The following is a 576,716-nucleotide window of genomic DNA, read 5'->3' as shown; positions in this document are numbered from 1 at the left end:
TTCTAACTAGAATTAATCAAATTACAAAATCATAGTGAACAAGGCTGGAAAGGCCTTGTGCCAAGGACTACCTAAAGGTGGATAATAGAGAAGAGAGTCCGACAAAAGGCAGACTCTTCTCAGAGGTGCACAGTGAAAGAACAGGAGGCTATGGCCAAACCTCACAGCAAGGGAAATTCGGTATGGACATTTGCAGAATGAAAGTGATTAACCACTGGAAGAGGGAGCCAGAGAGACTGTGGAATCTCCATCTTTCGAGATTTTTAAAAAAACAGCTAGACACTGCCCTGAACAACCTGATCTAACTCTCTCATCAGCCCTGCTTTGAGCAGGAGGTTGGAAACCTCCAGAGGGCCTTCAAAACCTCAATTATTCCGTGACTGTATGTCCTCTTATATCCAGATTGCCTTGGCATGGCAAGGGTCATGTCCACAACACTAAATTTTTGGATCCTCCAAAATTCAGATCCTCCAGAAAATAGAGTTCACATTCAAACTCTGCACTGAGAATGGCCATTTTAGCAATTTAACCGCACAGATGCTCCAGTGCCCCAGAACGTTCTCTGACACTGTTTCCGTTACTAGTATACATCCGTACATGCGACAAAAAGTCCCCTCTCTAACCCTACAAATTATTCCTGGACAAATCCTGTTAGATGTTTGCCTAGCCTGTTCTTAAAACAACATACAACATCAGTTATGCGGTTATGAAACATTTAATTTGTTCAGACCTGGATTCATCTGACCTAACTCTAAGCGTGTGAAGTCAGGCTAGGTAAATCCCAGAGGTTACGTAATTTCTCACGTATGAGTTTCTTTTCCATTGTCCACACAACAGAAATCAACTCATATACTTGTTGCTTACTCAATATTATGGCTTAAGCTTTCCGCAAGGCTGAAACAATTTTGCAATCTCTCTGTTAAGTGCAAATTCACTTTGCTGAGATTCACTTCTTTCCCGCAGTGCTATTATCTAGTGGAAAAGTAGAGGATTGCCAGTATCTCCATGCTAATGACATTTGGGTCCCTCTCATATGAGTTTCCAAAGTGCTCACAGCAACTCAGCCTCTGTTTGGAGGCAGCCAAAGCTGTCCTTGAACTTTATGTCTCCCTTTCTTCAACTATGATTTGACACGTGTGTCAATAGCCAGGTGTGATCAAGTGCTTGGAGGCATGTGGTGCCAAAGCTCAGTACTGGCACAGAAAGACTTCCTGTACAGGAGATGACATTTGCAGTGTTGTACAGACTTGCTAGTTAAAACCATTAGTACTTGACATCCTCTGTCCTTTGGCAATAATCCATCCAGCTTGTCAGCAGGCACCACGATATCTTAACAAACAGAGAAGGGAGTACACAGCCAAGAAAGAAGTACATCTAAACAACACAGTGTAATACTACACAAAAAAGAACCCAGACTCCAGATGAATGCAAACCAGAAGTTCACTTTATGGGCTACAGCCATTTCCTTCAAAGATACTTAATAAGTTGCAAGAATACATAAGGCAGTATATTAAGACAATGAAATACTCTATGAATGTTAACAAAGCTAGCACAAAATTCCCAGTATTCTGATTTCAGTAATCAAAAAATAAATTTTTGTAATGCAAGAAAAGCTCTAACTTCCTAACTGAAATTTAGACTGTAGGTTGAAGAGGTGAAGTTTCTAGAAGCAATACCAGCAAAAACCCTGTTCATTCCTGCTCCCATGCTGCAGTGACTGGGCTGTGCATGGGTCAGAGCATTTAAATGGCTAAAAAAAAAAAAAAGACTTATCAGAACACTTTTAAATTAGATCAATTTCCTGATTCAATTAACAGCTCAGCTGCACAACAGTTGTACCAACACAGTAGAGGAGGCATCATCATTCTTACATTTTACAAATGAATTACTAAGTCCCCCATTGCTATCGTATCTCATACCTTGAAGTATCAGTGAATTATGTGTTTCTGCAGTTATCAATAATGCCCTTTTTAGCTTTAACACTTAAGTATTTATTACAATAATGCTCACTGCATTTCTTTACACTGTACCTAACATAGATAGGAAACTAGCCACAATTTAGTTTGTAAATATGGGGCTGATTTTTTCCCTTGTTATCCTCACCTCAGAACCTCAGTTCATGCAAAAGTGGTTACAAGACAATACTGGCTCCATTGAAATTACTGCTAAACTTCCATAGACTTCAGAGAAGTCACAGTTTCATACTCAGTTTGTAAATATTCTAATGCTTATGTAACGTCTATACAGCTACGATCTTCACTACCAAGTCGACCTTTCATCATTAACATTTTATTTAGATAGCAAGGACATTGTTATCACCACAAAATGTAGCTACACTGATCTTCATCAATACTTGTTATTGCAAAACACTTCCATCTGTAAATAGTGTAAAAGAAAATTGTGCACGATAACAGTGTGCCTGAAAAGCAGGACTACTGTAAGAACTAAAAGATGCAAGAAGGGCTTTTGCAGAGTAGTTACATACAAGACAAATGGAAAATGCAACAGTAGAAAATAGAATTACCTAGGACTGACTTTGTTTATTGCTGAAAGAAAGGTTTCTCACAGTAAGATATATATAGAAGAAGGAGGAATGATCTATCTATATATTGTGACACAAATAAAAGGGAATGACAGTTGCCTACTAGAAAGATTAAGATTTGACAACCTTTTCTGCATGAAAACCTTTTATGCATGTTAAATATCCATGAGGATGTGATTTGTATATTAGCCTATTCTGCACTAACTATGGATACAAAGATAAGCAATTTAAAAGAAAATATTATTTGTTCTGAAATAGTATGCATCAAAATATTTTTGGAAAGATTATTCCAAAGGGGCACTGTCATACTAAAAATCTTTATTAACATAATAGTTGTTTTACCCAAATTAATTTTAAGTTTGAAAAGATTCTCATAAGGTTACCTTGTTTTTAATACACATGCTGTTATTTCATTTTTTTCTATGTTATTTATGGTATACAATAAAATGAGACTAACCAAGAGACTAAATTTTACCTCCCAACACTTTCACAGTGGTACAAATACATTAATCTACCATAAAGCCTTACGACATTGCGCAGGAAGGTTACCTAGTTCATTCTTCTGCCTCAAAACAGAATCATCTTTAACAAAACCATCCTTGATTGATGCTAACCTAAATATTGTCTGAAACTTCAGTGATGGAGAGTTCGCAAACTCCACACACAAACCTTTCTACCATGTAGCTAGCCTTATTATTAGATTTTTCTTAATGGTCATACTGCAATTGCTATAATTTAAACACGGTCTTTTCAACTATTCACAGTTTATGTCCATTTTCTTTTGCCTCTATCTCTTAAATATTCAAAAACTTTTATGTCTCTCTTCAGTCGTTTTGTCATTAAATGATCCCACTCCTTCAGTTTCTCTCACAGACATATATCCTATCCTGGCCCTCTTGTTACTCTGCCATAAGCTAGAATTATTCATTATCTTTCTTAAACTGAAGCAAAGCTAGCGGAATTTAGTTGAAGTTTTACCAAGGCCTGTTTTATACACAGAAAAGCACTGGTATAGGTTTTTAGATTAAAAAAAAAGTAGGCAGTCACATAGCTGAAGACTGCAAAGGCTGATAAAATGTTTCTGTAAGAAACATTTCTATGTTGCCTATGCCTTTTCCCAGAGTGGATAAAAATCAGTTGTTTGAAACATGTTACTTGACCCTGTTTACATATCCTAGAATCTCGTTTGCTTTCTTGCAACAGCATGACATTGACTCATGTCCAGACAATTTTCTGGAAAATTGCTCATTTCATACATCTCTATTACTAGAGATACTCAAAATATTTTCACTCTAATAACAAAAAAATCAGTTAAAAGATCTATACATTTTAACTACTGATCTTCGGTTTTCTTTCCATACCTCCTCTCATAGGACTCCAAATTAAGTAACAGTGCTTTATTAACCTTTTCCATTAAGAAATACTTTGATAAGATCTTACTCGTTCAGTAATAACCAAGACTAAGTATTTTTTAAAAAATATGATGTTCATGAAGATAACAGGAAGTATCTTCAAATTATTCTTTTTCCCTTACACTGTTACATTCTTTGAATGTGTAAATATTTGATAAAAGCCATGACAAAAATCTACAGCGCACATAAATGATGACACTACTGCACATCCCCCCTCACATCTATCTCTCTGCCTCTCTTCCCCTGTAACCAGGTACTCATAATTCTACTTTCTCAGACTGCCTTGTATTTTTATTAATGTTGTGTTTCAAATGAATTGGAAAGTAGAAGCTGAAATGATACAGGCAAATTAAATTATGAGACCGCAAATCTGTTCTCATTGTATAGACTGCAGCTCTGTATAACTGTTCAATGTTTAAGTCTCTACTTTAATGCAAGCACTTTGTTTTTAAAAGACAAAATGTGTGCTTCGAATGAGAATGACCACAGGAAATCATTTCAACAATTTGAGCTCTCTAACACTTCTTTCTGCATATATTCACTGCCCTACTTTCTGCTTTACATGGCTCTCCTAAGGGTTTTCACATCACTTAAATCCCTGAAGAAACAGGGGTCTCATATATATATCAGTGGTAAACAACTTGAAAAGCTGGGGCGAAGGGAGAAAGGAAACTGAGATATGTTTACTTACATTAGAGCTACTGAGAAGTAACCACTGCAGCTATGCACATTACCGCTGCGTGAGTGGCCATGGCTAGTGGCTGTTGGCCAAGAGGCTACAGCAATTTTCATGCTGTTCTATGTGAAATAACCAGTCAGTGCTTATGCAAATAACATACACAATGTTGGGTATGGAAATAAGCATACACATCTAATAATAGCTATCTGCACACCATCCCAGACCTCTGCTAGGCTAAGACAATTCCATGTCAATCAAAATAATTACAGAGCTGATCATATTTTATGGACTTACAAATAGCAGCAACCTTTGGTGATATCTTTGGTTCTTTTGCAGAACACAACTAATATTTAAGCATATATTTATAAGATAAATTATATCATAAAAGCAAAGGTCTTTTAAGATTTACTCATATCATTTATAGGCATAAGAAGGAAAGCAAACATTTAATGCGAAAATATTTTCTGAGGCATTAAAATTTGGTCTCTTAACCATTTAAAAATGTTTATTTCTGTATGTAAGTATTGATTGTCAAATTAAGTTTATAAGGCAATTCTACTTGGGATAAAAAAAACCTGTGAATTTGTTATTGCTATTTAAATAAGATTCTTTGTGAGGTTACAGGAATATAATTATACTTAGGAATTAATTTCCCCCTCTTCAAACTAATACTGTCCGATAAAGCCCTCTAGTGGCTAGATATCACCTTAAACAAAAAGCACAACTGCACAGCAGCTATGCTACATGCCTTGCACTGCTTAAAATAGTAAATAGCTACGCTCTCTGCTGAAACAAGTCCAAAGAAGTTTTCTGATCTATGTATGGCTTGACAGCACTTTCAAACTGCACCATCATCAACCTGACAAAATCACCTGGTGGTCACCCTGATTTATTTATTATCCTTAGGGAGAATAAGCTTGAAAGCAGGGCCTGGTTCAGCCCTATCCTCTGCAACACACAGGACCAAGCATCCCCAGCACCATAAATGCCAGTAGGTGGTATCGGAGGATTGAGTATTTGAACACATGCAGTCCCGTGGAGAGAGGGGAGCTGAACTGGTAAATGTGCTCATTTGCCTCTGCAAGAGGCAGATGACACTAAGGCCCTAAACCTGAAAGTATATTAACATATGAAGTTAAGTTTCGATTTTTATAGGAACTGAAGCATTCTCCTGACATGCTTTTCAACTCTGGATTGTCCTCTCTACGGTGCCAAGCATTTTGTGCGTTACTGTCAAGGACAAAGGAAAACCAAAAAGGAAAGGAGAAAACAAAATCATATTTGTTCAGTTTTTGATAAATTCTCATACACCCGAGAGTGTGTATTTGTGAAGCTACAGAGAAGAGCTGTCATTCATGGCATTGTCTTTTCTGTCTCACCTTTGAAACTAGTTAATCATCTCAAACCTGCCTTTTTGATTTACTGCAACTCACACAGTCAAAGGGATGAAGCTGGCAAGGAGGAAAAAACAGGGCAGTTGGCGTAATTCCTCTGCTCCACTTCTGCCCAACCCTGTCTATATCCCATGGCCACTTCTTTTCTGAACTAGCTTCCAAAGGAAGCTGGAAACTACCTACCTATTTTCCATCTGAATGGCAGGATTTTCTCTTCCACAAATCTTTTCTGCTATAATCATAAAAAAGGAGAGTTCTTATTCCTTGCAGTCTTCTTGAACACTCTGTTTTTGAAATACTTGCAGTTGGCATGTCAGGTAAACAGTCAAATTACTTTGAGCTTTTTTGGATAGAGACAACATGTGAAATTTTACCTTGTAATCAATAGTCTGTCAAAGATACGTAGGCATCCTCACCTTTTGTACATCACAGACAGCTCAATTTCATCTAAAATCCATGTATTGAGTGCAGAAACTTGCACTACTGCAATCTGCAGTAATCTGCATTTTGCTGAAAAATATATCCCTGAAAATCACCAAGTTTTGACTTGAAGATTTATGTGGAGAATCTGCTTTTTCTGTTGGTAATTTGTTGCAGCAGTTAATCAAAATCACAGCTGTGCCTTACTTGAATTCATCCACTGGCTCTTTTTAAGCCTTTCTCCACTAAGTTTATAAACTCTTCATTTCCACTGTTTTTTTCCTTTGTAAAGGCACTTAGGCACTATAAGCAACTCACCACCTAGTTCTTTTTGGTGATATGAACAGTTTGAGTTGCTTATGTATTTGACATTACACCCACGTCAAGGGGTTTCCACATCTTGAAGCAATTTGGTAGCTCTTTAACACGTATTTTCAGCGTTTCAACACTCCCTCAAAAGCATGAATTCCAGGAACGGCACAGCGATCACACTGCTTTGAAAAGCCACGCAGCGCTGAAGCACCACAGCACACATCCTGCAACAGCGTGCGTTTAACTATCTTAAGAAAGGCCCTAGGGGCTTTATAAGGAAGCTATGCCCAGCACAGTATTTCTAGACCAAAGAAGCTGTCTTGGAGTCACTCCATATGACATCTACATGGTTTTCCTCCCGGTTTAAACGTGTCCTCCCAGGCAGAAAACGAGCCGAGGCCACAAGCGCCACCCCACCCGCGGCCGCCTCAGCGACAACGGCCGTCGGCTGCCGTTAGGCGCCCGCCGGAGTGGGCGGGGCCGCGCACGCGCGCACAGCACCCGCGGGCCGCCCCGCCCGTTGCACCCTGGGAGCTGTAGTTCCGCGCGCCCGCCCCTCTCCCCTCGTACGTGCCCGCGGCTACGTCACGGCGCTCGCGCCCGCGCTGCTGGAGCGCCGCTAGGGAGCGTCGACCCGCGGGGCGGGGTAGAGCGGCGGGAGGCGGCGCCCGTTGCGCGCCCCGCCGCGGCCGGGCGGGTGAGCGGGGGCCGGGGCTCGGGCGCACTCCCGCGGGTGCCCGTCCCGCCGGAGCGGGGCTGAGCGGCCGGGCGGGTGAGGCGGCGGCGGCGGCGACCGGGCGGGGGGCGCGCAGGCGGGGCGGGCGGGCCCGCGCGGGCAGCGGGCAGCGGCGCGGGCGGGCGGCTCTGGGCGCCCTGCGTGCGCTGCGGTCGCGGTGGCCGAGCGCGGCCTAGGGCCGCCCGCGCCCGCACCTGCGAGGCCCTTGGGGAGGGCCTTTGAGGCGTTTGACTCCCATGGCCGGCGGCGGGGTTGGGGTCTTTCTGCTTATGCTCTTGCAGGCCTGCTGGGGACACAGCAGAACATCTGTGCCGGAGAGGACCCTGCAGGTGGCCCGGGAGGTTTAGCATCTCGGCGCCTCTCACGAGGCAGGTTTCCGTCTCCCTCGCAGGTAGGTAAGGGCAGAAGCGCGTGCGGTTCGTGCCGCTTGCGAGCGGCCGGCCGACTGACGGCGCGCTGCGCTGCGCGGCGGGCGGTTTTGCGGCTTAGCAAGGTTGAGGCCCGTTACGCTGCAGGCTGGAGAAGCTGCTCTGCAAAGATCTCTCTAGCCTTCCCCTACCTTGGGGCAGGAGCCAGTGTGCTAAAACTTCTCCTTGACAGGCAGCTCCCCAACCACCTCTTAAAGATTACGGAACTCGTGGAGCGCCCGCTCTCCCTCCCCAAGGTAACCTGTTTCGGTGCTTAGCTATTGCTTATAGTTGGAATTTTTCCTTAATAGCTGACCTAAATCTCCCATGTGGAAACTAAGCTGATTATTATCTTGTGCTATCCATGGTAGACAGGGAGATCGACAGACCACTGTTCTTTTGTTAGCAGCCTACAGGTGTTTCCCTGTTCCCCCTCACAGCCGTCTCTAACTTGAGTGAACTCACTTCTCATAGTTCTCTGGTCCTTGAGCTGTTTCAGTCGTTTCTCTCATCCCCGAGGTGTAAAACTGTGAGCTAGACACAGTGGAGATCTCACTACCTGAGAAGGTAGCGGGGTGGTCATCTGCTGTGGGTATGGCATCACTCTTAAAACTTTCAGGAGTGATACTGTCTCATTTTGCAGTGCTGTCACATTCAATGTCACCTGCAGCACTGACATAATCAATTTGTGATTACTGTAAGACAGACAGGTTTTTGCTATAATGCTACTCAGGCAATTATTCCTAAAGTTGTATTCATGCATTTTATTTATTTCTTTACTAAGTATAGTATTTTGAACTTATTGTTACTTTGACAAGAAAGTCTTTATCTTGATCGCCAACATCTCCTCGTAACTCTTACGTTATCCACTCTTTCACTCTACCTCCTCCAAATTTAGGGTCATCTATGAACAGTTAATTAAAATACCAAGCAGTGGCAGGTGTACTGTGATCAAAGCCTTGCAGTTTGACCCTCTCAAACCCTTTCTTGTTATTTTTCAGCTTTCTTACTGAAGCTGCAACTCTTTCTGTGCAGGGACCTTGTAATTGAGTCAGATTCTATGGAGAATCTTAAGTGAGGGAACCTTCAATTCCATTGAATTGGATTCTGTAGGATTGTTCACAGGTCAGAACCTGGAAAAGTACTTAAAATCCTGAGCCATTCTAAAGTTTTGGTGCCTTGCATGGGATATTAGCATGTCCTAGGCACCAAATAAAGACTATGGATAAGGAGATTTTCCAGCTGTTTCATATTCTCCCTCTTGAAACTATTATTACAGTTAGGGAGAACTGAAAAGGCTTCTTTTGAGACATCAGACAAGTCATATAATTAATGGTTTTTTTTTTACTTCTTGCCTGTTAAACGATAATTTTTACTTCACAGGAAATTATAAAGATAAGTACTCTGAAGCAATATCCAGGCCATAGTCCATAAGAAATAAAAATGTCTCCAGAATTACTGCAGATAGTTGGAAAATGCAAGTATGGGTGTGCAGGTATGCAGGTACCCTATCTGCAGGCATAATTAGCTGCTAACTGCTTTCATCCCTTCAAACAGTAGTGGGCTGCAAGATGGTTTGTGGATTCTGACAAAAAGGCACGCAACCATTTAGGAAAATAAAATCACTGCTTTAAAGGGTGTGAAGTCATTCATGTGCTAGCACAGGACAGCTGATACCTCTGATAGATGGTTATATGCCTCTTTTCTCTTCTACATTCTTTTAAATTCGTGCTTTCTGGAGAAGCATTAGGAAAAGCTTGAGGACCCCCTCCATCCATTGTCTTTCTCCTATATTTCCCTATATTTTCTTATATATCTGCTTTACTACTAACCCTTTTCAAAATTGCATTTCCTCTTTTAGAGAGCTTTCTGGTATAACTGTCTAAATACCCGGTTCTCACCTACGTAATACAGGATTAGATTTATAGAGAAAGCATTAATTCTTTGTTATATATGTAAGAGATTACTTTATCTGACCACAAATGATCCATGAGGCAGAGTCAGAGGGGATAGTTTTAACATTCTTAATGCTAAAAGTCATCAGAAAATATTCTGAGAACGAGCAACCTATCAGTTAAAGTGAAAAGATTGATTTTTTTGTGAGGAAAATGAGGTAGATTTAGTCCTGGTAATATTTCCTTTAGAATGGCATTCCAAAGGGGAAAACTTACAAACTCCAACCCTAGAGTTTTTCATTTAAGCATATTGATATTCCTGAAAAAAGAGCCTGGCATTGGCAGGATGATAAGCTAAATCACCATTTATTTTTCCTGTGTCCTCTAGAGCAACATATATTTTTTCTTTTCTTTCTAATTTGTTCAGATGTGTCACATTAAAAATCATGGAGCTAGGAAAGGCAAAGCTTCTGAGAACTGGCCTCAATGCCTTGTACCAAGCAATTCATCCTGTGCATGGCATTGCCTGGACAGATGGGAAACAGGTCATACTAACTTCTTTACATCTTCATAATGGAGAACCAAAATTTGGTGACTCAAGTGTTATTGGTCAGTTCGAACACGTTCATGGACTCTACTGGGGCCCGTGTCCTGCTGATACTCCAGCTCTGCTTGCTGTTCAACATAAAAAGCATATCACTGTTTGGCAGCTCTGTTTTAATGCTGCAGAAAGAAATAAGCTTTTGGTTTCTCAGATATGTGACATTGGTGAGCCATTTCCAGTACTCCCCCAAGGCTGCGTATGGCATCCAAAGAAGGAAATCCTGGCTGTGCTGACTACACGGGATGCCTCAGTCTTGCACTCTGTTCATCTCAACAACTCGAGAATTAAAGCGGATATTAAAGGCAGCGGTCTCATCCATTGCGCTTGTTGGACTAAGGAAGGCAATCGCTTAGTAGTTGGAGTGGGCAGTGCCCTTCACTCTTACATATGGGACGATGCTCAGAAAACACTGAATGCTTGCTCTTTTTGCCCAATTTTTGATGTGGGGGGTTACATCTGTGCTGTAGAAGCTACTCTGAATTTTCAAGTTGGTGTTACTACTGAGCTTCCTCTAGACAAGATCTGCGGCTTAAATGCTGGTGTTGCATTTGAAGTTCCAGCGAGCATTGAAACAGACTCTTTTCCCTCACAGTCTAGTTTATGCGGCGAGGAAGAGTACCCCGTGGACGGGGGGAAGAGGCCACTGGACTCTGAGAAGCCTGCATCTCTTGTTACATCTCCTGTGGATCTCACTCACATACTTTCTAGCAAGCAGGGCACTAATTCCAGTCCTCTTCTTCACCTAAGGCCCAAGGATTACCTAACAGGAAGTGGCCAAGATTCGTCACATCTCATCTTGGTGACTTTTGAAAAAAAGGTTACCTCTACCAAAAAAGTCAGCATCCCAGGCATTCTGGTTCCTGATATAATGGCTTTTGACCCCAAAACTCAAACTGTATCAGTTGCGTCCAATACTTGTAACGTCATTTTGGTCTATTCACTGACTTCATCCAATTTAGCCGATATTCAACAAATTCAGCTAGAGAAAAATGAAAAACCAAAGGGTTTGTGCTTCTTGACCAATAAATTATTGTTGATAATGGTTGGAAGACAGAAATTCACTGACCCTGCATTTCTTCCATCTTCAAGATCAGACAAGTACATGATCCGCTTGATGATTAAGGAACTAATGTTTGAAGTGTGTCCTTCAATGCCTGCACCAGCTAATGCAAGCTCCAGTTTTAATCTTCTTTCAAACATACCTCAAGAGTTTTCTACAGACGTTCATCCTCTAAACAGTGGGCTCCTGATACCAGGTCGTGCTCCTGTTCAGTCTCCTACCAGCAGAAGAAAACTCATTGAAGAAATTAAGAGCCCCTCTTATGAGCAAAGCTTGTTGTTGAATGTGAGTGACATCAAAGAAAAAAAGATTTCCATGAATTTTCCTCCAGCTGTCGAGTCTCTAGATGCTGAACCAGTTAATCGGTCCATGGCACTGTCTGCCACACCACTGGCATTTTGTAACAAGCCAACATCTCCAAAAAGGCAGACAGATGCAGCTTCCAAAATACCAAATTCTTTTAAGAATAACTTGCCATTAAGTGAAAAGGAAGCAAGTTACGTTGTGAAAAATATAGAAAAACTGTCTGGTAGCTTTACAGAATTACAGCATCATCTCTCTGAATTAAATGAGCTGCTAAAATCTGGGAAGAGAAGTCTTCCAGTCTACCCATCTTCTCAGGAGCCCTCTTTTGTTAACATCACCTATCAGGTAATTTTAATATTGGAAGCCTTAATAATAAAACATGTTTATGGACATTTTCTGTACCCATAGTATAACTGTATCTCAGTCCCTATTTACAGGTCCTTTAAAAGTACATGTTAGTACTTTTTTCTGAGAAGAGATAAAATGCTCAGGTAATTCTTGTAATCTTTACATTAAAGTTATTGTTGCTTCACATGGTTACATTCGTGCTTTCATTCATATACGCCTATCTGTAGCAGTGATAACACCAGAGTACTTTAGGGGAAAAAAAAGTTATCACTTGCTGATCAATAGGGTTAGATTTATGTCATCAACAATCTCATTGCTCTGCAAACTTTATTGTTTTTAGTGATGTGATATTCAGGAATGTTTGCTGTTCCCTATCCCCACCTCATATTTGGGCTGAGATGGTCAAATCTGACCCAAGCAGGCACATCTTGGCTTTGTATGTAGAAGCTGATGAGCATGGAAAGAACCTCAGTGTGACGATTCAGTAGCAGAATTAAAGTTTTAGGTGAAATTCTAGGAAGTTCATGTTTTTCCTAAGCAATTTCTGAAGGTTTTTGTTTACAAATGTCGGCAGCGAGAACTACCACCTAGAGGCATTGATTTGCATCTCCTGTCCTCTTGTGGGAGAGCTCAAATAATTGAGACCGAAAACAAAAAAATTTCTTTCTCTCAGAAACAGAAATCTTGCTAATTAATATTGAAAGTACCATCTGAGCAGGAAAGAGATCCTTTAGGACACCACAGATAATTCATTTAACCCACCTTTAAAATAGCTTAAAAATCATACTTGATATGAAAGGCATGAATTCTGAATTATTTTGTTTCCTTTCCTTGGCTGAAAGAAAGTACTGCTAAATCTTGTGCTAGAAACTGTAAATTATGTGGTTGTCCAAATATGGCACATAATCTTCTACTCCTCTTTTAGAGATGACATTAATTTGTCTCTAGTCAATATTCAAAAAGATTTAAGCCACCTTTTCTTTTCAATAAACATTGATTTTTGTGGCTTTATTGTTGCTAAAATAATTTTTCTTAGCTTTTGTAAAACTGACATGTTAGGTCATAGACTTCATGCCCTCACTGTCTCTGCTGCTCTCCATTGTAAATATTTAATAATTGTAGTAACTCTAATTTTTCTAGTTTTCTTAAATCTTAACTAAATGTGGGGCATTGCTCTGAAATGCCTCCATAGAAAAATGAAAGTTTACATCAACGAGTCTGCTCTCTGATTTATTAGAGATGTTTATTTGGAATCCCATTTTATATTTGAGGTAGCACAAGACTTTATGTTTTTATGCTTGGTTCATTTTTACAGATGGTTTGGAAGTGAATTGCATTCTAGCTCATGGTCACCTTCCAAGAGTTAGAATAGTTATACCTGTATGAAGATGTTTCACAAATAAAAATAAGGCTGCAATTTAATGTACGGATTTTGATCACTGATGATCTGTAATAAGAAAAGAATTTGACTCTCAAATTATGAGTGAAGTTGGAAATTTTGGCAGAAAATGCTGTCTTTTAACCATTGCGTGGGTATATTGACATGGAAATCATTAACAGGCGAAGAGATCTTTATCTTGCAAGCTTCTTAAATGAATTTGACCCCTGATCATTTCACTGCTGCCCAAGTTATTAGCTGTATTTTACAAATTGTTGAGGAAACCTTAAATGAGCAGTCTCTGTCAGTGGCACATTTATCAGTGTAGGAGGCAAAGAGCACACAGGTGTCTCCAAGCTCCTCTGCAGCAGAACTCTTGTGCATCCATAGGTCCATCCAAGGTATGGAAGCTGAAACAGAATGTACTTTATGGCATTTATACTGTCTGATGTTATCGAGGCTTTTCTGGGAAGTGATATGGTTGTTTGAGTTTCATCCTGTACTAGAAACACAGTTTGTAGATTTTGTAACAGTTTATTTTTTGCATATTTCAAAAATGCTTTGCTCTGGCATGTGGGAGATATTCTCTGAAGACACTATTTGGATTTTAAGGTTTTATGCAATGATAATCAAAGATGCGATAGACAAACACTTCTGATACATTAGTCTGCTCCGTGTTCCAAATATTTATGGATAAAAGTTCTCTCCTCTTCAAAATACATGGATCAGGGAGGAGGAAAAATAGAAAATATGCTGCTTTACAGACTCTCCAGTGAGGTATTCCTCACGGGTGATAGAGTAAGAGTCTGGATTATGCTGTGGATGTAGCTTGTTCTCTTCAGCAGCAGTGTATGATTTCTGCTGTAGTTCTGAGAGATACTGAGTTTGCACATATCTCTTTCTGAGAGCTGAGACTTTAATATATAAATCTTGAAAATTAGTCTGAATGTAGCATTTGACTTCTTGTAAATTACGTAGTTGAAGGCGTAGCTGTGATCCTGTTTTGATGAATGTCATTTTGATATATCTGCTTAAACATACATCACTGTATCTAATAATTCTTTCTTGAATTCACAGAAGCAGCTTTCCAGAAACGGTTCAGATGAAAGGCGAGCTGTTATTCTTTGTGATGGTAAACTCCGTCTAAACGTGGTCCAACAAATATTCAACCTCTCTCTTGTAGAAATGCAACATGGTATGTTGTAATTATTGGATAATACTTACATTTTAAAATCCATGGGATATTCTCAGTCGACAATAGCAATGTAAATAATCTGGTCTGGAACAAAACAAGGAACAAACAGTGAAAGAGTATTAGTGAAAATTTGCTCTTTTGTTTTGTAGTGCAAAAATTCTTCTCAGTTGTAGCCCGGACTGATTATGCAAACCTGTTAAGTCCTGGTACCCCCTTGTGAAGCTGCTGATTATACAGGAAAATCACTGTCATCCAGTATCTTATATTTTCAGCTATTCTGAACAGAGAGCTCTGAGTAACAAGGAGGTTAGAGTCAACTGATGGTTTTGAAATCCAGTTTTCTATATTTTAATCTGTAGTTCCATCATGTGGTCTCCCTTAATCAATCCTGTAGTTCTTTATAAACACAAAAGTAGCTCTGTAAACTTTAGTGGTATAATTTGGTTCAGTTTTTTCCTGTGAAGGAAACTACCTTTCTTCTTGCTATTTCTTCTCTGCTATTACTCATTCATCCATGCGCATCCTGTATGCCTGTATTTGTGTCAATTCTAAGTGTCTTATTTTTAGCAAAGATTTCTACCTTGGCGTATGATCTCTCACTACTATGTATATTCTCAGTACCAGAATGTCCAGCAACTCTAGCTTTACTGTCTGTCCACTGGCAGATTACTTAGCAGCTGTTCAAAGACTTAAGACTGTTCTTTTTACGATTATAAAATTATGGATTTTTTTTTCTGTAAATAGCTGTTAAAATATGTTTAATATTCCAACACCTAGGTCAAACTGTGGTATAATAACTCAAAGTGAATCTTGGAAAGGTCTGACCACTGTCTTATATTAGTGTATTGCAAGATCAGTCACTGCAAGACGTCGCCTGTATTGAAACACAGCAGCTATTTAATAATGTCATGGCACAACCCAGAAGTGTGTGATATACCCAATGAGAAAAGTGCAGACAGTTTTGTGGATATCAATTTCTAATTTTTCAAGCTGAAATTTTATCTTGAGCTGTAAGACCTGAACAACTTCTTTCTGGCAAATACTGAGGAGTGTGTCTCCATTATCTGCATTAGTTATGACTCCTTTTTTATAGCTTTAAAAATGTAAACTTTTATTTATTTATATTAAAAGTTCATAAATTGTTGATTTTAAAGTTTTGTCCAAATGAGATATTAAGCCAGAAGATCAAAGGGTTGTGGGCTTTTAAACTACAATCTTCTCATGACCTTACTGGTAACATGAAGTTATGTAACGTAGCTACATGAAACAGCTGGAAATGTTTCACTGAATGCCCACAAGCTCTGTCTTGTTACTGCATCACTTTAAAATATGCAAGTATGAAAATTTACATTTTGAAATTGTTTGTGTAATTAGAAGCACTGACTTCTACCAGTTCATGTGAAATAGAAAAAATAATGTTAATAATAATGTAAAATCAGATTAAAAAATGAACCAGAGACATAGGGCTTGTACAGCATGGTAAAATATTTCTTCCTTTTTATTATATGAATTTGGCATTTATTTTAGTAAAAGTCTACTTTGTACAGTATCTGCATAGCTTAAGAACTGTAAAATAGCCTGTGAATATTTGATTAAGAAGTCTGATGCATCTGAATCCTTTTGTTCAGGATTTCATTTCTATTCCTTATTTAAAGTGTGTGTTTACTATTGCCCCATTTCATAATGGGAAAATTGGTCTGAAAGGTGTTTTGCATATTTGTTTGAACATACTTTTATTTTTGAGATCATTGCAGCCTGCATCTCCCCAGATTTTTGCTAGAAAAACTGCACGTACAGATGCATTTAACTTTCAAAGAAATGTTTTACACCTTAAACGTAAACATCTATTTATGATTTTTTGTGTAATTAGTTGCATGTTTTTTCAGGTTCATCTTGGATTGTTCTCACAGCAGACAGTGAGGGCTTCATTCCGTTGATGTTTACATCCATGCAGGAAATAGTCATAAGAGACGCCAGCGTGAAAGGCTATAGTGTCCATTCTTCCAAAACTCTGGACATCATCAGTTCTACAGAAGGGTGTAGACCTGCTTCTTCTGAAAGCCTGGACATCACAAGTTCTTTAGAAGTCCTCAGAGACTGTTCTTCTAAGAGTTTAAGCAGCAGCAGTTCTTCAGAACAGTCAAGCAGCAAAATGTAATTGTTAACAGCAATTTTGTAATGCCTTTCTTCTATGATAGGAGAGTCTTAAATGTACTGTTTAGGACTGAATTGTTAAGTGATGGTTTATCTCACACCTCCTTTGAACTTCCATCATTATTTGTTGAAGATCGCTATAAATTATGTCATTATTTATTTGGTCCATCCTTGGAAACATTAGCCTTTTCTTTCTTGACTGAGGAGTGTTTTAAATCTACCTCTTGCTACACGTTACAGACCAGGTCTTTGTATCCTTTGTGTACTCCAACTGCTTTTTGTAGGTTTTAAAAAATATGAGTTTTTACAAGTTCCGGAGCTAAGGTTTCCATCTTGGTTTTTAATATACTGGTGTTTTTAGATGGTAGCACACTTGCATAATAAAGAAATCCTACTTGCATAATAAAGAAATCCTTGAAAACACTGAATTTTTTCCCCATTTCCTCACTTCTGTCAAATCCTGAAATATTTTATTGTTCTTATTCAGAAATTTCCAGATGCTGTGTCTGCAGAAGTGCATGTATTTTTGCACTGATGTTAGCTAAGGACATAAGCTCTAGTTTAGGTAAATGGAATTTGGGCCAAAGTATGATTATGTTGAATATCTGTACTGTGTAGGAGCAAGGCCCTTTTCCTTTGCCCCCCAATTGTCTCTGTTCACTTACCCTCTGTAAATTTGAGAAAGTTGCTATCACATGTATTATCTCAATAGTCATAAAATGACATTAAAGTTGCTTACCATTGTTCAGATGTAATCATTTGCTAGTTAATATTTTTCATCTAACAAACATTTCTTTATCTTCATGTAGAATTTTTCCGCATTACCTTTGAAGTGGTACCATAATATTAACAAAGTTGACTTCAATACATCTATTTTAACTTTCACAGACAATGGATGTATGAATTGAACTGTCAGAGGAGAATTTTAATATAATGTTTTAATGTGATCCGTAGGGCTTTCAGTTTAAAGATTGAAGAAAATGCTTTATAGGCTTTTACAGTGAAAGAAAATTCAGAGGTAACATTTTAGATAAGTTATGGGCCATGGACTTTAGCACTGCAAAAAATACAGTAGTCCAGTATTGCAACCCATGAAATTAAAGCGTGATAAAATTAAAAAGTTTGTCAGCTTTTCACAGCGGCTTTTACTAAGTGAGAAGGAATCAGGTGAAGAGACTGCAGAATTGAAGCTGCTGTTTCAGGACTTTTTTCTTTTTCTTTTTTTTTTTTTTTTGCCTATTTGGAAGTTCAGTCATCTGTCCACAAAATATAAAATAAAAGATACAACAGTAGGTAGAGCTTTAAAGTGAACTGAGTGTTGTGTGTTGCAAGCAGAAGTTAGCAACCTCAGCTCAGCTTCTGGTGAACAAGAGAAGAGTGAAATGGGTGAAAATAGTCTGGCTTGCTCCAAAGCTTAGCAATAAGCAAAGGCTCAAATATCTGAAATGTATCGAATGTGTGACTACTAATGACAGGACTTTAGTTTTCAATACTAAAAACATTTTGGGAGAACAGTGCAGCAATTAGAAATTATCATAGTCTGATGTTGGGGGCTGAAGACGAGCTAATAGAGGCCATGACTAAGGCTACTACTACCTTGTTACGAGAGCCTGGGCAAGTAATTTAGGTTTTTTATTTCAGTTTAACTGTAATATAGGTTAATAATAACCCTTCAAATAGGTTTTGTGAAGTATAATGCAACAAAGTATTATTTATGAATAGCTGTTCAGCGGCTCAACAGCTTAATTCTTCCAGACAGTTCATCAAAACATATAGACAAGATTACACTGAAAAGCAAACCAAACACACACACGCGCACAACCTGAAAGATGTGAAACCCTTTTTTGAGCTAACACCTCTCACCTGCAAAAGAACGAAGGCACTAACGCAGAGCTGACTGGAGCCACTGTCTTACTCAGTTGTTTACCTTCAGGACAACTTCAAAGACTTACTGGTGCTGGGACAAGCAGGAGTTACAGGAGATGAAGTTAAAGTAGAGTTTGTAATTCCTCGTTTTTTAAGCCTCTTGAGCTTGGTTCTCATTGTAGGCAATTCTGTGTCCGCTGTTGTAGGCGCTAGAAGTTAGTACCGTGACAGCGAATCATGGTACGTCTGACGTACGTAAGCTTGGAGATGGGGATACCTTGGAGATAAAAAGTACTTGCTGCAACTTCACTAGATCTTGAAGACAGAGGCGTTATTACAGTAGGGTTTATGTCAAGAAATGAGCGGCTAATGGTTTTCAAAATCTCTTTGATGAAATGCTATTAAAAATCTCATTTTCATATTTTTTTTTATTCTACTGAAACTTCTACTGGTTCTTGATTGAATATGGATTTTGTTCAAATCCATTTAAAGAAAGCCTGTGCTCTCAGTGCCTTTGAAAAGATAAAACCTTAAATGAATCTTTCATGTCAAATCAGAAATTTCTATTCTGTTTACAATGTCCCAAAACTTTTAAAAATGAATTAACATTCATAATGCAGGTAATAATGTCAAAACCCTTTTATCCGCTGTCTTTTAGTTCTAAAAGCAAGCTTTAAAAGAACTTGCAAAAGGATCCTCTCAGCTAAACCTTGTTAACATAAAGTGGCACAATAACGCTAGCATTTCAATACCACAAAAATGAATCAGCCTGGGATCATGTGAATTTCCTCAACTACATTTTCAGACGTATATATTGTTCTACCAGCTATAGTCTACTACAGTCATTTTATGTAATGAGTCTAGTTGTTATGTATAGTTAGTAAGTTATTACAAAAATACCTTCTAGCTGCAGATATTATCCCTATTAACCATAAGGTCCATGCAACTTACTTGGAATTTCTTTCGATATTATCATCTATGTTCTTCATCTATGTAATATTCATAAACTTCCAGCACTGCCCATGGATAAAACCAGATATGACCCCTTTCAAATCCTGGAGAGCAAACGTGAAGCAACTTCCCAATGAGCATCCACAGCTCAGCGATATCCTCGGGGCAGGAGGCCCACCAGGTCCATGAGACACTTGCATGAAGCTAAGGAGCTGATAACCAGCTTTGATTAAAGCTCAAATGCTTCTGCTTCGGGCCTGTGTTGGTGGCAGTGCCCAGGACCTGCTCCCTTTGGACTCTGTTAGTACTGGGCTGGCCATGAGATTCATTCCACCAAGCTTCAGATGGTTGAACATCGCCGTGCCAAAGACAGCTGGAAAAGGCTTCTCTACTCTCAACAGAGAGAAACAGATACCTCCAGAGAGGGGCTGGTTACCTCGTAAGGTTGGTGGCCAAAACAGATGAAACAGGTCACCTGGTGGAGGTGTCCTTTTGTCTCCATTCTCCCCCAGCCACGTTTCTTGAAGCACATTTTATATAGTCACATTTTGTCTCCTGCACTTCACATCGCCATACGTCTTCATTCCATTTTCAGACCATGCTCTGCTTTTGGTTACAGCCTGTCAGGTCCACAGAGAGATAATAATTTTGTGCTATGGATACAACCTTCTAGCAGGCTTTACCTTTTCCATCCACTGACTGAATTTGCCCTCATTTTTAGCATAAGAGACAGGCAGAATTCAGAAGTGCTTTGGAAAAATATTCCAGACCTGACTGAATTACATTCACAGCTGGGATGCTGGTATACCCAATAGATTCGGAAAACTACACTGAAAAACCAGAAAATTGTTTAATTTTAAAACTACTTATTTTTTATGCAGCAGTAGCAAACAAACTTGTACAAAGCTAGTGTGCGCTTATAGACTAATTAAAATCGGTTAGATGTGCTAGTGCTTTTCATGGGACCAGCCCAAGAATCATCTTTTTTAGGCTAACCTGGATGAATACTCAAATAAGAGAAAAGAAGCCATTAAATTTCGTCTTGGCACTAAGGAAATTGCTTTCCTCATCAGTTTCCAAGATTTTCATGTTGATACTCTTAATTAAACGGCATTATGTTCTGAACCATAGATTGACTCTTATTCCTGTTTTCCGTGTATTCTGCTATCTGAGCAGGCTTGTCACATCAGCCTCTTGGGAGCTTGAGTAGAGCTCAGCCCATCAACTATTTAGATGTGTCCCCAGTGACACCACAAGCCTCTCTCTTCGTTTAGACAGCCAGACAGTGTAACTGCCCTTGATCAATTAGAGTTATTCTATCCCTCCTCCGTTAGGCTGCTTTAAGTTTACTTGTTTTTTTAGTGTTTAGGTTCCCCTTTCATTCTTTGCGGGTATGTTCCCTCCTAGCAAATTATCCAGCCAGAACTCTTTCTGCTATATCCTACCAGATCCATTACCTGTCTCCACTACCCAGGTCCTCTCAAAGAACTGAGATAAAGTGGATCCTGGCAAAGCCTCAGGAGTAAGTGGTAATCTTCCTACCTCATTCAAAAGGAAATGACAAGAAATGTTCTTTATCAGCAACCACAGTTAAATCTTTCTACGTCATTTCCGCGGACGGTGAAAAATGTCCGATTCCGACGACCACTGCACAAGTTAGTGATAGAGGCCCTGGAAAGGAGGTGCTGTTTAAGGGGCCACCTTGCTTTTCTGCTGGCCATTTGTAGACTGGTTGTGCTGGATTTGTATTCACCGCGTGTCTGGACTCAGTGAAACTGGAGGGCACCAAAGACAGTTTTAAGGGGACGCTTCCTTTTCCATGTTGTGGCTGTTACAGATATCAGCAATCACTCATTTGCAAAGCAACATTTTATATTCAGCGCTGATGGATTTTCTGCACTTGTGTTGACTGTTTCCTCTTTATTTCCTCCTTTCCGACTTCCTCTCAGCCATGGTCTATTAAAATAACAAAATATTTCTTTTTACTACTCATGTCAGCTGTAGGCGAAGGCTGGTGCGGTTTGTGGGGGGGACACACCAGACTCTCCTACAGATACGGATTAGCACAGCCCAGTGCATTTCCTTCCTTTACTCAAGGCCACACTGCAGACAGCAAGCATGATGTTGTGGGCTGGCCACCAGTGAGAACATGGTGGGGTCTGAAAGGTGAAAGAAGACATTGGCCGATGGCCTCCCTTTGGATAATTTGTGCACGTTCCTAACGCATTACATCCTGTGCTCTCCCACCAGCTCTCACCTGTTGGACTGGGTCTATCAGACGCTTCCTAACTGGCTCATTACTGTCTGCAGACATCGAACCCGCAATCAGCGCTGGTTACTAGTAGCACCGTGGCCAAAACACGTTCGCTTCTGTCCTGTAACGCTGATAAATGCAGACCTCCCAGCATGTTTTCTGACTGCTTGTCAGCCCTTCTGTCAAGCTCCTCGTTCTCTCAGTTGCGCTGCCAGAACAGTTATACTGAGTCCTCCTTAACCTTTGTAACATTGGTTCTGCTGACGGTCCAGCTCCTGGGGAATCACTCGTCCTGCTGCGCTGAAATTCCACCTTGTTTGCTGCAGTCACTGACCATCTCTTGTGTCCAGTTGCTGCTTTTTCTATTGATCTGCTTTTATGCGAACACTGGTTCAGACAGTGAACCGTGGAGGGACAAAATCTGAACAAAATCTGAATTTCTGATTGTTAAAAAAACATAATTTATTCTCTGAGTTTCCTCTTCACTACATGTGGCATTCAGGTGTCTAAATCCAACATCTCTCCTCCCAGTCACTGACATCAATCCAACAACCTTCAAGAAAGGATTTCAGAGATTTTGGAGGGAGTTTGCTTGTCTTCTGGCTCTTCTTTCATCCTAGTGAGTCAGTGCAGGGATTCTGGAATTTCCCATTTGCTCTACCTGACCAGCTCTGCACAGCTGAGGAGACTTTGCCAGGAGCTGGGAAGTGGCCATAGTTGTGCGTTTGTCACACGTGTATGTCAGTGTGCACGGATATCCACTGAAATGCTGAATCCGACATGGGCAGTGCTGGTAGAACTGCTGAAGCTGCTGGATGTGGCAAACGTGGATTTAGCATTGGAACAGGTTGCCCAGAGAGGTTGTGGAGTCTCCTTCTCTGGAGATATTCAAGGTCTGCCTGGAATATCTAGGGTTGCCTATCTAACATGCTCTAGGTGAACCTGCTTGAGCGGGGGGGGTGGGGGGGTGGGGGGGGTGGACTAGAGGATCTCCAGAGGTCCCTTCCAATCTTACCCATTCTATGATTCTATGATTCTTCTTGGTGACTTTGAAGATGGCCAAAGGGTGAGTTTGATTGGAAAATGCAGAGGAAGTATTTCATGTTGGACTGCAGCTGATTTCAAAGATTTGAAGATAGGAACTTGTCAACTATCTTAAACCTGGTTCCATCATCATGATGATAAGCTGGCAGCCTCACTTGGCCTTAGGCAGATGAAAATAGCCTTTGGGAATGAAAGTCTTTGACAGAGGCTACTGAGGCACAGAGGAGATCTTGTAGATCCTGTGTTGAATGTGAATGGCTTCACGGACATCAGCAAAGATGGGCAAGTAGGGCATGGCTGCCACAGTCTCAGAGGTGTACTTCCACCTGCTGAAGCTAAACAGGTGACTATCAGCTCCACAGGGCCTGAGCAATACTTCCTCGCTGTCTACAGTAGAGTGCAGCATTATGAGGACAGAAAGCTGAAGGGAGTAGCTGAAATTCATAGCCCTGTCTAACATCATTTAGGACAAGAAATACATCTTATTTCTGCTTTCATGCTTTTAAGAGCAAAGCTCCATGTTTTCCTACCATCGAACCAACCAACCTGCCTTCTTCACATGCTGCCAGCTAGTTTAACAGTTGCCAGGCTCTCAGTGAGGTCCCTTTTTGTACTGCTGCTCTCAGGTTAAAGTTGGAGATGTTGCTCTATAAAAACCTCTGAAACTACGCTGAACCTTGTCTGCAGAGCTGGGACCATCCCCCCTTCCTTAATTTGTTCAGTTGTGTTGTGCTAGCTTGTGTCTTCAGAGACCATGTATTCTCAGGTGCAACAGAGCAAAAAGTCTCCTTCTCTGCCCCGCAGATGGAGACATGTACTTTTTCTTCATCCTTTGAATAAATTTTATGCAGCAGATTTGGTGCTGTGATGTGAAAGCTATCTAGTTTCATACATTAAGCCTATAATATACACTTGTTTTGTACCCAGAATACTCAGCACCCTGGCGACGTATCTGAACCAGGGTCTTGCAGAGAGTTACGGTGAAAGAACATTCAGTGCAGCGCTGAGAACTTGTGATCTCGAAAAGAAATTGCATGAAAACAGAACATTCACTCCCTCACTTGCCAATTGTATGAACTCAGCTGGCCTTTCTATCAATCAGTCTTGACAGACCCTGCTGTACCACCGTGAGCTTGTTTCTCCTGTAACTATGATACAAAATTCATACAAGGTATGTGATTGATCGCTATACACTACACTGCTTCAGGCTGTGCCCTACCACACGTGAGGCTGAGAACTAACTTGCCCGCTCTTTCTTGTCTTCGAAGACCTTGACAACAAATGCTAGCTACTAAAGGACCTAAGTTTCCCTCACCAGTGGTCTTCTCAAGGAGATTGATTTGCATTTTCTACTTACAAGCCAGAAAGGAGGTGGAGGAGGTGAAGAAGTGATACTTGGCAAGAAATTACAGGCACGCAAAAGCAGATTTGGCTGTAAAACATTGTCTACTTCAAGTATTTTACTCAAAATGAGGAAGGTGAATGGAGACCTCAGGATGCATCAAGGACTGAATCTAACAGCGACTCTTTTAAGGTGCAAGACTGACTAGACGAATTAGTTCTCAGATCGCCAGTGCCCCTCCTGGAAGCCTAGTGACCTGAAACCTGAGATCCCTCACTCTGGGAACTCCCAAGAGACAGATGTCCGAGGCGGTATTCACTTACTAAAACGTGGGACTCGGCATGGGTGATCTAATCCACCTAAGCCGTGACAGCGCAGCAAGCCAAGGGGCAGACTGAAGGCAGCAAGGTGGGAGAGCACGGACAGAAGGATACGGCCGGCAGCAGTGACTAACAGCAACCCCCTCTTAGAGGGAGTGACAGGGATGACAGCTCACCCACACAGCTGGCCGTGACTCGCCCCGAGCCTGCTTCCCAGCGCTAACACTCGGGAAGGTGGTAAAACCTTGGGAGTTTTCAACACTGTCTTCAGGCACAACCAACAAGCAGGACGAAACTGGAAGAGGTGACTAGTGACTAGCTCAGCTACTGCCTATACCAGCAACCAGTCCATATAGGAGATGTGGGCTGCCACCAGTGTACTTCAGCAGGGGCAAGGAACAGGCATGATTTGCCTTGCGGGGGACCGTTCGGTGACATGTGACTGTTACCCTTTTCTTGTCTCCCTCTGTCAGTGTAAATCCATTTGTTGGAACTGCTTGTATGCAAGTGGAAAAATACAGCGCATTAGGCACCTATCTGGTTTAATCCAATCTCCCACATTCTTAGGATTGTGTTTGGGTATGGCTTGAATGAGGCCCCCTGGGAATTAAACCTGGCCCTTGTTACTACCAATCAATGCAAGGCAGAAAATTTATATTAGATCAGTATTTAACCAGAATGGTTGTCAGTGTAAGAATCTGTGTCTCTCAGTCACATGGTCTGAACAGATATAGCAAGTACACATCATTTTTAAAAGTTACAAGAAGATACAAAAAAGTTTGTTCATTTTACAGTACCAGTTTTGAGCCTTCAAAAACAAAATTACAAACATCTTACAGAATTTGCTAAATTACAAAAACCCCGCACTTGCTTCTTCCATTCCAATGCTGCTTTTTTTTTTAACTTAAAAAAATACATTCATTTTATTAACAGAAGTACAACTCTGATAAATAAAAAATTTGTCATTTTCAAACTATAAAAATATTCTGGTACATTTAATCCATGGAACTCTTCTATTTTTTTGGGCAATTAATACTACCATATGCAGAATGAGGATTGTATGCATGTTTATTAGTTAAATATCACTATTTTCTCTCTGAAAACAAAGGAATAGAGTTTAAAATCTGCATAGAGTCTGAAGTCAGATGGGTGATGTGCGGTTTATAAGCAGCTGCACAACTGATCTAGAAATAATGTCTTATACCACTTCAAGGTACTCCAGTCAGCCACAGCTGATAGTTTCCCTAACCCTTTTATTACCAGGCTAGATATTCAGCTTATGTAAACCGATACAGATCTACTGCCATGCAGCTACAGATCTATAGCAGCTGAAAATCTAACCTATTAAAAAAAATAGCCTTTACAGGGACCTCTTTTTTTCTTTTTAAAGAAGGCTCTTCTGAAAAACACAAATATTACAGAATAAATCCAAACCAAAAAATTGCTTGCTGTGGAGTTTTGAATTATGTAGTACATCATTACATAACTTACTTGTTTCAAAATGCAGTATACCCGTTATTTCAAATTCTATCAGACTCAAAATTGTAAATAGGCTTGTGGTATTTATTGTTGCAAACACAGATGCCCGAGGCACACAAATCTTGGTTTTTTTCAAGACTGAAACTAAAAAAAAAAACAGCTTTAGGTATCAATTCAGCAGAATCTCAAACTTAGTTAACTCTTTTACCCATACACACTCCAGTTGGGAGCACCCAAATACAGCCTTAAAAGCTTGTCCAGGCTTAAGTGCTTTGCTCAGTTAGGACATTTCATTAGGCCTTAGACTACAAACTGGCCTGAAAAGGCTTCATTATTAAACGTAATGAGACACCCAGTGGATGCACTGATTTTACTTCACAACATCTTTCTGTGAAAGCCTTCCCAGTTTCCAGTCCCAGCTCCATCAGTTACTTCCTAGATGGCCTGGAGCAAACTATTCATGGCCACTGCTTCCAGTGACACCTACAGCAAGTGCTCCCAAACAGTACAGAGCAAGCTGTACCTCTACAGGCACTTTTAGTACAAAATAAAGACATTCCCCCGTATTAATACAAAGAAAACAGTTTGTTTCCTGTCTTGTGCTATGCTAATTTCCTCACATTAATTAGCATTCCACTCTGGGATTCACCACTCTCCCCTCCAGCTGTAGCTACCTGTGTTCAGAGCCTAGGCATTTTAGCTCATGCTTTGAATCAGCCGCTGCAGGTATCGGTCTCTCCATTGGCTACAGAGAAAGCTCAGAGTGACTGGAGTCTGAACTTAACTGCCCCAGAAAGTGCCTAAGTTAGCTGTTTATTTTGTCTACATAATGTGCTCTGCAGTGTGAATTATAGCAGAAATGAGCTTTCAGTTAATGTATCCAAAGCATGATGAAATCCCTGGCTCAAAAAAATCACCAAGTCAGGTGTGGCCTCATTATTATAAAACACTGCAAGCTGAGACTGACAGCCATACAGTGATGTTTTGTGAGGCAGAGAGCATCCACCACACGAGAAACAGATGAGTACCATGATTGCTTAAAGCCAAAGTTACAAAAACTCATACTGCACAGCCTAACTTTTTTGGAAGGGACTACTGATTTGTGTACTTTGACTGGAGATGTCATTTTTGAAAATGTCAAGTACTCACATTTTGGCAAAGATCAGCTTAAAGGTGTCAGAAACAAGGAGCTCCAGATCAATAGTAGCTGGAAGCAGAAGCTTATTTTTCACATAGATTCTATAAAGTTAAATTGCATCAAATTCTCTTTCAGAGCAAGTCTTTGTGAGAAAAATTCTCAAAACATGTCTGCATCTGTGGTTTGCTTCATTTCAAAAGAATCTAAATCTTAACTTTATGTAGCACGTTTCAGGATTTCAAAGTGCTTTCCAAACATACTAGTGTGCAATTTATATGTAGAGATTATGTTTGAAAACGACTCCAGCCTCTTAGGGTGAAATATATTGCAAAGGAATTGGTCAGAAGAGGTGATAAAGTCTACCCTTTCTAGCAAAGATTATAGTCAGTTCAGGTCAGAAGAATGTATCCTACTGAGCTAAAATTTGCCCAGTACATCACATTTACATTATTTTCCCTTAATTCCTAAGTCCACAGAACCTCCTGTAGCCACAAGATCTTGGTTTTGCATTATCATTAAAAAACAACCAAACAACCAAACAAAAACTAACCCCTTCCTTCAATAGCTTATATTCTGTTCCTGAACATTTGTAATGTCTATTTTAAAACAGGGCATGAAGTTATGTATATAAGTTACGTTTATACTGAGTGGTGACTGTCCTCTTTTGAATTCATTACTGACTGTATCAGAATCATCCTTTATCCTTTGTGACAAAACATCAGCAGGGAAGTGACCCAGAAGATGCTCACAGAATTTGTGTGTGGGATGTGAGGCTGGGTTTGGAAAGTCATTGCATTCAGAGCTTTCACACTGAGGTGTCCTTTCTGTGTTTATCAAGATTGTCTGTGCTTTTATGGTTCCTCCTGTAAAAAGCAGAACAAATCATATATGAGCTGACTTCTGGGTTTTATTACTAACTGAACAGGCTACAGCTTGGCATTCTCAAACAACAAAGACAACTGAGAATCACCATTAAGAGGCGGTTATTACAGACAGTGACTGCAGTACATAAACAGAGAGACCCAGTTCCATTTTAGACCTCTTAGCCTGTCCCCTCTGGCCTGCAGCTGCCACTTAAGAAAGCAGCCAGTGTCTCAGAAGCCCTGGGTCACACTAGCCAACCCCCTGAAGGTATTTTGGATAACTTCGGGCATTTAAGCGGCCCCAGATATCCATGTTTAAGCACTGGAATTATGCCCTTAGCATTTCGATCCATCTCCAAGTCTAGCAATTTTCTAGTAAAAACAAGACAGATATAGTTTACCATTTAATCCATCAATCTACTAGCATAGGCTGTTCTGCAGAGTAGAATTCTGTGTATTCTCAGTATAATGGGGCTTCATTTGTCAGAGATGGTAGATTTTGAGCTAGGCAAGGTTTGCTTGGGAGAGGGACCAAGACAGAAGGAGGGAGAGGGAGAGGAAAAAGAAAGACAAGACTGCTCAAGGCTTCCCTTTATTTTTTCTCTCTTTCCTTCCTCCTCAAAAAGTTTGGACATTTCTCATGTGCCAGAAATATCAATAATGCTTTCAAGAAGCCCATTTTCTTCTATTTACAAGTAGATCATAACTATTCATATTTTATCCAATAAATTACTCTGGATAGAATATTCTTCACCTCTGACTTGAAACACTGATCACAATTGTGCTTCATGCACCACCCCAGAGAAAAAGTAAAACATAGCAGCTGATATATCTGATAGAACATACATATGGTCATCTAAGTAGGTAGTAGTATACTACAGAAGTAAGATACTGGCACATGCAATGGTATTGTTCAGTTAATAATTCAGCTAATAGAGAGAAGTGTTGCTTTGTTTTGTTTTAAGGAATGCAGAGTTGTGATTTAGTAGCTAGTAATTTTTCCCCAGCATGTCTATGAGCTGCTGTGGTGGTGTTACTGCAGTTTGCTGCTAGTTCAAACCTACCTTAACACCTCAAGTGCAAGCTTTGTTTCTTTCCGACTTTCTTCCGTGATTGGGTAGAAGATAAGTATAAATAAACCTACAGCAATGAGGATAGCAGGGACTGCTCCAATGAGGATTTTCAGTGCGAGGATCACATCGTTGGATTGCTTACATGTAGCTGGTTTGTATCCAGTAAACCTAAACAAATAGAAATAATAGTGGTGTGCATATATCCAAATGTAAAAGACATTTGTTCCTCTTAAGACCTCCTTCCAAGCCTCTCCCTCTCCCCCCAACACACTTTAATACTTTTCTCCCATTTCTTCCTACATCTCTTTTCCTTTTTTCTCTCACATTTCAAACCTTGTTGGTGCCATCCTAATCACAGTGATGTTAACATGGAATTACCTACAAATTTCAATAGAGCTTGAAGGCTTTGTCCATTTATCCCAATCTCATCTCTGTGCTCTCTTTCAGATAATTTCATTACCTCAGTATTTATGCATTACTACTGTATAGCATTTAACCATTAAAAAAACGCATAGAATCCCATTTAAGGAGATTGCTCTTATATGTCATTCTTAAGAATTTTCAATAAAGCATTTAGTCTCAGTTTTAGAAGTACGCAAACAATCTAACCAATTTCAACTGGAATACCTAACTTCAAGTTAAACACAAAATTAAGCACTCAACAAAGATAAACTTACTCAACTTAGAGTTACGTACATACTTATACTTTGTTGATTCAGGGCCTCCACACAGTCCTATAACCGCTGATATACATAAATTCCCATCCTCAATTTGTAGAATGAGTTTGATTGAAAGCTATAGTTCATTTGCCGTCACTCTGTATTCTACATTCTTCCACAAATATCTGCTTCGGCAAAATACTGGGAGCTAACTGGAATGGAATGGAGCTAATTGGTGAAAGGCAGTTTGTCTTAAGCTCTTTCTGAATAGTCAGTAAAAATAGAGAAACTTGGTTTTGTTTATTTTTGCATTTTTTGTTTATTAGCATCTTTTCCAAATTTTGTCACAGTTTGTTACAGGAACAGCCAGGAATGGTTCATGGAGTAGGACTCACTTAGGCTTTCCTCTGTCATTTTGGTTTTTTGGTTTTCAAACCAGAGCAGTAATGGCAAGCAGTTTAATCATGGCTAGGGTCTGGGAACTGATACCCTCTGCAGATAAACTAATCTCAACAAAGGGAAGTTTAAAAACTACCTGTGAATATAAAGGATAGATAAGAGGTTCCTGCTTCTTTTCAAGCACCTATCCAAAAGGGCTGTCCAAATGCATGGTCATCTTCATCAATTTGCAAAGTGATTTCTAACCTTCACATTTAATAATGTTGGTCAAAACTCTTGTCAAAACAAAAGGTGAGGGTGCACATGAGGGTGTTAGCAGTAACTAAAATTCCTGAGTTGAAAATGTTCAGCCAACCACTGCCTTTTAGTTGGCAACTTTGGCTGAAAGCACTGAAGCACAAGATTCTGTTTACTAAAGCCCAGCTTTGAGCCAAGGGCTAAATAGTCCTTTAGACAACCTGAATTCTAACCATTCTTCGAGTGTGGGTGCACTGTACATCTGCTGAATCCTGACAGCTGCAGGCAAAGGTCCTTTCTGCTAGGTCATGTACAAATGCCAGGCAGGAGACAGCTGACCTTTTCCTCACCTGCCTTTCTTGTCGGAACAGACAAGGCAAACAGCAGGAGGAGAACACAAAGCATCCTCCAGATTGACGGGCTCTAGGTCATTGGCAGAACTGTGCCATCTGTTTCTGATGCTTTGCTCAGGGTCCAGTCCTCTAAATTCATACAGGAATCAGCAATCCTTTTAGTGCTGAACAGGCTACTAGGCCCCTCGAAAGCACTCCCACCTATGTAAGGACTTATGAGCTCATGGATACAACCCAACCTGGATGCAACAGGGACTGGGCAAAAGAGTTGTATCAACAGGTATATCAGCACCTGCTAAGCTTTTTGTTCAATTTTGTATTCATAAAAGCCACTAAAACTTACCTGATTAATTTGAAAAAAAAGAAAATCTAATAGGAATTCAGGTCTTTCTAAACAGAAACGCACTAAAGTAAGTGACTTAATGTTCATCAGTGTGTTCTAGATGATGACAATCCTATGTTTAGTGTTCAGCCAACTGGAGCTGCCAGCACATTCAGACACATGGAAAAACACAATTAAACTCACAGGATAAAGGCAGAAGGACCTCAGAACACTTTCAGTGTACAGAGACCAAGTGAAAACACATTACTTACTCTAGGCCTGCTGCAGAAATTCCTAAGCCAATTCCCGCTGAGATCTTGGTAAAGAAAACATAAGAAGAATAGAAAATGGTTTCATATCCTTTTGCATGAGGATTCCGCAGGCGAAAGTTATCAACAACATCAGGTAGCATTGACCTAGAGATGAGCAAGGTAAGAGCAAACCTGAAGTCAAAATCCCTTCTCAATGTCTAAGCTTAATGGAAGTTCTTTCTTTCTTTCTTTTTTTAAAGATTTGTTTGATGTAATTAATTATGCATATGAGAAAATCCAATTCAAAAAGTCCTACTATTTGACAGGAGAACAAAAATGCTTGTAAGGAATGCACAGTCACAGATTACAAAACAAAACAAAAAAAAACCCCTTTCAAACACTGTCAAACACTTGCTGACAGGTAGCTTTAGACTGACTTTCATTTCAAGCATAAGTTGTGATAGTAAAAAAAGAATCAAAAAATATTTCTTCGATTTCAAGCAACTGAAATCTGAGTAGTCTCATTTTGAAATAACTCTTCTGACAAGCTAACAAAACAGTTTTCAGAAACCAATGGGGCTCATTTTCTCCTACTTCAGAGAGACTGATTTTGGTCATAGGGTATCAGAATGCAAGCAGCTCAAAAGTCAACTGTAAATTGACATTTTATTTTCAAAACATTTCATGATTACTATTAGAAAAAAATGGCTTTTTGACCCTCTGTGCAGAAAAGTTCGTGTAGTCTGACAGCTTGCCTTAAACTGTATTTCCCTGATCTCTTGGAGTTTCACAATTTTCAGGGAGCTGTATGAATGAGGAACGCAAAACAGCACTTTCAGCAACAGTCTTGCTTTCTAGTCAGTTTGACCCAAACAGTAATTATTTCCTATAAAAAGTAAATCTCCCATTCTGCTCTTCTTGAGTAGTTTTTCCCATGTATTTTCTGTCATCAAGAGCCAAGGACCTTGAATTCTCAGTTTCTTTTACCCATATCCTTGTGTTGCACTCCCGCATTTGATCTTTACCACAGGATTGCTCAGCAGGGATGCATAGCTTGTTTTACATTTTCTCTGCTATATTCTTAATTGCTCAGCATTAATTGATTTGTGTGCAAAATCCAACTTCACCATTCCTGTAGAAAACCAAGTGTCCTGCTGGAAACCAAACCTAAACAACGAATTTACAGTTAACACAAGTTCTTTGGCTACTTAGATTACTGCTTCCTCTAAACTCTCCTATTAACAAAAAGCACACTTCATCACAAGCAGTCTCAATTTTAAAAGCAAAAATAGATTCTTGGATGAAGTGACTATTGCCAGATTCTGCCTCTTTCAAAGGTGATCTCCATGCAGGACATGTGTGTAGACATATGCACCTTCCCCACACCAAATGAAATATTTTCCTACCATGGCAACAGAAGAGATGCTGCAATGCTCAGGCCTGAGACAAAGGCAACAAAATACGCCAAGATCAGGTTTGGAATGGTCACTAGCATGACTGCAAAAGGAATCATCCACTGAGGAAGAAGAAAAACAGGACATATTACTTACAGTACACAGTATTTAATCTATACACATCGATGGCTTCCTTCAAAATATCAGATTGCATTGTGAAATGACAGTTCACAGACAGAAAAGCCTAACACCCCACTTATTTTGGCAAAATGGCATTTCCTACCTGATTCAGCTATCCAGAAGAATCAGAGAAAAATAGGGCAAGCAGTGTAACTGCCTTTTTAGCACTGTCATGTTTATAACACCGCTAGAGAAGTAAACTGTCCTAAGGATCTTTCATCTGCCCTGAGGCCAACTGGCAGAACCTTGCCACATTCACACAACTAAACTCTCAGTCTCCAAAAGAAGAGTCACCATATAAACATCTATTGTGAAGAGTCCCTGAAGTGGGCAAGTTCCCAAACTTCGTCCAGATATTTCTTGGGAGATTGCTAGTCAGTCTATACTATGATTTTCCTGGCAATTTAGTAGTAGAGATGACAAAATTCTAGATAATAGGTCTAGGCTGGTGGCACTATTTAATTTTCTGTTAGAGACAAAGCCTTGAAATGTCAGCACACTACATTTCAGGGGGACGGACAGGGGCTCAATGGTCATTTTAAACAGTAAATATCCTATTTCACGGGTCAAATCGAGTTTTAAATGAAGAAGAGTTTAGTTACACCTTCATTTCCGTTGACTACTTTAAAGCAATCTAGATACCTAATAGCTAATACCTAACACTGGGAAGGCAATGTGGCTTGTGCTCACTCCACAGCTAGATATGCTCACTACAGTGCCCAGGTCGTAAAGGCTATCCTCAGAAGTAAAATAATTTGGAATGCTCAGGATTTGTTTACTGGCCACCAGATTTCCTTAGCTTCAGCTTGAGGCAAAGGGCTCATAAAATTGAAAAAAACACTATTTTAAATGCTGATTAAACACATACAGGCAGCTGTGCTGTACCCATCCCATGCTCCATCTTCCATGCCTTTGAATCACAGGCACAGCACACTCAGAATCCAGAACCGCAGGCTTATCTACAGGGCTTTTTAGTGATGTGGGATTAGTTTACCATTAAGTGTTTCAATCCCCTATACTCACAGCTTGGGAGCTGATAGTACGAGCAGAGCTTTCACAGAGAGTGATTCCCCTAAGCATTGCTATTTACAATTCTGTAAGAGGACTGATTCTGGGAGCCTTGGACTCTAATCCATTATGTTTGTGTGCTAAATGCATTTCCCATCTAAGGCATTTGCTTTTAACCTAAGAAGGCAGAAAATAACCTTTCCCGACGGCAAGTTCCCCGCACAGATTATCTTTGCATTAGGCCAGTGTTGTGGCAAAATCATTATTTCACCACAAGAGAGCACTCCAGCAATATAAGATTTTATATTGCCTATAAGACTGCCTATAAGAAACTTTATGACTAGCTTATGCTCCACCAAAAGCACTTAAACAAATTTCTAGATCAATAATAATAATCATTGCAATCATTGTAATTTTCTACTGAAAGGGAAGCATGACCTGCAGGACTGAGGCTACAGCACCCTAAAGTCTCACTCAGGTGACAGCAGTGCAATCATGGGGGCAGTGTTCCTGTGGCAATAAACAGCTAATGCATCTTACTCTTTCCTACTTGTAAAGCAAAAAAATACTCCAGTATAGGCACTTTGTTCCCTAGACGCAGGGTTGTTGCATTGCAAATTATAAAAAAATGACATCCTATAGTGACCATGTGTCTTCCATTCATCCACTGGCAGCACTATGGCAGGGGATGCTACTGGGATACTGAGGGTGGTACTGATCTGTGTAGCACATCATTGGACACAGGAAGGGCGGGTGAGGAGAAGATGCAGTTAGGATGTGTAGCAGAAATGGGGATGGAAGAGAGGCAAAGGGGCTGCAGAGCCAGTATTCATCCAAAGGCATGTCTCCACGTTGAACAGTGCTGACAGAGTGCAGGCAGGTAATCGTCTGTGTGTGAAATGTGTAAGGAGACAAAAGATTGTTTTTTTTTCCAAACACTAAATCCTCCAAAACCCTTAGTCGAAAGCTAGTACTGGCTAGGATGCAAGCTAGGACTGTGAGGTTTCTTGTATAGTGAATTTAGGCCTGCAAATAATGGCCAAACACACAGACGCCACACAAAATATCTCCAGGAATCTTTAATATTCAAGCACAAGAGAGAGAGAGATCTTCCATTTTTAAACATCTTGCCCAAACCACAAATCAAACCAACTACCCAGAAAAGAGAAGGGCAAAGGGCTGTGTTGTTCTACTTCTTAAGATTTTTACTGGTAACTCTACTTCCAGTCGCCAAATAACTTTGCCTTATGAGGTCAGAGCAGACAACCTCAATGCAATGAAGGATACGGAAGCAGAAGCAAAAAAACAGAAGAGAAACATTTTTAGCCTGTGTACCAACGTAGTCATGGGAAGAATGATGTCAAAGTTCCTACTTGGGTATAACCCTGTATTTCCAGGGAGTCTAGGCTAAACTTCCAGGAAGTTTAAATCCTTCGTAAGTACTCAGACCATTGGTCATCTCTTGTGGGGGAATGAGTGAAAAGGTAGCAATATCAGTGGTAGGAATCCAAGATTATTGCTATCTATCTACTCTGCCCTCTACACAGTTAAGGGGTCTCCTTGACACAACTGCTTTACAAGGGAAAATGATTTTGGAGTAGTGTTACATTTTTCAAAAAAATAGTTTTCAAGTTATCTTGAAAGTTCCTTATCTTGAAACCTGAATAAGGTTTTGGAGAAAACTGTTTACTCCTCTCCCTCCCAGAAGAACGTTTTCCAGTGACACAAACATAGGAGCTTTGAATAACGTGATTTTATTTCACAGTAAGAAAGGACAGATTTTCTGTACAGATCACACAAGCTGGTAGTACAGGAAGCCCCTGTGATGTATTGCCAGACACAAAATCCATCACTGAGCACAAAGGAAGCATTCACAATCCCTCGAGAAATGTCTACAAGGTGAAATAAAGAGGTAGATTTTTTCAATCCAGTCCCACTTAGAGGGGGACTTACAGTGAAGCAACTGAACTGTAAAATTAAGTTAAATCACATTTACAGAGGTGCTGAGAGGCTTTCTGGTCATGTTAAATGGAATTTATAGAGCCAAGCTGGTTGAAGAAAGCATTTTCCTTAGTTGAGTAGGCAGAGGAGGAAATTTCCTGAGGAAGAAATTTGCATTCCCTCAATGGTCCAACATCGCTTTTGATAATTCTCTTCGCTCAAATGGTAAAAAGTAAGGAGGATGGGTCTTAGATGCAAATTCCAGACGCTCACTTCAGAACACCTAATGATTCAGCGTATTTGGAACTTGTGTTTTGAAACTATTACTGATTCTGTGGAAATCATTCCAACAGAGAGATCTTTATTTCAAAAACTAACTATTCTATTAACTATTCCATTATATTCAGCAACTGTTACCAGACCTAGGCTTTTTGGGGTTTTCAGATTTTGATACATAGCCTCAGGCTGGATTTTCCAAATACTCCTGCTTGTTTGTGCACAAAGCAGCCAATTTTCTTCTTTCCTCTTTCATGAGCAATTAAAGGTAAACAGGGGAAAACAGGGAGCAACAGGCCTACACAATGACTCACTGAGGATGATGACAGAAAATTGCTGATGTCTGCACTGAGGGACTTAAAACGATCCATCAGAGACCACGGCAGGCTCACTGAGCCAGCTTTGTAAATCTGTGCCAAAGTTAAACTAAGCTTCTTTCTCAGGTAGGTCACCTGTTTCTTACACTTCACTAATACCGTCCACCTCTGCTCACAGGGATGTGGGTACTCCACCTGCTTCGCTTTTTGGAGAAGAATATGGAACACACTTCTCTCTCCTCTGTGACCAAATGACAAATTTTGTCAGCTGAGAACCATATACAAGCCTTGTACAACGGATAATCTTTCAACCTGAAGCAACATGGATCTGAATCCATAAAAATTTTTGGGGGTTCACCTCTATAACAGCAGTGAAATGCAGAGCTTATTCAGATTCTTAAACCACCTGGGATCTCCCTTCAGCATCAGGCTATTTTTCAAAAGTTTTCAGGAAAACTCAGATTCTGTGTGAAATGTAGTATAAAGATTTAAAAGAAACTTTGAAACTAAAAAAGTTTCTTGCAGCTTAAGGTTACAAGCATTTGAAACAGCTCCTGAAGAGGCTCAAATTATCACATTATGTGAGTACAAGCAGATCTTTTTTCTCCTGAGGATTTGCTTACCGAAATTCCAAATGCTGCACACTTCTTGCCAAATCGCTGCAGAATCTTTTGCCAAAAAGGAACGTTCACAGCTGCCGATACCTAGAGTTGATGAAAAGATACATACATACATATATATATATATATATATATATACACACACACTCTAAATTAAATATATATATGAAATACTAGAGCTACTTGAGATAGTCATTAAAGTCCAAGCCTGTTGCAAACAGTCATACTTTGTGCTGAAGCCTTTTTGCCTTATGATCTGAAATCTGTCTTACGATAATTGAGTTAAGCCCTATCCCACTATACAAAAAGAAAGCTGAGGCACAAGATACACTGCTTGGGTAGTATACATATATCATGCTAAATGATCAGGGAAAACCTATATTCACTTACTGTCAACTGTACCATACCATAGACTGTAATACTCACCTGATAAGAGCAACAACTACATACAACAACATAGTACCAAACGCTGGAGAATTGCTACAAATGATAGTCTTACAGCTGACCTAAATTCAAATGTCATCTCATTATTACAGCTATATTCCACTCTGTACTGTCTTTAATTTTACTCTCCTCTCTCTCTCTCTCTCATTAGTGTCCACTACTTGTAGAGCCTCAAGATATCCAAGAGTCATCCCTTGTTCTCAACTTCTTGGTTTTAATCACTGAAAAAGATCTGTCTTACAATGTGGAAAAGGAAGAATCAATAAGGGTGGGAGATAGTGGGATGGTGGGGGGATAGGGTCAGGAAGTGGAAATGAAGCTCCCCTCAGGTGATTTCACAAAGTTGCTGTGCCAAATAGATCAGGAATCAGACAGCAGCTGCCCTGAAAATGACTGCTGCAGTATTCTATATGCTAGACAAAGTGCCCACAAATCATTAAAATATGGTGCAGATACACACCCCAGTAATTATGCAATATTAAACTTTCCACTTGTTATAAAAAGACTTTGGTCAGAAGCCTGAAAATTGCAGTTTTCTACCAACAAAGTAAAGCATGCATTACAGGAGCAGTGTGTAATTGAGTTATAACTATTACCAAGGCAGAGCAGAATCCCACCTTTAAGCATTAAGAAAAAGGGTTTTGTGAAAGTGCCTTTTTATCATATTGCCATTCATTCTACACAGGAATCTTCATGTCTCTGGTTATTTTAAATATTTATCCTTGCAAGCTGCCTGGCCTAGAAGGCTCATATGTATGAATGCACAAGGCAAAGTTATTTAATTGTCTGCATATCAAACTGGGGAAAGGGAAACAGGAACTAAAATTCCAGACCTCCTTTCTCACAAGAACTTCTGCCTTTTATATGAGTGGAAAGTTACTCACGGGTGAAAGTAATGAGGAATGAATTAAAAGCTCCAAAGCATTAATTCTTTAAAAGTTACAGTAGGGAGCAGCACATTTATTTCAAACAGACACTGCAAAAGATGGTGTAGCATCTTACAACTCTATCTAGACACAAAATTCTTCTTGTCTTCTGCTATATTTGTACCAAAAAACACAATGAAATTCAGCTATCAAATAAAAATATGAGAGAGAAAAGGGGCAACTCACCAAGATGGTAACCACCAAATACTGGAAGTGACTGCGGAGATCAGCTGCGTGTGTGCAGAAAAGGACAAAGTTGCTCTGCTCCAGCTGGTGAAGGAAAGGAAGAAGAAAAAAAGGCTACAGGATGTAACACTCTATATTTGCCAAACATACGTGGTGACCGCTTTGTTAAATGTAGGATTTGGGAGTTCCAGTCTTCCCTCATCTGCAACAATATAAAGATGCAATAGCTCTTCTGCTGTCACTGGAGTAATGTGCAGGTAAAATTAGGGTAAGTAAAAGGAAATCCATGCTCCTAATGATGCATAATGATGAAAATAGGAACTGGTTTCTGAGAGGATTCTGTCTCAAGGTGCTCTATCCTATGTTGCAAGCCAGCTTTGCGTCATTGTCACAATCACAGCTGCAGACTATTGTAAGAAATTGCTCCTCTTTTTCCACAAAAATGTCATGAACATTTTACTAGAAGTTCTGACTCTGAAACAAGTTACTCTTCAGCTAGAACTACCTCTCATGTCAACTTCCTGTAGTAAAGCAGCTAAATGCTGGTTTTATATAAAACCTTGGCTATGGAGTGCCACTTTCTGTTAAAAATCTCCACAAGTCTGAGTCCTCTTTCAATGGAAGGAGCTGGCACATTTCTCTTATAGCAAGAGATCTCACATGCCTAGTTCTTGCCCTTTGTCCTGCAGCTCATTGTGATCAATAGTTCATGCAACTAACAATCTGGTGACTTGGATATTATGTGCTTTCCAAAACAACGCCAGTTTGAACTGATAGGTACATAGGGAAAGGTTTACATTATAAACATAATTTTAGTGAGTTGAACATAACTAAAAAGTCTGCTTTAAAATGGCAGAACTGAACTAAGGATTTCCTATGGAGTTGCTTTAAGTTTTTCTGCAGCATCTCTCTATGGGATGACATACAATATCATTTTGGGAAGGCCACATTCAACCGCAGGTCTTGATTTGAAAAATAGCTCTACCTAGCTCTGAAACAGTTAAGACTTCCTGCCCCTGAGTCTGAACATCTTTTTACTCTTCCTTCCATCACAAAATACTACATAAGTACGTAAGAACCAGTTGAGCCACTATTAGAGAAGAGTCACCTATGCAAAGGAAAGGGGCAATGGTTTAAAGCTGCACATACTTTAGAAATAGAGAAGAACAGAGAGAAAAAGCATTCTCTGAGCGACTGAAACCACAGGAGATTGTAGATGGATAGCATATAATGACCCAATCTGGGTCACTGGCACTAGCTCATCACCTTTTATGAAAAAAGCCATCTTTAAACGGTCAGGACTTTGGTTTTCCTTCTCATTTGAAAGAATCATCTCCAGCTGCACAAGACCCCAGGCACCAAAGAAGGGTCCTGGTTCCCTACCAACTTGCAAGAGAAGGCACCACCCCCTAGATCACCACCTCTAGTAACAAGCCAAAGGTCATTTGCATTCTAGCCACTGCATACTCTCCCATGCTGGGACTGGAATGAGGCCAGTGAACAGACTTAGAGAGTTTGATGTTACCTGAACTGCTGTTGAGATGAGAAGAAAAGAAGCTGCAAGTTTCACATACGGACCGTGCTTCATGGTGAGTCGAAGCCCCTTACAAAAAGGGATTGCTCTGTCTGAAGTTAAGGCATAGGGATCTAAGAGGAGCAGGATAAACAAAATAACGCAACATTTTCCAGAGCTAAATGTGAAATAATTATTGTTAAAATCTAGGCATATGTAAACATATCTTACCATCTTTTTCTTTTACTCCAAGGAAAAAAATGACAATTCCAAGAAGATACACACCTCCTATAATACCCGCTGCAACCATATAAACCTTTGCCTTTGAAAAAAAAAAAAGACATATTTGAAATTACGACAGGAGTACGACAAGTCATTATGGAAAATCTCAGTCTCTTTTTGGGGAGTCTTCTGTAATTGAAGAACTGCCCATCTTCGTACAGCCAGCTGTCTATCTTTCACCCATCTGAGAAATTTTCATTTCTGCAATTCATTTATAAACAGCTACCTCAGTATAAATCCAGGCACATAAGTATATGTTTACAGAAAAAAAAAAAAAAAAGAAAAAGGAGAGAGAGAGAGAGAGAGAGAGAGAGAGAGAGACTACTGTGTCAGTAACCAGAATATGCTGAATATGTTTAAAAGCTTGTTTATGTTGAGAGTACCTGTAGACATACACAGTCGTTTATCAGAAACGTGCAGCATCTAAATCCAGTTAATCAAGCTACAGAGTTCCATGAGTATCTTCATGCTAGATGGGAAAGGTCTCAGTACTGATGTAAATATAATTACTACAGTTACTGAATTTATACATAATGATAATAAAACCTTACTTCAGGCTTTAACGAATTTAGAAAACACACTTACATTCAGCACAATACTTTGAGAATATAGTACGTCACATGCTTATTTTTCCAGATGCTTAGAAATACTCAAGCAAATTAAGAAACCTCTACTTTCTATTAGCCTGGGGAACAAACCCTCCAAAAGATACTTCCCACACCATCAAATCACACTTACTACCTCAGGCTCTGATTACACTGATTCTTGAGGTAAGCTTTAGAATTATATTTTGATTTAGTATTCTATAATAATTTATTTTTTACTGTATTACATAAGATAAGTAAGTGCTGGATAGAGAGGTTTGAGACACTGATTATTTGATAGGAAAATTTAATTACAAGTTTTCATTAATATGCTACAAATGACAGGATTATAGATTTAGGAACCTGTTAGAAAATAGGCATGCAATTACAAGAATGTACTGTCAAATATAAGGTCATTTAGTATAGATGCAAAATTAGTTCATATAACTTAAGTTTAGATGATACTCAAGATGGCAACTTTTATAAGATAATCATGTTTCAGAAAGGGACATGGTGAAATAAAGGCATGCAGGGCTATTCTTTATTTGGGATACTTTTTTTTTTTTTTTTTTTTTTTTTATGTCTGAGCTATAGATTAAACCTCAGAGTAATTTATACTACATGTTACAGGTCTCATTGACCACGGATTGCAATATAGTGCAGATATCCGAATTCACTTAAACGAGGTAATTTCAGCCTCAGAAGCAGGCTAGCCAGGACAGAAGAAGCAGAAAAAAAATATATATAATTAAAGGATTTATTATGAATTATAATTTTTGTACTTATTCATTAGTTAATTTGTTTACCTTAAAATTTCTTCTCAAAGCAACTGAATTAAATGTTTTCTTTCATAAGTCTTGGTTAAGAGTACTTTAAGCTTTGTCTACTCAAATTATTAAGGCTATTCATGACAGGCCAAATGGGATTCTCTGACCTTAAACAAAATTTGTTAGCACATTTACAAACCATATCAATGTCCACGCTTGGTTTCTACTAGGAGAGACCCACTCCTAAACTGTATATTTCAGTGGAAAGTTCTATACAGAAACAACTTCAGGAGACGTTAGATGTGAAATAATCATCTTCTTCCATCTCCTTTCTCTAATAATGAGTAAATGAGCAATCATTCATAATGTCTGCTTTTAAACATGGTGTGCCCCACAGCAACATAAGAATTACTCCTTGTGACAAAAAAAAAAAGGCTCATGTTCCTGAGCTGGCTTTAAAGAGAAACAAGTTTCTTTTATTTATTTATTTATTTTTTTTTAACTGAGGCTGGTGGAGGTACTTTAGGGTTACAGACCCTAGCCCTGCCTCAACTTCTAACTATGTCCTTCAGTCATACAGCCAGTTACATACAGAATCACAGAATGGTTGAAGTTGGAAGGGACCTCTGGAGATCATCTAGTCCAACCCCCTGCTCAAGATTCAGCATCTCCTGTCAGTAATCCAGTTAAGTGCATATTCTTTGTGTGAACAAAAGGCAAATGCCCTGTCATGCGATACAGGCATCTCCCCCACGCAACTCAGTGGCTGTGCACGTTCCTGTAATACAACCAAACTGGTGCCAGGTCACGTGAAAGGCAAAAAAATTGTGGCCCTCACAAAACTGCGTGGTAGGGACTGGAGCAGGTTGCCAGAGCAGTTCACTGACACTATGGCCTCTGCCCACACCTGACGGCTCTTTGGGAAAATGGGCAGTAGCAAACAACCAGTGAACAGACCCTTACCCATGAGACAATGGTTGGACACCATAATCCAGGCCATTCTCATCCATGGGTTACTACTCATCTGCAAAACAGGAGAGGCTGACACAACAGTGGGAGCAGTGGGAGAAGGAGAAAACAAAAACAAAAAAGCCTAAATAAACAGCAAAACCTCACAGAATACACACCTGCATGTAAATAAGGAAGTAAAATGAGAAAAAAAAAGAAATAAACAGATTCAAAGAAACATTTCTTTTTAACCATTGATTTAATAAGTTCACAAATTTGCATATTAGGGTAGTGTTAAAGTTGTAGGAATGATGTTCTAAGGATATAACCAGAACTAGATCTGTAGGATAAGGTAATATCTTTAATTAAACCAATCCATATAGTTATAAAAAAGCAAGCAACCTTTCAGGCACACTGCTAGTTCCTTAGGTCTGAAACAGAAACAGATCTGAAAAAAATCTGTGTATATAAAAAGCTTGTCCATTTTTTCCTAGTCTTGCTAGCTAGTTTAATGAAAGATATTACTTCTACCTACAAACGCTGGCTAACTTAAGATACACATCTTTGTTATTTTTTCAAAGAAAAACTACTTGATATTCAGCTTATTGTGATGCTCCTTCTTCCATGTCTCTCTCACTTCAAAAAGGACAGAAAAACACGTGTGCTTAGATACAAAGAAAATAAATCGAAATCATACATTATTTCCCTTGAATGCCATTTCGGAGATTTGAAAGTGGAAAGTAATGATAACAACATAAAGCAGATTCAGTGAGGGAATCTGCTGTGCAACAAACTTCAGCCTGCTCCGCAACTCTTCCAGCTGCTCCTCTCCACAATTCGCACAGCTGTAATAGCATGCTAGTTTTCCTGATTGAGCTAATGCCTGCTAGAAGCTAAAAAGGAAGAAGAAATGTTGTTCTGTGTCTTGTTAAAATACACACTACAAGTTACCTAACAAGCAGTTTCACAAATGCTTTAGTCAGCTATCGAATGGCACAACCACCGAAAGAAGCAGCCCAGCTTATGGCAGTTTCCCAGTTCAGCTCCCTCCAAATCCCCTTTTTCCCAAGTGATGTGAGTCTGCTCCCAGGGACACTTACTTGGTAAGACAAGGGGTCTAAGGGATCAGGAAAGCTGGGAGTGTCATGTCGAGAGATGAGATGGCTGGTTGTGTTTACAGAGATATTCACGCTGCAGTGATTAAAGACATGAGCACTGGCCACAATTTGCCCCTGCAGTGCAGCTCCAATCAAGGTCCCAAGCACCTCCATGGTCATTCCTACAGAAGGAAGCAAAAATGTGCATTGAGGAGGGGAAGTTGATTGCTCCACTGTTTACAAGTCTGCTTATTTATCTCACTAAAGAACAGTCTCTTAAAAGCAATGCAATTTTGTTTTGTAGAGAACAAGAAGCAGCAACAATATGGAGAATAGAAGAACTGAAAGTTCAATAACAGAATAATATCAAAGAAAGAGTTTGTCACATATTTTTTGTTTAGCTTTTAGAAGACTCCACAGAAGAGCCTCTTTAATAGAGGCTGCACAGTATATGCAGCAGGGATTAAAAGCTACAAGGCGATAGCATAGAAACCTTTCACCTAGAGGACCACAGCTGAACTACACTTTAAATGAACATTTTTCCAAAGCAGGAATAGGAGCCATCACATCAGACTTCTTATCTTGGATTTGACAGTAGCTCCGTGAAACAGTTTGCAAGCCGCTTATCTGCTCAGACCTCTTGTTTCTCCAACTGTAAAATGAAATGATACTTACCTGAGGCTTATGCTGGAAACAACACAGCTGTAAAGCTCTTGGAAACAGCAGATACTGCTCTTAACTGCCTGAAGCCATAGTCACACAGAACTATGCACCTCAACCTTGGAAAATGATCCTGATCACTAACTCATCAGTACCACCAAACAAGGAAGGAATAGGAACATCTAAACGTGAGTATCCAGCTCATGCTCCATGTATTTGAGATTGGTCAGCAAGGTGACTAGCTGCAGTCTGGTGGTAATTTGGGTTCTAGATCCTTCTCATCCTAACAGATCTCAAGCCTACTGCTCTTGTTACCAAGCAATATGCCCATATGCAGCATTCCCATCACAAGCAGATAAACCAATTCCTGTCCTAGTTCTAAGTACTACTGATGAATTTTGAATAAAGGTTCATAGGATTAAATCACAGAGTGGGTAAGGTTGGAAGAGACCTCTGGAGATAATCTAGTCCAATCTCCCTGCTCAACCAGGGTCACCTAGAGCATGGTAGACAGGGTTGCATCCAGGCAGGCCTTGAATATCTCCAAAGGAGACTCCACAACCTCTCTGGGCAACCTGTGCCAGTGCTCTGTCACTCTCACAGTGAAGAATTTCCTTCTCATATTCAGGTGGAACTTCCTGTGGTTCAGTTTTTGCCTGTTGCCTCTTGTCCTTTTGCATGAGAGAACTGAAAAGAGTTTAGCCACTTCCCCTTGATACCCTCCCTTCAGATATTTGTACACATTGACAAAATCCCCCCTCAGTCTTCTCTTCTCGAGGATAACAGGCCCAGCTCTCGCAGCTGTTCCTCCTAGCGGAGATGCTCCAGCCCTCTGATCATCTTTGTAGCCCTATGCTACGCTTCTCCAGTAGCTCCATGTCTCTCTTGTACTGGGGAGCCCAGAACTGGATGCAGTACTCAGATGAGGCCTCAGCAGGGCTGAGTAGAGGGGCAGGATCACCTCCCTCGATCTGCTGGCAACACTCCTCCTAATGCACCCCAGGATACCATCAGCCTTCTTGGCCACAAGAGCATGCTGCTGGCTGGCTTATGGTCAACTTGTCATTTGCCAGCACTCCCAGGTCCTTCTCTGCAGAGCTGCTCTCCAGAAGGTCAGACCCCAGCTTGTACTGGTGCATGGGGTTATTTTTCCCTAGGTGCAGGACCCTGCACTTGCCCTTGTTGAACCTCAGGAGGTTCCTCTCTGCCCAACTTTCCAGCCTCTCCAGGTCTCTCTGAATGGCAGCACAGCCTTCAGGTGTGTCAGCCACTCCTCCCAGTTTGGTAGCATCAGCAGACTTGCTGAGGAGGCACTCTGTCCCCTCATCCAGGTCATTGATGAAGAAGTTGAACAGGATGGGTCCCAGCACTGAGCCCTGGGGGACGCCACTAGCCACAGGCCTCCAGCTGGACTCCACGCCATGGATGGCAACCCTCTGAGCTCTGCCTTTCTCCATTCACCTCACTGTCCACTCATCTAACCCACACTTCCTGAGCTTATCTAGGAGGATGTTATGGGAGACAGGGTCAAAAGCCTTGCTGAAGTCAAGGTACACAACGTCCACTGCTCTCCCCTCACCTACCCAGCCAGTCCTTCCATCACAGAAGGCTATCAGATTGGTTAAGCAGGGTTTCCCCTTGGTGAATCCATGCTGGTTACTCCTGATCACCTTCTTTTCCTCCATATGCCTGGAGGTGACATCCAGAATGAGCTGTTCCATCCCCTTTCCAGGGATGGAGGTGAGGCTGACTGGCCTATAGTTTCCTGGGTCCTCCTTCTTGCCCTTCTTGAAGACTGGAGTGACACTGGCTTTCTTCCAGTCCCCAGGAACCTCTCCAGTTCTCCAAGACCTTTCAAAGATGACGGAGAGTGGCCTGCCAATGACATCCACCAGCTCCCTCAGCACTCCTGGGTGCATCCCATCCGGGCCCATGGATTTGTGGGTGTTAAATTTGTTTAAATGATCTCTAATCCTATCCTCCTCCACCAAGGGAAAGTCTTCTTTTCTCCAGACTTTCTCTCTCATCTCCAGGCTCTGGGATTCCTGGGGCCTGCCCTTAGTAGTGAAGACAAGCAAAGGCGGCATTCAGTAATTCTGCCTTCTCTGTAGCCTTTGTCACCAGGGTCCCCACCCCATTCAGTAGCGGGCCCACATTTTCCCTAGCCCTCCTCTTGCTGCTGATGTATTTGAAGAAGCCCTTCCTGTTGCCCTTGACATCCCTTGCCAGACTTAATTCCCACTGGAATTAAGCCTTCCTCGCCGCATCTCTACATACTCTGACAGTATTCTTTCAATCCTCTCAAGTAGCCTATTCCCTCTTCCACATCCTATGCACTTTCTTCTTCTGTTGGAGTTTTGCGAGGAGCTCCTTGCTCACCCATGCAGGTCTCCTGTCCCCTTTACTGGACTTTTTTCTCTTTGGGAGGCACTGCTCTTGAGCTTAGAGGAAGTGATGCTTGACTACTAGCCAGCTCTCCTGGACCTCCCTTCCCTCTAGGGCCTTAACCCATGAGATTCCTCCAAGTAGGTCTCTGAAGAAGCCAAAGTCCACTCTCCTGGGGTCCAGGGCTGCAATCCTGCTTGTTGCCTTACTTCTTTCCTGCAGGATCCTGAACTCCACCATCTTGTGGTCACTGCAGCCAAGGCTGCCCCCAACCTTCACATCTCCAATCAGTCCTTCTTTGTTGGTTAGGATAAGGTCCAGCAGGACACTCTTTCTCGTAGGCTTCTCCACCACTTGTGTCAAGAAGTTATCATCGACGCACTGCAAGAGCCTCCTGGACTGTTTGTGCCTTGCTGTGTAGTCCTTCCAGCAGATATCAGGGTGGTTGAAGTCCCCCATGAGAACCAGGGCCTGTGATCATGAAGTTACTTCTAGCTGTCTGTAGAAGGCCTCATCGACTTCCTCTTCCTGGTCTGGTGACCTGTAGTAGACACCCACACTACTGTCCCTTATGTTAGCCTGTCCTTTATCTTTACCCATAAGCTCTCGACTGGCTCCTCCTCCCCGCCTAGGCAGAGCTCGATGCATTCCAGTTGCTCTCTCACATAAAGAGCAACTCCACCACCTCGCCTACCTGGTCTGTCTCTCCTAAAAAGCACATAGCCATCCATGACAGCATTCCAGTCATGGGAGCTATCCCACCATGTCTCTGTGAATGCAATGAGATCATGGCCCTGTGATCGCACACAGATCTCCAGCTCCTCCTGTTTATTCCCCATGCTGCATGCATTGGTGTACAAGCATTTCAGAGAGGTAGTCATGCATGCAGGTTTCACAGGAAGGGTGCAAGGAGGTCCACCATACCCATGTCCCACATGCACATCCCCAGTTGCATGCATCTGTTGGAGGCCCCCCAAACCGAGTCGTATTTTACTGACTATGCTCTCTCTATAACTCCCCCCCTCCCCCTTCCTACCTAGTTTAAAGCCTTCTTTACTAGGCTGGCCAGCATGTTGGCAAATGTATGAACAGATTAGGAACAGGGTCCCAGACATCCTCCTTCTTAGGGAATACTCTTCTCATTGAGCTGAACATCAGGCCTCTTTTTGCTTATTCTCTGTCACTGGCCCCATGACATTTGTCAACTCACTGGTGTTTCCAGGGCAGGTTGTGCCCTGGTGGTTATCATAAACTCCTGAGAAGTGAGAAAGATTTCAAAAGCCCCTAGGCTCAGGTTCATTCAAGTTCCCTGCTCTGTCACAGCCCTCCCAGGCGACCTTGGATCTGTTCTGCATGCGTGTAAAGGGATAGTACTTCTCCACCTCACAAGAGGGCAATACACAGAAATTGTGAGGTGTTTATACATTGTAGTAACAAGGGCCAGAAGCAGCCATGGAATGATGAAAAGGAAAAACAAGCTTCCTAAGAGTCTTGGATCATTTTAATAATTGCTAATATGTTCCCAAACAGAGAATGCTTCTGAATAGAAGATTTGAGACTTCATGTTACATAAATCTAAACCAAGGAAAAAAAAACAAAACCAAAACATGCCTCTTCTCCAAACCTCACACCTAATCTGACTAGCAGTGTTAAAGTTCAGTCTATCCACATAAAAATGCTGGCTCATGGCAGAAATTCTAGCCTCAAAATCCTGATCTAAAGTGTTTGGCCACAATCCAGTCTCACATGGGCATTGCAGAGCACCCAAAATGCAGACTACCCAGTGCAAAGGCAATGCAGCTGAGCTGCACCATTCACTCAGAACACCACCTACACATTTATAACTTTATCTAGGACACCACATCTGCATTTTACCGAGTGCTTGCACAGAAAAAAGCTCAGAAACATCATTACAGGCAATGGAAGCACAGTCACTATTGAATTTTATTTTCTAAAAAGTAGCATGCACTAAGAAACAGACAGATTTCAAGGTTCTTGTGCATTCAGTATTTATAATGTGTTACTTACCACCTGAACTGAGAAAATAGATCCTTCAGAAAGCTGTTCCTACCTTGAAGCAGGTTCTATATTGCCTAGAAAATAAGTACAACTAAAACAACTTTGGAATGCAGTATCTCTGCTGTGCATTTAGAGTAAGGAGCAAGGCAAAAATTTGTAACAGCTCTACTTGTCTCCAGTAGAGGGTAGTGCAACCTCTAATCCCAACCTTTTTAAAAATACCACTTCATACTACACAGATGTTTTTTTTAAACAGTTGACAAAATGCCTGAACAACTGACCGTGTTCAGGAAAGTCTATCAACAAAAAGACTTCTCTATGAAACCCAAAGAGAGTCAAGAGATGAGAGTTTAAGAAAAGCCTGTTAAAACAACAAACAAACAAATCCACACAAAAATTGTCACATTATCATAATCATCACAGGAAAACTTGGCTCCAAACAAATATAATTGCAAAACTGACAAAACCACCAAAATTTAAAAGGTCAAAATTACTCTGCAATCATAATTTGGCTTAGCAGAATAACTACATTCAAAAGTTAAACCCTTTCCTGAGTGATAAAAGGATACTATAAATGCATAGCACCTCTCAGCTACAGAGCTCAACAGCATTTAAAACCACATATTCCACATGCCTGTGAGGCATTATATGAGACTAGCAGATAGGAAAACATATTTATTTGGATCACAGCCTCTGCAGACATAAAATGAAACAATAGAAGCCACTAGGTACATGGATTTAGTTAGAATTTAGGCCAAATGACTCAGAATACACTGTCAGTGCCAAAGATTGTAACACAACTGGAATTTCTTGCTGTTTAGCCCTTTCCTCCAACTGTTAGCCCAGGCTTTCTCTTGAGATAGTTGATGATAATGCAAATTATATATCTTCCATGTGTCTGGGAAGGGAATGGGATGCTAGGGGATATTATACCTAGAATTTCTCACATGATTTTCTTAAAATTCTTGGCCATAACACTGTGCCTCTCTGGTTTTGTTTTCAACTTACTCAAGCAAACATGTGGAGGGTTAGTGGGTCGAATTGAAGAAAAAAGAGCTTTTGCCAGGAATGCAAAAAAATAAGAAAAAAAATCACAAGTTAATCTACAGCAACACCAAAGAACAAGTTAAGACATACAAAAGTCTTTTATGTAGCATTTAAGAAGTCTTTTTTCTTTTCTCTTCATAGAAGGGAAGAAACTCTTAGTATATGCTATTTATGATCTATACAGGAAAGCTTGAAAAGATTTTCATTGCACTTCTTATTGTCTGATTGATTGCTTTGAAGTAAAACTTGTCTAGTTTTGCTTGATGAAGAGCCAGAAATATGCTCTGGAAGCCCTCATTCTTTTAGCTTTTACAGTCAGAGTGGTGGTCATTTTACATCAAGATCTTTCCTTGAAATACCTAGCATGTGTTAGAATTCAATAGACACAGATGAAATAATTTTAATTGGTGTGAACATGCACACAAAATTACTCTCCCCTTTTGATGAGATTAACCACATTGATTCTATGAGATCTATCACATTTTTCAGAGAAAACAGGTTAGGGATCTGAATTTATGATGTGAACACATATACCCCAATGAAATTCAAGCTAAATAGAAAGAAAATGCTTAAAATGTACAATGTAAAAGGAGATCAGCACTATGTTTTTCTCCCCCTCTACAAATCACCTGTAAATGAAATAATTATTCCTAGTCCTGCCTTTAGGCAAGTGTTTTATTTTTGTTATTTCTTGTGGCTAGCAATGAATTCAAAAGAGTTAATAGCTAATCAAATAATTTGGGATGACAAAACATTAATGTCAGTTACTTAACTAGTAAAATGAAAATATTTATGAGACAAAATACTTTTCATCAGATATTAAAAATTTTCAGGTATAAGTCCAGTTTTAGGGTCATAAAATGTTAGAAACTTCTTATATAGAGAGAATGATTTTAAACAAAATTCAGCCCCAATCCACATAACAAAGCCCAGACCACACTCACGGTATGCTGTGGCAGAATCTCTCTCCTTCTGGTCTGTGCTGAGAAACATGGTGAGAGCAGAATACGGTACTTGGAATAGCTACACAAAGAAAGAACATCACTTAGGAAAACATCTCAGGATAGATGTTATGTTCCTTTGATACTCAGGAAAAAAGAAAGATGCAATGCAATATTGGAATTCACTCATTTAGAACATTGTATCTTCAAGCACAAAGCCTGCCTTTCCATTCTGATTTGTAAAGCAGGTAGCGTAAGAGGAAAAAAAAGTCTCCTTCATAATACAAATAACATAACGTAGCAACAGGATTTATCTTAATGCTATGCTCCTCCAGCTTCCTTGGGAAAAAGTCCTTGTAGCTATACTATAAACCATCTAGCATTCTTTGCACAAGGAGACTGTCATGTTCCTAGCTTGAGCTAAGAGGAAGCAAAGCCCTAGACAACAAAATTTACCACTTTATTCCAACCAGAAGACTGCATAAACCCCCCAGACACTCTCAGTGTATGTCTTACTATGTAATTCAAAGAGATAATTATGAAAACTACAAACTGCTTTGTCTTAGCACCATTTTGCCACACACTCCTTAATGCGAGTTAAGAATAGGAAGGAATACGTATTGCTAGGTCTAGCCACTGAAAAAAAGGTAGCGGAGAGGGGTGTGCCACTTGTTTGTTTTTTACAGCACTATATCTAGCATGTAGTTTTTACCTTCTTGTAAAATCTTGGTGGAAAGTACGCACTAGTAACACCTACTGCAATGCTGGTAGATGAGCCTCACTTTTACAGCAAGAGAGATCTTATCACCAGTAGTACTCCACTGAAAAATAACTCTTGAATGTCAGAAGCCTCACCTTTTGGATGATAATGACATGAATGAGAACCTTTCCTCATAGTGCTGAACTAAAATAAAAGTAATTGCTAAAATCTTCAAGCAACATACAGGCCAAACTTCCAGAATCAGCATTTGCTCTTGTCTCTTCTCATTCTGTACCTCCACCTATTTCAGTGGCACCCCCTTTAATAAACTAGCTTACTCTACATCCTCTCAGAAATACTTAAAAAAAATTTTCATCACCATATAAATACATATAGAATATCATCCTCTTTGTAAGGAAGATAAGTGAGAGGCCTATTTTATAAAAGATGAAAAAAGATGTACAAATAAATCAAGTTAATTAATATAATTAATATAATATTGTCTTTATTGTCATAAGAAATAACTCAATCTTTCCACTCTAAATCCTGTTCTTCAACAAGGAGGATCAGCTTATACAATCATTTGGGAAATCAGTCAGAGAATCAGACCAAAGTGTTCACAGATGAAGTGGTACATGAGCCAACTTGAACAGGTGAAACATGTAGACATTGTTTCCACCACCAGAGAGTTCAGCACCCAAGCAAACTAAGTCTGACAATCCATGTCCTACTGTGTGCATACAAAACTCATTTCTATTCACCTCTGTTAAACATGAGGAATGTATTTTTTTTCAAAGCTCTGTTATGGAAATCCTGCATTTTGCCTTTAACAGAGAGAGAGGAGAAAATAGTTTTAAGCCATTATGAATGTGCTCTGTACCACCATTCTCTAGGGGAAACAAAGGACCTAGGGAAACCTTCCAGCTAGAAACAGAAATACAAAATTCCCAGGTCCAAAACACCTGCAAACAGGAGAAAAGCTAAAGTCAAGCAAGATATAAAAACATTTTAAATGGTTAGGAAACTCATTTTCAACATGCAGTCCAGTGAAATTCAGTCAGCCAGGATATACCCTACAATGTTGCAATGCAGATGCCTCTCCTTCAGTTCTAACTTCTGTGTGATACTGCTTTGCACTGAAGATATCTTGTTTCATCTTGATTTTGGCTACAAGGCAAAATGGGGCAACCCAACCCCTCCATCAGTGCTGTTTCAGAACTGGAACTCTTACTTTTCGCTACCTTCCACCTTGAGTCAAAACACAAGAACAAGAAGGCTATTCGGCCTTCTAAACCACCACTGAAAATACAAGTTATGAGAAGTTAGATGTCTAAGTGAGACTTAGATCAGCAGAGACATTCATTTTCCTGTTCAAGACTGAGCTGATTACCTAGGGCAGAGCATCAATTCTGCGAAAGGCTGAAATGGTTTACGACACTATCTATCCCCAAATGCTACTGGCCTTTAGGTGAAGCACACCACCCTCTCTTGTGAATGTTTTTCAGACACTTCTAAGTCACAGCCTTAGCCTCAACTGCCAACCAAAGTGCCTGGCAGTAATCTGGCTGAATTAACAGGTCATCACGCAGAACCTGTGGGCAGAAACCATCAACTAACAGAGAGTTTGATAAAGGGATATCTGCCTTTACTTTAAAATTCACTGAAAGTTAAAACACAAAGTGAGCACTGACAAATCTCAATTTACTAAATCAGAATACAATAATACAGACAGAAAACAAGAACATGTTACTGCTGAGAGTATCATGAACTGTAATCTACTTACTGTAGTCAGTGCTTGGAAAAGGCAATAGAAAGTCAGGAACCATGCAACTCTTCCTGCCACAAAAGGAGGCAGGTACCACATGAAAAAATAGGACGCTACTGTGAACGGTGTACATGCCAGCATCCTGCAAAGAAGATGAACACATATCAACAATCTCACTGCAATTATAGCAAAGTATATTCAATTTTCCTGCTGATAATTGATACAATGCAATTTATTTTATGTACAGTTTTTGTAAATACATGACATAATTTTTAATATTAAATTTTAGCATGCATTAAATGCACAAATTAATAAAAAATATAAACCAGTACTTCTACAAAATGGAAAAAAGGACAGTCAAACAGCAGATGTGAAGGAAAAGAGCTATCCTTACATAAAGTAATATTCTAGTTAGAATAGACCAAATTGCCCTGCACATATACCATACCGGTAATAACTGTAGTGCCGGTCCTTAGTCCACATGTCATGGACTGCATCTTTGTTAGAAAGAGCTATTGAAAACTGGGCCCTACTAAAACACATAATAACATGCTTTGGTAATTTTTACACAACCCTGCTTATTACCAAGGATTCCCTCTTCCAGTTTTAACACCTCTCAATTTCCTCTCAACTTAGCCTCTTCACTGCTACTTTAAACAAGTGCAAATATGTTGATACATGCAAAAACGTGAAAGATAGCATAAAAAGTAACGGACAGCTCAATTCAAATGTTCCTGTGGTCTGCATCTACTCTGATATATAATATCCTGTGGTCAAATTTGTTCCATTTAACTCAACAGCCAAAGTCCTAATCACTCCAATCATAAAAGCATCAATTCCTAGGGAAGAAGGTGGCTTAGGAAAGGACTGAAAATTTAAATTCAAGATCTTGCTATGAAGTAGGAGTTCAATTTACATTAGTCTAAAAATGATTTCAGGTGAACAACACTTTTCCAACTCCATGATACAGAACAAGTGATGGGGGCAACTATTTCCCAGCAGTCTGAACTGCAGTAGCACCAGAGCTCTCCCGTATTCTTGCAAAACATACATTAAACAATGTAATTGGATGACCAAGACCCAACAAAAAAAAAAATCCAAACATGTAAAAGAGAAAACATTAATCCCTTCACAACAGCACTACTGACATCAGGGGTCAGCTGATTATTTTGCATCGTGAACGAAAAACGTGGAATACAAAAGAGTAGTGTGGGTAGATAGTTTAGTAAAACAATGGCTTTCCCATACTGCTGTATGGGATGGACAGCAGCACTGGGAGCTGAATGTGTAGAATAGCAAGGAAAGTGCCAGGTTCTGGCACTCTCTCTCTCTCTCTCCAGTTTCCAGGCCACAGTTTATTCATAGCTGGTCAGCAATGGAAGACACAAACCCCTTTTAATGCAGCATCCAGTGCACAATAAAAACCAAACTAAAAGGAATCTAGACAAAGATGAAAATTCAACCCCAAATTCAAGAAAGTTCTAAATCCGAGATTCAAGTTTGGCTTAACAAAACAATCCAGTGTCTCGCCTTCGTTTGTTTGTTTTTCTCTCCAGTGCCGGAAACTCTCTTGTATGTTTTCACAGAAGAACAATTTAAAGAGAAATAGATGGCATGGGAATTTTTCTTTTCAATTTTATGCAAGTAAAATTAATATGATCACTCTTGTCTAGTAAGCAAGAAAGGAAAAACACAATTTAATTCAATGAAATGAAGATATGACTACAGCACTCAAACAAAAAATATTCATATATATATATGTAAATGTATGCACATATTTCTCTTACCAGGGCATGAGACGGCCAATTTTTGTCCATCTACTTTTGCTAATAAAAAACCCAGCAAGAGGATCAGTAACTGCACCTGTGGCTTTGCCAATGAACAGCACCAAAGAGGCATGAAATGGAGTAATCTGAAAGTACAGACACAGTAGTTTAAACAAGGGCCATTGTTTCACAAAACAATGAAACAGCAAAAATCAACTTTCCAGAAAGAATCTCAGTGTTTTAAAGAGTAATAGTAGGTCACTTACAAAACACGTCTGCTGTTGTCCAAGAAATTACTATTGGTTACATTATTGGCTTCCCATAACAAATAAATGAGACATCGAGATAGGCAATGTGCAAGAAAGGATCGGAGGAGAAAAGTGCAAGGAAGAAGAGATTATAGATATATTCAGAACAAGGAAAATGAGTCAAATAGAGGAACCCAGGTAACTGAAGTTCCTATTTTAGTCACAAAGGCAGACACGTTCCCCCCCTAAATTTCCCCTCGCTTTGTTCCCCACATAGCCCCATTTCCAGATCTTTACCTTGACTAGAACTAGACAAAACCAGAGGTAGCCGTTTACATGAATTCTGGCTTTTTCGTCTCCTGAGATTACCAACAAGGCTGCCAAATGGTGGCATGTGGATATAGCAGAAATTAGAGCGCAGAAAACCTCTATCCACTCAAAATTGAACTGTGACAAGTGAACTGTGTAACGCACAGCTGCTCAAATCAAAGTTGTCAGCACAAGTCACACTTGAAAAATGTTCCCACATTATATACAAATAAAATAGCCAAGTGGAAAGAAACTCTGAAATTAACCTGTAAAGTCCATACTTACATGCATATACAGAATTACAGCTTATTCTGAGCAATACATTTATTCCTACATATAGCCGTAGAGAGAGTTTAGGAACTCAAATCATACGGTGGCTAAAAAAAAAAGAGGTTGATTCTCCTCTAAGTGCCAACTCCATGCCACCAAATTAGAGGCTTGAAAAAAGTCACTGAAATCTATATAATCATAAATGTTCCTCAAATTAATTCTCTTAAAATACAGATTGCTGAAGCAGCCTATTGAACTTAAACAGTGACAGAAGCAAAAAAAACATTTGTCTACACGCTCTTTCACATTGTCAGTGCTCCAGTCTAGCTGAGAGCCTGGTGAACACAGCTGATAAAACACCAAGCCTGAGCTAGTATTCTCCGCTTTTCTGCAGAGCTTATTATCTCCCAGGAAGCATCACACAGCTTCCAGGTGGTGCAAGTCCTCTGTCTGCAGAACTTTCTGTCAGTACTCCCTCAGAGGAGAAAGAAAGCAGCAATAATCTCTGAAATATCTTGGATGACCTTTTTAAAAGGCAGATACTGTTCACTTTTGTAATCACATTTGTTAAATTTTAGCTCAAATTAAGTGAGGGGGTAGCCAATCCTCCCGACACTATCAGCTCCAAGACGTGTACCCTACCCTAGAAAACTGATAGACAGGGAGGCACTGGGAATGGTACGCCAGCAGGCAATGACAGTGTCTCTCCACGCATCCCGCTGCTGCATACGGCAAGGGCACTGGGCTCCGTCCCAGAACAGTTTGCTGTTGCCCCTTAAATCTAGATCGTGTCTGTCAGTCCCAGTGCCAGCAGCTTCTAGGTGGTAATAAAATACAAGACAGAATATGCCAAATTCATCCATCTTGAAATGGATAAAAGACAGGAGCCTATTATTGGAGGTTTTGGTGTTTTCCAGTAATTTGACTGAAGAATTCTGTGCGCTTTGGCATTATATAAACATATCACTAGTTTATACCAGTAATTTAGATGAAACATGGAATTCAAACAGAATAACTATAAGCTACAGAAGATGAACACAAATATATTTTTCTTAGAAAGAGTATAGATTACGTACGAAGGATTACACATATGAGCTTCACAATCTCTAAGGAACAGTTGAATCATTTTTGCCATCAAAGAGGACAAGAATTAATTCCAGGTAATGACTATAAAATGACATACTCTCCCCTAGAAATATGTGGAAAAACCCATGGGAATTCAGATCTATTGGAGAGGCCTTGAAATGAATCTTGTCATGCAGGATTAGTTTGGAGACAAAATAAACCATCAAGGAACAAAAAATTAAGTCCATTTATGAAGTAGTAACTGTATTACTACAAATGTCAATCAAAATTACTGTGTTTCAGTAACATCTTACCAAAAAAAAAAAAAGTCATTTGTTTAGGTAGTGCCCAAAGAGAAGCAAGAATGTGACCCCAGCTTGCTGGACACTTTACAAATGCTCGTAAGAAATAAACACTCCTTCAGGCTTCAAGAATTTTCTATTTCCGTGAACAGAAATTCCCCTATTTATAAGCATACTGGGAAAACTGTATTAGTGTTTTTCATCTAGTTTATCCTTCATTATCTCCACTGGCTTGCATTGCCATCCTTGAAGTAAGTGTGAAATAGCTGTGGTCAGAGCTGCATCCACCTCCTGCTGCATCTCCGAGAAACTCCCTCTTCCATCCTCAACTCTCATACTCCACACCACCCCCTTGCCACCTTTGAAGCTGCTCTCCAAAACTGATCCCTTTTCTAGATCGTGTGACTTTAGTCTCAACAAGACATTGGAGAACTTGACAGCTTTCAAAGCCAGCCATACTGCGGTGCCAAAGCTTGAAAATCTGTCAAGCAATTCACAAGATTTGGTGTTTCTTTTATAATCTCAGCCTCTGATGTCAGACTTCCATAGGAAAAATATAAACCTAAACTTTTGGACAACTCCATTCCTCTGCTCCTCCCCCTCCCCAAGTCATGATATACTCATTCTGTCTTTTTACATCTCAAATAGCAACTGGGTATTTATATCTGCTCTAGGACCTCTTGTTCCTTCCGGCAAATGAAAAGTCAGTGCTGAAATCCACTCCTATAGTTTCAGCAGCAGCTGCTCTCACAGCCCCTGCAATTTGGCCTCATCTCCCTAAAACCCTTTTGTTCCCTGCCTATTTTCTCTCCTATAATACTTTGCCTATCCCACCAAGCTATCACACAGATACAGAAGACAATCCAAACCAGTCAAAATTGCTTATGGATTCATTTTCTTTGTTCCTCCGCTACCCTGGAATCTAGCTGGAGCAGCTGAAAGTCAGATGAATGGGATGACTCTTGCTGCTTTGTTTTACCAGGTCTGCTTCTGTAACAGAAAGCCACAGACTGGAAGTGAAGAACCTTCAGAAAGGTTTACTCAGCTTTCTTTGCAAAGAAGAATTATCCTAGCCAAATCAAATAAAATTGACGTGAAATTATGTTGACTACTGGATCCAACAGCACTGACTTTTGATGAGGCTGTAGTCTGAATGAACAGAAACTTCTACTAAACTTTCACGTCTTGTATCTTAGACTCTTTGATCCTTGAAAACAAGAATCACATTCTCTTGTGTCTGCAAGTGTGTGAGCTTTGGAGTTAAAAAAGGTCTGCTGATGAGCCCAAACGAAAAGCAAACGATGGTTGCTTCAAGTCAGAAATGAAATTAGGCAAAAAAAACCCTCTTTCTAGACATGTTTTATGCAATTTTCAGGATGCTGAACAGCTAAAGGCAATGATAACAAGACAGTTTAAAAACTTTATTAGATAAATTATTCTTATTAGTTCTAGAGAAGTTAAATTGTTGATTACATCAGAACTGGGGTAAAGTACTACTTACATGGGCTATATCTAGCAGGTAGATCTGTAGAAAGAAAGCAGCAGCACTCCCTGCCACTTGATTTGGGGCACCTCCTATTGCATAGCATATCTTGCTGCAAACTGAAAGCCTGTACTCCTGTCTGAGCTGAAACAAAACAAGTAATGAGAAAGACATTTTTTTAAAAAAAAAAAAGTAAACAGATAAAAAGCTACAGAAGTCTCATGGTTAAAGTCTAAAGTTAACAGAAACCCAGATATTCAATTAAAAATCAAGTTTTCCACTAATGCATTCATATGCCCTCAACACCAATGGGCATTTGAGTGTCCATTGCTTTGGTCTCATAATTTTTGTTCCTTACCTGAGTCCCTGAAAACTAGACCACAGTGTTCCTACAATGGAGTCCAGGTTTATCAACTTGTCACAAGCTATTATGAAAGACTAGTTTTGTGATTGAGTCTACAAACAGGTAAGAAGAAGCACAGAAGTGCACATTCCATTATACTATATTCTGGGCCCGACTTTTGATATTTAACTCAGACTTGAAAAAACATTGGAAAACTTCATGTTTCTCTTTCAGACCATAATAATCAACATACACTCTCATACCTTTGCAAATAGACAACATTCAGAAAGAAGAGATATTTTGACAGCCAAGAGTCCAAACAGCCTCCAAAGATTTGTGCCCCATTCCTTCCTCGCTTTTCCTCAAAATGCTGATGCGGTCTTGACAAAGTCACTTGACTTTCTGTATCTTCATTTTTCAAACAGTGAAAAATGACATAATAGGGTAATTTCACAAAGTGATTTTGCAGCTTAAGTCCTACTTAGGAAGAACTCCAAACCACTAAAGGCACTACAGGCATGCTTTGAAAAATTGGCAAAATTACACTTTCACAATTGCCTTTTGATATGGAGTAGAAAAGTGCTATAAGCATCCAAGAACATTCTTTAATAGAATTACCAAATAAGAGTAAGACTAAACCTGAAAAAAGGGCTCGATAATCATAATTTAGAGACAAGAACTTGTGAAATCTAATAGAAATTCCAACAAGGAACATTGTTTTCTAATAGTAAAAGTTCCAGAATACTAGAAAGACTTATAAAGCTCAGAGTTCATTTCATGAAGTGTAACAAAAAATAGGAAAAAAATGATCCTACATTAATCTTGTGTACCTCTCAAAGAAACAACATATCCAGCTGAAATTAAGACTTCTGAGAACTCTAACACTTCTATTCAATTCTTCTTTAAAGAATGCTATCAGGAGGAACTATAAAACATGGAAAAAACCAGCAATACTCCTAGGTCTGCCCTCTCTCCGAACTAAATACACAAGCTCTTAATTCTTAAATTAGACCAGGATAAGATAGAGATATGGTAATGAGATCCAATGCAAAGACAACATTCTGATACTTTTAAAATTTTCAGAAGCTAGGTGACGTTCTAATTACCATCATCTTTACTACATAACAGTTTTGATAAATTTTAGACTTCCAGACACAACCTTTCAACATCTGATTGTTCTCCTTTGAACTGTTTTATCTGTGTGGGTGTGAACAAGCAAGCAGAAGTATCAGGACTCTTTCATTGCTCTGTTTCAACTGAGAAGGAACAAAAAGTCTCAGGCTAATTACATCTCTTATTACCGACCTAACTACACAGAGAGCCCTCCACCCTTAAGAGGTGGACACCCTCTCTAAGGGGGGCTCCCATCATTTTGCCTAAGTGACCAGCGTCAAGGCACTGGCTGCGCAATGTTACCACCACAGCAGACCTCACTTGGACTTCTTGCCAATTCTCTCCCTTCCGGGGGAAAAAAAAGATAGTGGCAAACAGTCACAAGAAAGACTTCATCAGAGCAAAACTGGTAAGAGACTTTAAACAAAACAAGCAGGCCATAGAGTATTTGCTGTACAAAATAACTATCTTTTACATATGGTCCTGTTAAATGAGAGCTTCCTACAGACCTCACAAGACTAGCCAGGTCTAGGGACGTAATCTCGTTCATTTGACTCACAACACAGTTCTCTTGAGCTTTGCTTCAAGCTCTGTGTATTTTTAGATTTGATCACTCTCTTCTATTTTTAATCAATTACTTTCCCCTACCCCTTCCCAATTCCTCCCGGAACTTCCATGTTTCTTTCCTTTGACTCCTCCTCCTCTTAGCTCCAAGCATTGGTAAGAAGACAGTATAACTGCCAGCTGAAATCAAGAGACATAAACCATTGCCATATAAATCCCACATCCCATTCGATCCCCCCACCAAAACTGAGAAAAACTTTGAGATCCACAGTGCTGCTTTCCTACTTATTTTCCCGAACAGCCATTTATAGTTAAGACCACAATACCACAGCAAAGACTAATGGCTCAGTATAATATACACCATTTCAAAATATTTTTATAACACAAAGAATGTTAAACTCTTAAGAACTGGAAAAATTGAAAAATATAAAGCTGTGGTACAGAAAATGGGAAACCAAGATCTAAACTTACAGGCTGTAGGTAGTTTGCCTGTCTTTAAATACAGTTTCATGGTTAGCAAATTTACAATCCTAATACACTTAGGTTTTTTGAAAAAGTCTCATTGAGATTCCACACCTCCCTGGGAAGCTGCTCTGCTATGGGACCACACTCTCAGATCACCTTGAAAGAGAGGGAGGTAATATCTTGGCGACAGCAGTAGCTAATGGAAATTTTCACCTGCGACTAATGCTGTTTACGGACATTATTACCTGAATAAAATGAGCTATCAGATTCTGTTTATATACACTAAAATAGCTATTACTTATAGGGAGGTTGGCACGTTTAAACTCCTGTGTGAACAATCTTCACCTATCCTTCCCAGAAATGAGTTGTGAAGCTATTACACCCAGATACGGGAGAAGGAAATAAATGCAAAGCAATTGAAAAATCAATGTCGGATGAAGGATTAGAACAGGCCGTTGTACTTCTGCCTTTCTTCCACAGCATTGCACTGTGCCTTGTAGCACACCTGCTCAGAAGAGGACAGCTTAGAAACCATGAATCCAGCAATTAACCTTTAGTCTGAGGAATTTTAGATCCTAATTAAGGCCAAGCTACCAATGAGGCAAAATGCCTTTTTTTTTTCTTTTTATATCCTTAGAGAGTGTTTTTATAGGTCTGATGATATAACTTAGAGAGAAGTTCAGTTCAAATGCCTAGTGTCCCTCCCATAAAATAAGGATGCGCCTCTCCACCAAGAAAAGTGCCATAAGTGAAGAAAAAGAAAACCCATCACCCACTACACTTGGTTAGATAGACCATGCTTCTACCTAAGCAGTAGCCTGTCTCTGTCAAAGGGTGCTGAAGAAGAACAGGACACAGCATAGAGGAGTCCTGTCCAGCTTACCTCAGATCCACAGACCATCAACAGCTCATGAACTTCCACAAATGGAGATTACATCCTGATCGCTGTGTTTAATACTTACTCTACATTTACTTTGCCTAATACTTTTTTGAATTCATTTGAAGTTTTAACCATCAAATATTACAGCAGTGACCTGAGTTCCACACCTGAAAGACAAGGGCTGTGTAGGGGAACTCCACTCTGTTTCGAAGCTGTTGCCTGTTATCAATTTAATTTGGTATCCCAATAATACCTCCTGAGAAATACAATTATTCAGACTCTGCTCTACATCCTTTCAGGTGTCTGCTTTCCAAAAGCAGCAGCCTGTAGCCTCTTTTACATCTCCATGTTGAAGTTATTCCCTAATTGCTACTGTCAGCATTTTCTACCTCATCTTCCTGCGAGGCACTGGGAAAAAGGCTTTACTTCTGAGAGTGGGTGTCTGTATCTGTAAGGCTTTGCTTACGGTTGAACCAGATAAGATACGAGGCACCTGTCCCTCGCAGGATCTATAACAGTTAAGTCCCCCAGACTTGGCTGAGACCAATATACCATATTGCTATGCACGACGGAAGCTGGAGAAGGATAAAACTGCCCTTGTGCAGAGCGGTGTGATTAGCTACAGAGCACAAGCAACTGACAAAGGCTTTTTCTGTGACTCTGGATTTCCCTGCTGCATTGCCGCCTTGGGCAGCAGAAATCACGCTCTCACCTGTGCAAGCTCCTCAGTTAAGCTAAAAGCACTCTAAGAATTCATGCGAGATCTGAAAGTGTAGGCAATAGTTGAATGAGGAGCAAAATTCAAAGTCTCTACAATGAAAATTTTGTTTCGAGACCTCTGTGTTGTAGCTGAATACCGTTATGAAAACCTTAGATTATTTTTACAAGTTTTAGAAGAAATGTGAGACGATGGGGGTGGGAGAGGAGAGAAGGGAGAGTCAGATGAAGCTAGGTATATTTTTTTTCTGTTTTCAGATAAACTTGTAAATTTTTTTTACTTACACATGCTGCACAGATTAACACCAAAGTTCATTTTGTTCCAGCGTAAACTAATTACGCTTAATGTGTGAGATATGTAATAAAAGAGTAAGTTTAAACATTGTTATAGCAAATTCATGCATCTAACATGTTATAGTTCCTTTAAATTACTTTTAATTCTCTTGTAAAGTAAAAGCATGTCTCACTGTTTAGAAGTTTTCCCTTCCCCAGAAGAAGGGAAAGCAAATAAAGTGTTCATACCATTTTTTTTAATGAAACATTGGAAAGCAACTCTTAAAACATGAAAGCAAACATACTGAAAGCAAGTTTTTGCAAATGCATGAAGCTCTTCCCCTGCTGTCGCGGACACGGGGAGCAGCTGCGCGCGCCTTGTCCTGAGCTGCTCGTTATCAGCCAAGTCCAGAACTGAACCAGCAACTAATTTAAGGGTAGTAAGAAGACAGAGCCGGACCCGGGGCTCCTCGATAAAGGCTAGCCGAGGTTTATCGCAGAAACGACAGCAGCGAAGCTCCCGAGGAGCAGCTTTTTGCGCCAGCTTTTGCCCCGACGTGGTTTTACCGCTGCTGATGTTGCTGCTCTCCCGACAGCGGCGCCGCAGCAGCCGCTCAAGGAGCGCGGCCGCCGCGGGCCGGCTCCCGGCTCGCTCGGGCCACGCGTCTGCGGGACCTCCGCGGGTCCAAGGAGAGCGGCGCACGCCTGCGACAGGGCTCGGCAGCCCCCCGGGAAGGGCAGGGCGGGGCGGGCACCTCCGCGGCGCTTCTCCCAGGGCCGCAGGCGGCAGATTCCCCTCAAACCCCCCTCAGAGCGCGCGCGCCGGCGAGACCCGCAGCCCCGCGCCCTCCGCAGGGGGAGCCGCCTCGGAGCGGTGAGGCGGCGGCTGGCTGAGGAGAGCGCCCCCCGCCCCCAGCTGCCTCCCGCCCTCCCCTCACGGAGGGCCGCGGCGGCCCCAAGGCGCCCCCCGAGGGGGAGCAGCGCCGAGGCTGCGAAGCCCTTACCTGCTCGGCCGGGCGCGGCGGGGCGTCCTTCTCGGCCCCCGCCATGGCAGAGCGGCCCGCCCGCCCGCGGCACCTGCGGGTCCCGGGGCGGGGCGGGAAGGGGACCGGCGGCCTCCGCCCCCCACCCTGTCCCGTCCCGTCCCGCCGCGGCCCCGCCCGCAGCGCCCCTGAGGGGCGACGGCGCTATCGCTGCCGCCAGGCTCGGGAGCGGGCACCGCGGCGGCGGCAGGGATGACTCCCCCCTCCCCGCCCGCCATGCCGGCCCCCCCTGCGGGGAGCAGCCCCGCCGCCCTCGCTCCTGAGGTAAAAAACGGGTTTTCTGGTGCTTGAGGCAGAGCGTCGACGCCGCAGGCAACGGCCGCGCCGCCTGCCACAGCGCCGGGCGCCGCCGCCGCCGCCGCCCTTCCCGCCTCGCCCTGAGGGGGCGGCGGGGCGCCGCGGCCTCTCGAGCAGAGAAGCTCTGCGGTTTTATTGGTATTATTGATTTATAGGCGTTTATCAGCCCGGCGATGCCAGTGTTATTGGCGGCCACTGCCAATAAGCCGTTACAATACTCATACCCAAACCCTCCGCGGCCTGGCCTTACTTGACAAGAAGCATTTTAACAAGTTCACCAGATCTGACACGGCCTGAAAAAATTCTAATTCTAGCATGACATCACGGCTGCTTTTTTTTTTGCTTGCTTCTGGTTGTTTATTTATTATTATTTAACAGACCTCCAATGCAAAGCTGAAACTGTGGCTTTAACAGGTCTTATTTAAAAACCTACTGAAACTTTTAGGCTATAAGGGGTCCTAAAGGCCATGATAAGTGGATTTAGAAGCAGAGGTGAAGGTGAGTCAGTCTAAAAACATAATTTCTTCTAAAATGCTAAGCTAAACAAATTGAGCACGTTTAATTTCAAAACAGGAAACATTCAAAATCAAGATTAAGGTTCTCCCTTTTTTCCACGCAACATATACAACATGTTTAAAATCAGTTTCTTACATTTGCATACGTTTCTGCATTAGGGAAAACATTTTCTTCCTTTTTCTTTAATAGGCTATTTTATTTTTGCTGTAAATTATGTTAAGAATTTACTTAAATGCAAAAACAGCTATGGCTTGTGAAGAAACAATGATTAACTGATAACATGTGTGCTTCACAGACTTCAGCATTAATTAAGCTGGTTTTAATGGTGTTTGACCAATGCACAATAGCTGTCTACAGCACTGAGCAACAGGATAGACTGTTTGGACACTATAGCCAGGTAATCAGCCTTTACTAGTCGACCAAAAAAACAGCTAGCCGTTTGGAAAGAGTACAGGGCTCATCTACGTTTTTCTCCAAATTAGAAAGTAAGTTATCTAATCAGCTTGTTACTTTTTTTTAAATTGCACTTTCTAATCTAACATGGGATTAGGCAGTTTGACTTTTTGATCTCATTTTGTATTACAGTTAAGATCATTCCACTTACATGACACTTTCAGACCTGCAACACACACAAGTCTACACAAGTTGCAGCTGTAAACAGTCAAGTATAGTAAAGCACAATATGTAGCTAAATAGAATCAAGCTGTCCAGTCTTTTAAATACTGGTGGTAGACATGAATGAAGGTTGGAATATTAAACGCTTAACTACTCCTTTCCAAAAACATGACCTGTGATAACAACCAAAATTGCTTTATCTACCTTAAAACCAGATTCCGTCCCCTGCCACCCCCAATTTCAATGAATTTGACATTTTTTTCCACTGAATTCCTATGTTGGCACATGTGGGAGTAGTATACTGCTACTTTGAGGTTTCATGCACCTTCTGGATAAAAGTGTTAAACTTATATGATCAAGAAGTGAGGTTCTCCCATACTTAAGTCTCCCATACTTAGTTTTACATTAAAACAAATTAGATTCACTGTTCAGGAAGCTCTGCAAGCTAAGAGGAGCTGCATCTCTACATGATTTGTCTCCTCAGTTTTACTAGTGTATTTGACTGCCCCCATGGTTCTACTACTAGAAATCTAGTAGGCTTTTCACATAACAGAGGAGTCAGTGTAAGAGCAAGCAAAATTTAGTCATGTTATTTGCTACATAGAGCTGAATGACACAGCAACTGTTTTCACTGCTATAAAATATACCTGTTAAGAACTGCAAACTTTTCAGAGATTTGCTTTTTGAATACACTGAATAGATATTTGTGCAGTTGACTCTCATTAATTGCCCTAATATGGACTAGGAGAGATGCTGAAGCAAAATACAGTTTTACAACCCTATGAATGAAATAAGTGCATGTCTCATTTGAAACAACAGGACTTTTAGAAAGAATTCAAGACACTCCAGTAAGTCACCTTCTATTTAAAACTAAACCAAGAAGCCCCCAAAACATCCTTCAGTTAGACATACAGAGAAGTATGACAACTCTGACAATTATCCGTTTGTGTAGGTAGCATAGTTACCGTTCATTGAAGCCCCCAGATAGTCCTATCCAGAAACTCCAGTTCCATTCACAAACCCATGTGCTACTTAGCTTTTCTTGCCAACTGTATAGCAAGTACAATACTTAGGATATTTAGTCCTTATGTTGATTTCTCCTCCAGCAAAATATAGAGTGGTTGGCTCCAAATCCTACACCCCAAAAACCATGAATGGTGAAATAAGACTTGGATGAAGAGAAGGGGTGATATGGAGGGAGAAACCTTGACTTTCTAAAAAGGATTTTAAACATCTCCGAAACACAAGCACATGCCCCCCACAGCTGGTTGGTTCAAGATAGAAATGGATATATAATACAGAAACAAGTGTATTCCTCTAAGCCACTACTCCTTTAAACCCCAGAAAAACTGAAGTTTATGTGAGAAAAGGTTAACAGTAGATCTCTATTCTTTCTAGTGAATTAGGTAGTTTAACATCACCCTGTAAGACACCTGTGGCAGAATGTGAGAGAGGCAGAAACCACTTCAACCATTAGCAATAACAGTGCCTTACTTTGAGGCACTTTATATGCAGCATGCACCAGACTATCTCATTTCTGTCTTCTCACACATGCACCTACCATGTGAAAACTTGATGGAACATTCACATTGCACAAGTTAAATCTTAAAGATACGGATATTGAAGAACATTTTCAATTTACTTAAGAGTTCAAAAGTGAGCTTCCCTGCAGCATCTGTTGCCTAAACAATACTGTAAGAATGCAAACTGAAGCAGCTTACACTGAAAAATAAGTAAAAACAGCCAGTTTAAGTTTCATTTCAGTCCAAAGTGCAAAAATAAATAGTTTTCCTTACAAGGTGCTATTATTAGTAGTAAAGTCTTACAGTAGTACCGTTTCACCTAGACACCCCTTAAAGAATAGGCTAGCAAAGCTTTCTACCTATGGAAATTCAGAGGAGGACCCTGTTATTCAGTTACCTCTGCTACATTATAGCCAGTCTCTGACCACAGAAATGAGTAGAAAATACTTCTATTATAGCAGATTAAAGCATAGCACACTTTTTGCTAAGAGTGCAGCTATGTGAGGATCATAGTGCATCCAGATATTGCTGGTTACATTTTTGGTTTTGTCTAGTTCTGTCTGTATAGCTTTTGGCCAGTTAAAATCTAATTTGTCCTCAAGCTTTTGACTGCGTTGTTTTGCACATTCTTGAGATATCCTTTAGATGTAGCAGCAGTTTTACAGTCACTCTCAGGTGCTTTTCTACTACGAGTGTCTGAAAGGCTCAGTCGTTTTCCGAAGTCTCTGAACAACAACAGCATTTTGCAGCTTTGCTTCCTCTAGTGTGAGTGTCTCATCCCGCAGCTCTTGAAAGGGCAGAGAAGTAGTCAGTGTAAAGGGAACCCTTCCCTCTGATCCTTGACATTTTGCTATGAAGTCTCTGACATGGCTTATTCTGAGAAGAGAAAAAGACAATTTGTCATTAAGTAGAACATACACACAACAGACAGAGCTGCCTCAAGAACAGAATGAGACACTTATTCACACAGCAGCTGACGGCCCAGGCTTCCAATAAACCTCTGAGGAGATAGACGTGGAGGAATAGAGAAGGGATATCCTGAAGTGCTGAACCACTCGAGAGGTTCACATGTTCTTGGGGTGATCCCAAGGGGAAAAGATGAATGCATTTTGCTCCAGGCACCCAGATGTTTAACTGGGGCTCACACGGTAGTTATACAAGCCCCCACATTTTAACAGCTGGCAGAGCTCTTATCTGAGGTCTCTTTAACCATGAGCTAGAATAAGCAAGTCTCTAGTGTGTAGTTTATGTAGTAGCAATATAATAGAAATTGAAAAAAGGTTTGCAAAACTTTTCCAAATATTAAGTCTAAATATAGTCTCCTCCTACTGAAGCAGGAGCAGCAGTGAATTCATTACCCCTTAATAGCCAGCCTGAATCTCCGAAGAACCTTGGGACAATGAGCAAGATTGATTTTGTAGTAACAAGGAAGAGTCAGGATTGACCAATCTGATTGAAGATGACTGAATACATCCATAACATCCATAACAGTAAACAAAAAAGTGTCAATGCCCATTTTCTGGCCCTGAGGCCAACTGCCAGAGTCTGGCCAGAGGCAAATTTTTAAATTCATCCTTCCTCCCCACCGCGAGTCAGTTAGCTCCCAGGGTTTACTGCCTACAAGGAATAGTCCATGAGCTGGCCTAACTCCTGAACTGAGTTTGAGTATTGCTCGGGAGAATGCTAGGTGGCCTGGCTGAAGGCTGTTCTAACAATTTAGCAGCACAGATGACTGAGTTCATACGCCTTGGCCACACTCAGTAGGACAGATACAGTCAGTGTCTAATTCCTGTGCATACAGACCTCAATCAAGAAACAGTACTTGGTCTTAGGAACGTACTGACTGAAATAACTGGAGCAGGATCTAATTTTTTCTTAGGCACTTATGCACAGATGTGTCTACCTGCAGATGTCACAGCTCATCAAGTTCAAAGAGAAATTCAGGTGATTAGCCTTAAGATATCCACTTTAGGATGATCAAGTCCCTTTCTAGGTTCCATATCCCATGCACCAAGGTCACAGTAACCTGGCAAGTGCTCAAGAAGGGACAGCACTGGATTTGGGACATAGCTGCATATGCACTGTCCCTACAGAAGGGTTCTGCTAGTAGTTTCACTCTGGTGATCTCCTCAGTTCCTCATACTGCAGTATTGCAATGCTACCTGCACTTTTGCTTCCATGCTTTCTTTCAGTATTACATCTATCCAAAATATGAATTACTGCAGAATATACAAATTCCACCTGCAAAATAGTAAAAATAATCATTTTGCCCTTTGCCCAGGCACTGCAGTATATATACACCACAGGCTATAGTTTGGCTTACAAATAATTGACTGTTTTTTGCTCCTCCCTTGGAAAGGGGGAGTATTCTATTATGATTGCAAGTATTACTGCCATACTTGCAATCATAATGCTTAGGGTTCTATATTCTATAAGGATTTTCCTCCTATTTCTTATTAGTCTGTAGACACATGCTACACACATCCCAAAAACATGATGGCCATGTGGCAAGAATATAAGTTATCATGGAACATTCGTTGTAAGCTTTCTCTAAAAAGAGCATCACAGCAGCAAGGCAACTTATGTCAGACTTTATTTTCTCCAAGAGCACTTAACAGCTCTTCGTACTATTATTTACCATAAAGACAAAAGCAAACTGGGAATAATGAGGGTAGCAAGGCCTCCACTTATGGATTTATAATCAAAATAGCAACTGACCCTTCAACAGTACATCACAACAGTGTTTTACTTCATACCTCAGGCCTCTAGAGATAACAGTAACAAAGTAGTACTATTTAAGGAAAAAAGTTACAATCATTAGCCTGCAATTCCTAAGCTTTCCTTCAGACCAGACATAAAGCCATACCCAGTTTATCCTAACAGCAGCCTAAATTGTGTTAAACCTATAACCACTTTAAATTGATTCAGAAAGCAGCACAGGCAACATGCTATCTCAGTATTATGTGACTGTGCAGTACTGGGCAGCAGATTACAAATTTGAGAACGGTCTTTAAAGACAGTAGTTCTACAATTTAAATAGTTAATCCCATCTTCTCAAAGTTGTGGCACACATGCTATGCTGACACTTTCTGGCTTTATGGACTGACTCTGTCACTCCTTGGAGGTTCCTTTGGCTCAAAGGCTCAAATTAAGTCACATCCTCCAGCTCTCTTTGCACGCTGGAAGGGATACAAGTGAATTTGCTAACTCAACATCTGTGGCACAGTCTGCACTTGATGACTAGCTTGCTTTTTTTTGTGTGTGTGATTTGCTCTAGATGCAGTCATTTTGTGAGATATTTGATATCTGTCATCCTGAAAGCTGTGTAAGAATTCTGCTGAACTGCCTCCTCCAGTAATAAGTAATATATATACCTTAACTTGTAGTAAGCTCCAAAGTAGCCCTAAAATTTCCTGGGCAGATATTTAACTACAGTTATGTAGTAACTAGTTAATGTCACTCCATATTCCTCTTACACTCCCCTCTTGTCAACTAAAAATTGATAAGTTTTTCAAAAAAAATCAGAGGAAATACTCCAGATAACATTGAATAGCTGTTCAACTCTAAGTGAAATGGGGGGGGGGGGGTAATTATTACTCACAGAATTTAGAGACCTATTATGCATACACTCCTAGGATAAATAGTTCTGATGCAAATACATAGGACAGTGTTAAAATAAATCTTACCTGTGAGAAACATTGAATTTCTGAACAATCCTTTTCCCATCAGCTAACCAGATCTGGATGCTAGTGATAGGCTCCAAATCATTTAAGGGTACTAAAGGAAGAGGTCTTTTGTTGTCAGCTTCTTGATGATCATCTCTGACTTTAGAAATTATCCTTGGAGTTGCACTGAGAAGAAAAGCCAGATAAGGTTATGCCTTCTGAGGTCACCTGTAAGCTTGAACCTCCATTCACACCTCTGTTTCTGGAGGTTTCTACCCTGAGTCAGGGTGTATTGATATCTTTTTTTTTTAAACAAGTCTAGGAATATTAACATGGATGTTGGATTTTTTACCATAATTTTTACATGTCAATGTTTTCTTTTGAAGACTACAACATGCTAAAGAATTTCAGTTTGTTCATGGAAAATACTTTTACAAGGTGAGGGGGAAAAATACCTATGGATTAAATACAAACACACAAGAAGTGAAAGGGTTTGACAATTCTTCATTCATCTTTTGTACTCAAATCACACAGGTGAAACTTTCAAGTGTTTATCAAATTTGCACACTCAATATTAATTTTCACTGTAACTCATTAGCGTAATTTAATCTAACTGAATGTTGCTAGCCTTGATTTAGACCCCAGCATCACCTATTTCAGTTTAGGGTTATTATTTATCTGACTTAATAGGAAAACGCAGGCTGATGTACACAGCACTTGGATTTTGGTTTCCAAGACACTTCTGAGAGCTGAGTCTCCCATAGCATCCACAAAAAGACTTGATAGAATACAGGGACCTCAGTTCAAGTGCATGGTCTTTTGGGGGGGGGGGGGTGAGGGAGTGGAAACCTAGGGATATTTACTGGTGAAAATTTTGATTCTGAAGAGATGTCTAAAGCTTAACACTTCAGGACTGAGCTTGTTTGGCAAGTACTATTTAAGTTATCAACAAGGCCTGATCTAAAGGGCATATCCACTGCATACATAAGTATAACCAGATGTTTGCTTGCAAAACAATAGCAGTGATGCAAGGAGTTGCCATTTCTTCTCTCAGCTCAGTCATGGTCACTGACTGTATGAGTGCTTCACAGTGGTTTCAGGGAAAGTTTTCTCTTTGCACCGAAAATTATCCATTGCCGTTTCCTGAGTGAGGAGTCATTAACAAATGTCCATTGAATAACAGTTCTTAAAAATATTACATCTGCTTCACAAACAAACCCCAGCATTATACCCTTGTGTTCCTGTAGGTTTCCTAGTTTAATCATAAAGCAGAAAAAACACAGCCACTTTTTCATTAAAAAAAAAAAAAGCAAAGACTTGGACAAAGATTTGGTCTTTGTCAAAGACTAAACCTAAGAAAGTTGGACTCTTGGGTTTATGTCCTTCTCAGGTTGAGGTACTTAAAAAAAAAAAAAAAAAAGGTATTTCAGAATCATCCACTGTCTAGGTAAGCACCCTAATTTCTAGGGTCTCTGTCAGCCAAGAACAGAGGCACTTCTAATTTCTTCCACTGAAACTGCAAAAAGAATGAGAACCAAGGAATCTCCTTCCCAAGTGAGTGATAAGAGATGGGGACTGGAAGCACAAGAGGGGTACAGAATTCACTGCTTTGTATTATACAGAAATCAAATGGGGAGCAGGAAGCATAAATCAGTAGATTCCAAGAGGCAAATCTGTAAAACATTGTAGTACTCCAACAATAGGTAACTTATTATCCATCTGCCTCTACTGATCTACTTAGCTCACACCCATATTTCTTCTTTGCTTCTGTTTTGTTTAACCTCTATATCCAATTTTCCCTACTTGTTGTCCAGACTTGGAAAGAAGAACCAGGAAGACGATGTCAAATGTTGAGAGCAAAAGAAATAAAATGTCCAAGTCATTCTTAAGCCTAGAAATGATCAGCTTCAGTTGGCCAATTGATCAACGAGATTCAGTTTCAGAACAAGACACTGAAGTGTAAGCATTCACATGCGAGCTAGTTGTCTCTAGTACAGTCAAGACTGGAAAGCCAGTCGACTGCGCAGCCACCAGGTATCTACTTTAGGCTGGGCTGAATTACACTTTAGCCCCAATCAGCCACAGTGACAGTTCAGACAACTGTTTCAAGTAGATACGAATTTTTGTGTAATTCTCAGACAAAATCTCCTCTTTCATGTTCATATCTCAGGAATTTTTACTAGGTGCCTGAGACGTTCCTTTTAATACTAAGTATATGCGGAATAAAACGGAAGCCAACAAGTTAAGCTAAGTTGCAAGGAAAAGTTAGAAGAACTATATTCACCAAAGTTTAAGGTGTTTCTACACTTAATAGCTTTGCTCTTTTAGAACTGACAGATAAATCTATCTAGTGGTGGGAGCTCTGACTAAAGCCAAAAACCAAGAACATAAGTTTCTTAATATCCTGACTTCAAAGTAGCACCATCCCTTTAAAGAGCTCACTTATACCTTTTGCATCTTCTTTTGATAATCTTATAAACTAAAGATTGAAGAGATGTAGGAATCACCAGTCAATTTGCAGAAAAGAAAAGCCCAGGAGTATTGTGCCTTACCAGACCAACAGTTAAGAAGCTTGACGCTTGTTTTACCCTAGTGAGGTTATGGAGCAAGCCCGCTATGCTACAAGGGCTTTCAGTCAATATGTTGATTAACATGCTTCTGAGGTAGACTTAAAAATGTATAGCTTCCTCTACCTTTCCTCAAATAGAACTTACAACGAGCCAGTCAACAGACTGACCGATATAAGGACTACAAAGTTCATCCACTCCCATAATCCAACGATCTAGAAACACTGGCAGGAAATCTATAAGGACTATTTAAAAAAGAAGTTTATCTGATAAATAGAATTTTGTCTCGGTCGTAAAATGAAGCACAAAAATGCAAATGTGCAAACACAGTTTTACAGTTGAAAATTTGTTATAACTAGTCAGGATTACTGTTTCCCTACAAAGCTTTTCTGCTGAAAGAGTAGCATTTGCATGTAATGGACATTTATTAACATCAGGAAGCAAGCAACAGTTCATGGAGTCACAGCACTTTTGGCTCATGTCTCCCACATCAGCAAAAGTATTTACTAGTCTTTAAAGAAAAAGGTTCCGATAACATTATAGAATAGAATGGCAATAGGAGGAGGGGGAAGAAAAAAAGAGAAGAACCTTTTAATCCTGTCTACAATGAACAAATACACTGAGCAAGTTGTAAGACAACTCAGTGTACAAAATAAGTCAACTGAAATTCATGGAATAGCGTGTTTCCAGAATCTATCTTGCCTACTGGGAAGCAAGATCATTACTTGCTGTAGGCATGACAGAGCAAGACAAACAACTGAAGAACCTGCCACTTAGTACTGAAGTCAGCAGCAGAAACCCAGCACATTTATACATCTTTTTGCTTTTGCTATATGCCCATCTACTTGTAGATGAAATAATACTAAATTTTTGACCCTTGTTTTCCCAGAATTTTGCTGCTATCAAAAGCAAAATTTGCAACATCTCATCTCACCGGAAGCTTTTCTCTATGACCTTACCTACCCAGGCATATAGTAGTGGACGTTGTGTACCTTGACTTCGGCAAGGCTTTTGACCCTGTCTCCCATAACATCCTCCTAGAGAAGCTCAGGAAGTGTGGGTTAGATGAGTGGACAGTGAGGTGGATTGAGAACTGGCTGAATGGGAGAGCTCAGAGGGTTGACATCAGCCATGTGGAGTCTAGTTGGGGCCCTGTAGCTAGTAGAGTTCCCCAGGACTCAGCACTGGGTCCCATATTGTTCAACTTCTTCATCAATGACCTGGATGAGGGGACAGAGTGCCTCCTCAGCAAGTTGGCAGATGACACCAAGCTGGGAGGAGTGGCTGACACACCTGAAGGCTGCGCTGCCATTCAGAGAGACCTGGAGAGGCTGGGGAGTTGGGCAGAGAGGAACCTCCTGAGGTTCAACAAGGGCAAGTGCAGTGTCCTGCACCTAGGGAGGAATAACCCCATGCACCAGTACAAGCTGAGGTCTGACCTTCTGGAGAGCAGCTCTGCAGAGAAGGACCTGGGAGTGCTGGTGGATGACAGATTGACCATGAGCCAGCAGGTGTGCTCTTGTGGCCAAGAAGGTCAACGGTCTCCCGGGGTGCATTAGGAAGAGGGTTGCCAGCAGGTGGAGGGAGATGATCCTGCCCCTCTACTCAGCCCTGGGGAGGCCTCATCTGGAGTACTATGTCCAGTTCTGGGCTCCCCAGGACAAGAGAGACGTGGAGTTACTGCAGAGAGTCCAGCATAGGGCTACGAAGATGATCAGAGGGCTGGAGCATCTCCGCTAGGAGGAACAGCTGCAAGAGCTGGGCCTCTTCAGCCTGGGGAAGAGAAGACTGAGGGGGGAATCTTATCAATGTCTACAAATACCTTAAGGGTGGTGTCAAGAGGACGGGGCTGGACTCTTTTCAGTAGTGCCCAGCAACAGCACAAGAGGCCAGGGGCACAAACTGAAACATTCCTGAACATGAGGAAGAAGTTCTTTCCTTTGAGGGTGACAGAGCACTGGCACAGGTTGCCCAGAGAGGTTGTGGAGTCTCCTTCTCTGGAGATACTCAAAAACTGCCTGGATGTGATCCTGTCTACCATGCTCTACGTGACCCTGCTTGAGCAGGGGGGTTGGCCTAGATCTCTAGAGGCCCCTTCGAACCTCAACCACACTGTGATTCTGTGTGACTCTGTGAATGGACTGTGCAACACTACTTTCTGATGAAACAGATACTGCTTTTTTCTAAAGCAGCCTGAAACCACTCACCCTTTGCCATATGAGCCTCTTGTTCTGCACATTATTATCTTTCCCCTCCTTGTCTTTTCCTATCCCAGTCATGCTTTCTTTCCCAATAGCACTGGGTCTTAGCAGCAAGCCCTTACTCAAAACAAACTATTCACTTGCGGTTTCACCAGTGTCGACTAGGCCCAGTCTGGAGGGCCACAAGGCAGTCCCATATCTGAAGGTTTCCTGGACCAACTGTCACTAACTGAGCACGGTCTGCTCCCTAAACTGAAGTCTGGTTTTAAAAGCATGCAAATCTTGCATGACAGAGATACATGAAGATTACTTGGCCGGAGTAAGCAACATCACAGGGATTGACATGCAAACTCTTGGCTTACTCCTCTACAAGTCTTCCAAAACACAGTGCTGTCTGTTAATAAATAAAGTTCAGTTTTAGCATTGACCTTAGTAGCTGGCCAGAAGCACAGGCAGAGGATTTTGAGAACCAACAGCCTCCTCTATTCAGCCCCAATTTCACCACATCTAGATAAGGCATTGCAATTTTGTCCCAAATAAATACAGACAGATAAACTGGAGTGGGTTCAGCAGAGGGTCACTAAGATAGTTAGGGCTGGAGCACTCGCCCTGTGAAGAGAAACTGGGCAAGATGGGCTTGCTCAGCTTGGGGGGTAAGACTGCTTTGGGCCACCTAACAGCAGCCCATCTGTATCCACAAGGAGGTCATCATGAGGACAGAGCCACAAGAGACAACAGACAAAGTGAAACAAGGGAACTTCAGACTGGATATAAAGAAAATTTTCTTCCTCCGTGAGGACAGTCCTTCACTGGAGCAGGTTGCCCAGAGAGATTGTGCAGTCACTGTCCTCAGAGGTTTTCAAGACCTAACTGGATAAAACCCTGAACAACCTCAGCTGACCCCATCCACAGCCAACCTTACTTTGAGCAGGAGGTTGGCTGGAGATCCCCTGAGGTCCCTTCCAATCTGAATTATCGTATGATCCTTTACTGTAGATACAGTTTGCTTCAAGTCCTCAATCACTGATCATATCAAACTACTCACCTTCCTAATCTGTAACCATGTCCAGAAAAGGGATGAAACATTGGCTTTTTTGATGATAAATACACCTCATCTTTCTTATCTTCCACTTTCACATCTACCTCCTCCTTATCAAATATTTTTTGTAGCTCAAAAGGCAGTTCCCTTAAGGAAAAAATGTATATAACAAAGAATTATGATATAGTTTTCAGTACACAAAATAGATAAATGATTAATATCTGATTTATGCTTATCTTCATAATGATTATGTGTTTTTAAAAACTCTTAAGTATACTAAGAGCTATACTAAGTAAGTGCATATCATACAAACAACTTTACACTCCTGAACTGCACAGTAACTAGAAAGAGAATAATAAAAAACAGAGAGAGCATAACAATTGCTGAATGATGTTTGAATTTACTCAGCAGTTATCACACCAAGAAACCCCACACACACAGTGTGCAAAAAGTTTAGTATTACCATACATAGCTGCAGTAGGTTCATTTTTAATTGCCATAGTAAAATAAAACACACTTGACTTTTACAGAGAAAGGCTGGTTTAGAAACATGTGTGTTTAATTACAAATGAACATGAATTTCAGGTTTCCAAAAATTAGATCATCACTAATAGCTACACTATTCAAGGAAATAGTATCACCTTGGTGACATGTTACTTGTATTAAGCAGAACACAGCAGTGTCTTCACTTAGGAGCTCTGATGTAGTTACCATATTTTTGGGTGATGGTACTTAGCTGGTACATGGAATGTACTGGCTGCTTCTCCACCATCAACAGTTATTCAGGAACCATCCTGTAATTACTTAGCATCTCCACAAGCAAACAGTGGAAGGAAGGTGGCAAACTTGTCTTTGATTCATGCAAACAAAGAAAGTAGAGGACTTTAAACAAAGCAGTTAATTGCTAGCACAACCAACATATGTGACACCCATAGAGGAAAATATAGAGCAAAAATAGCATATTTGAAGGGCTAGTAAAGTATTGAAAAAGACTAAAAATACAGGGCTTAATTGCTTCACATAAATGTAAAGGAATTACCAAATTATATTCTCTGTAAAAGTCCACTTGTATGGGGCAAGATAACACCACAAATTAAAAGCTCAAAAACATACTAGTTTCCACATTCAACCTGCTATTTTAAAGTAACACTGCACCAAATACTAGAGATTACAGTAGCATGCTAATTGTCAGCAGCAGGATTAAGGAAAGATTGCAATATACACATAAGTGATGGAAATTGCAAGTTTGTACTAGAAAAAGAAACTGAAGGCTGATCAGAACTTCTGTAACATGCAGCATCTGTGCCCATTTAATGGAGGCTTTTCATCGATATCAAGAAAACACACAAAGGCCCTAAGAACAGAAACGCTCAACCACTTGCGGATCGAGTTCGTTAGTCAAAGTATCATTTGAGCGGTAGCTATTATTAGGCACTCTGATTTATTCTGTATTTCATACTGCACCTGCTGTGCCTCCTACCAACACTTGCTTTTATCTGTTTCATCAGCAAGTGTACCACTGCTGCAATGGAAAGCTACTAAACCTGTTGATACTAAAACAGCCATTAGCACTGCAGGAATTTAGAGAGGCAATGGCCTACACTCCTGCAGTGCTACCATAGTGCAATGCCAAGTAGCTGTCAGAATTCACCTATCTTTAAAGTATGAGCAAAGTGCTATCCAAAGCCTATTAAGATAGACTGACTCAATACACAAAGCTCATGTACCCTTTTTTAACAGAGTCCAAGAACTGCTGGTTTGCAACTTCAGTGTAGCTCCTGAGTTCACCGTCATTTACTGTAAATCCGTTTTTCCAAAGTTTAATAATTATATCAACCTGTAAAATAAGAACAATTCTCATTATATCACTGATGTAAGAACAGCTTGTTATACCAACAGTCCCCTCTATTTTCAAATCCATCCACGGCATGGGCTGAAAATACTGACAGAACACTCACTTATAACCTGTTTTGCTCTGCTTGTTGGTACTGGGACAATTGCAAGGGCTAAGTGACATTCCCAAGTATCTTCTGTCAGTCAGAGTTAGAAATAAATCTTCCTTCATCCCTATGCTTTCCAAGGCCAGGAACACTTTTTCCTCCCAACAGGAAAAGAAAAGGCAGAAGATCCCAACCTGCTACAATGTTTCAAGAGTTCTGATTTGAGAGCCCATACATCTGGTGTTGAAACACCAACTATCAGCATAGTCTAGCTGGGTTTATTAGAGTAGAGCCTGCTCTGACCATTCAGGAGGACATTCTGAAGACAGTCCATTGACAGCATTCACGTAGAAGCCTTATACGCAGAAAAAGCAGGAACAGTTATCAGAAATTTTAGATGGTCATACTTTTATGTTACCCTGGAAATCTTGGATATATTAAAAAATTTCAGTTGTTAGGAGGATGAAAAAATAAATTCTCAGTAATTCATTATCTTTCCCAAAGAACATTTGCTACTTTAAAAAGCAGCTTTCACACTGTTCACTGAAATCTCTCCAAATTCAACAAGAGGGGTCAGATTTTCCCAATTTCTACATTGTCATTTGAAGAAAGCAGATGGTCATCCAGGTCTGACTCTTGAGGTTAAATTGTCTTGAAAGATACATGGCCACATGTATGGCATATGAAGCACATACAAACGCAGAATTCACCTCAGCCAGAAATCAGTTCGAATTAGGCTTGGTAGTATGTGACAAGTGGGTTTTTTTTTTTGCTCATTTTTGCACAGTTTGACTTGTTAGAAGATGAATGCTACATAAATACGTAGCATGTACAAACTGCTGAACAGAATCCTTCTCTCTTGGTTGGGTAATCTGTCAAAAAAAGCATATAACACTCAGCAAGACTGAACTCCTTTAAAGAAGTGTTGTGTCTCAAGGCACCAGTTCAGATGGAAGGGAGTTCTCCTTGTGAGGTGCCTCTATAGCAAACCAGTACGGGAGTTTACCAGGCACTAATTATTCCATGTCAGCCTCCCATTTTGGCATTGACTCAAGCACTGCCATGGAACACTGTTTTAGAATAGTGATTTAAGATGTTTCTGCCCACTCTTCTTTTCTCCCCTGCTCAGTCAGGGATCTATGAACACAGTTTTCAGTATCTACTCCAAATTTCTCCTTGACATTTTTGTTCTACATAGCCTTTTCTCCAGGCCCTTCGCAGCCTCTGGAGAGCCATAGAGAAATAGGAACAGAAAATGATAGATTTACTGAGATACAGAGCCATGATAAACATCCCATTATCACAACTATACAAATGAAGGGAAAAATATGGGCTATGTCCTAAAAGGTTGCACCTGTTTAAACAACTTTAAACAGAGAATTCCATGTGACAATTTCTTTTGTGGTTACTTCAAATATTCTTGCACCCCATGATCAAGCCATTCTCTTTACCAATAAAGCAGAAGTGCAGGAGCCAAAACCAATATAAATAATATAGATTATACAGTATACAGACTTTTCATACTGCTGTTTGACTTCTGAGTGGACTGGATAAGACTGATGGAATTATTAATTTGTTTTCCACAGTACTGCCAGCAGTGCTATCATGTTAAATGCAAGTTTCTTCTTCATTTCCTACCTGATTCTCAACTGTAGCTGGAGGCATACATATAGCACCAACCTTCTGAGCTTCTTCAAAAAGGTTATCTACAAAATAGTCACAGTTTTGTTCTGTACCATTCAGAATCTGATCATCAGTTCCAGATTTACACATCCTGCAAAACAAATACCTAAGTAAAAATGAGTTTGATGTCTCAGAAAATACATTAGAAAACAGCAGCAGTTAACCTAGAAATTCGATACCAACAGGTACAAAGGGCTTGTTCCCCTGCACCCAACTTACCTGGTTGTTACCAAACACCAGTACAGCTTTGCACTGTGCCTTTTCATATAAAGGCTTATGAACCTCTAACAGATGTATATTATTTGTGCTTTAGAAGTACAATATAAAGAATGACAACAGAAAAGGTCACGCAGAAGCTTCTACATCTGGCAGAGCAAGGAATGAAAGTTGGACAACTTTTATTTCGAATTCAAAACATGAAAGATTTAATTAAACACTACTGAAAACCTTTCCTTAAAGCATTTTCATGACACATTGGCTGACTTCCTTTACCACAATTTTTAAAACCCCCACACAAGAATATTGCCCCAGCATTTACCTCTCCCCCATCCAAGCCCTCCCATTCCCAACACCATCAAGGAACCACCCCTACTGTCTTTGAAAGTATATTGGAGAGACCTGAGAAAGAGTGGCTCAACACCACTTGAGCATATTGAAGAAACACAATAGAAGATTTCAATATCTTGGAGACTGGCAGAGTATTAAAAAAGATGCATCATCCATGTATTTTATGGAACATTGGGTATGTGACTGCAACTTGTTACCTTTTCACCAACCAAAACAGAAATATGTAACTTGAATGAACAACTGTCTTTCAGTTTATGTTCTTTGCATAGTAAGAGGATTATGCAGCTTTTGATAAATATTGCAGGAGTTATTTCTGTAATGAATTCAGAAAATTGTTTTAAACAACTCAAAAAATTCTAGCTCTTGAAGAAAAACAGTTTTACATAAAACTCTGCATTAAATTTGAGAAGAACAATGCCTGCTTGAATGGTAATTAGACCTGTTTGCATAAAAAGGAATTATTGTTAGCACTCCCTCTATGTAACAGTAAGAAACTGTACAGATCAACATATTCAAACAAAATAAAATCCCAATGACATCATGAAATAAGTTTCCACAGTATGCTGTACTCATTTTAATTTTCTAATAGAACAAAAGAAACTTGAAGCATTAACCTAAGCATTAACTATACTACACCCCAAAAACATAACTGAAAACCTGTCAGCTCCTGTGGAGGCCCACAGTGGGCTAGCAATTTATAAGCCTGCCTTTCTATTTTAAGTAAAAATGTTTCTGTAGCTTCTCGCATCTACAAAACATTTGAGGTATGCAAAAAATCTTTAAGCACAACAATCTGCCTCTTCAAAACTTCAGCTTATGTGGAGCAGGTGCCTAAAGCAAACAAAGAATCCTTTTTTCTTTAATTACAGATGTCCTTCCCTGTTTGATCATAGAATAACTCAGTTTTAGAGGATAACAGCAATGTTTGCTTTAGCAAATCTATTTGCTATTGTAACTATATTATTTAAGCAGTGAGGAACCAGTGAACAGACGACATGCTAGCTTGAAATCAGTTCTTTCATTAACACTTCACTAGTTCTATTTCAACTTGTAATTTTGGATATTTCATTCAAATCTCATCTCCAATAGGATCCCTAAAACAGTTAAATTCTTCACAGTGCTGAAAGTTTACCTGTTTCAAAGATATACAAGTTTAAAAAGTCATGACAAGACACACAAACAGCAATAGGAAAGAAAGAGAAAAAGGTGGTCAGGGAGGGCAGGAGAGTAGCACTTACCATTCATCCTTCACAGTTTTTATATTGTCCACTTCTTTCATTCTGGTGCTTTTCCTACTTATGGAAAGAAGACGGTTAAAAAAAAAAAAAAAAAACAACACAAAATACAAAACAAACCACCCAAACAAAATGCCTAGCACACTTGGCATATTTTTGAAGCTGAAACACTGTTTACACTTTTTCCTGTGTGGATAGTACTTTCAACTAGAAATCTGACACCGTTCACCCATAGACTCCATGGTTCTTTGCTTTCCTGCAGTTTCTGATTTGATGACAGATGAACCAAGCACCAGTTTCAGACATTCAAAAGGCAGATTACATTTTCCTAAATGTATAAAATAAATACCACAATAAACTGATAATATAAAATACATGCCCATGCTTATGCTAAGTGAGGGGAAAAAAAGATCACATTCCTTTTTTTGAGGCGTATGATTTAAACTCTTCCGACTTTTGGCAACACTATCTATCAGACAACTGCAGAAAAACTGCATTGCCACTGCAGGCAGGAATTCTAATGACCTTCAGCTTAATAGGGCACGTTATCCAAAGCTGCAAGACTTGTCGGGTTCATTTTCCTTCTCCCTACCATACCTCAACATATTGCTTCAATCTCCCAGAAACTACATATTGTGCATTACCATTCTGGTCTACTACTTAGCTAGAAAATCCTGGATTTGCAAGTACTAAATATACTACAAAATTAGTTTGCTGAATCAAAAGAAACAAAGAATGCCATATTGATCTCGTTACTTCTGAGCTCTCTGAAAAAAAAGCTATGGGAAGTCACAAAAGGCAAGAGAGCCACAAAACAAACATCACTATAAAATTTGAGAAGGCCGCAAGAGAGAAGATATTTAAAGTTGCAGTTGTGTTTAAAGAGTTATTTCTGAGGATTGCTTAGCACAGGTTACACAGAAGATGCTCTGCTCCTGGCAGGTTTGAGACTAAGTGATATTATGCAATAGTATTAGTAAGTCGTCACTAACCAGTGACACATCATACTCCTAAAAAAGAAGTAGGCATAGGAAGACTAAAATAAATACATGATCTTGCTATCTGACTTAACCGATGATGGGTAAGTTAAACAAAATTCACTGTAACACTTTTAAATGTTAAGAAAAAAAGATACAGATGTTCAGTTACTCAGTATTAATCTATATTCCTCAAAAGGCTGGTTCTGATATCCTTTCACGTTTAAAAGTTAAATCCTTGTGAGACACTTTACTTAGAAATGTAGATAAGCCTTCAGAAATCCCCTGCAACAACCAAAAAGATTCATTCATTCCATATGACCATCAGAGGTTTTAAAGTTTAGGTAGCCTTCAATTTAAGTGGTTCTGTTATGCATTAGGTCAGAATACTGTTTAGTGTATCTTTGACATATCACACAGATGTAGTACAACTTTTTTTTTTCCCTCCTACTTTTACAAGTGTTCTGCTAAACATTACACTGGGGCAACCCAGTATTGGTACATGATGATCTTATAACAACATCTGATCTCTGCGCTCGGGACTCTGCACTTTGAAAACACTGATATTCAGTATCAGGTATGTACAATGAATTTAGAAGTGCTTCAAATACATTTTTAAACTTCTCTCAATTAAGTTTTAACACTGCAGCACAAAGCATTTTATATTAATGTGCGTTTCTTCTAACCTTTCACTATTTAAACTTCCAAAAGGCAGGAGAGCTATCTCCAGCCACCTGCTTTTGTTGATTTGTGACTTGTCATCAGAGCTGTTAAAAGAGGCAGAGACACAATGAAGCAAGTCTTCAAATTAATTCGTTTGCTGCATTAGGCCGGCCTCGGACGTGCAGGAGGGCTATTCAAAACTGGTCAGCTGTGAAAGCCGCTTCCCCTTCTAAAGCACAACAGCAATTACGTTTAAAATACTGTTTGCATTCGTACGTCAAGGTAAAGAAGCCAAATTACACAGCATATTGATGTTCACTGTGACCAAGAAACCGCTCCAAACCCCCACACGGGGAGGCCGTGATTTGGAGGGACGGAGACGCTGGACGAACGCCGCGCTTCAGCGCAAACTAATTCTCCTGCCAACTTCTCACAGACACCCCTACACACCAAACCAAGCGTCAGAGGAGTTCGGGCAGGGTGTTTTTTTTTTTTTTTTTTTTTTTTTTTTTGTCTTTTTTCCTTCCTCGCCTGTGACGAAGAGCATCACCCCGGGCATGGCGCGCCGCTCGGCACAGGCCCTTCTCCGGGCGCCGCGGCTGGCGCATTAGTTTCGGTTGATATTTTTGTGTGTCATCAGCAGACAGCACACACCCGGGAACTACAACCCGGCGGGGGGGGGGGGGGGGGGGAATTACACAAAAAAAGGGGCAGAAGTCAGCCAGCCTGCTGTGCTCCTCGTTAACCCCCGGCGGGGTTAGCACACACCCCCCCCCCCCCCCCCCCCCCGCAGGCGAGAGCCTCCCTGCCAACTCCGGCAGACGCGACACCTCCCGAGGCCGAAGTCGCTTAGAGCCGAGAGCGCCCACGGCGCCGCGGAGCCACAAATGCGACCGAGAACGACGCAGAAGCATGCGGCAAAGGCACATGGAAGGGGAAAAAATAATCATTAAAAAAAAGAAAAAACAGAAGTTCATTAACAGCCTGACCTGACTGACACGCTCCGGTAAAACTCACAGCATCCACGCTCCCACGGCAGCCAGCGCGGAGGACCGTGTATTTGGTGCAATATTCCCGCTTTCCAGGGAGGACTTCCCCGCGGAGCGGCCCGGCCTGGCGCCCGCGCACCCGGGCGGCCCCGCGGAGCTCTGTCCGGAAGCGAGGGGCAGCCGCGGCCTCCGCCCGCGCCGCGCCGCGCCGCGAGGACTCGGCGTCCCGCCGCCCCGACCCCGCGGGGCCGGCCGCAGGTCCCGGCCGCGGCGCCCCGCGCAGCAACTCACCGGCGGCGCCGCCGCAGCGCGCAGCCCGCAGCCCGCAGCCCGCCGCCAACGTCCCGCGTCCCACTGCGCATGCGCGACACTCCCTTCCCCGCCCGCCGAGGGGCGGCCGCCATGTCGCGGGGGCGGCGGGCGGCGGCGGTTCGCGCCGCCCCGTGGGCTCCCCGGGGTGGGTTTAGCGCGGCCGAGGCGAGGCGCTTTCGCAGCACGCGGAGCTGTCCTCGCCCCGGCGCCGGAACAAAAGAGGCAGCTCGTAGGCGCGTCTGTGCGGCCGCCGAGCTGCTTCCCACCGAGGCCCGTCATGGCGGGGAGCGGCGCCCCGGGCCGACCGCGGCCCGACCGGGCCACCCTCGGCCCGGCCGGGCCACCCTCGGCCCGGCCGCCCCGCGGCGGCCTCGGCCCTTTGTGTGCCGGCGCGGCCTGGAGGCGAGGGAGGCCTCGGTGCGTTGCGGGGGCTAATTACGGACGAGCCTCGAGGCCCTTCAGAGGCGGCTGCGCCAGAGCCCTGCACCGAGCGCAGCGGCTGGACGGCCGCGCTGCCCGGGGCACGCGGGAAGGAGGACGTGCGATGCGATCTTGGGAGAGGCAGCGAGGCTGTGGAAGAGTCTCCCGCTTTCTCTGAGGCGGGCTGCGAGGCTTCGCAGCTGGCTGCGCGGGATGGCCGGGCTAGGAGCTATCCACACCAAACGCGATGGCGGGCGGGCAGCGGAGCCTGGCAACGCGCGCAGAGCTGAGCATGAACACACGCGGCGATTGCCTGCCATTCCCAGCTCACACCTGCACGCTTTTTAATAAGGTTTCTCGATAATTAGTGATGTGCTGTAAAACATTTAGAGTTAACCTCAATTGAACATCCACAACTAGCTAATTCACATTAATTAATAGGAGATCCGCTGTGGATTAACAAGTGCGATCAGAGAGAATTCTAAAAGCAAAGATGATCTTTCACTGAGTATTTCCTTCATTTGGGACATGTTTCTACAATCCATCATAACAGCTAAAATCATATTCTTCAAAAATGTGACTGAAGTAAGATCTTGAATACCAGAGCCAGTGGGGGTGAGTAAACGAAGTGAAATCTGGCCCTTAATTTGGCTGCTATAATTTGTTCCTCTTTGTGCTGTTGTGCATCACAATAAATAGACTAAACCTTTTGAAGGATAATTTGCAATAATCATGAAGCTATAGCTGGATGGGATCTAATTAGAGCATATACCTCTGAATCTTCTCTGCAAATATGAAAGCTATTTGCCTTTTTATTTTGGTGCAAAATAAAAGGTGTCTCACTTTGCGAAACAGAGATTTCTGAGATTCTATTTTCCCTGATTTTTTTTTTTCATGGTCTAAATAACTCTGTTAAATAAAAGTCATTGGTTGGTACAAGTGTTACTTCTTGATTCCATTAAGTGTGTTATATATTTATATATCTACAGCTTATTACAAGCATATCATACCACTGTTGAAAGGTTTAAGGAGTTTATGCAGCTCCGTGTAAAATTTCAGACGCTTGTTCTGCAGTGCTGGACTGTTTCATATTTTCCTTCAGCATTTTAAGTACGTTGTATCCCTTTCATTAAGCAGAGAAGTTCAATATGGTTAAACCTTTTAGGTTAGGTTAACCTTTGCTTTTGAGCCCTTTCTGCCAGGATTTTTAGTCGGAAAAGCAAGCATAGGAGGTGTCAAGATTGGACATACCTGGTGTAACGATGCTGGCTTCTGAACTGCAATCAAGTATTAATTTAGAAGATTATTACTGAAAATCAGAGTACAACTGGGGACGTGTTGACCTACTACAATGGGAATCAATGTCCTAGTGAGTTTACCGGTTCCTTAAAAGCTCTTTTAAGTACAGCTCTTTCCCTTTAGTGAAACTATCCACAAGCATGAGTAAGAAAATATAAGGAAAATACTGCCATTTCTTAAACTTCAATATAATGTATAAGCTGAGGTTTTTTGAAAGCTGGAAATTTTGAAGTTAGAGCATTGTCACAATCAAGACTTCACTAAAATCCTTTTAGACTCTGTGCATTTCATACAGCTTATTCTCTGCTAAAAAATAGTGCACAAGATGAACAGAAGCAAATGGTCCTTTTCTTGCTGTGTGGTGAACAGAAGCAAACAGCCCAGAATGAATTCTCTGAAAAAACTGTAACAGGGTATTCATAAGATGAATACAACCATCTCATGCCCCTTTGTCATGAAGGATCAGATGCACTGATGTGGAAGATAATAACAACCCCAGAACTTGTTTTATAATGTAGGAGAGAATCTTAATTTTAACAAAGTAAAGCAGTGTTTGAGCTGTCACCACCCATCCTGTCAAGAGGACAGAAGGACCAGTGCACAGAAGTGAATCTAAAAACAGGATTCACTTGCAGAAAATTAATTGTGAGGGGGTGTTTTTAAACCATATATTCAACAAGGTTAACCCATTCCAGAAGAGAGCATCAGTTACCTATAATTAAACATCAGTAATTCAGCTATATCGATTGACCTTGAGACAGCAGTTGTTGCCCGAAGCCTTTGCAGTAATGCATGTGTACGCATACAGCTCTGATACAATGGGAGGGAAATGAGATTGTAAAATAAACGGGTATGGAGTAGTTACTCTGAACTGAGAAACTCCATTGACAAAGACAGCACAGTTCTCTGCACAGTGTCCCTTTCCCACTTACTCCTTGCAGGAATGTTAAACCTTGTAGGCTGCCACACAGGGAGAAACAACTTGAGAAATAAATGTTTCTGGAAAGTTAGCTGCACAGTGGAAACGTGAGTCATCACTTTTATGGGAGATGTTGGGTGAATCAGCATTCATGAGGATGATACTCTCATGCAACGAAGGAAGTGTTCACACATGCTGTTGGACAATTGCACCGTAATCTGCAAGAAAAGTGAATACAGCTTAAAATTTAAAAGTAGCAAGAAATGCATAAAACCATGAAAAGTTCAAGAGAGTCTGAGCTGTTAGTACCGGATAACAAATGTGTTTGGAAATAACATATGATGTGATTCCTAAAACAAAGACATACTTCTAAATGAAATTGTGAGATAGTATTGTAGCTTATGAGAATCATTCTTGGATTCATAGCAAGAAGGCACATCTCCAAAGCCACAATTGTGTATGAGGACTAGGAAGATATATGAGCAAATAATGTTTCTGACACAGAGCTCACATATAACCTTTATCAACTCATTTTGCACTCCTATGCTCCTAAAGCCTAGCTATACAAATGTGTTTAATAAAGGCTTTGTTTATACTGCAGCCATTTTAGGACAGGGTCTGTTTTACTGCAAAGCTATGCATCACTCAGCACAGTAACAGGCTAGAGGTGCTACTTTCCTGTGATTAATGATCATAACCAGCAAACTGAGATGATTTGCCACTTTTGTCCAGGTTGGAAGCAATATACAGCACTGAATGATAGTGAAGAATAGACTAAAACGTATTTCCTGGACTACAATATCATCAGCCAGTGAATTTCACACAATTCTTAGTATTAGAAAGACTATCCATTGTAACCTTACCTCAAGAGAAAAAAATGCTTTGGAAGCTAATGGCTGAATGCGATATGAAGCTAATTTCAGAATGTTAGGAGGTAAATCTTACCACTCCCATTTAATGTCATCTAAGAAACCTCTCTGATACTGCTTCAATTTGCAGTGATATTATCTGTTGTAGCATGAAAAACAATCTTGAGATTTCGGGGCTGATAACAGGATTAAACATTGACTATTCTAAAACATAACTATTCTGCATTTTAAAGTGATAATGGCAGTCTTCAAATACTGTGGCATCTTCAGTAACATTGCAAAATGCTTGGGAGAATGACTGTATCACTTAAATGTGTTCAAGGTCAAGGTGATACCAATCCTCAGTATTGGATATTGCTTGCTTGGTATTTCCAAACATGTATCGCATGTGCATATGTTCCCAGTGGTCTATTCTTGAAGGAGAAACCATACAATCTGAATTCCCTAAGATCCTCTCAGGAAAGGACTTAAAGCAGGTTTACAAGAACAAGATCTCTTGTGAGTTCTTTATTTCAAGACTCAGCTGAAACCAAGGTGAGCTGACAGCATGACAGAGGGGTGCACACAAGAGCTTATAAATAGAGTCCTGAAAAGATTGTTTGATTTCCATTCTTTGGAATGTTACAACTATTCAGAGATGCTACGAAGTAATCTCTGGTAAACTGCCCATGATTGAAGCAAACTGGAACTCACTGAATAAAGCCTTCTGGTCCTTACTATGGGGAAACTCTTATTAACATCCTGAATATGGGATGCAGGACTTTTTCTTCTGTTATAATCTGCTCCTGATTTCCTTGTAAAACAGGGACAAGTGGCAACAAAATCTTTCCAAATATTTCTTGTGCTGTCAAATATTACTTGTGGTGGAAACAAGGCTTTCCAACCTTCCTTATCCCAGGTCATTTTTGATTTTCTCTCCCCCCCCTTTTTTTAATGTTGCTAAGTCATAGTAAGATTTAATTCTCCAAGTCTTATTTAATGGAAAAGGATTCTTTTGCTCAAGTATTTTTCCATGGTTTTCCAATTACCTAGTGCTAAACCTGCCATGGCAGATGTTATGGCTTTTTCTTAATATATGTTTCTGATATTTTCATTTTCTTTTCTGAATAAGTGGAGATAAAAGGGTGTAGAACACCCTTTTAAGGGTAAGCTCCAGCATTTGTTATAAATTGGCTTCCTTTGAAACTTAGTCTTTCCCAATGGCATTTATTTCCTGAAGCATTTAGGAATCTGTAGCATTTAGCATATCTGTAAGACCAAACTACAGATCTTCAAATTGAATCTTACTGGAAATGAGTCCTACTTTTTTTATGTAATATTTAGTGCAGTGTGGCTTAAATCCTTTCCCCTTTCTTTTCTTTTTTGTTCTTTCTCTACTCAAAGAGTTCTTTTGTAGTGTTTTTTTTTCCCACAGAGTTGCGTATAAAGTGCTGAAGAGGGTCAAAATGGATCGTTAATTCTGTTCTCTTTCTTTGTAACACTTGAAACAAGCAACAGATACAAAAAATGGCAACAGGTTAATTCCTGGATTAGGGAAATTTCTCTAAATCCATTTCTACAGTACTTCATCTTTTATTCTCAAACCACATTTAAATCTCTTAGTATGTATGATATAAAATATTAATCCTATGTTAACATGTTCAAACAAAAAAACAAAACAAGCAAATCTTGTTATTTATGATTTATTTATATTGTCAGTACTAAAAATGGCAATGGAGGTTACATAGACTCTATAAAGCTGAAAGCTGTTTGAGTCAAAATTCAGTCTTATAAGCCATGCCTTATATGAGTAACAGGACAATTAACAAATGTGAAAATAAAACCATCTGCCAAAAACAATCAAGGGAGTAAACATCCAAAATGAAGCATGTCTTTACATGTTCCCTGCTATGCTAACATAATGGGAATAAAGCATTAAAAGCGTTCAAAGCAGGACCAGAGATTTTTAACTACATCAGTCCTGCTACAAGAGTAATCCTTCTGGCATCATAAAGAGTGCTCACTTGAGTAGGGTTCACAGGAATGAGATTAGAACATAAAAAAAAAGGGACACAAGTATGGTCAAAATATTTAGTAAATATAAAATAAATAGCTTTTAAGTTGTGGGTTTTCTGTTGTTTCAGGCAGATCTAGATAGGCACCCAAGAAAATCAATTTGCTTGCATAACAATAAAGTTTATTTTACTTATAAAAATTCATCAGTGTTCATTCATGAAAGGGGGAGTGCTGGTTTAAATCAGGCATGTTGCAAACAGATGTTATGCAAGCTTCTCCAAACACTCCTGCCAATCCATTAAAATCCAGAGTTATGACATTCTATATAACTGCAATCTGAGCCCTTTTTGGGGGCACAGATTGATCTGTTGCTTTTCCAAAATGAGGATAAAATTCTTGTGATGCAGACAAAAATCTTGAAGACCAATGCATTGTTTTTTGTTTTTAGACAAGCCAAATTTGGACTCTGAAACATCTGAATTACATTGCTTATCAGTATTACAGGACAAAACCAAAAAAGTACATTATTTATCATGATTACGATACTAACTCTTCTCAGCAAGCTTCTCTGAACCAGGGTTCATTTCCCTCAAAGCACTTGGTAAGGGACAGTCTTCTGCAGTTTCCTTCTATTCCAACTATTCAAGGATAAAAGGAAAGTGGTTTCCAACCATCATTTTCAAAAACTGTTTTTAATGAAACTAATTTAACTACAAGTCTGTGAAATAGCGACATCCTTTCAGAAACATTAAGCATAAAGAAATAAACAAATAAATGAAAGGATATAAAACACAACAAAAGTAATCTCCCTGAACAGAACAACAAATACTTTTAAAAGACCCTGTGGATTCTTAAATAGGATATAACGTTGCTAATAAGGATTAATAGCTCTAAATAAAGATAGTAAAATGAGAAAGATCCAAATTTCCATGCCCAAAACACACTCTATTTTGGACTACCTCACAGAAATGAAAGTTTATCTGTGTACACAGTAAGAAAATGTTTACTTGGAAATCTGAGGAGGGCATTTTCTTATTAAATATCCTGATGGCATAGTTGCACATTATATATATAAGCTCTCTCATGCTTTTCCAGACTTCATTTGCGAAAAGGAAGATGTGGGAGGTAAAGCAAAATAACGGGTTTTCCATTTATTGTTCTTTACCGTTGCTCTTTCGATTTCTACCTTTAAAGAATAAAAGCGCTTTGATAAACCTTGTTCCAGCCTAAGAGCCTGAGCCTTGTGATCAGTAATTTTATAATCCTAATCTTTTTTTTAGAGAAGAAAGCACTGAAATAGCTTGCCTAGCAATGCCAAACAAGGGTAAAAATTAGAACTGAAGGCGGAAGCCTTTATACTGGCATCCCTAAGCCACGTTCCTTTCCCAGAGCTTTGGGCTTGGGGGCTTACGCACACTGTAAGCGCGGTACGGTTAGTGAAAAGCAACAAGTTGTGAGAGGGGAGCGGCTCCCGCCGCGCCTCAGTGAAAACGGACCGGGTTACTGCTTATGAGCAGTCCGGAAAAGCTCTTAGGCCTCCAGTGCTCTGTAAGATACCATTTTTCTTCTCCCTAAAATGAGATTACTGGATAAAGGAGGGAGACAAATGAGAGGGAAGAGCTTCCCGAGTACCGAGCGAGGCACATCAAACGCAAGCGGGGGCGGGCGGGCGGAGGCGAGGCGACTCGCAGCGCCGGCACCGCGTCCGCCTGCCAGGAAGTTCCTCAGCGCTGCCGCTCGCCAGCCTGGGAGACGGTTTTCCACAAAAACACGGCGGCGGGGACGGAGCCGCCGCGCGCGGCGCGCACGCATCGGCATGCGGCGTCACGGCCCTGCCGCGTGAGAGGAGCGGCCGGCGCACGGCCCCGCCCGGCCCGGCCCGGCCCGGCGCCGCCGCCGCTCACCTCCTGCTGCCAGCGGCGGCGGGCGCCAGGCCCATAGAGCGCGCCGGCGCCGTGCTAGAGCGTCCGCGGCGGGGGCCCGCCTCGGCCTGCGCGCGGCGGCGCCGGCGCCGCAGCGCCCCCCGGCGGCGGCGGGCGGCCTCGCCGCGCAGCGAGCAGAGAAAGGGAGAAGGGGCGGTAATGGCGGCCAGTTAGAGTGTGACCGAGCCGAGGCGGCGGCGGCGGCAGGAGGAGCCCACGCGGCACTGTCTGCGGCTCGGACCGGCTTCCCCGCAAGGAGCTCTGCGCCTTCCCCCTCCCCTTTCCCCCTCTCCCTCCCCTTCCCCTCCCCGCCCGAGCCCCCGCCCGTCCGCCCTCCCTCCTCCCTCCGCGCCGGCGGCGGCGGCAGCAGCGGCGGCCCCCCGTGTCCCCCTCCCGGGGCCATGGTGAACACCAGGAAGAGCTCCTTGCGCCCCCTGGGCAAAGCGGCGGCCGCTGCGGCCGGAGCCGGCAGCCATTTCATCTCGTCCCGGACCCGCTCTTCCAAAAGGGGCACCAAGGCAGATGCGGCCGGGCTGGAAGAGGCGGCGGCAGCGCGGGTGAGGGCCGGGGGGGGCTACGGCAGGGGGGCGGCGGCGCTCAGGGCTCGGCCCGGGAGTCGCTGGGGACGGCGGCGCCGCGGCCGGGGTGGGGGGGCCGCGGATATAGGAGCCGGGGGGGGGGTGGCGAGACGGTGTCGGGCTGCGGGAGGCGGCGGGGAGCCGGGGCGAGGGGGCCGCGGAGCCGGGGTGAGGCGGGGTGAAGAGGACGGCGGAGCCGGCGGGGAGCCCGCGGTGAGGGGGCCGCGGAGGCGGCAGGCAGTCGGGGGTCACGCGGGGTGAAAGGGGGCCGGTGGAGCCGGCGGGGAGCGCGGGGGCGGGGGGAGCTGAGGAGGGAGCGCGGAGCGGGCGGCGGTGTCGGGAGGGAGCGCGGAGCCGGCGGGGAGCCCGGGCACGGAGCGGGGGGGGACGGGGACGGGACGGGGGGGGTTGCTGCGTGTGAGCGAGGAGACACCGCGCAGCCGGCGGGGGGGGGGGGGGGGGGGGTTGGGGAGCCGGGGCGTGAGGGCGCTCGACGGGAGGCCGTGGCGGGTCGCCGCGTCCTAACCCGGCGCGGCACCCGGCCGGGAGAGGCCAGCGAGCGCCGGGGCGGCGAGGGCAGGCGCCGGCCGGTGACAGGGACCGGGGGGGGGGGGGGGGGGGGAGGGGGGCGGCGGCGAGAGAGGCACGGGACAAAGTTGCTGCGGGGCCGCCGGGGGGCGGGGCCTGCGCGGCCCGGGGGCGGGCCCGGGGGCGGGGCCTGCGCGGCCCGGGGGCGGGGCCTGCGGCGGCGCGGCGCGGAGCTCCCCCTGCGGCCGCGCCCGGCGCTGCGCCCGCTGCGAGACAAAAGTTGGGAGCTGCGGGCGCAGGCAGCTCCGCGGCCCTCTTCGCCCCCGCCGTTCCTCCCCTTCCTCCCCCATTTTTTTTTTAATGATCTCAGTCATTCGCAGCAGCTTCGGGGACAAAAAGCTGCCGTTTGAGCAAGGGCCCCCGTGGCTGTGATCCGCCTCCCACAGAGAGCCGGGAGGGTATCGTTTTGCCCTCGCTGGATATGCTTAATTGAATGTTTTCCCGGCGTAGCTTATTGTAATAGCTTTGCTTGTACGGTCTAATGGCAAATGAATTCCGTAGCCTAATTTGGAAAGCTGGTATTTGGTAAACGGTAACGGGAAGAGAGACTTCAGGAGCCTCTTTTCCTTCCTTGGAGTCCCTAAGTAGATTTCCTGACAACTGTGTCTTTCTCAGTGGATGTTTTATTTATGTGGAGGGCTTGTACTGCATGTATTGCATCAGGAGATTTAAATTAGTGGTTATAGTTCTCTGGTCTGAATACCTATCTTAAAAGCAGTGTACTGTGAAAGACTTAGAAACTACAGAACTGAAAATCGAGGGTCAAACCGTTTGACAGTCATGCGCCAGGTGACCTCATCTGTCCTCTGCTGAGGAGGAAGTTAACCAGACAAGCAGAAAAACGGCGATTGCAGCCAGAGTCGCATCAGAGGAGTGACAGCTGGAATTGTCAGAAAACCTTTTGCCCTGTCCTTTTCAAATACTAAGGAAAATTACTGAGTAGATACTTGTTCTGTACCTTTTGTGCTACTCTTTCAGTTCTCTAATGTGCCACGGTTTCTCCTTTTCTTCCATCCCATCTTACTTTTTTCTCAATGTCCCCCATTCCTGCTTTGTTTAATTTCACTAGACTTGATGCTGCACCATAGCTGTAAAAAGCTGTCCTGCTTCTTCCAGGATGCAGTTTCTATTTATTCATACCATGGGTCTTGTTGTGGTTTGTAAGGCAAAGTTTGGCATAACCGTTAAGTTACTGGCTTACTCTGTAGGGTTTAACAACAGTTTATTGCTGTTAAAAACAATACGTTGGGATTCTCTAAATATTATTTTTGTACCACAAAGTTAGTGTAGAAGTTATGCTTTTGCCATGGTGTAAGGAAAGGCAATTGTACAAAATACAGTCATAAAATTGATAAGTACATCCAAGGATCATTCTCCAAAAGCATTTTTTCCCTAAAGACAAGTGTATGTTTTAGCACGATAGAATGGACTTGTTTTGCTGCACATCAAAGCTCATGTGTTCCAGGCAGATAATTTTGTTTGTTTTCTAGTTTTTTTTTAGACATAATTGCCAAAGGTGAACAGAAGTTCTCAGAAAGGTTTCTCTTTTTTTTTTCTTGTTCTTATTTCTTTCGAGTATATATTGTAATATGTATATATTGTAATATGTATTTCCCTCCATGTATTAAAGTTATCTCTAGATGACTGTTTTTATCCTTCAGGCCTGAGAATTTGTAAGTGTGTCTTCTTGAGCTCCTGAATCTCCACAAAGTAGTGGCAAAGAAGGATTTTAGTGACTAGAGGTAAATAGGCACCTTGGTGGGAAGACAAAGCCTTTGTTGTTGGAAGTGATTGTCAAGAGGCAGATACTTAAGCTGTATTTGTGTACAGGGTGTATCGGGATTGTGTTCATGTAGCTGTGTGTATTTTTTCAAAGTCAAATGGAACCGTGTGTCCTTTCAAAATCTGCTTGTTGTAATAGCAGAGCACCAGCCTTACTACCAGCAGATTATCTGGTTAACAGGCTGCTAGAGTTTGGAGCTCTGGCAGAGATTTAATGCTTTTTATTTACACTGTGTGACTTAATTCTCTTCCACAGGGGTTCTGACTTGGGCTTGCAGAGAAATGCTTGTTAGTGGCAATGCTTGTAATTACCTTTCAGAATGTATTTTAAAACATCATCTGTTGGTTCCCTATTGGCAACTAACACTGAATTAGAAATGTGATGGCATCCTCTGCAGCGCTGATTAGGCCAACCTAAACAGATGAGGGGTTAGAAGCTGCCTTCCATCTCTTTTATATCCATTTCCACTCCCCCCCGCCCTCGGCTTTTTCTTTACTTCTTGTGGCTTTGTATACATTTGCAAGGATAGGTTTGAATCCCTCATCTTTCAAGCATAGGATAAAAGAATTTAAAACCCAAGTTTCTGGTTGTCAGGTTTGATATTATGTTGAGTTATATATTAGTAGTGTCCCTTTTTGTTTGACCTTGATTTGAAGGCAACAGATTACGGCAACTTCAGTGGAAGTGGACCGTAATAGTCTAAATATCTTTACCTTATTCTCTGTATTCTCCCTATCACTGCTTTCTCCAAGATGAGAATCAGGAAGTACTATGGTATTTCCTGATTCTCACCTTGGAGAAAGCAATGATCATCTTAATATTTCCCAAGATATTTGTTGGGGATATGTCAGTATTTGAAAAGTAAACTATTTTGAGTTATTGAACGGTGAATGCAATTTGGTAATTGAGATGAATGCAGTTGTGTCTACTTACCAGAAGCCAGACTAAAATTAACAAAATCCCTCACTAATTGGATCAAGGAGCCAAGAGGTTTATTCTCTGAAATGATGTCATTGCAGAGTGCCATATAGAGGATATGGAGAGGAAAAAAGTGGGATATGTTTTTATTCCTGTTATTGTGATAGCTTAACTTTCTACTGAATACTTTTTAAGTCAATCTTCTTATAAATTCTTTGTATAAAATCTCTTTTTTTTCTTTCTAGTATTAAGACTTGGAAAAGTCTTATGGCTTGATAATAAAGTATTCTGACAAGAAAAGCATCAAAATCTTCCAAAGTTTTCAAAAACATAAAATTATTTAAAAATATATCAATTCAGTGGATTATATTCAAACTGCAAAAGATGGAGGCTCTAACTGGTTAAATCTATGCTGTGGGTTTACTGACGTATGTTCTTCAGCTACTGAATTGTGATTGTGTTGATGATGTTTATTTGGCAATTGAAGTGATTTTTCTCAGTCTTTTTAAAACACAAGCCAAAAAATGCTAATTGTGAAAAATACTGAACTTACTGCGAAATAAACACTTTTTAATCATGTCAGTGTACTGGTTAGACATTTTGGAAATGTATACAAGATTAGCTTAATTTAATTAGCCAGGAAAGCATCAGCAGTGCCTTAAGAGCTACTTGAGGGCACTGTGATAATTGTAACACGCCATCCTAGCTAAAAGTAGTGCTGCCAACATCATTCAACTTATTCAGTAGCAACATAGAGCTCTCCATTGTACTTAATTGCTATAGGAACAAACATAGACTTGAGGATTGACATAAAGTGCTGTAGTGTGGTGGTAGAGTATAAAAGCCAAGCAGCATTTTTGTACTCTCTAATACCAATATATTTCAGTATCTGTTATTGTAACTTCTCAGTCTGCAAGAATAAATATTTTCCCTTTCTTTACAGGTGTGGTAATGTAGCTTGTTCTATTCTTTTGTAGCATTTTAGCTCAGTGCTATGTTTTAGTCCTTAAAATTAGTCTTATTAGTCAGCTTTTGAAAATTTATAAGAGGCACTTAAAAATACTTTTTTCAAAATAATAAACATAAGCCTTAGTTCTTTCTAAAAATTAATTTTTTCCTTCAAAAAAAGAGCTTGGTTCAGATTAATGCATTTCTTTTGACTGCTGCCTTTGCAAAGTGTCTAATAGTCTTCTGGCTATTCTGTGGTTTGGAATAAAACTCGTAGAAAGTTAGAGTTCTCTTCTTACATAGGAAAAAATAATTTTTTTGGCTACCTGCATGTGAAGCTTTTCAGAGAAAAAACTCTTCTCAAATACCTATATTTTTAAAGAACTGAGTTGTCTTACTGTTACTGTTCAGAGTAAAGGCATGGGGGCCAACCCTTCCACAGTTCTTTGAAATGCATCCTGAAATGCAGAGCCTTGTGCAGTTTTTCAAAACAATTTCAATTAAGGGCAGATTCCCTTTTCGTCTTTTCAGTGTGTAATAAAATACGGGGTTCATTCTGTTTTAGTGTTCTGCTGCTTCTTTGGGACTTACCTGGAGAAAATTGGTGGTCTAAAATGAGTTGTGCAGCGTGCTCCTTGGGAGTGTGCTATTAATACATCTGTAAACTGTCGGAAATTGAGTAATTGTTGGAAGCAATCTACGTCCAAGTTTCTGTCAAAATACCGTGTAGTCAGCATTTGCCGTCGTTCCGTGTTTCCAAACGTGCGTCCCGTTAAAATTCCTCACCGTACCTCACGGAATCGGCCTGGGCCGCTACTGAAATCCGTAACGCCGCCTAAAAGTGGCGTTTGGTTTAGGAAGCTAGTTGTGCATCGCGTTCGGAGCTGCTGGGTCTCTTGCCATCGGGCTGTTGCAGAGCCTTAAAAGGAAGCGAGCGGAGGCCAAGTCCACGGAGGGGGCGAAGCTCCAAGGACTGCGCAGGAAACGGTGTGGATGTTTAGTGCGTTGCATTGCTTCCTCTCAACGTTGGGCTTGTCCCACAGTCGTATGAGTAAAACTGCTTCTCAGACTTTCTCTCGGTTAAATCTTTAAGCAGAAGGCTTAACCAATTGCTGTTAAAGATCCCAAGACAGTTTTGCAAGCTTGGGGTTGTGTAAGATAGTTAGCTCAGGTAGTTACATTCGGATCACCTAGATCCCTGCGCAGTTTCACCTGGATGTGGTATGGTTTTGCACCGCCTGCTCTAAGTCGTTGAGTGTTTGCTGCACAGTGCAAAGCACCTTTTATTCCATTCGAATGAGGTTTTAAATGATTACTGTGTAAAACTTTGTATAATCCCCTTCAAAACAAAGGATCCAGTAAGTAGGCGTCGGTGACCTGAAGCTTTCCCTGCTCTCCTGTCGCTGGGATCACTTTAGGTGTTTCATTTCTAATATATTACTTTTGTGTGTGTGCAGAATCACTCACGAACCTGATTATTGCAAAGAGATGACAGTATTTTTTTCAGCCTTTTTAATCCTGTCTTTTTTTTTATTTTTGTACTCTCTATGCTTTGCTTGTTTTCCTAAACAAATTTTCTTGTCTTTAGTTTACTCGTGAAATATTATCTTCATTACCTTCGATGGGTTTTTCATAGTTTATTTTAACCATTAATTCTGCTTTAAACTGTTCGAGTATTGTTTTGTATTTATACTTTCTAGGGTTATTTTCCTAAAGAAGTGTAATCTCTTCTTACTTGGTAGCTATTAAAACATGACAGTTTTTCAACCATTTGTAAGATTAATGTGTTATCTTCTCTCACCTTTTCCATTTTGTACTACTGAGCGTGTATGTGGTATAATAACTTCAAGTAACATTGATATATTTGAACTAACTGTGAACTCTGTAGCTCTAGTATTCCTACCAGGATTTGGGGACTTTAGGGCTTGTCCAAGTTCCTGAGTAGTTTTTGTAGCCTATTCTGAATTTCATGTTTTTCCTCTTCATGCTGCCAGTCATGCATGAGCTAACTAATTAAAAACTGTGCTGGAAGGTTTCTGTCCAGTTGCATTTAGAGCAGTTCCAGTTTGAACATTTTCATAATTTAGAAAATGTGCTTTTTGCTTTTTTTCCAATCTCCAATTAGTTCCCTAATTTTAAATGAGCAAGTAGCTGAACTGAGCTATTTAAATAACCTGATAAGAAAAGGCTATTCTTTCTGTGCACATGGAAAAAACTACTTGCATCTGAGTTTGTTGCTATGCTTTTTAAATAGTTGATTCCAACTATTTAGTAATGACCTTCTGTTATTTCTCTGGTTTGTCTTTCAGAACCGGAATGTTATTTTCTTTATAATTTAAAGTTCAATACATTAATCTCAAGATTTTATATTACAATTTTACACAATTTTAATTTGATTTCACTTTTGAAATGTCCTTTTAGGTGTGTTGTAAATATGGAAATACAGAAGGGGTTTTTTAATCTACTTTTTTTTTTTAGGGCACCTTCCTGTTTGCTTTGCTACGTGCATTTCCTTGCTTTATTTTAATGGCTCAAGTGCTTTGTGTGCAGGCCTTGAGAAACCAGCGTCCACTTCTTGCCTTCTGCTTCCTTTCTGCACTCAAATTGTTCTGCTTATTAATTTAGGTGGTACTGAAATAGTAGTAGTGAGAGGAGATCATATTTGCTAGACTGTTTTTGAGCTGAGTTGTTCAGGAGAAATGATGAATTTTTGAGGAGTAAGGCTGGGGGAAGGAAAGTTGCTTGAATGTTCTAATTATTTTTACACTTCTGAACTGTAATCATTCCTAAATGTTTGCATAAACACAATCTCAGCTTTAAAAGTCTTTAATAACTGAATCTAGAAACGCAAAGGAATGATTAATATGTTTCTGAATAAAAACGGGGTGAAGTATTCTTTCCTGTTAAGCTATCAAGGTCGGTGGTTTTATAAACTTTAGATTCGTGAATCTTCTAGAGAAGCTTGAGTTGTAGACTGCTGTACAGGAAATAAGTAGACTTGCTTTTCTGAAGGTGTGGGATTTCACATGTGCTGCAGGCTACATTAAAACTGTGCAGGTGCAAAAAAGAGCAGACATGCTGATATTAATGCTGGCCTGGCCATTTGATAGCTGGATCAGGCTCAGGTTGCTGGTCCAGCTGAAACTTATTTTCCACCCCACTTCCTGCTGTTCCTCCAAAAGATCTGATTTGCAGCTGTAAATTCAGAAAGTTGCAGTAATTTTAGGGAAGGCATGAAGGAAGGGAGAGGAACGCTCTCAGGGAAGTGCTTGGAGAAGGGTGGTGGTGATGTGCGGAGGACAAACCCCTGCTCTCCATCTGCTGGCTCTGCCTCCCTTTGGCAGAGGCTGCCCTGTAGCTGACTCTCCCTTTCTTACAATTCCATCAAGTCTTTGGATTGCAGATCAAAAGCCATTGAAGGATATTCAGCCTGGAGATAACTGGGTGGCTTTTCTAATGCAGATGGAGTGAATGGTTGTAAGGGTGATAATATCACAATAAACAGTATAGCAGCCAGAAGTTTCTATTTTTAACTTTATTTTTAACTCTAACTTTTCTCAGAAAGCTTTTGCATTTATTAAGTGACCTGAATTCTAAAGTTGAAGAGTTCTAGGAAATAAAAGGGAAATACAGTGAAAAGGTTAAAGCAGATCTTCTAATGTAAATAATGTATTTTTTTCACATGAACAAATTGGGAAGAAATTATTCTTTTGAAAAAGTGCAGATGATGGAATTTTTATTCTTTAATGGATGATCTCGATGTGGGTATTGTTTATTAAAGAAACAGATAGTGCAGGTGAATATTAAAAAAAATATGGTTATCCTACAATTAAGGGATTCTACAGTGCCATTATCACCAATGAAGCAGCCTTAGTAGTTGTTTATTCCAAGATCATTAAGCTGTTCCTAAACGTTAATATTTGCTATTCTTCCTTAACAGCTGTGGAAAGCCAGAGTCTGCTAAATGATGATTGTATGCAAACAAGCGGAAGTTAGAGAACTGCGTCCCCAGGATGGATTCTTTTAAGTCAGATTGGCCACTTTTCACTTTGTCAATGAGGTTACCACGCAAGGTCCTTGATGAAGTTCTTAGTAAGACTGTTAGTGTGCTTTAATCCACGTAGATTTTTTCCCCCCAGCTTTTTACCGTTGGAAGGCACTGGCAGTATACTTTGTTACGTTTTTGCTCACAAAGATACTCAGCATGCAGTGATGCTTGGTCAACTGATGTGAATACAGAGGTTACAGTGTCCTGTCTCATGTGACGTTGGGGAGTCGAATCGTGTAGGCTTCTCCCCCCAGACAAGCGTGTCTGGTCTTACCTCTTCCTGCCGAGCAGGTAGTCAGCCCTTTGCAAGGAAGACGGCAAAAGGCCCTCGCAGGGCAAACGCAGGCTCTCTGCGCAGGTTTGGCAGTGCCGGAGAGCGGGTAGTGAAGTGTGTCCTCCTGAAACGAGGACGCAGCGCCAGCGGGTGAGGCACGGGGTGGCCCCGGTTACGGCGCTCTGATGAGCGTGTTCCAGCTGCCTCAGATTTGGAACGAGTATAAAGATAATCTTAGGGTGTTTTTTTTTTCTTTCCTCCTGTGAAAGATGCTGTAAAAGCAAAAGAGTGAACTTAAAAAAGCAATTGAAAAAGGATTTGAAGGGATTTGCTAGATTATGGTCAGATGACATTATTACAGTCATGGCAGAAATTTTGTTTGATCTGGTTAACAGAACTTGGAACTAAGCATGAGCAAAACTAAAAATAGCTCAAAGAGATTGCAAACTCTTTTTTCATTTGTTTCTTGCTTAGTAAGCCTAGCCCCCAAATGCTAGCAATGCTAAAGGATACCTAGCTTTCCTCAATAGATCTTAAGTGCTTTACAGAAGTTAGTACTTTAATCTACATTATTTACCTGTGCAGAAAGTGATGCACAGGGGAACAAGTGGCTTATCCAGAATTGTTGGACAGACAAATAGTGTTTTTGATATATTTTATTGGTAGGTTTGAAATGGCATCATAGATTAAATGCAAAAAAAAGCAAGTTATTTGTTAACTGATAATCATCTGAAGGCAAAGGTGATTGAGCAGCTTAACTGGTTAGTACACTGGGACATTATTGCATTTTTTTTCATGAATGCAAGTTGTATTTGGAAAGCCAAACTTACCTTTTTATACTAGAGGAATAAATAGGTTTGTTAAGTGGAATCTAGAGTGTGTATTTTATTTCTTTTAGTGCCCAGCCCATTTTGAAGAACTCTGCATGAACTGGTAGGGAGAAAGGTGGATCTTCAGCAGACTTTTTTTTTTTTTTCATGTTGTGCTGTCTTAATATTATCTAAATTATTAGTAATCTGGGACATCTGAGCATTTGTATTGTTATTCACAAGATACATTTCAAATTGTTGGAATAAAATGGAGGCCACTGGATCCAGTTTCACTCAAGTTAGCAAAAATATGGGGATTGAGAGATAAAATGTCTGAAATCATTATTGTCTTTTCCAGGAGTCAAATGAGGAAAAAATATTTTTGAATATCTGTAGCAGGTGGAGAATTAACTAAAATTAGAGGCAGTTACTTGTGAAAACCTGTAGCTGAAACAGATTCCCTAATTATGTTTATGTTGTTATCTTTAATTAAGACAGCAGTAAATCTCAGGCAGTTGGATGTTTGTTCAGTGGGGCAGAAAGAAAAACTAAGTAATTTGGGCTTTCTACAAAATGCAGCGGGACAGGACTGATCAGTTAAGGACTGAATGACGGTTGGTCCTCGTTTAACATCCGAGACGTGCGAAGGAGTCGCAGGCAAGGAAAGCCTGCCGAGGGGGCTCGGAGACTAGGTCCGGCACTCTCGCGCCCGGCCCGCGAAGCAGTCTGAGCAGCCGCGCTGGCTTTCGAGGTGTGGCGAGGACTTCTTCAGAAGAAGGGTGCGACCTGCAAAATGCCCAGCAAGGAGAGCAAGTTTTACCGTGGTGGAAAACCTTAATGTACGAGCACGTCCGTATGCCGTCGTTTTAATACGGTTAACCTGTGGCAGCCAGACGGAGTGTTTCTCTGCAGTTGCAAGGTGTGGTTGCGGTTGGAGTGGGATATTACCCCATACTCTAAAAAAAACTAACTTGACTTGTGTTCACGCTCATCCTGTATTGTCTCGCCTGCTGGATCGTGGTTATTTGTGGATAGTCAGGCAGCAGTATAGTGAGAAGGGTTTTTCTGGGCATTCCCTTATCCAGGAGACTTGACCTGTTTAAAAAACAAAACAAAAACAAACTTGAAATCTTGTTTTGGTATCGTCAGTATGTTAAAGTAGTCTTTTTAGTTTAACTTGAAAATTAATCATCAATGATGCTTAGCCGGCTGGTCTCTGTGATGCAGCTGAAAGCAAGCACTTACTGGGGAGTTCTTTGTAGTATGTTTAGCCTAAAGTCATGCTGAAAGGCTGTATCTGCTCAGTCACTTCTTTCCTAAGGGGATAGGTTGAGAAGGAAGAATGAAGTTTTGTTTCTAGTTTGTGTTTTTTAAAAACTTGAATATTTTTCTCTAAAAGCGATAAATAAAGTTGTGATAGAATTGCATTATTATTTTGACATGTATAGGGATGGGTATGAAAGAGACCGCAGGAATACTGCGTATCAATGGTTTTGTTGTGAGTTCTTGAAAATGTGTATTAGAAGATCATAAACATTGTTTTCATCTTTTTCTTCTTTTCCTATAAAGTGAAGGGAACGTAGATTATCAGTATGCAGCTATATTTGTTTGAATACTTTATTTACTTATTTATTCGTTTTTGATTCATTTACTAGATTTATCGCTGCTATCGTTTGCCTGCTTTTAGCGAAGTTACGGTGCCAGAGTTTGCTCCAGTACCTCTGCAAGACGCCCACTGTTGATTCATACTCCTTAACAACCAATTTGACGTATTTCTTCAGCTGTCAAATTTAATTTTACTCTCGAATCCAAAGACGACGTGTAAGTAAGGACTGTGTTCCTTACTTATTTACTTGTTGCTGGTGAGAGAACTTTCTGTAAGAAGCTGCTTTGCTGGGCATGGTTCTCGCTGTTTGGGATTGCAGTGGGAGTTTGCTGGGGATCTCATTTGCTAGATCAGCAGAAAGGTGCTAACTTTGGTTTAGCTGGATGTGCTTCCCGACACTGCCCGACCCGTGTTTTTTGATTCATTTGTGCCTGCTTTCCCTTTGTGCCTCGAGCCTGTCGCGGCCCAGCGGCGTGCCTGTTTTTGTTCCTGATATTGTGTGGCTTCGGTATGTTTTTAGGCAATTTCTGCCATTGTGAAGTTTTTTTTTTTTTTTTTTTTTTTTTTTTTTTTTTTTTTTTTTTTTTGTATTTTCTGCATTCTGGTGACAGCACTGCTCTCGGCATGCGAGCGATTTTGCCTCAGTGCCAGTGTTTCATAAGGAGCTGCAGGTTCACTGCATTTGTTCCTAATTCTGCAGTTGCGTTACTAATTTCTTAGTTTTTAGGTTGGATGCTTATATCGTACATTTTTCTTTCTGGTCCCAGAACATTTTCATGGTGTCTTCTGTTAAGTATTAAGTTTCTGATTTGAGATTGAAGTATTGTTTTTAATCATTAAAAGTATAAATGGTTTGAGACCCAGTTACTTGAGGGAGCCAGCTGACTGCATTAGACCTCTTTTGCTCTAAATGGGAGGAAGCAGTGAGCAGAATACTCTCTGTAAAAGCTTCTCAATTTAAACTTATTTTTTTTTCTTGTTCTGTCAGATCCCGGACTGACTAATCTCTTGAGTGTAATGAAAACTCCATCTCCATATTTTAGCGTAGGCAGGTGAAAGGTCTGGATGGCGATTTAAGTGTGAATTGCACCACTGGATTCCCTGGAATTTATGTTAGAGTGTTATCTGGAAAATGGAATCTGGTTACGTATTAATAGATTAAAAATTTCAGTGATTTCTCAGTGATTGTCATAGCTTCGTTGTTGCTTCATGGTAAAAATAATTTGTGTATTTGTGCATCTTTTATACCAAGCGTTCTAACTTACGATAGTATTTGAGCTTGACTGTCTTAAATTTTAGACTCACCTATATCGTGATTTGTTAAATTACTGCGCAGAGTTATATGCAGGCAAATGAGGCTTAACTGAAAACAATATCCTAGGAATAGCTAAGAGTAACCAGGAGTTAATAGCTCTTAGTAGCACCCAGCTTTGCTAGTGTAGTTCCTTGGAGAGCTGCACTAATACGATGACATTGCCTGTTAACCTGTCCTTCCTTGCAGCTTCTGAAGCTGTTCATCAGCAGGTGTTAAGATACCTCAGAGATGCTCAGGTTTTGTAACTCTTGTGAATATTGGTAGCAGGCAATGCTAATTCCAGGAGAAATAGATGTCAAACTGGGAATACTAGCTAATTTTGAGACTTAAGGTCAGAGGCGGAGAACTGTGTGGTGAAAAGGGGTCAGAGGAGGCCTGGGAGGAGTTAGGATTTTCACGTGGGAAGGGGTAGGGCTGGAGTATAAGAAACTATGCGTTATTAATTTCACTGCTCACAAAACAACTTTAATGCTACCTTTCATAAAGCTTCCTTGCATGTTTGTTCCTCTTTCTTAATTTAATTTTCTTTTATCTGGCCTAGCCGGTTTCAAACTGGTTCTGTGGTTTACCTTGAAGCTCTGCTTCTATCTTTGCACAGAGTAGATCCTCTAATTGCATAAAGAAAGTACTTATTAAAAACTGTCTTTTAGCAAACAGTATGTTTCTGTAAGTCCACAAATAAGCCTGTGTCTGATTAAAAGAAAAAAAATACATAGTGCAAACCCAAATATTTGCAGCATTCAGAAGTGAATGCGTATGATAGGATTTGAGAAAAGTTTGTATTTTGTAGTTGCAAGTGTGTCATGGAAAGCAGCTGGGTGGCTGTACCTTGATTTTACAATTATATACAAGGTGGAAGTGTTTTGTATTTAAGAATGATAGTTATCTTTGTTTGCCTAATCTTGGCAGGATTTGGAATCAAAAACTTCCTCTAATTTATTTTTAAGTATGATTTTCCAGCAGAGGCATTGCAAAGATTTGAGTTTAAATTGATATACTTTCTCAATAATTGAAGTAACTAGGAAGGAGAAAGTGTGTGTTTGTTTGTTTATTTTTAACTGGGATTAAATGATTTCTAGGATTAAATCCTAATGCTAACTTTCTCCTTTCTCTCAATTTATCTTGATGGGCTACAAATTATGAAAGTTAGAAACATTTTTAACAGATGTTATACTAAACAGTCCATATTCAAATCTCATTTTAAAAGTGCATTTGGGGAGACCAAATGTTAAGGCATGGTTTAGACAAGAGCGAGCCCATCTCACTCGCAGCTTTCGGTTCCTGCAGACAGCGATCCTGTTGTCATCTCTCCCGTTTGCTTGCGCAATTTTTCTTGCGTTACGTTTGGCACTTGTCCGATCCCTCGGCGAAATGCTTCAGATCACTAAACTGGTATCAGAAGAAAGCAGAAACTAACCTGACAGAAGAAAAACAAGCTGAAGCCTGGAGCTTTAACGCCCTGATACGGTTTCCTGGTGGGTCCGAGGAGCAGGAGAACCCGTACACTTGGATTTCTTTAGGCTTTATCTTGGCCATTTTCTAAATACTCTACTGTGATAGTCTGTCTTTCTTAAGAAAAAAAATCACTTTTTGTATTTCCTTGTGCAACACTTGTGGCAGTGTAGTGTTGAATTCTCTGGAGTACAGAGCAGAGTGTTGTTAACCAGCCAGATGGATCAACTGGACTTTGCATGGTTGTATCTATGCATATAAATAAAATTATATTGTTCCTAGTTTAAATGCTTACTGACAGTTCCAGGAGTCTTAGTATCTGGAAACTGGTTACCCTGTTGTGCTAACAGAGAATGTGCAATTTTTATTATGAAGATTGTTTCCATGAGCTGAAATTTGTGATTTACGGAGTGTTGTCCACCTCAAGAGTAGCAGAGCCTCGAGAGGTACCTGGTTGTCCACTTCTTGTGTAGAGCTTTGAAGTAATCCCTTGTTGCTACCTCTGAGTTTGTCTGTTACCTCTGCTGTGCACGACGAGACAAGCTCTAGTAGTGTTTAGGTGCTGCTTCAAGATGACCTAGAGACTAATATTGTTGATGTGGGTTAATGAGCATGTTAGAGGGAAAAGTGCTCTAAAAGTATGAAGTCTGCTTCCAGACTCAGCTCTGTTTGACTGTATAAAGTAGGGAACAAGATCTGGAAAAACTCTTGCAACAAGAAGGACAAACGTAATATGAATGTTTGAACATTTCTAATAGAGATACTGCCAACAGAGTAAATCCCTGCTATATTTCTAAGTATCTTAAATTTTCTCTGTCCTTCTTTTTTTTTCTTTTTTGCCAGTAAAGCAAGGTAGCAGTATGATATATGATACACAAAATACAGTGGGTTAGAGAGCTGGAATGCTTGTTCAGTATTTAAAATACTGTACAAAACTTTAATAATTCAAAATAAATCTTTTAATAATTTTTCATTAATGTGTTCACAATAAACCATTTTAACTCCCCCCCCCCAAGCAAATTAGTAAGATTTTGATAGAGGAGTATGTGAGTTAACTCTCAGAATGTTTGCTTGTATTCATCATACATTTGACTGTATTTCCATAACTAAACTGTGCTTTTAATTGCCCAGTAGGTCTTTTTCTATAAAGATATATAAAAATGAGTCCATTAAATATGGTCTGCTGCTTTTTCATTTTCAGAAAGATGAAGGTAGTGATGCTAGTTTGAGTGATAGCCACGTATCTCCTCCCGCCAAACGTACCTCAAAACATGCTGATCCTGTGTGCAAAGACAAATCAAAATCGCGCAGTACTGGGCAGCGAGAGGAATGGAGCATCTCAACTGGACAGTCCAGGTAACTTGGGACTAAGAGAAAAACGAAGTTTTACCAAATTTTTTAATACTATTAACCTACTCATTCTAGTTACACAGTGAGCCAGCTAACACTCAAGGCATATTTTTGAAGCATGTTATTTTCATACAATTTTCTTACAGTGCAGGACTCCAGAAATGTGGGTTACATCAATCTTCTCATCTGTGTGCTTCTTTTCTATGCTAATTTATGTGCTAAAATGGAAAATGATTTTATTTGAAGTGCTGTCTGAATTCTACATTTCTGGTACATCCAAATTTAGTGACTTAATTGGTATTTTTTTTATGTACTCCATCTATAACAAGACTTGACATTTTAATTAGGTAAATAGTATTTTCCATACCTTTAAGGAATGGATAATGGTCAAGTTTTCCTTTCCATTGTTGTTTTCAGCCTCTCTTACCTATTTGGTTATAAGGACCAAATCACTTATTACTTGGTTATAAGGACCAAGCAAATTATTTTATTAGACATAGGCTAGGTCATGCCACTTTTTATATAGCTGGAAAGGGAAGTGTTTTGTTTCATTTTCTTACTCTGACTAATAGTATTTTAAAAAAGCATCCATGTGTTGATATGATTCTTCACCTGATTATAGGTAATTATGAGATGGTGTAAACAGCACCCTCCTACAGTCTTGGCCCTTCCGTTATTACTAATTGTTTTGTAGATACATATTTCATATTTATTGCAATGCTTTGTATGTAAGCATGACTGTAATTCATTACTGGACTGTTGTCTGCTGGAATGAACTATATTTAAAAACTATATAAAACTTAAAAGGCAATAAAACCCAGAATAATTTGAATGTAGTATATTATGTGGCATAGTCATCTAGGAGTGTATTGAAACTTGTACACCTTAATTTCTTTTAGTTGTAGACTTGTATTGTACGTTATAGAAATAATAAGAAATGAAAAGGTACTTAGTCTGAATGAAGCTAGGAGAATTGAGATGACTGTCAAAATTGAAAGTTGAGCAGGATAAAAAGCTCGTATTGTTACATGCTTAGAACCTGCGGTGAGATGTCTGTGCATCTGAGTGTTCTTATTGTTTACTGCCAAAATCTAAAGCCCTGTGCCAAATGATAACCTTGACTCTTAAAGACTTCGCTCAGTAGTTTGTTGCTAAAATTTTATTGTAATCAAAATTCACTTCTTTGATTATAGTTTATCAGAAAAGAAAAGAAAAGAAAAACATCTGACCAGAAAAAAGTTACTTGGCTGGTGAAGGTGAATACAAACATGACTTCTAAATACGATTCTTGGTGTTGCTTCCCAACCTTTGCAAAGATCCTTGGACTACTTTGGTTTTACAAGATCCTTGTACACATTTCCTGGGAAAGTAATAGCAGACGTTCCTATCCTCTATTAAGCTGAGCTATTTGTAGTGCTGTTGAACTCTTGGTCGCATTCAAGCTCAGACTGCATTTGCCGTTTTTGAGATTTCTTGGCCTTTTTCTTTCCTGATCAAATTTTCATTGTAGTTTTTCAACTTGAACAAGAAGCTCCTCCGTATCCAGTACTGATGTGTAGTGTATGTTACAGTTCACTTGTGTGTAAAATACGTAGTGTTTCTGAGGGTGGAAGAGATCTGTTGTCTTTTGGCTAACTTTTTTTTTTTTTTTTTTTTTGCTTTTGTGTATAGCAATAGTAACAAATTTAAGTGCTTAAATAGTTGCTGCTTTTGAAGAGCTACATCAAGATCCTGTTCTGAAACTTAAGAGAAAGTTAATAGTAGTACAGGGTGCAGAGTAAGCATTAGAGAGATTATTAAAAGAGATGTTTAGTTCATTGAGGAGGGGATTCATTTGGCAGTTTTGTGCTCACTTCAGTGCTGGACAGGAAGCATGAAAGACATACTTCAGGGAGTATATTTCACAAACATTTTGAAATTAAAAGTTAAACTCTTAAAATGTTGCACAGTTACCTAACAAAAATAAAACTTTATAGTTAACTTTTGCTTGGCTAAGGAATGTTAACGTGCATTTGACGTACTGTTTTCTAGGTTAACTTCTCAGCCTGGTGCTACATTACCAAATGGACGTAGCTTATGTAAGTGTATTCCAGTGGACCCCCTTGTGTCTGCTTTTATGTTTAACGAATTTATGCCAATGATTTTTAATTATATATATTTTTGATAATTTACTGGTTGCTCTGACCATTTTGACCAGAAAAGCTACTGACTTAGTTCTGATTTAGTTTTCTTCTGTCAGTGTTTTGGATGTTCTCTGTGGACATGGGGAACATTCTCAGATGAAATTCCATTTCTCTTCTCAATTCAGACCTCTTAGTCATGATTTTGATGTTTTCCTTGATTCCCAAATTTATTGTTATAGAGTAATTTTGGCCTTCCTCTCCCAGCTGGTCTCTAACTTACTTACTATCTTTGCTTACTTAAGATTTGGCCTTTTTTTTTTTTTTTTGGCTCTTAACATTGCTGTACTATTGCTTTAGAGACCTGCCTTGTCTGCAGCTCCTGCTCCTTTGGAACAGTTTTCCTATATATTTCTACCTTATAAACCTGCCATCTCACTTCATATCTCAAAAAAAAAAAAAAAAAAAAAAAAACTGTCTTTCATGTCCCTTTCTCATAAATTCTGTCTCCTTTAGTTCTGTGATGACTCTATGTAAATGTTACTCCATTAAGCATTTTTGGTATTTTCATTATTTATTGTAGTGCCTAAGGAGCAATCAGAAGTGCGATCCTTTTCTGGCTTACACTGTACAGAGTAGTTTATACAGATTTTCTTGCAAAAATCAAATGTGTTGTACCTGACTGTGATACCTATTGATACTGTTTTTGAAAGACTTAAGAATTGAAACTGCGGGCCAGTTGTGGGTTTTAGTCTTGATGTTAACTTAATGTTAAATGAGTATTTGAATGCCAGATTTTCATCATAAAATATGGTATGTTGTATAAGGAAATAAGCTCAAGTCTGAAGAAATAGCTTGTAAAAAATCTTTGATAGGAATTTTGAAAAAAAAAAATCCTGGTGAATATAAGGATGCTCGTACTGTATTCTGTATCAACTTTTAGTTTATTGTCCTTGCTAAATATTCTGCTTATTAATTCTTGTTTATGTAAATGTCGTTTCCTGCATTTTGAAGTAGTAATACAAATTTCTCTTAGCTCTCAAAAGCCATCCCCTTCGAGGGGAAAAAAAGGGAGATGGGGACCATGCTTGCATAAACGGAGATATAGAAGTCAGAAAAAGTTGTCGGTCCAGGAAAAACAGATTTGAAACTTTGAATCAGAGTTTATTGTTTGATCAGCTAGTAAACAGGTATGTGGGGATACTTCAGTTGTGTTCACAAAGCATCTTGATGTTTTTTAAAAAAGTTAGAAAACCCTGTCTTCTAGTGTCCTCTAATATTTTGACTATGGGAACATACTAGCATTGAGGCAAGCTAGATTGTGGTTTGAATTAAGAGTGCTGGCTCCTGTGCTGTACGTGCCTATGTCATCTGTGCTCTAAAAGCAAAGCGGCTTGCCTGACTTTCGTTGAGGAGTAAGCTGCTTTATGTTTGCCCCTGGGAAGAAGCGTGTACGTTGGTGGTTAATGCAGAGCGGCTAGCATGCTGTAAATCCACACCCTCGTTTGCCTCAGTTACCTGTTTCTGTAGCAGTACCCTAAACGTGATGTGAATTAGTCGTCTATAGTGTTGCTGTAGGGATCAGAAACAATGCTTGGAGGCTTTGTAGATCTTGCTTGTATGATTTGGATCATAAAATATCAAAAACTTTTAGTTTTCTTTTGTTTTTATTATTTTTTTTTACCATTTGTTAGTAATTCACATAGGATGGGTGTCACTCTTTGACATTTACAGTGCAGACAAAGTAGGTCAGAGAGGGAGGCACGGTCTGGTCTGAGCACAGGAATGGGAGCCAGAAATATTTTTCTTGAAATACTATTTCTTTGTGGCCTTGGGCAGGTCACTTACTGTTTCAGTTATCCCACCTGTAAAGTGGGTTCTAATAATCACATTTGTGAGAGAATGCTTGATAGTGTTTGGAAAGTGATTTAAACATAAACAGTTAATTGCAAAGTATGATCTTTATTGCTAAATGTATACTGTTGAATCCCTTTAATTTAATTTTTTTCAATTTACTCAGTAACTAGATGGTATCAGTTTACAAATTTATATTGAGTTACATTTATTTTTCTAGTTGCAGTTGAATCTCCCTCTCTTCATCAACAATAGGAAAAAGTCTACCGTGAAGATTGTAATTTGATAAGATCAGGGTACTGAAGTCTACATATGAACTTATATTGATACAGTGTGTCCAATAATCATTGGAGATTTTTAAGAACAGGTTAGAAAAACATCTGTCAGGAATGATTTAGGTGTTATGTAGTTTGTTCTTGCCTGGCAGAGGGGGTGGACTTTTCCAGGTCCCCTCCAAAATATTTTCATTGATTATGAGCTATAGCTTGCTTTTTAAAAATTATTTATTATTATTTGCAGTAGATATGTCACACATCACAAATATTTTAGAAGAATTGTTTCTAAATTCAGGGGGTACTTGTAAGGAAGTCTTGACCCTATTGAACTCGGTGGCAAAACTTTCATTGACTCATTTCTGGCCAGGATTTCACAGTTTAGATTCACATTTGAAGAGCTGATAAGAAGGCAGCAACTTCTGCTTCCTTCCTACAGCTGTTGTACAATTATAGTAGAATTCTGGGGGAAATCTACCATAATCACCACAGAGAGCAGTAACTGGGTGGTTATGACGAGTGGCTGAATAACTGATTTGGACTAGCTAATAACCTGTTGCTTTCTTCCGTAGCAATAACACATCTTGGCCAAGATTATTATTTATACACCACTGTTGTTTTGCCAGCTCTTTACAAATATGTCAGATGAATGGTGTTCTAAAGAATTTGGAGTGTAATTAAATAATTGCTGAGAAATGGTATGATAGTAAGCTCAAATAATAAATGGTGGAGTCCTAGGTATTACTGACAACTTTTTTTTTTCTTTTTTTTTTAACACTCCTTTACTTATTAGTGTCTTTTTGAGGCCGGGGTAAGAAATTATAAAGCTCCCAGGACAGAGGCATTGGGTTGCTTTTGCAATATTAAGAATGCGGATAAAACTCTTTACTTTCTTATTCTGTCAATCTGGCACCTTCCTAGAGCAGTACCATTCACAAATTTATGAACTGTAATCTACACTTTTAAAACTTTGCAGCCTAATTTGAATCCATAACATTATTATGTCTTCTTATGCATACTCTTCAGTTTATATTCTGTAGGTTCATCTTTCAGTTTTGTTTTTTCTAGTTTGTTTTTGTAGTTAATTGATAGATTCAGGAAGTTACCCTAAAATTTTCAGATTTGAATTAATTTGTATATTTACTCAACATGTAGCTCTTGGAATAGCCTTCAAAGACCATAGAATTAGATGTTTTAAATTATTGTGTACTATGAAAAATTTTTCCATGTCTACTATTTCAAGATTGAAATCTTTTTTGTTAACTTACATATGTTTTAGTACTGCTGAAGCTGTCCTACAGGAAATGGATAATATTAACATCAGGAGAAATAGGCGGTCTGGTGAAGTAGAGCGGCTGCGAATGTGGACAGATACAGAATTTGTAAGTGCAGAGTGTCTAAGATCTTTGCTATAAGTGACAGCAAAGGGGAGCTTGGATTTTTTTGTGTGTCTACATACATCTGTAACTGTATTAAAAGATTTCAGAACTTCTTCAGTGCACAACATGAAAAAATTGATAAATTCAGAACAAAACACGTAGATATTATATGTATTTTTTTTTCTTTTACGATATACTGATTGCCATATGCTCTTGATATGTTTTGATGGCAGTTCTTGATTTGAAGCACAGTCTGATAATCTGCAGACAGACCTGGGGACTATCATCTGTAACTTGATATTAACTATATGTCAGATAGACTAGATGCTACCTGAGAGAATTATTTCACCAACTGTTAATAAGACTGCTTTTGTAGCCCAACTTGTGGAGGGAGGGCTCTATTGAAAAATAGAAATTGTATGTGGTATTTTTTAGTGAACTGTGGGCTAACTCTGTAAGTGATATGGGGTAGTACTGGTTAAGATGTAAATTAATTTTGTTCCAGGAAAACATGGACATGTATTCCCGAGTGAAAAGGAGAAGGAAATCACTGAGGAGAAATAGTTATGGTATTCAGAACCACCATGAAGTGTCCACAGAAGGGGAAGAAGAAGGTATGGATTGTACAGAATTCTAAGGGCTTGTCTAAAATGTTTAGACAACAAAACTGTTGTGAAAATAAAGTTAAGAGAGTAGTATGTTGTGCTACAGAAAGTAACTTGGTTTTGTATCTGGATTTGCAGTTACTGAATAGACAAATTAACAAGACTATTGCAAATACACACTCTAGGAACTCTCTAGCAAAGTTTTGGGGATCTCTACAAATAATTTTCTTTAAACAAAACAACTCATGTTTACCTTAAAGTAGCAGAACAAAGCCTGGTTTCTAAATATTTGTGTACTACATTCCCTTACTGCTGTTTTTCCTAGCACTAGATAGCTGGAGCTCTCCATATATTCCCTGTAACAGACGTCTGCATGGGATTGAGACGTGTTGCATGTTGTCTGCAACTATGCATGTTCCCGTTGCCTGGCCATTTCTCATATGCTGATTGACTGTTCCCAGGAGCATGTGATAATGAATTCTGCATCTTTCCTTTGGTTAAAACATTAATATGGGTCTATCTTTTATATTCCTCTACTGAGTCTTAGAAAGCTTGTAGAGACACGATTGTGTTTGAAATTCTGCCTTGCTTTTTTTTTTTTTTTTTTTTTAATCTGGATGAACCTGCATGAACCTGGTCAGTGGAATCAAAGATTTTTGTAGAAGGAGAAAGAAGAGGTTAATGGCTAACTTGACTTGCATGACCACGCTTGGTTTGCTTAAGAAGTCGGTCCTAAACTTCGTTTCAGAGATGCAGAGTGCAGCTAAAAGTGTCTCTTGATTCTAAACTGAAATGTCGCTGTAGGAAGTATGATTTGTCCCAGTTACTAAGAATGCAGTCTTAATTCTGAAATTTAGGGGCAGAAATATTGACAGTATTAGTAAGCTAGATCTAGGTTATACATTTATACAGGATGTTTGCTTAAAAAAGCTTTATGTAAAAACTAGATTGTAAATCTTAAAGTTGTAAATGTTTTCATGCTATGTCAAATATTTGATTTTTTTTTTTTCCCCAGGCTACTGTAGGAAAAGAAAGAGAAGAAAGGCATTAGTCTTTACTTGAAAAATAATTACTCAAGGGAAAAGATGGTGAACAATAAATGATAACTACTACCCAAATTAATTTGACTATATTTATTTTTCTTTCTATTGCTATTCCAGAACCTTCTATGGGAAACTGGAAGAGAGTATGACAATATACTGTAGGTTTATCTTGGTGTTTGAATTTCCAGTGATTTACCAATTAGTGGTAATTACTTAGGTGAGGTGTAACTCTCAGTGGCCATTAATTCTTTTTTCTTTTTTTTTAATGGCAAAGATAGCTCTGAAATCAAGAAGTAGGTGCATTTTAAAAAACTTTTTTCCCTTGTAGAATCTCAGGAGGAAGATGGAGATATAGAAGTAGAAGAAGCTGAGGGAGAAGAAAATGATCGACCTTATAATCTCAGACAGAGAAAAACTGTGGAAAGGTATCAGGCCCCTCCAATAGGTGAGGAACTAGATCATGCTCATTCAGTTCTGCTCTGCTCACTTCCAGACTTTCCAGAATACCATGGATGAGGTAAGGGAAGCTGGATGACTGCTCTTCATCCAGGACGTGCAGAGCTTAATTCCTTCTTGCTTTTGTTCACCATGTAACTAAAACTACAAGGAACGTTTGTGAAGAGTGAATTGTGGTGGTATTGCTAGTTCCTGTGATCTTATTCAGCTTTGCAAGTACTGCTGTGTGCTGGGTTCAGTGTTGGAGGTGAATGGGGTTTAGTACAAGAAACAGTTGGCAGAAGTTGAATTCAGCAGCAAGGTAGTTGTGCTTAAAAAAAAAGGTATGTAAAAGGGTGATTGTTATGCCTACTTCTCTTATTGAGTAGCAAGCCTAAATAATAACTCTAAATAGAATTGCATAGCAATAGTCACCACGTTTCGCCTAGGTAAGAAATGATGATACTTTCATATAATGTACTCTGAGCATATCTGTTTTGGATTATAATGGTGTATGCAATGTGCTACACTTAAGACAACTTGGAAACTAAGACTACAATAGAGGAATGCTGTGGTTTATTTGTTAAGTGAAGTTTCAAGGCATCCCATACCACTGTTTATCTAGAGGTTCCTGTATGGAGTTTCATGTCCAGCAAATAAACTAAACATTCCTGCGCCTTGGATGAATTCTGTTCTATGCTAGCTGCAGCTGTAATTATTTGAGGAGGCTGAGGTGGAATTCTCTTGACTGTAACAAGGCAAGTTTGGAGACAATGGATTTCATAAGGGATTTTTTTCCTCCTCCTGAAGTTTTTTTTTTCTTAATTTGAAGAAACTAGTGATAAAAATTGTTGGTAAGACAATGATCTAGTCCATTTGCAGCTGCATTTGGACTAGTTTTGTTCCTCAGTAATTGGTGCTACAGGTCTGTAACTTCTCTTCTTCAGTGCCAGCTCATCAAAAAAAGAGGGAGAATACACTGTTTGATATTCACAGATCTCCTGCCAGAAGAAGCCATATCAGGTAAATGTCAGTCGTTTTGTAGGTAGGAGCTGTTTGCTTTCCCTCAGCACATTTTTATTAGGTTTTTAAAATAAAAACATTCTTGAATGAGTTGTATAGTTCATTCGCACACATGTATGGGTCTTGATTTGTGTCTTAGGTTCAGAACTTGATCAGCATACAAAATAAATTTCATAGCACTTCATAACACCAGTACAAGCTTTGTGATAAGTAATCTCCTCTAGAAAGACTAGAAATAGGGGTGCTGTAAGTACTGGAGAAGAGCTGTTTTGCACACTGCAGATTTTTTTTTTTTTGTAAAGACTTATGTTAGGTGTTCACTTTCAAAGCAGCACTTTAAAAGCAACACTTTAACAAATCTCTTTTTTATTCTACAAAGATAAATTGTAGTGATACTTTGTTTTCTTCCAGTTCAAATTTCATTCAATTAATATTAACCATATTAATAAATATTAATGAACATTCTAAACATTTAACATCAAATTTAACAATATTAATTAATAACATTAACCAAATGTGATTTGACTTGCTTTTCTGTGTCAAAGAAGTTTGGTCAAGTTGTCTTGTAGACCTATTGAAAGACTTTATTTAACATAAGATCAGAAGTTAGCACACTTTTTTAACAGTGGACTTATTCAAATATATAAACATTACAATGAAAGGAATCCTTCCTTTAGAGATACCCTCTTGCTTAGATACAATACTGTGATCCTATTACATACTGTAGACAGGACTATATAAATGCATAGTACAGTCTCATCTGAAACTCGTTGCCCAATTTGATGGAATAGTGAAGAGAGAATATAAAATAAATATTATTAGGATCTTGTGATTCTGTTAATATCTTTTGAATATCTTTAATATCATACAATTGTGAAGAGCACTTTAGGTTTTTTTTTTTTTTTTGCTTAAATTCCTTGTTGACATTTTGTTGCATAGCATCTGAACTTTTACATCAGAAACAAAGTTTGAAGGCAATTACCGTTTAGTTTTAGCATGCTTATTACTCTACTCTTTTTATCCTGTCCTATCAAGATATTTAACAACTCTCATAAATTTTCTTAATAATTGTATATTGTTCTTCTGATTTTTTTTTTAAGAAATATATATTTTTTTTGGTTATCAGACAATCAGGCCTTGCCCCTTGGAAAAAACAGCTAGTCAGTGCATTACCATGTTCATGTAAATGGTGCAGCCCACTGTGTTTACAGCAAAATACATGAATTTTTAATAGTGTCCAGCTTCTGTTATTTCATGCAGATGAAAGTGCAAACTTCTTTCAGACTGAAATCAAAACCTTTTTATAAAGAGACCATATGCTTTAGGAACTAAGGAGTTTTTTTAAAAATACTTAAAGGGAAGTATCAAACTGAATAAGGCAACCTGGTCATGATATTTCTGTTGGGTTAGAGGCAACTAATATAGTTGGGACTTTCCTAATAAAGCTGCTGTCTGATATACTTTAACAGCTTAATGGTTGAATACTTGAACACAGTTGCTGAGGTTACATGGGCTAGAGGATGTCTAGAGGATCTACAGTTTCAGTAATGTTTACATTGAAATCAGACATTTCTGGAACAATATAAGAATGTAGACGCTTCCCCCACAGACTATTCTGATACTTACTAATAAAACAAAAATCTGCATGCGTGACTTAAACCTGAGCAGTATTATACTTGCCCTTTTAGTTTTCTTTTTATAAAAAGTCAAAATATGCTGTTCCACTGTGGAAAGCACTCCTGAATTTTATGTTTATTTTGCTATTCAAATAGGAGAAAGAAGCATGCTATTCACAGCAGCGATACAACCTCTTCAGATGAAGAACGTTTTGAAAGAAGAAAATCTAAAAGCATGGCCAGAGCAAGAAATAGGTATAAAAACATCTTTTGTCTTTAGAAGTTTTTTTTAATATATATTTTATTATTTTTAAGAAATTAAGCAGAACTGTTCTATAATGTTCTAGCAATTCTGCAGACTTTTGATTCTGCTTGTCACTACCTGCTGACACAGTACAGAAAGTTTGCTAGTTATGTATTAACAAGGATTTTGAAGTCTTGTGAGTAGATAATTAACAATAGAGATAAAAAGATCAAAAGACAACCCAACTGAATCAAATACAGATTTTTTTTACAGGACACAACAGCTTATATCAGTTAAAAATCTTTGTTTATTTGTTACTGGTATGAAAATAAGGATCACATTGCACCTTGGTCCCAGCTGTTTCAGTTGTACTCCCAAGGGCTAGCTCTTCTTATCTCTTCCTGGTGTTTTGCATGTGTGTGTGCGTGTGTACAGCCCACGCACACACATACAGCAGGAAGTGTTTTACCTTGCACTAATTCACTTGTTATCAATAAACGGAAAGTCTGTAACGTATGTCAGTAAATTGACTTACTGCTATAGATAAAATAGTATGAAAACTGAACAGGAAAAAGTGTTTTCGCTTCTTCCTTTTTCCAACTCTTCTTGTCTGTCGTACTGTTCCTTCTTCCATTGTCAAGTATACCGAAGCCATGTACAACTATCTAAAGAATACTGCAAGTTCAACCTGTGTCTTACTGGTACCTTTCTTCCTCCCTTTTTCTGTGTTTCATCTGATGTAATAGCCATATAAAGATTTAGTGGCTTCTTTATGTACCCCAAGAAGTTGAAACAGGTGCATGTGAGTTAAAAATATTTCTTGCAGATCAAGACTCATCTTGCGGATGAGCTATGAGCTATATTTTTCAAAATCTGTTTTACTTGTACTGATATATTCTATTAATCCTACCCTGCTGAATTTATGCAGTTCATCACTGCTAGTGGAAAAACTCTTGTTCTTTTGATCCATATTGTTTTTTTTCCAAAATCAGAACAATCAAAATAGAACAATATGTGTCTTTTTCTTTGAACAGATGCCTGCCTTTAAATTTTAGAGCAGAAGACTTAGCTAGTGGAATCCTGCGAGAACGTGTAAAAGTTGGGGCAAGTTTGGCAGATGTTGATCCTATGATTGTTGACAAATCGGTAGGTTCTGTTAAGGCTTATTTTTTCTTTCCTTAGTTACAGATAAGCCGAATTTACCATGGCCCTTCATTAGGGTTGAAGTAAGTCCATAATAGCTCATGATTTTTTTTGGTTTGATGCAAAGCTGTTGTTAATTTATTACTTTGGGCTGCAGAATGCTTGGTTGTGGCCTGTGGGCAACCATCAAGCTGCATACGTATAAGTAAGCCAAAATGTCAAATTCCGAACTATATTTCTTTAGTTACAGTCAGTGTTCCATTACCTATTTATTAAGGTAGAAGCTGTGATACTCTGAGCAGTAGAAAAAATCAAGGAAATGGTAGTACTGACAGCCTGGGCTTGTTAACTCAGTGCTAGCTGTGTCCTGTGCAGACTTTATGCAGGACCTGTGCGTGGTTGCCCTCTCTCACCAGTCTGACAAAGGGAATGTGGTCCAGGAAACCCAGCTTGGCTCAGCAAACAGCCTCTTCAGAGGCAACGATTTAGGCTCTGTGATGTGAAGAAGCTGCTGAATTACTTGTAGAACTGAGCTGTTACCTAGAAGTATTTCAACTATATTTGTTATGCTGTGCCTGAACTTAAAAATGCTCTTGGACTTAGGCTGGATCCCTGCAGGTTTACAGGCATCACTGATGCAGTTGCTGTGTGAACTAGATGAATCTCATATTAGTAATTGAGATGTGACTTTCTCAATGTTTTATTTTACACTGTCAAGATTCAGTGAACACCTGTTTTAATATTTTTGATGGATACAGTGTTATTTGTAATTTGTTTTCAAATACATTATTTTAAAAGTAACAATTTCTTTTGTGGAAAGCTGGTACTGTATTTTTCTTTCTTTTTTTTTAAGGTGCGTTTTGATAGTATAGGGGGATTGAGCCATCATATACTTGCACTTAAGGAAATGGTAGTGTTTCCTCTTCTCTATCCAGAAATATTTGAAAAATTCAAAATTCAGCCACCCAGGTAGGTGAATTTATTTGTGACTGCGTTTTTATCTCATTGAACTCTGAAGAATACTTCACTTGAAAATATACAGGAGATTTAATTCTTTCCCTGAAGTGTTTGTAGTTTAAGTAGATTTAAATGCATGCTAACCAACTTATCTGTCAGAATTTAGTAAGCAAAATAAAGTAGATTTTGCAATAAATTATTTTTATTGTGATAAGAAAAATTTCTTTGTGACTTAGTTGAAAGAATTATCAAGTTCTTAATTAAGGCAGCCTTACTACTTTCCCCTTTTCTTTTTCCCTTTATGTTATAAAGTGTTTGACTAAATCAGACTAAATGCTGTTAATTCTTTTATAGAAGTATATCAATGATTTTATATTTTAGTTTTGGTTGCTATTAACTGGATGTTTTGGGATGTGGTTTAGATGGGTACACGTAGTTTAAATAAATGGAATTTTTTTTTTAGAAATTTTGGTCATTTAAAGGAAATATATTTCTCCAAAGAAGTAAGAAAGAACTAACTCAAGTATTACCTAATACTCAATATTTAAGGAGGTACATAATTAGGATAAAATAATCCTTTAAAAAATTAGTATGCCTTTGATTAATGTGCTCTGCAAAGCAAAGATTTAGTGATCTGAAAATGTCATTTTTTTTCTAATGAAGTTGAATATAGTAAATAATACTAGCAGAACTTAAGTCTTTCTTCTCCAGGCTCCCTGTCTTCATTATAAAATTTGACTTGGAGTTTTTCAGGAGACATAAAATAAGTTTGTGACTGTGTTGATCCATTTATCTTCAGGGGCTGTTTATTCTATGGTCCTCCTGGAACAGGTAAAACCTTGGTAGCTAGAGCTCTAGCTAATGAATGCAGTCAAGGAGACAAAAAGGTGGCTTTCTTTATGAGGAAAGGAGCAGACTGCCTCAGTAAGTGGGTTGGTGAATCTGAACGTCAACTTCGACTCCTTTTTGATCAGGTTAGAAGAAAAGATAATGCTTCTCATTAATCTACTTGTATGTTATTTTGTTGTTGCTGCAATCCGTTCTAGGCAGGCAAAATTCTTAGTAATTAAATATCCGTACGTTTCCATAGAAGGGCAGGATTTGTCAAAATTTTGTGCTTAGGTGATGTAATAGAGGAGTGCTGATGATAATTTTCTCAGTGGTGAAAGCTGGGACGAGAAGAATCTGCAGGCTTGTCCACCTATGAAACGTACAATCAGAATTGTTTAGCCAAGAACTGAGAGAGAAAAAAACCAAAATTCCCCCCTGCCCAAACTTATGTGAGCGAGTTTGAATTTGGCTGGCGTACTCTGTATAAATACAAATAAATACTCCAGAAAGGAGGATGCAGGTTTGCATCTGCTGTGTATTTATTTTAGTATCCATATTTGGCTTTGAAAATGATGGACAGAAGAGAGAGTTGTATAAAGCAGTGAAAAATAGTTGCTCAAACAAGCAATTTTCAGACATAGCTGTCTAAACAAACGGATTATGAGCAAATAAGATACTGTTTTCCATAACTCAGTTTAAGGTGTCTCAGTTTGTATATGTTTTGCTATCTTAAATCTCTCGAACACACTTTAAAACTGATTCACTGGTGCCATCTTGCTTATTCGGAGGAGAATGCAGTCTCTTCAGCTTTATCTGAAACAGTACTGTAGCTAAAAATTTAGATTTATTTTCAGACCGTTTGCCTTTAAGCAAAGATGTTTCAGTGTGTGTTGCAGTTTAGCATATTGATGTTTTATAATAAAAACAATTTATTTTCAGTGTTGATGGAGAAATTATGAATTAACTGTTAATTCAATTTTTCTGCATGCCAGGCATACTTGATGAGACCCTCTATAATCTTTTTTGATGAAATAGATGGCTTGGCCCCTGTTCGTTCTAGTAGACAAGATCAAATTCACAGGTAATGCTACGAATATGCTATTAAAGACATACATTATTATGGTAAACCCAGAATGGCGTTTTTCACTGAGTTACTAAGATCTTTACTTTTTGCCTAAGCTCATTTACACTGGAGAGGCCTGATTGTTGAGGATTTTTAGTTTGAAAGTTGCCTTTTCGGCTCTTTAGCCAGAACGTAGTGTGCTGCGAATGGAGTTGCAGTGGCGATTACCCTACAACACAGGCTTGGAAAGATGCCTTGACCTACAGATCTCCGTAGCCTTCCCTGTTGCTGGCTTTGTGTTCTATTTGTTACCAGCCCAACAGAATAAGCAATTGATAAAAATCTTGTTTCAAAGTGATAAATTGTAGTGTCCTGCAAATGAACTGCGTACCTTTACAGTTTTGATTCTGGGTGGGGGAATATGGAAATATATCTTAAGTTAATAACATACAAGTTTTGTTGTCCGTTTCTTACAACAGCTTACTGTTAGATGAAATTTTTTCTTGGTGCCTTCAATCGCAATTTTGCTACATGTTTTATGGCAACATACTTGTACATACAAACGTTACTGTCTATAAAAGGAAGAGACTGTACATCTCCTCCTGCTCAGCTGAGGGAGATTTCTGGGGAGAGCAGACAAGGCTGTGAAAAGGATGTGGCTTTTTCTTGATACAGCCTTTCTCCTGCTGGTGCTACTCTTGCTCTAAACAGCATGATGTAGCCACTGGCTAGTGGAAGTGGACTTTTCAGGGCCACAGTCGGTTTCTTTCTGAGCTCACGCTCCCAAAATCTTTTAAAGGAAAAAGTCTGAATTCGATGTAGTATTTCGTGGAGTCATAATAGTATGTGTTATACAGATGGTAGCGAAAGGCTCAGTCTTGCTTTTAGATTTGAAACAATTATCATGCGTTTTTTTAAAAATTAGCATACACTGGACCAGGTTGCCCAGAGAGGTGGTGGAGTCTCCTTCTCTGGAGATCTTCAAGGCCTACCTGGATGCAACCCTGTCTAACATGCTCTAGGTGACCCTGCTGAGCAGGGAGGTTGGACTAGATGATCTCCAGAGATCCCTTCCAACCTTACTGATTCTAAGATTCTATGATTCTGTGATTCTAAGTTATGAGTGTTGCAGTTGGAAGAATAAAAATCCTTGTGGTGTTCCCAATAAGTTATTTTTTGAAAACTTCCTTTTAGTTCGATAGTGTCTACTCTCCTTGCGCTCATGGATGGACTGGATAATAGAGGTGAAATAGTTGTAATTGGTGCTACAAACAGACTGGATTCTATAGATCCTGCACTCAGGAGACCTGGTCGCTTTGACAGGGAATTTCTTTTCAACCTGCCTGATCAAAAGGTAAAACTTAGAAGTAGTATATTAAACCAGTATATTAAATACTATATTATAAGTATATTAAACATTTGAATACCTCACAGCCAATCTTATGAAAGAACAGTTTATATACTTGCATGTAAGGTTGTTTCATTTTGCAAAGACATTTATAGTAAAAGCATGTTGTTAATACACATAAATTTGACAAACTTACAATCTCCAGAACATTGTAAAAACAGAGGTAAATTGTTTGCGTTAAACTGAATTGCTTAGCTAAAAACTTTCTTTGTATAGATTTGTATAATGAGCCCTAAATGTTGCAGTTTTGGAACTTATGTTAGGAGAAGATACCTGTACTACCCTGTAGAATGCTAAACACAGAAAATTTACATATAAAACTAGAAGTTGTTATATTGGCAATATGAATATTTCGGTTCCTTGTAGATTTTTATAAACTTGGCTATAAAGTTGCGTGAATTTATACATGAAATTAAATGTAGTGTGCAAATTGATAGTATTCGATTCCAGTAGAATTTTTTTAATGAAATACGTTTGGAATTTGTGTACGTACTAAGCTAGTCAGTAATTAATTGGTGAGGCATGTGACAGTAGAAGCTGTTAATAACATTTACAGCAATTAAAATTAAAATATAAAATTATGAAAATTCCTACTAGAACATAAATTGTGGTCAGTTTATATGTAATAATGTTGATTATACAGCAATTAAAATATGTAACTGGCGAACTGAAAAATTACAAATCATATGAAATTTCAGAAAAGTAAAAAACACTTTGTCCTCATGAGAGTTTGAGGGTAATTTTTTTTTGTTTAATGTATTTCAGCAACATATAAGCAAATGTGTAAAATACCTTGATATTTGTATGAATAAATATTTTTATCTAAAATATCTTGACATGAATTTGGCTTGCTAATTTTGAATTATTTTTTTTTCTAATCAGGCACGAAAGCACATTTTACAAATTCATACCAGGGATTGGAACCCCAAATTGTCAGATCCTTTCTTAGGAGAACTGGCTGAAAAATGTGTTGGTGAGTATTATGATACTGGTAACTTTACTGTAGATGCTTTCTCTTTCTTTTGTTTAAAACTTTGAAAGTATGTTAAATATTTTCAGAATAGTTACTATTTTTACCATTTTTAAACTTCTGTACTTTAAACAACACTTTCTGTAACATCACAGTATGCTTCTGCCTTACTAAAATAAAAAATTAATAGCTAGCAGTTGTTTGTAGGTAAAATACAGTCGTGTTTCCTTTTTGTAGCATCCACTGCCCTTTTAGGGGATGTGTACCCACAAAGAGAAGCAAAATGAAGTGTGAATTAGAATCTTTGGGTAGACTTCTCATTAAATTAGTATATTGCAGATGAAATAGGGAGACATATGTCTTTGTCTTCATGTGGAAGAAAAAAAATCAGTACTTTTTTCTTTTGTTTTTACTGCAACTGGCATATTGTCCTCTGACAGAAGTCTCTCTAACTAACCAGCCTTTCTAAAGGTGACTTTTTTTTTCCAGATTGCTAGCACATGACAAATACAGAGTGTAGATATAGGCAGGGGGGAAAAATAGCACCACACCCTGAGTACCTTAAATAAACGTTTGGAGCGCTCAGAGACCTGCTGTACTGAATGGAGGATGGTTGTTCAAGATAAACCTGCTACTGAAAAGCTAATCAGAAACCAAATATTTTTATAATGAATTTAACAGAGGAAATGACCCTAAAACACCCATCACAATCTCCTCTCAGCAATTTGTCATACAAAGATACAGTCTCTGTCAGCCATCTGCTTGGACAAGCACTGAAGTTCTCAGAAAAAGGACAGTCTCAAATATCTGTACATTGGAATCCATCATCAAAGAAATAAGAACTTTAAATTGAACATCAGTCCATTCAGTCAGCTACAGTACATCCGAATTATCCTCTTCATCCACAGGGACATCTGTCATCGAAGCAGCATCGCTCCGCTTCTGATGCACAAAGACCTCAACATCTTCTGGTGAGGAGAAAACATAACTATCCAGCAAACTGCGATTTAAGCTTTGCCGAGTATAAGACAGCATGTGCCAAACCCATTTCGTGTAAATTCCGCTTGATTTGTGCAAAGACCTGATGCTGCTTAATGGGACAAAGGGGAGTAGTTGGGATAAAATCAGTTATTTCTTTGGAAGCTCGCCATATTTTGCCTTGAGAACACAATTATATATTTTAAAATTTCAGACCATAGGGAAAGCCATTTGTAGATTTTATTGGAAGACCCTTTAGTTCTGTGGAAAAATTAACTAATAAAAATAAATACTCTTTTCTGTTTTCCTTGGCTTTCCTGTTGTCCAACCACTATGCACTTGATTTTCTCCTTTATGTATCTTGGAATTTAAAAGTTTCAGTATGTCCAAGATTAAAACCTTCTGGCTATTACAAGGACTCCTTAAAACTGTTGAAGTAAGGCTCACCTATCTTCTTCATCTTGAGATTGCCTCCTCATTTTTGTAAGTGAAATCTGTAGCAGCTAACTGTTTACAGAGGCTTTCCAACTTCTTTGTGGCCATGCAAATAAGATTCCTTGGCCCACTTGTCACGCTGATACAGTAGCTACTAGCTTGTTTGTTGTTTTCCTCTTGTGTGCAGGTTTTTATTAATTAAAAAAAAGTAAAGGCCACCTAGACTCTCAGGCTTTTGGTGGTTTATACCTCTCTCCAGTTCAGCAAAGTTGGCAACGCTTACAAGCATGTGGATCCTAATGAAGAAAAATCTGAAACACCTACCAAAATAAATGACTTTAGGAAGCGTGTGTATGTGCAATTCAGAACTTTTTAGGTCAGTGGGTCCAATTACATGGAAATTTATAAGGAAAAAGCCCCCGGACTTGGAAAAGTAGGTTATTTCCTGAGAGTGAATTTTTGCCCCAGGTATTAGAAATTGCAAACTTCTTAGCAAACTTCGATGTGTAGGTATGCGCGAATTAAAGAACTCATTCAGTGAATAGCCCTGTAACCATAATGAGTATGAGACAGTGAAGCAGCACGGGGAGAATCTGGAATTACTCAGAAGACCACACGCTGATGTCTTACTAGTACCTTTAAGAAACATTAGTAATTACTGCATTCTCTCTCCATGCAAGTGTGTGCTGGAGAATGGGCCCCAGCTATCCTGAACTTGCAGTCTTTGCTTATCTCTTGTGCTTATTTCCTTGTTATGAACATTAACTTTGTCTGATAGAGAGACTGATACCTATGAACTCAGTCTGGTGGGAAACAAAAACATACTAGCAACAGAAGAAGCGTGAACTCCTCCATCTGCCATCTTGCAGATGAATCTTTTCACAATGTAAAGAGGGTTATTTAAATAACATTAAATGGAATTGTGAAGAAGCAAGCCATGCTCAAGATGCTTGGTAAAAATATTCTGTTCTGTGCTTGTTGTTAGAGGAGCATTTTGTGACAAAATGATACCTTGTTAAATTTTTTTCTTTCCCATCCTAATAATAATGATAGAGGGGAAAATGTTGGCATTAGTGTTCATGTTTTCTCACAGGTATGTGAAAGACGTGTGATAGGTAGTTTTTCATTTCTGCCGCTACACTGGGTTGTTGGCTAGTTTGCTTTCCATGCTGTCCGTCTGGGGAGCTGCACTGCCGAAAGCGGAAGAAGTGGCCGAGGTTGTTAGACTCGATGGTTGACCTATCGCAGTAGCAGTTTGTTAGTAGATTTTTAGGGTGGGTATTAGGCAGAAGAGAGTTTAGAGAGGACGTAATTTCTCCACAGTCAAAATACAAGAATATGGCTTAAAAATTAGAGTGTTCCAAATGTATTCTTCAGAGGGCTGCTTGCTGCAAGTCATACTTCACAAATATTTGGCGCTGTGGTGATGGTAGGTAGAGCAATATGTGCCACTTCAGAAGAGTATCTCGTCCTGCCCAAGTTAACGTGCGCCAGTACCTTTGGTCTACCAAACTGAATGTCCTTTCTGACCTGCTTCAAAAATGGAAGCAGATGCAATGTGGTTTTATGTGGTAGTGTCAGTCTGGGCAAAAATAATTTCAGATCCTTGGCTGTTGCCATGATGCATTTTATTTTGCTTTGACAATGTTTTACTCATGCTCTTCCTCCTCTTAATTGGGATGCATTTATATTTTGGAGAGAAAAGTCGCTAATATTTCACAGGATACAAAATTCTTGCTGTTTTCTTGTCACTGAAAGGAATGTGTGGTGTGCACAGGAGAGCCCCTCTGAAAGAGACACCGATTATTACTCTTCAAATGTAATTGCTCCTGAGAAATGGGAAGTAGAACTGGAGACTAATTGAGTATCTGATCACCTGAGAATTTAATTTTGAAAATAGGCTACAGGCTATTATTTCCTAATTTTGCAATTCCATGGAGATGTACAAGCTGTGATTAAAAAGACTGTTAGAAGGTGGTATTGCAGCATTTATTAATAGAAAAATTGGAAAGGACATACAGCTCTTGAGCTGCTGGATCTTTTGTGACAAAAATGCTAAACTAGTTTTTGTGGTGACAGGGTTTTGGGGCACTATACAACTCCAATAGACCTTTGATATAACAACTTTGATTTAGTCTCCAATCTTACTTGTTTAATCCAGTATGCTTGTTATGTAAAAGGTGGCTCAATTTAAATGGGAATGTAATGCCTGATTAAAAAAGAAAAAACAAGCAGAATTTAGAATAAAACATTTATTTCTAATTTCTCTGCTACACCTGTAGGCACTGTCTGTAGTGGGTTGTATACTTGCACATGATTGATGGAGTGTGCCTGCATGGTTTTGATTTCATGATACGAGGTTAATTTAAAAAAAATATATAACTTTAGAGCCAAAAATAATTAGTTGCCTAGTGACTAATAAAGATGGACATATTTGAACCTATTTCAAGACTGTTGCATGTATTTATTTTTTTGTTAAGGTAATTGTTAATGTGAATTTCTAGATTCTTTTTAAGTAACAATCGGTGTGTACATATCAGGTTTATGCAATTATAGCTACTAACCTTTTTATAAAAATAGAAAGCTTAATTTAGAAATTGTCTAGTATTTATGATGATATTCTGGCTATGTTTTTTGAATTATGTTCAAATGTATATGAGAAACTCAGGTGTAATTTTAAGTCTCTAGGCCAATTCAAAAAATCTCTTTTTTTTAATAGCTGAAAAGTTGCTATCTCTTATTATTATCCTCAAAATAGATACAACTGAAAGAGGAAGATGGCTAATTGTTAGTCTCCCATATTTAATTGTTTACTGGATTATTTTTCAATATTTTGTATGCTGTCATCTTTGTTTCTTGTTTCTGTATGGAGCTTGTAAAACTGTTGTGTGCCAGTAGTACTGAAAGAACAGAGGACAGAAAGAGATAAACAAGGCAGGCTTTGGTTGTGGGGCTAAGGGTTGCCAAAAGACCAATACAAAAATAGAGAAGAAAAGGTGCAAGCAGTGTAAGAAAAAAAAAAGTTGAATAATTTAAAAAAATTAAATAATTGGTGAAATGCTTCTACAAACACTTCCTTGCAAAGCCACAAACTTTTATATTCTGATAACACTGTGCAATGTACTACATTTTCCTGTAGTGACTTTAAAATTCTCAAAAAGAATTTTTCCAGTGCGAGTTGTTGTTTTCGTTTTTGAAAGCTGGAACTGTAGTACTGCAAAGTACGGTGACATATTAATGTCTACTGCTGAGAGATACAGAGAAATACTGTTGTTTGAAATCTGATTTCTAGTCCTATGGAAAAATCCCAAACCATTAGTACTGCGAAAGAGACAGGATAGTAAGTCTCTCAATATTGTTGTAATTATCAGATATGTGCTTGTAAATAGTGATGATTAAGCAATTATAGGGTAGCCATTTGTAAATATTTAGAAGCTGGACTAAATGAGAATTTTGATGCTTTTTAGTAGTTTTGCTAGTCTTTTGGCTATACTAGTAAAATTATGAAACTGTAAAAAGTCTGGAAGGTTTTCTTGATAGTAAAAGTTAAGATTTTTCTAAGAATCCTTGTATGCTTTTTCGTAACAGGAGTTTTCCTTGTGTCTGTATTCATCTCATTGAACGTTTTTCTTTATATTGCTCATTTTATCAGTTTGCAAGAATGTAAAGTCAATGAGACTCATCTATTATAACAAAATTATTTTGCTTTTTCAAAATACATTTGTGTAGAAATGTTAAAATAGAAGAGAAGAGGGGCTATTATGTTACAAAAAGCATACTTTAGAGAATACTAAGGAAAAAGGCAGAGAGGAAATAGATCTTTAACTGTGTGTGGGGGGAAATAGCATATATTACAGTGAAAACAGGTCATTTTAACTTTCACGAGAGATTCATTTCTTGCTTTATTTTAATATAACTATAGAATTTTTTTTTGATACATAGCATTGTCATTGTATTATTATGATTTGCACTAGACCTGCACCTTCTCACAGGTGCTGTGTGGGCCTTGACAGCGAAGTGTTACTGATTATTTTTAGCTTTAGGCATGTTTGAAACATGCAGCACACCAGGGCTATTTCATTGAAAATACTTCTTTTTTTTTTTTCTTTTTTTTTTTTTTTTTTCCTTATTGCATTCTAGGGTACTGTGGAGCCGACATAAAAGCACTTTGCACTGAGGCGGCCTTGATTGCCCTGAGACGACGCTATCCCCAGATTTATGTGAGCAGTCAGAAGCTACAACTTGATGTTTCTTCAGTAGTTCTCAGCGCACAAGACTTTTATCATGCAATGCAGAACATTGTGCCTGCTTCCCAACGTGCCGTGACATCTTCAGGACATGCGTTATCTCCTGTGATCAGACCGTTGTTGGAACGTACATTCACTGACCTTCTTGAGGTTTTACACAAGGTGTTTCCCCATGCTGAGTTTAGCCAGGGTGACAAAAATGAAGGTATGTGGCTTTGGGTGGCTTTGTTTTGCAAATCCTGTTTAAAATCGGAAAATTTCAGTTAGCTGTCTTCTATTGCTACCCTAAAAACTCACATATATTATGTTAGAACATGTGTACAATTTCCTTGGATGTTACTTAATTATTTTTGCTGATTTCATGTTGCTGTAGCGTTTAATAAACTAACGTATATAGACGAAGATCCCATGTGTATGACTGCCACCTGAAAAAAAGGAAGACCCTCCAAGGAATTTGCAATTGAAATATGAGAAATAATAAGGCATAATCAGGTGGTGGAACCTGAAGAAAGTAGTGAGACACTTGCTCAGTGTGTTAGGACCTGACCTATCCTAAGTAACCATTAGCTTGTTCCTCTGCCTTCTGCATGCTGAGGATGCAGAAACAGGATTGGGCTGCAGAGAAGCATGATGGGGAGCCAGCAGCTTGTCAGGTGACAATCCAGTTAGACAGGACACCTGAGCCTCTGCAGTGGTCACCTACTCATGCGAGAGCACGTCCTGGTGCTTCTTCCCCTTCTGCTGGCCTGGTGCACTTCTGATCTTGGGAGTTGATTCTGCTGCGTTAGCAAGTTGAGAACTATTTGCTGTTTCATCAGGTTACTTTCTGCCAAACTAGTGAGTGAAATCAGCTCAGGAAGGGGTCAGATGTGTGCCAGGTCCCTGCCGCAGTGGGAGTAGCGCAAGTGCATCAAGGAAGCAGGCAATAAGGGGAAGTGTGACTGTTTTCACTGGCAGGGAGTCAATAGGTTCTGCTTTTTTTTGCCTAGCTGTTCTGAGCCATATTTTAATAGTTATTCTGCTCGGTTTTTTGGAAGTTAAGTATTGAAAAATATCTTGGTTTTTGATACCTATGTATTTTGATAAGCTATTTTTGGTGTTTGTCTTTGGGAGCGAACTCGCCCACCCCACACGCTTTATAAATAGTCCTTGTGGTTGTGTGTGAACTTTGGAATAGCTCAGAGTCATAAAGCAGATCTGTGACAGCTATGACTTTGTTTTCTTTCCTTTTCCAGAGCATGCTTTCAGACTGCAGGCCAGGCAGCTTGTGCTGATCCTCGTGCTGGCTGCTGTACTTCCACCCGCCCAGCTGCGTATTTTTGCTCTGTCCCTCACACTTCGTACATGTCAGGCCCTTTATTAAACCGTAGTAGCAAACTCATCCAAAACAGACTCATTTTTTGTTGGGTTAGTTTTCTGCTGACTGTGGGATAGCTGGAGGTTTCAATGAGTGTGGGAGTTGGCACAAGAAAGGGCCTGGGAATACGTGGTAGTGAGTAGTGGGGAGGTGAGCTAGCTACCTTGCAGCAGCTAGCAGTTAAATCATGTTAGGCTGCCTTGGAACTATAAATTAAGATGCTGAAGTCTTCTACACTTTTAACCTATTGATAATGCCTAATTTATCATTACTGTAGTGAGTTGAGTTGAAATGTCCCTGCATCTCTTGTGAAGTTCTAGTTCAGAATCTTTTTGTGGATTACATTTTTTTACCTTCCTGTTAATTCCTGCTCATTATTGCTACCTAAGTGAGTTTGGCAACTTCCATTGAGTTAAATACTAATTTTAAGAGATAACTCTGGTTCTGTAATGTAATGTTATGTGTTTGTAACAAATAGATTGAAGTTTATTTGCAGATATTTGATTTTGAATATAGATGAGCCAAAATATCTTTTGAAGTTCCTTTCACACCTGAGTGAGTTTGTCCTCTTCTTACCTACTTAAACCAAAGAAAATACTGAATACTAAGTTAATCTATGTTAAAGCAGCAAAATCTGCTTTTATATGTATGGATTTTAAATATGAATATAGATTACATTCCAGTTAATTGTAGAAAATAAAAAAAAAATCTTACCACTTTGATATATTTCCTGATTTTGAAGACAGGTACATGACACGTACTTACCAGTGTAATTACGATCTCAAAATTTTGTTTTCTCCTTGACTTTGCAGTTCACTGATGATTTCTGTTTCCTGGAATTCAGTGACTCAGACCCATAAGCAAACGATGCCAGAGAGGCTTGCTGTTTGGCAATAAAGATGAGCTGACATTTTATTAGTAATCATATACTTTAGAAGGCAAAAGCTGTGCCCAGTGCGTGGGTGTAGGGCATACCCTGCGGGCTGCATATGATATAGCAGAAATTCTGCCTATTTGGATACTGCAGTGAGCCAAGAGATAGAAGGCAGGTGTCTGGTTGATTTGAAGGCCTCTATCTGTACCCAAAGTTAAAGGTCCAGCAGCCTCTGACCTGGCATTTCCTGCTGTGGACTGACTTTTGGCCACTGCTGGGGTCTGCAGGCCTATTTGCATTATCTCCTCTCTCTGAGCAGTGATTGCTTGGTGTCCGACAGCACCACCCTTTGCCAAGACCTACGTCATGTCCTCAGCCAGTCTCAGTAGAGCAGTATTCTTGACCAGCCTACCCTGAATCCAGCTTTTTACATCATTTAGCTAAATATGGTTGTCTCTAGAGAGTTCTTCCTGGGGCAGTATATCTAGATACACGTGCATAGATGCTGTGGCGTTTCTGTCCAGCACTGTTCAGACTACCGTGAAGATGACTTCTTGGTACCACGGCTGCTCATTTGATCAGCACAACCATGTCTGTGCTATGGCCTTGTGTAGGTTAGGTGGTGGGTCCCACGCTGGAGGGTAGCACTCGCGTTGCTCTGTATTTCACGCATTCGTTTCGCAGTGGTCCGTTTTGCTCAGCCGCTGGTGCCTCCCTGTCTGTTAGGGTTTCAGCACCGTGCTGCAGGGACGCTGCTGAGCTGCTGCAGAAACTGCCCATCCATTGCAGAACGTCTTGTTCATCAGGAGACCTGGCCTCGGCACTGCTCCTGCCAGCCCACTGTACAGCACGGTGGCTGTGACCACCTGTCCATGTTGGCTGATTTCTGTAAGGAAATGAGCATGGCTTGTTTAGGGTAATATCAGCTAAATTCCTTTCCTGGTGTAAGTAAACTGGGAGGTAAAAATCTTCGAGCAATTTTATTTCCTTTCTGTAATCACAGTGGCCTACTCTCAATTTCGTTGTAGCTCTGGTAGCTAATTTTGATGTACCCGTTTGGGGGAAATGGGTGCCAAAAGTGGCATTTTAATCCCCTAGAAGGATCCTGTGTTTGCTTCAGTTCTCACAACAGAGAGCTCAGTGGTGACCAAGTCTAACCACCTGAATCCTTTTTCTGGCCATCAGAATTGTAATTTCATTAAATGTAATTGTCAGCTGTGTTGGTCTTCTGTCAATTATGTTGCTTTCTTTTTAGTTAAATGCCATATTTGTATTTTTGTGGTTCTTACCCCTGCTGACTATCTTTTAACCGAATGTAATTGGTCTTTCACCGTTTTGTTTCAAAATGCCTATATAGAAAGTACATCAGTTCATTATGTTAATACATTAGCAAAGGGATTAAAATAGATTAAGGTGCGTGGTATGAGCACAAAGTTAATTGAATTGATAGTGATTAAAAGGAGTCTGATATTCTTTGGCAAAAAGAATATATAGAACATAGAAAGCCGTTCTTGTTTGTAAATCTACATTGCCTAGTTCATGCTGAGCATAATTTGGGGAGTAGTGTACCTGTGAAAACTTAAGCACTTAAAAATACAAAGTTCCTCATTGTCAGAGAAATTACAGATTTTATAACCTTATCCTTGAAAATAGGTGAAATAAAACTAAAGGAAACATTAGTGAAATAGCAATGAAATAAAACTAAAGGAAGCATTGCATAATAAGTTAAACCATTGATGTACTTCTATTGTAATAAAGCAAGCTACATCTTTTGTATTAGTGAAGTTGTTGTGCTGCTTGATGGTTTAAAAAAGTAAATTGTATTCATGCTTAGAAGTCTGCAATACTTGATTTGTATTGGTTTTTGAAATGGCAAGTATTTATCATCCTGCATCCTGATACTTAGGGAGTTTTGAGTCATATTTTTCCTACTTTTGAAATGTGTTAGAATTTTCTTCATAAAACTGAAATGCATTATCTTGTTTGTTGCAAGTGTACTTAGAAGTGGTGAGACTCTAATTAATATTATCTCTTGGAACAGATGTACCAAGTCTAATATTAGATGATAGTGAAGATGAGAATGCTTCATCAATTTTTGAGACGAGCTGTCACTCAGGATCACCAAAGAAACAGTCATCAGCTGCTATACATAAACCCTACCTTCATTTTACAATGTGAGTGTCTCTATAAATGTATTTAACTAGATAAATATAGGAAATTCTTAGTTCAGCAGTGGTAATAAAAACAATCTATTGTTTTGTGGTGATAATGGTGATCTGGAATAGGAACACATAAGTGTACAAACAAGAGTTTTAGATGTGAGTGGTCTTGGGAAGGGCCACATCTTAGGCATCCGAAAGTTTGCAGCAGATAGATGGAGCTTAGAACTAAGGATCTTAACAGCAATTCTCAATTATTACAAACTTAGCGTTGATTTGCAAGAAAAAAATGTTGAGATTCATGGGAATATTTTGGAGGGAGAGATTTAGTTTTTTGTTTTGTAGAAAACATTATGATGACAGTGACAGTGTAGGTTTGTTTGCTTTTTCTCGGTCGTAAGTCCTGTTGAGCTTCAGTGTATGCAGCTGCTTGGGTACATTATGTATTTAATGCATTCAGCACTTTTAACATGTTTTCGCCTTGTTTTCTGTGGAAAGTTACAGGGAAACGGGAATTTACAAAGTGTATGTGAAATCTGGAGGAGTCTTCCCTGTATAAACTGAGTTGGCTACAGTAATAAACTAACAGTTCTTTACTTTTTTGTTAAGAATAGCTTTAAAGTATCTTGTGCAGATTCTACTAGGAATCTGTTTATTAAAGAAAATGGAGATAAGAAAAACAGTTGAGTAGTAGTAAAGTTTTGTAGAGCCATCTTGTGGGAAAGCATAAAATTTTTTAGTGCTGAAGAATGATGCCAGAGCAGCATTTGCAGTCATGTAAGCTGAAAAATAACATATTTGATTTAAATTCAAATAGTTCAAATTTTCTGAGAAGTATGTGGTCAAGCATGGTAATCAGAATTTTTTTTTGGATGAGGGTGAACCCGAAACCTGTACCACAAAGTATGTTTGTGTGGTTGTGTGTCTAAATGCAATAATCTAGAAGAGTATGTTTCTTTTTGCAAAGTATGTAAACCTCAGTTAAACATTTTTTTTTATTGCTCTCTGTCTGAAACCTCCACTACCAGAATTGAAAAGCCAAAGGTCAACGTAGTCATTACAAAATATTTAATGGATAATGAAAGCAACCAGTCTCGTTTCACTGCCAAAACTGAGTAATGTAGAGATAAAAAATAGCTTAATAAGAAAAATATAAACTATTTTTAATTCTTTATTGTTTTATAATCAGCTTCCTATAAATGAGAAAGACTTTTAATGGAAGACGTAACACATCTCTTTCTTTGCCATCCCCTGCAAAAAGGGCAAAAAGCAACAACAACAACAAAAAATACAAAACTTTGTACAGAATCAGGATTTCTTCCTGACAGCAAAAATAAAATAGAAAAAAAATATTTACACTTGCAGTTTTTCCTTTAAAGTAGTAAACATCCTTCTCCTGTCTGAAGTCTACTAAATAGAAGCAAAAAACATAAACACTCTTAAAAGAGTTAAGTTTTATTAATACTGGACAGGATCCTATTTCTTAATTCAGCAAAGTATCGAAATGTTGTTTTTGGAAATGTTGAGTAGCCCTTCTAAGGGATGAATAGGTTGACCTGGTATTCCTGAGGCTACTGAAGAACAGCTTTTGTAGTTAGGCCTGAACTAGACATAATTAAATGGATATCTTCATTGGAATGCCGTTAAGTCTGTTCATATTAGCAAGGAACTGGTTTTAAATAAACTGATTATAATCAAAGTTTGCATCAATTAATACTATGTGCATATTTCTGCACAGATGAGCTGGAATAGTGCTGAGGTGTATTTAGAGTCAGCAAAATCTTTTCAGGCTGTCCAGTGGGAAACTATTATCTATTATTTACAAGCTGTTTGCTTTCTGAAAAAAATAATAAGACAGTGATTCTGATGTATATCTACACATTGATAACATTTACATGTCAGTTGTATTTATTAAATGTTATTCTGTTATAGGTCAGCTTACCACCAGCCAACCTCTTACAGACCAAGGTTACTGCTATCTGGAGAGAGAGGTTCGGGTCAGACTTCGCACCTTGCTCCAGCACTATTGCACACACTTGAAAAATTCTCTGTACACCGGCTAGATCTGCCAGCACTTTATTCAGTCAGTGCCAAAACGCCTGAAGAATCGTGTGCACAGGTAACAGTTCAGGTTATCTCTTAATGAGTAAATTTTGTAATTCTGAACCAGATTAGTTGCCTCTAAATAGAGTCAGTTAGCTGACATGAACAGCCAGGTTTTCCTAGACTTCTTCTATAATGTATGGTTAAAAGAAAGGTGCCTCCAGAGGATGATTCAGATCTCTCTGTTGGCTTGTGAGAGTAATTAAATTTTTAACCTGACTCCTAGTCAGGTACGTAATGTCAAGTAAGATAAATCTAGGCATTTGGTTCCTGACTTTCAGTTTTATTAGCTTACGTATGAATTGGTATGCTGTGATGTTATTACTTAATTACTTCATTTTAATTGTAAATTTCAAAAAACTTTGTGGAGGATTTTGCATTGATTGCAGAAGAGCTTAATTTTAATCCTGACTGTTCAGTCTTAACAAGTTTTTAAAACGTACGACAAGAAGTTGTTTTGTAGTCCCTAAAATATTGATCTAAAATAATTGGGTGGTTCAGCCAACAGTCACTAACACCTGTTCAGAAAGCGTTTATCACTAGATAATTTTATTTTACTTGAGCATTTCTATATAAAATACCACAAACTTGCATCTTTTTCCGGTCCACAGAAGCTTTCTTTCTCACAAAGGTTAATAAAAATCAGTTTCGCAGTTTAAATACAAGTATTTCTTTTAACTAGATCTTCCGTGAAGCTCGAAGAACAGTACCAAGTATTGTTTACATGCCTCATATTGGTGATTGGTGGGAAGCTGTCAGTGAAACTGTGAGAGCTACTTTTCTAACTTTGCTGCAAGATATACCATCTTTTTCTCCAATATTTCTACTGTCTACCTCTGAGTCTATGTACAGTGAATTGCCTGAAGAAGTAAGTTTACTGTGAAAGAAAACATTATTAGAGACATGTATGATTTTCAAAATGCTTTGATCATGTAAAAACAAAAAACACCTGACTTTGCACTTTTTAAAAACTTTATTTAAAATATACCAAGCTGAAAATGTAATGTTAATTTAATTTAGTGTCTGTAATTTTCTTTAATGAAAAATATAGTTCCATAATACAAATTTTTATAATTTCCGTACTACTCTGCTGCAAAAACAGCAGAGTGTGTGTTTGGACAACATTTGATTTTTTTTTTTTTTTTGAAGAAACATTTCTATAAGGAAACCATCATGAGTTTCTTCTCTGACCTACTACAAAAGATTGTGATGAAATTGCAGTAACTCATCTGGTTTCAGATGTATAAGTCCTGAAGAGCCTGTTGAAGCTGATGAAGTGTTCTGGATGTATCCTCCAGTGTAAATAAATGTGGATTTGGTGTGAAGACTTAAGTTAGTTAAACTAACTTTACATCTTCTGAAATTCAAGATGTTTATATTGTAGTTTTTTTGTATTTTTCCCAACATTTTATTTGGTATTTCTCTTGTCCTTTCTCTCCTTTGCACTGCAGAGGTGGCCTTTGCTAGGGTCGTGGGACGCTGCAAGTTTAGTTCTAGAAAATCCAGTGAGAATTACATACCCATGTTCTTTAGGCAGTGTACTGCTTTGGGCAGAGCTTATTTTCCTGTGGCTAAATTCGAAGTTGGTGACTAGTGTTTTAATATGGGCAATAATGATGTAGTTTTGAGAGGATGCCTTATTTTCATACGACATTGATTTCTTTTTAGGTGAAATGTATCTTCAGAATCCAGTATGAAGAGGTTTTTTATATTCAAAGACCAAGTGAAGAAGACAGACTTCGATTTTTCAAAGGGTTAATTCTTGATGAGGCAGCAATGCCCCCACCAAGAAGGAAACAGGCTGGTAAACTAAGTTACAGTAAAACTACTAATAATATGATCAGAATATTTTGTTCTGTGATATTTTTCGAAAGGTTTCAGTGAATTACAGTTAGCATAATTAACAACTACCAGTGTATCAGCGCCAAGAATAAATTTCTTGCATGCTACTTAATGGGAGGATTAGAACAGTTGTGATCATCGGTTTTGGAAAATGGAGAGCTTTGGGCTCTGCCTGATAGGTCAGGCAGACTAAACATACAGTGAAATACAGAATGGCATAATCCCAAGGTCCATTATTGTTAACAATTTCCTTTGTTTGACTTCTTATTTCTTTCCCTAGCTCTTCGTGCTATGGAAGTTCTTCCTCTTGCACTGCCATGTCCTGCCCGTGAGCTGTCAGAAACAGAAAAGCAACGAATGGAAGACCAGGAAGAGAACACATTGAGAGAGCTGCGGTTGTTTCTCAGGGATGTTACCAAGAGGCTGGCCACAGACAAACGCTTTAACATCTTCAGCAAACCGGTGGATATTGAAGAGGTCTTGTTTCAGTAATGTGCAAACAATGAAGTTGAATCTATTAGAAAAAGAGTATCAATTTTAAAAAGGAATTGATGAGTTAATAAGCAAAATTGATGTTTCATCCATGATCTTTCCCATCTGGAATATTAATATTAGCTGGTGAGATAGTTATAACCTCAGAAGCTGTGGTACAAAGTCAGGGGTATGTTCTTTGGCTGAACCAGTGATGTCCTGAGAAACCTTGAGCATTCCTGTCAGTTTTCCAGCTGAAATGAGCATTTAAAGATGCCATCACTCCTGTCCCTACCAGTGCTCTTAAAATATTTGAAAACATTAATACGATTCTTACATGATAAAAGCTTTTACAATACTTTAATCCTATAGGGATGATAATATTGAAAAAGTAATTTATGTTTTATAATCAATTGAGCATTAATTGTATTGCCAAATGATTTTGATTCTGATGCTTGTAGATGCCATTTATCACAGATAATGCCCTGCAATGAGCTATCAGCTGGTGGATTGTGGAGTGTGCACACCTAATTGATGAGATAGTTTGATCTGCAAGTCTATTTAGGTGATGGTATATGAGAAGAACAGGGTCCAACCTGAGTTGGAGATCAAATGCTGCAAACTTTGCACTAATTAGGAAAACAGTTGTTGCTTCTGAACAGAAACAACTTTTTTGAAAGATGGGAAGAAACAAATGTGGGACACTTAAAGTACAGCATTATGAAAAGCAGATTTGTAGTGTAAATTTCTTGTGGGACTAAACAAGTACGTATTTGTGGTCCCATTCAGTTAAGGTTTTGGTAGTAGTCTGGCTGGCTGTTTCTGAAAGACTGACAAATGGTCTTTAATATGGCAGCTTATAATGTAAGTATGGTCAGAGGAGCAACTGTTTAATTTTTATTATGGAACTGCTTGGGAGGTCCGTTGCTGTAGGAAACTTTTCGTGCTCATAGAGACAGTTTCTTCCCCCAGAGAACTCGCAGTCTAAACAGACTTGACTAAGAGCATGTAAAGAAAGAATTAATTACCATCCCTGTTTTGTAGATGGGGAATTGACATATGGAGTTGAGCTTGAAAGGCTTGCCAAAAATTCCGCCAATATGTGACAACACTGGAAAGTAAATGTAATCTTCTTAGTCCCACTTGGTGCATTAAGCAGAGGACTGTCCTCTCCTTTTGTACAAGAAGTCTGTTTGCTTGGCTTTCTGAGAAAATATGTTAAGTTTGTTTTACTCCTCCTTGCGTTGCAGAGAGAATACTGCTATGTGAAAAGTCAAGGATTTTTCTGACTAATTCAGCAGCAATGTTTACTGTTTCCAGTGAGAATCCTTTCTGATGTGAAAAGGCAGGGGTGTGTGTTTGGAAAGCCCATAGGTTGGCTTTCAGACCCCTGAAAAAATTATCATAATCTTTCAGAAGTATATAATTTCATTTGTGAATGTATGTTTCCACAGGGGAGACAAAACGAGAATTTTGGGCGTTATAATTTTTCATCATAAAATTCACTGTGTGTTTAAGGAACTAGACACTGCTGTTGTCCACTGAAGTAAAATATTAGTTTGTGGTAATATTTTTTTGTTTGAGTATTTACAGATACTTTATATATAAAAAATAAAAATTGTATGGCATCATTATGGCTTGATCAGAGTATGTATTCACTATCCAAATTACTCTCTAGTATTTTGGCAGCCACCATTATTTGTGGGCAATTTCAGAATAGAAAAAGCAATTCTGTTTCTGAAGCTGCCAGTATTTTAATTGATTGTGATCTTAATCATACCAAAAAAATCAAGCATAGGTTTATATTTTTTCTTGAAAAACATAATAAATTCATAGGTATTTTGGTGAATTTTTATTACAGCAGCTGTGCTGGTGCATAGACTGTCAAGCTTGAGTTCCATATGATGTGATTAATTTTGTTAAGTACTTTTTAGTGTACACTGGTGGATGCTAAGTCTCCACTTAGGAGTTAAGCTCAGAGTAAGCTGTGAACTCTTAACAGAAGACTTTTTCTTTAGACTGCCTTTCTGTAAACTCAGTGTTATGTCTTCAATCAGTAATACTTGTCTTGGTTATTGTACAAGTGATAATAGGAATTACTCTCCAGAAGATATTTAGAAGTTGATAATTTGACTATTCAATTTTAGGAGAAAATTACTTACAAAGTTAACAAAATATAGCTTCCTTAGTTTTTCTTGGGTTTTAGGTTAGGTTCGTTGTTTTTCATTTCTGGCTCGAGGTAATGTTAAAACACTATACATATATTTTTATAAATGATAGTATAAATATATGATGATGAAGGTGCTTTGCCTCAAAAATACTATTAACTTCATTTTGAAAGATAAATTGGAGAGTTACTGAAGAAATGATAACTTCAGAAGCCCTGTATTTTGTTTAGTCTGATAGAACTATTCCATTTTCAGCATCAGTTTATTTAGCAATTAACATGTTTAGGTAATACATTAGAGCTAAGCACATGGCATAAATGCGAGTATAAAGAAGTGAAATTGACAATGTTTAAATGAAATGTTTATGGTCCTGTGTCATTTCTATATGCTATTTGATTTTAGGTTTCAGATTACCTTGAAGTTATCAAAGAGCCAATGGACCTATCAACAGTAATAACCAAAATTGATAAACACAACTATTTAACTGCCAAGGACTTCCTAACAGATATTGATCTGATCTGCAGCAATGCATTGGAGTACAATCCAGACAAAGATCCTGGAGGTAAGGACCTACTTAATTTTGGCCTGCCTAAACTTCGAAAGCCTGCTACGTAATCACATATTCCGTTACTGTTCAGGCATCTAAATGAACTGCGTGCTGTACAATACATGGAATAAGCGAGTGAATTTCCTAAGAGTCTATGCTTAAATATTCTGAAGTTTGTGGGACATCATAAGAACAGGAGAACTAGAGCACATAAGGTTGTTTTCTCATGAATTGGGTTTTGTAACTCTTTGAAATTTGGTAGCTCCTTCCCAGTAAATAAAATTTCGGTACACACACACACACAAAATCGTATTTTGGGAAAGTTCAGTAGAAAATCCTGCACACAGTGTGGCAGTGCTATACTTTTATTTGCACATTGGCTTAGAGCATGAAATTCATCCACATAAAGTAAGAACTATGTGTTTGGGATCAAAATAAAAAAAGATAAATCACCAAGCAAGGAGGTCTATTGCAGTCAACTAGGAGGTATTGTGTTGATAGAGTATGATGACATGTTTTCAGTTTAAATAAATAAAGCAGACCAAAATGCATATAAAAGTTGTTCACACCCAAAGAAAAGAGAAGAACATCTTTTTAGAGCAGTACTTGCTGCTAACTCCCCACTGTAGTGTACTGGGGAGGTGGATGTTGCCAAAAGAAGGTGGTTTCAGTTGGCAGTTTACAGCATCATCAATAAAACATTTAAAATGCAACAGTCATGCCTTTTTTGTGAAGTTATATTTAATATATGTAATACTTAGAAATCTGGGCTCATTTGCAGGTGTAGTCCAATGTGTTAAGAAGTTTTTGCATTAAATTTGTTGGAACGATGAAATTATTGGCTGTTTTTCTTTCTTTTTTCCCCCCTCACTTATCAATACTTTGATTTTGTGAGGCATTTGCAAGTGTCTCTTACATGGAGTAGATATATTCCAGTCTGATCAAATCGAAGGCTCTGGAATTTGCCACTGATGAAAGTGAGGTGAGGTGGTTCTGTTGCTGGGCCTTACTTCTTAATGTGCTAACAGACGTCTGGTTTCAGATTAGAGGAGTACTTTGTATCATTCTTTCTCTAACCCAGACTTCCAGGTTTTAGATTTTTGTTTTTGTTTTTTTCTTCCTTCCTGTTCTCCTTTCCTCCTGTTCTTTTAAACTCTAATTTTTAAGAGCAGTGATCCTTTGGGATGGTTACTTTCAAAATCATGGCCCATGTGAAAGATTGGAAGTAAAATACAAGCTCCGTTCTCATTTTTAGGCCACTTAGATCTGTGGGTTTCATTATTTAATTCTAGGAAATGTAGTCTGAAGAGATCCTTGCAGTTGTAGAGCAGGTGTTGTGTGACTGTGAACTTCTGAGGTCCGATCTACACAGGACCGTGAACTACAGGAATTGCAGGTTCAGTGTGGCAGACACGTAACATAGCAAAGACAGCTTGGGGAATGTTTAGAGGTAGAACTGTTCCTTGAACTTGTCCAAAGAGGAAAAGTCCTAGGAAATATATTTAGGGAACCAGAAATTCTTGTACAGAGTACTCTGCTGAAACAGCACGTAGCTTGTGTTGTGAGTGAGCACTGCTTGTGTTTCCATGCGTTAACTGTTTGAATAGTGACCTGCGAATGTTCACGTTCTTTCAAGCTAGGCACGTGTGGTTGCCTCTGCTTCAGGCCTCGGTCTGGCATATGCTTCAGTTTGGAAAGGCAATTGGAGTAGCAGAGTAGTTGTTTTTAAATGTAGTATGGATGTTCAAAACCGACTTCTTTGTTTTCCTAGTACTCTTATAAAATTTCAGACAAGGATTATAAAAAGATACTTTTTTTTTTCATTCCCTCCATTCTCTGACTGGGAAATATTCTGGAAGCAGGGAGACATAACCATTGCGCCCTAGGCACAGTAGTGTTTGCCTCTTTGAAGCATTTTCTATGGGAGAGTCTTACCCCTCACAGGATACGAAGAAGTCAGTAATTCAGACAGATACCCTCTTCAAAAGATCTGCCTCACTTTACCCTTTCTGGACACTGTCCAAAATACTTGCTTTGGTAAAGTGGGCTAGTCTAAACTTGGGAAACCACCTCTATACCTATATATACATGTAGTATACTATATACACCAGTATAGTTGGTGGTATAGTAACTTCAGACAGCATGAGTACATTCATGCTGATAATTCTGGTATAGTAGGACAGTATAACATAACTATCTATGTTGGAGGGGAATAGCACAGCAAATATATCTATAGGACTATATAACTGTATCTAGAAGTTTTTCCCAGCATGCTTGTTTTGATTAAAACCAAACAAATAAGCCACCACTATTGTCACTGCCAGAATACATATGCATATGCTATTAATTGATAAAAGTTGGGGAAGTGAAGCAGGTTTTGGGCAGGGTTATTTCAACAATAAGCTGCTAAACAAGATCAGAAACTTAAAATTCCTTGTCCTCCTAAGAGCTTTTATAGCTCCTTCTCAGTAAATAGAACTTTTTAAAGGAGACTCTGTTAAGCTTTTTTAGTTGACTAACTTAACTAACTAAAAAGTCTAATATTGCACAAAGAATGCAGGTACATTTTTGTGGACATTCTGGGCAGCATAAGACAAAAAGGTTCACAAGTACATACAGGTAAAAATTTCTAGTTTCCAGTTAACCATTTAATTAAGCAGAGGTAGATTTCCCTGCAGAAAAGTAGTTGGGGCTCGCCTGAGCTCGATGCTGAGTATTCTTTTTGACTCAGTTGATTTTGCAGCCATTAAATTTGCTCTTTCTAGATTTATAAACCTTGTTTAGTAAGTGTTCACTGGTGGTATTTTTTTTCAGTGACTATTAAAACAGATTAAATCTAATTGCTTAATATATTGTAGACATCAGTGTTGATGTTTACTGTTGAAGAATCTGCATGAACTGTAAAAAGTAAATCAGTATGGATAAATTGACAAGTTAAGTATGTTTCTACTATAAGCAAACAATGAGTATTGTAAGTTTGATTGAAAAGCAATGTTATAGATGTCAGTTCTCTCCATATATGGGGTTACCTATTAAGCTGCAATTACTTTTCAAACTTCAAATAATTAATAAGCAGTGGAAGAATTTCTTTTGTGTGTTTAGAAGACATGGGAATTAGTCTTCTCTGAAAATATGTTTTCTAATGTATCATACTTGGTTTCCAGTGTGAGCAATGTTTTTTGTCCTGTTCCCCAGATACAGAAGAAAATACAAAAAACATCGAGATTTATTTCTTGGCAGTTTATCTCAACAGATTAAACTCTGAAACAGTTGCTAAATATCAGCAATAAAATAATCTATTTGAGCACAATTTTGAATCTGCTAGCATATTTGTTAAATAAAAAGTAATCATAATTGAGGATTAAAAAAGAAAAAAAATACACATAGGTGAGGGAGGTAAGCCAGGTCTACCTTTCAGATTCAGAGGCTGTCTCCAGTATGATTTTACTAAGAGTGTAATTGTATGAATGTTCCTAACCTGAGTTGTAAATTAATTCTCGGATAAGTCTGATATTACTTGACACTATCTGCACTGTACTTCATAATACTGTATAGCTCTGCCTGTGGAATGGGGCTAGAAATGCTTCTAGCATTCTAGTAAGTTCCTAAGAATTGAAAGTTGATTTGAGTATATTCTTCATTCACTGTTCCCATTTATTTAGAAATGCCACCATTGATTAAAGTGACAATTTGTACTTCAGAAAACTACTTTATCTCTTAAAAAGCTGGGTTGTGATTATTGAGCATGCTGTGGTATTGATCCATCTCTATTTTCATACATTTATAGATTTTTCTAGTTGCTTCCATGCATATCAGTGTTGTAATATACAGTACAAGACTACGTATAAATGATAACATATTTACATAAATGTGATAAAACTGTCAAATATATTTTCTTGTTTTCTAGATAAAATAATTAGACATAGAGCTTGTACTTTGAAGGACACTGCTCATGCTATAATTGCTGCTGAACTGGATCCAGAATTTAATAAAATGTGTGAAGAAATAAAGGAAGCGAGAAGAAAAAGAGGTATGTTAAACATTGTTTATCATAATGTAAAGTACCAAGTTAAGGAATTATGGTAAGTGAGTGTGTGGGATAAAAACAGAATTTACGAATGCCCATACAAAAATTTAAAATGAAAAATGACATGAGCGTCAGACACAGGTGGGAATATGTGTTAAAGGATAAGTAAGCTTGACGTTTGTGTACCTTTTCCAATTATATGAATTGGTCTGATAAGCAACATTCTTTACAATGCTTGCTTTGTTTATTGGTACAAAAAATGCTATTGAACGTAGTGAATGGATAAATGTTTGGAATGCTGTAACACCTGACCACAAGTTGAAGAGGTGGTGAAGCCAGAAGTGTATTTTAAAAATGCAGTGTAATGCAATGGAATAGCAATTATAAATAGGGAGAATGGCATTTGAAATGGTGGATTTTCAGTTCACCCTGGCAAGTGTGCAAGTATATTTGTGGTAATAATCTGTTTGCTTTTTGGATCAAGAAGAGTCTATTAAATTCACATTGAGAGGAGTATGAGGTTGACAGTGAGGTCTAGTAGTCTGAGATCAGAAAGTGTGGTCCCCTCCACTGGAGAAAATCAGTTACTTAATTTTTGTTTTAGTTACTGCAGTTGTTTTCAGCTTGTAGTCCATAGACCTCCAAGTCTGTGGACAACTTCTAAGGTGTCCCTAAAAGGTAACCAAAAACCAAAGCATGCTGCCAGTAGGCTTTCCATGAAAGATGTTACGTGGAAAATTTTTCAAGTTCTCAAAATTGAAAAATATTGAAAAACATTGAACTATAACATTAGAACAAAATTTCGTGTTGATTTAAGACTTTCAAATTTCTGTAATTCCAGCTTAGCCTTTGGTAATTTTTTCTTTCCTACTTTGGTAAAAATCTGTGCTTTATTTCTAGGTAGAATTTGACTGGTCTTAAATTTTAACTGTTGGTTCTTGAAATATTTTTGTCAGTAGATTGAAGACCTTTTATTACTAATTATCTTTTAACTATGCAAGCGTCTATAGACTTTCTCTTTTTATAGGTTTAAACAGATACAATTCCTTTTATTTTCCTATTGTCGTGCATTTTTTGGTCTAATTCTGTACAAGCTTCTAATATATGTCTAAATTGTAGATAAGAGAACCAACTGTAATTCACTGTGGATGTAAAGAAGCAGTAATACAATGTCTTCATTTCTCTTCTGTGCTTTTCTGTTAGAAATACAAGAATGTTCACAATTTTGGCCTAGTGTCATGCTGAGAGGTATGCTCAGTTAAGTCTCCTCTGTGAGTCCCCCATGACTGCTAAAGGTTATTGCTTCCAAGGTGTAAGAGCAAGGTAGCTGTGTGTAAGAGCCCTTTGTTACAGAGGGGTAGTATATAGTTTGTAGTCCCTCCTTGCAAGTCTCCCAGGATGTACCTGGCATGCCACTCTTTCTTTTCTGACAGTGACCGAATAATACGTATTTTGAAGGGCAATGCCTCCTGACTCTGGTACAAGAGCTGGGTTTTCGGAGCTTGTACATAAGGCTGATGGTGTCATGCTATGAGCTTGTTCCTTCAGAGAGGCTACTACTGGTTTCAGATGCTGGCTAGTGGACCTTGTAGTCTTGTTTGTGACCAACAGCAGCTCATGATGATAGTGAATGAGTAACGTACTGGTGGCTCAAAGTGCATTGCAGGCATTGGTGTGGAAACTCAAGTGTCACAGGTAGTTATGTTCCAAAGATGCTTGTGGTTTTGGACCGCATTCTGGTGGTTTCACGAACAGATGAGCTCTTGTCGAGCATAGAGGCCTAGATCACCTGCTGGGTTAGCAAGGAGAGGAAAAAAAAATGTGGAAAAAGCTGTGTTAGATTACCAGATCATGAATTAGGAGTAGTGCATCCTGCTCTTGGAGTCTAAGGAAAATTCATGCCGCAAGGCAAGCGCAAGAGAATGCCCTGTCCCTCGAGTAGGAGCTGTGTCAAGGATTATGATTTACAACATCAAGAAGGTAGTACTTCGACAATCTTACATAGCGTTGAAATGGAAGATGATTTTCTACGTTGCTTTCTTTTTCCTCAACTACAAAACAGATATGTCTGTTGAATAAATGAACCTTTTCTTCAGCTTCATCAGATCTGACTTTTTTTATTAACTCTGAAACTGGTGACCAACCTCAAAAAAGGTAGTACAGCGTAACAGAATAATAAACTGTAAAAAAAATAAAAACCAAGAAGTTGGAATATGATTTTTGCTCTTTCATTACAGGAATGAACTGGTGGTGTTGATCAAAAGGAAATCTAACAATAACAAATTCTAAGCTGGTAAATTAAAATTGTATACTATGTTACTGGAATTCACCCTTTTTTGTAGCTGAAACCAGCAGACAACAAAATACAAGTCTTGGATAGAAGTATTTGAGTAGTGAAATATAAGTTAAATATGTAATTTAAAATATTTGTAAAAATATCTACAAACATATGGTTTGCAAGGCTTGTGCATTTTTTTTTTCTATTAGCTGTTAGGTGAAAGTTCCTTTATGAATCTTTAAATTTCTGCATCCATCGTTTTAGAGGTTCTTGTCAGTTCTTGATCACTTGAGTCTGGCTACTACTGGAGACATGGTATGACAGTTAGGAGACTGCAATAGTGGACAGATAGCAAATCTAGTTTATCAATGTGATACTTCGGAGATGCATTTGTATCTTTTTGCCTAACCAATATGAAAATTTGCATTGTTGGAATTTAATTAAAAAGCTGATACAATAGTAGAAGCTATGAGATGAACTTACATTACAGAACACAAATCTAACTTTTTGATAAAAGCAGAATCACATTTTCTGTGTCAGAGTGCTCATATTGACTCTGAAATGGATCCATTTTACAGTAACAAAGTATGATAACTGTACATTTTTATTCAGATACTCTTTTTCATATGTCATACAGGCATTATGAATCAACAATTATTTTATATTATCCATTGAAAATTGGGGAAAACTGCTATATAGGGGAAATATGGATAGAAGAATACAATGTTTGGGGACCAAATATGGGAGACAGTATTTTTTTTTTTTTTTTATAAAATGCCAGAACCAACAGTTTTGAGATCATGCTACCAGCAAGTTACTTTGTTAGTAGAAAACAAATATTCTTGATTCTAATCTTTGTTTCAGATGTCTAACAAAATACTAATTGATATATTCTTACTGTATCACAGTATTCTAAGTTTATTTTTAAATTCAGTAGGTTTATGCAGCTTGGTTTATTTAAATAGGTATGGTTATCTTCTGTATGCAGGCTTATCAGTACCAGCAGAACAAATAAATCCTCATGGTTCCACTGTACGGAAAACAGAAGCTAGAGTCGAAGAGGCGTTTCGGAACAAACAAAAACCCACGGTGGCGGTCTGGCCCAACTCTGCAAATAAATGTGCATGTGAGTACTTTGGGTGATACTGTGCATAAATAGAGGCATCTCCAGTGACAAACATTTACTATGTGTTTGTAGTAATGTTTATTTGGAATATCCATTTTGGTTCATGATTCTTTGCAGGTGTAATTTTAGGCATGAAACTCGAGGCGTACCCTTTCTCCAACTACATTAAATCTCTGCCCAAGTAGTTTTGAAGAAGCAGGATTTGAAACTGTTTTTTTAATGTAACATACAAGTATTACTTTTTCTTTGAGGAAGGGCTGTTTTCAATGTGAAACAACTCTGGTCCAAGGGGAAGATCATGTTTATCTGTGTGTTAAGTGCACGTTTTTTTGTTCTCTCTGTGTATATTCACAGATACATAGCTAGATGCTGTATTATATACTCTCACACTAGGTATTTCCTTCCTATGTGCAAGATGTATGGTATTATGCTAAAACTTAAACAGATTACAAATTGAACTGTATTTTTCTTCATGGGACCTTATTTTGAATAGTCAGTATTCATTACTGAAGAGTGTTAGGTGTTTTTGATGTAGCCTACTAGGTTAACCCCATTAATCAATCAGAACCTCTGGAACTGTGAGGGGTGGCCATGTGTATGATCATCTAACTGTGGTTTAGGTAGTCAGAATAACTAATGCTGTTAGTTATTCTCAAGAAGTGAGCTGATTAGAGAGTTAAATATACTGCAGTAAATTCTGTTAAAAGCAAACCAGAACAAAGACTTCATAAGAGAAAGCGTATCTGAGGCATCCAGCTGAAAGTGTGGGCTCTGTTATTTGTACCAAAATAGAATTAGATGGCTGCTTAATGGGAAAATTTAGTCAGGAAAATACTGTTATTGGTGGTGAAAATGCTAAGGCAACTCAGGAAAAAGCCAAGTTTTATAATCCTGTAAACACAAGAAATTACACCAACATGAAATAAAATCCTGATTAAATCCTGATTAAATTATTTTTCAGCACCTTCACTTACAATATTTTAGTGAATAGCTGCAAAAAAGGCAATTCAGATGAAACACTTATTTGAGAACCCTAAAGGAAATTGTCAGGCATCTTCCTAGAGACACCGTGGACTGCAGATGATGACTGAGCATGTTGCTCAGGACTGTGTCCACTTGGATTTTGAATATTTCCAAGGACGGAAACTCCACAACCTCTCTGGGCAACCTGTTCTAGCGTTCAACCATCCTGACAGTAGAAAAAAGTTCTTTCTTGTGTTGAATTGAATTTCTTGCATTTCAGTTGGTGCACATTGCCTCCTGTCCTGCCACTGGGCACCACTGAGAAGAGTCTGACTCCGTCTTGGTGTGGGTGTGTGTGTGTGTGTGTGAAAAAGGAAATTACTAGCAATGTGCAGTTTTCTTTACCTGATAAATTAGTCACTGCTAAGTGGTAGATACAGTTCAGCATGTAAAGCATTTAGTATCCCTAGCTATTATGATGCTATATAGTAAAACTTTGTTCTACTCCTGTGTCTTGCCAGTAGATGGAGTATGTAGCATAATATTTCTTATCTTGCAGTTAGTTCCTGAAATGCCGCATATGAATAAACTGTATGGGGAAGATTTGCTTTTCTGTTCTTATCTTTGTTTTGCAGTATTCAGCAATAATGCATTGTAGTGATAGACTACAGATTGTATGTTTTCTTCACAGAAAAGATTTCTTTTATGTGAAATGATAAATGTGATAGCTGTCACATGTGAATATGGCATTTGGAGCAAAAAAAAGTTCAAATATTTTGTGTTATGTGAAGTATTAAAAAAATCTAAGTTTTAGATTAAATAAATTTTATGAAAACCAAAGTAAACACACTGCTGACTTTTCACAATAATTGAAGTCATTAATGGTTTCTAAACAAAGTATTGCAGGGAGATCAAACAAGAAAACAAAAACTGCGGCTGCAAACCTCGTTCCCAAATAAACACTGTTTGTTGTGCTCTTCTGTATCTTTAGCTAAATGGCAATCTTAGCTGTCGTAGGAAAATACATATTTCTACTTTAGAATGAAAAGGAGGTTTTGTTTTGCGTTTGTTTCCAAAACATTTTTAAAAAGAAAAAAAAGACCTTTTGGAGCTGTTTCTCAGAATCTTTTTGCTTGATTTTTGTCATCTGTTTGGCCTCCTCTCTCTTCTTTGACCTCTGATTTAGTGATGTCAGTGATCACTGTACTTAGGGCATGCAGATAACTGCAATGAATGTCTTATCAAAGGACATGGTAGACCAGAAACCTTTTTTTATTATTATTATGTTAACACTTTCTGCATTTAGGACCTAGTTCTGTACTGATTATCCTGGACTTTGGATACTGGCCTTTTATTAGTCACCTAGACACTAACATTAAAGTACTGGCAGCTGCTCATGTCTTGGGATCCTACATTTGCTACATTTTTCTTTTCTCCTCCTCCTCTCCAAAAGAGGTATTCGACTCAGATTAACAACACACCTGAGCTGGAAACAAGTGTTGCAACTTGATAAAAAACATTGAAAATGTTTTTGTGGAATTCAGGGATGTCTTTACTCAGAGCTCAGACAACTATATTCTTCATTTCTCAATTATTTCTTTCTTGGTAGCATACACGTTGACATCCGTGATGAGAGCAGTTCGACCATTCTGATTTCTGGTTTCTGACACTGGTTTCAACCACATACTTTAAAAGGAAGTTAAAAAAAAAATCTGACAAAGTATAGCTTGCTTGGTTAACAGTTGTTTTAAACCTATAGTCTCTATAATTCTTCTATAAAACCCCATTTAGTGAATCTGTGGATGTTCTTGTAAATCCTTAGCACCTAGTTCTTCTTTGGAATCCCATCAAACTTCTGGAGCCAGAGATACTTAGTGGCAGAGAAGTCTTTGATAACTGCTAACCATGCTGCCCCTTGAATTAATTGAGTATCTCTTTGCTCTGCTGAACCCTACAATTGACATGATCTATGCCTTTTTTTATATATATATATATATACACTCTATTTTATATCCTCACATAATTCATTCCCCTTCTATCTCTGTAATCCAAGTTTGTTCAGCCTAGCTTAGTAAGGAGGTTTTCCTGAAAGTATTATGACTACTTTTATAATAAATATGGTAAAAAGAGAGACTTCTTAGAAAATCATTTTTAGTTCTTTTGTTAAGGTCTATATATATTTTTTTTTTTTTTTTTTTTTTTTTTACCATTAAGTGCTGCATATTTTAACTTAAGGAAGTGGAAAAGAAGTGATGCAATAAAAAACAATTTTCAGGGCGTTTAGATGATCTTACTCCTTATTCCCATTTGAAAACTGTGGCAATGTTTGCTTTAATTGTTTAAAGAATTGGTATAAAGATTCTGCAGCGTCTGCAGTAGAAGTTGATTTTCTTGTAATTTTTGCCCATTTCTTCACTTCAGTTTTCAGCTGTGTATTTTCTTTGTTTTGTTTTGTTTTTTGGCCTTCCTGACATAGAGACCAATGTAGCAGCCCCAAACCTTTCAATCTGTGGTAGAAAAGAATGTTGTAAAACTCCATTCAATGTCAGTTTAATTAATGTAAAGTGGGACTCTATCCTCAACATGTGAAGTGGCAAGAAAAGCTTGTGTTTGTTTATGACTTTCTTAGAGCAGAGAAGTTGCCATTCAGTGATCCTTAAGAACACACTGGATGCACCAAAGATGTAAACAGCTCTAACAGTTGTTATGCACAAAGCTACTCAGCAGTGGGAAAATGAGCAGATCTGTAGAAGTGGACAGACAGTGGTCTACACCAGTGATGCTAATCTGATTGTTTTATTTTGCTTCATTTTTTTAGTTTTCCTGTGCGACTGTCTTGTCATGTACTCAGCTGTCATAATTACACTGATAGTTTCATGGAAATTATACTTTTAGTTTGGTTTCCTACGAAAATAATATGTATGTTGTCCATCTAGCGCTCTGCTTCCGTAATAACTTCTGAATCGTTTAGCCAGATTCCGGCAAATTTGACAAGGGCCAAGGTCTCGGATTAAATTCCTGCAGGTTTTGTGAGAAGTGGTGGCTGGATAAATCTATGCTTCTACTAGAGGAGAAGGCTGTAAATTGAAAATGTTAGTTACCTATTCTGTACAGCTTTGTTAGCTGGACAGCTGCAGCAGCATCATGGTTGGGCAGCGTTCCCGCAGAAGTAGATGTAGCGTATCTTGCATCCTGCTCATTTTGGGGAGTTGGGGTATGGAGGAGCAGAAGATGCTGGGGAGATTCCTGAGAAACACTGGACATGGAGAGTATTACAGGGGATGATAGAGGAGGAAATATTTGGGGTCTTGCAGCTAGTTTTCTTTTTGGAGAGCATACTTCGTCTGCCTCTTACAGAACTTGACTACTCCATATTAAGTAGAAGTGCTCAGGTTCTTTGAGCGTTTGTCTATGTTCTGCTGTTCATGAGCACATACCCTAAGCATATACCTTAAAATGTTGCTTTTTTTATATATATTGGTCGAGTATGTGCCTTGAGTATTCTCATTCCTTACATTTATGTGAAAGAAATGGCATGCCCTTTAGAGGTTAGTTCCACAGTCACTTTAAACAGATCAAACTGCAGGTTGCTACTGAAGGTACTGTCTTCCCTTCTCACTAGTTGCATGTTTCTAGCATCTCCCTTATGTCAGTGCTATCATTCATGAGTTAGGAAGCTCAGTTAGGGAACTGAACATGTTGAAAACTAACCTAGGAAAAAATTATAAAGTTTCAGACAATTTAGTTCCTTTATCACGCTTACCATAGGAACAGTAGAGCTAGTACAAATGAGGTAGTGGAAATGCTGGAGCCAGCTTTGGAGGGTGAAATGACTTTGTTAGTGGAAGCTGACACCTCATTTTGCTTTTAAAGCCATTGTGGAACTGTGCTCTGTTCTTTCTTGCTTCGTATCTCTGGCTGCAGTTTGGGACTTTGTAACTTAAAACTCCAGAGACTTTCAAGTGGAATACCAATGGGACTTTCAGTGTCCATTGGTAAGAAAAGTGGAGCTACTGGAAGCAGCTAAATTACTGTAGCAGGTATATATATTCCAGATCCAGTGTAAGAGAGAGCAAATTACTCTTAATAAGTGCTTTCTCAAGGCTTTGAGTTACTTTCCATGCAAGACATCAGAAAGAAGTTTAGGGTTTTGATCATGGAAGAAAACCCTGAAAAGTGTGCATTGCTTCAAGTGGTTCTTGATATGGCAGGCACAAAATCTAGATCCATGGTGATCTTAGTTGCAAAGAGAAGATTATTTGGGTTTTAATCCTCAGGAATTCTTTATGAAATACAGGTAACAACAGAGAAGCTGCTGTTTGATGAATGTGAATTTTGTCCTTTAATGGCAGAGGATTTACATTCTCTAATGGTCTTTTAAGCAATGCTGAGGCATGTAAGGGTCTGCTTTTCTGCAGCATAAAGAGAACTGGTTAGACTTCACTAATACTGTACTACACTCAATATAATATAGTAGTGAAACTACAGAAATTTCAAAAGAGAAACAGATCTGATTCCACTGCTACATCTCCTCATTAGAGTTCATCCACATTAAAGGAGCAGACTTGCTTGTTAATGATATACAGTCTTTGAGTCTTCTAATTACGTTTGCTCACTTTTCCAACTGTTAATTTTATTTCTGTGGAGTCTGCAGTTCTGTCACTATATTACTGGATTTGGGTGACTGTAACAGTGTCTACCTCGACTCTGAAGCTTCTCTACCATTCACCCATTTTTTGAGGTCTGTTTTCACAGAATAGCATAGCAGTTGAGGTTGGAAAGGACCTCTGGAGATTATCTAGTCCAATCCCTTTACTCAAGCAGGGTCACCTAGAGCAAGTTGCCCAGGACTGTGTCCACTTGAATTTTGAATATCTCCAAAGATTGAAACTCATGACTTCTCTGGACAACTTGCTGCAGTGCTCAGTTGCGCTTACATTTTCCCGAGACCATATTAAACAGAAGTGTGATAGTTTCTTTCAGGACTTGCAGAAATATTTCGGGAATGTGAAAGTTATTTTTCATTTTGGTTTGTCTTTAACTGTTCCTTAGTATCCAAGAACTGTAAGCTTCCATGCACTGCTCTGAAAAGGATTGCTGTGCATCCCTAAATGATAGAGAGCTTATTTGCATGTAGAGTGCTTGCTAGGTGGATTGAATCCATGCATCATTCTGCACCTTCTTGAATTCCTGTCATTCAAATTATGAGAAGGAATATTTGTTCTTATTCCATTACAATATAGAGGGAGTAGTTCTGAGTTCCACTATAAATGTTGTCTAATTCAAGAAAAAGAGTATAGTTATAATAAGCCTGTTTAATTACCAGTATCTCCATCTTAGAACATTTACTAGGACCTTTCTCAGAGGTACTTAACTAAAGCTGAGTACCAAAGTTCACACATGGATGTTAGTGTACCTCGTAATACTGGATTTTCATAGTACTTGTTTCACCAGAAGATGTTGCCATTAATTGGTGTGTCTGTCTTGAAAATCTTAAAGAGCAACTTATGGGTAAGAATTTAGAATTTCTGAAAGTCTGCTACATGTTTCGTTTTACTTAACTTGTTCCTAGAGGACTGGTCCTTCTGAAGTACATACCTAATTTCCTTTTTAATCATGAGAGGCCACCTCCAGAGTTCATGCTGTGTGCCTTAAGTTTAGTGATCTCTCAGCAGACTCCTGAAGTGCTTCAAGACAGAAGTGGAAGAATTGGGAAACCTCGCTTCTTGCTTATGGAAATTGAGGGTAAATTTATCTTCGGTGATTGATTACGTTGTATTACATTGTACTTTTAAAATTCTGTCTGCATCAACTGTGCAGCTTAGCATAAATAAATGAATGATAGAGGGTTATTTTTTGTATCAGCTTCATGTGAACCCAAGTAAAATGTTGTGTGTGATTCATTTAGCCAAATAAGTATTTGTTCAAAAAAAAAAAAAAAAAAAATCTGTATGAACTGGGGTAAGGATTTACAAAAAGCAAACTGAACTGAAGTGGGGATCCCCTTGGCAAATCTATAGAGGTTACATGAGGATTATAGAGAGAAAAGTGTAGCAATTCAGAAGGCAAATGAATGTATTCATGTGTGAATAATTGGTATTATAATAGTTTGAGTTATAGAAACTCAGTTCTGAAAAGCAAGATTCCTATGGTAATTGTATTTCTAGTGCCTCTGGCAAAAATAGTGCTGAAAGATTGGGTATCAATGGGTAGATTTCAGATGAGTAGTTTTAAAAGGAAAAATTGAAAAGATGTTAAAGCATTAACTTATAATTGTATATACTCTCTTTTTTTTAACAAAGTTAACTCTTAGTAGTTCTTCTCTAAATGGCTATTCCATTCTGTTACTAATAATTTTAATGTGTGATGAATTGTATTGACTGTAAATTGTGATTTTTGTTATTAATAGTTTATAGTTTTTATAGAAGATCAGCATTAAAGTGAAGGAAATAGGGACTGCTGATTAGGTTTATTTTTTAGTAGCAATCCATGAACATTTACCCTGTAGTCATATGTCAGCTTTACCTTGTGATAGCTCCTCTTTTCTTTACAATTTGAATCATATTCAACTGCCTTGCAGGATCTGGAGATAAATCTTGCTCTTTCCTGCCTCATATGACACCTCTTCAGGTCACTGTGATTCTCTCAGTAGTACCCTTCTTTTTTCTTTTTTTTTTTCCCATTGATGATGAACTCCGGTACAGACTTTCATGAATTAAACACATCTCTTACTTCTACTACCCCCTTACCTTTACTGGGGGAAGTGAGGCAGGAGATAAAGGCTGGTGTTATCTTTTTAAAAAATACTGTATTCCTTGCTCAGCTTCCCACTTTTCCTGGAGGCCTAGCTCTCCGCATAAAAGAAAATTGGTGCAACAGTGTTAAGGGTGCAAAGGATCTGAACTAGAATTTCTTCTCATATCCCAAAAGACATTGTTTTACACAGAGCAATAATACAGCCTAGATCACGTTTAACTACTTTTTCTTTTCTTTCTTTAAGAACTGAAAGTCTGATTTTAACATGATCAAGAAAGCAAAAAAACTGGTGAATGGACGCAAAGATATATTGGAGAGAGAATTAAGAATCTCACTGTGGTCATGAAAATATTGGTAGTTGTGTTAAATGAATTGAAATAAGATTTTGATGAGTTTATGAAAGCCTGAGGAGGGAAGACTTCAGCAGCTGGGATAGAAGGGGATGAAAGAAGGAAGGCTTTTATTTGAAAAAAGTTGTTTCTTAGAAGCACGTGGGCAAAAAAAAAAGTCAGTGTTTTTAAATGTTGATATGTAAGATACTGATATCTGCGTTACAGGCCTGGATGGCTCAGGTAATGAGGAGAACATGTGGTAAGAGTCTGGGAAGAAATTAAGTTAAGCATTAACCAAATTCTGTTGGCTAAATGTGAGTGAAAACCAAAAGTAGCGAGGTTATTGCTTTTGTCAGTACAGGTACTATCAACTGTGTCTTCGAAGGGCCTGTTCTGCAGTATCTGTCAATGAAATGCCGTTGTTCTTTCCTAAATCTCACTGACTGGCTGGAAGCATCTTTCCTTTTTTAATACTGTGACTTAAGATTATTTTTCTAAAATAAGAAAAGTAGTAGTACTGCATATGAGAGAGTTTAGCTGGGCTTTTCTGGCTGTGGTTTAGGAAGACTTGAAACATACTGAAGTGCGTAATATAGGGCTAATTCTATTTTACTTTAATGTGATTTCTCACATACTTAATTTTAGGAATATGCCTGAGTGTTTTGGCAAACTATATGTTCTCATCCCAGGTTGAGCTTGCAGGATTGATAAAATGGATGCACTAGTAAAATGGGCATAATTAAGTACAAATCACCAATATAAATGACATCTTATCACAAAGGCAGGCTAAAAAGCCAAAATCAGAAGATCTTTAAGAATTCAACTTTTCTGTTCATTTATAAAACTCAAGACATGTTATTTAATGTTTCCTTTAAAAAGCTTTTATTCCCCTTCTGTGTTTTCAATATCCATCTTTGGAGTTGACCTGAGAGTAAACCCATTCCCTAATGGGGGAATTACTTCTCTATGTTAAAGTTTACGTCTGCCAGTTTCGTTTCAGATTTGCTGCTTCTGTTACTGAAAATCTCTTGCAGAATGTGGGGAAAGATTATATGAGCCCCTGAAAAGTTATGGGAACAGGTTGTGGCTCATCGTCAATAAAACAGTGAAACTGACTGTAGAAGCCGCTATCAAATCTACAAAGTAGCTGGAGACAGTGATTTTTTTTTTCCCCTTGAAATCTTACAGTTCTCCGTAAGGATTATCTGTAACAATAAATATACACTCCAAGCGAAACTGCCATTTTTTACGGCAATTTGACTGTATCTTTAGATAGCTTTTAAAACTAAAAGGTTAATGGCAAATTTATTCTCAATGTGGTTGTTAAACTACCTGCTTACATTTGGCATTCCCATTACATTGGCAGGAAATTCTGAAGTACAGTCATACTCCTCTGAGCTCTGTGATTTAATTCTCAACACCTGTACCTCCATACTGCTTATATCTTCAAAGCACCTTAATAAACACTGATTTTTGCAACGCAGTGTGAGATTGGCAAGCACAGATTTAGGACTTAATACCCCATAAATCAAAGCAAGCTACAAATGCCGAGAACGTGATGGGGTTGCTCAACAAAGGAGTTTATTTCAAAATGGAAAAATATTTGTGATTAAGTATTATCTATCACTTTCAAGTATAAACACTTGGCTGCAGTTTCTCTAACTTTGCAAAAATATGAGCACTCTGCATCATTGCTTGAATCTGAATGTAGAAGTTCACATTTTTCCTAGCCTTTTCCTTAGCCTTCTGAGTTGTGTCTCCTTTTCTCTTGAAAAGGACATTGCTAACAGCATCAGATTTGAATGGTCTTCCTTCTGTATTATTCGTAGATTATATTGTGAATGTGCCTCCAAACTTCTTTCATATTGGTGCCATGTTGTGTGTCACTGCAAATAGATTAGTGAAAACACTACCCTTTCTGAAAAAGTTGATGATCTGATTTGTAAAAAAGCATATTTTCTGTGCATAAGAAATAACAAAAAATAAAAAGTAATGGAGCAAAGGCTATGAAAAAAAGGATCACAGGATCACTTGCTGCTTTGAGTTGAGTTGCATAATACGGGGGGAAAACATTGGTGATGAGGCTAGTTTGAGAAGCTGTGATTCCACTTCATATTGATTCACTGCAGAAATGCATGTTTGTGAGGTCTTGCTATAGGCTCGGTTGCTAAAGTGGTCTAGATTTCAAACAAAAATGCTCATTTCTTAAAGTTGGATTGTATCAATGCAGTGAACATTGGTACGCAGGTGGGGACAGGTGGGAGATTGAAATGATGGTTATTCTGTAGCTGGCTTAATCCCTGAAGATGTCTGTGAGTTTACAATGGACATAAATTGAAACGAGAGGTTCTGACAGGGTAGAATGAAAAAAGTCCTTTTCGCTATTAGGACAGTTATACATTGGTACAGGACACCCATGGAGATTGTATAGTCCGCATCCATAGACGTTTGCAAGACCTGACTAGATAAAAGCCCTAAGCAAGTTGGTCTGCCTTCATAGCTGACCCTGTTTTGAGCAGGAGGTTGCACTAGAGGCCTTCTGAGGTCTCTTCTAACCTGAATTATCTCATAATTCTATGATTCCATGAATTGCACTTTCATTTATTTGATTGTGTGATGATTTCAAATCCCTGAAAGGGATAGAAAGGGAAGACAACTGCCACCAAGTTCCACATTTCGCAGCAAAAGTAAGAATGACTGTCTCAGTTCTTCATTATTGCTTAGCTGTTTTCTTCTAATGGTATTATCTATAAAGGGATCGTTATGAAGTATGTTCAGTAGGAAAGACTAGCGAGTCTTACTTGTTTCCATAATCTGGAGTAGGAGTGCTATGCAAAATTGCGTGTTCACTCACTGGACTTAAATACTCACATTGAAATCAGTGGGCATTTTACTTACTCCTTTAAATGTGAACACATTTGATTGCCTCAGGTTAGAGCATATTCTAATATCTATTTACTGAGCGGTACCTGTGCACTTAAGTGTCTGTCTTTCCTTGTAATTCAGTTCGAATAAGGAGAAAATCAAGACGGCGTTCACAGTGGGGCAAAGGAATTATTAAGAAGAGGAAAGTCAATAATTTAAAGAAAGATGAAGATGATGCAAAGTTTGCTGATGATGAAAATCATGGTGAGGATGGTAAATTGCTGGAAAATGGAGAGCTAGAGATCAGCACTGACTGCATTGAGGAGAATGGGGAGGAAACAGGAGATCTCTCTATGACAAATGATGAATCCTCTTGTGATATTATGGATATAGATGCAGAGCAGAGGCTTAACAATGGGACATCAGGAAAGGAAAACAATTTTGCATCCACAGAAGAAGAGAGCTCGAATGAATCGCTATTAATAACCGACAGTGTAACTGTGAATGCTGAAAAGGAATTAAAGAAGGACTCGACATCAAAAGGGGACTGTGTAAATGGAGAGACATCTGCGCACAGCGTAGAGGGTATACCTATTCCAGCATGTCACAACAGTAAAATGGAATCAATTGATGTTGTTTCACCCTGTGACAACAGTGATGGATCTAGTAACAAGCAAAAAGCTTCATCTGAAGATCAGCCAAAGGAGAAATCAGAAGCTTCCAATGAAAGTCAAGGAGCTGATTTAGTGAAAGCTGAGGTACCACACTGCAGCAATAATGAAAAAACATTACAGAGCACAGACATTGAGACTAAAGATGCTGAACCCGATAAAGAAGGTATAGCTTGTGTTTTCAGTTTCCCAGTTATTACTTTGTTGCCCAAGTAAATAGTTACATGTATATTTAATATCTATATATTAAATATATATTATCTGGGAATACCATTTGAACTGCATTCTATTTATTTGGATCTTTATATATTTACACATTTAATTTCCCATATGTAAAATGACACTCTACCCTTGACTTGCTCTAATGTTATCTTAGGCAAATAAGTTTACCACCATACAATACTCTGTTCATTTTTGTGTGCTTTATGGAAAATACTGTACATATTGAGATAACATTACTTAGTAATTGAAGGTTTTAAAATTATCAGTGCAGTTACATATCTGTATGATATATATTTTGATCTAGAGATTTATGACAAAAGTATCGATGATGTTGGATCAAAAACTAGAAATACAGAATGCATTTATTTAAGACTTCCTTATAAAAAGTTTGCAAAGTTTTGTTAAAATCTAGTTTAACTCATAACAAAAACCATTGTTTGTCTAATGGAGTAGGTATCTGACTTTGGAGTTTACAGTCAACATACTAACAGTGCAGCAAAAAGATAAGGAGAAGGAAAATCCTGGTGGTGCATAAAAGAAGGGGCCATGTCCTTTGAAGGGAAGAGATATAGTTTCCTCAGGGAGGAAAGTAAAAGCTTTATGCATGATTGCTTTTTTAATTAGCTTTACAGAATTATGTAAAAGAATGAAATCTTTACTTCAAAAATAAGCACTAAGATTTGCAAAATAAATGAGTTCTAATGAGTGATCTGAATTATGAGAACATCATGATTACATATACATGCTGACTGTATGTATACATACTTACTTTCCCTAAGGATAAAGTGCATAGTGGAAGAAAGATCCTAGGAATAACAGGTTGAGTATGATACATGTTACAGCCATTACATATTTAAATTTAGTGGTTGAATTTTGAATACATTGAGCATGATTATAATAATTAGGGATCCACAGGAAAAAAAAAAGCGTTTTAAGTTGAGGAAGAGAAAAACAGTGGATAAGTGTAGAGATGGAATCAGGTGATAACAGGTTTGGACAGCAGCTTTAATACAGAGGTGGAAATAAATAGAAATGTGTCACCAAAGCAGGAAGTTTCACTGGTAGAACAGATGCTGGAATTTATTACTGTGGTGATGAAGATAGGGGATGCGTTGGAAGGAAAGATGATGATTTTGATTCAGTTAGGAAAAACAGTTTTGGAAGTTAGCTTAGCATCTGGACTTCCCTTAGAAGCAATGTAATTTGATGTTGCTAAGTAGAAATGATATAACAGAAAAACAGTTTCAGTTTATGACTGGAGTTTTAGAATTCAGTTTTAAACTTAACTAGTTTTATGGGTGACCCCCCCCCCCCCCGCACCCCAATAAAACTTTAAAGTGCCTTTGGGGACAGATATGTTGTATGATAGGCTTCAAAATAAAGGGTGTTTTGGACTTGTAAATACAGTTACTTTTTTCTTAAATACCATATTTAAATTAGTCTGAAGAGCAAATTTGTCTTCCTGGCTTTGGGGGCGGGGGGGGGGGAGAGAACTAGAATGGGATTCTCTAGGAAAAAGCCGGAATTCTTACTTTGGGGTATTTTATAAAGATTAAATAAATTATTTCCGTCGTTTAAATTAGCGTCGTGAGAATACAATCTTCATCAGCATCTACAACATTTACAAATTTGAGGAAAGAAATGATCTGCGAGAGAATGGTGCCTGTAGAGCAGATCACAGGCAGGTTGTTGCTTCCTCTGCTTGTGGAGGACGGTCTTCTAGTAAAGACTAGGTTAACGGTTGTTTCCACTTTATTATTATTTTAGTGAGGATGTGCAGTGTAAAGGAGGAGGCTGCTCAAGACGTACTGTAAATTTGGAACCAAATTATCCTCATTTCTGTGGGCAACTGAAAGGAGAGGCAGGAAATAATGTGCCTTACAGGGAAGGATAAAGTCTGGTCTCATCTTTAATGTTTCCTAGGACTAGAGGAGATTTGAGTTTACAGAGAGAAGAAAAATTACAGATAAATGGGACTATGAGGACTTTGCACTTTGATACGATCCATTCAGGTGAAGGGTGTGCTTGTGGAGAAGTTTGGTATTCCTACGTGAGACACAGATGCTTGTGCAAGTCTCAGAGCCCCTTCAGAAATAATCTGAAGTTTAGTTACTAAAAGAGTTGAAAGGTGGGACATACATTTCCTTAGCATTTAAAAATAGCATAGTGTCACCTGGGAATTTTAGTAGTAGAGGAAGGTACGTTATGTACAGTTACTATGGAAATTTGTTCTCTCACTCTGTGAGTTTAGTTGGGAATAAGTGAACTGACCAACTGACTTCAGCTGTGGGGGAATATGGGGAGATAGAGTGAGAACAGGTCAGTTGAAAATCTGCCTGAGAGCTGTAAAAGCTTTAATAAAAAAATAAGTACAAATCCTTTAATACTAATGTAGTTCACTAGCAGTCCCTGAGAAGCTTTCAGTCTCTGTATGTTTGGATTTTCTTCCGTGTCAGGCTATATGCTCCTGAGTCTATTTAAGTAGTATCTTTCTCTTGATTTGTGCAAAGATTTCAAAATACAGAAAGTTACATGAATTGAATTTAAAGTGGACGTAAGCATTTGTTAGTGTATGTAAATGAATTGTCTTCAGCATCATTTCTTATATATCAAAAAAAGTCTCAGTGATAGAAGACTGGTCACTGTTTTAAATTTTCACAACCAAAGTAATGATTAGTGATTATATAAGAATATAAATATATTAATAAATACCTTAAATATTTTTTAAATAAAGTGGAAATAGAAAGCAAAAGGTCTGTGGTTTTTAGGGACACTGCCTCAGAGAGAATGAGTCTCAAAATCTGAGTTAGGTATGAACAGATTCAAGCTGTACTGAATTGTTAAGATCAGTTCTCAATTTTTATCATCTGGCTGAATGGTGTGGGGAAAGTATTTTTAGATGTTTTTGTGAAATAGTTTTCTTATATAGGAAGTTCTTTGTAAGCGTCAATAAACTCAGAACAGAAGTCTTAAAGAATTCGTAGATTGGTTGTTCTGTTCCCTGAATTGTACTTTAGGTTTTGCTGGTTGTTTCTGACATGCTGATAATTGTTTTTCTAACTACAGGTATATCCAAAAGTAAGAAAACCCGAAAAGTCACTATGGAACCATCAAAACCTACAAGTTTGGAGCAGGTCCCAGAGGAATCATCGGATCCCTTGCCCTCTGTTGTTGTTGACCATGACAGATTAAAGGTAAAAGAACTAAAAAAGAGTACGTTCGGCTATTAAGACCCTATGAAAAGTGCTTCTCCTATTACGAAGCAAAATTTCTTTTATTTTTGATAGCAAAATGTTATTTTGACAGCAGTAACTTTCAGAGATGATTTGTTGGGGGTGTGTGTGTGTATTAGATTTAAAAAAAGTTAATTAAATTACTGAATCCTTATTGTCTCATCATTACTATGATCTTTACAAATACAGTAATGGCACAGCAGTCCACTGTTTTAATTGTAGTTTGTGCAGATACCCTTACATGTTAATTGGACATGACAGTTGCTGAGAAACTGCTGAGTGCCTAGTAATTAGCAGTTAATATCATCTTCTCTCTTCCCATGTACAAGTACTCATTGGAAAGAACTGTTAGTGGATTGGAAAGCAAACTGGAAGTTGTCTTGATGTTTTGGGGTCATAGGTTGAACCCCCTGCCATTTAATTTTGTTTTCCTTCTCTCTCAATTTGAGCAAAGATACAACAACGTTTGCTGTAATCTATTGCAGAAACTAGCTTGTCTTACTATAAAATTTAGATCTAACTTACTGGGAAATGCATATAATGTCTTTGGAAGCAACAGAAATATTTCGATAGGAAAAAATCTTTCCTATTTAGCATGAAATCTAAGACAAGACAAAATGTGTGGGTGTAAGCAGAGAAGTAAAAGGAGACATTGAGTTAATTTGGATCAACGTGGAAGCAGTGGCCTGACTGATAGCTAACATTTCATACATATATCTCTAAAATAGGGCTTTAAAAGATTATTACATTTCTGATCTGTCCTTAAAGAATAATAAAAGCGATTACAGAAAAAAAAAAAAAAAACTTAACTTTACTGTATGTTGTTGTTTCAACAGAAACTGCTTGACTTGGTGGTTAAGAAAAGTGACAACCTGACTGTTGACCAACTTGAGAGATTGTATTCACTCCTTAGTCAGTGCATCTACAGACATCGTAGAGATTATGACAAATCACAACTTATAGAGGTGATGTAGTATTTTTTTTTTTTTTAATTCTCTACCTGAATTTTGTGAAACTGGGTGTTATTGGTGTATTGGCAGGCAAAAGCTTTAAATAGACTTTAAGATAGATACTTACAAACATTAGGGGGGAAAAAAGTATAGTAATGGCTTTAAACATAAAGGTTGTTTCTGATCAACCTTCCTCAGAAAAGGATTAAAATTTTAACCTAAAAGAAAGGAGGAAAATAGGAAAGGTTACAACAGTATGAAGAAGCATGTGCTAGGCAAGTGAGAATGGAGCAGAAGCAGGAGTTTTCAGGTGAACATCTTGTGTCTGCAAAATGTTATTGTGACTGAGAGTCACTTTAATTTGTTTTCCTTCTGCAATATTGGACATACACTTAGTTGTAGCTATCTTGCATTGAATCAGAAAAAAATGATATCAGAAAGACTTTATGGCTGGTAACTGAGTGTATCAATCTGTATTCCCCTTTCCTGGTCTTTGCTGGTTTGCATCATGCTACTCATTTTGGGTGTAAGTACTTAGTCTTTAAGAACTGTAGATGAAAACTGTGTCAAAAATTATTTTAGCTTTCCATTCTTCTAAGGTGTGTAACTTAATTCCTGAGCCATAAATTCCCAAATTTGTGGTATGAATAACACTTAAGGTAAACAGGCTACTTTACAGGCACAGCTGGCTCACAACTTCTGCTTTTCCCCTGCTTGCAATTGCTTAACTAAGCAAAAAAGGTTTATGTAGCTCTGCTGCACACAGTTTCTTGATTGTAACTTTCATACGAGGTCTTAAAAGCATGCATACTTTCTTTAGATAGGTGAGTATACTCTGGTTGGTCTAGGCAAAGTCTTTGGATGGACAGATAGGTTTATACAACGTGATGTAGCCAATTGTCTGCATTGCAGTCGTCATTTACCTCTAACGTGTTTGCATTTCAAAGGCCTCCTCTCTGCGTCAGCGGTAAGTGAGTCATTTCATCACTGGCTTAGGCTGATCATAACTGTGGACATGCTTTCCCACCAGCATCTTTGCTCTAGCTGTAGTGTGGTTTGGATCAGCTTACTGATCCAACTGATAACTGACTCTGCTGAAAAAGCAACAACAATTGCTAGTTCCAGTTGGATCACTGGAAACTAAATATTTTTCTCAATGAATAATTTAGTATAGAACGTGAAAGGGCCTCTGTAAGGGATAATATTTTCCAAATTTGCAGAATAATTTTGCACAATATTTTTCAAACCATTTTCATCCTGTTTCTTGGCTATCTCTATTTCTTGGCCATCCTTATCTAAAATATTTTGAAAATTTTAAAAGCTTTTACCAAATGTAGGTAGATTTAAAAGACATTTATTTAGCATGCATACACAAAGACTGATCTTTACCTTTGATTCTCTGAAATACGCAGCTATGTGATTACAGCTGGGTCACCCAGAGCATGTGTGTGCAGTAAGGCTTGAATTCACGCAGAGTGTCATTGCAATGCTTTCTTAATACATACTGAATGCATTAATTATAAAAATGACCCTAAAACACTTGAATTTTCTTGTGGACTGTCATAGTGGAGCACCTTTCGGCATTAATACTTGTTTAATTAGTTTCTTCCTTTACCATATTTTGTTAGCAGATGGCAACCAATAAACAGAAGTGTCTGTTTTTCCTGTGAATTATTTGTTCACATTTCCCCCCGGAATCAGAGTAAATATGATTACGTAATGTAACATTATTTCTGTCTTTATATATTTATGTATAATTGCTGCTCTGTCTCTCTTGCAGGAGATGGAAAGAACAGTTCATGTGTTTGAAACATTCCTGTGAACTCGTCAAGATGGGTGGGTTTATCCTCTCTTAAACTGCTCATGGGAGAGCAGTCCTCTGAGCCATTCATTTTCCATTTGCACCAAGTATGTGCAGAGCCTTGATCTTAAGTGCTCTCTCTTTTTCTTTCTGTTGAATTTGGTGCTATTGTCTCAGGTACCTGAAACCAACCAGCCTACAAGAACCAAACGGAACTTCATATAGTTGTATCTGATATAAATAAAGAATACAATGCCACAGCTTGGAGATTTTTGGTGCTACAGAAACTGTTCTCATTTCTGCTCTTGTTCACTCTACACGCGTTACCTGTTGGGAAACTTCAGGCAAAGTGGTGACCAACACAAGAGAACTGGAAAGAGCAGATCTAAGTTGAATATTTTTAAACGGGCAACTTTTTTTTTAATTTTCTTTCCAATTTTTCTCTTCTCTGGGGTAATGGACAAAAAATCTGTTCTAAAGATGGCAGTGATGCATTGTGGTAGGAACCATGAGTAACTGGATGTACAATAATTTGAAGATGAGGCTCTCTAGAACTGCCTTTAATGTGCCTTTTAGTCATTTGAGAAAGATAAGGCTAATCAGTTGGTTTGGATTATATTATAGCAAATGGCAATGTTAGAAAGCTGTCTTCAGAATGAAGATCTCCAAAAGGATAATTTGTATTCTCTTCATTGGATGGCAACCAGTATTATGGTTATATAATGCCTGTCTTACTCTACAGAACTAAACTAAGACACACTGAAAAAGCCACATACTTTACCAAAATGGTGAAATTCTTTTATTTCATCAGTATGTATTTGTTTTAGAAACAAGTTACACAGTGAAACTCTTCTGTGTTGCTAGAAATGAAGCATTTTCCCATCACTCGATTTGTTGTTCATTTTGAGTTCTTCAGGAGAAAAAAAATGTTTATTACTGGTAGGTTTCTTTCTAAAGTTCTGTGTTCATAATGTAGCTTGGACTGTGCAATGCAGGTAAGAAGATGCTATAATTGGAGCCCAAGCTCACTTGAAAATATGACTTAAACTAGGCTCCGCAACTCAGTCCGTGCCAAGCATGGTTAATGTGGTGGGGACTGGAAGACAGACTTCTGAATTGATCTGTTCAGATCACAGGTCTCTGGGTCTGAATTGTGTAGTTCAAAACCTTTCCTTTCTGGAAACTGGGACGAACACAGTCTGTCTAGGCAGTTTCAAGGAAAAAAGCAAACAAACAAACAAAAAACCATAGCAGTAAAAGTGTTATCACGAGCTCAATGTTGAAACATTACCTAGGCTGATTTTTCAGACTTAAGTGGGAAATGTAGAAAAGTTGGCTGGCGTTACCATCGTTAACCATTCATTGTAACTGTCCCTATGTAGCTGCGGAAACGTCTTTCCGAAAATATGCAACGCAGTGTGATTAGTTTTTAATTAGAGAAAACAGTCTTGGACTACTGCAGAGATACTGTGCTACCTCAGCTTTTTGTATTTTAGTTACCAACAGTGTTTATGGAGGACTTGTAATCACTCTGCTCCCATTTACAAGCTGAAGCTAAGGTACTCGTCTCCACGTCTCTGGCTAATAGTACTATGCCGCTGCAGAGAAACAACCGTGGGCCTTGGGCTACTGCAGTAATCCAAAGTGCTTTGTATTTTATGTTTAAACGTAATTCTACCTTTGATCTTTCTCTCCCCGAATGCCACTTTTTTTTCCTTTATCGCTAATGACAGAAAAAGGTTTCAAGTGTTCGTGTACATCTAGTTACACCTTCTAAATGCAACCCGTGCAGAAATGCTGTATTTTTTAGGTGGGAAAGTGCGATTAAAAACAACAAACACAAGCAGAAAACACATTTTAAATGAGATTCTTTGATCTCGAATTTGATTATGGGATTTTTTTCCATGTTTCATTTAGTATTTATTAGCATCATACCTGTTTGAGATATTTTTGTGTCTGGTACATTAACAGCATTTTGTATTTTGATGGAAATTGTTACAAACTTTAAGATTTGATTAAATAAAATGTAGCAGATTTTTTGTAGCAAGTTTCTGATAAAGGGGTTTTTTGCAAGTCTCAGGTTCTTGCTGCAGAATTTTTTAAAAATATTTATTCCAATTTCACTTACTCAAAGAAGTTTTTGTTCAAGTAACAGCAGCACTTGTGGAAGATAAAACTGCATACATTTTTAAGAAGATAATGAATTTATATTAATTAAAACAGTTGAGAATTTTAGTCACCTGTGAGTTTGAAAAGCAAATTTAAGCTAATGCCTAGCATTAAGAATGGTTCTAAAAGGTCACATTTCTAAAGAAGAATTTTTACTGTCAGTTGTTGATTGGAAATCTTAGGGCGCAACTTTACTAACTGAGGAGCTACCGTGATGTTTTAGAGAAAAGTAGCCGATTTCAAATGTTATAGTGGAAAACTTGCATAAAATAATATATCCGCCTTCCTAGCCCAAATAACCACACTTCAGTTTTGTTTTCCTTTACAGATGTCTGGTGGTTATAGAGTTAAAGCAACTGTTAATCTATCCATGTGGTCTAAACTTGTTTACTCTTTGTATGTTTTTAATTTTTTGCCATATAGCACTGGCAAGAGTTTGTACAAAAATTGACCTCTCTTCCTTGTTTCTTGTTGTGAAAATTGCAAATAAACTCCTGTGTGAGTCCTTGTGCTGGGGTCAATAAAGCGTGGCCAAGCAGAAGAAAAATTTCTCTGTGGGGCTGTTGGGGCTGTATTGGAGATAATAGAGTTGCTCTTGGGTGAAGTTGATGGCTATGGAGTTGATTGTATTTGCAAGCTTGAATCTCACCTGTGATTTTTGTTTTGTTTTTGTTTTGTGTCCTCTGTATTGTTACTTGATTTCCTCATATGCCAATGTATTTATAGGATTACTGGTTTTTGTAATATCCTGTCTTCCCTTTTTTTTTTTTTTTTTTTTTAATTATTATTAAGTTGGTTGTCAGCTCTGGTTTTGCCTTCAGCCTCTTGAATGGCAGGTCCTGCGGCTGATGATTGTTTGTTTTGTTTTTACTTTGTTTGTAATCACAACATAAGCTTGAATTTGGGCTTGTACTTGCATCTTTTGTATCTTGTACATTGGGTTATTTAGACATTTGAGGAGTCCTGTTTGGTTTCATTAATGTCTGTCTACTTTGTGGATTAAGTAGACGTCCTTCATCAACTATGGTATATTTTGGATTTTATAGTTTTATTCAGAATTGTGTTTAAATTGATGTTTTGCATTTTGACTTCATTTTACATTAGTTTGGAGTAAGTTATTTAATTTTTTTTGAACTTCTGGAAATTTTGAACATTTTACTGTAATTTGTAATATAACTGCTGTGAAATACTTGAATAAAGATGACAAGAAAACACAGCTTTAGCTCCTTTAAAAATGTTGTTGTATTTAAATGAAATGCTACCATATAGCTGCTTTAATCTTTTTCTTAACCAACTTCCTTGATTTTTTTTTTTCAGCTGACATATTTTATTCTGGGATCTTGCTGCTTAGTTTTTTTTTGAGCAGTTTAAATCTGTTTTGCTTTCAGTGTTTGACCATTAAAGAAAAATGCATCTATGATTAATTTTGGCTGAAGTGAAATTTGCATTGTGCACTGGCAAGTAAATAACTTGATTGTTGCTGAGTTCTGTGCTTAGAAAATGTTTTATATTCAGCTGAAGCACTGCTTGTAGCACGCCAGCATCCAATATCAGTTTTTCATTTGAATATTTTTTTAAAGAGTCACTCTTTTCTTTTCTTTCCTACTTATGAAAGCTTTTCGTTCTTTTTTCTTTTTTTTTTTTTTTTTTGTTTATTGTTTTTCTTGAGGATAAAGTTCTTATATATCTAGGAATTCCTCTGGTTTTGTTTTGTCCCCCCCCCCCCCCCCCAGTAACTTATGCATGGGAGGACAAGCTGCTATAGGTTATGCAAGTTAAGAATCAGCCCACATCTTACTCGAATGAGAGCTCTCTTGGCAATTTCTCTGGAGCTAGCAAACGGCGTGTAATTTATGTAATGTGGAACAGAGTATGACAAGCTGTTCCATAGATCTGGTGTGGTCTCTGCTGAGGTGGAGGACATATGGCGCTCCCGGTCCTTTTCCTGTTTTCCTCCCCATGTTTTTTAAACTAGAGTGCTCCTGGGCAAAAGAGTTGTTAAGTAGCTTGTTTCAGGTCTGACTGCAATTCTGCTTTTATACGCAGCTTTAAAAGCACAGCTAGATGTTAAATAAAAATAATATGCCAAAAAATAGCCGGGATAAAGGAGCTCATCAGCCGGAGCCAGGGCTCAGTTTGTGTCCGCACCGTCGTATCAGTTATTCTGATCCGAATGGCATGAAACCTGTTACCCTGCAGATACCAGCACCAGCAAAAGATACCAGCATTGCAAAAGTGATCTTAAACAACAGCAAAAAAACCCACCCTAGTGAATGAACAGTGCTTTGAAAGTATGAATTAGCAGTAATTTGGTTGCGTGAGGTGTTGTTAATAAAGCTTTGGTAAAAGCTTGGGTGATGCCCATGTTTGTCAGATGTTCACTGCTTAGGATTGCTTTCTCCTGCTGTTGGTTGCTACCTTGAACAGTTTTTATATGCGATTTCCTATATTTCCCTGAATTTGAAGTGCTGCCCATCCTCTCGTTCCTCCTTTAAGCCCTTCATTCAATTTATTTAAATAAAAATGAGATCATTTTGTTCTGTGTTTCAAGTTGGGTTAAGACTACTTTATCCTGCTGCTGCTTTCTGCCTTGAACAAAGTTTTAGATTTGAACTTGCAGTATTTGGGGTTCAAATTAGCACTACATGAGGAAAAAAATCTGAAAGCCAAATCTGTAAACTTATGAAGCAATTAATGAAGCCAAGCACTTCATTTTTCTTCCACTTTTATGTGCCAGTTGTGGTCATCTAACTTATGTAGAAATTGGGGTTTATAAACTTCAGTTCAGCTTCATTCAATTTCTAGGTGGGTAATTTTTTCACAATGTGATCATCTACTCAGAGAATATATTTCAGTTTAACCCAATAAATAAGTAAATGGTGGTGACTATTACTAAATTTTGCTTCTCTTAGGAATGTATTTGACTTATCCTATATTTAGTAGTAGGAAAATTGTCAAGTTATTTTTTAAAAAAATGTGATAGTTAAGATTTAAAATAGTTTTACCACTTCCAGTAGAATGCTACTATAAAATTGGCCATCCCTGTTAAGGCTTGCTGATGCTTGGATGCTAATTCGGGATAAAGCTGTGTTTAAGTTTCAGGAGCAAAAGGTACTCTTGAGTGACTTGGGCTCCTCATTCGGTTACTCAAGAATAGGTAATACTCGGTACACGGACAAACGTTTAGGCAGAGTGGGGGTATTTTATAATGAGCAGCAGGTTCAGACTGCAGGAACCCACTTCTCTGCTTTGCAAGGTTGAGCAAACCATGAAGGGTTATTGACCAAAGCCCGTTTGTAGACCTACGACAGCGTGGTGGAAGGTGGCCTAGGGCAGACGGAGTGCAGAGGAACGGGTGGTTCAGCACCTGCGGTTGGGGCGTCAGTGCTGCAGCCTTTATGGTGTGTTAGCACGTGGCAGAGGTTGAGCTGGTTCTGCTCGGGTGGACTTCTGTCCGTGGTTTGCTTTGCTTGTTTCTGTCTCGTGGCAATCCAGAAGCTGGCAGCGTTTGCGTGAGAAATGTGAGAAACCCTTGAGACTGGATGGCTAGTAACAACGCTTGGACCACTTGTCATCTGCTTTTTTGTGGGGCTGAATTACCTTGTGATGAATAAGAGAAAACTGTTTCAGTGCAAAATTTGAATTGTGCTATAACCCAGAGACATTTGTCTGTGCGGAAGCAGGAGTCTATAGAGGACTAAATGACTCTTCAGCTTTGGGAATCTAGATTGGAAGGAAAGAAACACTTGGGGAAGTTTTGAGGCTCCTTGTGAACTATTTCTCTAGTAAAGGAATTAAAGCAGAGACCAAAATACAGAAAATCAGTTCATCCTGAAAAATACGTTAAATTCAGACTAAATTAGTTTACTAAGAAATTGAGTTACTCTGCTATTGAAAGAAAAAAGTAATTATGTTGCTTTAATTAGGGAACTGTTTGTGATCTCCAAAACTCCAGCTCTGTTTCTGTCATAAAGATCTTGTGTTCTCTGCTGAGTAGGTTGTACCCTCGAGGATACTTTGTGTACGTGGAGCCTACCTTGAAAAACAGCGAGCTCTGATTCTGGTGATAGGCAAGGGCAAATTGCCAATCTGTTTTAAGTTTCTAATGAGGAGAGTTGTAAACAATTTTTAAGTGATGCCCTGTGCGTTCTCCCTGCCAACACAAAGAGTTCAGCAAGGTGAAGGGAACGTGACATGAATAGTCACATTGTCTGTGATTTATGAAAGAACATCAGTTTATAATAAATTGCTTTTTTCTGCAGACATTTTAAATATCAGGAGTATAAGCATAGGACTACATTTTCATGGACTACGTTTTCATAAAGCGCTGGAGATATAGGGGGTTTAAAGTTGACTAGCCTTTATACCAGGGTTAGAGTGCTTCAGAGCCTTGCTCTAAAATTTAATTCCAGAATGCAGAGTGTCTTTTATTATTTATTTTTTAATTATTTTTTATAAAAACCTTCCTTTTCACAAGATCTAGAGAACATCCAGGGAATCACAAACACAGCGTAAGTTTTACAGCGTTCGTCTTTTCAATACATGAGAATACATTTTGGAAACAGAGATTACTCTGTTAATTCATCCTTAGGTGTCAAGAGTTAAGTATTTACTGTTTTTTTCACTAAAATTCAGATTTATTCACAGATTGTAACACCAGAAGAGAACACTGGTTTGTTCAGTCTGGTGCTGTGGGACGTGCTACTTCATGCTATCAGCACGTACAGAGTCAACTAACTTGTTTGGCTGACGAGCCTTCAAGAACGGCAGGTAGTCTTGATCTTAACTACATGACCTTTTGATCAAGTAGTTAAGCTCACTGGCAGAAGTGTGACTTATTCCTCATTTGGTTTTTGTCTGTCTTCTACTTTCAGACACTGCTGTGTTTTTTTTTTGTTTGGTTGGGTTTTTTTTGTTTTGTCTTTCTGCTCTAAATTAAAGAGACTTTTTGTATGCTGGTTCCCCCCTCTCCCCTCCACAATACTAATGCACTGTGATCAAGTAGCCTCTCAGTCACCTTTTTGTTGAGCAAAATGAGCTCTTTATGGCTTTCATTGCATTTTCTCCAGCCTTCAAGTCAATTTTTGTGGCTCTCTTCTGCAGTGGGTCAATTTTTCAACATCTTTTAAAACATTTGTTCACAGTGGAAATTGATGTGATATTCCAGGATTGGTCCCACCAGTGCCATATATAGAACTGAAATCACTGATCCTACTTGCTGTTCTCCTTTTCACACGTCTGAAGATCATTTTAGCCCTTTTATGCCGTGAAATTGGACGGGGAGCTCTTGTGGCTCGACCTCTCCGACTTGCAGTTTTCCACAGGGCAGTTTTCCGTGCTGAACGCCAGCATTTGGGTTCCCAGCTCGGAGGGTCCATTTAGTTTTATTAAAAGAAACTTTGTTCTAATGGCCCCAGCTAGCCAAAGGAGCCAACACAATATGTATGAGTTGTTCTAGTTATTCTGCTCTGCTAATCTTGGTCTTCGCAGGTTTAGGGGTAGTGATTTTTCTCAACGTTTTCCTTGCGAAAACCCCCACTAGAAAAGCTCTGATAATACCAAATCGAGAATTTCTTGTATAGGTTAGATATTCCTCAATTAATCTGCCTGTTCTTAGCCTGTTTAATATTTGCACTGTGAGTGCTGTACAGCGAGAAAGTTGGAGTATTTTGTCGCAAGCTGTTGAAAATCTATTACCTTATCAATCAAATGTGTAATCCTGTCAGAGAATGAAATCGGGTTTATGTGATGCAGCCTATTTTCTAGATCATCACGGTCTTTATTCTCATCTTTTTGATTCGTGATCAGTTTAGTTAGATACCATCTTTCCATTTTCGCTTGGGATTGATGTCAGGTGAATGCCCCATAATTACGTAGTCACCACTTGCCCTTTTGGTAGTTGCCACGTTATCGGCACCGCTTCCCGAACGCCCCGGTATGCCAGGTGCCACTGAAAATGAATGACAGCTGGGCAGAGCGTTTGACGCTTCCTTGAGGTCCGTGAGTGTAAGTTAACTCCTGAATTTCAAAACCCTTATCCTGAAATTTTTGTAGGAGTGTGGCTGATGGCTTCGTATCTGCTCTTTAGCCACAGAAATAGGAGAAAAGGCCACTGCTGCTGGACAGCGGTGAAGGTGCGGGTATTGCCTGGAGTCCTAGGCATGACCTTAAGCAGACTTGGGCTTAGCTGAGGTTGTCACGACAGCTAGCTGCCAAAGTTGTCAAGCTATTGCAAAACCCGAGTTACTGATGCCGGTTTCTGGACGGCTTGTGAAAAAGCTTGATATCGTTGCCAGTGTGAAACCTGCTGCGTGAGATCTGGGATACGAACTCTGAAGGAGAAGAAGGTGCTGGTCAAAAGTAACAGATGATGAAATGAAAAGCAGCAGGCAGCCTTTCAAACCCTTATTTTATAGACCGCTGCTAATAATAATAATAAAAAAAAAAATCAGAGGTTGATTTGGCTTGATGACAACACTGGAGCTTCCTTCTCCTAGGCACTGACTGAGCCAAAAAATTTAATTCTGTGTGTAAAGCTAGTACTGATTGAAATAGAATTTGCTTAGGTAAAGAAAATTGGAATTTCTTATTCTTTAAGAAATCCACTAGCTAAACAGGAAATACTAAAAGTATTGTGTGTTACCAAAAGAAAACCACCCATGACTAGCTTGGTGCCAGGGGACAGTCATTTTCCAAGGGAGCCTGCCACTTCCTCCTTGTTTTGTGTCTCCAGGAGTTGGCAGCTGTATTGGTCTGCTTTTCGTACTTGCAGAGAGACTTAATTTCTGTTGCTCAGCACAGCTCGGCAAAGGAATCTAGCTGCAAGTTTCTTCTAGCCAGGATGGCAGCTTTTGCGTGCTTGAATTCAAACCTCAGCGAGTGTTTAATTGTGCCTCAGACAGATTGGCTTTTCAGAGGGAAAACGGAGTTTCTGCTCAGGTATCGCTGTCCGGCTTAATGTAATGAGTGATGGAAACACTGTGCATGAGACGCGTCCATCTGCTTCCCTCAAGACCATTTTCTTCCTGGCTTTTCCTGCAGTCTGAAGTTATCAACCCAAAACACTCACCGATGATCAGAACGTACTGCTGCCTTTCCCTACGCCCTGGCATCTCTACACCAGCTGAAAGCATGTTTTGGCTCATGCTTTTGAGCAGGCTTTTGAAAGGGGAGGAAGGCATTAAGGGGTTAGCTTAAGGGTCTCATCCAACTTGAGAAGCTTGTATTAGCATGAAAAGTTGTAAAAACGTCCAAGGGGATATGTAGAGTCAGTGTCTTTCTGGGGAACTGGCACCGGTTGCAATCTGCTGAGACTTGACTGCACAAGCTCCTTGTAGGTTTGTCCCTGTTACTAGAACATTAAATCACCTTTTTCAGATTTTGGTGGGGAAGCAATGTGATTCCAAGAGAACTTTTCCCTTGCATTAGAGAGAAGCTGAGTAAAGCTTTGGGATCGGTTCCAATTTGGGGGCGAAACTCTTCAGTAGGATCAGGGTGGGTAAGTATTTGAAGTAGTTCGTGCGTTTGCTGCCCTTACTGCTTAGCCATAAGGGTACCCGGGAAGCCAGGCAGAAGCTGCAGGCTCCAGCTAGCGTTTAACGAACAGCGTCTAATGAACGCTGCTGTTGGCGTGCTCCGACTGCACGGTGCTAACCGCGCTCAGCCTTGCCACCTAGTTGCAATTAATTAAGCGACTGAGTTGCTGAGGGTTTTTTAGTACAGCCTGTTTGCCACTGGGTGACACAAGGGGAGAAAGGCAGGTGACTGCCTTGTAAATAGTCCGGGGTAGGGATTTCCCGAAAGCAGGGAACGGCCCCCTTTTGAGATCGCTCGGTTGTTGTCTGTCTGCTGAGCCAGTGAGGTTTTAAGATAAACCCTCAAGATAGCTTTACGAACGTTTGCCCTGTGGCTCTTTCATAGTTCGGTTTGGGGAAACGGAGCGATGAAGGAGTCTCGACGAGCAGAATCCGAAATCACTTCTAAGAAATTTTCTGAAATGAGAATGTGCGGGGACTTTGCAAGCTACTAGGCATCTAAATCTTGGCAATACGTTTTGGGATTGGCAGGAGAAACTAACTGGAATGAAAACGTTTCCACGCGCGGCCGGGATGAAAGCTAAAGTAACGGGTAACGTGCCGTTCTCTCCTGCTCGCTCGTGACAAAATTAACCCAATCTGGATGCTGGATCTAGATCTATAAATATATTTATTATAATATAACAAGAACTTAACAGTAAACATAAACTATATACAATACCATTACAGATAACCCTGTTTTTAATATTATTCACAGAAATAGCCAGTTTTGCTCCAGTGTGAGAAATGAAGAAATAAGCTAAGTTGGAAATGTTGAATGTGTTTAGGTCTGTTGACAGGTAGCACCTCCTTTGGAGGTAGACACACACCAACACTAAAATTAGTCCTGCCCCAGGCAGTTAGAAACTTGTGCTCCAATCTTTAAGGTTCACACTTGCACCCTGTTTGACATAAATACTTTAAATGACATATACTAGTATATAATTTTGTTGTGCTTATTTTTTTTTCTTTAAAGAATAAATAAAACTGCATAACAAAGGCTGGAACCTCACTGTCAAAATGAGAGACTTGAGTCACCCTGTAGCTTGATTCAGCTGACTTGAGCACATTTTTTTTAAATACTGCAAGATACAAATTTAATTTTTTTCTTTTATTTTATAAACAATTATTAATAAAATAAGATGATTAGCTAACCATCTGCATTGATTTCCCCAAAGCTGTAGGCAGACCTCCCTCAGTATAAAAAGGCTAACATATTTGGTATGAAATTCAACCAGATATTGACTGCAACATCTCACTCGCACCTTGTAAAAGACCTCCTCCTTGAATACCATCGTGGCATTTGGAATTTGAGTCTGCAAAGGCAAGTATGGTAACTTTTCCCCTTCTACTTGAAAAGAAATCAGACAATCCTTAGCTTGGGGTTATTTTCTAGTCGTTGATTTTTTTTTTTTTTTTTTTTAAAGAATCTTCCCTGCCCCCTCTATATTACCCTGACCATCTGCCACTTGATCCTTTGATGTATAAATTTATAAAGAATTTCCACATCACAATGATTCTCTGGATAGACAATATTTTAATATATATAAAAATATAACCCCTGTGCTGTGTATATACTTACAACTCTACATAATAATTGTTTTAAGTCTGTTATATTGGGCTTGCATTTTATTTATGCATTTTTCTACCATGGGATTTAAATTTAGGTATTTAAAATCTGTAAATAAGTATAAGGTAAGATCCCCACACCTGTGGGAAAACTTTTTTTTTTTTTTTTTTTTAAAGCAACTCAAACTTTACATCAGAGGAAAAAATAGTGGCGTATATCCCAACATAAGGAATTTTGGTTGAGAGCCAAAAGCGAGCGCGTAGCCGCAATGAGAGGCATCTTCTCAACTTCTTGAAAATGTGGAAATCCCACATTACAATGTATTTTTAATGCGAGTCCAATCAGAACAACTAAAATGTAGTTAATTAGCAGAAGGCCTCTGGAGTCTAATGCAATTTCAGTTTGCATTACGGGAATCGAGCGCTGCCAAGTTTGCTCATCAGCAGAAAATGGGAATAAAACTTTAGATTCTTCCCCTCCCTCCTCCCCAACTGCCAGCGAATGTGCACGTGCCCACGCGTGCGCACGCCAGTACCACCGGGAGCAGGAACTCCCGCAGCCCAGCGGACCCCTCTTTCATCGTGTTACCCGGATTTGCATCCCCAACGGCTACTCTTCTCCCCAGCCCCCACCTCGTGCCCCTTTCGGGCTCTGCTCTAGAGAACTGAAATATCCATTTGATCCGATGGAAGACTGACATCAATGTAAGCCATCTGTCACACAAGATTCATCTCAGTCATTGGTATTGAAAAGCATGTACTTGTTAAAAACAAATGTAGGAATCAAAGTGGTAAGGACACTTTGACCTTTCGAATAGCCTGATGCCTAAAGTGTAACAGTAAAACTAATCTGCATGGTTATTTTAAGAATCAAGCTTGAGCTGTAGAAGTAAAATGCAGATTTTCTTCCTCTCTTCCCCAGCTTAAAAAATATGTGAAATTCTATTGCACCTGGGTTGACCAAAAGCCAACGTCCAGAACAAGTGCCACTATAACATCTAGTGACACACTTGTGTTATTAAGTTACATTATCATACATAGCACGGAGCGCTCTGCTCCTTGCTCACCAAAAGGTGAGGATGATTTTTCTACATTCAATGTAGACTCTAATCAAGACTTTAGAGCAGTATGTTCACTGGTTGTCTGTCTTTGCTGCTTTCGCTTCTTTAGTAGTATTCTTCTTCTTGCCTGCTTTCGACAGGCACAAACAGTTCTCCGTCCACCTCCTCGGTAACATCAGCCGCTCTGAATGTACTTCTTGATTACTACACAGCCATGTCGAAAAACGGGGCACGGCATGTTTGGGAGAAGCGTCCAAGTATTTGTCTTAGGGTCGTAGGCTTCCATGTTTCCCAGCGCAGGTCCTTCGCTGCTAACAATCCCACCAGTGGCATAAATTTTTCCATCGAGAACCACAGCACTGTATTGAAAAAGAAAGTTTTAGTTAGCCGTCTTATCAGGAGGGTCCTGTTTTACGCTTGAAAAGAACAAATCTTTTATAGCAAGTGGGTAAACTATGAAAATGTTTTTTGTTCTTATCTTTAGAAAGCTGTGTGGGCATTTCTCTTCCCTCTCTCTTTCTCCCCCAGATTAATCCTTTTCATGTTCCTGCCAGGTAAGTAAATGTTGCCTGGAATTTAAACAACAGAAATGAATCTGAAAAAGACGCAGTTTGTCCAACCCACACGTGGAATCTGCAGCAAGGACTACACATGCCCATGACACCACACACGTTTGAAAAAAAGAAAGAAAAAAGTAATCAGAGCTACTCTTGTGGGTCCTTCCCTCCCTGTGCAGTGTAAAATAAGTTCCCCTCTCAAATTTACTTCTCTAGCAAACAATGAATGCTGTTAACAGGGGGAAGAAAACCTCAAAAATCAGCACTCTGAGAGAAGAACAGGTATTCGGCCTGACCTCTTCCTCCTCTCCCCTTCCTCTTAACCCGCGAGCCTCTCCAGCAATCACGTGAAGAGCAAAATACATGCCTGGGGCTAATGAAGATGGTCAAGGAGGTAAATAGGGCTGGTGGTGTGGATGTATGTTTGTTTTTGGAAAGGGTGGAAGGATGACAGGCAGCAGATAGCTGGGTGGGAGAAGACTGTTTGGGAGCACTCCTGCCTTCCCACCACGCAGTGGTGAACCAAAGCTGAGCGAGGAAGCCGCGAGCACCTCTGCTTTTTGTTTGCCAGGGAGCTGGAGTTTGGTGGGCATCAGGAGAGGAGGGGAATTCACATTTGCGCTGGATGGGGCTTACGCTGTTTTTGCTAGTGTCTGGAAGGCAAGTCTGGTATGGAGCACAGGCAGTGTGGATGGCTGCATTTGGAAGGAAAAGAACTTGATAGTATGTATATGTGAGAAGACAGGACAAAAAGGCTGAGGGGAAACCAGCAAAATTAATTGCAGAGAAGACAGTGGCCTAGATCTACAAAGTCAGAGAATGGTAGTAACCCATTAGCTTGGTAGGAGCAAATTTATTTCTCCAAGCTAATTTTGGAGCAGTGGGAAGAAGAAGGAAAAGTGATAAATGCTAAGATGGCCTGAACGAACAGAGACTAAAATGGCATGGGAAAAAAACATGTGGTTTAGAAGAACACAAAACTCTGATGTCCTTGGGAAGAATCAAAGTCTTAGATTAAAAATAAACCTACAATGACAGCCATGAGGACTCAAACAAACCTAGTCCCAGGATACCACCAGGAAATAGGAAATAATGAGATTCTTGTCAAAATAACTGTTAATCTGAAAGGAGGAGGAGGGAGCGAGAGACTTGAAACACTTGATTAGAGCCTATCCACAAATCAGCAAGGCTGGATGATACATAGCCCAGGGTCTTAAGGGAGTTTGCTAATGAACTTACCGAACCACTGATAATTATTTTTGAAACGTCAGGGAGAAATTGGGAAGAAGGAGGATTCGAGTAAAGCAAGTGTCATCCTGAAAGATGGCTCCGAAAAGGCAACAAATCCACCTCCAAAGCAGCCGGAGCTGGAGCCAGAGCGGCAGTGGCCCGGCAGGGACCAGCGCCGGGGCTTGTACGGCCCCGAGGGAGGCACGGGGGCGAGGTCAGCCAGAGTCGCTGACCCAATAAATCCGCCAAACAAGTTAATTTAGCGGCACGCGCCCCCCGCGTCCTGCAGGCGTTGCTCCTGCCCGCTTGCCGCCGCTTTGCGTGCGGGCAGAGCCGCGCGCGTCGGCGCAGCTGGCCGAGCCCGCGGGGCACGCCGCTCGCCCGCCGCACTGCTGGGCGCCGGTTGCGTTTCGCTTTGTTTTCTTACCAGTGAAGCTGAGCGAGATGGAAGGTTATTTTAATTGGGATGTGGTCTGGGAAGTGCCTGATGGAGCAAGATCCGGCGTCAGAGGTGGGCTACAGCACAGAGCAGCGCTGCTGCCTTGGTTCGCTAATGAAATGTCGATCGGTCATTACAAAAATACTCCCAAGACAAAACTTGGGGGGGTGGTGGTGGAAAATCAATTCAAATGAGTTGACAAAATTGCTGTGTGAAGCCGGGAAAACCAACCAGAAACTCCCAAAGAAAGGATCCCTGGGAAAGATCTGGCTGCAGAATTACAAATCACGGGTAATTATAAGCCACGTTTTAGCTTGGAGCATGGGCCCGGGGCTGCCCCACGGGCGGCAATGACCGAAATCCTGCGCCTGCTTTGGAGGTGGATGTGTTGCCTTTTCGGAGCCATCTTTCAGGATGACACTTGCTTTACTCAAACCCTCCTCCTTCCCAATTTCCCCCTGAAGTGTCAAAAATAATTATCAGTGGTTTGGTAAGTTCATCAACAAACCCCCTTAAGACCCTGGGCTACGTATCATCCCACTAAGTTTTACCAGTTCCCATATTGGGGTCTATCCGACACTATCCAAGGAGGTTGCTCTGGAAGGAGCGTTTGACCTGGAGGGAAGCAAGGGGATGGGCAGAGGGAGGACCCTGCACAGAGGCCCCTGTAGCTAGACTGTAAATGACCCTGGGAACAAGAGCTAAGCAACCACCAGCCCTCACTAACTGCCTGTGTGCTGCATGGCTACGTCCGACCCTAAGTGCCAGTGCTGCTCTTATTCTCCAAAAGCTGCGCCGTAGTACTGAAAGAAACTCATGACCAGCAGCTGAGAAATTCAATATTGTGGCCTCTTATTTTAGTCCTTGTGCATTGAATGAATACTTGAATTTCACCCTCTGTTTCAAAGACTGTGTATGAATTTTAAATGGTGGTTAGAGGAGCTTCTGCCCCGTTCACATGCAATTCTCATAGATAAGATTGACATTGCTATTAGCTTGCCTGAGGTTAAGAAAAACAGTGAGTTGCTCCTGTTCTCAAGAAATTGGGCAGTTCTAAATATGCAGCAGCGGCCTACGTGTGCAGGCCACTTTGGAGATACCTGGGCATCTACAGGGCCAAAGCGGCAGGTAGGTACTTAAGATCCATTAGGAATGTAGTCCTACATTGCTATTTCTTTACAATATTAGGACAATCACTGTTAATTTCTGGGACCTTAGGGAACAGGAAGCTGAAGTGGGCTCTAAAACTCTAAGGAACATGAGTGTAAAGTAGTATATTCATTGCTCTCTCTTCATTACTGTGATGATATTTCTTTTCTTCTCTCCCTTCCATCCCATCAGCTATAAAAACATCATTACCAAGGCTGACGTACAAAGAAAGAAATAATTACAATAATTAGGATGCAAGTTTATTGCTCGGTGCCATTAATAGCGGGAGATAAAATGATTACAGGCTGCCAGAACCTGACAAGGAAGCTGCTGCACGCTGCATAACCTCGCTATGGAAGGCAACCCAATGGCAGCTTTGAGGGCAGCGGCTGAAGAGCGGCTGAACTTACGCGTATCAAGCAACGTGCCTAGGGCAAAGATAATCTTCATCAAAGGGAGGTCATTTTATCCACTCCTTCCAGGAAAACACATTCCAGCATTTTGCAAATTCATTAGCCAGCAGGCTAATAATGACCATGCTTTCCGCTCCCCAGGCAATTGCTTCCTTTTATTAGAGGGGCTTGATCTACAGCCCTAGAGACAAGTCCTTGATTGCCCAAACCATGAGCAATAATATCAGGCCAACACACACCGTGATTATCGCCTTGCAACATAGTCCCATCCAATCCATCCGCTGCCCACTACAAAGCTTTGCATCGCGCTCCCAAAGCCAAACCCAATGAGGCTGAGCACATCAGGGGTCAGCGCGTCTGTCTGTCTCTATTTTGGAGCACTTGTTTCATCTGAACACCCCTTCAACTTCCTCTCTACCTCTCTGTCTTAGCTTCCTCCTTCTCCACCCCAAGCAAATCAGGGATAGTGGAGATGAAATCTCTGGCAGCTGGCCATTAAGTGACTTGACAGAGAGAGTGGAGTCATTGACTTTGCATTGCTTTTTTAGCAGCAAAATCATATGTGAATGAAAGTCTTGCTGTCTGCTCAACAGCTTGACATCTGCAAACCCTGCCAAACTGCTCTCCATGTCCAGTGCAGAGGTCTAGGGCTCAGCAGGCGCAAGCCAGAAGGGCCTTCCAGCTGGTGGCCCTGCCAAACAGTTCCCCTGCTGGTCGCCCTCCCCTGAAGAGTGTCATGGACCAGCCACTCAGAAGGGTCTTATAGCAGAAGTCTCCCAATGAGCAGAAATTTGGAAGCCACCCAAGGAGGGGAATGCCAGTGCCTCTTTTCTCCGCCATTTGAGAGCTGTGTCCCTGGGAGCCCCTGCTCGAGCATCCATCCCTCCTAAGTCATGACAGCCAAGCAATAGCACCAAGTGGTGTGAGTACCAACAAAAACTTTCTTACTTTTGCTTACTGTTATTATTGATATTTCAAAATTTCCTGCTTAGTCCAAAGATCTCATCTGTCTTATCAGACAGTGTTAAAAAAGAAGAAGAAGAAAAAGAAAGCCTGTCTTGTAAAGTCTGGAGTTGTAAGAGATTTGAAACAGCTGAATTAGCGTGTTGTTTTGATTCACTGAAACTTGGTATGTTTGGAGACTACAAACAAAGCTCCTCTCCCTCCTCACTTGTGTCTTCTGTGCGTGCACATGCCAGTAATTTCCTTGGAGCCACTCCAAAACATGTTATTAAATATTATCAGTTAGATTTAAGTGAATCTGCTTGGAAGAAGAGTCCCTATATTTATTAGGAGATGAATTTCTATCTTGTCATCAGACTTCAGGAGGGTTTGATCAGAACACAAGTGGGAGTGGAAGATGCTCATAAATAGGGCGTCGCAAGTACAACGATAAGCAAAACCTTCAGGGCACGCTGGCCGCCGTACGAAGTGGCTCCATGACAGCGCTAGACTGAGCTGCGAGTGCTCCACGAGCTTTTGGCTAAACCAAGGGTCTTGTAGCGAAACCTGCACGGTGGATCGAAAACGTGAAGGCAGAATGCATCACTGCCCCCGCAGCGCCATCCCCGTGGGAGGCGGTGGTGGTCCGAGCGCCAATGCGCCTTCCCGAGGCCGGCGGCACTGGCGGTCTCCGCAGCGCCTGCAGCTGGGCTGGCAGCCGGGCGGTTACGTGTTAGAGGACTCGAGCTCGGGTGGCCGGGTTGTGCTGCCAGAGGTGTCATCTTTACAATGAGATGGATAAATGAGAGTCCAGATTAGTCATGGTCAATTAGGAGGATATCATGGCACTTCTTGGAGCAGGGTTATTAGTGTGGGTGTTCTGGCCACCTTCCAGTTATATTCTCCTGTATTCTGCAAGCGCTTCCCCCTGCTAATGACTCAAAACCATCATGTAGCATTGTTACTTGCTGCTGAAAAAGAGCGACGTTTTATTCCAGCGTCGGCTGCACATCAGTAACGGTCCAAGTGCTCTGCACGTATCAGTTACACTTTAATGCACACAGAAAACCTTCATGTCATAAACTGCTACAGAAATTATTGCTATTAGTCTGCTGCTGCCGTTCTCATCAGCTGTCTGCTGAGCGTGGTCCCAGCCCCACGTCTCCTTCCAGATACGCTGGAAGATTTAGGCTTTCCCCTCCGGATAACAGGCACTTCCAGCTGCGAACGCTGCCTGCCGAAAGACCAACCTTCCTCTCTGCGCGGCCATCAAGGAGCCGTGCTCCGTAATAGCTCCGCTTGGGAATATCTGTCCAAACAAGCTGCTCTCTAACCCCTTCCAGTGCCTGGAGTTACTGCTAACTTCGCAGCGAGGAAACGAATCAGCCGGGGGAATCCACGGCTGGTGCCGTACATCAGCGATGCCTCGTAGTTGAGCACGGAAGTCACCGTGCTCCGCTGTTTGAGAACAAGGGCTGATTTAAAAACGAGAGGAAAAAAAACCCACAGACTGACCCTGTTTTTGTTGTGCTGTTCAGCCCACATCTAAGTTTTATTAAAGATTTCCATTCGGCAGCACCATCTAATAAATCTTACTGGTTAGCAGTCAGAGGAGGAGAAGAAAATGCTTCTCTGGTGCCTACTGGGAATCGCTGGTACTAAATTAGCTTCTCTGGAATCACTGCTGGCACCATCATGCTGCTGCCGTTACCCCGTGGAGGAGCTCCGTAGCACACTCGCATTTGCATGCCGCCTGGATCCTAAGCTAGCAGAATATGGAATTTTTAACCGTATACAGAAGCCCATTCTGCATTCTTTTTGCTCATGGAAAAAAGAAACCCTTGAAGGGCAGCATCCGGGGAAGGGAGAGTGCCTGTCTGCAAAGAGAGGCCTTCCCAGCGCCGGAGGGGAGGCCTGTTCTGCAGGGCCTCCAACGTCCCGCGGCGCAAACGCAAGCTGCCAAACCGGGGCTGTTTGGCAGACGTTCGGGAAATGCTAAACACTTTATTCACCCTCGGACGTCGCACGGAAGATTTTCAACGTTGACGTGTGAAATCACAGGATTTCAGAACACATCAGGCGCATGATTGCTCTTCGCACGTTTGCTGCCGTCCCTCGAAGGGTTAACTCTAGGTCAACACAAATTCCTCATCGACTTCCACGAGACCAGGCTAAATCTGAACACGTGTGCTCAATCTGCTCTGGTTGTGAGCTGGAGACCTGAACTATTTGTTTATTTATTTATTTTTCATTAAAAGTAGTTTGACTCGATATTAAAACGATTTTAATGGACGTCTCTGTTTTTACATACGCTACGCAGAGGATATCACACGCATTTCTTTCCTCCGTGCTCTGAGCAATCAGACTGACTTGCTGCTAACATGGCAAAAACAGCGCAGATAAAAATACAAGCGATGCGGTCAAGATTTTCCCAGCAAATCTGGTACTGAATGACTCCTGCTGAGGGGAGGACACGAACAGGCAGTTAATGTTTAAGTTGTTTCGGCTGCTGCTTTTGAGCCGCGGTTTTTGTGATCCACGCTAATGAGCAGACCGAGGAATTCACAGATTAACGACGAAGGTCAGAAGGGATCTCCGCGTGTAGTTAATCTGAGTTTGTGTGTACGCAGGCTGCGGACCTTTCCCCGGGCAGCATCTCTCCTGGAAACGTATCTAATCTTATCTTAAAAACACCGGACCCGAGCCCGCGTTCCCGCCCGGCCCGCGCCGAGCCTTCCCGCGCTGCGCTGCGAGGGCAGCGCGGCCGCTGCGCGGGGGGAACTTGCAGTCGCTCTTCCCAAACGTGCGACTTTTTGCGCTTAAAACACTGCCCTGAGACTATCTAACTGGCGCGCGCGGAGAACCGGCTAGAATAACTCATACCTCACGGGGATTTTTGCCCCACCAAGTGCTGTCACCTGCAAGGTGACACCCACCCTGCCAAGGGCAGATTTTCTATTACCGAGATTGTCGGCAAAAATACTAAACAGCGCCGAAGAAAGAATCGGTGCCTGCTAGTGATGGCCTTGCTCAGTGATACCATCTCATTAACAACTACATTTTGAGATCTGTCAGCGAAACAGATTTAATCTCTCTAATGTGTGCCTTGTTAATTCCCTATAATACCCGCCAAATGCCTTGGAGAAATCACTGTATATTACAGCAACACAGTTGTCTTTAGCAGCCAGACATGTTTCACTAAAAAATCCCCCGCAAAACAAACCAAAAAACCCCCCCAACTTCACCCTCCCAAAACCAGAAGACACCAGGTTCGCTTGGCAAGACTCACCTTCCAGGAAACCTCACGGACTGCTGCTCATCACAGCATTAGCACCTCGTTATTTGCGGATGGAATTCCAAATTAATCATTCTGTTATTTTGCAAGGGACCAACACGAGGCCAAAAGAGACCACTTAGCCTGATGTTGATCCTCTGCAAAAATTAATTACCACTGTACTAAAATCCTGCCTTTCACCCGTTCAACATACGGGAAACACCTTGGCAGGGCCCTGAGCTGTCTGATTCCCCCGGAATTGCAGGAGCTATTAAAAATCAACAACGGTGGCTCAAACAGCTTCTTGGCTGGGTCTCTGCAGACTCCTGTGTCCAAGATGGCCAGTTTGCCTCATCTGAGAATTTAATTTCTGATCTGTTTTCGCATCCTTCTTTGCTACGAAAGGTAAATGGTTTTGGTCCACCCACAGTTCAATATGGAATCAAAACTTCTTGCTTCCTTCCAAATACAGAATCCACGAAACAGTTCCATATTACACTTCACCACCTCATCAGCCTCAGCTAGCAATGGATTTATCACTGATTAAGATTGCAAATTTGATCCTAACAGGTTTAAAACGACCCTTTTTTTACTTCTATTGGCTATTAATACTTCTCTGGTTCCCTTAGCTCCCTTTAGCAGCAGCCAGTTTTTAACCTATATCTCATATTCATTATGTTAACCTCCCCCTTTTCCTATTTCCATACATACTGATTTATTTAGCTTTTACCACAGCTTTCACATCTCCTTTTGAATTAAATATTTTTCCTTGAACATTTCCTGGTAAATCTAAGAATTTTTGAAACTCTGCTTTTCTGAAACCAATTGGGAAGCACCGAGCTCTTTCTTTTTTTGGTTCCTCTTCCACTATAAATGTAGGTTTCCAGTCCATTGAGTTGACCTTTGTTTTAGGCTTTGGAAAATTTTGCCTTTGAAAGTTTGAAGCTTCTTTTTTATTTGACTGGTATTGTAAACTATTTCAGCAAAGCAAATTTATTGGGAACATCATCATCACCACTGCCTAAGCAACAGATCATTTTTAGGTCCCCAGTTAACTCTCCTTGGTCTTCTCCTGGACCACTTTTCAGAGGAGGTTGTGTGTGGAAAAAGCAGCTCTTTGCATTAGAAACCTCGGGAAGTTTTGCTGCCGGCTGCGCGAGACGCCCAGCTAAAGCCCCCAGGTTGAAATCACCCATGGCGACGCATGACCTCTTGCAGCATATTACACATGCTTAATTAACAGGTATTTGGTATGTTGCAAAAGAAAGATATTTAAAGAGCAGTTCACACTGGTAATATTTGGGACCTGTAACGAATGTGCAGCAGCCGCTCAGGCCTCACTTGGCTAGGTCAGACTAGGAAGCCGGAGCGTTCACGACTACGACTGTGGCTTGCCAGGGCCAACCGCATCCGCTGCGTCTTTCTATTTTTCCATCTTTGGAGAAAAAAAAATAACAGCCCAGATGCTGTGGGGATCCCCTCTCTCCAACTTCCCTTGCGTTAAAGCGGAGGACGGGCGAACACGGGCGCGGGGACCCCGGCCGAGCCGGACTCCTCGCATTCCTGTCCTGGGAAGAAAATTCGCTCCAGCAGCCAAGAGAGGGCGCTCCTTAGATTAAAAAAAAGGAAGAAAAAAAAAAAAAAAAAAAAGAAAAAAAAAAAAAGGCAGAAAATGGGGAAAAGAGAAAAGCCGAGCAAAAAAAAAAGATGTCAACAACTAACCGTGCTGTCTTGAGAAGGAATTTTCTGCTCTCTGCCAACGGTAAGATTAAATACAAGAAAGCAAAGCAAGGAGGCGTTTATCTGGCTGGGGACAGGCGCCGGAGCCGTCCCGGAGCGGCCGGGGCGGCAGGTCTATTTTCGGCACCCGGCCGCCGCCGCGGCACCGGCGGGGAATGACAAACCCTGCCGACGCGCAAGGGGAGAAGGACCCGCTCGCTGTCGGCGCTGGCACCGAGCACTGCCTACGACGAGGCAGTCTTTTTGCTCTCGGTACCACTAACTCAATCCCTTCTAAAAGGCCTTTAAGTTCGGCCAGGGCCTGCATCGGGTGCCAAGTTTTATTTCTGTCATCCAGTTTGTTAAACCTGTAGCCGGCATCGGGGAAGCAAGCCCAAAAAGCGACCAAAGACGCCGCATAAATAATAATTAACGGCAGCACGCGGTGCTTAATCGGCACTTTTCTTTCAAGGATCTTCCCACTATTTAGCAACAAAAAAACCCCAATTCTGTATTATGGCAGGCTCTCATACAGCCTCTGGTTAGGCACGACAAATTGCAGAAAACATCGCTAATGTAGCCCGAACGCCAAGAGGCAAATGAACCGCAGCAGGATCCTGGAAGGGCACGTTGAAAACTGCTGCATCCCCGAACACGTGCAAAAAAACCCACGAGGAAACCGCCCACACGGTATGCACCTCCCTTCCCCTGCCCCTCTCGCTCTTAGGTAGCATGAGTTTCTTTTTGAGCAGAAAAAATATTAAGGCACTGGTAATTCAATTTGAATCGTTTTTCTCACCTGCAGAACTGCCTGGAGTGGTTCATGTTGGGACCTGCTTTAATATTGCCTTTCTCTGGGTCATAGATGGTGGTTGCTCTTGCATAAGCTCCTCCAAGAATAAAGATGAACCCATTGAGAGTGACTGCAGGAGCATATTTGTTATCTGTCAATGGAAAGCAACACCGAGATCAGTTTTAGGCTCAGGTTTGGAGACTGTTTTTTATTTATATATTCCCCTTATTTACAGATAAGTCACGTTTCTCTAAATCTCCAAGGCTAGGGGAAGAAAAATGAGGAAATCTTCCTTGCTTCTGTTCTTCCCTCTCAAAAGTTCTCAAAGGCACTTTTAAAGTTCCTCAGTCCTTAACTTCTGCCGGTACGCACCTCCCGCCAAACTGGGAAAGCGCAATTATCCCCTCGCAAAGCCTAATGGAGTCGCCCTGAAAGCTCTGCTCTTACATACCAAATTAACATGTCAAGCTGCTACAGAATTTTGAATTGCTGCAAATTTTCGCTCAGATACTTTCCCACTTCAGAGCAGCAGCTCAGTACAGGAGAACCCACAGTGCTGAGTCCCACTTAAAAAAAAAAAAAAAAAGGTAGATTCTTCTTTCTTATATGCCACACAACCCAAAGGATTTTCTGACATCTGACTTCCCCCTGCCCCTATCCGTGCTTCATCTGTCATATGAATTCACCTACATTTTTAATTTCAGTTGTCCTGCACTTCAGCAATGAACTGTGTGAGCTCCGGGTTTCCAATTAAGCAAATCCCTTCTAAGTTAAAGCAATGCTTGAAAACTATTGTGCTAGCTGCAGATTGATTAGAAATATTTGGTAAAGCTAACCATAAAATTATTGAACAAAAAAAAATCCTAATTTACTTAGTTGACTTGTCCCGTATGCTGCTATCACACCATATGCACATTTGCACGTTATTAAATGTTAGCCAGTTGGGTTGAAATTTCTCAGGATGGCGTCTGTCTTAAGACAGTACATTTTTTTTTAATCAGCATTTCAGCAAAGCCGATCAACAGTCTTGGGGAACAAAAGAAAGGAAAATACATTGCTTTGCTGTAGGTAAAATAAATCTCAAAATTAGGTCTCCGAGAACCACTAGTACCGAAGCACCTTGGAGTGTGAAGCAGACATTTCCTGGGTGGCTCGCCTGATGTCACAGGACACATCTTTTGCAATGCCTAAAAAAAATATATCCCAAAGAAGCTATATATTTAAGCGTCTCCAAAATCTGTGATATTATGTGTTCAGGAAAGGTTTTGGCCTCTTGCCGTGCCGGGGGAGAGCTAGCGGCACGTGGTCCGACAGGCTGCCTTCAGCCTCCCGCGCGCTGGCAGGCCGCCTTCACCGTGCTCTTCCTCTCTGCATGATAGCGTGGGGGCCTAGAAGTCCCTCCTGGGTTTGCAATTCTGTGACTGCATCATTTTACAAACACAGACTGAGATGGGCTTAAACCAACCCCAGCAAGTTCACTTTTGGCTTTCTCTTACCTCTTGCATGACTCCTTTGTAACCCTGAGGCTCTTGTAAAATCATCTTATTCCATTAAACATTTAATGAAAAACTTAATTTGACAGGAGTTAAACAAAAGCTGATGTACCTGTCAAGGGCGGGGGGGGGGGCAATTTCCTTAACTGGACTTTGAGTTGATTAAACTAGAAGCAAAATAATGGTTTTATGCTTTTGTCTGGAGGATGACGGTGCAGCACAACTCAAGTTGGGTCTAGGGGATGTATGGGGTGGCAACGTGGAGCGTGAGAACAGGCAAAATGTGTTACGGGTTAAAGCTGGGCTCCTGTTATGCTGAGTACAGGCATATGTCAAAAAACATGGATGTATTAGGAAAATGTCATTGATCCTTGGGAACAGATGGGAAGAAACTAATTCATCCAGAAAATAGAACAAGGAGTATTCAGTTTCTTCTCAGTGCCACTAAGTCACTATAATTCATCAGAAGGACTTATCTGTCCTAACAACCCGTCTCACATCCCTTTCCAAATCAGACTTGCATATGTGACATTTTTTCCAGTTAAGGAACACATCAGAAGTTTTCTATATTTAATTAGCACGCATTCCTGTTTTCTTTTCTTTGACTAACACTGTTTTACAAGAAAAAGAAATTCTCCCATAAAAAAAGAGCTCAGAATTCAACTCTCAAATCTCACAGGGAAATTATTTGGGGCTCCCTCAAGGCAGAAACAGAGACTTCTCAGGAGACTGAATCACTGACTTCACATTCCTTTTTGTGAAAGAAAGAGAGGGAAACCCCTTGGTTATTTTCATAGTGACATTCTTTTCTTCTTTTCAAATAAGCAGACATACTGATTTTCTTTTTCCTTTTCTTTTTCCTTTTCTTTTCCAAGAGGCAATCATGTTTGAGTCTCATCAATTTTTCAATACATCACCTATTTGTTGTCTTTTGACTGCTTTTGGCTTTAGCTACAATTTCATAAATTGATATAAACTAAGTCTGAGATAGCAAAACAGGGAAATCTCTGCTGCTTCTTTCAGAAAGGGAGAAGTTCATAGCAAACAGTCTCCTGATCTTGATGAAGATACGGCAGAAAGACATGAGGGAGACCCCTCCAGAGACAGGCAGAGAGAAAAGAGCATATTTTATTTTTGCTTTGCTACAACACAAGCAAAAATTGTTCACAGATTCCGATGAGCTTGGAAAACTCAAGCCAGCATTCTTGCAGTCTAAGCATGGATGGCCATGGTCAACCTTCAACCTTACTTCATCCCTGGTACTACCCATATCCTTCCCTTCCTTATTGTCCTTTCTATCCACGACTGACCATGAGGCTCTGCAGCCTCATGCAAACACTCAGCAATATCAACTTCTGTAACTGCTGAGTGTCTTTAACATGCTAGTAGGACAAGACAGTTGGGGGGCCTAAATTTGCAAAAGCATGTGCTGGTTGGGCACTTTGGTCAATGGTACTGGGTGTGCATGTGAGCCCCTGCGGGTCAGAGGATTACCACGCAACGCAGGCAGGTTTTCTGAAACGCCTGCTGGAGGGGAGGAAGACAGGTGAGAGGAAAAACGGAAGCTGAGAGAGGTTGCAGAGAAGTATCCTCCTTTCCCAAAACTAAATCCAAGTGTTGGGGCTGTCACAAACTGCAATCCATTTCACCTGGAAAAGCTCAGGTGGGATTTGTCTAGGACTGCAAGTGCACATGAGATTAAAAGGTAGAGTAAATGTAAAGGAGATACTAGATAAAAAGTAGTCCTCTCTCCAAGTGGATAACATCATAACATCACTATACTTTACTGTTGGCAAAGGAAAATACGCAAGTATTTCCGTTCTTCTGGCGAGAAGTCATTCCAGGACGAGGTACTCACTTGAACACAGTCCTTGAGCTGGAGGTGTGATTCATGTGAGGTTGATAATTTAACCGACCAATGTGCTCCTAACTTCCTAACAAAAATGTCAACTGTGTTGTGGTTTTTTTGGTTCTTCTATCACTCCATGCATTAGATAGCCCAGCATCACAGTTCTACTTTCCCTTCCATGATTACTTAGAGATCTTATGTTGTCTTCCAGTACAGTACTTGGCTGGAGGCTGAAGTGGCATTAAAATGAATGGTGGCAGCACTTAATGTTGGAAAAGGGTTACTAAAACAAAACCAATCAGAACATTTTTATCAGGGGCATGCCACCAGTCAAGCTCCACCTAAAAGGTCTCCAGCAGGCTGGGGGCAGATACACGCACATGATGAAACAGGCTGGAGAAAGAACACTAGTCAGTAGAAAGTAATCTGCTTTTACGAGTAAGTGCCTCTTCCCCCCCGCCGAATAACAGGCAGACAAGCTCAAGGCTGGTAAGATACCGTCCCTCGGCAGCCTGGAGACTGCAGTCTGATCCTCAGCACAGCTTGTGAGGCCAAACCGCAGGCTGCAATTAGCAGCCGGGTCTCAGGTTTCGGTTGTTCTGGCAAGGTGCTGTCATTGCGGCGTGAAGCCAGCGTGAAACCCATGCTCTCCAGGGAACGAGGAGGGAGGAGAAAATGGGGGTGAGGCGTATGCTGTTGGCCATGCGGCTCTAGGAACGGGTCCCACAGGTTTGGCCACAGGGGCGATGCAGAAAACGGGAAGAGGAGGAAGCCAGGCCACTGCTGACCAGAAGGAAGGCGATATGCCATGCTTGTGCAAACAGAGAGCTCCTTCTCACGCTGGCTGGGTTCTCCTTACTGCACAACAGGTCACGGTGCCCTATAATGCCCCCAGTGACTGTGAACTGACAATCTTCAGAGGCCCAGAAGTCCAGCTGCAAACGCTGTATTTTGTGTGCATGTGTGAGGAAATACTCTTTCCAAAGGAGTAGGCTCCACTTGCAATCATGGTTCAGTTCTCAGCATATTTACCAAGGAAATGTTAATGAAATGAAGCGCTTGCCAGAACGAGGCGATAAAAGAGAAGCAGGAAGTGACGGAGAGGATATCCAATAAGCAAATAAAAAACAGTGACTTTGCTAAGTAATAGGCAGACTAAATATCTGCAGGTTACACACACCGAAGAGCGGGAGAAATCATTTTGGATAAGGAATATGGCATATATGGAGAAGAAGTGGAGACAAAGGTAAGAAATAATCAAGTTTAACACTGAAAAATCCTAAGAACAAGTTACAGGAGGAAAAAAACATATTGAAGGAAAAGATGAACACTCGTTGCTTTAACACTCCTAAGTGACAGCAGGCCAAATCCATGGCACTGGCGTGGAACTGTCTGTCTTGTGGAGATGGACAAGCCAAGACATACATCTCACTTCTCCTGTAAAGTCCAAAAATAAATTCATGGGAACGATTATGTGTTTTAAACAAATAAGCCACGTAACAGTGCAGTGGAAGCACACAGATGCTGCTAACATTATTTTCCAGATATTTCTTGCATTCTCAGCTCTTTGCTTGTCCGCCTGAGGTTGGACACCTCACTAACCAGTATGTCCTTTTAGACATTTATATGAAATGACAAAAACCTCAGAGACTGTCCTGAGTCCTTTTGTTACAGCCCTTGGGACTGAAGTCTGACTCATCCTGCGCTGTCAAGTTCTTAAAAATACTGAAAACCATCCTGGAGGGCAAAAAATGCCAAGCACAAGTATGTTGGCTGAAGAGTCAAGATGCCTCTCTTGGGCAGCTTGTTTGCTCTTTTTGAGGCCCAAATGTGAATGGCAACACCTTGTTTAACAGCTGGAGCTCTCTTGAGAAAGCAAAGGAGAGGAAGATGCAAACTTATCCTTTGCTTGCGCATATGCTTAGGGCCATCAGCACGCTCCCTTCCAGTCCTAAATGGACTAAAGTTGTCTTCATGGAAAGAAAGTGCTCTATATTGTCAAATTGGGCATCTTGGTGGTTTGCAGAGTCTTGTTATAGGAACTGCATTTTTTTACCCTCCAAAGAAGAGTTTTTCCTTCTACTGGAGTCAAAATACACTCATTTCACTTCTTATAGCAAAAATAAGATCCCAAGCAGTATGCTCACCCCATCCATGGGAGGTGGGCAAGGGCTTGCTCCACATAGTCCCTTGCCTCTCAGCAGGGCTGATGAGCTCAGCACTGTGCTAACACAGCCACACGGCTCTCTCCTGGCACAGAGTATGGACAGAGCAAGCTTATGTCTGCACACCATGGACATCCCCAATACCTCCACGGTTGAGAGGAAGGGCAGGACATAGCCAAGGGATGCAGGGAGAGGCAACATGCTCATGCAAGTGTATACATATGCATGCCTCTGTGTGTACAGAAATCTCTTCAAGCCCTTATTAAAAAAAGAAAAGATGGATGGGTGTAGGCAATGAAAGATCTTATGGTTCTTCCTGAAAAATCTCGGAGTCAAAACTGTACTGTGGCTGCAAGCTCACTACAGGCCTGGGAAAGGAGAAGAATATTTTTAGGCAGGCCCCGCTGGAAACTTGAAGGCTGGCTCTATTTCTCATCAGTGCCAGTCTTCTCCAAGGCAAGCCTGAGCTGCATATTGCAGGCACACAGCTGGGTCTCTGCACAGTGCTTTCAGGAGCACAGAAGAGGCAAGACCCCTGGTCCAAAGGCCCAGCAGGCCGCTGTCATCCCCCCGCACCCCACCCCATTTCTCATGGCTGTCTGCCTGCCTCTTTCTCCTTCCTTTGCGGGAAGGGTTCAGCCCATATGGCAGAGCAGGGCCAGACAGCAGATATAAGCGGACAGTGGATATGTGCTGGAAGGGAATTTTTACTTCTCTGTCCTGCAAGGACTGAGTTGACACCTAGAGCAAACTCCACAGTTCCCTCCATGGGTAAATGGCATGGTAAGGAACTAAATTTTTGTATTAGAGGCTAGAAATGCTCATAGATCTTTGACCTCTGTATTTATATAGTTCTCACTTGATTTTAAATTTTAATAACAGTGATGAATAAACATTATTTGTTCTTCTTACAAACCAGAAACGCTAATCAACACTTGTAATTCCACCAGTGCAGACACTGACTGTTCAAGGTAGCAGAAAAAGTATATTTTAGTGCCCTGGCATGAAGGCACAAAGTGAACTAAAACACAGTGACAAGATAATTAGGCTTACAGTCACTGACTTCAGCACGGCTATGGCCATCTTGTTAAATAAGATAAACCTTAGGAGGCTGGGCATGGAATACATTTTTAGCAGAGCTATATAGGACAACTTAACAAGAAGCGGAAAGGCAGGCACTGCAAGTATGCAGGCTAGGTTCATTTACTGTCATAGGACTTTGGCTCAACAGCAACAAATTTCCTACAGCTAGGAACATGAGAAGGGGACACGCAAGGTGGTTTACTAACCATGTGCAATACGAAGGCCCTGGGAGGCTTCATTACCTCCCTAATATCAAGCTGTGGGCTATACTGCCGCAAGAGCATCTGCCGGCTCCAAAGTCAGGGAATAGAGAAGTGTGGCAAAGGATGAGGAAGTGAGAAAAACCATCTCTCCAAACATATATGTATAATCAAAACTTGCTCCTGCCCAAAGGCTACTGCAGCATCCATATGCAATGTGCCAGGGACCCTAGTTTCATTCCTACTGCACAGGAATCCACATCCCAACACCTTATAGCAGGTTATGGCTAAAGAATAAATAGAGACTGAGGGTGAGTTTGCTGCTTATTCTTAGAATAAATCCAAGCAGAACAGAGGCTGAGCTCCCTCAAAGGGCTCATCTCCTCTCTGTTCTGCATGCACAGGATTTCAGCATCCAGCTGGTTTCAGCTGCGTTCAAGTTGGCCTAAAAATGCCCCTTCCCTTTCCCATGGTCATTGCCAGCACGGCCTGGGGTTAGGCTGGCACACAGCACTCCGAAGGAGACGGATCTGCTGGGTTCAAGCATGTACCATGCTGCAGCCAACTCACCGACTACTGTAAAATACTGTACTGACTTGAAGCAGGTACTACTGGTCTAAAATCCTCTGGAGGCCTTGGATACTTTCAATACCTCCATCTACTGCTGAATGTTTGAGCATGCTTGAGGTGTTTTTAAATAATCCATTATCCTTTTGGAGGTTAAACAGGTTTCACTGATCTCTGGAGTGACCTTAAACAACAGAACTAGCTGTCAGATGTCTCAGTTTACTTAGCTCAGGGAGACAGCTGAAGGATTCACAAATACTCACAAAAATACCTTAAGGCTGTCAAAAGCACCCCAGGAATGATCATATCAGAGTTCACCTCATCTCCATTTTATAAAAATCACTCCAAGACTCCCTTCTACTCCTTCTTTATTTTAAATAAAAGTTGACTGTACTGCACTTGAAATATCATTTGGTTCTTGGGGAGTAACTCAGAAATACAGATGATACTACAGTTCTTCTAGAGCTGCAGAAATAACAGTATATTTCCACCATTCCAGCAGCCTTTTAGTGAAGATCAAGGATCACATCAATCCAGTTTCCCAGGCATTCTCCACTGGGGTGCAAGTTTTCAGGCTTTGTGGTATTTTACTTAAATTGGCATTATTTATTTCCCAAGAAATACACCTGGCAACTCAGTATTTCACCATATATTTTATGCCTTCAGCTTAACTAATTAACTTTGTTTACACCAAAACCCCTACCAATACTATCTTACAACTTCACCAGTGTCTTTCAAGTAATTTTGTTAGGAAATAGTTCAACCCATCTCCGATGATTCGGATGATTTTTCCAAGCACGCACGGTGTTGATGCCTGTTAGACAGTATAATAAGTCCAGGGAATGAATTCTTAGCTCCTGTGGCACTTGCACTAGTTTGGTAAGGGAAAGGAATACCTCTTTGCATAATGCATTCATTTTTTGCAATATGCTCTGAGTACCGGAAAACCTCATACTGTCAGTCAGCAGATTAAATGAACAGCAGCAGCTGGAGCCATGTGATGGAAAAAGTCGGGAAATAGGTTTGTTTGCTCTGCTGTATTACATAAACATGACTTTTGCTGGTTAACGCCCTCCCGCTGGGTGCTCCATGCTGCATCATATGCATGTCATGTTATGTTAGGCTGGACACAAACAGCAGCAAGAGAGGAGAAAAGCAGCAACACTGTCTTTGCAGGAGGAGCTATAGCCGTGCAGGCACCAACCCCTCCAGACTGCTTCTACTGGTAACCCCCAAGAAGAGATTCATAATAATTGTAACAAGCTAAAACAAAAAGGACAGTTTATTTTAGTCCTTAGGATATGCTCTGGCCTCACCTGGCAGTGTAACTGTAGTTCTGTAATTTAAGTCTTGCTTCCTATACTTGCCCTACCAGGATGAATACTGAGATTATATATCTTTTGAACAAGCGACCTCATGCTCCTGCTCCAGCCACTTGCACTGAGCACGGGGACAGCTCAGCCCTTCCTCTGCAGCAGCGACTTTGTGCGGCTGAACCCTTCGCCCTGCTTCCCAAACGGCCTAAACACCCCGGGGAGCAAGAAAGCAGATACGTTGCAACCTGCTAAGCACTATGGTAATTTCTGAAGGGAGTCTGCACCCTCTAAATTACTACTACTTTGGAAAACTTGCGCTCTTGTCTTGCTCTTTATTCTGTAAGATACAAAGAGAGCCCTGGGGCATCATAAACATGACTAATAAACACAGTTTTAATAATCCACCTGTCTCGGGATTGCAGACTGTGAAGTGTGCGTGACTTTGAACACCACAGATAAATTCCTGTTATGAATGACCTCCACTTCCTACAGGACATGAGGCACTGTAACAAAAAACATGCTAATAACCCATTAACTGACTGCTGTTGTTTTAAGCATGAAACAACACATGATGTTAGAATGAAGTTTCACTGCACTTTGTGATTTCTTTTGGATCTAAAATTACTAGTTGTCCATGTCTAATAACTGCTTTCCTTTCTCTTCTACTTTGAGCTCATCACTTCTGGCTGATAACTAGCTGTATTAATGAGTGACAATTGCCTTCAGTAAGAAATCCAGATAATTGCCTCTCTGGTATAATATACCCTGCATGCCTGCCAATTTGTTACAAACGTCTCCCCCTCTCCAACCCTTTTGCTTTCTACAAAGCCATTAAAATACCTGTAGCGCAGAGATTGCTGTCACAATATGGGTTTACGCTGACAACGCAAGTGCCTTACCGATCATGGGCGACTCTATAAAACTCCACGAGTTAGTCTGAGGGATGTAGGACTGCAAGACGCCCGCCGCTCGGCCGGCTTCGTTCACCCCGCCGAAGACGTAGATCTTGCCCCCGCAGACGGTAGCGGCGGCCGAGTGCACGGCCTTGGGCAGAGGCGCGATGGTCTCCCACTGGTTCGTTATCGTATCGTACCTGAGACGACAGCGATCAGAGTAAGCTGAGATGACACAGCCATGGGTAAACAGCAGATGCGGGAGAGACAGGCAGAGAAAGCGGGCTGCGATATAACAGAGAGGCAGTTTGACAAGTAGAAAAAAGCAGAGGTGGAAATGTATCTCCTAATGCCATACAAATCCAACCACTTGGTAAACAGTGTAATTAATGCCTCTTCTGAGCCTTTAAAGCATTGATAAAAGCCCAGAGAAAGATGGTTCTATTTTCTGTATATGCCTCTCAAATCCCATTATAGTCCAAGCTAAAGAAACTCAGGACATTTTTGTTGAGATGTCTTCCACTAATTAATTTCTATTAATGAGTATACAATGAGATTATTCTTGCAAATCAGTGCAGTGATATCCAACAGCAACCACAGGCAGGCAACTGTTAATGTACTTGAGTAGTTCGGCTTGTGGAACACATCTCACCTGCAATATAATGCAACATGATAGCTCTTTTTTACTCTTGTTAACTGACCAGTGATGCACATTTTGTGCTAGAATAAGTTGCTTCCATTTAATTTTGACTGTGCACACCAAACTACTGCACTCCTGTCCAAAATGCTGCAAATGTTAATGCTGGAATAAGATTTCACCATTGCATCCCTATTTGACATGAAGCAAATAGAAAAGAGTATGCATTAAGCTGCTAAATTAGTTTTAAGGTCATCAGTATCTGATTTAATTAAGCCATTGACCATAAGGGATGTGCAGTTAATAATCCATGGATGAAGATTCATTTTAGACAATGTCACAAGTACAGATGCCAATTTTTTTTAAAGATAATGTGGCAGGGATCCAAATAACTGCTGTAAAATGAGTCTTGGAGACAGTGGAAAGGCATATGAATTTTAGGCTTCAATATTTCCATGTAATGGCATAGTCAGTCAAATAGGAGTTTCCTGAGTAGTGATTATTCAGAACTGTTGACTGCAAGAACAGAAGCCCTCATCATCCATTCAGGGCTTTTGCTCTTGATATTAGCGATATGCAATATGCAAACATTAAATGAATCCATGGCCAAGAATCCATCTGTAAAAAATGATTTAGTGACTGGGGAATTCTGCTTTTGTAACATCTCTCAAATTCTCACTGCCCAGAGCTGAGGAAAATAAAAGGGATAAAAGATGTAAATGGCGGAGATAGCACAAAATAAAATGCTTAATGAAGATGCCTTAATAGCTTTTCAAACAATATAACTGAAAATAATTAATATACCCATAAAAAAGAAGAAAAAGCAAGAGGGAGGTAAATTTTAACTAACAAAATGAGGAAAAGTCCCTCATAATGAGCACAGACAACAGCATTTTACAATGCTCTAAATTAGCTACCGAGAAATTAAAGTCATCTACAACAAAGTGATCAAAGAGGTGAACTATAACAAGATTAAACAATATCGTGCCGGGAACATACAAAGAGGCATACCTATATTGGGCTAATTTTTAAAGTTTGACACCAAAAAGACAACTGCAGATAAATGTTTGTCTATATAAAAAGCTCTTAAATGTAAGGCACCATATGCTGGATCTCTTGTATTTGCCCACAACACTCAAGGCAGTACTCACTCCCATCCTAGCAGATATGCAAAAATGTCACATAATATAAACAGTTTCATATACTACTGTTGGGTTACACTTTGCAAATACATCTACTTCAGTTATTTTGGGTTTGGTAATTTATTTGGTAATGCCTGCTATTACTGAACGAAAAAATGGTTAAGGAATTGGTTATAATTGGTTCAAGATCGGTCAAAGAAATGGAAATTTTTGGAAAACACTGATCTAGTGTTTTCTAATTCCTCAGCTTCTGGGATATAAGTTGTATCCGTCGCTTGATAGCTATTTTCTCCCACTATCCCCTGTGATTTAGTACTATCCAGAGTCCAGAGTCGTTTGCAGCCAACTGAGGAGCTCTGTGGTGGAAAGGTGAGTAGATGTGCTGCCTTCAGCTCTGGCTGGCAGAAATACCTGGCAGATCACAGTTTCTGAGACAGATATATCATTTCTAATGACTTCCTGATCCTTCTAATGTGTTTTCAGGAGAAGGAGGGATTATAGCTTCCAGATCTGTTGTGGGTTGGTTGTGGGTGAGGAAAATGTTTGCAGGAATGTTGCAGAAAGATTCAAATTATAAATAGTTCCTTTTCTGGATGAATTTCACTGTTGGGATCCCAGGCCCCATACACCCAGTTTTTTACCCACCTTCGCGGCTCTGTGTTTATCTCCTAAAATGACAGAATTGACATTTCTGTCTCCTGCTCTCCTGTGCCTGCCATGGGGAACCAAATATGTCAAGTTTCACCTCATCCACTGAAAGCCAAAGGCTGCAAATCTATTGGATATGAGTGCAGACGGAGGAGCTTAAAGCAAATGTTCTTGTCCTGAGCATCCTTTGGTTTCAAAAACCTTCTCTGAACCATTAAGCAGATGGAGACTAGCCCTTGTCCACCTAACACAGGCACCTAACTTGCATTTTGTATAGGTCCAGTAAAGCAATCCTCTCAACCAAGGGTCTAAATTCCCCCTGGGGTCTAAGATAAGACATAGGTGCCTTTAAGGCCTCCTGATACCTAATTTCACTCCATCCATCAAGTCCTTCAATCCTCCGGGAACTTGTTCCTATGGTTCATTTCCTCCTTATAAAACTGTAGACCTGATTTCTAGTCTCAGTTTGTTTTGCTTCAGCTCCCACCCACTGGATAGCAATTTTTTTTCTTGTTAGATTATAAAGCTGTCTGCTATCAAATATCTCTCCTCCACATACGGACTTGTGGAAAATAATAATGTCGCCTCTTAACCTTCTATGGGAAAAACTAAGTAGTCTAAGCTTCTTAAGTCTCCCACTGCAAGGCAGGTTTCCATCATTTTGGTTTATCTCCAATCAGCTCTTAACATGTTCACACAAGGATTTGCACCAGATTAACTAAACTGGTTCAAAAATGAATGAAGGTGAATCTTTGCAACCTTCCAGGGTAGGAAATAATGACAGCTGCTTCGCCTCTCCACCCTCTGGCCTTTCCACTTGTCACGCCATCGCTGGCGTTGCCTTTGCCCCACCGCCACTCGTGCTAGGAGGATCTTCCGCCACCTTTAACACCCAGTTCTACCCTGCAGCCAGCAGGGAGGGAACTGATTTGAAAACTAATCATTTTGATCTCTTCTCATTAGTCCATGTTTGCATTTGATTCCCCTGTTGGAAGCCATAGATGGAGACTTAATGGGAGCTGGCTTCAATCCAAGTAAAGGTTTTTCTTCCCTCTCCCTTCAGCCCTGCTGTATCCACCACAAGGGTTTTCATTTGCTGAGCTTGTGACTTCAAGGACATCTCTCTTGGACGTGGTGGACCGGCTCTGCGGTCCTTGCATGCTACGGACTCGAGCCCCCTTTCGCTCAAGGCCCTTCCGTGCCTGCCTTTGCTCGGAGCTCAGTCCTCGCAACCCCCAGCTGTGGCCCATTCCCGCTTTCAGCACGCGCGGGACCCGGCCTGTCCCGTCACACGTACCAGGCTGCGTCGTCTCACCTGTCCCTGCGCAGCCGCAGTGCTCTGGGTTGTGTGTTATTTATACACCGATGAGGCATCAAGTGCTCTGAACCGGGCAGAAACACAGCCCGAGGCGGGGCAGAGCACACTCAAAAATAACCTTGCCAGTTGTCCAAACGTGCCAGGATTTCATCTGCGGGCATGATCCTCCTCTGGCTTCCCTCTTTTTGTTTAGCACCTACTTTCTCGTTCTTTTGCTACGACCTCAATATCTACAGCAGAAAAACCCTTCACTTCACGCTGTGCCATTTGCTTCTCTGCCTTGTTGACTTTTGATCTCTTTAAATACCTGAAGACACTACTTCTTCTCCCAATGCAACCTCTTAAGTTCTCTCCTTCTACATTAAACAGCCTTATGAATATCTTCATTTATTCCCATTTATAAAATCCTTACATCGTGGTCAGTATCTTAGAGACAAACACTCCAATTTCTTATACATTATTTAATCCTGTTTGCAGGAAAGCTACTATTTAAAATAAAGCTGCACAGAGTCATATTGATCTGCTCTGCAGATGATTCACATGATGTTTAAAATCATATTACAGATTACTGTTTTTTGCCTTTTCTATTTTCTTCCGACTCTTCTGAGGAGCTTAATAAACTATTCTTGGAAAAGGCTATATATTTAATTTTCTTAAGCCATCAATAAAACAGTGGGTTCTGAAGCAGTTTATAAAGCCTATAAAGCTTACTTTTACATTTCATTTTTTCAGACTGTCTTCCAAGTGCACACTGCCAGCTGAAGTAATCTCTCAATTTTAAGACAATCCTGTTGTAGAAGTGCTGTCAGGTCAAGGGGATTCATCTCCTTCTGTCCTTCAGACAGATAATAACCATAAAGCACCCACATTTCCACACTTTCCGTCACATACATTCGCTTGTCAGCATATGCAGTCTTTTAGGCTCTCAAATTGCATGTATTACAAGGCCCGTCCATTATCTGAAACCCTACTTCGTGGATCCACTTCATTTCCCCGCCTCCTAACTCCACTCATATCTCACGAGGAGACAGAAAGTGTAATATGCTCTCGCCAGATACCTAATGACTCGCTTCTTGCCGCACGGAGACTTGCCGGAGGGGCTTGATTGAGAGCTGCCGCCGCTCTGTTATTCCCCTAAATATTCATTCCAAAAACATAACTCTCCTCAAACGTATGCCCATGCATATTCACGAGAAAGGCCTTATAATTCAGCCAGCCTGGCACTATATTTTGTTTTAACGTGAGTAATGAATTACTCCTACCTGTCTGCTTGTTACAGTCCTGTAATATTCTCTGTCAAAATAGAGTTTTACTGTCTCCTCACCGCCGAATGGCAGCTAAAGGGTAAAAATCTCAGTTCCACTGAAGTTGATGGGAAAACACCTGCTGATTCAAGCGGCACCAGAGCTTCTCGTGCAGGCTGCACCCTTCAGCAGCAATGACACAACTGAAAGCATAGACGAGGGAGCACGGGAGCTAGTCTCATAAATCATTAGGAATCCAGCGGTTCCTATTTGCTTTAATGCTTTCTAATAGTGCAGGAGATGTATTAGGCGCAGTCAGGTAATGGCAGGTGTAGTTAAGATGGCCTGACATCATCTGTTTAACAAAAAGCCAAAACAAAAACATCTTTGTCAAATTTTAACCATTTAGAATGAAACATTCCAAAAAAAAAGCCAGCAAAAAACAGTGGAGAACAAGAACAAAACTGTGGGAAAATGTGATTTTCTCTGTCTTCAAAGATCTGCTTTGGTGAGAGACTGCAGCCTCCATGCCCTGGGCCTGCAGACTGGTGGGGAGTGACGGACAGCGTCTCAGTGTCCCATCCAAAGCTATAGCACAATATTCAAAGAAATGCGCAGCCCAAATTAGCTGGTTGGTCTAACTGGGAAATGCTTTTGCCTAAAAAAGTGCAAGTTTGCTCAGTGCAGCTAGGAAGGCTATATTTTCCTCACCTGCATTTTAACAGCAGACTCCCGAAACATCCTTTCCAACACACACGCAGGCAGCTTAAGCAATGACATATTTTGCTTCCGCAACTCCCCACTGTCATCTTAATGCAAACAGCAGAAAAGAAAACATCCAAAAAATTCTCTCCTCTCTTGGCATAACCCCAAAGAGGCCACGCTGCACTTTTTCCAGTGCCGCTTCTCACAAGTCACTTCCTAGACAATACCAGATTAATTATAACCACGGCTTTAACAAATCCCCGCGACGAGGCATCCTCATTGTGGCAGAGACAGCGTGCGCCAAGACGATAGGGAAGAAGTCTACCACTCGCCCTCCAAACAGTCTCTCGGTGCCAGATTTGCGAGCAGAGAGGAACAGGCAGCCAGGGCCGCGTGGGAAGGGTGAGCACCCAGCCCGGGGCAGGGATCTTCCTGGCCCCTCTAAGGGACTTCCACGCTCTGCGTCTTCCACGCGCTTTCCAAGTCTGCAACAAGTGCAAAGCCCTGCAGACGTGCTTCCTTCTGGGAGCACCGTGACTAATTCCCAGGACAGGTCTATCGTGTGCACTGAACTAGGCAGAAATGTTTTGGAAAAAAATAGTTGGTCACATGCTTAAAGATTGCACCAAAAAGTAGATATACATAAGGAAACTTCAATTTTTTTTTGCATTTCCTTATTTCTCAAGTATTTAGCTTTGGCATATTAATGAAGTTCTTTTAATTTAGCTATTCCTACTGAAGATTTGCATGTATATACTTACTTGATAAATACCGTATAAATGGAACATAAATGTTGCAAAGCTAACATTAAGGAATAACAGAATGAAGGCATTGTTAATCCTTCCTTTTTGCAAATATTCTTTTTTCAGCAGGGCCTTCATAAATCTATAGTCCTTTTTTGGATTCCCTGTTTAAGACAACTTTTACTGAGATCTGCCTGCTCCAAAATCTTGCAGAGGAAGTCAGCACTTAAAACTGACAAAAAGAAAAATCCTCACATTTTCAGCTGCCAGATTCACTAAAAGGAAAAAAAAAATCACAAAAACATATCACCAATCTATTGTCACAATACTTCTGTAAGTGTTTGGGTAAGGTGAGGATTGTATTTCTCTTTTTGGAATTTTTATATTCCATTTCAAAGTGATTTCTATTTTTTTAATGAAAACATTGATAAGCACATGAAATATTATGGCCTTTACTGAATGTTATGGTTGACATGAAATGAGTTAGTTTTGGAATTCTCTTTTGTGAAATGTTTCTTCCGTGTTTTTGTTCCTTTTCTTAAGTTCCATTTGATAACAGCAATTTTTTTTATACATATATATTGAGCTTCTTTTTGAAATGAAAATTTTCCATTCTCTCCTGTCTCTATTCAGCCCCTCTCAGCCAAGAATTCAAAACTGTTTCCTTGTCTGGGTTGCTTTACTGTGAGCTTGGCAGGTCCCAGCTGGAGGGCAGGAGCACCGCGAGGAAGGAGTTGCCTTCCAGCCAGGGCACTTCACCAGGAGGGTGTACGGGAGAAACCTGCTTTGCTGATGTTCTTTTTTATATTAAAAAAGAAATGTGATCTGTAAAGACTTTAATCAGTCCTAAATTCAAAGGAAGTTTGTTAATTCATTGCGTATTCTGTGTAATGGGTCCAAATAAGCTGAATTTCTCTCTTTCCTCCCCTGAGCGAGCCATCAAATAAACTGACAGCTTTCTGCTTCAGTTTTGAAACAACGGTTTTCACTGAAGCTTTAAAAGAAATCTAATCCTGCATATTTTCCTCCTTCCTTCGCTGCTATAAAAGCTGATTTTAACACATGCAGTACATTTGACTTGACATTTAAAAGCAAAAGTATCCTTTAGCATGGCATGAAGTCAAAGCCACGGCAAACCGCAGGGTTTTTTCTTTTACCTTTCCACGTGGTCAACGTTGCCGGCCACGCCAACCCCACCAATGGTATATATTTTCCCATCGTACACCAGGCTGTTGTGTCGACACCTGGGGACCGTCATCCGGGACACGAGGTTCCAGTTATCGAGCAGGGACATGTAACACCAGACGTCGGCAAGCGTGACGCCAGACTCCATGCCACCTGGTACCGGCCGCGGGGAGAAGGAAAGAAAAGGGGAGAAGTACGTGAGATCTTGGAACAAGAGCAGCTTTGCGCACAGCAATCAAAGCCAGTTACAAAGTAAAAACTCTTCAAATGACATTTGACTAATTAAAATAAATCACCCTCAATGCAGAGCATCTGTTCTGATGATGCATATCTGTGTCACTTATTCATGCATCCCAAAGGCGCTTTTTTTTTTTTTTTTTTAAAAAAAAAAAAAAGAGATGACACGAGGAAATCAAGATGTCAAACTAAGAGGGCCAGGTACAGAAGGGGATAGACCCTTTCCAATGTTCATAAATAACCTCTAGTCTATTAAATTACTGCAGCATGTGCTAGAAGGCGTCAGGATGCAGAGCTCGTCTTGGCTCGTGAGACGCAGTCCAGCCTGACATCTAGAAAGCTCAGTGCAGTGATGGGCTGAAGCAACACATACAGGAGAAGAATAAAGCAAGTGCTTGCACTGCAGGTCTAACTCCTAATTTGCAGGGATGAACTTCTTATTTCTTTTGATTTGCTAATAAAGGTTGATTTGCTGATAAAGGGAAGAAACATCTGTATAGCTCCTGTAAAAGCATTTAAGCTGCTCAAGTAAAATATCTACAGTGATCATTTTTATACTTCTGACTAAAGCTTCTAGTGTAGCTATTTGGTTGGTGTCTTACACTCCTCATTTTGAGGCCCAAAGATGTGAAATGATTTATCTGAGACCACACTAGGAGTCAGTGGTTGAGCCAGGAAAAGAGACCAGATTCTCGGTTCTGTGTTTTAATGACCAAACCAGGCTTTCTCCTCGGTATTTTGTGATCCAAGCCTCTGATCTGCAGTGTGGAGCTCAGTAGTTTCAGTTCATTCCCATTTTTGTTCATTCCCTCTCCTCTTTCTCCTATGTTATGTACGTTTGAGCAAAGCAAAATATGTACTGGTACCCTGCTAGGTTTCCAGCAGACCCAGTAGTGCTTCCAGCTTTCACATTCTAGCACCCAGCACCAAAGCTTGCTCATCCAGAATCAGGGTAAAGAGCTGAAATCAGCTTTGGATTGTGGTTTCCTTGGCTTTTGATAGGAGGTAGAGCAGAGTCCAAAATGGCTCTACAGATTGGGAAGTGCCTCAGCTAAGAATAACTAAGAGTCAGCATTTCACCAAAGCCTCCACAGAAGGCCTTTGCTCCAAGAGCAAAATGCTCATGGGCAAAAACGTCACAAAATCATTTCCAAGCTATCCTCAGGGCCCCTATGCTGTGCTAGTGGAATTTAACACCACAGGCAGCAATTCACCGTGGCAAATGGAGAGGGGGAACTAGGAGAGGTTCCAGAGCTGCAACCCCTTCCCAGCACTGCTGGGTGCCCTCACACCGCCTAGTACCTGGCCACGGCCATGCCAGCCTGCACGTCCCCCGGCTACGTCCTCGGTCCAGACATGTCCGTATGCCCTGCGCCGACTCCTCCTCCATCCCCAAACCTGCCCTGGGCTGCGGTCAGAGCACCCTCACACTGCCTGGCAAGAATTTGCTTCCCCCCCCTCCAGCCAAGAAGAGGTACCACAAGACTGCAAACACACAGACGCTTTCATCCCACGGGCACAAGCTGTAGGCAGCTACTTTGGGAGTTAAAGCCTTTTTTAAGGAGCATGGTCTCAGTTTCACTGCAACTAAGAAGATTATAGGGCTAGCGACTACTGTCAAAAGAGAGGATTCGACAACAAGCACAAAACGTGAACGCTCTTGTAAGCAAATACTGTAAGTGTAGGTCACATATTCAGCAGTTCAGTCTGCCTGTCTCAAATCCATAACCCACCATTTAGACTCAACTACAGCCAGTATTTTAAATTGTGTTCCTATGGCAGTGAAACCTCTTTGCATGCCTGATGGTTGTCAGACCCATTTTCCCCGCGTTGCGGTGGCAAAACATTGCTGCTGACTGCTTTGCGAGAGCGCTACAGCTGCGGAGAGATGGAGAAGAGTAAAACCAGGGAAAGCCCTCTGCTCGTTTTTTTTTTTTTTTTTCAGTAGCAACCGGGTAAAATTGCCTGGCTTGTGGCACCAGCCTGGCGAGGTGGAAACCTTTCTCCATCGTGTGTTGTTCGCTGCATACCTGAGAGATAGATGTTGTCTCCTGCGCTGACCACGCTGAAAAACTCCCGGTCGTAGAAGGGCAGGCTGGCCAGCGGGTACCACTTGTTGTTTTGAGGGTTTAAGCAGGTGACCGCCGTTAAGGCGCGCTGATTCATGCCGATCATCTGACGGCCGCCCACTAAGACGATCACCTCAGCCACTCCTAGGATTCAAAGAGGCAAAGTAACAGCCAAAAGAAGTGACGCTGCTCACCCAAAAAAGCACTCTGCTTGCAAAGCAGTTCTAACGAAAGGCACAAAAATCTGGTTTAGACTCTGTGATCCAGCCAGGAGGGGGTGGGAAAAAGGGAGCACGTGCATGGGGGGTGAGTGGCGGATGAGGAGCAACACTATGAAGGTCCTGGGGACAACTCAGGAGGGAGGATGCCGTCTGGGTAAAACTGAGTTGAGGGGAAACAAAATAGAGAGCTCGTTCCATGTAAAAATATTTCTTGACTTCAACAGTCTTTTGGTGAGGCCCTGACATGCCAAATTCTTCTTTCATTGAAGAAAACGGGAATTTTGCTATGGATTGTGACAGCCATAAGGTGTCCGGGTAAAGTCTGGACTTTAACCTGAAGAAGGTATTTTCATGCTAACAACTAATGTCTGGAGGAGATTTGGGCTACAGTTACACATCTTCATCCTTATTTTTACTCTCCCCTCTGCCAAGAGATTGTTTTTCAGGGATTTTTGAGCTTTTCCCAGAGGAATGAGGTTTCCTGGATGCAGCTTAGCCATGCCCAAGGCATGGACCAGGCTCATACCGCGCTAGGTGTCCCTGCCCTGGCTGTTGCCTGGGATTTCCCTGGGTGTGAGCAGCTCCCCTAAAGCCCGCTGGGGCGGGAGCGCTGGAGATATTTCGGATTTAGCGCTTAGCCGAAACGCTAACCCTTCTGCAGCAAGGCAGAGAGGCCCGCTGCCATTTCTTGGCGGGAGGGAGGTGGGATGGCAAGCCGGAGCGTGAGGCCACCAGCTCGACGGGAATCTCCGTCACGGGGCCCAGAACCGCCCGCCCTCGCCCCGAGAGGGTCGCTTCTCCCCCACCAAGCGGCTCGGGCAGCCGGCTCGCATCACGCCTACGGTTTCAGGTGCGGAAAATAAGCACTTTTCGTAACCGCCCCGTTAGCCGCCTTCAGAGAAACGACTTTTTTTAGGGCAGCTCATTATTGCAAGTCCTCGGCACCTCGTCGCCCGGCGTGGAGGGGCCTCGGCGGCACTCGGGAAGCGGCCAGGCCCCCTTCTCAACGCAGCTTCGGGAGCCGGCGGATTCGGCCTCACCTGCAGAGAGCCGGGGCCGGGTGCGCGGCGTCTGCATCTCCTGGCGGGCGTGCGGCAGCATGTGGTAGCGCTTGGCTTCGTTCACGAGGTCCCGGCAGGCCTCCGACGACTTGATCAGCTCCTCGTTGTCCACCACGTTGAGCAGGTAGCTGGGATGGATGAAGGGAAGGCGCACCACCGCCAGCAGCTCCGCGGCGTACTGCCAGGGGCGAAGGGGACAGCGGTAACGCGCGGGAGCTCGGCCGCTGCAACCCCGGCCCCCCGCCTGCCCCGGCCCCGGGGAAGTGCGAGGCTAGCTGTCACGCTCTTAAAAAAAAAAAAAAAGGGCCAAAAAAGCCCTTTCTGGTATTTGAACGTGAAACAAAAGCTGATAAATAGAGTGATTTTCAACAACCGCTGTGGCGGAGACTGCATAATACCAGCCAGTTCACGAAAATCTTTTAATTAATAGGGTTTATTTGTTGTCTGGATTTTGGAGAAGCCAGACTCCAGAGGGTGCTATACAAATACTGACAGTAAAGTTTCATCTTCTAAACAAATACATTAAACCTCGGAGGGCAAAGGACATCTGAGCAAATGAAGCTGTCTGTCACCAAGCGTGGCTTAAAGGAGAGCAAAACCCCCAGAGAGAGACCTGCGATCGAAGCACCAAGAGCCCGCCCGCACATTATCCTTTCTATATATAATTTGCCTTTCTATATACAATTATACATACGTATAAAGTAAAATTTCTATACAGAATTTTGCACAACGCGACGCAGGATGCAGCGGGAAGCGGAGCCACCGGGAAGCCAAACGCGGGACGCGTTCGATATTCCCTTGTCAGCTGGCCGAGTGCAAACCCACGTTATAACTAACCAGGACTCAGACGATACAACCGATCGTGCGCTGCGGCTGCCCCGACGCGGGCGTCCCCACGGAGGCGTCTGCAACCGGCTGCCGACCCAAGCGGGACCGGGATTATTTCTGCCACCCGGCGGGAACTGTTGCACCCGTCTGCCGCGAGCGCGGCGCTCGCGAGGTCGCTGCGGCTGCACGCCGCCAGGAAGGCTGAATGTGCTTCCCTCTTCAATATCATAGTAAAAGTAATCTTTCTTGCTCTCAAATCTCTTAACCACTGAAATCCTTGCAGGTATTCTCTGAAAGGGCTCTCAGTCGGCTCCTGCCCAGACTTGGGCTGCAACAGTTAGTTTTAAAAGGACATATGTTTACTGCTGGAGTCAGACTTCCTGCTCCTTAAACATCATACTGGAAAGCTCTCAAGATTTTTAACATTTTTGAAGCAATGCCTGGGGAGGTTAAAAAAAAAAAAAAAAGTTTCCCTTCTGTGTTACAATTCATCTCTCTCTAGTTCACAGCTCTTCCCTACAAAGGACCCTGTGTGCTACCGGCCTAAAGAAACATATTTGAGCTCGAAATGCAAACGCGGGAGTTAACGTGCTCCCCGCGAAGGCAAGGTTTTGCTCCAAGGAACCGCTTCAGCTCCTTGTGCCTAATCCCCCAAGGGTTCTTCAAGCATCTGGAAGGGGGGATGCACTGGCTCCAGGCGAGAGCGGTGGATGAGCTCGTGCCGGCCCCGTACGAGCGGCTGCAGCCCGGCCCCGGCTCCGGCACCACCGCTGGGCTGCGCTGGCCACGAGCCCGGCCCTGTCTTCCCCAGCGCATCGCCCTGCCGGATGGGAAAAACATTGCAAACTGCCCTGTTTCCAGCCTTAACCCCAGTGGGAAACCGGCTGATTTGGGAAAATCGAAGCTGTTTCTCCTCCTGGTGATGGAGCAGCTGCTTCTGAACCTTGCTTGATCAGTGCCCTGCTTTGCTCCTCTTGGAAATATGCCCTTTTAGGCTATATTTCTGCAGCGCTGCTGTGCTATTTTGTAATTACGAGTATTTGCTGTGATGCACCCTACCCCCGGGTACCACAAAGACGTGCTGCGCTCCCAATCGCCTCATGCACGTTCCTGCGTCCAAGGTCACATCCGATCCCAACCGAAGCCCTCCAGTGCGCTCGGTATTTATTAATCAGCCGCATTGATTTCTTGCCCGGTTGGGTGCTGCTGACAGCATGGGATGAACATGTGCACCAAAACGGGGTTCCCAGGCACGGGGCTCCTAGGGCGGCTCAGTGCGAGGCTGCTCCTCGTATAAATCTCATGCCAAGCACGAAGGACGGAGCAGCCCCGCCGCCTTCCCGAAATAAGGTTTCGACATGACATTTTTACAGCAGCACAGCTGACTAAACACCGTAATGCCATCAGCGCCGCGCCGGGGGAACTGCTGCCCCGTTCGCCGGACTGTTTGCAAAGCCGCACACGGGTAGCTATTCCCAGCAGTAACGTGATGAGGGCTTTTAAAATAGGCAGGAAGATAAATCATTAATACCTGGGGTTTATCTGATACTAAGGCTTAAAACCCGCTCATTCTTACCATGCACTCTTTATCTTGCTGGCTAGACACTATCGAGTAAATGCCCTAAATTCCCCCAAAGGATGCTACAACAGCCACTGGAATTTCATTCCTTCGCAGTCGCCCCCTCAAGCACCTGCGTACACGCAGATGCACTGCAAAAGCACCCTGCCGGCAATTAAATGGCTGCTGCTCGCGCGGCGCTACGTAAAACAAAGTGAACTCACACTGGTACCTGCAGCCGTGCAACACCGTGACGCACAAATGCCTGCACAACCATGCCCCCCGCTACCGCCTGCCTAGGGCACAAAGCGAGCTTGTTCCTGGGGGGCGGTTTTGATCACTGGCATTTGAGAGGAGAGGCTTGCATACACGTGCCTCTGCAAGAGCGGGGCTTCACTCAGGAAAATAATTCGAAAAATAAGGGAAGTGTTTCAGAAAAGCCGCAAAAACTAAAGGGATCGTGAGGTCTTAGCAACAACTCAGATCTCCAGCCAAAGAAACCCTTGTAAGAGAAGTTAATCACTGAGTACAGAGGGGATATAAAGAACGATTCTGCTCCCTTTCGGCTCTTCCTAAGCCCGGATGGGCTCGAGCGTGTTGGACTGCCGCTAGGAAAGGCGGCAGGTAAATCCGAGCCCTTCGGGCAGGCTATCCATGCGCAAGCACAGGCGTTACTGCTCATCCCTTGCATTGCTCACTTTTAGAGAAAGTGGAGCTTGTTGCACTTGCATTACGGTGTCATTTTGAATTTGTCTGCTCTGCCCACAAATGGCTTTCAAAGCATTAAGATAATCTGGGTTTTTCAAAAATAAAAAATGTCTAAATGAACAATAACCAAATGTTTGTGCCTAGTTCACTTAGGCTCCACGGGTGCCCCGTGTTGCTTCTCATACTTGTTCCAGCACTGCTTTCCTGAAGCTTAATGCCCTCATCTACATTAATTGATCAATGAATTTCCTGTTACGATGAGTCAATATACGCTGGTATCAGGTATGAGCATTTGAACATATCATTACTTCCCTGTCGCCCCAGAGCAGGATGAGGATGCTGTTTAGTCCCTGTCAGAGTCTTCATTTTCTCAGAGCAAGTTGGTCATCTGCGTAACTTTGGAGACTCCTTAAAATTTGGCATGAGAAATGCTGCTGCCATTTTAGTACCTTCACAGCAGACCAGGGACTGTTACCAGCCTCCTTCTTTGCTGTAGTTTTTAGCCCAAAGAATCTCATTGTCATTTTCTTTAAGTGCTGAAATGTAGCTCGCTGGCATTTTTAACATTTTTTGACCTAAATCCATTTCTCCTTCTCTCTGTCATCTTTCCTTATCCTCACTGCCAGATACAGTACTTTGAGGTGGGCTTTGTGTTGCCTTGGATTTGCCTAGTCTCAAAGTCATCTTGGTGGTCACACCACCAAGACACTGTTCAGACAAGTTCACTTCCAAGCATGCAATTTCAAACGAGCTTGTTAATACCCTTACGGAGGAGCCATTTATTTTTCCTGTTGGACACTGTGATTTTAAACAGAGTTTTGGAAAGCGTCCTCAGTCCCATCTATGCAGAACACCATGGAAGTGGCTACCAGGCCGTCAAGCCCCTCTGCACTGTAGTCTGGCCTCTCTCCTGTGCTACACAGGGCAATGTGTCTGCACGTCTGTCCTCTCCTCACTCCTTTGTGCAACTGGGAGCCTTGTTTTCATGGGCTTCCCGGCATAAATGAACTTGTTGCTATGTTTTTATGTCAGAGAAAACAAATACAACTTTGGAGTTGGAGTAGAAGGTGGGAAAGTTTCCTGTGAGCAACATCTAGCAACTTCACACGTAGCAGCTTCCCATCATTACATCCCACACTGGTGCCAGGCTGGATTTCCACTCTGTGCAGCTCCATTAGTCATTAGAGGAGTAATATTGCTTGTTATCCAGCAGATCCTCCCAACGGTCCATGTGGCAGGTATTATTTCCTTACAATTTACAGCAGATGAAATTGAGGCAGAAAGGCAAAATAACCTGCCCAAGGCCTCAGAGAGAGTAGGGGATGAGTTCAGGCTAAGACTGCTTGGGGCCTGGTAGTAATCTCTGCTTGTGTTTGGACCTAACAGATCATGCTGGTTTTCACACAGGAAAGCCTCCATTATACAATATATTTTTTTTGCATGAGTTCACCAGAGTCGTAATAGGCTTATCAAGAGGATAACTGTTAGGATAAACCCTACAATCTTGTCCATCAGTCAGGAAGAGAAACAAATAGGGGAAAAAAAAGATAGAAAACAGCTTTTCTAGAGGTGTCAGTCAGCTGCCGGCCTTCTATCTCATGATAAGTAATGAAGAGGATTTCCTATAACCAGTACTCTATGTTTGCTGGTATGGGAAACTACCAAAGTATTCAAGAACCTCCCATTGCAGGCTGTTTTTTTGGGTCAGACTGATTTCATGTGACTTTGTTACCAGCAGAGCTAAAATCATTGTGGAAGTGCTGCCTTACGCAGCTGGCACGCTGCTCCAACACCCTAGATGCATACAGATATTTACCAAAACTCAGCTTAGACATATGTCCTATCTGAACTGCCTATTCGTTTTATGTAGATGGACTGGCAACCTTTAAAGCATTGCTATTCTCTCTTTGTAACAAGTCCCAGGTGCTACTTTTTGTAATGCAACTGAGCACTTTTATAAGCACTTTTAAAAGACTTCATGGGAGCACAATTTGCAGAATTAAAAGTCAGCTAGGGTGTAGTCTTTCCACTTGCCTTGCAAGCGAATCCCAAGTCCTTTCATGCCACTGCCCTCCTGCCTGATGGTGAAAGATTAACAGAATTAGATACCCCAAAAGAACTTTTTGAAAGCCACAAAAAGAACAGGAGAGACCTAACTCTAATGTCTTTCCATGAGAAGGGGTGACTCCATTGTCACTGCACCCTGGCTTGCCCTGATTTCCGAAAGCGTGGCTGCTGTGGGGTCTAAACCGTGCAGGGTGCATGCAGCAGCAAGAAGTCACTGAGTACAAGGGGTGGCCTGAATGCCCCCACCAAGCCACAGATGTCCCCTGTGTATTATGGCTTCCCTAGGCGAGATTATTCTGCTTTAGCAGAACCAGCGGATTTTAGAGGAGGAGAGCGCCTGGAAGGGAACCAGTGACGGATAAGCAAGCTACGGCTCGGGTGACAGCCCTGCCTGGCTCCAGACCAGTGATGAGATTTACTCTCCACAGGTGTAAGCTTGCAAGCAAAAACTCTCCAAAGCCATGAAAGCTGGCAGAGCTTTGAAGGGCCACCAAGGCTGCCCACAGCTGCTCTGGAGGCAGAAGAGGCTGATTTAGAGAGATGGCAGCTTCTCTCACCCCCACTACAGGGATGTCTCTGCTGAGCAAGCCTCACCTAGCCTTTGCCAGGAAAAATGGATGTGAATGCAAGACGAAGGGCACAGATCTTTCACTCTGGGAGAACGACTAATGCTTAGCTTGGAAGAAGGTGCCATGGGGTCACTTTAATCAGCTGAGCTCCTGAAGCAAAGCCCTCTAATGCAATGGCAGAGTTTGGCCCATCAGGCAAAGGGAGAGGGGAGATATGAAGAAATGGCCCTGGAAAGTCCAGATTTATCTGCCTTTGGGAGAGCGGTATGTTACCCAGTTGGGTTTGCAGCTGTTGTAATTCATGGCTGTAAGTCTCGAACCTCCTGGCAGATCCCCTCAACCGGGTGCAGAAGCAACAATCCTCCCTGCTTTGGTGTCCTTCACGTACTGGCTCCTCGTCCAAAATGTTGGAAGAGAAAGATTTGAGTGAATCCATCTCACCAAACTGTGAATAAAGTCAAAATATCCATGCACAGCTCTTGGAAGAGCATGCATTTGCTGTTGCCATGGTTGTCCAGCTCTGTAAAGCTCTGAACATCCTGAGTCGCCTTGGGGATTTCACGGGAATTTGGGCAGTATAGTGGGCCTTATTTCACCCCAGATGTAAGATTTTTCACTCATCATCTTCATCAGACATAAGATTATTTAGGCCTCTCCCTCTTCCTATCCACCCTCATAACTATTTGTTCCCGGCTTCTGAAAATGCAGAAATTCTGTGATTCTGTGGAAGTCATTATTGTAAAGACAGTATTTTTCATGGTAAGTATGAGTTCCTACTTTTAGAAAATAAGTAGCTATTTAACTAAGAGCTTTGTAATAGGTCAAGCCGTGCACAGAAAAAAGAAAATGTGAGAGCTACCTGCTTTAGTGGTAGGATTGGACATGGAAATAGTTAGCTGCTTGGTATCTTTAATGTTAATTTATTCAGGACTCACCTCCAAATAAATTAATATTAAAAATTAAAAGTCCTTGTAAAGTAATGCATGAAACCAAAGCACCACAGAGAAATTTGGAGAAGCAAATGAAACTGCCATCATAAACTAAGTAGCACTTCAGAAGCAGGACAGAAAGGAAGGCAACTTGGAGAAAAGGAAAGAAAACCAAGCAGTGGGAAATGGAGTGATGAGGAGATGATGGTGGCAGCAGCAGCAAGGAGGAGGGGAAGAAAAACTGCCACCTAAAAAATAAATTTGCAAATTCCCACAGCAGATGTTGGCCCTGTCAGGAATGATCAAAACTCTGGCCTCGCTCCAGCACTGTGGGGCAAGCAGGGAAAATAACCTTCACCTTCTGGGGGCTGAGGGGAAATAACCTTCACCTTCTGAGGGGAGAATTGGCCGTCCCCTCCCCACCCCCCCCAAAAAAGATTGGGGGTTCACATCACCACAGTGCCCTACCTGTGTAAGCCGACTCCAGGAGCTGCCACAAAGGCAAGCAGCATGTTTTTAAACACCACCAGGGTAGTTTTCTGACCCCAAGGACAACGATTTGTCATCGTTGTCCTCAAAACAGTTGCTGCTCCTAGCAGTTATCTGGAGACAGTTCTCTGTACTCTGGCTCTGACCAAGTAATACACTTAGTTTCCTGAGCTGGGGGTAGATTGCCTAGCTCACATGGTTGAGGAAAGCCTGACTCCATTAAACATATAATACCCAAGGGGTTATCTAGGCAGCCAATAAAGATACAGATTCTTTTTTTGTGCACTGAACTTACTTACACTCTTTCAGTATGTGGCACCAAAAGAAATACTGATTTTCTGATAGATTTTTTTTCCCTAGAGTTACTAGCACATCCCCTTCCTAAGGTAACGACTCGCACTGCCCTAATCCTCCCCAGATTATCTGTGACCAAGCCTGAAGCCAATAGCTCGAGGCTCTAGCTTTGTACGATGCACATCACAAACAAGATTTTGATTCTAAATGATCAGATATGGGGATCAGATTTTGAAATTACAAAAATTTTACACATAGCCTGCATTCTCTTTCTCCTCTTTATCTCAGCTGTCCATCCCATCTTCTACTCATGAAAAACTGCATGGTTTTAAACATGGTTCCTGTTTTAAAGAAGCCTTCATGGGAACGCAGCAGAGTGAAGCCACTGAGATTATTTTTACCTGAGCTCTGATTGCAGCGTCCTTCTTAATCCACTTTATCACTGTTTCATACACCAGCTCCTCTGCTTTGGTGTTCAGGCTGTCATTGGACATGTAGGAAATGAAGTCATCTTTCGAGATATTAAGGATCTCTTCTTGGTTTGCCACCTCTGGGAAAATCTGCAGGGCATATGCTTTGGCCATGTTGTATAGTTCAGTGCACTGCATGGCTTCGGCCATGGCTAATATTCCTAAGCAGTTGCTAGCAGTCAGCTGTTTTTCTAAAAGAAGCAAATAAAAAGCAAGAGAGAATTATTAAAAGCGAGATGCCACATTTTTTATTGCGCTCATGAGAAAACTAAGCGCCACGGACGAAAGTCTAACCCCAGTGAATTTCACGTCATTAATCAGATGTAGCGCCCTGGATTGCTTTAGGACTCGGGCTTAAAATAAAAAAAAAATCCACATTTGTCTAACAGCTGAGCCGGAGATGGGGAAAGAAATACACTTTTCCGCCTTTCCTTTGGGTGTAAGGACTGGGGAGAGCCAGAAGAGCAGCCGGGGCTTCCCGAGGGAGGGAATCCAGCCAAGGGATGGCCGCTGCTTCCACCGCCCCCAACGTCGCTTCAAGAAACAGCAGGGATGTAAACACCAATGCAGACACTTAAGAATAAATGCAAACAGCACTAAGGACATTTTGGAGGATGCTGCAGTCGCTTTATGATAATTTTTGCTCTGTTCAGAGACTAAGCTACTTCAAATAATAACAATAAAAAAATCCTCCCCCCATTCCCATTTTTTTTTTCAAAGGAACTTCGTTGCTGCTGAATACGATGACATCCTTTATGCAAAACACAGATTATACTAACGGCTTCTGCTAAATGTTGTGTAGTGGGTTTCAAAGCAAATCGTGCTCAGAGCAGACAGCACTATCTCCTCCGCGGCGAACAGACGCAGCAGCGCAGCGTGTCGCGCTGCGCTCAAAGTGTGTGCTGCACCACACGTTTGACGGAGCTTTCTCCTTTTCAGCTGCTCCAGAGAAAAACCCACCAATTTCAGACATTCCTAAGAGGAACTCTGAGATTCTTCTCTGCTTTTGTTAACTGAGCTGCAGCTCATAGGCAGAATGTATTTTTTAAATTATAGGAGCAAGGTAAAAAAAAATATGGAGAGAGAACGAGACTGCAATGGATCGCAGAAGCAGCGGTACCGGCGGCAGGCGTCTGTGCCGTCAGAGGAAAAATCCATCCGTCGGGGCAGTGCTGTATCCCACCGCACTGTTTCAGAGCACAGAAACGTGAGAGTCCAAAATCCCTTCAAACCCAGCTCCCACCAGACTGCCTCTGCTGAAAATGCTCAGCGATTTTTCCCTGCACCCTGCTTCTGCTTTCATCAGATTCAAAACACCACTGTACACTACCTGTATGTGTCTTTTCTATTAAAATGGGATTATGATCTCCTTTTTTTTTATTACTTGGCAGTAGATTAGGGGTTTTGTGGTTTTGCTTTTTTTTTTTTTTTTTTTTTTTTTACTAATTCTTTTTATTTTACTTTTTTTTTACAGATCCACCAATCCAGAAACTCGGTTAGCACATTTGGCATCAGTTGATTGTAGTGACTCCGACGAACAGAGCGGAGCAACAGCACTGTTTTCTGTCACAGCCTTTTGTCACTCAAAGGCTGCCCAGAGACAGGCTGGAAACTGAATGCTATGAAGCACAAAGCTCCCCAAATTTCTGCTTTTCCCAAAAAAGAAAAAAAGAACAAAAAAAAGTCTTCCAGATTCCTTGGGTCTGTCAGTCTGCAGTGCAGCTTTTGAAAAGCACAGTTGCACGCACACATACAGCTGGGGATAAAATTATCGCGTAACAGAGAGCAAAATTCTCATCATCACTTGGCAAACTCTCAAGCCACAGAAAATCTGACACTGTCCCATCATGTCAATGTAAGGTTTATCATAAAACTGCTCAGTATATTTTACTCCTTATGCAAGTGTTTACTAGTACATGATGGAAAAATCTTGGAAAATGAGTCTTCACCCTGGAGGGACTGGATCTGCTTTTATGGGGAGAGATTCCCGCACGCCCCCAGCCGAGCGATGCGCTCTGGCATGGGGCAGAAGAAGGACTGGTCCCAGCTGATTTCTTTGGGTCAACTTTTCTCATCCTACTACTGCAATACCAATCCCTGCTACTCCTGAAACCCCAGCACACAGGCTTTCCAAGCAGCTCCAGGTTTTCCTGGTGGGATTCATCAGCAGTTAGTGTTAGGAGCTCATTCCTCTTGCTTAGAAACAGCTCGGTGATAGACTGTAATGGCGATTTTCTGAGAGAGGTCTAGAGATGCAGCCTATGGCACATCTAGGAGGCTGGTGATGCACTTTTTTACACCTCATCACTTTTGATGCAATGGGCACAATAGCAAGATGGGCTCCGTGACATCTTTTAAAGACAAGGGCTGAGATATGAATTAGCTGGATTCATTCCACGGGAGCAAGACGGAGGCTGGGACAACAGCTAGAGGAGTGAACAGAAAAACACCTCCTCTATATGTCACCTCTGACTCCAGATTTGGGGCGGGGGAGGAAGGGGAACTGGTCTCTCCTAACTCTATCTGTCCATGGTGCAATTGGGCAATCACAGTAGAGTCTCCTTATACTCAGAAATAAGATAATTCTATGATGGAATTCACCTGATAATATTTTAGGTATCTACTTCAGGACAAGCAGAATTGTGCCCTACTGGTGCCTGCTATTTTTCATGGACTATAAAAGGAGTCTAAATGACTACTTAGGTACAAACTTCTACTATAGAATATAGCCCACCTCAACTCTGCAGTCTGGGGCGCTCCTGGAGGCTGACATGGCAGAGACAGTCAAAGACCAGTTCTGCTCCATCTGCTCCTGCGTCATTTCCCTTTGGATGCTGACACGGTTACAATAATTGCTGTTTTTGTCACACTGACACTCGACTTGAAACAGTATGTTTTGGTGGCATTTCATCTCGAGCCCATTCAGAACACGGCTGCCGACTGCTAAGCTATTCTCAACACTCAAAGGCAGTTAATAACTGACTTAGGAGTGGGTTTTAAGGATATCAGATCTAATCTAGCAGATTCTCACTGGTTTGGAACACTGTTGGATATCTCATCGTTTCTGTGCATGTCATAAAACTGCAGGTATTCTCCACTTGTGCTACGTGATTTTGGACTGGGATCCCGTGCGGAGTTAGCGTGTGTTAATCAGCCAGACAACCTGCTAAGACTGTGCTTCTGGGAGCGGGATGAATGGAAGAGCTGAGATAAAGTCAGAGATAGATGGTTTGCAGGAAGGATTACTTAGCGAGGTTGCAGTAATAGTATCATGGAAGATCTGTGGCTGACATAAGCCCTCTCTGTGCGCCTTAAATAATGTGCAAGACGGATGCAGATGATGACTCGGATATCACTAAAATTAGCATGAAATCTGCACTTCTCCATCTCATTTTGTATCTGTTTAGATATAGCTCTTATTCCTTGGTTATTCATGCTCCTGTCAAAAGCATGTGAAGACAAGTGATAAGTTTAGGACATCTAGATGCATTCACCTTCCAAAGATTTCAGTACCCCTGTGAGAGTGCTCTTTGTTTCTCCTATCTCTAGATTTGGCCGATGCTTTAATTTCTCTACTGCTGGGCAATGTGGCTGTCCATCTGATTCAAAATTCTCCACCTCGGATGAACAAAAATTGTCTAAAACAGTTTTGCAAGTTCATAAGGACCTTAAAAGCCTCTTTTTCCTCCCTCAAGGGCTCACACCTATTCACGCAGATCTCATTGTTGGTCCTTAGTTCAGCTTCTCTCATAGCTCCTTCTCACTCTCTTTGCAAACATCCTTGTGCCCTTTCCCCAGGGGGCTAGGAAAAAAAAAAAAAATCAGAGCTCCTGCTCTTTCTTATTCTCTTCTATGAATCTATCAGGCATCAAATCCTTCAGACTGGAGGAAACATGCTTTTTTTCTTTTTCTTTTTTCTTTTTTTTTCAGTAGCAGGCTGAAGTGTGAGCTCATGCTTTGTTCATTCCTGTGATAGCCCAAATCATGACCCTGATGAATCTCCTCACTTCTGATATGAGGCATGACTGTGTTGGTACTGTAGCTTCTTTGGAAAACAATTAGGAAAAAGAGGAAAAAACCACAATGCTTAAGCCATATGGATGCAGGAAATACCTATGAAACTCTGACCTGTTTGCAAACATTTGCCTGGTTATCATATGGCACCTACACCAACTTGTCAGCATCACTGCATCAGCCAGCACAAAACTGTTGTCATTTGTCAGGCTCTAGACAAAGGCAATGTAGACAGCATGTGGGGAAGAGAGAGAACGCGGCTATAGTTAGTCTAATGAAGTCAGTTAGGAAATCTCCCTTAGAAATGGAACAATTTTCCGAATACATTTCCACCAGAAGGAGTAGTCGGTTCTGGTGTCTCTGCCCACGGCAACCCTCCTGGGGAGGTCCCAGACAGAGATGCCTGAGCTGGCTGGACCTGATGGAGCTTCACGGCTAAGAAGGATGACCTGAATTGTACCTGAAATGGTGCTATAGTGTGCTCAACAAACCTATTATTTTGGGTTTCCACTTGTTTGGGCCTCTTTGCACTTCCCTCCATTTCTCTTACAATTTGGATATGTCCATTGATGAGGGGGAACCACTGCTTATACTGGTGAATCCTCCAGAAATCCCAGAAATAAAGTATTTCACAATATCCTTGGTTTCTGCTTCGTGGAGAGTGAAGGGGGCTAGGATGAAAAGGAAAAACTGAAAGAAGACAAAATACCTTTCCCTGAACTTTTTAGATGGCAAATGCTCTGCTATCTCTGTAGAGCAATCCAGTCACAGCTATAAATAAAAATAAGCAATTACACTCCATGAATTCTCCAAATGAGAATACAAAATTCCAGCAGCTCCCCATACATCACTTAACTTATAGCCAACTCTACTATTTCATACCATAACATGGTTCACTGAATTCAAATATTAAATATCGGAAAAGGGAAGTCTCACATTGATTTAGTAGAATAAATGTATCTTGTTTTTGTGGCTGAATCTTTAGAGATAGTGCAACTTAAATACATCGTCTGTTCCTAGAAAGGCCATAGGATCTAATCATTTTTAAAAAGTGGTGAAAGGAAGCTGGGGAAAAACAACGCCAGAGCAAAAGCCCTCATTCAAGTTCCACAGCCAACATAGCGGGACCACAAGGTATAGTTTTCATCTTGCCACTGCCCACACAGTCAAGAAAAGACTTGTAAACAAGTGACACATAAAAAATTGGAAAGAAGTGGTGGATACAATACCACAGATTTTTTACTAAATTACTTCAGTTGTACCAGCCTAGTTACACTGCTAATCTTGCTAGGAGGCCAGCTTAGCTGTGGGAATTAACACAGTAGTAAACTGGACTCACTTGAGGGTTTTTTTTAATGACTGCAACTTTTTCTAAACTCTCATCTTCCACTCTCTGCAGTTTTAGATGTCAATTTAAAATGAGAAGTGACCAAGAGAAACCTACAGCTCACGTGGGTTCAATATGAATTTTGGTTCCAGCGGGAATGACATTGCCCATAAGCTAGGAGTTAAGAGAGACATTTTAAAGCCTGAGTGGAAATCAGGTGTCCAAAAATATTTCAAACTTGAGCATGGAAAATAATTCATATAAGATTAAGCTCACGCTTTTTGTATTAATAAAATTATGTTAATCAATGACGTTTAAATGCTTACTATCTCATTCACAGCTATGACAGCCATGTCAATGCAGGAGTGGCACATGACACAGGCAGGAACTGGAACCAACACATTTTCCAGTTGCGTTCCAGTTCTGACTCCTCTCCTCCCACAACAAAAATGGGGCTAGTTGGTTCCAGTTCAGACCAGTAAAGCTTAGCTAACTGAGCTGTTCACCGTGGACTGTTTTGAAATAGTTTGCGCTGGAAATAGCATGGAAAACGCATGGAACAGGACCACATCATGCTTTGGCTTGGGAGATCAGGCTTCTCATGCGACCATGCGAAGGGCAGAGGCACCAGAGCGACGTTGCTCCGTGCACCCTCCCTGGGGCAAATGCTGCCCACGCACACAGGGCACAACGGTTGCCACCACTACCGTTTGGCTGACAAGCCGAGTGCGGTGATACCACATGCAGCAATCAGATCTTAATTCTCTCTGAAAGGGCAAACCCCACGACCATGCACTATACAGTAGGTAAAACAGATTTTGTCTACAAGAGTATGGTGAGTGGAAGGAATTTGTCAAGGATGGAAAAAAATTGCAGATCATGACTCCCCCTGAGAGAGCCCACTTCCACCTCCTTCAGTGCATGGCCAACCTAGTCTGCTGTATCACCCAGCATTTGCTGTCATGTCAGAGGCAGCCTGTGCCTTCAGCCTGATCTGTGGCGAGACCAATCTCTGTGAAATAAAATGTCACCATGATATCAAGTATAAAAATACAACAATAGTCTAGCCAAGACATGAATGCAGCTGCTGCTCAAAAACAGGCTTCACTTCTTTAGATCATTTTCCACCAGCCCTTGTGTCAGCATTTTAAATTCAACTCTCAGCCCAAAGAAATCATGCCTTGCATTATATTCAATCTTCAGTTTCCAATTCCCTTTTAAGAGCCATTATAACAAAGTCTTAAAAACCTTAAGATGTGACTGTAAACTCTCACTAGATGGAACAGCTCTTACCTAGAAATGAAACGCAGACTTTACAGAAAGTATGAAACTGGAACTTGCTGGCAGCTTCCAGTAGAGTTTTTGCATTGGCCGAATCGATGATCAAAGAACCTGTATAAACAAACTCCAGGAGTAACTCCAGGACATCTGCGGTGAGGTTTGACATGGCCAGTTCCAGCTTCTCCCCGCTTCGGCTACCGTCTCGTGGTGACCTGGCAACAGCAGACAACGAAATTACGGACATTACGCCATCCCCATTTTATTGGCACTTACTGATTAGTGAGGGCTAGGAAATCGCTTTGCACCTCATTACATTTCTCCTTTCTTTCTTTTTTATTTTTGTTTTGTTTACGGAACTGAAGAATATGAATTTTAAAATAACTGAACTTAAAGACTTTAACTGGATCTGAAAGAGAAGAGTCTTAAAGCAAGTCTTACGAAAAATCTGTTCATTGCTACTTTGCATTTTCATGCAAAAACAGTTGCAAAAGAAAAGGAAAGAAAGAAAAAGAAAAAAGAATGAGCCAACATTAATGAAAATGGGGAACAGGATTAGCTTTCAAAGGGAAACAATACATTTTAACATCTTGGTTAACATCTCATTGTCTGTGTGTAATAAAACTTTTAAAGAAAAAACCTCTTCAATTTCAAGAGAAAAGGTCATCTAGTTTTTCAGGAATCCAGACTAGAGTAATTTTAAATGTCATGTGCATTTAAGGATACATTTTAAGACCTTTTCATCAGAAATAACAATAATAAATATTAATTTCTGTTTGGCTTGGACTTCTCAGCATGTTACTTTAAAGTATATATATGATATATATGATCTATATATATACACACAGCCATACAAAAATATAGATACTTATCCTAAAAATCTATTGTTCCCTTTTAGGCGCTAAAAAAAGGAAGCCCCTCATGGCAATTGCTTTGAAAACTGAATACAAGACAAGATAGACAGACAAAATGGTTAGAGCAAAGAAGGGAGAGGGGGGAAAACAACAACCAGCTCTGCCACAGGAAGCCAGCAGCCATCCTCTAGGAGTTTCATGACTGTGGCCTACGGTTTTTCCTGCTTGAAGTGCTGAGCAATTTGGGGATCAAAGTATCTCCTGCATTTGAAGTGTGGATTAGTGCTTGTGAAATTATTGGACAAAAAAAAATCATACTGAATTGAAAAAAGGGCCCAGTTCCTAATGCATGGTTGGCTGATGTGTCTGCAACACTAAAGGCAGGTTACACCTGAAAGACAAAAACGATAATAAATTTGGTAAGGTCAAGGAGGGGAGGGGAAATCTGTTGGAGTAAGAAAATAAACTCTTTTAATGGTTAGGACCATCCAGCACCTTCTCAAAGAAACATGAGCTTCTCCTATGCACTGAGCAGTCAACGCCTGCTTGCTCCAGTTCTGCTCAAGCACGTGTAAAAGCCATTGCATGATTGACACGAAACCACCAGAGCATTCTGTATGACTGCCAGGGACTGACCAACGTATCACTATTCATGGGCTATGCGAGCGTTAAACATGAGCAAGAGCAATCCCAACCCCTTGGATTCACAAAGCTGCCTAGAAAGGTGATGGTCAGATCTCTATTGCCGCAACGGAGCAGGAGGAAACAACATACGAGGCTCAATGATGTTCCCTTACAAAAAATTATGAACGAATCACCCACCTCTCTAATAATCCCTAAAATAGTTTGGGGAAACACATTTTTCCGTAATTTTCCAGTGGATGCTTTGTCACTGATCTTCCATCTACCAGCTCTGTTCAAGTCAAGGGCTCTGTTTGTACTTAACATGAGTCTTTGGTGGATCAAGGCCTTAAAGAGGTTTTATTTAGCTATTTAAAGTATTTATATAATCTCGATTACCATAATGAAGGAGCAGCTAGTAGTCCTTAATTTCATCTGCTTCTCTAAGGTAGCAAACAACTGTTACTCCCATTCCCAAAAGGGAAACTGAGGCACAGGGAGACCAAGAGACTTGCCTGTGGTCATACAGGAAGTCATGCATACAGAAAGGCAAAGCAAGGCATTGAACTCCCCCTTTTTTTTCCCTAAATATTGACCTGTCCCTTTGCACGGGCATGCTGTTGGGTCAGACACTTTTCCACAAGCAGAAAAAAGAATATGTATTGATTGTGGTACTTGTGGTATCCCAGCACGCAACCGTGCGTACGCTACCCTCAATCCTTGTCTTTCTGCACTTGCTTTTCTCGCACACAGATTTGACTCTGCACTCCAGGCACAAAACCTCCGGTGCGACACCAGAGGAGTCGCCATTTCCTAGATGCTCGAGAGGATGTCACAAAATGTTGTTTTCCTTCGCTCGCCCTCATCCCCGCGTCTGATTTATCTCCAGTGGCGTGCACATCTGGTGCTGCACCCAGGGCTATCGCCTGCTACGGACGTGCTCCGTGCTGGGTTGCCTCCGGTAAGCGGTTACTACCTGACAGCGAGTTCACGCTCACGCAGGCTTGAGTAATAAAGGCTTTGCCTAATAATTTAAGTGAAACTTGGAGGTTCTCAGCAAGCGAGAGACTCAGGCTCTTTGCAGGCTGTGAAGCCCCACCGTGAGCAATTATTCATACGGCGCTAATTCCTCCGCGCTGGCGACGGCCGTGGGAACGACTGCACGTGACGGGGCAGCGGCGATCGCGGGAATCCCCCCGAGAGGTCGGGAGCCGGCGTAGAGCAAAACATGACACGGCACCCACAGCCCAGCAGACACGTCCCGATGTTAGCAACAACTGCAAGCTGCTATTTTTTCAGAATAATTAAGTAATAATCTCTTTCACTTTGTAATACACCAAGCAATAAACTGCTGCTGCAATTGATTAAACGCCAAAGAAAAGCTAAGGTGTTTAATCAATCACTAGAGCCACTTACAGCAAATATAATACAAAGCTACTGAGATTATTGATATTACACAGCGAGCCAGAAATGGGAGAGAGAATTGTCCCTGTGCTTTCCTCTGTGATGGTCTGAGAGGACTGCGCAGTTTTGCTTGGGCTTCTAAGGCAGTAAATGCTCAGGGGCTGGAGACCTGGCTGAAACAGGTCCTAATGGGTCAAAAATGAGTATTGATGGAACAGAGGGGGAAAAAAAAAAGTGTGGAAACAGACTTACGTGATTGAAGTGGGAAACACAGAAATTCCATAAATTTCTTTTCTGAAATGATTTCAGTAAATCAGGTTGTGGAATCCCTTTCTCAGCCTCACTGAAACAGTTTTCTACACTCCTTGTTTAATATGCATTATAAAATCATAATCTCTGTGCAGTTATACTTCATATACTTAGAACATGTCTGATCTCCCAGTTACTCTAGAGCAACTGCAGCAAATTGGCTAAAGCTACATTACAATAACGGGATTTATTTGATTTAGAAATTTTTCTAAATTCTAAATTATTCTATTTAGAATAGAATATTCTGTTCTATCAGAAAGGCATATACAGTCAATTGGGGAAAGTATGTATGCATGTATAGAGCTGGACTCCAAATATCTGATCTTACGTGACTTAAATCATCAGGGGTTTGGTCTGCAGTGCCGGTAGATGCAAAACATTTGGAAAAGCCTGTTCCCAGAAATGCCAAACCTCCAATTTCTATTGACTTCCCTTATCAGCTGTGAAGGGCTATAGCTCTACCTGGTCTCTACTCCTCGTCCCACATCTCTGGCAAAACCCAGGGCATTTTGGGGAGCCGACAGCCAGTCTGCTTGGTGTTTCAGTCTCACTTGAAACCAGGCAATGTATACTTACTGCCCCTGGACATCATTAAATGTGGCACATTTTGTTATTTGCTGTGCGAACTCCAGAGTTTAAACGGAATGATGTCATTTTATTGGCCTTCTAATCATTGCTCATATTATAAAGGTCACACGTTTCGCTTGGTGGCAGAAAATCAATAACTCTCCCAACAGCCTCTGGGGGGAAAAGTTTGCTTCCAGAGAATAATATGTAATAAACAATTTTAGTCCTTACTTTATCATTGCTGTAATCTTTGAGAATGGCTAGAGCAAAAATCTGGCAAAGGCTGATATATAAACTCATTAAAATTAGGAAGTGATTTAGAGCAGGAGTTTTAAAAGATTTATCTTGGGCTAAACAGCAAAGAGGTTTGTTTAGGTCTACATTTGAACAAGCTACAAGAGTTCTTTAACAGCTTAATTTTATGGTAGCTGTTGGGGAATTCTTTCAGATTTACAAATCATGTCTTTCCCCAGCCAGGTGATAGACCTGGGCAATGTGCAAGCAGAACAGAACCAACAGATAAGCAGGAAGCACACATACACCCTGAATGGGTACGGCGGAGTTGCTGAAAAATAGTTTTGCATTTTCTGACATAATTAGGTCTAATAAAACACAGCCAAAGCCTCTGAGCATATTCTGGCTACTTATCTTTCCACTTAATTGCTCAAACTGGAGAGGACAACGGCACCGGGAGTCTTTGAAAGCAGAAGGTAGCTCGAATGACAAAACAAACCTAGCGTCCCTTTCTTTAATTAAGGCATGAAAAAGGAGCTAAAATGTTTAAATCCTGACAGAAGTAAAGAAAATCTCCCAAGCCTCATCTGCAAGACTATCTCACGAAAAAAGTTGAGCCCTTTATGTCTGTGGTGTTCATTTGTCCTTCAACATTATTTCCATACATACAACACGCATAGACAAGAATTGAGGCTCATGCTTAGGAGAGATGCAACCGAGTTTTCCGCGTCTTGAGTTATAAATATAGATGGGTACATCTATGCCTTTGCACTGCATTATTCTTATCGACACGTTCATTTAACAGAACTTCAGCGTGATTCAGTTCCCAGCAGTTACTAGTGAGATGCTTAGAGCTGCAAAACAGCATTTAGAGCTGGGCTAAAATAGCTGCGTAAGTGAAACGCTGCCAGCATTTCAATTTGTCAATTTATGGACAACGCCGCCACCTCTAATTCCGACGTTCCCCACGGTTTGCCTAGGCTGCCTTCATCCGGCTCGCAGCACTATCGTGATTGACTAATGGCTTGGCTACAGCCGCGCTCAATCCTCGCCCCGACGCGAGGAGCTACCTCTGCGGGGTCCAGCTGCCAGGCACCCCTCCGTTCACAGCCTAGAGTCTCCAAGTCAAAACAAATTCTGGATGTTCAAAATGGAGACAACTGCATGGGATAAACATGAAAAATGTGAACCGTTCGATGTAAGCGCCCGTTTGCGCCGGGGAACAGCTGCTGCGGCTTCCTCCCGGCCCGGGGCGACTAGCACAGTTCATGACACCTATTCACAACTGGAGCCGTACGACTCCCTACCCAGGCTCAAAGGTATGAGGTACGTTTAAGTTTTGCACTGCTCTGACTATTCCTTAGGCCCCGACCCAAATCACGGCATGTTGTGGCTGCACACACTGAACACCCTCCGCCGAAAGGACGGGCACGAGCTGCCGGGAGGCTACGGCTTGGCGCCGGGCTGCCCCTTGCTGCGCATCCTGACCCATGTTTGGGGCTGCTCCCTCCCCACAGGGAGCAAAGCCCCTCCGGAGGCTTCGGTCCAAATTAAATTGCTTTGTTTCACGAACACCGTGCTGGTCTACAGAAAACAGGAAAGCCAAGATTTTTATGTAGGAGGAAGCACTTAAGAGAAGGGAAGAAGCTACTTCTTTTTACTTCACTCAAATTACTTTGATTACTGACGAAAGGACTCCAGACTGGAATTGGCAGCTTCTCATGAGGCTTAAGAGTCTGTGAGATATATATTCATTAAAAACTCCTGTTCAAGTCTACACAATTTAGACCAAATCTCTTGTTTACTGTGGAACATAATCCTCAAGGCACTGAAACTCCAGGCAAAGAAGAGTGTGTTGCGTTACTACAGCTTAACTGGCCACCATTTGATTTTTCATCATCATCAAAGTTATTAAATGGCCCAGAAACCGCATGTTTATTTATCTGGGGAGAAGCCACAGAGAAACTTAGTTGCATTATAGCCAACCTCCAGCTGAGAACAGAGCAGACATCGTACTCGACAGGGAAAGCGCCTTTTCACACCTTAGAGCTTGATCTATCACCCCGTTAATTACAAGCTCATGAGGTATAAATGCAGAGATGCACGAACACACCAACATGCACTTCTACAGCACACACCCCAAGATGTATACCCGTACTGCAGTAACAGGTTATTTACTGAGTTATTCAAGTTTATGCAGCTGCAAGGTGATCAATCATGTAAATGATGACAACAAGGGACATTTATAGAGCACCATCATCGCAATATGTATGTCATAAGGCACTGAATGTTCTGTTAAACGGGATTTAAAAAAATAAATTATACCCTATACCTTCTCCTTTGGAATTATTTTATCAGCTCTGAATGTATTAACTTTCAAATCTCTGCCTTCGTTTTACTATCTTGTAGATAAATATTATCTTTGAGCCTCAGCCACTATCCATCTGTCTCAAGAGAGAAGAAAACATGTAGTGTAATGATGCTATTGTATGATTATGGTAAAGGACTAGTAAAATCACAAGATTAAATAAATTACATTGTTTAAACACAGGCTTGCAAATTTGTCACAAAAATTTACCTGACCAACAAATCCATTTGCTCGCTTTTTTATGAGGATGCTGATACAAGTAACGTTTCCCATACCAGACAACCCAAATTTGGCAAGATCAGTTTAACTTACTGGGGTCAAATGCTGTCAGCTGGAACCTGCTCTACTGGTACAAAATTAGGGAAAACCACAGCGCGAACTTGCGCCTGCCCTAGCAGTTTGGGCTAATTCACCATCAATAAATGATCATCGCCAGCCAAGGGGATTAACAGCAAATGCTTTGTTTAACAAACATCGCGGCCAGGACAAAGCCAAGCAAATGAAAGATATCTGCTCTCTTCTGTGCTCTGCAAAACGTATCTCGTATCTCGTCTTACTGCTACCCAAAGGCAGGACCCAGTCCCGGAGCTCGCAAGATGCAGGTGGAGAAATAAAAACCTGGGCCACCTTACTGACGGTGAGGGAGCTTGCTTGCTTGCAAGCATCTCTGGCAGCCTGCTTCGGCAAAAACGTGGCAAAATAACCTGAGGTGAGAACTACTGTTTGTTAAAGGGAAATAAAAGATGCAAGCAGGCTTTGGGGGATTAGGCGGGAAGGAAGATTTAAAATAAAATGACAGAATAAACAAAATCCTTCTCTCGTCAAATTTAAAGCTCACCCCCTTAACTAACTCATATCTGATTTGTTTTAATGATATTATTGCATCCTCAAAAAATAGCTTAGCAGAGAGCCAGTATTATGCGGATAATAAATCTGTTTATTACGAATGTGGTGAAATTTATACAAGTAATTATCTAGGTAAGTCTATCCAAGGCTCCTTCTCATCGCTGCAATGTCTAGAGGGGAAACAATAATAAAATAATGATGACCACAATTATTATTATTTATAACTACTACTATGATTATGGTAGCACCCAAAGACCCCAATCAGCACTTCAGTAACTAGAATTAATTTTGTAAGGCACCGGTTCTTCGTCGCTCTGTTACGGGATGTTGCTGGAGTATTTCTCTAATACGCGTAGCGGCAGCCTGGGCTTGGGACAGGAATAAAAAGCGCTCCGCCGCGTAACCTGCGGCTGCGATGCACACGGGGAAGGGCAGGTCGCTCCTCTCCTGGCGGCGCTGGCTGGCTCAGCCCATCAATCCCGCACCACGCCAGCCCGCAGAACTGCTCCGAGTCCTTAAATCATCAAAGCTCGGCGCTACCCAGGCAAAAAGACAGGATCACGATCTGATATGATCATAACCCTGGCGTATTAATTCAGATCTATCGTCCCGATCCAGCAGCAGCTAATCCTTGATGATTTAAATAAAAGGAAATGAACTGCTGATCCCCGGAGCTACCTGCTGGCACTGAGCAGCCTGAGATTTGATTACCCTCATTTTAGGGCAAGACCAGCTTTTGGAAGTGGCCCAAAATGACAGCTTTCAGGAGCACCGCGACTCGTGCAAGTTGTTTTGTTCCCCTCTCTTTGATCCACTTAGTTTTAGCTGGGCCTTGTTAGATAACTGCTCCCTTTCGCCCCCGGATTTCAGGACAGTCAGGCCGCTGGGAGCCGTGCGTGTAGGTGGCTCACGCGAACCGGCACCTTCGGAGCGGCCGTGGGGCGGCAGCGCGGCTCGCAGACGGGTCGAGCCGGGGCGAGCGCTCCGAGGCGATTAGTCTGTCAGTCCTCGGATAAGACCGCCGAGATCTGCAGTTTGGTTTGGAAATCACGGGCGGGAGAAGCCCGAATACAGCAAACAGGGACGCCGTCAGCGCGACTCTGCACGGCGCCTCGGCAGGCGGCCACCGTCGCGAAGCCGGGGCTGAGTTTCTGCGCTGTACCTCCGGGCTCGAGGAGGAGCCCGCCCCTTCGGTGCCCCTCGCCGGGCCATCCGCCAAGTCAGAGGTGACATCCAGCGCAAGCCCCGCTGCCCCCAGCCCGGCTGGGCCGCCCGCCGCCGCGGTCCTCAACCCTGCAGCTCGGCGCGCGGCGAAATATTTGCAACCAGCGGCTGGTTTATGGAGAAGCCTGGACATTTTTGCTTGCTGAAAACATGTTTTCCAGGCCCCGGCAGCTGCAAAATTTGAGCGCGAGCAGCCAGCGCTGCAACGTGGGGTGGGAGCCCTGCGCCCTCGCAGGCAAGGGGCCCCAGAAAGCTGCGAGCTGCTTCTCGTGCCAGCATTTCATGTCCAACCCACAGCAATTTGGAGTTCCCTATTTAAGAGAAAATGTCACCCCTAGCATAATTCACACCTCCGCCCCGGCAGCGAAGGGAACAGAATATTTTATGCCCTCGTGCAGCCTCCCGTTCTCCTAGACCCCTTTAAATAGTTTAGCAGAAACGGCTCATGCTGCCTGTGTGCAATATACCTCTACTGGCACCTGGAACAAACATCGTATTTTTAACTCCCCACTTCTCTGTTTTCAAAGAAATATAATAATTTGTTTCCAGATTTATTCTGTTTTACAACGGCACTGAAGAATGCAGATGTAGAAACGCTGCCTACTCCTCCACTGGTGTTAAAAGCAAGGTTCTTAATAAGCAGGAAAACATGAAGGGGTCACTAAGAGTAGATTTTTCTTTCATCTGCTATTTCTCATTTTGGGCTTTTTACAACGTAAACACAAACCAGACAGTCTGTTTTCCAGACACCTAAATGCTTTTGCAGTTTTGTCAGGCTGTTTCAGATGGATAGAGGCAGGTTTCTCTGTCTTGCGTCCAAATGTTCCCTCTCTTCACAGTGGTGCAAAATGCAGAATGACATCTCTGGCTTCGGTGTGGGTGTAAAGCAAAAGAAATGTGACCCTCTCACCCTAACTGCTTTACTTCTCCTGCCTTCCTGCCCTAACTTCAAGCTTTAAAAGAGGATTGCATCCTCTTTTATTTTACAGAAAGGGAAAAAAAAAATACCCAAACCCTAAATACTTGCAAAAAGAGGCAAGGCACCCTGGAAAAGCAATTTGGCCATGAACTCGCTCTGCTCTTTAGGAAAGGAAGGCAGAACACAGCATTGCCGGATTACACCGCATCAAAGCTGTTTGCTTTATGGCTGGATCTCTCCGTGTATGTCTTACAGCTCGGTGCTACTGGAATTAGCCAGCCATGGTGGCTTCAAAGTTAGAAAGCATCATTAAAAGCCAATCTTGATAAAGGTCACAGGATGGGATTTGAGTGACTTTAGTAACTGGCCATGGAGAAGGAAAACTGAGGTCTGCTTATAAAAGTCAGCATTCGGGCCAAGAAGAGACTTTTATGTCAAGCACTTCCTATTATTAATGACACATTTGGTACAGTTTCCAGCACTCTGGATTGGATTATGGAGAAAGCACCAAATTAAAATGTTCTGGTGAAACTCACATTGTTACACAAATATCTGACATTCCTTTAGCCCAGCAGCTGCGCTTGTCTATCCCAAATACATTTGGAAAAAAAGGATGTCTCCTCATGGGATTTTCCACTGCTTCCTTCCTTCATGAACGCACACATATTCCACCTCTTTCTTCTAGGGTAGATACGATCCCACTGAGCTCATTTCTCTCCTTCCTCAAACCAAGGAGCTGCAACTACAGGACTGGCCTAAATAGGAAAATGGAAAATTTGAGTTCTGGGAGAGGGGCATACGGGATACGTTTCAGACAGATCTTGACCTGCTTCTAAACTCTATGTACATATTATAAGGATATGCATGTGCCATTCAGACAAACATTAGTTTCAGGAAGGAATCGTTCATGTACTTTTAGCTAACCACAAGTTAAGTGTCCAGCTGCAGCTGGGCGACTAGCCTTCCTCTACAGACAACGAAGAGCGAGCACCTCCAGCAGGCAATCAGTTCTCCTTCTTCTAAGGTGCGACGCACTGCCCTCTGGACGTTCCCACCTTCCTCCATGACTGCAGAGGAAGCCTGGACAGCCAGCTGAGGCTGGACACCTGCAGTAAGCAATGCAACACCAGGCACTTCGTCTCTCTCTGTATTAATAGTGAAGATGGACCTCTGTTTCATCGCATATCTTAGAAGCTTACTTTATGGTGAGCTGACTTGTCTCACGGAGGGGATCTGTTTCTCTCTCTGCTGACCGTAGCAGGAGTCTAGATGACTATTTTAAACTTAACCCGCCTTAGATGTCAAACTTGGGCCAAATGTTATTTGACCAGCAGAGAGAAAGAAGCACCTGTGATCACTCCAGGGAGATCCTCTACCTGCCTGCACTCTGATACCTGAATTAGGGGATAAGATCTCCTTCTGGAAGCCTTCAAAGTACTCCTTGTCTTTGCCTGTACTAGAATCTAGATCCTTGCTTTGGGGAGGCTGATTTATTAAGTATCTAAAGCATAGATGCAAATTAGAGGCCCAAGTCACGCAGAATGGCACCACCTCTGGTGCAGTGCCCCCTTTTTTGGTGTTGTTACACTCAGAAGGGGCAAAACCCTGCAGCCTCAGATTACCACATTAGCAATCTGGTCAGCTCTCAGATTAGTGCAGAGTTCAACTGCCCTTTCAAAGTTGGGAAGAGTTCAGGCTTGGGCTGCCAGCTAAAGTGTGTGCTGAAAATACACAGATACTGGTTAGGGGACAGATCCCCATTCCCGCTGCTATTTAATATCTATTTTCTCCCACAGTCCCATACTGCAGTAACCTTGTATGGGTTGGGATTCGAAGAAGCTGCCAACCACATGCTTTTCCCAAGCCCAGGCTAAGTATATTAACTTGTTTACAGGCTCTGTGCCTGAAGAAACAGGTATAAGGGCAAATACTCTACCCCAGATCTGTCATAAAGCAGGCTTAAGTATTCACCAGAAAAAGAATATACTTTCAAGAGAAGACTTAAGGAAACCTAGCACTCCTCTTGTATGATGTTTAAAATTGCACAGAATTGTTCCTGATGTTGTTAGCAATATCCTCATGGCCCCAGGGGTTATTGCAACCATTTTTGGGTATCCTTCCCCAACCCTCCTCTTCACTCATCTCTTCTCTTTTCGTGAGCACAGGGCACAGCAAAGCAGACCGGACTACAGGAACATTTCCCAGTACACCTCGTCCTTTCCAGATGCCTTTGCACTGAAAAGGACGGGGAGTGTTTTACACTGCCAGCTGCCGCTGGGAGGGCGATGAGCGTAGGGCTCTAGCCTCAGCTCACATGCTGCTCAGCGCCCCACGGCGCCGGGTGAACCTGTCTCTGGTAGAGTAGTGCAAGGCGACAGCTCAAGCTTGGGCTTGGGACTGGGCTAGCCCAATCTCAGAAGGGCTGTGCCCATGTATTTTAAGATAAAGCACATGGAACAAGAACTTTTCTGGATCTGGACCAGCACACTGCAGGTTTAACCTTTTTCTGAGAAACCAAGGGGTCTCAGAGTGTGCTCTCCTTGTGTTTCCCAAACAATAAATAATTTTAAAATTGTTTGGTCAGTCAAATCCAATTATCTTTTCACTACAGTGCAATATAAGCAACATGATTTTTCCCTACTAATACAATGAGTAATTGTCTTCAAATGGGCTCACTCACAATGGGCAATAACTCTATTTCTCTTAGGCTTTTTGTCTCTATTTTGTTCTTTGAGGAAGGGATAAATGATCTCACTTGTTTTTGAACATTTCATTTTTATCCTTTTGAGATACCACTTGCTATTTTACTGTCAGGTACCAAGTGCAACATGCAGAGGAATCAATGGCAGAACATAAGGCTAAGAATAATTAGCCTATGGCAAAGAACAGATGAGATAAATACACTGAAAATATATAATTCTTTTTTCTGCATGTTATTCAGATGCATACAGCATCTTTATGACTAGATCATCTTCCCATTGATGTCTCTGGCAAACGATTTTTGCCTTCAGTTGGAATGGCAACAGAGTTTAACCCTAGCATATACTGGTTCGATGTCCTTTATAGTACATTTAACATAGAGAGATCTCCTTTATTCTTCAGCTAAAAAAAAAATGCCATTTCTTGTTTTGATTTCTATGCTAATACAAAGAGTGCAACGTAAATCACATTTTACTTTAAATACCATCTCAAAGGAGCTGTTAACAAATACCAGGAGAGGAGTCCAGATATGTTTTTAAACATACTGACTTTGTGAATTATATTGACTTTGCATTATTAAGGGTATTACTCTACCAAATACTGAGGCCTTTTGCAAGTTAAGTGCCTTGACTTTCATTGACTTGATGGGATTTCTGAAAGGGCCAGGCTTTACAGTGTCAGTATCCTCTAAAGAGCAAGTCTTTAGAAATTCTACCCCACAGCCCCAGGTTTATCATCTTGCAAAGACTCTAGAACATATTTGCTTAGTTTACAGATGAGTATTTATTTTTCCCATCTGACAGCTTTGCAAACTCAACTAGACATCAAGCTGGATTTTTCCCTGTTTAAGCATCGTCATCAGCAATAAAGGTATTTTTGCCTTGAATACACCTGTGCAACTCCATTAGCCTTCATCAAGGTTACACGTGTGCCACTGAGGCTATATACGGAAGATAACTGGGATGACGAGATCTGACTGCAGACACAAATTGACCTCTGGAATATTTATTGCTGCTGACGATGTGAGAGAAGGCAAAAAGTGATGGAGCTGGCAAATGGGATAAACCTCTCCCTACTTTCTTCTTGCCCTGTGCGTGAGTGTCCTGTGAGCACTGAAGACAATAGATGCTGAAATAAAGGATTTTGATTTCATATAGTCTCTTTTCAGAGCATTTTAAAAGTTTGTTTTGTTTGTTTTTAAAAGAGTGCATATTAAGCCATGTCTAAAGCATATCTCCATTTGATAATTAAATAATAAAGCAGTAATAATCCTCTCTGTGCATCTAGAAATAGATGCTGCCTGGTGACTTTGCACACACAGACATCTTTGTAGCCAAATCTAAATGACACTCTTTGGCCAGTCAGTTACTGGATTTCTATAAACTGACTCTAAGAGCTCCTTTCCCTATAAACTCTTTACCTTGTCACTCTAAAAAGCCTATACTGTAGCCTTAACTATTAAATAATAATGAGCAGACAGAAGAAAGGGGACAGGAGAGATCTGGCATAGCTACAGCTAGCAATCATTAGATTTACAGAGGGGAAAAGACATGCTTCCTAGGCCAACATATTTTTTATGAATAATTGATAAGGCAGTCAGCACAGTTATATCATAGAAATGTAATATATATCCATAATTATAAAAACAGCTTTGTGCAAAAGGACATAATACACTGAAAGGAGATACCAGCCAATATGCCATCCTGAAATAAAATACAGTCACTATTGTGTTAGTTGGCAAAATTTAAATACAGGATTTGAAGCAAGCAAAATATTCTTTAATCCCATTTTTTAGCACAGTCCAGGCTCAGTCTGCTCAGGAAAATACTGCAAGGCAAAATCAGCAGCTGTATTAATTTGCTGATGATTGAGAGAAAAATGAAAGTTATCCTCATGGATTTTTTTCTCCCTACTTGCTACTCTAACTTACTAATAATATGAGAGTACCAATTTATTCCTATGCGAATATATGAAGCATACAAATTGAAAAATCAATGTAATGGAAAAAAAAGATTATCATGCACTGTTTAGAATCAATCAGCTAGAAACAGAGGGGGCAAAATGCGAAGGTGGAGACATGACGTTTAGAAAATGTATGTATTACACCTACCCTAAGCTAAAGCAAAGTATTTGTAGGAGAAAACTACTCTTAGTCTAACATGCAGACTGAGCTATATATTTCCCCGAAATTGTCTTATTTCCAATTTTTCCTAGACAAATTCATCCGTTGCCTTTTCTTCATTTAAAAGTCCCCAAATAATAAAAATATCAATCCCTTTGCCCATAAAAGCCACACACAGCATGTAACAAAGATTTCAGGGTGAAGGGATTAACATATTCAAAACAGTTCGGCGGCATGGCGCCGCAGCATCCTTCACCAGCATGCTGATGGCTTACTGTAGCCCAAAGGACAAACTCTCGGAGTATGTGACAAGTCCCCTGAAAACACAGACAGCCATAATTCTCAGCTGTGGCCTGAATCACTTCTAGCAGTTTTGTTTTCGCCTTAAATCTCTCAGTGGTGGAACACTTTCTTCGGCCAAAACAGGCCGCTACTGGTCAGAAATAATTACGTTGTACGAGTCAGATGTGTAACGAATGGATCTGAGGCTCGGTTTGGAAATACATTCAGAGGAGGTGGAAAGAATGGCTACTGGCTCTGTGACAGGAGATTCAATCTTCATAAACCTGCAAGAGAGGGGAGGAAAAAAAAGCGACACAAATGCGCCCTACAAAAGAACAGAGCAGATCACAGCTGGAAGGAAGGCAAACCTTTTAATCAGGTCCTTGAAATACAAGCTGCAGGAAGCTAGAACATTTTGGTGGACTTCAAACTCTTTGCCTTCAACAATAATTTTCAGGTCTGTAAACTCTTTCGCTCTGCGTTGCTGGTTCAACTCCTTCAACATTTCTGCAGAACAGAGAAGACAGACAGTGCCAGGGTTCCCATTAAGAGTTTTTTTTATTTTTACTTTTTACTTTTTTTTTGTAAAGAAGTAGAGAAACAGGAAACAACTGATATTTTTGTTGGTAAGATTGGCTCAACACAGACAGTCAGAAGTTACAAACATAACACACTAAAAAGAAAAAAAAAGAAAAAGCGGGAACCAGTAGGTCTAAACAACAGAAATATATATACAGAAAAAAAGCAAAAAACAATCCTAAATTTGGAAGGGTTAAAAACAAAAACAAAATGCTTTAGCATCAGCAAATCAGAAACAGAGAATGCATTATCACAGAAAAGTTGAAAATAATTTGTTATAAGAAAAATCAAGAGCTAATGAATTTCTATCCAAATGCAAATAAGTTTTGAACATACTGGAATAATATTAGTGAAAATATGGTACTATGATGTAATATAAACTGGATATGGATCAAAATAATAAAACCACAAGACCTGCAAAAATAACATCTCCTTAACTTATACATAGTAAGTGTTAAGCTTCTCAGATAAAAGAATGCAAAAGTACTCTATGAATATTAAATTATAGTGAATAACACATTAACCAAATTATTAATGCATCTTGCAATATACCTCAGCTGCATAGACTACAACTGTATGTTTCAGAATTAACTTAAAAACATCCTCATGACAAAATATAATCTCATACACAGAATAAATTTCTGCCTTTTACAGCAGCTCCCACATTTCGCACTCTGAGGATTTTTACTATCACAGCATTTTTATTTTTCAGCCTTCAATGGCTTCATTTACAGCAACAATCAACTTTCACACATCATGAAAGAATCGTAATGATTAAAATAACCTATGAAAGTGTTTCCATCCTGCAATAAAGCACCTACCTTGCACGATGCCTCCTGTTACACAGCCTATTGATACTAACCAAATGAAATAGGAGCGTGCCACATTGTCACGTCTGGATGTGTACTACTAAGCAACCTACATGGTTTATATACTGGCTGGACCTTTAAGGGTAAGACTTCTCTCCAAGTTTGCAGACCAAAGTGGCTATCAAGATGAATAATATACTTTTCACCTGGGCAATAGTCTGGGGGTTCAGAAGCCAGTAATCAAGGTGATAAAAGAGCTGATTTTAAATACTAAAGGATTTTGGTTTTATTTTATGTTTGCAATAGGTCAAGGTTCTCATTTTCTCCATGTAACACCCTGAACACATTCCTCTTCAGACAGATCTGTAAATCAGCATTTCTTTATGTGGAGGCCCGCTTTACACAAAGTAAAAGGACCTGAAGAGTGTGTAACTATAATGGTATTTAAAGCCACTGTTGGGCTTCGGCACTGTATTGCCAAAGCAGTGCCAAAGGGCCTTATGGTAAAGTTGAGTTAGACCCAAATAATCTCTTTTTATGCCCCTTGCTCCTCCAATGAAACTCAGCAAGAATCATTTCAGCAAATTGCCAATGATTAAACAAGAAAGCATGCAAATATACCATGCTGCATTAAAAGAAATTGAAGTTCACCCAAACCCCAACATCTGTGGTGCACATTTTTCAGGCCTAAGTAAATAAATGTCACCTAGCACATTTATGTCTATTTAATGGAAACACAGTAGTGTCTGAAAGGCTAATTATTCTGTGCTGAAATGGGTCAGTGCTCTCTAGAGAGCAAGCAGATCATTAGAGAGGGCATGGAAATAACAGCGGGCTCGTGTCAGATCTATAATAGAGGAAAATAAACCACTCTGTCCTGTGGGTGCTATAGCATGCACCATTTTTCAAGAATCTATTTGAGTCAAAATACAATGATATATTTCAAGCAAATGTGAAACCTAAAATGGGATCCAAATGCTCACTCCTCCTCAGAAGAGCATCAGGTCTGTGCTACCGTCTGGCTTGGCCATGAACATTTCAGGTCTCAGCTGAAGACCAAGGAAACAGTGGGTGTTTCGTCAGATTTATGGTCAGAGTGCCCAACACCTCTGGTTTCACAAGCATAGCACTAGATCTATCTTAGCTACATCTGTTTGGAGAGGATTGAGGAGGAAATATTTTTCTCTCCCTTTTCACATATGTTCTGCTTTTATTTTCTGTCTTGTCCATTTTTCCACTTTCACTTACAGTAACTACATTTTCCTCCAGACCAATTTTCTATCATTTCTGGCCTTAAAGACAGTTACTTTTTCCCTCCAAACTTTCAGACATTCTCTGTTATCCCCTATTTAATTTCACTTTTTTTTCATTGTTTTCTGTCATTCCTGTGCTCAGATTTGCCCATCTTCTTTCCTCCATCCACTAGCACTTTTTCTGCGTTGCTGTTCAATCTCCTTCCTTTTCCGTAGTCTCAGCAGCAGCCCTGCACAATCTTCCTTTCATGTCAGGGGCTCCAATCAAGACTAAGCCATACAAGTTTAAGATTACACTTATGCCAGAAGAGGTCAATCTCTATTTCACTTCATTCCATTTCCTCTTTTTCAAGCTCACGATCAATTATTCTTAATGTTCAAAGACAGCAAGTGCACGAACAGCAGCCACACAGATGGACTCCCGCACGGCAGGAGGGGAGTGGAAAGAGAGTTAAACTAGGCTCTGAATAGGTTGGGAGATTTTGGAGGTGGGTTCAGCATGAGCAGGATAGTAGAGACCATCCTTGAAACCATGACAACAGCCGAGATTGCCAAATATTTCGGCACAAAGGGTGGTCACTGCACTGATGGGTGCGGGGCTCTCTGTGTCCACCAGGAGAGCTGGTTGGAGCACCAACATCCCCAAACAGCTTTCCCTATAATGGACTGATTATAGAGACTTTACAGAGCAACCTTTAATTACATTCAATCCTGCAGCTCCTGGGCCCAGCTTCTACCTCTGCCCTTTATACATCTCACTGTGCTTTCTGCTACACGCATTCATTAAGGGAGGTACACCACAAAAAACAGGTCTGGAGCACTGGTGCAATTTGGCTCATAAAAGACAGAAACCAGAACAAGCCCTGATCAGAAATTGGAGCTTCTCCTTTTCCTACAGCCACCTGGAGAAGGTAATTCCCTCTTTATCCTCCGACTTACTATACTGTCCTCCTCTGAAACACAAACACCCCTTTTTTATTTTATTTTATTTTATTTTTTGCAGCTCAGTTTCTGAATCATAAAGTGAAAAGGCAGGTGGACGAAGGAGAAGAGAAGGAAGTCAGGAAACTGCATTGATTCATCGATCTTCCTAGCTGAGGCCCCTTTGTATTACTAAATAACTAGCAGGCATTAGTATTGGACACAAGGTTATATCAGAACGGGCTCTCATTCTCAGAGTATTTGTAATGCTCACACTGTGCTTAGCCAGGCATTAATGATTTATGAGGACTCAGGATCAGTTGCAAAACAAATTTTTTCACCAGGTAATAATGCCTGCCGATGAGTTGTAAAAGGAGAGACAACACAGTGCAGTCCTGGCAGTGAAAAATGATCTCGACTGTCTCCCGCTAGTCCCTCTTTTGGGGTACTCCTAATTTTCAGCTTTTTATCCAACAAGTAGACAAATCAGACAGAGATGTGCTGAGTATTTCCTATTGCTTATTTATTTCCCTGCTTTCTTTGCTCTTACAGAGGGTTCTTCCTTCGCTTGCTTGATTTCTTTTTTAAAGAGATTCAATTAAAATGAAGTGCAGGGTCAGTTAAAGGTTTCAGGAGGGCACTTGTGTTCCCTTTTCTCAGTAACTCATAGGCAATGTACTCACCTCCACAGCGCAAAGCATTTTCCTTCCCCCTCTTAGGGGCCCATCTGCTCTGGGATCTCAGAAACCGAGTTGGTCATTCTCAGTCAAAGACTGGTTGAACATTTTCTTCAAAAAGATGTAAATAACAGGCACCAGTATGGTCTTCCATAATTACATCAACTGCACAGCAGCAGAACCTAAAAGGGACTTGACCTGAAAGCCACAACCAAACATCTCTACGGAGTTTGAGAAAGCAAGAGCTTTCCATTTCACCACTATCAGCCTCGCCATTACTGCTTGGGGGTATTTAAGCGTAATTATACTGAGAGTCCCAGAGACAATATGGGACAGAAGATGTAAGTGACTTTCCCCAGTCAGTAACAGAGCCTGGAAGAACTCATAAGCTTTGATTCCTGGTCTCCAGCTCTACTCATTATACTACAATTTATTCCTCTTAATTAATGGACAAATTTCAAATTAAACCAGAGAGTCCATAAGCCTTGGATCAATTATTGGACCAAGAGCAACTGTGCAATACTGTAGACCAAGTAAAGGGAAGAGAAATCATACAGTAAACCTTTAAACCTTTTTTTTTTAATTACTCATGATCTGACTATAAAAATGAACATGTAACTTACTCTCCAATGCCATTTATTTTGTATTTCAAGTACAGTGGAAATTAGGTACCCAGTCAAAAATCCTTGCTAAGCCAATGGCACAACAGAAATTCTCAAGTTTCTTTCCATTTTTAATAGCAAACTCATTACTTCAGCTTAAATTCTGACAGATGTGACTTTGAAAGGTAGCAGTAACAGCTAAAATATGAAAAGCCTTGAAATAAGGAAGAATAGTTTCACAAAAAGTGTTTTTAAAAATTTGTTTGGAATAACTAACCTGTTATAAAACTGCAAGGGGTAATTGGTGAAATATCACTAATTATTCCTGTGAAGAACATGCAAGAGACCAATGCTTGTCCAGATAGCTTCATTCTTTCATGATTGGCTCCAAAAATGTGGGAAAGCCAAGAAAAGTTATGAGAAGGAAAATTCATTTTTTTTGCCTTAATAAATAAAAAGATTAATTCTCAAGGTTATGTTCTAGTTATACAAAGAAAGCTTTTTAACTGTTCAGTGCCAGCATGCACTTAATAGACAGCAGTAGATTTTATGTAGCCACAAGAAGTTAAATTATGAAGTGAAAGACCTAATCATCCACTGGGAAGTTAACAGTGTCAGGGCAATCTGTGCCATGCTGAACCTCTATGTCATTTACGTGGTTCCAAAGAGAAGAAGAGTGTCTTCCTCTTACATGTGCTAGTACTTCCTAATGATGCTGCCAGAACTACACGCTCTGTCTACTCTCATGCTGTTGATACGTAGCTCAATGCAGCTGCCTAACGAGGTAGCAGTTCAATGCCTAGTCACCTTTTTGGGTCAGTCTGCTAGATACACTTGGCTGTGCAGTTGCCGAGGCTGTTCTCCTTCCATGGGGGCATTTTGACACTGCAGACCCAGCCATCACTGAGCAACATCCCTCAGGGCCTCCCATGATTATCGGGCAGGGCTTTAGTTGCTTTCCAGCTGACAAATACATTACTGGCTATAGCAACTTCCATGTGGTGTGAAGAAAGCACATATCTCTGGAGAGCAGCTTCCTACTCATGACGGAGGAAAAGAAATAGGTTCCTTATTCTCTTTTGTTCTGAAATGGAACAGTAGTAAAGACAGAGGGGAAAGAGAGAGACCTAGTGGGAACCATTAACAATTGAGGGTGTCTCAGATACTATCCTGTGACCTTGAGTATCCTTCCTGGACCCTAAAAATTACATGTCCAGCTGTTCCAGCTGCCTCTGTAGTCAAAAGAGGGGTGTAAGCCAGTCTCATACACAACCTATCCACTTCTGTGCACTAAACCAGGCAGGCTCAAGTATCCTCTTTCATGGGTGTCTCCCTTCATGGATTACCAAGGGAGGTTACATAAATACCTGAGACCATCTATTTGGGGGCAATAGATGTCACTAAATCTGTTGCAGGTAAACTGTTTCCAAAAGCGTTTGCCTTCTGGTGACAGAATGCTGCTCCAGAAGATGGTAAACTCTTGTCAAGGGCAGGAAGAGGAAGTGAAGGTGGCATAACAGAGCAGGGGCTCAGCTATATGTAATCCTTGATCTGTGAGATAGGAAAAGCAGACAAAAGGTGAAGCCTTCTCCTCCAACTGCCGTGACGAAGTGCAAAGGGAAAAAGATGCAATAGTTCCTGTATTATATACCAGGGTGTACGGCCCTTCTCTCTCAGTCTGTAAAATTAAGGGTGTTGATTATGGACTCTGCACAGCAGGCCAGCCAGCTCCAAAAGCATCTGAAAACACTTCCCTGCTTATAGCCAGTCTCCAGAACACTTTGCTCTTGTAAGCCCTTAGGCCAGATAAAACGAACAACTGACAAAAGCTCAATGACGGCTGCTGGAGCACTGCAGGCTCAGCGAGGCCATGCACTGCACAGCCTCTGCTACCACAGCTTCGCGACCAAGTGAAGACGGAGCATATGCTGATGGAGAGGTATCATTGCTGCAGTAGCTGCACCAAGCTCTCTGAACAAAAGCCAATGGGAGTCATATTCTGCTGGCATAGATGTATGCTGGGTTTTGTCAGCACAGCAATGTGAAACATGAGGAGGTGTGAATTTTTCATAGCCTGAGCTGATATGACTATGGCAGCAGGACTTTGTTGTGTAGACCGACCTGTCTAGATCTGCTTAGTCTTGCTGACACTGTTATACACCTGTGCTGCTAAAGAAAACAGTAACAGATGATGAAGAGTGGGAAAATATTTTTAAATCCCATACTGAACAACACATATGTGATAGTATATGATAAGTCTGCTCAAAGGACTGTTGGCAATAATATACTCATTGTGCTATATAATTTTTCATTGTTCACATAGACAAATCCTTCTCACCTTATGGTGAGAAAGGGTCAACAGTCAGCTGCAGTGATTGCTTACTTGAGGAAGACAAGTACAACTGTACATATAAAGGGAGCCTTTCTCAGGATATTAAAAACTCAGGGACACCACAGTAGCATGTTTTGAAAACAATTTTCAGGCTATTGTCATAACTGGAAGTGACGTTAGAAGGTACCTGAAGAACCTTTGCACCTTACAGAGTCAATATTTCCCCAAGTTACACCACAGAACTAGTCCAACACATTTGCTGTTTACATTCAGAGATGAGCTACACACCTAATTTCTAGAAAATCCACTTCAAACATAACTTTGGAGACATACTGGTGCCACAATTTATGAAAAAATATTAAAAAAGGGAGTTCAGGAGCTTGAATGACTCAGGTGCTTTGATTTGTAAGGTCCTCTATGTTGTCCATGCTCGCTTATTTATAATTGCACAGGGTTACATATGCACAGTGCACATATTTGAGTGGCTTTGAAAGTGAACTGCAATTATATTATACATAGAGGAACACAAAGAATGAAAACAAACCATGGAAATAATCTGCTCTCTTCAGTTTTCCAACACAAACTGAGATCCATGACCCAATGGATCAGCAAGACCAAATACCTGCAGAAGTGTTTACATGAAGATGGAGCTTCCTATGTCAGAAGCTGCTTTTTTTTTCAGGATTCACTTCTGATCAAACATACAGTTGCCTGCACTCTGTTCTGTACTGGACAAGGCAAAGAAATCTCAGGGGACCCTGCAGAATTGCTAGCCTAGCCCCCCTTCCATACATAACATGCCACTATTTCAGTTAGCACTGTAACTTGGTTTCCAGACACACAATAATTTTCTCTGGAGACAAAGAGATAGAGAGAGAAAGAGAAGAAAAAAAAATCTTTGCTCATTGGAGACTCAGAACAGCCCAGACTCAAATAGAAATTTAGTTCTGATTGTTTTATTTACCAGTAGACAGCCCTGAATGTCAATACATGCTTAAGGGATAACTAAAATATTTATTACCATGTGATTTGGGATGGATTCAGTATTACCCTAATTGCTTGCAGCAGAAGACTCACAGATAGCTTTTAGACCTTTTTGATCTCTTTATGTAGTGCAAGGCATTAGCTAAACGTTTTCTAGTTTTGAAAGCTTTGAACAAGAAGCACCCATCTGTGAAACTGATAGTGTAATCAACAGGCTCGCGGACGTGTCAGCAATAGTCAGATGCTGACCAGTTTTGGTGGGATAAGAACAAAAGCTGTGAATTGTGTGTTAACGGCAATCGGTCACATGAATGTGCACGCATACAGCAGGCTTGTTTTCTGAAATATGAAAATAACAAGCAGGTTTCTTAAACTAAAGCAGTGATGCATCCAACATAAATTGCAGATATTAGTGGTGCGAAACACCTGCCAATCAAAGATTTCAGCGCTTCACGTAGATTAATGAGTGCACGTGGGGGTGTCCTCTGCCTACTTTAAACAAAAGCAGTCTCCTAGAAGCACCCAGTTTCACCAAGGACAGGACTTAGTTTTTTCTTAATCTGTAGGTAAGTGCATGTAAGGCAATTCTCTGAGATAAGCTCATCTTTACTGAACAATAGTACCACAGTCATATCCTAACATTTCATGCTACTGCAATATGTGACTCCTGATGAAGGCAAATAAAAACAATTTAAAGCTTTGGCCTTGAAATCTCACACTTTGAGAAGATATTATCCACTACCTGAAGTTAGTAAAGCGGTAAATCTCAATATACTACATACTCAGTGGATGACTTAGTACCCTGCGTATGTTAGGTACTGGCTTGAGTGCACGTGACAGCATCTCTTGATCTGGTGGGTGTCTCATACGACAGAGACCTGGTCTTTCAGTGCACAGTGTGTCTGCACTTTGAGTCTCAGTGACTCATTACGCTATCAGAACGGACAGGTGCAATCAAATAATGCAAAAGAAAAAATGAAAACACTGCCAAGCAACTCGAGGACCTCCCTCAGGGTATTCTGCAACCGCACGGCTCTTCCTCAACAGCTGGTTTGCTGCTCTACAACTTCAGCATGTGACAGTGACGTGCTCACAGTCACCCACGGTTAAAGAAGTAATAACAATTAAGTGTGAGGCTATTATCTTACCTCATAATCCTAAATGACAAGAGATTTGGAGGAAATGATAAATAAGCTGTTATTTTTTTGTGCCCCAGCATTGGGGTGTAATTGCACAGATATCTGAAGACAGAAAACTTGGGAATGGTAGTAGGGGAAAGTGACGGGAGAGAATAGGAATGAGTGGTTGGAGAGGGGGGCTCCATCTCAGAGAAACACTTCTCTTATTTTTTTTTAACTTTAGGAACATGGTATCCCATGTTAAAAAAGCCACAATTTGTGTCAGATTTTATTTGAACATCTCCCTACTTACAACATTTTCTAACATCTAGGTAAAAATTATCTTAGAGATAGGAAGGATTTTATAATCGAAAAAAAAAATCTTTCCCAAGTGCTAAAAAGTTTTTGAAGCTTAGCAGTGTTGTAGCTGCTTGAAGTGTTTTGTAAAATGTTCCTCACTTCTACAGAACTCATGTTTCCTCCTAATGGCGTAAACCTCATTTTTTAATCCTTGTTCTTTTTTTTTTTTTTTTTTTTTTAAAAAAAAGAAAACTCTTTTGGAAGGTATTCTGGTAAATATGAAATGGTTTTATATAAAGCTTGGCAAACTCACTTCCTAGTATCTGTGTTGCATGAATTGTAGTTTGTACAGTACAGCAAGATAATATAGGCTGTCACTGGCTGATAATGTAAGAAACCATTTAACTGCAAATGTTGTTTATATTCATGGAGGAAAAGTTATCAGGAAATGTTTGAGTAACCGCCTTACCAAATGCAGAATAAAAAAGGACATTTTTAAGAAGTTTCTTAAGATTAAAGGACAATGAGTTATTTAATGACTATTTAAATTTATAGACTCTCTAAGAATTAAGCAAGCTTATACGGACTATTTTGAGAGCTGAATGACTTTCAAATAAAGAAGAAGGTTGGTAAGACCTGCCTAAAACATTTCAAGTACAAACGAAAATAAAGGGACATCTCAGAAAACAGGGTGAATAAGAGAAAGCTAAGATTTCAACGGTGAAGCTAATATACAAATTCCACTGCAATTTCATAATCTGAAAATGTTACAGCGACCAACCCACAGAGGTGCTGAACCCATGAAAGGATGACAACAGGCAATTTTGAATCTAGACAAGCATGAAAGAAGCATGTTTTCCTCCTTCTGTGTAGTTATGGAAACAGAGAGCTATAAGCCCCCTCCTAGCTGAACGAGGGCTTTTTTCTTCTCTCTGCTCCCATCCTCAACTTTACAGCTGTCACCACAAGTCATCCCGTTCACTCCTGCAAGCCAGCAGGCAGCAACCAGACATCTAAGGAGAGGAGAGAACAAAAGAAGCCGCAATACAGCTTCAGTTCAAATGACAACATCACCAGGGCTCCAACTTGCACTGTGAAGACAAAGTTGTAAAGTTTTACAGAAGAATTGAAGGAAATTCCTCTACTAGTGGCCTTTGCGAGAAATCAAAGACTTATTTTAATCTAAGATACTAACAGCTTCTCTTGCTAATGACCAAAATATCTAGACTGGCGGCTCCTCAGCTGCAGTTTGCAGAATGATGGTGGTCCATAAAGCCACTTGCAGTGCTCTGAAAAGACATTTTAGAAGCAAAACGTTAACAGTTTCCAGTTGAAACTGAGTGTTAAAGACTTAGTGAAATATAAGAAATGCTGAGGGCTAACAGACCTCTTTGGAAGACACTGTTGAAACGACACAGTTCAGGAGAGCTACAGCTTTCGGTAAACTGAAAAAAATGGAATTTAATGTAGACTGAAGAGTCTTGCTCTGTATGGATTTGCCTGTCTCACAATGAAAATAATAAATGCCCTTATGCCCTTATGTACCTGGCAGAAATACTTGTCCTTGGCACACTGGACTTGGAAGAAGTCATGTCAGTATCCCCACTAATTATTTAGTGATTAAACTAGGATATAATCTAGGATGCCAAACTTAAAACAGAAATCAGTGTCCATCTAGAAGCTATTTTACTGACTCGTGACACACTAAGATGGAGTTTACTACCAATCCGGAGAATAAAGCTCCTTTGAGGTCCTCTCCAAGGGCAGATTCTTTCTTGCAGTTTTAATCTCAGCGATGAGCTCTTCAAAGGGGAACATACAGAACTGTAAATGAAACAAGTACTATTTATTGTCTGTGTTTCTTTAATTTGTCCTTTGCATTCTTTAGGACTGAAATACTTGGGCATTATTTACTTTGTCTTCAATGATATTTCGCCCTATGACTTAGAGTGGAACCTGGTGTCACTGAACAGTGAGTCGTATGTCTGAGCTCATTTCAAGAGAAATAATTATTTAGTTTATTATTTCTTTTTTCTCTGGACCATTAATTTTCACATTTTATATACATATTTATAAAAATTATTGCATTTTTAATTAACTATATGGTATTAGCAGTCTATATGTACAAATGAACAACCCTGGGAACAGACTCATTAAAAATCCATGGCTAAACTTCAAAGGCTTCAGGATTTCACCTCGCACATCCTTCCCCCTCCCCTTTCTGGCAGCAAAAAACTATCATGTATCTAAAAGGAACAAATATCTACCTGCGCAAAAGCTGCTTTTCACATTTCACAAGAAATGTACTTACTTCAAAAGTTGGTTTTGTTTCCCCAAATATATATGAGCCTTCCTCCAGACTGAATATTCAATTTGCAGTGTTTTAACAATGAAAATCATTCTTGATTTTATTTTTTCATTTATATGTATATTTTTACTGTATTTAATGAAATGCCAGTAAGAGCAACAATGCAGCACAATTGTCATGTCTCACTACAGTGATGTCTTTAGGTTAGTTTGGAAGCATTTTTCTAGGTCATTGTTTTTAATTAATACAATAAATTACTATATTTTTATTCAAAATGTCAACTGTTTTAACCACAACACAAATATGAAATGTTGACCTAGAAAATAAGATGTTACTCTGGTACTAAATAGGAAAAACACAATTAAAAGGCTGACATTCTAAAATGAAAATAGAATATTTGACCATTTACATCTTAGGAAACTATCAGGTCTACTGCCATTGAATTTTATCAAACGTGGATAATAAATATAAAATATATTTTGGAACAAAAATATATCTTAAAAAAATTCTGTACCTGTACCTCTTCCCTTAAAATGATTAATGTCTTTTAAAAGTGCAGTTCGGAAAAAAAAGTGTTTGATTGATTGAAATGGTGTCTTACAATAGAAAACAGTTTCAATGAAAACTTGTGTTGGTGATGACACTGTCAAATATTACATCAGGCAGTAGCCATTTATCTATAATCAGAGGTTGCTTTAACTCAGTTATAGCTGCACAGCACAAGTATAGTTAAACTGATGCAATGGCCTTTTAGTCAATCTTAAGTATTTACACATTCAAACAAACCAGTTTAACTGAGAACAGAACTTGGTTCCCATTACTGTATTGTAAAATAAATAGTTACATAGATACACATTTACAATACTATCAAAGAAGCACTGCTTCTCGATTTCCTGACACTTTTTAATGTTAATTTTCCAGTCAGCTTATGTCTTGAATTTTGTTTAGCTTTCCTTTTCTTCCCTTAAGTTTTACATCTTTATTCTTCAACTCCCTCTGGTACACTTGTGATTTTCTCCTGGCTGTACTTTTTAAAGGTTCTAGTAATACGTTGTTGCAGAGTGTGATTAGGATAACTTGTCGCATTTGTAAGGACATGAAATTGCTAGACTGAAGTGTAATTCAGGTCGTCTGCAATTTAAAAAAAAAATACATAATTCTCTGAGTGCCAAATTTTGAACATGAAGCTTTGAGGGCTTTACCTGCATGAACTATAGTGAGTGAAAAAACCAGAAGATTTAGATGAAATTTTGCAAAATACCCAAGTAACTTTTGAGCCTGGGATTTAGGAGCTCTTGAAAATTTAACCTATCTATAAATTGTCTTAAAGAAAAAATAGTGGCTTCTCCAGAAATAATAGGGTCAAGCTGCATGTGACCAGATCCTTGTAATGTCAAAGGTGATAAAGCTGGAAGGAAAATTTCTGCTCTATAAAATAGCCATTCAGTACCTGATTGGAGCTTTAAATCTCTACTGCAGGGAATAGCTTGCAATGACAACTCCTTGTAAAAATGGTGTGTCTCCTTTTGCAAGGGACTGCAGGATTCTTGCCATCATCACTCAATTTTTCCATCATTTCAACAGCACACTTTAATACCGGTTTAAGTAAAAGAAGAATCAGAGTTCAGAACGAGAACTGTGAAGTCTAATTATTCTTACGTCTTTTTCTTTTCTTTTCTTTTCTTTTCTTTTCTTTTCTTTTCTTTTTTTCTTTTTCTTTTTCTTTTTCTTTCCTTTTTTTTTTCCCTGAAGCCGAAGGACCCAAAAAGTAGGCAAATAAAGTTCTCCCACGGCCACTGGTATTTAATCTAAAAATGAAAAAAACCCCACTTTTAAAACAACTGAGGAGTACTGAGTACAGCTTCTGGCAAGGAAAAGGAGAGAAAATTGTAGAGAAAATAATGGCAAACACTGTGTGGTGCTCTACCCGAGCAGACAAAAGACCTAACACTATCAAAGAAAGCGATGTTGTCACTAATAACTGGGCTGGACCTGCCTTGAAAAACAATCCTATTCAAGTTCTTTTTGAAATTGTGAAGAGAACAGAATTGCTGCACACTCACACATTTGGTGATGCACCACAAAAACACCTTCCCGATGCCAAAAACTACAAAGCCACAAAGATTTCTAGTGTATTGGATATGAAAAAATAAACGTAACAACTGACAAGGAGCTAGGCTGAAATAGTAAGCCTGCTGGCATTAGAGGGGTGTAGATCCATATGGGGCAAGTCTAAAGAGCAAGGACCTGGAGTTGCAGGGGGTTGTGTCAAGCCATGGGAAACGGCGGGCGCGCTCTGAAGTGTCAGCTGGAGAGGTCAAGTGCGTAAGGAAAAGCTGATACAACTCACGGGGCAAAGTGGGATTGCTTCTGGAGCGGGTCAATGGCAGAAAGCAGACTGCAAATGGTCACGGAGGTTTTTCTTATAGTGGAAGGAAAATACTACCTCACACGCACATACTAAAAGTGAAGCAGGCACATTGCTAATGGTTATGTTGGAGTTAAATCCTCACACACTAGGCTAGCTCTAAAATAATGGAAGTTTATTAAAAAAAAAGTTACACAACTTCTTAAGTGACAGGTATGAAGAGAGAAACCCTCTGCTACATTGGACCTTCCTCAAAGAGACTTTTTTCCTCCCGTGAAATGAGAATTACCGCTCTGCAGCTGTGGCAGATGTTAGTATATGAATATTTATACATCCAGAGGATATTCTGGTCTACCTCACCAGGCACGTTAATATTTGACTAGCTTAATCAAATCACTGAGTTCATGAAGCAATGCCGAACTGCTCCCTCACCTTCTCCTAGGTGGATGAGGTTCACAGTCCAAACGAGCTGCTCCTCTTGCTGCATCCAGCACCAAACCACACACCTGCACCGTCTTGTCCCCAGCACGACACGGAGTGCGGAGCGGCAGTGGTGGTGATCGAAGGGACCCAAGACGCTAAGGCACGATGGCACAAGAGGGTGCCGTGGTGCGTGGGCGTCGTTAGTGGAAGGCCAAAGGCAGCCAGCCGGCTGAGCCCGGTGGTGCTGTGCTTAAGCTTATAGCCCTGCCCTCCGGGAAGCCTTTCCCGCTGTCCCAGGGACCCTTTACACACCCCGGCCGCGCTTGGACTGGGGACCGGCGAGTCCTCGTGGCACAGCGTCCCATGTGTAGCACCCGTCAGCTCACGCATTTAAAGCAAAGGACCAAACAGGTTCCCAACCATTTGGGGCCATTACGGGTTGCTGGAAACTACGGCAATAAAACTTCAAAGTATTCTTTCACGGAGCTGGAGAAAATTTAGAGTTGGCATGAATAGCAATAGTACAAAACTTTTTTTGCTGGAAATTAAGTTTCTTTTTAGAAACACAGATTTACGTAGGCACTCAGACACACACAAGCACACAGGTGCTGACATTCCTGGGAAGAAACTGGCATTTCAAATTGCTTTCCAAACCTTGAAAACTATCAAAGGAAAACATACACTGTGCATTCGTATTTATTTCTACTACACGAGAGAGTAACACAGCTCTTGCCCTTGTTACCAATTTCAGCTATAAGTATTTATTTGGTATCTTCACATATGTAATACCAAAATAAATATATACTGGAAATATATATTGTTATTTTAATCTTATTTTCCAGTGTTAATGGTATCACATGTGGATCAATGTTTTAATAAGTGGAATCACTGCTTCCTTGAGTGACTGAAAAATAACTGAGCTATCTTAATTACCATCTTTGTATTTTTTTTTAAAACCAGAAGTTGGGCACTCTTGGAAAATCTGCAAATTTTTTAAGGAAAACATCTGAGCAGATTGTTTTTTCTTTTTTCTCAAAGTTGAGAACTGCCTGTGAAGATCTTTGATGTGTCAGCTTTGACAGTCGTTTCAGTCCACCTCTGTTAGCGTTACAGTAGACAGCTGAGGCTGGGATTGTTTTTCTTGCACTCACGGGTCCCTCAGAGAGGACAGCAGAAGACTGCTCAGAATACCACTTATTAAAATTACACTGCAATAAGCACACTTGCTTACTTTTATACAGGATATATATTTTTGGCTGAGATTAATCAAACCTGCATCTAACTGTGTAAAAGGTGTTAAGCCTGAACTTAGTTATGTCAGCTCTTTCCATGGTCCAACAGGCACCTGAAGAGGATGATTATTCCAACTTCCTAGACACCTGCTTCGGCACCGCTGGATTACCAGTTGGATTGCCCATTTCTCTCCAGTAACTACTGAGGAAGGCTAGCGGATTAGCTTTGATTAGCCCCTCTCATTTTTAAACTCCTTTGAGCCAAGCGGGTGCAGTCCCACACACTGAAAGGCAGAGATTGCTCAAGGCCACCGGCTTTGCTTCAGGAGGACGGGGAGCACTCGGCAAACACAGGTCCCTAGGCCAGGGGAAAACTGGCACAAGACTTTTGTCACTGTGGGAAATCACAGGGAGGAACGAAGAGGCTTCTGAAGCCTTAGGGGCTCTGAAGACTACGAGAAAGGGTGTGAGAGCTGACTGTAAAGAGGAAAAGGGAATTCAACTAGAAAGCAAACAAAGTTTAGGGTTTATTTTTAACAATTAGGCTGTTGATTTGGGCAAAATTGTGGTGCAAAACTTCCACAACTCAAAGGCAGGATCACTGTTTCTGAACACCAGCTACATTAAGGCAAAATTAACTGGCACTGTTGCTATTCACACTTTCAAATTTGGACATAGACAGAACAGGCCTATTCTAGCACAACCTTCATTACAGCCTCATCATTCAGAGCCTATGAATATTTGCCATCCAAAGTCACAATGATGAATCACTGTAACAATTCATATATCCCTAGAGACCAAGACCACAATAGCATTAGCAGAGAGAGGAGACACAGAGTAAGGTCTGCATAGGAAGTGATTTATTAATTTGAAAGTATTCAGGAAAGTTTGTCTTTAATCTTTTTCTGCAAAAAATAATAATTTGAACGCACACCAAATGCAAGATGGCTTAAAACTGTTATTACTTTATGTGCTTATGCTACCCTATTGCTTGCAGGCTTCGATGTCCCCTGCCACATGCTGCTCGCTGATTTTCCTAGGAGCAGTGGCTCGTGCCCTCTGGTCCATGTCCTTGCCTGTGGTCGGGCTCTGGCTTTCGATGAGCTGTTATCACACAGTCCTGAACTTGCTCGCGCAACGGCCTTTTCCGCAGCATTTTGGGAGCAGGCACAGGGTAATCTCTGCTGCCCCATCTGATGGTAACATTCCTGACAGTAATAAGTGATGGTCTCACTCCGCCGCAAGCACCTCGAACGTTCACTGTGATTTTTATCGTACAAGCCAGGCGGCTCGGTTTTTCGAAACCACGCATATATCATTTTAAGCCTCAGCAGCCTCAGCCAGCCTGGGACGTAGCACTGCAGCCCGAATCGCCCGGCTGACGATGAAAAGCTTTGGTGCTGCTCTGCTGCACCATGAGCTTCTTTCCACCCAGCAACAGGCACGGAGGCATTTGAAATCACGCCGTAACCCTGACAGGCGCTCCAAAGCCTTTCAAGGCCAGCAGAAAGAAAAGACAGCGAGGGAGCGAACAAATGACAGAAATACTATGCAACTACGGGGAAGTTACACTGAATTACAGTTAATTAAACCGAAGCGTTGACAACGTTGAAATAAGAGAATTCTACACCTATCCCTGGCCCGCCAGCAGGAGCTGTCATTTAAATTAAAAGAGTACAAAAGTGAAATGACAGTCTCCCAGAAGATCTTTTGCATCATACTGATATTGTATTAGAAAGTTATTATAAAGCAGAAGTTCACATTTCTGTCTCAGTCTGATAATAGCCTGCTCCAACCCCACCTTGGAAACACTAAATGGCACTTGTTCTTGTGAAACCTGGAGTACAGGTATCCCAGACAGCTCTGGAAAACCAAACCCCAAACCTCAAAGTTAAGCTCCTAAGTTAAGGTGTCAGTATTTCAGTGGAAACATCAGCCTGGTCTGAAAATGAACAAAGAAGAGCATTTTCCTAGCACAAGAAATCATTTAACAGTAAACTTCCACAATAATAAAATCCTTTCACACACACACATACACAAAAAACAACAGAAAACAAAACCACATTTGACCATATGATCAAAAGCTAATTAGTGACTAATGAATTGCAGTGTTTCAGGGAGCAGTGCCAATACTTGGCACTGCTAGGTACAGCTTTTCATTTTCAACATGCTTTCCAAAGGATTGCTTTTATTCTCCCGTCTCCTGTTAAGAGATGGCTGCAGGTCTCTTTTCCAAAATGTTTTGAGCTTGAATTTATTTGAGTAAGCATTTCCAATATAAATCCAAACAATCAGAAATGAAACAGCATTTTTAATGCAAATGTGGATAAAGAAATCTTTCACAAATTAATCTATTTGTTTGAATATTAGGTATTTTGAATGAAATTTGTCCAATAATATATTTTTCCACCTGTCCACATTTACAATTTTGCCACATTCAAATTTGTTTTAGGCATTTAATTTCCTGCTACTCAGAAGGCACTCAAAAGCCGGAACAAACAAAAAGATCAAAATAGTCAAATCAGTGCATAGTAGTTAACCTCTGAGTCATTATCTTGATTCTTGATAGCAGAGTTAGGAATAAACGTTGTCAGGGCTCTTGATAATAAACTTTGACACAAGCATATATTTTTGACAAAAATCAATGACAATGATGTAAGGTCACTGAGGTAATCAGTGCCAGAGGTAGCATGGTAATTAAGAGGCTCCCCATTCTCAAACAAAAGGAAACAATCTTATTTTGCTTGTTAGCTAGAAATATCACACTAATGGGTGCCCGTCCAGATATGAAAGTAGAGTAAGACCACAGAGCTTTAAGAGCTCTTGACATAGTTAATGAGTTGAGTCAAATGAGTTATGAGTTTAACGAAAAAGGAAATAATCATCGAGAACAAGATTCAAGTCTTCTGAAGGAATACTCAGGTGGATTTAAGCTACAGGGTAACCTAGGAAGCCTGTGTATCGTGCACTGCCCGGCAGCAGAACAGCCAAAACCTCAGTGGGCATCTTCGTGGAGAAGCCGAAGCTCCTCAGCACCAACCCTTCAGCTCCAGCTACTTTGTCCCAGCCCGTGTCAAGTTCCCCAGAATCCACAGTGAGGGACTGATGGTGTCCAGGGACCAGAGGAGCCCAGCATGGAGGATACCTTCTCTGAGGACTGTAAATAATCAATTGCTGGCTCAAAGATGCAGCCTGAAAGCTACCTTCAAAAGGCAGGGCAGCCTGAAATGAGTACTTCTACAGGGGTTGTTTTTGAAACAGTTCTAAAGTACGAGCAGAAATCAGCCAAATGAGATGTATGTTTAGATTGCCTGACACTAATAACGGCTGAATCTGACATGGCTAACCCACCCTTCCTTTCCGAGGCTGTCAGATGTTAAATAAACGCTTGGCTGAAATCCTCAGTGCTCTTTGTGGGGGAATGCTCTGTTGGTCTCTCTTAGCAGTTCTCCCTCTGACGTGTACCTTCAAGAATTTCAGTGCCACGCTACAATATGATGGAGTCGCTGAGATACAACATTATCCACACTGTGCACTGCAGCGCTGAGCAAGAGGTGCCAGGAAATCAAATTCCATGATATAGGACAAACGACATTTCTAAAGAAAACAAGTAACTCTTTATTTCAGCCCAGTGGAAGCAAAAGCAGAAAGGGACAACACACTGTGAAAAATACAGGAAATCAGAAAATGCCAGGCTATTAATAGTTTCAGCACAAATTAAAAAAGTATATAAATATTCCTTCTTTTTTCTCTCTGTTGGATTCTCTTGTTGTATTAAAAATATTCTCTCTTTAAGCAGGAACCTTCACAGATCCTAACACGGGTCTAGATTTGCTTGCATGCCTCTTCTTGCTGGGAAACCTGTCCTTCCTAATTACTTCTAGAGTAGTGACAAAACCTTGTTGATCTGACCAGACAAATTCTGGCAAGTAAAACATTCAGAACTGGTAACTATGAACATGACGACCGCTGAGAGACAGGGATGATAATAGTACTGTTGATAACAATAAAAGGGACATAGGAAGGATAAGAACTTAATTTTTGGCCATGTTCCATTTAAAGCAGTTACAAAAGACATCTGAAAGAGATGTCAGAAGCAGAGACTCTGACAAGACATCTAAGAGAAGATGTCAAAGAGGCAAGGGGGTGCTTACAGAGATTTTGATATCTGGCTGAAGTGATATAATCTTCCTTCTGTCTCCCAAGAGACTGAATACAGGTATAATGATGCCTTTTCTCCTTTTTCTTTTTTCTTTTCTTTTCTTTTCTTTTCTTTTCTTTTCTTTTCTCTTTTCTTTTCTCTTTTCTTCTTTTCCTTTTCTTTTTTCTTTTTTCTTTTTCCTTTCCTTTCCTTTCCTTTCCTTTCCTTTCCTTTCCTTTCCTTTCCTTTCCTTTCCTTTCCTTTCCTTTCCTTTCCTTTCCTTTCCTTTCCTTTCCTTTCCTTTCCTTTCCTTTCCTTTCCTTCTCTGCTCTAATTGAGAAGGCAAGACATTCTTAAAGGATTTTGATACAAAATATATTTTTATTGTAAAAATCCATTTTAGGAAGTATGCTGCCATTAGAAGCAACCACTTCTCTCTCTTTGCAGTAGTTTTATGGTTTATAGTGGGAAGACGCATTGGTGGAAATTTTTAGCTGCTTTATTATGAATGCTTTAAATCAAAAAGGTCAGTTTCTGTCTTCTTTACATCTTTATATACTGTGGTCAGGTGTTCTTGGTCTCTTCTCTGGGTGTACATGCAGTCTACTCAATCACTGTATGATGTGTGGTCTTTATAATAACTAAAAACCTAAATACAGGTCTTTAACAGCCCTAAAGAGTGAGTTGCTTTTTTATTCGTTCCTATTCAGAGACATCAGGGCTGTTGTTACTTGAATATTGATGGTCTTTTAGATGGCTTATCATTCTAATTAATCAATATCGTGTCTCTTCTATTTAAAATAATATGCTTGATACCACTGTGTTTGAGTGGGCTTGCTGTTCTTCTAGGTCTTCTAGGTATAGCTAGGATCTTGTTATCTGTTTCCGAATTTCTCTCCTGCTCTCTCTCTGTCTTGATCAGTCTGGGATAATTTTTATTGATCAGGACAGTGAGGCCATGGCATGGACATGTGGGAAAAGTGCTAGAGAGACCTTTTGTAAACCTCTCTGCATTACACGAAGCCCTCATTATCAAGAGACTCAGGAAGGGCTTGACTGCAATAGAGACTGAGTCACAGGACTATCAGTGATTTCTGGTTTTGCTCCTCAGAGTTAAGTACTTTATAGTAACTAGTTCCCTTCTGCATATTTGACTAATACTTGTTTGAAGGATTTGAATATTGCTTTCCTCTGTTCTGGGGTCAGATTTCTCCAGTTTATCTGTTCCCTTGATGATGCTGATGCATGTAGCAGGCCTCTAAAAAGCCCCCATTAAGCACTTTCTGCAGAAGAGGTGCTAGTATAACCGCAAAGACCTCGCATCAGCATTTGTCTGAAGTCTGGAGTGATAAGCATCAGTATCAGAAGCAGTGCCAATGACAAGGGAAGCAAATGTACCTTCTGTAGGATGAGCACTTAGTGATACAGAGCTACATCTTCTGCAAGGCTATATTTAATGGGATTTCCTTTAAAATACAGCTCCTCTGAATGTCCTTGACACACCTAATGCAGGAATTTGCTATTCTATCCCTATCTCTAAAAGGGTCTTTCCGTAAAATTTTTTATTTCAACTTGTCCTATGGAGTTTCTGCTGTCTTGATCCCTCATCAGGGTCCTTCCAGAGAAAATGTTGATGTCTACTGGACCCTTCTGCAATGACAGGTTTACCAAAAACAAGTTTCTTAGGCGGAAAAGAAAGGAGAACACTCCTACTCTACATTCTCTGCTTGCTAGAGATCTGCCAGATGAGGCAATCTAGTTTCTGATTCCCACTCAGCCTACCTTAACAGTTTTCTGTATGGTATGTATATACTATGTACCACACCTACTTTTTTCAGCGCAAAAATGCCTTTATTTTCAAATGTCATCTAGGAGTTAGAGAGACGTGCCACTCACATAGCAGAGAGTCTATTAATTTCCATACATTTGTGCAGCAAATAGGTGAGCACCAAATGATGAAGAACATTTGTTTGTTTATTTTGTTTTCAGTAATTCTTCAGCTGCAACAAAGCAGTCTATACCTCAGAAAATGCAAATGCTGCTGAATTATGGTTCTGTGGCACTCAAATTCTTCTGAGCAGCATAACTGAAAGAATCCCCCCAGCATTTTCAGGGACAATGTTTCACAGTAAATGAGTGATAAAAGATGCACTGCTTGGATTCTGGTCTTTGCTAATAATTTCCAATATATATGAAGAGAATGAAACGTTTAAACTCAGGGATGGAGGATTAAAGGATATCCATGATGAATGAGCTGTAAAGCTGAAGAGAATTTGTTGTACATCCTGGCCAATATAGCAGTGAAAGTAATCAATCCATTACCTCTCTACTGGGAGAAATGGCAGGGAGATAAGAGGATAATGAATGCCAGGCACAATACTGATAAGAAAGACACTTAAAATGACCAGCTAGAATATATTCCATAGTTAATAGTGCTGACAAAAACAGTGACAAAGTAATAATTTATTCATGGAATAAGGGCCATTCCTGTGAAAATCAAGGTAGCCTTTTAAATTAAGGCAACTATTGAAATCAGAGTAGCCTTCTTAACCAGTCACCATTAATGAAGTACTGCAGAAAAGAATACTTTTAAGTGCTCATTTTGCCATTAATACACAGACTAAATTACAAAATCTTGTTACTTAAAAATGTAGATATGTTTTTTTCCTTCCAAACCCTTCTAGCTTTTTCCTTAATCCCTTTCTTTCATGCAATAAAAAGCTGTATGAAGCTGCGCATATTCACATCCAGCCTGAACTGATAATGGTTTTGCCCAGTGATGACATGTCCCCTACCTATCCTGCAGTCTTTTAAGAGGTTGACCTAGATTTTGACTCCAGTAGTAACATCAAGTACCATCAAGACTGATATTTAAATATAATTGATGATTCAAAGTGCAGCCATAAATTGCATAACAAACCACACCTATCTAAAAGCTCTGCATGTAATCGAAAGCGTTAGGCTTTCTTTCTCCACGCCAGGAAGATTTTGTGGACCTACAGTGCAACATGAAGTGCTGGAGATCTTTAATGAACAGCAGCTACTGTGTTGAGTGAGATAAAAGCTGCATTTGCTCCAAATTGCTAAGGTCATGACTAAAACCAGGCTGCTCCATCCTGATTTTCTTTTCAGATTTCATTATACTATTTCTTAAATGTTTATACTGTTTCTAAGAATGTTTGAGATCATTATCCACTGGAAACTGAACCTGTGGTCAAGTACACTGGTTTTCCTGGTACATAAACACCCTAACTACCTACCCAACCTTCTGACCCAACAGTCTATTATTAAAAACTTACAATTTTTATTTTCAACAAAAATATCTTCCAATTATTCAAAGAATTTCACATTTCATTGCTGGTGCTAGACAGAGATGGGTTTAAAGGCTTTATCACTTCCCACATACAATAATTTTCTCCTTTTACGTCCATGACAGATACAGAGGTTTACTGTCAGATTTGTTGCTTCATCTTAAAACATAGAATTTTTAGAGACTTAATGATATTTTGAGAATTCTTTTTTTTATATAAAAGCAATTTTATGCATCCATTATATTTAGGAAATTATCTGTGCTAACAAATGTGCCTACCACAGTTTATTGGCAACGGGTAATTACCTCTTTTCTCCTTCCTTCTAATAAGGATAGTGAATGATTTTCATTAAGTTTAGAAGTATTAGTTGCTTAGATCCTTGACTAGAATGTCTCTGAGGGAGCACACGGTTACTAAATTTGGTAAAGATTTTTTGGGGGTGGGAGGGAGCACAGAAATGCTTAGGGGACAGGAAGGAAAATATCTCTAATATACTTATACAGCATCTTCTGTTGCAACTCAGCTCACACAGCAGACGGCGGCAAGATGGAGGAAACCGGCTGCCGACCCGCCAGCTGCGTGTATTAACCCAGAGCCACCGAAAGCAAAAAGAGGGCTCGCGCCGGACTTCTGAGCATGAAACGGACTTTTATTCATTTCCATCGGAGCTCACGCAGAGAGAGTGACAGTTTTCTCAAAAGGGAACACCACTCGCCTCCGCAGCTCAGGAGCTTCTGTAACGAGCCGTCCTAATCGCCTTACAGCAGCTCAAAATAACCGGGCAAAGGAAATGCTCCTAAAAAGGATTGCTGAAGTAACCCCAGTGTTTTACACTGAAACTCTGCTGTTTTGTCATTTGCTGTGCCAGGCTTCCCCGGTGCAATCTTGCAACGCTCCCACAAGGGGATGGAGCGTTTGGAGAAATGTAATGATCTTAAGCTCCCAATACCCTGATCAATCGCTGGTCGTAATAGCTACAGAGTCTTCAAAAACCTATTTGGTCCATGTGGACCCGCATTACTTGGAATTCCGAAAGCAACAGAAAGCCACAGATGATATGTCTTCCCTTCTTTCCTTCCTCCCTTGCTGACCTTCCTTGCCTTTTACTGTTTTTTCAAGGATGCTGTTTCCTTTTTGGAGGTCTCATCCGTTTTTTCAGTGGCCTCCGTTGTCAGTAGCAGATTCTGTGGATACCTATGGATAATTCTCTGTGAAGCTCTTTGGAAATTTTTGGAATACTCTCTTATCTGTTATAAGGAAGCTGCAACCCAAGACCACAATGACCTCTGCAAGGAAGTTCTGTAAGGAGACCAAGGTGACTGGCCTCCTAGTTGAGACACTTGGACTAAATTCTCTCAGTGAGGATCATTTCAATTTGTGAGAAGTGGAATCAGGTGCCTAACTAAACATGATTTTTGGAGGGGATAAATGCTTACTTTGAACTTAAGGTTTGGGATGACTGGGAGGAATGACATGCAAAAAACTCCACACTCGTCAGCATCAATCCAACTGATAACAGTTTCTGGCTTACAAAGAAAGACAAGGAATTTGAGGAAAAAATTAAATGAATAAGACTAAAATGTCACCAGAGGAAGTAACTAATCTCCATCAGTTCCTCTTATGTAATCTAGACCTTTCTGCTACTATTATTATTCAAAATCTTTAGGGAACTAAGGATCTAGGTTATCTACAGACTAACAACTGTACTATCCAGGAATCAATAGTCACAGTAGTAAATTAAATTACAGTCCTCTCCACACAAATAACATTTATTATTACAAAGAGTGTTGATAATTTAAACTCAATAGGAAAAAAAACCTAAGCTATCAGGTAACTTTTTCTCCATGGCACCTCCTTTTATATCATGCTGTCACTTAAACCATCAATAATTCTACAACTTTCTGGGAAATAAGACGGTGCACTTTCTCAGTGCGCATATGACAACTGGATGATAGGCTTAAACAAGCCACTTCATCTGTTGGAAGGCCCATTTCGATTAATACTGTCAGAGTTATATTAACGTTAAAACCAAAGAAACATCAGCACCACCGATAAGGCATTTCAGACATCGTACAAGACGCAATTGCCATTTGCAGCATGATTTTGAACGAGAGCTGTGTGGTAACAGAATTTCTAATGCCTAAAATATGTTACAGAAGTTGGTTTACAAGAATGCTGTTAAACCAACCTTGCAGCTTTAGGAGAGTTGCCATTAGCTGCAATGTCTGTAGAGTCTCCTACTTTTTTTCCATAGGTTTTCAGTTGTCAGATTGTATTTACCTGTGACCAACACCTCAAATTGAGAGGCTGCCCAGATGCAAAAGTCACATCTTACAACAGTTTTCAGCCTAATTAAAGTTGATAGCATATGAGCAGGAACTGAAAACCACTGTGTGGCGTTTATCTAAGTAGTCAAATTTCTGTTTTTAAACCTCTACAGAAAAGTTTCTCATTTCATGGTACATTATGATTCTCATTCGTTGCATTAACTGATGAGGAAGGCAGATTGGTTTGATTGATTGCTTACACTAGCAGAGCTTAACTCCTCTTTACTTTCTCTAGGGCATTAACATGCTCTTCTCTGTATTGTGCTGACACAACCCACTGTAGCCTCCCTTGATCCAAAGCAAAGGGATATGGACAAAACAGAAGATACAGAGCTCCCACTTTCCATCTCTAACAACACATTGTTCCAATGCGGAGCACCGGCCACATCTTTTTTGACTCAATTTCTCTTCATAATCTGGGCAGAAAAATGATGAAACATGAAGGAAAGACTGGTGAAGAAATGCAGCACTATCCATGTATGAGAGTCAGCTGACTTCTCTTTGCAGACACACAAAATCCCCCACAAAAGACTGTAGAACACCATATAACAATGCTACTTTTGAAAAACTGTGCAGAAAACTGAAATCCAGAAATCTATGCAAGTAATACATTAAGATCTGAAATAAGGAATGAGAAAAAACATTGCTTCATTTTTTGCTCAACAGTGTTTCAAGGTTCAAACACATCCGAGCGCTGAAGTCACAGTTTGCTGGTTTATTACAGAACACCCGAGGCTCAGCTTGCACAGAAAATTAGGAAAGTTTTCCCTAATTGTTTCCCGTGTGTACAGATGACAACACATACTGTACAATTAATATATTCTTCTGCTTAACTTGGGAGGTGGAAGGCAGGACTATGAACCAGGGCTTCTCTTGCCAAACGAACCAGCAGATGCAGCGGGCCCAGGAGATGCTGAACCTCTGATCCCAAAGACAGCCAAGTTGTCATGATGCTTCAGCAGCATCAGATGCCTTTGAGGAACATGAAAGCACGAGACACAGCACACTAACACACAAAACAGGTTTCAGAGCTCCACTCCAGAATATTCCAGCTGAGAGTGTCCAGGAAAAAAAAGCACATCTGTCCTTCCAAGTGCGAGTGTGTCATCTCAGTGAGGGAAAAGGACCTCCAGAAATTATCACCTCTGTGTTTCTGCAGTGCTCCTCTGCTGTGCGCAGCAGGAAGAGCGCTGAAACTGAAGCAGGAATTCCAAATCAAGGGACCCACCACGCCTGTCAGAACAAAGAGCTTCTGTCAAGCGCCTCTGCTTATCATAATTAAAGTGGCACAAAAAAAAAAAAAAAAGATAACTGGAGAAAGGAGGGAGCAGATGGATGGAGGCTGAAGCTGGTGGCTCACTTCTGGCTGCTAGTCCTCTGTAATCGGACTGCAGCAATAACAATGTGCTTTCTTTTCTGATCCAGTCCTAGCCAGATGATTAAATATCCCCTTTTTGTCACTACAGTCTCTGGGTGATGGAGATCTGCTCTGGTTATAGATGAACTACTCCTTCATCATAGCAAAAAAAGCTCAGGGAAGCTGCTGCATTCTATAGTACTCTGAAATCACCTGTTTTCTGATGGCAATGCAAAAAATATTAAAAATAACAAGCTACCAGGCCCAGAAAGTGCGTATTTAAATAACCATTATGTAGGATTGTTACTATGTTTTAGTACGTAGCACAACATGTTGCCCTAAGAGAACTGATAGACAAAGCAGAAGAGCATCCAGATCTGACCAGAATCCAAATCCTACCCGTTTTGTCCTTCTCTCCTTATCAAGCCCAAATCACACTCCCTCTAGTTCTCTATACACACTGAGTTAACAAAAATTTTCTTGTAGCTGTTAATGAAAGCTTATAGCCTTCAATATACCATTGAGCTGCCCTGATTCTATCTAATACACATTTTATTATTTCAGGATTAATAACAAGAACAACCGACAACACTACGATATGCTTACATGGCACCTTAATTTGAAGATTGCAAAGGATATTACAAAAGACTGAATAAGTATTAATACGTCTTTGTCCCTGTCTAGCAGAAAACACGGATGCACACAAACACAGTATTCATTCGGGATCGGAACAAAGACTCCTCAACTCCGGGCGAGCGAGTAGGGCTCCATAAGCCTACTTCTGTGCATGATTTTAATTCGACATTTAAATACACCGCTGCACTATGACCTGTGCCAGTATGCCGTGCAGAAGCTTAGCAAGCTAAAGTCAACCTTAGATAGCTACAGTGGATTAACGGTCACACCGCAGCATGCCCAGCACGTTCCTAAGTTGTACAGTACCATATGAACCGCAGCCAGGTGCATTTGCTGCAGACAGACTGGTTCACGTGTATTTTTTGTGTGTTTGATAGATTATACAGTTGAATACTACATTATGGCTTCACAGTTAACCGCATGGCGTTCACTTATTCTTCTGTTCTTCAGATTTTATCACAAAGGTCTGATTACTTATCACTGCTGATGACATATGAATTACGTTAAGATGAAGAATTTACATGAAAATAACTCATCAGCACTATATGCTAAGTTCCATAGGACTTTGGAGAAAATTATAACCTTTCTATATATATATATTTAAATTCCTTTACATAATAATTCTTCTTTCTTTAAAATTCCTTTACAGAATTCTACAGGAGGGATCAAAACCTCCCCCCTTTTCCTTCCCACCCCCAAGTAACAAAAGGATGCTATTATATATTAAATTAGATATCCAGATTAGTTCACAAAGTCATATATATTTTGAGAATAATCTTATTCTTATAATCCAATAGCTCTACAATCATTTATAATTTTACAGGTTTTATCTATAATAGCCATAATAGTCCATGCATAATTTTAAAAGCACAGACACCTGGAAGTTAAAATGACCATTTGCAGCATACAGATTACAATATATTTGTATATGACCAGCTCATCACATGGCTGAATCGTAGTTTCTTTCGGTGTGTATATAACATACCTCCATCAAGACTAAAAGATTTATGTATCTTATGTTCAAATGTGAGTGCAATGTTGAAATGATCCCATACAAAATATGCACACATGCATATCGATTATTTTATTTTTATTTTTAATTTTAATTTCTTCATATCTAAAAGCATCTTTATGTCTCTCTGAGGTTTAAGTCCACGTAATTGCTAAATATTTGGAAACAGTGTCCTAATATGATCAGACTCAAGTATATATTTAACTTTGTGGTTTGCAGCAACACTTTAAGTGAACATTTTAGGTTAATAACAATAATTGTGTCTACTCTTTGCTAGGGAGATCAGCAGATCTCACTCCAATTTCCAAAGGAAGTCAGTACTATAAAATACAGCTTCCAGGCCCATTGGCTGCTCTTCAGGACACATTAAATATGTGCATAAAGCATTGCAGGATTAAGGTCCAAGTCAGTTTGGAGTTATTGACTGAAACAGAACACTTTACCCAATAAACCAAAATCAACTCAAAGTAAACGAACCCCTAAACAGACAAAAGCCTATTTTGAAAAAAATCAGCACTTGAAAACTATATGTACCATAAATATGGGTATTTTTGGGTAACCCTAAAATGGCCATGCAGAACACTGACAATTTTAAAATGCACTGCCGTAAAGAGAGCAGACACCTGCGTTTGCAGTCCCAAGCCCTAAAGGGATGTGTTCTTTTCTCCTGAAACAACTGTAAATATCTAAAAAAAAGAAAAAAAAAAGGATTTGGTATGAAAATGCCTCCTACACAGACATCTCCACAGTGCTGCTGATGTGTTGCTATAATGCTTTCTGTGACTGATTATATACTTCAGCTCTTGCATACTCACTGAGTTCAGTCATTTACTTTAATTTAAACTTACTTGCAAATAAACATTTGAAAAATACAGATAAAACGTGAGTTTATTTTATTCTTAAGTTATTGCTTTCATTTTGCATATCTTCCCTCCTTTCCCCTCTTTCCCCAGAGAGACGCATCTTCGGCTCCTCAGTTTCTGAAGACGAGCCGTGTCGCTCTATTACTCTTACTCGGAACCTCAGAGATAATAAGGCAAATTTGACAAAACCTGTGCAGGAAATGAACACTCATTCATTTATTAGTGAGTCTCACTGGGCACTATTAAAGTTGTAATAAGAAAGCTACTGAATGGAAGGGAACAAACCTACTGAATTAGCAAATCAGACGTTGGTGATGTCTTCCGCTGTTTCAGTCGTTCCCAACAGATGGTTAACGGACAGCACTGCTCCTGGCTACATGGAATTAAGGAGTTAACACTTAAGGTTGACATGGAGAACAAATTATGATCCTCCTGTACAACATTAGTCCCTCAGTTTGCTGCCAAGGGGCAGTGAAAGTCAGGGACCACTGCACTAATCTTACTGCGTAATTATAACATTACCTTTCAACCTATTTCTGGGAAATCCCAAGGCTCCGCACAAAGTGTGGGGGACTACAGCTATCCAGAGATAAGCAATACTGACTTTGGGAGTCTCATTTCCCTAGCCTAGAAGTGATTACACAGGATAATTGGAGATGTTTAATGGAGGTATATTTATCTCTGGGAAAGTCTTGACATGGTACTTTGCATCCTGCATTTTCAATTTACGGGATAAGTATATGAAATATTGAAACTGGGTATCTTGGGAGCTTTTATGAATTTAAATAAACAAAATATACTTTGCAAACCAAGTTTGATAATAGTTTTCATATTCAATAATAAATTACTTTCCAAATGCTCAGACATGTTATGATTAATGCTATTAGTTGTTAATTAGCTAAATAAATATGATTAACTGTGTGAATTTTTCAACCTTCCTGTTGCTTAGACAAACACAGTTGTATAGTGAATGCTTTACTAGATACATAAAAACGTCTCATATTATAATGCATAAGTACATATTGATGTTACATTTCCTTGCTGTGATATATGCATTAAGTCCCAGGCCACTTTGAAAAGAAACTACAGATCTTAATAATTTATGTTCCAAGTTTTAGCCAGGATTATCAATGGTAGCTTTTGAGCTTTTTCTTTTAGTAACATAATATATCATAGTAAAAATGCACAGACAAGCGATGTGTCAGTTTGATTTTTTCCACCTGATTCAGCAACCCAAAATTCAGACACAGCAGTTTAAGCAGAGTTGCACACTGAAGAATTTAAGTCTAAGCATTTAATCTGTTCTTTCCATAAATTTCTGCTGCTTGTGCTATTATAATGATGTTACCAGAGGAAGTTTATTTATATCGCAGATTTTCAGCATCAGCACATTCAGAATACAACAGCAATCATTCATTCAATAGCTAACAGCAATGTAATAATATCATCACTAACACTCTAAATATCAAAAGAATATTTAGAGAAAAGACAACATAAAGTCACTTTGAACAATCAGTAACACAGAATTTACTAAAACCAAGATGGATCTTTTAAATAAGTTTACACACCAGCCAGCACACAAATAAATACCAATTATGCACAGCTATTTTGCAGCAACAGGTTGCATATAATTAAACAATAATAAATAAGGGGATCTTTATGGGCCCATTAATGGCAGCATACACTCTAGAGAGCAGCATTTTCAGATCGTCAGCCTTCTGCATCCCAAACACCTAAAGAGATTTTGTTCAGAAGCAAACTATAGTTGGGTGACTGTAAAGTAGCGGGGGCAAACCTGACACCGCTCTGGCTAGACGACACACCATAGGACCGCCGCGTGTAAACACAGAATGCCAGGACGGGTTGTGACAGATATGAACCCACCACTTTTTTTTTTTTTCCTTTTTTCCCACACTATGCACCATGATTTTTTTTTACAGGCTCAGATCTTACCATGAAAGCCGTTCTCTCCCTGCTGTTACTAATGTATATTGTGAAGAGCTACCGAGAACAGCACTTTAAGGGCTCACTTGTCATTCTCTCTTCAATCCCCTGCCTGCTTCCCCAGTACTTAGGTAATAATGGATCTGGTTAAAATCATAAAGTCCTGGAACATATTGCAGAAGGTGAAAAAGGCTAGCCCTATAAAAGCACAGATAAAGACTTCTGTTGAAAATAATGTTAACAAAGCAATATTCTCTAAAGGCATGAAACTGTGAAGAAGTCGTCAATCCCATGTTTTAAAAGAAAAAATGATTTTTCTTTCCTTATTTTTCCTTCGTTTTGCAGTGTATGTATGTGGAATGGCAGTGGGGAGGGAAGCATAGCTTCTGAAAGGGAATAGGAAAAGCCAGCACTACCCACACAGATTAAAGTTTGAGCAAGAGGAAACATGAACATTTGAGTCTGTAGTAGGTTCCTACAGGACTTCAGTCAAAATGGAAATGCAGAAGAGGACCACAAGCTATGACCAAAATGTGAGGCCGTACATGTGGGGAGATCACCACGGCATTCCTATTGCAAAGGGACAGACAGCACAAGGGTGCTAGTCTCTGTGTTAGCCATGGCCATGGAGGTGTCTCAATAGTGAGGCAGCTTGTGGCCAAGCACTGGTCTCCTCGAGCTACTTGTGATCCCTAGGAGAGAAAAGCAGCCCGGAGAGGAATGGAAAGCTGCCTTTGAATCACAGCTTCCAGGTAGGTTATTTATGAACCGCAGTGTCAGCGGCTGGTAAAGACCTGGTTGCCTTGCCACAGTTCATTATCTTCATGTTGGAAATGCCCAAGTCAGGTTTAAATGGAGACGAAGACTGTAGGAGAGTATTTGGGAACCTGCACTGGAGACTCAATTATGGAGTAGGACACTGGTGTGTGAGCTGCTCTGTGGAGCTCTGAGGAGATACAGCCTCTACCCCAAAGCACTGATAATATAAATGCAAGAAATAAAAGAAATAGGATAGTACCAGAAGACTATTAGTCTGTGCTAGTCTACAAACTAAACAAGATGAAGTTTTCCAGAAAGACTGGAAGAACTATGAGATGATCTTGGAGATACTTATGCGCATTTCTTCCCCAGTATGAGGAGAAGAAAGCACTGGGTTGAAAAGGAAAGAGATGGTCTCCTAAGCAGATATGACATCTCAGGTATGACATCTTAGCACAGAAGCTTTCCTAGTGGTAACAGCACTGTCTGAAAATTAGTAGACAGAAAGGGCAAGGGCTTTAAAGGACCTTTAATATGAACACAGGTAACATAAGTTTGATGAGCAGAAAAATTCAGAGCAGTAGAGAGATTCACGAAGTTGGGCAACCCGTGAATGGTCTATAATCTTTCCAGTAGCTTCCTCAAGGGCTTTGTGAGGAATGAGGCTGTCAAAGCCAAGGAAAATGAAGCTGTAGTGATAAAGAGATGAGATGAAGAGAGATAGGAAAAGAGCTTCGGCTGTGAGAATGGCTTGGCAAGTCTGTACCTTTGGAAAGGCAGAAAAAATCTACAAGACTTGCATACAACCTGGCTATAAGGAGACAGACGTCCATGTTGAACACAATACCTAGTGAGGGCAGGTCAGATGACAATGCTGCTCACAGCAAGTGAGTAAAGGAAGCAGTTGGTCATCAGTTTTGAGTAACTTGAGCTGATGGTAAGACATCTTTGAAAAGAAGTTAAAAGCTGCAATTTTAGTATGAAATAAAAGGCTGAGATATGTCTGATTTGCTGTAGACATCTCCAGTTAAGCTAGTTCAGGGCTGCCTTTATAGACAGTTGATAGCTAGTCAACAAAGTCAATGGAGTTACATGCACAATTCATATTTTGAGGATCATATAAATTACCCCCAGACTCCTTTGACTCTGTTGTCTAGATCTCCACTGGCTGGAAAGAGACCCCATGACAACTTCTCAAAATGTTGACATCTACACTGCAAACCGCCTACAGTAAGGTGAGATGGATCTTACCCCAGAAAACATATCTGGAGCTCAGGAGAGATCCAAGAGTCATTGAGCATGTCTCTCAGTATAGTTTTTCAGTTGTGCTGCAAAGAGCAGTTCTCTTAGGAATCTGGGGAGCAAGTGGATGATTACACACGGGTTCATTATTGTAGAGGGCAAAGATGATAATACACTATTAGATGTGGATTCGATACATTACATGTTGTGTCTACTTAAATAATATGAATAAATCAGCCTTGCCTAGCCCAGATACTTAAAACTATAAAACAAAATAAATAAATATAACTGTGGACATAGAAAGCTAACTGCCTGGAAGGTACAGGCACAGTCACATTGAAAAATGCCACCTCATAAAGGCAGTAATCTCTCTCAGACAGATCTTCATTATAGCTAATCACTATTTTGCCAAAGGCACTTAGAGCAACATATTTCTAGGGGAAGGAACAGGAAGGCAGCAGGGAAAAGGAAAAAATTTCTCAAGTCCCTGCCCTCTCATCCCAAAATTGCAGCCCAAAGTGAAAGTCGAATATTTCACTTCAGCTGGAAAATTCTAAGAAAGAGTTCAAATGGAATATTGTAGCAGGTGAAATTGAAAACGGGACAGATAAGTGGTTGCAAGGCATATACTCCCCTCTGGCACTTTTTAATCAGGAACACAGGACTCTTAGGTGGATGCAATATCACATACTTACACTGGATTATATGGTCCAAGTAATAACCTTGCATTGGTAATAAATTAATTTTTCCCTATAAAATTTGGTTTCATTTTAACACAGATATCTCTGCTGAGGGGTACAGTTAGATATTTCCACATCAGCACACATGCTTAATGCAAAAAGAACAGCTACGCTCCCCCCTCCTTCCTGATGCAGCAAAGATAGTCCAAGACAAAGCCTGGTTAATAAACCAGTTGTAAACAATCAAAGAAGACAGGCAATGCACTGAACTGTGAATTGTCTTCACACAAACCAGGGGACTGCAAGGTAGATACCGACGCGAAAACCATCTTAGAACCACGATAAAAGAGACAATAAAAAGAAAAAGATAGAAGACAGGAGACAGACAGAAGGGAGCAGGAATATAATTTCCTTTAGAAATAATTGCATTCACTTTATGCTCTTACCTTACACTCCCAGCACTAAGTAATCTAATCAGATGCATATGGTTTTATTCTCCAAGGTACACATGAAACATGCAATAAAACCCCCATAAAACATGACCTGTGGTGACTCACTGCAGATTTAAAAGAATATATCTATTTTTGCTCTCCTCTTGCTCCACTTAGCAAAGGTCTTTTGTAACCTCATGGTCTCTTTTTTTTTCCCCTCTATATAAATCTCTCCTCTGTTTTTAAAACGTATTTCTGCTCACTTGCTCCTGTCACCCTCTTTCTGGGTTAGGGGCACCGGGGATCAGTCTCTTTTTTCTAAGGCAAGAAGGTATATCTGAAGGACCTCCACTCACTGCTCTGCAGCCATTCCTCCTGAATCTTAATTATGCAAAGCTGCCTATGACTTTTTATTGATGACACTGAAAATTCCCTTTGAATCCACACTGATTCAGTCTTATTCCATGACCTGAGGACACACAAATATTCAAAAGGGTCCAGTAATCTCTATATAACTTTTTTCCTCCTGTCTTTGCCAGTCTGAGCAGAACAGCTTCTTAATAGCAATGATACAATTTAATGTTTTCCAGCAAAAAAGTTAAACAGTATTTGGTGTTTCCAATTCAGAAACAGAGCTTGAAAGTAGCCAGGTCAGGATTGGTAATTTGTAGAATAAAGAGAAAAATATTGTGGATTGTGGATATTTAGGCTGCATATTATTCACCATTAACACATCCTGAGCCTTAAAAACAGATTAAACTATAAAAAAAGACTTGTGATTATTTAACAGATAGTATATAGGTCAGACTGCATTCCACAAATTAATTTATATGTGTTTTCTGATTGCCGTGCAGCTGTACCAGACCCACTTCAGCACCTAGGACGGGGGCTCAGCCCAAGTCCCACGAGCCCACGACACACAGCACGTGCCGTTTGCATCTCACATCCTGCCGACACGCTCCAGAAAGCACTAGTGGAGGCAGCCTCCAATTTCCTACCTCCTAAATCTTCACCCAGGAGCATTTCAGCTAAGTTCAGCTCTTATGCCCACACATAAAAGAAAGGCCTCCTTTAGACACGCAGAACTCAAACCAGGCAGAGTGCTACAGAGCACTAGGAAAGTCTTAACTTGCCCCCAGCAGCAAATGAAAATCCAGGGCATTTTTCAAAGAACTAATAAAAACTGATTCTTCCAGCTGCAAGTGCAGACAGCTGCATCTCCCTCCTTGTGTTGCTTCTCAGTTCTCTTTACGAGTAGCCCCATGTGTTTGTTTTATTTATTAATTTGGGTTATTTATTAACTTATGCAAGACTCCAGGCACCCTAACATTATTAATTATATACACATATCTCACATTATATTAATTATACAATATATACAATTAAAGTAAATCTTGGCAGCCTCAAAACTGTCAGTCCTCCAGGATCTCAGCCAGTCACCCAGGAGCCTCTTTCATCTTCAAGATATCCATAGCCTTTACACCAAATTCTCCTTAAGCACATGCTGAGACCCTCACTGATCTAAGAAATTCAACTAAAAGAATTGGAGGGCAACTTCCAGACCCCTTACAGAGACTGCCCTACCACTCACCTCTGTTTTGTGGTGAAGGGACCCATATGGCAGCCCAGCTGGGGGACAGGCTTGTACCCTGCATGCACCGAGGGCTCAAGTTGCTAGTGAGGTAAAGAAGTAAAATGCCACCGAAGGCAAAGCAATGCACATCAAATCATGATCCCAAGAAAGTGCCTGCTGTTGCCTTTGCAAGTTTTTCCCGTTGCTGCTCCTGTCCTAGCGTTTCAGCTTCCTTACAGCACCTGTTTGCTATAAAACAGGTATTTATTGTCCAACAGCTCTAATGCAGCATCAAAATTCAGACCTCCTCCCACCCTCTCAGATGATTTATTGGAAGAAAGCTGATCTTGCTTGGTCTTCTACCTCCATGACTGCCATGTCAAACAGTCTAGCTCACAAGATGGTGTCCACAGCAAGGTTATTGAGGTTGAGTGCTCTCCTGAAAGGCAGGAGATTTGAGTTTGAGCCCTTAACGTGGAAGAGGATAGTGAATTCGAGTTTTGCATTTGTCAGACAAGATCTCTACCCAGGAGACTATTCTTCCTTGCCATCCCACCTTATGCACAGTCATACACAAATTAAGGCCCTAAATGATGGAGCTTGAGGATGCGAATCCAAGTTTCCAAAAGGACCCTAAGTCTCAAAGAGAGGTGAGATTTTAGACATACCAATTTCTTTGCTCTTTCCTATTATCTGTCCTAGTGGGTGATGTCCTGCTGGGCTGGCTGCTCTCCTTGAGCCCTGCTCTGAAATGCTCAGCTCTAAACTGCAAGCTCCAGCCCCAGAGGCCAGCGCCCAAGCTGACACTCTATCGTGCTGAGCACCACTGTGCCTAAGCCCCTCTGGGGCCAGACTGACAGAATACGGCCAGTGCAGGAAAAAATAAAAGCAAGCGGTGAGCATTGCCATGACAGAGCTGGGGGGCAGCAAGGAGGCTGAGACAGACTAGGGTTTGTAGGGAGTCGGAGTAGCTTGGAGAGATGGTAAAAATGTCACAGTGAAAAGGGTGGGATTGCTCAAGGGCTCAGAAGAACAAAGGGCTGGGCAGAGGGATCTGCTTCAACATCTAGACCCTGCAGAGGAATTACAATTTGTTTCTTGCTGCTGCATATTCAGTGACTTTGTCAAATTAGGAATTTCCATTCCAGATGGAATACCTGATGAAGACCTTTTCAAAGGTGAAGACTTCTTTTTCTTTGGAAGAAAATGCATTTTTTTTAGAAGACTCACACGCCCCTGTGAGAATTTGAATCCTTGTCTCTAATAGGAAAATACGGAGGAAACACAGTGTAATTTTTTTTTATTATTACTGTTTTGTTATTATTTTCATTCTTATTATTTTTAATTCAATACCACATGAACTGTGTTTTTCAAATGTAGAATTTTCAAGCTTTTCCTCCTATGTTATTTTGTTTGAACGTATTACCCTTGCTTTCTCAACAACAGCAGCAGCAGAACTGAGGGGAGGCAGGAAAAAGAGTTTTCATAATGAAAGTCTGGATACGACTTTGACTGTAGATTTGCCAGTGTGGCCATCATGATATTCAATTCCTGTGCTGTAAAATACAGCACAGCAAACCTCTCATTTCAAGTTCTATTCCGCTGGGTAAAAGAAAGGCGAACACTGAATAACGAACAGTGAGCTCCCTGCAAAGCACACTCTGGTAATGGGTCTAGAATTTCTGAGCAGTTCATAATTCAGTTCTTACGTTAAACAAAAGGAGACAGCAGAGAGATAATGAAAGGGAAACCCCACAGGGACAGCAGACACGCCATGGACACGACTGGCCACTTTGCACTGCCGTTGCCCTCCAGTAAGAGAAGGCTCAATGCATTGTTTTAAATTTCTGAGTAAATATTGGTACTTGTAGAGGTTAAACAACATGCTGTATTAGAAACTGACAAATCTTTATTTATACTTAGCCAGGGGACAGGGTAGGCAGTTACAGGATGAGCATGCACTGACATCCTCTTTTAATTCAATCACAGAGAAACCACCATAGGAATGGAAAGCAATTTAGCAGGCAGGCTTGTTCAGCTCTTCCTCATTCTCTACACTGAAGTTTGTTTTCTTTTTTTTTAATGTGGTTTTGGGATAAGAATATAAGCGCATGATAACAGAATAATACGCTAGCATCACACGCCAACAGCAATTGCTATATCAGACCTCGGAAAAACAATTCAGAGTCAGGATAACAGGAACTCATTCCATATTCAAGACCACTCAAGCTAGTGCAGCCTCCAGACAAATGCAGTCCCCACAGATAACCAGCAAAGTGGCTTGCATCATTTGGCCAGTGAGAGAGCTTTATACATCATACCTATCCCAAGTCCCTAATCTTACATAAAAATATGCCAGCTGCAGAACTCGCATATCAAGCTGGGCATGTGTAGAGCTACTCAGGGTGCAGTGTGGGGCTATGCTGCACATGACTGTCCTATAATCTAGAATAGGGGAGAAAATAGTGTGTGTGTTGGTGGAATGATGGGCAGGAGACACGGTAACCCTGTCAGTGCCATCTCCTCGGTAAATCAACATTTGGGACTGGGATCTAAATGCAGTCTAACTGAATACGTGTGTTAGCATGTGTTACTCCCATTTCAAAAGAGAGGAGCAGATTGCTGAAGCCAACTGCTGGCATGTGACAGAATACGTTCTGTGAACCTTAGCAAATCACCACAACCCTGTGTCTTGGTCTCCTCCTCTAAAGGGTGAGGGAATGAGTGAAAAGGATCTGTTCCAGCCACCAAGCATGTTGGGGCCATGCGCAGTGTCAGCCCTGTCAAACCATACACCACCTAAGAACCTGATAGCCCATGCAACAATAAAACATTTCCTCCACAAATACTTAGCTTTAAGTAGCTGCATTGCTCTAAGCAACTTTCTTAGCAGAGATTTCTCTGAATCTTTCAATTAGTTGTATCTTATTAAGCAATGAGCCAAACGCCTCAGTTATACCAGCAACATGGATGGGGCAGCAATGCGGCTAGTGGACACCTGTCCAAGAAAAACAAGCAATTCTGTGAGCAGCCAAGGATGGTTTCCGAGGGAGGGAGTCTCATGGTTGCATTTACTGGTGTTCAGCAAGAGCAAGCTCTGCCAGGAATAGTGGGGCATGCCTAATGCTTTCCAGAAGTTCCCACATTTCTCTAGTAGACGCAATGTAGAAGTCTCTCTCCTCTACCCACATAGCATTTAATGAAATTGAGAGAAAAACTAGACCAGAAGCACTTTGTGAAATTTGTCTTACATGTGCCATTCAAATGAAAAATTAGTATTATAAATATCACGGAATATTATGATAATATTAAGCTTCAGTTCCTTAGAGAAGTTTTGGGAATCTCTTCCAGTCTTCCAGTGCAAGCTGAACTGATTTTGGATGAAAGTGAATTCACTGAAGCGACAGTAACACAGAAAACCTTTGAGAAAAGCAGCCAGACCCTCCCTCCTCCCAAAGAAATCATACCTATCTTTTCAGTTACCTTACACAAAATGTAAACAAAGATAAAATCCTGCTATTCCCATCCTTCTACTAGATGGATAGTATCGGCTTTCTTCCTACACCGAAATGAAATATGAATGGCAGATTTCAGAAGAAAATCCTGCAGAATTTCCTCCACTTTCTTCTAAAAATCAGATCTAGCTATCGTACAATATATGCCGGCAAGCCAGGCAGCTCAGAGGACTGCTCCGGTGCAGCTATACTTGTCTTTACATGTTTATGTATAAAACAGGTTGATGAAACAGAATGCTTGCTTAAAGAAATGGGAGAAAAACCTTATAGTTTCCTATAAGTATCTTAATTCCACAGGGGTGGGAGTTAATCTGATTACGTAATAGCGTGAGAATGGGGTCCAGAGAATCAGTGGTAATTTTGCATATGCAAGCAACTCCTTAAGGTCTTTAGTCATCTGCCACATATATTAGTATCAAGTTTACATAAGTAATTGCTCTAAATCATGCATACGTTCTTGTGCACATCTGCTTCTGAAACTCATACCCATATGCACCTTGCTTTCTTCAGCTAAAACCATAAATAAAATGGTTTTCTGGCTGTAGTTTCTCTCTCCCTCTCACAGTCATAAATGTATTCACCTGCACAATTAGATAGGACTATAATAACACCAAGCCTTTTAAAGTAATTTATCCACAGCAATTGATCCCTTTGTTTCAATAACCATAAATAATTTGGCAGAGAGACAATATCTTTATTCACTCAGCTAAAAGCCCAGTGTTACATGGTGAGTTTCTATCATGTCTTTGTGACCTGCTTACATCCTACTGGCACTCCCGAGTCTCTGGACAGTGAGCCTAGGTCTCTCCAGAAACCTGTTTCCATTAGCCCGCTTCCACTGATTTTTATTGCAACCTTTGATAAATGACGACATGGAAACCCTAGTCTGAGAGCTCCGGGCCTCTTCCAAATCTCTTTGCACGAGGCTGCATGATTAGTTTACCGAACTAAGAGTGAGGGAAGGGAAAGGAAAGGAGGGACCTCTGGAGATCATCTAATCCAACCCCCTTGCTCAAGCAGGGTCACCTAGAGCATGTTACCCAGGATTGTATCCAGACGACTTTTGAGTATCTTCAAGGAAGGAGACTCCACAACCTCTCTGGGCAACCTGTTTCAGTGCTCAGTCTCCCGCACAGTAAAGAAGCTGATTGAGAAATCTGTCTATAGTAGTAGCGGGAACAGCGTATTGAGATTTCTGAGAATTAGATGGGCAAATACGGATGGCAGATGTATCCCATTTTACCATTTCCTGTACTTTCTCACTTATTATATTACTATAATGAATCTTAATGGATGCCATCGCTGATATCCATTCCTTTTCTCCTAAGTCCTTAGCATGTTGCCCATCAGAGTAAATCTTTGTGTCTTTTAAATGCTTTTAGGTTTGCGTTCTCTTACTGGAACATCCGCAGATGGCTCAGCCCTCTCAAAAATTCTTTGTAATTTCCCCAGTCAGAATGGCTGTTTATTTTAGACTAATGGCTGTGTTGAAAGCCTACTGGATGGGGTAAGCAATCTGGCAGGACAGATGCGTGGATTATGATTAGTTATTCACAGAATATGCTTTGACTATGGAGTATTTTATTTGAATGGACATTAAAGTAGAAGCTTTGCATATCTTCTCCCATGTACCCATGGAAAAATCAGTAAGAGATACAGTTTTTCTTTAATAATATCTAATTGCTACAGAAGTATAAAGGAGTTTGCTTCTAAAACAGTAGCAGCCTCAGAATGTTCTTAATATCAACAGGAAAAACTGTTCTTATGAAACCTTTCATTTGTTTGCTATGAGGTGGAAGACTATCACATTGACACTAAAGAAAACTGAAGTTGTTCTGCAGGGAAATTTTTAGAATTAAGAAAAGGCGATGGTAAGAATTATTTTTTTGTTTCAGGTAAAAAGTCAAGTTAACCATATGAAGGAGAACAGTGGGAGCTGTCAGAAACTGCTAATATTCTGAAGTTTAGGGATAATCCTCTAATGATCCTTGTAAGTATAAGGGTAATAAAATAAGAAACGTTAATACAAAACAAAAATGAGATTTAACCCAGAGATTCAAAGGAATATTCACTAAAGGGGTTCTGAATTTATACCGAGAAATTCCAGTAGATGCTGAATTTTCCTTTCAGATGTAGAAAGATCTGAAGGTCTTGAAGGCTGCATGATAAAACCTCTTTGTGAAGATGAAAGAAGTGTTCTTTATATTGCATTTTGGTTAGTACATGCATCGTCATGGGCCATGCTGTGAAGTTGAGAGCCCTCTGAAACCCCACCACACTTTCAAATGACTGCTTCGAGTTTTAATGAACTGGGTGGACTTTCAAAATTTGTTTATTATCCATTTGCTGCAAATAACTTGGGACTAACAAATCACAACCCAAGCTTGCAGACTTTTTATCTATCACCAGCACTAGCCCTGGGGAAGCAAGAGAATGTCTTTGAACAAGGATTGATAAGATGTCTATTGACTGAGGATAAAGCTGAGCCATGCTGAGAAAGCAAAGCAGTTCATGGTGATTTCTTACAGCTAATGCCTGATTGGCGAAAAGACGCTTCTGAAACATTCTAAAATTAAATCTGTCTCAGTGGCCTAGGCAGATGCAAAGTACCATTAAGCGCAAGATCTAGGCATTCCAATGTACCCCTGTAACGCTTTCTATAAAAGAAAGTGGAGAGTAAATGCATGAATGCTTGGCCTTAGGTCAAATTTATTCTGCCTCCAAGCACTGGATTTTGATGATAAGTAATGTAACAAGATTGGACTGGGATCACCAAGTTGTTTTCAGGCAACGTTTTTCGCTCTTGAGTACTCATGTACTCTACTGCTACAAAGGTCTGATAACTTGAGTGTTTACTTTATTGACTATACAAGTTTCCAAACACACAGTGTTGCAATCTACATACTGTAAACAAACAATTTTATTTTTCACTAGTGCTGGCAGACAGAAAGTGGCCAGGGTGTCATTTTTGCTTTTCAAATACAACCAACAGTAGAAGACAGAAGATGTATTGAAAGAACGCTGCATTCAGGAGATGCTCTACAGCGAGAACATACACGACTTCCTGACTTCAGGCTGTCAGTCCCCCTTTAACTAAGAGAAAACTGTATCTGACACAGATGTAAGATGGACTGCACTTCAGGGACTATCACATTCAAAACTGCAACCGTAACTTAATTCCTGGAAAGAAAGAAAGCCCAAAGGAACAAAGCCCTGAGAGTGGTCACCAACATATCCACACTGAAAATAGGTGCTGAAGTCTCAAAGAGAAACTTCAACATCTTTGCAAAGACAAAATAACATATCAAAGACTTTTTTAAAAGTCTTACAGAGCGTGCTATAAAATATCAAATAACAGCCTATGACAGGACCAAACTTTCTTGTAAAAAATCCCCTCAACATATTTTCTCTAATGATGCTGTCCCACTTCCCCAAGGACGATGCTGCAGTGCCACGAGCAGCCCCAATGCTGCTGAAGGAGGGGAAGGCTCTGTGCGGCTCTGCTGCTCCCCTCCCGGCACGGGCACTGGACTCCATGCCAGGAAACCCCGGCCTCCTCAGGCTCTGGGGTAAATATCTCATGTGCAGGACACTTCCTCGCACATCTCGCTTGGGGTGCAGTGAAGGGATGGGGAGAAAAAGAGTGAGAAACAGCCTCAGTCATTCGACAATGTGAGAAATAAAAAAAATATAAAAAAAGAGAGAAGTAAGACAGGTAGCAAGGCAACCAGTCCACAATCTGTCCTTTCATAGTCAGGTTTATTGCCTTGGTATTTAATGAAATACTTTTGAAAGTAGTGTTTTTTAAAGTATAGTAAAATAAAAATGCTAATCAAGAAACAGGAGAAACTACCTCATGCCAATTAAAATGCCTTAGAGGAAAAAAAGAGACTTCTAAAAACCAATTTTGTATTTTACAGTGGGTTTCGGGGTGGGAGAAGGACCAAAATCCAATTTCCCCTGAGGGCAGATTAGCCAAACACGATTTAACTGCAAGGTCTGCATGAAAAAGGATGCGGCTAATATGCCTGTCTAGCTGCCATGTTGTAAGCCAAGCTAACTGCATTATAGGATCTATTAGGGCGTCACACACCGATGTTACGATTTGATCAATTCCCACTGCTGGCACTGGCCTTTCAATTTTGAAAGCAGAAAAAAAAAAGAAATTCTTACATGAAATAACATGCTATTGCAATGTTTGACTGCCTGCTTCTGTTGCACTTAAAACAAACCATGGAGAAACATTTGGAGAATTCTGGATACTAAAATGAACAACAAAATCCACTATTTTTAGACTCTAGGAATAGTGCAATGTATTTTGCAAGCACACTGACAGTTCACTAGATAGCTCATAAAAAAAAGCAATGAGACAGTGCTTCTATTGAAGGACCCAGTCCCTAAATATGAATGCAACAAGTGAGAGGAGCACAAAAACTGGCTTTATGGAAAAGAGGAGGACTAGGCAAACTGGATGTACAAAGCACAGAAAACTATTTAAAGTACAAAGACTGTAAAAATAAGATAAGCTAAGTCTGCCATGTCTCCCTCTAGCGACTAATTCACTGAGACAATGGAGGACAGTCCATTTATTTAAATTGGGAAAAGAGCCAAGATTTGAAGTTAAGGGTTCAGCTTCTCCACTGGCAGACCGTACTACAAAGGAAGTTGTCCATCTGATGTTGTCTGTATGTGGGCTGAAGAGACAGCATGCTGTTGTTGCTCGCGCTAATGAATCAGAAAGATATGATGGGAAGCGTCATTGGGAGCCTATGAAGTGAGGGTAATAATCAGACTCTGCACTGAAACAAGAAATAAATCATTTAAAGAGTATGAGAGAAAACCCAAAAATATGCATTAAGATAAGACATTAAAATAAATAAATGCACAAGACTCTGCATTTATTTGAAACTCATAAACAGGACTTCTGCATGCCTGGGTTCCCTGAGGATACATTTATACTAGAAATTTAACCACTGCCAGGGTGCCCTGGGACTCAATTGTCTAAGCCACTAAATTGTCATCCAAACAGTTTTGGCCCAAGCCAAACAGTATTCTCCTGATGGGACAGAGACTGTTCCCAACAGGCTATTAAACACAGGCATTGTTTCTTGATGAGTAGGTGGGCTTACCAAGATGGATGCGAGCTGTTGTATGCCAGCTGTACTCTCTACCTGGGAGCAATCTCATCTGCACTGAATTTATTAATGTAGATGTGGTCTGAGAAGCTTAATTCACCCAATATATTCCTATAGTACTGAATTCAGCATCAAAAATACCAGATCATCATATAGGAATATATAGGATATCAGTTGATGGGCTTGCATTTGCACCAGAAAAGAGTCTCTATTAGATCTGTGTTCTGGACGTGAAACTCAAGAAAAAATTATTCCTAGCACTTTTTCCCATCTCTCTAAAAGACCCTGATTTGTGAACCAAGAGCAAACGGATCCTGGAGACTGAGCTGCACACAATTCAGACAGCAGCCAAAGAGAAACTTTCAAAGAAGAGATTCTAAGTAGCTCTGCTACTAGTTGAAAGTTATGCTTTTCCCCACCTAATTTTAATTTTAAGGAACTGTTCAAAAATTTAGAATCATAGGATCACAGAATAATTTAGGTTGGAAGGGACCTCTGGACTGTTCAAATAACTTCTAACAGAAATATAGAAGCCCAGGCTTCTATTGCATTTTGGAAGAAGAACTTGAAATCAGAAATAACCATAAACCACCTCTTTCCTTTAATTATGAATCAGATGTATGAAGAAACAGACCTACAAGGCAATCCACAAAAAGCACCAGGGTAACAACTCAGCATCCCAAAGACAGACACCTATCCCAAGACAGCTGCTAAAGTTTGAACTAAAATCAACAGAAAAGATGGCCAAGCCTCTAGAAACGCCTCTTTCTCCATTGATTATAGTTGGAAACTGGGTGCTGAGCTCTTCAAGGGCTAATAGTATGTATGGAAAACCTAGGACCAGCACTCAAACAGATTCAAGAACCTAATCATGATTTTCCCTGCTGCAGCTGAAGTAGCTGAAGTCTCACATAACAGTGCGGGGCCTTGCTCTGCAATAGGTTTTGATCAGGCATGGCACTTTTAAGAAAGATCTAATCCCACTGATTTTAGTGAAAAGTGCTGTTCCTGGCTGCAAGAGTAGGAATGTACTCATAAATCACTGACTGCTCAGTGCAGGGGTCTTTTACTTTTTAGCTTGTAACTGTTATCTGTAAAGTACCTGTATGTAAATAAAAAAAATGTAACAGCAGTACAAGGCAGCAGTTACACAAAATAAACCAAGGTAATGTGCAGGTAAGGTGTAAGAGTTGGTAGAGGCTGCAGTTCATTCTAGGTCATTCTAGGGATTACTCTACTGAAGCATGTCTGAGTGGCTTCATAAACAAGCTCCTAAAATACTAAGGTTCACTAAAGTCCTTATTCTCTTCCTCATGTCTGGTTTGATAAATAAAACTATAATTTACCTCTTTCTGATGTTGTCCATGGGTTCTCTGAGTTGATTACACTGAAGAAAATGGAAAATGTTACAGATTTCAGAGTTAAAAGCCAGATGTTTTACAGTCATATAGGCCTCCATCCAAGATAGTGAAAGATTTAAAACACATATTTTTAAAGTCTTCTGTAAAGCAAACTTGGTATGAGATACCAAAAAAACATTTTGACTTCCTAGCATGTATTTTACACACTCTGGAAATCAAGCTGATGAATCAAGCTTGTAAAAGCAAACAAGCCTGAACCGGGTTTATTTAAGCTTCCAAGCAGACACATGCAGGCACATCCGACTTTGGAGAAACAACAAATCAGAGATTACTACTATTTGCATATGGCAGTGCCTTGAGTTTCAGTCAAGGATCAGATGCCCACTGTGGGAACTGCTGTTAGGACATGCATTAGGAAGGTGGTTCTTTCCTCCCAACATTTGTGATTTATTGGCCCAAACTTGGAGCAGATGTTGAGGTTGTCAACTGAGAGCAAGATGCCTGCTCTGCACTGCCTGTTCCAGGGTCTGAGTTATGCACAACAGCAAGGTCAAGACATGGAGAATAAAGTAAAGGCAAAGTGAGATGACTGCTGCTTATTAACCCAAGGTGTCTTCTGTACATCTGCCAGAGTGTTGTCCTTGAAATGAAAAGGAACAGCCCCATTTTGAGCATGGGATGCTATCCCAACCGCAGTGCCAAGAGGCAGTTCATGTCACCTGCCCAGATAGCCTGGAGACAGAAGGAACTGGTATGGCATTGAGATGGCTCCTGTGACCTGCAGCTTCCCTGCAGACCTGAACCCCAAACCACCTTTAGGATCATCCCTGCTATTTCTTCTCCTTGCAAGTTGTTTTGTACCTTGTCTGTTTTTCTCTCTTTCCCAGCTTCCATTTTTGCCTCCTGTCTAATTGATTCCAAGCCTGACCAGCTTTGGAATTAATTTAACTGCGTGATATCATCACTAATACCAGCATGACAGGCTCAGACAGCGTGAGCTGCCGTGGCCCGGCATGAAAGAGAAGGGGTAGTACAAGCTCCGAGCGCACTGGCCAGATGTCCTCCCTGAACAGGGAGGCAAGCCGAGGTCCCAAGGCTGCGGCACACCTAGGCGGGATGAGCCTGGCTCCGATCTGGACGTGTGCAGCATGTGAATGAAGACAGCAGCAGTGAAATAGGAGTTTCTTTTTCCTCCCTGCTCTTTCTCCTTGCCTTCTTTTGTTGGTTTTGTCTAAAGAATAGGAATAATCTTATCATCTGTAGCTGAGCTTCCTCAACTTCGCATTGTTCTCCTTCCCTACGAGGATGTCTGGCACCACCTGAAAGGTGGTTCAGCAAAGGTTTTTACGTTTTTGTTCCTTTTTGAGAGCCCTCCAACTAGAGCAAAAGGAACAGTCAGATCCTTCAATAAAGGGGCTATGTAAATGCCTGGGTGAAACTAAAGTACTGTAGATTATCAGAATGAAAAATACTATCTTATTAGGTTGTCCTTCCTGTTGCTTTACTTGCTGATCTCAATAGAAGATTAGAGGTCAAATGTCCTTTTCAACTGTATCTGTGCTATGACTGTATTGCTTCACTTTAAAACACTTCACAGCATTTTCATTATTAAAATGCTACAAAATAAAACAAGCCAGATGAAGAGCTACACTTCTCAGCAACTACATGTGACCTGCAGTGAGAGGCATGGCCCTCCCAGAAGCGACACTCGTTATTGCTGCCAATACCAAATGTCCAGCAAGAGTCAAGGCTGAGGCATGTCACTGTAGATGCAGCCATGAATAAGAGGGAAACCAAAGCATGTAAAAGCCTTTTTCATTAAGCAGAATTTTCATTACAGCTAAATTCCTGTCCCTCACTTTCCATTTCCCGTTGGGCATGGAATTCTCTATTTCCTAAATTTAGCCTGCTGCCCAACAGCTGCTGCATTTTGCCCCAGCAGTCAGTCAGCTAAGTGAACGCTCAGAAAATTGTTTAGGGCCCAACAGGTGCTGGATCTCTGACTTTCAGGCTTTTGCTACAGCCCATAAATTTCAGAGAGTGCTAGTAAGTATTCTGTGTCCTCTGGTATGCAGTGGTGTGCCAGCAGTCCTTGGATTCTTCTGAACTAGACGATTGGCACTAGGTTGCCTGTGATGGCAGAAGATTGAGCACAATAACCCAGGAGGCCCCCCCAGTCCTACAACCAGTGTAAGTCAAACAAATAAATAAAAACAGCAACTTGGTAATCTTGCAGCTTCCTTCAAAGTAAAAAAATTTAGTTCTTGCACCCTCCCTCTCTTATTTCTTCTCTGTTTTACTGTATTTCTATTTATATACATGAATATTTTAATATGCATAAAGTCTTTTTAATGGAGATTTATATTCTTTGGCTGATCTCCAGTATTTGCATGATATTCCTGACAGTGTCATCAGCTGCTTCCCCAACTGCTTTAAAGCATGTATATTTGGGGCTACCACGGCTATGGTCCTCACAGCCATTTCCAGAATCCACCACAGGAAGGCAGTGTCTCTGAGTACTTTTTGGTTTCTCAGATGCTACATCTCTACATAAGGATGTAAAGAATTCATGTTTATATATAAGGGTCATTTGTATGAAGGTAAGTGAATCAGCATATGTGGGTCAGAAGAAACTGAGGTCAGAGACAGAGAAGGTTTCAGAAGGGATTTCTGGAAGCTAAGCTAGGGAAAAAGAATTTCAAGTAAAACTAAATATTTTGTTACTACTAAACAAGTTTATAATAAAGCATAGCCTTAGGAAAGCGTATGTTTGAACAATTTGAAGCAAACAAGATTCTCAGTGCAAATCAGGGAAGGTTCATTGCTTTCATTACATTGCCAACGGTTTGCACCAACTGAAGAGTTGCCCACTGTGCATAACTCCTCTGGACCAGGGTGAAAAAAAACATTAGGTTATATGCTCTTTTAATTGTTAATGAAACAGCAATCAAGACTACTTTCAAACAAATTTTAAAATGATCTAGCTCCTGTTTAAAATCAGCAAGGAGCTAGAATCTGTTATGATACCACTGAGGAAAGTTTTTATAGCACCACTAAATGCATTGCAAGAGATACTACAATGCTAGCCACAGGGAAGATTTAATGTAGAGGGATGCTAATAAGTTCATATTATTTTCAGGTAAAAGAATACCACCATTTAATAGGAAGGTGATGTTATTGCACAAACTGACTGTAGCTGTCCTTCCACATTGCTATAGATACCTACTGTACTTAAGGTGGACATTAATGCTAATTTACAATGAAATGCTGGCTGAATTACACATCATATCCCCATGAGACTATACTGAACTCCCCATAATTAATGCTGTTAATCATGGGCCTAGTGCAGGGGGCACATATCATGCATTTCATGTCAAAGGTCCTTATTAATAAACATTTCCATTTTCCCAGCTGATGGGAGCTAACAGCCTGCCAGAATTCTATCATTCAGACTTGTTTCAGCTCTATAACCCTTAATATAGCTCAGCTCTCTCTTCTCAGACTTGGGGTGGTCAACACTTTGCAAGAGACACTAAGCAACCTGCATGACATCTCAAAGCTGTGTTTTCATTGATATAATTCTATAATAAATCTGCATGGTGTCAGTGAGGCCTGAGAAGTGACCCCTACAGCCCCACATGGTAAAACATCAAAAACTGAAGATCTGACTCAGACACTGTAAAAGAAGGAACTTCAAAACTGAGGCTCTACTTTGATTTTAACTCTTGCTGATCCGCAGGTGGCCCAAAACTATATTATGAACATGGCTAGAATCAAGGAGTTCTGGGATCCAGTCTTCCTCTGGCCAACAGAGTCATTCAGTACCAAGGACTGAACAAACTCCAGATCCTTTTATCCCACCTGCCAATAATTTCATTCAGGTGGGAACATAATTTTTAATGTATTTTTTTATTTTATCTTTACTGGCTTCTCCTTTTTTACTTTTTAATGGTGGTGTGATATCAAATAATAAAGTTGTCACTGAAATTCTGTGTTCTGCTATGGAAAATCACAGTAGCATCTGCCAAAAATAGCTCTAAACTGCATATTGTTGATGAGATAATGACTTCATTGGTGTGTACTCTGGGACCCTTAACCGACACATCCATGGCATGGCTGCTTCAGTGCTGCTATAGTCTGACGTCTCAATGTCTGCTTGGGGAGCCTGGAGTCTGCCAAATCCAGAATGGCTCTGTACATCAAGACCTTTCCCTATGTAAATATTTCAGTTTCAAAATTGATTTTTTTTTAAATCAAATTAATTATTCCAATATAACTCTTAATAATCATATTATTGCACTTTATTTTACTTCTTTACTCCTTCCAGAATACGTTATTCGGTTGCAAGTACTTTTGTAAGCGTTACTGTATTTGCTCTGAGAAGCTGTACTCGTCTCACTACACAAACACAATTAATGCAACAGCTTCTGCGTGACAAATCCTAACAGCCCTTCTAAGAACTGGAAACCCAGTGACAATGGGAGTGCATTTTTGGGTGGAGTCGATGGGAAAGATTGTCCAAGGTCCTGAGTTGCAGAAAAAAGTCACTAAATTTCAGTTCTGAGTCCAGTGTCTTCCCGTTCTGTATGTCTGCTACCCATCTTTAAGATGTTCCTTTTTCAGCAGCTGACAAAAGTTGCCTGGCTCTGCTTACCAAAATTGTGTTTTAAATGAAGAAGGGCCTGCAGCTCTGAAACAGGAGCCCTCTGATCTCATGCCTGCTCTGTCCAAGGAATCTGCCCACTTCTCAGCAAGGGCTGTTAACTGCTGGGACTCCTGTGCTGGCACTGAAAATGATCTGGCGGAATAATAAAGCAGGACTACAGTGCAGTCAAGACCAAGAAAGTACAGTCACTTAGGCTGAAACTTCATTTCAGCCACGCGTTCTCTTGTGGTGTTCCACGTGGCAGCAACCTAACGTGGGGCGAGCTGAACCATCTCCGTAAGGTCCTTTTGCTGACAAGTGTTGTCACCTTCTTACAGTACATAGTTCATTGCTAGTGCTTGATTGCCAGGTGTTGCTGACCAACACAGTTTTGTTAGGAGTTTTTTGAGTTTTTGCAGAGTTTCAGAGGTTGTGGAGAGCCAGGGATGGTCCTGGCCTTTCTGAGTCCCAGACAAGACAGGGGCAGCTCCTGCCTTACTGAAAACTTTGAGAAAAGAGCATGATCAAGGCTGACCAGAGGTAAAAAGAGGATTGGAAGGAGCAGGTACTGAGGAAAGGGGAGTTCTTCATATTGCTTATGTGTTCAGACTCTCCCCCATGTTCGCTCAAGCATTTTGGAAAAACTGCTCATTTTCGGTACTCTCTGCCATCCTTCCAAAAAGCCAAAGTGGAAAACAATCCCAAATCTGCCAAAATATACACAGAGGATTTTTATCTGTCCCACATCTCCCAAAATGCCTCACTGAACTGAAAACCTGTGTATAATAAGAAGAAAAAAATCCAAATGTTGGCAAAGAAAAGTGTGAGAAAAGGGAGGGAGGAGCGGGAACTCTGTGAAGACAACTTGTCTTTTAAAAAGTACAACTGTTATTCCTTTTTCTTTCCATACTTATCCTATCCTCTGGGCATGTAGGCTAATTACCATGACTCATACATGCTTGCCATAGTATTACATAGGATTCATTACACACAACTCTTTGTTGAAAATTCTGTCTGTGAGGGAAGGCACTGAATAAAAAAATTACGAAAGTCTCAAATTTCAAAGTGTAACTTTTCCTGCTTTACTAGGAGCTAGCACCAGCTGTACGAGTCAACGAAAATTAACCTTCCTCCCTACCCCTTGGATATCCAGTAAACTCAGATTTGATCCGGATGTTCTGATTTCCATGCAGCTAAAATGCAATCAAATGCTTGATTTTGGGGATAGATTTGCTTATATTGTATTAATTCACAAGGATAAACACAATTAGTAGAGCTCATTAGCTTGCAAAATGTAATTTATTTTCTTGAATATACCCATTTCCTTGGATGAAGAGCTCCATTAGCTTTATTATATTTGCAAAGCTTATATAAAAATCCAAACCATGGCAACAAAGAAAATTGTTACTACACAGTCACAGCAGTCACTTTTCCATGTTAAATAAGTCTGGCATTTATTTATATTTAAATGAGAATATCTACCACTATCAAGACCAGGATATGGGGCAAATATTTATATGGAATATAATTAAAACTAATTCAAGCAACAAATGTGGCCTGAAATTAAAATCCCCCCAACTTCTTTAGCTGAAAAATGATTCAGTGTTCCCCCTCAAAAACCCTGTTTATACTCACCTAATTATCATAACCAGCAATAGTAAAGGGACTCTAGCCATTCACAGTCTCAAAAGATGGGTCTACATTCAGGCACATTTGGTTGGCTTAGTGCTGAGCTTTAATTTCACTGTAATATAAAGGCTAGAGAGTGGAGAAAATGAATACATGGCAAAGTACCTGTCATTACTTGTATCATATCACTGAGGTATTCTATATTCACAATATGAAAGCGGCTGGTGCAATTTTCATACTGTTATCATTTTTGATATTATACTGCTTAAAAGCAGTGACATACAAAAGAAATGCTTTTATCATTTTCAATGTGATGATGATACTAATTAGATCATCTGTCATCATTATACAGCTAAACAAAACTTTTCTTTCATAGAAAACTGCCATTTAGCAAATTAACGGGTAATGACCCATAATATATAGAAGATTGAAATTTGGGAATTACATTCACATTAGTTTGTTTTCTGCTTTCCTCTCAATTTTATTTGCTGGTACATCAAAAAAAGGAAGTGAGTCAGAGAATTTCTCCAACTATCTAATTTGCCAATAGCCCCATCGTCCTTTTGGAAATTGGTGCAGGACCATTTCCATCCATATCAGTGCAGTTTGGTTCTACTTAAATGACAGAGACTGTCTGCCAAGCCAGCCACAGCCAGATGCTAGCATACTGACGCACCAAAAAACTGCCACTTGGGCCAGATTTTCTAAATTATACATGAAACAGAGAGTTTACATTCGCTTGGAAATAATGGATGAATTAGAAATCAGGTACCGGAACATGTGGGGCTTTCTAAAGCCTGTCCAGGTCATGTAACGTTGTATTCTGTTACCTGGACATTACTCTGTGCCCAGTATAACACTGCAATGAGCTGTACTGTAGGAAGTGTGCAAGTGTCACTGTCTGAATGAGAGATCTAAGGATATTTTAAGAGGCACAAACCATTGTGGGTCAAGGATTAACAGGACGAGCCCTTAGTTTGAAAACTATGTCTTTGAGCAAGAAGAATAAAGACTTCTTTTTTTTTTTGGAAATGACCATGCTATGTTTTTGAACACACAAGCAGAAATAAAATGTAGGATAGCAGATGGATTATAATAAATATTTCATATGTGATACATACACTGACTACCAGGGCATTCTAGCAAATATGTTTAAATCCAGACAGGTACATTTTAGTCAGATCTTTGTCCACTCTGAATCTTAATGGCCCACGTCAGCTGAATTTCCTTTCCTCATGCACACATGATGATATGTGGAAAATAAAGAATAAAAATAATGAAAAAAAATAGTGAATTTACTATTAACTAGCCATGTCAGCAGATGTTTCAGTCATCAGTGTGTGCTTCAGTCACCCAGTAAGAGCCATTGAACATTTGGCCTTTAATTCCCATTGTCCACATCAGGGTGCTTAGGACTTTTTCTCCTACCAGTAAAATGATTTCCTGACTTAGGTGAAATTCTGAACTGAATTTATCTGTAAAGTAAGGAGGAGTTCTCAACTCCAATTTATCATTGTTAAAGTGGATTAAAGGATTTTTATTAGTAACACTTACAGCTCACTTGTTCAGATACCTGGAGACTTCTACCAGAGGAAACCTTCCCCAGCAGACAGCCTGGACAAATCCAAAGCTGAAAATGAGTGTGTAACGAGCACATTACACAGGCTGATGAGGACCATGATGAGCTGGGAATTTGTGCGGAAACCTTTAAGAAAAGACTAAGCACTGGTGGAAATAGTTCTTCAATATATGGCGCTCTTTCTTTTGAGTCACTATTGAACCAAACCTCAAGTATTCTATAGAACTCTGTACTACTGCAAGTGATGTCTCTTGCAAGAAGTATGTAAACCTTTCCCTTAATCTTAACCCTCCTACTAGGCCTTAATATATTACATAGTATAAGGTGACATTGGAAATTATATGAAATAACATATCAGTAACAGTTTAACAAACTATGAGTCAAAACTGTTGACTGTACTTTGTCACACTGTACTTCTGACAATGAATCTGTGTTCACCCTCAGGTGTCCATCTGCTGAGACTCTTGACCCTGTATCTGAAACTTAAGATGGGATTCAGTTTGTGCTTAAGATATCTAAATTTAAATGTATTCAAGTGTGTTAGGGGTCTAAGCTCCTATAATGTTAAAAGAAATTTAATCAACAGAGTCAATGGAGCCAAGAGTGACTCAACTGAGCAGTCACGGGAGCTTGATTCAGTCACCCACATGCTGGTATTTCATGCCAATTGAGATATTCTGGGATATCTAAGACATCTGCATTTAGTCAGCACTTATGGGAGACCTGAGCCCTGCTAGCAGCTAAGGGCCACGTAAGATATACTATGTCTCTAGGATAAACATGGACCTAGCTGCCCATGTTCAGCCACCCTCACTTTCTAAATTTAGGCAAACGGGGGAAAAAATCTTGCCTAACAGACTTGACCACCAGTTGGAGTTCTTTAAAATAAGATTTCAGCTTTGAATATAAATGGTTCTTTCTCATTTACAACCCACATAATAACATTCAAAAATGTCATCATATCTCTTCCTTATCACTATGTTCTTTTTTAATTATTCTACTGTGCATTTATGATTTTAAGTAAAACTCTTTTTATAGGTTTTTGGGAGGTAAGTTCCTTGAACCATCTTGATTCTGAGTTCATGTCTGATAGATACCTATCCACCCAGTCGAACGTGATCTTATTTTTCTTCCTCCCAAATTTAAAATATTAATCTTGGTGTCTTGGCCTAGTTCCAGACTACATAATTATAATCTATACCCAGACTGAGTAATTACAATTTATATCCTTAAAATCACCTCCCTTATTTCATTTGGATGCAATACAGCTATACCTTTTCTTTCATAAACACACAGTGTGGTCCCAATCTACTCCAGGAATGGAAACCTTCTACTGCAGTGCGAAGCAATCTTGAAAACCCAGTATTACTCTCAATGAGACAGGGATAAAAAACAGCCCATGTTATTAGTTCACTTAATAAGTGCAAAAAGGCTTTGTATTTGTGAACTAGGCTCCCTCTCTTACCTGTCCATTAAAATATAGTGTGATATTTATAATGCACATTCTAAATATGTCAACACATTATTTTTAGCCATTTATGTATGTCTATATGGCAGTCTTGACAGAAAGAAAAAAGGTAAAACAATGATTGTTTACACAAAAACCTAAATGGTGCTTTCAGGGAAGGGCTGTGGAACTCATTTAAGTTCTCACAGAAGGAAGTCTTGTTGGTGTATGGTTTTAACACATAGAGTGTTCTTGTAATATACTCTGTTTCTGTTCATGAGTAAATTTGACTGTCCTTGAATAGCTAGCTGATCCTATGACAGGAAGTCAAGTTTGCTTTTACCTTACGCTAGCAAAAAAAATGCACGTGGAACCATGTTGTTCTGCAGCTGAAGCAACAAGAAACTCTGTTCCTGCCACATTTGTATACAAGATATTTCTGTATTTGTTATCACATACATAGCACATGGATTCTGTACCCACTGATGGTTCAGAATCTGGATCTGTCTGAAACTGAAAACATTTGACCAATTCCTACTGAAGGTATCTGCTACCCATCCAGCTAAAGTTTTTCTGAAATGCTCCCAAAATGCTTTTGCATTTGGATGCTTCATGTGGCTTCCAGATCAGAGCTCTAACCATTCCACAAAAATATTAAAAAGAAACCAAAGTTGATTGTTCCTAAAACAGCACAGGTTGGCTATGATAAGCGTATATCTAGTCGAAAAGCATCTAAACCCCAGTAAATTCAGTCATCTAGAAAATTCACATCTATAACCAAGTCCACACAGCACGTAGGAAATGGCAAAGAGCAGAATCGCCTATTTCCTAGGTTACAGGCAATAGGAGGCTGCTGGCACTGCTGCTCAGTCTGTTTCTACAAGATAGTAGTGTCTTTTGCAAAATGCTACTAGTTTTAAAAAGCATCTACAGTTTGGGAATACAAGGAACGTTTCCCCCTTCACTTACAAGGAAAGATCACGCAGAGAAGCTGAGCTTGACATTGTGTCTGGATCTTCTACAAATCAGTTGAACTGAATAAGAGTATCAGTCCACTATTCTAAGATCTCTTCTATTTTAGTCAATTTTGAGGTTTTCATACCATCTTCATCACTCTCTGCCAGATACTTCAGTGAGCAGGCTGACAGATAAAACACATTTTGCCTTCATCTCAAAAATTCAGAGGAACCACAAACTGAAGTACAATATTCTCTCGAATCTTATGTCCTTGTGTTTTGGTGTTGCAATGCCAACAAGCAGATCTTTCTAAAATCTTTACCTAAACTCACAAATCTCACTTTCAGCTCCTTGGAAAGTATTACTCGGTCATACCGTGCAAACTTTACTAAATATTTTGTACCTGTAGTCAAACTCACACTTAATCATGTGTACACACGTGTATGTTTATGTTACTGTCTGTACTCCAGGGCAAATCTTGAATCTCCTGATTTTGTTGGCATTCCAAAGATTTTTCCAGTGCAGGAGTAAAGGTCTTGAAGTGTAAATACTTTTCATATGTTGCAATTTTATGAACTATCGGTAAAACATTATGTTGCATTTCCTTACATATCTGAATCATGGAATTTTGTCTGTAAGTAATATCATTCCTGCAAGCTTATGTACCTCCTTGCTAGTGACGATTACATCTGATGACACTTTCCAGGATATCTAGTCCGGAAATCAAATGTCATAATTTGTAAACATTCAGATGGAGTTATATATAAACACCCTGTTACCTTCACTTGGTATAACTAGAAACCTGAATATACATGGAACAGAAAACAAACTGAATACAAGAGGCTTCAACAACCTATGGTGCAGAGAGAGCTTAACAGTAAATCTTTGGGACTATGCACAGAAATACATAAGTATGTCCATTGCTGGAAAGATTCTTTTGTATGAACCACCCAAACTGCCCTCCAAATTATTTCCTACTTAAAAAAGGGAAAGAAAAAGGAGGAAAAGAAAGGATTACAACAAGTGCTTGTGAACACACGAAACACAAATATTTCATTTCCTCATACTATTTATCCTGTGAACATACAAGAAGACAGCTGAAACAAGCAGATTTGTTGGAGGTTACTCCAAACCTAATCTTACGGCAGTCATTCTAGCTTTTGCTTCAGCCAAAGTTCTTTTGTCTTCTGTATTACAAATTAGTTTGAAGATTTCAAGGTAAACAGTTTTTTAAAAATTTATGTCTGTAAAGCACTTCAAAGATGTAAGGTATATTATAAGTCCCATGTTATTATTGTTATTGACCGTGGCTCAAAGCCCAGCCTCGCCATGGGATAGCACAGCTTATCATCTGCAATCTCAAGCACAGCAGGGTAAGAGAAGTTTCTATTTGGAAATGCTTGTATTTCACAAATCTTTTTAGACTTTCTTTAACCTAACATGAGACAGAATCATTCTTGTACTGAATGTAACAACACAGAAAGAATCTTCTTCATTCACAGTTCAGCCACTGCTCAGTTTAAAACTGCTGACTACAGAAAACCCATATTTCCATTTGTTTGTAGAGAGACCAAAAAAATTTGCAGTTTAATAAATCCACTTATCTAGAGAGCTCCAGAACACACAGAATAACCCATCTTTGGTATATGTAAGTGTAGACACAAATGCACAAGTTTGGCTCCTGATGGAGCCAGCACATCAAGTGTGGACCCAGCCTGATGCCCCCAACCTCTGCCAACAGTCTGCAGTAGCCGTAACTTGACTCTCCACTTTTTAAGCAATGGCAGCAAAAGAAGTGGAAATATTCCACTGCAAAGAGGAGGAAGTCTTAGTGCAAAATTCAAGTGAAGGTCAAACTTGTGGAGAAAACTGAGTGTTCAGGAAAGGCAGCTCAGGGTATATGAGGACAGAATGAAGGGAAATAGGTAGATGAGCCTGGGAAAACAGAGGGGGTATGCATCCAAATATTAGTCTGAGGATGATCAAGATGAACACCAAGGGAATATAAAGTCAGAGAAATGAGAAATCAAACATAAGGGGCCCTGAAAGGAGAACAGAGACTCTGGAAAGTGTTTTGGAAGGATATACAATGAACTACACTTAGAACAGCCAAATGCAGTTCCAGCTCTCTGCAAGAGATTTTTGGAACAGGCTTTGCACGGATGGATAGGTAGCCGAATATGAAGCTGTCAGGAAAATGAGAGAGAAAGAAGTTGCTTTAATTATATTATACGTTACATTGGTTCAGTAACTGCTTGGTTCATATTTGGGAAGATTTCCTGCTTACGTATTCTGAGCCAAGGGGAGCCTAGATTTAGGGTATCATCTGGCCCTTGAAAAATTTTGCCCTCTGTGAGCATAATGCTGCAGGGAAGGGATAGAAAACAGCAATTTAGCAGAACTCAGATTGTATCCTCTGAGACTTATTTTGAATGCACTTAGCAGCCACTATCACATAAAAAAGTAAATTTGTTAAGAAACCACATTGTAAGCAAGCTGTGTCTTAGAGTCTGGGTGGGAAGAAACTGTATGCGATGTTTAAAACATTTTTAATTGTATCAATGTCTAATTACTTAAGGGGATCTGAAAGTGATGACATAATATTATTTATTTGATAAAATCAAAATTTCTTAGCTCTGTATTTTCAGGAACAGAGGAACTAAAGTTTCAAATCTGGTGCTTATTTAAAAAACACCTACCAAAATAAATAGCAGGGAGCAGATGAGTTTTCTGAGCAGGTTCATGAGCAGGTTCAGAGTGTTTAAATGCATTTTAGCAACCCCATAGTTTTTCTACAATATCTGACATAAAATATTGGTAGTGATGAGAGGCTCCTGTTCTAGCTGAAGCTAAGAAATCATAAGTCACTCGCATACTGAGAGCTGTCAATCAAAAGAGAATTCAGTGACCTTCTACACACTGTACATTGAGCGAGGTAATGTTCTATGGCTATTACAAGTTCTCTTTGACTCTTCAATGCACTAAATCTCTTTTTGTCATGACCCGACCAACAGTGACATTAAAAGACAGGGCGGGAATTCCTGAAAACATTCCAGCTGGGACACAAAAAAGATAAAATGTATTTCAATTTCACTCAGCTAATGTCTTGGGTAACCTCATCAACTCTGCAATTCCCTTGAGTTTATTCTGATTACAGAAAACAGTAATTAATTTTGAAAAAGATTTGATTTTAGAAGACCTGCCCAGGCAGTTCATTTTAAGTCCAGTATTGTGGGTGAGCGTGCTAGAACTCTGAAGTGTTGTTACCACACCTGAGCCTACAAATGATCACTGGTTATTGGCATCTCAGTACCACTTGGCTGTCCCAGAAGATCAAGACCATTTTAAGGAAACATAGTAAGAAACAAGCACTATGTTGACAGGTTTACATGCTAACTTAACTCTTCAACAAGAAACACAAGCTAGAATGTATTACTATTTCTGCTGTAGACCCCCAATCTGACAATCATATGAGAGTTCTATATACATTTATATGTACATACCTATACATACATAAAAAATATATATATATTTTATATATATACACATATACAGACACAAACACATATGGATATATATAAAAATAAGAGAGATATTCCAGGGTTACTCAGGCACTTTGGTGCAAGGTAAAGAGCTGAACATGGGCTTCCTAGAGTCTTTACCACACAACATCCTTTCATTAATGTTATTAGAATTCCAAATGCTATTTTGCATTTTGAATTTATCCCCTTCTCCCCCGAATTAATGTCTAAAACTAGGCACATGCACAGAATTCAGGTCCAGTTGAAGTCCCTTTGAAAATTCAGCCTTAAATAAGTAAGCATCACTTTTGCAAAGAAAAAGTTGATGGTTATTGACAGAATGTTGTAGTCTACCTTGTTACAACTCATGATTAAGGAAAGTAAATATTGTCTGAGGCCTAATGAGAATTCCAATGCAATAAAGTCAAGTGTGAAAGGTACAATCAATAAGTGGTGATGCAACAGTATTCATTTGTAGTTTTTTTATTGTTTAGTTTATGGTATTTGGTGATGCTTGAAAATGAAGTGTTAAGAAATTAGTGTTACAAGGATTAACATTCAGATTTTATTTCTGATACTGTTATGATGCCACAGTCATTACATTCTGAACACTAATTAGCATCTGATTTCTCTTCCCACTAGTTAAAGATTGCAAACTGAAAAATTATAGAACAAAAATACTACGGAAACAAACATCAGTGTTATCCATCAACATTAACAAATTAAAACCCTTAACTTCTCTAGCTAATTTTATGTTTCAGGAGAAAGTACTACAATGAAGAACTGTATTTTCCTCATTCTTTATGTTAGCATCTGTGCTCAAAAGTATACTGAATTTATGAAGAAAACATCTTTTAAAATGTGTAACAGATCTCAAAGTTCAAGATCGCATTTTTATATTCTATATATGGCAGGGCTATCCACCAACAGTTCAATTTTGGTTTTACTACAAGCCTTGGACATAGAGAAGCTTACTGCCCTATGAAAAAGTCAAGGACTAAATCTCAGTTACTCAGTTATTTCTTCAAGAGAACCAATCTCTTCTAGTCCTTCATCACACAGATTAATTTTTCTCCACATTGGGTTGGCTCAACAGAATTGGTGGGCATGTAGGGGTTGCATTCTGCCCCTGTGCCATGACATGGGATAATGGCACCTTGGGCAAGGAAAGGATGGGACAATTTGCATCCTTTCTCTCCTCTCTGCAGGCACGTTGTGCAAGTGACAACTTGTGCAGGCATACCATGCAGTCTGAAAATACTGAAATGATGCTTGAGCATTCTTTGCAGTTCTCTCTACTTTATACATAAACTACATACATATTGGCCACATGAGCTTCAGTAGATCTTTGCTGCATTGCTCGGAGTATGCAGCCTTGTTGATTCCTATGGCACTTATCTTTATCATTGGAGAGCAAGACTTAGGACACAGATAGAAAGCAATGAGTGATTCTGTTCTAAAATATTACTATGACATTTCTTCTGTTAAGGTGACATGGCTTTTGATGACAATCAGGACTATCTGCTGTAACATCTATGCAAAGGGCAATTACAGTTCAAACCAGAAGTATCTCAAAACTACTGTTGATTGCATATGCTATCAGATCCCACCCATTTCATAGCTTTACAGTTCTTCACACATTCCTAAAAGCAATAATTACTCTGAAATGTTATTTATGTCTCCCATAATGTGACTGCTTTATAAATTCACTAAGTAAATGGATTGTGAAGCTAAACTTAACCCTCATGTTTAGTATATTATAGAAACAATAAAAAAATCTGCTCACAGAATATTACCCATGCAGACAAAGAAGATCTCTAACCCATGCAAAAATTTTTTTTCTTGCAAGTTATTTCAATGGAATTATGAGGAAATATTTATTGAGAACCCCAAGGGACCGGGTTGTAAAACTGTAAAGAGAATGGCCTATCTGTTTATATAAAGATTCTTGTTATTAAAATGACAAAAAAATGACTCCTTCAGTCATGTAAGTGAGATCTCTTGACCTATTGCAAGTGAAACTGCATACCAGCAGTGTCTTTAACTTTTAGTAACTTATTTGTTTACTTTTATTTGGAAGCAGCCAGATAAGAAACCTGGTGCTGAATGAATACATCATAATATTGCCCCACCATATACACCGTCAAATGAAACATAATTATAGGAAATAAAACATGACATTTCAAATCAGCTCACTAATAAAGTCTAAAAATATATGAAACCCTATCATATTAACCAGCAAGAACTGCTCTTTCACTTAAGGGATAGCTGAGTACTTATTCAAACCTGTACAAGACTGGATTGTCAAGTGAAATAATAATACAGAGTATCTCAGGATAATGAGATAGATCTTAAGGCCATTAGCAGTGGCTCTTATTATAATACTGGCCAAGGTTCCCTGAGAGAGAGAAAGAGAATACTTAAATAAAACTGGTAGAGAACCAGTTTCAACTTGTATATTTGAAGAGCTCAGTATTGTCTCATAGTTTCCATTCCTTCCTGGACAGAAAGCTGTCTATCATGTAAGGCTGTGAAACCATCTGGGCTTTAGAGACTGAAATCCCCAAGGGTAGAAATTAAAACAAAAAATAATTTGAAAATTGAACGACATTGTAATCCATAAGATTAATATTAAGAATCTTATCCTAGCAAGGTTTAAGGTCTGGTTTCAAAATCAAGCTGTTTTCTCTTTTCTGATTCTTCCTCTCTCCTTCAGAAACCACACCAAACCCAACTGTTAATAATGCATACCTTGTCTGACATTAGCTTTGACAAGAAGAATTATAGCTTTGGAAGTAAGGGCTTTTAAGAGTGGAAATGGAGGAAGAGATGACTTTTTCCTTGTAAAACAAGTCCTGCTGATGAGACGCTTGTATACACACGCTTCATTACCTTATGTGTGTTTGTTTTTTAACCCTTACAGGCATAGGAAAAAATCAATACCTGATGATCATAAATAGAGAAGCTGGCTAATCCCTGGCAAACAGCTGTTGAGCTGCAATATATATGGTTTGGTACGGTTAATGTGTCAGCAGTTGTCACGGCTTAGAAAAACTGCTCGTTTCAACATTCTGCTGATGAGTCTGTCCTAGGTACAAAGGTCTCCAAGTACCAAACTGGAGCCAGCTCTGATGTGCTTGGCATATTCAAGGAACTCTCTCCCTCACCTTAATGAATAACTTGCTGCTGACCGCTGCCTCTTAAGCTGTCAAGCAAACTTGAATCTCCCGAATGCTCAACAGAGCTCGGACAATTAGACTACAGTTCATAGCGGTTTAAGCAAGAATGCTAACTAAGACTTTGCAAATCAAATATCCAAAGGTTGATTTTATGTTCTTTTTTGCTTAGGCTCTGATTCGAAGTTTACTTCACCTGCTGGCTGGAGATATGCTGAAGGTTAATTCACGGAGGAAGAGTAAATAACAGCTGATGCTACCGCCCCGAGTACGCCAGGCATTGAAGAGTATTCCTAACCTCCAGTGTGCAGGTGCTGACAGGCTCATTTGTCTCACTAGGTTAGCGTCAGTAGGGCTCAGATATGCGATCAAATTACCACAGCGAAAGCGGTTTAAGCTTATGTGTTTTTCCTTGTATTGTATATTTGCACATGGCTCCGATGGCACCAAGTAAGCCTTTAAATTGCGTTAACTCGATCGTACGTCTGAGTATCCAGCGCAGTAAATTGGGATAGGTGGCCACCAAGAACTGAGGTGATGGCTTTAGAAGAGGAATAGCTTCCACGACGAACAGAGACATCCAGCGGAACTGTCTCAACTCGGTCTACCAGGTTTAGAGCATAAATCTCTGCCTATCCTCTTTCTGCAAAATCAAGGGTTTGTAACTCATAAAACTGCCTGTCAAAGTACTTTTGTGGGGTTAGATTTTTTTTTAATGGAAAAAAATTAACAAAAATCTTATAGCGCAGCTGTCTGAATTTTCAGCTACCTGCCTGTTTTCACTTCATTTAAAGTCCATCTAGATTTAAAGGAAAAGACAAATTCAGAGGGTCACCTGCACGGGTTTGAATTGTATATCGAGTTTGGACTTAAAAATGTAAAAACAGTCTAAACACCCAGCTTCAGAAATGTACTGCTGAACTTGGGCCTTAACTCCTTTTCAAGAGAGGTCTGGTGAGGGCTTGCACATACCAAGGTACAATTTACGTTATAAGCAAGAAGACTTGTTGGACTAATCATTTTTAAAAGAGATTCCTTGTCTTTATACAGAGCTACACAATAGAACTTAATAGCTTGTGGCAAGTAAATAATTTACACGTGGACTGTTGTCTGAATACTAATGTATACATAAAATATCACAGATTTAATGAAGGCTTTGGGGTGTTTTTTTTTTCCTCCCCTCTCTTTTTAAATCAATGTGATCGATTTTGCTGATAGGTCTGCATTTATATCTTCGCAAGCTGCGTTTTGACTCTACCCTCGCATGCGGCACGCTCCTGGGTTTTAAGGGCGGCGCGGGAAATGCCGCGAACCAAACGGGGAACGAAGCCAGCGGAGGGCGGGGGGGTTTTGTTTCAAAGCGCCCAGGGTACGGCGCCCGAAAACAATGCTCCGGCGTGGCCGGACAGCGGGAGGAGGCGGTGGGCCCGGGGCGGACACCGGCGGCGGGGTGCAGCGCGTCTGCTGGCGCGTCCGCGGGCCCCACTTACCTTTGGGGTGCCAGGGGTCGGTGAACTCGTACTTCCCCACGCCGATGGTCCGCAGCATCTGCAGGCCGTTGGCGGCCTCCTGGGCGGCAGCGGCGGCGGCGGCCGTGGGCGGCAGCGGCGGGGCGGCCTGGCCGTTGGTGGCGGGTCCGGCGCCGGGCAGCGCGGCCGAGGGCGGCGGCGGCGGCGGCGGCGGCAGCAGCGGGCAGGGCAGGTGGCCGTTGCCCGCGGCCCCGTGGCCCGGGTGGGCGCCGGGGCCGACGCCGCTCAGGGAGGACATGCTGAGCGGCTGGCTGTTGGTGTACAGGGGCTGGCTCTGGAGGTTGACCACCATGTTGCTGAGGGGCTGCGAGGGCTGCTGCGGGAGCTGGTAGTGTGCCGGCAGGAGCGGGAGCTGCGGGCCCACGTGCGGGGGCAGCGAGGGCGTCACGCCGATGACGGGCGCCTGGGCGCTGGCGGCCGGGCTGAAGCTGGGCGGCTGGGTCATGCCGTACGAGTGCGGGATCAGCGCCGGCTGGCTGCCCGCCGCCACCGTCGTCACCCACGGCGCCGCACCTGGGGCACGGAGGGAGGCTCCCAGCGACCGAAGGCGACAACGCAAAACCCCCCAACGCCCCACGCTCCCTTCCAGCAGCCCCAGGGGTTTCTGCTACCCTCCAAGAGCCCCAGGGGTTTCTGCTTCCTTCCCACAGCCCCCAGGGGTTTCTGCTTCCCTCCAACAGCCCCCAGGGGTTTCTGCTTCCTCCCCACAGCCCCAGGGGTTTCTGCTTCCCTCCAACAGCCCCCAGGACTTTCTGCTTCCTCCCCACAGCCCCAGGGGTTTCTGCTTCCCTCCAACAGCCCCCAGGACTTTCTGCTTCCTCCCCACAGCCCCCAGGGGTTTCTGCTTCCCTCCAACAGCCCCCAGTGCTTTCTGCTTCCTCCCCACAGCCCCAGGGGTTTCTGCTCCCTTCCAGCAGCCCCCAGGACTTTCTGCTTCCTCCCCACAGCCCCCAGGGGTTTCTGCTTCCCTCCAACAGCCCCAAGGGGTTTCTGCTTCCTCCCCACATCCCCAGGGGTTTCTGCTTCCCTCCAACAGCCCCCAGGACTTTCTGCTTCCTCCCCACAGCCCCAGGGGTTTCTGCTTCCCTCCAACAGCCCCCAGGGGTTTCTGCTTCCTCCCCACAGCCCCAGGGGTTTCTGCTTCCCTCCAACAGCCCCAAGGGGTTTCTGCTTCCTCCCCACAGCCCCAGGGGTTTCTGCTTCCCTCCAACAGCCCCCAGGGGTTTCTGCTTCCTCACCATCTCTAAAATGGTTCATGCTCTGGAGCTACTCCGACCCACTAAGTGCATAAAATTGCTACCACAAGGCCAGCACCACTGTTAAAATCCTCACTGGGTGACATGTGACATGTTTACAATTTTATTTTTTATTTATTTTATTTTGTTTTATTGTGCTTCATGTAGCGTAAGCACGCGCGTGCGCGCATTCAGGAGAATGAGCGTCTCTCCGCGCCGCGCTTTCGTGGCTCCCTGGCGAACGCTCTGTGCCTGCAATAACGGTGCTGCTGCCACTACAAAGCGGTTGCAATTAGGCGTCTGGCATAGCGGCACAATGTATGATACGTGTCTGGGAGCTGGAAATCATTTCAGGTAGTTCTGGACATAAAAGAGGTCTTAAAGTATTACAGAGTGCCTTTTTCCTTTAGTAAAGGTAGAGAAGGCAGGGGGAAACCTTTAATGAACTTGCAGGCATCTTAATACATTTATATTAGCCCCAGCACTGAAGCAACTTGAGGGGTCTTTACAATGGGAGGGAAATAAAGAACAGCTAAAGAATAAGAACGGGCTCACAATGAAGTCTAATTTAGAGAGGTAAATGGAGATAGTGCATTGAATTTGCTCTGAAACGACTTTGCCCCTGTAGAATTACAAATAGGATTAAAAACATACCTGGGTTTTCACTCTCCCTCATCTGTTTAGATGGTGGCTCATCAGTGTCCCAGGGTGTAGACTGATTGATGGGTGTCTGTCCCCACCTAACGCTAGTTGCAAGTCCTTGAGGCTGATTTTCAGTCTTGGAAATGCAAGGTGTCTATCAGAGAAAGAAAATACAGAATAAAAATGTTAAGAATGGATGAAATAATTAACTCTTCCTCATAACTAGTAACCTTTTAGTTTGATTGCCTGTTTGTTTTGGTCCAAGAGGATATTTGAAAATCTTTAAATTATCATTTTCCCCCAGGCTGGCATGAAATGTCTGCACAGAGAATATACCATATTTGAAAAAAACCTTCACTTTCAGGAATTTAATAAAGCTACTATTAAAAAAAATCTAGCCTTTTCAGAAATAAGTTGCTTCTTTTGCCTTGAAAATAATAAACAACTACAGTAATATCTGTTCAGACAGTAACAACTTACATAAAAATGGGACAATCTTCGATTTGCTCAGTCTCTTCCAAAAACGGTGAGTTTTGTTTAGCACAAGCCCGAAAAAGAGAGACTTATTTACAACCGTAAAACAAATTATTGTAGAACAGTAAAGAGAAGTCTTACTATTTACTGTCTGTCAGCCTTTAGAATTGAATGCCAATAAAAAAAGGCAGCATAACAGTCATTGGCTGCTAAAGCGGGTATGTTGGCAGTTCCTCAGACACGTTAAAATAACTGCAAAGTAGGGGAAGGATCAGGGCTGACTAATCATCAAGGGGGATGTGAGCTGAAGGAGATTTCCAGATAAATAAACGATCACAAGGGTTTCACTGCTAAGCCAGACACCCCTGCAGTTTCAGGGGTTCTTCACAAAGAGCCATGCACGTCTTTGCTGAGAAAAGGCTCATAGCAAACATGGGTGCTCTACCAGGTCTCGTTTAGTTAACTTGGTGGCATATTTCATTGCAGGAAGATTTAAAAGTTTTTCTTTTTGTTTTCTTTTTACTGGCGTCAGAACCTCTGAAACAAGAAAATGCTGCCTGTTACTGAGTGAGGACTGAGGATTAAAGCCATAAAGAAGAGGACATCAGCCTTAGCAACTCCTTGTTTGCCTTAATCTGGGGAGTAATTTAGCTCCGAGGTGGAGGCATGGAGCATTACTCCATAAACTCATGGGACATCTCTGCCAACACCACAGACTTTTTTCCCTATCTTGGGGAAAAAGCCCCTCCATGAACCATCCCCATCAATATCTCGGCGAGCTTTTCTGTCCTGCTTCAGTGCTCACTACACTCAACTTCTCAAGTTCCTCCTTCGTTTTCTCCCTCTCCCTCTCCCTCCACACTGATCTCCTTTTCTCCTTGAGATTTATGCCCCCTTAGGCAGTGGGAGTCAGGAGTCCTGAGTCCAAATCCTGGCGAAGGACAGGATTTTCTCTGCGCTGCTCTCTTTGCTGGCCAGCTGTCAGAAACAGCGCTGCAAATATTCTCCTCACTAGAAATGCTCTACTTTGTTAAATACAGATGTGCATGGTAAAAGGTAGTTCCTAATGACTTTCCTTGGGAATCCTGAAGTGCGAATTTTCAGTTTGTGTCCAAATGCATTTGCCTTTTTTTTTTAAAAAATGAAACCATTAACCCTTTACATGTCTTCTTCTTTTTTTTCACTTTTACTTCTCTCTCTTTTTTTTTTTTTTTTTTTTTGCTGCTGGTACCAAGGAAAATGATACTCAGGTTTTAGATTCACATTTCATTCTCCCTTCACTTTTTCCATTCCACTTTTAGCTTTTCAAACCTTCCACAACTTTCGCAACAGCAAAAAAAAAAAAAAAAAAAAAAAAAAAAATAAATCATACTCAGGAAAGGAAAGACAAGAGCACATGCTGACAAGCAAGAGCTTTAAGATTCATTCTGCTGTGCTCAGTGGCAAAGAAAGGGCAAGACTGGAAGAAATAAATCTCAATTTTGAAATGTTTTCTGTTTATAAATTGTCCTGTTGAAAGGGCTGAATACTTTTTGCTTTAATATTGCACAAAGTCTTTGACAGAGGAGGAAATAACACTGTTGCTGGTTTACTAACAAGTCTATGGTTGTAATATTACTTCACATGCAGTTAACTGTTCAACAGTGGCCAAAGCACCCTGCCTCTTCTAAGGCACGTTCTGCCTTCTACGTGGCTGAAAGTTGAGATGTAGAAGAAAGCAAAAAGCTCCACCATCACTCTCTGTCTATAAATCAGCTGCGATACTTTCCTCAGAAACTCTATTTATCCCAGTGCAATACGGAGAATTCAGCATTTTTATCAACCATCAAAAGACAACAGGATGCATAACTTAAATCATATCCCACACATGCCACGTTCCACATGCGACATCTGCATGTTGCATTTCTTTGTTGTATGAACTGAATCTCTGTAAGTACTTCACACTACCGTGCAGCATTGTCAAGATGTGCAGAATCTTGTGTAACTTTGTCACATCCCCAAAGTGGTGTCAGTCTAAAATAAGAAAACATTATTCCCTCAACTTAAATAATACAGAGCCACGCACATGCTATCATTTTAAAACAACCCATATGTTCTGTACAGAATGGGTAAGAAAGGGAGTATGTTATACAGCTCTCCTAAATCCTACAAAAATACATTTTCCTTTTTTGCAACTTAAAGCTCACTTCCTAACAAACTAGAGCAACACATCAGACACATAAAACTGTGGAGTTTGCCCCCAGATCTGGCTCTCAATTCTACACTCTGAGCTACACTCTGAGCATTAATAGAGGAAAGAGGGTTTGATGGTTTGCTATCATAAATAGGTACTTCTAGTCTACTTCCACAAAGCCCTCATTTTTCCAAGAGAACATTTTCACTAAATTACTCACAAATCCTGTTTTTTAAAGGCTCACTGGATTTAAATGTGCAAGTCCATCACATTGCTCTCAAACTGTACTCCTAAGTTTGTGTTTATTTGATCAGAAAGAGTTATAGATGAGTTGGTACAAAATCACACCACCTATTAATAAAGCAGGGTTTAGGCAATAATGGTGGAAGAAATAGAAAATCAGCTTATGAAACTCCTTGGGTGTTTTATATTTCAGTACTCTGATCTAATTTCTGCATTATTTTTCTTAACATATAAAGTATTACATTACAAGTGTTACATGCCTCTGATCTGATTGCAGCAATTACTGCTTTGCATATTTGGAAAGCAAAATTATATTTCCAACATTATCAAACAGGGAAACTTTATGTCCATGAGCCCTGGCACATGATAGCACTCTATTTGATGCTTTTAATGTACATCACAAATGACCAAAAAATGGCCTGTATTATGCTAGTTGTGTAAGGCAAAGACATATGCTCCATTAGTGATCAGCAGACTTCACAGAAGCTAATTGTACTATGTTATACTTTTATCTTTAGCTTTCATGTCAGATGCTTGTTTGAATTAAACAAGAAACACATGGAAAAAAGGAAATGCATTAAAAATACTACTGGGTATACATTTTAAAATACTGCCAAATGTCTATTTACATGAAAAGACAAGAAGGTTTCTAAAAGGTCTTTTGAAGCCTACCTAGTCAATAGTAACACTCACTACTTCATAACAGACTACAAAGATTACTGAATCAATCACTGGCATCTTTTTAGCAACCTTAAAATGTTTAATCTGTATTCTTAGTTACAGATAAAGTGCACAAAATCCAAATTTGAGGATTTTTTCCTCTTTAATTTGAAATAACCATTAAGAGCAAATCTAAAATTTCAGCTGAAGCTTACATTTCATGGCATGCCTGCAACTTTGAACTGTAGCAATGAACAGAGATATATTCAATAGAAAAGAGTTTTGGAGATTGTGCTAGCTTATGTTTTGAATTTCCTAATAGTTTATCTGTTTGATATTCAATTAAAACAACTATTAAAGTTAAGAGTTTCTTACAGCAGCACTCAGTTCTCTCATTTCTAGCATAAATCATTCAAGAAAAGCAAAAACCGTTTGTTTTATTTTTGAAAATTAGTAATTCACATTTTGACCTTGTTCCTCCTTCTCACCTTATCTAAATTCAATTTTCCCTCTCCATCATATCTCTCTCCAGTGAAGATCCTCTGACAAGCAGACAGTGAGGTGACTATCAAAGGTGAGACACATATAGCCATGAGGCAACTAATTGGCAGAACAAATATAAATAAAAATTACATCCTCTTAAAAAAGTAGATTTTTTTCCTATCCACTTGAGAATGTAATTAATTTTCCTGAGGTTAACACCTTGAAGTTATTAATCAGCCACTAAACATCACAAAAGCAATTCAAAATAATTCAAAAAGCCCTTCACTATTGGAGAGAACATCTTGAATTAAAACAGTAATCAGTGCAATGCCATTTTGCATGGGGCAAAACATCCCATATTTATAAATTACGATTGATACAGAAAACTAAATGGGTGCCCAGATTTTATAAGTGCTCTGAAACACTCATCAGATGATTTCATCTGCATATTTATTGTTTTTCACAGATCAGCCAGTTTAGGCTTCTGTGGTCAACACAGACATAAAAGGTGATGAGCAGCTTAGTGGTAAACCCAGTGTATAAAACAACACTTAGGAGTTCTTGTCACAACTACCTCTTACACGTTCCACCACCAAAATAACTTGCAGATTTGGAGTGCCTGTAAACGAGCACCTGCCAGGCATATCTGCAGCACATGAAGGCCGGAAGTCATCGGTGGTGAAACTCAAAGGGAGAAGGGGTTTGGTAGAAGCCTTGGTTTGCTTGCTCTAATTCTGAGCTAGTTAGCAACCCTTCCAGCCTTGGAGGACACAGACCATCCTTCTGCTCGGACCTCTCCACAGCCCTGCCTGAGACATAACTGTCCTTCCTTTCCACCTTCCACAGAAACTAGTAATGTTACTTACCCCAAAGACACAAGTACACAAAGCTGGGATTAGCCCAGTTCTCTGCAACAAAATTGGATATCCTTTCATCAAGCTTTTTTAAACAGAAAGTAGACACTGGTGATAGCAGTCTCCAAGTCCTAAGGAAATCAGCTGCAATGTGAACATTCAGGCTGAATGGAGCAAGGTGGAACCGTGTCAGAGTTATGTGAGGCTAGCCGAGACAAGTAGCCTGGTTGCCATTTTTTTTTCTTTTTGATTAGAGTCATAAAACATGTCCCATAGGCAACAATAATTAGTGTACAGCTGGTAGACTGAACCTTATTAAATTAAAACATCAAAAACTTTCAGGTTCATGGGGCTATGCAGAATATCCTCAAGAAAGTTTGTGAATTCACAGCAATCAGTTGGCACTAAAGATAAAATTAATGATTCAATCTATACTGCAAAAGTTAATATGGTTACTACTAGTTGTTCAGGAGGTGGAGTTGCAACTAATTCTGCCTTTAAGTCCCAAGCTTTCTGAATCTTAGATAAAATAAGTCCTAATATTTCAGTAATACCTTTATTTGAATGGAAACATATAACCTACCCTGCTGCTACAAGTTATTACACAATAATGTCAATGGAATTAAAAAAATGCCCACCAACAACCAAAATACAACAACAAAAATTCCAACATTTTTTCCCCAGATTCAACAACACAACAGTTCCTGGGAGGTCCCTAAAAACACATTAAATTTCCCAAGAGACTTGTAAAAGTGCTGACATATATCCCTGTACAGCTCAGAGTGCTAAAACCTCTTCAAACAGTTTCATGAACAAAAAAGAGCTAATCTGGATAGAGGAATCTTATTTGTGGTTCCCGGCAACCAAAATTATTTTACTAAGGCCTTCATTTAAAGTGATGGATGAGAAGTAGCGATTCTCTGTTCCAATTATCCGAAAGAGATTGGGAATGGCAGCTTAATACTAAGATAATATATCCAATATGCAGCCCACTCTATTTTCTTTCCCCATTGAAAATAAAAAGGCTAAGGCATATGCATGCATAGAGGAAAATACTCCCTCCCACAGCTTCAGATTTTACAGCCTGTCATGGGTAAAAGTAACTTCAATTTAATGAGGGAATTCCTTTTAAAGCTGTTAGGTATGAGTCGCTCTAACAGGTAATTGCTGATGGCTCTGGTGAGGATTTAACCCTGAATGTGTCTAAAAGGCCTAGTGGTCTCTGCCCCGAAGAGTTTTCACTGCTAAATATTATACGAAATAGGTATGTGTGTGCATGAGGCATGCACATGAGCTCTAAACCACACAGGGAAAGGTCCTCAAAACTGGAGTAAATTCCCATACTATATTGGACAGGATCCGAAGTTTATTTCTCAATGTAGGTCAGTGGCCAAACAGGCTGATGAAGATAGATGAACCGCTTTTTAAGATACACTGATGACAGCGATATGTCCCTAGCACCGGCTTGCTAGGTTGAGCTACAGAAAGGAAATAGTGCTGTTTTAAGGGAGGAATGTAGTGTAATGTATTAAAAACCTAAAAGATATGGACAGGCCAGTGTGCAAGAGAAACAGAAGGAGCTGTCCTGCAGTAAAACCTCATTCAAGAACTTGCTCATGGGTGGAGAAAAGAACTCATCTACCTTACAGTTCCCATTACCAGACAATTCTGCTATGACATAGTGTTGTTTTTCTCCTTCCAAAGCTAATGTGGGAGCAGTGAGAAAGAGAATAATATAGTTAACTCATAGGAAAAATGTTGATATCCAGCACAGCAGACAGAAGTCTTAGTTCCCTCTTGGGTTGAGAGAATAATTCAATACTGGCATCTTAAACTCCATCCAGCAACAAGTCAACCAGCCAGTGCAGACTGGAGCACCGAGGTATAGCCTCCAGGCGAGACACATCACTAAGCGATGGGATGCCATCTGCATCAATTCCGGTTTTCCAGATGATTTAAAGACACCTCTCACCTCAAATGCACAGCCTTGAAGGAACCGATGAGTACAGCCAAGCCCACCTCTGAGAGAGGCACAACTGCCTTTACGCCACCCCGATCCCTGCTGCCATGCATAGCAGTGATTCTCACCAGTTGGCCTGTAAGCTGACTGTCAGGATCTTCTCCCCACCAGCATCAACCGAGCCTTTCCCAGAGTGAGCCTCTCTGCCGTCTCATTCTCATTTGTGCCCCCATTACCCTCCTAACGAAGTCAGTAAGCCAAATCTCCAAGCTCTGACAGCATAAGGGAAGATTACTCTGTATTGCAGTGTGACAACTGCTGCTGTCTCATTAACTATTTTGAAGGCTCCCCGTCCACACCGGGAGACTTTGTGAGACAAATGGTTGCAGGAGAAATTATGGAAGATGAGTGAGAAAGACAGGATAGACCAAGGCAATGAACTGACTTCAAGTGGTGCCTCCTTCTGTCCACTTGCTGCACAGTGCTGAGGTCAATCATCGCTCTCCTCTGGGACACCACAAGCATCAGCGCACAACACTGTGCTGAAGTCCAGAAGCCCCACTTTGGCCTAAGCAAACCTGCTCTGCTAACACGGTCTGCACGCAGGTCAACTCCAAATCAGTGCCGAACTACCAACGTAAAATCATCTCGCAACAGATCAGAATATGCAACATCGTCAACCATTAGGCAACAGAACGGGTACTGCTCAGTACACAAGCGCCGTTCGAGGTTTTGCAGGGATCCTGCAGCAGAGGCACCTAAATCCACTTCATCACAAAACCTTTTTGCCAGAGGGCAAAAGAAAGAATGATTTTCTCCCAATTTTTTCCTGGATTTTATTTAGATATTTAAACAGGACTTTAAATTTCTTTCTGAATCAGGGCCTCAAGCATTAGAAATAAAAAGAGGAATGATTTAAAAACTAAAAGCTATGTCACTTCAATTTCCAATCCCTGCTTTAAGTTACTTCTATAGAAGTTCCCTTTTGTTGTATTGGATGCCGACATTTTACATTCAAACCTTCTGAATTCAATGTTTCAATTGCAGAACACACTCCTTGGCAGGAGAGTGCATGTTCTCTGCCTACACAGCAGGCACATAAAAAAAAGAAGAAGAAAAGTGTTACTGTTGAATAGTGCTTCATGATATTGCTGATTTATTAACTTGGCTTGATCAATATGGCTATCATCAGGGGCACATTTAGTTTGCACATAAATTTCACTTCCTAACAAGCACTTTTGTGTGTTCACTTTAGTTTCCATGATCTGATCCAGGTCTCAGGAAGCTTTCTTTAAGAGAGAACAGAGAAATCTTTTTCTAAAAAAAGGATCAAAGTATACTCAGTCAACTCTCAAACAAAAGGACAGCCAGTACTGTAGAAACAGCATGCTTACCTTTCACAGCAGAAAGAAAAATAAGCCTATAGGTTCAAATTTATCACTGCCTTAAGTTCATCAACATCAATTGAGATATTAAATCATGGCTGAATTTGGCTCAAAGCAATTTAAAAATTTCAACTTTCCTTGAGAGTCTTCCATCAGTAAGATATTAATTTAATGCATAATTTAAACTCCACTGTCCTTTAACTCAGCATTTGCAAATAATTAAAAAAGAACTAAAAATCCTTTCACATGTATAAAGCTGCCCTCCTTTTCTACTCTAATACAACAAAGACTTTCCAATCAAGAATTTATTTGTTCTTTAAATCTGAAAGTAAAAGCCATATGAAAGATGAGAAGAAATTGATATTCAAGATAAAACAATTAGCTTTGGGATATGTACATTAAAACTAATACATTTCACATCATATTTTGAGGGAGTGGAGGAGGAATTCCAAATATATTAAACTTTATTCAAATTTTATTCAAGTCTTGAACTAAAAGCATCTTGTAAAGGTAAGTTATGCAGTCACTAAAATTAAGATGTGAAAACTAGGAGTAGAGAGCTGCATCTCTCAAAGAGGATATACGCTTTAATAATCCATCTGTTTTCTTACATGCAAGATAACATCTAAAATCTGCCTCTTCCTGTAATTGGTCTGGTCACATTAAAAATTTGGGCTATGCAGTAGAAACACAAACAGGTTCCACAGTCAAAACACTAGAATAGTATACTGCATTTCTTTTTAATCTGAAATCATGTATCTCAATGGCTCTTATTAAAAATCTTTCTTTTTTCTGCACAGACAGATGAAAATGCATTTTAAGATTCAAGTAAGACTATGCAAAACCAGCTCAAACCCAGCAATTTCCCAGTTGGTTCTGAAAAGAAGCTAAAGCTTCGACAAGCTGTTCCGCCCAGACGTGCCTGGCAGGTGCTCTCCAAGAGCAGGAGGTCTCCAGGCACAACCTTGCTTACATTCAGATTCATAGCTTGAATAACACAAGAAGTTCAGTGCGAGATCAGGCAGTTGGATGGGCATTTGCTAATATATGCTTTTTCTGGAAACACCACTGCTTTCTCCATTTTTTCTGGTCTGTAGTTTGACACCCAGGCACTCCTGCTTATTTTTGCTTCTGTATCTGGTAGGAAGCCACTGGTAGGAAGCTGCCTGGTTCTTCTGTTTTCCTTTGGCAGGACTGATCTGTAGACTAGCACAAATGCTTCAGCTGCCTCAATCATATCCTTCTAAAAGATTTATGGCAAACACACCACGCACCAAGCCATAAATCCAGCAAACAGCTATTAGACATACTTTGCTGTCCACAGCCACACAATTTAAACTAAATCAGATAATGATACAGCTGTGGCTAGTGTTACTGGTTGGCTTGCCAAAATTGTATGATATTGCCACCCACCTTTTCCTGGCACCTCAGTCCTCTCAGCTTTGGGGTGTAAGTCAGATGAACCTTCAATACCACTCTGTTCATTATGGCAACTTGTGATGCTGTAGAGTCCTTAATCACATGAAGACAAATCGGTATCTTTAATAATTAGCTCTACTTACATTTCTTCCAACTACAAATGGTTCTATATTCCTTTATTTTTTATTCCTTTAGGACGAATTTTTTTCTTGGTGTCCAGTTTTGGTCACTGGACTCAGTAAGAATAGGACAATCACCAAAGGTGGAGAGTTTGACCAAAGGCTTAGTACTTCTGAAAATCCTGTATTACTTTGTTTTTTAAAAAAAATTACCACACAAGTAAAAACATAAAGGCTTCTACTCTCTGTGCTCCAAGGAAGATGACACAAAGAAAAAAACACCTCTAAAAATACCTCCTGTTTGCTCAAGAAAACTCAGGGCAATGGACAGGAAAAGAGGAGTTACTGAGAGCCTGAAATAACAATACTTGGTTCTGTAAGCCATGGAAGAAAGGATAAGTTATAATTAAATAACCTTCAGCAGGAATACCTAACCTCTAAGAGCAAGTTATGATCTGATCTTCCTAATGCTCCTCCTCCGCTTCTGCAGGAGGTTGAGCAGGAGCATCACTTCCGTAGTGATGGGTGAGTAATCTCCAGGTGAGGTGTAGGGCGGGCAGTGCCCTCCTGATGCCCCAGGATGAACTCAAGGAGCAGTAACCTGTGGTCAGGGCAGATAATACCACTTAAGAGGCAATGTGTCCCCCTCTGAACTTGCTGTGGCTTCCAGGAGATCTAAAGGTAGGTTTAGCTTGCTTTGTGCAACCATCACCTCCAGAAGTCAGGCAAAGCCTTGATTTGTTGAAATAAAGCCTTGATTAGAACATGGAACTGTAAGTATCTAACACTGCATGTCAGAATGGTCATCTCTGGTCAGAAGCATCAATCAGAACGAAAGAAGAGGAACAAACATCTACTTTCTTTTTTCTTTTTTTAATTAAAAACCAAATGATTTCCTTTCCACACACCAGATATAGAGATCAAAATCGTTTTTTATTACAATCTGAAAGCTCCTGTCCCACCCACAGACACCAACACAGTTTATGGACTAACTGCTAGCTTCAGACAAGTACACTAGAATATCCAGATCTGACCAGAACAGAACACAGAGGCTTATCTTGTTTTTATATTTATTGATGATTCTGTACCATATCCAAATGTGGATTACATGCTGAACCCCTTGAAATCATTGAGTCCTTAAAACCAGCAAAAGAAAGCTTGGGTCCAGTTTACTCTGTCAGCTCCAACACCCCTGCCTCAAAAGAGGCCACAGCATTTGCAAGATGAAGACACTTTGAATGGATCTACATATGACTATAAACACAAATACATCTCCTCTCCATGCACAACTAAAATGTGAATGCTATTAAAATGTTCACCACTTCTTCTTCCTAAAGACAGTCCAAACAGTACATACTGAGGAAGAAAAACAAGAGGTAAAAGCTAACAGACTAACCGAGGATCTGTTTTTCTAATGCTGCATGTGATTAATTATGTGATTTATTTTCAATGACTGTTTCAATCAATCCTGATCAAATTAACAACGACAATGATCAGAAATACCAGAGAAAACACAATACAAATGATTTGGTTCCAGGGGATCCAATCAAATGAAATGGGATTAAATTAACCAGTGATCAGATTAAGCAGAAGTTGCTGTATAAAGTAAGAAACGTACCAATACTTCAGGCGATTTGCTGTATCTGTAAGGTTACCATTTTCAGCTCTTCCTGGAGCTCTAAAAAAACTTTAAACAAAATTGTTTTTCTTCTTTCAAAAATTCTTAATAGATAATTCTTAATAGATAACACAAGGAGAAGAAATTACTATTATCATCTGTATTCCACAATGTCGCCATATCCACCATACCCCATATCCCTGCCATAGTAGGTACCCTGTAAAGAAAAAAACACACACACACACACACACACACACACACACACACACACACAGAGTCTGTCCCTCAAGGAGTGTATAGCATATGTACAGGACGGAGAGATCAAAGGTGACAATCGAAAGGACTGAAAACCCCATTTAATTCTACAATGTTAGCAAAGCTCAAAGATGAAAAAGCTACCGTTCAACAAGAAGTATTAATGAAAGTTGCCAACGACACAGCTGTGAACGTAGTTCTTACCTATAAATCAAAGTAAATGCAAGTATCACATTGAAAGTACTTCCCTGTGCTGTGCACTGACCTAGACCTTGACAAGTCAACAAAGTCCTAGAGCACTGAACAAGAGAGATGCCTTAAAATACCTGGAAGCTAAGCTTTGGTTCAGCTGAACTCATTAATGGACTGCAGCAAAGCGACTTCTTGTCCAAAACTTGAGGCATAAGAAGAGCTGGGGACAACAGAAACTAGTTCATTTAAAATAAAACAGGAAAACATAAATGCTGAGGGTTAGAAAGCAAAATCTAATAATCTAAACTCCTTCCCTTTTTTTTCCCACTAAAAGAATCCCTCAAAAGATAAACTTGAAGGATGCAGAGTGGTATTTGAAGGTATTTAAGGCATAAGACATTTTAAGAAAGCCACTTCAGAAGGATATTAACAGGTAGCCTGGCTTGCAAACCTTGACATCACACACTACAAACTAGGTGAGAACAGACACTGGTCTCATGGACTTGCCACCAGCACAGCAACACTCTGCAGTAACACAACATGGAGGAAAACGTCCAGCCACCAACCTTTTTATGCATATTGTGGGCCTAAAGCAGAGGACTTCTCCCAGCAATCTCTACATCGAGTGTGCATGTAATCCGAATAAAGGCCTAAGAACATGTAGACAGGTCAGATCCAAGTCAACACAGTCCAGTCCATTTGTGTCTCTTCTAGAAGCACTCAGAAGTCACATGAGAAGCCTCCTTCCCTGTCATCCATATCGTATGGATATACCTTGTCCAGTAACTTTAAACAGATATGCATGCCTGTCCTGCAACTGGGTATCTGTCACCTGGCAGGATCCGGTCCTTTGTGGTCACTCTCAGACTTCTCAGATATGCATGCCAAGCAATTCCTGTTCTACAGGTTGTAGATCTGTCCTGAATGAAACCACTGGAGACAGACAAACTTCACAGGGTTCACCCACAGAATCTGGTGGATATGCTGTGTCCATGAGTCCCATCCTTGCAGCTCGCAATTTGCACTGCAGACATTAACAGTGAAGGACTATCCTTGCGGGATTTAACATTTAAAAAGCTCCTTTATTTATGAGCTTGAAAAACCGTTTTGAGAAATATTTCTCTCTCTCCCCTCCCACAGAATCACAGAATGGTTGAAGTTGGAAGAGACCTCTGGAGATCATCTAGTCCAACCTCCCTGCTCAACCAGGGTCACCTAGAGCATCTTAGACAGGGTTGCATCCAGGCAGGCCTTGAAGATCTCCAGACAAGGAGACTCCACAACCTCTCCGGGCAACCTGTGCCAGGGCTCTGTCACTCTCACAGGGAAGAAATTCCCCCTCACGGTCAGGTGGAACTTCCTGGGGTTCAATTTCTGACCTTTGCCTCTTGTCCTGTCACATGGGACAACTGAAAAGAGTTTGTCCCTGTCCTCTTGACACCCTCCCTTCAGGTACTTGTACACATTGATCAGATCCCCCCTCAGGCTTCTCTTCCCCAGGCTGAAGAGGCCCAGCTCTCGCAGCCGTTCCTCGTAGGGCAGGTGCTCCAGCCCTCTGATCATCTTTGTAGCCCTACACTGGACTCTCTCCAGTAGCTCCAGGTCTCTCTGTGCTGGGGAGCCTGGAACTGGACACAGTACTTGAGATGAGGCCTCCCCAGGGCTGAGTAGAGGGGCAGGATCACCTCCCTCGACCTGCTGGCAACACTCTTCCTAAAGCACCCCAGGAGACCATTGGCCTTCTTGGCCACAAGGGCACATTGCTGGCTCATGGTCAACTTGTCATCCACAAGCACTCCCAGGACCTTCTCCACAGAGCTGCTTTCCAGCAGGTCAACTCCGATCCTGTACTGGTGCAAACTCCCATGACTGAAGCCTAAATAGTTTGTTTTCATCATTTCATATTCATTTGTTTTTTGTGAGTACATTTTAAAGCCTCAAGTCTTCCTAGTGAAAAGATATTTGTCATTAAGAATAAGAATACATTATTCTTTTCTCTCTTCTGTCTTCCCCTTTTCTGTTCCCAGAAGAGTATTCTTTTTGTACGTGCAGTACTTTTCTCATGCTCTCCTTTGCTAAGATTTTTTTCAGTCACGCTGCGTTTTTTTCCATGAGTATTCTCAGTTTCATTTTCTTTCCTTATTTTCCCCATGTCTCTATCTTTCTCCTCACCCTTTCTATCACATTTTCTCCTAAGTGGAATGAGAACCCAATTATACTCCTGTTAGAACTGAACTTTCAAATCCATCATGTGCTATTGGGCTCAAAATTAGGCAAATAAATTCCTTCAATCCTACAAATTAAATTGAGTCTTTGCATATGTTCTTTTAAGAGCACAAAGATGTCAAGTATTCACCCAGCTGCCACAAAATATGATGAGCAGGCACTTTGTATTCATATAGATTTTCTAAATCATTTGTCAGTTTTAACAGAAATGCTAATGGATCCAAAAGTAAATTCTAATCTATCCTAAATATTCAGTTATTATTTGTATTACAGTAGGACTTAGAATTGTCAGCTGAGGATCAGGGCACAATTTCAATGCACTGCACACTTTGTGTACAAAAGACAAAGATCATTTGGATGATATGCAGGTACTATTTCGCACTTTCTCAAATTTTATCTCATTATTTTAACCAGCATCCTTCTCGCAGATGTACTCAACTTCATTTTAAAATAAAAGTACCATTATCTTGTGAACATGATTACCTGATGTCTGCCACTGAAACACAGGCTCTTGAATTTAGCAAGCCAGCATCTCTCTCCTAGGTCAAGATTTTGAATGAGAAAAGCTATCATGGAAGTTAACTTCGCTCATGCTTTGTTTTAGTCAAACCTCATGATCTAAGAGCTGAGCAAGTCCAGACTCAGTGTGGGGATGAGAAACTCCAGAGAAAGACCTGAGAGAGGACTGGTTGCTCAGGACATGCCCTTCCACTTTGGGCCAGCAAAGAGAAAATGGCTCATCACGGTGCCAGCAGAAGCACTGCTTCTCTTTATGGCAAAACAACAGTCAAATCCATGGCACTTTCACAGAGCTGCTGACATTGGCAGGTTGGACATTAGAGAGCTGCATGTGCAACTGGTCTGCTCAGATACAGCAAGTCAGGTAGGTCCCAGTCATCCCAGACTCGCTGCCCTGGTGCTAATCATCTGTAAGGTACTGCACGCACGGCGAGTTCGACGCGTTCCCGGGACCTCTGACGTGCCGAGCACACCCCAGAGAGCTGCTCCGTACGTACGCCACGGCTGTTTGTGTAGCAACCTAGCAGGTCACCGCTTAAAGCAGGAAGGCAGCAGAGCCAGGTTGCCAGTGATAATCCACTGCCAAAATCAATAACGCTGGCAAGGTTGCTTTACGGATATTTACAATCAGAGGGCATCTTTTGCAAGAATATGTTGTCAGTCCTGTTTGCTTGATCTGGTTTCAATTGCAGTAATTACAGCTTTGCCTGCCAAATATTCCCCCGCTGCTTGGCGGAGACCCTATAGCCCTCACATCCAGTCCCATGTTGTTCAGCGGCATCTTTCATGAGTGAATGTACACATTTAAATTATTTACCAAAGGTTGAGCTAGGTCAGGCTCAGTTTCTATTTTTCTATTTCATTGATAACAGTAAAATAACTATAAAATATGACTGCCTATAGCTTTTCAATACACACTTTCCGGGAGCTCAAAGTCTTTCTGATCCAGTTGTGAGAGCTAACTCCACTGGGAAACTAAAAATCTCCCCTTCTCAGTGGAATAAACCCTCCATTTACAGCCGAATAGGACAATAAAATAGGCGTTTTTAAATCTGTGATGTCTGGAAATGCTGTCACTTGCCCAGCACAGTATCGTACCTCCAGCTGCAAGCCCAGTGGCCTTGGTAGCACCAGACGTAAGAACATCACCGGGAAAGACGGGTATAACTAAAACACTTTAAGGGCCTCCCAAGCCCTTTTCTATACTTCGGAAGACCTAAGTTTCTCCGACGGCAGGGAACTCCTATTTCTGGTTGTGTGCACGTGCAAGCTTGTGTTTCAGAAACTTCTCAGGAGTGCCCAAGGAAGCAGCTACTGCCCATTGGAAATCCTGGCTGATGGTAGTTTGGGAGAAATTCCTCAATGCACACAGTGAGAAAAAGCACAATTTTCTTTCTTTTTTTGGGGGGTAGTTTGACGCTTTTATTTTTAAAGAAGAAGCAACTGTTGAAGCTGCTCAGAGACAGGATCTGCTAGAATAAATTGTACAAAGATGGCTTTGTGGGCAAAAAAAGACATGTTAAATACGAGTCATCGTGAGACACCTTTGGTCGTACTCCCTGAATTCTTCCTGCTTTCCAAAGGGACAATTTTGCATGTTTAAAACAACTTTGCCATTTTAAACAGACACCATTAAGCATATTTTAAATCTCAGTGTAAAAAGATTAAGAAACAGAACAAGCCCGGCAAGAAACACAAGCAGAAAAACACGCGTATAAGACAGACTTAATAAAATGTGAGTGCAGCGATGTACTCTGGAGGATTTGCATATGTCAGAGGGAGTGGAAGGGAGGCGAGAGCGAGATGAGAAAATAAGAGATGAGACAGAAAATGACAGCAAAAAGCGCCAGTTCAGGAAGAAATAGGCAGGAGAAAGACTGTCTTGCAGACAAGCAAAAAAGTCTGGCAGAGGCGGGGGATTTTTCAAACGCTCGGCTTTTACTTACTATCATCAATCGGGTTACTACAACTAACCAGGTGAGATGTAGGGACAGCAGTTAAACTGTAACGCAGGTACCTAATTTAGGTGTCATCCTCTCCATCGGCTGCGTTAGCAGCTGGAGCCTGGCAGCCCTGGATAACAAGTGGCCTAAATTACTCATCGCTCTCGGAAGACAGGAGCCATTGTAAACCCTTCGACTGCGGCCGCACGTGCGCCGCAGCAGAACCAGAGTGCAAAAAGGGGGGAAAAAAATGATGAAGAACATCATCCAGCTGTATTACGAGCAGAAGAAGAAACTCAGGAACTCTGCGGAGAGAATGATGATCAAAACTGAAGAAAATCGAATAGCGGCAGTTAAATTATCTGTGCAGAAAATGTAATGTAAAGAGATTCAAAAGCAAATGCAGTCTATGCAGCTGTACCTTCATGCATCTAATAGGGCAAAAGCAAAAAACCCAAAAACTCTCTCTCAAAAAAACCAGAGTGCATAGGAAGGAGAGAGAGATTTTTTTTTGTTTTCGAGTATGTAGTTCCTAATTTAATCTTAATCCACTTTGACATTTATCCTCATAGATAATTCAGTATAAACATTTCATGCAGAAAAAAAAAATCCATAAAAATAATAAAATAAGAGCTGCTCGCAAGGGCAGTATCAGTAAAAATTGCCCGTGGGTAAAAGTAGTTTGTGTCACTTTGCATCCTGCTCAGCTTCAGGCAATATATTGAGATCCTGGGAACTACTTTTTTCCCCCTTGTACAATTCTTTGCTGCTCTCATCCAGTCCTTGATTATGCTAATTGCATTTGATGGAATTGGTATGTACTCTCCTTCTCTCTTGTCTCCCCCGAACATATGCAAAATGCATTTTTAATTTTTAACTCTTCAAAAATAAATAAATAAAGTGCCCTTCTTCCCAAGGTTATGTAAAAGTCAGCCTTATTGCTAGTTCTGAACAGCAAATATGCAGCCTGTAAGATTAGCGAAAGAAATAACTCTTTCTATAGCAATATGTTGCAACAAAGCTTTTCGTTAGAGCGAGAGGAACGCCGTTATATGCGAGTTTCTGTAACGCAGTCAGATTGTATCACCTAGACACAATCCCCTTTGCATTAATTTAAATACACCGTCACAGGAAGCGCGGCTTTAATATAAAGATACAGCCACGTTAGCTAGATCAAGAGCCTGCGTTATTTTGAGACAGATACTCCAAATGAGAGAGACAGCGAGCCATTGTAAAAATATTCCCAAGGGGTTGTAATAAAAGCCAAGATTTAAATTCCTGAATAAATGAGGGTGGTTTTTTTTCCCCTTTTTTCCTTTAAAAAATGACTTTGACCATGTAACTTGGCATCAGTGCCCACTTGATTTTGTTGAGACTAAACCCGAGAACCTTAGTAGGCCTCGATCCCGCTTCTCCGACTATCTTTCAGGGCCCCGAACTGCTGCAGAGACTGTCCTATTTCACACTTCATGGAGACCTTCTGAACCTCTACATTCTTCTTTAATTCTACTAACTGGCAGCTAAAGAGAAATGCAATTGCCAGAGTGAAGGACTTGCTCCCCCTCCTAAATCCAGACAAGCCTGGATTTTCATTCCTTGTTTGTTTAGGCGAATTTGAGCGACGAACGCTGAACCGGCAGCCCCACGCGCTGCAGCTCGGCTCGGCCGTGCGGGAGCAGGAGGCTGAAGCTGCCCAAGCCCCAAGGGCAGCAACTGTGCAGATCGAAAGGCACCTAAATGCTTCTGAAAGCCTGGTTCAGCGGCCGGAGTCACCTCCAAACTGCTGGGGAAAAGGTGGACGCGGTCCCTCCCCAGTGCAAGTAATAGTGGTGATGGAAATGATTTATTTGGAGATCAGTCAAAAAGTAACTCTATTTAAAATAAAGAAGAAAATAGATTCTTCAAAGCTTTTGGCATCCCTGACATACTCTTCCGACACAAGACTATGGCAATTGGAAAACATAAATCATCCATAATAACAGAACACTTCTCTCCGCCTCGCCCCTGCTGCTACCTAAATTCTTTGTGATTCTTCTGGCACAGTTGTTATATACATGCAAATTTTAATTAAAAGAAAACTTGGCTGAATGCTAGATAAAATTATTTGTTGTATAGTATATTTGAAAAGTGATGCATCATTCTAATGGATTATTCAATGGGTATTTGCAGCCATCTATAGAGCTGTTCGGATAATGAAAAAAAAAAGATTAATTGAAAAATTTATTTGATGGACAACAGCATTACTCATCAAATACAGTACTCGACTAATAGTACTCAAGCAGTACTAATTAAAAGCAAGGGAGCAATTGCTTTCAAATACAGCTCACTCAGATCCCAGCTTTGGCTCCATCAAGAAAACAGCCTAGATAGGAGGGTTTCACAGGGGCATGTCTCAACACAAGTGTACATGACCCATATATTATATATTCTTTGTGCTAAAGGGGTCCTATCCTGCACCACTGTTTTCTCAATTAAGTACCTCTGTGTGATGGTGGTAGGATTTGCACCTTTTAATGGACTGCACTGGACTGCACTGTGCTACCTCCTTGCACTGGGGCTGGATTGGTGCATTTTCAACAGAGGAGGTATTTGGCACATGGAATAGATTAAATGAGTGTATCTAATGTATAATTTGCAGGTTGGGTCCAATTTGCTGACTGCTCCCAGCAACACTCTCGGGAGCTCAGAGATGCGATAAGGAAATAACCTGGCATCTTTGCTCCTACTCTGCTTCCCAAGCACTTTGCAACTCTTCTTCCAGCCCCTCACTAAAACCATTCCTCTCTGATAAAAGTGCGAAGGTTTCCTTAGCTGGACTGGAGACCTGCCATACCTGTGGCCATGCAAGCCTCGCGCGCGTCCCCGTGCCACACCATCCGACTGGCACCCAGCAGAGGCCAAGCTGCCCTTGCCTGTGAATGGGGCACCACCGGCACTGGCAGCTGGAGAAGCAACCCGGGCTTCAGAAATAGTGGCTTCTGCCCTTTAATATGCTACTTTAAAGCAAAGATTTTCCTTTTTTTATTTACTTAGCGAAGACTTTATGAAGAACACCAGGCTTTAAGAGTGGAAGGCTGGTAACAGTCCAATGTCCAATCCGTCTAGGAAAAGGCAAAGACCAGTTTGAAGCAGCAAGCAATGACCTTCTAGCAGCACGCGAAGTGGAGACCTGCTCAGTATCAGGCTGTGTTACAACCACTCTCCCCACTGCACGGGAGATCCACCATCCAAATAAAACCAGCCAGGCAGAAGGCACGTTCAGCACAGGCTGCACACGACGCAGAATAAATATCATGCTAGGGCTTTATAGATATCATAAACACATGTTAAGTTACTGTCAAATACTGTGGGAATGGCAGCCAAAATGGTTAGCAGATAAAGACCCTCTTAAAGTTTAGTAAGCTTTTTAAAATACTTTATTATTTAACCAAAATCTTCTCCCCTATTTTGGGGGAGTTCTAGGATCCTTTCCAAGCAATGAAGTTCAAAATAGTAAAAGAGATTGGCCACACTGACTAAGTAGGGACTGAAACTATTTTGCTAGTTTAATATATGTTACTATTTTAAGCATTTTTTTTTAATGATTCACGACACACTTTCTACACTAATCCCCTACTCCCATTTGGAAGGAAATAGATGAATGTGATGAAATGCAATGCAGATGATAAATTCATGCCACTCGAAAAGCAGCAAATGACATTTACTGGTCTCTCAGTTCCCATTTTGTGATTGATATAGAACTATAAACAAGAAAATAAGTACTGTTAAAAATCTTTCTATACAGTAGCAAGTAGGATTTTAATGGTGGTTTGCCTGTGCTTATTAACAAGCCATGTCAGCTGCTGCACACTGATCAGTAGCTGCGGAGGAGCTCAGCCTCCTGGAGAAGTCCTGCGTCTATGTACTTTCAATTTTAGAGCATAACCATCATACGCTCCACAAACCAATGAAATTTCTAATAATACAAACCAATGATGTGTTAAATTGAGACACTTCTAGCCTGAATGCCAAAAACTTCACTATGATTTAAAGGATCTGTGCTTACCTTTCTCTATCAATTTCCTGTTAATTTGCTACCACTGGAGCAGTTTGAAAAAAGGAAAAAAAAAAGCTAAAATTTTATTTAATTTTTAATACCAATCATGGTCATTATAAATATATACCCAAATGCCATTTCTTGAACAAAATGCAATACAGTAATTCAAGAGGGGTAAGAGACTGCATCAGAAGAGTCTGGGGGGGAGCGAGCAAAACAAAATCATTTTGCAGAATACTGGGATTTAGAAATAGGTAATAATCCCCACTACTCCTCTTAGAAGACAGAGAGGCATTAACAAATTTTTATGTCACAAAACGCTTGCATATTTCAACTGTACTAAACTTTACATACTCTGTTTCTTATTTATTACATAGTTTTGCTACTGTGCTGGCTATCATCACATGGTAGCTTTACATCCAGCCTCTATTGAAGCACATTTGAATGTCCTACAAGTGTGTTTTTTTTCTTCTAAACATGTCTTCCACCTTATTTCACCCCATTCTTCCTTAAGAAGGCATCTAGTCATTTATTTATTATTCTCTTTGACTGCACTTTATACCAAAATCAAACATTTAGCATTTTTTCCCCCCTAGCATCCTGTTCCCACTTGCTACTCAGATACAAGGATAAATTGTAATGACCTTGCACGAATCAGACTGACGTCACGCAGCCTAGTCCCTGGAATAACTCTGAAAGCACTTTCTGGTCAATACTTCAGGGGGTTCTCTGATACTCCCTTAAAATCTTGGCCATATCTTTCCTCTCTCCACCAGGCTTCCAGGGCAAGCATAAAGTCACAGCTTGAGGAGAATGGAAAATATTTAAAATATCAGCTTTGTGATTAAACTGTTACTAAGCCTGCTTAGATGTGGCCCTCAGCAAATCAGAATACACCGAAATCTCTACAATTCTTTTTGCAATAGGTATAAGTTTAAGCTATTTCAGAAATTTCAAGCTCTGCTACTAGATGACAACGGAGCGTAGCTCAGGTCAAACTGATCCCTGTAAACCCAGCGAAAAGCAGCAGCTCTACCGAATATAGATCTGATCCTCAGAGTCTGGATACAAGGTTAAAAATGATAACCTCACAGTTAATTGTCCAACATCAGGACCTGCAGCAAAAGCAGCTGCAACAATTAAATCTAAGTTTATATATCAAGGGAACGCAAGAAAGATACCTTTTCCATCAGCATCCTGCTACTGTTCTTCAGTTGGATGGATATCATCACACTGGGACTACTGGCTCATTTAGCATCTTCTTGTGTGCCAAATTCAGTGCACAGCAGAGAGAAACACGAATGAAGTAAAGATCTTAGACCTCATTTGCAAATAGAAGGAGCTAACGACTCAATTAGCCTTACAGAAATGGCATTTAACAAACTTCCCTGCAATACTATTTTCCCCATCCACCCGACAGGCAATGATTACCCATTGAGCCCCTGAACTGCTGGAAACACCAGTAAACTAGCACAGTTTACTGCAAGACAGTATCTGCAGGCCCTCTGGCCCACCAGACACACAAAAAAATCAGAGAAGATGCTTTATTTATACCTGCACTGTTCGAAAGTCAGCATTAGGGTGTTACATTGAAATGATGATCTGGGGCCTCTGTAGCCATTTTCAAAATCATTTTTGTCCTGCAGCTATAAAAACACAGAATAATTTATGTTGGAAGGAACAGTTGGTCTAAGTCCCTGCTCAAAGCAGGGTCAACTTCAAAGTAAGATCAAGTTGCTTGGGAATTTCTCCAGTGGAGTCTGGAATATCTCCAAGGATGGAGATGCTGTGGCCTCCCTAGGCAGCCTGCTGCAATGTGTGACCATCTCATCGTGAAATATTTTTTTTTCTTAATATCTAATTAGAATTTCTCTTGATGTAACTTGTGTCTGTTGCTTCTTGTCCTTTTTCTGCACCCCTCTGAGAAGAATCTCCCCCTGCCCGCTCTTTACCCTCCCCTCCCATAAACAGTTACAAAAAGTTTCTCTTCTTAAGGCTGAATAAACCTAGCTCTCTTCATATGCCACATACTCCAGGTCCGTAACCAATTCAGTGACCTTTTGCTGGACTCACTCCAGTATTTTCATGTCTTTTTCATACTGGACAATTCAAAACTAAATACATGAGTGATAAACAGAGAGGAAATATCACTTCCCTGGACCTGCTGGCTACACTCTTGTGAATTAATACAGCCAGTATGCAGTTTGATTCATATTCAGCTGGTTGTCCACTAGGACCCCCAGGTCCTTCCCTGCAGCTCCTAAGAACATCACCACGAACCAGTCACCAGCTAGATTTCATGTCATGATCACAACCCTTTGAGACTAGTAGTCCAGTCAATCATCTTCCACCCACCTTACAGTACCCTTACCCAAACCATACCTCCAATTTGGAGATAATGGATAATTAGACAGACAGGAGACTGTCAAAAGCCTTGCTAAAATGACATCCACTGCTCTCTTCTTGTCTACCGAGGCAGTATCACATCACAGGAAATGATCAGTTTGGTCAGGTATTACTTGCCCTTGGTAAATCCATACTGCTTGTTCTTGATCACCTTCTTTTCTTTCATACACCTAGAAACTGCTGCTAGCAAGATTTGTTCCATAACCTTCTCAGGCACTGTGCTGAAGTTTACTGGCCTGTGGCTTCCCAGATCCTGCTTCCTGCCCTTCCTGAAGACAGGTATGACATTTTTGCAGTTATTGGAGAACTTCCACAATTGCCATGGCATTTCAAAGATGATCCAAAGCAATCTCACAGTGACATCAGTCAGCTCCCTCATGATCTTGCACGCACCCCATCTAGTCCCATGGATTAGAGTATATCCACTTTGCTAAATGACCCCTAGGTCAATCTTCCTCTACCACAGGTAGGTCGTTCGGTCCCCCACACTCTGCCACTAGGCGAGGGGATTTGGGAAGCCTTGGAGCAGACCTTCCTCTGACAGTAATGCTAGCTGCTCTGGTACTTAAGATCAAGTTGGCCCTGGTGGGCTCCTTGACTTCTAAGAACATGGCTTCATATCACTTGTCTACAGAGACAAAAAATATGAATGTTTATATCTAAGAAAGTCCCTACCGTGTGCTGAAGAGAAACAGGCACTTTGCAACCCGTATCACCTCAGTTCTTTCAGCTAATTACTTGATGTGAAAGCTCCTGGACACTTAACTACATCTACACTATAGGGAAATGTGGGAAAAACGTGTAAGTAAATCTGAGGAGGAAATGACTTGTAACAGGCTCTGAAAACTGAGAAAGCTTGTGGTTATGAATTTTCACATGAGAGCTATGTTTTAGGTGAACTTACCTGATCTTTCATGAGTTTTAGCTATTCTGCAATTTCACTGAAGAGATGCTCCTTTTAAAAGGACACCAATTTAGTTCTCTGTGCCATTTGTTATTGTGTTTGTGCTCACACATCTATTTTTATACATGTAGATGAACCTTGATAAAACTATGCTTCTATTCCGCACACATTCTGTCTTTCCCAATGACAAACTTGCAACTACTGAAGCCTCCGTTTCTTACCAATTTCTGCTTGTTCAACACAATGTTTGTGCTGACTGTACGGTATTTATCAACTGCCTATTCTTTCTCTGGAAATGTAAGAAAAAGAGGAGAAGTCAAAAATATAGTCAACTTCTGTAAAGTCTTACTATACTTAATATTTTCTCATCTTTCTTTTTCTGAATATGTCACCAACAAATAACTTTGACTTCTTACAGAAAGGAAGGCGATACTGATAGTTGTAGAAGTATGATGCACCGGGTTTAACTGCGTGCTTTACCACCAGTTAAATACCAAAAATTTACTTAAGTGAAAGCTTCAGCTTTTCAGATGTCAGTGTTTGTGTTTTGACACACATTATTGCAGACAAAAGTGTAGCTACAGATGCATAAACTCCTAAGTGGTTTTTAGTTATGTCATAAACTGTAACATTTGCCACTACAAAAGCTTCTGTATTCTAAAAGTAATATAAATTGAAATGCAGAGAAATAAACTCACGGTTGCCATTCAGCATTTCTTTCAATTCTTTAAAAACTTAAAACTTCTCTTCATTCCCAAGGAACTTTACATCCACTACAACCCCCCCAAAATTTCAAAGTGACTTTCAAATAAGATCAGCCACATATACAAAGAAAAAGAAATCTTAACGTTCTTTGAAAGAGGAAAGAAAGGTCCTTATATCCAACGTATTTTCGTATATTATCCTTTTTTTCTAAAGAAAGCATTTCCAGGAACATGGGTGTCTTGCTCAGCAGTGGTGCCTGTGAGGAGAGAGAAAGCATTCAGCACTTACGCCGAAATACTCTGTGATATTTCTTTGAATGCCTTTCATGTTACTTCCATCAAACACATTCCCCCCCTGGAACCGGTAAGCCGCCTTATACCAGGTCTTCCTCATTGCACACAAGCCTCCTGTTGCGTGACACCCCTTTACTCTTTTCATCACGCTGCTGGAAAGGAGAGCGAGGGGGTTTGGATGTGTGTGTGGAGGTCATTTCATTGCTCTAATTTGTTTGAAAAAAAAGTGCAGTGGGACATGCTCGCTGATCAAGACACTTTGGGAGTCCTAACTCTACACCAAATTGAGGCTATCGCTGTCAACGAGGGCTCGGAGCCCTCTGGCCCAGCAGGAAAGCTCCATTTCAAAGCTGGGGCTGAACAATAGCCCAGTTGCTGTGGTCTCCTCTATTTCCAAGCCATACTGTCTCTGCTCTTCCTTGAGCTCATCACCCTGCATCAGCCAACCTGACTGTGGGAACCACAGTGGCAAGTAACTCGGAGCTGCATTTTCTCATTTTTTTTTTTCATGGAAGTGAGCAAATTTCTGATGCAGCACAAGCATTTGTTCGTGAATGACTTGAAACCACCTTTGAAGAAAACAGTCTTTATTTAATCTATCTGGTCTAAAAGCTGATCATAGGGACAGAGCTACTCTGAACTAGTGAGGAAGAGGAATTCTTTTTGATCTCCATGACTGTAAGCATAAACTACCTTCTGATCCACTATCTTCTTCCCCACTGCCACTCTTACTCCTTCCCATCACCATGGATACTCATCTGATCTCTGTGGACACTCTTCTTTTCCTCACTAAGTCTCTCCTGAGTTCTGCTGGTTCCCTATCCTTAGTATCGGTCCCCATCGATTGCCATACCTTGTCAATATATTTATGAAAAATTCTGGATAATGTATGCTATTTTTGTTGTTTGATCCTTTACCTGTATACTTCACTCATCACTGTACTTCTGCTCTGCTGCATACACATCAGTGCACTCTGTGCATAAATCAGGTCCAGCATCGGCAGTGTAAACTTCTCTGTATCACAACAGCACTGAGCTTAATTTTTAGCTTCATGGCATCATTTGATGACTCCATGTCATGATGGCATCCCTTGCCCTGGCATCCCTTATCAGGATGCAGGAGAAAATCAAGATCACTAGCCCACTTCGTCTAGTCCAAACAAGTCATGAATGACAGCTACTAACCCTGTACTCATCAGTATAGTAAAGTCATACAGTTAAGCAAACTTTACAGCAGTGCCTTGAAGCTGCAAGACCATTCTTGGGTGACCACTGTCAAATGCATTTCCTTTAACCCCATGAAAGTTAAGGATATACACATAACAGTAACGGAGCAGTGCCTGGGCCCTAAGACCAACTGCCATCATCTTGCATGTCTGTATTATAATCCTGTTAATGCCCAGAACATGATCATCTCGAGGCATATGGAGGAAAAGAAGGTGATCAGGAGTAGCCAGCATGGATTCACCAAGGGGAAATCCGGCTTAACCAATCTGAAAGCCTTCTACAATGGAATGACTGGCTGGGTAGATGAGGGGAGAGCAGTGGATGTTGCGTACCCTGACTTCAGCAAGGCTTTTGACACTGTCTCCCATAACTTTCTCTTAGATAAGCTCAGGAAGTGTGGATTAAATACGAGGTGTGATGTGCTAGATGTGTTAGTGTGAGGTGGATTTAGAAATAGCTGAAAGGCAGGGCTCAGAGGGTTGTCATCAGTGTTGTGGAGTCTAGCTGGAGGCCTGTGGCTAGCGGCGTCCCCCAGGGCTCAGTCCTGGGTCCCATCCTGTTCAACTTCTTCATCAATGACCTGGATGAAGGGGCAGAGTGCCTCCTCTGCAAGTTTGCTGATGATCCCAAGCTGGGAGGAGTGGCTGATACACCTGAGGGCTGTGCTGCCATTCAGAGAGACCTGGACAGGCTGGAGAGTTGGGCAGAGAGGAACCTCCTGAGGTTCAACAAGGGCAAGTGCAGGGTCCTGCAGCTAGGGAAAAATAACCCTAGGCACCAGTACAAGCCGGGGTCTGACCTTCTGGAGTGCAGCTCTGCAGAGAAGGACCTGGGAGTGCTGGCGAATGACAAGCTGACCATGAGCCAGCAATGTGCCCTTGTGGCCAAGAACTCTTTTCAGTTCACTCTTTTTTACTCTTTTCAGTTGCCCCATGTGACTGGACAAGAGGCAATGGGCAGAAATTGAAGCACAGGAAGTTCCGCCTGACCGTGAGGGGGAATTTCTTCACTGTGAGAGTGACGGAGCACTGGCGCAGGTTGCCCAGAGAGGTTGTTGAGTCTCCTTGTCTGGAGATCTTCAAGGCCCGCCTGGATGCAACGCTGTCTACCATGCTCTAGGTGACCCTGGTTGAGCAGGGAGGTTGGACTAGATGATCTCCAGAGGTCCCTTCCAACCTTACTGATTCTATGATTCTATGACTCCATTTGGATTGATACCTGGAATAGTTCTTGGCCCAACTTCTGCAATCTATCTGGGAACTACCTGGGAGACTGTTAGATGGGTAAAGGCAAAATTGTACCAAAATCTTTCCTCAAAATTGAGCAAAAGAGCCAAGAGCTCAGGCCCCTGCCTGTGCCCATACACTAACCCTGCTTAATTTAAGGGTATAAATGCAGCCTGCACTTACTAGAAGAGTACCGTTACAGTGGGGCAGCTTCAGTTGCTCTGCACAGTTTCTACCATAAGACTGATTTTTGTGCTGCAGATATTCAGTTGCAGGATCACTGCCATTTTCCAAAACATTAGCTCTCAAAATGTTAGCTGCTGTTAAATTTTAAAAAGTGTTTTAAATAATATCTCTGTTTATAGAAGTTCAGCTTCAATTCTGGGCTCTGAAAACATGAAGTGTAGGCTTATAGCTGTCTGAAATGACAAAAAATAAAATAAAATCTTGAAACAAACACATCCATGGATTCTCATTACAGCCCTAACAAGTGAAAAGACTATAACGGAGGCACATGTTAGGCCAGGGAACACACTAAGGAAATATCCTGTGAGCACAAGTGCTGTTCAGGCTCTTCAGAACAACCTCAGTGATGAAGAAGCTAAAAGAATTTTATTATAGGATTTATTAACTGAGCTTGACAATGTCTTCTCAAGCTGAAAAGGCTGAAGGACATAGAGTTTATGCAGTGTGCAGCTGAAGACTAATTCAGTGGGCCAAATCCCTCCCTGTTGCCATTTCAATGACTTCAAGGGAGGTATTTTGCCAAAGATATTATGAGAATATTTTTATTCTGATAAAATGGCTACCTGGCTGGAATTAATTCCGACAGATGTTTTAGCAATTACAAAATCACTTAACTAATTATCTCAAACACCTTTTTGGCCATCTCCACTATGATAAACACCTCAAACTAAATTATACCGAGTAAACTGCAGTGGGATTGTACAAAACCTTGGCTATAGGAGAGACAGGATGGAAGTTAGTGCTTGGCACTTAATGTCATCAGCATCGTAATGATTCAGCTAGAGCATATATAATTTTGTTGCTGACCTTACATTATTATATAATTAAGGTAATTTAAGTAATTACTTGCTAAAAAGACTAATTTTGTTCATCAACATAAAGAGTCTCAGAGCACAGCAATATGAGGGAATTAGATTCCAATACAGCAATTTGGGGAGAATTAGAACCGTCAGTGAACAAAGTGAAAGAGGAGTAAAACAGAAAAGAAGGAGAGTTCACGAAGGCTGGGGAGCACGCTCTGCTTGGTCACAGACGTCCTGTGAAACTCCCCGGCACTCTAAGCATATTAAGAATTTTCTTGCTGTACATAAAATATGCACTGTGAGATTTTTAACTGTAAGCTTGCATTTAATAATTAAAGAAGCTAAAACTCTTTTCAAAGCCCAAGAAACAAAAAGCTTCCCTTAGAGGAGTCTGTGATCACAGTGACTCTTCTGAAGACAAATTTTGCCTCTCCCCTTTAAAAAAAAACATTCCCCTAAAACACCCTGACAAATTAACTTCTCAACTGAATGCACTAAGGTTGCAGCAATCTCAGTTATTTCAAGCCATAGTTAGGTTTAGCCATAAAAATACAACATCACATTACTGCATGAAGTAATTTTAAACCATACTGAAGTTTCTCCTCTTGAGATTTGTCTTATTATAAACAGTCATGTTATATGCTGGTGTCTCCTGCAAATATACAAAGAGTTAAAAGTAAGATTTTGATGTCAAAAGAATATTACATTTGAGAAACTTCCAGAAAATTTTTTCTGGATAGCTGTCAAATTGTTATTTCTTTTAAAGGTGAAAACTTGCTTGTTTATCTGTGTTTAGACACTAGAACTTATTCTTTCCTTTCAAGTCTGTAAGGAAGAAATGCTTACAATAGAAAGTAATTTATTTAGCTCCAAGCCTTGCTCATTGTTGTTCCTGATGCTATTTTGAACTGAAGGATGACATACACTTTCTTTTATGAAAGAACAAGGATTCTGTTACAAGTAATCAATATTTTGTTTGTTTAATAACTAGGAAATTGCTTGAATAGATAACTGAGAAGTTAATTATTTGGCAGGCCTATGAAACATGATAATTACATTTTTCAGTTGCTCGATGCCTACAGAAGTATTTAATGGAAGAAGCTAGATTCGGAGATACTTCAAGCAAGTATGCTATACTCATAAACTTCCAAAGTACTTTATCTATAGAGCCAAGAGACTTTGACATACGCAATCTATAATTCAACTGCAAGAACTTTCAAGCAGCCTTAAGAATGTGAAGGCATAAGAATTTAGAGGCCCGCAACAGTATGGCGAACAGACCAAATGCAAGATTTCAAGGTAAAATTTCACAGGCAATACAGAACCTGATGCATTAAGAATGGAAAATATTGCCCAATTCAAAAACATCATTGCAAGCTGAGGCACTCACCATCGGTTGAAAATATGAGAGCAACAAAGCTCAAGGAGGATCCCAAAGAACCCCGAGATACCCTATATCCATCTCCAAGCCTCAAACAAAAAGGGGCAAGAGAAATTACTTCATGGGTGCTCGCAGAGATGTACTTGTTATTGATGTTGCTTTTATTTGAACATTGAAATGTTGGTGCAACCTGAGTTTTATTAAAAGCTCATTCCATTAAAACCCAAACAGCTAGACAACGTAAGCTGACTAAGGTAAGACACAGAGTCTGTGAGGGATTTAACCTGAATTTAAGGCACTTAATTTTCATTAAATTTTCTGTCTCAAATTATTCTTTAAACAAATTGGAAGTTAAATGACATTGAGATTCTAACTGAATACTTTTAGAGCTGCTTAATCAAGTAATTGAATTAAAGCTTTCCTTCAGTTACAAAGCTTCCTGGGATTTACTTTGGTCTGCTTACAAACATTTTTAGTTTTGCTATGCAAAATAAAAAAGACTCACCTTTTTAAACAGACTTGTCATTAGATATAGCTGGATTACCTATGATAATCAGATGAGATCCATCTGATGACCTAATTCAACTTGCCTAAAAAAGGGCATTCCGCAATAAAAACAGGTATGATTTGCATGGATAATGTGATTTGCAACAGAGCTGCTTCCCCAGGGAAAATAGAACTAGCACAGTTTTACTGCTTATTTTTTGACACGATTTTCTTCTGCAAAGGAGAAAAAGAACCAAACAGATTTGTGATTAATAACTTCCTTTTCCTTTGTTTGCTTACTTTTGTCAGGTTTTACTCCCAGACAGAATAAGAACCTTTACAGTGTGACACCACTAGGACTCTCATATCCCTGCAATGCTGTCATATAAAAATCACATGTAATTCTGTCCATCTGATCAGGGACTGAATTCAGTCCTTTAGCCTCCTCAGACTGTAACGCTGCTGACTGAGAGGCTATATTGTTTGGTTCCCGACTCTTTAAATCATTTTCTCTTTCATGCCCACCAACGCTGAAAAGCCTAAGACTAAAAGGTGACTTCATCAAGGCCTATCGCTACTCTATGATGGGAAACTTTCTCATTCTTTAATGTAACGGACAAAGAAATAAAGGATCCAGTTCCTGGGAGGTGGAGCAGTATACATTCAGATGGGAAATATGGTGAAGGTTTTGATGTTAATTAGCCACTCAAAAATACTGCCAAGGAGGAAGGAGGATTTCTCATCGTGATTCGAGCTGAAGGTTGAAGGTGATACATAATCCATGCTCTCGCTCTATCACGAAGCATGGGATCTCTTCCAGGATTGCTAGGTGAAATTCGATGGCCTTTGTTCTGCAGATGGCATCATTTCTGGCCCTAAGCCCTATGATATGGACAAAAAAAAGAATCCCTTTATGTTGGCCAGAGTGGTTATGAAGAAATAAGAGATGTGTCACTCAAAGAAAGAAAGGTTACAGAGGTATGAAATGATAAAAGGAAAGTACCAAACTAAGAAGGAGCAATGACTGGCTTGAAGAGGATTCATCTCCAAGTGCTTTTAGTTGGAGAAATGGTGGATGAATTTGCTTTTGGGCTAATAAAGTACAGCTGAAGGTAGTGATATGTGTGAGGAGTAAAAAGCCTGGAAAGCTGTATTTGAGCAATGCATACAGAGGGCTGAACTTCCGCTACAAAAATTAGACCTTTTCCTTCCGCCCAAATGATTTTTAGTGTTTTAAAAATGTGCTGAATACAAGAGAGCTTACAGATACGTTTACCTACCACAAGCTAGTGAAGCAAATGCGTTTGTTTTTATCATCTGCTTGTGAACAGCACTATTCACCTACTTGCCTGTGGAGCAGTGTCACAATCTGAGGAACATACGTACCTCCAAGAACCTTTTTCAAAGGTCCAGCCCTTTTATGGGTCAATAAAGAATTCAACTAGTTCAAGAAGTACAGCTAGGTCTCGCGACTTTAGGTTTCATGTCAGCCCTCTACAAATACTTTCATACAATTAAGCAATTGAAAGCATTAAAGATTTCAGTGAAAAATTCTGTAAAACTACATACGCAGGCTAAGTTCGCAATGTGAGGGCACTAATGTGCTCGTCATTCTTCATAAATAAGCCACTTCTAGAGGAAGTTCAAAAATAAAGTACAGTAAATGGGATAAAATATTTTCAGTCATGAAAAATTTCCATTTCACCTTAGAACTTGGGAAATCATTGGATGAAAAATATTGGAATAAAATAAAATAATATGACAACATGAAGAAATGATTATCGTAAAGTATTTACTTCCATCCATGAGTATGTCAGTTCTGGCTGTCCCTGGTGCAGATAAATTTGCTAACCACTGTAATGGGGAACATGATCAGAAGGTGTATCATATCCAGCACGTGTGAAGAAGTGATCTTCAAGACACATAGCCAAGCACATCTGCTGATATTGAACTTTTCAAATAATTCTGCATTTTCCAACCTACCTGCAGCTTCTTTGGTTTTGGAGTTATTAGCATCCTCTCTATGGCTTTAAGTCTATTTCCTTGAGTTGTCTCTTTTATAATGTTAGTCCAGTAAGACTGGCATGAAATAAAACCTTGACAAGTAATCAAAGAAGAAGCTATTTTATAAAGGTGTTTCTCAAGAGAATCGGGTCAAAAGCCTACCTCTAGCCTTTAACACTTGGAAGACATGAAAGCAAGCTTTGTTTTAGAAGCTTAGATGTCTAAACACTAAGTTGATAATTGTTTTCTTCTGTTTATTGCTTCTGAAGAAATTCAGTCCAAGACCTGGGATGCATCAAAGAAATGTGTGTATTTGGATGAGCTTTCTTTGATGGCAAGAGCTTTTCCTTATAAAGTCATCAAAACAGCTAGGAGTGAGAAGGTGGTAGAAGCCTTCTGGAAAAGAGTACCAAGCATCACTCAGCACAATCACAGGGCAGGCAAACGCGACAGCTTTCATGTTCTCTCTTTTTATGTGCATACAGAGAGCTGGATGTCACATGTATGAAGAGCAAAGGTGTCTGATCCAAAACTCATCAAGTCAATATACACATGCCCTTTGACTTCAAATGAGCTGTGGATAAGTCCTCTGAGACTTTTAGTACTAATGAGTTAGAGCTTTTGCAACATCACTTGGATAATCTTCCAGGTGGGGGTGGTGGGGGGGGGGGGGGGTTGTGAAAGCAGACCTGAGCTCTGCTTATCAACTGCGATCCATCAGAAAAGACCTTTCCTTCAATCAGATTGCCAGGGACTGTTTTTCCTGTTCTCACGAGTGCAGTGCAAAGTCTTTTGCAGGAATAGCAGCACGTTTTCACCTATCAAATGTCTCGCTGCTGCAGAAACCTAGGACACTGATGATGTGCTTTTGTGTCACAGTATGGTTTATGTGTTTTTTAGAAGACTGGTGTAATAAACATCCTAAATTGCAGTTGCATACATGGGAAGAGGAGGAAGGGCAGAGCTGCAGAAGGTGACTGCGGAAGGAGAGAGCAAGAACAACTCAGGGCCCTCCCAGGCCACCCTGCTGTCACCTCCTTTCTCTGCGTTCCTTCCATCTGTTTGCTTTCCTAGGTCTAGATCAGATCCCTTTGATACTGATTTTCAATCTGTAATGACAGCAATTCCAGATCTCCAAGCCTTTAGGGCTTTTAGACTACTGCAGTGATTATAAGGCGACAGACACCACTATATTATCTACTCGGATGTCCTGTATAACACAGGTAAAAGGCCTTTTCTAACCAGTTGGAATAGAAACGTTTCTTTAACAGTAACTCTTCCCACTCCTTCCTGTCTTTGATTTCTAATGCCATGAATCTGCCACAATTCTTGGTAAATTTTCCTCAAAATAATTTTGTCCACTGCAAACAAAATGCACTTAATTTCTAAACAAATTCACTCCAGATTCAGCTTTCAGCCCCCGGTTTTTATGAAATCTTTGCCTGATGACCGTGGAAACCACCTTTTCTTTGCAAGGGTTTTACAGCTAGATTTCAAGCAGCTGCCTGGGAGAAAAGGATGCAGGAGATCCAGGCTACACTCATGCCTCTCTGAAGTCCTAGCAGGCATGGTGACACAGAGTTTTGTTGTTCATTCAAAGATATTTTTTTATTTACTTTTTGCTTTTGAGAGATAATCTCCATTATCACATTCTTTCCTGTTCAATGTTTTTTAATGCATGTATTATTTATCTCAGGAAGGTCCTTTATGCTCTCGTGTGAATTCCAATTGTTATGGCTCATTTTAATTTCCTTTAAGGCCTTTGGCCATTTTTCTGTTGGAGTATAGTTGGTTCCGCTTAATAAAAGTTTTGCTATGTGGATATATGAAGCTTCTTTGCCCCACCTTTGAATTCTCTGAATAAACAAGACTATGCTATCTGATATATTTTATACAGTCAAATTAAAAAAAAAGATGATGGAGTCTAAAGGATGGGAAAAGGTACAATAAACAAACAAATATTGGACTTGTATATACAGAAAATCCGATTGTTTAGTTTTCAATTTATTTTACTCTTCTCTGTTAGGATGCTAATCTGTATTAGTGGTGAGGAATAAGTACCTATCATGTGGCCATACATTTGGCCTAGATAAATCCTGCTGCACCTGAAAACCTTCATCAGAGGCACAATTAGCAACAACAGAATTAGAGAGCAAAGAAAGATGCTTCTCAAGCTCATTTCAAGCCAACCCCAGAGGATTTCATCTCAATACGGCTTTTGAAGAAGAGAGTTATTTGAATGTTAGATATTTTTCAAGCAAAGGGTACTTTTAAACCACACCAGTGGTAATTTCAAGAGTTTTTTCATGTGTAATTTATTCTTCCCCAGTTTACTCTATAAAAACAGTCTGAATAAAGAAAATAGCCATGACTGTTTTGTTCAACTAAAACCCTGCTTTCTCTCATTTACCCGCTGCCTCTAATCATGACACACACAAAAAAATCAAGTATTTGAGCAAAGACGCTTCCTTTCATTGTGTTTAATACTATTACGGACTGTGCAATTTGGCTTTCCATGTCTGATTGAAATAATTAGGAAACATGATTCAAATGTTTTCTATCAGGAAAAAATGGTGGGATAAATTCTGCTTTTCTCTGCATGAAATGAGGAAAATTAAATTGGATAAAGGGCTCAAAGGCAGTCTAGAAAGTTGTCTCCAAAATTGTACCTGCACTTGGGGCAAGAAAAGGTAATCTTATAGGGCTTAAGCTTATGGCAGAAGACCAGCAGAGAAAGGCACCCTGTCCGAGGCATATCTGCCATTGCTGCCAGAGGCCAAGGAGCTGCTCCGGGTTCAGGTTGGAATGAACGTGGATTCATTTGGCATCCTCAGGTGCTGCAAGGCTCAAGGCTAGGCAGGAGGCAGGGGGACCTCCTGTGTTTAAAAGTACACCCAGGGTTGTGTATCTGGAACTGCGAACGCATTTCCTATGGACACTTGTGCACCAGAATAAATAGGACCATGTTTGCTCAGTTCTTCTTGGGGAAAAAGTTAGATGATTTGAGACCTCAGCTTTTAATAGCCCTGAGCCTGTCTGTGTGTGAGAAATCAGCCAAATGCAGATGTATTGCTGTGAAGTATTTTTTCCTCATCTGACTATGTAAAGGTTGGAGCCTACTTTTATGTTTTCCAAATCCACAACTAAAATATTGTCACATGTGTCCCAAACCACACAACTGAATATGTATCTCTTTTCGCAATGAGGCCAAATGCAATTCAGTGTCTTGGTTATGATCGTTGAACACCACAGTAGTGTTGCACTTGTACCAGAGTGCCTCAAAGAAAAGTGTATCATACCTCAAATCCGTAAGATTTCACTTGAAAGGAAAAGATCACAGTTACTGAGAGCAACTTAAGTGCCAAAATCAGGTAGAAAGGATCTCTCTCTCTGGAAGCCTTCACAGTGAATATTTCTTCCTGGTCATTTTATGGGGAATTTATGCACTTAATTCAAGAGGACACCTTCACCAGACACGTAAAATTTAGCTGCAAACTAGGTGCCTACTCTCCTACATACTATGTACGGGTGACTGGCTTGGAATAGAGAGACCTGTAAGGTTTCAATTAAAATAGCCTGAAGAACATATGAAATACATACATACAGAAATATACGGATAATGAGTGTTACGGCTATATACCCAGACTTCTTCTATGGCAGAACTGACTGCAGCACAAAGCTCACAGTAGCCAGAAATACGAGCACTCAGATTCTGACCCAGGCTCGACGTATCTTTTTACCTCTTGGCATACATGTACGGGTAAAATCCAAGTCCTTCCCAATGCTATCTGATATTTGCTAAGTCCGGATAAAAGAGAAGGATTTGAAGTTTGGGACTCCGTCCTGCTCTCTGATGCTCAGTCCAAGTGCCGCTGATTTTACAAGATATCCAAAGATGGGTACGGGAGTAGGAAGGGAGGAACGTGCCTAGGGCTACTGAAATGTTCTCAGTAATAGGTTAAAAATGTAAAACATTTAAAGTGTCTGATATTCTCTTTGATATTCTCCAAGCAATTTCCTAAATCAGCTTCAAATTTTACTCATTTCCAGCTTTAAAACAACAAGCGCCACAAATGATTAAAGGAAACAACAACAACAAAAAATAAACACACACCCAGATGGTAACTATTATCTAAGCCAGAAAATAGAGACAAATACATCCACTTAGGGCAAACTAACATATTGTATTATATCACTATGATGTACTGTAATGGGATATGATTTGCATTAAAACTTGTTATGAATTAGAGATTTAACTTATGGCCTTTCTCCACAAATTACAACAACAAACAAGAGCGCAAAAATAAGCTCTAATAACTGCGAGCACCCAGCATCACAGACGAGATTATTTCTAGACCGAAGCTGTGGTTAAAATATTCCAAAGAGCCGTTTCCTAACATGTCTCTAGAAACGCGATGCAAAGCTGAAGTCCCGATTCCCTGCGGTCAGCAGAGATTTGGTGGCGCTCTTTGCAAGAATAGGGGTGTTTTAGGTGAGATTTTGAGGCCAAAAAGAGCGGTTGGGCAGACGGTGTGACCATGGCTTGCTCGGTCCCACTCTGGCCACGTTTGCTCTAGCCACTGGCTGTCTTTTAGCGTAACCTTACGGACTACTTCTAGTTCTCCATGTCCATAGTATTTAGCAGAAAAAGAGCTCGGGCTTTGGGCTTTCCTGTGTTCCGCATAGCAGAGCTAAGCAGCTAAACAACTTGCCAGGAAACCATTTGCCAAATTTATCCTCTGTATTAACAACGCACACGGCACTTGTGCTGGGCAGGGGTCTCTCCGCCTGCTCTGTCGTCCCCGGGGCTGCGGCGCTGGGCACCTCGCTAGCACCGCAAAGCCTCTCGCCGGCGTGTGATACACGAACATACACCGTAACAGCACTTTTCGGTTTCATAATTTATGCAGCTGTTTCTTTGGAAGATCCTAGGACTGCAAGCCGCTCTGAGAGGGAGGATGACATGGTAAGCAGAATCCAAAAACACAGAGGGTTCATTTTTTCCTCGAATGACTTGCCATAGCAAAGTTTATCTGCATGCACCAATACTCTTTTCTTTAAAAACACCAAAAAAAGATGTTTCCTCTCCTGACACAACTACATTCAAATTTATCTATGCAGTGCTTTGAGATTTCTGCAAGCGCATTAAAACGTTACCTAATTTCCCATTTAACTTTGTCTAGAAATGATCCCTGAGATCATGGAAGGCAGTTTTTCCCTACATGCTTGCCCAAAAGCCTGAGGCTGGGAGGAGAACGGCGATTTCTTCCCACTTCAGAAGTTAAAAATATCCCTATTTCTTCCCATTGCTTGTCTGTTGTAAGGCAAAAAAAAAAAAGAAAAGAAAAAAGAAAGAAGAGAGGACTGAGCAAGAATTGCAATGCCTCCTGCAATTATAAATGTAGCACCTTTTGTGGTACTTGGGATTACATAATCCAGCTGGATTCTCACAGCTGTGGCTGGCTGCAGGTGACATTTGTACTGCTGCACCTTCTCTGCCTGTGGTGCAACAAGTGTCCAGAGGGACACTAGGGCGGTGGGCTGGCTTGTACCGCAGTCACAGCACAGACTGACCTTTCCCTACGACTGAAGAAATATGAACGAGGTATCTGTAAATGTTAGCATTAAAAAAAAAAAAAAAAAGTGAATGCTATTATCTAAGTATTAGCTACACAGAAGCAGGAAGGGAAAAAAATGCCCGAGAAACCAGCAACACGAGGGAGAGAATGGGCAAGAAGAAGCTGCAACGTGACGTCACCGGGGTTGTTTGGTGGCCGAGGAGAGACCAGGCTTGGCATGGCTCAGGGTCAGGCTGTACAACGAGGTAAGAAGCAAAGCAACAAAAGTGACTCATGACCAAGGAGATAAAACTCTTCTGTGGAAAACCCAAATTCTCAACAATTTCGTAACACCAAATATTTTTGTAGCAATTAGCCTACAGGATCATTTCCCCCTCGTTTGCAACCGCCGAACGTGCTTTTAGTAACTACAAATATCCCTGATTTAAAATAGTAAAATGAAGAAGAGAAAGATGTTTTCGTGCTACTCTTTTTAGCATTTTGTCCCCTTGGATGAGATGAATCATACTGTTTACTACGGTCTTCCGTGCTCCTTCTCCGGCTTATATTCCAGCTGGGAGCGAGCAGGGTAACCAGCGCTGTGCCCAGCCACCTCACCGTCGGTGTTAAGAGAGTACGTAACGCCTGAAATGAGACGGAAAACTTATGTAGGATGTCAGAAAGAAATGCCACGGAAATTGCTCCTTCGCTCCGAGGGACAAATTAGCGGTCAGCAGAGCGCTGCAGTCCCACCGGCTGCTCCAGCACGGCGCTGGCCAGCCCCAGGTCTCGGCGCAGACGCTTGCGGCTGCTGCGGGGCTGCGACCCTTCCACCTTCTCCTAGGCGAAATTTAAATGACAAAGAAACACGTGCAAATCAGCTCTCGTGTGGATTCAAACCTAAGTTCAGACTTCTTCCCCAAACCTATGCAACGTGGCTGTGAAAAGTAAGGACCGATGGGGCGCCACGCAGCATCCGCCCGGATACACGCCCACGCTCAGCGTGGATGCCAAAGAACTGAAGACAAGCAAGCAGAGGGCAAAGACATCTAAGAAAGAAACAACAATAATAACAGCACACTGATATAAAAATATCACCTGTAACTGAGAAGAGCAAGTAAGATTTAACGCATGCAAGACTTGTTGATGCGATACAAATGTCTTGCTCTCTCCCATTCTGGTGTTACGCCAGGGTCAAGCGTGTTCACTGTTCTTTATAATCAAGTTGTCAATATGCAGTCTTGATGCTATACATATTGATTTTCTGCCACACACACACACAAAAAAGGAAGTTATCCCTTTGTGTTCAGCAACTTGGCAGCAAGTTAATATTTTTTAGACCACAGTCTGCCGTACAAACACACAGACTAGGGCATCTTCCTGGCTCCACACATTTTATCTGCATTTTTTTACACACCTAAGTTGTTCAGAAACATGTAGGCAATGTACAGGAGCAATTTATCGATCAGCAATTGGAAATCCATGAAGTTCCAGTCTGCATCAATAAACTAGTTTTGCAAACTTCTCCTCTGAACTGAAGGGAAAAATGCAAGACACTCTCCCTGAAATCCTCTCAACAGGGACACAAAAGCGTTAGGATTGTAATAAAAAGCTGTTCACAGAAGACACGATTGCAACAGTAATATTTAGTACTTAGATCTTTCCTTCTATTCAAATTACTCCAAAATTTGCCAGAAGAGCACAACCTGAGCCTCCAAGTGGCTAAAGGAAAGTGAAGAAAAGAGAGTTAAGTGACCTGCCTAAGAGAGCCAATAGCGCAGCTAAGAACATGTGCACATTAAGTCTCGCTTCTGAATATTAAACGTATTCCTGCCCCGCCAACCCCCTTTTTTCTCTTTAGCCATCAGCACAGAAGATACAAGGGTTCTCCTGCCTGAACTCCCAGCGACTAAAAATGAAATGTTTTTTGCAAGGGAATTTAAAGGGTAGAAAAAGTAGGCTTTGTCAGAGCAGTTCTGCAAGCATAAAAATCCCATCATAATAATTGCCAGGTAGATTTCTTTATTCTGTGTTCAGAGAGCATTTGCCGGGAACGACGTTACGAATCACGAGCAGGCGTATCCAGCAGGAAATGAGGAGGAGGAGGAGGAGGACGGCGCAGCACAGCGCCCCGGCTCTTCCATTACCGGATATTGATTCGCTAAGATACGAGCGGGGATTGTAAAGCCTTATTGGGGAACTGAAAAAAAAATACAAAGCTGGAAGGAACTCTACGAGTCACCCCAAAGGCCATGCATATAACACAGCCTGCCCCCGTTATACGTATGTCTCATTAGTTTTTACAAGTCTCCTGAGAAGAAGGTTCAGAGAGCTGCCAAAGAGCCCAAGCCAATGCTTAACTGTATCTGTCACCAGAAAGATTTTCCTACCAGCTGACTTAAAGCTCCTCTTTCGAAATCGTTTTCCAGCCAGCTTGCTCCCCTCTTACATTTGTGCATTTAGGGTTTTTTTCCATCTTACTTCCACTTCTATTTACAGAATCGCATTGCACTGATAAATCAAATAAACCAAAATCAATGTCAGCATGAAAATAGCCTCCGCTCTCCTAAGTCCTGTCAAGTCGTCCCTGCTCGGCGCCATCCACGCGTCTTCTCAGGACGCAGGCGTTGCGCCTGCCGCTAAGGGAAGCAGGGAACAGCCTTGGGCGCAGGACAGGCCGGGCCGAAGCAAGCCGCCCTCTCGCCTTGCCGTGGTACAAACTGTCGTTTCATCCCATCTTATTTCCCTGCTTCGCCTCGGATAATGTTAGGGACCACAGCTCATGTTCAGCTCAGGAGATAGCACCTTCGCAGTCTCCTTCTTACCAGCTGGACTACTTCTGTTTGATGTACTCTGCTACAGACGAGCAAAATGAATTGATCTTTTAATTTGTAAAGTACAGTAAAGCCAATGACAATATTAACACCAATGGAGTAAGTCTGAACTGCTTTCAATAAAAGGATTCTTACCACACTGAATATTTACTTTTTTCAACATCAGCGGAGCTGTTCAAGCGGTTAGAAGATATCTCGGGGACATTCAGTGGCCAGTTTTATCTGTGTGGCAGCTCAACTTCTACTTTTTAAACAGGAAGATGCAACATCACCTACATTTTTAGAGCATTGTTGAAGTTTAAGAAATGCTGGAGAAAAGAAAGGCCTGGGACCAAAGCATCTTTTCATAAAATAAGATCACACGTTGGTAGCATGGGGCAGGTGGCCTCTTGAACTAACAACTGCTAATTTTAAAAGACCTGTTCTTCCCCTGGGGTTGTTCTCTGCAGAACAGGATGTGGATTACTAGGGAGCAAGTTCCCGCGTCTCCCCTCAGCACTTTCCTTGTGCAATTTTCTGGCTTAAGCTGCTGTTTTGATCATATTTCCATTAGGAATCACCAATTGCGAGTACCCAGGCATGCTGAGTACACATTAAAACTACTTTTTAATGTCTTGCTATAAAACTCGCTTTCAATATCAAACAAAACATTAAAGAGCCATTATTTCTCCATACCGACTAAAGACTTTTTAATGAGATTAATTACAAGAAAAGAAGAATGTATTTTCAGAAGATCAGCTGAATACCACAATGCCTAATGTTGAGTAACTTTAAATAGCATCTATTAGATCAGATATTACTTGAAAAATGCCTGCTAATATTTATAGCATTGCAAGTTTGCCAAACTGTCCAGGTTCTAGAACTGCCAATTCAAAAGAAACACATATTTTGTTATTTCCCTGGCAGACCACACCATACCCCTCAGAGCCCTATGGTGCTCATGTGCCTTTAAGAAATCCATACACACCTGGAATAGGAAATCATTCAGTTTTGCAGAAATGTATAAATATTCCACTGTGAGCTATACAAAAAATCTGAGATAAAGCAGAAGTTAACAGTATTAACCTCTTTTGTTCTGCTCACAGGAGTCAGTGGAAAAAAAATGAATCTGTTAGAATGGCTTTGTAAGACGTGATGGTGACAATTTTCCCAACTAAAAGACCAAACAGCAGATGAGGGGACTCGAAGAAAGGAATTATTACATGACAAAATGTAAAAATGCTGCATGCAGCTCACAAAGTACGGCCTATTTATTAATTTATTTTTTAATCCTATTTCAGGCAGAGACAAAAGAGACAAAGGAGAGAAAGCGCAGAAGAGAGCACGCTTCACTCGCCGGATTTCTTCGAGGATATTACAGCCTTGTTTGACAAGGAAAGAACAGCAAAGATTAGCTATCTGGATTTCCAAACCCCCTTGACCTTGCCTCTCACTAAAGGTTAATGTCGAGGAGAGGAAGAGAATCGACAGGCTTCTCTAAAAGCCGAAAGGTAAAAGACAAAGGGCAGTCTCGAGTGGATACTTCTCCGGGGAGGAAAAGCCGTTGCGCAGCATCAGCAAAAGCGCCAAGACTTACCATTGTTGCTATTTTTATTATTGCTGCGAGCAACCTTTATTAGTATGAAGTGCTCTAATTTTGCCGGAGATGCTGAGAGAGAGGCAAAGGGTATTACGAATGCTGCAGGACCGAGATGACTCAAACGCCTGGGCAAAGAGAGCTCCACGCACATCAACGGGAGGGTCTTAATTACTGCCGGGGAAAACGATTCAAGGAAAGGAACCTGCATCATGTATGACGAACTCAGCAGACCACACGGCTGTCCTCACTACCGTGAGCAGAAATGCATATAGGCAAGACAAAAGACGTAGCTGGTGTACAGTAGTAGAAAGCGCTAGGTTGGATTCATCCACGGAGTCGGACCTTAAATCTGTCCTCAGATACGGAAAGAACAGCACAACTCTTTGGGGGAATAAACTTCCAATCTTGCGACGCAGCCTTAGGACAAGTGCCTGTTAGGCCGGCTGGTACAGATCATGAGCAAGGGAAATGTGTTTCTTAGCAAGGGCTTGTCCTAAGTGTGCCAAAACAAGACTGCATTTGGGACACTGTTAACAGAGCTGTGGTTTTAGTCAAGAAAAGCACAGTAACATTCCCCCATAACTTCCCAGTTTCACAGCTGAGCTTTCAAAGCAAAGCAAAAGAGAACCCATACCCCAACAACAAGCTTCATTGGCCTTTTGCGTTTCTGAATCACATCATATCACAGAACTTGCAATGAAACCACACGATCTGGCAGACCGGGAGACATTTACAACATCCTGAATTACGTTACATCTCAGAAATTTAAATCTCTGGGAGATGCATGCATTTGACAGGCTAACGGAGTCACAGTGACCTTACTTTAAAGGAAAGGACAATGCCAAGGTTGACAGGCCCCCAAATTAAAATCCACTCTAGAAAATACATTTTTCAAATGTCCTCCCGATTCTGAAAAAATCTATCAGCCTGCCAAAGCAAGGGCTGCAAGATTATTAAAGTGCCAACTACAATTTATGCCCAAGATACCTAACTGACCATCTCTCATTTTATATCCTGCCAAGGCACGTGGGTTGCCCATGCCTCCTGGCCCTTGGTTTTATTCTGATTGAGGTCAGGTCTCCTCGCTTCAAGGTTTCCAACCACTGAGCACTGTGCCTGACAACACTTCCCAGCTTCCTGCCGTTCACTTCTACAACCACTCAGTGCAATATCAAGCCGGTCAGGCTACTCCCGACTATTTTAATTTTCCTTCTTCATTAATATCTCACTGCTCCATTCTGGTGAACTACAAGAACATCTGCTGCAAGAACAGACTTAATAATAATTTTTATTTACTGCTGTACAGAGGCATATATCTGTATAGCATATATTAGTACAGTATTTGTTACATAGTGGGACTGACGGGAACCAGGACAGATTAAGAGAATCCAACTTGAGAGGGAGGGAACGCAGATTCAGATCATGTTGTGGCCTGATCCAGGGGAAGCGCGATGCAAATCACAGCCCTCCACTTCTCAGAAGACCACCCTGACTCCAACGCAGCCATAATTCACCCGCTGCAACCTGCTACGCCTGCTCCCCATTGCATGAAATATTTAACTATCCAACAGGAAGGAGCAGATGAGTTGCCATTTTAACTATGTTATGTCTCTCAGAGGGACAAATTTTTATGTATCTAAATATCTGTCTTGTTCAAGAAGAACGGGGTTGACAGGTAGAAGAGGATGGTGAAATACCGCACGGGTTTGAACTCCTTGCTTTGAACCCCTCGACCTCCGTCCCCATCCACACATACCTCCTTCACTCTTCCTCCGCAGATATGGACACTTTGTTAAAATCCCAGCTCCTGAAAGCCTGCATTTTGCGTTCTTTTACCCCAAACCCAGAAATCTAGGCCTTGGTACTTTATACAGCAGAGGAGAGTGATGGCAGGGAGGCAAGAACGAAGAGTGTGGGACAGAGATGCAGCTGTGGCCTCCCAATGCCCTTCCGCAAGGATGTTGGACGTGGCAGCACAGGACCCTATAGGACAGCTATATCCCTGTGCTTACCCAGCTTGACAGTTGGAAAAGACAGATCCTTCCTTGCCCCATGGTGATGGGATGAGATCACTCTTGTCCACCGTGGCTCCAGCACAGAGAAGCTTATCCTCATCTCCCCCAGCTTTCCCTTCCCTTTAGGCCCAGGGTGCAAGGAAGATGCTGGCACTGGAGGCCATAATGCCATCTCTGTCAGAAGAAATTCCACTTTTTCCAAAAAGATCCTTCACAGGAAATCTTTAGCTAATTTGAGCCCTGTTTTGTGCAAGGGGGAGCTTTCATGTACTGAGGAAGGTGGTCACCAAAGCTTAATGTAAGTGCAGGGAAAAACAATTTAAAATGCAGGGAAGATGTCTAGGAGAGAAAGTCCTCCACTGTGAAAAGTTTTGGTTTATTTTCTCTTTTTACTACAGAATGCAGCAGATGAATGTAGCACTATTATTTATTGAGAAGTGTCCCATGTGCATGGTAGGGCTTTGCACACAAATGAGACAGTGTCTGCTCCAAGCCGAGACACAAACAGTTTGACATCTGAATACACCAGAGACAAACTCTCCGTGAAGTGGTGTGGATATTTTGAGAGATCATTGCTGGAAGTCTTAAGGGAAACAGGGTCTTTGCAGGCAGAAGGCGTTTCATAGAGAGCAGCATTTCTTCCTGAATACATAACATAAAGGAGTTTCGACAATGAACAGGAGACACAATGGGCGGTCAGAGGCAGGTTTGGGAAAAAGTAAAAGGTGAATATGAATTATTAACAGAGGAAGATCAGAAAAGCAGCTATAAATGAAACTACCCACAGAGGGTAGAGTTGATGGGGAGATCAGGAAAGCTGGCATGACAAGACTTAAGAGGTAGCCAGTGTTGACCATGAAATTTGACTCTGATCTGTTGTCACCCACAGGCTATGTGATATGTGAATAACATCCCAAGATCTCATGACAACGGGCTAGCAGGCTCTGCTATTCATGAAGTTGTAACTGCCATGGACTGGGCACCACATGGGAACGTGGGTTCAAGAGCCCCAGCATAGTCTAGGAACACTTGGAGACCAGGTTTTCATCAAAATCATCTATGTTCAAACAAAGAGTAGGTAGATGATGGCCTCAGAGCCCTCCATCACCACTTGGTCCACAGTGGATTTGCCCATCGTGAATCAGTGAGCCACTGACCAAGAAGAAAGAGGGCTTTTGAAATGCTGTGATGTGACAGCTTTTATCCTGAGCCTAGGTTTGGCTTCTTGAAACTTCAGCTGAAGACAGTGATGGCAAAGGCACTCATGTCTTGACATAGGGCTTTGATGTCTCTCTGCATGCAAAAGCTCTGTGCCAATGGTCGGCCATCCCATGTCCCAAGAGTGATGCAGTTCCACCTGCCTGGGCTTGCCTCCAAGCCCAAAACCTCTGGTGAACTGTGGGCAAAACAATCACAGTAGCAGGAACTCCAAGGTAGCTATTTTGGCTTTCCCTCTGGAAAAACAAAGTGCAAGGGGACAAACATCAGTTTATGGGTGGTCTCCACAGCACTGTTGCACTGTTCTGCAGCATTAGGCCTATTTTGGTGACTCACCGGGCACCTTAGCCAAACCTGGAGTGGTGAGGTGGGCTGCACTGAATCCCCATACACCACTTGGGACCTGCACAAGCGGGAACTGAGAATTTTTTATGAGTGAGAGAATGGTGGGTACCGAGGGGTTATTACCACCTTTGTGAGACAGACAGAAAAACAGTGTGCTGCTCCCCACAGGTCCTGCTGTTGCAAAAGTAGAAGTTAGTGGAACAGCCACATCTCAGTATGCTTCAACATATGTGCAAAGACAAATGCTGCACTGGGCCAGACCACATACGCTGCAAAACAGAAGAAGTAAGTGCCATCCGAGGTTAATCTATTTTGTTGCAGTCACAGCGAGGGTCAGCAGCACTACCACTAGCAAGTGCCAGAAATTGCTTGCTGACTCCTTAGCCTAGCATCAGACCACCTACTTCTTCGCAAAAGCAGTAACTTGTGCAATTACTTCTTTTCAGCAAACTGCGCGCCAGGCCTCTAAAAAGCAACCCCCAGATGACTCGGATGTCTGATAGGCTCTGAGTTGGTGTCAATGGCGCCAGAGTGGTGTCTTTGCTGTTGCAGTCACCTGGTGGCATCTGCCACCACTGCCTTCACCCTGGGGACCCCATCCATGCCTGAAGAAACCTCAGGAAACTGAAGCTGAAGAACAGGAGAAGAGCCTGGAAGGTTCTCTCGGCAATGCATTTCTCCTCGGAAATGCATGTAGCCTTATCTCCCACTTGAATGTGGCCTATGTGTTTATTAGCCACAATGCATACAAATAAAAGGCTGAATAAATGCAGCATAAGCAGAGAGGCCATCAGGCTGTACTGGAATAGGCGATACTGTTAAGCAATCTCAATTAGCAATTGGGTTCCGCCCGCACCACACGCTCAGGTTCCTCCAACCTGCCTGTTCATCTCCAGGCTCTAAAGATACCTGGCCCCAGGTACGTGGCTTCAAGTTGACTAGCTGCTGCTTTGCTACTTTTTTAATAATCCATAAAATCAAGGGGGAAAAACCTTACAAACTGACCTCCAGCCATCAGACCATCTCAATGATTTGTATACTACAGGCTTTGCTAAAGGAATTGTTAGTTAGGGTAAAAAAAAAAAAAAAAAAAGTATATGTTCTTTCCAGTCTATGTTTCAACAGCTCAGACTACACATCACCAAGGGACGTTTTGTTTATTTGGCTGGGCTTTTCTTTCCTCTGTGAGAAAAGAAATCTTTGATTGATATGGGTGATTCTTAAATGTCAATATGCAATTTCAAATGCATGGCCCACTTGCACGTCGATGTGGCAAACAGACAGGACATCCGATATTAATGAGTATCGATGCATGCAGACGTGCACCCAGAGTGAGGGTGGAAACTCAACTGCGCAAAGCTTTGAATAAACGTGACGTGGGAAGGAATAAATCAATATTTAACACAGACAGAAATTATTATGGGTCTCAGAGCCCGCTACCTCAGGAAGACATACTACGCTTGGCAACCCAGGAGTGATTCTCCCGTCCCGGTGCAGACAGGACTGGATGGGTGGAGGGAGAGGAGAAGAAGACTTCTGGAAGGGGAAGGAGACTTTCATATCCTTTGGGAGGGTAGGAAGCAAGGAAGAGTCCTGGATCTCTGTTTGCAGCTTCTACAAGAGAAGTGCAAGTTGGTAGAACTGAGCTATACAAATTACACTTCCTGGGCTAGAAATCTCCATTGTGGAATCAAAAAAGAAGAGAGAGAACAGGAACAATATACAAGGACACAAATGGATACAACCAGGGTCTTAAATTTCATTTGACAAGCAGATCTAACCATATCATTCAATACACCCAACAGCAACAGGGTTTTCCATGACCTTAAAAAACAGGCAAATAAAAAATTGAACTCTAAAATGTGCACATGCCAACATGAGAAGGGCTTGGGCAAGGCATCTTTCTTAAGCGGTCATGCAAGAGTCACTGGTATTTTTAACTTCACCAAAGAATTTGATTGCTTGTCAGATGCGTCCTTCCCTCTTCCCAGAGTACAACATCAATTTGAAGAAACGGTAAAGATATTGCGGGGAGCTCAGCTCATCTTGGGGGGGAGATGTCTGAAATGAGTAGCCTGCCCGAAATCCATATGACTTTCTCCCTAAATCAAAATGCAATCGCTGAACCCGAAGACTTACACAGCTGGTATGGCAGTGATAAAACTGGACTTGTACTGTACTGCCAGCTTTATGTTTGCCAAAGAATGCCTGTTTTTTGATTTTTTTTAATACAATGCTTTTTCATACTCTCGAAAGATACAGTCCAAAAATCTGAAATCATTGCGTACTGCCAACTGTAATAATTTCACGTGCATCTCCAGTCCTGTGATAGTTTGTGTTTTCCACTGAGCCCTGGCTCTTCGTCTACCAGGACTAAAGAAGAATGTGGCTTTCATTAGAGATTTCTAACTACTTTGGTTTTTGAGAAAAACTTGATCACTGAAGGAAGGTTCAACACCCCGAAGGTTAATTAGCTGAGCTTCAGATTTGGAGTGCATGTGTAGCAGTAACAACAAACAGTATTTTTGTTTCTAACGCCTTTTCCTGTGTGCAAAAAGAATTTTCTTTCATCATTTTTAACCATCTAAAATGTAGCAGATTTACTCTGGTGGGGAGAAAGGTTCCCAGTTTCACCAGTAACATGAAGATAGCTCCAGAAAACAACGCTTGCTGATTTGTGCTAAGAATTAATATATGGATCCCACATTAGTTCAATGACGTTTTAGACTATGTTCTCCTCAAGAGAGACTGGTTTTGCTTCAGTTGCGTATTTTGAACATGGAGGGAAAATGGCAATTTTAAAGTTAGTCATAACTCATGTAAGTGGGCCAATGTCATCACTTCAGAGGAAAAAAATTTCAAATAGACTGCCTTTTGTCAAACACTCTTAAATGACCCCCAGGGCTAAACCCTCTCAGAATGTGTAGGTAAAATAGAGGTTAAACAGGCATATTGAAAAGCCAAGTAGCCTAGTTAGGTAAGAAAATGCCAAAGTTGGCCTTAGGAAGCATGAAACAAACCCTTCAAGCACATTCAACCCTTCCCAGCCCTACCGAAGCCAGTGCCAGAGCTTTCTAATTTCCAAATCAAATTCTGCCCCCACTCTTTATTTAGCAACAAGATTTCCATATGTGCTGGAGGCAGGAAGAAACCCAGGATGGAAGAGGAGCTCCCCTAGCACACGCAGCATGGCTTATTCCTTGTTCTCATGGCTGTATGCACACTTCTCCGACGGAAACTGAAAGCGCAGAAAATTCGCTCAGGGCTCAACAAAAATCTTCCACTCCCTCTTATTTTGGGGCTTACAGGGGCCTTGTGGAAACATGGCCGAGCAGCTTAGCCCTCCGTGCACCATTTATGACCAACCTTACCCATTGCAAAAGTCGATGAATATAGCTTCCAGGCAGAATCCTGTGATCGATTCCTGGCTTTCTGCCTTGACCTGGCGTTACCTCCGAGCTCGCGGTCGCCCGGAGCGCTCACCCACGTCCCATGCAACGAGCCCAGCGAGCCAAGAACACCAAATTCAGATTCCCAAGGCAACGTGGCGCTGAACGAACATCTGTCGAGGAGACCGGGCAGGAGTGGACACGCCGCCTGGCTCTCGGGCTGCCCTTTGGTGCTTTCCCTACCTTCCTGGAGCACCTAAGGTGGCTGGACAGCTTCAAACTGTGGCCACCACAAAGACCTAAGCACAGAAACAACATCAGCCATTACAATGTTCGACCGTATGTAACTTCTCACTAGGGGACTGGAAATTTAAGCTGATGCTTTCTCACGTGGCAGAGGTATGAAGCCAAGAGAGCACGTTAGGCGGTGAAAGTTAGAAGGGAAAAGGAGCAGGGTTTTTTTTCAGACAGCTTACTACAGAGTGCTGGCAATATTGTACAATAATGAGCTGAAAATACAGACTTTATTTCCCTTTGGAATTCAAATGCTTGTACATCAACAGGGCAACTCTAATATCTAAGTAATAAGCATAGCTGCTCTGTAAGGACACTACTGAAACTCAAATTCCCTCAATACAATTTCAGACTGAGAGTGTGAGCTTAGGGAAGGAGAACTTTATTACATTTCATAAGGTTCTCTTAAGCATTTTCTTGAATTTAAAGCTAAAACCATAACCTCCAGTGGGAGAAGATACTGTACTCCTCCGCTTTAAATCTGCATTCATTTATCTGAAACATTGCCATTGGACAAAGTAAAAAAGCTTTTCTTATTTCTGCAGAACTTGAACGTTACATTGAAGGGTTCACAGAGGCTGAGAGCAGTGACGGTGCAATATATATTTATAATGCAACCATTAAGGTGTTCCAATTTGTTTGCTTCACTCTGGTAGTTCTTGTGCACCTGCAAAGAGGATATAAATCATAATATTTCTCTTACTACTTAGTAGCTGATTATATGAGGTACGTGTGGGTAAAAAATATTTACTGAACTCCTTGACGAATCCAAGTGCAGTATAATTTGCTGGCCATTAGCTTATTAAATTTGCTGGTGAGCTGCACCAGAGAAAATGCTACTTGGAGCAGGAATGAAAGAGTTAATATTTTTTTATGTGCCATAGAATAGGTACAATATTTCTGAATCTTTTAGAAGTTTAAGATTAAACCAGTTAGGAGTTCAAAGCAAACAAACTGCCTAATCAAACAGCAGGTGCCCCGTGAGGACTCACTAAATAAATACTATTACATTTCATTCCTCCTGCTCCCATTGCTCCGAATCTCTTATTTGTTTATGGTATCCGTGGTTCAAATGGCAAAACCTCCGCATCCAATTTAAAATGCTGGAGAGGTCACCTAGAAATTGGTGGCTGAACTTGGATCAAACCATAAAAAACGACTTTGTAATGCACTAAATATTTACTAATCAGATTATCTACCCGGAGCAACAATCTGTGTTGGGAGGTTGCCATTTACTTCGCTTCCCATCAACCCCGTGGCTTCTCATAAGCTGCATTTTCATGTTTTTCTTAATATAGACCAGCTCATCATTCAGTGCCATACAAGACATCTTTGCTCCATGCAAGCCGGGGGCCGTGGAGAAGCGAGGGGAAGGTGGCACTGGCGGCAGGGACTGGGCAGCTCGCTCCTGCAAGGACACAAGTGTGATCATGTCCGTGTGGCAGGCTGCTGAATAGGGAAATGAATACGAAAAAAGGTTGCCTGGGACACAGGGGTAAAGATCCAGGTGCTGCTAACCATAAGATGTGCTAAGAAAAAAAAAGAAAAAAACAACCCTCGCTGTGTTTGAGGAGATAAATGATCAAAAACGCGCGGTTGAGCTGACGAAACGTACACATCTGCAGTGGCGGTACGATGAAGATGCCTGTGTTTGTGAAACAGGGAACGGTGCAAATGACTGCTTGGCCCTGCCTCTCCCCGACCACTGCAGTGAGAAAATCCCCGTGACTCTGTTCGGGTACCACCGCCCTGCTAAATGCAAGTGGCCACCATGCAGCTGCTCACTTGAGCTAAAAGACCCCAAACAGGTCATCCAAAAATGTCTAAAGCCGCAGACTTGCTGGAAAAATATTCCCTTTCAAGCTAAAGAACTGCCTACCAAGAGGACTTACGTTATTACCAGTCTGTGAGCGATAGTTTCACAGAAATTTCTTGGACATATGTATCTTAAATCTGTGGATTTTAATGCTGTCTAGTAAAACAACAGCCATGGATGCAGAAACGCTGGCTGAAGGCTGTAACCGTGTCCTCAGCTCACCTCCGCATGCATCAAGGGAATGGCGCAAATGACTGCTTGGCCCTGCCTCTCCCCGACCACTGCAGTGAGAAAATCCCCATGACTCTGTTCGGGTACCACCGCCCTGCTAAATGCAAGTGGCCACCATGCAGCTGCTCACTTGAGCTAAAAGACCCCAAACAGGTCATCCAAAAATGTCTAAAGCCGCAGACTTGCTGGAAAAATATTCCCTTTCAAGCTAAAGAACTGCCTACCAAGAGGACTTACGTTATTACCAGTCTGTGAGCGATAGTTTCACAGAAATTTCTTGGACATATGTATCTTAAATCTGTGGATTTTAATGCTGTCTAGTAAAACAACAGCCATGGATGCAGAAACGCTGGCTGAAGGCTGTAACCGTGTCCTCAGCTCACCTCCGCATGCATCAAAGATCCCACGAGATCATCAGTGGTTAATCCGCCCTATCAAAAGTGCCACGGCGCACCGACTAAATTAGAAATGCAAGTTTGTTATTTTAATGAGTCACCGACATCTGCTGCTTATTCTTAGTTTTCAGTCATACTGCTCCGTTCTGACGTCACATCGCAGGAGATCTGCGTTTTGCTATTGCTCCTAGCACTGGTTCAACCCTTTGCATTACCTTGGCAGCATTTTTCCTTGCTCACTGTTTAATAATAGCTTCTGCTGACCAGGCATATTTCGGCACAAACCTAAACTAAACTAAGGGCATGTTCTAGCCCTTAATGAAGTCATAACGCTTCTCCGGGGAGGCAGGTAAGCATCATCATCATCATCATTTTCTGGATGGGAAAGCAGATATTAAGTAAGTTACCAAGGTCAAGCAACCTGACTTTGGCACAGCTAAGAGCAGACATGCTGCTGGGAGCCTTGGTTCTCCATCCCCTACTGCCAGTACAACCTCTGCTAGTGCTGGTCCCTGGGCCCCTGGAGTAAATCTGTGGGGAGGGAGCAAGAACGCCCCAATGGGCATTGCAAAAAGCCCCAGGAGCAGAGCGCACCAAGGGATGCAGCAAAGAAAAACCAGGACACCAGGTCCGCCTCCCACCCTAGCCACGGTTAGGGCAAAGCCCTAAGGAAGATGGTCCTGTAGAACAGTCATCTTGTCACCAGAAGGCTTGTCAGCCTCTGCAGCAGCCCAAGACAATTTTCATTATGGGAAAAAAAATGGAAAAAAGCCTGGGTAGTGTCCTGACCGGGAACTCAAAGGTCTTTAGATATTAACAGTTGATTTTTTTCTTTTTTGTCCTGCATTTTTCACTCTCTTTTCAACTCCATGTTTTTAACAATGATGTTATTTAACACATGCCAGTATGAATAAGTTTATTCTTTCTTCTGATCTGCTCCTATAAAAGGAGCTTGTGTTACACAGACTGCCTATAATTCATTAAGCCAAATCCCCTTCCATCTGGAGGCTTATGCAGTTGTTGAAAAGCTGTCAGTATAACCTATTGTCACAGCAACTTTTTATGAACCAACCTACATTTTTATGTCAAAATTTATCTCAACAATTTTGCAGTACTTACTTTCAATTATTTCTGTATCATCAGCCTTTAGGTAATGCAGCATTCAAGATAATACACTGGGATAAACTTCTCCCTTAGCCTGTGTTCACACTGAAAATAAATACAGGGTTGTTTTCTAACAAGAGCTGCACAAAATGAGACAGAATCTCATGTAGACATCCCAGTGGTCCCTCAAACCAATGACACGTATTGATTCCAACCCCCCAAAATGAAATAATCATAAATAAATGCAACAGTCTACATCAGAAAGGAAAAGTGCTTGTAAAAAATGAATCCTTCTCAATGAGAAAAAATTAAACTGGGCTATCCATCATTTTGTTTTAACGGAAGAAGGCATATACCCGTGCAAATCCCACATAGTCTAAGTGGCAGATACAGCAAAAGAAACAGCTAGCAAGGTCAAAGACTAACAGCAGCTGCTGTGCCATTTGCCTCAAGCCTTAATTTATAGATAGAAGTGCTTTCCTTCCAAAACCCTCTACCAGACCCACCTGATGTTTAAAAGGAGATTAAAAATCCAACTATGCAAGGAATCAAAAACATCCTCAATTCTGGCCAACTTGAAAGGAGCCGGAATGCATTCCAGCCCAAGATCCTGGGGACCAGGACATGGCCCTACTCCTAAAGGTCTGGGAAGTCCTCCAGACCACCTTCTCCTGTCCTTGCATAATGGCTTTACAGCAGATTATAGGCCTTGCCTCTACTAGAGGGTGGTACTGGCATAGCGATACTGATACGACCATGACTAATTCTACAGTGAAGAGAAGGCCAGAATGCTAAAACATAAAACTTATAAACAGCAGAGAAAGAGAGCTGATGGATAGAAAACAGTTTTTTGCATGCCATTCTACCACTAAATTAGCCAGGGGTGTATCTGCATTTGTATGGCTTTATACCAGCCATATAACCAGTTGTTAAAAAAAGAGAAATCACAACCGGAACTGGCATAGTTGGATCGGCAAGGCTTCAATCTTGGCTACACTCTTGAATTAAAGTACTACTTGAAAAGGGAGAATACAACGTCAGCACTTTTAAAAAGCTCAGTGTTGTCCAACTGCGACAGTTTAAAAAGCAGGACTGAAAAAGGAAGTGTCAGTTTTGGAAGCTACGCAGATCAGCTCGTCTCCAATATGGTGTATCTGGCAAACGGCTGTACAATAAAATACAGCACGACACATAACTGCTGAAGCAGTGCTGGGCCAAAACTTGCAATCCTTACTCATCTCCCACCAAAGCAAAGCTCTGTCTAATTGAAATTAAGGACAGCTGAGGAGGAACAGTAGGGGTTGGCTCATGCAGTAGATATATGTTCTGTTGGTAGCATGACTACAGACCACACAAGTAATTTAAGGTTTTATTTCCTCGGTAGAAGCATGCATGTTTGGGTGGGGAGCGGAGACAGATGGAATAAAAGCAATCACTGTCAGGGTCTGTGTTCATAAGACTCTTCCTGAATGCAGACACAGGCGTTCTCCCAACGTACCACGGTTTCCTGTTGTTGCACCCCTGTTTCGCGTTGTAGTACTGCCTGACAAGCTATGGACTGAGGCCTTGCTGTGCACAGCCCTATACAGACCACTCGTGAGCAGACTGCCGCGTGGCCCTGTACTTCAGCTGAAGTGGAAAGGGAGGGAGGGCTCTTTGATGGCATTCCCTTTACCAACAGCTCTGCAACTCTGCAAGAGTCCCAAGGAGAAGACAAAAGCCCGATGACTCGAATCTCATTAAAACCAGGCTGCATCAACACCGAAGAGTCTCATTTTACCAAAACGGGAACAGAGCACCTTAAATCAGAGATAGCAGCCTCCCATGCTTGCCATAGTGTTGGCTTCAGGTTCAACAGCTTTTGGCTTAATTGCCTTATTTTTGGAACTACTTGAAATTAAGAACCTAGAGTGGCCATTTCAAGAACTGATTCAGCTATATAAAAACAAAGTGGGATTGCACTTTTAATCATGCATATACTGGCAATGTGCACACACACCTTTTGGCCTCATAACAGACCTCCCTCTGGGCAGAAACTTCCTGTATATTCTAGATGTTGGCACCTGCCGTGCCGCAAGTCTGCTGGGTTTCTGAATCGAAGGGAGCAGGAATAGGGAAAGGAAAAAAAAAACAAAAAACAACCAAAAAGCCCCAGTGATCTTGCTAGCACATCCTCCTTGTTCCTGTTGTTGGGACTGAACTGCTCTCAGTTCAGTCCTAAAAACCAGCTACGCTTCTTTTCCTTTTAGTCATACAGTAATTCAGAAAGAGAGCAAAGTGAGGCAAGTAAATTCTTTTCCCTCCATCTTAATCTAGAGGAATCTCTGCAGAGGATAGTCTGAACAGTTTTCTTCCCTTCTCCTTGATACGCTGCATATCGGGGTCTCCTTGCGGGTCCATTTTTAATAACTCAGACTAACAACAAATCTGAGAGGATGCCGACAGGAGAAAGAGGAACAAACAGATCAGATCATCTCTTTAATATCCTCCTGGTGAGCTCACCAGGCCTGAAATAGCAGTGTTTTGTAACAGGTATGATTCCAATTTAAAAGCTGCAAACTGTGTTCTCAACTGCAGCTAAGTTCATGGTTCAGTTTGGCACCATGGAAGGTGGATCGTGGTGGGAGCACACGGACAGGAGGCAGGAGCCAGAGAGGTAACAGCATGAGATGAGTAATTGCTCTCTGTTAATACAGGGGGTAAACACAAAACAAGATTCGCTAGATAACGAATGGGTATGACTCCTCGCTGAACCCATTTAGAAGATTCTTAACCAGCAGGAAAAAATTCTGAAAGAGTCTCCTTAAAAAAAGTGATGAGGATCAAACGTCTGACTGGGTTTTAAGTAGAGCTTCATACATTTATGCATACAAAGCAAATAATGTGACTACATGCTATGTCAAGAGTTTAGATTCAAGGTGCAAAAGGATCCTTTCTAAGTCTGTATCTCATGGCGGGAAAAGTGTGATCTTTTACAAGGCTTTTAGATCGTTTCTGTATAAATAAATGCAGCCCCATGAGCAAGGATGTAATTTCTTTTAGATGGCATTGCAGACACCTCAGTTTGGAAGCAACAGGGCTACAGGTTGGCTCAACAGGCATATTAAGATGATTCCTCCAGCCTTTTCTTGCTACAGCTCACCACAGAATTTTTGCGTAATTTAAAATAAAAGGATATTACAAGAATCTTCGTTTAAGTAGGGTAACTGATGTTCTGTGACCACAAAACCCACAGGTTTCTAAAGGATATGCAGACCTTTTTAGAAGGGTAGAGAAAAAAAGCCCAGCAGAGACTTTCTGGCAGACTAACTTAAAAAAAAAATCAAGATCTCAAAGGAGCATGAGCAAGCCATCACCCACAGCAGTCTCAGTAGAGCAATCTTATCTCCAAAAACACATGATTATATTGAATAACCGAAGGAGATCTTCAAAGGAAGGTAGAATACAAAGATTTGAAAAAAATATTTTCTTTTGCTATAATAATAGGAAGATGAGAAATAGTGAGCTTCTTCAGGAGGACCTCCTGGAAAGCCGAAAGCTGCAGTTGGAGCTTCAGCTGTTACCGACAACGAATCCCACTCCCTTGGCAGTTCAGGCTGTCTGTAAAAATGAAAGGTCTGTTACAAAATGGATGTTTGTCTTTGGTACTGGACTTGAGAGGCTCCTCTGTGAACTCTACAACTACCAACTACAGCTCTGGTTCTCAGAGGTACTGGCGGATCTTGGGAGGAGAAATGTCTGCTGAAATAAAGGGGATGAGTTAGAGTATTAGTAACACTGGTGTCTTGCTACATGTGGTGGCCACACATCTGGTTCTGGATGTTTTAAGAGAACATCAGTTACAGGTTTGTTTTTTCCATTGGCTCCTGTCTTTAATGGCTGATGGAGGATGGAGAAGTCAAATGTCCTTTGTCAGTGGAGTATGTCAAAACCTCTTTGGATCTTTGGTAAGATGAAGGTAAGCTAAGCTTATAGAAGACAGCAGTTCAGCCTCTGCTCCAATAACCAAAATCTAACCTTTAATTTTCTTTGGATTAAGATCACAGAATAGGATATGATGAAATATTTAGGCTTTTCCAGCATTCCCTGTCCTTTGTTGCTCTGAGTTTTTATCTAGTCCTTTGCAATCCCCATTGCAATCAGGTACCTAAAATCGACTGCCTCCAGCCAACCGGATCATGACACATTAACTGCAGAGAGAGTCCAGAAGGTAAACCTTCTGCTTGAAAATCTCTCATGATTAAGCGTAACCCCACTTCATTCACATACAACGGAAAATGCTACAAGATTTAATTAGGAAACAGGAGTGGAGTGGTTTCAGAAGGCTGATAACAGCTAGCTGCATATTTCATCTAGTTCAAAAGAGGCTTGAAAGATGCTCAAAGTGAAATTCAGCCCTCTGTGAGATGGAGCAATAAGATAACAATAGCCAGAGAGTAAACATGGCAGACAGCTTAGGAGTGAGGACATTCACAGGTTGATACAGATGTTTGAAATCTTCTGAGTAAGGGCAGATTTCACCTAACTTTTCCCACAAAAAGGCAGAAGTAACTAGGTTGTCTCTTTTTTCATTTCTTCCTGCTCAAAAGATTGGGTTATACCAAGCACACTTGGCGTAATTTGTACCTTCATGAGCTCAATGGCTGAACACCAGAGCATCCCACTCATGGACTGAAACCTAAAGACATCTGTAAGATGGCCATGCTGTTGAACATGGTGCCTCCCTTCAGAGGAGACAGGTTGTGATGTGTCTGCACTACCTGTTGGACCTGGAAGATTGAGCTGGAGGAGCTAGTGTTTGCCTACAAAAATTCAAATAGCACAGAATGAACACACTCGCAGGATGGGACAGGATTTCTCAAAGTGGTTTCCAAAGGGAAAAATTGCGCAGCAGAAACTTCCTTGAAATGGGAATATATTCTGCATTTTCAGAGGAAACGTCTCTTCCTTCTTCCCCCTCACAAGAAAATTCCCAGTGTAATCATGTAATAAACATTATCAGTAATTTTTATTACTATAGAGGAAGTTATGAAAAGAAATGCCTTCCACACAGGTCTATAAGCTAACCGCTCTCCTTCTCCGGTTTTGTCTGAAACAGCTCACATCTTCAGGGCATACCAGAAAACTCATCAATTTTTCAGGTAGATTCCACAGGCATCTTAGGCATGTCAAAACTTTGTTAATTAATCCTGCTGAACAACTCTCTTCCCTTCTCCCATTTGGATGGAATTTGTCATTGTTTTTGCTTTATTGTTTTCTCTGCTACAGATTTTGCTTGCAATGCCTGCTGGGTGCTTCAGACATTGAAGACATTTTTTAAAATGCTGAAAGGAAACTAATAATCATAAATAAATAATTCTTTAATTTCTCCAAGGAGTTGTCCAGCAAAAAGAGAGAAATTGCTGAAGTAGTTCAAATGTTCAAAATAAGACAGGAGGAAGAAAAATGCTTTCCTGAATCTCCCTTCAGGCTTTCTTTCAATGACCCATTGCAAGAAAACCAGAGAAATAAAAGGGGCAAACAAATTTGATTTTTCATTTATACTGTGAAGGTGATCTACCGAAGTTGACATTTAGGCTTGTTATATATGATAGAAAGGAAACTGAACCCTGAGGTCCCTTTCTGCTTATGCTTTTACGGACTACGCATGCAGCCAAGGCATCCACAGATAGCGTCCTTGAGAAACTGAGGGCAAGATAAGCTGACCAGCACGGGGAGATGCTGCCTTCAGAAGTCCTCTGATCTAATGGTGATCTGAAATATTATCATTGCTTCATTTGATAAAGAGTTATTCAACATAGCTTTTTTGTTTTCTAAATTCCGTACCTGGTATTATCACTTCAAACTTACAGAAAAATCCATGTCAGAAGGAAAAAGAGTCTCTTGCTACTAGATTTCTACCACATTTAATTCAGGGGAGGTTTGTTTACTTCCTTGCTTGCGGATGAGCAGGGATAGCAACACGGGTTAAGCTGAAGAGGATTTAAAGAGTCAGTAACATGAAATGAAAGCATACCTCTGTTTGATAGCTGTAGGCTGTTAAATTTTTTTAAAAACTGTGCATTAAGTTTTTGGTTAACATATCTTATATTGCATGTAATGTAGATTTTATGGCACTCAACTTCCAGTAACAAGGATTTTTTACCCTTATAACAATTTGAGTTATGCTTGATATACATTAACCTGTACTTCTCATTCCAATGTAATTTTTCCACATCAATCCTCTGGTTTCTTATGCTACCAGCAACACAGGAGTACACTTAAATCTAAAGGGGAAGACCTTTCGAGTGACACCAAATACAAGCAAACCAGAATCATAACCAGATCTGCAAATCCTGCTGAGCAGAAATGAGAGTTTAAAGGAGTTTTTTGGAACAATATTAAATTCTTCTACATGGGAGTAAGGTTACAAATAGATGACCACAAGCAATGGAGTCACTGCAAAATAACAAGTAATAACCAGGCTGCTGTGTGCTTGCTCTTAGTGTGCCCCAACGGAGAAGTAAAATGCATGAGCTTAACCCACGTGTACATTCTGGGACTTAAGCTAACTTGCTTTTCTTTGTAAGTGGGACAAGTTAGAAGAAAGCACACAATCTGCAGCTGCAGCTGAGCAGCTGGAAAGTAACTCCTTACGTCATGAAAACGCTGTCATTTGCGGTCACAGATCCACGGCGTCATCCGGAACTCAAGTGCCTTTAAATTCCAAAGGGGTTAAACTAACCTGAACCGAAGGCCACTTTATTGCTGAATTAAGTAGCTTTGGTATGGCATAACTCATTCATTTTAAAAAGTTCATTTACCTACAGTCTCCATATTTGCAAGCTCTTTGTCTTAGATGAGCCATGAATTTTTTTATTTCAGCAGGTACCCATGGCATGAGAAACCATGAAGAAGAGTGTCCCTACTAAAGGATCCTCTTGCCATTGAAGGGAATGGGACTATTGCCTTTCCAGTTGGGAGAACAACGGCTAACAAAAACTGGTCTCAAGTAAATAAAACATACAAACCAAAAAATTAAAATATGAACTCCCTAATTCAGTAGCTCCTTTCCCACTTGCTCAGGTATTCTCAGCTCCACACTGATGACTTTCTTCTATCTGCTTGAAGAACCACGTCTTCCTCCCTGAATCTAAGCATGGGTAGCAAAATCTCTTTAAAAACTATTTGGAGAGCACATTTAATTTTAAGAGTCTGTCATTGAGAGGCCTGTTTATGGTCAGCCTTGAGCAACTTTTCATTTGTTTATCAGGCCCCAAAATTTCACCTGTAGCTGAAATGTTACCTTCTACTTAAGGATCGGATCCTAAAGTAGTTATGCTAAAACTTCCTGAAAACATCATTGACTTTGTTGTCTTACACATACACTCTTAAATAAGCATGGAGCAGTCTTCTCTTATTGCTATGAGCAATGAATTCTATAAAAATCTAAATTAATACTTCAAGCTCCCCAAAGCTTGTATGTCTTGTTTGTCAAGACATACAACAAAGCCATGTACTATAAAGAGGTGGTAGATATCTGCAGCTTACATTATGCTTATACAACGTTTATTAAATAATATTAGTTGAAAAATGATTGCACTTAATTGCTACATGTTAAAAATATGCTGATCTAGTTTTATTCTTCCAGAGTCACTGGGATTTTCTAAGCAGGTGAAATAAAACAAAACATGTATGAGGACACTGATCAAGCTGTAGGATTATCTGGGTAAGAATATTAACAAATAAGGAAGAAAATAAATTAGGTGGATCAGACAATAGCTGCTGAGTTACTACTTTCCTGAAAGTTCCTGAAAAGTGAATCATCTGAAGCTGATGGTTTAAATATGAACATTTCTCCTATTGTTTGAAGTAATTTTGCTGTGGCTTACAGAATTCCTCAGAAAGAACCCTTTATAGACGAAAGTTGGAAGAAAAATGTTCACATTCAAAGAATTAAATGATTTGCTGAGTTACTCGATTTTGTTCAGCACAATCCCAACTTTCATTCACTACAGTGGATGTTACAGCGTTGTTATTGTAAAAATGCTCTTCAAGAACCCTTTTAAAGATCACGTAACTTTTGCATAAATGTACCTCTTGTGAGACTCTGAACAGATCTATTTTGTACTGTCAAGAAGTAGAGGCATAACAGGAAGGCTGCTTCCTACTCAGACATTTAGGGATCTCTACTCACCCAAAGATGTGGGATCAAATTCTGACTTCTACCAAACCAAATGGGAATCCTTTGACTTCAACTGGGATTTTATTCCTAAGAGTCTCTTTTTGTGTTAGTCTGAACAAAACATGACAAAAATGACAAAATAAAGTCTTGTACTTTGCAATCCATCTAAACACCATCTCAATAATCACTAGCAGGTCTCTGACTGTGCTTATCTGTGCAACATCTGGGCACCTTCTGGTAGCACATTAAGCAAAGTGACTTGTGATTTGTTACAGGTTGGTTGTTCCCACCTACTCCAGTAAAAGATTTGTGCGCCCTGGCATACCTTCTTTCACTGTGGTTTTGGGAGACTGTCCAAGCAGTTTATCTGTTTTTTTATTTGTTTGTTTGGTTTTCTTCGGGGAGGCGGAGAGGATTATATTTGTTGTCATGTTAGAAAATGCAAGTGAAAGAAATGCACCTTGCACTTCAAGTCATAACGCGTAAGACCTGCACCTGACCTTTCCCTAGCTATTGCCACCACACTGATCCCCAATGACGCATTGGAAGAAACAGCCTTTAGGGCTACCTTAAACTTCTAACTCCGTGAGCATAAGGAAGACTTTAGAGCCTGAGGAGACTCACAGATGGAGGAGGACTGCAAATACATATTCAAATCTCACTCCTGCCGTGCTAAATCCACATACGATGACCTTTAACTTTTCAGAAGCACTGAAGGGAAGGCACACCACTGGTAAACACGCAATGCAAAAGCTTTCCGTGCATTTGCCCGTGCAATCTGCCCAACACGGCTCTTGCAAACACAGGGTATCTTCTTTATCTTCTTGTTTGTTTTGCATTAGAAAAGACAGAGCCAAATCAGTGTAGACCCTTCGCAGAGGTTCACAAGATGCTAACTTTGCTATGCAAGAACTTTTCTGAATAGGCCAGGCAAATTCTAGCACAGCTCTGCTAATCGTTGAGATTTTGGCACAAACTCGAAGCTTGTGGGCTATCTTTGTTTCTAAGATTTATATTCACACTGCATTTTGGCAAAATAAAAAGCAGCAGAGAGTGTAAGCTTGTATTTCAGGACAGAAAAGTATTCGTTTAAATACTGCTCCTTCTGCGAGCAAAAAAGCTAAATATTCACAGAGAAACGAAAAACTCCAAAAGGATGGTGAACTTGCATTAAACTCCTCTATCTTTGAGCTGGTGGAAATACATGGGGTTCAAGTAAATGTATTAACAAAATTATTTTAATTTATTCTTATATTGCCAGGTAATTAACACTGCGTCAGCACTTCCACGGATTTTCAAGATATACCTGCTACAAATATATAACGTGCAGTGGTTTCTGGCTGGGTTCATGCACCTTAGTTCTGTTTGACTGTGCAACATGTTTAATCTTTCTTCAGAATAGGGGTAATGCCATAAGTGCCCAAGAGGATAAAATCTCCTCAGCCACAAAGCCAGGTTTCTTACTACAGCACATGATCCCCGAGGATCCAAAATGCAACTTTAGAATTAATAGTTAATAGTCTGTATCCTTTCACACCTGACCTTAAAACTCTTTTATGTCTTTCCAGTTACTATGGTGCTTTATATAGAGTACTTCACAGGAGGCATCTTTAATTACAAATTGTGCTTTATAGGGGATTGTGAATGCAGAAATCATTTGGTCAATAGGCAAACGAATCTACAAGGGTAGTTTATCAGAGGAAAGAACCCAGCATTTCTGTGCCACAGCCCAGCTTGGTAGAGATTATCATAAAGGAATATACCCGGCAAGATGGCTGATCTCTGGAAAATGCCTGATGCTGTGAAAGAATCTGCTTTATGCAGAATTATTCCAAAATGGGGTAATGCAAAAGATATATTACTAGTGCTATAAACTATCTAGTTTTTTTTCTCTCTTCTCTTTCAGAAAGAAAAAAGCTCTAACTTAAAACCTTGTAAAAAAGACTAAAATGCCCACGTATAAGCACTCTAAAAAATACTAAGGAAAACATCTACACTGTTAATTTTCAGGTGATACCAACCACTTCTCAAGTTTCTGCAATGCTTAGGATTACAAGTTCTTTCTGAGATGCATATCTGCAAATACTTTGGATTTAAATACAGACTTTCCATGTAACTGTTTCGAGCAACTCCTCTAAAGAATTTGGAAAATACAAAAACTGACTTTCAGAAATGAGTGCCTTATTTCTAGAAAAAAGGAATGACTTCTGATTTTGGTTAGCCCTGACAGAACTAAAATGACCTGAAAAAAAAAATCCAAATTTGGGAAGTTCCCACTGTCACAACACAAGTAATTCCAGCCCTGCTGCACATCTGCTCGCCAAATCCCAAACTGACGTTCAGGAGACAAAACCGCCCCGAAGAGACACGGCGTGCCGGGAGGGTGCCTCGGCAGGCATCCCACTCCGAGAACCCCCTAGAAAGATGATTTCATGGCAGTAGAGTCTCTGTCAAACACCAAACAGACTATTATTTCTCAGAAAGAAAGACCAGGACCTATTGGAAATGTAGGATTATTAGCGTTCATTTACTGACTATCTCAAAGGCTTCTCTTAGCCCTTTGTATGAAGAAATATCTTCTGTTTCTTTAACTTAACTCTGCATGTAACTTATCCTAAAAAGCGATCTCCAGCGAAACCAATCTGGATTAAACCAAACTTGATTTAGAAAATATTCCCCAAAAGGGAAACAAAGCAAAGCTTTGATTTACGATAGCTTAGACTGCGTTTAAGGCGGAATCTCTGTTGGAGAATTCCTAAGAAAGACGCGGAGAGAAGCGACCGCCACGAACTGCCTGTAATGCGGTAACCCTCTGATCTTACTTTTCAGATTTATTTTCTGTCCTTTTCTAACAACACAGAGCCGCAGCTTGAGCCGCGATCAATTTGCTGTCCTTCAGCTGGCGAGTTCCCGAAAGGATACGCAGGAGCGTGAGCGACAAACAGTATGAATCGCATCTCTTAATTGGCATTAATCGAGACGATTATTAACACGAGGGGACTGCGGCTCCTGCCTCCGCGCCGCAAATGCACCGTAATTGGAGGGACGCAATTATGTGGCACTCAGCGCCCCAGCAGCTCTTAATGCCTCGCTCCACTTTCCCTGCAGAGGAAGAAGGGCAGAGGGGACATTAGCCGGAGCTGTCTTCTCAATCAATAGCGAAAATACCGTTTGCAAGGGGAAAAAAAAAAAATCGGTCCAGCCATCGGTTCCTCCGCCGTCGCTCCTGATGAGAGACGACTCCTGCCCCCCGTACGCCGACGGAGTTCGAGAGCGATTAACGCCCCCGAGTAAAGGTGTCCCTGGCTGGATGGGCCACCCCTTAGTGAGCACAACGGAGTTGATACATCACGCTAAAAAAGCGTATTTCTAGAAAGGCAGAGCATCATGCTAGCCCTTGGGGTTGTGGAGACCCAGACGGATCGCGTACTAAATGAAAACGCACCCGGCTTACACTGAGGACTGGAGATTCTCCTGGCAACCTCAGTCGGAGGAGACGTGGGTGCTACCAAGACTCTCAGTGCTTCGGCCAGGGAGCGGTTTTGTACCTCAACCTCTCGACACATCTAAACGGGTGACTTTGATCTGGCACGGGAGGGTGGCCGAAGCGGCACCTCACCCGGAGCAAACGTGACACGGGTTCTCCCAGAGCATCACCCAGAGCCTCAATTCTGCTGTAAATGATTGCTTTAATTTACACGCCCGAGCAGCAGTAAATCGTCGTAAAATTAAAAACAATACTTTATTAATAAGCACGGGCAAAAATGGAAGAGTTCAGTTGCTAGCAGCTATCCAGAATTACACGAGTAGCACCAAAATAATTAAAACTACTTGTGTTTCAAAAATAATAAATACATGCCGTGACCCTGAGCAGCAAAACAACGTTAAAATCCATTTGGTATGTAAATTCACTCAAACGATAACAAGTCACGTATCTGAAGAAAGAAAAGAAAAAAGGAAAACAGAGAAAGAGGAAAATATTTACTACATAAATTATGAAAGGAAAATCAAAGAATGCAAAAAACTCAGTCGTATCTCTACTCATTATTTTACTTTAATTTCATCTAACTTTGTGAAAAGCCCCATGGGCTAGGGACATTAATTTCTTGCTTTTGCTGTTTTACTAATTCCTAATGGAGAATTACAAAAGAATTTCAATCACATAAATTGGAATCATGGGAAGGAACAGGAGAGAAAATTGAAGAAAACTGCAGGATACCCAGAAAGCTAAAAATAAATTAGTATATTCTAAAGGCATTTCTAAAGAGAGGAAAAATGCCCATGTCATAACCACAACCCTCACTGATTTCAGCACTAGCAAGACAGGAAGAAAATAATCTAGAGAAACTTAAAAGTAACAAATCTCCAGGACCAGATGGAAGTTATCCCTGGGTATTAGAGAAGATCAAGAAAGAAACTTTCGGGCTACTGGCAGACATCATGGAAAGGCTGATAAGTTCCAGATGGAACAGAGAAATCAGTAAATATGGCACCAGATTATGAAGTGATATGAAATAACATTTTTAGTGTGAAATTAGCAATAAATACAGTTTGTAGCATGGCAGCCTATCACAATTTTGACATAATTTGACAAGTCGCAATATAAGACACAGTGTCAGGAGCTATCAAAGCAAAACAAAACAAATCTCCTAGGTGGTTTTCTGGGAAAAAAGCTGCTATTTCTCCCAGACTTTTCACACAGCAATTCCTCATTCCCCCACCCCCCACCCCAGGCTGGCAGCATATTAAAGTATTATTGCTTTTAATACATCTAGAGGTCCAGCTGTGCTGGGCGCTGGCCAGCGCTTTAGGAGGCAGCCCTGCTCCAGCGACCTTCTGTCCTACATGGGTGAGATGGATGATTCCCAGCAGAAGGTGTCAGAAGCTGGAGGTGAAGCCCATTTCTCAAGGTCACAGAACTGGTTAGTGGAAAAGAGCTCATATGTTCTCAATCGAGGCCTTAGCCATTAGATTACTATACCCACGTGTCATTGTCTAGCAGCGCATTTAATGACAGCCCTTAGGTACCTCCTTTTCCATAAACATAACTGTATCTCACTTCTGACAGTCCTTTGGCCTGAGCAAATTCTGCCTCTGAATCGGATCACTTAGATGATACTTAGATGATCCTAATCTTTCTTTTTTCTTTCATAATAATCCATTCCAAGAAACCTGCTTACTTCCATTTTTCCTGCTGGCGTTCTCTTTTCCTGGCCTGTGTTCATCTTCCTCCACTCATGACCTGTCATGGTATCTGGTACCACAAAGATGCTATTATTACCTGCAATCTTTCTCCCATCAAGCATACACTCTTAAATAACGTAGAACACCCACCGTTCCCAGTGGGAGGAATGGTGCATTTGCTTAATTCATTGAAGCCAACAGCAAAATTGGTGTGAAGTTAAGCGGAGGCATAGCAATTTAAAAGGCCTTAGAGGTGCTCAGGTGGAGGATCAAAACCCTCATAGCAATTTCATGTATTCCAGCACTGGAAAACTGGAAGCTTTGGCTTGCATACATCATTCAGGGCCTTAAATGAGGTGTCTCAGGTACATTGTTGCCCCAGCTTCTTATGCAGTCAATGGAGAGAGTTGTATCAGACCTTCAGGGTACTGAAGTGTCTTCAGGAGCATGGACTATACGAGGACACCAGTGTGACCACCCTAACGTCAGTGTCTCATTTAAGAGTCTAAAGTTGGATGGGGTGAATCTAGGTCTCTTTAAATATATAGTGAAATTCACATTGCAATATGATGAGTCATAGACAAAAGAATAAAAAAAAAAACAGAAGCAATTATTCATCACCATGATAACATGGGATGTAGGTGTTTCATTCTGACCCTGTACCTTAGTCTGTAGTGGATCCCATATATAAAAGAATTCAAATCGCTGATGCTTGGCAGCAGAAAGAGGGACAATGAAGAAGCTCCAGAAAGTTTTTGTGGTACTGGTGGACTGAAATATGTGAAAAAAAGTTTGAACAAAATGTAAAGCAATGCACTGTGGTCTCCGAAGTAGGAAATGCATGTCAAAAATAAACGGAATTGAACTTGACCGCAAAAAGGATTTTGAAAAAAACCCTAGAGTAATAGTGGAACTCGCTCTTAAAAATGCCACGGTGATGCTAGGGACCAGTCAAACAGCAGAGTGAACAGCAGATAGAGAGCTTGGGCAGCAAAGTCAACAGCAAAATAAAAGCCTAGGAGCCAGTATGTCACAAAAAAAGGCACATTTAAAATCATGTTGCAGGCTGGATTTAAAATGCAGGAAGTTCAGAGTTACGGCTGATATCCCTGCTCCCTAATCAACTCTGGGCCACATTTCTCAACTCAGTAGTTTTTGGACAGGAAGAGCTAAGATATATAGCCCAGTGAAGTGAGTTTCAGAGTGGGAACACTGAGGGACACCTTATCCGTGTGACCTACTAGTTTCTATCGCAGATTTTTTTTTTTTTTTTTTTTTTTGGAGGGCATTTGTCTCCTGCAACATTGCAATATCAAGACAGGACCTACCAATGGGGTATCACCCGCTCCTCTGCCTACTTAATTCTAGCCTGGTTTCCAGGTGGAAACTTAATCTCTTCTGCCTGCAAATAGTGCAACCGAAGTTAAGGTAGGGCAGAGAACAAAGGTGCTTTCAGGATTAAAAAGCAGAATCTGTGAAAATCACTCCAAGAAGCTTAATTTATGTAGCCAAGGAAATAAATGGAAAAAAAATATCTACTTAATTAAAAAGGCTTCAGTCACAAGCCTGAACCGCTGGAAGGCACTTGCAGATAATGCCACAAGGAACAATCGACCTAATGATAAACAGAACTGTGGCAAGCATAAAATATATATATATGTATATATATATTTAGTCAGGGAAAAGTCGAGAAATTGTGATTGACTGTGGAAGGCTCTGCGGTGGCAGCGATGGACATCCAGTGCCCCCGCGGCGCTGCCGGACCGCCGAGCCCGCGGCTCCGTTGCAGAGGGTGCGTGTGCCGCCCCGCTGCCAAGGCGCCCTGCCCCGGGCCGCGCGCCCCCCGCACCCCAAACGTTTCCCGAGCTGCAGCCGGCGTTCGGAGCCCGGCTCGGCTCGGTAGTATGAACTCTGCCTGTTCTCAAGGTGATGTTCCTTCTCGGGATGGATGCGTATTTTCCACGCGTTGAGCTTGAAGACTTTCTCCGCGCTTCTCAATTAGTGTGTTTTATTAATTGCTGTTTTCCCAGGAGCCTGTAAATCCGACAGCGGAGCGTTCTTGTTTATTTTCCTTCCATGACCCCTGTGTAAGCCTTGCTTAGCTTCCTCCCTGCCAGGCACCCTGGGGTCCACATTTCAAGCGGGATACTTTCTTTCTTCTTATCTCTAGTTATTATTATTTGTTTGTTTGCATTGCAGCGGCATCTTACAATCCCAGCTGAGGCTAGACACGGCAGGAATACATATGAAACGGTACCTGCCTCAGGAGAGAGGCTTCATCTCAAAAAAATTACAGAAAGTCTAGGTGACAGAAGGAGCGTGAGAGATGCAGAGAGGTGCTGCGACTTGCCTCGCGTGATGCATTGAGCAGAGCCGCCTGGCTCCCGTCCTGTGTCATACGCACTGCATGATGAACCGCCAGCACTGGCAATAAAAATAATTAATGATTTTTTTGGGGGGGGGGGAGCACAAGAGAGAAAGCAACTCAGTTGGGCTGTTTTATTGCAGTAAGTCCTGCAGAATCAACACAAGAGAGAAAGCCTGCGATAATCATTCTGGACTGGTGAATGAACAGGAATAACTTTATGTCTTGTCTTTACTGGTGATAAACAGCCATGTTAACAGTCCTTAATACTACCTAGCCTTATTACTGCACCAGGACTAACGTTGGGTCTTTTGTCTCGTCTCCTGGTAACATGACTCATCTCATCAGCCCTGGCCTACATCACCCGCAGCTCTGAGGGACTGTTTCTGCACCTTTTCCTGAAGCATCACGTAATTGTTTCTAGAAAATACTCCTTCGAGAGAGCAGCATGAACAAAGTGACAACTGGAGCGAAGATTAAAAAAACAGCCCTACATTGCCTACACTATGAAGTTATATAGGTGATACAGGTTATGTGGTTACACAGTAGGAAGAATGAAAAAGCAGAACTCGAGATTAGTGCTTTGACGGCCTAAACACTGGAATAGAAAAAGAAAGCTGGAAGAAGTGAGGACCCCATCCTCTGAGCGCCCCGCAGCCCCAGCCCAAGGAATGCCCGCCTTCTCCTCCATCCGCTTCCCACGGTATGTTCCTGCTCATCCTACTTTTAATTTGAGCTCTTGGCCTCTGTCTAATTGTTGCAGGGCCTTGGTCCTGGATGTCTGAAAGAACGTTTAAAGTGAAGATCTTGTCCAACAGTGCAATTCTCCTACCACGGCAGGTCCTGCCTCGTCCTGGGAGCAGAGGTCCACGCAGAAGGTCAATGTCCTTGACCTTGCTGGAACCAACAAAGATGATACCAAAAATGCCAAAATAAAAGAAAACAAACAAAACGTATAGTACCACATGGTACATGGTCCCCTACACCCTAGTCTACTGCAGGCACCATGCAGTCATGGGCTTAGTATAGTACAGCAGAGAAAAGAGCAATCTATACACAGATTAAGTGACACTGGACTTAGACTCTACATTCTAAAACTCTGTTCTCAGAGATGAAGATAGGAGGGGGACAAATTCTATCCACAAAAATATATTTGTCCTACTAGTATCAAATTTTATTTGCTTAACCTTTAAATGCAGCATGTTCCAGTCTCCAGCCTAGCTGGAATTTCTTAACAGTGGTCCAAACAATCTGTCAATTTTTCTTTCAAACGTGCTTTTGCAATCCATTTGCTATAACTATTATTTTATAACTGCAATTTTTGTGTAATGTTTTTTTTTCATAGATAAAGGCCAGAAGGGACCTTTTGAGATTATCCAGCCTGACCTCTTGAATAATAGAAGCCTCAGAACTTCCTTGAATTGATTATTGTTTGCTCTATAGTGTATCTTGTAAAGAAGCAGCTAATCTTCATATAAAAATCAACAGCAATGGTGACAGAGTGCGAGAATCTCTCGCTGAATTGACCTCCTGGTCAACTGCCCTCACTGTTGAAAACCCCAGCTCAATTTTTGAATCTATCTACATTTGTCAAGCTTCAATTTTGAGAGACTTCGTCTGGCAGACACATTACTTTTGCTTCACTAGGATAACATGTGCACTGTTTATAACACACAAGACAGGCAGAAAATGCATCTTCTTTCTAAAAGGAACAGCAGTAGTGATTAAAATGAGTACGTGCCAGCTCACTGAGACTCACTCGCCCGCTATAGCCTCCGCTAGTGCTAGCAACTGCCTCCCTGATACTTAATGTCAGATGATCGGCTGTGTCAAACTAAAGACATGACTCTGCTGCAGTTTAAATCAGTTAAGTAAGGCAACAATCAGGACTGCAACCCTGCACTTCAGGAGAGTGGCTACTTGGAAGAATCCCATGGGTTAAGGCCCTAGAAGGAAGGGGGGTCCAGGAGAGCTGGCTAGTATTCAAACATCACCTCCTCCAAGCTCAAGAGCGGTGCATCCCTATGAGTAAGAATTTCAGCAAAAGGGGCAGGAGACCTGCATTGGTGAGCAAGAAGCTCCTGGCCAAATTTAGACAGAAGAAGAGAATACACAGAATGTGCAAGAGGGGACAGGCTACTTGGGAGAACTATAGGCATGTAGTCAGAGTATGTAGAGATGCTGCGAAGAAGGCTAAGGCCCAGCTGGAATTGAGTCTGGCAAGGGATGTCAAGGACAACAGGAAGGGCTTCTTCAAATACGTCAGCAGCAAGAGGAGGACTCGGGAAAACGTGGGCCCGCTCCTGAATGGGATGGGGATCCTGGTGACAAAGGCTACAGAGAAGGCAGAATTACTGAATGCCTTCTTTGCTTCAGTCTTCACTGCTAAGGGCAGCCCCCAGGAATCCCAGAGCCTGGATGTGAGGGAGAAGGTCTAGAGAAGGGAAGACTTTCCTTTGGTGGAGGAGGATAGGATTAGAGATCTTCTGGGCAGGCTAGACATCCACAAATCCATGGGCCGGATGGGATGCGCCCATGGGTATTGAGGGAGCTGGTGGATGTTGTTGCCAGGCCACTCTCCATCATCTTGGAAAGGTCCTGGAGAACTGGAGAGGTGCCTGAGGACTGCAAGAAAGCCACTGTCACTCCAGTCTTCAAAAACAGCAAGAAGGAGGACCCAGGCAACTATAGGCCAGTCAGCCTCACCTCCATCCCTGGAAAGGAGATGGAACAGCTCATTCTAGATGTCATCTCCTGTTGCCTGCAGGTTGAGGGAGGTGATCCTGCCCCTCTACTCAGCCCTGGGGAGGCCTCATCTCAAGTACTGTGTCCAGTTCTGGGCTCCCCAGCACAAGAGAGACATGGAGCTACTGCAGAGAGTCCAGCGTAGGGCAACGAAGATGATCAGAGGACTGGAGCATCTGCCCTATGAAGAATGGCTGCAAGAGCTGGGCCTCTTCAGCCTGGGGAAGAGAAGCCTGAGGGGGGGATCTGATCAATGTGTACAAGTACCTGAAGGGAGGGTGTCAAGGGGATGGGGACAAACTCTTTTCAGTTGTCCCATGTGACAGGACAAGAGGCAATGGGCAGAAATTGAAGCACAGGCAGTTCCGCCTGACCATGAGGGGGAATTTCTTCCCTGGGAGAGTGACAGAGCACTGGCACAGGTTGCCCAGAGAGGTTGTGAACTCTCCCTGTCTGGAGATCTTCAAGGCCCGCCTGGATGCAACCCTGTCTAAGATGCTCTAGGAGACCCTGCTGAGCAGGGGTCTGGACTAGATGATCTCCAGAGGTCTCTTCCAACCTTACTGATTCTATGATTCTATGAACTTGGTTCTAGTAGCAGCCCAGCTGCTATAAATTGAGATGATGGAGAAAATCCACTTGTCCAAGCAAGGATTTGCTGCTCAGTGTGATTGCACAGCAAAACATCCATAGTGTGGCCCCTTGGATGCTCTGTACCACCCAGCTCACTCTAGGCTACAAAACCCACCTGAGAAGCTGGCAAATGATCAAGAATTTGGCCATGGTTACAGCACAGACATAGCCCTGGCAATTAACAGTAATTAACTAGCTACAGTTGAGAACAGGCCTTTGATCTGGACCAAATAACTGTTTTTTCTGCTGACTCAAAAAGTGTCAAAATTAGCTTTGCCTTTGCCCAGTGTTTATTTTCAAGCGATAACTGCTCCACTCTACTTTGTTCATATGAAATCCTCCCGCTCTTGCTGCCATTCAATGATCTTTATTTCCTCTTAGTGGGAATATTGACTTATTTTTCAGGATGGAAAATTTTTTTACCAACTAGGACCAGTGTTCAAGTTCCTTTCCATCCCCAGAAACTCCTGACGAAGCACTAAGACCTGAAAACAGGCCCAGATCCGCATTTTTCTCACCACCCCAGCTGCCAGCAGTTCAGCAATGACCCCAGAGGCAAGACGTAACTTTGATCTTGGTACGTCACAAATGGAGATGATGATGGTTAAATATTTCATTTTAAAATGTACTTGCATACTTTTAAAACTTAGGTTTTCTCCTCAGCCACACACTGCAGTGCTGGCAGCTAGCTGGCATTGGAAAGGACCCTCAGTATCCGAGCTGCCAGGCAGGGACGTGATAGAGGAAACGGACCCTTTCCAGCCCTTCCTGGGCTGCCGGGCATTGGGCAGCCAGCAGAGACCCTTACATCTGTGCTAGGAGCTGCAGTGATACACTGAGCATAACCTTGTTTTCCCCTCCCAGCGTTCCTGCCCAGAAACACCTAAAAGCAAAGCAAAACCATTCCCGGTATCCGAAGAGAAGAGCTTCGGCCACGTTCCCAGGAAAAGGGCAGTGCTGTCGGCCTGCTCGGGGCTGAGCCACCAGCTGAGGCTTCAGGCTGGTATTAATGGACTGAGTAAGAGGTTTGGGGATGGTGCATGGAGCATCTGTGGGGTCTTCAGTGGGTCTTATTTTACTGAACAGGGACATTTTCTTCCTGTTAAATATGGTTAAGCCAGGCAGCTACCCTTCAAGTTGGGTTCACACACGTAGCCCTGAAGTAAGACACTCGGAAAAAGGATCTATTTTGAGAACACAGCTAAGAAAATGAATAAAAAGGACTGAAGATTTTTTTTGTCTTTTTCTATGTGCTGTAAAATACTTCAACAGCGTCTACTCTTTATCACACTGACCACATTAATAATTAAATATAGACTTTTCCCCCTCCAATTTTACCTAGTTGTTGTGAAAACTGTTGGATAAAATAATTCTTTATGAATAATCAACAGCAACAACATTAAGCCAGCAAGCTATAAATAAAAGAATGAAAAGAATATAGGACTTGCTCTCAGGCACATGCACACACAAGCCACTTGGGAAAGAAAAACTAAAGCAAAACCAGAATCTCTCTCTTTCTCTCCCTCTTATCTCTCTCCCTCTTTATGTACACACACACACACACACACACACACGTAGATATATGCATATATATATACATACATATATGTATAAATAAAAACACAATCACATTAAAAGAACAAGAACGAAATGTAGGAAAACAATAGGAATACCTCAGCCATCTTGCATGCCAAATCTTATTTTGGCCGTCTACAACAGGTGGCCTCACGCACATCATCGGAAGTGTCCCATAACCTTCCCTGACGTCCCATCCCAGCCATGTCAGCCAGCGGTTTAATATAAAACAGTACTGACAGATACCGTAGGCATTTGCCGAATGCAATGAGAGGCTTTTTGGAACATCTCGTCTACTTAGATCAGCGTTCTGTGCTCCGGTTATTACTTCGCGTTGTCTCGCCTCAGCTTTATGAAGATTAAGAAGAAAAAAAACAAACAAGCACCCCCTGCTCCTCCAGGAGAACAGATCCTTGCGCTATTGCTCAGCTTAAAAAGGAAAAATTCATGCAGCAACTTGTTGAGGGTGTTTTCTGCTTGTTTGGTTTTGCACGTTCTTTTCTCCATCAAAAGGCAGGATGGGAAGAACTCACTCTGATTTTTAATGCTTCCCACTCTGATTTGTTTTGGTTGTTTATTTGCTATCTCACGGCAGAGTTGACCTGTTCTAATATCAAGCCCTACTTGATGCCCTACGAATCCCACCTAACCTAAAACAATCCCCTCGGATTTCCCTGTCAATGCTACATTAATTTGCCAAGCGAATTGCTGAGAATAATACAAAATTCCAAACACGAAACACCGTTTTGCTCCCCGTTCACCAATTATATTCCGGAGTGCTGCTGCTACACGCAGTACGGACTACATAGCACAACGGGAGCTCCGCCAGTAAACTGAAATATTCCTGAAGTGTTGGGCTGGGCAAGACTATGAATATTACTGGACTCTCATTTCCCACGCTGCTGGAGTGTACCGAGAGCAATGTCATCGGTTCCAGCCGACTCTTCCGTTTTAATGGACGTTTCCTCCTCTCGGTACACGCAGGCCCTCAGCAACCGCTCACCTTAAATAGCATCACCCAGAAGAATAACCAATTCCCTATTTATATGCCAACAAAGGCAATTAAAGATGGCTAAAAAGAAAAAAGAAAACACATTTACACAGTGTTGGCTCTTTGAAGATGGCAGCGGCACAAACACACACATCAGCAAGAAATGTTGGAGGAAAAGCAAGTGTCTATAAAAGCCGTGTTCTGCTGGAAAAGTAATGGAGGAAAAATAAAACAATTGAACTACTGGCTTTCCCAGTTGGCAGGTATTTTAGAATCTAAATGGCCCTGAAAACTTACTACAGTATAAAATTACTGTAATTTAAAAGACTTCTAATTAAAAAGCTATAACATTAACTTTTGGTCCTCTCCCAACCCCCCACTTTTTTTCCTTAAATATTTGCCTCAACAGTACAATAAAAATGAAATTAAAAAAAAAAGTGTGTCTAATCACTGAAGAAACTACAACAGGCTGAAGATTAAGAGCAAGCAAAAAAAAATGCTTGGAAATACATACAGGTTTAGATTTACTCAGGCCATATACAGCAACCTGAAGCCTTTATTTTTCATAAAATCCGCTGTGTAATTTCTTTTTTGCTCATTCCAGCTAGATTGCCACTCTGATTTGATCACAGGCACCACATAGGAAAAACAGCCATTAGCTCACGCAGTTCGTGCTGATAGTGCAGGATTGCTCCCTAATACGGTTTCTCCGGCTATATCCCATTCAATTATGCAGTCAAGAGTAATAGGGCTTCCTCTACCTTACTTAGCAAGACAGTAAACCTCATTATTAGCAGCTTTCCCCCAGTCCGATGCTTTCCTCTTCTCAATCCTTGCTCTGCTTTTGAGCGGTCTTCAGTCCTCCAAATCCCATCGCCCCAGGGAGCATCTCCTGCTCCCCAGCAAGGGCTAATTTGGGGCTGGATACTCTTCACTGCTGTACATGGTTTCCTTTCAAATGCCATGCAAGTGTTGCTGCTCCGGAGAAGGTGTGACTGCCTTCTGCACTCGTGACCCAACGCACAGCGCAGCAAGATGCCAATATATTTTCCTTACTGCTTTGTCAGCCTCGGTCCTGCCTCAAACCGTTGTAGTCCTCAGCCTTTGCAGCATGAGACAACCACAGCAAGTTGCATAGGACAATATTACAAGGATTACGTATAAATTGCTAAATGTTTTCATTTAACGCCGCATTTAGATGGCAGGTTCAGAAATTCGGCACAAATACCTGGACCTGAAACCAGATTCAGTTACCTAAATGAGAAAGCACTCCTCCAGCTCTATCTCAAAACATGTATCTAGAGCAGGATGCATCAAACCTGGCTTTACATTTCTACAGTGTAGATTCTGCATCCCAGCAAGCCACCCCAGGGCTCCCTTGGAGCTCTACCCGTCCCCTCGCTATACATGCTCAGACATAGCAAAATCTTTTGGCTACAGACTGCAATCACCTTGCTTGGAGAATTTTCCATTTATGAAATCCTGCCCACAGCCCCAAACCGTTTGAGCTGCCATATGTGCTCCAGACAGAAGACTGTTAAGATGTTTGTACTGTGTGATTCCGTTATCTGTTTGTTTGTTTTCCCCTGTTGCACCAGAATTTTATTACCTGACAGTCTGCTGTATATGGGTTGCTTTGCCAATTTGTGTGTTCATCTCCTGTTAGAAAAGGACTGCCAGTTGCCTCAGTTTAGGAGAGATGGAAGTAATAAAAACTGCAAGAATGCAGTGAAAAAGAGTCAGGACCTCACTTTTATCCTCTCCTTTATAACACAAACAGAAAGTTAGGGAGAAATTAGAGCGCAGTGATTTTCTAACAAACAACCAGTAATGAGCCAATACTGATCAATCAATTCATATCGTGGAATTGGCCACAACAGAAGGAAAGAAGGCTGAAGATTTCAGCTGGACTTGTAACTTTTAAACAGCCATGTTTTGGGGATTTTAAATAAAACTTTAGCAGCATTTCTTGTGCTTAGAAATATGGATCAAGAAATGGATCTTCTTAATCTAACATGGAATTAAAAATATACTTAAAAAATATTCCAAGCACAAAAAAAACCCTCCTCCCAAACAGAAAACACAAAAGAAAACACAGTAGAAGACGGCTCAGAAACCAACACCCGACAACCCTCCACTCTAAACAGGCAGAAATTAAAAAACAAAAGCAAACCTGTGGTTCCCCAGCAAGAGCAGCATCAATCCCGGCCCATTCGCCCTCCCCTGCCGCGGGCACCGCAGCGCACGACCCCGCGGCAGTGCGCATCGCGCCAGGCGACAGCGGTGCCTCGGGAACCGGATCAGGGAACGGAGAGACCTCCCTTAAAGCATCTTCTGAGTTTGCTTTAGAGTCCTCTTAAGATACAACTGATCTGACCCCCAACACTAGTTCTTTAAAATTTCAGATGCTGAAAATGCGCAAGACCGGGAATCGCAGCAGACTGCATTTCTGTGGCTTCATCTTACAGCAGGAGAGCAAGATTTTAGGACCATTTTAATGCTCTCTCATGTTTCTTTGGTCCAAGAAGAACCCAGAATCGAAACGAATCTCAAAATGAGGAGACAATTGAACTTAGTCTTCTATTCCATAGGCAAGTTGTCTGATACTGTATAAAATTAAAGGACTTCTTAGCACCCGTTCAGACACACGTGACAATCTGGGCCTGGCCTACTGCAGTAATCTTCTCTGCCACTTGCAAGAGCAGCCTGGGTTGTATCTACAGGGAAGAGCTTCTCTCCACGGGCTGCAACCTGTGATGCCAGCTCTCACACAAGCCCTCATTATTCAGATGGACATACACCATAGACCATGGTATGGATGGTACGCATACCACTGCACTTGCATTTTTTTCCCTCCAAAGGACAGGTGCATCCTGGATTTGCAAGCCTCAGATAGACTCATTATTCGTATCAGTGAAAACATGAGAAGCACGTTCTTCCAAAACTAAGAGTTATTCTTTTTTTTGCAGAGTTAGAATCATTTCTACAAAGAAAACCAACCCACTAAAATTAAATAAGTAATTATAGTAAGATTCTTTCTTAAATATAACATAATGAAATTATGTGTTGTATCCATCTGAGTGACTGAGACACAACTCAGGCTCCAATATTCATTCTCTCATGGCATTGTCCATAGGATCTAAACTCCTAAAATGTCCTGCAGCACTGGGTCCTTCTTTTTCTTCTGTTGATTCAATGAAAAAATTCTTTTTTTATTCTTTTAACTAGTAGGATTTCAACTACAAAAGCTCAGACAAAGAAACCAAAGCAACTTCAAATTTATTGTGTAATAAAAATCTCATCATTTCAGGGACTGAGTCATGATGCCTGAATATCTGGGGATGGCAACACTGGAAGTCAGTAATATTAACTGGATGAAAAATACGATAAAATAGATAAGCCACTTGTACTACAAGACAAATGCTTGAGTGTTTTAGAACTATATAATGATTTAATTGTTACAAGTCTAATTGGAATTTGTCATGGCTTTAAAGCACATATTTTTAATAGCATCAAGGTACACCTACGCAACAAGCTCTCAGAAGGATGGACCTGAGAAATGTCAGGCCAAAATCAGAGCAGTAACATGGCAAAGACCAAAAGCTGCAATCAAGCATCCTAAGCACCAGCTGCAAGTACAGAGACTGCTAAACCCTGCAACGTCACTGAACACCTTCCACCGCAGCCCTAGGTGGTATGGCAGGTAACCAAACATCAAGACAACACGGTTTGTTTTCACATCCTTCTGCTTCTGTGCCCAAATCTTATGGAGACACCTACATGGCTTTACATAATGCTTGACACAAGAAAGTGTCTTCTCGATGCCCTATCACTGAACGACACAAAATTACTCTGTGCAAACTGATTAATTGCGATATTCTGTTAACATCTCAGGGAAATCCAAGTTACTTATGTCATTGCTGTGGTATGATTAAAGGAGATATTTAAGAGTTACGAAGGGAAAAAAAAAAAAAAAAAAAAAAAAAAACTTGTCCTGACCAGAACGTGGTATTATTGAAGTAAAAATGACAGAACAAAAGAAAGAAAACGAATGTGGACATCAAGGACAAATTGCAGCTGAGGATCTGACATTTGCAGTAGACCTGATAAAACCTGAGGTGAAGTCCTAAGTAGTCTTGACACAGCAAGCATCTGCTCTAACCAATTTTTTAAATCCCAAATGGTATTGCAGCTGTAGGAGTTTCGTTTTCAGTCATTTTCCCCAGAAACACTTTTCTGTAGTACATTATCAAATTATTTTACATCAGAAGAACAGATAATGCATGCATTGAAATCACTAGAAGTGATAGTAAGAGGTTTAAAATCAAGAATCCTCATGGAAAAAAACCCTATTGCCTGGTTCACCCTCATTTTTGCAAGTAAGAAAAAGTACTTCAAATGATTCAGCTAAACTCTTACGGCAATTGCAAAATAAAGTTGAGAGTGAAGACCGACTCAAGTAAAAACATTTCAAGAGGGGATCAGAAGACACCACAATACCTAACTGGAAGATTGTGGTCCTTTGTTTTAATCTAGTGTTCTGGCTTTTTTTTAGCTCAGAGAACCTAAGGCAGGCAGAAACTCACAGGATCCTCTGGGATGGCTTTCTTCACTGATGTCTTTACTGATTGTCCTGTATTGATGAGTGACAGACAATACCTGTCACTCAGTATTGTTACCCTTTTGTTTGTAAAAGATTTAAACATCCCCCACATCAGCTATTTTTTCATGCGTCAGGACCTAGGCAATCATCTTCCAACTTCTTCAAATTGAGTAGACTGATCTACATTTTATGGCTTATTCTCCAGACTGGATGATTTTTATGGTCATTGGTAAGATCCTCTTTATTATTTCTTTGTATTCTTGAACCACAGACATTACGCAGACTATTCTAGCAACAGTTCTACTAACAGAATACTCAAAATCAAAATACCTTCTCTACTTCTACTTGACATTTCTCCTTTTATACAACCAATGACTCCAGTGGCCCTCTTAATTACCCTATTATACTGACAGTATAACACATTAAATTAAAGTTGAGGTGATTAGCTAGGCCATTCAGATGCCTTTTACTGAGGTCTTAAGAAATAAGTCCTGGTGGTTTAAGTTGTGAGGCCAAAGACATTGTTGGCTCCAGAACTCCATCCCATGGGTCAGCAGAACAGGAGGTTTCTATTAATAAACCAAACCAATACCTCAGGCAAGTGAGGTGCATATACATATCCTCATCCTGTTGCCCTTGGTATAAACAAATCTGTGGCAAAGGGGTAGACAGCTGATGCAGTAATGATTTAAAGCAATTCTATTCAGTCTTCCAGAGTTTTAGAAATTCTTTCCAAAGTCTCTAAAGCCTGCAGTTATGACTTTCCAAAACAGAACTGATCCTGTAGGTATGCCATAGTGTCTTGGCTTCTTGCTGTCTTATTTTGTATTTTGCTGTACTATGTCTAGTTTTCCAGATCCTCATTATTTATCCCCACCCCCAACCCCTTCAGTCAGCTGTAAATTTAACTAGCAGTGATGATATACTATTATTTGATAACATTTGGGTAGAATTTAAAGCAATTTACTTCATGTTGCCTAGTGCAATTTGCTCTTAGATCACTCTAGGAATTTTAAAATATGGCTTACTATGGCTATTTAGAAGTATACTCCACTGAGTCTATAAAACAGAGTTAAGTATAAAGTCTTGTCCATAAAAGGTTTCTTAGACTTTACCTTCCAGGTAACAGCTTGTGGAAGTGAGAAGGTTTCAAGTCGTATCTGTACAGAACCCTTTCCAGACATATAATTTGGTGTTCCTAACCATCCTAAAGTTTGGGAAAACACCTGAACTTGCAATTAAATTGATGAGAAAAATACCGTTGAGTTGCATAAACAAATTACACTCCTTATCCAAGTATGTACAAGAGGCAAAATACATCCACAAAAATCTCAGTCATGTTAGGTACTACTCATTAAACTGTCTTAGAAGTCATGAAAGAAGATGCAAAAATTATTCCAATCGTTTTCTCTTGTTTACATACTTACGTAGACTATTAAGCTCCTTCCTTCTATCCCTTTCTTTTTCTTTTAGTATTTACATGCTTTAACCCTCCAGTATTAGAGTATTTGAGGCCATGCTTACATTAATAAATGCAAGGGTTCAGGGCAGTTTTCTGGCTCATTTGATGGCAGGCATGCATTCACCCCCTCTCTGCCCACACCACGGCACGGTGCCCACCTTCAAATGGTCTATAGGGAATGACCCCTTCCTTATCTGGGTTGACCTTTCAGCCAGCCCTGGGCATCATCTGGGAAGGGTGGCCAGGGTCAAAACTATGCCAGTGAATTTTGAAAGTAGAGAAGATCAGATGCCACTGCTCTGGCTGCTAGTTCCCTAGCTACTTCACTGCCCCCTTCTCAGGGTCCTCCACCATCAGTTAATGGAGACTGAAAATCATAGAATCATAGAATCAGTAAGGTTGGAAGGGACCTTTGGAGATCATCTAGTCCAACCTCCCCGCTCAGCAGGGTCACCTAGAGCATGTTACACAGGGTTGCGTCCAGGCGGGCCTTGAAGATCTCCAGAGAAGGAGACTTCACAACCTCTCTGGGCAACCTGTTAAATATTTACTTGTGTTCAGACACACAGGGTTTAGACATCCACTATATGCCCAACCACCTCTTACACAGGTTACTCAATACAGTGGGCCAACAGAGCATAGATATTTTGGGAAAAAGTTCAGCTGGGGTTTCCCACTGCAAAACTCATCCTCATCTCGCTTCAGAGCTAGAGTCAGATCAAGAGCCTTTCTTTTTTGTACTTTGTTGGGTTGAACACAGTGCCCTATCTCCTCGTAAACTCAAAGCTTCATTGCTCTTGCATTCATTTTCCAGTTTTCTATGGCATCTACAAATACTCCATCACACTCCTTTGTACTCCTCCCACATTATTGAAAATTAGTAACTTTTTGGAGAGGGTAAACTGCTTTATTTATGTGTATTTACCTGAAAATTGAAAACTTGAGGGTGTGCAGAGAAAACAATTTTCAGTAACAGTAAACTCCAGTATGATAATATGGTTGACAATCCAGAACAAAATTTTCTGACACTCTTCTGTTCATGAGAAACAGAAAATACCCTATTTATGACTAAGCCATGTGTAATGGGCCAAGCACTTCCTACTAGTGTCACAAATGAGAAAAATTTTCATTAAGGAAGAGCAGCAAAATGAAAAGCAAGATAAAAAGGGGAAACAAACGTACGTAGTGAAATATTGGACAAAGTTTATGCCAATAGATCCATACAGTAGAAGCAAGATGTGACCTTTTCCCTCCACAGGTGGATAATAATAATAATAATAATACTTACAGTATTAATAACCATTTGCAGTACATGTATTTTTCAAATTTAAATCTTTAAGCACTGGCCTAGCTTTTCCTGATGCAGATGAAGAAAATGATACAGAGTGTGACGACAGGATTTCTTTCAATAGCCAACATCCAAAAATGATCTGTTCCGGATGGCGCGAGAGAACTGGGAACAGACAAGCATGCCAATAGAGTGGTTCAATCCACCTATTTTAGGATGCGATAAGTCATCTTTTGGAGAGTGCTACTTCTCTATGTTGAATGAAAAGTGAGGCTACAAGCTAGCTTTAAATAGATGCCTAACATTTGGATGACTAAAGATAAAAAAGATGAATTCAAGCTTCAATGATTCATCAGAAGTCACCAAGCAATATAGTAACAGAGCCTGGGTTTCCTTGCACCTCTTCCTACATCACACTTGCTAGACCTAGCCTTCATCCAGGGGGTGCAAAAGGAAGCCTCCAGGCACCCAACACCATCGAAGGTAAAACTAAATGGAAAGGATGTAAGACCAATCTGTATAGAAGGCAAAAGAAATAAAGCTATCCAAAAGCAGCTGAGAAACAAAAGATGAGAAGGCTCATTTATGTCTCATTTATTCCATTTGCAGTGCGTAAGTAATAAAACAAAACAAAAAAAATCAATGAGATCACTTGAGATTTTCTGTTTTCATAAAAGAAATTTCATTAAAAATAATCTCAGCTTTTCTCTTTTTCATTAGGACGAAAGCAAATAAAGTTGAAAGTCTTGATGAGTCAGGAAAAAACTTAGTAGAGTGAAGGAACGCCTTAACCAAAGCTGGAAAGAGGACATAGACCTGCAGAGTGGCCCACTGAGCAGTAGAAAGATTACTGTCTTCAGGAAGATCAATCAGATCTCTGGCTCCCACCACTAGCTATACAGTTCATGAGATGGATTTTCAGGAGATTGCCGTAGCCTCTCAGCCAGGCCTTCAGTCTGCTTTTGATGACACTGGCAACTTCTCAGTTTGGTCAAAGGCTGACAAGCTCAACTTTGGTGGCATTGAAAATATTATGGAGCACCGCTGCTTTGCCACTGGCCTGACATTTTTGTATTTCCCTGTATAAGGACAAATCAAAGACTTGCTGCAAACTTGCACTTCTACAATAACTCTTCTTTAAACATCTCCATTTAGTTTTAGATAAGGCTTTTTCAAAGGTGGGCTCCAAAGTGTGTAACAATACATACTTAGACAGCTATATATCTAAAATTATGTGATTGTGGTCCTGCTCTATGTTAAGTTGAAGGCTGCTTCTTCTTCAAGTCTACTTTTCAAAACACTCATACCTGTGCTAACATACTCCTTTCTAGAATCAGGTTCTTTCAAAGGACCATCCAGGATGGACATACCCCAAATTTGTCTGAATATCAGCAAGAAATGGGCCTGTGCTTGGCAGGAATTTCAAAGGCGTCTGTCTTCAAGTACTTCAAAAAGCTCTTCAAGGAATTCATATAACAGACCCAGAATAAAGAGAAGTAAATAATATCAGTCCCATATTTGCAGGAAGTAGAAGACAAAATTAGTGTGAGGTCTTTAAGCTAAGAATAGCCTAGGATTCCTTAAAGCCCATCCCCAGCTAGCTTCTCTGTATCCTGCTCTTCCAGTATTGCTATGTTGCAAATATCATTGATTTTTCATTTTCTTCATCTGAAAACTCAAACCTATATTATTAAATAAGATTGAGGGAATTTTATTTTGCATTCAGAATACACTAAGCAGACAGCAACCCACTATTGTCTGTCCCAGCCCATTAACTTCATTAAAAAATGCGACAGAGCTGATGTCTGAAAAAGCAATATCAACCTGCAGTACAAATATGGCAGTAGTTTCAAGTTATTTTATTTGAATTTAGGTGCTTTTTAGCCAGGATGTACCATCATACTTTCAAAGCTTGTCAAAAATGATAAAAATACAGGTCAGAAGTACATGATACATATAATTGCCTGGTATCTCTTATCTCTACCTTCAACCATAAAGTATAAGCTCATACTCCATTTCTTTGTGGAAGAACGTAATTATTACTGTCACTGTCACACTTGTTTATTGGTCATGATAACAAATGAATTAAACCTGGCATCTGACCAAAGAACCTACCGTTACCCTGTCAATGTTAATTCATGATACAATACATTTTGCACAGATTGGGGTAGGGAAAGAAGGAGGGATCTATGGTATAAAGTTGAGAATTTGTTTACCATGACAGAATTCAGTCCCCCAATACATTACGTGGCCCAAAAGACATTATGAATTATTTATAAGTTTATATTTTCAGAGGGAGGGGGAAAGAATTCAATGAGAAAATACCTCGGAGATTAATGGATATTACATCTTCAAATCCTCAAATCCAAGTGACAAAATTTGCCATTGCCCTGAAAAGCTGAAAGTCCACCACCTAAGTTATAGATTTACATATGTAGCCAGATTTAAAGAGAAGCTGAACAGTTTTATGACTTACAGTGGTTAAAAAAGATAAAATAGACTAAGGAAGAAATAATCGAATCTCCTGTTTGAGAGTACAAAGTAAGTTAAAAAGAAAAGATCCCTTCACTCAGTTTGCTGCAAATTTATTGAAAACATTGTGATTTTTTTCCCCTAAATGTGCAGCCTCACATACAAGCTACTGAGACAAGATAATACATTTAATGTATCAATACTTCTGTCCAGGATATGTCAAGTCCTAGTTTACTGAACAATTATATCTAGCTTTTGGCAGTGGTAAGCTTTGTAGGCAGCTGTAAACTTTATTGACAATATAGAGACAAATAAAGGTTTGTCCAAGAACTCCAATTCACAGCTCGATTCCAAATTACCATAAATGAAATATGAGTGTTTAATATAATAAAACATGAACTGCAAACGTCTAGTCCATCCAAGGAAAAATGTGAAACCAGAAGGTATTTTAATGAAAAACTGGAAGCACATATCACAATCTAATGTTTAAAAACCATAGGAGTTAATTTTAGTTTGAAAGGAAATCATTTTTCAAAGTTCTGTACTCTATTTAAAAACAGATTGAGTAAGTTTATTAAATTAGCAGACCACTGCATTTATGAAATCCATAAGTCAGATCAATGGTGCACAGTCAGCTCTGAAAAGTAATTGCTGGCTTCTCTCAAAATGGACAATCCAAAAACTTCAAGGATTAGTTTTTCCCTCCATTATTTATAAGGAGCAAAACACGGTGCAATAGATTCTAATTCATAATGCCTTTTTAATGCTTTTATAGCACAACATTTGGACTCATTTCTAATCTCAGTGGATGACAGGTTACCATTATTGAATTTCCATTAATATGAATTATGGGTACAATATATTTTGCCCAATATTTTCTACCCCAGGACTAACACAACTCTACAATAAAAAATCACATGGTCAGCAATTTTCTCATAAATAGAAAGCTCTGAGATTAATAGGAAACTAGCCTTGACCTGATTAGCATCTGACCTTCACCTTATGCCAGTCTGACTTTGCAGAACCACCAGCAATAATTTACATGCACACTGACAGTCATTAAAATGTCAATATTTAAGTAACAGTCTAACTATCGCTTCTGAAGGGCCTGTCGAAGCTTTCTTGGGCCATGCACCGCAGCCTTTCCTCCTTCTGCCCGGCCGTGAAATGCCTGGTGAGTCGGGCTAGGAGCATGAAACAGATGGAGAGGAGCCGAGTCCTGTCACTCCTGTGTGTGCACCTGGGTGCTGATGGGCTTCTGAGAAGGTCACATGCCTGAACTACAGTCACTCTGAAGGACGATGGAGACTGAAGCAGACTTTGGCTCTTTTTGTTTTGCTCACCAGTAGCTACCTGCCCTAGATCCTGCCTCATAATAAAGTCTCAATCCATCCACATGATTAAAAATATACTAAAGAGTAAGCATGAAAATAGTCTTGGGTCAATGGGGCTACTTGCGTGCCTGGAGCTAAGCGTACACTTCACATTTTACAAGACTCTTAAAAGACAAAGGTGTAACCTGTGGCTGAAGAAATGCCCAAGCCATAGGCTGCTGGAAGCGTATGCTGGAGAAGCCTCCTTGTAGCGTGCTTGCTGTGTAAATCTCCCAGTGGAGGCAGAAACATTGAGCTGTAGAAAATCATAGTCTTGCCCCCTATGACTGCTTTGACGTTTTATGGACTGAGCGAGGATTAGCAGCATAAAACACAGTTGCATTATCACTAATAGCAGTAGCGCAGCAGCAGCTTTAGTAAACATTTATTTTTCATGGTCCCCAATGAACTTTGCATAGACCTTGGGGCATCAGGTGAGAGAAGCAATATGACATTTCTCTCTGATCATATAACTATACGTAGCGAAGAGATTTGCTAAATGGAAGAAGAACTTCCCAAATCTCAGCAGTGACCTGGCCTCTGCCCTGAAGAGCTCACATTCAAAAATCACAAAAGAAAATCACAGAAGAAACGAGTGAGGAAGGCGATGACAGGTAACAACATTAAGTAATAACACATGTGGTCATTTTTTACACACAAGCTCAGAATGGGTATTGGGCCGAGTGTGCTCCCAAATGCCCACTGGGCAGAGGACGAATTTCTGCCAACATCCCAGCAGTAATGGAGAGCTCTTCAGGAGCAACCCACAAGCAGAGAGGGCGAGGGGCTCGCAGACCATCACAGGGAGCACCCGCCGCGCCTGGGGATAAGCAAAACTTTTATCAGAAAAGCAAACAAAACGATAATCAAGAGCAGAGTCCTTGGGATGATAGATGGCAGGACTGGGGACGCAAAGAGACACATGGGCGGAAGCCAAGCTGGGGTTTGTTCGAATGCTTCTGACATTTCTTTAAATGTCAGTTCATAACTACGACATCTTCACTGCTGCCGTGCAGGTGCCCAGCCACTTCTAGCGGAGGGCTCGCCGTGCGCACACACCTGCACTTTTAACATTTTGAATTATCCATCATGTTCTCGCCTTTTATTCTGGTGAGAACTAACAGGCAAACGTCAACCCCCCACCGAACACCTCCTACTTGGGTATTAATTTCGAGGTTTCCTCGCCATGCTGTTGAATCCTCGGGTGCCTTACACAGATCTGTGTGGTGTGCCACCCACTGAGAAGCGCTGCGAGATCCGTGGGAGAAAGGGTAATATTTAAAGAATTTGGAGAACTCCACGTACCCAGCGTACTTGATAAACACATTAGCAGAGAAGGAAGAGAACAGTATAGTCTTTCGCTGAACTTTACACGTGTAAGACCTATTTTAATAGAGATCAGTCCTCGTTCACGATTTGAACACAAATCCCATTAATAATTCCATTAAGCTACCACTTCAGTTCATTATTTTACCCGTTTGCACTGCACTATGTTCACTGTCAACATCTGCTGCTCTCCCTGAGAAACAGGGTGAATGGGGCCACGCAATTGCATTCACGCTCCTCGCTACACCCTGGGCTCGCGGGCAAGCAGTGATGCTCTGCAGAGCATCTCCCTCTCTCCTACCCCGAGATGAAACACATTTCCGCACCATCAGCCTCCATCCCACAACTTAACATCTACCATCCATGCCCAAATTCAAATTACCTAATTATCAGAGCTCCTCAGCCTCCTTGTTCAATACTATCTAAGCAGAACCTTTAAAGAGTAAAGAAAAAAAAAAGAAGAAGAAACAAGAAGGAGGGAAATGGAGAGAAGTAACAATCAAGCAATGTAAGTTTGTATTTTGAAAGTAAATGCTTGCAAATGGGGTAAAAATATCTAGTAAAAACAAAACAAAACAAAACAAAACACCTCCACAACACAACAGAATGGTTGGGTCGTGTTAAACATTCAGGGAGGCAACAGATAACATAATCACAATGCACAGCAGGGTCCTCCATGAAGAATGGGTACAGGACTCTTAAAAGGTTATTACAGCAAATTTAAGCGAACCAATTGCACCGAGACCAGAGAGCAGCTAAACAGAGGTTTTCAAGACTTCTATTCTGCTCACCAAGTCTCATTCCAACTGGCTCAATTTGATCGAACAATCAAAAAGTCAAATGATATGAAGAAAGATATTTCCTCCTGTAAATTGAAAAAGGTGGAGTGGGAGCTCATTTCGATTCCCTTCCTGCAAAGGCATTTATTTATTTATTTCTCCAAGCAGCCGAGCTCTTGCAAAAAGGTTTCTGCACCGGCACAGCCTGCTCTGTGCTCACAGCGAGTGCGGAGAGCGGGGGGCAGCACAGTTACGGACACTTTCACACTACCTCATCTGTGGACTTTTATTCGGTCTAGGAATAGTCACCTCCAAAGCAAAGGAGAACAGTCAAGGCACAAAATATGATGAAACAGAGAACACAGAGCTATTAAGCCCCAAGCTGTTCATCAAATAGACTTGTACACTGGTCTCCTACAAATCTACTGCAGATTTGGCAGATATGGGGGGGCTGATGGGTTGAGGAAAGTGAGGCACCAGAGCTCCTCAAGAAATAACTTACAGGTAAGTAAAGCAAAGCATTTCTTCTACAACCCCTTTTGAGGGGAAGTGCATCAACTATAACATATGCTCATGGATTCCTGGTCCAGGCTCTGTCACAAATGGGCCACTGAACATATCCGATGTTATATACTTCAGACACAGCATCTAGCATGCAAAGTCTCCCAGGCATTTATCAGCTTTGACCAGCAATCGAGGCCAAATCTACAGCACACGGAGAGGTGGACGTTAACTGTGCTTCCTTAGCTCTGGTGGCAGAGGCTGCTGCACGTGCAAGGGGGAGCGCGTGCTCCGCGAGAGCCCTTTGAGGGAGCGCGTTCGGCGATGACCTGAAACGCCGAAGGAAGAGCCGAACCTCAGGTCTCTTCTCTCGCGGCACTGTACTGAGGCACGCTGAAGCGGCACTTTGAAGCTCTTTGCTCATGGAATCAGACAATTTCTGCTAATAAAAGGCATTTAAATCTATTTCCAAAAACGCAAGATGTATAGGTAAGTGTTCCTCAGAGGGCTCGAAATGGAAGTGTGCAGATGAAAATGGGCCAGGACAAAAGGATATAACCATACTCTTGGACTTCCCTCAGTCTTGGCAACTGTCACAGATTTATTGGGCCTTCATTGGCAGAAAGCAGTATTATTTTCTATTCAGTGGTGCGGTGAAAGAGAAAGCGAATAGACAGCCTACTAAGTGAAAAATCAATTGTGCAGGTAGCGAGAGGTGTTTCTACTTCAACACTTAATGGATAACATGATCTTTCATACCAGCTATATGCCAACGTCCATCCAGTGTCTAACATAATCTCTTATTTCCAGATCTAAAAAAAGGATAAAAATTCTCTGCCATTAGGAACATCTACAGAATACACTTTGCATTCTGATACAGGAACTATATTTACTAGCAATAGGTGGGTTCTATGCAACAGCGTACTTAAAATACGTATTTCTAGACTCCTTTAGAATATATACTTCTATTTACAATGTGAGAATGACTTCACCACCCATCCTATGACAACTAAAACAGTGTGGACCACACCATCCTAGTGCACAGGTGCACAGGCAAGAAGAACAGATAAAGTGGAGATGTGATTGTGATCCTTATGGTCCACATACAACTCAATGAAGTAGGAAAAAGTGGAGTCAAATAAGCATAATTAGATTTGCCTCAAATCCAAAGGCTTCCCAGGAGCTAAAAAAACTAAACTGGGCCATGACCTGTTCTGTGGCTCTGAGGCCAAATGATATGACCTGGCCACGTTCATGTATTATACCTCCTTATCCTCCAAAACAGGGTGGCTATATCCAAACGGCCGACTGGGAATGGCTCCTGGCCCTTGCTAATTCCAAACCATGCCTGAGAATTGTTTATGACAGTGCTAGCTGGCTGAAGCCAAAAATCAAAGCAGAGCCTGTGCTAACAATTTAATGGTATAGATGGTCATGTTCCAGCACTTGGGCCCCTGCCCTGGCACGGCTTAAGCTACTAGCACAGACTTAGCCAAACGTAATTGTACTGCAAGCAGGGCTGGCTGGAAAAGAGACACAAAAAAGAAATAAGTGTATCTGACCAAAATTAAAGTTAAATTCTGTGTGCACTTTCACGATTCCCTTATTTCTTTTTTTTTTCTTTTTCAAAATTTTATTTTCCAATAAGCCATATTTCCACGGAAGTGTTGTATTGGTTGAAACAACCGATGGTCAGAACTGCTGGTTCTGTGGTGAGTGGCAGTTGTATTTCATTTTTTTCCCATGAACCAATATCAGTTGCCAGCAAGCTATGGTGCTTCCAGTAAAGTCAGATAAGCTTTGGGAAATGTCAGAAGAATTTAAATCAAGTGTCTGATGGAACACAAGGGAGAAGGACAAAGAAGTCAGGAGAGAGGTAGAAAGACAAAAAGTAAAATGAATGAAAGAGACTGATCCACAAGCTTTGCAGCATTGCTTAATTTCTGATTCATCTCCTAGCTCAAAGAGCTGGATGCAGAGCTCAACAGCTGCTGCAACTGCCATTTCTTGCTCAGCTTTGGAAATGCCTTCTCGATTCCCTACCAAAAGAATGACCCAACAGGTCATTAGCACATGGCAAATCTGCCTCCTTGCCAATGCCTCCTGAGGCAACTTCGGGAAGATCGGCTTTGCGTACTTCTTGCTGGGGACAAGGTAGCTTCCATGACCACCTCTGAATGGCAGAAGTCACCTCTCTGTTCTCTGAAGGAAAGCTATTAAAGGAGTCTAGACAGGCTTTTGTCCAAGACTCCCATCCACAGCCATTTGCAGGCTTCTACTGCCAAAGAATAAAGAATCAGCCTGGTGTAGGTAGAAGAGGCTCTTGGAGGCCACCAGGCACAGCTCCTGATCAAAGTGGGGCTAACACCGCACTAGGTTGTTCAGGGCCTTGTCCATGCAAGTTTGGAATGTTATTAAAGATCAAAGACAATTCATTTAAAAATAATTAAATTTATTTAAAGACAATTGAATTTGTAGGAGTCTTGCTGTACACTTCTACTTTTGGTTATTCTGACTGCACTTAGCTCATTTTACAGAAGAGCTCACTCCAGTTTTTCGAGCACTCACACAGCTTAGCTGACCTGTCCCTTTAGCAGTGACAAAACCAATGGCAATTTATAGGAAAACTCAGGAATTATCTACATAACATAGAGAAATGAAGACAAATTTTCTTCAGCATTGACTTAAAATCCATAATTTAGATGAATTCTAAAATATCTTGAGAGAACACTTTCCCCAAAGAGCTAAATGTTATTGCAAAGCACTTCATATTTCTAAGCAAGCTGAGAAAACAAGGTGAACAGTAGCTTTGTATGTGGCAAACAGAGTGTGTGACCCATGTCTTCAAAAATTTTACCTGCACATTTGCCTTTGTTAATTAAAGTGGCTACATTCTTGAGAGAATTATGAATGCATATGACCTTAAAAGCCTTCAGCTTTACACATGAGGGACTTTGGTCACACACAATCTACCAGAAGAATTATCACAAACAGTGGAAAAAAAATTAAGAGATGGAATTCAAAACTTCATGAGCAGGAATGGGATTAAATACACTCAATTTTTCCTGTGTCATCTAGCTTGAAGAGCCTTGCAAAGATTACTGCTAAACCTTTAAAAGTAGAGGTGATAATGATAATTAATGGAAGCTTAGAAACAGAATAACAGCATCCAATATATATGGGGTATCACTATTGCTCAGCTTTTGAGGAAAAGGAAGATAAATTATTCAGTCTTACTCCATCCCAGCAAGAGGTAGGAATTCTAAAGGAAACAAGCTGTTCAAAAACAAAACTGTGATGATTATGCCAAGACAGGAGCTATGCTCAGAAGATGTAAAATAAGTCCAAAGTTTTATTGTTTACCAGTCGATGAGGTTCTGGGTATTGTTTTGAAGCACGATACTTCTGCCTGGTAAAGTATACTTAAGTGATAGTACAATTCCAGCCTAATGTCAGGATGGTATCAAAGAATGATTTTGGTTGGAAAAGATCTCTGCAGATCACCTGGTCCAACTCTGCTCAAAACAGGGACAACTTGGATGTCAGATCCGTGTGCTCACAGTCCTATCCAGTTGAGTTTGGAGTGTTTCCAAGGATGGAAATCCCACAGCTACTTTGGGCCCTTGCTCCAGTTTTGGCTCCCTAGATAGTGAATTTATTTTCCTTATATCTAATCAGATTTTCTGTTTTTGCAACTTGTGCTCATTGCTTCTTCTTTCACAAGGCACTTCTGAGAGGAGACTGGCACTCTCTTCTCTATACTGTCCTACTAGGTAGTTGTAGATAGGAAGCTAATCCTCCCAAGCTTTATCTTCTCCAGGATCAGCAGATCCAGCTCCCAGACTCTCTTCACACATGCTGTGCTCCAGGCCCCAAATCATCTTGGTGGCCCTCTCTTGCACTCACTCCAGTAGCTCAGCACCTTTCTTGCACTAAGGAGCCTAAAACTGGACAAGGTACTTGAGGTGCAGTCACACACAGAGAAGAATGATCATTTCCCTGGAACTGCTGGCTACTCTCTTGCCAATACATCCCAGCATCTGATGGGCTTTCATTGCCACAAGGACACATTGCTAACTTATTTTCAACTTGCTGTCTGCCAGTACCTCCAGGTCTTTTTCTGCAAAGCTGCCTTCTATCCATTTGCTGCCCATCCTGTACTGCTGCATGGGATTACTTCATCCCAGGTGCACAACTTTGCATTTGCCTTCACTGAAGTTCACGGGGCTCCTATCAGACCATTTTTCCAAACCATCTAAGTCCCTTTTAACAGTAGCCCTACCCTCTTGCATCCTGACTGCTCCCCTCAATTTGGTTGTTATTTGTGCATTCCTCCCATTCTCCACATCATTAATGAAGATATTAAATGGTATTAGTCTCAGTATTGACAACTAGTAACTGGCTGCCAGTTGGACTTTGAACTGTTGCCCGCTACTCTCCCTGAGCCAGTTTTCCACCCACCTTGTAGCTGACCCATTAAGTACATATCCTTCCAACTTATTTAAAGAGGTAACTGTGTCAAAAGCCTTGCTAACATTAAAATATACAAAAGCCCTAGAGGTCCCCCTTGCCCACGCAGCCAGTCATCTCATCACAAAAGGAAATCACATTGGTCAGGTGTGACCTGTGGCTGCTCCCAGACACCTTCTGGTCCTTCGTGTGCCTGCACACACCTTTTACAAGATTTGCTCTACAGCCTTCCCAGACACACAGCGGTTAGGCTGACTAGCTCTTAGCTTTCTGGATTCTTCTTGCCCTTCTGGAAGATGGCATGACATGCGACTTTCTTGTCATGAGGACTTTCCCCTAATCACTTTGGCCTTTCAAGGATGATAGAGAGTGGCTTCAAAAAGAAATCAGCTGTCTCCCTCAGTATCCTTGGATACATCCCATTTTGTCCTATGGACTTGTGAACACCTGATTTCCTTATATGGTCTGCAAGTCACTCTTTCTCTGTCATGGGTAGCGCTTCACTCTCCCAGACTGTGCCTCTGGGAAAAGGGACGTGGAAGACCCTGAGAGCAGATCTTGCCCGTAAGACCAAGACAAAGAAGGCCTTGAATATTTCAGCTTCTTCTGCGTGTCTCCAGGGCAGCCCGTCCCTGCTTCCATAAATCTTCTTTCTGCATTTAAGCTCAGCTAGGATTTCCCTGTTCAGCCTGGATTGGCTCCAGCCAAGCCTGCTTGACTTCCCATATGCCAGCTGAGTGACTCCTGTGCCTTGAGGATATTGTCATGGCTGAGTTACTGGGTCCTACTGCCCCTCGGGGGGCTCCGCTGGGCCTTGTTGTACAATGCTGCTCCCCATGCAAAGACAGGCAGTTCTTGAAAAGAATACAGATTTGCAGGTGAACACGTGGTCAAATTATGCCCAGCGCTGCTCTTTGGTAGTTTTCCACCTGCTAGCGGAAAAATGCATCTCGGAGCATTACTTCAGTGGTTTGGAATGCACATACTTTGTATAACACATTGAGTTCCTCTGGGATGAAAGGGTAACTTTAATTATACATGCTATTATCATATAAACAGTATATAGTCTTAAACATTCAAATTATACAGCCGAAAGAGCTTCTCTTTCTTGACATGTTTGTGCAACAACTTAGCAATAGTAAATATTATTCACATACTTCTCTGTGCTTTGTTTTAGGATTACCATAAAAGACCTGGGATCATAAACACTAAGAAATAACCCGATGATATGAAGAATTTATTACCAGTTATTATTCATTATTTATACGGCAGGTGCATCTCACTCTGCACACAACCACTTTACAGACAGCCTATATTTCTCAGCAGAACTTCTACAAGCTTTGTTTTCCAAAGTGAATCAGTTTGGAGATGCTAAATTGTAGTGGGGAACAACCACATATATTTCAGCTTGACAGCAGCACAGAACAACTGAAACAGAAGAGGCAGGCGGACTTGTGGGAGAACTCAGAACAGACAGTTCCTCCAAACCAAAGGAAAACGTGCATTTCATTTGCTGAAAAGTGCCTGTCCTATCCAAGAACACAGTGTTTCAGCCGTTAACCCAACACTTGGATGTTTAGCAATGCTCAAAATTTCAAGAGCAGAGAAAACTCAACAAAGTTACTTGGGTACTAGCAAGTTTCTCCCTATTCTGGTTTCCACATTGAAAACTAGTGGCTGATCATAAATCCACAACAGAGCAGCTTCTAGGGAGTGACACTGGTGTCAGGAACAAGGGTGAGGAATTCCTTTCCCTGCCTTTTATTGCCTTTCACTTACAATAAGCCTGTGCTTCGCCACACTCACAAGATAGTGAGTCATCGTGTTTCCATTTGTGCAGAAGATATTTGCACCTTCTGCGAGCTGTTTGCATGGGACCGAGAACTACCGATGTGATGTGACTCCCGGGCTCGCTGCTGCGGCATGGGCAGAAAAGATCCTCTGCTGAAACAGCACGGGCTGCCCGCGTTCCATGTCATCACATCGCAAGATCCTGGCGGTGCTCTTCAAGGTCTGGGCACTTCTTCAGGAGGATTGCCGGGACTGTAGACAGGGAGATGGTGCTACGTTAAGGCCAATGATGGGGAGTGTCATCCCTGACAGTGCCTCCCGCTACGCCTACAGCGCATCTGCCCATGGCCAGTGTTTGCAGGTGCAACGTTCACCAGGACCAGGAGCCGCAGAGCAGAGTTTAATATTCTGTTTATCACTCTCCGGGCCAAATTAATTTTTATGTCTGCCAGCTTCATCGACTATTGTGGTATCAAGCAGGTACTCGAGTTCCCCAGAAATAACAAGGAGAAGCGAAGCCTGGCACACTTCTCTGTCTCTCTTTCTTTTTCTCATTTGGTTCATTTGTTTTGCAACAATTTCTAAGTTGAAGACTGCAAATCAATCAGCAATTTCATGGAAACCAATGCCATCAAGAAAATATTACCTGTTCAGTAAACAGTTTATTTTCTTTCTGATACGCATTAAACTTGTGTTTTAAAAAATGACCAGTGTTTTGCTGTCACTTCTAACAGAAATTATAGTATACAGAGATCCCACCCAACTGCTTCTGCAGCCTTTTGCACAAACTCTGGTTGCGTTTGTACCCAACGTGTACCTTAATCCCCTTGTCCCTTCCCTCAGTGATTTCTCTGACATTACCCACTTGATGCAACACCAAAATCAAAAATTACCTTGTTGAGAAAGGATTGGCTTTCTTTGAAAATTATTTCTACCTGGCAAAGTAGGCTCTGACAACCAAAATTACAGGAAACTGCCAAGTCATTAATCATAAAATCACTTTTTGTAGATAGGTGCATGGTTACAAATTTTCTTATGAAAGAAAATGCCCCATAAGTGGCAAAGGTACGTATTCTGTTGCGTTTTAATGGATAACCTGCAACTAATATATATGAAAACACAGTAATGATGAGAGGAAAAGAGAAAATAGAAAGAACTCTGAATTATTTCAAGAAATTGAGCACTTAACTCCTGGCCAACATAAATTTTGCTTAGGTTATTGGATATTACTGATACTTACCCCTTTTGAAAGTTGAGATACTTTTTGATCAAAGTGGCAATGCCTAGAAATAGCCCTTTTTCTTTATCCAAAGCTGTCATGTTTGTGACCTTGTAAGTACTTGGCTATGTCAATTAATGCTTCAAACACGCCGCCTTTCATCTTCAAATGGAGCTGGGACTAGAAACTGGCCAGACCTCTTAGCTCTTTCAACACATGATAAACACATTGCAAGTGAAAAAAATCCAAGCAATTTTTTATGACTTGGCAGCTTAATTAGGATGCCAGGACTTTCAGACCCATTCCAGTCCAATCAACTCTCCATGAAAGTTGACAAATTAAAAACACATTTTGTAAGTTTTGATTTCTATGTAAGTTTTGATTTCTATGTTATCAAGGATATGTAAAAATATATAAGAGAAGAAGTGTTAATACAAGATGATAATAAGAAGTGATACCTCTTCAGCACAATTTAGGCCCTCCCTAGGGAACAGGTCATTAAAAAATCTTCTACAGATGAGTTTGAAAATTGCCCAAGATTTCTCTCCAGTTTGTCCAAACTGGAAAACTGGTTCCTCTACTCTAAGGCCTTCAACATGTGAGCTTGGGAACCTGCTGGTTATCTTCATTTTCTGTCTTGTCCCTGGGTCATATAATTACCTATTTGCTGCGAAGAGCATCTCAAAACTACATGGGGATAGCAGGAGAATGGTGATATACTACGACGGTATTTTTTTTTGTGGTGCACTGTGCTGGCTTCACCCCCAGCAGGACAGTCGTGATGGCACACAGCTATCGCCAACGTGTCCTTTGGGTGTCCTTCCTCAGGTGCAGACCCCGCACAGGCTGCCAGGTCTGGATGTTGCAGTCCAGGTACATGTTGGGTCATCCCACAAGGTAAATTGTGCAAAGCTTTGCAAACTTTCAGACCTGGAGAGCCAAGAGAATGTGATCTGGGGCCTGGGAGAACCTGTCCTTATCTGCTGGTACAATCCACTGGATATTATGTACTCTGGAACACTGCTTTATTTCCTATACAATCAATTGAATATTCTACCATATTTAGAGCTTCATGCACAACAGAAGTCTCTGTACAGCTGGGAAAGGCCTTGCATCTCACAGACCACGAAAACTGGACGCAGCTCTATTTTAAATGGATATCCACAGGTAAAAACATTTTCCTGGAACAATCAGTTGCACTTTTTGACATCCAGCCTCTGAAGTCTGACGTATAATCACAGTAATCTGCCAAAAGAAATCAGGAGGATCTGTAACAGGCTTTTGCCATGATTGCGCTTGGTCTGTACTGTCGTGCGGTATCCAGATCAACGAACCGACTGGCTACCATCTGAAACGGTGACCAAAATATGTGAGCTATCAATACAAGCCCTTGGGGGACTGGTGGAGCAGCTTTGCACAGAGGAGCTGGAAGAGCAAATCCTATACACTTCATCACTGCATGTTTTGACTGTTTTTGAGCAACCATGTATTCCAATATTTATAATCTCTCTCTTTACGCAAGCCTCTTATGCTTTATAATAAAAAGAGTACATAAATTTCAGTTACCATCACAGTGCAAATTGTTGCATGTAGTTAATCATGTACAACATAAGGTGTAACTTGAAGAAACAATTTGTGTTTATTTTTCCTTTGCTTAATCAATATTTTAAATATTTGTGGAAGCTGAATAGCAGCTTGGCAAATCCTCACCTCAGAAGGGAAAGGAAGAGAGCAGACAACACCAATTCTGCAACACGCAGCAAACTGTCAGCGTACGACAGGCTGCTGTGGAGGCAACTAAACTGTTTTGGACCTTAAAGGGAAAAAAAAAAGCCACGTAACATTTTACTTCTCTGCAGTTCAATTTTATCTCTTTGCATGTCTCAGCTATACTGACTTGTTCTCCCTTTAAAATAAGATTTTTTTCCCTCGTCACACAAATTTTTTAATGAGACTTGAAGCGATGCACAGAGAGGATGACAGCGGGGGCTAGTTTTCTCTTGCAGTCCTTGTCTGGCTTTCCAGAAAGGCAAACAGATGCTTCCCCATCTTCATCTTCTCTCCCACATCTTCACTGTGGCTAATCACAGTGGGATCAACACTACAGTAGCAACAACACTCCAATCTGAAACATTATGGGAGTGCTATAAGCATAGGAGGAGGCCAGGATCACATCTCAGTTATGCTATTTAAAGACTGGAGACTATATAGTTATCCCTGAGCTCGGCTGGAGAAAATCCTATCAAAACTGAAGGCTGGCTTTTTTATAAGATTTGTCATAGGTTTAACCTTGAGAATAACAAATCATTAAGTGTGTGGGGGCTTAAGAATCAATTTATATTTCAAGCAAAGGGTTTTTAAAATTAAGGCTAAAAAAAAATTTTAGATCTCGCCTGGTGTTGCACACATTCTGTTGATGTATCAATCTTTTCAGGCATTTAAAAATAATATAGAGATGATAAAAGTAAATGTTCTATAACCAAAAAATCCCTTGGTAATAAAATTTCAAATTACAGCCCATGACAACACTTCTAAATTGAAGCTGTGATACAGGAGCTTTGATGGAGAAAATTGTACAAGTAACTTGCAAAGTAATTCGGAAAAGCAACAAAGAATGAAGGTGCTGCTGCGATGAACAGAAAAACATAGCTGGAATGTTGTGCCGCATCCTTAAATGAATTTTAGAGTGTTTTGTTGCCAGTATCTTAAGCAGTGCTGCAGTCGTATATAGATTTCTTTGATAGCTTCCTTCTACCAATAGATAATCTCACTGCAGAAAAAAACAAAAAAACACCACATACACACAAAACCAAAGCTGAACTTGATCATCCTACATGGTTGGACTCTGGGTATGACAAATTGAACTGAAACGTGGCAGTTTAATGGCAGGTATTGCCCTCTTCATTGCCTGCCATAGGCATTTGGGTGCTTCAGGAAGTACCCACAGCGAAGGACTCGGACTCTATCCTTCAAATGAGCCAGCTATGGGAACTGTTCTGTAGCCCAAAAAATTTTGGAAAGAGGACCAAAATATAAAAGCTAGCTTGGGTAAAAGACCTTGGGTCTCTGCTCACATCAACCCTGTGTGAGCAGAAAACCCCATAATCACTAGCTCCTGCTGCCTCAGTTTCCCTATTGGTATTCTGGCAGTAAAACATTCAGCTATTTTTTCACATGTTGAGGTTTAAATAGTATTTCTGGTGTGTTCTGACAGCCTCAGATGAGATGGATTACAGCAGCACAAAATATCATAATTATTTTGTTTAGCAAAAAATACAGCTAAGGAAAATACAGCCTTTTTGTTTAAATAACCCAGATCAAATATCTTTAAGTACTTAAATGTGCCAGATTCACTAAGTGTGATTTGTACAAAGGCATCTGCAGTAAGAAGGTTACAGGTATGCTTTGAGAATAAATTTCAAAGATCTGCAAAGTATAATTAGTTCTAGAGTTCTCCTTCACATTAATAATTAGCAATAAAATCCTTCTACAGTCCTCCACAGACAGGTGTAAAAAGTTCCTCCAAAAACATAAAAGCACAGACCAAACCCAGACCCCTCACAGGCGGCATTATGTATGTTAAGCTTCCCTCTGATGAGTGTTTCACCTCTCTCCAAAAGTTCATAAGTTAATCTTTTTTTTCTCTCCCTTCCTATGCTTTTTTTGTTCGTATTACGTGTTACAGCTTGGGATATATAGTCTGGTATAATCTTGTTTGGTAAAGACAAAATGGTTCAGCAAGAATATATATTCCAGTGGTCCTAAAATCTATTTATCTACAAATTCCTTGACCAATGCTGTCACCAGACCAGCGACTTTCACAGTCTCATTACATGTCATAAAGATTTTTTTTCTCCATTTTGCATTTGTCACACTAGCATTCGGTTATTCAAGAGCTGACGGATAGGAATATGATCAATGCCTGTCAATATAGGTAGCAGAAGAGCTGATTTCAGTCTTTGAAAAAATTGCAACTTTGTTTGATAATATGTGACGATGGATGATGGCAGGTATTTTTAAAAACCATTGACTTAGCACTGCACAACGTTTTGGATTAAGAACTTTGCACTTTACAACAGTGGTGTTCGACGGATTAAGAACTAGTCAACTGACAATATTTTCTAAAAATAGCTGCTAACAGGAAGCAACTGAGCACATGCGACAAGAATTGGTACTAGGCAAATGTTATTCAACTTTTCAGCCAAGATTTTGAAGTAAATACTAAAAACACTGCAACATTTGATGCACAGAAATATTAAAATAAGGAGAAATAGGCTTTTGGGCAAAAGGATGAGTTTTCATGCAATGAACAGCAAAGCTACACATCTAGGAAAAGGGAAAATGGCCATCCCTGAAACACTGGAGACTGTATCCAAGAAAGCAACTACTCTGGAAGCAACGTAAGGATCCGAGTGAGAAATGCTGTACGTATTTTGGCAAAAACTTTTAAGCAATTGTTACTGAATAGACAATGGAAAGACAAGAGAATAGAGGAAGGAAGCCGTTTTATGTCCGCACATGTGAATGATGAGGCTGACACTGAATGACTGCATATGGTTTTGGTGTCTTTTAAAAAGGAAGATGAAGAAATGGAACTGCAGAAGATGCACAGTTATTGGGAGGCCACTAAAACTGGTACACGTCAGGGAACCACATGAACCAAAGACCAGAAGTCTGAAGGCAGATTAAATGATTCAGAAAAAAGTGCCAACACTTTTCTAACTGGGAGAGTAATTGATTGCTGGGAGTACACAATCAATGGGAATAGACGATTGGCCTCCATGTTTAGAGATCTTCAAATCTGTTTAAAAAGATATGCCAAAGTCAAAAGTAATAACTGGATGAAGCAGAGACACCTGCACAGACAAGAACTTTGGTTACGTGATCTTATGGGGGTCCTTACTATCCTCAGCTTGCAGGAACTTTGCTGACTGCACCCTTAACCTGGGACTATCGAACAAGGAGAAAGGGCTCTCAAACATCTTTCTCCAAAACATCAGGATTACTTTATTTGTACACCATGTCATCGCTTATGTAGGGTACCCCCTTGTCACTTAGATCAAAGACATCTGCTCTAATGTTGGGGAAGGTCTGGATTGTAGAAGAGGGCGGGACCAATGAATCAAACTCTGTTCCCAAGCACAAAACAGTACTAAGAAATTCAGCTTAAGATGATCCTTGCTCCTCACAAGGTGATACCCCATAAACATGCTCACAAAAAGGCGGTAGAGGGGAGACTGTGATCTTTCCACAGCTCAGGGCAACTTAGCATATTTCTGTTTCTAAAATAAACCAAGTAATTGCATAGTTTTCTGACTTGAGATTTCCCCATTATATGGATTTAATTTTTTATGGTTAACCATTAGCTGGATTCTACAAGGGAAGCCACCGGCTGGGGAAATTGCTAACCGTCTGAATTAAACCACAACTGTAAATCTGCTGTGTGTGAGGCAGAGACACAGAGTCAGGCAGGGTGAACATGAGTATGTATGAGCACCTGATGTTTTTCTCTGACACCGTTCCACATCATTAGTTGGAAGCTTGCTAGGCACCGTACCTTTACATCTCTGTTCATTCTACCTCTCTTCTCTTTCGAAGTTTTTTCTTCTTCAGTACATGCAATTTGTAATTTTTAGCGCTGTTCAGCTGAATCTCAGCAGAAGAGGCATGGGCAAAGACCATATGCATTTTTGCACATGAACTTTATGGGGGATTACACAGCTGATTAACAGTTCTCTGAGTAAAAAGTGTCCCATGCTACCTCTATTCTTGCCTATTTACTGCTTTTGATCTATTCATGCCAAAACATTGTTAATAAGGGAAGTCATCAGAAAATTGCCTAATAAGGTAATTTAGAAAACAATTGAACATTGAACATATGATCAAAAGGCATTTAACTTGCTGTTCCTGCCTCCTTTCCCCAATAAATACATGGTTTAATGGCACTGCTCTGCCTCAAAAGGGTTTTGAACATCTGGGAGAACGGCTGATCCACTCCTGTCAACAGTTGGTCCCTAAAGACTAGATCCAGGAACAAAGGTCATGACAAATCAAACGATTGCTTTGGCTCCAAATTTGTGTTGATCATCTCCAGACAACGTACAATTGAAAAGCATCTGTCTGTGGCTAACATCTGGAGAATGCTAAATATGTTTTGATCAAGATCTGATTGGCTTCTTTTCAAATGAATTTGAAGGCATCATGGAAAATTTTTAAAACCAATCACACATTAAACTTCAGCCTAAGCTTCTTTCTGCAGCATTGACCTTGTTTTGCTACAGCGTGAGAAAAAAAATCAATATAATAATGGTGCTGCAGTAAAATTTCAGCTTGCTCTTGGCTTACTTTAAATAACTTTATTGTCTCCTTTCCCCCTGTCTGCGTCTGCTGCATTTGGCGCTTGCAGTTATTAAAACGAAACCAACTTGAAAGAAAACGTTAAACATCTTAAAAAGAAAACCAGCAGTGCGTCTGGCTCACTCGGCTAATGCTGTGGTCACCTTTACAATTTGCCAGGGTTTGCGGTTGCCCAGCTGTTCTATCTGCATTTGTATGAAGAATACTCCCCTCCCCCCTCAATGACTTTCTGCTGGAATAACAACTTGTGTTTTCAAGACTTCCCCAATTATACCACGGGCCAAAAAACCCCAGTGGTTTACTAGCGATTTCAGCTCACTGTGGCTTAAGATCTTCTTCCTCTGTAGTACACATTTCTGCAGCAGTGAGACAGCCTGGTTTTAATGGTCCCCCGTTACATTCGGAACTGCGCTATGAGCGATGCTTTGAAAATCCGGTAGGAAAATACCAACGAAAGAGAAGAAGAACTAGCATTCAGCCCAAATGACACCCTTTGCTCATTTTCTACTCCCTCCGTGTGAAGATTGCAGCCACCTGTGGTGAACCTGTTGTGAACCTGCTCAAGGGGTGAGAAGAGCATCCCCAAGAGCAGACGGCCACTGCGTGCTTCAGGCTGTCCACCGACAGCCCAAACACAGGCAGGGCTAACGGGCGAGAAGTTTGCTCTGCTCAGCCTTGGGCCGCTCAGGGAAACCTCAGTCTCAGAGGAAGAAGTAGTTACCTGGATGCTTGCACAACACCAGAAAGAGCAAAGAAAAGGACAACTGCCCATGGACATTTGCTCTTCATACACTCAGAACATGGCTTTCCCAACGGGGCAGATGCCGCTCCCTCTCTTCCGCATGTCAGCACCAAAAAAAAAAAAAAAAAAAAGGTAAGTTCTTACTTTGGTAGTGGCTGCTGCAGACGAGTTGGCCACCAGGCTTGTGATAGCCTCGCTGCTGCCGGTGGTGCACGGCGCGGTGGCCGGGGTGGGCATCCGGGAGGGGACGATGGGCAGGGGCAGCAGCCCGGGCCGGGCACTGCCGGTGCTGCTCGCGGCGCTGCCGCAGCTACCGCTGCTGACGTGGTTGCCGTTGGCACTCCATTCCCGGCGGTCCCAGCCGGCGCGATACTCTCTTTCAAAGCGGCTGTGGTGCCGTGACATCTCGCTGGAGGGCGGCTGCTTCTCGAAGGGAACTCGAGAGCTTGCCTACAAGATTGAAAGCAGAGAGATGAGTGTTGCAAATGTTAGCAATGAGGCGCTGGTGCAACGATCTTGCTCCATAACCACTGGGGCAAGAGCCTGCCAAGTCTGCCCTGCATTAACAGGCACTGTTTTTCTTCTCTCCCTCGCTGAGCTAAACTTCTGGGGGAAGAAAGCAGAGTGGTAGCGAATCATCCTTAAGAATTCAAATGACTGTGTTTGGACAGCCACAAGTACGTGGTGGAGAGATCGTCCCTCAGATCCTAGCAAACGCCATCTGCCCAAAATCTCCCGCAGAGTAACAAGCCACGGCACCCAAATAAAGAAAAATCGAGTTAGAAACAATCATCAGACGAAGCCTCTGAGAGCAGGAAAATATTTCCAGCAGCTTGCTCTTGCCGGTTTCTTAGCAGTCCTTAGATCATTTCTGTGGCTCCGGATATGTCAGCAAATATTAATCCTAAAGCTCAGATAGAGAAAAATCTACTTGCTAAATTTATTCATTGCTTTTGTATTTTTTCAAGTCAAATACCATTTTACCTTCTCCTCCTCCCCCTGTCTCTTTTTCCTAGACCTCCTCTCTGGAAACTCCTGCTGGAATACTCTCCCCCTACGGCTCTGGGGCTTTTCCTAGACTCACCGGTTGCCAGGGCAGGTCAGCATCTCCTGCCACCTCCTGTGCTTTTGGCTACATTTAAAACACTTAACACACTCAAGAGGATCAAATGACCAAATCACTTTGTGTGATTGCCCTGTCCTTATCATCACAAACCTCCTCTTGGTACTGGTATTATCTTTTATCAGCCATGAGCAAGACGCCTGAAAACCACACTGCGAGTTGAGACTCCCAACCTCTACCCCTAGTTTCAATAATGATAGGTTACATTGCCTAAAGGAGTGAGGTGATTTCTTCTGCCGAAGTCTCCTACTCTGCAAAATGGTGGGAATAATGTGGTTTTCCCAGTTCTGAGTAACTCACTCAAGAGTTTGCAGCATTTAGAATTGAAGAACAGATTTTAAAAAAAGCTAAATATATTTATTCACATGAATCTATAATGAATATCTAGGTCACTGCAGCATCTCAAGTATTTTATTTGCATCATACGATCTAATAAATTATTTGTAATAATAACATCAGGTCAGCTGAAGTAGTTTTGCTACACAAATTCTTCAACACAAAACTGGATAATAATTATCTGTTTGTAATGGCTGAGGAAGGGAGCTGGAACCAAACTCACCCAGAAACTTGAAAATAACAAACTACTTCAGAGGGGTATTACTTATTAGCAGTATAAAATAGGGGGCCTATCAACAACATTAGCATTTATTCACCTAGTTAAAAAAAAAGGGCGAAGAAAACCCACTGTTATGACTAAATATATCCTAATCGAGGTTCATGTGGTTCCCATAAGCATTATCTTCAACAAAGGACTGAGCCAAAGAAAGCCCCAAACCTACACCTGTAATGGACCATGCTCTGCTCCACCAGCAGGAGCACATGTTGGGGCTCAGGAAGATGTCGACCACAAAACTAACAGCACTAACATTCCTCTTAATGCAAAAGAGCTGTTTTGGGGGTTTTGGTCTTTTTCCTCCTTGTGGATCTGATACAAGATTTGACTTGATGACTCCAAGGATCAGGGTTCACTGCTGCTCACTTAGATTCCTCTTCCTTATATTTTTTTGTGGCCTTCTGATGCTTAAATTCAAAAAACCCTGTCCACATTTTCTGAGGGACCACATGGAAATGCCAGGGACATACACTGACCAAGGCAAAACCCCCAGAAGCATAGCAGTGTCCATGATGCCACAGCGGTAACAGAAACTTTTGTTTTAGCGAAGATGAAAAAAAAAATAGTAAGTTTTTCTTGTAGTGGCCACCATCTCAGAATAAAATCAGTATCTCAAGATAACGCCTGCAAAGGTTAAAAATTCCACATCTATAAAACCCCTTCAGGTTTAAAAAACTTTTGCAAACCCAGGCAAAAAGGGAGGGCTGCAAACCGCAAGCGACACTTTAAAGATGCACCTCACTACTCCTTGCCTTTGGAAAAGTTTTTGGCTCCAAACCTGCACGCGCTCCGCCAAGGCACGAAGCTCTCCCTTCCTCCTTTTCGGCTCTCCGGGAGGCGGCTGTCAATCGAACGCCCTCCTCCTCCTCCTCCTCCTCTTCCTCCTCCCGCGCCCGAGGAGCTCCGCTAGCCATAGGAGCGTACTCCTTGACAAGGCAACGGGGCAGAGCCAACTCGCCTCTCCCCACCACCACCCACACGCTCCGGCATAGCTGACATTCAATTCAGCGGAGAGCAGAGGCACACGCGCACCAAAGTCAATAGCTAGCAGGTTTTGCCACGCGATCCAAGACACCGTGCCCCCAGCAATTCTGCTATCAGATGAGCCTGACAGGCAGCTACGTCAATAACAAGCAGCAAAAAAGCCATGCATTAAGTTTACTTAAAACCCACTACCCTCGCTGCCGGAAAATTCACTTCTTTGTCCGGTCACCATATTTTATGATATTCGCCCCTAAAAATTAAAAGCGACAGCTCAGAATCACATTTTCTCTATGCATGCCATTAAATACACACTGCTTGCTTTAACGTGTCATTTTTGGCTGGGTACAAAGACATCTGACAGCAACAAGACGTGCAGGAAAACCCGGGGGGATAACTAGTTAATAAATGAGCATTCAATTGTTAGTGTTTGTTATTAATTGTTTAAAATTAGAAACAATATAAAATGTTCTCATAAATAGCTGCTGGGTGAGGTAAGAAACGGTTTGTGAGCAGGCCGGCTAATTTTTAAATATATTTTTGGATCTGGAGTTTATGCTTTGTCTAGGCTATTTTTGTCAGGGATCAGAATAATAATAACAATGCCCAAAATGCACTTTGTACTCATAAGACAAGCTTATCCAACAAACTGTGTCCTGAGCCGAGCACAATCATCATTTTCCTCTGCACAGAATTTGACACAGGATGGTGTAAAACATCCTGAGAAATGGTCCTGAAGGAGGCCCATAAAAACAGGGACAGCAACAGCAAGGAGGACAGCAATCCTGCAACAAGGATGTACAAGCATTTTCATCCTAACTCAGTTTTTGGCGGTTCCAAAATAACCAATTTTAGTCTACAATTTTCTAGACATGGATGAATTTACAAGTGGTTTTTTTTTAGAAAACAAACCCTTCTCTTGGGGAGAAAAGGAGAAGGAGAAAGACCATTATCTACATCTCTCCTCTAGTTTCCCATATTTAAAGCATCTTTATCTCAAAACTCCAGCTGTGCATGCATGTTTCTTCTAAGTCCTTAAAATAGCTTGAGGTCCCTAAATACCACTGCAGCAGAGAAGTTTGGTACCTTGTTTTTCAGATTTGGAGAACCACCACTGCAGTGGCTGCCTCAGAGCCTTGGCCAATCACAAATCCACTGAACTCAGTTTTGGGGTTGATTTTTCGGCTAGCACTAAGCTGCATGCTACGTCTGGAAGTTAGCTCCCCAGCAAATCAACTTAAAGCTATCTTAGATATGTCTGCACTACCTCAGAGCCATAAAACTGCAATGTAGACACGGCTGGCAACAAAAAGAACATCCAAATCGTGTATCTCAGAAGAGAAGTCCACAGGAGGAGATGCTACTTGAGGTTACCACCGAAAATCACTCTGTACAGCTAATTCAGCTGACATACTGTCTAGGCAAGGTGGTAAAGCCAATGAGACAGGCCTTCAGCACTCTCTACTCCAGATGCAGTCACTCGAGTAGCTGGGCATTTTTAATCTTGACTAGAAAGGAAATGTCGCATAGAATCAAAGGATTTCAGCGTGCAACCAAAAGGAACAAAAATTCTCTTAGAGGGGGAAAACCCACTTACTAGAGAAGGAGAGAAGAGAGAGAACCTCACAGCTGCTGTTGGATGAACTGATAGACTCAAAGCAAAAAGGAGATCAAAATGGTATTATGAAAGAGCTACGGAAAAGGCTACATGCTAAACATCTGTCATCTAGCGACCAGGGGAAAATAAAAGTCCCATGAAAAATCAGAAAATAGACTGAGGGATATGGCAAAGCAATGGAGAACATGTCACTGTACTTGCTTTGAAAAGGTCGTGCCGAGCTGAAAGAGCCCTCACGCTTTCAGAGAAAGTTCAGGCAAAGACCTCAGGAGCCCGGTATGACAACTGTACCAGACCGTGACCCTTTCGTCCGTAATTTACTTTCACAGCAGGATGGGCTTAGGAGGGTGGACTAATGAAGAGAGTGACAGGGTAATGAAGCAACACTGAGAGCCCTTCTGAGGGATCACACAGGCCCGTTTCCGGCCTTCCATGCCATAATATGCACTGCAGCAGGTGAGGAAGACCATAACCATCGCTCTTGAGGGAAAGTGGAATGGGAGAGTTTGCAAATGAGCAAATGAGAGACCATTTGCTCCTTGTTTCCACCGCTTCCACACACATACACAGACACAAGAGAAAGTCTAGATGCATTTGAGATAGCAGTGTGCTAACTAGAGGCCTCTTACCGGGTTCAAACAGATCAGTGCTGCAGATTTATTAAACTTAAGTGATTAACATGTCATTTTACGCTCAATGCATTTAACACAGCCCTTCTTCCCCCAAGCCCAAAGCACTCACTGTTCTGCAGAAAAAATGTTTCCTATTCATGTTCCTCTAAATGAGAGTCCAGCATGAGCCTCAGAGCAGCTTTTCCCCTGCTCTCCGTGCTTATCTAGTCAAGGTCTCCTTAAAATGTCTGTCCTCACAGATATAAATACAAGGAAAAACAGGCTTTCAGCCAGTCTGAGAGCTAGAGAATCAGATTTCTTAGACTATAGTCAACTTCATTAAGTGACTTCAAAAATAAAGGTCAAGCTTTTAATTTAAATTTTTCCTGGGTAAGCATTTGTTTCTAAATTTACCTTTTTAACTAATAACATTAGAGAAATATGATAGGCAAGAGAGGCTAGGAGACATAGCTACGGAAGTAGATACACAGTCATTAGGGAAAGGGAATAAAATAAGGGAGAAAGAGTCTGAGACACTAAAATAAGCAGCTAAATAGCCTTACGCATTTTCAGACTGGATGAACAGAAGACCAGATAAAAACAGCTTATTAAAAAGCTTCACAATCCGTTAAGTGCACGCAAAGCATAAGTATTTTATGAGATCCACACAAAAAAAAGGGATGAGGAAGAAGAGAGAGATTTGCTGTAATCAGATCTAGCATGAAGAACTGTAACTGATAAAGAAGAAGATGTCTAAGTACCTAAGCTTGAATGATTTCAGATCTATGCTGCAGGGGAAATGTTCCGGGATGCCGTTTTATCAGAGCATACCAACACAACAACCTCTTCCCGAGGCACACGACTGGAGACACTCAAAACGTATCAATGTTACAAAGAATTCTGGATAAGATTTCACGGTAAGGTCGTGGATGCACCCAAATTACACACACATAGATGCGACTTTAAACTCCTACGCATCTAGCGTGCCGGTGGACCTGGCAGCTTTAGGAGCTAGTTCTCACTTTGCAAGCGTGACAAACACGAGTGTTTTATTTGAGCTCAACATTCTTTATAACCTATGAATCTTTCTTAGAAACACGTAGCATCATTGTTATAAGCCCACATGGATCTGACTAATCCATTTTCACAATTTTTACCCAACATCTTTTTTTTTTTCTTTCTTTTTTTTTTTTTCCATTTGGCTAACTTCATTGAAAGGCTTCTTTGTTAGACTAAGGCAGTAGGAATCCAATCAAGAGATTCTGTAAAGCTGAACTCACAAGCAGCTGTGTAGGAAGATAAGACCCAGAAATATTTGAGGGGCAAAGAAACAACTTTATTATCCAACAAGGTCTACTTTTGTAAACCCCTGATTTAGTCTTGTAAACAGTTGTAAAGCTCTTGTAAAATCCAAGACAAGGCAGAGGGAGTTGAGCTGCTTTGCTACAATCAGATCTCCGAAAAGAAAGGGGGGGGGGAATGCCCAAATCCCTACCCTGTAAGTGATAACGGAGCACAAGATTTAAGAGATTATATAGGATTTAATTTTCCAAATATATGCTGGAGGAGGCAATGCTTTGGGACATATTAAAAAAAAGAATCAGAGCAGCAACAAAACCATGTCTTCTCAGGATAGAGTTCACTATGTAAGCACCACAAATTAGATCTTCTGTCTGCAAATATTGTAGAAAAGTGCATACACTTTTGGATATGGAAACCATCTCTTTAAATAAATGAAAACACAGAGAAACTAGACTATCCAATTGAGCAAAGCCAGCCACTTTGAGAGTGAAACCCTTCCTTTCCAGTTTGGGTTTCTTCTCCCCTGAATTAGGTGAGTGGGGTCTTTCTAAACATTATTTAAAATATATTATTAAATTAACTTAAAAAGTTACTACCATGTATGCATATATGCACGTATATATTTTATTGGCTAAGCTTCTTTGAAATTCCAAGTGGAAATTTACCTTTAGTATGATCATTTTCTGTATTTTATCATTTGCTGTCAGATGCCAATTCCTCTACAACCTGAGCAGGGGAGATAATACTGCTAAATCCTGCAATTTACTGATCCGGCACATCGTCAGGGTGAGAAAGATTCACTGCGGTCTGGAGCCATCTGCACCCTTCCTGCTCACACTGATGGAAAAGAGGGTGAAGACAACTCCCATCTCAGCAATGCAACGTGCCAGAATCAGGCACCCACAAAATTACGGGGTTATCGTTATAAATTACCAGGCCTAGTGGGCTCCTTGCACCGGATCTGGCTGTTCCCTCAGGCTGTTCCCTGGGTCCGATGGTGCCCGGCGGAGGAGGAGAGACAGGGACACGGCTACGTTTCTCCCGGGCAAACAGGCCACGCTCGCAGGATGCATTAAGCGGCTGCCAGCACCTGACATCCGTAATCTTGCCTCAGACTTCATAGTTAATAAAGCAGAAACGTAGAATAAGCCGCTGTCAGTGTTGCCAAATGTCACAAATTAAATCTCGCAAAATTTAATTAACAAGATCTTGGCTCTTTTGGAGCCGGTTTCTTGGGGAGGAGGAGGGGACTACGTCTTCAGATTACATTTGGACAAGCCAGGAGAAATTCCCTTTGATTTACTGCCACCCTCGATTTTCCAGCCGTCGGAGACGACTGATCAATCGGTACAACTGTAAGAGCCTGAAGGCTAGCTTTTTTGCCAAGAAAAGGGTTAAACATAGCGTATTTTACAGCAAAAGCTAGACAGATTACCTAGGATAATATTGCTGCGAAACTGTATAATAAAGAGTTCACATTTAAAAAGCTTCAGCTAGCACCAGAGTAAAGTAGTAAATTTTCTCATTCAGGACTGATGCCCTCTGACCATGCACAGTTTTCTGACACGTACTGTTAAAACGAGACATTTATCACTCCACAAAATGAAGACCACACGTACACTACAGCACGAAAGAGTCACTAAGCATCTGGCATAGAGAAAGAGCTGAAGAGACGCAAAACGCCTCTGAAACAGCCCCACAGCGTTGCATCTGCTGAAGGTGGGCTAGCACAGTCCCCCGCTATCTCTGAGCTTCTCGGAGGTTTCCAACGCAATCCTCTTCAGGCTCTTCTCTGAAGCAGGACAGCGCGGCTGCCCCGACCCTGCAGGCAGAGGACCGAACTTTAGGACTGTGCACAGATGGGAAGAACTACAGGTTGTCCAAGTTTTGGTGCCCCAACTGCAGGACTGCCACTATGCTCCAGGTGGATACCCTGAAAAGCTACTTCTCTCTTCATTTAAGGACGTGTAAGAACATATGTTCTTATACAACCTTTCTTGAAGTCCTGAGAGGTGAAGAGGAGACACTTTCTCTGTGTATTCCCAGGAGACATGCGCTTGCTCTGTGGGCACCTGGTTATACATCAGAATTGGGTGGCCCTTTCCCTGATGGGTGGTATTGGACTTTTCTCTTAGCTCCCCAGGCTGATGCTTGGGGCCTTCCAGTCTAAGTGCTGGGATGTCCCTTCAGGCTGATGCTTGGGGTCTTCCAGTCTAAGTGCTGGGAGGTCCCTTCCTGGTGCATGCCACTTCAATGTTTCGACAGTCGGACTTGAAGTCAGACTTTATCTGCCCATACAAAGCCACAGCTCATCACTCTATGATGATGGCCTCTTTACGGTCTAACTAGGTACAATAAAAGGGGCCATTTTATTTTCAGTTGGTTCAATACAAGTATCACTTAATCTTCTTGGGTTTCTTCTTTTCTTCTTTTCTTCTCCTTCAAGAACGAGAAAGACAGTGGCTGCTATCCTAAAGAATTAATATCACTCCCAGTATCCAAGCTAACTGCTTCTCCACTTGCTCTGGTGCTCTTGAAAGTTATCACTGACATCACTGCTTCCACCTTCTTACTTCTTCTTGCTTAAAATTGTCAGTAGTGACTCAGGTTTTATCTTTTCAGCTGCTGGATGAAGACTGTTTGCTGAATGAAGCATTCAGCCACCAACCTTTTCTAAGCTACAAAGTAAATCAGCCACCAACATTTTCTAAGCTAGAGATCTGAAGCTTTTAATCAGCTGTTTCAGAGCTAGTGTAATTAAACAAGAAAGAGTTAATTTCTCAGAAGCACAAGCCACTCAAAAAACCCCTTCGAGACGTGCTAGGTGACTGAAAGCTTTAAAACTCAGGGAGAGAAAACAACTCATGTTTGGTAAGCACCTGCTTAAATATGGATTTAAGAATACCAAGAAACTAGGCAAGAACATAACTTCAAGACTTCCAGATTTGCAAGCACTGGCCAGAATGTTATTGCATTTTATCCCATATAGCAATCATCCATTTCCGTTCAATCAAAGCTGTCAAAAAGTCCACAGGCAATCTTGTACCTAGGGCCTTATATACACGCCAAATGCCTGTATAGCAAACATCTGGCCTCACTTCTATTTCATGGATTTGCCAAAGAGCAAGTCCGATGATAGTTTTTTTTTGTTGTTGCTTTTACTCCCCCCTCCCCTTCTGCTGTGCCTCAGGTTGTTTTTCTTAAAATGAAATCATTAAAACAGGGGAAAGGTGCAGAGGGAGGAGGAGTAAGAGGAAGAGATGGAGCCTCTGAGTAATTTTCCAGTGGGACTAATTTTACCAAGAATTTGTGCTACTGCTACTAGTCAATCATTACAAGTATTATTGAAAAACAACAACAACAAAAAAGTAAACTACATCTAGCAAAGAGCATTGGCACGGATTGAAGGAAAAACACATATGCTGTTCTCCAAACTAGAAGCTCCGTTTACCCAAACATCTTCAACATCAATATAAAGTGTATTAACATAAAAAAAAAAACCCTTCCCTCACTGTCCTCTTATTTTGCATTTATTTTAGATCCGCGCCCTCCGAGGCTGAGCGGGCTGCTGCATTAGCTTCCCTGCAGGCTGAGCGTAAGAAACACCCAGGTGTAACACAAGGCTGCGGGGCCTCCGCTCCCCTCCCCAAAACGCTTGATCTTCCAGGCCTGCAGAGTAGTTCAGTCGCGGCAGCTCACTCCACCTGTCTCCTTCCTGATCGGTCAATTATTTCAAATCAAGGCGAATTAAAGCGCTGCTTTGGCGAGGGGGTGTGATATCCACCGGTGACCCGAGTGAAACTAATAAACTAATTTTACTTTGCTGCCTTGGGCAAAAGGAGAAAAATTCAAGTGTCGGAAATGAAAGACTGCAGCCATTTCATCAGTCTGCTGCCCAAACCTGCTTGCAATTTACTACCTTTAAATCCAATTTTTGTTCACAGGACAGTTTTGGAAACAAAACAATAGGACGGCAACAGAAAAGGAAACAGGGAGGGTCTGTAATTCTGCAGGACTGAGCTGTGCTGAGCGCTGGCTTCCCGAGAGAAGGGGAAGAGCCTCTCTGTATCCATCCTGCCAGTAGCAAATTTATCCAGTAGATGTCAACACCAGCAAAAAATACGTGCAAAGCCAACCTTAACTGCAACAGCAGTCCCTTCCATTTACAGGAGTGTGTCAGAGGAGAGTTTAATATCTGGAAGCATCATGCATTTATTTGCTACTGTCCCATCCCAACTTCTTCCAATGCAGATCTGGCGTGACTCATCTGTCAAAAAACATATGTGGACCTAAAATAGCTTATTTCTTGCTTTTAGAATTCTTTTGTGTGGTTTGCTGGAAAATCAAAAAATTGCTAATAAGCATATGATCAGAACAGATGAGAGCAAATTTTTCAGGGCAGGAGCAGGAGAGGGTGGGGAAAACATTATTTGCCGCAAAGCAACTACTCCAAGCGAGATCTTCATAGCTCCTGAATATAATCTGAAGAGGTCTCTTCTCTTTTGACCTTTCCCTGCATGGTTAAGTGATGCATGATTTCATGGATTTTGCTCTTTCCTCAAGAAAGCAGTCTCAGCCTACACCGGTGACCGGAGATTCCCCCGTTGACCTCAGGTCAACAGATACTTGTTGTTCCTGTAAGGTTTTCTTTCTTTTCTGTAATACACCAAGGACAGTTGGCTGTAAGCCTTTTAGTGTTGTTATCACTCAAACGACTGAATTTGCTGACAAGTTTTAACCATGCAAAAAAACCCAAGGCCATCGCTGTTAACACTTTTACATCTACTATTAAGATCCGACTGTTTGAACAGCTTGCGCGTAGAATCTGAAGTACAGATTTCTATTTCCTTTTTGTTTATTTTTAGATAAACCTTGTGTTTCTACTCTGCAATGTTTGCATTTGGCTGCTGAGTGTGCAGTAATCACATACATTATATGCATTGCTTAGAGACACCTCACATCAGTGCCTATCGGGGATTTTTTTTGGGGGGGGGATACAAGAAAAGAGAAGGAAATAATGGATCATTTTCCCAATTGATTAATCTTTCCTCACGTTGACATTTTCTCTTCCTTCCTCCATAAACATTAGGATGAAAACCAAAACTATGTTGTGACATCTAACAGCGACACACTGAAACAAGCTACTTCATTACTGCTACAGAACTTACTAAGCAGTTCATTTTCACAGAGAGCAAAAATATTTCAAGGACATCTAAATAAATACATGTATTCCAAAGACCTGGCACTCGGAGCACAGAAACAGAACTCATAAGAATTATTCCTCACATATAAACCCTACTGCTCTTAATAGAAATATATATCCATATTACAGCAACGGTGTAGTTATGGCTTATCTAATCAGTTCGGCCTGAAATGCTGCATCTCCGGGGATGCAAAAACAGCAGTCAAAGGCTAACGTTATGAATTAGCATAATCTAAGCAACTGCTAGGCATCAACAGAAGCAGACACAGGAAGATCACACAAAGGCACTGCACTCTCGGTGAAAAATCAGAATAGACGGTGCCATGGGAGAGGATAAAGTCACAGCTCTAAGGACTGGGCATCAAATGCAAAACCTGTCCTCACGCTGCTGCGGAAATAACAGCAGCCCGCCAAGTTTCTGGCTCGCGAATCCTGCGTTACAGTTCTGTACGCGTACACACACTACCAAAGTCCAGGACTATAAATAGTTTAGAGATAACATGCATATCTTATTAGGTGTGCCAGCGTTTCGCAGCCATGTATGAGCAATTCTTTTAATTATTGTCAACGTTTCCTTTGAATCTGGGTCTCAAAGAAACAGTGAAAACTTTTGATTTCCTGTGACACCTTGATTGCTGTGCGGATGACTCATGGCATCGTTTCTGTTAGTCTACAAATTCATGGATTTTTAAGGCCAAAATACACAGGAGACCGCTATGATCACTCTGTTCCAGCCCCCACATCCTCGTCCAGAAATCTGTGTCTGACAGAAGACCCTGTGTAAGAATGAGATGAGTCACACACAAAATCATCACACTTGTCTAAACTGGCCTAATCTACTCACAAAAACCTGGAGAGTTTCTCCCTCGAAACAAATCCTGATTATTGCAGTGGACTAACAAACTGATCTCATCGCCGTTTTCTCCCCTAGCAGTTTACCAAAAGGAATCTTTCTTTGCCTTAAAACCGTTCCACGTCCAAGCCTCTGAACACAAGACAACTCACTCGCTCCCAGCCAGGCGCATCCCTGCTTGCCCTTCTCTAGGACTAGGTTTCACAGCAGTTGGGAAAATTTTGAGTGAGCAAGGATCTCCCGAGAAAAAAAAACAAATACTTCTCCTTTCCAGAGTCTAGGGGAGACAAGCAGGCTCCCAAGGTAGTTTGTGCATCTCCTCCTCTGTGATAGTGTGAAGGAGGGACAGGAAGGACAGATGTATTTTTAATATTTTAGTTCATTTATGATAGACACCATAAGGAAAACCTCCTATACTGTAACAAAGGCTGTTTATTTTTTTTTATTACTCACTTTAAAGATATTTTATTCCCAGTTTAGTACCAATTTCTGTTCCGTGCACTTTCGTCTATCCACTTCTAAACAATTTCTAAGCTGATATAAGTGTGTGAGCTGCGTGGCGAAACAGCCTTCATTCAGATGGAGTGCTGTATCTATTGTCTTCCTGAATAAAGGAGAGAGCCATTGAATTTTCTGGAGCTTCTGGGTAAATAATAACATCCACTTCATTAGACATACATTTAGGAATAATGCCTGTCTATAACTAGACATCTCATTTCCCAGCATTCACATGATGGTCCCATTACATGCTTGATTAGCTAGGCCAGGCTAAACAGATTAATTGGTTTAGAAGTTTATTTGTTTTTCTTTGATATTCTTTTAGGAGAATGTCCTTATTCCATCTTTTTACTGAGCTCTATCATTTTCTGAAGGTTAATTTCAGTGGTCCCAAAGACTTGACTTTAAAGACAGTTCTTTAGAGATGGATTCTCAAGTGCCAAGTTTCATCCAAAACTCTCTATACACACAAATTCGTCTTCTGCTGCTTTGGTCTTCATTCCTACAGTCACAGTTTCTAGCAAAATTTTCCTGCCCAAGGTTATCCAGTTCTCATATTTTAATACAATGACAAGCATTTATGTAGCACTCTTTGTCTTCAAAGCACTTTACAGGCATTAAATATTTAATGCTCACAGTATCCCTCTTACTCTCAACCCCATTCTACAGGTAGGGAAACAGACTCACAGGTTAAGTGGTTTTGTTTCAAGTCACATCACAAATTACTGACAGATGCAATACCCTAAAGCATGAGCTCCAGGTTTTCACTTCTGCTCTCAAAACTTGTTCTTTCACTTAAATAATAACAATAGCAATAATAATGCAAATCCTTACTCTTGTTCAGGAGAATCACTCTGTCTCTTTGGAGGTTCTGAAACTAAGGAGAAAAGAGAGTTCCACAAACAGCTCAAAAGAAAAAAAAGCAGGGAAAATCCACGGGGATACCTACCAGCTTTATAATCCATATTTTTACTTCATAGCATCATATAGGAACAACCACAAATGTACAGTATTATCAACAAACTGTCCACCTTCTCACAAAATTGGCCAGGAAGTATTTTTCCACATTTATATGTGTGTGCATGTATATATATATACACACACACACGCGCACACACACACACATATATATACACAGATATATATATGCACACACATATATGTGTACACATACACACACACACACACCACATATATATTCTCAACCACTATCTAAGCTGAGAACAGAGACCTTCCAGCCAGAGAAGAATTTGCAATTTAAAAACTGGAGTATGTTTCAAAATGGCATCACTAAAGAGCTTTAGTATTTGATAAGAAGATTACAATATATTCAATTGCATACAGCAAAAGCCTTTTAAAATAAAGTACAGGAATACCGAAGCCAGACATTTGCAACAAGATAACAAGAAGCTAATCGGCCAGCGGAAAAGGTGTGCTCTGCTGCAGAGAGCGTGCAGGAGCCAGCCAGATTTCGTAACTCAATAACGAGTGGGTTTTTTTAGCTTTAATATTTTTCATAATCCAAGCGGGAGGTCTAAACACAGGCTGTACGCAACATTAACTGCACTTCCCTTTAGCAGGTTTCTGTGGGAACAAACGCTCAGTGTCAGGCTGGTACTAGACGTCTATTTAATTGAGCTGAGGGAAGTCTCCTGCCCGGAAGAGAGCTCGTCTCTTCGCCCCGTGCATGCAACCGTACAGCCAGAAGACAATATCCATCTCTCATTCATTATTTATATAACCACCTAGTTATCTCCCTGGGACACCTCAATTTGTAGAAGTTTCATTTTGGAAACATCACCCGCTGGCTGAACGGGCAGCCGAATGCGGCCCTAGATTCACCAAGTGCCGCGTCCCCTGACGGCGGGTGCCGGGGCACCCCTGCGGCGATACAGCCGAACTGGCGCAGGAGACCCGCACTACTGCTCACACCGGAAACTTGCTCCTAGATTATAGTCGGATCGGATTTACAAAGGTTTCTCCTACGATACGCACATGTCTAAGATCAACACAATGGCAACCTACTTGGATTTTAAGGCTAAACATAAAATACAGCTGTGTACTGTACCGGTTCCTCCTCTCTGCCACAGGGGTCTGCACTTCTGCTCACATGGCTCCAGGGCCACCATAACCAAACATCTCAGGTAGTTGTTTAACCTGGATAAAAGCTTCCGAGGTCAAGAACTGTGATCATCCCTGCTTTGCAGCTGATGAATGGAGGATGGAGAGAAGAAAGACCAAAGCTACCAGAAGCCCTCTGGTAGGAAGAACTGAACCCAGGCACTAAAGCCACCTCAAAAATGTACAAAACCCCTCAAGGCTTGTGTTTCTAAGAGCCTGTAAGACATGATGCTTTGGCTAGTAAACCTATTTAAGTAAGTGCTTAAAGTTCTGCTTTATACAAGCCAAAGGGAACATCATTTTGGCCTGTATCACTTCAGGCCCACTGGAAATTCCCAGATGAGGTGCCCACTGCCCAAATCCCACGGAAGTCATGTCATGAGCCCCTCCAATCTACACTGACCCATGTGGTTGACCCAAAGAGGAGGCAATATCGTGTGATTCAGATGAGCCTCTCAATATTGCTGAAGTGTGGGGCATTAAAGAAAGATGCTGGGGCCAGAAGTTTCCATGCCAAGGAGCCGGGTGCCAATGCGGCTGGCATGGCACGATACTGGGGCTAGACCTCTGTTTTAGGTGGCACCAACTTTTTAAGTGCAGCCTTAGACTAAAGGCAAGAGGTAGGTCAAACCCTTCCCTCTCCCAGGTATGTCTTGCGTGACTTTGGCCAAATCCCTTTGGCTCAGCTCAAGAGCTTGCAGCGTGCTGGAGCTCACCGGGGAGAGCTGGGAAAAGTAGCAACGGATACGTGCCCACCAAGGACTTGGTCATCACCGCTCTGCCAGCAGAGCCTGTGGGCAGACGTTGCCAGAAGCCAGTGCTGCCTGGCGACGCCGGCAGCCAAACCCCACGAGGGACAGCCCGGGTGCTTCCACCACTGCCGCTCTTCGGGAACAAAGCCACCAGAGATGCCAAGTCCCCCTAGCAGTGTAATTTAGCAAACATGCCAGTACCTTCCTCAGGCGCTCACATGCTCCCCTACCGCACAAAGCACATGCTTTTGCCTTCCTGCTCAGATGGAGCCTTTTTTTTTGCCATTTCAGTTTCAAAGATTATAGCATTTACACAGACGCTGGTAAAATATTTTGTAGCACTGCCATAAAACAGCAGAATGGAGGCAACACACAAGTAGTATGAAAGCTGTGTCATTATAATATGCAGCTTTTCTGCTATAAATTACATTGACCAGCTAAAGTATAGGTTACAGTAAAGTCTACACAGCTCATAGTGTGTCAGTAATGCATATATGGTAGGTGAAAAGAACACAATTTACCTGCAGATTTTAATACACTTAGCAAAATGGCCAAAATTAAATTCCTCTGGAAAAGCAGGGAGCCAAACCCTATTTATGAAGTCCTCTTTTCTTTTCTATTTTTTTAAGAAGAAATATGACTATGCAGGTGTATCACAACTATGGAAATACCAACCACCGCTGAACTAAAGTGCTTTTTAGGAAGGAATGAAGGTTGCTATCTGGTTTTTCATCTTGACATGCCCGTTCTCCAATATCCCCAATAAAACTCAACCATCTTACTCGCTTGCAATGTGGATCACTTAAAAGGTGACCTTCTTATTACCTTTCTTTTCCCTCCTTAAATTCTCTATGCAGAGAACAAATGCATTTGGTGAATAAGACCGACTTGCTGTACTGATATTTGGATGAGCTGACAGCATTAAACAAAAGACTTGTATGCTGTTTTTCAGATGTGCAGAGGAGAAAACAGAGGTGAAGGAGCAGGTGGGAATTCAGTGTTGATGAAATGGAAGTGACAAAGCTATAATTTGTTAAGCTTCTAAGCATAGTTTTATCCTACAGTCCGGGAAAAGGAAAAAAAAAAAAAAAAAAGAGAGATGCTCCCTTCTAAAGAAGTTATTTGGCAGAAATCTTCCTAACAACCACCACCAACCTTCTCTGCCGGCTCTGTCAACCACTTGCAGGGACTTCTAGCTTTGTACAATTTATTTTATTGGCTTAAAAGATAACATTTCAGTGACCAGCAGGAAATCAAGCAAGCAAGCAACCGATCAACCATTCCTATTTGCTATGGAGTTCATGGAGTTAAGTCGCCACCCTCCAATTCACTCGCTGCCACAGCTGAGTGCCTGGGGGCAAAAGCTGGGCCAGACTTGGCGATTGCCCTTTTGTAAGTAACAACAAAGTACTGGCTCTCCATAGAATATTTTTAAGGATGGTACACATTAATCTCTTCTCTTCCACGCCACCTCTGCACGCTCGTGGCTGGCATCGTGCAAGCACCGAATTTCCTGCTTAGCCGCTGAGGGGCTACGAGATGGATTTTCACTTTGCTTATTCTTCCTGGGTCTAAAAGCGTTCACCAGAAAAAAAAAAATCAAAACCCAATTCGCCCTCCATCAGAAATAACTCTCCCCTGCACGTCCCGTGCAGTTTTCTCCACATCCGGAGCAGAGGTGGGGTGACGCCCTGGAGGGACCGCGTCCTCGGGAGCTGTTTATCCCAGGCAGCGAGGCTCTTCCTGCAGGCAGCTTTTTGCCAGCTCACGGGGAGTTTGGAGAAGGAAGGCAAAAGCCTCCCCGTTTGCCCAAACTGAAGGGGACCGGCAAGGCGCACCGGGCTGGGGGGCAACTTGCTTTTGGCAGCCCGCCTTGCTAAATAGATGGGCTGCGCTCGGGGCCAACGAGGGGCGGCCGTTGGCTGCCGCGGGCACGACCGCGTGCCCCGCGCCGCGGCTGTGTTTGCTGCGGCTGTTCATTGCGACTGCAGGCAAGGGGGACGTTCAAGAAAGCCGGCCATTCCCCAGCACCGCTTCCCGTAGGGCCGCGTGCGGCGTGGCACACAGCGCTGCTAACAGCCAAAGCGGATCCCGCGGGAAGTTTTTGACGGCGGTGTCGCAGGGAAGTGCCGAGGCGACGAGGTGGTTCCTCAGAATTCCCCATCCCCATTTCAAGGTGTAAGTTTTGTTTTGGCTTGGGCTGCTCTACAAATAGAGCCAAAAAAGCTTCTTGATCCAGATTTTAATTTCATGCAGCGCTAAGCTACAGCAATGTTCAAATCCAGGGTCTGCTTTGGTCCCGTCTCTAATTGGGGTAATTTATTTTTTCAAACATGCTACCTGAGACCTGCTGATGTTGCTTCAGGTCATGCAACCGTGCTTCAAACTGCTTTCTAATATACCTCATAGTGCCACACTGATATGTTCAGCTTATTGCTGCTACAGAAGGAGTAGGGTCATGGTATTCTCTGCAAAATACTTCTGTAATGGAGTGGATTAATTTAATGAATGCCATTTACTGCAGCGGATGTGACAATGATTTGATGTTTTGTTACAATTAAGACTCATTAGCCAGTGACTTTTTTCTTAGTTGTCTGACACCATAATAGATATAACACATATCAGAGACAAAAGTTTTGAACTTCTTCCTAGTCATTTTTTTACAAACGTGAAGGAAGTGAGAATGAAAACATCTCAGTATTTAGCTGCTCTTCCTAGCAGAAACTAATTTGAAATCAAATAACGGGGAGCTAAGCTCATACAACCCATCACCTAACTAAGACACAAAAAGGCTCATAAGAAAGCAGCTCCAGCAAGGTCTTCAGTGCTTCCTTTTCCCAAACTCCTGGAGGTCTACCCAGATGGGAACACCACCTAAAAGCTCGCAACCACTTTGTGGCCAAGAACGTGTTTATTGGAGTTTTCAGAACACTACAGCTCAAAACCAAATTCGTACTTTTGCAAATGCAACATTCCTCAACCTTATTGGAGACATAAGACCATGCTGTCCTACAAAAACCTTACTCAGCAAAGAAGTGGAGTTATCAAAACTAATGCAATCATCCAAGTTGATAGCATTTAAAATCTGGGTTTCACAGGTGTTAGAAAAATGTTCTGCAAATCTCTCCATAAAAAAAAAAAAAACGTAAATTCCCACAAATCTAGAAGATTTTTTAAAAAATAAATGTAGGTATTAATGCAAGAAAGAAAATTCTTAAATATACTAATGATAAGCAACAATTCCCTTAATATTCAGTTATGATAACTTTTTCTCATGTTTTCTAAGTCATCTCTACTTTTCCCCTAATCAAAATAGCAAATTCATAATTTTTCACAGAATCAGTAAGGTTGGAAGGGACCTCTGGAGATCATCAAGGCCAACCTCCCCCCTCAGTAGGGTCACCTACAGCATCTTAGACAGGGTGGCATCCAGGTGGGCCTTAAAGATCTCCAGACAAGGAGACTCCACAACCTCTCTGGGCAACCTGTGCCAGTGCTCCGTCACTCTCACAAGGAAGAAATTCCCCCTCACGGTCAGGCAGAACTGCCTGTGCTTCAGTTTCTGCCCATTGCCTCTTGTCCTGTCACACGGGACAACTGAAAGGAGTTTGTCCCCATCCCCTTGACACCCTCCCTTCAGGTACTTGTACACACTGATAAGATCCCCCTTAGTCTTCCCTTCCCCAGACTTTTAGTCAAAAACAGCCCAAGATCTGATGGTGCCAGCTGCCATTCCTGAATCCAGAGCTATGAGTGAAACCAATTTATCAACAGCAAAACCTCCCAAAACAAACAAAATCCCAAAGTAATGCAAACAAATTATGAAAAGTTTTGGTTTTAAAGCTTAAAAGAAGAAAATACCAATATATATATATACAAGGAAATAAAGAAAAAAAAAAAAAAAACCCAGTATCTTATCTTACTATTCTTGGAGAAATTCAGCATCATTTAGTTGTATTCTGCCTGGGATGGATGCATGAACACTTGCCAAGGAAGACAAAATCATACTGAACTGTCTAAATTTCCACTTGCTGCTGTCTCTGACTCCTTTGGGTGAACAGTTCAAGTCACGGCAGTCTTGAGATGTAAGAAGAGGGCTAAAGCAGGAAGGAGGGATGAGGGGACTTGGCACAAAGGACTGGGAGCCTCAGACCCAGATATGTGACAGCAGAAACGTCCTGAGGAGATCTTTGAAGCTCCCTGCACCTGCAGACATCTCAAACTCATCTAAATCCACCTTTGGGAGGAAAAATTCTTCTTAAAACTGCTTGCAGAACCAGGTCATTCAACGGCAATGGTCAAACTAGAGCAAACTAGAGCAGTAATGTGGTAATGAGTGGAATACAAAGTTTCCTCCATTTTTTGCTATCTTAGAGAGTGAGTCGGAAAAGAATTAAATAAAGCCTGCTCCTCACCCCACGCCAGAAGAGTTATAGCCCTATGAAAATCACTCGAGCTAAAGATAAGCTGAGAGCTTCAGGTTCATATTCATTTTTATCAAATCCTTGAAAACTGCTTTATTTTAATAGATATTTCTTTTAACAATAATAAACCTCCTTATCTGTAAGGAAGAGGAAAAAAAAAAAACAGATTGCATCATAAATCTTAGTCATACAAGTTAATAATCTTCAAAATCATCCTTTTAACATGGACAGCACCTGTTAAGTCAAAGCATTTTCTTTGTACAATTTTAGGAATACAGCTTTATTCCAACTCCTACAACGGTGAGTTGTTAAACCAGCTGCAGTGGGAGTTGCAGGGCCATAAATGCTTCCAGGGTCTCTGAAGCCCAGCTGTGAAGCACAGCACCCCTTTATCTTTAATTAGGGACAGAGGAATAAAATTTTAGAAGTGCTCACAAGGTTAAAAAAAAAAAAAAAAAAAAAAACACACACCACCACTGCAGGGCTTTGCCCCTGGATCTCTCCAGTGTAATAGTTTCAAGTGCCAGCGGCAACGCAATTTTGTTTATTAAATGTGGAAGAGTTATGGCAGTGATTATATCAAACCTGAACTATACAAAGCACCACATGTTTCCAATACTTTTACATAAAGCACATTGATAGACATCATTTTCTTTATCTCGCAATTACCTAGGATATGCCATACAATGTACCTTTATATATGTTTAAAGCAATTTTATTCCAAGAGATGTACAGCTGATTTCAGTAGAGGATATGTTTTCCACAATGCATTTACAGTATAACTGAATTTATTTTTTTAAAGAAGAAGAAGAGGAGGTGTAACTTATTACAAGAATGCAAACCATTATTGTCATAACAATCTAAAGTACCCATGGATTTAATACTACAAATGCATTCATTGCAATCTCATTTAGCAGTAGTGTCATTTCACAGTATTTTATTATACAAACATTTCTCCAAGAGTGATGCCATCTCATAGAAGAGGTACAAAAAACAGGGCACTTTCATGACCAACTATCTGTATTGCAGTTCTTTACTGAGTTCTTTGAAAATAAATACGGTCACTTCACTGCCACTTCACGCTCTTTCCAAATATAACATGAATGCAAAACTTTCAGCTCTAGAGCAGGAAATATCACACAAAAGCAGAGTAAACTATAACCTTGGTTGCACTGAGAAATCAAGGCAGCGACACCCAAAGTCACTAAGTCAGGAAAAAAAAAGTTAGAGGTGCCAACGCCAGTCTGCGCTCTCGCCACTGGATGATGTTTCTTCTCCAGCTCTTAGATAGGAGGGTACTCGCTTTATTTATATTAACTATTTCTCAAATAATCCTTTAGCATGATGGAATAATGTCAAATTCTTATCTGCAATAGCGTGACAATGAATATGCAGGTTAAAAGGTGATTGGTGGCATTAGGAGGATGTTCCTTATCAACATGTCTGCTATTTTGCTGGTTATCTGTGTCTCTACTTTCTTTTGGGCCACCCGGTGAGAGACACAGGCTACAGAGGAGAGATTATAAATGACACCTATTCCCTTGGGAACTACCGCAGATGCTCAGCCGCTGCTACACCTTAAATGGAAGTCACTGCCAGCCATAAAAGCGTCTAAAAACACCAAATGAACAGTTTGGGAGCAATTCTTCAGAGTAAAAAGGCGGGCAATAATTTTTCCATCTCCTATCTAACTTTCAGATGTAACTGAGAAATCCAATATAGCTCAATCGTAAATCACACACAGTACTGTGTGTTACACAACTTACGTTTTCCCAATGTTTCCAAAAACATTTCCCACCACCAGGGAGAAAAACTGAATTGAGGCGAATTTATAGCGAACACAAATACTTGAGTAGAACCATAGAATCAGTAAGGTTGGAAGGGACCCCTGGAGATCATCGAGGCCAACCTCCCCACTCAGCAGGGTCACCTACAGCATCTTAAGACAGGGTGGCATCCAGGTGGGCCTTAAAGGTCTCCAGACAAGGAGACTCCACAACCTCTCTGGGCAACCTGGTCCAGTGCTCCATCACTCTCACAGGGAAGAAATTCCCCCTCACGGTCAGGCAGAACTTCCTGTGCTTCAGTTTCTGCCCATTGCCTCTTGTCCTGTCACACGGGACAACTGAAAAGAGTTTGTCCCCATCCCCTTGACACCCTCCCTTCAGGTACTTGTACACATTGATAAGATCCCCCCTCAGTCTTCTCTTCCCCAGGCTGAAGAGGCCCAGCTCTCGCAGCCGTTCCTCGGAGGGCAGGTGCTCCAGCCTTTTGATCATCTTTGTAGCCCTACGCTGGACTCTCTCCAGTAGCTCCATGTCTCTCTTGGACTGGGGAGCCCAGAACTGGACACAGGACTCGAGATGAGGCCTCCCCAGGGCTGAGGAGAGGGGCAGGATCACCTCCCTCGACCTGCTGGCAACACTCTTCCCAATGCACCCCAGGAGACCATTGGCTTTCTTGGCCACAAGGGCACATTGCTGGCTCATGGTCAAGTTGTCATCCACCAGTACTCCCAGGGTTATTTTTCCCTAGGTGCAGGACTCTGCACTTGTCCTTGTTGAACCTCATGAGTAATGTTTTGATAAAAAAGTAGCTTGCAAGCATAAACTCCTGGATGTATTCTGAAGGCACCTTTATAAAAAACTTGAGTTTTTAATGGTTTCAGCATGGGGAAGGAGGCACTCTCAAAATGGTCTTATCACCTTTCTTCCAGCCTTAAAAGCACCACCATGGTATATGGGTAATGCTACCTATAATCACTGCCTGCACCTACAGCAAACGTCAGAGCGTGGGAAACACTCAGGTCAGAGAGACTGGGGCAAGCAAACAGAAAACGCTTTGCTTTCACCGTCCCGACGGTCGCTTAGCTGCTAGCTACAGGAATGCTGCTCTCCCTGGCTCCCATCCTGCCTCCAGGCTGAGGGCGGCAGGAGGGAGGTGTTGCTGCTCCCCGCTTCTGCCCACATCCAGAGGGGTCTCGGGACACCTCAGCTCCCACCCATCGCCCAAAAAGCCCGGGCACCGAGGACGGTGATGGTGGTAGCTACCTGCTTACTTCTCCACTCCCCCCAAAAACCTTCAAATTCAGTGTACTAAAGTAAGCGACGTATTTTAACCCAGAGCTTTAACTCGAGTTACGTGGTTGTTTTTCCAAAGCACCGTCCATTCTGGCTAAATGCTGCTCTGAATGATGATCGAGCCAGAGCAAACAGCATCATTTTCAGAGATTTCAGGAGGCTCTGCGTGCGTGGAGGATGCTTTCCATCTCGAGGGGGGAAAAAAGAAATCAAACCAGCTGTGGTCAAGTGTTAGGAAGTCTTGACATTACCAACTAGAGGCATAAACCTTCCCGTAGGGAGGCTGTGGGAAAAGATCCGCCAGGTCCAGAAAAAGAGATGTGAGAAAAAATGCAGAGTCAGCGGACACATTTATTGGCGGCTAATCATATTTTCGCTAAAAAAGAGCTTGCGATTTGATCAAAACTGGACGTGCGTCTTACACTGAAGTCAACTTCTTTTGAATTTTGAGTAACTTTTCTTGCCTCTGCTTTTTCCTTTTTTATTGTGACAAGCTGAGGAAAATTAATACCATGGGAAAATGACTAAGAGGCCCAAGGATGTTTCTTATGCGTTTCGAACAATTTACCTGAGGGAGTGAAACTGCAAATCTTTGAGACAGCTTTTTTTCAATTAATACATTAGGACTAGTCTAGAAACTTGTTTGAAAATAAACATATAAAAAATCCTTTCCCTTATTAGTTCAACAACACAAACATATTTTGACGCTCAGATTTCACAGCAAAATTGCTCGCATTTCTTTGCTCAGACAACAGATTTTTTGCTACCTCAATATACGCTATATTTATTCTGGAATTAAGACTGTCTACAAACAAACTTGCCAGACAATAATTAAACTCGTTATTTGAAGTCCAGTTTAATTACATTGGTGCCAATACATCCACATCAGATTTAGTTTTATAACTACTTAAAAATGAGAAATCTAAGCTTTTAAAAAGCTCTTTCCTTGAAATAGTGTCTACAACAGACATCTGTCAGTTTTTCCAGTACGGGTTAGCTCTCAGTTTCTGCTTTTAAAAGACTTAAAAAAAGTCTACTTTAAACAAAAATAGAACTTCCCCCCGCCCCAAATCATTCTTATAGGCCTCTCTGTCTTTTCACAGGATTGTGAAATCATCCAGTTTTACTTTATATCTATGACATTCCCATATATTATACATATATATATATATATATATTACAATATATCTGAAGGGCACTTGGACCTTCTGGATAGCAACTCTACTGTGCGGTTTGCATGAGACAGCAAGCTAAATAATAAGCAAATGAAGATGCAAAAATATAATGTGGATCCCATTCTATCCTTCTCACACTTGATAACTAGCCTATAAAAAAGTTTGATTAATTTGCTTTGAAATCGGAAGAAAAGCTGCAGTATTTTTTCAAAGGGAGCATAGTAGTTTTCAGAATAATCATTTTTTCTTAGTAAAAATTCTGAGAAGTGGTGGAGGGAGAGGATTAGATTTGGTCTTTGGAACCTGAACGCAGCTTCAGCTGCAACAAGTCTACTTATCTCTCCATAATATACCAGGGTATCTCACGCTTCTTTCTGTAAGTGCATTAAGAACGAGCCCTTGTGCTACCACTGCGCTGTGCCAATTATATGCATTTTGTCCTAATGCTGTAAAAGCGATGCTGTTATTTCTGATCTGCTGAAAGCGATTTTTAGTTTCTTCTCTTCGAAGTAATTTTGTACTGATTTCTCAGCTAGTACTTGCGAAACCTAGGGTAGGAGAAAGGCTGGGGAACAGGTCTAATGTGTGCACGTCAATTTTTAAGCAGCTTTTTTTCTGTTCGCTGAGATGAAAATGCACGCCACTTGACTCATTTAAGAAAGTAACAACTTGCCACGAAGTTGGGAAGCCGGATACACTCGTGCCACGCGGGCTGCATCACTGCCCATCTCAAACCTCACCAAGGTCAAGCGCCGCGAGGAGGGAGCCTGTCCCAACGGCTGCTGCTCCAGGGGCTACGTCCCCGGACGGCTCCTCCTGCCCCTTCTCCGCTGCATCGCTCCGCGTATCCCCCCCCTTCCCCGGCGCCCGCTCAGGCTCTCCCCCTCCGAGCAGCAAGGCCAGCGTGCCGCCCCCCCGGCGCAACACCGCGACGCCTCTCGGCTGCGGCCGGACCCCCGGGAGGATCCGCAAAGCGGCTCGCGAGAGGGGAGAACGCAGCCGGTCCCTTCCTCCTTTCGAAATCCTGGGGGAGACGCACAGAAGATGGGGCCGCTAGGCAGCGGCGCGCTCTGACACCCGCCCATCCCTCTGAAGGTCCACCTTGCCGTGGTCCAGCTCTCGCTGCACCCTTGCCACCACCCACCCTCCCTTTTCTGCATGGTGCTTCCCGGGCAGGACACCCGGGCGGAGTGCGACCGCTGGTTTTCCTCTTTGCACACGCGCTGCCTCACTTAATGAGATCCCAGCGCCTGACTCTGGCTTGGGGGATTTGCTGTAGGATTAAGAAAAAAATATACCAGATTATGCAACCATTTGCTACGAAAAACAAAATGTTAAATAAGAACACATGGCATCTTTTTCTGACCCTTAAGCATAAAGTCATCACCCTTTCCTCCACACTCAGCATTCATCTGGGCAGTTGAAGCGTTGGCTATTGCAACTCCCTCAGCGGCTGAACGACTGCTGTGGTTTTGATGCTTGCCTGTATTTAATTTCACGTTGCTCTGCGTGATTTAATAGCTCTCCTGGTCCACCTCAGGAGTCCCTGCATGTATGCTGTGGACAGAGACTTGCCTACACGGTTTCCAGAGTGCACCAAGCTCTTCCCTGGCAAGAGACAACCCTGGGGTGCTAGGAGCCCCAGAGCTGACAGATCACAGTGTCTCCATGGGCAGCTCCGTTTTTTAAATTACACAGCAAACGAAGCTGTTCGGGATGTAACAGCACAGGGTCCAAAGAGGTAAGCTTAGCTTTGGGTGAAAAGGTGAAGTAAAAAGTTAGCGTGGTATTATGTACCAGCTACATGAGAAGTCAACTTCAGTGCCAGCAGCTCTTTCCAGCACTGAAACTTGAAGGCAACTACATACCGTTGGCTTCTTCTGTATATATATATATGTATACATATTCATCTTTACACTGCCAAGCAATGGCAGCAAATCTACTTACACAGCTTTATGCAAACACAGAGGTCCTGACTTTTCAAATGTACGTAACCATCTCATGATGAAGAATACCTGCCAGCCAACCTACCCCACACCAGCAGCACAGTGACTGTTCCAGCTTCCTCCCACTTCTAGCAGGCCAGGCTAGAGCAAAGGACAATAAGGACTGAGCCTATAAAACATTCGACAGTACAGCAACTATCTGCCCTGTGCTAAATTCAACTCCACCACACTGGGGCTTGTGCTGCAGCAGAGGCACCTCTCGGTGACAGGCTTCGAAGAAGAACGGGACCTTCCGTCACTTCTGAGGCTTCCTGCAGCGTACGTGGTGCCCCGCTTCAAGGAGAATCTTTGCAAACCAGAAATCATTTATTGCACTGTCAAATGATGAAAGTATCTAAGTGTTGCATGTTTCCTGTCTAAGCAAAGATGGTTCAGCTTCTGTCATCAAAATAAAGTTAAAAATTAAAAATATTGGACCAGAAACTCACATGAAGTGAGTGGAAGGCTGTCTGATTCAGTAATACACTGTGGTATTTCAAACAAACTCTGATTTAGTCATCTAAATACATACAATGTTATTAAGTTCCTTGCTGTAAAATTCTCCAAGATATGTATATATCCGCAGAGATTATTAAAAATAAGCATGATTTTAGGATAATTACTGATTAGGTGTTTTATTTCTGCATTTCATTCTGCTTGGAAAGTAAACTAGGCTGCCTCACTTCTATTCATAAGTGGTTTCTGTTTCTGTCTTCCATGCCATGGCTCAGCTATAGAGTCATAAATTTTTTTAAATATTTAATTTAACGGAAGTGCCACAAAATGGAAGAGGTTTCAAAGTGAAACAACAACTGTAAATATTTTCCTAAAGGAAAATGGAGGAACTGGCCCTTGATAGGAGAACGCATTTCTTCAGTATGTGGAAAACAATGTTTAAGTCCAAACAAAACACCTTCCATTGGGATATTTTTTTCCACTTTGTTAAAAATTCAAGTTTTCAAAGCATGAATGTGAAGAAGAACTTTCAGTGACTAAACCTAAGTTTGGAGGCCAAAATACTGTACAAGACTCCTGCAGCACTTCAGCTTAGGCATTTCTTTTTACCTCAAATATTGTCCTGTTAACTAAAAATGAAGGCAGCCTCTGAAGTGTTACAGGCTAAGAAATCACTCCAGAATGTGAGACCGGGACTTTCTCTTACAAGCACCTTGCAGAGGTTGGGAGCACCATTGCAGTCCCTGATGCACACAGCAAATGCTAGGAGAGAACTTTGCCAAAGATTGCAGCACCTTTGGCAGGAACCTAACTCCGTGCATCTGGATGTGGAAAAGTTTGAGCTGTTGCCATGTCACTAAATCAAACTATGCCACATGGCAGTGGCCCTACAAGTCCAAGTTCTTCATTTGTTTGAGATTGTAGAGTCATTAAACAGTTAAGGTTGGATTGGGCCTCAGTAGATCACCTAGTCCCACTCCCAAGCTCAAGCAGGGTCACCTAGAGCACCAGGTCACCCACCTGGGCAGAGGCCCAGGACTGTGTACAGGTTGGTTTTGAATACCTCCAGAGAAGGAGACTCCACAACCTCTCTGGGCAACCTGTTCCAGTGCTCAGTCAACCTCACAGTAAAAAAATGTTTTTTTTTACGTTTAAATGCAATTTCCTTCTTTTCAATTTGTGCTCTTTATCTCTTGTTTCTTCACTAAGCATCACTGTAAAGAGTCCAGCTCCACCTTCTTTACATTCTCCCATCAGGTATTTATACATATTGATAAGACCCCCAGAGCCTTCTCTTTTCCAGGCTGAACAGTCCCAGCTCTCTTAGCCTTTCCTGCTATGAAATAGGTCCTTTCCTCCAGTCTCTTAATCACCCTTGTTCTTCTAGAAGTAACATTTCCTTTCTTTCGCTGCTGTGGTGGCAAACAAAACCGCAGCACAAACATGGGTCAGCCTAGCCCTTGGTGCACATCTTGGTGATGAATGGAATAGGACTTCAGTCTAAAATATAAAACACTAGGTTCCCTCTCCTAACTCTGCTCGAGTCTCATTCACCAGTTCTTCCTATCACGGCAAATGGAAGTTTCTTCCCTCTGTAACATGCAAGCAGTGAGACTATGAAGATGTTTTGTATAAAGACTCCCTTCTCTGCTTCAAAAACTGCCACATATGCTCCAGCAGCATGGACCAAAATCACAAGAAACAGGCAATAATTCAGGGCATATTCTGCAAGATCATATATGTTCCTGCTCTAGTCTCCTGGCCTCACTGCAAGAAGCCAGAGGAAGAGATTAGTGCTGTTAGTCTTTCTTTCTACATTTCTTTTATTCAACTAACAGAGGCCAGGTTTATTCACCGGTCCTGAGGCAAGTGGTATTGGGTAGTTCCTGCGCATGCAGCCAAAACTGCCTTTCCATCCAAGGCAAGGTGGCCCTGTCCCTGCTGCCTGCTGGGAACGGTCCTCGGTCTGTGCAGTTCCAAGCTACACAGGTGTTGTCTGGAAAAGCGATAGTGGCATGAGCCAAAACCATGACGAGAACCATGCCAACATTTAAACAGCATGGATGATTGCAGGACAGTGCTTAAGCCCAGGTCCTGGCATTGTTCAGTTTTTGTACAGATGTAGTCACTGATGACCAGACATGGCTCTGCTGTACCTTCCAATGGAAATCCTCCAGAAAGAAAAATATTTCACTGGAAAAAAGTCAAACTGCTAGTAACGTGGATATGAGATTAGAATTAGAAAGTTTCTTTTATATTTGGTTCCTACAAAAGGCTGAGGTTGACTGTGCTACTCTCCAATATGAGGGTCTGATTCAGTTGCCTAAACATAGGCATTTAGCACTATTTGAGAGGGCCTAGAAACACGTCAAAGACCTACAGAAGACCCCCACCTATCTGGTATGGTAAGCTGAAGACATTTAAGGTACCTTAAGGTATCTTAAATGGTACTAGATGACTGTGTTTAGATAACCAAATTGAATCTATGCATTCAGATTGAGAAACTTTATATTCATGTATTTTTTTCAAATACCCTCTTACTTATAGTGCTTTAGGGGTTACATTTTTAAGTTCAACCACGTGGGCTATAAAGCAATGGTCTCAGCTTTCATGAATATATTTTTAGCACCAGGTCCCAGGATTCTAGGAGAATGAACAGCAACAGCAACAACAATAAACACACCAAATAGCGAGACTCACTTAAGAATCTTGAGCTGGGTCCTCCAATACCTTCTACTTTAACACAACTGTTGACGGAAGTTTTTTGATGCTGTATTTCCCTTTAATCTGCTTTCTACAGATTGCCTTTAGAGCAAGCACCATGTGCTGCCGGCATGCCCAGCAGCCCGTACTCTAAAGTCTGTAGCTTGTGATTTTTTCACCCATTCCTTCAGGAGCAAACATCATGGAACCCTGTAATACGATGAGTGTGCTACATGCCCTGTAAGTAGTATTTTTAAGTATTTATCTCACCTTCAAGATAATTCATGTCTCTATACTCAGAAAGCATGGGTCTACCTTTCTGTTTGTTTTGGTTTTGTATTTTTTAAGTCAAATTGATTTTACTATCTAGTTGATAACAGTGCTGCAAAAAGGAAAAAGTTGCACACAGCGAGTAGGAGGGCAGAGGGAGGAGGGCAAGCTGCAAACTGCAAGGTAGGAACAGCAGGAACCTCTTAAACCAGCACTGCTCCTAGAAAAATATGCAGTGTAGCATTACACATTAAGTAAATTCGTTAGGCTTAGTTAAGACAGCTTTATCCGAGTTTGATTTAGCATTCAGCCTTCCTACCAGTGGACTATGCCTTCTTCTGTAAAACAGCGCTTGAATGTCGGAGCTCAACGCACACACAAAAATGCCTTGCTCCTACATTTTAGTATTTGTTTCTCAGTTGGATTAAAAGACGTCTTTTACTATACTCTTGCCTGGAGATATTTTTCCCTCTCACTCTGTGCTTTCTTTTTAATTTAAACATTAGTTGAAATTATTGCAGTACAGATGAACTGCTATTAATTAAAAGTGAGGAAGATTTATTGCATCAGACTGTACTGTGGTAACAGATCAAATATCAAGAAGGATATGGAGTACAGTGTGCTGTAATTAGCTGCCTAACGCCTCTTAAATCACAGCCCTATGTATTTCATAGGCATGATGGTGCTTTTGCACCACACAATTATTTGGTTGCTTGCCTGCATTTCAGCTATGCCTGTAACGTAAGACTAGAATTGTAAAGTGGGAGTCAGGTAAAAACATAATCTTACAAGAAGGCTGCAAAAAACTATTCCAGCTGACATGGAGCTTTTTTGTCCTTGTGCTAACTCTTATACATCAGGTTAGAAGGTATTAGCAATGGGGCCCTGCAATTTCATTATCTGGGGTTTCTCAGTAATGTTATCCACCCTGTGCTGCTGAAACCTAAGAAAGATTTGTCTTAGCTCAAGTGACAGATGCTCCCAGTCTAAAAGCAGAGGGCTCTGGAGCTGTAGCCGCGCTGCCGCTCTGTATTTGTGAACAGCTCTGTGCGCACGTAATGTGAACGCTGATGTCCTAGGCTGGTGAGATTTTTTTACAACGTTGTTTCTGCAAAACTGCTGCAAGATCTATCAAGTGGCTTTAAGCAGCTCCAGTGCCTACAAACACAAAGGAGTGCTGCCATGTGCAAAGAGCCCGCAGCTGGCAAAAGGCAGGAACCACCTCGCCACAAGCAACACTGAACTATCTCACTGAGATCTGTACTACCCGCAAAACCCAGAAATATTCATCAAAACTATCTACATAGAAGATGAAGGAAGAAAAATTCTCCAAATGAGGGTATTTATTTATCAGCCAAACAGGAATTCAAACTACGCAAGATTTCTGATTACCTTTCATGTACAGAAGCAATAAGCCATATGGAAAAAGCCGATTTCTGAGATTAATAAAATGATCAATTCAGGTCATTAGCAACAGTTATTTCTTTGAGACAGACATTAGGAACTGAACTGAGACCAAACTCATTATCCAAATGGTTGCTTTTCAACCATGAAACAGCAACAGCCTATTGTTGATCCAATGCAGATCTGGGACTAATGACTTGGGTGTGCGGAGTTATCAATCTCACGATGAATTCATTGAGCCACTCTGACAGGCATGCGTTGGGGGAAAAAAAAAATACCTTCTACTTTCTAATAAAGCCTCTGTAAGACATTTTCTAGAGTTGATTTGACTTTCCACCCTGCCTAACGCCGAGTTCCAGGAAGCCAAGACCTGTTTCCAACCGGTGTTTGCGTGCGTTCACAGACTTACTGCAGTCACCACTCAACTCCAAAGCTGCTTTTGGTAGCGTAAAAAAGAGGCAGCACATACGCGAGGCAAAGAGTTATTAATTCTTCACAGCTTCAGCTTCGCTATTTTAAAGCTCACACCAGCTTCAAGCTTGGGCATGCTGATAGCAAATGAGAGCTATATTCCTAATTATCTTCTTCCTTACCAAAATAAATAAAATTTACAGATTCGGGGCTATGTATGCACAAAAAAGATGCCGCTATTAAGAGACAGGAAGGCTGTGCTGGAACGCCCCTAGGCAAAGCAGCGACTCCTTTCTCATCCCCCTCTCCTCCTTCCAAAGACCTTCCCATTTATAGCCTGTCACTTAGAGACACACTTCCAGCATTTAAAAATACTCTCCGTGTTTGCGGAACTATTTTCCAGAACAAAACGTTATCATTCATCAGGAGCGGAGCTGTTTGCAGTGCGAACAATTCGCTTTCGTTAAGTACCATATGGCCACCCGTAGGAAAATGCCAACATGTTTCAACTCTACAGCTGGGCCGCGGTGCCTTTATTCAGCGTGCAGATGGTTGCAATTGACACCACTACTAAAACAGGTCTCAAGCACTTCTGTAGGATCATTAGAGTAATTACTTATTAAATACAGTTACCATTTTTAGAAAGAAGGTTTTAAGGCTTGGCATGTAAAATGCAATATTTTGCTATAATGAAATAGACAGGCTAAATGTTACAGGGAGGGGTAAAGCTGATGTGATCCTTTTCAGTATTTCATCCGAGAGGCTATGGAAATTGCTAGAGCAGAGCAAAGCACACACAATTATTGGCTAAGGAAACCAGCTGAAGCCAGGAGTATTCTTAAATAATCTTCTCGTGCAACAGCATAATAAAATTTCTGTGATACAGCTAATCAGTGAAGAACAAATCCAAAATTCTGGAAAAAAAAAAAAAAAAAGAATAAACGAAAACATGACACTCACACCTAGGACCAAATTTCAAGGCTGAATCCAAGCCTAGCTAGAGGATGTTAGCATTTGTATAAATTACAAAAAGGATGAGTATCTATCTCATATTTGTGATACTTTGATGCATGTATTTTCAGGGTTAAATGTCTGAACAGGTCTTTCTTTTACTGCAAAGATACTGTTGCATTTGCAGTCTTGCTTTGCTTAGCACTGTGTCAAGCATCCAGGTTTTAACCTGGGCTGCGTAGCAACACAAGATTGGCTAAGCAGCTTTTACCACTAGAAGAGCAAAGGAAACACTACACCATAAAACAGAGTTAGTCTTTGAATCCCATGTTTAGGTACAGTCCTGTGCTAACGCTCAGTGTGAAACGGATGTCTGCCGTCCTTAGAGTCACAGAGTGACATTAAAATCCAAGAACTCCAGCAAGGAGATGATACACAAGGAGATTCCACTATCACAGAATCACAGAATGGGTGAGGTCAGAAGGGACCCCTGGAGATCATCTAGTCCAACCTTCCTGCTCAGCAGGGTCACCTACAGCATCTTAGACAGGGTTGCATCCACGTGGGCATTGAAGACCTCCAGAGAAGGAGACTCCATAACCTCTCTGGGCAACCTGTTCCAGTGCTTCGTCACTCATAGGAAAGAAGTTCTTCCTCATATTCAGGCAGAAAAGTAGAACTGTAGCTTGCTCCAGAGTGCTAGTCTTCAGTGACTGGAGCAGTTAGAACAAGCCTGATATGGTACCAACACTATTACTTAAAACAGTAGTAACTTCCACTCTCATGAAAATTCAAGCTTTCCACTATAAAACTGAGTATTAAGTATTCCAGACTCTATTTTAAGTATTCACTGCAGGTGTAAATCTGGTTAAGAGTTACCATACATATTTTATTTCACAGCTGATTCAAATAACCTAGAACTGAGGCACCTAGCCCTAATTTACAAGAAATTCTGAAAAATAACATTGCAAAATATTGGTGTAGATGTGCCCCAGGCACAGTTTGGTTGGAAATCAAGGAATGGTTTCTTACTACTAGACGAGAAAAGAGGGGAACAGCTTTCCAGTGGAAGCTTTAAGGCAATGAGCTGCAAGGTGAAGCGTGCGAGCTCCTGACATAGCTATCTGTCCTAGCAAGGACTTGGCCGCTGACTGCCTTCAGATGAGCGGCCAAGCAGAGATCCTGAACACTGTGGTCAGCATTAATCCTAGGCATCTTGGCCAAATTTCGATGTGGATGATAACATGCTGCCCACCTTCATTCCCCATAGCATTTCAATTAGATAAGGTGGTTTTGTAGCACCTGTCCTATGGAGTAGTGCTGGATTGCTGGATGCAGTTCCAGAGACGGCCACGTTGGTCCTCAAAGAGACCTCTGTTGTACTGTTAAGGAGAACGATTACTGCATATGAAATTTATACAGTTTATGCTGGGTGTTTTTTAGTTAAAATTATACATCTACTTATTAAGAATTGCTAATTTTTTGTGTCTTAGCATAAAAGGGGGCTTTTAAATGTAGATTTTCAGCTTTGCATACTAAACTTGGTTAGCAAGTCTCAATTCCCCAAGCAGAAAATTATGGTAGGATTTTTAGTATAAACACATATTTCTCAAATGCAGGAGTTGAATTGCCTGATCTAAGGAGAAACAGTTCTGGGTATTCTACTATTTACTTGGAAGCTATTATGTGTTTTTAAAAATTTCTACTAACTTTTTATCAGACAGATCTTAAGAGCTTATACAGTTATGCTAATCAATATTAAACAGAGCTATCATGGTAGGAGATTTCTAATATTTAAGCTACTCTTTTTTTTTTTCCTTAGAACAAGGTAAGGAAATCAATACACCATTGCTAAGAAGAGGTTATCATAAATTACCAACCAAGCATTAGATTTCTATGCAGTGTTGTAGTTACGAGGTTGAATATAATCCTTTAGTATATAGGAAAAGCTCAGAGAATTAATAAAGCCAGTACTGGTGTCTCTGGTTTAAAGCAGGAAATTGAATCAAGAAGTATTCAGAAAACAAAATCGACAAATGTCCAGAAAACTTGCTTTATAAATGAGAGACTTAAGAAATTCAATCTATTCTATCCAAAAGAAGGTTAATAGGGGAGGTGATCACCGTCTATAAAGAAAGCTCTTTAATCTATCTGAAGAAGATTCAATGGTAAGATAAAGTTAAAAAATAGAGCTAGAAATGGTTAATATAGAGTAACCACTGGTTCGTTTCTAGGGGTAATTAACCACTGGGGGGGGGGGGGGGGGAGAAAAAAACATAAGGATAGTGCAGATTTTTGATCACACTGAATTAGCAAATCCAGCCAAGTTAATGTTCTAAGAGATCTGCTATAGCTTAAGAGAGAAATTAAGGGTCTGAGGCAGAGATTACCAGGCAAGTACATTAGACTTTCTAATCATTAGGAAGTTGATTAGGTTTGTGCTTTGGGATTTGGATCAGGCCCTCAAGAGTTTTCTTGCTGTTGTTAGGTTGGTTTTTTTCCCCCCCATCTTTACTATTCCTGTTGGGAAGTTACTGCAGAAACCTGCTAACTGTTGGGTCAGACTCCTTCTTCTTCACATTCCCTGTCGGAAATTTCTACATGATACATTCATGCCCATTTGAGTACTGCTAATACTGAGCTGGAGAGCAACCTACGCTGTAAAATGGAATTCGAACAGTTTATTAAAGGCCTGAGACCCACCAGCGGTGCCTGGATGTGGTGACCCAAGAGCCTGACCCAGCCCTTGAGTTCCTGGGCGCTAACCATCAAACCCAGAAAATGTCACGGCGAATTTTAACAGCTCCCTGCTCTCCTTAACTTACGTCAGCCCCCATTAGACACAAAGCAGAGAGGTGTAGTCTCCTCTGCTTCTTCAGGCTGTTGAGATATAATTGTCAATTAGTCTAACTGCGACGTGGTTCCTGCCGAAGAGCAAACAGAACATGAAGGAGGAGATTAGAAGGGGGAGGAAAAAAGAAAAAAGTCACGTAGCAAGCAGGAAAGTTAGTACAGGGAGTAATAGGGAAGGAGCGCAAATTTAGACCCTTGTTACCTGAACATCAGGGTTTTGTATTCTGACATTATTAATTTTGGTTCAAGGGTTTAATCGGCTCCCAGGTGGTGCAACCTTCTTAATGACTGATGGCGCGAATAAGGCTTGAAATTGATGGGGGAAACGGAAGAGTTAACACAAAAAAAGCTAACTTAAAAGAAAAAAAAATGTATAGTACCATTATGGCCCCTTTATAATGTCAGAAGGAAGTTGTTAGGCTGTCATTCCACAGATGTTCATCCACACATATACAAGAACACAAACAAATCCCACGGGATCCCGAACTTCACGTGCGGCATACATAAACGCTCAAATTCTTCAATCATCACACATTTCCTCTTCCTCCTGCTGCGATAACAACACAGGGAATAAAAGCACGCCACTTCCAAGAAAAAGGATTAATCGAGCCCAGGAAACAGGGCCTAGCCTATGAAAAAGCACCGCAGCCCTGGAGAGACACAAGCAAAACTATGCTGAAATTGCAGAGGGAGGAATAAAAAACATCCTAGCTTTTACTGGGTACAGCAATTATTCTTAAATACTACAGGTCTGCAGATTCACATCTGTTCTGCTGGATTTTTCTTTGTCTTTAAAAGAAGAAAACAGCAACGATTTTACTATATAATTATCTTCTTTCCTTTCAACAATGTTGATTTTTTATTTTTTTATTTTTTATTTTAAATTGCAAGTAAAAAGACAAAGCACAGCCATTTAGGCAAAATAGCTGAGAATTAATTTCCTACTTTAAAACAACAGCCGCAAACAGTAATAAGCGTTTCTCTGGAGCGTACCGTCTCGTCGACTTCTCTGCAACACCGCAAAGACCATCTTGGAAGGAAAAATCCTCTCATGGCACTCAGGGCACAAGCGGTAGAACGAAAGCAAACTTTGGAAATGGTCTTTGTATTTGTTAGCGCACGCAACAAGGGAGGATGGCTGCAAATCAACCCTCTAAATTCAGCGGTCTCACGACGCTGCTCGCGAGAGCGAGCGTCACGAGCCCAGCTCAACGGCCGCCGCTGCAGAAACGCGACTTGCAGGCAGCCGAACGCGGGCAGTTTGGTGGGGGAAGAGCCGCAGCTGGGGAAACTTCCCTGTAGGGAGCAAGGGAACGACGGCCGCCTGGAAAACCAGAAAGGGCGACGAAGGGCTGGTGACCAAAACTCTGCGTCGCTAGGGATGGAGAAGCGCCTGAAGCCCCGACCTGGTTGCTTCCTCGGCACGCGATGGCTGGGGAGGGAAGTCTCCGGGCCGACAAACGCCGAAACACCGACGGCTTTTCAAGGAGAGGTTGGCAGAGCCTGGTGCTCTCAGCAGTCTCCCGAGAGGTGGAAGATCTCCTTTCAAACCCCTTCACCAACCTGCACGGGCCAACCACCTCTGTCTAGCTGCTTTCCTTTTTTATGAACCGCACCGAAATGGCCTTTTTGCCCAAGATTTTGTTCAACTCAGCAGTACTCCCAGTATCGAAAACTAATTTTTACAGGCACAGGGCTGGGCAAGGTGTTGAGGTTCTCTGCAGCGAGAAGGTGACATTTGTCACCTGCATACTTGCAGCCAGAGCTCAGAGACCCGAGCTCCGCAGACCTCAGGAGCGGGTGAAAAAGCCCAACGCTAAACCATGCGCAAATCTCTTACAACAGCTGGTCAGGCCTGGAGCAACCCTGAAGGACGTGGTGGTGGCTGTGTGGTATGAGCTGGGGTCTAAGTTGGGTGGGGGAATAACCCTGTAGACCGTGATGCTCAACATCACGGAGCGTCCAGGTAAATTTTCTTGGCGGTAAGTAGGAACACAGAGGGTCGAATCCTTCTGCAACACTACCTAAAACTATTTGGAAGTTATAATTGCAGCTAATTCATGATGACAAACTACTGTTTCCTTGACGAGAACGACGAACTGATGAGAGCTAGAAATAACGATCAGATATTTTTAAATCTGAATTTTCACTTTACAAGGCTGCTGCCAAAAATCAGCACGAGACACACAGAGATATCTTCATATGGTCCATGGCGAGTCCTCTAACGAATGACCAAAACTACTGTTCACTAGAAATTATATTTTCCTCTTATTATTTGGCTGTATTTAAAGCTGTGGAGGTGAAACAGGGAAAATAAAAAAAAATAAATAAAAAAAAAGGAAAAGCAAAAAAATATCTGGGAAACATGAATAAGAGAAAAACTACTGGAGAGCTCACTGCTTTTAATTCACAGTAAAGTATTTATAGATGTTAAGGGTCATTGGTAGTCTCACTAGTAAACAGCAGCAGCTGGTTGAAACTGTACCTCTAGAATTTCATTCATTTTACTGCTGACAAATAAACTCAGTGAATCAATGCCAATGTAATGTAGTGTCTGCACAGAAACATAAAAAGCAGTTTTAAAAAAATGCCCAACTCTCAGAAATCACAAAGGGAAAAATGACATTAAGAGCAGCTCTGACCCTATCCATGTCGCCTGGACTTGATTCCCTCCAGGCTGTATTTGAAGGCTTACGGGTAGTCAGTTTTCCACCTTGTAGTTGTTTTTCGTATTTTTTTAAAGCAGTCCCAAAAATGTACATTCCTGTCTGCACATTTTGTTCAAGCCCAAACCCTTCAAGGCTGCAGAAAGCTGCCTCCCTGCTTATTCTCTGGCATCTCCTTATAATCCACGCTCATGACCTCACTGTCTCACTCTCCCCAGAATTAGCAGCACGAGGTTATCTGATAGGGAATCTCGCATTTCATTACTTAGTAGGTTTGTGTTCATCATCCACTGCAATAAGGCCCCAGCAGCAACGATACAGTCAGGCTCTTCCAAATGTGGGGAGAAAAGTAACTTCAAAGCAGAACTATGTGAAGAAAACAAGCAGTGAGACCAGTGGCTGCCACCACTGCAGCACCCGCAGCTAAGGCACGCAAAGACAGTGACTTTAATAGACATGGGATGCCTTAATCTGCACTTGACGTTCGCAGGGTTTTCTAACAAGGGCTGGCAGCTTAAAGTGTTTGCTTCAAGATCCAGAAGAAAAATAACCATCGGAGAGTTCCTCTGCAATGTAATTTTCTAGGCAGAGATTATTCTCCTATACATGTGCAAGTGTGTGTGCGTGTATATATATATATATATATGACACTAGTAAAACTAAAAATAATAAAAATAGCTATTCGTATAACCAGAATCAGTTATTAAAAAGCATAAATTTACTTTGTGGGGGTATATTAACCCCGCTTAGGGCAACAGGATCCTGCAATAAGGCATCACCTGGGACCTCACAGGAGACTCGTTGCTGGAAACAGCTTCCCTACATCAAATCAGCGCTGCTAGGTGATGACAGTATCAGACGCAGAGCAAACGGACACTTTTCCTTCGGGGGCGGGGGAAAGAAAAAAAAAAAGGAAGGAAAAAAAAGGAGGATGACTCTGTGTATGTGAATAAACACAAACGCTGGTTTACAGATCTGATCTGCAGTCGTCTAGCTCCGGAGCCTGGCTGACATGCCAGCTGCCGAGTAACGAGAAGGTCTCCCGGGACGCTCAAACCAGCGTGTCACACGCTTGCAGCGCGGCTGCTCCGGGACCGCCCGGCGATCTGGCACGTTCTAGCCTAGCTGGAAAGACCTGGCACAAAGGAAAAGCCCAAGGGAAACCAGCACCGGGCGCCAGGCGTGCCAGCAGCTCTACTTTCTCCGCACCCTTGCACTCGCTGCAGGGAGCGACCATCTCCCGACTCGCGAGTTTATGGGCATCAGCTGCTGGAGAAGGCGGGCACCATTTCTCCCAACTATGCCATCGTGTGAGTCTGTTTTTGGAATAGATTTTGCACGACCTGGGGTGCCGCAGAGGATTTTCGCCAATGCGTGGCCGATGAATCCGCGTGCAAGCCAAGCTGAGCCGACGGAGGGCACACGACGGCCCCATTCCCCCCTCTCTCCCGTTCCCCCCTAGGAAGGCGTACGGCAGCCCCAGGCCCCCGTTGCCCACGCAGCAGCCCAAAGCGCAGGGCAGGAGGGTTGGCCAAGAGTAAAAAACTCTCAGGGTCAGATCTTCCCCTCCTCTTTCCTATCTTTTTCTTAGAGAAGTTTTGGTGTAAACCTTCGCTATCATGCCTTTCTCATCAGGGGCATCATGTTCGACAGCAGCATCCAGCAGCTCCCAGCCTACAGCTGCATCTGAACTGTGGGGCAGGAGCATCATGTCAACGCTGGCCACTAATGGGCCTTGACCATCAGGTCCCTTCTTTCTCATGCAAAATATGGCATGAGATGGTGAAATAATCCAGGACAGGTGCTGTACATGAGAGCTGAGAAAGACTACTAAATCATACCAAACAGATAATGCCCAATACAACTGTCTGCTAATGTTAGCCGTGTTCTGCTGTCCCTAGACAGTTCCTCAGGGGAGCAACTTCTAACACTGGTCCTGTTTACCCAGAACAAGCTTCCTTCCTCTGGTGAAAAGTAGTGTTTTAATTCAATTTCCTCTTGTGCCACACTCATGTTTGTGGAAAAAATCAGTTGCACAATTCCTGTCCCGCAGTTTTCCACTGTGCAATTCTATCGCATGCGTATTATTCAGTTTTACAAATTAAAGTGTTTGCTGAAAGCTCCCTGACCTGCCTTCTCCCTCTGCACTCTGCAGAAGCACCTTTCACGGTCTCCCATGCGCTTTGCCTGGCTACGGCTGAAAGGCTGTAATTCATCCATACTTTTTTTGACCTTTCTGCCACTTCAGCGCTGCTGATATTTTGCTCTCACTTGTCTTGCTCCCCCTCCTAGGGCTGCTCTTTCAGTATCTCCTCAAACAGAGGAGATGAGCAGATGAGGCCACTCACAGCCAGAATCCAGGGGGACAGGAGGGGACAAAGAGCAGATCGTGGACAGTGACAGCGGCTAGCGAGCAGCCCTCCGTGCAGCAGGTTGGCTCCCAGCTTCCAAATTATTAAATAGAGGATGTGTGTAGCGGGTCACCCTGTAGCCTCACAGATGAGGGATGCATTGCTCCACATAGCTTTTCAGGAATATCTCAGCTTTCTGGCTTTCTCAGGGAAATCCACAGGAGATTTTGGTGGGAAAGCTCTGGTTGAGTGGAAATGCTACCCAGCATGAACCCAAAGGCAAACCTCAAGAGACAAAGTCAAACTGACTCTTGCTGGCTGCTCATTTCTCACATTTAAGAGAGAAAAGGAACAACGAAGTTACAAATGGGCATGTGTGGGATGCTGCAAAGCCACTAGACTGCGTTTATATATGGAAAATACAGAAAGAAGATAGAGGCTCAAAGATGACAATATGTGGAAGCTAGCAAATTCAGGAGGGGAAAAGGAGAAGGAAAAAAAATGAGGAGAGTGAGTAGAGAGCAGAGCACGCAATACAGCTGGGTAAAATCCTCTCTGAATTTGTCGGTGAACTGGAGTAGACCTTGAATTTGAGCGAGGTTACTGGAGATCACTGAAAACTCTCAACCACATGAGAAGAAAATGTTAATTTTTGAGGGACCAGTCAGTAGATTCAAAGAGCGTGAAGAGTAAGAACCCAATGGGGTATCTGAGGTTTGTGTCGCATGGCTTCAGCAATCAGGTACAAGGAAAGAAAAAAAAGGCATAAATCAGGTTAGGGATGACTGTAAAGGGGAAGGTATGTCAAGCTAAAAGGAGAAAAAGGGAACAGAAGATGCAAGGGAAGATGAATTAACAAAGTATGTAGGAATGAAACGTACAATCCAGACGAAAACAGTGATCAGAGAACATGTTATGAAAGAAAGGTCAGACAAGAAATTGTGCTAAAACAGTCAGGTCCAAGAAGTGACCATTTTCAAAGGAGAAAAAACTCTTTCTGTCTTGAAGGTCAGGTCAAGGCCAAAGAATAAAAACAGAAGACATAAGGGGAGAAAGGGCATAGTGAAAATCAGAAAGCCAGAAAGGAAAGCAGTGCTAACAAACATAGTTATGAGAAAACAAGAGGGAAGAAGAATCAAGCATAGTGCTGAGGAGGAGGAAAAATGGGATGCAGAGACAAAACAGCAGTAAGACTTTCCGAACAGAGCAAGACCTAGAGAGAGACAGATGCTCACTGACATCTGCATGCAGCACAAACCTCAGCCTGTGCCGGAGAAATATTTCATTGTTCCGGAAGAGAGGATTTATTCTAGTACCTGATATTATTTCTTTCCCTGCTGAATATAGAAGAGAAATACTTTTAAATAGGATTTAAACCTAGTAATAGGAAGTGTTAATATTTATATAGTTAAGTGGCCTTAAGCCAATGGGAAAACTATGCACCGAAAAAAAGTATGATTAGCTGATATTTGATAAAGATATTAGAGGTTACCAAGTTTTTTAAAGGACATGAAGTCATTAAGTAATGATCCTTTCAAAATCAACGAAGAGTAGACTCTAGCTAAGGGCTTCAATTAGCATTGCTTTCTTTGAAGTGCAAAAAAAAACCCCAAACTGGTCCACCTTAGAGAACTGGCTGGTGGGTACTTGCACACTAACCTGTACACATGCAGTAACTCCAGTGGCAATTGGCAAGTGCACAGCAAAACCCAGCCAGGCTAGTTTGGAAACTGGACAAGTGGGAAGACTAGAATGCGTTTCCCAAAATGTATCTCTGTAAACCTGAGAAGGGACCAGGATCTAGAGCGAGCTGCTACAGCAACATGAAAAAGAAAAGCAACTGCAAGTCTGTAAGAAGAGCAAAAAATCTTTCTTTAGCTTCTGGGAAGATAAAAATGTTAAATACAGCAAAGTGAGAGAAAGGATGAGGATGCACCTAAAAGGAGAAAAGGTCGGAAAAATCTTGCCATAAAAACTTTTCTGTAATAAGAACTTTTCCTTAATAATATTTGAGTTGGATGAAAAGTCTCTCTACCTGACCCTGGATATCCCTCTTCACCTGCTTAGCAAACCCGAGCCTCAAGCCGCTCGGTGCACAGGCTCGCGGAGACCTTATGCAGAAAGAGGAGTGCGAAGTGCTTTGTCCAGAGGGACGGGGGCTAAAGCTGCGCGTCAGAAGCCCGGGCTGCCGCTTTGTGCTGCCTTGTCACACGGCTCTGCTCCGCCAGCGGCCGAGTATAATGCACTCAAATCCTAATCTCTAAAGCACTGTGTGCCAGTGCTTCGGAGATCAGCATTTCAGTCGATTTCCCTTTGCCGCTGCCACTGCGCGCAGGAGAGCGGCACAGCAGGGGAAAACCAACACAATGTGCAGAGACGGAGAGCCGCGCGCAGCTGCGGGGAGGGCAAGAGCACAAGGGAAAGGGGAAAAAGAAGAAGAAGAAGAAAGAAAGAGAGAGGGGAAAAAAAAAGAAAGACTGAAAAGACTGTGCATTAAGAGGAACCTTGGGCCTTCGCCTTCCCAGCAACCCTAACAGCAGGATGCCTACAGCCACAATAAATCCACTGTTTTTGGAGCGAGGATTTGAGTGACCTGCAGAATTTTTCAATTTCTTTGCTTAAAAAGGGAATGATAAGACAAATCTCTGCTACAACCCTACTGTGCATCTAAGTATCTGTGAGTATTTTGAGTTCTTCACGCCTCTCCCATGTGCTTTAAAATTAAAAATAAAATGATACAGCAGAGGCAGGAAGAGCTGAAATTTGACCTACTATGATTCGACTGCATGCTGTATACCATCCCCTATAAAGGAGTCTGGCACGACACGCAAAAAGCCCCAAGCAGGCAGTGCCTAAGCAGCACACTTTCAAGTTCAAGGCACAACAGTCTTCTCTCCCCAAATGAGAAAACCAAACACTCAAAAAGGTCAACAGGTTCAAAAATAACTGGGCAGCAATTTCAATATCAGAGTTCACCGCATGTTGACTATTGGTATCTGCCTAGAGCAATGACACATTTCCACGAATCAGAAGAGCGGTATGATTGTAATAGGTGTGATTTTGGAAAGTATTTTGGCTCATCAACTTTAACAGCATCTTACTGGCTTTGCTAAACTGGTAAGGGCAACCTACATCACCAAAATCTCCGTCGCAGTACCTGTGTCAGGCTGGAGTACCGTTACATAGGATTAGTATTATATACTGATAATGCTCTTTGGAGTGAAAGCTGATTGAACTTTGTCCCTTAAGAGCATTCAGACAGTCCAATGGTCTGCTAACCCCGAACACTTGGTTTGCCCCACGGTTCTCCTGTTGTCAGCAGCCGGAGAGCATCTCGCTCTCATGAGCCTCTTCCACAAACTCATCGTCACTGTCTGTCACGCAGCGAGGGACACACTTTCTCACCCTCCCCCAACCCCTTCTAGTCATCAGTCTGAAAGGCCCTGGGTGACTTCCGTATTACCTGATGTACCTTTTGAGTAACATTGCAGAAGGGGAAACTATATTGCCTGTTATATTTGGGTGTTTTGACAGATGTGCTCTTGCAGATTTAGTGGCTGTGGTTTAGTACGTTACTGCTCTGCCCTTCTGCGAAGGTTATTACTCTCAGATCAGCAGTGGCAGAATGGGATGCGTGCCCTGAGCCGCAGCAACCACAGCTCACAGGCAAACTGCTAGCAAAGACGGGCTTGCATTAACGTATCAGCTAGGGGTGGGCAGGCACTGAAATACCACAACGGTCGCTGCTACAAAAGCAAAAATCACCATATAAATGCACGGTAAAAAACATCTGAAAACCTTTGCAGCAAGATGCATCAGGATGCACCTGCTAGGTTAGAGGACATCATTTCTGGGGCAAAGTCCGTTTATGGAGTTCCTGCCCTCTCCAACTCTACTCTTGCTCCTGTCCTTGCCCGTCAGCACGTTGTCCCTGCAACTGAGCTGCTCTAACCTTCTGTGGAGCCACCTCGTAAAGTGGTGAACAGAGGCGGTTAGAAAAACAGCCCACCACTCCTCCCTCCTCCGTTTGTGTAGGATTATTTTTAGCACAGACCAGTGGATAATCTGGTTCATGGCATGTCCCTCGAACAACAGCATCAGCACAACTGAAAACTGCCTTTTGCTTTGGCTGCAGGGAGTAGGAATGCACAGAAAAAGGGTGGGAGCCTTTGAACCACTGCTGCTGCCAAAGCCTTTGGCTTGATCGGTACCGCTGAATTGCCAAGTAATCCATTTTGCCATACTTCAGAAATTCTTGCAACTTCTAGTATGCTTCTTTCCATTTAGATAGCAAGCACAAAGCATCATGACTTTGTAGAGAAAGAACTAATCAGAAATCTAACATGGAAGAAAACGGATTCATATTTGAATGAGTTTCACACATGGTAAAAATCTCACTTCTTTGGTCTCTCCCTTCCCCATCCACCCTCCCGAAGTCACTGGAAAACAAAACAAAACAGAACAAAAAAACCTTAAAGAAGCGAGAAAGTTAAAAGTGGAACCAAACCAAAAGTAAATAAAAATGTTTTACCTGACTCCCTTGGGCACTGAACAGCAGATCTCCTAATAATGAGAGTGTGAAATGAAATTTTAAAATGAATGCAAGTGGGAGAAACTGCTGAGAAAACTGAGACAGAGTTTCACTCTTATTTATCCCAGACGAAGTATACATGCTCAGCTCAGAGCAATACATGGCATGGGAATGGCACCAGGATGGAGCTCTGACACAACTAATCTTCCTTTTCTATTCCCTCCTGTGCTTTTGAGAAGGAAAGGGGAGAGAAAGCAATTTAATGTGGTGATGCAACTTGTTTACTTCTCTGTACCACTCAGATCTGTTGGCTGAAATGTATTTTGGGAGGTGCAGGAGAGAAAGAAAGACAGAGGGTATTAGGGGAGTAGGAAGAAGACAGAACTGTAGGACAGACCTCCAAAGTTTACCATGGCCCTAGTGGTTCATGCAAGCCGTATGGCCAACAGCACGCCAACAAAATTACGGGCGGGGTACCCAAGACTTACTGCGCTCGAACTGTGTAAGCTGACTGGCTCATTTTAACGAAACGGCAATGCTCGAACGAGCAGCTTCGACGGCAGATCTAATGGGGTGGTGTGCGCCCCTGGCCTAATTAACCACCGCGAAAAGCCAGCCCACTCCACTGCAGGAGTCCTTCCGCGGCGATAAGATGCTCTCAAGCACTTGGGTGACTCAGATCAGAGCATGGCTGTGAGCGTGGGCGTCTGCCCCATGTGAGGCTGGGGGAACGAAGGACTTCTGGGTCACCCTGGACACCCACTTCGGACGCCTCGGACTAAGAAGGGAAGGAGTTAATGTTTATTAACAAATACTAGCTCATTTCTCCTGTCATTCTCAAAGGCTTATTCCTTGTTCCTGATGAAACTACAGATTAAATCTTATAGTAAAAATAGAGTCAGTCTCTCACGTTAAGAAAACAACTAAACTTACCAAGTCACTAACTTCTTACTCCTTTACAACCCCTCATTAGAGCTGATAAATCAACATCTACATGACAGAGCCCTTTTTATTAGAAGCAAATGGTTCTTAAAATACATGAATAACTGTCACCTACCTACTCAGTGGCTCTTTGAAGTGGGCCTAACACTTCAGAACATGTTAAGGTCACACGTAAAAGTTACAGTACCCTAACACTCCCGAAATAAGAGTCTTTTAGGGTTTAATTCAACCACTAATGGACTTTCTCCCAAGTTAGGAAATATTTATATATTCCTGATTTACTGCAGGTGTGGTAACTGAATTTGAACTTACACATACCAGCTGCTAGCAAATCAAGGAAAAGGCTTCATAAATCAGTTTAAGGCACAGTAGGCTTGATGGTGTTTGGACTGAGACAGAATTTCCCCATACAAGCATACAAAACAAATGGGGGTTTATAATTTTCTCTGTCACAGCTCATAACTTTTAAAAGTTAGAAATCAAAGCACCGCTGGAGTGGAATTTCATACATTTGAATGGGATGGACATAAGAGCACCCCTGAAAATGCTCTATATCATTCCCATTTCATACAGTGAAAGAAGGAAGGATGCAATGGTTGTGACAAAGGCAATGACTAATTCTGTCATTTGGTAAGTACCTCCCCTCAGAATTTCTCTAGAAAAAAAATCAAGATTTTTTTACTTTATCTTTGTTTTAAAGAGACCATTCTCCAAGAATAATTCTGCCTTTTTAAATGCATCTCCAAGGCATACTGTTCCTTGCAGGTATTTTCAACAAGTTGCACTGATTTCAAATCTGATATTGTAGACAAGAAGCCACAGTCACTTTCTCCAAGAAATACGAGATGGCAGAGATCCAGTACAACTAGCACTCAAGGTGAAAGAACAGCATGGAAAAGGATTCACAAATTAATTGTCAATTATGGAAGACTGCTGGAGTGAATACTAGATGCATGCATGGGATAAATTACCAAGGCGCCTACACGATTGAGTTGTGGACAGTGCAGAAGCAATTACTATACTTCTTACAGGAATGAGATATCATCCCTGGAAGAGATCATAAAAGAGAGGGAGATGAGCAAGCTTACACATCTCCACGCACAATTTAAAAGAGTTAACCAGAGAAGAGATAGACAGCGGTCCTCTAGAAGGAGGAACTAATCCATACGCGACTAAAGGAAGGCACTGGAAATAAACTGCTCGTACCATCTGCATGAAGATAACCAAAACAGTGCTGTCATAACCATACTTACAATATGGGCATCTCGTACGCCAGAAGGTAGAACGTACTAACAACTCATTTCCTGTACCATGTCACAGAAAAGGCACCAGCTAGCAAAGCCTGCCATCTTCTCTGACGCGACTGGTTTTGACAAATAGCCTAGGCATACTGGATACTCAATTACCATCAATTCCCAGGACATGTCGTACAAACTCTAGATTCTTTCTCAATAAACACCCGTGAGCCACCTCTTGGCTTGCAGGACTCAAGAGTGACACAGCAAAGTTGCTTTTTAGTACTTGTTCTCCACGTGTCCGCTTGGTCCTCGCCCCCATTGGCATGCCACGGGAGTGTGGGAAGAACGAGAGATTAGTGCCAGCGCAGCAGCTGCTCCGTTTGGCTCCCGGAGCACAGGGAGAACACCTTTCGTCCAATGCATGGCGAGTGATATCATCAAGATAGCAAGCCAAGAACAGACGAGACACATCAGAAAGGGAAGAGGAACGAGAGCTTCCCCTTACAAAGCAAACAATCACACTTCTGTAGAGCAAAACCTTTGCCTAAAAAGCTCTCGCGAAGTACCTCAGGGGAGATTCAGACACCGCTTCCAAGTGCTGGAAGAAAAGCAGTCCTGGGGTGAGAGTGGAAAACCTGGATCTGAGGAGGCCCAGTTCAGTGCTTTGCTCTGCCAAGTGCTCTCACATACCTTAGGCAAAAACACTTCAGCTGCAGTCACCCGAGCCCCTGCCTCCAGGAGCTAAGCCAGCCCGGGCAGTTCTTGCCTTCCCCCTGCCTGCCACTGCCCGTCTCCACACTTGCGTTGCTCCAGCAGCCCACAGGCACTACGCTGTTAACTCAACTGTTGAACTGAAGGGGGTTACAAGCAAGTTGTGCATGTGAGGAGGAGGCTTTTCACCTCGGACTGGTCAAAGGACCCCACAACCAGCTCCAGCAGGAAAACCGACGGAGAGGGGGAGCGGGCCAGGAAGGCTGCGGGGCCCCAGGAGCTGGCTCAGCAGCTAGGTGCAAGGTGGCAAAGCCAACACCGGTGTCAGGGCCACGCAGAAGAGCAGCTTCGGTCGCGACAGCTGAGCTCCGACAGAGTCAGCCGCTGCTATTTGAGATGCTGCTTCCCTTCCCAGCTCTCCCTCCCCTCTCCAGCCTCCGTTGCAGGGATTACGGCCCTCGTAGCAGGAGCGGCAGAAGGAAACATATGTCAGCACTTCACCTGCTGCCGATCGGGGCAACCAACGGCCAGGAATTCGCTTAAGCCAGCACTGCCGCCGACACCGACGCGCTGCGGAGCCCCGAAGCGCGTGCCTCCCGCCGTCCTCTCGCAGACGGGGACGGCAGCCCCGCGCGCGGGGTGCTGCGGGGATGAACGCGGCAGAGGCACCGAGACGCCCCAGGTGAAACGAGGGATGGGTGATGGAAAGCGGCCGCCAGGCTCGTTCTGGCGAGCTCCGACTTTAAAAGCCGACATGCAAATCTCTGCTTACCCTCCATCGCACGGACGCTCTCCGGCGAAGCCCGGCTCCTGATTAGCTCAGTTCATCACTTGCCAACACTCTCCAAATGAGCCTGTGAGCCCAATTAGCAGCAGATGCAGCACTAGCACTGCTCACCTGCTGTGCTTACCCGTCTTCAGATCAGGAAGGGAAGGGAATATATCAAAGACTTGTGGAGGGAAGGAAGCTTAGAAGAGGGCTCAGAAAGGATGAGGGAAATAGATGTCTGCAACTGCTCCTCAGGCAAGGAAGCAGAGACCTGCACAAAAGGGAAAACACGCGGGCCTGGGGAAAACATTGCTTCAGATCACGAAAAACATTCAAAAGGCTGTTCTGGCTGCCTGGCAGTCTGCGACGGGAGCGTGGGGCTAGGCGTAGCCAGGAGCGTCACGGGGGCTCTGGGGACCCTGGCCTTGCCCGGACTTCATGGCTTTGCCACTGGCTTTGGCACATGCAGAACTTCTCTCTACCTGCTGGAAGCAGATTAGCTAAGGCACCAAAGTCACCTCGTCCTTCCCAACCCCGCCATGAGTTCTCCTTGACCCTTGACGTGTGTTTAGGCCTACGCCCAGGAAGAACAGAGGTTCTCAGCTCTGCAGCTGCAATGCTAGCAGAACCCCAACAGGTACCACATAACTCAACTTTTCTGAACTCCTAAACTCCACCACTGCCTCCAATTTTTACCTTTATCTTTACCCATCAAGCCATCTGTCAGCTTCTTTGCTGCAACTGTTGGCACTGTTTTTAACAATTAAAAAAAAATCATGCCTCAGTACAGATTTTTGACCAAAGGTGCACAGAAGCCTAAGAGGAAGAGGACCTAAAATAAGGTTTAGATTGAAGTGAGTCCCTCAAGCTTTAAGCTGAGGTGTTGGGAGGACCAGATGAGTAGATTTAATGTTATATTCAGGCTTTCCTATCAACTAGTGAAAGGCAGCTGCTTATCCTCTATGCTGACTTCCTCTGCTCAACACGCTGGCTGCTTGGATCTTACTCCATGAAACCTAAATCTCTCCATGTGTTGCACAAGGATTCTATGCATGCCACATAACCCAGTGGCCCGCTCACCATAACTTTTACACATCTGCCTTTTCTAAACTTCCAGCTGCCCTAGCAGTAAAAGGAGTTTTTTTTTTTTTTTTTTTTTTTTAAGTATACATATCTTCAACATATATAGCAACCATATGCATTGAGTGAACTTTTTTTTTCCATCCCCCAAAAGCCTTGATGGCTGAACGATATAGAAATCATAGAAATGCCTTAGAAGAATGATCTTATTCCCAGCATAGTTAAACAAGCCATCTAGGATTCCAAGAATATTTATATTTTCACTGATGCCTAGATTTTAGACTTGTAGCCTCTGGTGATTTCTAACCAGCCAGCAAGTGTGGTCCACACATCACGGACTAGCTCCGCAACAGTCTCAGTAGATGGACCTAACCCAAGCTCAACCAGCAGGATTGCACAACACAGAAAAGGCTTTCTGGAGTTGCTGATAGGCGACTGTGAAACAAGTCCTTCTTTGGCCTCCAAAATACGTCACAAATGGTCAACATTTCCAAACAATGCTCCCAATAAGAAGACAATTAAATAGATGCTTGTGTTTTCTACAGACAGTGAGCATCTGTTCTCCCTTATCTGTGAAGCGGGAATGATGATGCTTTTTCAGAAAGATGAAATTAGTGTCTCTTTCACTGTGCTTCACTACTCTATTTGCTTTTCAGTCGTTTATTCCTTGTCTGCAGCATGAGAAATTACTGCTACAGGTTTCACACAGCACACTGTCAGTGGTAAGCATCCTAGTGCAGTGAGACACTCAAAACTATGGCTGAATTCCACCTCTGCAGGTCAATTACACAAATCACAGGTAGAAACACAGATGCAGAGGTCCTGGAGCAAACAAACAGTGAAAGAGCTTTTTTAGGCAATGTGACTTAAGAGAAATTTTTCAATGACTTTTCTAATCTAGCCTTTCAAAGTGGAAAGCAGACATTTTCTTTAATCCTAAGAAATCATGCAAGGCTTCTAATTCAAATTGAAAAGTGAAAGAATACCTGTCCTTAATACTTAAAGAAAGGAGAAGAGCAGAGGTGGCCGCCTGCTCTTCAGTTCACCAGAAGACAAAAAATAAAGCAGCTTACAGCAGCACAGGTATCCCCTGGGGACCTCTGGTCAGCTCCCTGCCATTATAAGAACCTCAAGACCGGGCAATGCAAAATGCCCATTAATCCTCCCTCTTCTCCCCTAGAGCATGCTGTAATTTAGCTTTTAGGCTTCATGTTCACACAGAGTGCATGGAAGTACCGAGTAGCTTGTGGTACGGAGAGACAAATACAGCGGATGTTTGTGGGCTTGTCTGGACCACATCTGTAAAACACTGGATATATGTGGTCCCTTGCGAGCTTACATTTCTTGACTTCCCTGTAAAGTCATTTGGAGAGGTCTGTAGTTTTTTAAGTCCTATCCGCCAAACACTGTCTCACTTTTATGGCATGACAAGCTGTATAAGCATCTGTGAAGTGAATTCCCTCCAGTTGAGTGGATAATATCATTGTATCGTGTAGCCATCCTAGACCATTATTTTTGGTTGGAAGAGAAGTAGTTGCAATTTCTAAAGACATAAGTAAGCTAGTATTCCTTGTGAGTTAAGAGTCCCAGCTTGCTCCTTTTGTCCTTGGACATCCCAGCACGTTTTGTGTGATCCAGCAGAGTTGTTCCATTTATTCAATACAATCTATGTTACTACAAGAAAAGCGTGAGTCTGAAGAATGCCCATTGGAAAAACCGTTTCATAGATCCAGCGTTCTTATATAGCAACTTGTATTAAACACACTCCTTCTATATAAACATCTGTAAAACAGTAAGCAATCAGATAAAGTTCCATAAAAATCTGTCCTTTGAAGAGCGGCAGTGACAATGACCCAAAGCTCATACTGCAATGAAGTACCTGGAGTCAAAAATGAATTTATGTTATGAAAGTATGAAGAGGAAAATCTTGACTCATGGAAATATCTGCAGTAAACATACGGCTTTAACACATGAAAATCACAAATCAAAACCTCTTATGGCAAGTAACCACTGAGCAGCTGCTCTTTGGTTCCTGGTTCACAGGAACTGCAACACAGAGGGGGCTACTGATAACTAAAGCCATTCCCACCAGCCAACACCAGCTATCATTTCTGAGTTTCATCTCAAATTCTCCTGGTTTCACCCCATTGGGCCTAGACAGTACAAACATCCCTGAGGCAGACAACAAAAATGTTGCTCTTTCCCAGTTTCAGCCAGTATCGCTATGACAAAAAAATCAGAGTAGGAACAGCAGTGAGATTCACTTAATATCAAATCAAAGCATAATTGTGCTTTCATTACACATGTAGAAAGAATGGAATGGTCTCTAAAGAGGAGTGACAGAAATGGGGGAAACGAAGTGTAAGATTCATACGCAGTAAGCTTGTTGAGTTTTTATTCGCAGTGGGAAAAAGTACTGAAATGAAGGAGTCACTCCAGATATTCACTGACACTTGTCAGAGTGTGCTTTATACCTTTCCTTCATGACTACCAGTACAATAAGCAGCCAATGACTTTCAACACATACATTTCAAACCATCCAGTACATCAAAACTGTCTGTCTGCACAAAGACTACCTTTGGGACAGTCCCTAAATGTCCTCCAATATTACTCAAAGAAAGAGAAAAATATTTGTTTCAACAAATCTGATCTGATGGTACTTCAGATTAAAACTAAGCAATTTTATTTTATGCTTTATATGCTCTCCAATCCCACTAAGTGTAATTACACGTGCCTGACTACTTACATATCTCTCTGTACAATGGAAAAAAGAATACAATTTTTGGATGTCCATATTACAAGAGACTGTAATACACAAAAGCAATAAATGCAGGTTCTGTCAGCAATCAGATAACACTTACCGTAAACAATAGCTTTTGTGATTTATTTGAAACAGGTTCAGCTGCTACAACTTAAGATTTGGTTATTCTCTGTGTGTGTGTGTGTGTGTGTCTCTCTCTCTTTTCTTTTTTTTTTTTTTTTTTTTTGGTACGATTTTCAGCAGTTGGCCAAGACATGATGGAAGTGTTTAAGCAGAAGAGATTTAGAAAATGGGCCAATGTTGCACTGCATACAAAATATGACTAAGAAGTATTTTGCAAGATCATTTTTCCATCTCCCAGTAGCTACTACTAGGTAGTAGTAGCTGCTTGGAACATATTCTCTTCCTTGGCTCTCAGCTGTCATAGCACTGCACACAGCTTGCTGCCACACAGAAGGTGACCAACGTGCAGAACCGACTCTAAGCCTCGTTCCCACTTCAGTTCTGCTGTGGGTTTTGATATAAGAGCGAAATTATATAGCTCACTAAAGCAAGTATTACTTCCAGGCATGTTCCCAGAAGAGAGAGGCTACATTTCCTGCAATGGTATTCAGAGCGGTTTGATCTACTGTAGCTCTGGGGACCAGGGAAGGAGCCCTCAGGAGTGCTCTCATCGTACTCTGAGCGAATACCACACCCATGAAAACGTGCCATGGTACAGAGAGGTATTTCAGCGTGTATTCAGTTAACGAGACACGAGTGTATCTGCAGCAAAGATGCAGACCAAAAGCACCTTGGCCTCCCAGGTGGGAAGGGGTGGACTCTGCATCCCACCTCCTCAGGGATGCCACAGACCCATCTTCTCCACCCTCTTGGGTTCTCCTAGGCTCCAAACCCCTCAAGGGCTAAGCTCACCTGTCTCAGAGGAAGGCAACATCTTCACAGACTCTCAACTAAGTAACAGTTGCAAAAAGCTCCCCTTTTCCTTCTCAGGGAGACCAGATCCACCAGGTTCACTGCTAGTTTCCATAAAGGCAAAGACTGGCTTCACATTAACACCAGTGGCCAAAGATATGGTATCAACGAAGTCATAAAAAATTGGATACAATCTTACGTTCTCTCTTCTCCTTCCATGTATATATCACTTTGAGTTGCAAAATACTTCAGGTTTGTATTTTGTATATTTTCCAAATGTAGATTAGCAAGAAAATGGAAGGTTAATAGAACATTAAGCCTGAGAATTTAAATGAACTAGTCAGGAAAAACAAAGCTGTAATTCTCATAACCACTCTAAGTCAACCATCTTGCACATTTGCAGAATTCAATATTGCTGTAGACACTGAGAAATTTATGTTGCAGTATACCTGCAACACGACAGAGTTGCATTTATTGCAGGATCTTTTAATTTCCTAACTTACACATCCAATTCACAATATAATTTTGTACTGTTTTCTATCGGTGGAGGGGTTTTTTAAACACTCATTTCCCATGCTTTAAAAACAAATGAATGAAACAGCATTTGAACACTGAAATAAATGCAGATGACTTTTGCCAGTTTCTACATACAATTTACAGACTAAATATATCTATCCATCTCACACCTATACCTTTAGAATCAATTACTGAAATAAGCATATTTAGTGTGCAGAACTCAACAGCACATATAATTGGAGCCTAGCACATTAAAAGTTTAGAGAAACCATATGTATATGTGACTAGAATTTCAACTACATACAAAATTATTTCAAATAGCTCAAAAAGATGAAATGTAGCTAATGCTTGGCGGGGAGGGGGGATTTGGAAGGCTTAAATACTCCCCCCATAAAGAGCTGGTTTAGGCTACATTAGCCTTCTCCCTTCCTCCACAAAAAACCCTCCACAAACTGGTGACTCATAAAACTCGAGGAGTCTGATGTGTTTGCAGTCACTGAGTCTCTTCCCATCGCTTGCTTACCAAAGCTAGTGCCTGTGGGCCAAAAACGGAGCAGAAGTCCCAGCCAAGGCGTCGCTACGCCTGCGCGTTTGGAGTGAGCATAGCTTTGACTTGAGCCTCCCTTGATGATTCCAAGAGCAGAGTCCCTTTCTAGATGACGCACCTAGAAAAGCATTTCTACCCCCATTTGAGCTTCTAGAACCTCGTGCAAACAACTGGCAAAATTCAACTTAAAATACTCTTTTCTCCAGAAACTCTTCAAAGGGGCTTTCTTCAGCAATGCAATAAATACACGTTGGTAGCATAGACCTTTTTCACCCTGCTTTCAGCGGGCAAGGGAAGAGACATAGCACGGTGCGTTCCTGGATTCAGACGGCTCCCGCGGCTGCTGCAGCCCCCCGGCGCAGCAGCCTGCTAGCACAGGACGAGGCAGGATGGAGAAACCAGCCTCCACAGCAGGCAACAGTCCTGCACACGCGTTCCTTAAGCTCACATTTACTTCAGGAAGGGAGAGACGCATGGAAAGAGGGATCCAGGACAAACACAATGCCTCATGGCTGATGTAATGCAGCAGTCATTTTCAAAGCTTTCTCCTTCCAAAATTATGGTGATTGGATGGATGAACAGACCTATTTAGAAATACTCTTTTTCTCCCTGTAATTTATGAGCCAGTCCAAACAGCAGGAGAAAGAAGATGGTCTCACCTCTTACGCTGCACGAACTTATTTCAGAAATGGAAGTTAGTAAATGACAGAGATAATTTCATTTTTCCAGCCTTGCGATGCAGAGCAGATCTCAGATGCCATTAACATTGCCACATGCGTTCACAGTCCAGCCCGTGTTCAACAGAGGCTGAACCTTCCCAGAGGCTGCAGCGGGTCACCCCAGCAGTTGTACTGCACTTCCCCAGATCAAACATCAAAAATCATGGAATAGCTGTCAGGAATCTGCTCGGTACGGAAGCCACAGCGGGGCAATCTGGGTCTTCTCACTAAACTGTGCTGAAATCTTGCCAGATTTCAGGAGCACACAGACCTCTGCAGATAGCTGCATGAACGTTAAAGGTATGAAAAGTAAGGACTCGCTTTTGATTATACGTATTATCAATGTGTGTGTGGCGGGGGGGTCATTTCTTTTTCTTTTTCTTTTTCTTTTTCTTTTTCTTTTTCTTTTTCTTTTTCTTTTTCTTTTTTTCTTTTTCTTTTTTAACCTATCTAAAGGTAGTACTCAGATTTTCCCCCCTCCTGCATTTGCTTAGTTTTATGTCACCTCAGGCCAAAAACATTTTACCTGTTTAACACATTAGAGTCCAGTGCACTGCAAAGCAGACAGGATACTTCCACGGTAGTATGTAGTATGTAAACCAAACCCACATGTTAAGTAAAACAGGGACTCAAAGCAATGCATGTCCATCCACAGTTGTTCAGCTATAGGTATCACTCCCACATTTGCCACATGAAGAGATGAAGATTCTCTCAAGGCAACTAAACCTTAACCCTCCCTTCCAATTTCAAACATATGCATTAAGGAAACACTTGAACCATCAATGTCTGCTCTCCTAAGGCACACTTCTTTTCTGTAATTAGTTTCCATTGGTCAAGTGGTTTTGCTTCTGTATACCAGGCTTTAGTAGTATTTTAAGAGATGCTCTATGACCCAACCTACCCAGTCTAATACGACTTTTTTTTTTTTTTTTTTTTAACACAGAATAGTAAGGAATAAGAGAAAGAGGAGAGAAGGGTGAGAAATTGCCTGCAATCATATTGTTACACTGTGCACAGTTTATGGCTGGCACACATCCAGTTTGCAGTTGCGATAAGAAATGTGTAATCCTATTATACGGAAAGGAGTCAGAATGTACAAATAGGTCTTGGAAATAGGAACTTCTCCTGTAAGATTATTCTTTTCACCATAATAGTTCTGCAAGTAGGTCTAGATAGTAGCTCTCCACTATTCTCCCTACTGCTAATGCAAAGTCAACCGTCAAAATAATTCAGCACACATCAACTGGTATTTTTGCACAAGACAAAAGAAGTTGCATTGTGTATTTACTTACAAGTGCAACATTAATTAAAACAACAGCTACAAGCCCCTGTGATCTGGAATGTGAAGAGTGTACTAAGCTGTATAAAAAGAGATCCCTGTTTGCACCAACACTACAGCATACTGTGAAGCTATCAAATCCTGTGCACTAAGCAGTTTTTAAGAAACCCTAACTGCTTACTGGCTACAGGAGCCACCACTCATGGCATTCTGTGTCGCAGTTTCCTTAATCAGAAAATACAGAAACCATCTCCTGAGCCTGCCGTTACAGGGCTGCTAAAAGCACGCTCTCTTGCTGCACGTATAAAGGCAAATATCACCTACAATGTAAACTGGCATTTCTATGTAGCTAAATTTCTGGATAATTCCAGCCCGACTACCTATTTTTCTCATTTCCTTTGCATGACAGCACTGTGCTGCTGTGGTTATGATTTAAAAAAATGGCTATGCATTCCCTGGCCTCAGACATATACCTGAGTCCTTTTGGCTTAAGCAGAATAAATTGAAATAAGGGACAGTGCTCTCCTGAAAAACAGTCACCTTCTGCGTGAGGATCTTGGCACTAGCAGGGTGATGAGATCCATGACCAAGTGGCTGCATTCAAGAGTGAATGAGGTCACCATTTAAGCTTATTTCTCTGACCGAACAGTAAGTTCTTTGGAGAGAAGGGCTTTTGAAGTGCAAAGTATTATGAAAGATGAGCTTTTTCCAAGGCAAAAAAAAGAAAAAATATCTACAAGTATGTCAGGCAGGAGTAAAGGACAATGGTCCTTTGATTACAACGTAGACACAAGCACCATAAATTAGCTCAAGAAGCACGAGGGTAAACTAGCTTATTATGAACCCCATTAAACTGTGGCTGGAGCATTATTAGCATGTGAACTAGCTGTTTAAAAAACTAGATTGGGTATATTTGCATTATACTGCAATTATTTCTGTGACTACAGTGTAGACATTCTCAATAAGCAACAACAGATGCATTTAGCATTCTGTCTTCCAACTTCCAGTGGCAGCAGAGTTCACAGGTAGGAAATGTAATTCTCTTCAAAGCAGAAAAGGGAATCAGCAATGTGAAAGAGAAAAAGGCAAAATAAATAGTTCTATTAAAATCAAGACACACTCTACATTTATAGATGTACAAAGATGGTGACTAAATGGTGTCCTAGGTCAGAGGAATACACACACACTTCCATTAAGCTCAGCAGGAGGACTTGTGTAACCAGTAACTTATGTAAACCAGAATTTAAACATATTAGGTAGCGAGGGTGTTTTGTTTTGTTTTCTTAAACTTAAGTAATGCTCTCCCATTAAGAGCAATGAATTCTGGATTTTCCTAACTGCTTAACAACCGGAGTATCAGATAAAGCAGAGCCTGAGGGAAGCCTTCTTCAGCTGACCCTGCCCTGCGCAGGGGGGTTGGACTAGGCAATCTCCAGAGGTCGCTTCCAAACTCAGCCATTCTGTGGCTCTGTGGTAATTTAATAATACTTATTTCTTACTAAAAGGTGTAAAATACCAGTGAGAAAATCAGATTTAAAAGATTCTGTCAGGTTAGAGCAGGCAGCAGCACACGTATTGCAATCCAATTAACGAACAAGCTTTTCCACATGTTGTTGAAGTGCCTTGTGTGCCAAACTACCTTCCCCTGACCTGCCGAGCAGCGAATTATCTGTTGTAGTTTGACTCTGTTGCAGATTAATTAAAAGAAAATGGCACAATAAAGAGATGGAAGGGAACTGTACAAAAACTGCATAATTTTCACATTGATATGCACCTAGTAGTCTGCACAATCCTACAACAGGAAAGAGGGGAGTAATTCAAGTTAGTGACAGAAAAGAAAAAAAAATCAAGTGCCACTGCAGAGCTGGTTCAGAAAGAGCCAGCGGATGGCTGGCAGATGGAGAACGATGGGCCAGGCTGGCTGCCACACTAGGACCAAGGTGCAGCATCACAGCCATGGCGACTAGCAGGCAGCAGTAAAATTAAGATGCATGCTTTCCAGCTAAACCAGATCGCCTGTAGAGGGATTCCCTATAGCTCCACTGTACCTTCTCTTTTCCACAAATGATCTACTGGAGATTATTAGGTAGTTTCAAGAGAAGCTATTAAGCTGAAGGGAAAATAGGGGAGCAGAATTTCTGGACAGAAATCACGTAATTTCTTTAAAACACTTCCACCCTTGCTTAGGCTATGCAAGTGTGATTGCCAGCCATCGCCTGCTTTCTGTGCTGAAGTTACATTGCTGCTGCTTTGGTATCCAGCTGACGTACAAGTCACCGATGCCATCAGGACCTCATAGCTGAAGAGAAAATGGAGTTTGCTATTTCAGAAAATCCTTCAGCTAAGATAAACTGTATTGCCTCTGTGGTGTATGCAGTATCTTCTCACTCACACACCAGCATAAAATGCATATGGACAAAAAAAACCTACCAAATGGGGCTTCAGAGTAGTCTACTCATGAGGGAAGATCCTCCCACATCTTCTCTATTATCTTCCGACAACAAAACTGGTGGTTTGTCGGGAAATTGGCTCTGTAAATGTCTTGCCAACCCAGAAGGGTTTCTTGCTAGATGCAACTGTGCTTAAGCTCTGTGGTTACCAGCACTTCCCTTACAGAGTGCTAGGGAAGACCTTCCCAGCCTATCTGCCACGGCCGGCAGTGGAAGAAGCTGGCTCTCCCTTGCCCCAGCCTTGCCACCCAGCTGGCTCCCAGCAGCATGAGTGTGAACACGCTCCCTTCTGCGGTGGCAGCGGCTGCCGGGGACCCTTCAGCTTATTTTACACCTCAAAGTCTACTTACTTAATGTTAGCCCATGAAAAAAGCTAGAAAAAGAAAACTGTTTTTGCAACCACAGGTGATTCAGTGAGTCACGTCACACCAGGACAGCCCGAAGAAAAGCGAAAAAGGATCATACTCTGATCCTGCTCATGACCCTTTTCTCTTTTATGATTTCTTTTGTGTGTTATCTTGTTATCTGTAAGCATATATTTTGATCTTTATTTTAACTGTAAGGCATATGATAAGCAAAGGGTGCTAGGCCAGACAGGTTACTTGCAGAGATAAAAACTGTACTAACCGCTGTAAAAAGAAAATACGTGAGTGAAGAAAAACTTTAAAGAAGATCAAAAAAGAAGTCAGTAATTAACAGAAGATTTCCTGCTGACCAGTTATGTCCTGAGCAATTATAGTAATAACAAGCAATTTTATTCATTCCTTTTACATACATAGGGAGAAAAAAGGAGGTAACACAAAGGCAGAAAAATACCAGAAAAAATTGTTCAGATGAAAGCACTTTTTTTAAGCTATATTTCTTTCTAGAAACAGTAAAAATTGAGGTAGCTGATTAAAAAGCCTACCCCTGTTCAAATTGCCAATTTGAAGACTTTGGTCAAAAAGCCCTGTGAAGATATCTCTCCGTGCTTCCCAGCCCCAACAACTCCCTCATCTCCATCAACTTCCAAACCAAACATAGTACAACAGAAGTCTACCCAAAAGAACGTATCAGTTGTATTTGTCTCAATGCAGTTTTTGTAAGATTTACTGTTTGGGCTAATTCACTGAAAGAGGGTCTAGATAGTATTACTAGGGTAAAAGGATGTATGTATTGACAGCTATAAAGGCAGACTGCCCGTTATCCCGTGATCATTGTATCTTACCTCTTAACTGAAGACGTAGTTAAAAGAACCACACTAACCGTCAAAAAAGTTGACATCTTCCAACCATTTCTACTGGCTGGTTATGAGACACTCCGTTGTTGCCTGGTCTGCAAACTTTTGGCAATCAATTCAGTTCTGTGAATACGAACCACGGTCAGAGTGGGAAAATTTACCCTCGCAGTGTACTACAGGGACAGCTTCGACATTCCCTAGCTAATAAAGGAGGAATTATTTTATGGTGCAAACATCGGGCTGGGGCTCAGGAGGTCTCAGCTCCATCCCCAATACCAACATAAAACTTCCTGGGGAAATGTAGTGCTTGCCTCCATCTATAAGGACACTGTCATACCAAGTTGATAGGGACTATATAAACATCAAGGGAGAATAAAATGATATAGTTTTAAGGACTATACTGAACAAGCAGTTCAGGGCTTAAAGTTCAGCTCTCTGTGGAGCTTCAGTCTTGAATCAGAAGCAGGAAACCTGTCTGAAAGCCACTGTATTTAAGAAATATTTCTTAAAACTCTATAGGAACATAAATCAGTGCTGCTGATCTGCACATTGTTATAGTATGAACGCTAGTAACACTAACCGAATTTCCCTGGTTGAGAACAAATATTTCCATGAGTAGATGTTTCTGAATTAGGATGCTTTTTTCTTTCCTTTTTTTTTTTTTTTTGATGATTAAAAGGTATTTTCTTATGCAATTTTAGTTCCGACCCTACATAGTCACAAAAGTTCTTCCAATGTATTGCAGAAGAATATAGAAAGAAAAAGAATAAACAAACAAATTGAGTTTCTGCGCAGCAGATAAATGTTTTGAACAGAAAAAATAAAAAAGGTCAAATGATTTAACCAAGACCAAAAAAGCAAGCCAGTGGCAAAGCTAGGAGTAAAGTCAAGCACATGATTTCACCTCTGGATTCCAGAGTTGAAGGCCAATGACTCATCCATTAGACCTCCTGTTGTCTCTCACATATTTACATTTCTGAATACACACTCCATCCTTTAAAACAAATAAATCATTCTAAATTAGTATGAAGGCATTCAAGTTCAGCGTCTGAGAGGAAAGACAGTCCAGTAACTAGAAAATCAGCTTATTATAAGTGATATGAGGCTCATATGTATTCCTTTTCCAACAGCCTTTTGGACACTATCCAAATTATAGGAATTTAAGTATCCAAACAGATTTCAGGAATGAAGCTTCTGATCAGTCTTTGTCTTGGCTACATGTCTATAAAATAGAGATAATAGTCCACCACCCAAGGATTAGGTTTTATCGAAGTTATATGAGCAAGTGTAACATGATTGTTTTGGAGGACAGCTACACCCTAAACTGATGTTAAGAACAGTGCTGCACAGTTGTGATCGTGTAAGGTAGAGTGAATGCATTTTAAAGCTAAAATAGAAATACAATCATTTTAGATTAGAAACGGCATTCACAGATGGGCATGCTCATACTCTCTGCTCCACTTCCAGTTTAGGAGTACGTGACGTGGAAAAGAGACAATAAAGCGATACAAATGGTCAGCAGTCTTCCTCACCCCCAGCCCTGCTTTCCCCCAAAATTTCGAGTGCTTTCTGCACTAACGCACACACACACAATGTAGCAGCTGCTGTAGCTGGTACAACACTATGAAGTGCTTATGGACGATGGCAGAGGAGCCTCCTGCAGAAATGCTCTTCCCTGACTGCACCCATCATACTCCAGAAGTTCAAGAGTTTCCGTCTCCAGACAATTCTTAGACATGTCGTAACAAAAACCCACCCCACACAGACAAAAACCTGCACAGAGCCAGCAGTAATTAATCATGTACAATTATTTCCATGGGCATATTCAAAAAGAAATGGTGCCAGCTTGCTCAGTCCTCAAGGCTGACAGACCTTGAAATAGACTGCAATCCGGTACTACGTGTTCCTGGGTTTCAAGTGCTGAAACGTGGCTTGCAAATCTATTCATGGTCCTAATGGCAGGCCCTACGATGCTGCCATTCAGCAAGCAACTCGTTCCTGCAGTCAGACAAATACTCGAACTGTCATCAACAAATCGCACACAGAATTGGTAAGGAAATGCATTTCTAAGTTTAAAATTGCTGATGTCTGTAATGACTGAAAATTATTGCTTTCTGGCTAGGATTCAGGGCTGTATCAATGTTAAAATTTCTTATTCTTGAATGTTAGTCTCTTTTAAACTTGAGATTCTTTCCCTGTTTCCCCACACATTTATATTAAGTTTTTAATCAGTAGCTTCTCTTTCAGCTTCACTGGTCACTACTGATGCTATTTTGAGGGACGTGAAGAGGTTTCTAAGGTACAGAGTAGCCTGAAGGTTAGCACTTTCCAGGCTTCAAAACTACCGAAGAAATTACATTTACAGAGGTATAAGAATGAACAGAAGTCTAAAATGAACAGAAGAAATGAAGGGATTAGGGGTGTCACTTTCTGGAACACTATTTACTTATACAAGCGACTTTTATGGGAGCAAACATCAACTATTCATGGTATCAGCCTTGATCAATACTGTCCCTTGGACACTTGCCATAAAAAGCAAGACTGGCAGGTCTTATGTCCATAAAACCAAAATTTGTAGGCAGTCCATAAGACCAAGGGGGTAACCATCGTGGAGGTAACGCAATCTCACACCAAACAGATTGCAGGTCCCTCTGTATCCACTTGCCTATTGCTCCTTCCTTCCCAGCCACTGGAATATTGATTATTACAGTATGCAACGTGAAAATATTTTCAACAGGTATCCCAAAGAAAGAGCACGGTAATGGGATCATCTGCCACCCTCTAGGCATGTTCTGTAGTCGGAGCTCAAAGCTGGAGCTAAAAGGAAGAGGTGGTGGAAGATCCAACTTCTTTTTTATTAATCAACTCTCAGCACAGTTTTCAGCCGTAAGACTTCAAAGGAACAGATACTCCCAGTTTGCTCAAGTAGAGAAACGCCTGATAAATATGTTTTCCTTTTTTATCTTTATCATCTAGAGTGATTTTCTAAACCACATGGAGGTACGATGCTGTGCAAGAAAGGAAACGGTTACGAAGTCTTACAGAGATCTCGGGCAGGGCTCAGGAAATACCTGTCTTTCGGAAATTCAGCGAGAGAAGAGGAGGCAACGAGTTTAAAACAACCAAAGTGCTCAAGCTCAAACGTCTTCCTGACAGCCAGTGACACTGAACCGAGTTGCAAATGTCACCCCAGAGTTTTTCACGTTTTATCTGGGTATGAGCTTTTTTCTCAGCCACGTATTACTGGCACGATGGTGTGCTTCTCGCACAGTGCTCTGGTATATAACCAGAATCACATGCTTTCACCCCAAACTTTCCTACCGTCAAGGTTAAAGGCAGAAAACAGCTAGGCTTCCACCTCAATTCGCAATCACAGCCCTTTCCTGATTTGTGTTATATCCCAATTAAGCCAGAGACGATAGCAGGAAAGGCGCTAGGACCCTGAAAACCAGTGCCCCTTCCCTAAATTATCCCCAAATTATCACAGCCCGCGTTTGCAAAAACATTTTACGAGCTTATAGCAGCTCGTCAGTGACCTTGGCTGAACTTGGACAAATAGAAAAAGAAATAGGGAAGCCAGCTACGGGAAAGGAGGAGGGAGCTTTGGAGGCGGCCCGGGAAGCAGCCCGGGCAGAGCGAGCAGGAAAGCCCCGTCTCCTGCTCCAGCCACCGCACAGCCCCTCTCGCCAGTAATGAGTTAAAGGAGGGTTGTGGTTAGGTAGCGACACATTTAATAAGGTCAGAAGGGCAGGGACATAGTTAAATTTGGACTGTTTTAACTATACAGAGCTTTGCATTCTCCTTCACCCTCCGCTTCAAAGAGGAAAGGGGTGTTTTTGCTATAGTTGACCTGGCCTGAGAATATAAGCAAGGCAAGGAGCGCTACCAGCTTGTATTAGTCCAACCAATAAAAAAAACCAGACAAGCTTTCAGACACAGATATCTGTAGACATGAACTCTTCACGAGGTGAATACTATCGTTTTTTAAACATTATATACGCACACACACATATATATATGCATAAAGACAAACACTTCCAACCTTGCTTTAAAATTTCCAAGATTTTCTCAAGCTTGCATTGCCAGTAAGAAATGTGGTTCATCTTTTTTTTTTTTTTTTTCTTTTTTTGGGGGGGGGAAGTCGGAAGGAGGAGGAAAATCACAGCTGGGAACACAAGAGTAGCAGAAGACACAGTAGCTATTATCTCCCATGATTATGTAGAAGTGCTATTTCTTATTCTGTGCCTGACTCCTCTTTGACGTTCTTTTCATGCACCTTAAAAACGGTTTTAGGCAAACAAGTTCATTTGGGGGGGAATTGTACGCTGTTGGCCAAAGTCTTCGCAGCCCCTCCCTGAGGAGGTTAAAAAATATATTTATTATCAAGCAACAGCAAAAGAGAAATAAGTTTGAAACTGTTCGGTGTTCCTTCTCCCCCTTTCCTACTGCAGATTCAGAGCAGTTCCTATAGCGAATGTATACACCCACACAACTTTCCAGGTGGGAAAAAATAAAAATAGTAAATATATAACAGCAATTTCTTTACCCTTTCTTTGCTAAGTGACTCGATACAAAATCTGTTGCAGCTTCACGGACAAACGCACACAGAGCTTTTGGCAGAACAGCGGGATTTTTGCGGGGGGCACTGCAAGGACTTGAGGGCTGTCTTATCTTCTGTACGCTCAACGGAGGCTGCATAGCCTAATAGCATTAGCTTACTAACAGATCGATTAATAGGTGTCGGGGGAGGGAGAGCGAAGGAAAAAGCCACCGACACACATTCCACCCACACATCTCGCTACTAATCATAAACTCAGGTAGAAAGTAAATTACTTCTCCTGGACCAGGAAAAAAGAAAAAAGAGAGAGAGAGAGAGAGAGAGAGAGAGAGAAACAGAGAGACAGAAGGATAAAAAGCACCTATTTTCATCTTTTTCTAGAAATCATCATACAAAAAATAACCTTATAATAATCACAGTATTTATCAATCCATGACAAGAAAAGAGAAAGGGAAAAAAAACAAGTCAAGAACTGCCATAACATCTTACAGTTGGTAATTGCAGAGCAATAAATATAATGCTGGTCTCAGACTGCTAGAAGGATTAGATTTAGCAGTAAAACAAGAACTGTAGTTAACAGTTGGTGTTGGGTCTGGTGTTAGGATTAGAAAGCACTGCTAATCACAAGAAATGTAAAAGATTAGGAAGTGATGGCTGCCAGTAAGGTTTTTAAGAGCATTTAAGTGCTGAAATTCATTTTGGGATTAAAATTCCTCAAGTCCAGAAAAGGGGAGAATAAAAGGAAAAAGGGTAGAACATAAAAACAGCAGACAGTTTCACTTCCACTGTCCAAAATTATTCTCAAGAATTAGAGATTTTCAAGACTGCAAAAGCAAAATATATGTCATGTCTTACATTGAAGGCTCCTACCAGAGTTGCAGTGAGAAGAAGTAAGCATTTACATTATGGCAGGTAGGAATTAACTACTGCAACCTAAAAAAACCCTATGAAATCAGTTGGTAAGAGATTCAGGTTATCTAATGCACTGAAACACAGCATGCACAGGTGGAGTCACAGCTTTGAAAAGGCAATGTAACACGAACCACGATGGTATCTAGTGTCTGCATCCATTGCGGTGGCAAGGATGACACTTTGCAGTAACATGAATGAGATGACACTACACAGTTGGGTTCCCTAGCTGGCTTGTGCTATGCAAGGGAAGTGTCTGTCAGTGAGGATGGAGACCTTGGGCAGCAGCATCCCCAGCTTAGCAGTAGAACATGTCAAGGAGAATGAAGAGCTGGCACGGTGTGATGGTTCCTCCCAAGTCTGATGAGCTGTCAAGGGTGTTCAACAAAGATGCCATCTAGAAGTTGCCTCTCTCCTACAATGACCACCCGAAACGTTTCTGAAGATTCAGAGTAAGATAAGGGGTGACTGATTCAAGTGCTACAGCATAATTTATTCTTATTTTTCCTCCTGTGCCTTCAAGCAGCCCAAATGTTGATTCAATCCCATCTCTTTTCACTTATTAATTTACCTCCTGTAAATTATTCTGGGCATTGTTATTCAAGAGGTTAGGGAATGGTTTGAAATAAGACCATTTCATCATTTTATAGCATTTCTTTCAGTCAAGTGCTCCTGGTGCCTCTGCATGGATTTTTAGAATCTGTAAGATTTCACTTTCCTTTTGTTCCCCCAAAATGAACTTTTTCTCCAGATGTTTGTAGCAGAAGCAGAAATCACCATCTTCCAAGAGTTATAAAACAGTTGTATTAAATAATAGAGGTGAAAGCACTGTGTATGATTTCTGCAGAAGTCTTTTCAGAAGAACAGATAAATTTATTCACTGCATTATGGAACAGTTTGAGAAAACAAGATCATACAATGTACAGCGCCTCTATTTAAATTGTTTCATTTCTATTCATGAGCGCTCTGATTAGATACACTGAAAATATCATCAGTAAGAAATAAATAATTCTGCCAAATTAATAGTTGTTGATTTCTTTTACCTGAAAATGTAAGTAGTGTCTCATTCACACTAGATAAAACGGCTGTAATTTGGATGCATCGATCTTGTTGGCTCAAGCCTACGCAGCACACTGAGACAGGTATTCATCTATGTTTTCTTAATATTAAACATCATCTCTCAAAATGATACAAAAGTTATTTAGTGAATTAAGTCTGACTAATATATGCTCTGCTTGGAAAGGTTTAGTAGCCAAGCAGTTTTTTTTTTGTTGTTGTTTTCCCAAATAGTAGGTTGAGAGAAATAAATTGTTCCAAATGTAGAGCTTAGATTAGAAATGGATTTTAGAGAATAAAGGAAAGCCTTCTGTATCAAACAAAATTCACCTCAAACTCATCAACTGCACTTTAATTAATAACGTGGTTCTGCCCCAGAAAGGAACCAGCCAGAAGGAATTACCAGTAACATCATTAGATGATGGGAGCTACTAACCAGCCCTAGTCTGAAGGTTCTCCAGTACCTCACTTCTGCAAAGTATTTTGTTGGAGAAATGTGGAAAGGGATAGATTTGTGCAAATGCAAGAGAAGAAGAGATTATTTGGCACAAAAATCCAGCTACTATTTTATTTGTAAAATAACTACACTCTAAAAACATGCAGCTAATACATGTTTTAGATAGATATTGCAGAATGATGAATGCGGTATGTCTGCTCAGCTTACGAATATATGAGAAAAAGCCCTCTACACTTTTGAAAAATTCACCAGTTTGAATTGACAATGAATTATTCTCCTAAAAATAAGTATAATTGCCATAACATTTCAAAAAACATAAATGCACAGCTGAATATCTGACGAGCACCCTGTTTGCAGAGCAGCCAAGTGATACACCTCAGAGAGTTACTGTTAGCTATTGCAGGCAAGATAAATCAAGAAAACGCTGAGCTGAGGTGCAATTTGACAGTTATTAGCAAAACAGGAGTAATTTGATGAAGAAAAAAATCTGACAAAATCTCAGTTCACAGCAACAGATTTTGGAAGCCTATTTGCACATAAATTGGAAAAAACAATTCTGGCATTAGAAACTGATGAAGGAGAAACAATATACCCTAAATCCTAACATATTTGAAATTATTTTCTTTGATTCAAAGCTGATAATCCTGAAACAGGCAGTAACTAAATAGTGGCTTGCCAGACTTGCTCTGCATGTTGAAGAGGCTGCACGGTTATATACGGAGCTAGGGCCCGTACAGCATCACAGACACTGGATTTACTGCAACGCACACCTTTGTTTTTGCCGTTTGAAACATCCACAGCGCACAGCACATTCGGTTGTGTTTTAAACATTAGCAGCATAAATATGCCCTGGTGCACAGTATACTTCACCAGTTCTGGCTTCCCCTAAATCAAGCATACGACCAATCACCTTTTCATGCTAGGTATTAACGGCAACTCTGTTAGTTAAATCCAGCCTGTGCAGATTTGCCTTTCTCGGGGATGTAAAGCAGCACATGAGCAGGCTTATGACTAGGTAAGGGGAGATTTTCATCTTGCCCTGATCTTCCTATTGCAACTTCACTGCAAGCAGAGATGAGGTATTCTGCGTCTTTCAATTTATGTGTTCTGTGCAGAAGGCTTTCTAAGAGAGTCCTACAAGCATTAGAACAACATCAGAAAGCTGTCTGCACTCTTGAAGGACTGGATCTTCGTGTCATCAGAACTGCTTAGGTAAATGTTCTTGTCCGCATATTGGTTAGGAGACTTACTGTTCTATACTGCATTATAATTAAACACACAAATAAAGAGACATTTTTCATGTCATAACACCAAACTCTTTACATACATACAAGGAGATCTTATAAACAGTCTTCTTTTCTGATTATCACTGAATTTTCACACTCAGTGCAAAGCACAGCAAGAGTGAAAGATGCCTTCCCTGTGTTTACAGTACCCACCAAGCGCTACTTCAAAAACAAATAAACCAACTTAGCTATGATTTAAGCAGCACAATCTGTTCTCTCATAGGGTTTCTTCCTTCTCTCCCCTTCCCACAGTCTTTCGGTTCATGAGGACAGGAACATGAAAACTAAATGGATTTACACTTAAATAATTCATCTTTTCACTCTCATCAAACTAAGTACTAAAGTTCATCCACAGGGCTAGCCAGATTTAGCTGATTCAAGTGATATTTTAAACAACAGCCTGGAGAGCTAGTCACAAAGGGTTGAGAGCAAATGCTGAACAGCTGTGTTGATGGAGCTGTGACGTATGTTGCAACTCTACCTAGTCTTAGAGAAGAGAAGGGGACGCGCTACTGGCCCAACCTACCTGCTCTTTTTGTCCGAACACTCATTCCTGCCCAAGAGATGCTTCACGAGCGGGGCAAGCTCCAGCATGTCGAGGGAAGGCTCAGACAATTATACAGGCTGAGCATCTTTTTCCTGGTGGAAAAAGCAGCACTTTCCTGTGGCTGGAAAATAGGCGGCGACATAAAATATCATAAGAAGAGCAATTCAGCCATGGTAGAAATTCCAAACAGACCTATGAGCCAAGTCACCTTAATCTATGATCTCATGAGGATTCTGGAGTGCAGCTAAGGTAGTTACTCACCTCCTCCAAAAGCAAAACCAAGAAGGAGCCTTAAGTTGGAATTCCTATACAATAATACTAACAATACTAATACTAACTAATGACTATGACTGACTACTATTCCTTTCCAGTTTAATCTCCAATTCCTCTGTATGAGTTTCTTAAAAGTAATGACGGTAGGGCAGATCTCTATGAAGCATTCAAATTCATGACAGAGTAACTGTGTCTTTGGTGTTATCAAGTGTAAATTGATTAAGAGTTGAGAGAGAATGTCTCAATTAAGAGACTTTTTTTTTTGTTTATTTGTTGGAGGATTTGGGGTTTTTTTTGAACATCCTGAGAAGCAGAGAAGATGGAGGACTTCCTGCAGGAAATCTAGCAATATTCCTGCATAACCTTTGCTGCACTTACATTTCTGGTCATGTTTACTATACTAAATAAACTGTAACAAATTCATGCAGTTAAAGAGAAAAAAAAATCTATAAATTTAGAATTTTTTGGACTTCTTTAAAAATCAGAATCTAAAACTTTTAATTCTTGATGCTGACTGCTTGCTGTAAGAACACAAGTGGTCTCTCTCCTGCACATGGCTATCAACGTGCTAGAGGAATAGTCAGCAAAAGCAGCAAGGAAAAAAGGTCTTTCATGCCATTTGGATCTGTTCACTGATTTACTTATTTAATATCTAAAAGCAAAAACCACCAAGAACTTTCCTTAAACTGGACAAAGCAGCAAAGAGGGAATAATTAAATTTGAGGAGACAATGACAACTGGCAACATTTTTAGCTGTTTTGGCTATATAGGAAATGGTTTGCTGAAGTGAAGAAAACATTCTGCAATGTGGAAACCTTCAGTGGGTTAGTAACTCGCTTTTGTACTAGAGATGAATTTTTGCAGTCAGGTTTATATCTTCAGATTCACTGAAGTGGAGATTTATTGCAACACAGACAAAGAAAACCACTGGAGGAATGTGTTGGAAGTGGAGTGGGACAAAAGAAAAACAAACATCGAAAATATCATTTTCTTGGATTTGCAGTACAACCCTCACTAGCTTATGCAAAATGAGTCTATGTTTCCAGTCTAAATTAAAGCGGTTGCTTATGTTGTTATCCAAATCATACAAATAGCAAATCTGGGGAAGATTTTAATTTTGCAGAAAGTGTTTTGGGTGGGTTTCATTAGTCAAAGGTTGAAATACCCATATGAAGTATCATATTAATGACACACTCTTAACGATAAACTTGAGCAAGCAGAAAGTTGCTGCTGTTTATGCAGCAGGAGCTCTCTTTAAATCAAACGTATCTAAAAATGTTCTTGTTCCGAAGCCGTATATACTGGGCATCCCATCACAAATTTATGTCCCTGCACTTTGTAGAATAATGAAGTTCATATACTGACATAAGCTTTCTGTGAGCAACACAGACTCTTCCACTTGGATGATCCTCCTACATAAAAGTTAAGTGCCTTAGTCCTCAGTGTGGAAGCCATTCTAACTGAAAACATACAATTTTTTCTGTCTGTATCTTTTATATGTGCTAGCATGCATATAAATGCATGCACTTTGAGAAAATGCGAGTTGACTCTGACCAAGCACTGTTAAAAATAAAAAGACAAAACTCACATCACACAAACGAGAACCACAGTAGAGTCCACCATCGTTAACACCATGCTTATAGTAATGCCTATCGAATGGCACGGTGGTGCAATTTGCTGATGTGGAAGATAGCATTCATTTCCCTCCTTTGGGAAACTAATACTTTTTGTAACCTCTTTTAACGTTTAAAAACAAAATTGTTCTTATCGCAGCCTGGCTGACAGTGTTGGCTGTGGAGAAGGTTGCTTCCAGGGGAAATGGAATGTAAAAACAGAGATGCTATGACCTTAACAATAATCCTGTTTGCATATTACAATATATTTTCCTATAATAACAGGGCAAACTCCCTTGTGTTCTGGTCAGAAAAAGTCATCTTCCAGTAAAAGCATACTGTGATCAATAACATTTTCTTAATATATTATATTATCTCTCACTGAAACACTTTTTCACTTGGCATTTCAGACTGCCTAGCAAGGGAAATTCATGACAAAACTCAAGATGGTAAATGAGATACTGCAAATTAATTCCATCCAAGAGCGATCTTTCCTTTCGTGAACAATTTGACAAGCCTGTGGCGTCCGACTTCAGCAGAAGCTTTCTCAGCTTTCAAATACACATGAAATAGAAGAATCTGCTCTAGTGCCTACCCGTCTTCGCTTTAGCCTGTGTAATTTTGTGTTGAAATACATTATAGTTTAAACAACTAACGTTGAGACTATATTGGTGGGATAGGCTTTAAGTATCAGTTTAGAAAATGGATGTGTAAGCCTCCAGGACCAATTTTGAAATACATATTTGAAAGTCCTAGTCCCAAACAGAGCCGACTTCAGGAATCCTGCACTTCTGAAGCTGCTTTGCCACCGCGTTGTCTACAATCTGATGCCGAAAACAACGGCGTGACAAAAACGCCAGCTGAAGGGGCTCAATTCCATACCGACAAAGTTCAAAGAGAGCTTTGTCACAACGGGCATCGTAGCCAAGCACTTCTCTATCCACGTGCCTGAAATTACTTTTGCGGAGATGAGTAGCAGTTTTATTCCCCCCTTGGTGCTCATGTCATTCTGCGGGCTGAGACAGCGACCCGGTGGCACAGCGAGCGGCGGAGCCCATCCTTCCTGCCTTCGGCTCGATAGCCCATCATCATTTTAGCAACAGCAGCTGTAGCTCCAACTGCATTACTCAAAGAAATTGGTACGCAGCATTGTCCAGAAGGGCAAGATCCTGCAAAAAGACCTGGCAGCGTGCAGGACGTTGTCAACAGGATTACTTAGACGCATCTGATCTCTTCAGGATTAAATGTAGAATCACTGCCCGTATTAATATTTCAGTATAAAGAATACGGGAAATGTGGTTGTTGAATATTTATGCCGTAGCAATGCTCTCTGTATGAGTTCTTCAGCAGAAACATGCTAAGTCTGGACCTGTACCCTGAAGAGTTTACCAGCCAAAGCCCCAATTAAAGAGGTACTTCAGTATGTACCCTGTTCTGAGCACGTGGGACAGCCTCGTTGACTAATTGCATTCCTACAGTGAGGAATGTGCTCAGTTTCTTTACTTAATCAGGACTCAGGATCAAAACAATACAGAAGAAACCAGAGAAAAAGATGATAATTTAATTTATGCCTGCAATTTCCAATACCTCATTAGGTTAGAAACATGTAAATTAAAGGCCAAACAACACCTCTACTTAAGAAGTCATTCACAGGACACGGACAATCTGCTTAATTGTGGGAGAAATGCGTGCAGTGAAGAGACGCAGAGTGATATCAGCTGGTGGAATAAACCCAGGATCAACAAGATATTCTGAAGATCTTCAAGGCCCACCTGGATGCAACCTCGTCTAACATGCTCTAGGTGACCCTGCTGAGTGGAGAGGTTGGACTAGATGATCTCCGGAGGTCCCTTCCAACCTTACTGATTCTGTGATTCTATGATACATTTGTGAGAGAGAAGGAGCAAAAATGAGATCAGTCCTTTTGGTAAGTAGCAGCATACATGACATTATAACAAACTGGGTGGCAAGGTCAGAATAATCAAGGGCTTTGAAGGAGAAGAAAATGTTATTATTTTTTGGTTTTGTTTTTAAACAAAATAAATTAGGCAGCAAGTCTCCATGTAAATAAGCACTTATAAAATAGCCTTTCTAGGTGAATAATTTCTTTTACGATTAATAAAATCTGCAATCTGAGTAACAATATTCTGATGACTTTTTGCCATTTGCAATTATTGCTCATCCCACCACCAAAAACTCATTATTATTAGAGCCGACACAAAAATATTTAACTGTTTCCATGGAAGGACTTAATTTTTAAAAGAATCAGATGTTCTGAAGCTTTATTTCTACTTCCAAATGAATTGTGAAAAACAAGGGCATCCTAGCAACCCTCCTTCGATTTCCAACGAGTAATTTGGCTAAAAGCATCCAATTTGTACGGCAACACAAAACATTAGAAAGTGTATTTCCCTGGTTTAAAAAGCAACCTCCTAAGAGTATGGAGTTAACGTATCGCCGTACAAGTATAAGTGTGTATTTTACACTATAAACATATGTATTTTGCCTTTTTTATAGCCCTTTTCTCCCGAGGAACTAAAAGCATTTAACAGTTACCGCAGGTCTCGCAGCACTCTGGTGAATCAGAGTATATAATCTCCGCTTTAATGGCCCGGGAGCCGAGGAGCAGGCATTGCAAAGGCGGCTCCAAGCTGCGGGACCAAATCCTGGCTTCCCTGACACGCGTTATCTCTAGAGAGGATGCAACGCAGGTAGTTTCACACCAGCACCGACAGAGACACTAGTATTGGCATCACCTGTGCACCCTACTCCCTGCTCCATCAGCAATATTACATCCACGTTGGAAGGGATACGCCAGCACAGACGCTGTTGGAAGGACTCAAACACACAAGACATGATGGCCTTAAGCAGCGGTGCTCAACGGACATCGACACGAGCCCTTCAAAAACCCCGCCGTGCAACCCTGAAGGGTGCGGTGAAGGGAGATGGCAGGCACGAGGTGCCACGCGGCATGCTCCCACCGGGCACGAGGGAAAACCTGCTTCCGCAGGCAGGGGCTTAAGCACGGTACCCGGCCGCCTTGAGAGGTTGTGGCCTCTCCATCCTGGGAGATGCACGGCCGCAACCTGCCCCAGCTCCGAAGTCGGTGCCCGCTTCGAGCAGGAGGCTGGGCTAGGCAACCTCCCAAGGTCCTTCCCAAGCTGAACTCGCCTACGGGTATCACCCCGAACACAGGCAAGGTTACGCCTTGGCTTCCTCTGCGGCATCCCCACGCTCAGCGCAAGTTCATGCAGAAAGCATGACACAGGTCTTCAGCAACCAACTTTTTCATTTTATTTGCTCCTTCTCCTCAGAAGGATGAAACAGGGCAAGCGTATCTCCTGCCACAACACACGCTAAGAGATCCCAGCAAGCATTCGGTACGCTGCACTGCATCACACGTGGCTTTTTTACAACTGCATCCCAGGCGTGGTGCGTTGTTCCAGAAAAACACTCGCAGGCATACCATAATCCAGCAGAATAACTTCACGATAATTTGATATGCGAGACATTCCCCACCACAGCAAGTGAATTAAACTGTCACTCAGCACTGTATGAGTAGCTCTAGTAGAGCTGCTTCTTCATGAGCTGTACAACAACATTTCTGTGAATTAGAAACAAAACGCTGCGCTGCAAGTTAAAATCTTCATCTTCTTTTCTGTGTGCTTGCTCTTCCTCTCTCTACTTCTATCTCCCCCCCCTACAATCACTTTCTTTAACCCTCTCTGCTCCACCTGTCTGCTTAATGCTTTCTTGCCCTGCCCTTCTCAGTAGATACCAAACCAATATATACATTCTGTTCAAACACAGGAAAAACAGACATGATATTCACTGGCAGAGTTGCTTTTCTTAAAAAAAGAAAAAAACACACTGGTGAACATTTCATTTCACTACAACCACAATACAAGTATCTGCAATTTATAACATTATATACACATGCAGGGACAAACATAAAAAAAAATTAAATAAAAGCCTTATTCAAAATTTAGGCTCTACTTCCAGCTACAATTTCATACATATATTATTATATATACCATTTATGGTTTTTATATTGGCAGAATAAAGAAAAAAATTACATACACATTCCCATCTACTCTTGTGCATACACACAATTTCATGTTTTATTATGAACATTTTAATGATAGGAGTTGAAAACCATTTTTAAATTACCAAAGCTACATTGAAAGCTGTAAGCTAGTTGCTCAGGGAAATACACCCATGGAGTCTGTTCCCAAAGCATAGTATTTTTACTTACACTTGCGAATATGGTACAAACACATTTATGGGAAGAGACTGCCAGGAAGATTACGATGAGGATTTGTTGGGGATACTGAGGGGTCCAACAAGGAATCTTGGGAGGGAATAGAAAGCACTGGAAATCAAGCTGAGCAGGGGAGTAGGTTTCACAACAGTGAGGAGAAAAAACAAAGAGTAAAAAAAAGAAAAAGGGGCAGGGGAGCCTTGCAGGTCTTGGCAGAGAACAAGTTGAGCAAGAGCATTGGGCTCCTGCAAAGAAGGCCAACCACATTCACCCTGGGCTCTGTCAGCAAGAGTGTAGCTAGCCGGCCCAAGGAAATGATCCTTCCCCTCCCTTTGGCACTTGTGAGCTCTTCGGGACAACAGGATGTGGACATACTGCAGTGAGTCCAGTTGAGGTCACTGCGGGTTGAAGCAGAGGATGTACAAGGAGAAGCTGAGGGAGGTGAGTCTGCTCAGCCTGGAGAAGAGAAGGCTCAGGTCAGCTAGGAGCTGACCTGCTGGAAATCAGTTCTGTGGAGAAGGACTTGGGGTCCTGGCAGACAACAAGTTGACCATAAGCCAGCAATGTGCTCTTGTGGCTAAGAAGGCCAATGGTATCATTGGGTGCATTAGGAAGAGTGTTACCAGCAGGTCAAGGCAGGTGATCCTCCCCTCTATTCAACCCTGGTGAGGCCTCATCTCAAGTACTGTATCCAGTTCTGGGATCCCCAGGACAAGAGAGACATGGAGCTACTGGAGAGAGTCCAGCGTAGGGCTACAAAGATGATCAGAGGGCTGGAGCACCTGCCCTAGGAGGAACGGCTGCGAGAGCTGGGCCTGTTCAGGCTGGGGAAGAGACTGAGGGGAGATCAGGACAACAGGCAGTGGGCACAAACTGAAACACAGGAAGTTCCGCCTGAACATGAGGAAGAACTTCTTTCCTGTGAGAGTGAAGAGGACTGGTAGAGGTTGCCCAGAGAGGCTGTGGAGTCTCCTTCTCTGAAGATATTCAAAACCTGTCTGGACGCGATCCTGTGCAACCTGCTCTAGGTGACCCTGCTTGAGCAGGGCGATTGGACTAGATGATCTCCAGAGGTCCTTTCCAACCTGAATTACCCTATGATTCTAAATAATTGGTTGGGATAAGCAAGAAAGCTGGTCAAAGGAGGAAAACAATGGAACAAGAAAGCCATAAAATGGCACCAAAGGCTGAGATTATCTCTGTGGGGGAAAAAACAAAATGGGCTGGGGTAAGAAGCTTGGAATATGATGAAAGAAGTAAAATAACAACAGGTTGAAAGAAAAGAGGGCAGCAGAGATCAAGATTGTGAGGAAGAGCGGGGGAAAAAAAAGAAGAAGACCCAAAAATCAAATCTGTGTCCACTGAATTGCACTTTCCTCCAACATCTAAAAGGTGAAAATCTGCACAATTCCTTCACTGATAAAATCAAGTATTTAAATCAAGGGTTTAAACCACTCTGATAACACATAAAACAATTTGGGTTGAGGGGAGGGAAAGGGGAGGACTCATTTCTCATAGAATAGTCTCATTTTTAACACAAAAACATGCATACATTTGTCAGTTTAAAATTCAAAATAATGAGTACACCTGAACAACTGGCTTACAGCTTTTTACAGTTTTATAAAATACACACCCCTGAGCCTCCAGTGAGGCTGTGGAAATGCAAACTTTATTCTGTCCTGGAGGTGTACCACCAATTGCAGAGACTACTGCAGATCAGCTTTACAGCACTAGCATTCATCTTATTACGCTATTTTTCTATTGTAACTCCAAACCTCAGTTTCACGTGCTCTGATACGGATTCATTGCAGTCACTGAAAGGGAATGAGTAACCCAAATTGCGTTTGTGTAAGTGGACAAGAGATCATAAAAGGAAAACGAAAACACAACCGGAAGAGACATCTGCACACTTACCTTATGATGTCCAGAATCTGCGTTAAAACCAGCCTCAGGTATAACAGTCAATAAAGAGGACAGCAAACCCTTGCATTTAGCAGGGGGTTTCTGGGAAGCCAGATTACCTAGAAAGAGTTGAAGAGAATTATTTTGGTAGGTGAAGATGAAGTCACCTATACTTCATAAAAATAGCCTTCAAATGAGCCACAGCACAAGGGAAAAATAGCTCCACAATGGGAGATGTGGTACGCCACCACGATCGGCACGAAGAATTTAATCCACTGAAGGTGACAAAAATTTGCCATGAAGTATGTAGAGTTAGACTCTGGTAAATTCTTAGGGTTTAGCAAAGAACATCTAATATCCAAGATAACATGGTGTTAACCCTCTAATCAAGGATGCAGAGGAGACCAGAAAGAGCATGATATTTTACTTAATTAGTTGCTATCAAAGAGAGGACTAGTTCAAGCATTTGCACAAAAAGAAGCAATTCAAAATCACTTAAAAGTTTAATAATGTTATAGAAGTCTTTGGTAGCACAGGATTTTCCCATGAAACACAAATAATCCCTGGAGATAAATTTAAGGAAACATATCTCATTTTAATGCCCAGAGTAAAATGACTATTCATTAAAGCAAAGCAGTTTTATACCTATGTTCTCCATCTCAGATTTAATATATATGAAAGTAATCTTTATGACAGGAAGTGGCATGTAATCCTGCAAGAATGAACTGCTGTCATTATCTGAGAATCAATACCATTTTTTTAAAGTGGCTGTAACAGTACCTATTGATTTCACATTTTCAGCATTGGAGTTTGAGGCTCTACAAAGAAGATTCTTACAACAACAACAGAGCTTCAGATGAATAAATGAGTTGATATAAATTAATTTGAAATTTATAGTGCACTTCCCTTGAACCAACCAGGGCTTCTTTGCTTTTGCCTCAACTTAGGCTTTTCTCATTTTATATGAAATATGTTTTGTATAATTATAATATTTTGAGCTGGTAGAGCAATACTTCACTAGTTCTACCTATAAGCAATAGAAATTTTACTAAGCAAAACATCTTCATGGAAGACATCTCTGTTCCCTGCGAGTGTAGCGTCACAGATTATTTGTAGGACATTTTGCTACGTTTAAGGAGCCTGACCCACTGCAAAAATCCCTTCTGCTGTGAAAGCACAAAACTGACTCGGCACTGAGGAGCTCACAGGCCAAACGGGTACGGTTTGATGGGTGCTGAAGGTCAGGATCGGTAATGGAAAGGAATAGGAACAGTAGCCCACAGAAGAAGTAAATAATGTACCCAAGGTCGCTCAGCAGGTCTGTCCAGCCACGAGCTGCATTGAGCCATGCTGTATTCCTTTAAGACAGTTTAATGAAACTGATAAATTCTTACTATTATTCTGCAAATGAAGCATGTAACAGCTTTGGCTTGATGAGCTGATCAAATGGCTCATGCTGCAATGAATGAATTGTAATAAGGCAATACGGCAAGAGGTACCATTACCCATGGGGGGGGGGAGAAAAAAGAGATTACACCAGTAAAAAAGTAGTGTGAAGGGATGGGATTAAGGACAGCTGACATCCCAAAAGGAATGCCATTAAGAAAACAGACAAAACATTTACAATTTTTAGTCTTCATTTCATGCAGAAAATCAGATCCACCTCCAAGCACTAGCCAGCTGGAGGTTAGTTTCTTGAAAATTTAAGGAAAGATAATACAAGTAATGAGCAAAGGAAATGTGTGGGGAATGGTGCATATATATGTAAATAAAGATCTTGTCTGCCCCATCACTCCAGTTTTCCCTGTCATTTGGAGCTACATTCTCCTCCTTAGCCTGCTTTGCTTACAGGATGAGGCTCATTTTGGAGTTAAGCACTTTCAAATACATGGTCTATTTATCTATTTAATGCTTCTCAAATGCATTATTGAGATATTTCAACTGAGCATTTCTGACTCTTGCGACATGCCTGAAGAATTTAGCGTGGCGTGTATGAAAAAGCTCAAACAAAAATAGAATGCTTTTTTTCTTCTTTTCAGAAAGCGCTCTGTTTTCATGGAGAAGTTTATGGAAAGAAAAAAAAAACTCAAGGGAGCCATTTCTCCTTTGCATAGTGAATCATCATATCATAGTTACCCCATCATCTCCAAGGGCAACACTAGACCAAAGCTGCACTGGAAGATCTCCCTAGGGACACATCCATTTTTCAAAATCATCTCAGGACTCTTGTTCCAGGGCAAGTAGAGACCTTGCAGAACGGAAAAAATCTTTGACAGCAATTTTTATTATTATTATAATGAAAAAGGGTGACACTTTCGCATGAAGGAAATCTTTTTCTTCCTTACCTCAACCATGAAATATATGAAGCATATTTACAAAGTATTATTTCAGACTCTAGATGGCAGAGCCAGAGGGAAAGGCAAAATAGATATCGCAGCTGGATACAGAATATTTGAAGAAAGGGGGATAAGAAGGGAAAAAGAAGCCAGAAAAGCAATAATCCTTCACCATGAAAATGGCACACAAAAAAGGGCTTAAGTTCAAAGTTTGTTTGCTTCCTCCTTCCACCATATGGAGACCCAAAGAAGAGTCAAAATTATTATATGGGGCAACACAAAGTCAGGATTAATGGCCTTTACTGTTTAACTTACTGCTATTTACATCATTTTCAAGGAAGGATTCTTTTGCGTAAAAAAGAAATAGCAAAATTGATCTTAGCAAAATTTAACTACAGTTTATATTATGGGGGAAGGAGAAGATCAAAACCAGACAGACAGTTCTGAACCACCAGAATAAAATACTTGCCCTAAAAAAGCCAGAAGTTCTGCAAGGAGCCAACACATATAAACACTAACAACAAAAGTTGCTGTCTCTCAGAGCTTCATGAGTTTCATGAAAGGGTCAGTTTGTTCCTTGGGGTTAAACTGCATGGAGTCCACATGTACACATAGCACAGGATCAGAACAAACTGTTTTGTCTCCCCTACCTCATCAAGATGGACATCTTCACAAACAAATGGACTAATCAGTAGCTGTCTGGCTAAAAAGACCTTAGGATTGAGAATCAGGTCGAGATTTTTTACAGAAAGGGAATATATCAATCAGATTCCCTTGAACTTCAGCATTTCTGGTTTGGCGAAATAGAGTGATTCTATACTAGGAAACTGAGCTATGGTGGCAGCTCAAACAGATAGCTCACCATGGTTCGGCTCCAAGAAGTGTATTAGAAGAGAGGTCTCCAAGAGGCAGGGAAGGACAAGGGAAGGAATAATTCCAAGTGATGTCAAGTCAAAAACATAATCCACTTATGCCACAAGATTGTCTTTCCGAGCTTGGCTGTTATAGATGAAGCATCCAGTAGCAACTAAGCTGACTAGCTCCTGTACCAAGAGCTACAAAGAATGAGAGAAATGGATAGAATTTTAAACAGACCATACTCATTATCTAAAGCAAGTCGAGGAGCAGCAACTCGGTTCAACTTATTCACCAATGACCTGGATAAAGGGACAGAGTGCCTCCTCAGCAAGTTTGATGACAATACCCAGCTGGGTACCATCTCTCCTATGAGGAATGGCTGTGAGAGCTGGGCCTGTTTAGCCTGGAAAAGGGAAGATTGAGAGGAGATCTTATCAACTTCCATAAACACCTTAAGGGGGGATGTCAAGGGGATGGGGCCGGACTCTTTTCAGTTGTCCGGACAAGAGGCAACGGGCTCAAACTGAAACATGGGAAGTTCCACCTGCATACGAGGAAGAACTTTCCTGTGAGAGTGACAGAGCACTGGAACAGGTTGCTCAGAGAGGTTGTGGAGTTGTCTTCTCTGGAGATATTCAAAACCTGCCTGGACGTGATCCTGTCTAACATATTCTAGGTGACCCTGCTTGAGCAGGAGCGGTGGACTAAATGATCTTCAGAGGTCCCTTCTCACCTCAACCATTCTGTAATTCTGTGGTGCTTCTTAGGAAAGGAAGAAAAGGGGTAGGAAAAATATACTAAAGTTGTCATGTTGGACACTGCTTAGGGAATGGTCAGTATTTGTTCTTCTGTGTTGCGCAGACTCCTGAGAAATGAGAAAGTGGCCCAGGCTTTGCAGCCTGATTCAGAGCTTTATGGTTCTGCCTTCCTGCAGTGGAGTTCACATGAATCTGTAGAAGAGTCAGCAACGATACAATGCACCACACATCGCCTGTCCAGCAGGTCTCGCTTGTGTTTTCAAAAGAATTCAGAAAGGAAGAATGATGAAGCCAAGGAGACATGGAAACAGTTATTTTAGATTAATTAATTGGAAAAACTTTTACGTTACGAAAATATTCTGCAAAAGCCTCTCCATGCAGACAAGCTATAAATCAGCTGTGAAACAGGAAGTGCTTTAAAAATGCCCTTTTGTAAGCTGTTATGCACTACAAGCACAACCTTCCCCATGTCACATACCATAGTTTGGGGCAGGGGGCAAAGAAAGGGGAAGAAGCAGTGGGCAGAGACACAGCTGGAGCATACTCCCTGCAAACAGACAAGGGCAACGGACAAGGAACGCAGATCAGAAAAAAAGACTCCAATATAAGTTGTCTCACTTACTAGATAGGTTAAATAATTGCTTCAAAAGCTGTAAAAGAAGGGTTCTTATAGGCAATACATGTAGCAAATGAAAATCAGTCACCCTTCAAACAGCTGAGCTTAGCAAGGGTAGAACTGGGAAGTGCTACAGACACAGGAGTCAAGGACAGGCCAACATATTCAAAGCTCTCAAACCATCATTGAGATGGTTCTCAATCTTTAGATTGGGAACCATCTCTTGGGCAGTCCCAATAACCTTATTGGATGTAGACTGGTGATACTGCAGCTCTCCTAAGGAAAATCTCTATAATATACAGAAAACACTATCATAAGGTTGAGAAGGTGATCTGGGAAGGGAGCAACTATGGATCCTATGAGAAGTTATGCAGGCAGTGAAGCTACACGTAGCTACAGGCAGCTGTTGCAGACTGGGATAGAAAAAAAAAGGGGCCTGAAAAGAAAAATAAAGGCCTCAAACTGAAGGATGCATACGTTTTCACATCCTTACTTGACTTCACTGTCCTATGGAAAGAGCAACTGTTCCATACAGTGACAGCCAGACAGTGCTACTTCATATGTTGGCCCCAGTCTTTATTATTTAATACAGAATTCACAGATCTCCGTGATCTCAGCCTGACAATGCTGCCTTTCTTGTCAAGGTTGGGAAGAATTTAGGTAAAAGTCACTGAGGCTGAGAAGTCACCTGAGAAAGATGACCATCAAAGAGTATGTCTATGTTTCCATAAAGTTTAAGTTATTTATATAAATATTTTAACAGCAACGAAGGAGAACATCACTCCATTCAGTGCCTAATAGCTCTAGGTTTGACATATAATTGCTGAATTCCTAAGACTACTTGGTAGGTTTTGCTCTATTTATATCGTTTCTTGCAATCATGCTCCTCTCTCTGAAAGCAGGCTGGGAACTATTAACATCTCTTCATCAAAGATTTAGACAGACTGACAGTAACCCTGTGGTTATTCTGTGTAATGCTTTTTCCAAAGTCCCCAAATCAGAACGCTGGCCTGTGCTTCAGCAGAGTAAAGCTGAGAGGAAAAGGAAAGGGGAATATAATTTTAGCTCAGCACCCTTCTATTCCATTACATAGAGGAATTAAACTCCTCCTATGGCATTACGTAGCTTTTGAGAAAATATTTGCGGTTTAGAACTGACTGTTCAGTTTGTATTCCTGCATGGATAATTACTTCTTTAAAAGGAAGTATACATCAATAATATTCATGGCGAGTTTATAAGAGCTTGGCAAACATTTCTGACAAAACAAAAACTCAAACAGAAGGATTACTCATAAAATGCTACATCAACAACTCTTTTGACAGGCATCTGGATTATGCTGCTCTTTAAAAGGGAAAAACAAAGATGTCACTTCTAAGTTTAAATGGAAACAGAGAAATATGCTATTGAAAATATCAGATCATAAACAAAGCTATTTTTGCAAACTCAAATGCAATGAGCAACCATGGCAAAGTTTGTCAAGATCCTCTACCCTTTTTTTCCCCTCCTCCCCAAAAAATATTTTTAAAAATGCCACAAGATGTACAGAGATTACGGGTAAAATGAGAAGGGGGTATAAGTGTTTATAGACAGAGAAGATTATTAGGAGAATTAGTAGAACAGCATTGGTAGTTTATCAAGTCTCATCTTTGTCTTCAAATGACCTTTAGTTGATGCTTTAAGTGAAAACTCATATACCTGCTCAACTGAACAAAGATGCAGTGTAGACAGACACTTCAGATGCCCATTCTCGAAGAATACATCTCATTATCCTTCTCCTGAATCACATTCAACATAGAATTACATTATCCAGACAACATTAGTTTATGTGATACTCTGGAGCAAGAAGCATAACCAGATGACTGTGATGATGCAAATAGGAATTTCTTACTCATTCTAAGTTTATTTAATTTTTATTCCCCAGGAAAAGCTCAAGGAAAAGCTAAATGAGACGCGTGGAGTTCAAAAGGAATATGTAGAGTCCTTGCATGTGTAAGACCACATAAGACACGACTGCTTACTCAAAAGAAAGCAGAGTTTGAATGGATCCACAATGTTAAGTTCAAAATTGTTCTGAACTGTGAGGTTTCTTTGAGGGCACACACACAGTCAGTAAAAATGGTCAATGCCCTTGATGTGGAATCAGCTTTTCATAATTAAATGAAGTCTCCTAGGTTTGCTGTAAGAGTTCATGAAGATAACAGACAAGTACTTGCATTGAAAGGTCTTTTGTTTCTTTACTGAAGGAAAGACCAGCAAAGTACTTTTTCCTAGGATGGTTTTAAGCACTAGATTTAAAATGCTGGAGTGTTTTTGGACAGTTTAACTAACAAATGTGTCCTGATTCCATTGCTTCACTCATGTAACTGGGGAGAGTGTTGTTTGAAGCACTGAAGCATTTGAGGCTGAAGAAACCTCAATTTCTTTGGAAAACACCAGGAACAGTCTTTCTGTGCTGTGAATCTTTTCTACATTCTTTTGTCAAAAATCAAATAGAAAACACTGGAAAGAAAAAATCTGCTGGTCTGCCATTTGCAGACAATCTTTTTTGAACAAAAGTGCTACTCTGAATATTACTGTCAGGAACTATCAGGGAGTCGAGTAACATAACCAGCTCCAGGTGATGTGAAGACAACCATGTTGTGCCTTTTGTAATGTGGCAAGAATGCTTTAAGACAGCTGGGGACCTGCAAGACAGGAGCTGGCTGCTGCAGAGGAGCCAGTAGTCTGGCAAAATACCTGCCTCCTGCAAGAAGGGCTGCAGAAAACCCTGCTCCTACCTGAAACATCACACCAAGCACAGACAGACTGAGCAGACACCATAAACCGCACTTGGTTCACAATGAGCCAGTGACAGCAGGGACGAAGGAAACACCTAAAAGCTCATTCTGTTGGGCTTAATGCTGCAAAATGGAAAGGAAGGACACAATATAATCAGTTGGGAAAGAACAGCCTGTGCTGCAAGGGGGAAAGCAACCCTTTCTCCTACAATCTGAGCAAACAACACCATACCCTAAGAGAAAGCACCAGCCTTATGTGGTATCTAAGTGCAAAATAGTACCAAAGGGAAAAATACGGCCAGGATGATAGTACAGCTACAGCGTGCTACAGCTTGCACTAGACTGCATCCTGAGATGCTATTCAAAAGTACGAGTGTCTACCAGGAGGAGTTATTCTGTAGGGACAGGCGGTCTGATAGAGGCCACCTCCACCTCCGCAAATACAGACTCTATGTTCTTTCTGACAGACATACTTTGGGCTGACAAGTTCATGACAGAGGGAGAAGCTACTTTTTTCCACAAGAACCAGAGTTCTATTTATTGCCTCGATAACCCTGACAGTCCCTCCTGCCCTTACAGTCTGATCCTCTTGTATACCACAAGCCCTAGGACCCAATTTCTTGGCTCCCTGAAGGAGAAAAAAAAATCCTGTCATGATTACCAAGTTTCTAGCGATGCCTTGGAGGTGCTGGTGAAAGGTTTTAGTGATTAATTATTCTTGCTGTCAGAAACTATTTGTTTTTTCTGTTACGAGTTTTCTTGGCTTTCATTTCTAGACAGTGAATCTTGTTACATTTTTGCTCAACAGATAGAAACCTTCTTTTATTAAAGTTTTATTTCCTGTATCAAAAGGCTAATCGAATTTTTCCTTCTCTCAGAGTAGGGTAGTAGATGATAGGAAGAAGCTCCAGTAGCTCAAACACAGGTTCTGCTACCCTTTAGTGGCTCTCATTGCTCTTCTACCATCTCTTCCTCTCTGGTCAGCCTCCTTCTTGCAGGCAGATCAGAGCAAAATATTCCGGGAGAGGTTGCAGTAGGGTCAGACTCAGATTTAGCACAGCCACACTGAAGCTGTCCTGTAGGAGCGCATAAAGATCGCCGACAAGGCAACAGCTCTACCAGCTCACGTCCCCCTCTCGTCAACTGAGGAGTGCAGGCATTGCCCCCACTCCTTCCCTCTGCTGATTTCGAGGGATCTGAGGACAGCTAGTTTGGAGTAGCTCATTAATGTCTGAAGTTGGGCAAGCTCAATTCTGTCCCTCCCATACGACACATCGATTTATTTTGATCTAGTTTTTAATCAGAATAGCGTTACCAATTCAAATGCTTTGCAGGAGTCAAAAATACCTAACCTCTTATCTTTATCATCTAAACTTGCAGTCACATCAAAAACACTTCACAGATGCCAGGTTAGCTTGACAGGATCTATTTTCTATAAGCTCGTGTTGATTGGCATTAATTATATTTCTCTTACTTAATCCTTTATCAGCTGTCCCATTTATTATACCACAAATCAATATTAGAATGACAAGACTCAAAAACTCACACCTTTAAGGCACAGATCTTGGCCAGTTTTCCAAAGCAACAACCAAATTTCCAAAGCTGACTGCCTGCAGCATACTGGCACATTAATAGAGCTCTTAATCTCCTCTCTCCACCTCCCAATTACAACACTAAAAAAAAAAAAAAAATGTAGCTTAATTTGTCATCCCCAAAGAAACAGTTGAATAAACAGATCCTTTACAAAAGATCCCCTTTACTGAAAGGGAAAAAAAGCAAGCGAAGACAGAAGAGGAAGTGTGGGAGGTGAGCAGGTTAGAGTCAATCAAACTTTTGATTCCATGAGAATAATTAGAAACAGAGTAATTTCTTCACAGCAAGAATTTCTTCTCCTGATGTAAATTGTTGATTTTAGCATGTATGACTAGTGTGGTATGCGTTCAACGGAGCTGAGGAGATCGTGCTGTTAAAATTGAGCTGCTAGATTTAATTTTAAAATTAGGTTATACAAAAACACAGGTTAGAGGCCCTACTCATATGGTGCTGAGAAACTTTCCGCAGTGGGTAGTCCGAGAGCTAACCATCCCCAGTACCACTTGGCGATAGCCTGGATGTCTTGCATGTGAAATGAGTGGAGGGAGAGCATTTTCTCAGAGAATTCATATTGATTTGAATGTGAAGATTTTTTAGTCGCAGGCTTGGTGCGGCTGCACCAGTGCTGCATCTAGCTCTCTCCCATTAGCAAGCTTTCGCGTTAAGCTTGGTGGACAGTCTTTGCACAGCTCCTTTGAACAAGGTTTTAAAGCAGGCTGTTTCAGTACGTTGCTACCACTCTCACGCTGCTGTGACCTTATCTGGAGAGTCACTAATACTCCACGTGAAGAACAACAGGGCTTCCCTTGACACACTGGTTCATAGCCCTGACTAAAACATGCCTGAGTTTGGCAGCCGCATCGATGGCAGAGAGCTCTCGTGTCTAACAAACCAGCACTGCTGTAGTCATGACAGTATTCACTTAAAAAAAAAAGGCTGATAGCACCCATGGAGAAGACTACGGTTATTTGTTTTATAGCCCCAGGCAGCGACCTGCATGCTGTCACCAAAGCTGTTAATAAACCTATCATGCGCCCATTTCTCGACATTGAGGATACGTCGTAAACACAACAAACATGCTCAAACAACGAACGTGCTCCAGCTGAAAGGATGCTGCCGTTTACATCCTTTGTTTTCTTCTCACACCCTAACAGTGATGCCAGGATGCCAGTATCAGGACAGAAGTCTTCTCCTCCACAGCTCCAGCTCTCTGGGAACGTACTTTCCAGGGCCAAGCACTGCATCTCGGTTAAAACCTTCATTCAGGTTCTCCTCATTCGATGTCTCTGCTTCTCTTTTGCCATGTCTAAAATTCAGAGGCTCTCACAGAACTGTCTGCATTCACGTGACTACCTGGACAACTGTTTGGTCCCAGACTACCTTCATTTCCCTGAGGAGCTACACTACCTGCACACTACGCTACTGGCACACAGTGCTGAGGAAAAGGCCTTTTAAAGCTGTTTCACGGTGGTGCATGGTGTTTGCAACTGCTCAGATTCAGAGATGCAAGCCCAGTGCAAAGTTTACATGCATCCAGGACAAATCAACTGAAGAGATCCATGCTCCAAAGAACTTCCTATGCATTCATCTCTGATGGCCCATCAAACACAGAAATCACATTTTCCACGTAGAAGAGTATGCCCATTGTCACGTTAACCACTTCCTCCTTCCTCTTTCCCAAATCCCACTGCCTGTGCTGTCGAGTCAGCTACTACCACCTTCCAAGTAGATTATTGCAATTTGTGTGCAAGAAGTAATGTCCAGTGGGAAAAAGTTACTTATTTGTAATTTCTCCTGCAGGAGGTCTCAGTCTGGCACCGGGCCCCCACCCAACTGCACCTAGTGAGCACACATTCCCAAAAGTTCATTTTTCTATGTAGCTGACAGTCTTAAAAGACACAACAGCAAAATAAAAAGGAACGCACTCCCTCAGCTTCAGAGAAAAGCTGCCTTGTCCCCATTTTAAGAACTGAGGCTGGAAAGACTGACAAGATTTTAATCAAACTGTCAGTGACAGCACAGGATCTCAGTCTGGATCTCAGTCTACCTGGATCTCTGTTCAGTGTCTTCTGACAAGACTCATCAGTTTCTTTGGATTCTTTCTCCCAAACTACAAGAGACAGCTCTAGAATTAATCTTTATGATTGCAAGAGTAGCTTCACTCTAGAATTAATCTTTATGATTGCAAGAGTAGCTTCACACCACGAGACTGTGTGGCCATGGGTTATTAATGAGGGTCCTGATCAAGTGCACATTCAGCCTAAATCATTTGCTAAAAAGTTATCCTCCTATAGGCTATATAAATACATAATACATCTACATTAACCTGTGTGACACTGAAGCAGTCTTTCCAGCAATCTGGCCTCCTTTATCTCCAAAGTAGACTCTTATACCTCATTTGAGTGAGTGAGCACACATTTTAAATAATGATGAGCGACTCCAATTTTCACATCTTCCTGGATGCAGTGTCAAATTTATTTGTAATAGGATCATCTATTATCTGTCAGTACTGAGCAAACTAGGTGAGAAAATAATGGTTAGTAGTACATTAAGGAACCTATGCAGAATCCTGAAGAAAATTAGCACGAGGCAAACGGAGTTGTTGAAAACAGAAGTGTGACTTGTTGATTGCTTAATGCAGCCTGCCTTGGCTTAATAGTTACTCCCAGTGCAGTATCAGAGGTTGTTGCATTTTTTTGTTGTCTGTTTAAAGACAAAAATATTCTCTCTCTCCATCCGTTCCATTTTAAACACGGAATATTTAAATCACTGAGGCACTCCTGTTACAGCAGATCTGCTTTTGGCAAAATTCAGACCGATGCCAGAAAGAAGTGAAAACAGTGGGTGTTGCCAGCTCACGAGAGAGGCACAGAAGCTGGAGGTTCTTCTCATTTAATCTACACTTTGGGGCTGCCAGGTGGGCATTTACACTATCCTTTATTGGGATGTCTGTCCCATAGAAAGATTGAAAATGCTGGCATAGCTCTATGTTCATTTGCTAGCCTCTAGGCTACAAGTCAAGACAAACAAAACCCACAGAGATGTTTTCCTTCTCCTTAAGAACCCAAGGAAAATGTTTCCTATTCCGGAAATGCTCAGGCAAAGCTTCCTTCCCTCCTTAAAAATGTGCCATGATCAGCACACGTCGGTGTGTGCAGCTGGGGACTAGCACTGCAACCAGATCACGGATCACTTCAGCGCTCTGAGGTCCACCCTGCACCAAAAAACACAACTAGGTATTTGTAGCCGTTTATCTAGGGCAATTTCGGTGCTTCTGAGTATAGCAGCAGTTTCTTCTGAAACTGGAGAGAATAAATTCCTGATGTAAGGCTCTCCATAGCTCACTTCACCTCTCGTCCCTTTTTCTTTCCTCAAAACTGTGCTCAGTTGCAAGTTTACTTCCTAAAGGCAATTCGGATCATGCCCACTTCTGTGGCGACAAGCCACAGTATTAACCACATTGTCCTCTGGCCGAGTGTGGCATCTGGATACGACAGAGGTATCTCCTGAAAGAAGTGGTCCTGCCCTTTGGGAAAAGCTGCTGCACATAGACAGGTGATGAGGAACTGATTTGCTTACCGGATCCATCTAAAAGCTTGTGTCAGCCAAAGGAAATGGAAGGAAGATGGGAAGTCAAATTCAGGGGGTGATGGGACTTCTGTGGAAACGACAAATGATGGCAGTGTACACCATGTCTGAACTACCTCCTTACTGTCTCTACCTTGATTTGGTCACAGTATATTCAAGGGGGGGAAAAACCAAAAAAAAGAACTAGACAGCAAATGGAAACTTCGTAAAGATGATATGAAATCCTAATGGAATTTTGTTTGCTAATGTTGGCCCATTAAAATGGCTCTTCAATTTATGGAATAAATTCTTTTGCTTTTAGTGGTTATAAGTGAAATAGTTCTAAATTAAAGTTCCCATTAAAATGGAAATACTCTTGCAAGAGACAAAAGTACTTTTTTTCCATTTCCTTAAGAAATATTCCAGCCAAAGTATTTTACGAAAAAGCAAGCATAACGGAATTCATACCAAGTTGTATTAAAATAAATATTTTTCAGCTATAGGAGATTTTTTTAAATGGTTCATTTGTAAAATATATTAATTTCAAAATTAATTTTGAAAAATATAACAACTTATACTATAACTTAGGCTTAATCTTGTTAAATGATATCTGTTAATTCTCTTTCAGATTTAGTGAGCAAAAGGATAACATTTTGAAATTATACACAAGATTCCATGGAACATATCCTTGCCATCTGATGTCAATTCAAGTATGTCTGTGTTTCAACACAGTAAAACTTAAGTACATACCTATACTATTGCCAGTCTTTATAACTGTGTAAATGCTTTCTCTGCCTTTTGTAACCTTTCCCAAAAGGTCAGATCTTTCAGTTTTGGCTGTACAGAAGTACTTTTACATTATTTTTTTCAGTTTTAATGAAGTCAACAGTTGCTCAGAGATTCTCTTTACTGGAGCTAGTTCACCGAATGTAACACAAGGAAAGCTTAATTTCTTAGTCATGGTCTAGGAAAAGAGAACTGAGTGAAAGATATATAAGATATATATAGCCTTAAAGGCACAAGGCCATACTAGAACCAGTTTAGGTCCCTAAGTACATGTAAGCGTTCTCAAAAAATCTCATTACAGCACCTAAGTGCATGGACACTAAAAGTTTAGATGTACATAAATATCTTTGAAACCAATAAAACTAAGAAGACAACTCCCTGAGAGAGAGACACATGTTACAGCGTAGAGGCTGTAGCCACGGAACACACAGTATCTAATGCAGGGCTTCAGCAAGCTATATGAGCTGAAATCCATGGTATTAATATGACTTAACGGCTATTTGTCTCCGGGTTCTTTGTACCTGGCCTGAAAGCCTTCAAGACGCTTGTGCCTCTATTCATATCAAAACCATGCTAGTCAGAGCTGGCTAGGATACCGCGCTCCACAATCCAGAAACTAAATGAAGCAATCCCAACTCTCCAAATCCAACTCACTTTACTCAGAGTAAAAAATGAAAAATGCATAAAAGGGACAGCATAATCTACTGCCCATTGAGAGGGTACACAGCAGCCCCAGGTTCTCGTTGCTCCCTTGCATCATCCCAGAAGCAGAGACTAGACCCCAGAATTGCAGTTGAATGCCAAAACCGCCGGGTTTTCCTAGTAGCAACCACTAGCTCTGCTCCCTTTCGTATCTACCTCTCCCCTCAAACCAAGCAACTTCACTGACTCCAGTATTCAGAAAAATCACTTAAATATGACTTACCATGAATCACAAGCAGTCTATGTTAAAAATTAATCAAGTTACAATACTTATTACATAACAAAGAATATAAAGTTCTAAAGCCTAATAACGTGCAGAGATGAAGTATGTTATTATTAGCAAAAATTGCCATAGATTCAAAGTATTTAGTTGCCAGTCATAATGTCTGAATTATCAGTAACCAGAGTATTATGAAAATAAGTAAAAAGAAGACGATATAGGACAAGAATGAATTGATTATTTAAATAAATATTCATTGCTTTGATTTCTGAATGATTTAAGGCAAAATGACCTAAATCATTAGGCATTAGAGCATTTCACCCTGACATACACTCAGAATAAGAACACAAGCTTGTAGTAAATCACAGTCAAAGATAGTTAGGTATAATAGAGGTAGCTAGATATAACAGGACAAATTGAGAATCGAACCACACAAGAAATGAGAAACACTTCACAAAACAATCAGGGCCAAGAAGAAACCATTGGAGAGGATATTAATGACAAGCAGCTTCACCCTAAGAGATATGGGACCATCTTAACCAGTGGACCAAAGGCAAGAAGGAAAATGGTAAGAGAGATAGATGCTTCTGGAGCAGACATGGCCCGTGTCAAGTTCCTGGGGCTGATCACCCACCCAGTGACACATGTGAGAAGAACAAAAAGTGCTTTTGCTCCATGCACATGACGACTGACTGATGAAAAGCGGTTACGCAGCTTAATTTTTGAAGGTTTACAAGAGCACTTAATGGGCTAGAAAAAAGCCATTCATGGAGTTTTGCATTATTCAGTAATTTCACTAATTATAAAGTGACTTTGAACACCGCTATTGTTCAAGACAGTCCTTTCCTAACAGGACCCATTGTTTAAGAAACCATGTATAAGCAATGAGAACTCCAGCACGCGGAAGTGAGGTGCTCCTAAGTGTCACTTCTACCGAACCATTTTTTCTCCGGTAGGTAATATGCACATTATCTGTGCTGACCTTTCCTTAATTTATAATACCTCTATGTCATAAACCAATTATCAGCATTTGACACGAGCCGCACTTGCTAGTTTGAAAAGCAATTAAAATTTCGGAGCTGTCTCTTGCAACAAAAAAAGCATTCACTGAAGTAGCATTACAGAAAAGTTGCTGCACGCAACCCATCATTCTAATTCTGCCTCTATCAATCAAGCCGGGCCTCACAGAATAGCAAAGCTCCGGCAAGCAAACAGCAATGTTTATGAGGTGCAGCTGGTGGTACTTACGTTAACAGCAAAAGCAGCATCGGTTAAATTAACATTCTTCATTCTTTCATTGCTCATTACGGTTTGACAGACGTAGCTGCAGTCCACAGCAATGACTTCGAGCAAGAGCGCTGTCTAGCATCCTGCCATGAAACAAGACCACCTAATGGGAGCAGCCACTGTAATTAAAACTCTGGAAACCCAGATTTATACCACTTTAAGGATGCAGTGGTGGGGATTATGACCTACTTTACATTTATTAAAGGAATCACGAAAGCTTAAACCATTGCTCAAACCAAAAGTAAGAGTCTACTGTTTTGCAGTATTTGTCAATAAAAAGGACCCGAGCGTTCTTTTGATCTAGGAACCGTTTGTGCTGTTTCAGGTCTGGAGATGCAGAGGGAGAGGAAAGAGAAAGATGATTAGTTAAGTATTAACTAATCATTTTCCCCAGGAGAACGCTTTCTTTAAATCTTATTCGTTCAAGTTCACAAGATTTTCTTTGATGGAGAATTGCAGCAACTGGTTCTACTTAAAAATTTACAGCCACATTTAATCTCTTGGATCAAGAAAAGTTAATTTAGTCAATTCAAAGCTGTATTTCATGGAACTGTAAGTTTCAGAACTGAATACAGTAACCCCCAAAAGGGGAGAAAACCCAAAATGATTTTCGAAAAGTGCCTCTAAACCTCCTGCGTTAGACCTGACCAAGTGACACAATCTGTTCAGCCTTGAATTCACACGCATTAAGGAGGGATTAACGCAAATGCCAGAAAGAGTATGTCAAAACATTGCATGGACAGACAGTTACACTACATCTTTAAAACACTCTGTGTGAGTGGGTTTTAATGCTCTGGATTGTTAAACAAAGATCAGATGGTGGCAAATGACCAAGTGCTTGCAAAAGGTGTTGCAACCCACTTGCCACCCCCAGGACCCTGGTACAATCACCAGGCTATGGAGGTATTATCTGGGGGGTTCAGATGTCTTCCAGCCGTCCTGTTTCACTCCTGTGGCACAAGAGCAAAAGTGATCCTGTACCTGACACTACGCTTGTAGCTACAGCACACTCTGATGGCAGTGGAGAGACAGGCCATGGTCCCCCTGCAAGCCATTGCGCAGCCACTTAATGCCAAAGTGCTCAGGTGCTGCAGGTATCCAAAAGCAAACAAGAAAGCCATCAAAAAGGCTCTTCATCTCAAGAAATTTATGATACCTGCACACAGAATCAGTAAAATGGCCCAGGCCAGTGCCCATTTCTCTGGCATGGGAGGGAAATATGTGGCTGTCATCTGCATCCCCAAGCTCTCTTCAATCTTGGATGGATTTTGGTCTATACTGCCTAGTGCAGACAGTCCCCAGACAGGTGCTATGGCAGGCCATACCAAGACAAGATCCAGGGAAAGCTTTTGGCCAAAACCACATCTAGGAGCATGCTAAGATCCCGCTAACACACAGTCACACTCAAGCCATGCCCTGGTCCTATTTAGTTTACTGCTCTAGGCATAGCCATACAAGACAGAGCCACCTAAATTTAAAATTGTAGGTCCTTATTCCACTTGATGACTCCAGCTTATATTGTTTTAACTCACAATTCAGTGCAAGCAGTAGAGTGGGACAAAAAACTCCCAACCAACTGTATTTGTCCCGATCAGCTGCTCTATTACTTGTGAAACATTTCCACTTCTTGTAACCTATATCAGGGAAGTGAATTAACTACTAAAGGACATTTCCACAATGAAGTTCAAGAGCTCTTGTGTGAGAAGCTCTCAGCTCCTGGAGACCTAGGGCTTGCTCCTCCTGCCCCCTAGAAGACACCATTTCACACAGCCACCACCCTGACGCATGGGACTGCGCAAAGCTCCTCAGGGATGTAATTAGCACTGATCTTGTTTTCTTCTTAGCATGGCCACTGAGCTGCAAAAGGGCTCCCGTGGTCCCGTGGGAGCAAGGTGTGGAGTCACCCCAGTGCTCCTGTCTGGGACTGCACGCCGAGCTCCGCTCTCTGGGGCTGTTGTGCCTACAAAAGGCTCCCATCTGGACTATGCATGAAAACAAATACACCAGTTAACTTACAAATTGAAGATTTTAGGAAGTTGAGGAGGGGCTAGGAAGCCTTTTGCAACATTGTTTGGAGGGCTGCGAACCAAAGCGCTGATTCATAGCACTTCACTCCCCCTCATTTTGCTGAAATTCAAACAATGTCAAGTGCTTGGCCAAGCCGGGGTATAGTTTTGCTTGTCTCCTGATAAAATCAGAGGAATATCTACAGAGGAATGCAATTTGAGACACGATGCTGGGAAAAAATGGGTGGAAAATACAAAAGCCTGTTGTGCTCATTCTGCTGTATAGTTCATCCATAATTTAATACAGGTAATTCTGTTAAAAGATGTTCCCTATCACATGAAGAATACTGACTCTTCGCATCTTTATCTGTTTTATTATTGAGGTGTGTCCCTCAAAGAGTAAGTAAAAACAGCTTAATCTGAACAACTGACACAATTCAACTATGTCTGCATATTCTTCAGCCAGAACCGGTACAGTCTGCTTCCTAAAAATGTATTTACTCAGAACTGTGCTAGTGCAAGTAGATGCAATTTACTATCCATGGGAGGACTAAGCACAAAGCCAAGAATGTAAACAGCAGAGATCTAGGTTTTCTGATGATGACATTGCAATTTCAGGGATCAAGTGCTAGAAAGCAGTTCTGTTTTCTCCTCACTGTATCAGTTACCAACACGCGAGAGTCCCCTCTAAAACTCACTTGCACCCTTAGAACATCACGCAGAGACTATCACCGATACGTTTTGTTATTAATCCATGACTGTACATAAAGACCATAGTTTCTATTAATAAAGTCAAGATAGTCCAAACCAAGTAGTGGAGGGGGTGTTGGAGAAGAAACAGAACACACCTCAGAAACTGCTTTATGGATTATTCACATAGTTGATTTAATAGTTCAAGTTCTAATCGAGCAATTAACTGATCAAGCTTAAAAAGATCCTCCATCAAATAAGCTTTATTTCTTAAGAAAAGAATCCTTAGTTCATACCTGCAATGGAAACTGAATTTCTGCCTTCCATTTGTTTCTTCTGGTCGTAAATGCTTACTGTGTTTAGCAGGGATCAAAATTTCTGCATTCAGAACTTCTCCAGACTACTCAGTTTTGCTAAGCGCAAGGCTAAAAAACACAATGCAGCATCTCACAGAGTAGAAATACTAGATACCTAAGTACATAACTGCAATCAGCTTTTCAAATTGAACTCTTACAGCCTAAGAGACAAAGCTAATGTGCAAAGCAGCACACACTTTTTTTTTTTTAAGCCACGTGCAAGCTTGTGAAAATGTGTTATCTTGTTGCTAATAGCGATCACCAACGGGGATTTGATAAAAGGACAACCAGGTTTAGCCTACTTCAGAAAGAGACTCATTAAAAAACAGGGCGAGAAAAGAAAAAGCGCTCAATGTAACAAACAAGAGATTATCCCCTGCAGCACAGTTTCCACCTGTGATTACATGCTTTAGCAGTAATGTTTGACACTGTCCAAGATCCCAGGGAAAGCTGGAGACGCATGCCTGCACATTTTTTCACTGTAATGCCATGCCACATAAACAAAGAAGAGATTCAAACAGTATACGTGCTGCACTCAAAACACATCCTTAAGGGGAGAAAAAATTTTTTTTTCTGTTTTAACATCACACGATATTCAATGGTAGGAGGAAATTGGACTATAAGAAAACCAAGAAATCTGCATGCAGCACTGGACTGAAAATTACAGATCAGTATGCTGTATTATATGACAGCAAGTCAGTATTATTTAGGACTTCTTATACAAAAACAGTTTGCCACCTCGATGGGTAGGGATATTCCTCTACTATGCACAGAAAGCTCCATCTAGGAAAGAGTAAAAACAGCAACAAAAAAGGGAACTAGAAGAATTTGTCATCACTGCAACTCTCACAAGAAAAAGTAGATAATGTGCAATAGAACTGGGCACAACTAGGAACTGGAAGACATCCATTTCAGTGGCATTAAGTAGGGGGAGATATTATTTAACATTTCAGATGTTCTGGGTCAGGGGTATCTTCCTCAGACTCTGCATTTTGAAACAGGAGTGAAGTGATTTGAAGCCGCAAGGGAACCTTGTGGGCTACAGCAAGAGATGCAACTTGCAGTCAAGGTTAACTCAAGACAGGCAGGCCAAAAAGAGTTACATGAAAAGCAATCCATTTGCTATGTTACATGTTAAATATTTCTCATTTTTCCTCAGCAGTAGATTGCACACTTACAGTGACAAGCAAACAGACATATCCAAGTAAGGTGGGTAAGCCAATATGCCAGACAACGTTGCCCTTCCAAAAAACTGTGTGCTAAAGAGATGTCTCAAATACTAAATATTTAGAGAATTATCTGGATATCGAGGCTTGGAGAAAGCAACTCTGGCCATAGATGTATCCGGAGCAGCTGAAGATGCTGCTCCCTCTGCTACTCCTCATTATCTGTGGAGCGGTGGTTACATCTCCATAGTCACGCGGCACCACAGGAGCTTCCCCCTTGCCTCCCTGGGACAACGCAGCCGGGTTACTCCAACCACTGTCGGTGACTTCTCAGGGCAGGCTGGCTGCCCGGGAGCTGGGTACGGGAGCGCTCCTGGCTCCTGGCTCCCCTTCCAGAGGCCTTGCACCGGCAGAGCAGCTGGGAAGGGCTGGAGGAGTGGCGAGGACATAGGCCAAATGTAACAGCATTTTCCAAAATGAATGCTTCTCTGCTGCCTACAATTATAACTCTCTAGGATATGAGAAAACAGCAAGGTCAAAAGCTACGCAAGCAACAAAGAAAACAGATGAGTATGTTCTCAAAATCTATAGCTTATGTGGATGTTGAGGAGTGGGTTAAAATACATAACCAAACATAAAAATTCATCACAGGCACACTGAACCAAGAAAGGAAACTGGTTCTCCCTCCCTGCAGAAAGAGCTACATTAAATTAGGATTCCTAATGCCGAAAAACTGCTGAAGGACCGGGAGCCAATTAACAGCCAATCTCTCCGAGCTGCATTTCAAACGTGATACAGGAGAATGACAATTACAGGATAGCGCACACCAACAGACAACAGTGCCGATGAACTCGCCGCTCGCTACATGACAGCGTCCTCAGCCCTGGCATCTGCCCACGGCAGAAAGCCCCGGCGCGGAGATGGCCAATGACAACAGCTAGAGAGAAGGATGCAACTGGTAAGCACGGTGCAAAAAAAGAAAACAAAAAAAATCAGGACAGCAAAGGATGGACAGAATTGCTCTGGGGCTCCTGGTTGGTGGAATATTCATTCCCCTAGTAAGATATCTATCCATCGATCAGATTAAAAACCCGTCCACTGGAATGAAAATTGAGCTCAACTTACCCAGGATATTAAAGCGTGTAGCGCGGCTGACGACTGATCTGATCACTTCTCATGCACAGCAGGAACAAAAAGCAAACTTTAAAAAAAAAAAAAAAGCAAAACAAAAGGTACCGAGAAAAATCCATGTCGCAAGACTAAACACGATTGCAGAGGCAATTTCAGATCAATATCAATAATAGATTTCATGGACTCCGAGATGCCTATCCAGCAATTCAAAATTGACATGTTATAGCCCAGCTGACGATCCACCAACCACTTCCCACAGCAGAGTTAACTACAGGAGCAGAAATCAGAGGTGGGGGGAAGTCTCTATAGGGGGAAAAAACGAAACAAAACAAAAATATATATATAACTTCCCATATTCACCTTCAGAGAGATTAGCAGCTGACATTAGAAATAAAATACAAAGGAAGAAGTGGTGTGAAAATAGGAATTAAGTAGTTAATGTTACAAAACAGGTAGCTTTAGAAAGAACCTAATGTAAAATCTCTTCCAAGTTCAGAGGCCCTGCCCAGAAAGCTGCTGTGGACTATGATGACGAAGGAAAAAGCTGGTCAGGAAGAGAGATATGGGAACATATCAACAAATGTCCGAGAAGTGCTAAGGAGTGTGACGCTATTTAAAAACATTGCCTTTACCAAAGAAATTAAGCAGTCCTGGCTCAGCTCCTTAACATCTTGCACCATGGACAATGGCCTGAAAGACGCAGTAACAGCAGCTTGGGGGAACACCGCCAGCGAAAACCAACGCGCAGAAAACGTCAAAACTTGGGAACGAAGAGTTAACTGAAAAATCCCCACATTCTTCCAGGCCAGCAAAAGCATACAGAACAAAAGAAAAATTAGCTTAGGCTAAAAATAGCAGATAAAGGTGACTTCAGAAGATGTTATGCTCCTTTCAATGATAAACAAAAAGTCTCCTCCAGCATCAGCTTTACCATGGAAAAAGGAAGGAACAAACCTAGAGTTAACCCACAGTTTTCCAGGTCAACATCCAACAGTAGCAAAATCTAACAGATCTAATGGAAAACACTCTCTCAATCTCTCTTCCTGAGCCATACGGGTAAGATAACCCCCAGCACTGCTCCTGGTGGAGCCTTCTGAAGTGTTACAATATGAACCAAAATAAAACATCGCTATCAAGGCGTATCCTGCAAAGTTAAATGAAACATCGATTTCAACAACTGGTCCTAAAACAAGTATCACCGCCCAACAAGGAGGCACTTTCTTGCCTCAGAAGGCACTAGAATAGACCCCACTGCAAGATCCACTGCTGCTCTTCAATTTAATAGTACATCAAAAGAGTGCAGTTTTCTGATAAACCTACCTTCTCTGAGTGGAAACTCAACCAATATGCAAGTAAAGAGTGAGGGACTGAAAACCCCAAAAAATCCTGTCCAGCATTTCCAGTTAATAACTGGCTATAAAAACCCATGCTGAACAGTCCCAAGATAAACATTTCATAAAAAAAGAGAAAGAATAGAAAGACATGAAACATTCACCCAATTCTTCAGTAAAAATAATAAAAAAAAACACTGGACACAGAAGGGACACATGCTGGGAAGATTTGGTCATAGAAGAGGGGGTACAGGAGATGACTTGAGAATTATTTCTAGCTTAGCATTTGGCAATAAAAACTAAAAATCTGAAACCACTGATAGACATTTGAATGCTTTCAAAACAAATTATCTGGAAAATAAGTGAATTCACTGAATAATCACCAAGAGTAATCAAAATTGAACAACTTATTCTTTTTAAGGTTTTCCAGAAAAAGATGAAAATATGTGAATCTGTCATACTGACAAGGCCAAAACATCTGCCAACATCTAATCTGGTAGTTAAGACACTGGAGAAATATGCAGAAAAGCATGGCAAAAAATAATCCTGTGTTACTTAAGAAGAGAGCATATTTGGCAATTAAGCAAGAGGTCACATGAAGAGTGGACTACTCCAGATATAGGCAGCACAACCTAGATGATACCAAAGACTGTTGTCTTTGATGGCATAGGAAAGAAGGCGGCTCAGATAACCCTGTAAGTATGGCATTAGCTTCAGACTGAAAAGATATATCTGGAACTTCGGGTACATCTCTTTGTTTCCTTTTCCATGCATTTAATTTGATCGTTAAGAAGGACTGTCTTTGGGAGCTTGAACAATGTCTAGTAAAATGGGATCCATAATGTCGGTTGTTTCCTAATTGCTCTTGTAATACACAGAATATTACCCATTTGCCAAAAAGCTCACCTTCATCCTGGAGATCAAGGACATATACGTTTTAGACTAATGTATTTTAGGATCTTAACAACAGGGGAAACTTAAGGAGCACTCCTTTCCTTCCCATCATTTCACCTCCAAATTAGTAAGCAGTAACAGATCAAATAGAACAACTTTAAAAGATGTGATGCAATTCACATGGTTGTTCTACTTTTTACCAGGATATCTTTGCCAAAACATAATTTTGTTCCCGCATTACTGCAAGGAAGCCTTTCTTTTTAAGCACAACCCTATTGATTTCCTCACTAAATGGAAGATGCTGTAATTGGATAATCTCTCTCATGCACCAGTACATGTTGCAGAATGACCTGTTGGAAAGCAGCTCTGTGGAGAGGGACCTGGGAGTGCTGGTGGACAAGCTGACCATGAGTCAGTAATGTGCCCTTGTAGCCAAGGTGGCCAACAATATCCTGGGGTGCATTAGGAAGAGCGTCATGCGCAGGTTGAGGGAGGTGATCCTGCCCCTCTACTCAGCCCTGGGAAGGCATCCTGAGTACTGCATCCAGTTCTGGCCTCCCCAGTACAACAGAGACATGGAGCTACTGGAGAGATTCCAGCGTAGGGCTACGAAGATGATCAGAGGGCTGGAGCACCTGCCCTACGAGGAAAAGCCATGAGAGCAGGGGCTATTTAGCCTGGAGAGGGGGATCTTATCAATGTCTACAACTACCTTAAGGGAGGGTTTCAAGAGGATGGGGACAGACTCTTCTCAGTGGTGTCTAGCGACAAGACAAGAGGCAACAGGCACGAACTGAAACACGGGAAGTTCCACCTGAACGTGAGGGGGAATTTCTTCCCTGTGAGAGTGACGGAGCACTGGCACAGGTTACCCAAAGAGGCTGTGGAGTCTCCTTCTCTGGAGATATTCAAAACCTGCCTGGACGCAATCCTGCCTAACATGCTCTAGATGACCTTGCTTGAGCAGAGGGGTTGGACTAGATGATCTCCAGAGGTCCCTTCCAACCTCAACCATTCTGTGATTTTGTGTGATTCATCACCGAGCTATATGAAGTGGTGTACAAGGACGGCAGACTGTTCACTGCAATTACAGAGAGCTACATCAGAGCAAGGTCATCTCACACTTCCTTAGCTTGCTGCTATGGGCTAAGCATCTTCTTAGGATACAAGGCCAAGAGCAAAACATCTTTTCTTAACTTCCTCCTCCTATATTTTTCCTTCTTTAAGGGTCAGAATTACAACTGGGAAGTCTGGAGCTCCGCTCTGGGGAGCTGGATCCTGAATCCTCCCACAGCTCGATGCTGATCGGCTGCTATTCAGTAGCACTGGTGACAGAACTCCATTTCCATCCAGTGATTACATGTTACCGTGCAAAATTATTTTCAAAAGGACAGGTAAAGAGCAGGCCCAGGTGTCAGCTGATAAAACGGTTTCCTACCAAATGGATCACAAGCTGAAAAAGTCATCTGTGAGAACACAGTGGCCCATTTCTATAACGTACATAAGCCAGCCGTAACATTACCCTCTGAGCATCTCATTAAACCTAGGCTCAAAAAGCTAGAATTGAGTGCATTTATTTACATTATAGCTGGTGAACACTGTCAGGATCTGAAGGCAGACCACTCCTTCCAGATAATTTAGATTTTATAACATTTGCCGGTTTGCCCAAAGACGAAAGACTGCTGCTGGTTTAAATCACCGCCGCACACAATCTGCTTTGCATACGTTTAGCAGAGACATCCACAACCCCGTCAGCATTTGGAGGGCGCAAAGGGAAAGGTGAGCCCCGGCTGCGCGCTCGCGCTGTGACACAGCTGCTCAATTTTCACAGCGTCTTCTTTCGCCTGCGTTATTTTTCCGCGTTTTCTGTTATTTCACATGCTTTTACGGTATCCCGCTTTGGTTTAAATGCAGAAACTACTTATTATCTATTTCTGTCAAGTCATTCCACAGGCGTCTAAGAAAACAACTGCTTTTTTTCAGCTATAGGGAAAAACACTACCTTTAGGAAGGTTTTCATGTCTACAGAGCTCTAATTTTTACCTGTTATTGCATATTTCACTATATTGAGAAGTGGACATGGCCAGGCTGTAAATATAGAACTTCCTCCCAGCTCCCATCCTCCTTCCTACTTTGAAGTTTTTATTTGGCCACTGAAGTGCTACAGAGACTCTTCTGACGGACCAACAGAACAACTGTTTTTCCTCTTTAGTTTAAAGCGTGAGTATGGTTAAATGAAATTATCTTTCCACAGTTGTTTTTTTGTGGAGAGTCACTTCCTTCTCCTCAACGCAGCAAAGAGGAAAAGAAAAAAAAATTACCATTAGCTTTTTTCTGACTCATTAAAGGATCCCAGCAAACACCATTTTTTAGGAGGCGTTTGGCAGAATATGTTATTGGTTCACACAGCCCAATGTGGCACTGCACATCAGTTCGTATAGTTTTAATTACTAGCTTAGCTCAGTCACTTCGTTTTTAATACTGCAAGAGGGGACTGTTTTCCCTCTTTCATAACTGTTGCTATGATATTTACAGTATATTTGAAGTAAGCCTCCAAAAGCCTACTTCATGTGACCTAAATATTATCCTTTCTCTATAAAATTCAAGGAACTAGCTCACTGAAAATAGCTAGAGGAAAGAATAGTTTCCCAATTTCAAAAAAAAAAAAAAAAAAAAAAAAAAGAAAGAAAGAAAGAAAGAAAGAAAGAAAGAAAGAAAGAAAGAAAGAAGTCCAGACATTAAATTACCAAGACTCTGTCTGGGAAAGTGTGATTTGAAAATCTCTTAAAAAAAAGAAATTAACCTGTGATTCTCTTTGGTGTAGCACAAGCATTTCAGCTTGGGGTTCTGGTGAGAAGTTACTATCTCCCCATCATATGTTACATATATATACACACATATAAATAAAAATAGGTTTTATATACAAATACAAATAGATTTTATAAATAAATACAAATATATTTATTATTTATTTAAATTAGCACTATTTGTATCAGAAAGAGAACAGCAGGAGTTTCCCACCCCTAAAACGCTGCTTGTCAAAAATGCTGTCAAAGAACGACAGACCTTCAGAGCTCCGGTGATTTTGCTGCAATATACTTGTGCATAAACACCAACGACAAATAACCCCGGGAAAAAACAACACGTACACGGTAACCAACTAGAATTACTGTACATTTACTACCTATGTTTCTATTCAGACTCTATTTCAGACAAACATGGTTTGCGGCTCAAGGACCCAGCAGGACGACTCTCAACAGCAGCAACAACGACAACACCCAAAAGCAAAAACATCTGGATAAAGCTAAAATATCAGATTAACCCCAGAGTTTGCAGGACCTCCCTTTATGAACTCCTTTATGGGTGATTAGGAGAGGCTGAACCAAGAAGTGCCAAAACCGTGCGAGAGGAGCAGCTCTGCTTTCTGACAAAAGGGGACGGCTTTTTAATCCTCAGAGGGTATTCAGATTTTAGTTAGCATTCTCCGCTTATTATTTTTATGTTAATCGTTGGGGACCAACCACTGTTGCAGCTCTATACACAACGCACAACGGGCACTTCCTTCTCTGAAAAGCCAGGCAAAATAACCAAGACATACTGGGGTGGGGAAAAAGAGACCCTGCACAACGAAATGGAAACAAGCCCCATGTCGCTGACTTATGGTTTGTTTATTCTCCATTTAATTTTGTTTTGCTTTTTCTGAGGCTGGACAAAAGAAGGGAAAAAAGACCCAGCAGGAGGGACGAGGGCAAGTCTGAAACCTGTGGTAACATGCGAGCGACAGATATTGTGCGAGGAGAAGGCAAGAAGAAAGGACTCCAGGAGTCCTTATTGTAGGAGCGGCAGCCAGCATCCTTCTCTTCCTACGTGGAGTCCCAACGGCTGCCGATGTCCAACGCGTGTCCGTCTGCTCCACCTGGTGTATTCCTCCCTGGGATATTTCTCTTTCCACAACTTAAACCCTTCTGAAGGAGTATCAACCTTGCATAGCTCTTGGTCCTCTTTTTTGCCCCCAAAGATACAGTAATTCCCAATACTTGGGAGGAGCAGGAGAGGAAAGAGAGAGAATTCCTGTATCATCCCTGCAACAAGAGGTTCAATTACCCGTGACCTTAACCGGCGGTAGGACTGGATAACCTACAACCCTTCCCAGAGTTTTCTTGGAAAAGGATTATGAATTTACCCCTCTCACAGCTTCAGAGGCAGACACACACTGACCAGCTAAATGAATTTCTCAAAGGTGACAGTGGATTCAGGTCATGAGCTAACACCTCAGCCACATGCTCATGCTATTAAAATGCAGCATCTTGTTTATTATTAAAAAGAGCTTTGGCCAGAAATTTATGGTCAACATCATTGTCGGTGGATTATGGAGCAACACACAAGGGTTCATTCCCCAGCTCATTTAGGATCCTTCATAGACATTATGTTTTTGAAGTAAGAGTCTTTAGAGACTATCTAGCCCTTAGGTAAGAGTCTTTAAGGACAATTCTATCTTCAGGACAGGGTTTTTTGTTTGTTTGTAGAAACATCATAAGATCACATAAAGTGCACTACGCATCACTATTATAAGTCCGTCAAGTCAAACACACCAAAACTGGGCAGTCGTCCCATGCAGAAGCTCCTCCACATCTTCAGTAGCATTTTCCTACAGAGAATGACTACAGGGACTAGTTCTTCCACTTCTGAAACAGCCCCCATCACGTATTCAGGTGCCGTTCTGCAGCCTGGAGGACGTCATTCATGCAGGCAAAAATTTTAAAAATGAAAATTCTTCAGAATGGCCACGACTGAATATTGATAGTTCTGTGGAACTACATGAAAGGCAAATGATGAAAGCTATCAAAGGAGTTACTGTTTTTGTTTTAAAAAAACACCTAATTATTGGAAAAAAATCCAACCTATTGCTTTAATATTTTTATACAATTTAGAGCATTAGTTGTCAAAACACTGTAAAAACCTATCACCTGCCACTGCTTGAAAAGACGCTTTCTTTTCCGCTTGAAAAGCGGGCTTTCAAAGCCTCTGTTTATGCTTCCGTTTTGACAAGTTCTGTAGGGTTATTTTATTTCCCCAGTTACCCAAGGAGTGAAATCACTGAAGGTTTAAAAAATAAAATAAATAAATAAATAAATAACACTTCCCAAGGCTTCTGGCTGAAGAGAATGTCCTTCCCATGTTCCCCGGGCATTTTTACAGAAAAATCACCTTTCTGAATAACTTAAAATAGGTTGCAACCACCTGAACCCCTCATACCAAGGGGGAGAAGGAAGGCGCAGCGAGAGCAGAGGTAAATTCGGCAACCACACACCTATTCCAGGCTGTGGCCCCTTTGCTAGCCGTATGTGCAGACCCTCCAAACTGCCACCTAAGGGCTCAGCTTCTTTCACGAGTAGCTTGAGAAAAATCTCAGCTCGGCTTGATGACATCCTTTTCTTGTCCTCAAATTGTGCCCTATTTAAAAAGCTACTTTGTTTTGCCCCAGAGACAGCTGTATTTCAGTTTTCTGGATAATGACCGCAGGGACCGGATTGTGCGGTATGACCTCTATTTGTAGCTCACAAAGTGCTTTGGGCTTCCTTAGAAGAGGCAAAAAAAAAAATAAATTAAAAAAAGGAGAAAAGGGCTTTATTTAATTGCTGTTCTTAAGTTTTCAAAGTTCCAATATTTAATTGGACAGTTGGATTTTATTTACTTATTTATTTATTTATTCTTTGCTTCTCAAGGGAGAAGCCTTTAAGACACAAACTGGCATGAATTCACAGCGAACTTATTTCACAACCTTATCGTTTTATAGTTAATTTTCCCCAAAGTGAAATATTCCCCATGGAGGAAAACAGAGCTTTCACCTTCCTCTTGATTCTTCTTTCCCGTCCTCTCCATAAGCAGCTCTCTTCTAGGAGAGCTTCAAAGCAGACTGACTCAGAGCGGACACGCAGGGGAAGGCTTTGGTTAAGAGGTGCTGTGATTTATCGTGGCTCCGTGCCTCCGTCTCGGAGCCTTCTCAGTTTGCAAATAAAAAGAGGCGCTGCCGCGCCAGCCGCCTGCCCGCCCCGCAACGCCGGCCCGGGCGCTCTCCTCCGCGTCCATCACGGCCGTAACAAGGCACCTGCGCCTTCCCCGCGCCGGGGCCGCGCAGCTGGACGCGAGGCAGAGTTTGGCAACGGGGTGCGTAACTCTGCCCGCGTCCAGCCCCCTTCTCTATCAGCACCGTCTCTGCATGGTGGAAAAGAGCAAAAGCATTCAGCAAGCAGATGAAAGAAAAAAAAAAACAACAAGAAAAAGGCAAAATAGACCCTGGAACACATACAAACTAGGAAAAGACATACTGAGCAAGGTGTAATCTTTCTGCAGCCACTTTTCTGATGGTAGACTTGGGCTAATACTCATTTTCCACTCTCTAGAAACCAAATGCTAGCTTTAGTTTATAAACAACTTAAGGATCTGATTACTAATTTAAAGGCTAAGTAATTTTACTAAGACCTTTTAATTTTTATTTTATGAATTAAGCATATGCTTGTGTTTACATTTTCTGCACATCACTTGTACTTCACAACCTAAAGATTTATTTTGTTTGGACTTATCTATGTTTAGCAGCATTTCATGCTCAGCAAAAACAAGTTTATCTTAAAGAGACGTTCAGAGGTCAGCAGGTAAAATTCTACTTGCACTAAAGAATATGAGAGTGCACTTAAACCTCGTGGTCCATTTGAGGCAGTAGCAAAACCATGTATCAGAAGAGAGATTTATCATAACTACAGACCAAGAATATATATTTCAATATCACTAAATAAATACCATTCATTTTATATAACTGCTCAAACAGAAGTATTCAAAAGGAATAAAAAACCCACAACAACCACCAGCTTTACAACACTTGTAAAATATATATATATATATATATATATATTTAGCCTTGCAGTATAAACGCCGTAGTTTCTCCATACACTCAGATTCATGAGCAAGTTATGACTGCAGACCAAGTTACTATGTGTTAGCAGGACCAAGTAACCAGGTGTATGCTCTTAGTTTGCAGGAAATAAGGGAATTCTTTAAATTGCTTTCATCCAAGTTTAATTCCCTTGCATTTGCTGCAAGCAAATGAACTGCACACTGTGTCGCTGGGCTCAAATTCCCACGGTGTCTCAAATTCATGCCCTTCTGCATACTCAAGAAATCGTGTGTCTTATTTCCAAACAAAGAGCTTGCTAGGGAACCAGACCGCGATTCAGCAGGGCTCGGTTTCTTACTGCTTGTTTCGCCAAGTTTTGGGTGATCTGGGGCAAAGTCATAACCTCACTGCAAGTCCCACACCGAAACAGGGGCAGAAATCCTTCCTCGGTGCCACCAACCACCAAAGCACGCTCATATACTTAGTCATGTCAACCCATACCTAAAAAGCACAGTAACAGTCCCTTTCACCCAAACATTTCTGAGCCTTCCCTTGGTTGCAAATGTAAATCTGGAAGGCAAAAGCAGAGCGAGTATTTCTCCAGACGTTACGTCGTGTGCTTGCCTTTTAAAAGCTGTTGCTCTTCAGACTCTGTGCTGAGGATGGGAAATGGAAATAACTGGTGTGTCATCTCCGTAAACCAAAGGAGCAGGAGAGACAGGCTGCTGTATTTTAAGAGACGCCGGCCTGCCAGAATAAGACTACTCGCAAGTTCCTGTGTTTGCTTTCCTCATTAGTTAAACTGATAGCATTTCCCGCGACGAGCGAGGAGAAGGACGGAGCTGGACGCGGCGGCCCTAGGAAGCCGTCCTGCTGGCGTGTAACAACGTAACGGGACAACGCTTTGCGAAGACAAATACCGACATTAATCCACACTGCAGACAGAGGCACAAGCCAGAGAAGAGATCTGCTCACAAGGTCGCTCCATCTGCATTCAGGAGAGAAGTGCTGGAAACCGCCGTTTTTGCTTAAAATGAAGTGGCAAGCGCGGAGGGCTCAGCATGCCGAAGCAGTCGTGGGGAGAACTTCAGGCCTTCCGCGAGCCAAATTTGCAATTAAATCAGCCACCACCCCCATACCAGGCACAAGCTGACACCAAAGTGGTTTTCTTTGGGCCTGTTCAAGCACTGCACATGATGGTTATGGCTCAAGAAGAACCATCACCAACACAAGGGCGACCTCGAGGCTCGGCACTGAGGGTGGGATCCATCCCACCCAACTTCGGCGTGCAGCAGCACATCCCAAGCATGGCCAAGAGGAAAGTCAGCCTCACCCAAAGCTTGGCACCCACGATACTCGAAATCGGCACATGCTCCTGGGGCAAGGAGCTTAAACGCGGATGTGTGAAGTAAGGAGAGACGAACCCCACTCTTGCTGCCACGTATGCAAACAGCTTTAAGAAGGGTGATCGATGCTAGTGCTCACTCGAGTCACCCTCCCGATCCGCCCCGGCCCCCTTGCAAGCTCTCTGCAAGCAGATGCGATCCCTCGCGGCTGGACCTCTGAAGCGGTAGGAGACCCCAGCTGCACGGGCACCCTATCCTGAAAAGTTAAGCCGTGCCCACCATGCCCTGGGTGTTATCATCTGCTTTCCCACAACAAAACCACCTGCAGAGCTGGTGCTGAAGGCCACAAAAGAATATACATATATATGTATTTTAAGAAATGTTTCTACTAGAAGCATGCCCCATGTCAGCTGCAAAGCACAAGCAGTGTTTATGTTCAGTGTCTACTGCAGGCATCGGAGCGACGGGGCAGGGACAGTCCTCGTCAATACGCAATTCTGAAATGCCGTAGTGATGCTTTCACACTGTCTTTCTAGTAGAGGTTTCACTTCTTTGCTGATTACTGAGGTATGTGCTTCGCCCAGGCAGGTCCCTATACCTAAGCTGCGGCCTGTCCCATCAGTAATACAGAAGACTAGAATTTAGCCGGGGTAGAGAGGACACAGCAGGTGGGATCACTGCTGACACTTAAAAAGCTCCATGGCAGGTGGTCATCATCAGCACTAATCAGGAGTTTGAAAAAAAAAAAAGCAGCCTGACTGCTCAGCCGGGTTAAAAATGCAGATGATATTTTTTCTTAAGCTTCGTAACATTCAGTACCAGAAGCACCAAGATGCAGATGAAAAAAGAGCCTCAGTGAAAGCCATGACTGCACTGACAAACATGTTAGGTATGAAAAGGAGGAGACACATGGCACGGTTTCAGCTGGACAGCTTTCTGTGTATGTCATATATGCCCACATTTCTTAAATGGACCAAAATTTGTCATGCAGTCTTAAGGTAATATCATCAACAGCCTCCTCCAAGGGGATTACAAACCACCCAGCTACAAGCAGGCAGTGCGTTTGCTCAAAAACACCTCCAAAATGCCACGTTCTTAAAAATAAAAATTACAACAAAATGTTTTTGTCCAAGTCAGCATAAGAGAGGTTTATCCACTATTTTATGGTAATTGAGTAGATCAGGACTTGTGTTTAACACAACACACAAATGCACAGCTACCAGGTTAACTGTCAAAGAGACAGGTGGCTCTTGGGAGAGAGCACGCCAGTTTTTGCTAATCTCAGAGGGCCACATTTTAGTTGACAAGATGTATATACTGGTAAGAGCAGCCTTGTTCAACTTCACCATCAAAGGTAGTTTATAGAAACTCAGAGGTTATAAGTCTTGATAGATCAATACATAAAGTTTCAAAGAACAGCTAGAGCAAGAAATCAAAAATCAAGATATCTTCACCTTCTGAAAGCCAGTGAAACATGGACTTTCTTCGCTACCTTTGGCAATCAATAGCTTTCAAGGCACTGTTCAGATGTGCCAAAAAACGAGCTTGAGCTGAGGTTTCTAAATGAGTGCACAGGGCAAACCCAAGTTCATTAACTAAGCAAACTAGAGTAAAGAATCAGAAAGACAACACAGACGTGAATTACACATCAAAATCTGCCAAAAATCACCTTTCAGGTAAGGACAACACTTTAAGCATATCCTTAGTACCTTGCTCTTCGAACACTCTTTTGCAATGTCTGTTCTTTCTGTTGCTGATCTTCGCCCCATCACTGATACGATCCATAAGGAGCCAACATTTAGGAAAAAGAGTGTTCTCTCTATCTGCCCATCAAAAGGACAGTCATGCCACCGTTCAGCCTCTAAGGCTTAAACAAGAAGAACTTGCATCCTGAATAATTTTTCTGCAGATTTATTCCCCAAGACAGCACAGTTCAGCCAGAGATGAATTTTAGAACAGGTATTGCCAAGGTTTAGGCTATTTATTATCTCTAATTTAACTGAAAAGACTGAGTGACTTAAGATTCATTAACAACTTCCTTATAAAATTTAATTTTGGCTACTTACTTCTGTACAGGGAACATAAAGTAACATAATTAAAGCAGATGACTGCACTGATTGTAAAATGCAGTCTGCTTGGTTTTCACTGATCACTCTGTCTCAAGCCATGATAACAAGTTGTAGGTTAAAACCCACTGCAGGATCTGAAGTGATCACTCTTGACAACTCTTTGCAAGAAATTAAATTAAAGCCCTCCTCCCGTGCATTATTTCTTGAGTAAAAAATGAAAGAAAAAACACCACATAGAGTAATGACAGGAGCACAAGACCCTAGATCATTTACCTGATGGTCTAGTTACTGTCAGCTAACACAGCAGGCAAGATTTTTTTTTTTTTTTTTGGGGGGGGGGGGTATGAAAGTATTGAAACTACCAGCATTTTAAAGCCGAGATAAAAAAGGGAATGACTTTGTCTAACCCAACAATCCTCCCTTTGGTTTGCAAAGCACTCACTGGTCACATATGCTGCTTTTGCTCCTTCTTTCAAGCCACCAAATTGCATTTCGACATTTACTTAGCCTGCTTTCTGTTTAAGCATCTCTAATAACTACAGATTCACATATTCGTGGATGAAAGGCAAACAGAACAAAATGACAGCAAAAGAGAATGGAGCCACGTGAGCTTAATCTACAATATGCAGAAGTTTGGGGGGCGGGGGAGAGGTTATAGAAACATAAGGGTAGAAGGAAGATCCTGAAAGAAGAAGTGAGCCTACAAAAACCCATAAAATCAGAAAGCAAGAGGTATGAACTAGCAAATCATCAGCTCTGGAATTTCCATTCAGATGCTGATTATTTTCGGTTTGGGGGTTTATTTTGTTCTTCTGTTTTGTAAGAAGTTGATCCTGCCCCCTGAGCACAGGAACAGAGACAAGTTAATTCCTGAGACCCACCCAGCTTCTCCTTTATGGAGGTACAGTCACAAGACTTGGTACAACCAGGCAGTTCATCCCACAGGAACTTCAAAGACCTGCCAGTGGAAGGAGAAATCTCAGGCAAGGGGCTGAGAGAGGAGTCAGCTTGGTCGTCGCCCACACCAAGGCTGGGGAGGTCAAGCGCGGGAACAGCAGACCCAGGAGACCAGACACGTACTGTGCACACGGCCAGCGTAGCTCCTTCTCAAGGGATTCAGACCCTACTTTAGACGTACTGATTGCTAACCTATCTCCCAGTTCTCAAAAAACCTCTGTTCCACTTAAGCCACTTGGCTTCTTCTTTCCCCCTTGAGGAAAGCTGCTACAGATCATTTCTGAAGACATGGAAAAGGGACTTTGGACAACCAGCAACAAACTCCAGGTTGTCACAGCAAGGACAGTATCACTGCTGTTGCCGAAACGCCTGGGGGAGCTCCTGAGTCAACAGGATACCACAAGATGCCAAAACAGATAGAGGACCAAACTGTTGTAACTTGTTTCTGGGACAAAGTTTCTTTAGGTTTCCTATAAGCCGCCTCTGGGATCTTCTACAGTGCAATACTAACGCAGGATTATACCGAAGTCTCTCAAATACGTACGGGTTCCTTTCCAGTTTGCATAACTCCAATTAGCATCTAATCAATAACTCTGTCTGCCTAAAAGTATGATCCAACTTCTATTTTATGTGGGAAGCATTCCTAATCAGGCAGGCTGAAGCAGGTACTCTTTTGGAAAGGTATAATTGTTCTTGGAAGCTTTCCATCAGAGACGGCAGAAACTCCACCACTAACTCTTAATTAAGTGCTCTATTGCTTTATTTGTTTGGTTGGTTTTTTAATTATTTTTCTTTGTAGATAAGTCATTAATAATTGAGTACTTGCTTGTCTGAGTCATGACACTGTAAACCTACTAAGAAGAATGTGTGAAAAACAGTGGCGAACGTCCATCCGAACACCAGCCGGCAGAGCTATTGCATCTAGCCGGCAAGATGCTGGTTCCTCCAAACCACAATTTTACCATTTTTTTGGCGGAGAGAATAAGGGGTATGCACCACAGAGCACAGCAGTTCGAAAACCAACACACGCGATCTAACAACACACACCGCTGCGACTGGATATTTGTTTTTGCCTCTGAACAACAAAAGCCGCTCACAACCTTCGGAGATACCAGGCATACTCTGAAGATTGGCAACATCGTTTGCGAAGTGACATCCCAGTGTCAGCCATCTAGGAAAGACATACCTCCAGCAGCAGGCACCCACTGCTGCGTGAATAGACAGTGCATCTCCCTCTCATATTGCACCACCTTCCTTCCTGCTTTTATTAAACACATACACACACACATCAGGATCTAAGCATGCATGCATGCAAGGAAAACAGTTTTTCTGTTTAATAACCCGCTTGTACATTTTAGACTAACAGGACTTGAGTGCAAAACTGCCAGACAATGCAATGACAGTGAAGCGCTCCCTTTGTAAAAAGCAAAGTGAATTTGGGGTATGGCTGTTTTGAAAATTAATATTGTTCTATAAGTGAATCAGACCTTCTCCAATGCAAAGAGAACATTTTCCCACCAGCTCTTCCAGTCAACCCTACCGAGCTGTTGACCCTAAGAAGTTTAAATGGCCCCTTGGAGACAGGTCTGCAGGTCTGGGTAAGGCAGAGAAGAAGTAAAGAAGAAGATGCTTTTTTCAATCATTTTTTTGGGCTTTTTTTTTCCTGGCTGTATCATTTGACACTTCGGTACTTGCACGCTACCTATTTGACGCAGTGTGCAGCTAATCTCATCGCAAGCAGCGCTGAGAGTACCACTGTGCTATGGAAGTGCTTAACAACGCAAACACGATTAGCCACACAGGTGGAGCTTCACGCGCTGCTGTTTTGGGCGAGAGCTTCAACAGCGCAGCAATGACAGCACGGCCTCCCTCTTCAAATCTGTCTTACCCACGCTCGCTTCAGACTAGTAGGCTTTAATCTCACTGCCTGCAGCACCCGCACCCCTCCCCAGCTGGCTAACGTGTAGCCTCATCTTGCACTAATTATGGCCATTTAACGAAGAGAATACGAAAAGAATGATTAATAAAAAGCCTGCACTGTTTGATACGGTTTTGGCAAGTCAAGTCGAACTAAAGAGTGCTTGCACAATTTTGAGAAGCCATAAAACACGTGCACACACTAAGGACAGAAATATCTTTTTGTCCCATATCATACAGCAATAGACAGCGATTAAAAGCACAAAGAGTAACCCTCATTTCAAATTCCTCAATCTGACCTAGCAACTGAGTGTTTTAATAAACATACATATGATTAAGACCTGTTCCTCACTCAGGAACATCCCAGAAACACGGGAGAAGAGAAAGAATCTCTTAGGAAAGCATAACCCTAGTGAGGCAAAAACTAAGGGCCTGCAAAAGTCAGGAATGCAAAGAATTGCACCCTCTGCCCGCGATCGCCTGCACCATTTCGAGATGTGCCCACCGCCTGCCAGCTCTCCATAAAGTTTTCTCAAATTACTTCTGCAAATAGTGCCTGAAGAACTGGGTGGCGTTTAGCTTAGTTCACTTCAGACCAGCTAAGGCAATAACGTTAGTCAACGCCGTACCATGTAGCGCCGGTGTTAAGCCTTTGGCCGTACCTGCAGCAAAGGGGGTATTTCCAGAAGTATGAAGGCTTTAGCCAAGGTGAAGCCAATGTGTATTTAAGGCCTGTCCCAAAGGGTCCAGCCAACCTCTGCCCTGAGGGCTTACTGAAGACACCAGCATCCAGATCTCAATCATCATGACACAGGTTGTGGTTGCCTCCTCAAAAGGCAAGTGGCTCAGCAGCTACGAACAGCGTTGGGCTGCAGACGGACTTAGAAGTTTTAAAGAAACACACAAAAAAAAAGAGAGATGAAAAATTCTCAGAGAGGATTCAAATACAGGCGCCAAGTCAGCGCTTCACTCCCTACAACCCTTTCCAAGGAAAATTAGGGCATGAGGGCTCAATACTTTGAAAGTTAAAAAAGCCACAGTGAACGTTGATTTTTCACTCCTAGAACAGAGGTCGCAGAAGGTAAGAGGCACAAGTATTTACATTTCAAACCTCAATAAAGGAAGTAGTTAGGAGATACTCTCAATGCAAGTACTAAAGAGATACTGTCAACCTTACATTAGAATAAGACTGAAAACCTTTTGAGCTAAATGAGTTTTTTTTTTTTCAATTTGGTGGAGCTTAAGTATAAACTTATATGCACCCACACAAGTTCATTGCACTGATGTCTGCAAAATGAAACCTGAAACATGAAAGTCCTGCAGCAAATTGACATTACTGGGGTCTGATTCTCAACGTGAATAAGTCGGTCCTTCCTGAATTTTCATGAAAACAGTCGCAAAATGAATGTGTTACGAATACCATATTCAATTATTTGTTGCTTATAAAAAAAAAAAGGGCATCTAATACAATGTAGCCTTGCCTATTATAGCTTCAATAGGACTTTTGTCTAAAACAGGAAGCAACACTACCCTGTAACGTCCAATGAAAACACATAAAAATCCTTGCAGAGGGGAATTACGCGTTCCCTCTGCCACCAGACTAAGCCTGCGGCAAAGAAGTTCTAAGATACCTTAATCCTCCCGGCTGCCTCCCATCACGCTGCGCCTCCGCGATGCTCAGCCTGCTCCCCCGATACGCTGCAATAATGTCAGCTGGCCTTTCTTAGCCAGGCCTCTCTATGTTTTTTTCTATTTTTATTTTGTTTTTTTGGTTTTTTTTTAAAAAAAACCACAAATTAAAAAAAAAGCAGCACAACCACCTTCCCCCCTAGATATAATACTTCATTCCAGTGTTGCTTCTTACCAAATTGTGAGTTACATAACTAATCATAATTCAAGAAGGCAGAGCATATGAACAATTATTTAAACATTTTAAAACAAAGTGGGCTGCTGGCTCTTTACAATGCTGACATATTTAGCACCCAAAAAAACAAATCCTTTTACTGCTGTCTTGAAAACAAAAGCCACACATTTTCGACAAGTGGGCTCTCATATTGCAGCACTCTCCTTTCCACCCCTCTGCAGGAAAAGGCTATTTTCAGTAGCAGAAAGTGCTGGGACAGGCAATTATAAAAGGGGGCTGGCTGGGTGGAAAAAAAAATTTAGCTGCATGCCCAGTTGCTGAAAATCCCTATATCCCTTTCAATAAGAATTTTAAAAATTGAAGGAAAAAAAATCCAAGTGGAAAATGATAAATATTCCCCCTCTACCATCATGCAACATTAATAAGGGACAGGCTTATTTTTAGCCTATTTTCTTCAAATACAAATAGCTCTTAGAATATATTTTCTAGTGGTTAAACTATTATTAGTGTAACTTCTTTGCTCACACTAGTAACCATCTATTTAGGCATTCTGGACCCATGGGGAAGGCAGATCCCTACTTTTCTTTCCATTACAGAGTCTTCTGTAGCAAGTAGGTTTGTTTTCATAGGGCACAATCACATGGAAATAAGAAGTTGTGGGAGAGGGGTAGAAAGGGAAGAACAAGTCACATGCACCCATCAAGCTCTCCATCACTGTGGAAAAGTCCTCAACTTTGTAATCCTAGGACAGCACTTTGAAAGGATAATTTTAGAAGACTATCACTCTGCTCGATTCCATAGGGTTGAACCATTTCCACAGAACCAGTTTCATTTCTGTTATGTTTTTCATTTATGTAGAATAAATACAGCTCATAAAAAAATTCCAGAGCGCAGATCAAGATATGAATGGAGACATCTTAGTGAATAGGTTTTAGGAATTCAGGCACCAGTGACATTCACAAAAAAAAAAATTCACGGTATAATTTTCTCCCAAGGATGTCCCTCTACGCTATTGAAGTTTTCAATGATAGGCATGCAAATAAAAGCGCAGCTGGGTCCAGATGTTGCCAAAAGGCTAATCTGATAGCTCATACCCTATGAGATTCTTACATTACCCTTCCACTTATGTATTGGACCAAAAATGGGTGGCTGCCTTTCCCATTTAGTGTTTCAACAGCACAATGCGAGAAACTCCACGTTCATTTCTTCCTCTGACTCATTTAGCTCAAGGATCTGAGCTCAGGCCTCCTGACAAACTTTATGCAATATGGAGGCATCTAATTTGGATCTTTGTATTTTAATGGTTGGCAGGTCACCTGACAGCTCAGCAGTGAAACATGCAGCAGTCCACAAGCAAAGATGTCCTGCAAGCATAGCTTAGCTGACCTGGCAATTCAGCACGCAGTTAAATGCTGACCGCCCATCATAACAAAAACGTGCAAATGGAAATAATGTGGAAGAACCTCCTCTTATGCACCAATATCAACCTTAACACAGCCCTTGGCTTTCCTGAGAAACTTTGTTAAATGAACTGTTTTTCCAGCATGCCTGAAGAATTCTCAGCAGAGACCAAGAGGGCAGAGCATGTCCCACTCTGGAGTCAGTCCAGATGTCTCCCCTCGGTAACAACAAGAACATCCATCTCCATAGCCTTCAGTGACTGCAGCGTGGCTTGAGAGGTATTGCATCCTCTGGGGCTCAGCAAGACACAGACGACTGTTCCAGAGAGTTACAACACCCCACTGCTCTTTGTGCTCGAGCTATCCCAAGTTACTAATCAATCTGTTTTACCACAGGTTCTAAAATTAACTTGTGCTTCTCCTAAAAATACTGGAAGGACTTCAGCATTTTAGGAGGCTGTAATACCCTGCAAATAAAAAGTTCAGCATGAAAGAGAGCTATTTGTAAGCCTTGTAACTTGCCAGCAATATGTAGTTAATGGAACACTAGGGACTAAGTATAACCAACTCATTCAATCTGGTTTTGCTTACTGTATTTCTCCGGATAAAGAAACTTTTTTAAAAAGAATTAAGACTGCTAAATCTATATGCCAATGGTCTTCCTAATAGAACCAAAACAGTTTTGGGACAAAATTTAGAATAAACTTATTGGAAGCATGTGCCAGCCAAGATGTGGCCCAGAGCAATTAATAGGATAAAGGAAAACACCAACTTTTGCCAAGCTTACCATGCCAACGCAAAGGAATACAGCTCTGAGCACAGGTTTTGCAAACACCTATGTCAAGCATGGAGAAGCCTGATGGAAGGTCATGCTCTCGATCTGCAGGTCAGATGCAGCTATGAGATGTATCAGCAAGGTTGAGGAGTAACGCTCAGATACCAGAAAACATGAGTTCTTCCCCAGCATCCTGACTACTAGAAACGCTAGGAGCTTCTACTGCTACTTCACATTCTTGGGGCGTCCTTCCCATTGCCACTCTTGCAGCACTCCTTTCTCTGCTAAAACCCTCTGAGGCTGTTTTGCTCCGCATCAACGCAACTAACTTCCTCACAAGGTAAGAGTGACGTAAATCGTGTCTTGCTGTTATCCAAAAAACTTGCCGAGATAGCTAGGAGGACATAGATATGGGACCATAAAGTGCTGAAGTCTGAATAAAATGCAGACCAAGGAATTCTGTAGTTTCTTTTGTGTACTTCTTACTTTTATATACGTAAAAAAAATTCACTGGTCAAGAAAAAAACCTTCTCTGATATGAAGGGGGAGAAAACCACCTCCCAAACATTCGTTAAAAATTACTGCACTTGCTAAAGCAATCTCCTCTGCCTCCTTGACGCAGGCATGTCGTAGCTTCTTCTGACACAGATTTAGCTTCTTCTGACACAGATTTAGCGTGCATCCATGACACAAACCAGCACGTCCTTCCCGGAGCCGGCAGCACGGCCACGCTGCAGACGCGGCCGCTGGCTTTCCAAACAGTAGCCCGTGCATTTCTTCCACGGTCGGTTTTCACTAACGCTACTCATAGCCTCAGGGACAGCGGACGAGCTGGCAGGAGTTGCACCGCTCTCAGCTCGTCCCTTCTGGGAAGGCCGCGAGTAACGGCGGAGGCAGCTGCTCCTGGGCGGAATAGGAAAAAGGCAGCGCAGCAGGGCTCCCGTCCCAGCGCCGCAGGGGAAACCGAAGGGCAGCTCGCGGCCGGGGCTCGGTGGCACAAGGGGCTCCACAGCACCTCTGACGTTTTCCAAACAAATCAAACTGGAATCCCAGGTGACCGGGCGGTGATTGAAGATGCAACAGCACGTACGCTGCTCTCCTAGGCGGTGGCAGGCAGCTGCTTCTCCCCAGTCAGGAGGAGAACTTGAATTACACCTTTACACGTAGATCCAGCCAGTAAGTGTGTTGGTTTTGACCTGTACAATTCTCATTTCCTCTTCTTTCCCTATTCTTGAATTTGTCAATAAATATCACAACAGAATCCAATTAAGGCTCACTAATGAGCAGGAGACCAATTGCTAATCCAAAAAACTTGGTAATGTGCAAGCAAGCAAACAAGGTAATGCATCATGAACTGTGTTTTGTTCATTTATTTTGACAACTGTAGTTTGCTTTTAATTATGATGCTTCCTAGCAGACTAGTTTGCCTGCCTGTTTAGTGGAAGTACTGAACTCTTCCCAATGCCTTTTTTAAAAAAAAAAAAAAAAAAAAAAAAAAGTTTTTTTTTTTAAACCACACTGATGTAGCAGACACTGCCTGTCCTCTGCCACTAGAAATGATGGAAAAGTAATAAAGAGAGCTCAAGAGACCTGTGCAATTGATGATCCATGTTTTCTGCTCCTGAACCTCCTTTGGGGGAAGGAGCTGTCAGAGGTGCCCAACACTGCCGGAGGAGCCTGCGTTGCAGGAACCGCTCCAGTGGGGCAGACATCTCTGATCAGCGTAACTGATTCGGATTCAGTCCTCATTAGAGGTTTGCACTTCAAGCTAATGACATCCAGTTGGATTCAAAATAACATCATCTATACTGCATCTGTAAAATAAGGCATTTTAGCATTTTATTCTGACATATTAAGTTAGATGCTTAACTGTCTCTACCTGTCCTGGATTTGACTAGTTTAAGTGGTCAAGCCATTCAAGCAAGTTCTCCACTCGTGGGAGTTTTGCTGTTATTTTCCTACTATTGCTCTATATTATTGCTTTTATGGGAGCGGTAAACCATGGATCTTCTGATGTTCAAAGCACCAACCTTTGCCTTTAGGTGAGATATAAATTAAAGTTGCATGTACCAACTGCTAGCAAAAAATATATGGACTTTGACATCTTAATTGTGACTTGCAAGGGGAAATGTCCCAGATCCTGCGCTTGGTTTCCACTCTGAGGAGTGATTGTGGTCTGAACTCTGGAGCTACCAAACAAGTGTAGGATTGTGATCTAGACTCTGGAGCTACCAAGCAAGCATGGGATTTGGCACATGCAGCTGTGCTGAGTGGATAGGATGTAGGCTGCCAGATGAAATAAGTAGGCTACTTCATGAAAAGCTGCCCGGGACCCTGTGTGGCGTCTCAATTTATTTCTCAAGTAGCAGTCAGATACCAAAAACAGCAGACACTCCCCATTCCTAAAATACAAACACTATGAAGAGCCAAAAAGTGAAATGGAAACTGTTGGTCTCCTGATCTTCAGGTCAGAGTAGGCCCCATGAGACCACAGGAGGGCTGGTTTGGTTTCAGAAAAGGAAAAGCATGTGCCCAGCCATTTCATTAGGGAGTGGCATATTCCCTCAAAGGGCTTTTAACTGTTTTCTGCCCCAACCTCCATTCAAAGCTTAAGGATTTGTCTTATCATCTGCATTGGTAAGTTAATGACTAGTGGTAAGAAACCTCATGGAGACAGAAATTAAGAGAAAAGGCAATTAAAAATAATTTTAAAGAAAAAAAAAGAGGTATCTGGCAGCACATTCTCAGGCTGGAAACATGGCCAGTCTCTACGTGAACACAGCTGAAAGATAGATGATTAGATAAATAATTTCCTTCTCAAATAGCTTTCAAACAGGGAAACAAACTACTGGGAAAAATTAAAAAAAATCCAAAGGCTTGATCACCTAACAGCTTTCAGCAGTAAGATTACTACATCCATCTTCATCAAAAAAAAGCAGAAAGTAACTGAAGGTTTCCAGAATTGCAAAAGCAGCAGTGCAGCTTACCCCCCTCAAACACTCCACTCTAACTGGAAGTCATCTACTCCAACGAGAAAAAGTATTTTGCTCTCTCTGTTCCCATAAACCAACTTCTTCCTTCATGCCGCATGGAGGGAAGGTCCCTGCTTAGCCCGTCAGTGGCTGTGTTCTTCTATCACCAGCCACTGGTGCTGGGAGAGGACTCCTACACTGCTGACACAGCAGCGCAGAAGCTACCTGCCAGCTGTCACAGCAGATTATCCTCCTTCTAATTCTCCTTTAAGCTCAAATAAGAAAAGCTCTCATCATCTCCTGTCTGCACATCCCACCTTCCTTCCATGGACACCTCCCTTCCGGAGGGTGCTTCAGATTTCCGACACCCTTTGTGCTCTGATACCTGCCACTAACACTGCTCATCGTCACCATGCTGCTCTGACCCTGGCTCGGTGCTTTGAGAACATCCTTCTGCTGAAGTTTCTTTCCTACCCCACTTCTGAGGCTTTGCAGCCCATTGCTCTGGCTTCCCTCCGCTACTTAAAAAGAGAGAACTTGACAGCCACTGCCAATGACTGGGTTTCATGCACGCAGAAAGGGGGGAAAATCTCTTCCTACCCCCTTTCATTTTTTTTGCAAGCAGTGAAAAACCATTCACAGACAGAACGCTGCAGAGTGAGCCCCACAGCACTCTGCAGCTCTAAGAAATGGACCATCGCCCACGATCCCAGCCCTAACGACAAGCCCACCAGCTCCGTTCATCGTTGCGTCAATGCCGAGGCTCGCTGCACAACACCCGGCACAGGGACACACCGCTTTGGATGGTATTACAGTTAGAGTTACCCATGTCCTTCTGGCTAACCCCAAAACTGCTGCCCACCTGCTGCCCAAACTCGCAAGAGGCACCTCATCTCGGCAAGCTAGCAGTTAGGATGAGCTGCCTCAGCAGAAGGCAGCACGGATCACACAGCTGCTTAGGACGCTGCACTTCTAGTCTGCCTTGGCATCCCATAGTCACCAAAACAAAAATTTGCGTGTTTCCCTTTGGGGTGATGGCTTTTCGGCATTGCCTGAGCATCTCACACCACCTTACAGATCACGAACCAGTTCTGAAACTGCATCTTTCAGCCCACTGCACCTCCCACTCGGCACCTTCCAGCTACACCTCCATTTATGCATGATTTCCAGCTCCCTGTTGAGGTTTCTGGGCCATCAGCAGCTGCAGAGCTGATGCACTCAGCGTTCTGCTGAGGAGGCCACACAGTGTCCCCCCGCCCAGCTGTACTACTATGTCCACCTGAAATGGAAGTGAACAGGTATTTCATGAAATAAAATGGAAAAAAAAAATCAGAGCGCTGAAAGCCGCAGGCACTGCTTGGGCAGCCTATGACATGGAAGATTTCTCAATCTTTTGGAGGTGAAGGACCATTTAACCTTCAGGGAAAGAAAAAAGAAGCACTAAATACCTTGTCTCCATCTACTGTATGAGGACTAGGAGGGACTCTGATAGTAGAACTAAAATTTTACCTTTATAAGACTAACAGAGCCCTTAGGAGTTGGGTAGACGTGATTCTATTATCACAAGCCACTTCCCTGCAGCCGCTGGCCCACCTCCGAAGGCAGGTCACCTTTGAGACCTCCCGGGCACAGGCAAACAGCACCGGCCTGCGGGACAGGAGATTACATGAGCTTTGAGAGAAATGTGCTGCTTGCAATCTTGCCGCCAGACCTGGGAATACGTTTGATTCAATAGCCTCAGGCAAACCTCCCGTCTCCTCTCTGTCTCTTGCCTTTCCCGTCCGCCAAAGCCTGCAAAGTCTCTGACACGGGCGAGTGAAAGGTGCCACAGGGACATGGGAAGTCACTGAGCAGAAGGGAAAGGCTGCAGCTCACCAGGTACGACTGCCTTGGATTTTCTCAAGAAAACAAGTCTGTTATTATTTATTCTCACATTGTTTCTGGAGCACTGAGAAGCCCTAACCACCATAAAGGTCCAACAGTTGCCAGCTTGGTGTTTTCCTTAATCACATTTGATGTTTTTCTTAAAGCAGTTTGCCAGCTTCTGGAGTCATTTGATTACATAAAAATATTACTTCCTAGCAAAAAAAAAAAAAAAAAAAAAAAAAAAAAAAGTGATACATTTTTATTTGTTTCCTTATTTATAAATGATGATGCTTTCTGAGAATTTGCAGCATGAAGGAAATTTTCTGGTACTTATGCTTAGATCTAATTTTCATGAAAGTTGAATAAAAACAGAGCAACACCAACTACCCAAATCCTTCCTACTCCCCTGTAATTAAGTTTCCACAAACTGAAAACCTTTCTAGTCAGCCAGCTTTGTTTACGATTTATTTCATAAATCAGTGCTGTTCAATCCAAGTCAGCACACTCAAACTTTTAGAAAAGCAGAAGACACCTGAGAAGCATCAACTAGGTGTTAAAGCCACATTCATTGGGGGAAGTTGTGCAGCTTTTTTTAAAATCAGTTTTTTGAAAGAAGTTCCACTTGAGTTATCATGAAAGGCAGCACAGGAAGAGATGTGGGGTGAGGATGGGCACGATGCGGGCAGAGCAGTACGCTCAACCACTTCTCCTGCCTTGGTCAACAGCTGGAATGGAATACACACCGGTATATGAAGCCTGGGCACAGCCAGTGCAGACCTGGACATGACTCTCAGTACTAAAGAGAGAAAAGCTACAGTCTAATCCTGAGAATATAAGAAGAATGGCTAACCTTTAGTAAATCACTATCTTCGACTGATGTAACACTTCGAAAAAAAATCCAAATCACAGGATTGGACTCTTGATTAATATATGATCCACATAAAAAAAAATCAGCATCCTTACACGAATTTCTTTAGGTTAGCGTAGCTTCAAGGACGCAGAAAGATCAGGTTCAGAGATTTCCAAAAAAATGTCTTAATCTGCAGGAATGCTCAGGTGAGTCATTTATCTAAACAAAAGGGAAACTCCCAACTTCAAGAACACCGAGGAACATCTGTACTGAAATATGCAGAATAGATTCATCCAGTTTGTATCAGGGAAAGCAAGCCAGATATCTTAGCTAAAATTAATATGGGCACCAAGTCGCGGAAAATCTGGAAACCACAGCGAAAGGACTGCAACTTAGCCATCACTGAGACAGGGAAAATAAAACAAAAAAACCCTCACTGTGTTAGCTTGAACCATAAATGCAGTTCTGAAGTGCCACTATCAAATCAATAGTATTACTTCCTTGCTCCTCATACTAGAGGCCCAAATTCAAGGGAGATACTGCAGGCTCAGAGAGGGCTCAGAGGACCGTAACAACAATATTTTGGATGTGAAGACTCTTATTTGAAGGCAGACTGAAGACAAAATAGCTGACTTTTGAGACAAAATAAAAATGTAAAATCGTGACTAGCACAGAAAAGTCATAACTTGAGTTTCTCTCCTCTTGGTCTCATAGCAAAGGGGAATTCAATAAAAGCAGCAAGTTATGGAATAGATAAAAATAAGAGTGTCTCAAAATGCCTGACTAGACTTTGCCTTGCTTGAAGGCAAAAAAAGCTGTCAAGGCCAAAAAAGGAAGAATTCCTCCAAAGCAACTAGACATGTTTAGATGGTTAAGAACTTCTAGAGTTTCGAAAGTCCATGATACCTTGGAATAAGGTATTTAATTCCAAAATAACCCCTGAAAGGTAGTGAGAAATAGAGATGATTGCAGCTGTCCAAAGCAAAGTATCATTTCTTCTTTTTTGAACCATCTGCCTGTGGGAACTGCTGGGAGGAGATGCTTGATCAAATGGAGCAAAACTGACAGCTCCACAGTCAGTCTGACCATTTTTAAGCTTCATTTGGATACATCACAATAAGAATCTAGCCCATGAAAATGGTGGTTTTCAGAAAAATATTCACCAAATTCAATGAACATTCATTTTAAGAAAGAGGAGTAAACTGATCCTTCATATGTAACTCAAACCTAAATTAAGACAAAAAACCCCATCCTCTATCCCATCTTCTTCCTGAAAGTATAATAGAACAATAGCGACCATGATCATCTTTCTTCAAAGTTTATCAGTTAACTATCTCAGCTTTTCAGGAGGGCATAAAAATGAGAATATTAAAACCAGTATTTCTTCAAAACATGTCCAGTTTTCCAAAAGTAGAATCTACTTGCCGTCTTAACTGTTGTTTTGTTTTAGCAGAGACTTTTTCTATCGGTTAAAACCCACAAAATTCCTACAGTAAGTATAACAACACTGCATGCAATTGGCATCACATAAAGTTAGTTACCTGTCTTAATCTGCAGTGAAGAAGGAGCTACAGGCTGCTGGCACATCCCATATATAAAGTTTGGGGATTTTTTTTTAAGCCACTTGCTTTAATTAATGAAATATCCAAGTATAATCAATTGCAGATATAGATTGTAATCACATACTCATAATTATTTTGCACCTAATTATCACCGGCAGTGCCATGAGAACTACACCTTGGCAGAGCTGCAGAACATACATCCTTTAAGCAATGGTTCTTGCTAAAGGCTGCTGCTGCCTAAGGACTAACAACAGATTCAAAACAAACTGATAAGACACAACTACCAAATTAGAGAACATCATTAACACTGAGAACATGAGAAAAAACATGTATGCAATTCCTCTTTCCCTGTACACACTCAAATATCTGTAGGTGGGATTTTTTTTGAGTCTTCTGACAAAAAGACTATTTTTTTTTAGCTGACTAGATGTAAAGTCAACAACGTCTTAACTGTGTGCGCACACACTCCGTTTTAGTACTGATCCATTTCCAAATTACTTGACATTTTCATCCACAAAAGTTTGAAGTCTCCAGGAACCTGTTCGTCTGCAATCTTCTCACCCGTATCGCCTTCCAAATTGCAGAGGAGGAGCTGCGCTTACTCGAACGATAAAACAAAACGGTAGAAGATCGCCAGGAATTATCTTCTAAAACGTCTGTCGTCAGTGAAAGTCTTGACTCTGTGCCGCGCAAAGCTATTTTATGAAGGCTTAGGGCTCGCGGCCGCCTGGTCTCCCGTGCCCGATGAGGGCGGGATGCCCGGCGAGCCCCCGCGTCGCCACGGGTCTCGGCAGCAACCCCCCCCAGCGTTAAGCCGTCTGCCCCGCTGGCTGGGTTGGAGGTGGGAGGGGGGGGAAAGAAGAGCGATTCTCCTAAACCCAAACGCTCCTTGGGCGAGTGACTGTGGAAGTGGAGGCGTTTGCAAGCTGTGGACTCAATTCAGCTGCAGTCGCCTCGCTGGTGCGAGCAAGAATGCAACCGAGCCAGACTCTGCCAGCTGGTCCCGGGGTCCAAGGAGGTCCTAGCACTGCTTAGGATACAGTTATTTATATTTCAGCAATGCAAGAATCATCCGCTTGTCACCTCGTCGGGCAGCGCTAGAGCCCGGCCGTGCGTTCGGACCCTCGCTCCCAGCCCCGCGCCCTGCCCTAATCCCCAGCTCAGTGATGTATCTGCCAGACCGCCCCGTCTGGGGCAGGATAAAATACTAGTTATCTTTTCAACAAGGAATTTACAGCCTAAAATTGAGGAGGAGGGCAACGTTACTTGCAGAGCAGGTGCTGCGTTAGGTTCCTGGCGACGATAACCCCAGCTAATTCAGTTGGGGTCTGCATGCCTTCGTTACTGTAAAACGCTTCAGTTTTATAAATCAGCCTTAATTCCTAGCTAGTAACACGTTACTTCCTTCCTGCTTCTTGCTGCTTTGTGCTGTCTACTAAGACTTCTTCTTGACATCCCACACGTGATTTGGGGAAGCTGATTTTCTGCGTCTTATTGAGCTTTTCCTGTTAGCTAATGAGAGCACAGGTAGGACAAGAAGTTGGAAATAGCTTTATGCTTACAGGCTTTGTGCTTTTATCAGAATTAAACCACGTGGATTTTCTCCTGTCCCATTCCCTTCAAAATTGGATGTTACGCCCATCATTAAGGTATCCAAGTGCCTTCCCATCCCTCCGGCATGCACTGCCAATTCCTCTGAATATTGCTGGGCAATCTGCCTCAAAGAGCAGGAAAATAACAAAATCGCCGACATTTTTTGTTTGATTTTAGAGCTCGCAGAATGGAAACACAGCCTTTTTCTATTCAGAAATATTTTACAAGCAAGTCCGTCACCTGGCTCCAGTGCAACCGTAGTGGGGTTTTTTTTTTTCTTCTCTCCAGAGGAACATTCGAAACGTTCCTTAAATCATTCAGTGTTCGATACCAGCCTGAAGTGAGGCAAAGAAGTGAGCAAAAGGTGAGAAGTAGTTGTTTTCAATATGAAAAGCTTCTGCTGAAGCAAACCAAAATACAAATGCAGACACTGGATAATCAGACGATTTCTGCCTGGTCTGGAAAGGCCCTCAGCTACTTTTGCCATGAACTTCCAGAACTTGACTGTAGCTATACTCCAAAATGAAAATCCACTGCAATTAGGTATGTTTCTTCTTGCATGCATTTTGGAAGCCAAGGAATTACTTCTGATACACTGGCAATGCTGCTAATAAGTTAGCAGTAACCAAGATGCAAACAGCAGCCAGGTCAAATCCTTAAGTCACTCAGTAGGAAACCCAGATACGCGCTTGTTTTAGCTCAGAATTACACGGAGACCTCATACGGTCCTCACTAATGAAACGGGAGGAAGCAGTAGTGTCTATTCCCAGTGTAACAGCAGGGAAACCAGATTGCAAGGTTTTTCCACTAATATGAGTTACTATAATGTGGCGGGAGCTTTGCACTGTTGCAATAATTGCAGATTTAACGGGCTTTTTCATCCTTCTCACCTTCAAATCCTCTCTCCCTCACAACAGCTTAGTGCTGCCATCTACTTTTTTTTTAATCCTAACAGAGTGCCTAGCAGACTTACTCATCCACCACCACAGCAGTGGCTCACTTGAGTCTCTACAGTTTATAATTAGTTGCCACAGATAAAGCTAAAAGGAAAGACAGCAACATACTGTATTGGATCCAAAGACATATATGTAGCTAAGTTCTTTTTATGCTGATTTACATTTGAGCCCTCAAAGACAGGCACAGATGAAAACAAACAAACAAAACAAACAAAAAAACACCAAGACAGCCTTATTCCCAACTCTTACCCATGACATCTCTTTTTTTCAACTCTCACTGGTATTAAGGTAGCAAACCCAGAGATGACAAGGTGGCAAAGACATAACTTATCAAATCTTCAATATAGTTCTGGAAAACAACTCTCTCTAGCTAAAAAAAATTATTTAAAGTTTCGGTCCCACAGGGTTAATAAAATTCTTTTACAAGTCGTTTATTTGCACAGACACTAATACAGCTGGAAAAATATTTCCTGGCCAAAGTATCTATCATCTGAATAAAGAGTCTGAAAAACATTCAGACATTTTACTAGGCGACTGCCCGCTGCTGATCAGGCAGGAGCTAGCCTTGATTAATTCTCCACCTCACTTTTTCACTGCACACATTTATTTTTAGGGTGAGAGCACTTGTTTCCATACAGTTTCCCGACCACCATTTGCGGAGGGTTTGAGCTCTGTTTTGGAGTGAGTGAAGAGTTCTCTAGACCCTAACACGGCCCCCACTTTTGTTTTTCCCCAGCGGGGGAACAGTCACGAATGGAGGGGGATTATGACACCTTCTGTCCCCCGCTACCAGCACCGCATGGAGCATCCCCCCACAGAGAAGACCCCTCCACATGGTGTCCTCCAGACATCTATACTGCTGGCACATGCTTTTGCTTCTCCTTCTTCCTACCAAGATCCCTCTAACTTCTGCTGTTTATAACTAGATCCTTAAAGAAATCACAAAGCCTCCATACATATTTCATGGGAGACATCTGTAGGTCTGTGCATGCTCCATCGAGGTGCCAAGCATAGGTCAAAACAACTTGGAGAACAGGAGAAGTCTATGTTTCCTTGTAATCCCTCCTCATGACATGAGCCCCTTCAACAGCAGGGCTCCAAGTTATTCCCATCTTTCCAAAGGGTCCTTTGCACAGCACAGGGTCCGCACGATGAATCCCCAACTGCGCTGGGCACACTGGGCACAGAGTATTTCACATTACGTGTGCCACCCAAAGCTGACAACGGTCACGAATCCAAACCGGGGTGGCCCGACCTACAGCACAGGCACCAACACTATGCACCTGGAGAAGGGATGAGACGAGACATTTCCAGCAGCAGATTTTCTCCTTTCTACGCCAGTCTTCTTTCATAAGGGCAAACGGATGGCAGAGAAGAAAAATAAAATGCAAACAAAGTACAGCTCTTAAAAAAATAAGAACTCACTTCCTAGCTGTCATTCTGGGGTTGTGCATGATATCATGCCTTAGCATTAACTGCTGCCAAGCGCACGACGTCAGGTCCATCTGGCAGATGTACACTTCCCTGGCTGCCAAATGTTTCCTTAGGATTCAGGGGCTTTACTAGCGGGTGTATTTGCAAATTCCAGCCTCCTAAGCTAGCAGTGCTCCCGACCAGAAGCCCTTCCTTCTGCAAGCCCAGGAAGGAGTGGAGCAGGGCTACGCGGCAACTATCCGCCGCGCTTGCTCGGTGTGGAGGCCAATTTCTTGGTCACCAATGGCTCTACCAGCTGCAGGAGTTCCTTGAAAGATTCCCTTTTCTCCAGATTTTCCCCAAGTAAAATGTGAAGCGATTTCGGAAACAAATAGAGGGGAAACCCAACTATTCAAGCTGACATTGCCGTTTATTTACATATAAATACAGCCAGCAAATAAGCATATGTATTTATATATAAACAAAAAAAGCTATATGCGCAGTGTTTCAGACGTTGCTTTTTCTCCCAATATTTATTACTATAATCGTCACTTCAGATAAAACTTTCTCCCCAAGAAATTGGTGATAAAATGCCCTCTGGTGGGCGTGACTGCAGACCTCTACGGCAATGAGCACCCCCAAGTAGTTCAGCGACTTCAACATACTCCTGGGATTGCTATTTTTAATGGAGTGAGACAAAGCACAGGCTTGCTTTCCAGAAGAAACAGATTTACCACTGACTAGCAAGCCCATGTTTTACTGCTAAATACCTAACTCGTATGCATTTGAGGTTCCTAGTCCAGACAAGTAAAAAGATAACAATATTAAAGAAAAATCCATGGTTTCTGAAATCAATATTTAATGTTCATTTTGCCTGCGGAGGATACTTTTTTCCCAACACTAAAATAAGTAATTAAGGCAACTGAAAAAGAAAGTTATGTTACGCTGAGGCAAAAGAAAAGTTTAACAGAGTATTTACAGAGTAGACTGCAGAAAGGAGGAGGGAGACTAGCAGCATTTTTACAGTTTACATATTATGTTTGTCCTGCTGAAGCACAAGGCTCAGCTAGGAAAGAGGCCTAATTGTACAGACAAAAAAACCATCAGCCTTTGCCCCAGAAGAACTTAGGTCTAAATGGAGGAGTTTTCCTTCCTTGTCCTTTCAAAAAACAAATTGAACTCAACAGCAATGCGCTCCATCATTAAAATGCTTAGTAGTTTGGGGTGGTACTTTCAGGCAGTCCAGGACAAAATAAGTTGAAAGAAGAGAGTTTTGAGATCCCACAACACAATCTGCAGTTAATCGTTGCTTCTCAGTGGCAGTATTTGTGAGTGTGATGCGTACGGAGGAGGTGAAGCATTTCCGTCCTTCTCAACACATTTCTCATCAACAAAACTTCTCTTGCAAAGATGTTCTTGAGTATAAATAACAGAAAGATTTAGCATTCACCTTTTCCTTTTCTACCCTCAAAAAAAGCAAAGCAAACCAGGCAAAAAATAAAACCTAATTTATCTGAAAACTGCCCTTTCTAGAAGTAACACACCCCTGCTCTGTATAGAGCTCCGTCCCTCTCTAGTGGCAGCCGGGTCACATACCAGTTGATAAGCAGGCTTGGCTAACAGATGGTTTTTAGCTCAGACATAAGAGACTTTTACTTGAAAATTCAAAGATCCCACATTTATTCTTCCTTGCCAGCAGCCCACCCAGAGGTCCCGAGCTACATTTTCAATTTTCTCTGGGAAGACGGAGGCTCTCGTTTTCGCAGAGCAACGCTGCCATTTGTTGCACCGTATGAGCTGTGACCATCACTCTTGCAGACATCTCTCAACGTTACGTGTTGATTGCAACTGCAGTCCAACATATTCCACTTATTAGATACAACAAGCCAAAATTAAATATTGCATCTGCGCATGTAATGCTTATACAAGCACAAAGGCCACACTCATAAATTTTGCCTAAAATTAAAAGTAACAAGATTATGTAGGTAAGATGAGTACTGATATTTCTTGGTTCTTAATGACTTCCTAATGTTTAGTCTTCTTCTCAAAGTAGCTTTGCTTTAGAGTGGTAATTACAGGCATAAGCTTTGCTATTTTTCCTTCCCCCCCCCAAACCCTTAAAACAGTTACATATCTTAGATATACATGCTACCATGCCTAACAAGCACAGGGGAAAAGAAAAACAAACAAACAAACAAACAAAAAAAAAAAGCAAGCAAAAAACAACCGCCCCACCTTTTTTTCTTGTTGTTGTTTTTTTTTTTTTGGTATCTGTCAATTTTCTAATCAGTAAGAGAGCCCAAAGTTATACATTTGCAATTGCTGTTAATTTTATGGGCAATCTTTATATATAAAATATATATTTTACCCTAAAAAGACTATGAAAAAAATCATCCTCCTAAGCAAATTTAGGACAGGCTATAGTCAAATCCAGGAGGTTACAGACCTACTCAAGAACTGGCGTGTTCTTAATTTTATAATGCAACTTTTAGAAAGTGGGACGGTTTTTAAATCTACTGTAATATACAGTGTCATGTTGATAAGTACCTTGAGGAAATCTGAGCCCGTTCATGGTTTGATAGAGATGAGTAACTGCAGGATAAACAGTAGGGCCTGAAAATAAGAGCAAGGAAAGAGTTAACCAGAAATGCTATTTAGATTGCATACAACAAAAATCTAATCAGTTTGCCCAGCCTACTAGCTTTTTAAGATCACAAGTACAAAGGCACCTAATGCTCTGATTAAACCTCTACCTTGGTGCCTCTGACTGTCACAGTAAAAGCGGAGGACACCTGTGAACATGTTACCACTCGGCTGACCAACCTCCCCTCCCTTCTGGCACTAAGAAGCTGCTGCAAAATGATGCTGCGAAGCTGAAAGCAAGTTCAGCTGAGAATCTCAGCCCTTGAGAAACACACATTATGGAGAAGCGGTAGATGCCTCAGAGTTGAGGCTGTACCCGTGTTTCCATCATAAATTCGAGTTTGTTAAGCTTCTCGGGCTGAACCGACTGGGTGTCGTTCTTGATCTCCAACCAAGACCATCTTAATTGTGCCACAGGAGGACCACAGCCACACAGTTCTCCAAATAAAGAAGGCAGCATCGCACAGGGTGGGCTTTTTTTTTTTTTTTGGGGGGGGGGGGGAAATACAATACTTCAGTAACTTAGATACTGCAGCCACAAGATTTGTCTAAGAACGGTTTTTCAGAAGGTTTGAAGGATGCTGCTGTGAACCGTTCAAGTGTGATATTGAAACAGTGAGTTTCAGGAAAACTTGCTGCAATTTCTCTTTTAGTAACATCACTCCCTCCCTTCCCCAAATGCACTTTCAAAATTTCCATCTCTCCAAGGGGGAAAACAATCCAAAATAAAGGGTATTAGGGTGAACTACAATTCTCTTCACCTTTGGCTAAATTTATGTTTTTATTTTTACTGCTTTTAAAGCAAGCCCTATATTTAACAGATTTCAGGCAGGCCTTTTTGTCTCCTTACTTGTTAAGCCATTTCTTTACCCTCTTTTTTTCCTCCTATAAATAACAACTCAAATATCAGCCACAACCTCACTTGCTATTTAGTCCCCAGAGAGATAAAGGTGCAATGTTGCAGAGCCAGAACAGCCCAGAAGTTTAATCATAAAATTATATATTTTTTCCCCCGCCAAAGAGAAACGTAGTAGAAAATAAGCTTTACTTTGGGGATTTGATAATCTAAAAGAACAGGCTGAGCATTTATCTCAGATCTTCTTGGTATGAAGCGTAACTTCATTTAACTCAGCAGATTTGGGCCAATGACAACTTTGCCCACTATGTAATACAGAACTGCAGGGCAGAGGAACACGCTGAAGTACCTGACTGCACCTGAAGCCAGAAAATACAGCTTGCCTTCAACTTGGCACCCTCTCTTTTGCAGCAGCTGGAATCTACAGAGATTTGCTAACTGTTACTTTGACCTCCAGATCTTCCCAAGTGATTTTCACCTCTGGGTACAGCAGCACTAGGCATCACCAAATGCACATGAGAACATGGCAGCTCCATGCATGTTGACCAGGTTGTGGTTTGGACCACAGTTCAGTGGCCCTACTGATAATTTAACTACCAAGATCAACTAAGAGGTTCTCCTGAAGGTCCCACAGAGCCACCCTTCCATGTGTTACATGCAGTTTTTAAATCAAACTTCATCACAGTTGTTTGTAGTCTCAAAAGTTAGACTTCAGAAAGTAAGAGGGTGTTCTCCACTCTCAGGCTCACACAGAGCCCACGAGAAGGGAAACATCAGCTCAGAGAACAAAAAAAGTCTTGCAGTTTCTGACTTTTTGAAACTGGGCATCCCAATCCAGACCACAGAAAATCCAGGCTGGTATTAATGTAAATGAGAAGAGTTAACTCAAAAGCTCAAATCCAACGCTCACATCCAGTCAACATTGATTTCTGTGATCTGCCAGTGTGTAACCAAGAGCAACGCTTGATCTGAAGCCTAATACCTCCATGCCCAACTATTATAAAACAGAAATAAAAAAGTGACTACCAACATTTGCCTGATCAATCACTGCTGCCTGCTAGCAGAGCCTTCCAGAAGGCTGTACCAGCAACTCATATTGACAAAACTGAGATGGCACATGACAAGCCTGGCTATTAGAGGCAATTGTCCAAATACTTATTTATTTTTTAAACAGATGACATGGAGGAAAGGGGGCACAGAACTAAGAAATCCACAAACCAAGAAACAAACTACTACATGCAAATACATGCAAGCTTCTCCCAAGTTAATTCTCCTCTTAATGGAATATTGATTGGTATGCTCAATGTTTAGAAATCTGAAATAATCGAGGGGAAAGGAGGAGGGAGAGACACTTATAGCAGGTTTTTTTTTGTTTTGTTTTTTTTTTTGTTTGTTTTTTTTTAATACTTTCCTCATAATCAGCCAAAAGTAGCATAAGAAAGAAGCTGGTGCAGTTAACATTTTGCCTTGCATTATATTAGCAAATCTGCTAAAGGGGACCTGGAAATATCAACCACACACTTTTTTCACCCTTCTCCTAAAGAAGTTAAGTACAGCATTTTTCATGATTCCTCAATACACAATACGTATTGGTATTCTGGTATCTCTCTGCTCCCAAGCAGACAGATTACAAAGTGCCCTTGGTAGTATCTGGGCTTTTCTGATGCAATATGTCAAGCTGTTTATGAAAGTAGGAGAGGGGAGAGGTGGTGTCCCTAAGTTATACAAATCAGTTAAAAAAAAAAAAAAAGAGAAAGAAAGAAAAGAAAAAAAAAATGTATACCAAGTTCTGTCTCCCTGGGCAAACATATCAATTATGTTGGAGGGTTTTGTGCATCACTTGGAAATGGCATGTTGGAGACAGAGCTGGACATCACCTCCCAGCCATACCTGCATCTAAAGAGCAATAAACCTTAAAACTGCTCTCCTAAGATCTAAGGGATTGGTATGAACTTCAGCACAGCATTTCCAGCAACAAGGGACTGGCCTGGAGGGAAGAGCAGTTCACAGTGCTGATGGAGAACACCAGGATAAGTTTTGCTGCTTTACTCCTGTCCCCAGGTAAGGCATGAAAATGGAAGAAAAGAGGAAGGAGGAATAGATGCATTTTTATAAGCAGTTATGATTTATATAAATCTTCCATTTCTTAAACAAAACCCTTAAAATATAATCATTGTCATGTAGTCCAGAGTCAAGTAGCAACATTTACAGTCAAGTCTCTTGTTTTATGCTAAAGGCACATGCATGTGACAAGCCACTTACTCCCACCTTCCAGAAATCTCTGATCTCTCAGCAGCACCTAGCACCTCCATAGTTTTAAGGAGAACAGTTTCTTATACACTTTTCCTTCTATCAGTCACAGCACCCTTCTGAGGCAGCCCTTATAACCTATATTTTATTAACACAAGCCATTCAAGGAAGGCAAAGAAAAAAAAAAACTCCAAACCAGCCTACATTGCCACAGAGCTCCTAGTCTTGATACTCCAAGCAGCAACAGCATCACGCTCAACAGTTCTGCTCACCTATCCCTCTACCAGTATATTAAGAATATAGATGAGAATAAAAGCGCAGCCCTTGCGCTGTTTCACAGCAGATCGGTTGAGACAGTTGACTCAAGCGTACATATTAGAACATATTAGTGCATGCGTGTGTATGCCATTTGTTGCAAAACAAAAAGAAGTTTCATCTAGAGTTAGCAACTTCTTTACTCTCCTGCCCAAAGCTTATGAAGTGGTAAGTAGTAAGACTGATAGCATACCACTCCAGTTCAAGGTTATTCTGCAGCATTTCATAGAGTTCAAAAGCATCTCCCAGTCACTTATGTACTCGGCAACATTGTGGTACAAAGTGATCCAACTTGGCATTTTTCACTCTTGGCAAGAAGGAGACAAGAGACTTGACAAATTTAAAAATGAAGCTTTTGAGGTATACAATATGTTAGGAATCATTTAAGGCAACTGAGTGTCAAGTGAAAAATCAAAAGTTTGCTATATATGTATATATATATATATATATATATATATAAAATCAAAGTATAGGTAAACATACTTGCTACTTGCACTCACTTTAAAGTTATTTTTATGTGAGTGACTTTTATTATAAAATTTCTTAAGACTTGGCCCTCCCTTCTTCTGATCAATGGTTTACCTGGGGCTGGAAAAAAATAGTGGTATTTAAATTCCCTTCTCTTTAATTAAGGAAATCAGTATCTCTAAGGCTCACTCAAATTGAGAAGAGAAACTTTGAGTAGTTAGAACATACTGGGATCCAAAAAGCCAAACACAAAACAAAAAGCTACAGGCCAAAAAAAAAAAAATCAAAATCCTTTAACAAGGTCTGACAAAGCATATCTCAGAGCAGAATCATCTGATTTAAATATTAATTACTCATCAGCACAGACTTTAAGAAGTGTCTGAAGCAAAAGCTCTTAAATCGCACTTTAAGTCCAGGATTTCTACTGTCTGTATCGTGATGCAAACCACGCTGCTTTTTCTCCCCCCCCCCTTTTTTCTTTCCCCCTCCTTTTTCTTTCAAAAAGAAAAAAAAAAAGGAGTGAACACAGATAATGAGTCTCTCTCTCAAGGTTCAAAAAAAATATCAATAGAGGTATGATTAAAGTCTAGCTCAACAAATTAGGAATATCTTGAATTTAAGAAACCTACTACAGGAGTGGTATTGCCTCAGATAGTTGTGCATGAACTTGAGGGATCTGGGGTGGGTTTTTGTTTGTTTTTACAGTAAACTGCGTGCGTAGTTGAGAAACACAAAACACTCCCATCGCATGCCTGTTTGACAGCCAGGAAAGAGCCAAAACATACCCCTAGAAATAGCTAGATTTTTCTAAATCACATTGTATTTCATCCATATTTACGCAGAGTTTAGTCTTCCATCTTCCAGTAAGCAAAACCACACAAAATAAAAATCTGAACAGAAGCCCTAGTGTTTCAAGTCACCTATAAGATAACACACTGTACTGGAGGGCAAGGAATTTAAAACATAGAGCATCATTGCAAAAGCAATGTCGAATTCATCATAAAGACGAAGTCTGTCTTTGTCTGTAATTCAAGCAGATTGCTTCAGTGAATCGATATTACTATTGAAAGGCAGCATTATAAGTTACCTGAAGTTTAAGGCTACCAAAGAGCTGTGGTTTATTTGATGTTAATGCTGATTATGGCAAAAAGTCAAAATTAGACTACTTGAAAACCTAGACCTAAGCATCTCAGATAAGAAAAAGCAGCAGGGAAAAAAAAATGGTCCCATGCTCCAGGTAGTCTAATCCACAACATAAAATTATTTATGGAAGAGTGTGACTTGGAATTTAGTTACTGTCATTTATCAGATGATCAAGACAGCACAGCGGTAGGCGGCTGCATAATAAGAGCACTGCGAAGGCTTCTTGGGGGTATCTCTGGTATCAGCTTTAACCATATCCGTCTTAGCCATAACAGGCAAACGGCGCATATTCAAAGACCGTGGAGTGCGTTGTTGACTATTAAAAATCTAAGAGAAAGGCATTCCTCTACGGTTTCCAATCTCTTTCCTCGCTGCGCAGGAAGGATGCTTTGCACTCCTAGTAACAGAGGCAAGAGAAGTGACAGCAGCACATCAAAGCTGTTTATAGCTCATGCAGCCTTGCACACGGAGCTGCTGGTGGCACGTTACCTGGAGAGGACCACGTCCAGCCTTCCCACGGCAGAGAGCAACCATAAGGGAAGTTCACCGCAAGGAGGGACGCTAACCTCCTCTTCCCCCAGCCGCGGCGAGCTACCGCAAAACCAAAAAGGGAGTAAAACACACGACCCGCAGTGAATATACCAGTTTCAAGTACTCATAAGTTTATTTAAGGCAAATTGAGTTATCTGCAAAGGCCAGTGGTTTGTGTGTTTATTGGCTTTAGGAAAGTGGGAAATGTCCTAATACAGTGTGGCTTTCATGGAGAGGCAAGTACATTATACGATTAGATACATAAATAGATGGTAAAAAATCTAATGATACCGTGTCATATTTGAGGTTATCAGATCAGCACACTGTGCTGATTGCCAAATACTGCAAGTGGAAGAACTGAAGAATAAAACAAGGTAAAAAAAAGAGACAACAAAAAAAAAATCCAAACCTGAAGGGCCAAGTAATTTGCTAACCAAGCTGAATTTTTTAAGCGAGCCTTGATTACAGCATAAAGAAGCAATTATCAGAAAACTATGCAGACCTCTGTGGTGTGCCACGAAGTTGATGAGTCTGCAAATAGAGAAGCTTCAGGATCAGGCCTCTGGCTCCCTCGAGTCCCTGCTCCCGTACGGCTACGGAGCCAAGGCGATCGGTGGACTCTGTGGACGGGTCTTGCAAGAACTTTTGTAGCGCTTTACTTACGAACTGAAGATTAAATTATTCAGCGTCCCTTTTCTAAACAACTAAGTCTTCGATGTTTTTCAACATTAAAGCAAAAAAAAAAAAAAATCCTCCATGATTTTGATTCAGGTCAAAAAAACCCCCCAAAAAAACAACAAACAAAAAACCCCAGCTCTACAATATTGTTATAATGGCAGGGATGGCAGTCAAACAAGGCAGAAGAGATGGGAATTTCTGTCTCCATTTTAATATCTAGGAGACCGATTCCCCTAAAACAGGGTGTGAACTTCCACCACAGGACACAGTCCCTGCATGTGCAAGAAAAGGGGGGGGGGGGGAGTTTTTTGGATCTCCCTCCCCTCCATTTTGCTGTGCTTCAAAAGAATTAGGTATATTGGTTTTGGAACTGAATTAAAAACATCAGGAAAACAAGTCACTGTGGACAGGAGCGAATCGCAGATGAGCACACAGCAGAGAAGCAGCATCGGGACTAACGCCAACAGCTGAAAAATAGTTACGACCCTGATTCTGCATGCAGGTAGAGATGCTCTTCTCACCAGTTTCGGTCCACTGCTGCCACTGGAGCAACGGGTGCAAGCAAGAACCGTATCACCAGCAAGACGAGCATGGGAAACTTGGGGATGGAAGAAAAAATTGCAGGGCATAATGAACTCCCTGCAAACAGGCACTGGAAGTGATAGCGACCGATGCCACTCACAGCAACACCCCCCCCCCTCCAAAAAAAAATGCATGTTATTTCTGGACGCGTGACAACTGGAGCATGCGTTCCTCGCCTTTTCTCAAGCGGATTTCCAGTTGACATACACCGTTATGTACTTTTTTATTATTATTTTTACTAGCATCGGAAGAATGAGAGCAGCAACGCTCACAGACCGCTAACCTGGAGGAGCAAGGGAACAGAAGTGGTTACTTTCTTCTCTCACTCGATTTCTGCTTCTTAAATAAATAAATAAGAAAGAAAAAAAGCCCACAGCCGAACAAGAACAGGTCTCCTCTGGCACACTACCACTTTGTTTCAGCAAGACTTCTACCAAATCGCCTTCCCTACTCCATGCATCTAATACATTGGGTACCTGGACTATGACCGTTGCTCATTAGAAATGTAATTAAAGAGTGATAAAACTAGATTCCACCCCCCCAGCATGCAGATGAAACCCAGTAACCCAGCCTCTATTTGTAACCATGACAACTATAGAATATTTTATTTCAGTAATATAATTCACACTGAACATTTGCTCAGAGGTTTTGTTGTTAAGGGAAGAGGTTGACACACCGCGCACACATTTTATAAGCTACCGGAGACAAATACAGAAAACTCCGGCAGTTTTTGAAGCCCGAGAACCGAGCGCGCATTTTGCAGCGTGTTTGAGCCCCTCTACAGGAAGGTAAACGAACATGAACGATCGCTCATCAAAATTAAGCGTTTCTCGGTACAACCGGGTGGGTTTCCGACTTTCAACTAAACCGCAACGATGCTTCCCTATGCCACAAGAGACAGTAACTTAAACCCGAAACTTTAATTTTCAATTAAAACGTCACATACATCATTTAGTTTCTATTAAGAGAGATCAGAATAGATGTGAGAAGAAGAGAGCTCTATGGGAAAAGACGCAGTGAAAGATGTAGTTTACAAACGCTGGCTAAGTATTATTCTGGATAGGTCACTAAATTATTTGCATAGCTCCTGTATTTCATCCTCAATTGAAGACAACTTCCATAAATACACACGGCGAGGACAGGTTAGAAGAACAAAACCCCTCCACGTTATTCCTTGAAGATTAAGCAACCTACTGAGCATAACTAAAGTTTGACGCAGATAAATGTCAGCGTAAAATATGGCTGTACTTTATTTTTTTTTCCGGGGGGGGGGGGGGGAAAGGCCATTAGCAGTTTAATTAAGACTATAACACAGAAAGACACACTGTTGCTTTGTTTCAGAGAGAGGAAAAAAAACCCACGCTTGCTAGAATACTACTCCTCTCATACGGATCATAACATCTATCAAGGGGGATTTAAAGTTTCAGCAGCTTGCTAATTATAAGAGACAGTAATACTGTTATCTGCAGTCACCTTAAAGCTACAGGAGTTTGATTTTTAAGTACCTCAAAATTGACCTCAAAAGGACAGCCCAATAAATGTGTTTAAATCATTGGTAAAGGACTCACACGTGCCTGCACGTACACACACTCGCTCTGTTGTTTTAAAGAAATACAGCAGGGGAAACATAAAAGTTTCTCCGTGTATCAGGAAAATGCTCTGTAGCCTTCTGTTAAAAGGAATCGTAAGCCTAGAGCAAACACGCACATTCGTTTCCTTCATTGACGGAAAAGTGATTAAAGCACCCTTAATCTAGCCATCAGAACACTACATTTTTCTAAGCGGTTTTCACGTACAATAAACAAATGCAGGCAGCCAGCTACATAACCAGGGCTCCATAGTTTCTGATGGGGGAAAAGGGAAGTCTCTAGCTTAAATATGCCTGTAACTATTCTAGGAATATTTTTAGCTTCATAAATGAAGCCATAGGTGGGGAAAAGGGGGGGGGGAGGGAATTATAAATACAGAGAATTTATGAAGTGTCTGGAAAGCACCGCCATCCATCAGCACAACTCCCTTCCTCCAGCTCCTTCCCCACCTTGGCAGCAGGCAGAGGAACCCGAACCCAAAATCCCGGGGAGTGCAGACCCGCATCCTCACGCGGCAAGGGCGGCTCGGCACCGCCGCTCAATGTCACCACAGCCGCGCCAGCCTCCCCATCCTGAGCGAGCCCTTCCGCGGGGGGGTGCGGGGGGGGATTAAAAAAAAAAAAAGAAAAAAAGAAAAAAAGAAAAATGGGGGGGTACCCAGGGGGCTGCATCTCTGCACTCCTCATGGCACCAGGCAGCACTCGGGCTCAGAGACAAGTTAAAGGAAAACAAGGGAGAAGCAGGGAATAAAAAGGGGGAAAAAAAAGAAAGCAAAACAAAACAGCAGCAGCCAAACAAAACCTCACAGTGGCGAGGAATGTCATATGGCACGGAGCGGGGAACGCTTTGCAAGTGCTTTTCTTAAAAATATATATATATATATACACACACACACATATATATATAGACATAATATTTCACCTGTAAGTTCTCCATGCAAATCACGGGGAAGAAAATAAACAGGAGAGGGGGGATCTATCCCCGGGAGAGGGAGGCGGCAGCCGCCCGCCCGCCGGGGCCGCCCGCCGCCGCGGGGGCAGTTTCGGGGCCGGCGGGCAGGTGCCCGCGGGGCTGCGCGGCGGCTCCGCGCCCCGCGCCAGAAGTTGCGGGCGTGCCGGGTTGGGGACAAGACACCTTAAAAAAATGGAATATATAAAAAAAATAGAGACGTATAGAAAAACGATAACGAGAATCGCCCTCCCTCCCCGCGCAGCACCCTCCTCCCCGCAGACGGCGAGAGACGCGCAGGAAGTTTTTCCTGCGGGCAGCGGGCGCAGGCGCAGGGCAGCCGCCCGCCCGGCGATGCGCGCTCCGCGGCTGAGCCCGGCGGATGGGCGCTGCGCGGGGCGCGCAGCCGCCGCGGCGCCGCCGCTTACCTCGCTGCGCTGGGCGCCGGCGGGGCGGGTGCGCGGCCGCTTCCTCAGGCGGCGGGAGGATGCGCGGCGGCGGGCGGCGGCTTGTGCATTGCAGCCTCCCCGCCTAGGGCAGAGCCGCCCCGCGCGGCTGGGGGCGCCCGGAGCGGCGCTGGGGGGCGGCGGGGCGGGGGGCGCGGCGCGGAGCCTGCCGCGGAGCCGCGACCATGCTGCCGTCTGCCCGCCGTCCCCTCACCTACTGCCCGCTTTAGACGGCGGCCGCGGGAGGCGGCGGCGGCGGCGGCGGCGCCGGGGCCGGGCGGAGCCAATCGCCGCGGCGGCGGGGGGCGGGCAGCCGCCGCGGCCCGGCCCGGCCCGGCCCGGCCCGCGCCGCTCCGCCCCCGCGGGGCCGCCCCCGCGCCGCGCCGCGCCGCGCAGGTCACCGCCCTCCCCCGCGCCGCGCAGCGCCGCGCGCCCCGACCCCCCCCCCCCCACGCTGCATTCAATAAACCCCCTCGGGGGCCTCGGGGGGCATGGGCAGGTCGGCGCAGTCCCCCGCGCGCCACCCTTATTTATTTATTTACCTACTGTATCTACAACACACACGCATATACCTACATATATATTATATATATGTGTGTGTGCATTTACCCACCGTGCTTGCGTTCGCTACGGATTTTCCGCGGGGAGAGCTGCATCCGCCTCGCCGCTCTCCCTAATCTGCGGGCGGCGCGTGCAGCTCCGGAGGGATCTTCCCGCTGTTGTGCACACGCCGTAGTTTCAAACATAGCACACTTTGTCTTTTGTGCTTCCTGCAAGCCTAAAAATCGCCTTAATCAAACTCCTTTTTTTTTTTTTTTTTAACCCCTCCCCTCTCTGTCTCTCTCTCTCTCTGCTGACTTTTTAAGTTAAAAATGCGCGGTGGGGAAATCTGCGCTGTACTGCGCGGCGAGGCGGGCGGTTGTGCCACACGACGGGCGAGCGAAGCGGAGGGCAGGGGGGAGAGCGCGCCCGCCCGCCGGAACGGGCGACCGAGCCCGGCGCCGGCGGAGGGCCGCCGCGCGGCAATCTCGGTCTCCCTCTTCCCAGCCTCGCGAACAGATGGAAGTAGGGTCTCGCAAGGGACTGAAACATTTCTGAAAAACAGCTATCGTCATCGTTACTATTAGAAGGCTGTTAGCAGAATATGGCCTCGCTTTAAAACAGGAAGGCTCCGCACGTTTTTTTTTGTTGTTAATATATCATGTATTAACACCGAAACCGCCGCTCTTTTGCATCGCGGTGTAACGCAAAGGTCAGAAGTTCAGCCCGGCTTAAATCTGAATTATTTAGCAAGCGCACACATGACACGCTCTTTTGATTCCACACTGGGTTTATTCTTTCTTTCTTTATTTTTTTAAGTTTTCTTCTTCTCAAACACAAGAGCCCCGCTCGGTGTTATTTGCCCTGGTATGCTGTTATTTGCCCGGCACGTATAGTTGACCTGAATCTGATGAAGCCGATGAGAAAAGGTCTCCATGGGACTGTTGACCTGACAAGTAGCATGTCAGTCTCCCGGTGGCATTTGAATGTTCGCGCAGCGAATGCTCCGAGACGGGGGAGAGCGTAAAGTGGAGATTCGCTGGAATCCGTAATTAGACACAGTGATTTTGGAGGACTGGTTGCTGCTGCTCTCCTCCGGTGCCTAGCGCTTTGTTTTGTGACCTTGAGGTTAAGGATACCAACCAGCCCTGTTTATTTTTAATAAAATCTTACAGTTATATGAGACAGTTCTGGGTTTTATTTATTTTTGGCATAAGTGCTTCCATCTTATCTGCCTCACAGGTTTATAGTAAGGATTTAGCTAATATTTGGACAGCACTTTTAAGCTATAAAGCTCTACAGGTCTATTATACTGACTATTTTTCCGAGTTCTTCATTTTAGGGATGTGCTTTCATACTCTTTCACTTCAGGGAGATTGAGCTTAAATCTTTCCCTTAGATTTTATTAAATACCTGGTTTACAAATGCTGACTTGGGGTCGGATTTTATTTATAGCTGTAAATTTCAAAGAATTTATTGATCCTCAGCAACTTTATTCGAGATCTAAACCAGTTTAGCTCAGAATTCAAGCCATAGTTTTCAAGAAGAGAAATAGAGGATTTACATTAAATGCAATATTTTGAACTAATTTTCACACTCGGATTTTCCTAGTTTAGTAATGGCTGTGGGATGTGCTTTATTCACTTAATTCTTGGTATTCCGAGAATTCTGCTCTGTTTCTGAAAGAAGGGCATTGCATCTGGGCTTTGCAGAGAGGGGCAGGTGGATGAAAAATGATTTTGGGCATCCTACTCATGGTTCACTGGAGTCGCCATGCAGAAGTTGTTTAAAAATTAAGGTTAATATCTGAGTCTGGAGACATTCCTCTGAGCTTGGCACGCTATTCCTGACACTGGGAACGATGCGCGGCCACTGACATCCTTTCTCAGCGTTCAGGAAATACTGTCCTTTCATTTAGCATCTGTTTTAAGGGAGGCTAACCAAAGTCTACGTGATAGCAGTGAAAATTAGGATATTCAAGATGTGAACTGAACAAGTGATATATTTACAGAAAAAAATTACAGAAAAATGCTCTGTGTTTTTTTTTATTTGGTTGGAGTTTTTTTTATAGAATGAATTACAGACTCGTACTTGATAGACTGAGAATTGTTTGTGAAAGTCCTCATTTTGGATTAGGCGGCTGATAGCCTGCAAGACTTTGGAAGCTGGTAACGCTTACACCACTGAAAGAAGAGATTTCTCTGTTAGTAATAGGTTATTATGTTACAAGGCGTGTGTTAGAGGGAGAATAATACAACTCCCCCTGTCTTTGCTGATTGTATCACAGCTAAGTGGCATCTTGAATCGTCAAAGCATCAAGTCCATCTTCTGATAAAATATTAGAAGACACACAGGCCTATTCAAGTGATTGGAGATTTCATTTTAGCCTTCAAAATATTTGATGGCAGTGCCATTTCATTAGCTATTGGCACATTGGAGGCACCTGGGTAGTAATCAGGTACCAAGGCTTTATAAAGCGTGTCCCACAAATGTTTCCCGTTTACTGCATGAAAAACCTTATTTCCCAGGGTCAGATGTGCTTCACAGAGACAGATTTTTGTTTATTTGAAGGGATTTAAAAATACAGTTCTTTAGTTTGCTACTGAAAATTCCTGCCTTCTGATACAGATCAAGCCATTTCAAAAATGAAGACCCTTCATCTCCAGAACTGTTGTTTGAGGTCTTTTTAAGATATCACCAGCAAGGAACGTCTCCTCTCCATGCTTTGGCTCTAAGATTTGACTCCTGCTTTCAGCTAGTGAAGATCTCCTTAATTACATGTTTACATCTTTGATACTAATGTCAATTGTTTAATTTGCTGCTGCCTGAAATCCTGGTGATAGATATTTAGTGTTTAAAAGTTCTGGACCTAAGTGGAAATCAGGAAAATACCTGCCCCTGACTTCTCAAGGGAATGAGAAGAGTCTGATCTTGTAAGGAGAAGCAGTATATTGAGTTGATCTCTCTTAGATGTGACAGAACCATTTGCTAAAAGTTCCCCCCAAAGACAGAGGTGTTTTTGCTAGAGTCATGATTTTGAGTTCTGATGAGCAGTGGCACAAGCAAAATCTATTTTACTGTGTTGGCAGAGCCCAGAGTTCTGTCCTGAGTTATGGGAAAATCTCTAGCGGTTGGAGGTGGTAGAAAAGTTAGGCCTCTGCTGGAGCTTTTTTCCAAAGTTCATGAAGAGTCTGTTTAGCAACTTTATTTTCAAGTCACTTCTAGTCCCACTCGACCGCACAGAGGGGTGTTTTCACTGCCACTGAAGTAATTGCGTTGGTTTATTGAGTTTTAGTGAACTAGGTCCACAATGCTGTTTTTTTGGAGGGGGAATGGGAGGAATTGGGCTTTCAGGGTTATTTTGGAGGGAGTGGTGTTGTTTGAGTCATTTGTCTACAACAGTAACAATATGTTTTCACCTATTCCTCATAATTATATGGAGAAAACTAAAATACGTGCTACTGTGAACTGACTGTCTGTATTAAATTAGTTTGACTCCTATTTCCTGCCATCTGCAGCATAACTAGAAGAGAGAGCGAGAACAAAAAATACAAATGACTCAGTCACAGTTACGTTAGGAGACACAACACGCACCCCGTTCTTGTCAAAGAATTCACTTCAGCTCGGAGTGAGATGGTGTTGTGACACCCTGGGCATGGAGGGGAGATGGTGCCATTCTGTCATTTAATAGAGATCCCCGTTTATACTATAATATTTTGGCCAAGCAGCTACACATCATTTTTCTATATATTTAGACAGCCTCCAAAAGAAAATCTCAGCTGGTGTTGGAATGTAACTCAGTTCAATTAATTCCAATTTGACACAATTTTCGTGTAAATGTTAACTACCTATAGAACCAGGCTGCTGGAAAAACCAGAAGTAGGTTTGAACAAAGGGAGTGGAGACAAGCAGATGCCCCCGGAGGCTCCCTGGGAGAGTTGATCCACCTAAGTTTGTGAAGCTTGAGGAACTTAACCCATGTCAAGGCTCTGGAGCAAGCCCCACGCGACATCCCGGAATCCCCGCTATCCTGAGCAGTGTAAGCATCCCTGTAGGCATCTGTCTTGGAAGTGCTTGTTTACCCCCAAATTTGCACGTGAGACAGACTGCCCCACCAGTGTTTGATGGGCGTTGCAGAGTTCATCATCGCACCCCCCCAGGATGAGGGTGATATTATTTCTCTTACTATACAGACAGAGAGAAAGGAGAGATTAAGTTACTCGCTCAATATGCTTCTTGAACAAACTCTGTAGCAGAGCCAGCCCCAAACCTTCTGAATTCCAGAGCCACGTACAAACAATTTTTCCTTCTATCCATCTGATGCCTGGTAAAAGGCTGAAAGTGGTGGCAGCGCTCCTGGTTTTGATTTGGCTAATGTGGTGCTCCTGGTTTTGATTTGGCTAATGCTTTGCACGCATCTTGAATGTTACATAAAACTCTTTTTTTATTGGATTCCTCTAGGAATCAGTTTTTGGCTAAAGGCCAGATAGTTTTATCACTGTTCTAAGAAACGCTGCACTGTCTTTGCTGGTAGGGTTTACAGATAGCACAGGTTAACAGTGGGAAGTGGACGAGTAAGTGATGAGAGGCAAATTATTATTGCTGAGTGACCTGAATTGCTTAATTAAGAGGTCAAAATATTAATAATAATAACAATAATAGTAATAAGTTTGAATATAACTAGGTGCAAGGCAATATAAGAGCGAATAAAGCTGCATGGAGCAGGAGGGTCTCTCGGAAAGCAGGGACTTTGAGATAGATTTAGGATTCCTTTTGGATAAATGCCTCAAAATGAAATCTCACTGTAGCTATGTGTCTAAAAGGCCAGTACAGTCCTGAGATGTAAAAAAAGGAGTAATATCAAGCAGATAAGAGGATTTGATGTTGCCTGCGTGCACAACGGCGGTAAGACCACTGTTAGGCCAGTTTTGGTGTTCACAGTTCAAAAGCGACGCGGAAATACGAAGGTTAGTTCAAAGGAAAGGTATGAAAAAGGATTGGGAAAGCAAGCGTGACGACATAAGGCATAAGCAGCTCAGCTTACTTAGCTCATCAAGGAAGACGCTGAGAAGTGACTTGGTCACCGCGTGTAGGTACTGACCCATGGAAAAGATATCCAAGACCGAGCAGCGAGTTTATTTTCCTGACAAAGGCATTACAGCATCCAGCGGCTGCAAGCGTAAGTTGGACAAATCCTCTCGTAAAAGAAGACACAGTTTTCTGTCGCACGGAGCCCTAGATAATAAAACTGCGCTGGGAATGCTACACAGGTGGGGGTGTTTAAGAGCAAGTTAAATACGTGTTTTTAAGTGTATGCTCTCATTTGCTTGGTGGAAGAATCTGTACATCTTTCTGCGGCTGTGTGCGTGGGAGCTTTGCGAGGAGATTCGTCGCAGCTCCTTGTCGCACCTCCAAGAAGCTGACTCCGTGGCTCCTGCCGGTGTCCTCATCACGCTCGCAGTTTTGAACCAGAACAATGATTATTGTCCAATAACCATTCTGCTTTTTGGTGGCTTCAATATGGTCCTGACAGGAAGGATTTATTTTTTCTGCTGGATGAAACTGGCTGTATATATCCTGGATACTTGGATGTTGTTTCAGTTTTCTACATTCCCCTGGAGCATCAGAGAGGGAGGGATGGCTGGAGATGAGGCCTGGAATGGCTTTTTGTCAGTGTTTGGACATGGTGCAAAACCTCCAAGGTCTTAAGTGCCTGGATGCTGCATTTTGCTTTCATATTTATGGTCATGCTGGTTATGGTTGTTGAACGGGTCTTGAAGATGATGCAGCTTCTTCAGGAGAGATGCTGTGGTTTGCATACTGGGATCATCTAAATGTTTCTCATTCAATCCATTCGTTCTTCTGCAGAGGTCCTGGACATAGAGGACAGGTTCTCTGCCCCTTACACACAGATCTACTCTCCTGTGGATGAAAATGCTGCAGTTTAATTTTCGAATTTGCAATGGGATAGAACATGTTGCTTTGTGATAAACCAGAGATCAGACTCTCTGCTCTGTTTTCGAATGCTGTGAAACTTTCTATAATTTGTTCCTATAATTGATAAAGATCTGATTAACAAAGCTGTGATGAGTATTTTAAACAGAAGTTGTAGCATTCAGAAATTTAGAGGCTTTTGTATCCAGGAGTGCTATGATGATCTATCTGACTTTTCATTGAACAGCCCATAGGATTTCGTCTGGTAAGTCTTGCACGGAGCACAAATCTTAGCAAACACCCCAAATTGTGATTCATTTACTAGAGAATGTATTGCATTCCTTTGTGGGTATTTGAATTAGTAATTATCCCGACTGATTTTCATAATGTTTTCTAAGAGCAATCAAAGTGCCATGAGCGTAGACTGATACCCTAGCACTGGCCATGCTGCGTGAAGGTGTGGGTACGACTGACCCTACTCGGTTGTATCCTCTGTGCCGAGCGCAGGGGTTAGGAAGCTTTGCTATATGTGCAGCTGCACACGTAAATAGTGGGAATGCTTCCAAGGAAGCAGAGTTCCTCTGTATTTAGGAGATAAAACATTAGTAAGAGATTTTTTTTTTTCCTCCAGCCCATTCCCTTTGAAACTTTGTTTCATGGTAGCCAGAGAGGGAAAAATTTGCTGGCTGGATGAGCAAATTGGCTGGAGAAGGTAACCAGGGCCCCAGTAATCAGCAGGGATGAAAACCCACAAGCACGTGTGTTCAAGCAAGTACGCACAGTGTTTTCTGCAGCGTCCTCGTGAAGGAAAATACCTTTTTGTGACTGTTAGCTGCAAAAAAATGGGAAGGGGTAAGGTTATAGCTGGGCTGCCTCATGTGTGGGTTTTCCCTGAGGTTCCCTGATTTTCTCCCCTTTCGCTCCCTTTCCGCTTCACCCTGGGGTAGGAATTTGCGTGGTTGTACCCGGCACTTTGTTCCCTGAATAATTCAGCCGCAATCTCAGCTCCGCTCGTGGCCAACACCGACTTCCAAACGATCGGACCCAGGCTGCGTGATTCTCGAAGCGGGATATTTTAAATTCTGTTCTCCCGAGGACCAATGTTTAGGACGTTAGTTTGTCCTCGCGCTAATAGGGGGCCAGACGCCCTTTCAGACCTGCTCCGAAGCAGAGGCGAGGTTGTCTCGCGTGGGGAAGTCTGCCCCAGAAATAAATGAAATAATGAGATGGTGAAATAAATGAGGAGCTCCGGGAGTGAAAATGTTTACGCTGTGCTCTCTAAACGCAGATGCCCAAGGCAAGGAAAGCCCTTAGGTGGTGACTGTATAGATTTCGCTCACTGTGTGGGGGGAAAAAAAATACAGATTTCTTTTTATAATGTATTTATTTATTTATTATTTGCTAGCCCAAGGCTCCTTTCTTGAAGTCGATCCCGGCTGTTGACGTTGATTCGGCTTTTCACGAGCAGCGGCGGGATCGCCCCTCTCTGCCGCCGGAGGAGAGGGCACCTTCCCGCGGCGCGCGAGGTCCGCCCGCACCTCCGCGAGCGCCTGTGAAAAGGCGCCCGCCCTAGAAAACGTGCGGTTTGTTGTTCTATTACTTTTAAATCACTGCTGCAATGTTCTTCCTGTCTGCTGCAAGTAATTTAATTTTAAAAGGCAACTAAGAGCTCGTCCGTCGCGGCGCTGCCGCGGAGGAAGCGGGCAGTCCTTACGCTTGCAGCGAAACGTTTGCAACAGTTTTGAAATGAGACAGTGCAACGTAAGAAACCCCCTAAGCTTTTTGGAGGGGAAGAGGAAAATATCCTTTCTCTGCTATTTGAGGGGCTGGGCATCTTGTTTGGGGGGGTTTTATGGGAGTTTCTTTGTCACAAAACGCTTTGCATGTGACTGTGAGGGCAGATGATGTGGTCCAGAGGGCCGGATCACGCACCGGTAGGTTAAGCGTGTGAACGCTCACAAAGCCTAGTCGAACCTGTCGCATTTTCCATTACGTACACTGCGTCTTGTGGCAGGACGGGAGCACCGTATCAGCAAGTTCTCCGTCATACTTCTCAAAAGGAGAAGCAGTTATATGTCTGCAAAGTAAATTTCTGTATATCTTGCACTACGCCTGGGTATTTTGGGAGATGCCAAGTTTCCCTCTGTAGCAATTTCTCCAAAAGATGCTTGGTTACCAGTTTAACCATTTCAGAAAGAGTGTTTAATATAGAACTGTCTTTTCACTTCTCTAATAATGTGTTATTTTCTATGGGGGTTTTGCCTTTTATGTTACTTAATGATTTTCAGAAATCACTCACTTGTGAACACCCACCTTAATTTCAGGCAGCGAGTGCATGGAAGAGAAACCTCAGCATCGGTTGGTAACCACAGTTCAGAGGTTGTAGTATCTTATAGCATCAAGGTATATTATTATTTATTACAGCTAAAAATCTTCATTGCTCAGAGGATAGATCTGGAAAGTTTTCACAAGCTGAGAAATCACACTAGTGTCTTTTAAAATTGTCTTTAATTTAAACTTTGATTTAGGAGCACATAAGATATTCAAAGTAGCGTGAGTCATCACTCATTGGCGGTGGCTGAAATTCTAGTAATTTCCATCTTCAGCCGTTGTTTTACGGCTTCCCCAGGACCACATGAGCAAAGTAGATTTACGGCTTGTGAAGCGAACACCGACACTGGGCACGTTGGTCACTCAGCACATTTGGTAAAGTATTTCGTCTCCGTGGTGGAAAATCAGCATATTGCAGGGGTGACTGCTCACGGGTGTCGTCCCCTTGACTTCAACGGGAAGTTTTGTCCACAGGCAGGTGTTTGCCGATTGTGGCTCATGGGGGACTCTCTGGAAGCCCTTTATTTCATTCAATACCAGGGCTCATGGTTTGCAGACTATCACTCAGTGTTATGAAATCAAACTAATAGGCAGTGAGAGGGCAAACTTCTATGTCTGGAAACTTAGTGTATTTGTTCCATCCAGTGTCAGGATCAGCTGAGTTTTGCAGCATACAGCAGAATCACCTCTTGCACCTCAAGCCACCAAATGAAAATAGCAGATGCCAGCTTTGAAATGGCCTGAGGAAGTTGCTCTTTGCACCATTTGTTCTGCCTGATGTCTTGCTGCAGGACATTCAGAAAATTGAGCTCTCTAAATGCTTAGTTGGGTTCAGAAAGGGCTTGGATGGATTCTCAAAAGTAGAGATGCACAGTGGGCTAGTAAACACAAACACTTTAGAAATCCCTTTGCCGTAATTAGTTGGAGTCAGGGAGCATGCTAGCGAGGTGTCATCCTATAACCTCCCCCTTTATATCCTATCATAGGCATCCATCTATTGGCCTCTGCTGGCACGATGCTGGGCTAGACTGACTTCTGACTTTCCCTAGTGACGGCACGCTGCGTCCTGGCAAGAAGAGCCTTTGGAGGTAGAATGGTAGGAGGGAATGTGGAGCTGCCCGAGCTTCATGTCAGCAACCACAAGGGTGGCCCGGACCATCTAGGGGGACAGGAGGGGCAGCACTGCCAAATGCCCATGGTGTGATGCTTGACAGCTCTGGAGAAAAAAATCTCACAGCGTGAACTTGTTTTTTCTGGACAAGGACTGCCACCACCCTGAAACGCATTTCACGTTTTCCAGACCGAAGAAGTAATCCTAGAAAAAAGAGGCCTTGAACTGATCTTCCAGATCTCCTCTTGCACCAAGAGTAACTGTGGAGTAACTTTTCTAGAGGTTTCGGAGGGTAAGAAAGGTAGGTGTAATTCCTCCTATATAAGGCTGTCAAACTTTGCTACAGAAAAAAAAAAAAAAAAAAAAAAAAACAACCCCACACAGATGGACCAATGTTGATTCTTATCCTTGGTTTAAGGCCAATCCTTTACTGTATTTTCTTTTAACTGTGAAAAATTTTCCTCTAGTTTATTTCCCTTTCTGTAAGAAACTCAGCATATGAATAATGTGCCTAAATTGCAGTGTAAATGCAGCTAGGGACATACTAGAATAGCTTCTTTGAATGTGGTTTGATTGGAGGTACATATAGTGATTCCAATTTAAAGGGATAGCTTTAGCACAGTTAACTAAGGAAAAAACATCCCCTACTTTGATATTTGTTCTTTGTCAAAATCTTATTTCCATTATTTTCCATCTCTCCTACTTTTTTTCTTCCTTTGCACTTTGCATCACACAATTCCTATAGAATCTGCTTTCAAAAATTGTTTAAAAACTGGAATGCCCAACTTGCTGTTGAATTGTGGACTCACAATTTGAGGCTGAACCTGCAGGCCTTAACAGAGATAAAATTCATATTGACCCTAGGCTCTTTGATGGCATATGGCAAATGTCACCTGAGTTATTAACAGCAAAACAGAATAATGGGCTCCGGTTAGTATTTGAGTAATCCTTTACCAATGAATTGGAGGAGATTTCTTCCTAATCCTAGATGCCGATTAGTTTATATTCCGATCCACGCAGTTTGCTAACCTTTATGATTTTTTATACTAGCTGGAATGACTGCAGAAGCTGTTATTCATCCTGTAAATGGCTAATCTTTTTAGAAATTTAAGATTAGAAATGTACATTAAGAATGTTGAATTTAAATGTAATCCTCTGCTCACTCACTAGCGCAGACTGTTTCAGGATATTTGTTATTACACTGAAAACATTTTCCTCTCGCCTGGAAATGGCATTTATATTTCCTGTTCCAGTGCACCAATGACTGTTTTAAAGAGCAATATCTTGTTAGGCGTTGGGGATAAAAACTAATCCTTGCATCCTGGGGAGCTGAGACTCCTTAGTTTCAGACAGAAACACACCTGTGCTTAACTTTGCTCCCCTGAGAAATTCCTTTGTCCTCAGCTGCTCGTGCAAAGTCAGACACGTGGGTTAGTGCGTCCTGGGCTGAAATTTCAAAACGTATTGGTTCCAGCTGGGGCGTTTCTTGAGGTAGCTGCTATTAATGAAAGCAAGGCATCATGCAGGGCTCAAGGGCGAGGTGACAGTGGCATGTCCTCTTGAACGCGGATCAAAGGGAATAGGAAATGTTATGACATTAGGGTCAGCAAAAATTACTGCTATCTCGTCCTTGGGATTCACATTCACTGTTTATTGCAACTCAAAATCAAACAACCTCATCACTCTCATTCCTTTTAACGCAGCACTTTGGTCCCTGCCTGATGTCAGCGGCTGCTAGCTGGCGAAGTGTGTGAGCTGGGACCCCAAGCTGTTCAGCACCCGAAAGCCTCTTGTCCAAACTTCCAGCTGAGTATTGGAACTGGGCGCATATCCAGATAACGGATGGGTTTCCTCACCATTAAAACCAGCTGCTGATTCATGGTACCAAATCCTGAAAGTCCAGCATATTTTCTGACAGGTCGTAGTGGTATTTTGATAGATACCAACAGGAATGTTTTCCAAACCAGTGCCTTTTTGTGCAGGGCACCTGGAGAACATTCACACAATAGATTCACTCCAGCCCGGTGCTCACACAGGAGCGTAATGAGAAGATCTGCACATGGTCCTGGGCAACGTGCTGTAAGTGACCCTGCTCAAAGTTTGGACTAGATGATCTCCAGAGGTCCTTTCCAACCTTGACCATTCTGTGATTGTGTATCAGGTCCACTAGCTATAAATGGTCTTCTAAGCAGGAGCTATGAAATGATGGTTGCAAAGAAGAACATTTGTTTGCAGAAATTTCTTTGTGCGCACCAGCAGTTGTACACACCAGCACTGTCTACATGGAGGAAGGAAAAAGGAAAGTAAAAGGAAGTCTGCGGGAAGTAAAAAGACAAAAACCTTCTTCACACAGGGCTTGCAGCATAGCCTATTGGTTTATGGACCAGCCTGTCCACCCCTCCAATACTCTAATTACTCCTCAATAACTAGATCGATTTCTGCTCTTTTATTTGTGAAAGCTGTCTGCGCTCTGCGACATCAGGGATGGTGCAGAAGTATAGATGGCCAAACATCTGTCTGGTAGTGTAATGCAGTGCTCACAAACTGCTGGGAAACACATGCTGCATGTTATTTTTTTTGCTAATTTGGATGACCTTTACTTTTATTTAAGGACTGAGTCATTCCTCTTAATGGTACTTTAGGATTTACAGCACAGGCCCCCAGGGATCATATCTGGGTCCCTTGGAAGGGTATGCTTTAGTCTGTATTTCCAAGGTATAGGATGAGTCAAATGGAGAGGACAGACTGGGCTTTCGGGCTGTGATGCTCATGTGCAGAGCCGGTAATGCAGAACGGCCAGGGAAGCTGATGGGAATGCCTTGCATGGAACCACGTCACTAATGGGTCAGCAAGGATCCATTAGAAAAATTACGTATTTTGAGTCAATTATGCATATTGTACAACTGCATACAATATACAGGGTATCTTTCCTGCCCTTCCCTGAACACACCACGCACTTGACCCTGCCACACAAGGTAAAGACATGCTTGTTCTTACTGTAAACAGCAGGATGTGAACTGCTTATGTGATCTTTCACGTAAAGAACAAATGCTTTGCATAGAGTGTCTGCAGCTTGCGATTCCTTCAAAGTAGTCTACTGGGGAAAAGAAAACCTGCTGGAGTTATGGAATTGTAAAATATTTTAAAACCAGAGAATTAATTAAAATTGATATTTAAAAAAATTAGAGACATCTGAATGCTTTCAAGATTTGTGCTATTGGATTCCAGGGAATCCAGAAGGAATAGTTCGGTAGCAAATGGTATTCATCAAGCAATAACCAGATCTTGGGTCAGTACATTCAAAGAAATACAAACCAAAATATGCCATGATCCAAACGACCCGAATAACCTAGCCTACCTCAGTAGTTCCATGATTTCAATAAGAGTTGTGTCTGCTGGGCAATTCTTCGAGGTGCAAATATGTTTTCCAAAAGGGATAATAATGGAAGGGTTTCAAAGTTATACAGGTATTGAAATTTCTAATTAAATAATTCATGTCTAAGTCAAAGATGAAAAATCCAATAACTGTAATGGTATATAAAGCTGCTGCAAGGTGTTTTAAATATACGCATCCACAAAGCTGCGTGACTGGATTTCTAGCCCCGCTTTCTTCTCTACTGGAATAAATCCTTCTCTTTCTTATCTATGTTATCCCATCTCATGTCTGTCACCGAGCCTTGGGCTGATGGCAGGTGCTGGTGACAGACATAAACAAAGACAGTAAAAACACTAATATCCAACAGCTTTTTTTAGGGCTCCAAGTGTCACAGAAATGTGGAACTGGAAGTCTGGTGGCTGACAAGCAAGTGGCCAGAAAGAGCGTGTATGCCTTAAGGGGTTATATATGTTAAAATACTTTTTTCACTGTACTGGTAGTTTAGAATTTAAACTAGTCACATACCTGCTATTGAAAACATTTTTTGAGAGATGTTTTTCCCCATTTTCACTTAAATGGGAAAGTGTCTTGTTTTCTCAAAAACTTTCATTTTTTGCAGTTTTCAGCGTTGACTTATTTGCTTTTTGGACAAATTTCCAGTCCTTTCCTTTAGAACATTGTTCTGATGAGGACTATAGAAAACTCTAAAGCGTAGACTAGGAGACGGAGATTTTCTTTCCCTTTGGTATTTTTTTCGCCTACTGCAGTATATGGCATATCTTGATTCCTTTGAAGTCAATGGGAGTCTTTTCATCGATTTTAATGGCAGCTGGATCAGACCTTTAGTGAAAAGCAGCGTACAAAGGCAGCTTGCTAACTTCAGACTAGAAACAAATCCTTTTAGGCGGGCAGTGCCTAATGGAAGCCCGGGCTTTGTCGAGGGACGGTGATGCCTGGTGTGTCGCTATTTGTTTCCCACGTTGGCGCCGGGCTATACGAAGCCAACCTTTTGCCGCCTAGACCATGCTTATTTGGAACAGAAGGTAGAAAAGCTTATTTTATTTTTAGAGCGACTTGAGGATGAGTCCTGAAATAAAGTAGATGCAGCGGACTGGTCGGGTGCCGGTAAGGGCTGCGGTATAGGGAGAAACTGCCTATAATTGAGAAAGTTTTGCCACATTTGATTCTGGGGAGGGTGCTCTTTCAATGTGGTATGTTTAGATAAGCGGTATGAGAATTTGTAAAGTCAATAACTTGGTTTATAAACTTCAGCTCAGCTGGACTTAATCCTGCAGCTAGCAAATCCACGGACCAAGTAGCCCAGCTGTGTCCTCATTTGTTAAGATCTTAAACCCAAGAAGACGTCTGGGATGCTGATTTTTTTTTCTTTACACCTTTATAAGAAACTTAATAAAGGCAGATAGGAGTAAGATGTGCAGCAAACCCAGCTCTTTCGGCAGAGAAAGGAGGGGAAGGGAAGAGATACATTTAAATGATCTTTGGGCTGGCCAGATTTGGGACCTGGGTCTGCAAAGCTTATCTCTGCCTCGGAGAGAATACTTACTGCAATCAGGCTGGCTCAAGGAAGCACATAAGCACCAAGGCTTCTTGTCTTAGGGATATTTTCCTCTGCTGATTTGAAGGCTGTGCCACGCCAGCCCGTTTCGTCGGACGGGGATCTCCCCTTGTGGCTCCTGAGCACCATCTTTGGGGATAAACTCCGGGGCTTGTGTGGTTCTCTGCTAACCGAAACAGTGCGGGTCTGACCACGTACGCAGCGTGCGACAGGCCTGGGGTTATCACGGAGAAATCTGTCTGCTTGCAGGAGTGAATAGCAAGCGATAATTTAGGATATTCTATATTACTGTCTATACTGTTAATGAGGGCTATTGATTATTTTCTGTATTATATTACTAAATGAAATAAGCATTGAGCAAAAGAAATATCCTCAAAATGGGCAGGTTTAAGAAAATCACATATAGCGCATTTGTAACTTTTTTCTTTTTTTTTTTCTTTTTTTTTTTTTTTTAAGTCATCTATTACTCGTAACACCTTTTTTAAAACTGTTTATTGCTTCATACTTAGCAATTACTGGTATTTCCTCCTCTCCTTCTGTTTCCAGCTGAGCTTGGTTTTAATACAGCTTTTTTTGTTTACTTCAGCACAGATGGTGAGAGGTATAGGGAGGGCTTGTATATAGAGCCTCCTCTTGTTCCCTGTGAAACCCACATGGATTTTGGCCAGTGACTACAAGGAATGCAGAAATGGGCCTGGCATAAAAGATTGCAGTGCTGGATTGTTTCACTTGTAAGAGGGAGACCAAATGCAGATATTTATGATTACAGAGAACATACATAAAACCAGATCAGCCATTTTTTTTCCCCAAAAGGAAAGAGGAAATAAGCCTTCTTCCTTGAAGAAGGCTGCATATAAATTTTAAGTCAATAGAAGTAAAAGTTTCCTCACCCATCCTGTAGACAGTCTGCCAAGATGAGTGCTGCAGTGGGTCATAGCTCCAAATGAGTTTCAAATGGACTTGGTAATTTTGTGGGTTATGATAACAAACAGCCAGGCCTCCAGCTGTAGTGCACCAACTAATTCCCGTAGTGGAAGTGCAGTGCTTCTTCAAATTCAGGAAGAACAGTATACGTTTTTCCTCTGAGACCTAAGGTAAAACTTGGTTCCCCTGCCAGTGAGACCTTCCCTCACTCTCCATGCTTGCATGCCCAGAAGTTGCCAGTGTGGGTCAGAGAGCACCACTATCACAACTTGCACCAGCTGCCCTGAAAGAAGCAGCAAAACACATAAAACAGGCAGTTATGGACCCCCCACTGCAATGATTTGGGCAATCCAGCTACGGATGATTTAGGATTTCAGTTTGAAGCTATGCAGATGACCTCACCAGTGCCCCCAGCAGACAGGCGATTAGCTATTTGCTGACTAAACATGCCTTCACCAGGCTCGGGACAATAGTTGTTAAACCTTTATGACTTCTAGGCGGGTGCAGATGAGATTTTGGAGAGTTGAAAATCTGCAAAAGCAGGACAAGGAAACTACAGCACTGGCATAGCTGCTGGAGTGGGTCAACAAGAGTCACACAAAGCCGTGATAGAAAGTTGTCTTAGCCTGAAGAGGTGGTCCTTGCTCACCCAGCTCATGCAGGTTGCTGTGGGCTGGGGCATACTCACGTGAGGAATGAAGCAGAGTCGAGGGTGTGCGGTCCCTGGCGAGGCTGATGGAGAGCGATGAAGATGCAGCAAGTTGGAGACAATAAGCTCTTCAGCAGGGACCACTGGGGCTGGAAGAGGATGTTCGAATCGTGCCCATCAGATCTGAGGCTTCCACCAAAGCTCATCGCTGTTACGTGCTGCCCCTGCAAACACCATTCTTTGAACCTGGAGCATTGACATGGCTTCAGTTTGTTAGAAATTGTCCAGCTTGCTGGTTCCTTAGTCTTCCTGGCAAATATGCATTGTCAGAGACATTACTGGATGTTTTTTCCTAAAAGTCTCAACTACAAACTCGAGGCATAGGCTAGTCCTGCAAGCAACGACTGTTATAAACGTGATGGTGTACGATCTGGAAAAATGTGATCATCGACGTGTGGAGAACTGATAACATCAACATTTTTTGGGTGAGGGTTAGGGACAGCAATCTGGATTCATTTGTGCAGAAAGAAATGCAAGACAGCAGAGATGGGCACTCACCCTAAATGAGTATTTGTCAGTGCAGTTATCCATTTTACATATCCTAGCAAAAACCCTGTGGATTTATGTATCAATATAAATATAAAAGAAAGAGATGGAGGTTGCAGCACACTGTTGGTCAGATTACAGTTGTTTTGTCTAAGGAAGTCAAATTTTGTCACTTCTCTACTTCTCAGTGTCTCTCAAAAAGTCAAGCATAGCTTTAAAAGTTATGGTATGATAATTTATGATAATGTAAAAGTCATTAGAAGATCACTGGCTTTTATTCCACTGACTCTCAAAAACGATAATTTTCCCAAAAATGCTGCTGTCTCAACAAGTCGCTCCGGTATCTTGTTACCTTGGTCTCAACACTGCCGCGAGTGTTACTCAGCTCGCTCTCAGGGGAGGCCCCGCGGAAAGCCGTGTTTGCACAGGAGCCCGTGCACAGGGAGCTCATTGTAGGGCTGGGGTCTGAAGACTCATTATATTTAAAAACTCCAAGGTGTTACACTATCAAATATCACCTGAATGAAACGCGGCTGTATTTCCCAGGATAAACGAGCACATTTGCTTTAATAGTGTGGTGTTCACATTCAGATTTTCTTTCTGCAGTATATTCGCTTATTTTCTAATTCAGAAAATGCACTAATTTGCGGGTCTGCCCGTTACTAATATGAATTAGGGTGCTTTTACTGTATAGCAAAATTAAAAACCACAGACTAGCAATAATATCTGTGTGGCAAAACACCCTCCTTAATTAAGCAATAGGACATGAAAGGCTGTGTATTTCTGAGTGATTATAGCACACCTCATGTTGTTTTATAAGGCATGAAATCTAATGCAGAGTGACCACCCGAGAATTGTAGTAATTGCCCTAAAAACACTGCCTGGAGTGCCTGGTTGCTATTGTGAAATGCAATCAAGATGTAAAAATAAGAATTAGCAATAGACCTGTGCATAAAAAGCCCTCTCAGATATGGTGCTGCCCTCAGTGATACCCTCTCGTTCTAGCTGTATCTTGGGCAAAGTTTTACAGACTATAACTGAACAGCAAGAGTACATTAAATATTTGGAAACTCAATCTTCTCGACACAAAATTGTTTAGAGGGATTAAAGCAAGTTCTAGACAGGCTCTCCCATTCTCTCCTAAATTCTTTAGGTTTATGTTTGCCTTCTGTAGACCCCACTTGTTTTCGGGTTTTAACTACGATTTTTTGGCATTTAGTTAATCAGTTCTACATAAACAATGATTAAATGGCCATCACCTTGGAAACTGCCTGCAACGTAAACCTATAACTCAAATGTACAGTCTGTTATAGCTGGCAAAACGATTAGCTCAATTTGTTCAGACCATTCGTGCCAAACATAAAACATTTTCAAAAAAGAGACCTTAATAGGTGCTAACACAAACCATGTTTTGTGTACGTGAAGTGGTGGGTGAGGAGCCCTTTCGGCTGGGCTCTTCCATTTAGGGAAGGGTATCGGGAATCCCCACGGGTTTTAACCAGACTGGGGTGTTTTAACTAGACTAAGAGTAAGGAAAAATAGCGATTACAGTCTGTTACAGACGGAATAACAACTCCTGATATGTCCTAGTATCAACCTGCAGTGATGCAGCCAAGGGTGAATATGAGTAAATGTCATTTCCCCCCCTCGAACGTGGCGTTATTGAGTTTATACCAGATGGGTGAGGATACCTGTTTTTTATTTATTACTGCCCTGCTGGAACAACGCCGTTTGTGCTCCTGCTAAGGATTCTGTGAAACACAGGTCCGCTTAAATAGACATCTTATTATATACTTTTGGGGAAAGGAGAAAGAGAGAGTGACAGTCTGCCATAAACACCTCTACTGGAAACTCTCCACTCAACCTTTTTTTTTTTTTTTCCTGTTTTCATGTCAAATTTTCTTTAATTGAAAACCCGGTGGCACTTCTGGCCGTCATCGAGCGTTGAAATGCTGATAGAGCTGCTCGCTAACGGCGGGCTCGGCGGCAGGGCTGCGCGCTAATGTCCCGGTGTGATATAGCAGTAGGCAGCTGGAGGATGCAATCGATTTCCCAAAGAAATAGGGTGACCCTCTTCCAGAGACTCGCACCCCTGTGCCAAATCGAGCGCCGATCAGTTCTGGTTCGCTTCCTCCCTTAAGAGGAGGATGGTTAATCTTATCCAGAGCCCGTAGGATGCTTTTTTCCCTTCGTTTTCCTTAAATAGCGTGTGCATCCTTGTTGCGTTGTTGCCTTTACTTAGTCGCAGCGGCAATGCAAAATGTCTCAGCATAGTCCACATCCTTGTCTGGTAACTGTTCGTTGTTTCATTGTGATAACATATGATCCCTCTAGAAGAGAGACTTCTTTAAAAAACGGTGTTTCTGATTTAGTGAAAATTTTACACTCCCCTTTTGGTTTCACCTTCAGGTTTTGCAAATTTCTCGGCATAGGCAGAAGCGCTATCGTTTCCTTTCTATAAACAATTAAAGGTATTTGCATTTTGGGATGAAACAACCCACGATCTTTCCACACTGTGCTGTTGGGAGCCTTCTCTCGCCGCTTGCCTGTGTTGAACACAGCGTTCACCACTTCGCCCTCCTTTGCGTTTTCTTGGTTTTGTGCCGTGGTCACCGCTGTCGGCCTCGTAGCTCTGCTCGCTTTGCCTCTGGTGTGTTCACTGGTATTTAAACTGTGTAATATAGTAGCTGTTCTTTTTAAGACCGAATCCAGCCAAAGACTTCGAATTCAAAACACTAAACTTTCAGTAATCACAGGGAACATCATTGTTTCACTTAATTTAGCTGCATCAATAAAGTCTTGCAGTTGTACAGAAACATGAAAATGAAAATGGTTTTCATGGTTTCAAACGGAAATGTCATTCGGTAATGCCTTTAAAGCTAATATTTTAGTTTAAAAAAACAGTAAAATATTCCTTAGTGATACTCCTTATTTTTTTTCTTTTTTGCATGTATAAATTTGAATTTGCCAGCAGGTCGGAAGGTCAATGCTTCTAGCTTTTAATTCAGAGTTTTGGCCACCAGAGGGAGATGCACTTTATTTTCTATGTCATTACAGCCCTGCAACTTCTTTCCAATGCACATCAGACCCATACTGTATGCAGCGCATTTTTAGCTGTGGAAAGGAGTCAGATTACCTGTAAATAGGAGGAGACACTGATTTCAATTTATCCACTTTCAGGCTCAAGACTGGAAAGGTGATGCGGTTCCCCAAATCATTTCAATTGGGAAGAAAACCCATAGTAAAACTGGGAGCTTCTTTCTTCTTTACCCTGCTATTAATACGGTGAGAGTGAGTTGGTTGTGTATTTTCCGCATAGTAAATAGAAAAGCGCAGGAGCTAAGGACCTTCACAAACCTTATCACCTCCCGCCTGGGTGAAAGCTTGCCTCTTTCATCTGCCTTCTCTAAAATAAAGAACTGACAATTATATTAATCTCCTCTTCTTTTCCCTCCTGAAAATCCTGAGTCCTTCTAAAGCAAAAGGCGGCACACACAGTTCACTTTAATAACACGAAGGAGAAAATGAGTGATACCTGAGAGGTGTTTATCATGTCCCCGACAGCACCGCTAGTGAGCAAGAGGGACTGAAAAATGACACTGACTGGAACAGGATTAAAATGTGCAGATTTGCCCGTGTTTAGAGGACCGTATCCTGGCGGGAGAGATGCTGGGGAAGGTTTTATGAGTTTAGGTGCAAATAATTGTTACAATCACAGGTCCAAATTTAATAGCTTTAATTCAGGCTTTGAATCTCTCAGGATTCCTGCGCCAGTTAATGCATTTATTTTCGAATGAAACCCGAATAGCAAGGTTTTGCCACTCCTGCGTAGAAGGACAGCTCCCAGTCCCGCATGTGTCTCCTTGCAGACTGGCACCCAGGGCTGCCCTGGGCTTGGCGGAGGTCTTTGCGCAGTTCTCTGTGATCCTTGTTTTATAGAACAAACTAAGGTTTCGGTGCCAAATGTCGGTATTGTCACAATCTTCCTTTCTTTTCGCAGGAAGCCTGCGCTGTGTTTTCCGTCTTCTCCATCCAGAGATGGTCTTGCGGGTATAAGGCCTATGAAACATTTTGGAAATGAGCGCCGCTATGCAAATTGGTACTAGAGACAGAGCACAGATCTAAGTGTTGCAGCTTCTTATTGAGCTGTGGTTGAGTTCAACTGTAACGTCTGTCTGTATAACAGCTAAAAACGTTGTAGCTGTTTGCAGAAGCAGGCAGGTACTCTGCAGTTATTTGCGCAAGTGTTTGGAGACCAAGAGGTAAAATTTTGGCAGAACAATTTGTCAGCACGTTCTGTCTATCACAACAAGTCTTGCTTTATTTGCATGTCTCCTTTTCAGCATGCTCCATTCCCTCCTCAGCCTGCTGGAGTCCCCATTTTAGCTGAATGCTAGGATGAAAAATCACATCTCCACGTAAGAGGAGCTTCAGCTTCGTTGGACTGAAAGGACACAGAGAGTGCTCGACAGTGTTAAACTAAGCAGCTTTAGTAATCAGGTGGTAACAAAGTAGAAAAAGGAATGTAGTTCTGAAACAAAATAAGGTTAATAAATGGTTGAGATAGTGCCTACAGGAGATTATGAGCTATACTGGTTAGAAGTGCCTGTAATCTCAGTGCACTCAGAGTAAAGCACTTCTACTTTACTTAGCAGTAGAGCTTTCTTATTTCTTCAGCTTTGTATCCATGCAGTCTCACTTGTGGCTGGAGGAGGCACTCGTCTTGCTTGTGTCCAGGGTGCTGTGCAACAACTTCACGTGCAACTATATTTACTTAAAGCAATAAAAGGCAAAATATTCTTGTATTTTTCAAGAATATACTCCCTCCCCTGAGCCACAATTTTTATTAGCAGTCCCTATGCCAATTTTATCAGAATTGGAAATGGTAGTCCTGGAATACACCAGCTATTCAATGTGCAGAATGCATAATAATAGAGACCATTTTGCCCAGCATGTGTTTGGAGATGGGATAGGCAGTGGACTAGGATTTTCCAAAGTCATTAGTGATTGTATGCCCAGCCTTAAAACAGGCCGTTCCTGAATATTGCCTAGACCGGCAGCTCAGCAATAGTATTCAAGTCAGTTTTAGAACATTGTGGCCTGCATGTAGGGTATTCTGCGTGAAAGTGGGATAGGTCTGCTTTGAGGGGACTTGGTGGATATATTGCCATTTACAGTAGTTGATACAGCTGATTACCATGGTTACCACACAGAAATGTTATGTACCTTGCTTGTAATTTTGGTTGCATGCTAAGCAAGAAGGAGAGAGGGAGGGAAAAGAAAGTGTGTTTGAGAAGTGTAGTCTGTACTTAACTCATAGGGGTCTTGCAAGGTTGAATTAGCTAATATTTGTGCCTAGCTTTGAAGGTATAAAAACTACTTATCTTTTATTACTGTTATTTTTATTATTTGTGCAAATCTTACCAGGCTGAACAAGTCAAATTTCTGAAATATCTTCACCTTTGAGACCTATGAGAAAAATATTACAGGAAAACCTTTGCTTCAAAGGAAAAATAAAGAAAGATAGTCCAGTAATTAAGGTGCTGATCTTGCAAGGGCTTGCAAGATCTCATTAAATTCTTGACTCTGAAAAATCCTTCCTGTCCATGTTAGTGTGTTGCCTTATCTAGCTATGACTCAGTTTCCCCTTGGGTGAATAGCAGAGAGTAGCACTTTTCTTGCCCATCTGGCCTACTTAGATTGGAAGCGTAGGGAACAGAGATTGCCTCTTTGCATTTGGCTGAGTTGAAGCCAGTCTTAACTGTACCATGCCTTTCCTTGGAAAACCATGCCAACCATGAACAATTTGAGGATGTGATAACTGTTTTGCTAAAGTTGTTTAGGTGTCCTCAGTGGACAGCGGGAAAGGTAAGTGAGATGCCATTATAAATTAGCTGCTTCTTCTGACATTATCTGTAAAACATTCTTAGTCAATGGACTGCAGTTTTATTACAGTCTTGGGAGCTATTTATGTTGGTATCTTTAAATTAACGAAGGTGTTAACTAGGGTAGTAAAGATAATGGTTCCTTTAGGCTTACTGAAGCTCTCTACAGACTGGGGAGCAGATCCTCAGCTTGCAGATGTTGGTTTAGCCCCGCAAATGCCAGTGACATCATGTTACCTCTGTCTCAATATCCTGATATTATGGGGCAGATTCCCACTTTAAACCCTTATGCCTGGTGGGAAGTGGAGAAGGTGTGTCTCAATTGCTCTGATTCATCTTGAAATTGAGAAGCACGAGATTATTCAAAGCCTTAGTAGATGTGAATGGGAAGATAGGTGGAGAAATAAGCTTTTACTATATAACTTTTGGGACAAGGTTAGAGGGCCACAACCCATTATTCTGTTTTGGAGCTGCTCAGCAGGACTAAAATTAAACATCAGGAATATACTTCTGCAAGATCCCAAATGACTTGTTTATACTGAAGTTTCTGAAAAAATAAGATGCCTTGAGACCTTGAGATAGAGGCAGAACATGAACCAGGAGCTCAGGGTTCAAATATTAGGCACATGGAATAGACTGAAAGGCAGGTGAACTCTCTCTGACATTCAGAATGGCTAAAAGTGTTGCAGAAATCCAAGCTGAATGCTGGAGGCCTTTTCTTCTTTTTCCTCCCAAGTAGTTCTCTGGTAAAAATAATTTCTGTGCCACCAGAGAGCTTCTACAAGAATGTACTCTGAAGGCTGATGGGATGGGCTAGCTGAATATGTTATTTCTTGGAATATTTTATTATTTTTTAAATTTTGTTTTGTTAAAATAATGTGGAATAAATGCTTTGTGTCCCTTTGGTACATAACCTTGCCTCTGCACTTTACTGACCAGCTCTCCCAAATGAATACTTCTCTGTGATCCCTGTAAAAGGCATAAATGCATTATCCCTGATGCAAAGTGTTTGAAGAAAAAGAATTTTTTTCTTATGTTGGTAGGTTTAACATTATATATGACACTTCTAGTAACAGTTTCTAAAATAGCCACACTAGATAAAAAGGTGAGAGGGATGAATAATGAGGTCTAGGCAAAGAAGAAATATTTCAAAACATTTATCTTGGAGCCACATCAGAAGAGAAATGTCATCCCAGATTTAATTTGTCAATAGACTGGACAACTGGATAAAAAAAGGGTCAATATTGCAGACTGCAGATAGTCTGGCCACCTTTCCCTAGGCAGATGCAATGAAATTTCTTTTCTCCCTCTGATATTGATGCATCTGATTCTGGAAGAACAAGTCTTTATTTCAGTTATGTTGTTTATAATTAATTGCATTTATGACATTTCATGGAGATGAGACAGAGGACATCCTGCAAGCCTTGTGCTCGGAGACACAAAGAAGGTGGTATCCTGGGAAAGGTGTAATGGAGCATGCTGTAGTTTGCTTGCAGAGGGAGGCATCTTCAGGTCGCAATTGTGGTTTTAGTTGGAGACTGGTTGTCCATTCAACACAAACCTTGGTTTTATAATAAGTGTAGGCTCCATTTATCATTATCCCCAGCAAAGGATGGTTGCCTCAGAGGGAGCGAGTCCTCTGGTAGTCCTTTTGGCCAGGCTGGCTCCTCTTGGGCATGGGCTCTCTCACCAGCTGTGCAGGGCGTGCAGGGATAATTCCAGATAACCATGGATGCCTACTGCAGATGACCTGTGTTTTAGTCCAGACTGTTTCACACTAAGGGTTCTCTTACAAACAGTGAATTAGGCAGACTCTTTCAAAACTTCATAGGTGATAGCCCCGGGAGCAGGAAGTCTTCATGACTCACTGAGAATTGTCTGTGAGGAATGATTGAAGCCATCTACTCGCAATCCCACTAATCCCCTGCCCTGTCTCCGAGACGGGACATCAGGATTCCTCCGGCAACTGTATCGAACGTGGCGCTGAAGTCCCGCACGAGGAGTTATTTTTCAGAGTTCCGATAAAGGGAAATGTAGGTTATTATGAGAAATGGATATAAATTTAATAACAAGGTCTGATACAAGCAGGAAGGCTTTTTACATTGTCTGTTCTACTAAGATTACGGACAGCCTCTATAATGTGATGTGCCAGCAAAGCAGAAAAATGTTTTATGCTATTACAGCCTGGTGTTGGAAGCGTATCTCTTCCCTTCTCAGTGATTCAAGTATAGTGGAAAGAGATTTGTGTGCAAATAGCAGAAATGAACAAACAAACACAAATTCAATAGCTGAGAAAATCTTTGGAGTACTATGACTGTTTTCCCAGAAAAGCTAGTAAAGTGTGCCAAAGTGAATGCTCCAAAAATCTAACTGTCCTATTAGACTTAATTCAGGAATGTCATTGATTAATCTATATAGGTAAGACAAGGACTCTTAATATAAGACTTTTGCAGTTTGCTACCTGATGTTTTGTGAGTGCTTGCAGCTTTGAGTGAGTTATTCACAGTAAGAGGAACAAATATTATTAGAGGGTTTATATGATTTGAGGTTTTAAGGAAGAACTACTATAACAGGCAGTAGTATTTCTTCTGCGAAAAAGCTGATTTACCTTTAAGTCGGTAACCATTGCACTGATGATTGCAACAGAATGTAGTTAGATGCAGCAGTTATGCTGAATATGGAATTAATTAGCAAAAGCTTTCAAGGTGAGGAGGTATCAGTCCAGTGTGAATTCAATGGGTTCTGCAGCAGAGCACAGCTGGAGTAAATGCAGGAATGAATCAAGCTGAAGAACATCACAAAAAATGATGACTAGATTTCAGGCAAAGAGATCAGCTAGGAGACGCTTGATAAATGTGCAGAGAGCCTTCCCTTGCTGTTGTTGTACTGTGAGTTGTTTTGTGTAACTATCTGAATGAAACAAGGCCAGAGCATTAGGTGATTTCATACCAAAGGAACATCCCAGGCTATCTAAAAGGCACATTAAGACAGCAAGGTAAAGTACCCACAGTTCAGTGCTGGGTGTGCTGCTTCATCCGTTCTTTGCCTTTGATTATGTCGTGTTGTCTTTCAGCAGGACCCATTTTTGGGGTGTATGAGAATGGACACAACTCACTGAACTGAAGAATCTGCTCCATGCATTTATCCTCAGTGCTCAGGATAAGGTCTACATCTCATTTACTGAACACTAGTCAAATCTTGTTCTG

At 41.4% G+C, this 576,716-nt stretch overlaps 5 protein-coding genes across 21 annotated transcripts; 2 read left to right on the top strand and 3 right to left on the bottom strand.

Moving 5' to 3' along the window:
* The first annotated feature begins 7,459 nt into the window (after positions 1-7,459).
* LOC134138975 (WD repeat and coiled-coil-containing protein) lies at positions 7,460-17,270 on the top strand. Of its 2 annotated transcripts, none has more exons than XM_062573197.1 (5): positions 7,460-7,531; positions 7,777-7,886; positions 10,225-12,112; positions 14,571-14,688; positions 16,575-17,270. In XM_062573197.1, the coding sequence occupies exons 3-5, from the start codon at positions 10,244-10,246 to the stop codon at positions 16,844-16,846; spliced, it is 2,259 nt and encodes a 752-aa protein (XP_062429181.1). In that variant the 5' UTR covers positions 7,460-7,531; positions 7,777-7,886; positions 10,225-10,243; the 3' UTR covers positions 16,847-17,270. The 2 variants fall into 2 exon arrangements, with proteins under 2 accessions (XP_062429181.1, XP_062429182.1); XM_062573198.1 differs by lacking the exon at positions 7,460-7,531 and adding an exon at positions 8,096-8,159 and having other exon boundaries at positions 7,638-7,886.
* A 7,986-nt stretch (positions 17,271-25,256) lies between these two features.
* MFSD2B (MFSD2 lysolipid transporter B, sphingolipid) lies at positions 25,257-64,274 on the bottom strand. 6 transcript variants are annotated; one of them, XR_009958041.1, is made up of 15 exons: positions 64,196-64,274; positions 58,855-58,980; positions 55,181-55,305; positions 53,412-53,535; positions 50,932-51,010; positions 43,880-44,058; positions 40,430-40,520; positions 40,211-40,332; positions 38,686-38,769; positions 37,133-37,213; positions 32,800-32,909; positions 31,415-31,558; positions 29,164-29,340; positions 27,248-28,099; positions 25,257-26,242 (listed from the first exon to the last, which is right to left on the bottom strand). XR_009958041.1 is itself a non-coding variant. In XM_062573195.1 (14 exons), exons 1-14 carry the CDS (start codon positions 64,238-64,240, stop codon positions 28,042-28,044), a joined length of 1,545 nt encoding a protein of 514 aa, XP_062429179.1. In that variant the 5' UTR covers positions 64,241-64,274; the 3' UTR covers positions 25,257-28,041. The 6 variants fall into 6 exon arrangements, 2 of the variants coding, with proteins under 2 accessions (XP_062429179.1, XP_062429180.1); XR_009958042.1 differs by having other exon boundaries at positions 27,873-28,099; XM_062573195.1 differs by having other exon boundaries at positions 25,257-28,099.
* Positions 64,275-66,226: 1,952 nt separating this feature from the next.
* UBXN2A (UBX domain protein 2A) lies at positions 66,227-85,060 on the bottom strand. Of its 3 annotated transcripts, none has more exons than XM_062573194.1 (7): positions 85,003-85,060; positions 82,086-82,139; positions 80,236-80,371; positions 78,385-78,494; positions 76,664-76,804; positions 70,872-71,036; positions 66,227-68,061 (listed from the first exon to the last, which is right to left on the bottom strand). In XM_062573194.1, exons 2-7 carry the CDS (start codon positions 82,124-82,126, stop codon positions 67,872-67,874), a joined length of 783 nt encoding a protein of 260 aa, XP_062429178.1. In that variant the 5' UTR covers positions 82,127-82,139; positions 85,003-85,060; the 3' UTR covers positions 66,227-67,871. The 3 variants fall into 3 exon arrangements, with proteins under 3 accessions (XP_062429178.1, XP_062429176.1, XP_062429175.1); XM_062573192.1 differs by lacking the exon at positions 85,003-85,060 and adding an exon at positions 84,712-84,893; XM_062573191.1 differs by lacking the exon at positions 85,003-85,060 and adding an exon at positions 84,740-84,893.
* Positions 85,061-92,596: 7,536 nt separating this feature from the next.
* Positions 92,597-170,787, top strand: ATAD2B (ATPase family AAA domain containing 2B). Of its 7 annotated transcripts, XM_062573185.1 has the most exons (30): positions 92,597-93,004; positions 107,968-108,122; positions 110,148-110,194; positions 111,273-111,426; positions 113,642-113,744; positions 114,247-114,355; positions 115,718-115,834; positions 116,772-116,847; positions 118,620-118,718; positions 119,742-119,853; positions 120,704-120,819; positions 121,607-121,781; positions 122,631-122,719; positions 123,896-124,055; positions 124,992-125,082; positions 130,633-130,944; positions 135,012-135,144; positions 137,062-137,248; positions 137,915-138,100; positions 138,901-139,036; positions 139,355-139,551; positions 142,116-142,275; positions 146,168-146,290; positions 149,554-149,691; positions 160,749-161,444; positions 164,567-164,694; positions 165,570-165,698; positions 166,631-166,650; positions 167,464-167,519; positions 167,662-170,787. In XM_062573185.1, exons 1-30 carry the CDS (start codon positions 92,849-92,851, stop codon positions 167,667-167,669), a joined length of 4,368 nt encoding a protein of 1,455 aa, XP_062429169.1. In that variant the 5' UTR covers positions 92,597-92,848; the 3' UTR covers positions 167,670-170,787. The 7 variants fall into 7 exon arrangements, with proteins under 7 accessions (XP_062429169.1, XP_062429170.1, XP_062429172.1 ...); XM_062573186.1 differs by having other exon boundaries at positions 139,355-139,536; positions 167,464-170,787; XM_062573188.1 differs by lacking the exon at positions 166,631-166,650.
* A 7,054-nt stretch (positions 170,788-177,841) lies between these two features.
* KLHL29 (kelch like family member 29) lies at positions 177,842-550,841 on the bottom strand. 3 transcript variants are annotated; one of them, XM_062573180.1, is made up of 15 exons: positions 550,621-550,841; positions 540,737-540,802; positions 486,696-486,802; positions 409,885-410,190; positions 306,696-306,837; positions 304,768-305,319; positions 240,499-240,637; positions 225,696-225,895; positions 218,993-219,252; positions 211,129-211,327; positions 209,829-210,011; positions 207,534-207,714; positions 199,946-200,139; positions 190,380-190,524; positions 177,842-180,216 (listed from the first exon to the last, which is right to left on the bottom strand). In XM_062573180.1, exons 2-15 carry the CDS (start codon positions 540,759-540,761, stop codon positions 180,033-180,035), a joined length of 2,817 nt encoding a protein of 938 aa, XP_062429164.1. In that variant the 5' UTR covers positions 540,762-540,802; positions 550,621-550,841; the 3' UTR covers positions 177,842-180,032. The 3 variants fall into 3 exon arrangements, with proteins under 3 accessions (XP_062429164.1, XP_062429165.1, XP_062429166.1); XM_062573181.1 differs by lacking the exon at positions 540,737-540,802; XM_062573182.1 differs by lacking the exons at positions 486,696-486,802; positions 540,737-540,802.
* Positions 550,842-576,716: the final 25,875 nt, after the last annotated feature.

The sequence above is a fragment of the Rhea pennata genome, chromosome 3 (assembly GCF_028389875.1).
Source record: "Rhea pennata isolate bPtePen1 chromosome 3, bPtePen1.pri, whole genome shotgun sequence".
Classification (NCBI taxonomy): Eukaryota; Metazoa; Chordata; class Aves; order Rheiformes; family Rheidae; genus Rhea; species Rhea pennata.
The sequence above is the reverse complement of the archived record's forward strand: the minus strand, read 5'-3'. Positions and strand labels throughout refer to the sequence as shown.

Bases quoted from the DNA above. Each gene is read 5' to 3' on its own strand.
- LOC134138975 (XM_062573197.1), top strand. From the start codon at position 10,244: ATGGAGCTAGGAAAGGCAAAGCTTCTGAGAACTGGCCTCAATGCCTTG. The intron at 12,113-14,570 runs GTAATTTTAATA...TTGAATTCACAG, and splicing joins TTGTTAACATCACCTATCAG to AAGCAGCTTTCCAGAAACGG. The intron at 14,689-16,574 runs GTATGTTGTAAT...ATGTTTTTTCAG, and splicing joins TCTTGTAGAAATGCAACATG to GTTCATCTTGGATTGTTCTC.
- MFSD2B (XM_062573195.1), bottom strand. From the start codon at position 64,240: ATGGCGGGGGCCGAGAAGGACGCCCCGCCGCGCCCGGCCGAGCAG. The intron at 40,521-43,879 runs GTAAGTGTCCCT...TTTTTTTCAAAG, and splicing joins TAGACCCCTTGTCTTACCAA to GCAAAGGTTTATATGGTTGC. The intron at 37,214-38,685 runs GTGAGTTGCCCC...CATCAACTCTAG, and splicing joins ATTTGGTGGTTACCATCTTG to GTATCGGCAGCTGTGAACGT.
- UBXN2A (XM_062573191.1), bottom strand. The intron at 78,495-80,235 runs GTAGGAAATGAA...CTTATTTTACAG, and splicing joins CAGCTACAGTTGAGAATCAG to GTTGATATAATTATTAAACT. The intron at 68,062-70,871 runs GTAAGATTTATT...TTCTCTTCTCAG, and splicing joins AAATTCAATGTTTCTCACAG to AATAAGCCATGTCAGAGACT.
- ATAD2B (XM_062573184.1), top strand. From the start codon at position 92,849: ATGGTGAACACCAGGAAGAGCTCCTTGCGCCCCCTGGGCAAAGCGGCG. The intron at 121,782-122,630 runs GTTAGAAGAAAA...TCTGCATGCCAG, and splicing joins TTCGACTCCTTTTTGATCAG to GCATACTTGATGAGACCCTC. The intron at 166,651-167,463 runs GTAAGTGAGTCA...TCTCTCTTGCAG, and splicing joins GCCTCCTCTCTGCGTCAGCG to GAGATGGAAAGAACAGTTCA.
- KLHL29 (XM_062573180.1), bottom strand. From the start codon at position 540,761: ATGAACGGGCTCAGATTTCCTCAAG. The intron at 240,638-304,767 runs GTAAGTGGGGCC...TCTGTTCTGCAG, and splicing joins CGACCCCTGGCACCCCAAAG to AAATGTTGAAGGAGTTGAAC. The intron at 225,896-240,498 runs GTTTGCCTTCCT...TGCTGTTGCCAG, and splicing joins TTCAAGGACCTGATTAAAAG to GTCACCACGAGACGGTAGCC.